Below are 475,000 nucleotides of genomic sequence, written 5' to 3' on the forward strand. Positions count from 1 at the left end.
GGCAGACACACAAACAAATAATCTAATATGAAGAGAGGAGGGGGTGGGGCAAAAGCAGATCAGGACAGTTTGTGCGAGGAAGACGGAGACAGAAGGATAGCTGGAAATCCTGGGTGACTGAAGTGTTAGTGTGCATGATTTGGTTTCTATTTACCCCGCTGTCCGTTCCAGGCGAGAGGGAGATGTTGACAGACGAGGGAAGACAGAAGAGCGATGAGGGTTTAAGGCGAGGGGTAAATGAACTGTTTCCCCAGGCCGTGTTGCTGACCATGCGTGTGAGCATTGAGGCTCTCATGACAGGAGGCTGTTCGATTGCACCCCTCCCTCCTTAACCCTCCTTCCCTTTACTGTATATTGCCGTCTATTGCTTCTATTTCTTTTCCACTTCATGCACGCACACACACACACACACAAACGCTCGCGCGTTCATTTCCTGGCGCGAGCAGCGGCTCGTACACAAAACCAAAACAAAGTTCTCAGAGAGGAAGTTGAAGCAAACAGTCGTCCCTCCTTTTTGTTTCTCCAGCAGGAGGCCGAGAGTGTGAACGGTGATCCTGTCAAAGAGCCGTAAGTGCTGGAAGGATCGTCTCAGGCCTGATCTGTGGTCAGACCGAGTTCTCTGCCGGCTTCCTGCGGCCTCGGTCTTTGCAGCGAGGGGTGGGGGCTTAATTACTGACAGCCCGCTCTCGGGCTGTAAATCAACGCCGACGGATAATAAGCGTCTGCGGCTCGTCTTTTAACCTCGCCGTTTCTCGTTAAACGTATGTCGGTCGGATGTTGCGGAGCCCTACGGCCCTGTGGTCTGCAGCAGCGCCGTGTTTGAGATTGACACGTAACTTGTGACATCAACAAGTCGAGTGAATAAAATTCACGCGTCTCTTTTCCTTGTTTGTTTGTCTCCTCTAGAAAAACGACTTGAACGACGTGCTGAACTCCCTCTATGACCTGCCTGTGCCAAAGCCCTTCACGCCCGTCAACCTGAGTGTGGTAGGTATCTTGTGTTCCCCGTTATCAGAGGCGGAGACAGAAAGAGGGGACAGGTGGTGACTGTGGCAGCGTGCAACTTTAAAAAAGAATTAAAGTCGTCACAAAGAAGAAACGAGCACATGAGGGTGGAGGAAAGCGGAGGTTGAGATAAATGAGAGAGCAGAGCAGTAGATGCTGTAGGTGGGAACAGCGACTGACACCCCGTTTGGAAACCCGTTGTTTCGGCGTGCGATGAGCCTGAGCCGGACATGTTTAAAGTGGAAGCCTCCTTTCACAGCTCGCCGTGTCTCCGCTTATCCAAAAAGTGGAACGGCCTAACGAGCTCGGTCGCTGAAAGCCGGCCTGTGACACAGCTCGGCCTCTGTCACGTCCCTGTTCAAGACGAGCGTGATGGTTTCTCTCCAGTATCTGTTTGAGTTTTAGGGCCTCTGTACTGTAACAGCATCAAAGGGTTTCGTGGGAGCCTCTGCCCTCGGGGACCACCTCTCTTTAGTTTTTTTGTTTTTTCGGACCAATTAGACAAACAGCTGTAGAAGAACACTCGTCTAATTAAACATATGAATTTCCAGCCTAACAAGACTAATACGAGGCGATCAATAAATCTCTGTGAAGGCTAACGAGTCCATTTCTTCCCGTCTGAGTGTTGATTGGAAAAGAAGCCCCAGAGAACAGAGGTGATAGCTTCATCTCTCTTCGCTCTTTTTCTGGAGAAGCCACTAGTTTGATATTTAATTGATGAAGCAGAATTATTCCCTTAAAGTGTGTTTTTGTTTTATCATGGCAGCCAAGAAGAAGAATCATTGTCCCCTTTCATCTGTGAACCCTCTCTCTCTCTCTCTCCCTCTCATTGTGCAAGAATGAGCAGTTGTATATTGCTACTGGGCAAGTACTGAGAGATCGGCGAAGCAAGGAGCCGGTGAGTGGAGGGGAATGAGCGAACGGCAGAGGAGGCGAAATATGAAACTGCTGCTATACTAATCGCATGGGAGCCGCGGATTTCCAATTTGGCCAAATAAGCTGCGCTATCTTTTTAAATATAACAAAAACAAACTATCCTGGGCCTTGGTGTATGTTTCTTCTCCTCTGGAAAACAATCAAACTTTGTAAATGATTAATGCCCTTCCACACTGCTAGATTCTCTCTCTGAATATCAAAAGTCTTTTTTCCCTTCTCTTTATGTTTAAAGCAATTGTACTCAAAAAATCTCCTTGATGCCTTTCCAGTTAACCCACTTTCAATGTTTTTATATAAACAAGTCTTCGAAAGAACAAGGGGGTGGGGGGGGGGGTGATAAGCAAGCAAACAGCCAATGAAAGGCAGGGTTGAGTTGAGGAGCACAGCTTGTGATTATCACAGCATCGCGAATTTGTAACTTTGTTTAGTTACACAGAGCACAAGGAGAGGGAGGCGGAGAGTTACCGTGGTTACGGGTGGCGGTCCTTAGCACCAAGTCCTCGATTTTACACTTTATTTATTTATTATCTTTTATCATAGATGATAGATGGGTAATGGTAGAGGTTTCCAACGACGAGCTGAATTAACTCAACTTTAAAGCTGATGACCAAGTACTAATGCCGTCAACCAATCACGTGTGACTATTTGTGTGCAGTTTTATTTGTTCGCAGCTCTGCATCGGAGCTGCAGCGTAACCACAAACTAACCATCAGAGTTTCTCTACATGAACACGGCGACGCTGCGCCTGACGTTGATTTTAACTGTAACTCTAATCAGCACGTGGAAACCGGAGACGCTCCTTCGCTTTAGTGTTTTCTGTCAGGCATCACCGAGGGCAGGAAAATCACGTGGCTTTGTTTCTTACTTGGCAACAAGCAAAAACCTTGTTTTGGGCTGATCAGCAAAAAGTCACAAAAGGATCTTTAAGAGAACTTACGGATGTTAAGGCTGAGCGAGCGTCTGGTTAGTGTTTGCAGTGCGTGAGCTCTCCTGTCTCGGCGAGCAACCCCGCATCTCGTTAAGCGATCAGAACGAATTTGTTTTTATTTTTCAGCTGCAGAAAGTCGCCGTGCAAAATACGCATACAAATACGGCTTTAGCAATAATACAAAGCTTCGGGGGAGAGACCTTGATGTCTGCTCCAGTTTCTGTTTATTTGCTGCGTCTTTATCTCTTCTGAGCTTTGTTCAACCAGCACGGTGACCGTCCGCCGGGAGCAAACTGATGGTTTACTCGTGAAAATTGGTTTTTCACATTTTTTTGACCTTAAATCACATTTATTTAAGGAGTGAAAGGGCTGTTTGTTTTACACTAAACTGAATAGTTCTTTGTCGCTAGGCAGAGAATTCAAACAACATGAAATTATGATGATGTGCAAATAAAATCTACTGTGTCTCTTTGTAGAAAGACTTTAACGTATCCGTAGAAATGCAGAGTTTAGTCTTCAGCATCAAAGCGATCATAAGATGAGCTGGCGGGTCGTCGTTCTTTGGAAACGCTGAATCGGATTCGTCAATAATGTCGTTCAAAGTGGCAAAGATGAAATCGGATGATCGAGCTCAGAACACAAACTGGATCCTTTTACCATTAAAACAGAGGTGGGGGGAACTCCAGGCCTCGAGGGCCGGTGACCTGCAGGTTTAGATCTCACCCTGGGTCAGCACACCTGAATCACATGATGAGTCCATTCTCAGGCCTCTGGAGACCTTCAGGACATGTTGAGGTCATTTAGTCGTTTAAATCAGCTGTGATGGATCAAGCACATCTAAAACCTGCAGGACAGCGGCCCTCGAGGCCTGGAGTTGGACACCTGTGCATTAAGTTTCCATGCTTTTTTCCTGCCTGACTGTGGTGGACTTTTAATGGGTGGTGCTGGTGGTGGTGCGGGTGGGTGTCCGAGTTGCCGATTTCATTGTTGTGTTACTCCCAATGTAAATGACTGTTTAATGATGTAAAGAGTTGAAAGTTTTGATCCGTTCTAACCTGATTTGTCTCAGTGTGCGTTTCAGAGACTCTAACCTGTGAACGAAGAGCTGCAACAGATGGTTGAGTCGAAGGCCTCAGAGAAGCGCAGCTGTACTTCCAGGAGAGTGTGTGTGTGAGACGCACAACAGTGTGTTTCACCTGGTGGTTTTTCTACCTCCAAACAGCACCTCTCTCAGGCCTCTTTGATCTGAACACTGAACCTGCCCTGCTCTCCCAAAGTGAGACAGGCAGCCCTGTGATCCTCTAAACAACCCGTGCGCGAGAGTGCGCGTCTGCGCCGAGTCGTGCACGCGCGCTCTCCGCGAGCCTTTTTAACGCTTAAATAAAGACTCCGTTTTCCACCGGAGACATCACCCCAGTCGGTGTCTACGGGGAGCTGAGCTGCTATTGAGTTTCTCTGTTCTGTAGGCCTGATAAAAGCATTGCCACAGTTCAGACACCAGCTCAGCAATTCATATAGACAGAGCTGAAGATGAGCCATAAATCATAGAACAAAGTGAACGGCCTTTTTCTCTCCCTCTTCCCCTCGTTCTCTCCTGCGTGAGCGCCGTGCCTCGCTCGTGACCTTCCCTCTTCTTTCTCCTCATGTTTGTGTTTTCGCAGCACTCCTACTTCATCGCCCCGGATATCAATGGACTGCCAACTATCCCTGAGAGTGTAAGTATGCGTGGAAAAGAAAAGGAAGAAGAGATAAAGAGAAATCCCTGTATTCTGGGAACATCTTTGCCTCTAATCGTTTTTAATCAGATACACATGTCACTCTTTGAAATGATTGCATCACGCTCTTGTATCAGCTTTAGCTCCTGCGGTGCTTCTGCTTCTAATGTCAAGGTTCACAGACTGGCATGGCTGTCGGTAGATTCAAACTGAGCTCGCGTCCTTTGTTGATTTCTGCATTCAAATCTCAGCTCGAAGCGTTAAGGCGGGGACTTACAGCTACGTGCCATCACGTTGGCTCTGTGTAAGGGATGCAGTTAGCACAAGTTTGCCAAGTTTCCCAAACAGTGTGTGCAATCGTACAAGTCCAACTGCTGCGTTTCCTCTGGCTTCAGTCTGCAGCGTTGGCGCTTTACTGCAAACGAGTTGTGCCAGGACAGTTTGTTACCAACCTGAATGTCCTCCTGTTCTTGTCCATCTCCAGAGAAACCTGACCGAGTACTTTGTGGCCGTGGACATCAACAACATGCTCCAGCTCTACGCCAGCATGCTGCACGAACGCCGCATCATCATTACCTCAAGCAAGCTTAGCACTGTGAGTCCCACCCGTCAGACGCTCGACAAACACTCGGTCTTTGTGCTTTTCTGTTTTTAATTCGAGCTGAGGTGGAGCTTTCAGCCGGCGTGTGCGCACGTGTGGGGCTGTCGATGCCTTGGTGTGGAGCTCTAACACCCTCGTTATAAAGTATGTGGCTGAAGCATAGATTGAACATGAGTCCCTTCATCAATATTCCAGCAGGACATCAAACCCTAACAAGTATGCTGAGAATATTTATCTGACACTTTGCTGCTTATGTGGGGAGATCTGTCGACCCCTCCGCCCCCGCCCGGTCTGACGGGCAGCCCACGATAAAGCTGGATTATTTGCGTCCTATAATGGGGAACGCATTGATGTCCACAGAGGCGGGCTGGATTCTCTCAAAAAACTTAAACTCGCTGCCTGTTTGCACGAGGGAGGAAATCTCTCATTCCAGCCTCTCTCCGTTATCCTCGCTGCTGATGAGGCCAAACGTTTATGAGGCGGGAGAGGGAAGTGATGTCATCCTAGTCCTATCTGCATCCGCGGCGTTGCTGGTCCTGCCACCTTTGCAGAACACTTAGCAGCCGCAGGGGCCCACGCCTGGCGTTTTGGGCGCTGGAGGGAACAGTTCCCAAGGTCTCCCACAGGAGCTATAATCAGGAAGACCTGTGAAAATGACTCAGCCCCTTAGAGGATTTCACCTGTCTCCCCTCAGCTCCTCAGACCAGCAGCACCTGTGCTGGAGATCCAAGCAGCACACGGTGCAGTGACAGGAGCGGTGCATGATGTAAATGATCAGACTCAAGGGTGAGACTGTTTTTATTTCAGCAGGAATACTTGGGGGAGGGGAGGGGTTTATTTTTTCCCTGTCTGTGATTTACAGTCCTCTGCTGCCCGAAGACAAATCTCAGCTTGTTTTTCTAACAAATATATGCCGACAGGATATTTTAAGAGCCTCCACGTCAGACCTTTACCTCCGTGAGCCTTTTATCCTCTGCAATTCTTCATCCACTCATCTATCCATCCATCTTCCTCGGGGAGAGGTGTTTTGGTTTGGTAGCGTTATATGTCAGGAACTGCAGCACAAAAGTATTTTCACATCTCCGCTGGGATTACGAGCAGGCCCGGTGTTATTACTGCTCCTGTGATGCGTTGTTTTTGTTGTTGGGCAGATTGACCCGCGAGTTCAAGCGGAAATGGTTGCCGCCATTCTCGAAGCCACGTATCTGAGCGTATGTGTACTTAACTTGAAAGCGCTCCGGCTCGTTATCCGGTTCCCCGTCTTGTGATCGAATATGTTACTGGATGAGAGAATTATAATTTATGTCAGAGTTCGTCCAAATGTTGGCTAAAGTGAGCGTCGGCAGCCACTGGATGGACAGCCAGTGTTTCTCCAGTCTGCTTGCTACAGATAGAAGATGTATGAGAGAAAGTATTGTTAGTAACATCGTTAGTACCATCCAGCTGCTTTTCACCACCTCCGCCTGTCCAGCATCTCAACCGAGCAGAGTGAGACGGGGAATAGAAACACACACACACACGCTCAGAGATGTGCTGCATTTATTCTGCCTGCTCGAGGTGCTGCCTGTGTTAAAGCCCCCGGTGAACCCAGCGTGTCAGTCTGTCGGTACATGGCTGCCGCGTCTCGCAAGCAGCCAAAAGCAAAGGAATAAATCATGATCGTACAACAATGCGTCAGTTGACTTATTGCTGCTTCGTGACCAGAGGTGAATGGTGCCGCTGTTTTCTTTTTTGTTTTTTGTTTAAAAAGAAAAAAAAGCCAGTCGGCGGTGGCGCAGGGGCGGGAGCCAGCCGTGCGTGCAGCCTTGTCATAGGCCCGTATAATAGGGCTGCATCGGCCCTTCCTCTAACTAGTCAGCTGGGAGGACCCCCTCTGAGTCTTTCATATGCCGAGGCCCCCCAGCTCTGCAGCCCAGCCTCTGCCCTGCCTATCGCCCAAATTCACACCGCCCCGACCCCGGCACTGGCTGACAGCAGCCCTCTCATCAGGCTGTCAGGCCTATGCTAACAAGGAGCTATCCATCCAGCGTGCCCTGGAGTGCCAGCTGCCTCTCTGTTTCCAGCCTTTTCCTCTGTTCCTTCCCCGTCTCTCTTTCTCCCACTTCTCTCGGCGTCTCTCCCCCCTCGCTCTCTGTCTTAGTAATTCTTTCTCTCTGACATATTATTTTCTGTCCATCTGTCTCTCACTCTCTCCCGCTACACCTCTCTTTCTCTCTGACTTTGCCTGCCTCTTCCTGGGAGTCTTAATGTGTCTGTCTGCTGTTGGGCAACTGCAGAACATCAAGACATCCTCCCCCCTCCTCCCCCACCTTGTCCTCGATAGACTCGTCTCTGCCGTGTGTCTTAAGGCGCGTGTCGTCGCTGCGACGGTGTGCGTGCACATGTGCGTGCAGAGGGTGTTCAGAGCGTCGGCTTCTTTTTTTTAAGCATGCATCTGTTTGTGCGCGTCGTCTGCGCTCACAGGTGTTTGTACCTTATGCCTTATGTCTTCCTGTGAGGGACTGTGTGGGAGGCCTGGCGTTGGCTGCTGCCTGCGTTGTCCTGCGTGCCCTCTCTACCCCCCCCGCCACCTACCTGTTTGTGGCATGCTTGCGTCGTACAGAGCCTGACACCGGCGTTTGTCAACAGAGGGAAAAGCAGAGCGTGGGTAATTGGTGACTACTCCGGAGAGGAGAGGGAAAGGCTAACACAGCAATACAATGACAGGGAGGTGGGGGGGGATGAGGGAGAGGTGGCAGGGGACAGAAGGACAGCAGGAGGAGAGGAGGAAACGGAATAAGTAATGGAGACTTGGGATGAAAACAGGATTGAATTTGGAGAGCGCGCAGGGACAAAGTTGGAAGGAGAGGCTGCGAGTGTTTCAGGCCGGTGTGAGGAGGTCAAGAGCGGCCGTGTCGATTCCTCCTGTCAAACTGAATTAGGTCGCCCGCAGCAGCGGTTATTCTTGCTGCGTTTAAACCAGAGAGCAGCTGGTTAAAGGCTCGGCGACCGTCATAGGACCTCGTTAAGTGCGATCGTAGCAGCATTGTTTGTGCCTCATGTCAATCTGCTCAGGTGAAGAATAATGGGAAGGGTATGGCAGAGCGCTGATGTCTCGAGCGGGTCTGGACTTAATTGAAGGGCGGCGCTGCTGTTCGGTCATGAAAACACAGTTTGGATGCAAAATTGAGGTTTATTTATCTAAACGTTGTTCTCGATTCAGTGAAAAAGTGGCAAATAAAATATGTGTAAATACAAAAACTCCCCTTTTCTATTCTGCTGCTGATGGATCGCCAGGAAACAAAGGATCACATCAAACCTCATTATTGATAAACTGCTTCATTCCTGAGTTTATGGCGTCGACTTTGAGTTGCAAATGTTCTTCCTCTTCCATCTTCTCCAACCTTCACCACCTCCTCTGTATCTCTCGATCCCTCTCTTTTCGGTCTGTCCTTCCTTTAGTCTCACTGAATGGATCTGGGAAGACCCGTGTTAGTATGGACACTTTCTGTCTCGGCTACAGCGCACTAAAAAGCTCTCAGGGCAGAACCAAAGACCTTGACTGCTTTTTGAAGCAGGCTGTCGCTGTATAATCGGTTAGCTTCCCTCAGAGGAAGGGGCAACACACACACATGCACAGTGTGTAGGAGGCAGGCAGCCCCTCATTACCGGGCATAGCCCTGGTCCCCGAGGACTGGACCCAGCACCTAATCCTGTATTTGTTCTTGGGGACTGTATCTGTGATTCTCCATTGAATGGAATATTAAGCACCAGGTCTTTTGTGGAGCGTGTAAGCCATTTGGCTCCACTCATCTATTATTTATCAGCCTGGCAAATATTTTATCAGCCTTAGCCTCTCATGGCCCACTCTCATGTGAAGCCCCCCTATAAATGAAGAAAAAAAAACAGGGGTATCTTTTTTTTTTCTTTTTCAATTTATCCTCCTTTTACTTTTTGCCTCATTTGTTCTAAAACCAGGACAAGGACACGGCCGTGTGTATTAGGCTGAATTAGAGAAGCAAATATGTGAAGTATTCCTCTGGAGTTCCCTTCGAGTTACCTTATCTAAGGCGCGCTGCCGCTTCCACCGCTTTGGAGATAGCACATAAATGAAAAGTGAAATCTAGATTTGCTTTATAAATCATTATCTTAGTTTCAGACTCCCTTCTCGGCCGACTCCCCCAAGCCAGCCACCCAGCCTGGGAAGAAGAGAAGCGCAGAGAGATACTCCTGTTTTCACTTTCAACCTGAGAGTAAATCATGCCAGTTGGGGGGCTCACCTTGAGGCTTGGTGGAGATAATTGGAGTTGGTTAGCGAGGTGTTCTGAGCCATTACCTCCTGGTACCAGCGAATGGCTGGGGCTTGTCTCTCACTCCCAGAGGAGGGATACAGTAGCCTGTTGGCTCTGCGCTTCGCGTGCGTGCGCGCACATGCATGCACACGTGGCACGTGTACACATGCGTGCGTGCACAACCGCAGCCAGATCGGTGACCTTTCCCGATCGCAATTTTAATGGCCCCTCAGCATCGTAGGGCGTGAGAGTTCTGATCGTCACTTTTCCACCAAGTGCTTCACTTTCATACATTAATATTCATAGCATTGATTTATTTTCAGAATTAACTAAAAAAACAGGAAAATAAAAACCCCAAACTGTTTGCCAGGGAATTAATCCTGACAGGAGCGTGGCATTGTTGTTTTATTTGAAGACAGCAGGAAGCAGAAATATGCATATGCAGATACACAGAGCAAGACACCAATTAAATGTTGATTAAGTCTTAACTATTGTGGGACTGCGTGTATGAGAGATTGCAGAGAGACAATTAAAACGAAACGGAAAAAAGAAAAGACGTTGGCTTTTTTTTTTTTTCCTGGCCAAACACACACGCTGGGAGGGAAACACACACACACACACACACACACACACACACACACACACACACACACACACACACACACACACAGGCTTTCTGTTGTGAGCTTTTCAGATGTCCGGGCTTGATCTTTGGGTGGATTCAGAGGGGTGGGGCCCCTCTCTCTCTCTGGCAGCGGTGGTTTTCAGCCGCCGAGCTCGCCCGCTTTTGGCCGGTCAATTGTGACACTGCGTGTGTCAGCGAGCAGGGGGTCTCCTGGCAGTTGCGCGCGTGTGCGTCTGATAGCGTGTGTCCGCTTCACACATTGACTGTGAAGCTGCAGCAGTATAACAGCGGCTGCTGCTCCGGGGTCCCGGCGGTATTGGCCTAGCCCGCAGTCTCTCTTGGCTAACTCATGTTTCATTCTTTGGCAATTTGCCCTAATGAAGTCCCGCAGGAGCCCCTCAGACCTCTGTTCTCTTTCCATATTTAATCATGTTATTTTAATCTGGGGGATGAGCTAACGCCTGTGTGTGTGTGTGTGCGTGCGTGCGTGCGTGCGTGCGTGCGTGTGTGTGTGTGTGTGTGTGTGTGCGCGCGCTGCAGGTCATTACTGTAGCTCGGTTTCATGTGATGAGATGTCAAGAGGGAGATGCTGGCTTTAAGACAATGGAAGACAATGACTTTAGTTCTGGGTGTAATATTGGTTTGACAGTGTAAAAAGCTCCTTTGAAAAGCAGTGTCATCTTCACGTGATTGCTCCTCATCATTTGTTTAAAAAAAGAGGTTAATTATTCCGTCTTTTCCCTTTTAATTTCCCAGTCATCGTGGTCGGGGTAATTCAGATTTTTATGGCTACTGTCAGACTGTTTTGGCTTTCTTTTGTTGCTTTTGTGCAGGTCACAGCACAATCCCGACTTACTGACACTGATTGAAAAAGAGTTTAATAATGAACTCTGACTCTTTAAAAAAAATGGGGTCAGAATCAGTGTTTTAAAGTAATGACTCGTAATGGCCAGGTGCAATAGCAGCAAAACGTGTTTGCTCTAATGACCCTGGACAAGTAAATCGATACGGAGACGGCGCTGGATGCGTGTTGGCTGCTTTCCTTAGATCAATCTTTTTAATAGTTTTCTTTTCACATCAGTCGTCTCTGCTTTCTCTGTCACGAGGTCGGAGGCGGGCCCTGTCAGCGGGCTCGGCCATCAGAAACGGACGAGGATGTGTTCGCATGAAACGACTGCATGTTTGGTTTATATTAAAGGACATAACAGCGTGTGGGCGGGGCCACTGTAGTCATTTTTTTAAAAGTAATTTATTACTTAAAATTACTTTCACCAAGAGCACAAATCAGAGTCTCCAAACTGTTCTGCCTTTTCATGAATTTTATGTTGTTGCTCAAAGTTTTTCCTTTTGAATCCCTCCTCCTCACATCTTCTCTCTCTTCCTGTAGTTAACGGCGTGTGTCCACGGCGCCGCCGCTTTGCTCTTTCCCATGTACTGGCAGCACATCTTCATCCCTGTGCTGCCCCCGCATCTTCTGGACTACTGCTGGTAAGGCTGACCACCTCTGCAGCACACACGCAGCAAACACCACGAGCATCAGCATCACCAGTGTTTTCTCTCCAGCGCACACGTGTGCAGACGTGCACGCACGGCACGTCGCGCTCTGCCACTAAAAGTGCAGACACTCGTGTTCACACCTTCTCCCACCCATTCTTCATGTTCTTGCGATTCCTCTTGTGGCGCGACTTCTCACGTGTGGCTTCCTCGACATAATGAACGGCCCCGATCACCGGGCTCCATATTTCATGCCGGCGCCGCCGCGCTCTCATCATCTGGGCTCTCTCAGGGTTTCATTACCAGCGATCCAACGCAGATCCGACAAATCTGGACGGACTTGACTGAAACTGGATGCGGAGCGGGAGTCGCGGCTCGTCTGAACGTCAGATCTGAACGCGTGAAAGCGTTTGCAGCGCGGTTACGTTTGTCCAGCGCTTCACCATCAGCGACATTTGGCTTGAAGAAGCTATAAATCACTGACAGTGAAATATGATTTTCAACACTCTGCAAAGACTCATCATTATCTTATTCAATCACAGCGGTGTCCTCATGCGCTGATTAGATAATGCAATTACATTAGATGTGTGCGTGTGTGTGCATGAGCGTCTCTGCCCATGCCTGTGCGTCTACTGTTTGTGTAACTGGATCTGCGTAAATGTCGAACATTCATAAAACAGCATCCAGGCCTGCTGCTTGTTTTTCAGTTGCTTTAAGCTGATTACAAGCCTGTGGCTGCTGAATCATTCTGGCCAGGAACACGCTGACCCCAAACTATCCGATTATTACCGCCTCTGTAAACCTCATCGTAAAAATGGTTTCTATTATTTGACTGTTTTTGTTGATTTTATTCCTCGTGCTGATGGGGAGCGGTCCGTGATTCAACTTTTCCTTTCCGCAAACTTTGAAAACGAAGATATATCACACCAAATGAGGACGACATGATAATAACCCCGAAAAACCAAACACTTTATTTTTTTTGTTGTTTTTGAAAATAAAAATAAAACTCTTGACACATCTGCCCTTTAACTTTCTGAGGGAATAATTCTTTCTGCACTTCCTGAAACTATCAGTCGACTCGGAGAGAAACCGAGCCTTAAATGTTGCACTGATGCTTGTTGTTTTATACTTTTGTTATTAACCAGTAAGTTTTGCATTTCTGCCAGTATAAGTCGGTGTGTTATTTTTAAACTGTTCTTGTTTAATCTTTTATTCAGTCTCAATCAGCGATGTAAGGAAGGCGAGAACACATTTTGTGCTTTTACCTGCTTTTAAGAATAAATCCTGTAACATGAGATTAGTTTGTGCTGCTGCAGTTAATCTGATGCTGTTGGGAAATAATCACAAACCTTACAGTGAGTAGAAAATGTGCTGCCTGTGCCTGTCAGCTGGGTTCAATTAAATATAGTTGTCAGTACATGCAGCAGTGTCAACTGTAATTATTTTAAGGATTAGTGACCGTTGTTATTTTTAGCGATACGTGATTACCACTGTTCTTAATCATTTTAAGTCAGGCCTTCACATTTCAGCACATGTAACCCTGAAATGTATTCAGATTACATTTATGGAATACAAAGAAACTAATTTCCACAGCTGTGATTTTTTTATTTCAAAGACTCGTGTCATCGCTGAAGTGTCCTCCGTGAATGTTTCCTCCGTGTAAGCGTCTGATCTCACAGGTCTCACTCTTTCTGTCCACAGCGCCCCTATGCCGTACTTTGTGGGAGTTCATCTCAGTCTGCTCGAGGTATGTTCGAAAGTCTTTAGCATTTTCAGTAGATTTGAATGTTACGTGTTCATTTTGTAGATGGTTTTCATTTGAGTGTTTCAATAAGATTTGACAGCTATATTTTCTTCTCTTTTCACTTCCTCTGCTGCTTTCGTGCTTCCTTAAAGCAAACGTACACAGAAGCCCAAGAAAGCATCTGCAAACAAAGAGCTTTCTTACTTCATTGTGTTGTTTGGGGGGCAAGTCATCAGCAGCACTGCTGCTTTGTGTGAATGCATGTTGCAAAAACACACACGCTTACACTTGTGTGTAAGTGTTAGTATGTAGGTGTGTGTGTTTGTGCAGATGCATATGTTCTAATGCACACGTGTGTGTGTGATATTTGTCTGACAGTTGCGGCAGTGGCAGTATTTATCACACTCTGCATCCGTGACAGACCTTCTTTCCGCCACTACATAATTAGTCCAGATCAGCATGTGAGCCTCCGCTGCACAGGCTGTCACAAAAGTGACAAACTAGAAATTCACACACAACGCTGCCCCCCCCACCCGCCGTCCCCGCACACACACCTGCCTGCATCCTGCACCACACTGAAATAATTGTTGAATTTGTCGCCATCAGGATGCGTGCGGCACGCCGCAGCATCACGGTGTTGTTATTGATGCGTGAGGTTTTTGGTGCTGTGGAAAATGTTCGCGCGGTCCAAATGTTTTCTCTCGGTGCCATTCTTCATTTCGCCAGCTCGCGTCTGTGCGCGCGTTACCGTAAACACGTTCTAATCATTTTTCATCCTTAATCGTAAAGGAGTGTGATAACTGTGCAGCTTTAACCGCGGCTGCTGGATGTTCATGTTCCCGGGGCTTCAGGACAGAAATAACTTTGTCTCCCGGGAAACGCACCTGGGCCACACTGCGGGTTTAAAATCGTGGCGTCGTTTCACAATTTAATAATTCCACAAATACAAATATTTATTATGTTGAAAGATGTCAGATGCACAGGAAGTCTCCAGCACAACCATCATTAAGAAAAACAATAAATGATCGCTCTGAGTGTATGTGTATACACTTGTGAAATAATAATGATGAGAATATCTACGCTGCTGCACTAACGTCGCCCTTTTCCTCCCGTAGAGAGTGCGCAGTCGATCGCTGGAGGACGTGGTCATCCTGAACGTGGATACAAACACCCTGGAGAGCCCTTTCGACGACCTGCACAACCTCCCGAGTGACGTGGTGAGACCAACGCGCAGCTTTTATTGCTACATCGCACACACACACACACACACGCAGTAATCTCACGTGCACACGCGCATGGCAAGAAAACTAAGGCGCACACACATCCAGAAACTTGTCAGAGTACGGCTCTGTCCCCTCCCCGCATCATTAATGACTGCAGCACTGGCTCCTCAGACTGCGGCTGTCTAAAGTAAACTCCCGTCGCGTCGTATGACGCTGGAAGGCAAACAGCATTCCCCGACCATCAGAGGCTTGTGGGAAAATGTGAAACTCCCTTCCCTTCATCTCCATCCATTCTAATCATTATTTCACAAAGTCTTGCGTTTCTGCCTGCCCACTGGCACGTTTCTGAGGAGGAGAGATAGGAGGAGGCAGAGAAAAGAACAGGCAGAGATGGGTGATTTTGTGGGGGGAGAGAGTGGGAAGAAAGGGGCCAATTACCAGAGTGGGCAGTGAAGCCACCTGCCAGCGCGTCGTCTCTTTAATTAACGGAGCGCCGACGCCGGTCAGTGCTACGGGAAGCATCACCGTGGCGTCGGGGTCACTCGCACACACCGGTCTTTGTGGTGTTTGTTTAGCTCTTCTTCACGGTGTGTGTTTAAAGCTCCGCCGTGAGACGGCGAGGCCCCGCCGAGGCTGCGGACGCTCTTTTACCCACGCTGCTAAGAGTATATGCTCGGGCTCCACCGCCTACGGGACTCCTGTCCCAGCAGCAGGACATAATTTCATCCACTGCCCAGCAGACTCCAGACCTGCTCGCACTCCCACACTTCTCTGGTTCTCCTGGTTTAGCGCTGCTCAGCCTACTATGACTGCTAGCGTGTGTGAATGCCTCTTTACTGTGTGCACCGATCTCTTTTACACTTTCTGCCAGCTCTCTCGCCCGTTTGCCTGCCTGACTGCTGGAGTTTCATGGCACCTGTCTGCCTTCTTGTCTCCCTCCCTCGCAGCGCTTCCCGCCTGCCTGGACGTTTCCCGCAGCCGCTGTTTGCTTCTCTGCCTGTCTGGCTACCTTCTTCTCACTTCCTGCCTGCTTGCTTTTCTGCACCCAGGGACTGAATCCCTAAATTAAATTGCAAACTGAGTTTGTCATAAAAAAGAGTCGGGGCTTTTGAAGGCGACAGAAGCGGAGAGAGAAGCCTTTGTCTTTGCCGTGTGATAAATTAAGTGGCAGGCTCGGAGGCTTTTTTGCTTTGATCCCCACTCGCCATTTTTCCTGACTAATGACAGAACATAGCCTGCACATCACGTCGAATTACACCACCTGAAACGGAAATTTTGCTGGCATTAATATATTTATCGTAACAAATTGTTGTTGTTTTTATTCCCGTTCATTTCCCCCTCCTGTCTCCTCTCATCTCTTCGCGGAGGTTAGCAGATTAATAACAAAGCGAGCAGGTACTAATTGAGTGGAATTCCAGGTCTCTTGTTAGTTTGCTTGTTAGTGATGAGGACACGCCACATGGCATTTGATGTTTGTGTTTACACAAAAGGAGGCATTGTGCAGTTTGTCAAAGTGAGGCCTGAAATCTTGATTAATGCTGAGCGATTCTCTGCCTGGGCTGAGCTGCCGAGCTATGAAAGGCGCTCCTGGTTTCTCGGCGGTTCTCGCTGTAACGCTCGGGTTTATTCGGCGTGAAGCCCAACGATTATTTCACTTTGTGTGAATATATAAAAGCATCAAATGGATTCAGAGGCCACGGGCGGTTCTTCTGCGCGTACGACTAAAAACACCCCGATGTTGATTTAAGGAAACCTTTGGAGATCCGTTTAATTGTGGCGGCGCGAGCACATGTGGACTCCATTACGAGGATCTGCTGACCAGTGGCCGAGCTTTTAGCGGGTTCAGAGTTCACAGTTGTCCCGAATTAGTGTCTGTCTTTCAGACGGGACCCCTGCTCCAGCTCCGCCCCCTTAATGGTCTTTTCCCGCAACTTCACACATAATATTTTAGATTTATTGACTATTACGAACGCTACCACGCCAGTAGCGGTTCCGTTTAGCAGCGAGAAGGAAAGATCTGACTGAGAGTAATTGGTAAGGATGCCGCCAACGTTTGAGGGCAACTCTTGATTTTTATTGTTTTTAAATTGGAAACGTCACATTAATCAAAGATTCAGAATTAATTTCTTTTTGTCTTTTTTGTTTTTATTTGGAACATGAAGGATATCTGAAGCGTGGCGGTCCACAGCAAAGCCGTGTGTTTGTTTGTTGACTGTTGTTTTTAAATAAAAGGCCTGATATTATCAGACAAATGGAGCCTACAGTGCTCTGGCAGGATTTTGCATTATTTAGAGTTGCTTTAACCAAAAGTTTCGATACTTTTTTTTATACATTAATGTTGATCTCACAACAGGCTGCGCTCGTGTCAGTAAAAGCAACGTGTTGACAAGCTTACTGAAAAGGAATAGTCGATAAAAACAAATAAAGAAGAAGCTGTAGTTTTCCCTGGAAGATCAAGGTATTTTTGTTTCCTTCTCTGAGAGCTGCGATTCTTCAGCAGAGATTGTGCTGATAAAGTTATAATTGGCTTTTGGTTGGAGGAGCTGTTTACTCCACCAGTCATTAAAAGTATCCAAGAATAGCAAATTAGGAGTCTGTTAATTCCGAAAACAAACACCGCGCGTCTGAATCGGATTGTTTTTTGATCCTGGCAGTTGATCTCAAACCAATGATGGAAGAATTTTTTGTTTTCATGTATTATTCTTTCTGTGCCGCGTATTCAAGGTGAGCTGCTACAATGCAGCTCACATCTTTATTTTCAGATGCTCCCTCTCACATCACAGCCTAATTCCTTCTATTCTCCTCCTCTCTGCCTCTCGCTACTTTGCTGACACCGCGTACCCCTACGTACCTAGCCTTCGCACATTTGATCATTTGTATTCCCAATCAAGGGGGGGATTTACAGCGTACACTCCTACTTCCTGTATTTCAAGCCTACATTTGGAGGTTTACAAATGAACGAGGGGGTTGAGGCTGCGTCTGCGCGCCTCTCCTGAGATCACCTGGCACACTTAATCAAACATCGCGGCTTTAATTTGGCGTTCGGTTTCTGACATTTTCCAGAAAACAACATCTACGTCATCGTGTAGAGCAGAGCGCGGCAGGCAACACTCACACGGAGACACCCGCACGCCGGAGGAACGTTTGTCGTTCACGTGTAGTTTGGGGTAAACTTTCTGCTCAGATTTTGTCCATTTTCACTTCAGAATAAGTCAAGTTTGCTTCACTTAAAGCAAAGCTGCCTACGGTAAAGTCCCTCGCATGCTGTGCTGCAACTACGTGGTAGCTCAGCGCCGGGAATGCAGTCGCTCCACCCCGGCTACACGCTGTACTTTACCAGAAACAGTCCTGGAATCTGCACCACATCATAACAAGCTGCAAGCAAAGTATCTGATTTCCTTGTTGTGAGTCTGCATTGTACCGACTGCAAACGTCAGACGGTGCTCATTTAAAGCCTCGTTTTCCAGGTTGTGATTTGTCTTTCTGAGGCGTGCACACTCCCGCTGCAGCGTTAGCAGCCCTTCATTGACTCGCGTGGAGTTTAAAAAGCTGCACTTCATTTTCACATAGTCGGTCTGCCGGCGCTTCGCTCTGGATTAGAAGTCAAAAAGGGAGAGCAGCATCACCCACTGCGTTAGTTATTGAAGTGAGGGATGACATTTAGCTGTAGTTAATTATGTATGCAAAACTCAGCCGCTCAGCTGCTATAAGAGGTCAGCTTGACAAAGTAACCCCACACCGGGCAGAATCTCATGGCAATGAGATAGCCCTATTAAAACACACACACACACACACACACACACACACACACACACACACGCAGCTTCCCCCCTTTGCTTTCTCACCCTTTCTCATTTCGCCTGACTAATGTATTGCAACGCTCTGAATACTTTATTCTTTAGTTTTTTCTTCCACTGCTTTACTGATTTAAAAAATAATAATTTCTTGCAGTCAAACCTAAAACTAGTATCGATTGTATTTGTGTAGATTTGTCTTTGTTCTGCATTTTTATGGTTAATTTTAATTTTGCGGTTTAAAAGATATCTAATATTTATCTTTAATTGAAAGAATGAATGATTTCTCACAGATTCCAAGTTGCGTTCTGTGTGTGTGTGTGTGTGTGTGTGTGTGTGTGTGTGTGTGTGTTCTCTGTGCGTCTTTGTTCAGATTTGTGTGTGTGTGTGTACAGTTCAGACTGCAGCACATCAAAAGAAAGTGGGAGATTTTCATAACTATTTTTTTCTTTGTAGTTCTTTAATTGCGTCCCCATGGCTTTCTTTCCCTGGACAGATTCTTAAACAAAACATTCCTTTTTTGTGAGAAGAAAATCCAACTTTTTATTCGTTCTTTTAAAACAACAGAGAAGCATCGGGGTCGTTATTTGTGAGACTTTTTTTTTTTTTGTAATGCCCAAGTAAAAATTTAAAGTAAAATTCTACATATCTGTATATAATCGAGCTCGTTTGCAAGGCAAGGCAAGTTTATTTGTACAGCACAATTCAACAACAAGGTGATTCAAAGTGCTTTACAGAGACATTAGAAACAAGAACAAATAAAAAGCATGATTTAAAATTGATTAAAACAAGCAAATAAACTAACTAACTAATTAACAAACAAACAAACAAACAAACAACAGTATATAAAATCAAAACAGATAAAATCAGTAGTTAAATGTAAGTTTTGAAATTTAAGCTTAAAGTGTGGATTTGGTGCTTTATTCAAATGCAGCTGAGAACAGGTGAGTCTTCAACCTGGATTTAAATAAACTGAGTGTTTCAGCTGATCTGAGGCTTTCTGGGAGTTTGTTCCAGATATAAGGAGCATAAAAGCTGAATGCAGCTTCTCCGCAGATGCAGATGTTTTTTCTTCTCCTTTTGTTTATTAAAAGTGAACGTTTGTGTGCGTCATCATTACCTGATTCTGTGTCACTTTACAAAACAGGAAATCACATGGTAAGTTTGCTTTTTTAAAAATTCTCCAAAAGCTCGTGCGTTTCGCGCACACGTGCGCAGCAGTGCGAGGCCCTTGATTGATGCTCACTCGATGCATCAAGGCGGCGGCGTGAGCGCAGACTTTCGCGCGCGTTCACACAGATGCCTGGCGTCACCTACAGAGGTATCATCCCTTACATTCAGGCAGGGATCATCATTGCACCTGCTAATTACCATCTCCAGCTGGAGAGTTAAATGGAGATCTGTTCTATGTCTGACCTTTGACCCCGTGCTCTTTATGTGACGCACTTCAAATCCTGTTTGGGGCTGGCTGGGCCGGGCCTTAATGAGGCCCCGTGTCTGCCCTCTGGGGGCCGAGCGCCTGGATGCCCCGCTTTCATCCCCGACCATCTTCCCTTGATGTAAATTGAAAAGATCACAGCTATGGGGAGAAGACCTGTACTGGAAAGGCCTCTCTGCATAGATTATGAATATCATAACTCAACAGTTTTTCCCCTCTCTCTCTCTCTCTCTGTGTCTCTCTCCGACAACCGCCCACTCCCCTCTCTCCCCCTGCCACCCCTTCCCTGTACAATGCTATAGTTCTAATTGGACCCAATGGGGGACTCTCTGCCTTTGATCTCATCACCGCCACTGTGACTTTACACTAAAAAATGTCACTGCCAAATAGGGTTATCACCTGTAGAGCCTGGCCTTCCTCTGATGCCTGTACGCATCTCGTTAGCTTCACTCAAACTGCAGAAGTTAATTAGTTTGACAGAGCCATTACCGCGGAGGCACACCTGATGATTGTGGCGTAGGCGCCATATTCAAAACCCAATTACGACGTACACGTTGGTTTTATTTATTTCTTTTTTGTTCCCGTGCGAGGCGCGTTTTCATTTCTATTAACCAAACAGCTACGACTATATTTGATTTGTAATATCTGACAATTTAATTAATCGCTACGTGTGACCGAAGGAGGATTTTTGAACTCTTCCCGTGAACGAAGGTGAAACTTCCAACTCTTCGCTTTATCGCCCGTTTTTCAAACGCCGGGAAGTAAAAAAACAAAACGGTGATTGTGTCCCCACCTCATTAAAAAGTGTTCGCGGCGCTCTCACCCGTTCAAAGCTGCAGTGCGCACAGTAAACTCCACGATCCGGCTCCTCTGACAGTCTTCGGGGGTATGCCTCCCCCTCGTAGACTGACATTGTGTTCGCTTTGATTCTCCCCCCTCCAAAAAGGAGAGGGGGAGGCAGTTTAATGATTTGCGAGGAAGGGGGAAAACAGTGAAAATGCACATAAACATTAAATATTAATTCCAAAAAGGGCTTTACATAAACATAAAAGCATTTAGCACAATGAGTGAATATGGAGATGACACTTGTTAATTTAACCGTGATAAACTTTCTGTTTGATGCCTGGGAGCATTTGCGATGGCAGCACGGGGACGCTGTGGAGAGTGAGAAAGCCCAGGGGAGCCAAATCAACACTGTTCATTTTGTCTTTGTCCCAGTTTAAGACCGCCACACTCTCCGGCTGCCTTTCTTTCTGCCTCTCCCCGCGTGTCCTCCGTGTGAGCTGTGCTAACACTTTGCTTCTCCTCCCTGAAGTTTCCCAGATCGGCTAATTGCAGATGCCAGATGACAAAATCCCCCCAACGCCGCGGCGCGATGTGCGCGACCACAGACCAGATCAGCACTTTATCATATTTGCTGCAAACATGCGGTCAGATGTTTTTCTGCTTTCGTCGCTTTGACTTTTTCGCTGCAGATACTCAAATTTTATTCGTCTCACACACATACACAGTAAGACATCTGGTGAAATGCTTATTGCAATGCCCGACCATTAAATTGCAATAAGCAAATTTACAAAATTTACAGATTTTAAATTTCAAAATTTACTACGGTGGCCCTGAGAGGCCAAACGGACTGCAACTTAAACAAACACCAGCTGCAAAAGTACACAAAACACAACGGAAATAGGAAACACAGATTTCCGAAAGCACAAGGGAAGTGTTTCTGGGGAGACAATAACCTGACGGACCAGTTGCAGGAACCAAAACATGCTAGGTAAGTGTGTTTTAATCTCGTGATTTTTAGTTAGGCTAACACACCTCTCCGACAGGTCCTCCACTTGGTTTAAGTGTCTCTCAGCGCAATTCTTAGCATGTCTTGGTTCCTGCAACTGTTTTGTCGGTTATTGTTTCCCCAGAAACACTTGTGCTTTTGGAAATAACTTTTTTCCTATTTCCGTTTCCCCATTTCCGGTGTGTTTTGTGCGCTTTTGCAGCGTTTTTCTTATTGCTGGTGTTTTCTTAAGTTGCAGTCCGTTTGGCCTCTCAGGGCCACCGTCATTTACAGTAAAAATGTGCAAATAACAATTTAAGAGGTGTGCAAATAAACAGAGTGCGTGCGGTGATGTGATAGATGAGGGTAACAGGAACAACACTGGTACGTTTGAGAAACCTCGACGTGATGACTCTACGTTAGATTAATTCAAACGGGAATTTTCCCTTTTCTTGGTGGTCATTGTGCACTCCCAGTTTCTGTCCCAGTTTGGCGGGTGGTATTTGAACCTGTTTTACGCTGGTGTAGAATATAGACTGAAACAATGCAAAGTTTGGAGGTGCACTTGATCCATTTCTCGCTAATTGAGGTTGAAGGTTAAACGTAATGTTTTCCTTTTGCAATTGGGATTCAAAGCCAGCGCTACCAGCCCACTGTTAGAGTAATCTAGACTTCCTGCGCAACCCGATCAAACATTGTGCTTTTGTGCTAGGCTGGCACAGCCCACACAGAGAGGAGCAGTGCCTCGCTAGCTCTGCCTCCTCCTCGCACTGCCACAACACAGACTACTGCTGAGCAGGTGAGGAGAGCCTCTTGACAACTTCCTTCCCAGACTCCCCAGGGCCCGGTGGCCAGGGTGAATCTTTTGTCATCCTAAAACAAGCTCGGGCCTGCTGCTCCTCCACTCTCGCCTGGAGTCCTGGAGACAGAGCCAGGAGAGGGGAAAATAATTAAAGACGCTTTATGTCAAGAATCCTCTTCTAGAGGGAGTCCAGCAGAGCCAAGAGGGGAGGGGAAAGCAGGAGGGAGAGATGGTGAAAAAAGCAAGAAGGTGATGGGCGGCGGAGGGAGGGAGGGGGTGAAGTGCAGTATGGAGAGGGTGAGAGAGGAAAATCAAGAATGCGAGTTTCCATTTCCTCGCCGATGTCCCCTCCTCCTCGCCGCCCCCGTGCTCCGCTCAATTAGCAAAGCAGCAGGTGCTCCCAGCAGCACAACAGATCGGTGGAAAGGCTGAAGCTTCTCCCTTTCTTTCCTTTCCCTTCTTTGAGATGACCTGCAAATGTGATACTTCACACCCAGAATGGGCTAGCTGTTTCTTCCACCAATTTCAGAGGTGATAATTTAACTTTTACCCCTCCGTCTCTCCCCCGCACCCCACCACCTCTCTCTCCCGATTTTCTTTTCCATCAGGTGTCCTCGCTGAAGAGCAAGCTGAAGAAGCAGTCGACAGCGACGGGAAGTGGTGTGGCGAGGGCCTTCCTGAGAGCGCAGGCTGCTCTGTTTGGATCCTACAGAGACGCTCTCAGATATAAACCTGTAAGGACGTCATTAATCACCATGTTAATCACTGAAAGTCACTGAATGTGCGTAAAGAGTGAGTTCGCTCAAACAATGGGCGACACTTTTATTTAACTTTTGTGGTGTAAAAATCACGCATGACAGCTAATGTGAAGAGTACGGTGTCCGAGTGTATATGTGCAAAATCTTTCACATGCTGGGAGAAGCGTTGTGACTCCTTCAGGCTCAGCTGACTGCAGGTTTCCCAACCTTATAAACCAGCGGTCCCCAGCCTTTTTTGCGCCACGGACCGGTTTATGTCCAGCAATATTTTCACGGACCGGCCTTTAAGGTGGCGCGGATAAATACAACAAAATAAAACCAGTACCGCTACCAAAAAAAAGAGTTAACGATAAAAACACCCGAGGCTCAACTCTCACGGTCCGGTCCAAACGACTCACAGAGCGGTACCGTGCGTTTATATACAGTACATTCATATGCAGTGATGCACATAGGCCGGTGTATTTTCTCCTAAGCATGCGCAGCACACAGCAGCATTTTCAGTTTGGCTGAACAGAGTCAAATTTAATCTGTTTCGACTCAAAGTGAAAGGTGTGTTTTCAGTCAGAGCGAGGAGCTAAGGTGGGCTTGTCTGAGACGGTGAAATGTCAGAGGAGCCGAAAAGAGTCGGGACGTTCCCTTTGAAGATCTCTTTTAGCCACCTTTGGTGTTTAACTCGCCTTTGCTAAGCCCCCTAACATTTCTTTTCTAGATCTTTTCTGCTTATCAAGTCTGAATCAGAGCACAGCAAACTACACCATGTCCTGTTTGTCAGATAGCAAAGCCTTTGTTCCTCTGGCTTTGAGATTAATTGGACTTTGTGGACTCCCGGAGTCAAGATGCTACATTATTGATGCTGTCTCTCTTTTCTTTGTATACAGGCTGTATACGAACAAACTGCCTCCCCTCTGACACAGGCGCCGAGACTCTGTGTGTTTGTGCGTGCGAGCGCATCGCGCGGCGATTTCTCAGTTCGCTCACGTTCACACACTGTTTTCTTTTAGACTTTTAGGATCTGTGTAAAAGCTTTGGAGTTAACATACATGCACAAACTACACTTGTGATTTAATAAAGAAGATCTCTACCCCGTGTCCCGAAATTTGGGGAATATCGCTCTGCTCGTCGTTCTGAAGGAAAGATCTTCCCGGAGAGAGCTGAGGCGCTCTGTAGTTCACAGACCCATATGCCTCGACAGAAGGAGGGGTGTGGATGCTCGGTGAGAGTCTCGCTGGGTTGTAAATGAAACAAAACTCGAAAATGATAATGAGTCGAAAAGCAATCGGCTGATTATACGGGCAGATCGTCGGTTTCGGCTCACGTTAAAGCTCCCCAGGTGCTTCTCGCTAGCTCGGAGTAACATAGGTGTCTGACAAAAGAACCCGAAATAGCAAATCGGTTTTTACCACCATCGGTGAGGCCAGGCTGGGTAGGCGGGTGTGCGGTCGGTCCTATTCGCTCAGGTTTGACTAAACGACACGTGTAAGCAGTTCAGATCATCCAGCCAGATGTGAAGCTGTGGATAAGTGTGGTTGAGGTGCAATCGCATGTTTAAAAGTGGTAAAGATTATTTTAGACACAGAAACCTTCTCCGTGCATAATCTCAGAAAGTTACAGTTTGCTCACAAAATTTGCAGCTTTGTATGCAAAGTGCCTGCACAGATATAAGCCAGCATGAGATGGAAGCATCCAGAACATGCAATAAAATGTTTCCATTTTAAATAAAGACTGCGCATTAAAGCATGAAGCCTGACCGACACATCATCGTCTGTCTGAAAGAATCTTCCTCGTTTTTACTGTTGGCTCATCCTCAGCATTTGCAATTTTGGAATTCAATTCAATTCAATTTTATTTACACAGCACCAAATCCCAACAACAGTCACCTCAAGGTGCTTTATAGTGTAAGGTAGACCCTGCAATAATACATACAACAATCATATGACCCCTATGAGCAGCACTTTGGCGACAGTGGGAAGGAAAAACTCCCTTTTAACAGGAAGAAACCTCCGGCAGAATCAGGCTCAGGGAGGGGCGGGGCCATCTGCTGTGATTGGTTGGTTTGAGAGAAGGAAGACAGGATAAAGGCATGCATTGAACCCTGTGATGTGGTAAAATCACGCCAAGTCCTTCAATCGATGTTTGTTATTGTTCTGCTGTACAGGAAAAGTTCACCATGTGAACAAACAACAGGCAATCATCAAACTTTACACTTTTTCCTCTGTAACCTGGAAGCTTTGTGGTTCAGTGTAATGAGTCTCTTAAAATAGCTAAAATGATTGTTGTGCTCCTCCTGTAACGGTGCAGATAAAAACATGTTCGTCCTTCCCCACTATGGCGAAATCTGTTCTCTGTGCGTCCTCCTTACATTAAATATAGGGGGCTAAATGCTTCTCGCTCACTCTCAAGCCAGTTAAAAAAGAACAACTGTCAGCATGAAAAATAAAACCAGTAAAGCAGCCAGGAACGGTTTTCTTTCTACCACCGCAAACCCAAAGCAAAGCCGCGGTGCAACCACAGAGGAGATGCGCATCACCTTCCTGCTGGCAAATGTAGCCAAGTAGAAATTTCTCACCAGCTTTGTTTTCGTGTAACCAGGTGGTGATGAATCGAACAACCTCCGCAAACGCACATCAGTGAACTGTCCCTGTAAAGATGGGAGAGTCCTGCAGCGGCGCTCGTAGTCGTGCACGGCAGCTCCGAGTTTGAACACTGAGCTCTGTGTACTCGGGAATTTTTGTTTTTCCTTAGTAGCCGTTAGCTTCTCAGTATGCTATCCAGCTTTGCACGCTGCAGTGTGGTCTGTAGCTGATTAAACCGCGAGTCACTTTCAACTCTTACAAGATAATATGCCGTAAAACTTTTAGTGATGTAAGTGGAACTGTATTCCCGTGATGTAATTTGGGCCACTGGTATCCTCTGCCAGTCCCTGAAAATGGGGTTATTCTCCAGCGTTGTTAAGTTGTTTTTATGTGGCGCGCTGTGCTCGTAGCCTGGAACAGACAAAGCACATTGTTTTACCTCTGAAGAATTTGGAGCATCGTTGAAATCTGTGTGAATTATGTTAATTATGAGAGAACGTGAACTGGAAAAGGACCGTGGGGCAGCGCGCGATTGGCCTGTAGTGGTTCTGTTGTCATCCTGCGTGTCTGTAGCTCACAGGCCGACAGACATGATGTAAGAAATGGTAATAATGCAATAATGTGTTCGTGTGGAGCACTGTTGGGTTTACTGGGACGTGTATCTGGTCCAGGGGAGATCATGTATGCATTGCCAGGGGAGCAGTTTCTAATTTTCCTTTTTTTGTTTTTTCCCCCAACTTCCACTCTTCCTCCTTCCTTCCTGTTTGGGTTTTAGCTCACTAATGAAGAAATCGTCTGAAATACTCGATGGTTAAAAGATGCAGCGTGTAACGATGCCACACATCATGTGCATGACACGAATCCTTCCATAAACAACAACAACTGGTGCCGTAAAAAAAACAGGATATCGCGTCTGTGCTGCTTCCTGCGGCTTCGTTGGTGCGAAAACAGATTGGTGCAAACAAAAATGAGTTTTGTTGTTTTTAAGCAAAAATGTTTTTCTGAACAGGGAGAGCCAATCACGTTCTGTGAAGAAAGCTTCGTGAGCCATCGTTCGAGCACCATGAAGAACTTCCTGTCCATGGCTGTCAACCTGCAGCTCTTCAAACAGGTACAAACCTGTGTGTGTGTGTGTGTGTGTGTGTGTGTGTGTGTGTGTGTGTGTGTGTGTGTGTGTGTGTGTGTGTGTGTGCGTGTGTGTGCGTGCTCTGTGCTGAAGTGGAAAGAATGTAACATCTTTATCTATATTTGCATTCTGTTCTATAAAAGAGGGCCGTTACTCGTCCTCAGATCAGCACCATCAGCTGTTGTATGCACACACTGAGCGACTGCTTACTTGGTCAGTTAATCTAACCTCTTCTATCAGGTTATTTTTGAGCATATTTCTTGTTTCCATTGGTGAAAGTTTTTATTTTTATAGATAAAAGTTGCCTGGTAGCTCGTCTCGTGCTCAGCAAATTGTCAGCTGGATTTGCAGGAACGTAGAGGCGAGAGGCCTGGGATTATGTGAGGTTACTGACCTCCAGAAACAGTTTACAGTGGATATCTCTTAGTGCACATCTTAATGTTTCTCTGCTCGGTTTTATCTGGTGTAAAAAAAGAAAAAACGATATCATGTCCACGTGTCTATAAAATCAAAATATGGGACCAGAATTTTAATTTGCTCCTCAGAAAATCTAAAATCCGCCTCGTATAGGTTTTGTTAACTCCGCCGGGGTGGTGTGTGTGTTTACTTGCTGTGTGTTTGTGTGCCTGAGCGCGAGCAGGTATCCTTTATTCATGTGTGGTTTCCCTTAAAAACCACTCATGTATACTTAATATGTTTTTCCCCCCAAAATCCCTTCAGTAATACTAAACTTAGCAGAGACGAGTGGAAAGACACCTCTGGCACCGAAGAAAATTTCCTCTCGCCCCTCGGATTTTTCTTTGCGCTCTCTGACCCACGATACTAGTGCGATTTACCCCCGAGAGCGCAGCACAGCAGCCCTCAATCAACCTTTTGTTTCTCTGGACACTCTGTTTATAATTTTCCCAGGCAGAGCAGATAGCGAGCAGCGGTTCAAAGCATCCTCCCGGCTGGCTCACGCCTCAGCGGTAGCATTGGGAAACAGGCCCTTATCTCCTCCTCCTCTCCAGCGCAGGAGATGGGGCGAGCTTATCTCCTCCACTCCTCTCGCTACTAAAGTGAAAGAGGCCAGCGGTTCACCCGAGCGCTGCTCTGGCCGTGACCTACATCCACTCGGAAACACACAAACAAAACTCGACTGGCGTGGCCACACACGTGCACGCATTTGTTTTCTGTGGTCCTGGAGATGGTTGGATTTTTATTTTCCCAGCTCATTCTTACCCGACGACACTCTCATTATTTGTTTTAACGCAATACATCTTTATCGTCACGTCACCAGCTGACGACACAAAAGTGCGCGTTAGAAACTCGGACTGCTGCCTTTTATTAAACAAATGGATCAGCATCCACAGATGTGCAGGGATTAGAGTCTTTCTTTAATTATTCTGCTTCCTGTTTGTTTTCCCTTTTCTCCGGCCGAGGTGAGCACTTTGTGCTTTATTCCCGGCGGGATCGTTGACAGAGGGAACCACGGGCCAATCGTAGCTTCCGTTTTTAGGCTTTGTCGGTGTAAACAAACAGTCTCAACGCTCAAACGGAACGAAGCTACACAACAACCCAAATGGGCGGTTTTAACACCGTCAACATTACGCCGGCAGTAAAATTTAAACCACATTGTTGGACTTGACAGACCATATTACACACGTGCGTAATGTTGAGGTGTTACCTTAGTTTGAGGTGTTACCGTTTCAGCAGGAAATTGCTTTTCTGCAGGTACTTTGTGTTTTTGGAGTGTTTTAATTCACTGCATAGCAGCTCTTTGGTTCTGCAATCAGCCAAGTCAAATAATCAGAGTTATTCATGCAAACTCAGGAGTTTGTCATTATAATTATGGAGCTAAAGACCCTGTAGTGTCACATGACGTTTAAGGCTAATAGTTGCATTTAATGCCCTTATTATAACAACTGGACTACCTCCTATTACTAAAAACCTACTGTTGTTCTGGTTCTTAAGTGAACCGACCCTAAAATAAGTAGACACAAAAGTTAGACCCCCCCCTCTAAAATGTCACATTTTCACCTTCTTGCAAACTCGCAGTTTCCTGCAGTGTTTCCTCTCTGCTCGGTCCACCAGCTCATCTCTGCTCCGAGCAGCAAGTGGGAGAAATCATCCAAAAGAATGCGGGGGGGGGGGGTCTGTCAACGTTAACCTGCTTCCTATCAACCATCCTCAGCTCCTACACGTACAGCAGAGACTGAGTCAATGAACTCTTTCTCCTATTGACAAAACGAAGCCATGTGCTGTTTCACTGGGACTTGGACTCCAGTGATTTATTATGCATCAGTCTTGGCGGATAAGAACAAGATTGTCGAGGAATGGTGTGTAATAAATTAATCCGTTGTGTGCGGTCGCAGTCTCGCAGTGCAGAAAGCACACTTTATTGTGTATCACAGCTGCTGCAGGAAACTGGAAAGTAAATATTATTTTAGCGGCAACAGGAAAAAATGCAAAATGCAGCTTTTTCATATTTCTAGTATTTGCATGCGTCCTTTTTTCATGTCTATAAGCATGCTTGATATGTACTCCAAGAGAGCACGAGGGAAACAAAGAGACATTTAGAGTCGAAGCGCTGCAGCAGCACTATCATCTGTTCTTCATACTTTCACTTGTCTGTCTTCACATATTTAGTTTGGCTTGGATTTGTTTTTAAATCAGCAGCAACATTTGTTTGAGTCTTGAACAAGTAAATGACTCGATTTCCAAATGTTGGCGAAATCAGAATTCTGAGTAACCGTGAAAGCTTCATTAAAGCTGGCCCTCGTTCGGTCCCGTCGTGGTTCTTTCCTCAGAGTTTCCTCTTTTGAAGAATCCGTTACTGTCTCGCTATTTAAAAATATCCTACGTGACCTCGCCATGAGGCCAACAACGGTGCTGGTGCCAAAGATGCTCATGTGAGTAGGGACTCGACTTCTTTTGTCCTAAAGCAGCAAAGCTGTTGCTTACAAAGGTTAGCTTTAGCTTCAGCTTTACCAACAAAACTAAACTAAAAACAAAAATTACCAACAGGCCAAGAGGTACTTTAGCACAGCGGTCGCCAACCTTTTTTGTGCCGTGGACCGGCCTTTAAGGTGTCGTGGATAAATACAACAAAATAAAATCAGTACTGGTACCAAAGAAAAGATTTATTCGTAGCAAATGGGAAAAGACCCAGGAAAACTGAGTTAACGATAAAAACAATAAAAAAAATAACAATAAAAACCCTGAAAACCATCAATTTCACACCCGAGCCTCAACTCTCGCTGCCCGGTACCAAACGACTCATGGATGGGAACCGGGCCGGGGGTTGGGGACCGCTGTTCTAGCAAGTAGTAATACAGTATGATGTCATGGGAAGCAGTACATCAAAAGAACGACCCATTTATGCTGCCTGGGAAAATGTCTTTGTTTCATTCCTTTTCCTCACTTAGCTTACCAGCGAATTGTGTTGTGCAGTTGGGCGAGTGTGTGAGGCCCGCCTGGGTCGGACGAGAGCATGAAATATCCTTGATCTTAACATGCAGGGCAGGTGAACGCGCACAGACAGGCTTACCTACCAGCCAAACGCAGGTTATAAAATGTTAGTTTGACGGCTGCAGAAATTAGAGATGGACCGATCCGATATCACGTATTGGTATCGGTCCGATACTGACGTAAATTACTGGATCGGATATAGGAGAGAAATAAAAATGTAATCCGATCTATTAAATATCAAAAAAGCACCTCACAGAACTTGCGACATGGCGTAACTCGGCTCATAACCGTAGCACATCGGAGCAGTGTGGTCACGTGATAGAGCAGCTGTGTGTGTTTGTAGCTTCGCTACCAAACCGACATCTCATCCCAGAGAGAAGTAAAGCAAGTGTGCAAGTTCATCTCTGAATGTTTGTAAAGCATTCCCACGTTAAGCTTAACAACCGATATATGGAGCGACTGCCTCCCCCTCCCTCTCCTGCTGCTGCTTCAATCATGAAACTGATCAATGATCAGCTGATCGGCTTTTCTGTCGGGAGTCCGTCTCTCTTCTTTGTTTTTGGCCCACTTTGCACCAGAAAGAGGAAACCAGCGGCTGAACAACAGCAGCACGTTTAAGCTTGATCAGCTGTTGTTAGAATGTATTTAATATTACTTTCTACACCAGGATCTTTTTCTACGCAGCTGACCGCTGTAACTGTGCAGGGGCGGATCTAGCAAAGTTTAGCCAGGGGGGCCGATAGGGCATGAACAGGGAAAAGGGGGCACAAAGACATACTTTTCTTTCTTATTCTCATTTAAAATGTCGAGCTTTTAATAAATAATTATCTGAATCTTACACCCAAAGTTTTAATCTGATGTAAAATGTATAGAAGTCCATTACTGTATATAGTAACTGTTAAGTCTGATATACCCTAGTAAGCTATAGTACTTCTTCCATCTGTGCAGTTCTGTAGAAGAAAGATGTTGAATCTATTTAATTATTCTTGAAAAATAATTTATTTCTGAGCACTTTTTTTTCCAACCTGCATCAAATTAAAGTTGATTACGTCGATTAAGCGTCATGAGGTGGAGCGTGGGGGGTGGTTCCCTATTTTTATTTTTTTATTTTTTTTGCTGGGAGTTTTAGAGCCCTATTGATTAGGTTGCTTACTCTTTAAAATACCAGAATAGGGAGGATGGAGCAGGTTTAAGTTTATTAGATTGATCAGTTTTGCTGAACTATGAAATATTTTGTTGTATTTTTTGCATACAGGTGTAACAGAGTAGCTTTAGTGTTTTTTTGTTTTTTTTTTAACTTGAGTATGAACTTATACAAAAAGCAGCAAGATATTAAAAAAACAGTTTTATTGATTAAAAAACACATTATATTGGATTCATATCGGTATCGGCAGATATCCAAATTCATGATATCGGTATCGGGCATAAAAAAGTGGTATCGTGCCATCTCTAGCAGAAGTCGCTCAGTTCAAACAACGTTCAAACGTTTTATTAGACCAGATTATGGAGGCAGATGGTGAAGCCACATCATCGTCTACAGTCCTCCCTTTATTCTTGATCGCTGTATTATAACATGTTTCCTGCGTACAGTAGTGGTCGTACAGGCTACTTGGGCGTAAGTCCTGGATCTTCAGGAGAGAACGCAGCATCCTATTCTATTAGTAAAGGACCTCCTTTACTCTTCGCCCAACACCTCCATGCAAAGAGAGCGGTGAGGAGAAGCACAGTGTTGATGAGGTACTGAAACTCTACTTTCCAAAGAAGCCTCAGCTCTCGCCTGCTTTAGTCCCAGTGATGCACACAGGTGGGGATGTCCTGGGCTCTGCCTCCTCCCCTGTTTGTCCAGAGGTCCCAGAAACCTGTAGTCCAAGGACCCAAAGCCAGACCACAGATGGCAGGATAGTTCTGGATCAGGTGGCCAGTTATTTGTCATGGCTTATAGTAGCAGAAGCTAGCTCCCCCCCACCACCACCATCAGGTTGTATAAGTTGGCACAGCACCCGTCCTGGTGTCGAGCTCCTTTAATGGGCGGTTCCAAGAGTGAGACATGCTAATCAGAGAACCTTGGTTATATCTGTAACCTTAACCATCCCCCACCACCCTTATTTAAGGCGGTATGAAAAGGGTCTGTTGTGTCTTCGTTCTTGTGTTTATGGACATGCTCATGCGCTTGAACACCAGAATGACTGTTTTTTGTTTTTAATTTATTTATTTGAAGTGCTGGTTTGTATGTGTGCGAGAGTGTGTTGATCACAGGCTGCCATTGATGAGTAATGTCTAATTAAGGCCCACAATGAGGCAGGTAATATGGCTGGGGGTGGGGTGGGGAGTGTAAGCGGAGGCTCTGGCTGGGTGATGATTTGGGTTGATTATCTGCGCTAATTGGGCCAGCCATGAAGCAGAGCACCGGTTGGAGGCGGCGCTCTCACCTCTCATTAAAATGATCTAATGATGAGTTTCCAGCTCTTCTGACCGTGGGCGCGGGTCGACGTGTCGGCCGCTAGTTAGCAGGCTGTCCCTGAAGACATGCACCCAAGAACAGCCTCTGCTGCTGTTATACTTTGGCCACACTTTCAGGGGTGGAAACGGGACCGCTTGGAAATCAAATGGCAGCATGTTGCCTCTGTGCTCGTATGTTATTAAAATCCTTAAACATTGTTTGAAAGGTAGTAGGTGTTGATCACTAATTAATGGTAATAATTAGTGAAAATTCCTGCTTTAAATGCAGATGCAGATATATATGTTTGCATATCATTATATGCATTTATTTATTTAAATAAGCACAATGGCACATTGTTACTTTTCCCTCCAACCTCCACACAACAAGTTTAAAATGTAAACATCTAAGTTTGAGATAAGAAAATCAAATCTGTGCAAAGTTGTCTTTTCTGCATTTTCACACAGTTTTAACGACTCTTAGCAGACTTGTTAAAACTGCAGTGTGTGTGTGTGTGTGTGTGTGTGTGTGTGTGTGTGTGTGTGTGTGTGTGTGTGTATTTTGTTCCTTTTTGTTAACATCCACAGACTTGCCAAGTTTAACCCGATGATGTCACAATAGAGGTTCGATCATAAAATAAGCTTTGGGACTAGAAGCTAACGCCAACCTGTGGTCAGTTTGGTTGGATGAAGTTAACAGAACACCGTGTGTGTGTGTGTGTGTGTGTGTGTGTGTGTGTGTGTGTGTGTGTGTGTGTGTGTCATCAATGTTCCTATAATGATTTTCTTCATGTTCAATATTTTAGAAATGTAATTTGTAGTTTCTTTCCCCTAAAAAACCCCAAACACGGAGCCATAAAACATTGAACTAATAAGAATCTGCACTGCTTGGCACACCACAAATCTTATGTTAGGCCAAAATATTAAGGAACAAAGCCTTTGATGTCTTTGTAGCTGTTACACGTATAATTCAGTTTCCCGTCTCATCTCTGCTTTTTTAAGTTGCAGCCTCAGTCTGGGCGACTCCGTTTACTTTCATGCTTTTTAAAGAATGCTGTTTGTTTATTCTGTTCATCTTAAATGTTTACTTTGTGTTTGCAAACGTTTGTGTTGCGCTTGTGGTTGCGTAACATATTTACGCGCGACTGCGCTCGTGAAACGTGTCGCTGTCTAGCTGTTAAGTCCATATTTACGAGTGCGAGTTTTTCTGCTCGCCACGTTACAAAGGGAGGAAATGAAACTTCCTCGTGTCTCAGACAGAGTGTAGCATGTCGTCTGCTGCTCTAATCCCTCACCTGCTCCGCATTACCAAATCCCTATTACCTGCAGCCCAACTAATCTTGGGATGTAGTTTCCGTCAGGTAGGATTAATAACACCCCTCTGTGGCTGCTGGAGTGTTTGTATCTGTGTGAGTGTGTTCACATCCCCCCACCCCCGGCTCCCTTCTTTAATAAGCATGTTTAAATTTATGGTTGCAGTTCATCGACGGACGGCTGGCCAAATTGAACGCAGGCCGTGGCTTCACTGACGTGTTTGAAGAAGAGATCACAGAGGGGGGCTTCTGTGGAAGTGAGTACTGCTGGACTTGTCTGTCAATTAGCTGCGTTATTTTTATTTGCCATATTTTAATGCAACACACAGGAAGTGTCAGCGAACAGAACGAGGTGAGGCCGCTAAACTGAAAATAATTAGAAGCCTTTTTAAAAAAACTGAAATGCTGATAAATTATGTTCACTCAGTGTTTGAGGCCTGCTGTAAGATATCGCAGCTGCAACCATGTCGATGTTAATGCACTGATTATTATATAAGTGACACTGATGTCATGACTTGCAGTTGCTCTTTGCTGTTCTCAGGTTTAAAGTTTCACACGCATCCTGAGTGTTGTTTGTTCTCGGGCCGATAATAAAACGCACGTGTGAACCTAGCAGAGTGCAAACCAAAGAGCTTATTGTTTCCTGTTAAAACAAAGCCTCGCAGGACAAATTTGATCATATAATCGCAGCAACACAGATTTTAGACGGTAAAGAAAAGAAGCGGTGCCATCCAGATGTTGCTGCCGTCGTGCTTTTAAGCTTTTCAGTGTGAACTCTGACCCCGACCACACTGTGGTCTGATAGGAGATTCTGAGAACTATAGAAAATCTCCATAGACTTGACAAAGGCATTTGACTCTATAGATCAGGATATATTAATAAGAAACCTGGAACATTACGGTGTCAGAGGGGTCGCTCTAGATTGAGTCCAGAGTTATTTAACTGACAGGAAGCAGTTTGTGAAATTAAATGCTCCCTATGTGCACATTGCTTGTGATGTACCCCAAGGGTCAGTTTGGGCCCCAAATTCTTCAACTCAACACTAAACAAGGCAAAGCAGGTATTAGACAGAACATGCCTTCATGTTCTACTGTTCACTGGTTTCACCTTACTTAAGCTACTGTGCAGAGGTCTGGGGCCACAACTGTAAAACTACATTACATTCACTTTGTACTCTTCAAAAAACGCAGTTTGAATCATCCACGCTGCAGGTTACAGGTTACTGCAGTCTGAAATATTGAAATGTGCCGATCTAGTGAAATTCCAAACAGCACAAATTCTATTCAAAGCAAAAAATAAGGAACTGCCAGGAAATATTCAGAGTATGTTTGTTCTTAAAGAAGTTATAATTGAAGGGGTTTTTGTAAGTGAAGGTCCGTACTGCAAGAAAAAGCTTCAGTGTTTGTGTGCATGGAGTGAAGCTGAAGCAACGTCCAACAGAAAACGGTTCAAAAAGAGTTAAAAATATGATCTTCTTGAACTATAAAGACATGAAAATGTTGAAATTAAGTGAAAGTCTCTAGAAAATGTCATGATGTGATATTAACTTTATTTTGTGTAGTATTTTTTTCTCTTTGCTAAATGTTGCTGTTTATTGTTTGCATGATCAAAGTAACAAACAAAACAGTCGATTATTTTACATAACGATGTTTCACTGTGGCTGCATTTCCAGGAGCCAGTATGGGGCTTCTTTTGAACCCTGAACGATTAATCACATGTCCTGTTTTATACGTCCTGTCAGGTAATTCTCGGTCTTACCAGCAGTGGATGCACACCGTAAAGGTATTTACCGTACATGCTGTATCTACATCTATACCTTTCCCAGTGCTTTTATTTTTATATATATTATTCCCGAGTTATACTTAATTGAAAGCATGACAGGCGCGACTTGGCGTTTGAAGCCTCGCCGTTGCCTTTGGAATGAAGGCGCCGCCTGAACGCGCAGATCGAGCTCGAGTGCAGTTGGGTGCGTGTGAAGCGGCGCGTGCAGCAGGACAGCGGAGACGGACGGGGAGGGAGACGGAAGCGATTTGACGTGACAAGACGTCCTCCGACATGACGTGTTGATCTGGCAGCAAACACGGGCGTTACTCCGCTGAACCACGCCGAGAACACGCGTCTCTCCCGCCTTCATCTCTCTCTGGCCATTTCCTCCTCTTCTCTTATCCGTCTGTCTCGCTCTCTCATTTCTGTCACAGCCCCCCCCCCCCACCCCACCTCACCACAACCTTGGCCTCTCCCTCTCTCACTCACCCCCCCAAAGCCGTCAGCTAAGGCTGAATTAGTCCTCTAGAGTGCTCTTCAAAGGTTTGTTAAAGTTCATATTTCCTGACTGACAGGGATCTATAAGAGGGGCCTTCACCTCGGCCCCTCTTCTCCTCTCCCTCTGCCAACTTCTGAAACGCTGCCTGCCATTTACTCTGTTTAGCCGTTTAGCCGGCGCTTTGTGCTTACACTAAAGACCCAGCAGAGAGAAAAGAGTTGAGACGCCAAAGGAAAAAAGCAGCAAATCGGAGAGACAAAGAAGAAAGGCGGCGAGAGATGCTGGGTGCCATAATGTCAGTGTGCAGAACTCAAAGTATGAATCAATCACATACCATCCTTTCTATCGCTGTTTTAGGCTGCTTCTAAATAAAACCACGTCGTCTATCGCTGCTCGCTGATACTGTTTGGTGTTTATGCGTCGCTGTTAGCAGCTGTGTTGTTTTGTAGATTGTAGCTAAGGTGTGCGCTGTAAGTCGTGCTGCGGCCAACGTGTGGCGAGTGACATAGGAGCCGATCAATCGGTGCGATCGCCCGGTGTGGTTTAACGTGAGCCGGAACTCATTTGTCGCCAGACTGATTGCAGTGAAAGTCGATAAAGCCGCATCTCTGCGGCTGTAGCAGTAATTGATTCAAATGTTCTTTTGAATGTTTGTGCGTTTGCCCCAAGCGCCCGTCCCTGACTGACTGTTTCCGTGTGTTACAGAGAGGAGGAGCGCTCTTCAACACAGCCGTGTCAAAGGTAAAGTGTTGCTTTGCATTCGTGCACAACAAGGATTCAAACCTGGAAGAAAAAGAGGTTTTAAAGATGTTTTTAAAGGTTTTCAAATGAACTTTTTCAAACTTGGCCGACGAGTCGCCAACAATCAGGAGAATTGTTCACAGCTAGTAGATATTAGATGAGCGTGTTGTTATGTGGCGTACGGTAGGGTGGCCGGGGTGCCCCGCCTGGATGTGCGAGGCTCTCTCATCCCGCCTCTTGTCTGCATGTTTTTTTGCCACGGGGATCAAAGTATTTCTTGATGTTACATGAAACCAGAACAGAATGTTAATGCAACATGTTTTGTGTGTACTCTGTGTCTTACTGTGTGTGTGTTTCCCTCCTAGGCCAAGGTTCATGCTAAGAAGGGTATCCGGGACTTTAGGGGCATACTGAAAGCAAGGGTGAGCTGCACCGGACCTTCGCACGCTGTCGGGGGCGTGCAAACACACCCGCGCACACATCATTTTGTTGGGAGGCCCTCGGATGGATACATGCCTCCCTCATAGAAACAGACAGGAAAGCTGCTTTACATGGAGTGTGTGATTCTGACGTAGGGGCCTTTTAATGACTGTTGAAGCCTGCTTAGCGCTTTGTTCAGGGCTGTACATTTTTAACCAGCGCCCCTCTGGCTATGGCCTGTCATGTCATCCGAGCCGCAGCCCCTTCTTTCTCTCTTTATTGTCTGCATATTTCATCAGCGAGCCTGTGATTTCCTCAAAGCTAATGTAACGAGGTGTATGTTTCCATAAGCCTGATGGATTTGATAAGGCAATAGCAGTTTGATCTGTCAGTGGGAAACCGAGAGGCTCAGGGTGCTGATGATGAGCAGGAGGGGAGGGCGCAGCGGCGGCAAACAGAGGTGCGGAAAGTGTTTGATTCTCCGCTTAAACACGTTTCCTTTTTAGAGAAATTAATTTATGATGCGATTCAAACTGCACCGGATTTCTTTTGCTGCCAGCTGCACGACCCCAAGCGGGGGCCCTAAAAGCACGAGCATGTCGATGCGTCAGAGGTGGTTACCGTGGTTGTTGTTGTCGTAACTCAGAGGGAAATGTTTCAAGCGACAGAGCGAAAGGCATCCATCTGTCTCGTGCTGAAAAATGTCTCGTAGAAGTGAAAAGTTTGTTTTTGGCTCTGAGACTGAAGAACAACCAGACTTTCATCAGTTTTAATAGCAGTTACGTGTATTTGCTCGTGATTCTTTTTTCTCCGACTAATTTGGTGCATTGAGTATTTTCTGCATCACAAAGCGTCCACGTATAGTTGAAACTGTGTCACGCAGAGGAAACCAGGTAAAGCCACGTGGATTTGTCGAAAACCAGCCAGAGACTGATCGCTTAACCTTTAACGTAACGTTACTGTGAGGCGGCATCAGACGGCTTCGTTGCATTCATTGCTCTTTTGTATGGACGTCGATATTTACGCCTGTTTTGTAACCGAAATTCATCTTCTTTGTCAGGACGATGAAGAGGAGGGGATCGTGGTCTATCCAGGATCTCCAACCAGTACCAAGAGCCTGTCTCCAAGGAGACTGCAGAAGATGAGACGGGTATGACACACACACACACATCAGTAAATGAGTTAACTACATTTACACTGACTGATTACAGCAGAGCTCACTTTCACTTGACCAGAATGGATTCAGTGTTTTTCCTCTGAACTCTTTTCAGTCCACTCCCTCCCCCCCACATCTCTCTGACTCCCCTCCCTCCCTCGTTCTCCCCCAGCTCTCTGTCTCTCTTGTAGCATCTCTCAGAAGTACAGTAGTTTGTCAGGGTGCCAAATGTAACGATAAGCATTTTTTCCTCGTTCAATGCGCTCGTGTTGTACATTCAGTGTTTTCCTCTGAACAGCACGGACAGTCGAATCAGCTCATCTGCTGGTCAGCGTTTCCTCTGAAGAATTTGCTTGTGCACCATAAGTGCTAGCACTTTTTTTTTGTTCTTTGTTGTGTGCAGAGCGTGCACACGCACAAAACACACATTCATCAATAAATATGCGAGGAGAAAATACTCTGTAGTTTAACTATTAGACGCTGCAGCGCGGTGTAAATGAAAATGTGTAGATTTAGCATCGCGCCGTTGGAGTCGCACACATCTGTGCTAAACAAATGCACACAGCCTCGAGGATGCTGCTTCTGCTCCTGCCTCGCGTCTGTGCTCGGCTGGTCCAGGCTGGAGCTTTTCCACCTCTTATTGCTAAATGAATATATGGACTCCCAGTTCCCAGCTTTAAAGACGCACACACACACAAACACGCCTGCGTGCACATTCTGACATTTTGGTCACAGTCGTGTAAGAGTGTGATTAGGAGAGGTTGTGCTGTCTCTAATTAGTGTTGTATTTCCTGTGTGTGTGATGAGGCTGGAAAGTCTTAGCGCAGAGGAAGGTGTGACGGCCGGGGAGAAGAGAGGAACGGCAATTAGGGCTTTTCTAAAGGCCTCCTCGGACACCTCCCGCCCCCCAGCCGGCATGCGCGTGCACCCCCACAAACATGCACGCACACACTTTTTTTATTCAGGATATACAGCCCCGCTCGTACCGCCGAGGCCCGCTCATTGCCACAGTAACGGGTCCCTGGAGACCGCTGGAGGAGGGACACGCAGGACACAGGACGGCGTGTCCCACAGCGCCGCTTTGTGTGTTTGTGTTTAGATGTAGTCCATCAGTTTCTCTTCCCGATGATGCTCCCGTTCTTTGCTCTCATAATATTGATTTTCTCTATTTGCATATTAACCAATTCACACAAATCAAAAGCACTTACAAACACTACTTGGTTTAATTGATGAAATGGATATTAATTAATATTCATGCACATAAATCCTCGGCTGCAGGTACAGGCCTCAATATTTTATTGTATTTTGAACAAATAGTCTGCAGTTTTTTCTCTACGTCAGTAATTTCTATACTTTGAACCGCTTAGTGCAGCACATTTACATTTGATCTGAAGACGAGCGTCACCGTTGTTCTCGCGCTCGCCGTGTCTCACTCGTCTCTTTTTAAAATTATTTTCTTCAGCTTTCTATGAAATGTTCGTGCTGTTGTTCTGCCCACAAACGTCTTGACCAGGTGTTCCTCGCACGAGAAATTGATCTCAGTGGGACTAACCCAGTTAAATAAAGGTTAAGTAAAGTGGAAAAGAAGCACCTTGATCCGCCTCCCTCGCTCGCGCCCGCACGTTTGGCCCGCGCTCATCGTTAAAAGTTTTTTAATCTTTAGGGGTTTTTTGTCGTGTCTCTAACCACACAGTGGTTGTCTCAACAGTGCAAAAAAATCCTTGTAAATATTTGTGCACTTTTAAGATCAATGAGGGTAAAACGATGAATAAAAATAGCTTTCAGTGCAAGGCGATAAAAACCTACAGTGAAAATGTAAAAAGTAACACCGTCATGAATGTGTGTGTTCATGCAGACTTATTTTAAGTGTACTTATTAAACTGGCAAAGACTTTTGCTTTAAAAACAATCCAGTAAACACATCATGAAACATGAGCGTCTGTTTTTTATTATTTTGAGAGATTTTCTGCACCTTTTCCTTAATTTCTGCACTTAATTGACCAACAAGTGGAGTCAGTGCGTCGCTGAGCCAGGAGAGAATACACTGCTGTTACACGTCTAATAAAGGTAATATTACCAGCTAATTTGTTATTAAAGCATTTTGTGCTGCGTGCACTAAACCCATCAGCAACGCCTCCACCGTACGTTTAACCGAGTGACCGTCGGAGCGCCGTCCACCTGAAACACGTCAGCTGCAGAGACGCTGCAAACACCAACGTGGAAGAAAAATGTTGCTTTTTTTAAACAAATCTTTTTCTTTGCACACATCTCTGTGTGTCCTTGAAATGAAACGAATGATCCCGCAGAAGCTCCTTTAATTAATCATAGCGAAATAATCATAGTTACCAAATTCCTTTTCTATTTGATCAGCCAACACATGTACCAGAGAGGAAGTGCTGCTGTCATATCCATTCATATTTCAGCTGCTTCCGCCAATGTGGGTGATTTGTAGTGTTTGGTGAGCGTGTTGATTAAGAATGTGGGAGTAATCCTTTCGTTTGACAGAAACGAGGCTGAACGGGGCAACAAACAGCCATTGTTCTGGCTCCTGTATGGTTTCCTGTGAGCACCAGTTTCTGCTCAAGATTTAGCTTAGTTAGTGTGTGTGTGTGTGTGTGTGTGTGTGTGCGCGCGCTTCATGTGGCACTGTGCTCCAAACATCTGTGAATAGAAACTATGTCTGTACCTCATCCCTTTAGTATGTGAGGCTGTATCTGAGTGCTGTGCACAAACATGCATTTATCAGTTCGCCTCAGGTTGGAGGCAACTGAATGACAGCTGTTAGGCGTGCAGAGGAGAGCAGAGGTCGGGACAGCGTTATGGGCAATGACAGCCAGCAGGCTTGTGGCCGGGCTCAGCCCCCGGGCTGTGGACTCTTCACCTGGTGAAGCAGGAGAAGTGCCAGCTCAGAGTTGAAGGGAAACAGGAAGCTAGCACAGATGTAAAACAGGAACAAAGTCTGCAGGATACTTGAGTGTGTGCGTGCGACGATGAAAGGCTGTCATTTGTCTCCGAGATCAAACGTGTTTTTACTGATATGTGTTTTAAAGACATTATTACCTTTATGTTCTGTGTAAATGAAGATGCTTTAACGGGGACAGCACACAGACCCGTCTGGGTAAAGTGGTTGGATCTGAAAGTGTCACAGCTCAATAATCTAAATTTTAAATGTGACTCTGAGTGGAGAATAGGTTTGTTATACTCATCATAAGATTAACGCTGCGCATTAGTAGCAGCAGTTTGGATGTGTTAGCGTACAGTTGCTCTGTGTGCTTCCCTGGTATCTGCATGCATGTGCAGTCTCCTCTCCACTTAGTTTCTAAGGTCTTCAGAGACCCGCCGGCTTCCTGGCTGAAACCAAAGTGCCATCTCCTGGAAGCTTCAAAGTACTGCATCGCACCCACTGAAGGACACCTGGTGATTTTTCTTTTTTTAACCTGAGGTGTTCGGTTTGACAGAATGAGCATAATGCACATTTCGTCTTCTTTTATACGGCTCCTGGTTTGAGTGAAAAGGAAGCTTTCAGCAACAGCCAGTTGGACAGAGGAGCAGTGGATCGCTCCTCAAACGCCGCTTTTTTTCTCCTCTCCCTTTTTCGAGTGAGCGGCTCTTAAACAGGCAGACACTTGGCCGTACTTCTGCAAAGGCTTTGCTTCTCCCCGAGGTTTGTTTGCATTTACTGGAATCTCTTTACATACACTGCCAAGCTGTGAGATTAGTGCCCGCTCTGAAATACCATATGAAATGTATAATGTTCAACCAGCTATTAAAGCCCACTAGCGTTTGGCCCTGTCACAGAGAGTTGTTCTGTATAACTGGTCATGCAGGGAAGGAAAGCGGAGGAGAGACCAACTTTGTCCAAACACAGCTTGTCAGAAGCACGGTGGCGACCTTTTCCCCGACTGAAGAAATGAATCGAATCTGAGTTTTTCTTCTTTACGTGTCTTTGCTCGATGTAATCTTAGCTTGTTTATAGCCGCCATGTTTACAATTACAGTTCAGTTCCAGTAGTAATGCATTAAAAAAGTCCATAAAATCCGCCGATCCTTGTTTTTAATTCGACAAACCCCCGAGTTTTTTAAAATAACCTGTTTTTATTATTTTCGCGACTTCTGCTTGTCGTGGTGAGGAGGAAGGAACGGAGAGCCCGACAGATGGAAACGGTGACATCTGTCACTGACAGCCGAGTGATGGAGGGAAGGAAATGAAAGACGGGAGGCGTGGAGCGAGAATCGCTTTTTCATTTTCGCCTTTCAGCTTCCCATTAGCCGACAGCGAGAAGCTAATGAAGGAGCGGTATGATAATGTGCTGTTCTCCTGCTCGGTGCTCTCCTCTGTCCTGTCAGGCCTGTGGCGATGTGGGACGGTGACAGAGCTGTCGCAGCTGTAACAGCAGACCTGTTTGCACTGGTTAGGAATATCTCATCGTGCATGTCTCTGTATTTATATTTTATTTGCTGTTGTTCACATCGACGTGCAGCCAATCTCATTTCTGAGCTCCGATTTTAACCGCTGCTCTTGGTTGTGACAGCTCCGCAGAGCCGGTAATCAAGTAACTACCAAATGCACACTTTGATTTATGACGGCGGTTAAATGAACTCAGTATGCTGGCCGTTAAAGAAACGAAGAAGAAGTAGTGATAAAGCAACCCCTGCTCTTTTATTGTGAAACGCCTCGTTGTTGTAAATAGTTTGGTCTTTCCTGTTGCTCTGAGGGTCACAGTGAAGAGAGGGAATGACAAATTGATAAAGCCGTGAAGTGACGTCCCATCTATTTACTGCTCCCTGCGGTACTTCCTGTTGTGTAGACAGAGCTGTAACCGAGATCAGAGGGCCGGGCGTCGTGACCTGTGTCCGGTCGCTTTAATAAACACCTACACGAAGAGAGAGGAGCTGCGTTCATAAAGGATATAGAACATGCGTCTGTAGTGTTTAAGAAAGTATTTTTGTGTCCGAAGCCGACGCTCCGCGAGTGTCTCACAGGTGCATCTCTCGCTCTGCTGGCGTGCTTTGCTGGCTGGCGTGCCGGCCTGGCCCCAGATTTACTGCCCTGACACAGGAATCCATTAAAAGCTGTTTAGGGATCCCAGGCCTGAGCCCCTCTGAAATCTCTTTCATTATAGCTCCAAGCTACCATAGAAGGGGAGTGGCTCGGCAATCAGCAGTGCCACCACATGTGTTTGTGTTTAGCCCGATGGCTGAGAGGCTTAAGTGGCTACTGCACACATCTCCTCGGCTGACTTTTATGGAGAAAATGGCACTTTAACTCTTTGTGTTTCTTTTTTTTTTTTTTTTTTTTGTAATAGTGTGCATGCGTGTGTGTGTGTGTGTGCGTGTGTGTGTGCATGCGTGTGTGTGTGTGTGTGTGCATGCGTGTGTGTGTGTGTGCATGCGTGTGTGTGTGTGTGTGCATGCGTGTGTGTGTGTGCGTGCATGCGTGTGTGTGTGTGTGTGTGCATGCGTGTGTGTGTGTGTGTGCACACGTGCGTGCACACAGGCCCTAAATGAGGCCAGCGCAGCCACACGTTACATTCCGCCTGTCTGGCTGGCACCGCGTCAGCTAATCAAGACCGGCTTGCTTCACCGTTCCAATACTGACCCCCTCCAAACTGCCCCCGCCCCTCAAACACACACTCGCACACCATTCCCATCATTCTTTGGGGCTTTGAGGAATCCTGCCTCACCTCTACATTTCCTTCCTTCCCGTTTTCACTCGTTTACCTTCCTCTCTCGCTCTTTGTTCTGGCGTTTGAGTCACGGTGCACGATCACAATCATCCTCAGAGTTCCTTCCCGACACTCTGATCACTTTTGAGGCTGAACAACATCTTTTTTTTCTGGGTGACGGCCTTTGATAACGCAGCTTACGTTAGTTTAAAGAGAAACGTGCAGAGAGGTGGAGCCTAAAAGTGGTATTAAAAAGCAGAGAAAACATCGCTGTAACCCACTGCGGCGGTGCTGTAACTGCACCCACGGGCGCTTAAAGACAACACAGATATTGTTAAAGAAAGCTAAATGAGCAAAATGTAAAGAGTGTGAATTAGAAAGCGTGAGATGAGTTAACATCAGGGAACATGAACGCAGTGAGAGGAACATGTGCATCTTAGTGGAAGGCATGTTAATAAGTGGCCCGGGGCAGATTTGGGCTCCCACGGGGAGAGTCCTGCCCCTGCGCTGTAAAGCTTCTGTCTCTTCCCTAACCCGCCCATTAAACACGGTACACAGGTGGCTTATTAAACCACCGTGTCAGACGACCGCAGTGCGCTCAGATCATTCACCACGCTGCAGTGTCAAATGCACTGGTGCCATAATGCAAGTTATTGGTGTAGCTGGCCGTATCTTGACTCTCCGGCACCTTTTACTTCATGTTTAATGCTGAGTTTGATAAAACACTGCAGGGGATCTTAAAGATTTTTATCCCCAGACCCAAATTTGACAAATTTAGTCTCCACCCTGAGGACGCGGGCTCGTTAAAACAGGCTATTAGTCCCGTCTTATGGGGACCCACCAGACACGCACTCTTTTTTTCTTCTTCTTTCTGTCGAATCCCAAGTCGTACTTTTATGAAAAGCTCAGCAGAACGCCGTACTCTGTCTGGACTCGTGTTTATCAGCAGTCTTGTATTATTTACTGAGAAGCTGAGACACCCCCCCCAAACCCCTCGGGTCCATTTTTATTGTTTTATCTCGTTATTTTTTTCTTTCTAACTACATCCTCCTGCCTTTTTATTCTCATTAACAGCATAACTTCAGCAAGTCTCCCATGAGCATGGGCCCTCGAGAGCTGGGCTATGGGCTTGATGATGAGGAGCTGGACAATGCAAGCAAGTGAGTGAAGCCATTTTCAGTTTTGGATCGATATTTCAAGATATGACAACTTGGGGTGATGGATTCAAAAGTTGGTTATGTGCAGAAGTGCTTTTGTCCTCCTTTTTTCTTTTTCCCTCATGGCGACACTGCCCCCTAGTGGACACACTGGGCAGGAGCACGTTGATGGAATTGTGATGTCATTTGTATGATGTTGAGCAGCATATTGCATTTGACCCTCTCATAAAAACGTGGTTATCTTGTGAAAAATGATCTCTTGGACGCGCGTGCACACAGATGAAGGGGTAATCGGACGTTTCGCTCTTTTTCCTCCAAACGCAGGGTCTCCTCAGAGGACAGCGGCGACGTGCCGTCCTACAACGAGGACAGCGATGACTCGTACTCCCTCGATCTGGACATCGACTCCTCTCAGTCGGGCCAGATGAACCTTCTGGAAGAAATCCTGGATTCTCTGACGACCACGACGATGGACCAAGGAAGACTCAGTGCCGCCAAGAGTCTGGACTTCTTCTTGTCCGTGGATGATTTAGACTACAAAGCCCCGGTACGCAGGAAAATGTAGAGTAGGACGAGTCTCGTTTTACAGGAAATAGAAATGCTTTCTGCGTCTGCTTTCACCTTTTTATTTGCTAAGTTGTGAATAAATCCAACATATCTAAAGACGGCTTCATTCTGACTTGAGGTCAAAGGTCATCATATGCATTAGTCAATAAAGAATAACAGCGAGGGTGAACATGTGGTGACTCTCCTGCCTCTTGTTTGCCAGACCAAGCCCACGCCCTGCAGCGAGTCCAGACCTGCAGATGAGAGCAGCTGTAGTGGAGGCGGCGATCAAGGCGGGTGGAATACGGGTCAGGATGACACTGTGGTCCACGGGAAACACCTTCCACCGTCCCCACGCAGGCAGCCCACCAAGAGCAGCCTGAAGATGTCAAAAAAATCCGCAGCAGTCCCTGCGGCGCCCGCTGCTAGCCCACCAGCCCAGAGTGCCGACGTCTCAGTGCCGAATCCTCATCAGTCCGACCCCGACCCGCTGCCTACAGCGTGGAAACCGGGAGATTGTTTCTCTTACTCGCCAACGCTGTCCCATCGAGTCGCACCTCTGCGGTCGTCCCCCACTCTCGCACAAACCTACAGTTCCTCAGCATCCGCGTCTGACCCAAGCTGCTCTCCTGCACCGGGGGTGCGGGCACGGACCATCTCGGACCCTCAAAGCGGCTCGGAGCCTCAGCAGGCCAAGAACCAGACTGCCTCGACCTACGTGCTCAGGAGGAAGGTCATGTCCAAGGAGACGACGAGGCAGTACCAGCAGAAGGCCCTCCAGAGGCGGGAGAGCAAAGAGGGCATGGGGAGCCCGTCGAGGACCAGCCATTCAGCCGTGCAGGTCCCCTGGGAGAAGGAGATGTCCAAAGAGGGGCTCCTCGGGCTCGGCCTGTGTTTGGGTCAGGGTAAAGGCTCGGGGGCCCCCGCGGCGCAGGATCAAGGTCTCCTGGAGGAGATCGACTCCACGTGTTGCCTCGGCGCGGTCCTCCACACCAGCCTGCAGCTCTCGCAAGTTAACAACAGTCACCACCAGGTGCAGGGCAAAGCTGCAGACGACTCCTGAGTCTGTAAAACGCAGCAGGTTTACTCTTCTTTTACGACTAGCAGCTATCTGCAACAAAACTATTCTTTTTCCCTTTGTTTTTAATCTCGACACTCGGCTCCGAGCATACGTCCAAACCTGCCAACACAAACAAAAAGCCACCGAGTGAGGAGCAGGAAGAGGACGTGGTGCGCCGCAGAGATCTCCCTCTATGAGCCGTCTGCATATTTTAAACTCAAACCTGATTTATAGCGATTGGAAAAAAACAAATCAACTAAACGTCGTCGGCTCTTTCCTCTGGAATCGGATGCAAGTGCAGCGTCTCGTGAACTGTGATCCAAAACCACAGACCACAGCCGAACTGTTACCATCCTCGTTTAACCTGCTTCACCAGTTCATGACTTGTTTAAAAAAGTACAACTGCAAACAAAAGTTACTTCAGCAGACGGAGATTTTCAGTATTTCTTTCTAATGATCTTTAATAACGTTTTGTGTCGTCTAGTATTTTTCACATGTTCACCCCAAACGATGCACTAAACGCATTTTCGATAAAGTCGCGGCTGACGGAGGAGTTTGGAAAAGCCTCCGGAGCGTGTCAGGAGTAAGAAGGGACGCTGCGTCGCTCCAAACATTTCACATGATGAATTTGCACATGTGGATTAACAGCTGATGATTCCTACCAGGTACTAAAGTCTTTAGCAAAAAAGCAGGTGAGGCGGGCCTTTTGACTCGCCGTACGCTACGTGACATGTCTGCCTTACACGGACATGTGATTTCTTTTTTAAACTCTGGTGTCTTAATCTACAGATGCCACAGCAGGTACTTTGTAATCAGAATCACTGTCGATTTAATAGAATAATGAATGATACATGATGTGCTTTAAGCTGCTGTCAGTCGCGTCCACAGTGATGTCCAAATCTCCTCAGGACACTTTGTTTTCTCCACACTGAAGAGACCCCAGTCAAAGGTCAAAGCCAGTATCCCTGCTCCAGGCTTCTCCCCCATCACGACTCTCACTTTGACCTTAAAATTACGGCCAGTTGTTGCCGATTTCATGACGTTTTATGCGGGTGAATAAAGGTGAACTTTCTAGGAGGTGCTCTATATTTTTACGATGAACAAATCCCCTGAAAAGACCAAAACTATCAGGCTTTGTGTGTCTCGCCACTATCACACTCCTGTGTTCAGTCTTTGGCTGGTTTTTGGTCTTTTCACAGTATTTGCTGACGTGTCTTTCTTCGCCTTTCTCACACGAGGGAATAACGGTCTGTGCGTGGGTCGGAGTCACGCTGCACTATAATGCAGCGGTTGATGATTGTACTGTAATGAAGCAATATAGTTCTCAGAGTAGCCACATGGATGTAATGTGCACAGAGTCTGAAGCATTCCTGTAACAGACTCTCCTGTGGAGAGAAACGCCGCGTCCAGCCCTCGCGGCTTCCCGTCATTCACCGCGTCACCGCAAACCCAGAGAGAAGCAGAGCGCTTTTCTTCTTCTTTTCGGGAATATTACATTTATGGTTCGTTGTTCTTATGATTTATGCCAGACGCCAGTCGGTGTGGCAGTTTAATAGCAGCCATTTCTCCACTTTCTGAGTGCTGCTCTGCGTTAACGATTTGCTCATAAAATCACTGGCGTGCTTCTAAAAGCCCAAGAATCGGTTAGCGAATCCAAAACGGAGGAAAAAACCAAAACAGACTCCAGAAGCGTTTGTGTGCTGCCCTCTGTGCTCTGTAAACATTAAGAAAATACTTCTGTACTATGCAAACATGCCAAATACTAAAGTTTCTCTGAGAGTGATTCGATTTCACTTGAGTATAAAGTCACGATTGGACTGCTTTCTGCCCCCGAACGAATAAACAACCACATTTAAAGAGAAAGCTGGTCCGTGTGCTGTGCCTTACGCAGGTACGCTGTAGGAAGCTGGGCTGTGCGTGTTTCTGACCACCGCCCGGACCTGAGAAACGAACCTGACACGAACTCGCGTTGTTTTGGTTGGTCGTTGGGTTTCGGCTGCGCTCAGCTGGTTCCACTCAGTGTTTTTAGGGTTTCTTTGCTGCGGTGGTCGCTGGGAATCTCCCCGCTCGTGTTTAAGAGAAGATCTCGGGGTTACTTTATCCTTTTGTAAATGAGGTACTTTTCCTTTGGTTGTTAGCGGATTCCTTATGTTGTGTGTGCTCTTTTTTTTAAATAAAAAACTTGTGCTGAGCTTATTCTGTATTTAAAAAAAGAACAATTCTCAGAGGAGTTGATTTCATAATGAAAAAATTATTTTCAGCTGAATAGACGTATTTTTGCTGGCTTGAGTATATTTTACATGGATAATATATGATCGGTGTTGTATCTTGTAAAAACAAATTCTATCTAATATTTGAATGTTTTAGATTTTATTTTTGGAGGAAAAAAGAGATATGGACAAATGTCCCATGTAGCCGTTCACATTCAGATGGACGTACTGACGCCTGCTCGTACACAGTAAACACGGCTGTGGACGCGCTGCTTGTGCTTTCTGTTGCTTTCATTTCGGTATTTCGCGCCTCCATCGTCATCAAACAGAATGGTGGACGCGAACATCCGGTCTCTTATGTTACGTCGCGTGTTGGAGTGAAATGTAACATTTCATGTAAAATGTAACAAACAAAACTAGCTACTGTAAATCTAACGGCGGAGGGGTGAGAGGGAATATTCGAGTGTCCAGCTGCTGTTGTGAAGATCATTTGAGAAGCTTTACACTAAAACAAAGAACCCCGAGCGTGTCTGACTCTGTAAACGGGACTCGGGTTGTCCTGAAAGCGTGTATTTGCAGTGAGTGGGAGGTGGTGGATTATGTAGCATCTTTTACTGAGTGTGGGTTCATGCACAGGTTCTTCTTTACAAAGATGACGATGTCACGACTTTTACACTGAATGTTACAGTCGGCAATTAAAAATATATATATATTCCCCCCTCCCCCTGTCTCGGAATCGTGATGACGATCAGCTCTTCGATAATGCATTTATTGATTTTCCCGATACTGTGCACACTTGCATGTTCCCACTGCAGAGGAAACAACTGTCTTAAGTAACTGAGGTCAGTCTAATGTGCTATTGATGAGTAACCTGGTACAACTGCACACCATGTATGCACTGTGAACTGAAATAAATGATACTGTTTGATGCTTCTGCATCTCCCGACTCCTGACGCTTTGTGCTCACGTGGACAGAATCAGTATTTGATGGTGTTTTACAAACCACACGGGGACTTCCTGTGGCGTGGGTCCGTTTTAATCATTTCATTGGGTGATGTTCTCAATAAACAAGGCTATAGCTCTAAATAACAATCTCAGAGTTTAGTTTGTATGATGTCACTCTTCTCAAATGTGTTTGCGAGGGGCAGCCAATCAGAAGAACAAACGCTACTTAAAGGGGGAGGAGCAAGAATAGTTTAAGAAACCCAGGAATCATTCCGATATGGAAGCCCGTTTCCGCCACTAAAAAAAAAAGGATCCATAACTCAAAATTCCGAGTTATTTTCTCGAAATTTCGACATATTAACTCGAAATTTTGAGAAAAGTAACTCGAAATTTCGAGTTAGCGCTGCCAATCAGTAATCTATGTGAATGACGTCATTTCCTCGTTACCCGGAAGCTGAAGCCATCAGCTACAAATGCTACAGCTAAGCTACCGGTATTACATCAAGTCGTGATTGCACAGATTGCTGAGTGTTTTCAGCCTGGCTTCACAAATGATGAAATCCTTGTGTTATTAGCGGAATCACATGGTGTTACTGTCAGCAAACGTACTCGCGAAAGCGCCAATTTGTTGGGATCCGTTTTTGAGTGCGCGTTCCTCTGCGCCATATGCTTCCGGGTAACAAGAAAGCGACCTCATTCACGTATATTTTTGATTGGCAGAGCTAACTCAAGATTTTGAGAAAATAACTCGAAATTTTGAGTTATGGATACTAGCTGTTTTGTTTTTATTTAGTGGCGGAAACGGGCTTCCATATTCCGAGGATGGAAGTACAGACGTGGAAATGAGTGTAAGACGTTCTGCTTTGTAGACGTCGAATGAATGACAACAAACTCAGTTTAATAAACATTTTGATCGAACTCAAAAGTTGAAAATGGAAAAATCACAGTAATAAAAATCATCATTACAGTATGTACAACTTCAATGGCTGCCTAGACAAATATAATGCTACTAATCCTAAAACATGAATCTGGGACTAAAGAGTTGCCACTGAAAAATTAACTTGGCACCAAAGTGGATTCATCAGAAACACACAAACAGTCTATAATCGTCCTGTTGGAAACGAATCCCATGAAGCTTTTATAGCTTCCACCTCTACACCGCAGAGGGGCCCAGTGTGCAGACATCGTGGCCTATTCTAATGTACTTGATCATAACCAACCCTTCCTTATACACACTCACGGTGCTTTCATGATTGATGTGTTACTGAGAGGCAGAGCAGTATGTTTGATTCATTCATTCACAGAACATGCAGAACAGTAGCAGGTTTATCCTGACTTGTTTCCAAATGAGGCTCAAAGACGATGCGTTCATGTGCCCTAAATTCCAGCGCGTTTTTTTCCTTTCAGCGTTCGCTGCTCCATCAATCCTAAATATATGGATCAGGCACAGAGATGTGACACACGCAGATGGGTATGCTTGTGTGGAACCAGGTGCAAAGCATCACAAAGATGGATGAAGGTGCTGGAAATGAAAACGCCGAGATCTTCCTGCGTATATGCAAATAAAGACAGGCGGCAGTGATTTAACGTGGAGCCTCCGCGTCTCCACCGAGCTCCAGACTTCCTGTTCAAACTGCACCACTTATTTTTCATTGCTACCTGGACCACGTTCTGCATCTCAAATCAGTCTCTCCATGGGCGGCGGCTGCGTGATGCTCCACATCTCCACCCGCGACCCTTCCTTCTCCTGCCGGCTGGGACTGTAGGTGCCGTGGGTGGCGCGGCGATTTAGGGCTACTACCGCACCCACAGAGGTCAGGACGATGGCCAGCAACAGGACGACGGACCCCAGACTGATAGACAGCAAGAGGTCAGAGGTCAAACCCTCCGAGGTCAGCTGAGGAGAAGAAAGACAGGGACGAGTCAGGGAGAGAGAGAAAAACGGCTCGTGCCAATGTTTTTGAGAACACATGCTTTATTCCCCCGCCTCCATTTCTCACACACTCCCTTCCTCTCCTGACTCCTTTACGCTACACCAGGCGCTCCAAGTGTGCTGCCAAAGTGTTGATGGATGTGTTTCCCAGCTCAGCAGGTGGGTTGCGACCACCAGGAGCCTCGAGTTGCCGCGGACTCAAACCTCCCTCCGTCTGCCGCCTCTCTCGCAGTTTGGCTGGCGCGAGCGTCAGCCCCAGCATCGCCACCGCGATTGCCAAGCCAACCAGATACGGTGCCAGCACGGCGGTCACCGGCGAGCTGTGTGGAGCACGCTCCGTCTGTGAAGGATCACACACACAGGCGCAATCTTTGCCGAGGATCCCATCAGCACACACACATGCCCAAAATAACTCGAGCAAACATACGCACACAGCTCCTTCAAAGCAGCACTGAAAGCTGCAGAGTCTGAGTTGTATCTGTGGACTTTGATGACTTGCTAATATTCTTATCTCACTCAGACTTGTGGCCGTTTGAGCCTCGCACACATGCAGAATGCAGCATCCTGCACGCAAACGCACAGAAGCCGCTCACCAGTCAGACCCCAACGAATCAGGATGTACTTAAGCTTTCCAGCAGGGGGAAGCTGAGCAGCAGATGCCCTTAAACCTACATCAGCTGTGCTGGTTGGTGTGATAGTTGTGATTCTCTGAGCACCTGCTACAACAGCACAACAGCTGTAAGTCTCACTCGGTAACACTTGCTGACAGCATCTTCATAACCGACACACGGGGCTGCGAAAAATTATCTCAGAAGTCAGCAAACTTTACAGCGAGCAATCAACATGGAAACATAATTCTAATAAAAACACAACCATCCGTATCCCGAGGCAAAAAATAACTTCTGCGCTCACGCTTGATGCTGTAGACATTAGTTTCTTCCCCCCTCGCTACAGGTTCTTTGTTGACTCCTGGAAAGTGCTTACCTGTCACTGCAGCACACTCGCCTGTCAGAGCGAGTGTGACACAAGCGAGCTGGAGCAGCCTGCAGCCAGGACCCGCCATCAGTCACCGACTGCCACACACAGACCCAGAGATGTCTAACTAACCAGTCTCTAAGGTACGTGTCGAGGCCACCCTGAAGCCTCTGCAGAGCGGCTCCGCACACAGAGACGGCGGCAGCAGTGCTTCCCTGCTGTCAGCACTATCAGCCTGCTGTGTGTGTGTGTGTGGCTGCCAGATAAGCTGCCCTCATAGGTTTCTGTGAAGAAGACCCAACTTGTGTGAATGCCACCAGCTCTCTGCTGAAAGTGCACTTCAGCGCCAGATGCTGCTTTTTTGCTGGCAAAGCACATTTCTTCCTCTGTGCTTATCTCGCGCTCCAAGGATGGCCACATCAGTGCCGACGCTGAAAAACTGCCTCCCATTTCCTCCCCCCGAAACTACCTGCGCTTGCAGAGCACACACACACACACGCACGCACACACACACACACGCACGCAGACTTGTAAAAATACAAGATGGAAGAGAGCAGGTGTACACGGAGAGGCCGCTGCATGCACAGAAGTATGTGAGGATTACACTGGTAATCTTCAGGACACTGAGGCCGGAGGAGTCGCAGACGCATGTGTGACCAGATCCCAGCACCGTCTGACATCTTCCAACCCACAGATACAATAAACTATCCGTATGACCTAATTATCATTTAGTCCCATTATATTTATATTTCCAACCCTCTTGTTAAGAAATTATAACAAGTATAAAACGAAAGCGTTGTTCTCATGGTGATGGTCTTTATCTACTATTGTGTTGTGTTACGTCAGCTGCTCTGTCTGGTAATAGTTTTTAGCGTTCAGTGCATCCATAGATTTACCTTTTTATAGCCATATCTGACTATTTTAGCTATTTTTATGCAGTTTCACCTTATTTGCCTCATGTTTGAAATGTAAAAATAATTTTAGCAGAAATAGATGTAAATTTCTCAGGATGTACTGCCGCTTAATTTCCTTTGTGGTAGTTTTCCATTATATTCATCTATATCTGCAAAGACCTGACATTCCCTGGTAAGTACGGCATTAAACATTCATTTAACTATAATTTAAAGCCTTCCCTTCATACACATTGGTCAGTCATTCAGTCAAAACACAGAGCATTGTGTCAGGATGGGGAAATCTGAGGTTCGAGTGCAGCAGCAGTGCCTCTGTTACTGATGACAAATGAGAAAGCAAAACTTCCAAACAGCGGTTTTAAGACTAGATGTGAAAAACTGTGAGCCTGTCCTTCATGCACAGATAAAAACGCTGTAGCTGTGCGCTGTGTTTGTGTGTTTGTGTGCACTTGTGGCTATTCTGGGATAAACTCACTCGGCATCTTGTTAAATGAGATTAAGAGTCTATGTTTGGTGTGGCAGCTACCACCTGACCTCAGTGTGTCCACTCCTTCAAACGCAAACACACACTTAGAAAATCACTGAGAAGAGTTTGACCTTCAGCTGTAATTTCTCCTAATATGGATTTTTGAAGGGAAACGGACAAAATGTGCGATTATGTGAAGAACAAGTTAGTCGAGAGAAACAAAGAGGACAGACGAGTACAAAACAATCAAGGCTGAAAGGTTTTTATTTGACAAGAACAAACAGAGAGACGACAGGCAGACAGGACACAACGATGGATTATGATGGAGGAAACAGACAAACAAGAAGTTACATGGATCATGCAGCATGATGTCAGCACAACAAGACTGAACGACAAACAATAAACACACAAAAGTCTACAGTGAGAGAGAGAGACATACAAAATGCAACGAAACGGTGACCACAGCAGCGGTGAATGTTGATAGGAAGCGTTGGCGCGGGGCCACGAGAGAATTTAGGCTTAAAATATCTGCGGCTCAGACAGCAAAGTGTTTTAGAGACGAAAAACTCCTTCTTTGGTACAAAACAGCACACAGTAGTCAGTCAGTCAGTCGGCGCAGTGCTCTGAACGCACATCAAGAACAAAGCGAGACATCTTGTTGTCTTCTAGCCCCTCTAGGTGCTTTTGTAACTACAACACTGTTTTTCATAGTTCACAAATGGATCCGCACGGAGCTCCCAGAATCCAGTTCAGACGAGACTGACAGGATAGCTTCACGGAGGAACCGTATAAATAACTCCGGTATCCGTAATGTTCCTCACCTCACTAAGTGCTTCCCTACACGAAACAATAACCCTCAGATTCATCTGTTTCTTCTCTGTACTGTCGGTCTGGACTATGTCCTGGACACGGTGAGGGAAACGTGACAGGTGATGCCAAGAGGATTGTGATTGGTTATGACCTTTAGCTGCGACGAAACACCATCACCTCGTCTGTGATACTGTTTCTTATCATCTACTGCAACGTGTACGTTTAATAATATGCATATATGCAGGTACATAACTATATTTAATAAGGTGCCGCTTATTTAATAGTATAATTTTAAGGCACAAGTCGTTCTGTGGTAACAGACCAGAGAAGTTCTGTGGAGTGTTTTGGATTATAGCCCGATCAATCAATCACCCATTTGAAAGCACCCTGACGCACGTGCACGCACAGACTCAGTCGTTTCCTCCCCAGTCCACCTCTGGCTCGTCGTCCAGCCTGAGGATCAGGTAGGAGAGCAGCTGGAAGAGGTTCTGCCACAAGAGCAAAGCCACGTAAAAGTAAATGTCGCTTACGTCCGTCTGGCACACGTCTCCGGCGTAGCTCATGTCGCACACGCAGACAAACTTGTTGATGAGGTTGCGGCAATAGCCTCCGTTCAGACACGGGTTGGACTTGCACTCGTCGACCTCCTGCTCGCACCTGAAACCACAGCATCACGGAAGAACTCAGACCACAGCCTCACTTCAATGAAATGCAGATAGAGTCCACAAATTCTATTGACGTTCTATTGTTCTTAAACCTGGTGTAATATTGGATAGTTCCCAAAAGTTCCCAGCATTACATTAGGGGAAAAGAGGTAAGAGAATCTGCACCATTTATTTATCCTCTTTGGGTGGAGGAGGCACTAATATCAGGCATGACGTGAGACACTACACGGATCAAAGAAACTGCACAGGAGCTGCTCGGCCATGGAAGCCCGAGCCGGAGGAATCTTGCACGCAGATTTTGTGCCGATGTTCATGTCAGAGGAGGTTTGGAAGCGTTGGAGACTTTTACGCACAAAAGCTTCAGCGCTCTGCGACTTGGTGATCTGTGACGTTACGTCGTTTGCCACTTCATAGATGAGTTGCTGTAACTTGCAGTAATTCCACAATCTGACATGGTGACAATATGTATTTGTCTTGTTTCCTACCGGTGCCCGATGAAGCCTGGTGGACAGTCGCAGGAGAGCTCGCGCTCGGTGCAGTTGCCTCCATTGAAGCAGGTGTAATTTCTGGTGTCGTCGCCGCACACAGAAACAGGAAGCTTTGGCCTTCTGTTGGAAAAGTTTAAAGCACAACTTTGTCAGTCTGCAGCTCGCATTGAAATGTTCAGCAGATTTGTTTCGCTGGCTTTATGTTTGCCGGAAGCAGAAGAGATGGCCGAGCGGGAGGTGCATTATTCAGCCTCCTGCTGTTCCCCACAGGGGAGACAAAGAGACTTAAGAAGCGACCAGGATTACAAGATTATAGCCCTCTGGCAACGAGTCACCAGCAGGACGTCAAATCACACGTGCAGGAATGAAAAAGCCAACTTCTTTCTCTTTGGCCTCTGTAACCTTCTGTTTGCCTCAAGCATCAACAGCTCTGCCGGCAACTTGAAGCTCATCCCTCAACGGTTACAAAACACACTCTCATTTGAACAATTTGATCATTTTAAACTACAGCTGTCACTCATTTGAAAAAGTGGTTGGCTCACTTTTAAAAGTGCTAATATTTGCCTTTGCTTTGCATTTTGTTCCACAAAAAACAAAAACGAGGGAAGGCTTCACAGCTGACATTTGAGAGACAAATATCTAACAGGAAACAAACACCTGGGAACACGTGAAAAATAAAATAATAATAGTAAAAAAAGCCACCAAAAAACAACAACTCACACATTTTTGACAACAATGTACCACGGAATTTCTTCAACGCGTTCGCTGCAGAGGAAACAGAGAGAAAGATGGTGAGGGGAGGAAGAAAGAGGCGCAAACAAACGAGACAAACAAAAGGAAGTCGTTTTCACACACAAACTTTAAAGCAGCCTGGATGTTCCCAGTAAAGGGAGATAGCTTGACTGGTGTGGCTTGCTTAGCGAGACACTTGCAAAGGTGTGCAAGAAACAAAAAAACGGAGGCAAAATGCAAGAGGCTGTGTGTTTACAGGATAAATGCTTGGAGGCGTTCCCCCCGCTGGGTCTCAGAGGCGAACGCGAGATGACAGAGGGGGGAAGAAACTGGCGCTGAACCAGAGAGCCTTGTGTAGTGAGCAGACTGGGGCCTTTTTCTGGCTGACACTAGAATAGAAATGCAGCTTCTGAGGCGCTCACCGCAGGCGTGGTTGAAATGCTGAACAGAGGCAGAGATGTGGAGACATTTTGCAGTGAACAATTGTGTTTGTGTTGTGCTGCAGTCCCCTGTTGGTGCAATTTTGTAGCATTTATTTGTGCATTTTGTGTTTCTAACCACAGCTATCACTGCACTTCACAAAGTCATCTTTGAAGAGTGAAATATTAATAAGGGGATTTCTTTCCCTCTTTGCTCATCTGCATTTTGCACACCCGCCCACTAACGTTTTATTTCACTCTGCTCTGCTTCGCTGCTTTACGACTTACCTTAGCAAACAGCTAAACTTACTTGCAGAGAGGTCCGGTGTAGTTCTCCGCACAGAGGCAGGCGTACCTGTCGGGCCCGTGCAGACAGGTGCCGCCGTGGGCGCACAGGTGGTTTTTGCACATGTCAGCCTCTTCCTCGCAGTTCGCGCCCGTGTAGCCGAGCTCACAGGTGCACTCGTAGCTCCACCCGGCGACGCTGCAGTTGCCGTGAACGCAGGGATTCGAAGCGCAGGTGTCCAAGAAGAAGTCGCAGTGTCTCCTGGCCCAGCCCTCGGGGCAGCTGCAGTTGTACGCGTTGAAGAGGTCCTGGCACTCCCCGCCATTCAGACAAGGGTTTGGATAACACACAGAGGCCCCGCCGCAGCCGACGAGCGGCGCTTGCGGCGACGTCTGGACGAACTGCTCCTCCTGCATGCGGGGGAGGTTCACGCCAGAAGAGCCAAAGTAAGAAAGGGCGATCCCACCCAGCTCCACGGTGCCCAGACAACCGGCGAGGGACCAGCCGTTGTCAGGGGCCAGTCCCCCCAAGAAGATGTCCACCCCCTCTCTGAGGAAGTCCAGGTTGCCTCCTCGGCTGGTGGAAGTGCTGGCTTCTTCGACGTCTTCATCGAGCACCAGAGTCCACCGAGAGGTTTGCTCCCACGGTGCTGCCATGAGAAAGCGGACACTGTGCCATTCGCCGTCGCTGACACTGCTCCTGGTGCTCAGGCTGACCGTAGATACGCCCTCCTCTTCGTAGGTGCTCTGATGTTCCACGAAGAGGAAACCATCTTGGATGGAGACCGTGATGAAAGCAGAGCCCTCCTCGGCATGTAGGATCGCCGCTTTACGCCTCCGTGTGCGCAGGTTTAGGGAGAGGCTTGTCAGGTTGCGGGATATGCGACCGTTCCCCCGGTAGGACAGCACGGTGCTGTCGTTCAGGAAAGTTGCATTGGAGTAACCTAGGAGACGAGGACACAATACCTGCCGTGAATATTTGCACAGCGTTCACTTTGTCATAAATGTTTTTGTTGTGTTTTAGTTGGCATGTCATTTACCGAGCACTGATTTCCTGAATCAAAATAGTAAACGTGTCAGTGTGGGGGGACTGATCCAGCGCTACACTGTATCAGCGTGACAACATCATAGAAAAATAACGGTTTTTATTAGATACACTTAAATCTAAAATCCTGAGAAAATCACAAACACTTTTTATTATTGAATTATTATTGAACACGACTCTGCTGGTTGTATTTCCACAGACCAGCAGGTTGCTGAGTGTCTTTAATCACAGCTACTGATGTGTGATTTTCACCAGTTTATCACAGTTAATTGCTGCATTATGAGAAACAGACTGCATGTAATGGCCAACCAGACCCCGTTCAATCACAGACTGATGACAGACTGACTCCGCCTTAGTGTTGGCGTGCTCGACAATCTCAGTGAAGTTTATCTTATTGGATAAAACAAATACTGACAAAGTTTGTGGATATAATTGTTGAAAAAAGGTGATAAATCGCAAAATGTTAAAAACTGTAAGTGAACTGCGAGAGTATCGTATTGTGGGGTGTCTGATGACTCCCACCTTTAGTCGGCAGTATTACAGTATGACAGCTACCTGTCTTGATAACAGTATTTACTGGAAATACAAGCAGTAAATATCTGTATCTCTGTAATAATGGAGACACACAGCAAATCATCACTAATTCCAAAAAGAGGATAAGCTGGCATCAGACAGATCCTACTTTACGGATCACATAGGGAATACTGTGTGGGCAGATTAAGGCCAGTATATAACAGCGTTGAGTCACTTGGTTACATAGTAGCCAATTAAGACCATAGAGGCTAATTAAACAAACAAGGTCAAAGATTCGGTAACGTACATTCACTGGGCTCTTACGTAGCAGAGAAACACTTTTAGCCCAGAATACTGGATCCCGCTTATGCAAAAGGAAATCATTCAGAGCTTATCGTTCAGTGCGGTGTCTGTTTATTACTCTCGACCTTCGCTTTGCCTTTGAAGGCACTTGGACTTGACTTGGCACCACTTCAAGTGACTTTAAAACAGCTCTGCTTTTGTAACTGACGAATCCTCGAAGGTCACTCACATTCATAGCCGTGGTTCAGCATCCTGCACTCTGCATCTGTGGGGCACGGGGACAGCTCGCACCACTTCACCTCTTCACAGCGCCGCCCTGATGTGTTGGGGGGGCAGGTACAGGTGAAGTCGTCCCACTTGGAGTAGCACACCCCCCCGTTGAGACATGGATTCCTCTGACAAAGAGATACGGGGAATTTGTTTTAGGTTTGTGCTACGGATTTGATTTCAGAATTACAATATAGATTTAATATCTGTGTAATGTCCACACGTACTACACCAACACTGTGTGCAGGGTGTTCACTCACACTGCAGATGTTGTCTCCAGAACACCCCACAGTTACGTTCTCCATGATCTCAAGAGGATAAGATCTCACTGTAGTGTCCAACCCAAAGAACTGCAGCCTCCTGTCGCTGATCCTCAGGTCCTGAACGCAGCCTTTGAAATATCCACCGAACGCCGCGGTCTCCTTCGCCTCCAGCATACCTCCCACATACACCGTGTCACCTGCTTGGACACCGACCGGCCTCACCTCCACACGCCCCTGTTCCTGAGCCCCCACATACAGCACGATAAGACCATCCGCCGCCACCTCTACGCTCACAAAGTGGGCTTCCCCATCGTCAATCGCATCCGCTGACTTCAGGCTTTCGTATTTATCGAGCTGAACTGAGACCTCGCCACCTTCCAACCACACGTGCAGGTAAGCGTTGCTGCTGTTGGCAAGCACCAAGAGGAGCCCGCCGCTCCTCCGCGTGCGCAGGAAGAAGGAGATGGAGAAGTTGTCGACCAGGTCATCAGTGACGGTGAACGCTGCAAAACTGTAAGCGTCCTCGTTCCCGAAGCGGGCAGTCACATGTTCTGCAGAAAGCAACAAAGGGGTGAACAACAAGTGAGCTGGATGGATGTCGGTACATAAAAAGACCTTTAGAGCTTTTCAGCTCGTCAGCACTGTGAAAGAAGGAGTCTGTGCTTTTTATCATTGGATCAGGTGAAAAGTTCTGATTTCTCCATCTGTCCTCTGAAATCTGAAGTATTGAACAGCTGAGGGGTTTTTCCACAAAAGGACGTTCTTATTGGTCTACGCTAAGCTCGCTTAACAATGAGTCTATCAGGTGGAAGTTTAGGCCTGTCAGCACTTTCCACCCTAATCTAAAAAACTTGTATATGTTAGCAGGTTTGAGTAGGTGTTTGGTTGATGTGCAAGTAAATGTTGGTCTAAATCCGCCCATCAGTAATCTTCTTTGAAAGACTCAACAGTCTTTGAAGCAGCTATGGAGGGAAAACTGATGAAAACTGTTCAAACCTTCAACATTTATTGTTCAGGTTATGATGTATCGATCGCAGCAGCCATTGGTTTACTGAGCACTCGCTATTTTACAGTCCGGCATTTGCTTGCATGTCAGTCCCAAAATAGATTGCCTTAATCTAGTTCTTCACATAAGAGGATCTTCCCCTTTAGCGTGACTTTTGACAGACTTCATCTCCGACCTCGTGTCTCCTGACTCACCCAAGCAGCTAAAGGTGCTTTTAGTGCGCCGCCACTTTTGGAATTTGATAAGCGAGACCTTGAGTTCTGTCCTGCATGCCCAACAAGTGGGTTAAATCACTCCCCGTGTCTTATGGTTGCAAACTTACCCTCCTCACAGTCGTGCCCCTCATAAGGCCTGGCACACCGGCACTCGTAGCTCTGCCACATGTTTACGCACTCTCCTTTGTTTTGGCACGGCACATCCAGGCAGCGGTCCCTGTAGCTGCAGCCCGGGGACACGTTGACAGCTGAGTCGCTCAGCCACTGCTCGGGGATGACGAGCTGCCAGTCCACAAACACGTCCCGCATGCATCCGATGAATGGAGTAAACGCATCGTACTCGCTGAGGCCGCTCGAGTCTCGAGGCATTCCTCCAATAAAAGTGCTCTGAGGGGATGAAACAAACCCCACCAGCCAGCTTTGGACTGCGGCCGCTTTGTGGCACGACTGGCTCGCACACCCCACAGCATCATCTAGCAGTTTAAGGCTTAGCACCCAGTTTCCAAGCACAGCCTCTACAGAATACCACTTTCCATCTGTGACGTTGTGCGGAAGCTCGAGAACCTGGCTCGGGCTTTCCGCCTCAGCAGAGGCCTCCCTCCTCAGCGTGAGACGCAGCTGCCCCCCCTCCAGCTCCAGGCTCAGCTGCAGACCGCTTGTGATGGTGTGAAACAACAGAGCTCTAGGCAGAAAAGTCTTGAAGCTGAGAGTGATGTTGCAAGTCACTTCAGTATCCACTAGGGGGCTCTCCAGCAGCAAGTAACCTTTGCGCTCGAAGGTAAAAGCTGTAGGGGTCATACAGAGAGGCCCGGCGTACCCAGGTGAGCAGGAACAGGTGTATCCATGAGTCCCATCCAACAGGAAAGGAGAGCAGGAGCCTTGGTTCTGGCATTCATGGCCTTCACAACCCACTAACTTCACATCGCAGTTAACACCTCCGTAGAGGATGCCATCACGACTGGGCTTGAGGCAGTGGCAGGTGTAGCCCCCAATGTGACCCTCGCATCTGCCCCCATTCTGGCATGGACTGGGCTCGCACTGGTTTATCACCTCCTGGCAGAGGGAGCCTGTAAAAGAGGCACACAGCACAAACACGTACACACAATTAAACACTGTTACTACAGCTGTTATATAACAACAGACATGTTTCCAGGTATAAATGAGGTTCTGGATTATTATTCCCACTACACTTGTCTCCCTGTTTACCACTCGTGGTACCAGGTAAACTATCTTCTGCAGTCAAGTGAGCCCACCTGACTCTCAGCTGTTAAACATCAACACACCTGCTTTGTTTTTTGCCCTCTACACCACCACAGCACAGTTTCCTCTCTTTACGTTTGTATGTACAGCTCTACGCACATGCTGTAGGTCAAATTCAATCAGTCACAAGTTACTTGTTTTGATTAGGCAATAAGCAAAGATGACAGACAGGTGTAACTCAATGTGTATTATGTAATACTAAAGCTACTGGTACCGCTGTTACCTGTTCCAAGCAACCAAATCCCCAAAATCCATGGCGCAGGTGTCCACATCATGCCGTCAGGTTTCCCCCCAGAAAAGCCTCAAAGTTGTCTAACAGCACCATGTTATGTGGTGTGTGTGTTTACGGGTCCTCACGGTGGACGCCTGATCCTTGTCTGCTTCTCTAAAGCATGAAGGGCTGAATAGCTGCAGTCAGGAGACCAGAAAAGCCACATCCCCGGGGATTAAGCTAATGCTATTTGGCCACCTTACTGAGTCAGTGCCCTGCAACTTGCAGAGTCCATTTCTAGAACACAGTCTCAGCAGGCATCAGCTCACACTTCGTACCGACGCCCCCGGATCAAGCAGTCTTGCGCAAGCAGAATTTGAAGCTTTTCCAACAGAAAGAAAACTTTAATTTGATGAAACAAGCCCGCTGCTGTGTTTCCCTCAGAAACGCCAACACTTACTGTATATTATGTTACCGCTTAAGTAACATGCGGTCAGCTGTACCTACTCACCAAATATTCTACATTTATTTTAGATTTAGTTAGTGTGACAAAGTGTGTTTGTGTGTGTTTTTAAACTACCACCAGGGGGCACCACGGTGAGCACATTTCAGCACCTGACAGCTGTTCATGCTGTCATTTTAATCTGGGCATAAACGCTGTCCATGGTCCTGTTTCTGGATCCATCTGAAGACACCGCGTATTCCTTCATCTTCATTTCTTCAAGCTGATCTTGCTTTTTCTGATCAATTAACTCTTTAAAAAGTGGAACCGTGCGAAGGCATGTATATCTTTTAGATCACTGCCCTCAATTAACATGGTTTGTTAATGATTACAAGCTCTTTATTCAGATGCCACATTACAGTTATGAACAGAATAATTCGTTTAGTGCTTCAATGTTATGCTCGATCACGTCTGGATTCTCAGAGAAGTTCAACATGTCGACTCAAAATTTGTGAATCAGCACAACTTTGGTGATTTTTGGAGGTCGGTCATTATGAACACAGATCCATTCATACGTGTCAGAGTCCAAGTCTTTCAAACCGTGATTGACTGAGATATGACTGGTTCAGTTTGTCAAACGAAAATGACCTACCTGTTGTTCCTGGGGGACACCTGCAGATGTAACCTGCAGACTGTTTGTGGTCATAGCTTTCAGGCAGAAGAGGCTCACTGCCATACAAGGCATGCCAAGATCTCTCAATGCAGCTGCCGCCATTTCTGCAAGGGCCGCTGCCACACTCACTGATGTCTGTCTCACAATGACGGCCCTCAAACCCTGGAACGAGGAAGGATATTTAATGTGATCAACACTACATATGATGTTCATTAAAGATGACACGGGGACAGGCTGTTCTGGACAGAGCAGGTGTGAATAAGTTCAAATGCCTCAGTGTCCTTGTTTATTATTCTCCACATTATTTGACCAAGAGAAGAGCTTCCTTTACCAGGCCAGCATTCACAGGTGTAGTTCCCTGCATTGTCCTTACAGATGGCGCTATTAAAGCAGGGTTCAGAGTAGCAAGGCGGTAGAGGTGTCTCACAGTGTGGGCCGGTGAAGGCTGTTTGAGAGCAGTCACAGCTGTAACTGAGACAATCACATAACAAGACAGTCGGTGTTTGTAATTTATATTAATAAAGTTATTTAAAACATTTCCTTTGCTTTGTTTATAGATCTCATTAGAAGCTACTCATTTTTGAAAGACCACACTACTTACTCATTCACTCCATCTATACACAGAGCCCCATTTTGGCAAGGGTGCTCTTGGCACTCATCAGTGTTGATTTCACACCGTTGTCCTTGGAAACCGGTGAGACAGGTGCAAGTGAAGCCACCAACGTAGTCATGGCAACTGCCTCCGTTGAGGCATGGCTGTGACTGACATTCGTCAATCTGGACCTCACAAGTAGCACCTGTGAACATCAAAGCGGTACAGATGTCAGAGGGCAGGCGAGCCTGAGGGCAGAGGGTGGAAACGAAGAAAGCTTTCATGTGGACTGCTGTGCTGTGCTGTGCTGTGCTGTGCTGTGCTGTGCTGTGCTGTGCTGTGCTGTGCTGTGCTGTGCTGTGCTGTGCTGTGCTGTGCTGTGCTGTGCTGTGCTGTGCTGTGCTGTGCTGTGAGGATTCCTCTTTTATCTCATAGCAAAGCTTTTTGTTGTTTTCCCAAAAACACTCAAACTATGGAAGGGAAAACAACATATGCAATGTTTCCTTTACTGTATCCCTAAAAAAAAGGTGATTAATGCTCTCATGGTCCATTCAACAGCTACTAACATGGATGGCATTTAATATAGACAGAACACATTTAAACTGAGGTAACACATTTTTGACACTGTTTTCTTGAATAACTAAAACTGTGTAGGATTCTTTAGTTCCCAATAACATATTTTAGGATTGAAATGATGTGGCTTTACATAAAGATGCTGACCTGTGAAACCAGGAGAGCACAGACAGGAGAATCGACCCACTCTGTCCTCACAGGTTCCTCCGTTCCTGCAGGGCTGTGAAGCACACTCGTTCACATCAATCTGACAGTGAGAACCCTGAAAGCCCGGCACACAGAAACAAGAGTAGCTATCGCCACGGGTTCGACAAATCGCCTGGTTCTGGCAAGGGTTTGGGGAGCACTGGTCCACAATTTGAGGCAGCTTGTCCAGAACAGCACCTGAGAACAGATGGTGATTTTATATATGAGAATACAACATTATTATTAACACATGTAAAACCCAATATATGCAGTGCTGTGTAGGACAATTTTCCTCCTTTCTCTGTTTGTTTCACAGCTGAGCAAATACAAAATTCAGTTTTTTAAATAAAGATTTCATTTAAAAGTTATCCACAGCTTCATGGCTCATTGTGTAAGAGTGAAAGTAAATCTAATACCTGTTTGTGCCACCTTGGCAGCAAGAATCGCAATCAAGCCTTTGTGATATGAGCAATGACTCTTTCACATCCCTGTGAAGGAATTTTGCACCGCTCTTCTTTATAGAATTGTTTTAATTCAGACAGATTAGAGGGGTTTTTGAGCATGAACAGTCTGTTTAAGGTTATGCCAGTTTATGATGATCAGATTTTAGTCTGTACTTTGACTAGCCCACTCCAAACTCCTCATTTAGTTCCTATTTTAGCCATTCAGGGGTCACTTTGTTTCAGATCTTTATCCTGCTGCATAACTCGAGTATGTTTGAGCTGCAGGGCACAAGCTGGGTGGACACTCTCCTTCAGGATTTTCAGGAGTTCACAGTTCAGTCAATTATGGCAAGTCATCCAGGTCCATCACACTACCACCACCATGTTTCACTGCAGGTGTCCATCCGTCCATCCTCCATCCATCCGCCCTTCCGTCTATCTATCCATCCATCTATCTGTCATCCATCCGTCCGTCCGTCCGTCCATCCATCCGTCCATCCGTCCGTCCATCCGTCCGTCCGTCCATCCATCCATCCTTCCGTCCATCCATCTATCTGTCCATCCATCCATCCTTCCGCCCATCCATCCGTCCATCCGTCCGTCCATACATTTATCTGTCCATCCATCTGTCCGTCCATCCATCCGTCCATCCGTCCGTCCATCCGTCCATCTGTCCGTCCGTCCATCTGTCCATCCATCCGTCCATCTGTCCGTCCGTCCATCCATCCACCCTTCCGTCCATCCATCTATCTGTCCATCCATCCATCCTTCCGCCCATCCATCCGTCCATCCGTCCGTCCATACATTTATCTGTCCATCCATCTGTCCGCCCATCCATCCATCCTTCCGTCCATCCATCTATCTGTCCATCCATCCATCCTTCCGCCCATCCGTCCGTCCATACATTTATCTGTCCATCCATCTGTCCGCCCATCCATCCATCCATCCTTCCGTCCATCCATCTATCTGTCCATCCATCCATCCTTCCGCCCATCCGTCCGTCCATACATTTATCTGTCCATCCATCTGTCCGTCCGTCCATCCGTCCATCTGTCCGTCCGTCCATCTGTCCATCCATCCGTCCATCTGTCCGTCCGTCCATCCATCCATCCTTCCGTCCATCCATCTATCTGTCCATCCATCCATCCTTCCGCCCATCCATCCGTCCATCCGCCCGTCCATACATTTATCTGTCCATCCATCTGTCCGCCCATCCATCCATCCATCCTTCCGTCCATCCATCTATCCGTCCATCCATCCATCCATCCATCTGTCCATCCATCCATCCATCCGTCCATCCGTCCGTCCATACATTTATCTGTCCATCCATCTGTCCGTCCATCCATCCATCCATCCATCTGTCCATCCATCCATCCATCTGTTCGTCCGTCCGTCCATCCATCCGTCTATCTATTTGTCTGTCTGTCCGTCCATCCATCCATCCATCCTCCTTCCATCTGTCTCTGTCCATCCTCCATCCTCAATCCATCCATCAATCCATCTCTGTCCATCCATCCATCCTTCCGCCCATCCATCCGTCCATCCGTCCGTCCATACATTTATCTGTCCATCCATCTGTCCGCCCATCCATCCATCCTTCCGTCCATCCATCTATCTGTCCATCCATCCATCCTTCCGCCCATCCGTCCGTCCATACATTTATCTGTCCATCCATCTGTCCGCCCATCCATCCATCCATCCTTCCGTCCATCCATCTATCTGTCCATCCATCCATCCTTCCGCCCATCCGTCCGTCCATACATTTATCTGTCCATCCATCTGTCCGTCCGTCCATCCGTCCATCTGTCCGTCCGTCCATCTGTCCATCCATCCGTCCATCTGTCCGTCCGTCCATCCATCCATCCTTCCGTCCATCCATCTATCTGTCCATCCATCCATCCTTCCGCCCATCCATCCGTCCATCCGTCCGTCCATACATTTATCTGTCCATCCATCTGTCCGCCCATCCATCCATCCATCCTTCCGTCCATCCATCTATCCGTCCATCCATCCATCCATCCATCTGTCCATCCATCCATCCATCCGTCCATCCGTCCGTCCATACATTTATCTGTCCATCCATCTGTCCGTCCATCCATCCATCCATCCATCTGTCCATCCATCCATCCATCTGTTCGTCCGTCCGTCCATCCATCCGTCTATCTATTTGTCTGTCTGTCCGTCCATCCATCCATCCATCCTCCTTCCATCTGTCTCTGTCCATCCTCCATCCTCAATCCATCCATCAATCCATCTCTGTCCATCCATCTATTCTTCCGTCCATATGTCTATCTGTCCATCTATCCTCCATCCATCTGTCTGTCTGACTGTCTGTCTATCTATACATCTGTCCATCCATCTATCCATCCGCCTATCTATCTATCATCCATCAATCCGTCTGTCCGTCCATCCATCCATCCATCCATCCATCCATCTATCCATCCATCCTCCATCCATCTGTCTATCTAACCATCCATCAATCTGTCTATCTGTCCATCTATCCTCCATCCGTCTATCTATACATCTGTCCATCCATCCATATGTCCATCCGTCCATCTGTCCATCCAGTCTTCTTACAGCCATGTAATATCTACAACATTACTATAAAAAGATCCAGATTTTAAGTATTGGGTAAACGTTTATCAGTCTCGAGGCACTCCAGAAGGAATATGTGTCCAACAGTACTTCAAAACAACTGTTTGCACGAGTGCCCACTGAATGATCCTGATCTGTTTTATTTCAATCACGTCTAACACAAAGCTCTTTTATCTCTCTTTAGCTTTGATTAAAGAAAAAAATGATTAGCAGTTGTTGTAACAAGGGCTTTAAATTCAAGGGCCTCTCAAGGCGTTGTGGCCGGCTGCCACAGAAACCAGTTTCACTGTTTGGGTTTAGCATTCCTTCTATTTCCATGGTGACAGCATCCAACCGAACATCTGAGCCATTTATTGCTCTACTCGTTATGGTGTGTTTTAATGAGGAGGATTAAACAGCACAATGATACAGCTTTGGGTTTAGCTCTCATGTCAGCATGGACATGATATAACTAGTAATTAGAGGGTAAGCACTTGATTTTCTTGTGTAACTGCAATTATAAGCAGCTGTTATCAAGTTATGCATGCCTCAAACACTTATCATCCATATTAATCTTACTCAAAAATGTTTAGATTTTATTTTACAGACTTTTTTGTTTCTGTCCTCATCAGCAGCAGTCACATACAGTCACAGCTTCCATGACTGGGCAACATGAGGAGACCCTTTTAGTCTGGTAGATAAAGAAATGGGTTCAGCTGAAGAAGAGGAATAAAATCACACGGTATGATTTCAGGCATAAATTCTAAATCTGTGCTGTTAGTCACTCGTGCACCCAGACAAGCTCTAAAAGTTAAAGTTTTGCTGTGACCTGCAAAACTAAACTTTCTTTAGAATCTGTGTTAAAGCGTTGCTATTTTTCTTCCTGACTGAATTCCTCTATCATGTCTGCCTGGAGACTTACTGCCTGCAGCTTTTAGATATACAAAAAAGCATCAAACATAAATAGCTACAGGCAAGGCTGCTCAAAATTGTTGTACTGCAGGCAGAACAAATGGGACAACCTCAGAGATCCATCCATGGAGCAGAAGGGGGCATCATATGTACTGTTTTTCATAGTTTTAAAGAATGTGCCATGACTCTAATCAGTACATTCACACTGATATTAGATAGCATGAAAGTACTTTTTTTTTATTGGTGCAACTGTTTTTGTGGTTTTCAATCTTCTGTCGTTGTTTGGTTCCAGCCTTATTAGTTTGTATTAAGTTACACCTTTAGCACCTGCATATACATCATCCAGTCACTTGTCAGTAGTCACTATATCTGTGACTGTTGCCTGTTCATCACAGTGCTCTTCTTTGTGTTCCAGTGCCTGCTTTACATTTATTGGACTGTCCTGCCTTGGGGTTTGAGACTTTCTGCCTTTTCCTGTAAGTTTCAGTCAGTTTCTTCGTTAGAGCTTGCTTGAGTATCTTTCTTTTTTTCTTCTTATTTTAGAAACCACCTGCCCCCCTTGTGTCTGCACTTCTAACCTCTTGAGTAAAGGAAGCCAGAGAGGTGTTATCCTTTAAGCCCTGACCTAGGAACTCTCGACCTGACCAGATTAAGGACTTGCTTTACACTCCTCATTACCTCCTTTGTTTTGGGAGAAAGTCTACAGAATTGTTTATTGTGTGTGTGCAGAAAGGCCCCACGGCGTGTGCACGACAGCCGTCGTGAGCTTGACGATTTGAACAGCTCATACTGTCTTAGCAGGAAGTCATTTGAAATTCAATAGATAAATTTGTGGGGAGGCTGAAATTCGGTCACTGCTGCTGAATCAACTCAGATTTTACTCATCCTAAAACTGAGTTCGCTGCAGTACCAGGTGGCTTTTGGACCCTGTTCTTGTCTTGTTCTGTCTCTCTCTCTACGTTGTTCCACATTACTGGTTAACTTCTCTCTTTTAATCATTTCGGCTGTGTTTGCTGCCAGTGTTCTTCCCTATGTTTCCTGTGTTTGCCTTCTTTATCTCTTACTAAACTCCCGCTGTTATCAAAGTTATTAAAGCCTAACAATCTTTCTTTCTTTCTTTCTTTTTTTGCAACAAGCTTGTCTGCCTCTTTTGTGTTTATATTACTATTGCACAGGCTGGAGTCTATAAATACAGTCGTGCTGATGTGAGCAGAGATTTTACAATAATATTCACACACCCTTAAAGAGCACAATCAGGCTCAGAGACTATTGAGGCTCAGAAGAGTGCAATTAGGCTCCACTTGGCGCAATCTTTTTAAAATCAGCTATCATTTATCTGTCATTGGCGGAGGTCAATCAGTTTCACAGCCAGCCAGCAGGACTCTCCAGGAGCAGCTTATACATGTCTAGACTTGGACCGGGGGGGTATGATGGAGATCGAGCATATTCTCTGACCACATGTCTGTATCATTACAACAAATATTGATATGTTATAGACTCTGAAACAATCATTCTGACAGTTATTTCAGTTATATTAAAAATGTTATGTTGGTAGTATAATTGGAATGCATTGAAATGGCAACAGGTGGTTCCCATTTCACTCTTTATTCAGCTCACTGTATTCAGTCTATATCCTGAGGCCAAGTTCAGAGTATTCAGAGCCATTTGTGTCTGTTTGAGATACAGCTCCAGCCAACTGCACATCCCCTCCCACAGCATGTAAGGCTTTTTTCATATGCAAATACCTCCCACGGGTCTTTGTGTGGACCTATCTGCAGGCCCTTAAATGGCACATGCGTGGCACCTGACATCTCCTGATGCACGTAGCTGGTGTATGCATCTGTTTGTTTTGGCGGTGATAAGAATGCTGCTATTTGGTGTTTTGGACAGGAGCAGAGACAAATAGCATCCTCTTTTGTCCCCCTCCCCAAACCCACCCCCAGTCTTCCCACCCCGTTCATGGGTCACTATGCTACCCCCCATTGTTAGATGTCTTTTAGTCATCTTTAGCTTTTCAATCCTTAGAAAATGTGCAGAGATTAGTGTAGTCAGTGACGTCACCGCTCAGTCTTGTAATTAAAATTCTTAGCATGGACCGGTTGAAATGCAAGCCCACCAATAAACTCAGATTCAACACAGCTTTCTAAAAGTACTATTATAATCATGCAGGTTTTCTTGCTGGTTTCTGAGAATGCATTCTAAAAGAATAAATACTAGGATGTAATATTTTATCACCAGTGTCTGAAACTCACTCTGGTTTCATACTGGACAAGTGCAGAAATCTGGTGTGGGGCTTGAATATATCATGACAATAAACTAAACCTCGAGGTAACTGAAACTCAACTCTGACACTAATTGTCTGAAAAGGAGTCACTTACCCTCTGTCGCAACCAGTGATGAGATGAGCAGTGTGCATGAAAGGAACGCAAAATGACGAAAGCGAATTAAATCCATAATCATGACAGGAAACCATCCTGTGCTCAAGTCTAGCCATGCGCTGCGCTCTTACTGCAGATTGCTCCGTTTCTGCCTCGCAGTAGCGCCGTTGTCAACTCCAGATCCACTTGATGCACACTTCTCTGGCTGGAGCACCACCAAGAGCTCCCATAGCCCAGGAATAACAAAGACGGCGTGCTGTTCACCGGGGCACAGGCTGGGCTGCACACACCGAGCAGTGACAGATCACCACATGGGAGGGCAGTCTCATTAGAGAAAAAGAACTTTTCATAAATAACACAATGAATAATGAATATCACAACAGAAATATTCTATTCAATTAAGACCAGTTTCGGAGCCATTAATGAATCAAATGACGAGCCAACGACTTCACATTTTACTTATTTATTTAAAGTTTAATATAGAGCGTTGAGCTATATACGTGGTGCGATTATTTCATGACAAATGATCAATAAATCAAACTGTTCTTAAAACACAGAAAATCAAAAATAAACTCGGAAATATTTTTTTAATCTTTACATTTTTGATGCTGAGGCGTCAATAAACGTAGAAACACCCCCAAATAAATAAAAGTATTTCTGTTTATTTCACTTCTAATGTTCAAACTACAAACGCACATCCAGCGCAATGAACGCGTTCCCAAGGCAACGCAAACAGGAAGTTGGGGAAGCTCTGAGGGGAGCGAAGGAGACAGCTGTGTTAAACGGACACAAGTGGCCGCTCGCTTTTCCGTGTCTCGTCTCCGAGATGTTAGAGTAACGTCCCCGCCGTGACTCCACGATGTCCGCATCAACGAGGGCCAGTTCAGCGCCGAGTTTGTCGAGGCCGGAGCGGACACCGGACACCGCAGGTGACGCTAACGGGCACACTCGTGACAGTAGCTACTGCCCACGTCTGTTCGAGTGGGTCGGGGCCAAGAAAGCGAAACCCTCCGAGGCACGCTTCAGTTTAGAGCCTTAAAGAAAGCATCGCATGAACTTAGTGTTTCTACATTCAGAGCTTTGCATTTAACATCAGTAGGATCAGTCACACAGTGTTGGTCAAGTTACTTCAAAATAGTAATTAGTTACTAATTACTGATTACTTCTCCAAGAAAGTAATCCAGTTACTTTACTGATTACTTATTTTCAAGAATAATTAGTTACTTTATCTCTTAGCTACTATTTAAAAACATGAGACAACCCAAATACGTCATAAAGCAGACCTTTCAGGTCCATCTTCTAAAACGGCATCAAATGAAAAAGCTTCTTTTTAAAAGCAAAATGAAATAATACGCGAGTCTTTGACTCGAAGAAATTTCATTAACATTTAAATCTATTTCCTGCATATTCCAACACATAAAATAATGTTTTGTGTTTACACTCTTTCAAATAGATGCAAGTAAAAGACAGCAAAAAGAAATCAAATCACAGATTCAGCAGCACTGAGTCCTGTGGGTGGAGGTTTGTCCACAGCACATGTCAGTGGGAGGATCCGGGGTTTCTCTGTGAATGTCACGTTCCCGTGGCAGCGTGCTCGCTGCTCGCTCAGATTTCAAGTTTCATTTTTCGCTGTAGAAAGAAGTTTTCTTCCCACGCAGAGTGCACAGCAGACGCTAATGTTTTTGCCACTTTTTACAGAATCAAACTTAAAGTAATGTGATTACTTTCATGCTTTAAACGCTGCATGGTCGTACTCTCTCTGCACGCCATATTATCCATTGTTGATCTGCACATGTCTGTCGCTGCCACGAACGTCACACGCTCGTACGTCACTGTCATGAGACGCTCACAAACGACATCATGGTTTAGTAACGCAGCGTGCTTACAGGAAAGTAACAGTAATCTAATTACTTTTTGCAACAGTAATCCCTTACTTTACTAGTTGCTTGAAAAAGTAATCGGATTACGTGTTATTGTCCATCTCTGGTCGCACACAATCCCTTTGTCTTGGAGCTGTCTGCAGGCCTGCACCACCTTTTGCAATAATAAATAAAAGTCAGTACTTTTATTCATGCTTTATTTTTTTAAACTTTAGTGTGACTAACATGTTACACCAACACTAACAAGGGTGCCAAGGTTTGTGATACTTTATATTTTACTTTATTTTATTTTATTACTGGTGTCATTATTGTGCAGTGAAGAGAGACAGGACCCAAAAACGCAGGAATACAAACTAACACAAGCTACACAGGGAGGAAACAAGTACAAAGAAACTAAAGACCTGACACACGGAACATGGGAAATGTCACGGATGACACGCCGACGATGCGGCAACGAACAGAGGAAGACGAAGGGCTTAAATACGCAGAGAGATAATGAGGGAATGAGACACAGCACAGCAGCTAACACAGCACACGAGACTGTCAAAGTAAAACAGGAAGCAGGACGCACTCACAAAGACACGGACTTGACTGACTGGGGAGACACGGGGAACATGGAGCACAAGAAGAGCACAGACGCAGAAACCAAGACACTGAAAATGATCAATAATAATGAAATCAAAGACTATTTATAATTCAACACAAAACACTGGGACACAGACTCAGGACCAGTTATGTTCCCTAAAGGCTCTTCTCTCCCAGTATAACTATAACAGTGCAGATGTGCACAACATTTAATGAGCCCTTCCCTCGTCCATGCATTTATTACCAAGTTTCATAAAATTCAACTTGTTAGTTTTTTTGCAAATTCTGTCTGACGACATTAAATAAATGGCTTTGATCACACACTGTGCAGGATTAAAGTACAGGTAGTTGATGCGTACTGTGCAAAAGGCTTCAGTCACTCCTTGCTTCTTTATATTTTGCTACCAAAGAGCCAGACTTTCTTGTAATTATTTAAGGTGGAATTGAGCGATAGTTCTCCAAGCTTTTTGAAGGTCTGTATTGAACACGAGGAATATGGATGGAAGGGTGGATGTCAACAAATGGCTGAGGCCAAAATAGTGGAGAGAAAATCAGTGGAGAAGATCTAAAGGAGTGTTTTGTGTTTTTGGTCCTTTTATTCTTCTTTATTTCATCGTGTTCTCTGTGTGTCTTTTATTTCCTAGTTTCGTCTGCTTATACTTCTAACTTTATTTAGTGCTTCTAGTTTTGCTTGTCTGAGTATTTGGTCCTGTTCATGTTTGGTCTCGTCTTACCCCTGCGTGTTTCCTCCCCAGCATTTGCTGCATTGTCTTCATGTTTGTCTAGTTGCCTGTTTTCTGCAGTCATGTCTCTGTGTGTGTTTGTGTGTTCCCATTACTTCCTGTTTTACTTTGGTAGTCTCCTGTCTGTGTACACCATGTTCTGTTTTGCTTCTCTTACTTTTTTTTTCTTTCTTTTTTTGCCTGTCCCGTTTGGCTCTTTTGCCATCAGAATTGTTGTCTAAAGGCAAAGAAAGATGCCCAACGGATTTACTTGCTTCTCTTACTTTGAAGGCACCCCATCTTAGTCCCAGCTGTGTTTCCTGTTCCCTTGTCACTCCTCGTGTATTTAAGCCCTTTGCTTTCTTCTGTCCAGCGCTGCGTTTTCCTGCTTTTCCTAGCGTTCTGCAATAAAGCTGTCTTTGAGTCTGCATTTTGGCTCCTTCGTTCCTCCTGCCTGCAGCACACAGGACATGACAGTTTTGTGAATTCAGATTTGAAACTTTTTATTCAAACCTTCATCAGTATGTACAGAGGAGGTCAGGGGAGATGCACAGCAGTGTCTACATCCATCTGTAAAACATGGTGGAGCTCGTGGTGATGGTGTACTGGCTGAAACGCTGGTCTTGTCGACACTGATGGAGTTATCTATGCAACAAAGTGCTGTCAGAGTTTGATCCACCGTGTGACACAGTGTGGATCTGATTGGCAACAGCTTCGTTTTTCAGCATGACAGTGATTCCATGTATTTTTGCACATTTCAGTAAATAACTGAACTTATTCTTCCAGCAAAATATCAGGAAATTAGGGGTCACTAAAGACTTCTGCACAGTACTTGTTGTTTTAAACTTTTTTTCCTAACTTGTGACAAAGCCAAAGAAAGCTGATGTCTCCTTGTTCTTTGTGCGTGATGCAAGAAAATCCAGAAGCTTTATTATGCACGTAGACATCTAACAGTGAAACCTAATGTCCCCTAAAATCAGGTCTGAGTTATTAAGCTGTTCTGATGGGTTTTGATCTTTCTCAGTGGCAGAGCTGAATTTTCAGGTCCCGGTGGAGAGCACCAAGACGCAGCCCGCTGTCAGAGGGCAGATCGTCCCACACGAACTTCTGCTCAGTCTAACCTCCACTGTGTGCAAGAGGAGAACACCGGGGCAATCTGCACACGACCGACACTGCGAGGTAGCATCAAACCCTCTTTTACGTCTACATGACCACACAACAGCTGATATAAAACAACCTGGACTGACTTTGTATCTAGAGCTATGGAATCAGACGCCCTGATGCAGTCTGGCATCATCCACTCGGACGCAAGAAATACAAACACTTTCTGGAGCAGCCAACATCCCTGACAGGAGCTGGCAGGTCAGTCAGGTTCCTACAAACGTGGAGCTGATGATGTTTTATTATGTCAGTATTTAGTGCTCAGTTTCTCATCCACATATATTTACTCCTTTCTTCATGGATGGTGTCCTTATAGGGATATTTCTTTCCTGTGTGACGCCATGGTAACCAGAAAGAAGACAACACTCCTCCCACCAGTTAGTGAAAAGCAGGTCGTTGGTGGCGCGCAGGTGAGCCGCCTGTTTCTCTGTGTGTGCATATACCTGTTTGCTGCTGTCCATGTGAGCGTGTGCACACATGCACGGCGCGAGGTGATGATCGCGGCCGCTTTGTCTTTCAGAACTCGTGCGTCTCCGACAGTTTTATCCCGGAAGAATTTCACATAGTGAAAAATAAAGGACTACGGAGCCTCGAGTTCTACGAGGAGTGAGCTTCACTGTGTTCAGTCTGTCTGTCGATTATCGCCGTGTGTCTGATGCTGTGATCGTGTTTAAAGCACAACTTTAACGCGTCTCTTCCACAGTGCATTCACAGTGCAGCTGAGGGATGAAGAGCAGAGGCTGCGGGTCCTCCCTTCACTGTGAGTTCACAGATATGAATTCCTCTCATTCATAATTAACCTTAAGTGATGTAGTAGAAGAAGTTGTCCTGCTGTGTGCCATGAAGTAGGCGGTGCTTGGCAAGACCAGGGTTAAGGGAGCGTTTAAATGTGTAATATTACACATTTCTGTATGTTTTCGTGTCCAGGAGGCCCAGTGGGAGGCTGGAAGCGGTCCAGCTGATGGGGATGATGGATGACATGCTGGAGAAGGCTGGAGTGGATGAGCAGAGCGAGGAGCTGGCTGAGCTTTCACAAGTAGGCAGGCAGAGAAACATATGTAGTCATGCAGCCTTTACGTGGAAAAATGGACCAAACCTCGGAAAATATCAGGCGATCCTGGAAAATATTGATATTTCAGTTGCTTCAGCCTGCAGCTGCAAATCTGCACATTTACAGCCCACCTTCACCTCGGGTGTCGTGTCTGATGTCTGCTCTGTTCTAAATCTTTCTGTGTCCTCCTGCTGCCGACTGATCTTTTGTTAACATTGCCATCATAAGTGTAATAGATTTAGAGATTTGAGTATAAAACACAGAAAAGTCAGAATTTGTGGTGCTGCTTGGAATATCCGATCGTGTAGAGTGTGAGAAGCCGCACAATGACTTGTCTTCCAGCTGGAGGGTCTGCTTGAGCTCGTGAAGGTTGAGCAAAATATCTACAACATTGTCTTCCATGAACTGATCAGGCAGGTGAGCGTGGGCTGTGCCGAGAGAGGACAGCTGCTTGCCAAACTCAGGTTAGCGGCACACACATCAGAGGAAAGGCCACAAGCATAACGAGCCTTAAAAGCAAAATATGAATGAGACATGAGTCTGCAGTGGCGTTTTGTTAATAATTCAAGTTAAATGTAAAAACTGAAATCTTGGTCCAGTAATGACCTCTGCAGGGTCTGTGTCACAGCAGCCGTGTGTTTGTTCAGACAGCGCTACCAGTCGCTGCTGGATCGAATCCCGCGGCGCCTGAAGGCTTTGCACACCGAGGTGGTGGCCCAGCGGGCTCTGGATCGTCGGCTCACAGAGGAGATCCACCACATCAAGTTATCCATTCATCAGCTTAGCGTGTACGTACGATTAGACTGGGGGGTGATCACGAGTAATATTACCACGTGCTGCTCCAGAACAAATAATATATGTCGGACGTTTGATGTTAATGTGCTGATTACAGATGTGCAGATATGAAAATGTGCGTGTATTCATTGCTACGTGTGTGTCTGCGTTGTCTTCATAGGGAACTTTCTAAAATCCGGGACCACGATGCTTTTGTTTCCCACCAGGCGGAGCACGCTCACTGGCAGCTAGCCGAGGCACTCAAACAGACTCGCACCGACTCAAAGTTAGTCCAGAGATCATTACATCGACTGGATGCATTTAAATCCTGAGTTATGAGCCTTGTTTTACTGATGATGGATGGTCAACGAGTTTTGTGTTGTGAATTATGCTCTTTACAGTGTGGTCCAGGCTTACCATCAGCTGTATGAGCTTCAGAGAGCTCGCCTGGAAGCTCAGCTGATCCACATGACCGAAGACAGAGACTGCTGGAGCCAGTTTACCCTCTGCCTCGCCCTGAAGGTGTGTGAGGTGTCTTTGATTTGACCTGGTCTTACTTTCATTTTAGAGTGAGAAACATGACTGTTATACCAACTCTATGGTCAGCTCTCTGTGGAGCTCCAAGGCTAACAAAAGAGGAAGTGAATTAAAGGACACAACATGCTCAATGTAGCTTTCCCCTTAGCATTTCATCCATAGTAATACTTATACCAGTATATCAACCAATATGTCCCAACCACACAAGCTATCTATATCTATATATATAGATTTACAAAACCTGATTGATTTTTTTAAAAGTAATGAATAGATGCTTCAGCCATCCTGTCACGGCGGGTGAGAAGAGCCGTGTGAAAATAATAAATGAGGATCCAATCGCAGGCAGTAGTGGAGAAGTGAAGGTGGTTTATTGAACACGAAATAAATATGGACAAACAGCAAATGGAGCCCGAACTAAACTAGACTGGAAACAACTAAACTACAGAGCACAAACCTGGACAAGAATGAGAACGAGCAGAGGAGACAGCAGGGAGAACACACGGGTGAGACATGGGGGACACACAGACGGACCAGCAACTACAAACACAGAAGACGCGACTTAAATACACACAGACGAGACAGAGGTAAAACTGAACACACACACACACACACACACGAGTCGCAGACCTTCACAATAAAACAGGAACAAGAAACCATCACACAAAGACGCAGACTCGACATACAGAGACAGACAGAAAATGACACATGGAACTAAACTAAACCTGCAAAAACATGACAACTCAAAATACTGGGTCAAACTGACCCAGAACCGTGACACATCCACCCTTTTGAGCTTCCTCCAAAGGGTGGATGGCCTCGCCCTTAGAGATAGGGTGAGAAGTTCAGCATCTAGGAGGGGCTCAGAGTAGAGCCGCTGTTCCTCAACATCGAAAGGAACCAGCTGAGGTGGTTCGGGCATCTGACAAGGATGCCTCCTGGGTGCCTCCTGGGTGAGGTGTTCCTAGGATGTCCCACTGGGAGGAGGCCCCGGGGCAGACCCAGGCCAGCCGAGAACGCCTGTGTGTTCCCCCAACAAGCTGGAGGAGGTGGCTGGGGAGAGGGAGGTCTGGGCTTCTCTGCTTAGGCTGTTGCCCCCATGACCCGGCCTCGGATAAGCAGAAGAAGATGGATGGATGGGAGAAACTGCTGTACACAGTGTTATTGGTGGTGTTGCACAGTTTATCCATCAGAGGGCATTTTGCAGCTCCCCTGTTCGCAGCACTGGTTTGGAAACAACAACCAGCTGATCACAGAAGTCGAGTAGAACGTAAACGTATATTCCAAGACTCAAGATGATTTTGTAACTTTGCTGTCATATTATCTTAGCAAGGACTCATAAATAACTACACATAACAAATGCAATGAAAATCTGTTTATGTTTCATGTGTCTGAAAGTAAAATCTCCAAATGTCGGTCTAAAAGTAGTTTATCACTCAGACTCTAATATTTAAAGTGTTTAAATTAAATTTCTGCTCAAAGATACAAAGTCAGAAACAGCAGTAATATGAAGCTTTTTATTTTTGTCAGGTGATCAGTGTGAAGCAGCTGCATCTGGTCAGTCAGCTGCATATCAGTGAGCAAAGCTGGTTCAAGACCGCAGAGCACTGCATCCTGTTTCTCACATCTAAGGTACAAATCTTTATTTTTATAAATAGCCCTGCTGGTTCAGTTAGACTCCGGCTGTAACAGCGACCCTCCTGCTGCAGGACACAGAGTGCATTAACATTATCATGGAGAGCACAGACTACTGGAGGAAGCAGCTGGCTGCTTTCATGTCCCAGCTGAAGCAGACTGAACATGCCCACTGTGCACAGATCAGTGCCATCCAGCAAGGCATCAACAAGTGGCTTTCCTTCTGCTCCTCAAATAATAAGTAAGGACAGTTAAAATGCCCCCTGGAACTTTCACTGACACCTTACAGTCACTGTGTGATTCTCCAACGCTACGTTTTCTCCTTTCTCAAGGCTTCCTGAACCCAAATATGATAAAACATCAGTGGAAGAGATTCATGCCGATTTGCAGCAGTGGTCAAATGTAAGGCTTGTGTGTCTCACCTTTGTCATAGTTTTAGAAAATCTTCCTTTTTTAATTGGAGATGAACAAACCGTCTGCACATGATTAAACACCAGGAAACATTTGTTTTGTCTAGATGTTAGCACTGCTGTGTGAACACTACCAAGGCGAGAAACAGCTGAACTGCCAGCAGACACTTAGTGAACTCAGTAATATCCAGGAAACATGGCTGAATATGAGCCTGCAGCTCTTTAGAAGACACCCTTCAGCTGACGGGGGACCTCCTGAAGGCCGGCACGCCCAGAGAGAACTGGACAAAGAGCTGTGTGAGCTCCTCAGAGAGCTGGACGTTCAAGTGGATGGAGAAAATGGTGAGAAAATGGTTTAATCATTCTTGAAATATGGATAGACCACGTCGCTGAACAATGCCGTTGCAGGGCTCCATGGAAATGTGATGTCACTGCACGGTCTGATGGAGTCCCGGGGATCCAAACTTGCCGCGGTGATTGAAGATCCCGAAAAGATGGCCGTCTCTGATTGGTTAGAGCTGGAGAGAGCGCTGCACAACTGGAAGAGTTTGGCTGACGAAGCTTTTCGGCACTTCTCCAACAAAACGGACAACAATAAACCGGATACTTGGTGAGTGCGGGTCCATAACACAAACTAACTTTGAGAAAGACAGTTTTTGTACTTTTGCTGGATTTTAACTCAAGCAATCGAGATGTGATTTTGCATCAACGCTCTAAGAATTACAGTTTTACACACAGTCCCCATTTTCTCAAAGTGAATTAGACAAATTAACAGAATTTTAAAATGAGCATTGTTTTTTATTCATTTATTGCAGATGTTTTGCAGTTTGGCAGATAGAGGGAAACAAATTGAACTTGTAGAAAAATTCAGCCTGATCTGTTTTCATGCTGAAATTCAAACACTTGGAGTCGTTTACGGCGGTTCTGAAATGCTTCTTTGTGCGTGTTTGTTAAAACAGCGCAGAGGCAGAAAAGCTGTTTGACAAAATCCAGGCGTTTGTAACCAACCTGTCTGACTTCACTGAGGGGGAGAACTTTAGGCTCCATGAAGAAGTGAGTACCGGGCATGCTCAGTAACACCATATTTACATATTCTGCTGTCTTTTGAGTGTATTTGTGTTAAATTGGAACTAACACGTGAGCCCCATGAATACGGTGCTCAGGCACAGCGGCTGTTTTTAGGAGACGATCTGAGTTTTGGCTTCTTTGAGTCTGGATGTTTTCTTTGCTACCAGATCAGATCTGCTCACGTGGCTCAGACTCGGTGGATGTTAGAGCTCTTACTCCTTGTGGTTCCCAACCACAGCGAGGAGGAAAACCAAGAAGAAGAACCCCACCGGTACATTCCAGAAATTTCACAGGAAACTCTGGATGAGGATGCCCAGATGCTGGCTGAGAAGCTGGATCGCTTGTCCAGCTACATCACGAGGTACCAGAAGCTGTTGTAAATATTTTACAGTAACTGTGTGATAAAATAAATCTCTTTAACAGTAAAATAACAACACACGAACCGACTCGAGCAGGTTACGTACTTTTAAACGTTGGAGTAACTTTACATTTAAACAGCGAGCGAGGAAGGAAACAGGTTGTCAAACTCATCTGAAAATGTTGTTTAGTTCGTGCAGCCTGGTCCTGGAGGAGCACCTGAACACGCTGTCAGCTCAGGCTCAGAATGAGATGAACGAGTTCAAAAAGCTGCAGGTAAACACACCTCTGGCACACATACACTATCACTTGTAACATTGGGGTGGGGTCAGTAATAGTTTTGCAATGTCAACTGTGATTGGTGTCCTCAGAGGGAGTGTGGTGATTGGGTGGAGACCTGCAGGATACTGCTCACAGGTGTTAAAGGCGCTCCCGTGGAGCTGCCCGTCACGCCGCCTGCACCTGTTTCCAGCAGTGGCGTCTTGGACTGTCCAGCAGACGGTGCGGAGGCTGTGGTGAGGATTCAACTCCAATAGAGCTCGCACACGTTTGCTAGATTTTTTGGGATCTGTGAAGTAGTCTGACTGGAGCATCAAGGAAGGTGGTAAGTGAGCTGACTCCACAGACGTTTTGGAGGAGATGAGCAATTTATTTACTGTGACCTCCATCATATGTGAAACTTAACAAAACTCACCTTAGATTAACTTATTTAACAAAACTCAAAACCCACATGGAGTCAGTGACACAGCTCACCTCTCCTCCCTCACCTGCATCAAGCAGAGACTGACCGAGCTGCCAGTTTACCTTCAGTTAGTTTAGCCAGCACCACCAGCTGGAGCTCAACACAAATGACTGACATTAACACATTTACACAACTAAACGGCTCCATGTAAGAAACAATAAGCAACAAATCCCTTTGCATCCTGACACAAACAAAAGGAAGCATTCCTACATAAAAACCCTCCTCCTGGTTTAACCTGCTGATGTCAGACATGACATCATCAGCACTTTAAAAATCAGGAAATGCTGGGCGGGTCTTTCCCACAGCTGACCTACATGAAGACTGAAAACAAAGAAACAATGTAAGTATGTACACATGAGTTAATCCTGCAACATAATAAAATATAAAGAAACACGTGAGTGTTTGCTTTAATTTGCCAGCAATATAACGCTTACACAAAGCCGGGATAGTAAGTGTAGCAATGTTACTTTAGCAAATAAATATACAGAGAGAATAATGTTCTTCATGTGCAAAAGTCAATGTTGTGGAGCAACTGGTGTCACAGGTGGGTGAAGTACAAAAAGGTATTATTTATTATTATAGAGTGTGTGTGTGTGTGTGTGTGTGTGTGTGTGTGTGTGTGTGTGTGTGTGTGTGTGTGTGTGTGTGTGTGTGTGTGTGTGTGTGTGTGTGTGTGTCTCCCCTTATGGGGACAAAACCGCGGTCCCCACGAGTTTGAAAGCATTTTTCAGACTCAAAATGTGGTTTTGGTGTCAGGGTTCGGGGTTAAGCATTCATTCTTATTTGCTGACAAAAAGACATTTCAGACAAAGAAAATTTCTTGGCTGCTGAAAGACACGAAACATAAGAGTTTTGTCAACTGGAGCGTTAATAGCAAGATTATGGAGCTTTGTGTGACACAAAATGAGTGAATTAAATTGACACTTGTGGAATTTAAGGAGTTTTACGAACCTTTAACCTCCTAAGACCTGAACTCTTCCACGACATGCATTTTTAATTTCTCTTTGATATTTGGGCTGATTGGGGCCCGATGAATGTAAAAACAAAGAATTACCAGATTTTTTTTTTTAACCTTTTTTTTTTTTTTAAAGAAAAATCAGAGCCACATATGAGGATATTCATTTAAAACTTTGATAGAACAGTAGCAGTATAACGTCCTCGTAAGTGGATATCAGGCCCATGTAGAGCAAAATTGAGTATTTTGGTCTAAATAACCCAAAATGTGATGCCCACACATGTGGACGCCAGGTCCTAGGAGGTTATAATAGAATCGTGTTAAACAGGATGACTAAAAATGTTGTTTTCGTCCTGTAGGGGGAGCAAACTGTTTGTGAGAGCGCTGTGCTGAATCTGATCAATTATGATGGAAACGTTGCACAGAGGAAGCTTGGAGCGTGCAGTGTCCAGCTAGACAGGGTCAGACAATTGAAGTATACATTTTTATGTTGTTGTCAGTTTGTATTGAGCTGAACAGCCCGTGTGTCTGTACCTGTAACCACCTCTGTGTCTGTCAGACGGGCGAGCTGGTCGTGTCTCCGGTGACAGACGATAACCAGAACGCTTTCAAGGATCTGACCACAGTAGGATTACTGCAGCAAGAACTGCAGTGAGTTCATTTTCTAAATAATGTTTGGATGAATTGTGTTTCATGGATATTCCTGAAAATAGTCTTTATTTTCAGGAATTAGTCTTCTTCATTGTAACCTCTCTCTGCTGTTTTCATATAAATGCACACGATACTCTGTAAAAGTCCAGGAATCCCACACAACTATTCCTGAACTGCTCAGAAATGAAAAGAAAGCTTCCCCGTGAGAGTTCAGGCCCTGTTGAAGTATAAAGTATCTGGTTAAACACAATTATAATAATAATTATAAAAATCTGGCTCCTTGGAAGAAAAATTTAACGAAATGAGGGGTGCCTCAAGACCTCTGCCCAATACTGTATCTTTTTACACAATTTTTTGAAAGCACTACTTTAAACTATTGCTATAAACTATAAAACATCCATCCATCAGTCTACACATGCATCCATCCACCGGCTTACTTTCCCTTACCGCCCCTCTTTAGTGATTCTGAGGTGCGAGTGCAGATTGCGGAGAAGCGAGCCCTCAAAGCCGAGGAGGCTCTGCAGGAAGCACTGAAGAAGATTAAAGACCTGGAGAGACAACTGCAGGGTCGCCCCAGTGTGGAGCCCCACAGTACTGAAGGTGCAGATTAACCAGCTGATAAAACCAGACAGTGACACAGCACATACGCATTGAGGTGGTTCATGTCTTTACTGGTTTATGTTTCAGAAAAAAACAAAACACCGCCGCCTTCACCGCAGCCAGAAACAACACCAACTCCTCCGAAGAAAACGGCAACCGCAGTCAAACCAACGAGCAGCAGCAGAAGGACCAAGAAATGCTGATCGGACCATCGGACGTCTCTGCTTATTTATTTTAACCAGTGTTAAATACTTTTTTGGTTTACATGTGAACAGGAGGGAAGTTTAACAGACACATAAAAACATCACTGACCATCGATGGTACCCAGTTTTTGAGTGTTTATTCCCAGGCTGATGATCGGGGTGTCCAACTCCAGGCCTCGAGGGCCGGAGTCCTGCAGGTTTTAGATTGGTCCTTGATGCAACACAGCTGATTTAAATGTCTAAATGACCTCCTCAACATGTCTTGAAGTTCTCCAGAGGCCTGCTAATAAACTCATCCTGTGATTCAGGTGTGTCGACCCAGGTTGAGATCTAAAACCTGCAGGACACCGGCCCTCGAGGCCCTGAATTGGACACCCCTGGACTACATGAAGAAGACAAATAGCACTTGAGCATGATATCATTTAGAGGCTTCCTGTGGCTTAGTTTAATCCTATGATATGTGTTTCAAGTGTGGATGAAGGCACATTTATTTCTGCATCCTTCTGAAAATAAAGATTTGTGTGTTTCCTGTTGCATGAAGTAACACTCCTTTGTTGTACTGACTGAACTCGGATTTGATTGCACATTTTACAGTTTGATTATTTGCAGTTAAGACATTAAAGAACACATTTGAGGACTAAAAGCTATGTTCCTTTATGCTGTGTTTGCCTCTTTCTTTTCTACACATGGAAATCACCAGTTTAAATGCAGCAAGAGTTCACCTGAGTTTAACATGAATAAAGCTTCACATCATTGGCGAGTCTGTGTCTGGCTCCTCAGGTGACACCCCGCCGTCCCCCTCCACGCACGGTGGAGGAGGGGGAGGTAGGGGTGACACGTCGGAGTTGAGGCTCGGAGGGAAAGGCAGGACCAAGGCAGGTTGAAGGTGACGGAGGGAAGCCCGAAATCCATCCCAGGCAGCCATCTCACTTTCTGCTGCCTTCACCTGTAGAAGAGAACGGCTCGTGGATGTTTTCATCGCTAATGTTGTGGAGAGTAGAGACAGAAGTTTGGAGCACACAGGTTCAAAGTTGCTGTTTTACAGAAACCGATGTGAGCACTTACTTTGATCTGCTGCTGTCTCTTGGCCTCGGCAGCGGCAGCCAGGCTCTGCTGCAGCTCCGCAGGAAAACTGAGCTCGTCTCTGACAACACAAGCGCAACCCAGCCTGGTCAGCCGTGCTCTTCCAACAAGTGATGCGTTTTCATTGTGCAAGTTAGTATTTCTTTAGATTCTGCCAAAATAAAGCTAAAGCTGCTTTGCTTTGGCTCAGCCTTGACTTCCAGTTAATGAACATCTGCAGTGAAGGAGGCGCATTTAAAAAAAGATGAATTACAGAGGAAGGAGAAATGATGTTGGTCTTACATGTCTGCCCTCTCCACCCTGACGCCCCAGCGACAAGCGAAGGAGTCGACCGTTGCTTGTATCTGCTCCCCGATCTTCCGCCTGTGCAGCAGGACGTGGCTGAATGTTTGCTGGGCCAGAACGTCTCTGACTGCAGCCTGGACCAGACTCTGCAGCACTGCGGTCAGACTGGATACAGCTGAGCTGCACAGTGCCACGTTCTCTATCTGGTAATAACACACCGCGCTCAGCTCCGGCCTCACCAAGTCCTTTGTCACCACCTGCGTACAAACATATGAGAACACACACGTCGCAATTCCAAACGGGAATATTTAAATATGTGATGCAGTGCGTGTCTATTTCTGTACCACGTGAGGAGGAACCTTCAACATCTTCAGTCGGATGTCAACTTTGTGACACACGTCGAGAAGTGGGAGGTGGAAAAAAAGGCCTGAAGAGGAAGAAAGACACAGGGGACAGTGGGTGTCACAGTGAGGCTTCTCATGAGCTGCGATTCATAATACGTTATCGACCCTCACACAGGCTGCTGTCTGGAAGCACACATTTCTAATCTTATCCTTCCTGGTAGCTCCTAATGAAAATCTTAGCATCCTCAGCTCCACCTCTTGTCGTCTTGTCAGCGCCATCGTCTCACTGCGGTCTTCCAACCATTAAACTCATCACCACCTATCCACCGTCCGCTCTCTCGTCTCCATTTCTCTTGTGCACTGCCCGTTGCTTTGAATGGTAAAGCCCAGGTATTTAAATTCACTCCCTTACTACCTCCACTCCTTGCATGTTGATCTTTCCATAAATAGATAAAAATAAAGTATAAATAAAAATAAGAATGAAATCTGGGCCGACCTGGTCCTCTGGGTTTTCCACGCAGTAGGTGACCCAGTCTGAAGATCACAGCTCTTTCGTGTTCCCTCACTACCTGTGAATCAACATGTGGTTGCTCAAGTGTCAGTTTGATATTCAACACAAAGCGGTCAGCCTATCTTCTAAAGACATGTCAGATCTTTGTAGGATCAGAGGTTTAGTCCGTACTTTGACGCAGAACCAGATGGAAAGAGGGAAGAAGAGGAGAACCAGAGCCAAGACAAAGACCATCAGCAGCCACTCACAGACTCCCAGCTTCTTATGCTTCAGACCTGAAAAGATCAGCAGTCTTTCATGAAGACGTCTCATCACACTTGCAGATATGAAAAACATATATTTAAAAAATAAAAACACTTTGACTCACTGTCATCCTGCTCTGCTGCTTCCAGGAGCCCCACATTCTCATCCTTGACTTCATTATCTCTCACACTGTCTATATCCACCACCGTTGATTTCACCTTCACTTCTGTCTCTTGCTCCATCTTCCCCACATGCGTCCCCAGCTTCTCTTTCCTCACCGATGATGCTTCAGAGAGCTGCTCCACCTTCGGCTTCCTCTGAGGATTCCTCCTTGGAGCCTCTGAGGCTCCCCTGTCCCTCTCCTTCCTGGCCGTCATTCTGGATCTTGGTGGGTGATTGGAGGACTTCTCCATGCTGGCTGCATGCTCTGCAGAAAAATTGGAGGGATTTCTTCCTTGTTTTCTCTTTTTCCAGGTTAAAGAAAAATCAATTTTGTGATTACTGGGAGATGCTTCCCCTCTCGCTGGATGACTGATCAGTAGTACTGCTGTCTACTGTGGAGATGGGACAGAGTCTGTCCCTGTAATTAAAGCTGGGAGAGTGGGAGTACAGGACAACAGTGAGGGGTGTCCTTACCACAGTCTTTTTTAAATTGTATGCCAGTAAACCTTTGCTTTGCCAGTAAGACCATCCAACTCTCCCTTTTATCTCCCTTTTTTCCATAGAGGGCCCATTAAAGACAGACAGGATTTATTAATCCCACACTGGGGAATTTCACATGTTACAGCAGCAAGAATGAAATTAATTTGAGATAAACTACAAAAATAACAACTTGAAAAACATAAATAAGAACAAATGCTTTAGCAAAAATTCTATTCAAGTTATAAAATGATAAAACTGATGCAGCATCAAGGGTTTGACTTTTTTAAATCCACACATTTTCCTCTGGAGATAAAAAAGATAAAAGAAATTTTTTCTATACATGTTACATGTTTGTTTATGGACCACTAAGACTCCACTAATTAATGTGTGGCCTGCAGTGTAAAGCTGAATTTAATGCTGTTAATATTTAACCACATGCATGCAAATGGAAACTTGTTTAGGTTATGTCTCTTCTGTGGCAGAGTCAACACCCCACGGAGATATGTGGAATACAGAAGTGAGGTTTTTACTGTTTGGACTAATTATCCCAGTGAAGCTCACACTGAGTGTCTTATACAGGAATGTGCAGACGCAGGTCTGAAAGAGCTTTCTTTGTTTGGAAAGGAAAAGACATGCTGTAACCTCCCTGACTTGTGCTTAATTAAACTCAAACCTAATTGCGTGGCCCTCTTGAGGCGTGGAAAAGTAACTCGTATTTTTTCCACGGCTGTTTTCACAAAGAAGACATAGCTGGCTACAAGAGTGACCAGATAGCTGCAGAGTAAATGTGGGGTGAGAGGCAGTTTGAGGTGAGGGAGTCACACTCCTGACAAAGTAAACACAGTGAGGATAAAACACGGAATCTTCGTATCCTCGTGGTCTCTCATTTTAAACACACAAACCGTAAAAACTGTTGTCATCCACGCTCTGCTTTGTCCAGCATTGCTTTGGGTTTCAGGCTGAATGGTTGGTTTTGACCTGTTCAACCTGCTTCCCTCAGGTAGGCGCTACAGGTGCATCAGACTCAAAGCCAAAACCACCCTGAACTCCCACATGGACTGACAACACATCCACTCACCAATCCAAGGACTTCGCTCTACACAGACTACCACCGCGTAATTTACGTGTGATAACCCACACTGTAAATATATACGACTATTTATTTGTATATTTTTACATTTTATATTTTTGAATAGGGTTCATATGCTGCAGAGCCGTGCACCTCACCGCCCTTTCTCTTCCCACACGTCTGCACTGAGTGGGGATGCTCTGTATCTCACTGTACAGTGAATAGTGACAATAAAAGGCATTTTATTCTACTCTATGAACCCATCCATTCGTCTTGTGAGTCTCAAAATGACAAAACTGGAAAAACGTCTTTTGGCTTTTTGTAAATCAAACTGTGGTGGACAGTTTCGGTACGTGGGTGGGACAAAGTGCTCTGCGCCCCACCTGTACGTGCGGTGCTTCTTCTTCTTTGTTGTTGTGGGACCAGTGTCAAGGTAAGGAGTAACAGTTTATTAGCTAGGCAGCTGACTAAAACGGCTTTCGGCTTCTTCGAATTTAAAGTTGTTGGTTTGTTTTGTTGTTGTTTGTTTTGTTTTTTGCTTTGGCAACTGAATTTGTATCGTTAGCAAGTCCTGCTAAGTAGAGGCGCGCGGAGAGAGAAGGTTCGGCCTCTCGCAGCTACCGACAGGTGAGACTGTCCTGTTAGCATTTTGATGCTTTTTGGTAACTAAACCTTAGGCTAAAGATGCTTTTTGAACGATTTTATAACAAGACAAGACAGTTTTTTAAGACTGTGCATTAATGTTCTCCTGCGACTTCTACGTTTCTGGTTCACAAGGCAGGAGCTAAGTCCAGCTAATTAAAGGCAGGAGCTAAGTCAAGCTAATTAACCCTTGTAATGTCCTCGGGATTTCCATACACCTGTTGCCATACATCCTGGGGTCAATTAGAGGCAGGAGCTAACTAAAGCTAATTAGAGGCAGGAGCTAACTAAAGCTATTAGAGGCAGGAGCTAACTAAAGCTAATTAGAGGCAGGAGCTAACTAAAGCTAATTAGAGGCAGGAGCTAACTAAAGCTATTAGAGGCAGGAGCTAACTAAAGCTAATTAGAGGCAGGAGCTAACTAAAGCTAATTAGAGGCAGGAGCTAACTAAAGCTAATTAGAGGCAGGAGCTAACTAAAGCTAATTAGAGGCAGGAGCTAACTAAAGCTAGCCTGTTTTAGGCTAGCCTGTTTTAGGCAAGCCTGTGGACCTAAACGCAAAAAACATAAAGCCATGCGTTTGCCTTCACACTTAAATTGTAGAATCATATTTAGTAAAGTGGTTTTGTGTGTAGAGAAAGGTAGGGTGTCAGCGGTTCTCCTCTATGCCAGGTTCTTGACTTCCAGCTGCTGTGTTTTCCAGATGTATTCAGGTAAGATGAACCATGAGAACATTTTGGCTCAACTGAAGAAGGAAGTTCGCTCCTTGCTCATTTCATCCAAGAATGGTTTAGCTCCGGAAGAGCTCCTACGAGACTACGCCACCATGTTGGGCCATTCGATGCCCCTGAAAGTCCTGGGCTTCAGGAACATTTTGGATATGAGTCAGCAGATGCCTGATGTGGTGTCCATTAACTTCAGGCCAGATGGGAGCATATTCTTAAAAGGTAGCGTCTCATTAAGGCATCAGCGCTCTTGTCTTTGAACTCTTGAACAGGTTTAAGTATTTGACACTCTCGCTCTGGTTTCCTGTGCAGCTGTTGGTCACGAGACCACTCGACGCATCGAGGAGCTGGTGACCAAGCAGCGCTCTAAGCCAAACAAAAAGGTCAGCAGGGGAGGTGCCCGCTACTTTCCAACTCATTCTGTGTCCCACTATGTGGTCCTCCCAAGAAGAGGCCCCGCTCCTCCAGCCATCCCTGCACAGCTGAGGACGGAGCTGCGAATACTGCTCTCACAAGTATGAATGAAATGTGTTTAATGTTTTGTGTCCATTATAACCTGGGCTTTTAAAGCCTGCTGTAGATTTTGCAGCTGGTTTATTTGCTTGGTATAAGCACAGCATCTTTCAAATGAAGCATGAGCAAAATGAGAGCACAGATTGTTGGCTTTTTTTGCACTTTATAAGGTCTAGCCTGTTAACGTGAATTTTGAAGAGAAGATACCTGACAGGCTTTTCTTTCTTCTGTCACCGTACTCTCAGTGGAGTAATAATGCGGCCGCTCTCTCAGGGTCCCATTAGGTTATCCGACTTGGAGGCTTCTTTCTGGCGCTTCTTTGGACGACCGCTTTGCATTCGCAGCTATGGGTTCTACTCCACTGGAGAGATGTTGGGGGCAGCGGCAGATATGCTTGTCATTAGCCAGAGCAGGTTTGGCTCACTTGTGTTCCTGAGGGAGCATATGATCCCTAGGCCACTGCTCAAATTACCCGCCTCAACAAAGAGGGGTGGACTGATAAAACCAGCATTGCCGAGGACATGCAGGCCAGATTCTGAAAGGCCAGATGTCAAACTTCAGTCGCCAAAAACACCTCCAGGTTCGTCCTTTGGGCTTTTTCTTGTAGTTTTGTTTCGCTCTGTTTGTTTTTTGCACTTCTAACTGTTAGATTTGGTGCCATGTAAATGAAATGAAACTGAGAAATTTGGCTTTGTATTATTGCACTAGTCTGCATTTTGAAACACCTTTGCGTCCTCTTCAGCTGAAGCTCCAGAGAAACCAACATCTCTGAACCAGACATCTACCCAGAATTCCTTGGATTCTGCCCGTAGTGAGCCGGGAACCGTCGATAGCAAGCCGGGGGCGGACGAGAAGAACCAGGAAACCAAAGCTCAGCTTTCCTCAGAGATTCAGCTCTTTGATAACCATGTCCTCCAGGTTGGGTTTCATTTGCAGCTGAAATCCATCTCAGATATGAAATGTCTAATGTTCCATTGCTTCTCACTGGATAAACTGTGGCGCCTAAAAGACTCTGGTTTTGGTCAAACATTTGGGGTGTAATTGTTCAGGCACACTACAGCAGAAAAATCAGAAATAGTGCTGTTACTAAATCCTGTCACGTAATGGTGAGAAATCCTATTTGATATACCTCGTATCTGTTAAGTGCAGTTTCTTTCTTCTTCTTAAATGTGATGTTAGCTGGAGGAGGGGCTTCGTCAGCAGATCCTGGAGAACGGAGTTGCTGGCACCATCAATCAGGAGCTGAAGGACAAACTACGAGCGGTGAGACCTCGCACCGCTTTATCAGCATATGTCTTTGAGCCCAGTTTTAATCATGCAAGCATAACAAGTGTAAAGTCTGCAAGTGCTGTTATAGTTCATGTATGTGGGGGGGAAAGGACGCGCGAGTATACGACTCGCTCTCAGCCCCTGTCGTCGATCTGAAATCGCCGTATTAATCACAGATGACCGTAAGAGGTCAACAGATGTTAAAGAAAGTATGTCGTGAAAATGATTAACATGTCGACAACTCTGCAGGTCATAGGTCAGACGGACGGCGGATTATCAGTTCACAAACTGCCAGCAGAGTACAAGGTAAAAACAAGTTTGCATGTTTGTGTTGTTAACAGAGAGTTTTCTAAACATCAAACTGATCCAGGATGTTAGAAGCAGAGCCATCCTAATCACTAATAGAAACAACCTGTCACACACACACACTGTTGGCTCCCCCCCACCCTGGAGGTCGCCCATGATCACAGCAGACATTAATAAAAGATGCACACTCATCTTCTCGGGAATCTTAAATATTCTCCTTTCTTTCCTCCCAGAGGTGTTTTGGCGAGGACTTGCCTCTGCAGCAGAGCGGCTTTGTTAGCGTCACTGAACTCATCGGTGCCATGAGTGACACTTTCCACCTAAGACCAGCAGAGGGAGGCAGTGGACAAGACTGGATAATCAGGACCATACGTGATACTGAGAATACACGTCCAGGTGTGTCTTTATCATTGCATCGTTTGCTTCAGCCCGCTTACATGAGGAATGACTATTTAGTGTTACTGTAAATATAAATGAGTGTTTAACCCACATCTTTCTTCCTTATGTTTGTTCACAGTAAAGTCACGAATTACAGTCACGTGTGGATTTCACACGTTGGAGCATATTTGTGCAGTTATGACTTTCAACCAAGCAGGAAATGTATTTGTCTCTGTTTCTAGACTCAAAAGAGAGCGAGAGTTTTAATGATGATCAGACGTTTCCAATTGTCCCACCATCAGATGATGAGAACAACGAGCTGGTTACCAGTAACACACACAAGGAAATGGTTTGAAAACACATTTTTTTTGTGGTTTGACCAAAGCAAGTAATCAGTGATGCTTGATGCACGGACATTAAAAGTGATGACTCTGAACTGCACTTTACAGCCTGTAAGAGGAGCTAAATGTTATCGAGTGCCTTTTGTGTGTTTGTCTGTAGATTTCTGCAATTCCGGTGCATCTCAGCCCTGCTGTACCCCTCGACGCCCTCCAAAGTAAGCCTCTCAAACCACCGACGCGCCACTGTGCTCGAGAGCTGGTGGAAGTCTTGGTGGAGCGGGTGGAGTCACCCGGATATTTCTACATTCGCTTCAGCGAGACTGAGGAGGCCCGAGCTATGGAGAACATGATCTTTGCGATGAGGTGGTGCATGTGTTAGCAGCAGCAGCTACTGTACGGACTCTTTAACCGTGCCTACTCTGATCAGTACCATCTTTTTCTTTTTCCTCCTCTCGTCTCCTAGACGATGCTACACCTGTCCTCAGATGTCGGAGTGCTATCGCCTTCCCCAGAGATTTGTTCGACGGGGTCAGGTCTGCTGCGTGTCACCTGACGGACTGTGGTTCTACCGGGTGGTGATCCATAAGGTGATCTCCCCCACTCAAGTGGAGGTGTACTATGTGGACTTTGGTGATTTGACAGTGGTACCAACCGCCAACCTCAAGTTCCTCAAGTAGGGGCCTCTGCAAGCTCTCGTTGAAAGGATGATTTAAAAAAAGAGATGTGTGCATATTTTATAAATTTATCTGGCTGTTTCCCAGGTCGGCTTATTCGGTTCTTCCAGCACAAGCTGTCCCATCTTCACTTGCTGGAATTAAACCCACCTCTGTGAGTCTGTGCCTTAGTTTAATTTTCAGTTTCCTTACAAAGACAAGCCTTTCTATAGACTCCAGCACCAGTGCCTTGGTAATGCCAGCGTCTCAGCCATCTTGTGATGGTTTAATTGAATGTTTTGGCTTTCAGTGCTCTTATGGTTTGGATTCATAAATGAGTGTTGTGGTTGGTCTCCTGCAGGGCAGCTGGACTCCTGGGGCAACAGCCGACTTCCAGAAACTGTGCTGTGATCGCACCCTGGTGGGCGCTCTGGATTGTTACAGTGGAGACGTGCTGCAGCTCTACCTGTGTGACACACATACTGATGATGACATCTACATCCACACTGTCCTGCTGAGCCAAGGCCATGGGACACCCTGCAGCCCTGCAGCAGTGAGCAGCACCCACAAAAACACTGGTTTGGTACCATAATCATGATCAGCAGCAGCAGTTTATCATTCTTTTAACAGGATAGCTGTCAGGTCACACCAGTGAGTCTCTACCTGGGAGAGGGGGTGGCTGACCTGCCAGAGGTGAGGGAGGAAATGATTTCATCCCCAGAGCCAGGAGACACTTCTGAAGAGTCTATAATGGACAAACTGAAGGTAGCACACTGGTCTCATAGAAACATAGTGCAGGGCTATAGTGCTCTTGCCCCGTGGGATGTTGTTAGATTTGGCAAAAGATCATTTTATGTTTCTGGGTAATATTATTGGGTTTTTAAAAAATGTTTTTATTAGTTTAAAACTGTTAGAAAGATTATGGTTGTATATCCGCATGTATCCAGCTGCATTTAGCTGACTTTGGGCGTCAGCTGGGATAGCCTCCAACACCACCTCATCTGCATACGTGGTTAATGCCTCCATTTAGTGTGTTTTCTCTTTGCATAAATATAGATCTTCATTGTAAACTGATAAAGAAAACACACAGCGGTGCATTAGAAGGCCACAGCTATGCAGAGAATAACGTTTCAGACTGTTGGATAAGGTTGAGTTTTGCACCCACGTCTAACATTTGTGTTATTTATAGGTAGAGCTGGGCGATATGACCCAAAATTCATATCTCGATATTTTTTAGCTGGATGGCGATATACGATATATATCTCGGGTTTTTTTTTTTTTTTTTTTTTAAGCCATAAAGTAAGAACAAAAAGAGAGTTCTTAGTCAAAGCTGTGTCTCAATGTCAATCAGGCACTTTTATTAACATACAGCATAGATGTACATGAAGAAATTACTCAAAAATAAATTATCAGCATTTATTAAATAATCATGCTCCATAAATAAAAGAACACAATGTTGTTTTTGTGCTAAACAAAGAGCTCACAATTGTGGAGTCAAAATGTAAACTAAAAGACGCTGAGCATAATAACAAAGACAGATTTCACGGCTGCTCTGTTCCCAAGTTCTACTGTGTGACTGACAGCCTGGAGTTTGAAATCCGCTTCGTAACAGTGTCTCTTACAGGTGCCATTTATGGTCCTTATACACACACAATACGGTAATATTACCTTGAAGCACAGTACGTATCACTCCGCGAGGCTCAGCCGTAATGCTCCGACAGTCCATCAAGCGGTGCGGCTCCGTAGCTGACCAAAGTCATACTAAAACATTTTTTGACAGATTGCACATAAGGTGCACTGTCGAGTTTTGAGAAAATGAAAGGATTTTAGGTCGTTAGCTCGCTAACATGTTGACGCTGTCCAGCCCCATGCACGGGGCGATCCGCGGTAACTCATTAACGGAGATTTGCCGTGTTCATCTTGTCGTTGCCTGCAGGTGAAGCTATTGGGGAGGGGTTGTTGTGCTCAGTGAAGGAGAGGCGAGGCCCAGTAACGCAGCGTAGAGACAAAAATGGACGAAAGAGAGACAAACTTGTGGCTCCACAAGTATAATTATAACGTAACATAGACTATATCGATATAAACGATGTTGTCACATCTTATATCTCGTATGAAAATATATCGATATTTTTTAAAAACTCGATATATCGCCCAGCTCTATTTATAGGTGTTCAATTTTAATCAGTTGGGAACAACATCTTCAGCTTTCTAACTTCATTAGCTTAATTAAGATTAATTTCTTCCTCCTGAGCACTTCCCGTCCAAAGAGCAGATATTTGCCCTGCGTTAAACGCTGATACTCGAGCTCAGCACCAAACGACTGCTGCTCTTTGTACAGCGTCCTTAAAGACTGAAATACTCCCAGGATTGTCATTTAAATGTTGTTGTTTTTTTAAAATAGATTTGCAGCTTTACGCTGTTGTTGTCTGTTATCTGCGAATGCAGTCTTTGCCTCTCATTGCATTCATTTCTCACATTCATGTAAAGCTTTTACTCTCCACTGTCCATAGTTCTTATCTTTGCAGCCATACTGTCACTGCTGCAGGCCCGCTGCAGCGCACACACACACACACACACACACACACACAGTTGGTGTACACACTTGGCTCAAACACACATGTCATCTCGCTGAAGGAGAGTTGCAGTCAACGCTGCTTAATGTATAGCTGGGCTGTTGGAAGGTCACGGCTTGTTGTTGGACTATAAATAAGACTGCAGCCAATCGGTGAGTGTTTAATGGATATTGTATTACAAGATTGTCATTCTCTTATGTTAATGAGCAGCAAGTTGTTAAACTGAACATACTGGGAAGAAGATTTGACAGCGTTACAGCGTGTCCAAATAGCATTTGACTGGTATTTTTGTATATTTTATATATTATACACACATTTTTCATATGCTAGTGACATTAGAGACACTGAAGTTATAGATGTGGCTTTCTTCCCATCATTTATTAACCAGCTAGTTTTACAGGACTGATGAGGTGGCTCATCGAAGCAATCCTCACACTGAGCTGCCTGTTTGGCTTTGACTGAGAGCAGGCGTTCTTGCTCAGATGTTGGCGCTTCGCTCACTGTCACATCGTATTTTACAAAGTGAGGAGATGCTCAGAGGTTCTCTTTTCCTAAAATCTGAGATCAGAAGTGTTACACAGACCAGGTCGCGGCGTTGAAGCTAACCTAAGAAATTGAAACTGTGTTGTTTGGAGTGTTACGTAGGTCCTCTTTTTCCTGCAGGGTGATCGTTCTGTGGCCTTCCTCCATAAAAGTCGTATTCAGTAAGCTGTACGGTTCTTACAGCTCTCGGTCGCAGCAGATGGCCCCGCCCCTCCCTGAGCCTGGTTCTGCTGGAGGTTTCTTCCTGTTGAAAGGGAGTTTTTCCTTCCCACTGTCGCCAAAGTGCTTGCTCATAGGGGGTCATATGGTTGTTGGGTTTTCTCTGTATGTATTATTGTAGGATCTACCTTATAATATAAAGCGCCTTGAGGAGTCTGTTGTTGTGATTGTATGAATAAAACTAAATTGAATTCCAGTTATAGATTTTATTTTCAATTAAAAATGTGTCTGTAAATTAACATTTATGGTCTGCATACTTTGTCTTGATGTACCAGGTTGAAGATGAAATGCCTGCCCTGGAGTATATCTGGGATAGCGAGGTTGTCCCTCACATCCAGGTATGAGCACCTGGCACTGACCCTCATCCACTGCTGTCTGTCCACTGAGGTTAAAAGACTGATGGTGGTTGTTTCCTGTTACAACTTGTTCAGGCTAAGGAGAAAAACCCGTTCAACGCTCTGCTGAAAGACCAAACCGTCACCTGCCCCCTGACACCTCCAGATCTCATTCAGACAAAGATGACCACAGCTGACCTCACGGTGAGATCATCTGAAGAATATTAGATATACCAATTACTTTTTTTTTTGCAGGGGGGAGGAGTTGTTTTTAGTCTGTTAATGAAAATGTAATTTTTTCCCCAGACACAGAGTCCGACTGCCCCACCAGCTCCACCCGTCATTAATCCCACTTCCATGAGACCAGAGGAGGTGCTGCACCAGCCTAAGGATTCTGCCCCCTCCATGACCAGACCTCCTCTAATCCTCAGCACCCTGAGCCTCCACACTGCTGCCCTGGGTCAAATTCAGGATGGTACTCTGGGTACAGATGCACACACTGACTTACTTGTGTGCATATTGTGGACTTTTCTCTAAAGTCCACAATATGCACACAAGTCATGTGAGCAAAAGAATGCAGTCTTGGATCCGAGTAACTGCGTCACATTTATATAAATAACTTGTTCTGTAGAGATGAGATTCAAGCTTTGTTTGTGATTCTGAACTTTAGTTCACTTTGTAGTCAATGCTAGATTACATCATCACCCATTACTCATAATGAATTATAGTTCTGCTGCATTTGTGGCAAGAAGTTGTCTTTGGAAAGAATAAGTTAACATTTTGTTCTCATTACAGAACAAAGGTCCTGATTTGCACAAAAAAAGCCTCATCTCTCCTGCACACATCTTGTAATGAGATTAAACAGTGACCTTCATTAACCTACATATGTACCTCATTCGCTCCATCTCCCTTACACTCTCTCTCTCTCTCTCTCACTCACTCACTCACTCACTCACTCACTCACTCACTCACTCACTCACTCTCTCACACACACACACACACACACTGGCCTTCAATGAAATTAGTGTGTTCATGGATGGAGCGAGGGGGTATTGATTTCCACCCTGCTGCTTGCTATGGTGGATGCACCTGCAGTGAAAACCTGACATAGATTCAATTAGACCTGTTACCAGAGCTATTTGACCCAACAAGCTGCTCTCTGTGCGTTTGGCCTGATATCGATACACCGCCGCTCCACCATGCTGGCGCTTGTGCAGTGAGGGGAGGAATAAATACAGTGCTGGATTTATCTACAAACATGCAGAAGTTTGAGTGCATCCCAAAAACATGTCACACTGAAGTTGGCCGACTTACTGATGGCGTTCCCTGAAGTTTATTGAAATTCTCCCTTTTTAAAGAGTTTTTCTATTTTAAAGTGTAGGACATATGATTCACAGAAATGGTTTTAAATGTGAGTCTCGGACTTTGTTTTCCAGATGGACCCCTTTCTCACCGGTACCCTCGGAAATCTGGCGTCACGTTTCCTCTGTTTGGGTCCAGATAGGCTGAGAGTGTCACAGCCAGTAAACACATGTTGCTGTTTTTTTCCTACATAATTGAAGCTTTTTAAATACTGTGAACAAAGACAAAAACATGTCATGACTGATGGAATTTTATTTGGAAAAATAAATGTTATTGCCTGGACTGCTTTAATATTTTTAGAGAACTCTGTTCATCTGACCCTTGTTGTTCAGGCGACCCAGCGTTTGTGTTTTTGGTTTAATATTCTTTATTTCTCCTTGTCAACTCCCCGTCTCCTGTTTCCTGTTTTACTTTGATAGTCTTGCTTCCTCCACATCTCGTTATGTGTGATTGCTCTCAGCTGTGTCCGATTCCCACATTATCCCTCTGTGTATTTAAGTCCTGCGTTTTCCTCTGTCTATTGTCGCATCCTTCCCTGTTTGCTGTGTGTTTTCTAGTCTCCCAGTGTTTAGTTCTTAGTTTCTATGTTCAAGTTTTATTTTTGTGAGTTTATTTTACGGATTATTTTTCCCAGCGAATAAAGCTGCCGCTTTGAGTTTACTGTTCTATGTATGAGTCCTGCATTTGGCTCCTTCATCCTGCCTGCCACAGCAAAAACTGTGACATTTTCACTTTTTGTTAAGTATGGAATATTTTAAGACGTCTTAGAGCTGGACGAGATGATGATCGTGGAGATTATTACAGCTAGGAAGGAAGCAAAATAAAAGTGGATTCAATTGTTTTCAATACTAGCGGTTTGGTATTTTTAAGCTGCTAAGACGGAGCTTGTTTTCTTGTTGGATTCACTGAAGGATCCACGTCTGCTGAGGCTGAATTGTTCAAACTCTTTTAATCGTTTGCAAACGTTAGCTCACTAAACTAGTTCATAAATGTCTCTTGTCAGTTTTTTCAGTGTTGTTTGACTTGTAGTTCTGCACCTGCTCTGCTTTTCTCTTTACTGGTTTTGTCATCAGCACAGTGTCGCTGCGACCTTCATCACAACACTTAAGCTGCACTCACCTTGCTTACTGACTCAGGTTTCTGTTGTTGTTGTTTTTTTTTTGTTTTTTTGAATACAGTCAAGTTCAGTGCAATGCCCTCACTTATGAGGATCACTTACCCATTGCAAAACACAGGTTTTGGGTGCTGCTGCATTCAAGAGTCATATAGACAGATGCAAACAGGTACAGTCCCAATCAAAAGGTTAAGACCACTTAAAAAATGGCCCCAAAATCCTATTTTGCATGGTTGGATCTTAACAAGGTTCAACGTAGAGCTTCAACATGCAACAAGAAGAAATGGGAGTGAGACAAAACATTTTTTTGAGCAATTTATTGAAAACAAGCTGAAACAGGCTGTTTTACAGCTGATCAAAAGTTTAGGACCACTTGCCTTTGAAAGGCCAAATCTGTGCAAAAATGTGGATTCATTGTCATTTTCTGTCATTTCACTGTCATGATGCTCTGTTGGCAAAGGAAAACAAACCTTCCCTTGTTGAACGTGGTCGGGTTGTTGAACTGCATAAGCAGGGTCTCTCACAGCGCGCCATCGCTGCTGAGGTGGGACACTTAAACTGAAACAGGCTGTTTTACAGCTGATCAAAAGTTTAGGACCACACCAAAAAAAACCCTGTAAACCCCCCAAAACAGAAGTTCTAAACATGAACTCAGTGGTGAGTCGCTCCACCGTTATTGTTGATCACTTCAAACATTGAAAACATTGATGCTTGATGCCAGCGTTTCCATGAGGTGAGAGGGAACATTTCTCCAAGTGGTGAAGACGACCGCATGAAGGACATCTACTTCCTGGAACTGTTGTCCATTTCTGTAAACTTCCCTTGCCATCCATCCCCAAAGGTTCTCACTTGGATTTAGATCAGGGGAACATGCAGGATCATCCAAAATAGTGAGGTTATAAGAAGTCTCTTGTCCTGCGGGCATTGTGTACTGTAGCCTAAGGAGCTTGGAAAGAAAAGCGTCTGGACTTCTTTAAGTTGCTTGAAGACGTTTAGCCTCTCATCTGAGAAGCTTCTTCAGTTTTAAGGTCAAATGGTGGAAAGTCCCAGAGTCGCACCATTTGACCTTAGCCCCTTCCACTGTGGCGCATAGAAAACACCTCAGGTGGGATCTGCTTGTCATGCCAGCAACGTTGGAAACCATCAGGACCATCGAGGTTACTTTTGTTCTCCTCAGAGAATTAAACTTTCTTCCACCTTTCAGTGTCCCATGTTTGGTGCTCTGTAGCAAAGTCCAAACGGTCAGTTCTGTGGCGTTCAAGGAGACGAGACGTTTTTTTGTTCTTGAAGCCTTTCAGCCTCAGATGGCATCTGATGGTTATGGGGCTGCAGTCGGCACCAGTAACGGCCTTAATTTGGGTCAAGCATCGTCCAGTGTCTCGACTGACAGCCAGTTGGATCCTCTGACTCAGTGCTGGTGACATTTTTTTGGGTCTTCCACTTGAGTTTTTGTTCCATAACCCTCAGGATCATTTAGGAAATATCAAATGACCGTCTTACTGCGTCCCACCTCAGCAGCGATGGCGCGCTGTGAGAGATCCTGCTTATGCAGTTCAACAAGGGAAGGTTTGTTTTCCTTTGCCAACAGAGCATCATGACAGTGTGACTGCCTGACAGAAAACAACAACAACAACAACAACAACAATCTTTATTTATAGAGCACATTTAAAAGCCTTGGGCATACCAAAGTGCTTTACATAAAACAATAAAAAATAAAACAGTTCACACATTAACATCAAATACATAAAAGTAACGGATTATGTTCACAGATAAAAGCCACCAATAAGAGTAAACTGCAGCACATAGGTTATAGCAAGGTAAGACTGTACCACCATGATAAAAGACACCAATAATGGAAAGATAGCAGAGAATTTAATACAATACAATACAATACAATAGGTCACTGCAAGCAAGCCAGCATTTAACTGGTAGAAAAGGCAAGTTTAAAAAGATATGTTTTTAGCCGTGATTTAAAAGAATGAATAGAAAATGACAATGAATCCACATTTTTGCACAGATTTGGCCTTTTAAAGGCAAGTGGTCCTAAACATTTTATCTGGACTGTGCCCGTGTGCAGCTTTGTATATGACTCTGAATGCAGAGCACCCAAAACCTGTTTAGCAATGCATAGAAATGACCGAGGACTAAAAGATTAGCACAGGGGCAATGATGATAAATCATCTCTAACATTAATGATCCTTATAAGTGAGGGCATTGCACTGATCAAAGACAATAGTTGTGTCAATAAAATTAACTGCATCTTGGCTAACAGCACAGAACTTGATTTTCAGCAAGAGCAGGAAAGGAGCTAATAATGAACCACATGTATCCTTCTGAAACCGAGGGGAGAAGCTAGAGCTTGCCTGCCAAAATGTGGCCAGACGTATGAAGGTCAAAGCAGAGCGTAGAGTTCTTGATCACTGTCTGCATCCTGCTGGGCTTCCTGACCTTTACTGGCTTACCAAATTATCCTTGTAAAAGGCTCCTAATGAGAGTGGCTCATCTCAGTCAAACAAAATCAGGAGAAATTATTAACCTACATAATTTATAAACACACACACAAGTATTTTCTGCTTTAATAACACAGATGTGGAACTTAGAACCTCCGTTAAACATGATACAGGTTTTGTAGACATTAGCTCCAGTTTAATGTTGCCAACACGACTCAGCTTTCTGCATGAAGCTCAGCATTTGATGACACATTTCAAACAGACAAACATTTGCCTTCACTCTGAAATCTTTCTGTACGCACATAATCGCACGCACAACACTCATTAACAAGAGCACACTGCAAAAAGCAAAGGCACATGCGTGTGTCAGGCTCCATTATGATGTTTGTGAGGGTGGAGGAGGGTGCAGCTTGGGAAGACAGACCCTCAGTAAACCTTATTAGGAAGGAGAGTAATGTGGTTGCAGCTGAATTAGCAGCCGACAGCAGCACAGCATCCCTGTGCTGAATGAACATGAAGATCTGATGGCTTCGCTTTACAGGCAAAACCCCAAACCAGACCGGCTAAAGAAAACTGTTGTTTCACAGGCTTTCGGTTCAGTAATTAGACCAAGCAAAGGCAAAGTTGTTGATAATTTAGTTGTCTGTCTCCACATTTTACATCCAGAGTTTGACCAGTTTCATAGACTGAGCCTCTCCATGGAAAGAAAAACTGATTTTCTCCTTTATTTTTCTATTATGTGAGATTTACAATCATGGTTTTTATAAAAGAAAAGACTGTATTCTGTGTCAGTTTTTATTTAACAGGTCATAATAAAAATGATCTAATCCATACCAGGCATCAGATGAACAACAATACATGTCATTATTTACTGGAAAAAATAAAGCAAAGCAGACTGAAGCAGGGGCGTAATTTGCAGGGAGTTTGTGGGGTTATGACCCCCCCCCCCAATAAAATTATGAATTATCTTGCATAAATAGGCTGTTGATTTTCTTTACTCATTTCAGGTATTACCAGCAAAGTAGGTGCACGTTTCATCATCTGGGAATTTAGCCAGATTTATTTATTTATTTGGACAGAGACAGGTGACCCCACCCAATGTTCAGCACAAAGTTACGCCGATGCTCTGAAGCAAGACCCAAGGCAGACAAAATTCAAAGTTTGACTGATTTACTGAATAACAATGAGCATGTAGGCGAGATGACAGCAGGGGTTACTGAGAGAGGAGAGATAGGTGAGTCAAGGTGACGAGGCTTACTTGTTTGTCTCACTTGTTTTCATCTGTAAATGGAGTCAAAGGAGGTTGGCAATTCAGAGGAGCAGAAGCAGTGACCTCTGGACCTGCTTAAAGGGAACAGGAAGAGTAAGCCACTCTTCAGCCACACAGATATGTTAGGCTAATCTTGCCAAAATGCTGGGGAGTCTTGAAGGAGCCTGATTACCACTCTAATGAAACAAACGGTCTGGCAGAGACTGGTTGTTGGAGCTGGTTGAGGATGAGATTGATGTGCAACAGGTCTGCAACCTAGACTCAGGGAGAGTTGGAAGGCCGAAGCAGAAAACAGACCAGCGGGGGCCCATCCATGACTGTTTCCTGCATGTTATGCTTTCCTTGCTTCAACAAAAAACAAGGTGTGCTCGTTTCCTGTGTGACTCTACCAGTGTTTATCAGCAGAGGTGGGACCAAGTCATTGTTTTGCAAGTCTCAAGTAAGTCTCAAGTCTTTATCCTCAAGTCTCAAGTCAAGTCTCAAGTAATGTCAGGCAAGTCAGAGTCGAGTCTCAAGTCACTGGTGTAAAAGTCCGAGTCAAGTCACAAGTCTGAAACTTTGAATTTCAAGTCCTTTCGAGTCTTTAAAAAAAAAAAAAAACGAAAAAATAATGTTGCAGTTATGCTAAATGTAAATATTAGACCATGTAATTTTTTAATCTGTGTTTTTCTCAACACATGACAAAATAGTGAACTTAGAAAATATACACAAATTGTGAAATTGCACCTCTTTAAAATGCAGCTCAATTAAACTTAGCTCCAAGAATAATTTTCACCGACAGTTCTGAGATAAGCTGCATGTTATTCTTGGATGCGGTTGTAGGACCAGCTTTAAAATCGCATGACAAAAATATCATACACATTAAAAAAAACTGTATCACCAACGTAGCCTGGACAACATTTGCTAGTTAGATGAAGTCAGCTATCTCATCCTAGCATATTTATATGCATATTTATAATTACACGGTTCTTGGAGTGAGTGCATACACTCATGAAGTTTAGTAACTTCAGGTCACTGCAACAAGCCCAGGTACAGTTTACCGACGGATGGGTGCAGGACCTTGAAATGCACCGTGTAGAACGAAAGACCATCGTACGTATCATAAGTTTACCAGTCACAAATTGTCGTCATAAATACACATTCCTTAACCGTTTATTAATAGGACCTTTGAGCTCAACGGTAATTAATTAGTAGTGGAAATAATTTCTGGTACCCATCACAGAAATGTAGCAGTGACAATAATACTGTATGCTGTAATCGTACTGGGCAATTAGTGATACAAAACAACTGTTTTATCCTGTGAATAAAAGTATATGTTTTTGTCAATGTACCATAATAACAGAGGAGAAACGCAATATTGTGTCAGGACAATTCACTATTTATGCACAATAAATAAAGGAGCATAGCGCGACAATTTCTGTTCAGCGCCAGACTTGCTTGTAACCTATATCACCAATTATGTTAAGAAAAATGACGTATTAACTACTAAAAAACACTGACCTTTGTGTAAATGCTTGGAGCAGACTAACCTGTGAGCTGGAGTGTTCTGGGACGTTATATTTGATCTTTGAATGGCTGCAATCCAGGCCATCCGTCGCCTCTTTGTTACTTCGGAAACATGGCTCGAACAATTTCTCTTCAACGACGTAATCCGATAACAACCGATCTCTTTACCCGTCGGCTTCCCGTGGCTATCATGCGACCGGCTATTGCAGTTAATAATACAACGGCTTCTTGACATTTTTGTGTTTCTTTTTATCGCTGTATAACTGATTTTAATTGAAAGCCTGCGTGCGCTAGTACCGCTTGCCACGAGTTCCCAGAATCCTTTGTGGTTCTACCCGTGAATGACGTCACATTTTCAATCTCTATATAATATGCATGTTAAATTTTATATTTGGGGTAAAATATCAAGTCTTTTCAAGTAAACCGGTTCAAGTCCAATTCAAGTCCCAAGTCATTGGTGTAAAAGTCCAAGTCAAGTCACAAGTCTTAGAACATTTTTTCAAGTCAAGTCTAAAGTCATAAAATTAATGACTCGAGTCTGACTCGAGTCCAAGTCATGTGACTCGAGTCCACACCTCTGTTTATCAGTTGTGGAGGAATTTTGCCATATTCTTCTTGACAATGTTGGTTCAGTTTATTCATATTTGTGAGTGTAACAGAGTTCAAAAAGCTTAACAATGAAGTTCCTCAAAATTAATGTGCTTTGTGAATAGTTGGAGTCACCTTGTGGACAAATACTGCAACTGCATTAAGGTTCCAAATAGCTGCGCAGTAGCTGTCTCAGCAAAGGAAAATAATGCATGCTCATTAGTAAAAACACTCTCACAGAGGTAACTGTTAACATGTATTTTTATTGTAAGCAGTACTAGCATGTACACTGAAAGTTACAGGCATTTTGGTGCATTAATACTAACTTTATTCACCAGTAGCATTTTTGGTTAGCATGCTAAGCTAGATAGCTAGAGGGCGCTGTCTGGCTCCACCCAGCTCGAACACTATGAGACTGTAACTGTTGCTTGTTAACAGACCCGAACGTTGCAGTTTTGTAACAGGATGATGACTGCGTGCTGTTATCTTTGTACAGGTAGGTGCTGTTACGCATTTTTACTTGATGTTGTTGTACAAAAACGATAAACAATGGTGTTTGTTTTAGATGAGAAATTTATGTTTTTTATTTTATTGTTGTTGTTTAAGAAAAAAGTAGAAATAACAGCTCTCACCTCGGTTAGCACAAGGATGGAAAAAATAAAAATACTGCTACTATATGATCGCACATTTGGTTTCAGCTAGAACTTTTAAAGAAAGACTTTGACAGCGTTGTATTGTAGGAATGTATATTAGTCTTTTGTTAACTAAGAACACACTGTCGATGATGACTAGGTGCTGTTGTCTTCGTACCAGAATAAAGAGGGAACCCAGAGTAGGAGCAAGTCCGTTGTCACAGTGCCGTCCTTTCTACATGGGCGTTTAACATCACATTCACCATAGACCAGGGGTAGGCAATCCAAGGCCTCGAGGGCCGGTGTCCTGCAGGTTTTAGATGTGTCCTTGATCCAACACAGCTTATTTAAATGGCTAAATGACCTCCTCAACATGTCTTGAAGTTCTCCAGAGGCCTGGTAATGAACTAATCATGTGATTCAGGTGTGTAGACCCAGGGTGAGATGTAAAACCTGCAGGACACCGGCCCTCGAGGCCTGGAGTTCCCACCCCTGCCATAGACTCTCAGACCTGCAACAACTGCATGAGCACAGCTTTTTTTTTTTTTTTTTTTTAAGCGTCCGTCACATCATTTAACTCAGGTTGAGGTCTGCTCTTTGAATGGACTGTTGATTCTTTTCTATCTGTTGCACGACCCAGTTTGGGCCACGCTTAGCTTTCACACATTTGACTCTAGAACATGTTGGTATACAGACGGGTTTGCGGTCAACTCAGTGACTGCAAAAAACCCCAAGTTGACTGTGAGGCCTCGGTGCTGACCTCTGTGCATTATTGCCACCTGCAGTCAGTTGATTTACTGCCAAATCAAAAAGACCACAAGCTTATCTCAGCCGACCACCTGACTAGTATTTCCTATGTTCTCAGGTCTCTTACTCTGTTATATGGTGAGCGGTGCTGCATTTTAATGTATGCAAGCGTGTAGATTAGTGTGTGAGCAGCTCCTGTGTGCATGTACAGTGCATTCAGTGTGTAAATGAGGGTGTACTGAGTCACACTCATACGCTGAAGGATGTTTTCCAGAAGAGGAGCGCCTCTATTTTAATTCCTGTGCCAAAATTCTTATCACTCGTATTAATTTTAGGACCGCTGGAGGAATACAGGGGAGAACCATCAATCTCCTGCTAATCCCTCAGATACATAGCAGCAGCTATAAGCTTTATATAGGTGTTTTTGGAACATGGGTGCTCTTTCATAATTCTGGTGCAGGAATCAGGTAACATTATAAAGCAGTGCTCCATTTTTAGGGACTTTTTTTTTTTTTGAGCTACAACTGCATTTGGAACTTTTTTAACATAAGAGAAGCTGTGAGGCAAGTAGGTGTACTGTGATTGGTCCAGGTTTAAGTATGCCGATTGATTAAACACAGAAAATCATCTTTAAAAACTAATAACATTAGTAAAACCAGGGAAGTTCTAATAGTAGAAACTCCCTTTCTCTGGCTGTGATACCTCCACCTCTTCAGCCTCTCCTCCAACCTGCCACCTACTCTCACTGCAGATTGTGGCAGCAGACCACACACCTGTCTCATTGTCCTCATGCATGCGCTGCACCTCCTCCTCAGACTCTTCTGCAGCTCCACAGTTGCTCTCTTGACACTTGATCATATGTTTTCTTCTACATGCATTAGGACACCGTGCAGCACTTTCTCCTTCGCTGTACTTGTCCACACTCTCAAAGCGAACATCACAGCTGTTTTGCTCTTTCTCAGCACGTCTTTTCTTACTAGCTTCAAAAGCTCCTCTCCATATCTTCATGTTATGGTCAAATCTGCTAATGTGGTGTACGCTGGAATATGGATGTGTTGAATATTTAGTACTCTGTATGGCAGTATAGTTATGGCTTTAAAATCAGTTTCCTCACAGTTTATCTTTTGTTTTATACAATACTTTTATTTACAGAAGCACACAACCATACACCTTTTCTTAAACGATCAGCCCTGACCTCTCCTATGTCAAAGACGTGGAAACCTTAAAGACATCCAGGGGGAAATAGGAAGAGCACTCCTAAACTTTGTGGAAACCCTTCACACAACTGTTGAAGCTGTTACGGCTGTAAAGAGTTAAACCCTATGGATTAACCTCCTGAGACCCGAACTCTTCCACAGCAGCATTTTTAATTTCTCTTTGATATTTGGGCTGATTGGGACCTGATGAATGTAAAAACAAAGAAGTACCAGATTTTTTTTTTTTACATAATTTTTGTTCGTAAGGAAAATGAGAGCCACATATGAGGATATTCTTTTAAAATTTTGATAGAACAGTTGCAATATAATGTCCTGGTAAGTGGATATCAGGCCATTGTAGAGCAAGATTTAGTATTTTGGTCTAAATAACCCAAAATGTGACGTCCACACATGTGGACGGCAGGTCCTAGGAGGTTAAGAATGGGCTGTCACTCAAGTTCATATGCATGTGAAGTTGTTCATAATAAAATTCTGATAATTATTAAGAAAACCAATCTTTTCAGCCCCTCCCCATTATCTATATTCAAGTCAGTACAGCTCCCTTAAATGAGGTGCCGCACTTCCTGCTGTTCTCCACCTGGATGCAGATGTGTCCAGGATTGTTTGCCAGCAGCAACCAGCTGCAGCTGAGCTCCAGGCTCAGTTAATATGCAATGGCACACACTGACAGTTCCATTAAACTGTATTTATGGCAGCCACAAATAATTGATATGCAGATATGGCAGACTGGTCGCACTCGCAGAATTGTATTTGGCCCAGCAGTGCGATGCATCAAGCTGCCACGCTCAGTGACAACAGACACAATATGCACCATCACCGCGTATTGTTTGCCCTCATAGACATCTTTCACTGTCTGCTGCTTGTCTTGTTTTCCAGGTCGTATTTTCCTCATTTCCTCTTCTGTTTTTTATGATTTACCTTTTTTTTTTTTCTTTTCTTTTTTTTAAATCCACCTGAAGCAACGGTTACTCACTAACTTGGAAAAAACAAACAGAAAAACTGACATTTCATAAAAGATGGTGTGGCAATATGCCCACAAGGTAGAAAATGCTATATTCTTCTGTGAGGAGTAAGTTTGTCCTTCAGTAAGAACTGTAAATCTCTATAGCTAAACCCCTCTCTGCTCATTCCACCGAAAGTCCCTTTGGTGCTTTAGACTGGATTTGTACAACAAAAGCCCCTCAGCTGTACAACATATCTGGGATGAACAGGCTCCAGTTCACCCGTATTCTGTCTTAAACAGCTGCAATAGGCGTTTGTTGCATTAAGCTATAGTATTTAGCTTTTTCCAGACGGACATTAAGAATCTCGAATCAGAGAAGGAAAGAATAATATTTGCAGATTTAAGGCTAAGCAATGAAATACTCTGGTGATTACACTCTGATCAAACATTAGAGCAGAGTCCCCACTGATGACAGGAATGAGGACAGGACCCTGGCGTGTAAACGACGGTGGTTTTGGAGCGGAGTTAGCAGCTGTTTGAGACTCGCAGGGAAAGACCTGGCCGCGGACGGTGAGGCGGAGGTGAATGTGTGCTGCAGGCGGCTTTAGGGAAGAAGGTCTGAAAGGCAGAAAGACACAAAGGCAATGAATTTTTAAAGAACGGGGGCTCGTTAAACCACAGCAGACATGATGAAATTGAATGAGGGGAATCTGACAGCGTGGGAAAGTGGAAGTGACAGAGAGAACGGAGCAGCGGGAATAGCTCGAAGGATGAAGCTGGATGTGAGGGGGCGGATCATCCTCATCATCTGAAGCTTTATTCATTTATTATAGCTTCACCTACGGCACGCAGGGTTTGCACATGCGGTAAAATAACAGTGGCTTGGACATCAGAGATGCGCAGTAACGAATTACAAGTAACATCTTACTGTAATCCGATTACTTTTTCAAGCAACTAGTAATGTAAGGGATTACTATTGCAAAAAGTAATTAGATTACGGTTACTTTCCCATAAGCATGCTGCGTTACTAAACCATGATGTTGTTTGTGTGAGCGTCTCATGAAAGTGACGTACGAGCGTGCGACGTTCGTGGCAGCGACAGACGTGTGCAGATCAACAATGGATAATATGGAGTGCAGAGAGAGTACGAGCATGCAGCGTTTAGTGTGGAAGTAATCACATTACTTTGAGCTTGATTCTGTCAAAGTGACAAAAACATTAGCGTCCACTGTGCACTCTGCATGGGAAGAAAACTTCTTTCTACAGCCAAAAATTTAACTTGAAATCTGAGCGAGCAGCGAGCACGCTGCCACGGGAACGTGACATTCACAGAGAAACCCCCAGATCCCCCCACTGACATGTCGCTGTGGACAAACCTCCACCCGCCCCACTCCTGCTAAACAGCTGACAATAGATTTAAGAGCTGCCGAGTCTTTGATTTGAGTTATTTTTGCTGTGTTTTACTTGCATCTATTTGAAAGAGTGTAAACACAAAACATGATTTTATTGTATATGCTGGAATATGCAGGAGATATTGAAAGACTGTTGCATATAATTTCATTTTGCTTGATGCATGAAGTTAAAAATTAAAATGAATAAAATACGTTTTAAAAAGAAACTTTTTCATTTGATGGATTATGCAAAGAAATAGAACTGGGCTGAAAGGTCTGTGCTTCATTATGTATTCAGGTTGTGTGTCATGTTTTTGAAAATTAAGTAAGTAATTGCTTTCGAAAATAAGTAATCAGTAAAGTAATGGGATTACTTTTTGGTGACATAATCAGTAATTAGTAACTAATTACTTTTTTCAAGTAACTTGACCAACACTGTTGGACAACTTGAGCACAACAATTAAATGTGATGGGCTAATGCTGCTTTCTTAGTTTCACAGTGACACAAACACAGCAAAGACAACGTTCTCTGTTCTATGAACATAACATGCTGGGCCATGAAGACTGGGTTTATACAACAGGGAAAATATCCAGTTTGTCCACCTTTGCCCTGGATGTCTGTTTCACCCTAAACTGCACCACATTTGTTATATTGGATAAGACCTCAAACAAGAAGTCAAGACCATAAACCCATCTGTAATGTTTTCACATTGACTCCAAAACAACGGAGTTCCTCCTCACAGTCAGAGATGTTGCCTCCTGGTCATCCAGGTTTTAATGCACCTGTACCTCTGCTTTATACCGTCAGGACACATAACTATATAGACTCATCTGTCACCTTGTTAGATTCACATTTTCGTAATGCAAATATCACATGACAGCAACTCGGTGCATTCAAGAACCTAGACACGATCAAACCTGCTGAAAGCTGAGCGTCATAAGGGGAAGAGAGGTGGTTTAGTTGAACATAGCATGACTGTTGGTGCCAGAGCAGCTGGTCTGAGAATTTCAGAAACTGCTGATCTGCTGGGATTTTCCCACAGGAGCATTTCTTGGTTTTACAGGAAGTGGTCCAAAAAAGAAACTATCCAGTGAGAGGTGTTTCTCTGGGTGAAGATGCCTCACTGAGGTCAGAGGAGACTGCTTTGAGCTCATAAGCAGGTAACAGTAACTCAAATCACCACATGTTACATGCAGTAGAGCATCTCTGAATGCACAACACGTCCAACCTTGAAGCAGATTAGCTACAGCAACAAAGACCACAGTGGGTGCCACTCCTGTCAACTGAGAACCGGAAACTGAGGCTGCAGTTCACACTTTTGATGAGTGAGATTTTAGTGTTGTATCAGTCCATTTCTCAGAACTAATTAGCCAATACCTGTGTCCTTGAGTTGCACCTGTACATTTTATTAATGCAACTGGCTAAGCAAGCTAGGTAAGTGCTAGCCAATACGCCATATAAGTCACATGAGGTGTGAAAAACCAACATGGTGCCACACAAACATGTAACGCAGAATCTACAACCACTGGGTGATGTCCACCTTTACAGTCTATGGTTTTCTTTGAGGCAAACCACACCTGTCACCTGTCAGTCAAAGCACGCAGCAAGAGTGCTTTCACTGTATTTGAGCAGTTCTAATCTTATTATCTTATTATGTCATGGTCTGTTCACTGTAGAGCAGCTAGGATGTTTGGGATAACGAGCAGATTAGGTAAGAATCGAAGTTTCCGCAGTAAAAGTGAAGGATTTCATGGATACAAGTGTAGCAAACAGGTCTGTGAAGTACTTCAGTAAGATTGTACTTCTTGTATTAATGCTAGGTACTGATCTTGTACTGTATACGCTGTTTATTTCCTGTGATTTGTTTCATCTGCACTTTAGTATAAATAGATACTGATGTTAACTTTGGAAAATCGGCACTGAATGAAGAGCAGGCATCGCTGCAGGTCACCTGATGAATGGCTTCACTTACAGCCAACAGTGTAATGCTTAGTCATGATCTATCATCGCCCACAGGGCTCTCCTCTTCTTGTCGCCTCCTCTCTTCTTTCCGTTTCTCCTCCTCTGTCTTCTGCCCATATTGTACTTCTACTTCTAACCTGGTCTCGTCTCTTTTCTCGCACCGTTTCTGTCCTGCATGTTCCTTCTATCTGCCTCTGATCCGTTTTGTTCATGTATGCACGGACAGAGGAAACTGAAATGCAGTAACTGTTGTGAAAGTTATTAATACTGAATATCAACAGCTAGATAAAACCCAGCACCACAGTGAGGAAAATACACACAGCACTGTGGATTTATTAAGTTCATCAAATGACACAAACAGTACAGTCTGGAAACTCTGGTCATTTTGATTTTTGTCTACAAATATAGACAAATTCAAGCCTCCTGTCCAGTTCTTGAACATGTGAATTAAGCATTCGCATCGCGCTGCTTTTGCAGAGCAGCTTCTCTGTGTTTGAAAGGCTTCTTTAGCAGATTTACTTTGATGTCTAGCTGGTGATCAGCCACTCTGACATAAATTAATTTGGGAATTCACTTTTCATGCAAGCTCTCCGGTCCCAGTGGCAGCAAAGCAGCCTCAAAGCATTTACTGTGCTTCAGTCAGATGGATGATATTTTCATCTTGATATGCAGGGCCTGCATTTAATTCAACACATTATTCCAAAGTAATTAAACTTTAATTTGCACTAAATTCATTTACTAACAAATCAATTAGTTAACTGTTCAACAGTTTGGAAACAAAAGCGTCTGGACTTCTTTAAGTTGCTTGAAGACGTTTCACCTCTCATCTGAGAAGCTTCTTCAGTTCTAAGGTCAAATGGTGGAGAGTCCCAGATTTAAGCCCTGTGGGAGTTTCCCCCCCCAAGAGGGTCATGAACCCCCTGTTGATCCTCTACCTAATCACATGAGCCAAGGTGTGAAAATGGGTGTAGGTCACAATCAACCAAGGTTTCAGGTGAACCCGCTGTGAAACCTAGCCCCACCCTATCATCTGATTTTCTGAAGTCACTCCCCCCATGGGGGGGAGGGGGGGTGTCCCCCCATGGGCTTAAATCTGGGACTCTCCACCATTTGACCTTAGAACTGAAGAAGCTTCTCAGATGAGAGGTGAAACGTCTTCAAGCAACTTAAAGAAGTCCAGACGCTTTTCTTTCCAAACTCCTTGGGCTACGATGAGCTGGATGACTGAGAACCTTCACAAAGACTCTGCTAAAATGCACCTTTGTAGAGATTTTAGTGGTGGAAGGGGAACTTTGTGACCTTTTTCTTAAAAAGTCTTTTCATATAGAAAACTTTAGATGATATGGACAAAACTATTAGTCCACACATTTTGTCTTCCACCCCATGCAAGGTGCCTTTACAAACATTTACACTGAATTTAATGTAACAGTCAGTTTTTCCTGGACACTAAACCATCAGCTGTGGTATTATTACACACTGGAAGGGTTTGGAAACCACACTATTTCGCCCTTGACGCAGCAGAGCACATGAAGCTTCACGGCGGAGATGCCAGATGCTGATGTGTTCCAAACCTCCTCTGACATTAACATCAGCACCAAAAGTGTGCAGTGGGAGCTTCCTGGCTCGCTTTTCTATGGTCTCCACTCTCACGGCACACTGTGAGCCAGGTTGCTATAGAGATGCTGCACACACACCCAAACACCTAGCCAGGTGATAGCTACTTTAGCTCTTACTTGGTTTTATTTTGATTTTAAATGCCAGTACCTCGTCAGTGCCCAGCTTTGCTGCCCAGTATCCATTGCATTGTGTTTCTACAGTGCACTCCCCATAACCCATCAGTCCATCAGACGGCGCAGGTCAGACATGAGTTATAAAGCTCTGGCTGTGATGGATATCTTGTCTGACTGACTGCTTGATTAACTGCAACAAGCCATTGTTTAACACATCTGCTGTAACTCATATTTATATCAGTCACCAAAATAGGATATATATGCTTCAGAAACTACTAGCCAGATTTTCAGGTTAGGGTTAATCATGTCAACCAGCACATGTCTATACTTACACAACTTTCCCCCCTTTTTGCCACAGCAGTATATGTGTGTTACATTGTCTGCCCTCTGTGATCTCAGACCCTTCTGCCTATTCTATCATCTAGTCCCCTCCTCTGACTAAAATATAATACTGTAATACGGAGTAACGTCCTGGATGTAATGAGGGAAGGTCACTGCTGACTGATCCAGCAATGTGAAACTCAAATCTTGTGTCTGCACCTCCCCCAGAGTCAATACTGTCAGTTAAATCAAACAGCTCTAGCTTGCTCTGGATGCTCTCTTTCTCTTTTACATTTCAGATACACAGTTTTTGCACAGACTGGTGTGGCGTGCATTTACAGGAGCGGTCTAAACCCATGTCCTTGTTTTTGTAAGGTCCCCCACTCTCCCAAGTCTGAACAGGTATGCATTTCTTTCCAGAGAACATTTAAAGCAGTGACTAAAGGTTTTGAACCGTATCCTTGAGGCGACTCTAGTTTTACTGAATGAGCATCTTTAATCCATACAACCACGGCCACACAGGTGTCTACGCTCCTTTACACACGGAGGAAAGTTCCTGTTAAAGTTTCAACTTTGACTCTCCCAGAGTTTTCCTGTAAAATGTGTCTGGGCTCTTATGGATTAATATCTTGATTAAAGACATTTCAGTTTTTGTCATAGTGGTGGATCAAAGAAACAGATTACTGTTCTGAAAAACAATAACTTGTGTTTACACTTTTGTGTTTGCAAAAAACCCAACCTAGTAAGATAATTAATGAGAATAAGATGTGGTGGGTCATTGTTCTTTTGCCTTTGGCTAAAGTCAGGATAGATGTTTACTTTGGTTGTAGGTGTCAGGGTCCTGGGTCTCCTGACCCAGCGTTTTAGTTCTTTGTGATTTTTGTATTATTGTACTTGGTGTGAGTTTCTAGTTTCGATCCCTTGCCCTTCATGTTTCTCTGTGTCCCCTCTGTTCTGTGTAAGTCTGTGTCTGCATGTTTGAGTTCCCCTCTGTGTCTCTCGGTTCTTAGAGTCCTCTGCCTTATGGTTCATGTCTCTGTGTTTCTTAGTTGCTGTCTCCACTGTGTCAAGTTCGCGTCTCTGTGTGATCCTTCCTGTTTTACTTTGAAGGTCCGTGTCTTATGTGAATGTGTCCTGCTTTGCTTGTCTCGTCAGTTCTAATTTCCCCCAGCTGTGCTCTCCTTCTGTGTCTCATTCTCCTCGTTACTTCCCAGTGTATTTAGTCCCTGTGTTTCTCTGAGTCAGTGTTGCGTCGTACCCTCAACAAGCTGTGTGTGTTTTGCCTCCGTGTTGCCAGTGTTTTGTTTCCAGTTCCAGTTCAGTGTTTTGTGCTTCAGTGTTTTAGTCCACCAGCGTTTTTGTTTGTCTTTTGGTGAGTTTAGTTAGAAAGAGGTTTTCCAGCATTAAAGCTGCGCTTTAAGTTGAACTTCTGTGTCTGAGTCCTGCATTTTGGATCCACCACTCCTGCTTGCCCGCCTGCCACACAGCCAACCATGACAGAACGACGCAACCATCAAATGGATCCTGCGGACTCACGGTCTCAGTATCTCGCGCAGTTGTGGAATTACTGCCGGGAGGTAATCCACGCTGAGGACACCCCCAAGAGACTCCTTCAGGTGGTCTTTTTCGACAACTTTTTGTCTTCCACCCTCTGCACAGCTGGTTTTTTGGACATTAACGGATTAAAACAATTAATAACAGCTCTGAGAGCCAGGATTTGCTTCGAACTGTTTGGCATGGGCGGTCCAGGCAAGGTAGAGTCAGCTACCCTCCTGGAAGCCCTCGCTGCCTGGTATTCTCAGCATCAGCATCTGTTCCCATCAAGCTTTATCACTAAATCATTCCATCCTCCCTTAAGAGAGGGACTGCATCCTCGTTGCTTTCACCCCAGTACACCAGTGTCACCTGTGTCTCCAGCAGCTCAGCTCCCAGTGTCGCCTGCTCAGCAGCCACTCTCAGCCCAGTTAGCTCCCCCGCAGCCACTCTCAGCCCAGTTAGCTCCCCCGCAGCCACCCTCAGCCCAGTTAGCTCCCCCGCAGCCACCCTCAGCCCAGTTAGCTCCCCCGCAGCCACCCTCAGCCCAGTTAGCTCCCCCGCAGCCACCCTCAGCCCAGTTAGCTCCCCCGCAGCCACCCTCAGCTCAGTCTCCAGTGCCGCCTGTAGCGCAGGCCCCAGTAGCTCCAGTGCCGCCTGTAGCGCAGGCCCCAGTAGCTCCAGTGCCGCCTGTAGCGCAGGCCCCAGTAGCTCCAGTGCCGCCTGTAGCGCAGGCCCCAGTAGCTCCAGTGCCGCCTGTAGCGCAGGCCCCAGTAGCTCCAGTGCCGCCTGTAGCGCAGGCCCCAGTAGCTCCAGTGCCGCCTGTAGCGCAGGCCCCAGTAGCTCTGGCTCCAGCATTACCGGTTCCACTCGTTCACTCCATGCAGAGAGAAAGCCTAAGTCCTACTCAAGGTGCTTTTCATGGTTCAGCCGCCATTGGCACTGTTTGCCGCTCCAGGGCTTCCCCAGAGGCTAGGTCCCAGTCCTCAGCTGATGCTGGACCCCTGGAGTTTAAGCAGCCACCTGGGAAGTGCCCCGTGTCAGTGCTGTCTGAGCAGGGCCAGTGCTCAGCACAGCACCCATTTCCTTCATGTCTGCCAGTGGACTCCATGCCTGCTGGCTTTGTGATGGCTTCTGCTGGAGGGTCCAAGGGGCCCGTCCAGCCTTCGTCTCGTGTCTCCGCTGGAGGGTCCGAGGGACCGCTCCGGCCTTCGTCTCGTGTCTCCGCTGGAGGGTCCAAGGGACCGCTCCGGCCTTTGTCTCCTGTTTCAGCTGGGGGGCCCGAGGAGCCCGTCTAGCAGCCCTCCTCGTCAGCTGGCGGTTCCGGAGAACCACACCAGCCTCATGCCTCGTCGGCTGGAGGGTCCGAGGGGCCCGTTCAGCCTCCTGTCTCCGCTGGAGGGTCCGAGGGGCCCGTTCAGCCTCACGCCGCGTCAGCTGGAGGGCCCGAGGAGCCTGTCCAGCCGCCCCCTGCGGCCACCTCGTCGTCGCCTGGTCCAGCTTCATCCGAGTCTTCGTCCTCGCCTGGTCCGGCTTCAGCCTGTGCTTCGCCTGGTCCAGCCTCATCAGAGCCTTCGGCCTCGTCTGGTCCAGCCTCCGTGTCTTCATCCACGCCTGGTCCAGCTTCTGCCTGTGCTTCGCCTGGTCCGGCCCCGCCGTCGTCTGGTCCTGCCCCGCCTGGTCCTGTGCCCACCGGGCCTCAGCCAGTACGCTTGACACTGGGGCGCCGCCGCTGCCTTCCGCGTGGCCGGCCCCCTGAACTGCTCCGTCGTCTCCTTCGTCGCCGCCGTTGGCTTCCGCACGGCCGGCCCCCTGACCTGTTTGGACTCCTGTGCTGTCGGCCCCCTGCATTGTTCTTTTTTCTGGGCTCGTGTTTTGTTTTGGGGCTTTCTTGTGCTTTGGTGTTTTTGTTTCGTGCCCTCCTTCCTGGGCCCCCGCCGCCCGCCCTGGTCGGGTTGTTTTCTGTTTTGGGCGGTTTTTGGGTTTTTTTTTCGTTTTCTTGTGTTGGGCTGTCGGGAGCCAGCCCTTGGGGGGAGGGTACTGTCAGGGTCCTGGGTCTCCTGACCCAGCGTTTTAGTTCTTTGTGATTTTTGTATTATTGTACTTGGTGTGAGTTTCTAGTTTCGATCCCTTGCCCTTCATGTTTCTCTATGTCCCCTCTGTTCTGTGTAAGTCTGTGTCTGCATGTTTGAGTTCCCCTCTGTGTCTCTCGGTTCTTAGAGTCCTCTGCCTTATGGTTTATGTCTCTGTGTTTCTTAGTTGCTGTCTCCACTGTGTCAAGTTCGCGTCTCTGTGTGATCCTTCCTGTTTTACTTTGAAGGTCCGTGTCTTATGTGAATGTGTCCTGCTTTGCTTGTCTCGTCAGTTCTAATTTCCCCCAGCTGTGCCCTCCTTCTGTGTCTCATTCTCCTCGTTACTTCCCAGTGTATTTAGTCCCTGTGTTTCTCTGAGTCAGTGTTGCGTCGTACCCTCAACAAGCTGTGTGTGTTTTGCCTCCGTGTTGCCAGTGTTTTGTTTCCAGTTCAGTGTTTTGTGCTTCAGTGTTTTAGTCCACCAGCGTTTTTGTTTGTCTTTTGGTGAGTTTAGTTAGTAAGAGGTTTTCCAGCATTAAAGCTGCGCTTTAAGTTGAACTTCTGTGTCTGAGTCCTGCATTTTGGATCCACCACTCCTGCTTGCCCGCCTGCCACACAGCCAACCATGACAGTAGGTCTTTATTTGAAGCAAAGCTAGACATGTTCTCTGCAGATTCATGTCTAGCATACAGACATGAGAGTGGTAGCAAGGTGTTACCGGTCTCTCAATCCTCTAAATCTTCTAAGATGTCAGACTCTTTCTTTTATTGTCTTGAATTCCTTTTGTTCCCTGAATGTTTTTAGCACACACTGACTTTGTACCAGTGGTATTTTCACTAAAAGGATCTGCTTGTTTTCATCTCCCAGTCTTTTTCTGTAATTTTGGGTAACTAAAAGAAAAATCACTTTCTGTGGCAGTAAAGGTTACCTGGTCGACTGAACGCAGATCCGGTACTGAGCTGCACGACAAGCTGTCCCTGCAGTTTTATCTCAGATGTGTAGCCATGAGCTACTGTGAGTATCATCACAAGAAACTGATATTTCAGACAAAGTTTTCCTGATTGTGTTTCCAACATTTCAGTTCACAACCCCAAAGTACCTCGTCAGCCACGTCTTACTGTGTAAGTGAGGCGAGTAGCCAAAGATGAGAAGACGGAGGACTATGAGATGTTCAGAAATAAAATATACTCAACACAAGCCTTGCAACAGATGTCAGCTTGTAAAATTGAGTGATTATAGTTGCAATAAAGCATTAAGTGGTCAGACTAATGTATTTGTTTTTGCTACTTTTTAAACTTGACCCTGATAAGGAAGAGCAGAAGAGGATGGATGGATGGGAGGATGGATGGACGGATGGATGGATGGGAGGATGGAGGGAGGATGGATGGATGGATGGGAGGATGAGGGATGGGAGGATGGATGGATGGACGGATGGGAGGATGGAGGGAGGATGGATGGATGGATGGATGGATGGGAGGATGAGGGATGGGAGGATGGATGGATGGGAGGATGGAGGGAGGATGGATGGATGGATGGATGGATGGGAGGATGAGGGATGGATGGATGCTTTCCTATACTGATTCTGTTCCCACAGCACTGACGTAGCTGTCTACACTTAGAAGAAGGACTAGTCCCAGTAGGTTCGATCACTAAGATTTCGTTCACAACAAGGTCCAGATCTCAGTTTCATCCCATGTCAATCAAATCATGGTTGTATATTTCCACTTCATCACAGTGATATTTATTTTTTGTTCTGATTAAGACACACATGGCTAACAGAGTGAACTCCAGGCCTTCATTACAAATAATAAACATATTCTTCTTCATAATAATACAATCAAAAGTGCTTATTCCAAAAACGTGTCTCGTTTCTCTTCGTATTTCTTCTTTCCTTTCCTAATTGTTTCTTCAAACAATTAAAGAGGAATTTGAGGCCAGCTTTTCAAGAAACAAATCACATCTGCAATTGGAAAAACGGGCCTTTTTCTAAAACGAGCGCCCACTATCCCTCAGTGGGATAAATGATCATGTGACTGCGGCGTGAGGAGCTTGAATCTGGGTCTGAACGTGATTGGTGCACATATGAATGTGTGTGTTGGTGGATGCGTCTTTTCAACAAACTTGTGTTTGATTTCATAGAGACGCTTAACAGCTCCACTGTTTCACAGCATGTGAGACATAAAGGTTTGGAGGAATGAGCCCACACTGATTCGTCCACTCGCTCACCGCCGAGCACACCGTGTCTGCTCCTCTCTATGTTGTGTCTGCAGTACGCTATATGTCTGATTGGCTTTTCTGCCTAACTCCATAAACAGTAGGCGATTACCGTAAGGACTGGTTTACCTGCGCCCACTGTTTTACGCCGTACTGATAAAACAGAGCTCTGGGTTTATGCATCATGGGGAATTTTTTTCTGGCACTGATTACCGTTCCAGACAGATCCAGCACTTGGTCCGGATCCGGACCGAGGTCAGCCATTTGGTGACGTATGGACTAGTCCCTTAGCTTAGCTGGAAGTCATACAGTCAAATAATACGTCAATAAATCGTATCGATGAGAAATAAACAGGTCCAAGCTTCTTAGAGGTCAACAAGTAAAACAAAGCTACAAGCTAAAAAGAAGAATCATATTATATTACATAACCTTTTTAATGCAAACTTTATTTATTATTTATTGAGCCTCGGATCAGCTGAAACGCTCAGTTTATTTAAATCCAGGTTGAAGACTCACCTGTTCTCAGCTGCATTTGAATAAAGCACCAAATCTGCACCGTTTTACTTTTAAGCTTAAATTTTAAAACTTACTCCTTTTTTCCCATTTTAAATCCTGCTTTTTATTTGTTTCTGTTTTTTAATGTCTCTGTAAAGCACTTTGGATCAACTTGCTGTTGAATTGTGCTATATAAATAAACTTGCCTTGCCTTTATTTTTTATGCATTTTAATCATTTATTGCTTTGTGATTTTGGCAGTTTTTGTCCTCTGTAGTTTGAGAGCCTGGAGCAAGACTGCCCAGCTTCCGCTGCCCTGCTCTTCTTGGATTCACTTGCATTAATCTGTGTGTCTCAGTTTTGTTGCACATCCCTTTTTAGTCAGCCAGGCCTTCCCTCTCCGTCAATATTGGCGTTGACTTGGCTGCAACAGTAAGTAGATTAAAGGAACAGTGATTGAGGGCAAATCAATTACTGTGGCTCAATGGTCTGTGTATGGGGGCTCTACTGTAGCATTACCCAGCCTTCGTTTTCTAATAGGAACATTCTGAACCAGCGTTCAGGGTAACATCCAGGTTGTATTGTTGAGTCTAAAGGAGTTTATGGGTGATGAGTATGGCTGAAAGCGTCGATATGTCCTGTCTCCTGGTTGTATCCATATAATGATGACTACATGCTATTTTTGGTGTTATTATCTTTATCATTGAACTTTCTTTCTTCTACTATATCAGCATGTTGAATTCTACTGCTATCATACAGTACTGTGATACTCGTACAGTAATATGATACAGTACTAATATTTTGAATATGGTGCACTCTGTAAGTTTATGCAGTGATTAAACAGAGTTCAGAAACATCCCACTTCATTTTTACTGGCATCGAGTTAAGTGGAACCTCGACGGTAATATTCTGGCTCATATATAAATATATTTTTGGCATTCCTCTGAAATGTAGGCCCACTACATCACGCCTTCTTTTTAAGGGAGGTTCTGCGTGATGTGGGGCGACTCCTCTCCTCCCATCGCTCCCCAGTCCGCCCAGCAGCGTCATTTCGCCTTCGCGTCCCGCACTTGTTGGATGTGTCCGGTTTAAATTCCGTGATTTCAAGCTTCCTGCCGCTTGCTTTCTCTCTTGGAGTCCCGAGAATAACGCCGCTGTGAATGGAGGTGAACGCGTTTTCACACACTACATGCGCGTAAAAAGCGCTCATCTCGGAGTTGTCCTCGTCCTTATCGGTTTGTTTCCTCCGGTTGCCGCGCCGTCAGTATGCTCCATTTTTCAGTGTCCTCCGGTTCTGGCTGTGTTCACAGCCGTGCATTTGACCTCTAATCTGGGGTTTCCACACCGCTGGTGTTTAGTTTCCCTGGCGGCTGTACGCGCTCTGGACTCCGGCTCATCCTCGGAGAAGTTCCGCCGCAGTCCCATGTACCGCGTTTCTCTGTCTTCCTCTTGCTGCGATAAGGATGCTGGTGGATTTTTCATGGTCAGTTTCCACAAGATTGGCCCAAGATTGACGAGCGGACCATGTAATTAGATCAGGTATGTGTGGTTGAAATTGAAACTGTGAGCACAAAGCAAGACGTTTTCAACAAAAATATAGATTTATTTAAAATCCATTTATTTATTATTTATTTATTTATAATCAGAGGTCTTAGTTTGTGATTAGAATGATTGGGGTTCAGAAGGGTCACTATTCTGTTAGGTTTATGAAAATGTCACATTACCTGGCAGAGAAGGTCTAATTGAGGCTATTTTTTCTCTTTTATGCTTCGTGAAATGTGGGCAGTGGAGATAAAGTGAGGGCGGAGAAGCTCAGCTGGAGGTGTTTGCCATTTTGATTCTACTCTGATCGCCTTCTGGCAATTCATTAAATGAAATTAATTAAACAGTGATGTGTAGATGAAGGCAGTGACGGCTACTTCGCTGCTTGGGGTTAGTGTTTTTTGAACAGATGGGGGAAACAAGGTAAGGTTCCTGAGAGTCACTGCTGGGGTCTGAAGTTCAGTTTGGCCCCCGGAGAGGGATCTCCCCCCCCCAAAGTCCTTCACTGTACTACATGCTAAACATGACACAGATACAACCATTTAATGGCCACATTGTACAATCAAGTTGCAAAATACGACGCAGAATTTTGGACTGAAAGAAGAAAAATATTTATCCATCACAAATAACTGCTCTTACCTAAATGGCCACTTGAGGCTGTATCCAAAGGAAGTCAATCCTCAGAGTCCTGCTACCAAAGCAAAGTTTCAAAGAAAAAACGTGCTCGCTTTGCTTTGGTTTTTGAGTTTCTGCACTCGAGGTTGTTTTTTTTGTATTCGCCTGATCAGAACCTGGAGAACTGATGGTGCTCGCTGTTGCTCATGGAGGCTGCAGAGTCACAGGATGACGAAGCTGGTTATGGCTCCGTTATGTAGTGTCGTTTGTTAGTTTATTAGCCTTCTTTCGCTTGCATACACACGCATGCAAAAACACAATCCTCCTCTCAACACAGACTGTATGAACGACTGATGCTGCTTCAGAGTCTGAAAAGTGACTGTTACACCCCGGCCTAGGCAACCGGGGTGCAACGCAGGAAAATAAAAATAAGGAAAATAAAACCACGAAGGCTCTCCACCAAAATCCCAAAACGAAAATATCCCATGACGAAAGTATTAACAAACCCATTCACAACTATTTACAACAGACTATTTATTTACAACAAAACACCAAACTATTTACAACACGGGGGAGATCGCGACCATGACACACTGAAACACAGGGTTTAAATACATAGAGGGAGCAATCAGGGAATGGACCACAGGAGGGAAACACAGCTGGGGCAAATTAGAACTGACGAGACAGGGAAAACGTAAACTGAACACACTAAGATAACACAGACTTTCAAAGTAAAGCAGGAAATACATAACAGTCACGCAAAAACAAAACACTGACACACCGAAACGTAACAGTGACACCAAGGACCTGCATTCTTTTCATCGCTCAACAGGGGGCGACTTCTGTGAGACAAACATCCAGTTGTAGACAAATCTATACGATAATGTGCTTGACTCGACTGCTCCTCAGTAAAGATTTTCCTGATGACTTTATGACCTCTAGCTTCAGGTCATGTGGACATTTAAATTATGGTCACTATTAGAGTGAATAATGGGGACTATGCAGGCAACTTTTTACCAGAGAAACTTTATCAATCCCAGAGGGAAATTTAGTTGCCCTAGCAGCAAATATACAACAAACATCAAGCACTCGTATAAAATGAGTGTAGAAACAGATGCATATTAAGATAAACAGATAAATATAAAGATATAGGTATAAATATAAAAGATTAAAAAAGAACATTACGGCGATCGGGAGCTGCTACAGCAGGCTGCCACTAGGGCGGCGCCATCTTAGCCAACTTTTAACCTCAACGTCTTAACACATGGCGTTGACTTCACAATCAAATATGTGCATCGCCTGTCGTATCCGGTTTCAAAACACCAAGGTGGCGATGGCCCAAAGCTCAGTTTTAGGCATCGCAAAAGCTCTTTCCTAAGCACCAGGTGGTGTTTTGGTGGCTACGTCAGTCGTTTATACAATATTTCTGTGGAAACACTGTTCATATACAGTAGCGTATATGTAGTGACACTGTGTGCGACCAACATGTGTAACGTGTTTGTGCTGCTGCCTCATTTGCACATGCAGCAGTTACTTTGCTGTCCGAGAAAGAAGAAATATATTTAACCGTCTTTTCTTTAGATTAAAGTTGACATGTTCAAAACGCCTAAATCAGAGATGTCAAACTCATTTTACACTTTGGGCCCTTTGACGGCTTCGATCTGAAGCGGGCCGGACCAATGAAATCCCTCTTTTCATCTGCGTAAATACGTTTAATATAAAGACCTAAATAAAGCACAATATCAGCAGTTTTCCTACATGAGAAAGAAATGCTGCTTTGGGCTGAAATAGTAAGAAATAAATGTGTAAATTTAGAGAAAAACTTCAGTTAGTGCAATAATATATTAATATAAATATATATTATTCTAAAGTAGATCATTTTTTTCAAGTGAGACATATTTTTTTCCTTTTTGCTTGTTTTTATTTTGAACCCACTGATAAATCATAAAGTAGAATATGAGGAAAAAAAACTATTTCTTCTGTCATTTAATGGTGTATCTATTACTTATTTGCATTGGTGTATGAGCAGCCATGGGAAGGTCTTTATCAGTAGGAAATACAGTTAAAAGCTCTTCTTCACATTTTCCAAAGCCATCCAGTGGGCCAGATTGGTGTCTTTGGCGGTCTGATTCCGGGCCTCGGGCCTCATGTTTTACACGTCTGCTTTCACTGACCAGTGACTTTGTTGGGAAGCTGCTATGTGATGGTGTTCAGCTCTTGTCTTGGAAGCAAAGCCTCAGAGAGCTGCTGCTGCACTGACGTCCAGTGTTGACTGCAGACTTAGCCTTTGCTATAGGTGGTGTTTTATCCATGAGTGGATATGTTCACGTCAAACATCCAAACAAAACCTTCGCTTCTACGTTTATGTTCGTTAATTTCCGCCACATTAAAACCTTGTGTGACCCATTTCTCATGGAGACTGGCTGGAAAACACAGCTTGACGAAATATCTGTAGAGCAGCCTCTCTATATCCTCCCGCTTCCACACACACACACAAACGTCTTAATTCCTTCACCTCCAGTGGCTGTGATACAACAGGAAGTGGGCTGATTTCCCAGAGGAGTCTGCAGTCAGCGCTGTCACAGCTAACGCAGCAGCAACAGACAAAATGTATTTAACACGAAGGCTGTGCGATGGTGCGCTGCGCCTACACTTCAAAACACTGTGGGAAATGACAACTGGCTGCTAGCAACATTTGATTTGTCAGTACCAAGCTGCTCTGTAACTGCCTGCTCTGGCTATGTGACTAAATATTTGATCATCCTCAGTGAAGTTAGGAAACAGTTTGCCTTATAAAACCCAACGAATCCTCCCGATGTACGCGATTTCTCGTGTTTCTGCTGCGGATACGGGAATGCTGGGAATATTTAACCTTGTGCTGGCCAATTTAACCTCTTCAAGCCTGTTGGTAGGACAGAAGCAGCACACTGTATCCTTGTCCTAACACAAACACTTATGTTTTTGTACAAGCATTTTAATAATGGTTCCTGCAATTTGAAATCATGCAGCCAAAGCAGATGCATTAAAAGTCTGCTGAAAAAGAAATCATCCAGTGATCTAGTGGTTGAATTTTGACCCACAATCTTGCATCATGTCCACACAAGATGAACATCTGAAGCCCGGTAGGCGCCGTGTGTGACATAATGTGTATTATATGTGTGTCTCATCCAAATGATGACAGTCTCAAACTGCCCTGTGGTGTTTTGAATTCAAATGAGTATTTTTTGAAATCAAAGCGCAGTCATTGTTGCCTCAGGGAAGGCCTGTGTCAGAGATTCTGACTGTCTTGCGTTCTTGTGGCACAGTGCTGTACTCAGCCTCCCTTTGGTTGTAAAGTCCTTGCATCCTCCTGCTAACACTGCACTGAGTGTATTTTCTGGGACAACATGCATGAAAGAGTGTGTCTGAGCTGCCATAGCTGTGTGTGTGTTTGTTGGGGGTTGGCGGAGAGATTCTCAGACGACACGGGGAAGAGGAAAGTGTTTCAGTGTTTCAGGAGCCTTGCGTGAATTATTCATCGCCCCTTAAGGTCTTTGTGGCTGCTGTATTGATGTTTCTTGCCATAAAAGTTGAGAGTTGCGCGTACTGTAGTCACACATGAAAGGCGAGGCGAGCCGCGTCCGAGCTGCAGTGCAGCACGAGCAGGACAGGACGCTAAGTTCTAGCATCTAACAGCAGTCAGACCAGCTTGTTTTCACCTCTTTATTAGCTGCCAGCTAGGATTTGAACACAGACCTGAATCTACAGTGATGGCTGGTTTCTAGCATGATCTGGGTCTGGAGCTGAAAGCTACTTTCAGCTTATAAATGTGCCAAAAAGATCATAAAGAAACTCCTTCATGTAGTTGTAAGCTGCCCACCTCCACCTGAGTGCTAGATACACGATTAACAGTAATATGTTGCCTTGGAATATTTGGTTCCTGGTACATCGTTAAACTATAGAACTTGATAGGAAAAAATACAAAATAAAAATATCTATCTTACTCCTATTACAGCTCACACACAGTATGCTGACATTAAGGGAAGTGGGCATCCTCATGCTCCTGTCCTCTCAAACACACTGTTTTGAGATCTACTTTCTGTTATTCAGCTTTAGATGGTCATTCGTGACGCTAACTTCCAAACGCTGTAGCACGGGGTTGTGAACGCCCCTTGCCCTGAAGCGCAGGTACCCTGGGTTACGATGAACCGAATGAGAAGAAGGGCTGTTGGCAAAGCCGGTGGTCTCTGGAAGAGAGATGCTGTTATCTGCTAATGTAGCTCTACCGCTGCTGGCTGCTTTATCTGTGGTGACTCATCAAAAACGCACACACACAAAGACGCATGCATACAACTGCTAGATGACACCAGACTGACTCTCCTGCACAGGAAGACAGGGGAAAGGGGAACGAAGCTCTTTGGCATTTAGATTTGTGCACCATTTGTTTTCACACATTCAATGATGGACTTGAACTTTTAAGGATCTTCCAAAGATGCACATGAGAACTGAAATGTCCAACCCTGTGAGTCTGTGAAGGTTCTCAGTCCTCCGGGTGATCGTAGTCGGAGGAGCTTGGAAAGAAAAGCGTCTGGACTTCTTTAAGTTTCATCCAAGAAGCTTCTTCAGTTCTAAGAGCAACTGGTGGAGAGTCCCAGATTTTAAGCCCAATGGGAGTGTCGCCCCAAGAGGGTCATGGACCCCCTATTGATCCGCTACCTAATCACACGAGTCAAGGTGTGAACACGGGTGCAGGTCACAATCAACCAAGGTTTGGGTGAACTCATTGTGAAGCCTTTCCTGAGGTCAGATGGCCCAGGACGTGAGTGGGTGTTCAGGCGTCTGGGAAGGATCTCAAAACTGGATTATAGATGGCAGACAGTTGGTGTCATAAGCCCCGCCCTCTGTTCAAAAGTGGTTGTTCACAGTGGACATAGATGCTTCTTTCACTCCTCTTTCAAACCATCTGTCCTCTCTGTCCAAAATGTGAACATTGGCATCCTCAAAGAGTGACCTTTGACCTTTAGATGCAGATGGACAGCCGAGACTTGTCCTGTGGCTCTTCTATAAATAACCCTGTGAGGTGCACGTCATCCAACCCTGTGCGACCTTCTTCTTCTTTGTGTTGCTCTCTTTGGGGCTCGTCACACAAATAATCAGCTAGGTGTAGCATCCTCTTCTGTCACAACTGCCCCCTGCATGCTCCTCCACTGCATCCACCACACGGTCCAAAGTCTTGGCAATCAGGGAAAAGAATAATAATTCTAATACGGATCAAACAGTATTTAGATTTTTCCCCAAAGTCCTTTGTGCTTCTTTCTAAACCACAGGGTCAACGATGGCCCTTTGTTTGGGGTCATTTTAGGGTTTAACAGTCTTTTAACTTTCTTGTGCAAACTCTGTGTAATGTCCATTTAAGAACAGAGCAATAATCCAGTGAATTCACCGACTCTTGCACCAGACTCTTTCTGGGCAACACCCTCACTTAAACTAAATATATTTCCAGCATAGAGAATGTGTCTGAAGTGGATTATCTCCTGCTGTGTGCTACATGTGAGAAAGGCCAGTTTTTGAGGATGTCTCCACCTTGTTTTTCCCCCCAATGCTGTCTGCAGTTCATCTGTAGTTCATGCTTCAGTTAGAGAAACAAATGCACACAAATACACTCGTCTGAACGCTCACAAACGTTTAGCACACACACTGGATTTGTGGAGCACAAACCCACAAAATGTGACCTTTTGTTAGTTTTAAGTGGACGTTTCCTCTGAAAGCCTGGGACAGATTTTAGGAGTTCTTCATGATCACAGTCCTTAAAAAGTAAAAGGAAAAAAGGTTAACGTGGCAATAAGACCACCTATCCCAGGCACCTCTATCCTCCCGTCTAACAAAACAAGGCTTCCACTCATGAAGTGGCCCATGACTGACTGCTTACTTCAGCTCCGTACCTCCTGCTTTAAGACTTAAGCTGTTCTCCGCAGAGGAAACTCTTTATCTTACAGTCAACTCGAACTGTTATTCTTTAAAACACGTCTTTCCTGAAATTACATCTTTTTGTCATCACTGCCCACCCGCTCCCCAGCATTAGTTTTGATTCTGCAGCCGTTCTCTTACGCAAGCAGCGCTTGAAGCTCACATCCAACATTTATACTTGCAGTAAGCAGTTTTTCCTGCTTCTCTTACTCACACCGAGCTGTGGCACAGCCCAGAGTTCAGCGTGCATATATGCATTGGTTAGTAAAGATGAGAAAGGTCAGCTTACCAGATGCAGATAGTATCAATATGAACTGAGAACACAGAAGATTTGCAGTAAAATATATATTGAATATGAATAAAACGTGTGACATGGCTAAAGCACGGTGAGCTGCACAACATGAATCTTTAAATGAATCCATGTCAAATAAAACACATTATTTCAAAGTCTGTAAACTTTTTAGTCTCAATAAACTGATGCACGTGAAGAGACTGATGTTCTTAAGATGAACTGGGTGGTAAAGTTTCTGTGGGGTCTCTTTTCTCGTTCCTCTCTTTCTTCCTGCCTACAATAAGAGTCAGTAGGAATCGTGTCACTCACAAGCTGCTTCTCTGTTTCTCGAGCCTCACCATGATTGCATGGATGGGATGAAAACAGCTCAAGGCTGCGATGATTGGAGACAAACCTTTTGTTGCAGATTGGAATTTTGTGTCTGCATAAAGATACTTTGATTATTGATGTGTCTTTGCTTCCTGATGCATTTGAGACAAACTCGTGAGCGACCCTCTCAAAAACAATTAGCGGAGAGCCGCTGCCTAACTGACCAGAGGAGAGCTGAGTGGTTGTTTGTCCTGGAAGCATTTCCTCTTCAGTCTGCCTGACTGTTGGCAGGATGGCACAGTGGATTCAGTTACCGTCCTGCAAGCTGAAGGTCATGCATTCAGTTTGTCTCACGGCTACGTGTTGAAATAGCTTTGATCAATGCACTGACAGTCATACTTACCCAGGGATTTTTCTCACTGGGGTTTGTTTTGACAGTAGTGGGAAATGCACTGTAGGGAGTGAAGGTTGGCACAGGCTTTGCACAGTGCTCATAGACTGATGGCCATTTCCATAAAAGTGTTTAGCCTGGTTTGTAGCCTGACACGCTTAGATTTTGAGTCTACAATGATGGGACAGTAAGGAAATGAGAACTCTGAACTTAGCACGAGCCAAATAAAAACTATGAAGGCATCACTGATACTTTATCTCTGTTAAAGTGAATGATTTTGAGGTTGACATACGTAATTGTTCTCACCAAAAGGTAAACACTTTCTTCTAAATTTGGGCAAATTTAGTCAGAAGTGTTATTTTGAAAAGAAGTCTTACCTGGAATCCTAATTAGTCTTATTAGATAAATTCAAGACATACATTATGGAATGATTTTTATGTCATAATGTTTGCGTGAGCTGAAACGTAATACGAGCAAAGAATTTCATTTTGTTGACACCATGCCTGTTTGGAGGCGGAGCCCAAAGGTGGGCGGGGCCCTAATGTGATTGGTCAGGCACCCGCGGTGGGTGGAGCTCTGCAGCCAGAGTGTACAGCTGTTGATTAATGGGACAGCAGAGTTTTTATTAGAATCCTCTGGTTTAAAATGAAAGTATTTGCTCGGATTCTGTTTTTGTTTGCACAAAGGTTATGAAATCAAAATAATATAATATGTTCAGATATACTTTGTGAAGCCTTATTGTGTATTCATCGTCCAGCCTTACAGCACTGTGCAGGTTTAAATGCTCTTGAGCAGTACTTCTCCAGGCCTTTCAAAGTGTTTATTTGTGCTGGAGGGAAGCATTTACATTTCTTTTTATTTCAACCAAAAAATGTCCAGGTATAGACCCCGTTTAGGTAAAGGCATCACAAACTATTTGTTCAGCCTGATCATATGAATCATACTTTCTTTTGTAACGCATGTACAGTGGGCCACATTTAACTGGAGAAGACATGGAGGCAGGTTAAACTATGGGTTGAAAGGAAGCTGTGTAAAAATAGTCGCCTACCTTCTTCGTGGCATTGGTATTCCCTAATTACAGTGGGCTTGTTAAACAGGATAATGCATCCCGGCACACTACAAATAAACTGCTCAGGAATGGTTCGAGAAACATGAAGCTGTTTGTAGTTTTGACCTGACCTCCAAATTCTCCAGATCTCAATCTGTTCGAGCATCTGTTGCAACTTTTCCTTGCGACTGTATGCTAATGCAATATTCGTGGTACATTACTCCCTCTAAGATTAAAGCTGGAACATTTCATTTCCTTTTATGAGGCTGCTGTGCTGACCAGCAGAATAGTGGTACAGTAATTACAGCTTCCCTGGCTGCTCACTGCCCTATACTGGATGTGCATTCAGCGATGCTGCACTGCTGCCAAATGTGCAGGGAGGCTGGCATATCGCAAGACAGCAGAGGAGGAGCTGAGCAGCTATAATGAAATCCCTGTAAACCTCAAACCTCAACTCAAAGCTGCATGCATGTTAATGTCAACTCCTTTTCTTGCTCAAGTTCTTCACTGTGAATCTGTCAGAACAGGATATAAATTAGCAAAAAAATCAATTCAAGTCTTCAGCTTTGAAGTGCGTGTTAGTCAGTAGCTCTGTGGGTAGAGGTCTTCCCCCAAGGTTAGATGCAGCAATTCAGTGCTTCAGCTTGTTAAGAATCTTAATGTGATTGAATTTTGACTTTATATTCAATTGACCCACAAGCTTTCCATTTTGTTTCCAACTCATTGATAAAAACATGCATCAGTCCCTGTTCCATTTCCTATTTGCACTTTTTCTAATCAGGAAAACACACCAAAGGTGAATAGACACTATTATTCAGTAAAGTAAACACAAGAGCTGCTAACAGTATTGAACTGCAGAAGGTTCTGCGTTGTAATCTGGAAGACATCTCATTGCTTCATTTAGTACATGCACAAAAGCATACAACTGAGCTCATTAATGACATCCGTTTTACATTAAAGAATGGGTAGTAATGACATCAATGAAGGCTCTGTTAAGTTATCTTATTGGCAACACCCATATTTACCTACTACTTGATATAATAATGGCAGGTCAATGAAGCTGAGTATTAGATAATATGATCAGGCAGCAGAGACCAGAACCGACCGATTTTCTGTGCTCGATGCGGTCAGGCTCACCTCTGTCCAGCTATGAGAGTCGTGAAAACTAGTGACTGTATAAAAGTCACATGCTAGCTACAGGTTGCTAGCATGTCACTTAGCTGCAGGTTGCTAGCATGTCACTTAGCTGCAGGTTGCTAGCATGTGTCTGTGGCCTATTCTTATCATCAGTGAGGCAGATAGAAAGTTCAGCAAAGTAAAATTTGGAGGAATTGCCACAAAAACATTTATGACAACATGTGTAATCAGACAGTTAAGCCATTATCATCCAGGTGAACATTAATTTGTTTTAAAGATGCTAACAGAAAGAAAGCAGCTAAAGCTAAAGCTGTCCAGAGCTCAGCCACAGGCCGGGAGCCTTGGTATGAGGCGTGTTGAAGCAGTTACAAGAAAACATATGGAGACAAGTTTAAAAGAGAAATAAGCTGATGTCCTGTTATCTGGTGACGTTATACTGGAAAATGATATAAGTTACATAAATCTTTTATTGGAACAATATGTGTGTTAAAGGTGGGTGTACAACAGCTCGTTTTCATTCAGCTCACTGTGGTGTTTAAATGTTGGGAATGTTTATCATGAGGTTAAACTTCCTGCTATATGTTTTAAACCTGGCTGTAAAGGTAACCTGCTACTGCCAGAGTTGGAATATCCAGTGCCTTGCCAACAGGCACTCCAGAAGCTTTTGTATAGTTGAGAGAGATGTTACAAACATTTATTATCAGTATGAGAGTATCTGCCAGTTGTTTTGGACGGCTTCTCGTGAGATGTGATCATCACTGTTTATTAAATGAAGTGTGTTTGAGCAAAACCTTCTACAGTAGTTTATGAGCTCTCTGTGGCAGGCTTTGTGCCCATTGCGGTTTTTAATTGACTCACTAGAAAGCCCTCACAGACACTGTCTGCTTGCCCCTGACTTGATTTGAAAAAATAGATTTTGGGAAAACATTTAACCATCGTGTTCCTCGTGTTTAGTGTGACCGCACAATCAATGATCATATAAGAGACAATGGTAATTCTTGTCTCTCATGGACAGTATTAGCCATCAAGCAGTAATATTAGCAGCCCTATTGGAGCTAACAGTCATAGTAATATTACTATCAGCACAGCAGCTGTGGTTGTAATAGCAGTTAAAGGGCAGCGATCGGACGTCAGCTGGTAGTGCCATAACCAGCACAGCACTGCTGATATTCTCTATGAAGAGGGAGGAAATTGAATTTGATGTATGTATAGAAATTACACATAGTCTGCGTATAATAAATCTTTCACTTGCAATGTGAGTAAAGGTATTCACCACATCTTGAGTCACACCAAGTGTGCAGAAAGGCTGAATCAGGAGCTGGCAGGCTCGAGTACAGTAGCCCGGAGGGCTGCATAACAGCATAATGTACACTAGTTATAAATCTGCCAGAAGCGTATAGGGCATCAGAACGTGGTCCAGATTGGACGGAGGAAAAAAATTCTAACTGTTCCAACTCTCTATTGTCCTATCTCTCTCCATCTTCACAGGAAAGAAGTCGTTTTACTGTCTTTATTGATCATGTGGGTTTATAGGGCCAACGGGATCATTCTGGAGAGTGGTTCTTCACATTCATTGCATTCTTTGCTCCAAATGACCTCGAGCAAAATCAAGTAATTGAACTAAAATGTCCACTGTCATCAATCTCTGCCTATCGGTCCATAACTGCTGCGGCAGCTTAAGAGAGAAGATGGGAACGGTTGGTTGAACTCCGGTAGGTTCCTCACTGTATGAACAGTGCTTTCAAGGTCACCTGGAAATGAAGTCATTATCAGCTGGAAGGCTGTCATCTCTACAACGTGTAGCTGTAAACTGCTAAAATACTTTTTGTTCCGACACACAGAGTTTAGTATTAGTGACATTAAGTTAAAAAAGGGGAAACTTCTTTTGAACATGGGTTTCCCCGAAAACTCAACGTCCAGATCAACAAATCAAATCAAATCACTTTTATTGTCACATCACATGTGCAGGTACACTGGTACAGCACATGTGAGTGAAATTCTTGTGTGCGAGCTTCACAAGCAACAGAGTTGTGCAAAAATACAATAACGTAAAACAAGCAAAATAAAATATAAATTGTGTATCGAGTTTGTATAAATATATACAAACTCGATACACAAAGGGTGTGGAGGAGGTTCGAACCGAGAAACATCTTTTTATATCCAGTGTACCACCGTGCTGCCTGAGTTAGTGTTTTATGACTGATCAAAATGATATGCTGATGTTTTCCTTCTAATTTCGAGGTTAACAAAGTCTGAGTTTTAACTCAACGGGACTCTGAATCCACCGGGCTTCATGGTTTAAAACAACAAATAATCCAGGTTTTGCTTCCAGTAACTTCAGCACCAAGGACAGTGCTCATTCACGCAGGTGCTTTTGGTCACTGAGTTTATATTCTCATTTTCATTTTTATAAAGTGACTGTTTGCCGACATTTTTCAACACTTTTACTTTAGAGCAGGACTGTAAACAGTGAACAGCATCAAACTATGTACAGGCTGCTCTTTTGAACTCACAACAGTAACAAAAATCCAATAATCCAAACGCTGATCTTCAGATTTCATTTGGAGCTTTTGCAGCCTTCACAGATTCACTTTCCCCGTTATTCCGCTTTTACGAGGAATAATCTTGAAGAAAAAGGCGTTCCACGTTTTATAAACCAACCCACACACTTGTGTTTACTTCAGACCCACGCATGCAAACAAACGCACATTTACACACGCATGCAAACACACACAGACACCCACGCCTGGCCGCAACACAGATGATGGGGAGGGTAAGCTGATATGGGAAAGCTTTTGGAATGCCAGATAACAGGATTAGACAAATTACATTTCAACTGTGACCGTGAATCCTGTTTGGATGGGTGACTTGTTTTCTCTCCACCATAAAGCTACGGAATATTCTGAAACTAGAACTTCGTATGCGAAGTCACAAATTTAAAAGAATGTAGGGCGGGGGTGTGAGGTGTATGTTTGGGCGCTCGTTGTCTGCAGAGTTTTGGGGGGATTTGATGTGTTTTATGTATAAAGGGGCGATTTATTGTCTTTCATCTGACAATGGTAATTTGATCATATCTTCAGAAGTCGATTTAAAGAAATATATGTCAACAAAAACACATATTTGTCATTACAAACTTTAAAACTAACTAATGAGCAATCCTTAATCTTGCAGGACTCAAAGCTATGCTGTTTAAGGCCAGTGCGGGTTTGTAGTGTCTTTGAAGGAGCAGAGAGTGACAGTGAGTTACTGGTGGTCTGAACAATTTAAGATCCAAAAAATCAATCTTGCAAAAATCTTCTGGGGGCAGTCAAGGTCCTTCATATGCTCCTGAAGACTGATGGCCAAGAATCCAAAGTGAGCACTCCATCAAAGACAGAGCTGGCCTGGGAGAAGTGTGCATTACTCTGATTTGCCAAAACCACTAACTGGGGAAACCTGTAGTTTTACAATATGAAGGATCTTTGTCCTGTAAAGGAAATGCCTTCCTGAACAGGGACAAAGAAAGGCAATAAAAATAAAATGCCAATGATCGCAGGCGTAAAACCTCTTAAGCATCAGCGAGTACCACGGCGCTCTGCACTGTGTAATCTTTGCATAGTATTATACGTGTCATCTAACACGAGGTGGAACAAAGCGCCTATCATATGCATGTAGCGTATGTCATAATATGAAATCAATTATGTGGAACGTAGCTTAATGCGGCCTGTTACTAACTACCAGGCCAAATCTGAAAGAACCAACATTTCACAACAGAACATCAAAGTGTTCCCTTATTTAATGGATAATATTCATTTTGAACTGAATGGCAGCAATAAAAATCAAAAAAGTTGAGATGGGAGCAACAAAAGGCTGGAGAGTTAAGTATGATTATGAGAAACAGCTGGAAGAACTAATGAAGTTCATTAGCAATAGTTCAGTGGTGTCATTGGGTACATACAGACCATCATACTGTCAAAGCGCTGCGAAGGCAGATCTTATGTGTAAGTAAGAATATTGATAATATAAAAAAACACCCTGGTGATACTTTGCTTCACTTTCCTTTTTCCCTTCTGGGAGTGAAGTGCATGACGGGAGCTCCAGTAACGTGTAGAAACTAAACATTGTGCTTAAATCTGAGACCTCAGCTGCTATAATAATGTATGCACGCACATTACTGCAAACCATCCCAGTTGCTCGGCCTCAGATGTTGTGCGATTAAACTGCAGTGTCGAGCCAAACTGGATACTTGTTACGAGTCCTGAGGCTCAGTGCTGTTCATAAATGAAATGCTGCTCCTTTTTGTACACTGACTGCTGCTAAGTGCTACGAAAACTCTGCTGTCACTTCTAATGAATGTTTTATGAGGATGTTCTGATGAGTTCACTAATGCTCAAGTATGTTTGGCTGTTTGAATATGTGTGTTTGTGTCACTGCGTCCGTGTAGGAGAGCGTTATTGGCGTGCCGGGCTCGCCGGCCATTGTGGGGGTTTTGATGGTCACTCTAATGTGATCCAACTTCCTTTATGCTTGTACACGTGTGCTCATGCAGCGTGTACGGGATCTGTGTGTCTAAGTGGGCGTGTGGTGTGCGCCGCTGATGCAGACAGTTTGTCAAATAAACGAACCACAAATGAAAGTGAAGTTTGTCTTAAAGTGCTTGCAGAGCAACACGTAAACAGAAAAACAAGTCTGTTATTTCGTGCCTGCGTCTGAGTAAAGGATGATGTGGTGACAGCGGCGACTCCATTTCCATTTCCTCCTTGCAGCACAAGTCACCGTGCTGGCATTAATTATGAAAAATAGTTTGGGTTGCCGAGCCTGAGGCTGCTCACGGTGAAGAGAGTTATGATGAATGATGTTGAGAGGAATCTGTCAGCTGCCATCCAGTTTAGTCCGCACGCATAATTGAGGGCTGGGGTACTTTCTGACAGAAACATGGTTTATGAGCTCGGGTCCAGCGTAGCGGTTCAGATCACAGCCTTTTTACGCGGCGCTCGCTCCTTTTCTTCTCCTCGGACGTTATTTCCAAGTCTTTGTGGTTTAATGAAGGAATGGATGAATGTTCTTAACACCGGTGGTAGAGCAGGGCAATACGGCCAAAAATATTTACCACGATGTACATTTGAAAATTTGCGATAACGATATAACTGATGATATAATTGATGTGAGACAAAATACTTTACAACTCCTCAACTTTATTAGTGCAAAAAACAAACAAACATCAATGTATTTTCACTTAAACAAGCAGCTGTTTTTTTTAATCTGCATTAAAGTTCTATAAAAATGTAACAGTGCAAATTCCTCGCTGACAGTTTAACCAAAAGGCGTTTCCAGTGGAAACTGGCCGACATATCCTCAGCATAACCATGTATAACATCCACAGAACTTAAAGAGGTTATACACACACAATATGGTAACATTATGTTGAAGCACAGTACGTATCACTCCGCGAGGCTCCGCCTACGATAGCCGTAATGCTCCGACAATCCATCAAGCGGTGCGGCTTCGTAGCTCAGCAAAGTCGTACTGAAACATTTGACAGATTTTTGAGCGCCGTGCACATAAAATCGTTTCGAGGTCAGTAAACACAACCAGAGTTCATACATAAGGCACACGGGATTATAAGGGGCTCTGTCGACTTTCAGAAACATCAAAGTTTTTCTTTTTTCTGGTATGTGTGGGTTTTTTTTTGTCACAGCACTGTTTGTGTTTTTTGGTTTAAGTTAAACTCTTTGAATGATGGTTTTCTGTTTGTATTTATACTTCCTGCTTCCGTTCTCGCCTTACATTAAAACTTGCCTTTTGTTATCACCGTTCTCGCCTCCGCCCTGCATTTGGGTCCACTATCTCCTCACGCCGCGGGGTCAGGGTTGGACATTTTGCTTTTAACAGCCGTTGTTGTTGTTTTTATTGACTCATTTTATTTATTTATTTATTTTACGGCATCATTGTTGTGCATTCTATTTAGTTTAGTGGCATTTTACGTTGTTAAGCACTTTGTGCAGCATGGCCTTTGTGCTATAGAAATAAACTTGACCTTTTTGTGTCTGTTACTTGTGATAAGTGATAATACTTTTTGAAAACTTTATAAAACAGGGTTTTTATGGTCTTGACAACCTGTGAGAACTGCTCACGGATGAAAACAATAATACAAAAACATCACATTAAAATGCACTCTTGTACTTGGTGTCAGTCAATCAAAAGTCCTTAATCACAGAAAATAAAACATTTAAAGTACATAAACCTCGTGAGCTGACATCCAGAGGGGCTAAATAGTCCGTCATGGCCTTATTATCTTATTCTCCATCTTTTTTCTCACTTATTTCTTCTCTTTATCTAACTTTGAACATTACTTTCTCCATGTGTGGAGCTAAACGCGAGCTGCAGCATGCAGACACCATGTGCGCTTGCAAAAAAGTAGCTGGGTGGAGACCCAAATTGCACCCAGCTGTACCCTACACAGTTCACCACCAGATGGTGCAAAAGAGCAAAATCTGGACAATACAGCTCAACAAAGCATCAAATGCAAAAGACCGTTACATTGCTTTTGTTGTCAGTCAGACAACAGTCCGACAGTACTGCCAGACACGGCACCGAGATCTGAGGCAGTTTATCCAGCGGCCACAAATGTCTCTTTGCCGTAAGCGTTGGCCTGTCACAGACTGGTGACCTGTCTGCCATGTTCCCTGCCTCTTGTCCTATGACAGCTGGGAGAGAAAATGATTTAAAAATTCTGAGGATGTGTGGACGAGTTGTAAAAATGTTCATTTCTTTCTTTGAATTTATTATCATAGGCCATTTACATAAATTGTTTTAAAGATTAAATTGGCCAACTAATCATCAGCTAATTACTGGCTCGTGTGGCTGTGCTTAAAGCATGGCTGTAGACCCAGGGACATCACTCAGTTTGGGGTAGCCTTAATTTTACTCTCGTTTAAGAAAAAATTTAAAAATGTAATGTAAATGTACCAAGAGCGCACATTTACCATCTGGCTCTCTTCCACATCATGTCTTTATCCTGTCTTCCTTCTCTCACCCCAGCCGGTCGCAGCAGATGGCCCCGCCCCTCCCTGAGCCTGGTTCTGCAGGGCTCTCACCTGGAGAGTGTTTACAAAGGCCTGCTCAGAAAGCCGTTTTCCTGTAAAATAACAATTATCGTTTTCCTGTAGCCTGAATTTCCTCTTTAATGTCTTTGAGGACAATAAATGCTGAGATAAAAGAACATCCACCTGTCGTCAAAACCAGCCACAACCACTGCTGTATCATATTCGTTACATGAAGTTTTGTTGTTGTCAATGTTTTTTGAGTTTGTGAGACTTATACATCATCAGTGTGATTTTTTTTTTTTAAATAAACTGCCCAATACATTTTAAAGATATAAATTGGAAAAGAAAAATGTCAGATATAGGAAATTAAAACTTGTAAATGCAAATAAATATTGAATTTAAAACCATTTAAAGACTGGTGGAGGTAAACGCTCCACTTTAAAAAAGTACAGCGGCCCCTCATGTATCGCGGGAGTTATGTTCTAAAAATAACCCATGATAGGTGACAGCTCTGTTTTTTTACAATGATTATAGATGTTTTAAGGCTGTCAAACCCGTCACTACACACTTTATACTCTTTTCTCAGACAGACATGAACATTTTCACACTTTATCTCGTGTTTAAACTCTCAAAGTTCAAACCTTCATAGAAAAATAAGTCCAGGATTATAGAATGAAGCCAAAGATCAAACCCTGTTTTCAGGCCAACAACACGGGAACAGAGCAGCTGCCAGAGAATTCAACATTAATGAATCATTAATGAATCAATGGTACAGAAGTAGAGGAAGCAAGAAGAATGAGTTGAGTAAAGTTTGACTTCTCTGACTGTTTTATTTTGCTTAATGCGCCTTATAATCCAAAAAATACGGTAACTTCTACCTTCCTTAAGCATGTCCAGAAGTCCAACTTTTTGTGCGATGGTTAGCATCTTCCTCTGCCTTCTGGGTGCTACTGCAGGAGCCTTTGACCGTGCAAAACGTTCCATCTGCATTGTTGTGTGTGTTGGGGAGAAAACGTACAAACATACAGTGCAGCACTAAAGAGTCACGCTGCTAGCGATGGAAGATTTATGTAAATTTGACAAGCTGAACGCATTCTGTACTGTACAGGAGACACGGCGCGGAGGAGATTGCTTGACAGTGGTCTACAGCCAATCAGGACGCAAAAAAGCCTTCAAAATTACACATAAAAAAATGAGCGAAACAGCGAGGCCGTGAAAGGTGAACCGCTTCATAGCGAGGGAACGCTGTATTCTGGTTATTATTTCATGATTCAGGCTTTAAAGGGTTAAACATACCTGATTGCACTTTTTTGTGCTTTTTAACCTTAATTACGACAGTAGAGAGAAACAGGTACCCTGAGCAAGGTACCGTCCCCACACGCTGCTCCCCGGGCGCTGCACTGGTGGCTGCCCACTGCTTCACTGGGTGAATGGGTTAAATGCAGAGGAGTAATTTCCCTACAGGGACTAACACATACTCGTTGTTGTTGTTGTTATTATTGTTATTATTATTAGGAACACTGAGACCAGGGTGAAGACACGACCTAAATGATCTTCAGATCTGAGTCTCTGCATTAGTCTTCTGGCATATGCAGCATGTGATGCAAAAACAAGTCTGATGAATGAGACACCAGTGAGCTAACTGTTATCTGCACCTCTGTTAAAGTGCACTGAGAAGAATGATTTGTCATATTACATTTACAGGAAAAACAAACACATAAATCCACTCGCATGTCAAACAGCAGAATTGTCAGGAGTAATTCTGGGTGTCATGCACGAGCGTAGCACGAGTAGCATATCTGTATTCTTTTTAAATTCATTAAAGCATTCCTGTCTCTCCCTTCACCAACATCTCCTGCCTCCACCCGTCTCACAGGATGGACATGTTTTTATCAGCAGGCATAGATTTTACTTCACCTGGACCTGCCTCAGGCTGCAGACCCAAACCCCGACCAGTCGAGGCCATCGCTGCTAAATCACTTTTACTGCTGCTATCCCATAATGCTGTGTGTGTGTGTGTGTGTGTGTGTGTGTGTGTGTGTGTGTGTGTGTGTGTGCTTTCCAGTGTGGATAAGAGAGAAGATGTGTGTGACGATTTAGACTTTGATGTGTTCAAACATCAGTGCTCTTCTCATTTTTTGTCTCTCTGGCTGTTTAGAGTGAAACTGAACTATTGATCGGTAGAAGGTAAAAAGGGGGACACAGTTATGATGCGATCATATGTATTTGAGTTTATTGAACCGTTTTTATCTGGTGAAGTAGTCAACAAATAATCTTTGTTGTTTGCAGGAGTATTTGCCACTTTACATTAATTGCTGTTATTCTTGTTAATATTTGTGTTTTTTCTGATAGAACAATGAAGTTTTCTTATCTTCTTTTCTGCTTTGTTTTCCCTTCTTCTTCTTCTTCTTCTTCTTCTTCTTCTTCTTCACTCGTAGTGACTGTAGTCATTCCTTCAGGCCTGTTAATTGTAACAAGCCACTGTCCCCTGTGAGAGCTTTATTGTACTCTTGGTACCATCTTGTGGAAGAAAACAGTTACTACAATTAACATTTCTGTCTCTGTCCCCTCAGAGATACAGCAGGCCTGTGAGATAAAGTGAGCCCTCACCTTTGACCTGATTTTAACCATTTCAAACACTCTTCTGATGTAAGTTTGATCTGTCTGTCTCACCGTCCGTCCGTCCGTCTGTCTCATATTATTATTATTTGTCTCCTTTCAGGTGTTAAGCAGCTTTGCTGAACGTGAGTATATCAACACTTGTACGTGTGATTGTAATATCACGTTTGCCACAATGCAAATAATTTTATGTTGTTGACATAAAATTCTCCCACTCTGTCTCAGCTAATTGGATCAGTGCATTTGGCGTTGAGTTTCTGCACAAAGTTACACAAAGTTATGTCAAAGTTGCTTCGATTTTAATACTTGCACAAAGTAAAATAATCATTTTAGCTTCAAAACACTGGACTTTGTTGATGAATATGCTAATTTTAGGACTTCATTTCTATACGTCTGTGCACGTTATTGTTTACTTGTAGTTGTAAATATCCTAATTTAAAGTTGTATGTTCATACTTTGAGTAAATAAATTGATTTAAAGGTGAACACTTGAATTACAGACGTAGAGAATCCACAAATGTGTCGTTGCCCAACGAATGATAGACCTCACTGTTTATTATACTGTTGGAAAAGGTTGAGCAGCCTTGCATGACTTCACGCTTCATATCGGGTCAGCAGTGAGAAAGCTCTTTCTAAATGCATTTCCTGTCTCAGAGTTTGATGGAGAGCTGGTCGGATGACAGCTGGAACTGTTGTCATAACCGGAGGAATACTGGCCACAGTGATACTTCTGTGTATCATAGCCGTGCTGTGTTATTGTAGACTCCAGGTATGTTTATACTACTTTACTATACTGTATAGTTCATCCTATCTGCTTCTCAGTGGAGCTGCTTTCTTTTAGAAATATAGAAATTAGCCCCAATATCTTTATAAAAGGACACAAAAAAGGACTCGGAAGATGAGGCATTCATTTGTCTTTGAAAAATAGGATTTTTGGACTCTGTAACAGACGCAGTGTTGTCGAGCCACACTATAGATTGAATCCACACAGGAAACAGTTGAAGTTGTACTGAAAGGAAATTATTACTGGGAGCATCCCGGTGGCTTCTTCAGTGTATGTTTATTTGTCAGAAAACCTGAGTTTAGCCACAGCAACGCCTTCTTCTCTCTCTGCAGTACTACTGCTGCAAGAAGAATGGGTCTGACAGCGCCTCCATCTCTCAGCAACACTTTGCCTGCAACGCCTGCAGTGTCTCAGGCCTGGACGGACCCATCGTCACCCCGCTGTCCCTGTCGCCACCGGTGCCGCCCAAATCCTACAAACCCACCAAAACCACCAGGGGGCGACGCAGCTACTGTCCCACCTGCTCACCCTACGACTCGCCCTTTTACATCCGCACTACAGATGAAATGCGCAACGGTGGCGAGCGCATCACCTACATGCCCACGCACTATGACAACCAGGCGCTGTCGATGCCGTTGCCCGCAGTCCGAGGCTCCCTGCTGAGGGAGACGCAGCGAGGTCGGCCTCCTGAATTCTACACCAACACCCGCGCCATCAGCACCGAAGTGTGACCACCCCCTCCTCTCTAACGAAAAAAGAAGAAAAAAAAAAAGAAAATTCCTCCTTGACCTTTGACCTTTACACACACAGATTCCCCTGTGTTCCCTTACACACACCAGCACCACCACTAACACAACCACTAAACAAAAACAAAGGCTGGCTGTTTGTGGAGATTCCTTTATCCCGTTTGTTCGCTGAGAAGATGAAACTGACTATAAAGAGTTCCTTCCTTTATACTCTTAAATTGTACATTTTCATGCTCACTCAGAAAGTAATAATTCTGCGATTCACAGTAGATTAAAGTCCCTAAACCCTGAATTAAGGGTGTGGCTAAACGCTTACACACTCCTTCACTGTCGACTGTTTCCGTGTCTTTACCGACCGAGGGCTATTATGGATAAGTTGTGGGATAATTTTTTTCATGCTACATATCTTCCCAGTGACTGCCATGAAGTAATATAAAGAGGTAAGTAGCAAGTATGAAGCAATTTTATCACAATTGCAAGAAACGATGCCCCGTGTAGTCCTGGGAGGCGTTCAGGTAACGTTGAGGAGGCTGGACGACTGGAGATTTCTCTATGCAAACTACCGCAGCTCTTCATCTCCTTTCAGCGAGTTTCATGTCATCGGTGATATTGTGAAGGGGGTAATATTGGGATTGCTGTGCCCAGCAGTGAGGTGTGATGCTGAGGCACGTGTAGATAGACACGCTGTGAGCATTTAGAAACGGCGGCAGCATTAAAGCTCGAGCTTCCCCTCTGATGTGGAAACCTGTGAACGAACAAAGGATGCCTGAGCCCCCCGAATGCAGCAGTGGGACACGTGAAATGGACTGAATGAAATTCTCTTTACTGACAGAAATGCAAAAAGTTTGAAATGTAAATAGTAACCAGAAAACGTTGGTGACAGAGGGGGAGCGATGCACGCTGGGTGTTTAAAGAGGGATTTACTGATTCGTGCTGTTTTGTCTACGCACTCTTCCTGCTCTCAGAATGATGCAAATATCCACATTCATTGACATTCATGTTGTTTTTCCCCTGTATGGTGAGAAGCTGTGCGTACGTCCTTTCACAGTGCTCCTTTTCTACATGATGCTGTGTTGCTTGCGATAATATTTGCTGTTGTTGTTTTGATATCTGTGTGTACAGCAGGGGTCGGAGGCCTGAATAAGCAGAGCAAGAAACCTGTGTGGGGTGAGAATGTTGGAGAGATCCAAGTATTTAGGAACAAAATCAGATGCACTTTTCTAACCTCTCCTCCAGCCGTGCATAATCAGACTTTATTACCAGCTTCTTAATTACTTTTTCATAATTAAATCAATTTTAACTGCAGTGCCATTATTATGCTGTGCATATTCAACCTTCTGAAAGAATTGGTTTTCTCCAGATTAACTAACACGAGCAAATAAAGAACTAACAGCATATGTACAGAGGTTTCAGTCGGTGGAATGAGCTGAACGACGTGGACATGTCGCTGCCGCTACGATAGTTTTATTGTCATTATTCAATTATTTAGACATTGTATTACCTGCTATCTATTTTACTCTTTACTTAACCAGTAATCTTTGAAAAATATTAAAGAAAATGATTTTTAGAGATGTGGTTAAAACACAAATGAATACAAAAACGGTGTTATTTAATGGTGTTAACTTTTGACAAATAAAAGATTTGTAACTGCTTAAATGGACTTTTTGTGTGGTTATTCACACACACACACACACACACACACACACACACACACACACACACACACACACACACACACACACACACACACACTATTAGTTAGTTACTGAATACACATCTAAACTGTGCTACATTTGCACATCTTGCTTGTCTTTGTCATGTCTCGTCTATAATATCCTGCCAATAATTTGAACCTGGTTTTCAAAACCACTGCGCACTTTGTCTCTGTCCTGTCTTTGTTTATCGTACAGTTAATATTGTATAGTTATCATTATAGTATTGTACAGTTAGTCATTAGTACCTTTTATCCCTTACTTTACCAACATTCAGCATGTTATTTATTTGTATTTTCTAGTTTTATATCTCTTGGGGATATATTATTATATACTTATAAATGCACCATGGGGGGCTTAGGGTGAAGCAGAATTTCAGCACTCTGTATACTGTCCATACTGCTGTATTGACAATAAAGCTCTTGAATCTTAAATATATATACAAAAGTTTCTTTTCATATAAGGCAGGGGTGTGGCCTGTATATTGACGTGAAGAAATCTAATGCAAGTGCCTTTTTTTTTGTTAGGGAGGATTTGTTGGTTGTTGAGTGCGAAGTGCTGCCACGTGTGAAAGAGAGGACCGATGAATCTATGAACACTACATTTTGGGAAATATTTGTGGCTGTTTTCTTGTTTGTTTTGTATCACTTGGACACTAAAGTGACCCTCCAATGAGACGGATGTGCCAGCAGCTCATTTAAGTCTGAGACTCTGATAAAGGAGACAGACTTTCTTGTAATTTTTAAAAAATATTTTTCTTTGGACACTGGCTGCTTTTTCACGAAGTTATTGTAGCTGACCACAGGACTCAGGGGAAGAACCACGGTTGTATCTACACAGAACAGACGACTTGGCAAAGAGTTTTGTTCACATTTCTTTAGTTGAATCTACAAAAGCTACAGCAGATGAGCAGTATCCAAAAGTCACGTCAAGTCAATAGCAAACAATCCTGAAAAGACCTGACACAGGACCTTAAAGATGCATCTGGCCCTTCAGTCGATCCATCTGTTCACTGAAGCCTCGATGGAAACGGTCTCAGTGGAAGGGCGACAGTCAAGAAGCTGTTTTTAGGAAGGGAAAGAGTGAGGAAAGGTTGAGATATACCAAATTACACAAGAGCTGGACTGTAAATCACTCAGCACAACAGGTCTTATGGAGCGATGGATTCAACTTTGACATTTTTGGTTCTAAATACTTGTCAGTATATCTGGAGATCAGGAGAGGAGAGAGGTACAACAGTGAGTGCCTACAGCCATCTGTAAAACATGCTGGACGCTCTACATCTCAGCCAGTTATGTTCACATCTTTTTTAAAAAATGATGGAATTATGGACTCGGAAAAGTTACCATGCAGCATTTTCTGAGAAGCATCTGATTGGCAGCAGTTTCATTTTGGGTCATGACTATGATCCCAAACACACTGAATGCAGTGAAAACATACCTGGATACAAAAACATAGAGCCTATAGACCTCAACGGGATTGAAACGCTTTTATGTGTAAACTTTGTTTTACCTTAGCTTATTGTATTTCTGTGTATTATTGCATGTTTTTAGTCAATTGCTGCTTAAAAAAAAATCATATATTTATTCATGCATGCTCAGCTCAGAATCAGTCGAAGGTTTAAGGGCAGAAAAGAAAATGAAGCTTTCAGTAACGTTTTTAATCATGAGCCGCTCTGACCACATGAAGTTTGACCCCCGGGTAATCATTGTCATGAGGCACACAACCACTACAAGATAAAGTCATCAGTTTGCAGAACAAAGTCTTTATTTAGTCTCAGTTTCAGTCAATTGTAACCACGTGTTTAACAAAAACAAAAGTTTGCTTTTATTTTTTGTAATATGGCAATTTTACACGAACGAAGGACGTATAAATATATACAGTTTACTACAGCCAGACTATAGGAGCACGGCGCATGCGTGAGATAACGCTAAAATTCCAAACCGGAAAGCGAGTGATTCCCGAGTGATTCATCTCAAACACACACGATCTTCGTTGCAACTCCAGCAGGCAACTCTGAGGCTCAAAACAAGTAAGTTGACAGCTCTCTTATCAACACTTGTGATCATCGCACTGTCACGTTTACCTTCACAAACTACACGAATGGCGCTTTCCTTCTCCCCCCCCTCATTTTCCCTCCGAGTAGTGGTCTGAGTGTGTTGGACTTCGAGCTGGTTAGCGTTAGCCAAACTTAGCTTTAGCTGTTATATGTAACCTGTCACGTACAGGTACTGCAATGTAAACCCTGCCTTCACCTTTTTGACAACTGGCTACTTGTCTCGAGTTGTGCTGGTGACAAGTTTGTGTTCGTGTCAGCGTGGTGTTAGTGGCTCTGTGGATAAGTTAGCCCGCCTGTCGTTTGCGCTCAGTTAGCTAGTGAAGGAAATCTGTTCGCTTTACAAATGTGTGTTTGACAGCAGCTGAGATGCGTTTCTGGCGTAATGCCATGTCGATGTCGTTCAGCTGTCGTTAAACTGCTGTTTGAAGAAGAAAGCTGCCAAGTATGGCGAGCTAGCCTGCGGTGGTGGTGATACGGGCCTGTAGTCATCATCGGTGAGAGGAGCAGTAACAGTTTACTGCAGTAATTAACGAGAGAATTTCCCCTTAACACGGGAGAAAACATTTCTGAGTGTCAAACCACAAACACTGCCAGGTGAAGGCGGTGCAAAGATCTCCGAGCCAACACCTGAACGTGTCTTATTCAGAAAGCTTTAGCTAAGTGTTCAAACTAATGTGTCTGTACTTGGTCCCAGCAGCTGTTCCCCTGTCTGTGTATCAGCTCCAGGATGACATCATCAGTACAGGAGACGTGCAGGACTTTATCCACAAACCGCAGCTGGATGTGTGAGATGGCGCTAGGGGTTTAAAAGATGTAAATGATAAGGGTTTGCTCTGTGAGAGAACACGGGGAGGAGGTGCGATGATACTGCTGTTTTCTAGTTGGCAACATGAGAGGAATATCATGTTTCGTGGCCAGCTGGAGAGGAAAACAAGTGAAGTGGTGTGTCAGTGTTTTCTGATTAAAGGCAGCACGGTAGCATGGGGGTCAGCCTCACAGCAGAGCCAGGTTCTAACCCTGGTGCCTTTCTGTGTACACTTTGCATGATCTCCCTGTGTCTGCACGGGGTCTGTCCCCGGGTACTCTGGCTTCCTCCCACAGTCCAAGGACAGGGACTTGGTGGGGTTCGGTTGATCGGTGATTCTAAATGTGAGTGCAGCTGGTCGTCTGCCTCTCAGTCCTGCGACACACTGGTGACCTGTCCAGTGTGGACCCCGTCTTTATGCTCCATCCTCCCCAACAACCCTGAATTGGATAAGCAGAAGAGAACGGATGATTAAGGAAAGAGCCGGGCTCTTTACTACAAAGGACATCTAATGCCTTTGGGTGCTGCTGTGTGAAGCAGCTGATTATCACGTCCTGATATGCATTTTTATTTTCTGTTGTTTTTAGCTAGATCCACGTGTCTCCTGGGACTGGACTTGGCTTCATCATTGTTATTGTGATACAAACGTCCGTTTTTCACGTGTTCCTGTAAAAAGTGTTGTTTCCTCAAATACAACGTTATTGTCCCGTCGTCCGAGTCAATAAAGCCGCTTTTACTGAGTACTGGGGAACTGCACATAGTTCCTCAGATTCAGAGTAATTCCCAGTTGGAGTTAACAAAATATTTTGGGGTTTTTATTTGCCACGTGGGATGTGTGGAGTCATCAGATGGGAGTCTTTATGGGGAAAAGACTTAACTAGGACAACCTGTAACAGAATCTTTTTGGACGTACAGGCACACACGTATAACGTGATAACTGTCAGATTAATCAGTGATAAAAAGATTGTAAAATTTTATTGACATGGAGAAAAACGGGTAGTATTTAACAACAAACAAGCTTCTGTATGCTTTAACTGGCGTAGGCTGTTAAAGCATACAGTAAACTGGAATAAACAAGTGACAGGCTGGGCTTTGTCCCTGGCTTCAAACCAAGGGTGTTTCTTTGGCTTACTTTAAAAAGTGTTTTAACACAGCGGCCCTGAAAGCTAACCAGTATAACTGGAACCTTTAGATTTACTAAAAAGCTCTTGATGTGCTGCTGTGATGTACAGTGTTCAGCACATGTTGTCTCAAAGGTACACTGAAGTGTGAAACCCTGAACGTCCTGCTGGTTGAGGTAATTTTGAAAGTGCTATAAACAAAAACGTACAAGTTGCATGAAAATAACTGTGGTGTCAGACCTAACGGGAAGTGATTCAGTGTCAGGTGTCAGGTGTCACTTTCACCAGCAAACTCCAGAGCTCTTTAACTTAATTTTGTCTGTGTGGAGATGTCTCAGTCATGTTCAGATGTCAGACCTGGCTCTGGTTACTTGTATCAATGAAATCAATCAGCTTGCCCTGCTGGCCTTACAGGAACATGGATACAGGGAAATGAACTATTTGTCAGTGTGAATGCCACACCCAAATCCTAGAAAGAGACCACCTGGTCAGACACGAGACACCTGTCCAACACGTACCCAGTTAGCAGTTTTTATATGCTTGATTATAACGCAGGTGCACTGGCTGAAATGTAGATGCAGGCAAATGACTGCACGTAAAGGAAACACGGCTTATCTGCTCTTAAAATAGTAACCCTAACCTAACCCTTTCAATGTATTATGTTTTGTACCAGGTTAACAGGTTTGCTGTGGTGCAATGGCAGGTTTATTCAGCGCGCTGATGGCACTTAATCTTTCTGTCAATGACAGGAGGCAAAGGAGCAGACGGCAGGTTGGCCACGTCGTCTAAAACACAATAAGTTATGCAATGGAGACATGTTGCAATGATAGCTGCAGCTAAAGATGCCAAAACACATGGAAGAGCTGGGATTAGATGAAGCCAATCCTCAAATGAAGTGTCACGAGTGTTTGTGTCCACCATCCTCCAGGACGTGGGGTCAGGTCACACGCTGTAGATAAAAATGTTGTATCTGCGATAGAGCAGCAGGGTCCTCACTCACCCTTACAGACATATTGTGGCTGGTGAGCCCAGCTCATGTGGGCGCAGTCTGTCCAACCCACTGGCAACTCACAGTTTCCATGCAGGCAGTTGTTGGTATCATCCGGGACAGTGCTGAACAGGCTGGTAATGACTGGGTGCAGATTTCTGGAAGGGACTTTTCAGCCCGAGCAGAAACGGCACAATGTGTAGGAAGTAAGGGTTGAAATGACCAACTGGCTTACTGATCTAAAGTTAGATCATGATTGATAAATTAGTCAGCAGTCATAAGCTTTTTTTTTTTTAACCTCAGAAGCTTCTTAAATGTTTGGTTTTATTTATGAAAGATTTTGTTGACAAATACAGGAGTCTGTGCTGCTTTGTCTATACCCGACTGTTTGTGTGGAGCATGCAGACTTGTACTTGCACAGTGATGATTAATAGTGTGTGATTCAGCATGAGTAAGTCCGACACAAGCAAAGGAGGCTTTTGCTATAAATGACAAACTTTCTCAGTGCTGTCTGTGTTTCACTGGTTCTTCTCACTGCAGCTACTTCCGTAAGCCAGTCGATGGGAGTGTCGTCTGTGCTTTGTGTAACTGAATAAGTCTGAATGGAGCACATGACCCTGTTGCTTTTCTAGTGCTTGCTTGTGTCTGTGTGCACATGCATGTATGAATATAATTTGCCTGGGTTAGCGTGAATGAGTGCCTTCTGTCTGCATGTAATCGTTTCACTCTGTGTGAATGAATAACCTCTTTCATTACTATGACGATGTGCATTTGCCAATTTGAAGGCTTGGGTCCACCCTGCACCTCGCCCCCGAGCCCCACAGTGTCATCATAAATGCAGCAAAACCCCGCTAGATACAATAGATTTAAACGATGCATTGGTGTTGGGTTTGCCTAAGGTGACGTCTAACTTTATGAAGTTTAAAATGATACAGAAAAACACATGCAGGTTACAATTATACAAAACAGAGAAAAGTTTCAGTTGCATATTTAAACTAATTAATTTTATGCTGTTTAGCTGCAGATAATAGAGCAAATGGTTCACTGATTCCCAAAATAGTTTCCTTTTTGGGAGTCAAGTAGGGCTGAACGATATATCGCATTTGCGATAATATCGCGACATGATCAAGTGCAATTTTCTAACCGCAAAGGCTGCGATTATACTGCGATTATATTATACAATTCATGGGCTGCATCCTCCTGAGGCCGCATTTGTAGACCGATTACGTCACAGCGACGCGCCGAAGGCTGTCCAAATTACTACCATATCCCAGAATTCATAGCGCGGCCCAGCCAAACTCCAGTTTCCAGCAATGGCGGCCGCTACTAAGTTTTAAAATTACTCATACTAATCTTTCTGGGTCACAAAATAAACTTTTAACATATTTTCAGGCGAGAAAGTAGTTGTGTAAACATCAAATATCTGCTCGGTTTATCAAGATATCCCATATTTGCAAAAGTGCTTCGACGTTTTCAGAGGCGTCTGCTACCCACCAGCTCGACAGCTAGCCGGGAGCTCGAGGGTTACTGATGCGGCCGAGAGCGGCACAACTCCCGGCACATCATTTTCAGATCACCGCGGAGTTTCGCTGCTCGGGTTAAACGTAATTCATAAGTCACTTAGACAACCTAAAAATGTTATTGTTGGGCTTTTTTCAGTGTTTGTTCGTGAGTAAATCGGTTTGGCTGAGATTAAAGTTATTAGATTAGATAAAATAAAACTTTATTAATCCCCCGGGTGGGTTCCTCCTTGGTTTTCACACAGCTGACTAAACGTCAAACAGAAAACTTATTAAACAGAAGTATGAGACAGTCGAGAATTTACACCAGTGTCTGGTTATATTTTAGATAGCAAGAAGCAGACGGCCGAGTTTATTAAACTCCACCGAGACAGCGGTGACGCTAATCAGAACTAGACCGTCCAATTTCACGCCTTTAAACTTTAAAGGCGTGTTTGTGTGTGTGTTTATACAATTGCTATTATGTTTGCACTTTATGTGTAATGTTACTGACTGCAGAGATCAGTAAGATGTGTGTATTTTTTATTTATTAGTTTTATTTATTTAATATTATTTTTTAATTGAATGACTGTCTAGTAGTTCACAGATGTCGAAAAACTGAGTGTGGTAAAGCCACTGATTTTGTTTATGTATATTTCTGCAATCTGCACATTGTACTGACTTTCATTTTAATGTTTACACCAGGGTTCCTTGTCAGCACTTTATGCTCAGATGTTTGTAAGCTAAAAATAAACTATTGTGTATGTTCAAATATACTGTTGTGATTGAAGAAGTTAAATAAAAATGTCAGTCATCAATTCATGCATCACCTCATGTCATCATAACAGAGGTCTGTCTTCCAGGAAAGAACAGTTTAAAATTAATGTAATATAGTATTGGCCATACTATAAGATGTATTGCTTGTCTTTGTTTAATAATACAGAAGACAAAGACCTTAAAAAATAATCGCATATCGCATCGCAATCGCAATATTGGGGCAAAAAATCGCAATTAGATTATTTTCCATAATCGTTCAGCCCTAGAGTCAAGTGTGACCGGCTGTTTTTCAGCTCGGCCTGACTGCTAATGAAGGTGTTACCTTTTATGTAAACAGTTGCACAAGCGTAATTGTGCGCTGAAGAATGCGAGTGTGTTATCTGCGCTTGCATATAACCGCATATCAACGAGCTCTGCATGTGGCATGCTCCTTTGTGTTGTTCAACAACTCCCAGGGTGTGACATGCAGGGCTGGCACAGAGGTCCAGACTGTGTTTGTGGGTGCTTGTGGTTAACACACGTGTCCACAAATGCAAAGTAAAAAGGGCATTGGATAGAAACGAATGCTAGCCTAACAAGAAGTAATCACCAGCCAGAGTAATCTGTTGTTTAGCTAGCAGGAAAAACTCAATTGTGCTGAATCACAGCCCATGAAGTTTGCTCCATAAAAGGGTGTGAGGGAAGTAGTTTAGAGATGACTGTCAATATTTCTTTGGTTATGACAGAGTAGTAGTGCAGCAGAAAGAAAGAAAGGGGCTGAATGATAAAGATGCCCGAGTTCAGCATGTTTGTCTTAAACATGTGGACATTAAGGAAAGCCCAACGAGCCCGTTCAGCTGCCAGCCTGGCCCGTCAGCGACGCTCTCAGTGGCACATGAGAGATTTAAGAGATTTTAATCACACCCCAAGGGCATGCAAACAATCTTAGGAATTTAGCAACTGCAGATCTGAGGTTAAGTTTACAGATTTTCCAAACTACTAGGCAAGGATTAAGTCAAAGATGATAAGGTGCCTGGATTAGGGTCTTGAAACTTTGTCTTGGGTTGCAAAACTGTGGTTTCGTGTTGCCTTGTGTGTTTAAATGCATCGCAGGCTTTCAAAATCTAAATGCTGTTTACCAAACTGTAAGAAGAGCAGCTGAATGGTCTTGTGTTGCTCTGTTCGTTGTGTATGCAGGATACCTTCCTTTGGAGCTGGGCACACAGGAGGGAAGGGGAGAGCTTCACCCTGTTCTCCCTGGCCAGCCCTCAGGAAAGCGGCTAGCCATGGATGACAACTCCTCACTGGGCAAAGTCAGCAGCTCCACTGAGTCCGTGGCCACCGTCACTAGTGAGGAGTTTGTTCTGGTGCAGTCCAGCTCTGCAGGCTCACCGCAGGGCTCCGAGGGAAAACCAAGACTCAAGGTCGGAACCGCATATGGATGCAATTTCATATTTAACCGATTTCTTTTTTTGGCTGCCTGGAAGCTGAGCACATTTGAGCATCATTGTCCTTCTGGTTTTACAAATCCGCTTTTTGCTGTGCCTGGGTTATCACCAGTTTGATTAGTTTTATCCCCACTCATCGGGACTGTTTATACCTGCATTTGTATGTAATTCTGTGGATGTCAGCTGATTAAATCCGTTAAAGACAGACCTCTTTGTTTGGTTTGTCACCTTTGCTCCACCCCGTTTTCATCTCTCCTTGTTCCTCTTTAAACTTTCACATTCTGTGTTGCTTCTTTCTCACTAAGATGTCTTGGAATGGGAGTGAACAGCTGGAAAAAGCTATGGAGGAGGTGTTGGATGATGATGATGATGAAGTGAAGGTGGAGAAGAGCAATGTGGAAAAGATGGAGAAGCACAAGGAACCAGAGAGCCGAGTCCTACAGACCCAGCCTGCAGGTACACATTCAGGTCTGTTTTTTCCATTCTCCCAGTCGCAAAGCATTGATATCAAGTTAAGTGTATAATATACTGTAACACTGATACTTGGACATTTCCAGTATTCTCCTGAAAGGTAACTTGTTTAATCAAAACGTACCAATGTCATTGTTACTGGATGGATGGTGTATACGGTCGTCATGTTCTGTAAAGCTTATCTTTATAACGTCGTGGGACAGTGATTATTATTTATTGCAGTGATGTGAACACACTCAGTGTTTGTTCGCTGTAAACGCTGCAGAACAAAAGAAGTAATGTTTCCACATTCTTGCTTTGAAAACATTAATTTGTGTGCTGCACACACACAGGTGTGTGTATTCATAGCTGCCTACCCTAACCATCAAACATGACTGCCTAACCTAACTGTAACCCTGACACAAAAAACACATTTTGAGTCTGAAAAATGTCTTCAAACTTGTGTTAGCAGAATTTTGTCCCCATAAGGGCTGTCGGCCCCACGAGCATGGTAAACCTCCAATTGTTGGTCCCCACAAACACACACATCCAGTTTTAATGATATCAGATTAGCAAGGCTGCTATCTGAACTCTGATGTTGCTTTAACCATGTGTGCATTAGCAAGGACATTTTGCTTTGTACATGGAGGAAAGAAAAACTTTCGTTAGTAAAGAAATGAATATTTATTAACCTTAAATATGCTCTCTTAAGGAGAGGTCAATGAGTACAGAAGTAAATCAAAGCAGAGATATCGACTTAGGTGACGTTTTATATATTTAGAAAGCTAAAATTATTATTATAAATATATATTTTGAACTTTCGGATGTTGCCACTTCTGAGACTTTGACCCTTGATACTGATACTTTGGTTCAACAAACACTCTGAAGCAGTGTTTACACTTCCAGCCATTAGCTGACAAAGGTCCTTGTTGGAACACAACGTCAGGCTGGTTTTTAACCTGCCAGCTCCGTGGTGAAAAGCTCACGGGACGGCAGTGATGTTTAAAGTGTGCAGATTATAGTGCAGAACATTCACGACTGCTGGGTTCCTCGTTCCCTTGGCTAAACCACACGGGATTATTTCCATGCTTTGGCATGTCTTGATGTTTTGGCAGCCAGTGAGTGCAGGGACCAACCGATGGGCCACATTAAACATCTTCACTGACACCCACCTTACACGTACAAAACAATATTCAGTCCCATAAATCCATACTTTGTTCTTATTGTTTCGTTCATTTTCCAAGCTGCCAGTGATTCTGAAGCAGTGTTGCTGCACAGCTGCAGAGGGAGCGAAGAGGAATTGGTTTGCATGATGTAGCATAAGAGCCACTCAGCAGTGGAAGTCCAGCTGCAGCTTGCATTGTTCTGCTTCCTGTTTGCAGAGTTTCAAAGTTCCGGGTTAAGTCCTTTTAGAGAAGAACCCCCCCTACCCCACAACTTCCTGTATCACTCTTCCTCACCTTCTTTTCATCTTTACTTCTTCTCAGTGTTTTTGTGGTTTCCTCTCTGCTATTTTTACATGCTAGTGAAACAGCTGTTATACTGACACGGGTCAACAGAAAAATAAACACCAAAAACCTTCATGTCCGTTCACAGAAGCATGTCCACCACCACAAAGCCCAACGGTCCTGGAGGAGGACAGTGTGCAGTTCAACAAGCTGTCCTACCTGGGTTGCACCTGGGTCAAAGCCCCTCGTAATGAGGCGGAGGCACAGAGGGCCATGGCCACCCTGCGAGCTGAAAGCGCCATCCCCATCCCCATCACGCTGCATGTCCCCTGTGGTCCTGAGGGCTCTGTCAGGTCAGCCAGACTGTACAGATAAGTGAGATGAAGTGAAACGTAGACCTAGTGATGAAACTCGTTAGAGGACGCTCCTGTTTATGTACATCACAGATGAATACATTTATAAGTCTGTGCTTTTACACTGAAAGTCTGAGAATGAATTGTGAATCTCCAGGGTTGTGGACCAGGCTACAGGCATAGAGATTGCCTCCTTCCCGATCTACAAGGTGCTGTTCTGTGCTCGAGGTCAAGAGGGCTCTGTGGAAGGTGACTGTTTTTCCTTCACCGAGAGTTACCGGAGCTCGGAGGACTTCCAGATTCATGTTTTCTCCTGCCACATCAAGGAGGCTGTGAGTTTTCTACTTCTTGTGACAAACTGCAGCATCAAACGTATTTTACTCCACAAAGACCCTCCTGTTGATGCAGCCAATGAAATAATTGATTAACTGACTGCTTTGAGCAGACACCAACATAATATTGTACCTTTACTGACTGACAGACAGACACTGACGCACTCTTCCTACAGCCTGCAAGGTTTTTGACCATTTCATGATATTCCATATTTTTGGGCTGCAAACTATGGCTGTCTTAGAACGGCTGTGAGATGTGTGGGTTGTCGTGTTGCAGTGATTTACCCACATAGTGTAACAAAATGGAAAAGTGAGCGCTGTACTCTTTAAAGAGAAGTGTGAATGTTGGGTTGTTGGACCTTTTGTGTTGTCCAGAAGCTGCAGACGAGGGTTTCGCGAGCAGCTTGGAGGTGGTTTGCATGTTCTACCTACACACAGACTCTAAAACAAGAACTTCACTGGACGACTGAAGGTTCAGCACATTTTTAGGGCTTTGGCAGCCGTGCAAGTTGAGAGGTGCTCTGAACAGGAAATCATGTTATTACAAATATTTTGTTTGTGTTTTGTATATGTGCTGTATTTTGATGTAAACATACCACGGAATTAGAAGTACTGACACTATTCAACCAGCTGAGGGCGCTGTTGTCTTTTTTCTTGCTCGGCTCTTCATTTGTGTATACAGAGTTATTTATTTGATATCTGTAGCTGATCCATACGTGATCACTCATGCTGTCTTTTTAATCATCTTTACCTGCAAAGCTTCCTCCGTCACTGACCATCTTCTCTTGTCCTCGTCCATCCAGGTCAGTCGTATCTTGTACAGCTTCTCTACGGCCTTTCGGCGTTCTTCACGACCAGCAGACATCAGAGACACGACGCTGTCCAGTCCACCTGACGGTGACCTCTATACCTTCACTGTTACATTGGAGATCAAAGAGGATGATGGCAAAGGCAACTACAAGTACATGATCACACGTGCAGAAATACACCTGCATTTCTCCTCTCTTCATCACAGGACTGTCAGGATGACAGATGTTGGGAAAGATTTAATGTATTTTATCTGGTATTTTATCACCTGCAAAGAGCATAAAGCTGATAATCTTAAATCATCTTATTACACGTAGAGATCAATTTTCATTTTCATGCTGTCTTCTGGTTTCTGAGATGGGATGAAGTGAAGAGACTGAACGGAGGACTTGTAATGTTTTGTCAATCACGCTCAGATTATTATAATTTCCCCAGAGAAAAGATCAGGAAAATAAGTTTACAGATGGCACTAACATGAGCATTATTGCACATGCAGTCATCTGGACTTGTGTAGTAATTCATCCTTCTTGCTCCCTACAGCCCCGTGCCCAAGGACAGAGAAAAGTTCTACTTCAAGCTGAGACAGTCCGTCCAAAAGAAGGTCGTGGTTTCAGTCCAACAGATGTGTAACAAGGAGCTGGGCATCGAGAGGTGAGCAGCACCCCGCTGCACTTATTCCCCGATCTCCTTAAATGTAATCTTAGCCTTCAGCTTTTAGTCCACTGTCACTTCAGGATAAGTAACAGCATTACAGACTTTATGGAAGTCTTATTGGTTAAGCTCCAGTGTGAGGAGACGTCCTTAAATGGTCATGTATGCTTGTCTGGGTCCTCCGGGGGACAGCGAGCAGCAGTCGGAGCTGTGCGCTGTTATAGTCAAAGCAGGCAGGAGTTACACAAATATTCAGTGCATGATAGAAAGTAGTTTCCTGTTCTAACTTTTCTTAATTCTGGCTGTTGGAGTTTGTTCTGGTGGTTGTTAATCATTGTTCACCAACACCATCTTACTGAGTTACTAAGCTTTAGCATTTCATACCGTGTAAAAGTGCAGTTTGACTCATTGAGCTGTTTGCGTCGCCCGGTTTCTTGCCCGTCTCGACTCTGCAGACTGAATGCAGGCTGCATCTGTGCAGCTCGCTGATATTGATTTGTGGATTGAACTTCCTGCGTCTTCCCTCCAGGTGTTTTGGGATGCTGCTGAGTCCAGGACAGAAAGTCTGCAACAGTGACATGCATCTACTAGAGATGGTGAGTAGCACAAACTCTAACTCGGCTCGCTGTGAAACCAGAAGATTGTTACAAGAAAATAATCCACCAGTTAATCCGTACGCAGGAATCGATGGGGAAGAGCTCTGACGGGAAGGCCTACATTATCACAGGAACTTGGAACCCCAACATGGCGGCCTTTCAACCACTGAATGAAGACACGCCTAAAGGTTATTACTCCTTTTCTTTCTTTTCTCCTTCTAGCTTGATGTGACCTGTTTTAGTTTGTAGAGGATAAAGTTTCAACACTGATCCGAGATACTTTATATGTTGCAAAGCCAACAACCGGGCTGCGTTTGCATTCTTGCCCTGAAAACGCCGCACAGCATAACAGCCCACGAGTACCTGTTTACTAGCCTTACAAACATGTGTATAAAATAAAAATACAAATGCAACAGGATTTATTTCCATACATTACTGTCGGTGCGACTGCTAAAAGCTCAAGGTCACATTTGGGAAAGCGCTCGCACTGGAGTGGGTGTGATAATTGCCTTAATCCATTCTGTGCTGTGTGGAAGCTGGCCGTGTGACCTACGGCTTGGCATGTTTTACATGTGGACGCATAAACAAATTGTGTCGAGCATCAGAGGTAACTGAGCTTTGGACGCTCACAAGAAATCCAATTAAAAGCAGCTTTCTGACTTGTCCTGCAAGTGAAACCTGCAGGTTTTAATGCAAGTTGATGTTGATGGAGGTAGTGAAGCTGAGCTCTGTACAGCTGAGCATCAATCTAGCTCTGTGCTAATTTTTAGTGACGTGTGGAGCCCTGTGCCGACCCTTTAAAAAGACAGATTAGAGGAAAATCGTATTTGAAACGTCTCATTATCGTGCATTTTGTAACGGTGTGGAAGTCTCGGTGCACGTGAGGCTTATGGACTTCTTTTAATAACAATCTGTGCAGTCAGGAGACTTAATCAACCATAGCTCAACTCCCTGCTGTGACGCTACGTCTCTTGCCTCGTTGTCCTTTTGTCTCCAGAACAGAAACATTAAGTGATTTGTTCATTTGGAGCTTTTTGTTATGAAGATGTTGTTGCATAAATCGAAACATCAGTTTAGAAGTGGTTGGTTAAGCTTTGGGTTTAGTTAGTAGTGTAAACTTTTCACTGAACAGTTGAACTTGCAGACATGTTGGGAACTTGGAGTGCTTATCCACCAGGGGGTGTGGCCTCCCTGCAGGATGTGTGGATTGTCTGCCTCACAGTAGAGCCCAGCACATGTGCATGTCTGGATTCATTGAGTGAGATTTGACTGAAGTTGCTGTTGTCTGTTTTCTGGGAAAGGGGAGCTGATGTGACGTGCCTGGTTTACCATTTAAAAACAATGAGAACACACCGATGCGCTGAATGCTTTGAAAGCTGAGCTATAGCTGACCGGCAATCGTACGCACGCCTTAAATGTCACCTGCAACTCTGCAGCTGTAACAAAGAAAGAGACGGCACCAGTGTCTCATCATGCTTGCTTTTCCTGCAGATAAACAGGTCTTTATGACGGTGGCGGTGGACCTGGTGGTGACCGAAGTGGTGGAGCCAGTTCGCTTCCTGTTGGAAACTGTAGTCAGGGTCTATCCGTCAAACGAGCGCTTCTGGTACTTCAGCCGCAAGACCTTCAGTGAGACTTTCTACCTCAGACTCCGACAGGTATCTTTACTGAAACTTACAAAACCTCCCACATGTGCTTGTTTCCTTATAACAGGAGAGTGTGTAGATGACGTCAAAGCTTATCTGACAGACCGACTGTAAAATGTCAACGGACTGCTTCTTGTATGGCACTTTTCTACACAGGCACTCAAAACACTTCATACAGGCACTTTTTTTTTTTTTTACACTTTAGTGTTTTCTGTTGAGCATTAATAATCTGATTACTTCAGTATCTTGCCCAAGGTTACTCTGGCATGCAGACTGGAGCAGCCAGGGATCAAACCACCAACCTTCCAATCAGTAGATGATCTGCTCTCCCTCCTGAGCTACAGCCGCTCCGTAACATGAGACGTGGGTTTGTTTGATCGGATACTTTAAGGGCAGTATGTAATAGTTGGATTAGGTGGCTGAACGACATTCAAGATGAGATTTTATTATTATCCTTTTGTATTAGACACATTATTTACATTATTTTATGCACTTAGAATTTCAAATAATGTCCCAGTTTGAGTGGATGGCAGCTCGGGGGGTGAGTGGAGGTGGTCAGACTGAGGGGAAAAACGCACCTTCACTGATCAAATAAGCTAAAGGTCTGTGTTATAATGGTACTAATGTTTCATCTGCTAACTCTTTCCACTTGAACAGCTCCCAGTTTTCCTCCACGTGTAGTCTTCCTGTCTTATTAATAACTGCGTGACTATAACGAACATCAGAGTTTAAGTGTCGGATCTCTCCGTGCTGTAAAATTATACAGTAGACTGTGATATGTAGCGCGTGTCTGGATACACTGTCAACCTTCTCAATGCTGAATTAACAGCAACTTTGCCAAGTTTCATCTCATTTGATCTTATTGCAACTAGGGAACAGAACCATGGTTTGTTGGTGCCATCGCTGATTAAAGATGAGCTGCACGCTTCCTGTGTGAGGTGTTGGGGAATGTTTCAGACATTTTTGCCCTCTGGAATTCCCAATGACATTTCTTTGTTTAAAAAAAGTGCATCTTCACGCACCTCCCGCCCACAAAGGCGCTCCCGTCTGAGCGTTTGCTGCAGTTAAGCTGCAAGCTTCTGCTCCCTTGTTAAAAAGCGGATCACTTTTAGTGGGCCGTGGGGAGCTGGCGAAGCAGCGGAGTGTGGGGAAGGCTGGGATTGTGGGAGCTAAGCAGAGACTGTCTCATTATGTGCACGTGGGTAATTAACAGCAGCGGTTTGACTCGTCTGCCTGATTGCCTCTCTAGTTATCTCCTCAGTAAATGGAAGAGTGTTGGACTGGTGCTGTGGTTAAGAACTAATTAAAAGATAATATTGTGTGGAGGCTTTTGCACAAGATGGCAATCAGAGGTGACAGACATGCATATAAAATATGCAGTCCTATTGTCATGTTTTTGCCAAGAAAATTGAGCATCTGAAACACCAAAGAGTCAGTTCCTGTGTGTGCTTTACTAAAACAACAGGCAGCAAACCATCATGCTGTAGGCTGGATGATTGGGCCGAATCCAAGATTAGTTCAAGATTGAGTTCCATGAATGAGTCCATACTAGACTTTAAAATTTATACAATTTCTTTTCCTCCCCGAAAGCAATAATAACAATTTACAGCAGTTAAACGATCAGCAGAGAGCGCATGTAAATGTTACAGTAGAATGCAAACAGGTTTGGGTCAGAATTTGCGTGAAACTTGGACATGGAGGGGTGCTGGTGCATTGATCCACTGCTGTGGAAGTCAAACAGTAAAAAACATTTATTGTGTCTACATCTTTAAAAAAAAATCAGCATCAGAGGTTTGTAATTGTAATTGTGCAGGTCCTGTGGCCAAGTGAAGGTGAACTGGAAGTTTTTGGGGAAACCTTTCACTTCCTAAATTCAGTTAAAGTCCTGGAAGTAAAAATCAGATCCGTTTTAAATGGATGGCTCCTAAACCAAGATAAGGATCCTAACACACATTAAAAATCTACAATGATTGACTTTACTGAAGATTTTGCCACAGGCCTCGATCCACTAACTGGACCTCCGTATAGTCCTTCAGAACCAGAACCCTTTGGCAGGAAGATGGGTAGTTAAAGAATCATTAGTAAAGTACTCGCTGTGCAGTGTATGGAAGTTTCCGCCACAAAAGGATCCATAACTCGAAATTTCAAGTTAATAAATCGAAATTTCGAGTTAGCGCTGCCAATCAGTAATCTACGTGACTGACGTCATTTCCTCGTTACCCGGAAGCTGAAGCCATCAGCTACAAATGCTACAGCTAAGCTACCGGTATTACATCCAGTCATGAATGCACAGATTGCTGAGTGTTTTCAGCCTGGCTTCAAAAATGATCCTTGTGTTATTAGCAGAATCACACGGCGTTACAGCCAACGCACTCTCGAAAGAGCCAGTTTGTTGCGACCCGTTTTTGAGTGCGCGTTCCTCTGCGCCATGTGCTTCCGGGTAACAAGAAAGTGACCTCATTCACGTAGATTAGTGATTGGCAGAGCGAACTCGAAATTTCGAGTTAAGTCGATTTTTTTTTTTTTTTTTTTAAATGAATTTATTTTATTTATTTATTTTAGTGACATAAACGGGCTTCCATAGCAGTGTCCTCAAACGTTGTTCATTTATTTAAAAACTGTAAAACATGAAATTAAAATGATCTTGCTGAAAATATGAATGAAACATGATCTTTAATGTCCTGGACATTTTTTCTCCTTCATTGATGGAACTGTGGAGTGGGAGCACTCACGCTCGCATGGAAAAAATAAAGTGAGCCCGTAAAAGCTTTAGGTAGCCTTCAGAAAGTGTTGGGACTGTGAACAAAGAGATGATCAAAGCTCGTAGATGGTAAATGTAGCAAAGACTCTTTGCTATGTTTGCTACATTTGCACGGGACTGGTGCTTTCCTCACATCCTAACATTCAGCAAACAGTAACATTTGGCATGGAGATGTTCTTCCTTTATATCAACAGTCTGGCTTAATCCCCGCTTTCATTATTTTCCTATAATCTCTTCCTGTTGGTGCTGTTTGTGCAGTGTGGCTTCTTTGGCCCAAATTTCACTTCAGATTTTATCATTGTTAATAATTTATCCTGTGGGGTTAACTATTCGCTGGCAGAGGCCAAAGCAAATTATCTTTCCTCGAGTTTTCTCTAAAAATAGGCCAGGCTTCATATTCTCTGCCAATTTGTGCTGTGAGTTGGTCATTAGACACCGTGCAAGTGGGCCGATCAATACAGCTCATTGATCCGTTCTACCAGGTGGTGGAGCGCGGCAGCGGCGCTCGAGTGAATGAACGGCCCAGAAATCAACATCAGCTGCTTGTGACACCGAAGGTCGAGCTGACGACGTCTTTGTTCTCTCTGCATTTCTTCAGTCTGTTATGATGCTTTTCTTTTTTCCAGGTGTCGTTAATGTTGTACTTTAGTAATAATTACACTCTAGATTTAACATAAATAATTGAACGTGTCATTTCTACAATTCTACAGTGTAGCACACATTTTGATACAGGAATCCCCCCCCCCCCCCCTTTTTTACACAACCTGACATTATTTGTCTGCGTGTTTACCCAGCAGGCACCAGAGAGGGGGGGTCAGAGTGACGCTATGTACGAGGTGGTGAGTCTCCAGAGGGAGATGGAAAGAAGCAATGAAGAAAAAGGACGCCTAGCATCACCCACTGAGGAAGAGGAGGCAGATGAAGGTACTGAGGTGTCTCTCTTTCGCTCTCTTTTTGGCTCTTTTGGCTTTAAATATTCGTTGGGCCATTCAAATGCAGTGTGAGACGTCTTTATTTCTCCTTCTGTCAATGACGGTGTGCTTTAACTCTTATTTAGAAAGCCGCCTCAAAACCACAAAAATGGAAAAAATGTGCCCTTTGTTGTTGAAGTCCTTCGACATGTTGGTGTAGCTGCACGTAACGATGTGTAAGTCCAAACTGACTTTTACCAGCCACACACTCGACGTGTTTCTGTGGCAGAGCCTTGTTCTTCAGTTTAATGTTTTATAATCATTTGCAAAGATGCATGGACATATTGCTGTATAATAATGATTTATATAGCGCTTTTCTAGGCACCCAAAGCGCTTTACAATGCCACTATTCATTCACTCTTACATTCACACACTGGTGGAGGCAGCTACAGGTGTAGCCACAGCTGCCCTGGGGCAGACTGAGAGGCGAGGCTGCCATATCGCGCCATCGGCCCCTCTGGCCAACACCAGTTGACAGGTAGGTGAAGATCTTGCCCAAGGACACAACGACTGAGACGGACAGAGCTGGGGATCGAACTGGCAACCTTCTGGTTACAAGATGAGCTTCCCAACCCCCTGAGCCGCGGTCTTCCAACGGAGCTGTGTGTGTTTGAAAGTGTTGATACGGGTCCTGTGGGGATGTGCGCGGCAAGCCACGTGATTCTTGTGATGCAACACATTTTATATACTCGTTACATTGAGACCAGTGGGAGGCAAAGATGCATTCTTTCTCCCTTCCTCTTCCTTCTGGCCATTGGACTGCAATAGACCAAGATGTCTTTGGGATACCTTGGCATCCACCAACACGTCTGAAGGACCCTGCCTGTGCAGATGATCAGCTCTGTTGGCTCACATCTGGAAGAACATGAAGACCAGGACATCAAGCTTGGGGCAAGAGGCGGCCAAAGTGGGCTTGGAGGTCAGCGGGAACAAGCGGGGTCATGTATTTTAGTATTTATTTATTTATTGTCATTGTCAGAGAACAATGAAATTGCATTTGGGGCTTCCGTACAACCCGTAAATAAAATAATGAAGAAAATAATAAATACCCCTTAAAACCCAAGTGTAAATATTTAACCCAGTGTGACTCCAGTGCAATAAGACAATCCTTAGCAACAACATGAGAACATGACAAGTAAGTTCATTGCTATTAAGAAGTTGGATATGGTTATTGTCCGTGAGAGGGGGGCAGAGAGTTCAGGAGCCTCACAGCCTGTGGATACAGGCTGTTGGCCAGTCTGGATGTTCTGGCCTGTATAGACCTGTACCTTCTCCCTGAGGGCAGCAGATGGAAAAGGTGGCGCGCAGGGTGATGTTGGTCCCGCAGGATACTGTGCACCCTCCTCAGACAGCGAGTGGGGAAGATATTACTGATCTCTGGCAGACTTGTTCCAATAATTCTGCCAGCTTCTTTCACCACCCGCTGGAGTGCTTGCTGATCGGCCTTGGTGCAGCTGGGGAACCACACTAGAAATCCATACGTCAGAACGCTGCTGATGGCACAGTTGTAGAAGTTCAACATCAGAGATCTGGGAATGTGTGCGCTCCGCAGTCTCCTCAGGTAGTAGAGGCGCTGTTGGGCCTTCCGTACAACTGAGGTGATATGGTTGCCCCAGGACAGGTCCTCGGTCACAGTTACCCCCAAGAATTTAAAACTGCTCACCCTCTCCACCGCCTCACTGCCAATGAAGAGAGGCAGATGGTTGTTATGGCCCCTCTTCCGGAAATCTACAATGATCTCCTTGGTCTTTTTGGTGTTTAAGACCAAGTTATTGTCGTGGCACCATGACTCTAGTTGTTGCACCTCTGTTCTATAGTTTGTCTCATCATTGTTGGATATAAGTCCGAGCACTGTAGTGTCATCTGCAAACTTAACAATGAGATTGGACGCGCAGGAGGAAATACAGTCATGGGTGAAGAGAGTGTATAGCAGAGGGCTCAGGACACACCCCTGAGGGGCACCGGTGTTGACCACAAGGGTGGAAGAGGTGTTCTTACCCACTCTGACACTCTGTCTACGGTTAGTGAGGAAGTCCACAATCCAGTTGTACAGAGAGGAGTTAAGTCCCAGTTGGTGGAGTTTGGGACGGAGTTTGTATGGCCGGATGGTATTAAAAGCCGAGCTGTAGTCTACAAAGAGGAGCCGTGCATAGGTGTTCCTGTGTTCCAAGTGCTTCAGTAATGTGTGCAGCACTGTGGCGATCGCATCCTCGGTTGACCGGTTCTCCCTGTATGCAAACTGGTGCGAGTCCAGGGATGGTGGAAAAGCAGCTCTGATGTGTTTAATGACCAGTCTCTCCAGGCATTTGGCGGGAATGGGGGTGAGTGCCACAGGTCTGAAAGCGTTCAGACATGTGACATTTGACTGTTTTGGGATGGGAACGATGGTTGCTGCTTTGAAACAGGATGGTACCAGTGAACAGGACAACGAGGTGTTATATATAGAGGTGAAGACGTCCGCCAGGTCCGCAGCACAGTCTTTTAGCACCCGGCCCAGCACTCCATCTGGCCCGGCCGCCTTCCATGAGGATCAGTGACGCCGTTATTCACCCACCTCGGCCGCAACCTTGCAAGCGCGCAGATGCTGATCATGACATAGTGTGTCAGATCGTGAAAGCAGGTGCGGTCTTCCAGCAGCTTCGGCTCATCTGGTTGACCCCAAACATCGATCTGGGGAAGAAGATTCGTCTGCTCGTTATACCTACCGCGATCTACGCTTGTGAGACGCGGAAACAATCAGCCACGCGTCCTCTCTATGACAGTGTGACTGAGCGGCGTGTGTGCTTTGGAGGTCACATTCTACGCCAACTCCAGAATAATGACAAGATGCTGCAGGTGCAAACTGTCTGAATCCAGTGGCTGCTGTCCTGCGTGTTGATTAAACTGTTGACTCTTTGCTGCATCTAAACACGACGGCTTTAGATGATATGCCAGAGCACACTGACTTTTTCACCATCAGTAACTGCAGCGCTGCCAGAGAAATGGAGGCGAAACATTAATGACACCAACACTGGCTGTTAGACCCAGTGGTCCTCAAACATGACCCAGTTTCAGTTCACTAATATAAACAGGACTCTCATTTCCACCTGAGCGCTGTTGGTGCAAGTGTCGCAATTTAGACCACGCACATCATGTCGGTGCTGATTTGGAAAATGACACAAGCTCGCATGTGCAAATATACCCCGTCCACACATTCTGATGTAGTTTCTGAAGTACTCTTACTTCTTTGCAGCCGCAATTTATTCAAATAAAGATCATGTCAATGAATTACTACATGAAATTTTAGTTGTCATAAAGCTTGATGTGACTGTAACCGTTTGTTAAAAATAACAAGAATATTAAGAAATGGTTAAAAAAAAATGGATACAGAGAGATGTGTGTCTGTGCGTGCGTGTGTCTGTGCGTGCGTGTGTCTGTGTGTGCGTGTCTGTGTGTGTGTGTCTGTGTGTGTGCGCATGCATGCATATAACATTTGGCCTGCTTTAAAAAGTCATAGGTTAACTGTGTTGCTGACCCAACTTCATTCTCAGCCTATATTTACACACATGTTTAAACAACAGCTGCTCCGTTAAATCCGTTTGATTTTTAGCTGCAAACAGGAAACGGGACCATTCGACTTTAAAGTTGTGATTGCAGTGTTGAAGTTTCACTGTAGCTCAGCGTATGTTGAGGATGTTTGCAGACAAGTCGGCCTTTTTCATGCAGGCCGCTTGAAGGTGCGAGCTTTCACTGGAGGTTTTCGGTGCACCCTCTTTGTGACCAATTTCACCAGGTCGCAACCTCCAGCGGTCACTCAGCCGACCTTTGACCCAGCAACGGTGGCACAATGCACCAGGTTACAGAAACCAAGAGATGCATAACTGGCTGAAATTGCACCAAAGCGGCGAATATGATGTCGCTTTGTTGTACGACACTTCACCAGGGTGAGAACGGCCAGCATCTTCATCGTGCTCCTTTTAGTAATGTAGCAGATGCTCGGCAGCAACGGTAACTCATGGCTCTGCATTGCTTTGGAAAGAGCACTCTACTGTAGATGCAGATCATGGATCTGGTCTCACTCCTTACACTCCCACTAATCTCTCGAGTTTACATGTCAGTAGGTTCCATCTGCACGGCAAACCAAAAACGTTTTAATGTAATACAGTTTTATGTGATTTTACTCTCCCACTGAAGTAAAATCTAAGCTTCTAAATTAAATCAACTTCTAAACACTTCAGAGCTGCCATAAAACATGACTTGATCTCATCGTCTCCGTCCTCTCTGCTGCTGATGTAAACGCTTCTCTACTTTTTCTCTCCCCTCCTTGAACAGAAGACAAAAATTGTATTTCCTGTGTCTGTCTGCCGACTCGTTGAAGCCACCCTGGCATCTGGTGCTGTGAGAGCCTTTGAAAGGGCCTTTTTTATATAACGCCCGCTTCTCCCCCAGAGCTGAAAATTGGAGGCGCTCGGGCCGTGGAGGTGGAGGCCAGCCCCATTGTGTGCAGAAATGAATACAGTCGGGTGTAGATGCCACTGCTGTGTGCCAACACGCTCCGTTCACGTGGACGCCCCCACAGCCCTCGCTACAATGTGGACAATGGCCCCAAAGCTGATGTGCTTTTCTTTCACATCATACTTTGTCTGTGCATCCGTGTGTGTTGTTTTTATCATACAATCACTTCCCATTTTTATACATGTTCCTTTGGTTTATCACAGAGGCTTGATTTGTTCACTGCACTGCTGTCATGTTAGATTTGTAGTTCATTAGAGTAAAAGATGGAATTTAAAACGTCTTCATGCCGTTAACTGGAAATTTCTGCTTGCTTTAACATAGACAAACCAATCCATTAGTGCTTTCAACATGACATGAATCCCACAGTCAGTGTGCAGCCCCTTCTGCAGATTTAAAGGTAAAGGTAATGGCCTTCGTCTTCAGTTTCTTTTTATTTTTTATCAGCGAGTGCGCCGGCAGTTGGAATGCATTTGCGCTTCCTGGCCTTGGAAAATCTGAGGACAGAGGTAGCTGCTTTGTGCTGCGTCTGAGCCATTTGAAAGGACTCATCAAGCATTTATAAAGACCTGAAAAGCTTCTGCTAAAGGCTTTGAGGACATATAGGAGCAGCGGTGCAGTCAGTGTAGTGGCTGCACGCTCTGGAAGAAAATGTCAGCCTGACACTTACCCTGTCCGGCGTCAGGCCTGCCAAAGCATCCTGTTATTTTCATCTCTGTGATATCATGAAGGAAACTATGACAGGTCTTAATTTTTGGACACACAGTGGGACTCATCATCATTAAGTTGATAAGTTTTGTTTGGTTCAACGTTAATTTTACCTTTTTTAAAAAATTATTTTCTTGTTAAGGCAACAGCATTTTTCTTTTGCGGTTTTTAGTTTTGTCCTCTCGTTTTGTTTCTAGTTCCCCTTTAAACAATATAAAACTGTAGGAATAATCATGAAGGTCCATAATGAAGTAAGGCGCCCTCTAGTGCGAGCATCTGTCAGCACCTGTTTCTGTGCAGCATAGTCACTGACGCCACGTCCGTATCACAACATGCAGTGTGGATCTGTGCGTTTGCTCTCGTGGGTGCTTTCTGTGTGGGGATCAGTTCCTCTCTCCAGCAGCAGAGCAGGCCAGACAGTCAATTAGTGCTTCTGCATCTAAACACAAGTGGTTCGCAGTGCTGATTGCCTCTTGTCTGCCTCACGAACCATCAGGCAGAAGAACGGCAATAATGGAAGGTGTAGGCGCTGCACAGGCACTCCTTCCTCCATTTAAACTGTGAGATCGATATTAACAGGTTTGAAAATGTGCATTGCGTATCAGAGTAGCTTAATATGGATTTATTAGTTGGGTGCAGATATTGGAAAGAATATCTTATCTGCCTGGCTCTTGCACAGCAGTCACAGAAACGGTCACAGCTCTCCTGGTAGGTGGCAAAATGCTCGAATGCAAACTGTCGTGCTCCCTCTGTGTTTATTAAGTGCTGAGTGACTGAAAGGACGACACATTCAGCTTTACCTGGAGTTAAAGGTCAAGATGTTTGTCTCTCTAACTGCATGCTCAGGTATACAAGGGTATACGTGCTCCTAACACACATTAATATTGCTTTACTAGCTCATCGGTGCGACTGTAGTGAAGTGAGATGAACCTAACTCTGGGTACGACTGTTTGCGATCCTCCTCGACTTCTCAGTTGATTGCAACTCTCATTACTTTCTTTCTGTATGTTACACGTTAACGTGACCCGTGGATTGCGATGGATCGTGAACCTCTACATCACCGGCGTCCTGTTCTGTGTCTTGCAGATAGCGACAGTGAAATTTCCAGTGGAACCGGCGACGTTTCCAAAGACTGTCCTGAGAAAATCCTCGAGTCCTGGGGAGGAATCCTCAATAGATGGTGAGGCAAAATGTGAACACACTGAGACCGAATGACAAAATACGTGCAGTGGCACTAAGCAGTGGAAGAAATGCACCATAGCGATCACAGTATCCACAATTCAACTGACCCAGCATGACAATAGCTGGGTGGCAGTCTGCTTTAGCTGAGGGCTCCTTCCATAGCAATGAACCTTCATCTGTAGCTAAGATTGTGATGCAGGTTAAAGAAAACTCTCGATGATTGAAAAATGGGTAAAACTAAAGGAAATTGGCAGTTTAGGCTCATGTTAAATCCCAGTTTTTATTGATTTTAAAACGTTAAGCTTGATTCGTACAGCCAAGTGTTTCCAGCTGGACTGACTGTAGCTTTTAGTTGTTTGGTCAGATATTAACCAAAGTGCAGAACATTTAGAATCGTTCGCACCTCCTTAAAATCAGAAAAGTCGGCTCCACTTTGCCTCATACACGGTGTGATTTCCACTACAGCACCATGACTGTTTTATGATCCCAGTTCTTATGGATTACCTACTCGAACTGCAGCTGAGACATTTTAATGAATTACCCTCGTCTTTGTCCCCACTCCAGATGGAGCGAGCTAAAGCGCGGCGCCTAATAGAACGGCCAGTTTAAAAAATAAAGTTTTTATTTGTTACTTCTTTAATTAATGTGTTGCAACAAAAAGCGTTTGTTACAGTAACTGCTGCTGATAAATTCAGCTTCAGACGCAGTCGTTAGAAAGAATAAGAGACGCTTGGTGCCGTTTTCCTTTCAGCTGCACCGACATCATGAAGTGAGTTTTGTTGGGGAAGTGCATTCATATGCCTTCAATGAATGTGTCATGAGAATATTTCAAGCATCATTAAAAAGAGATGACAGTGTATTTTTCTAAAGGAGGATTTTTTGGTTTTTTGGGAGCGTGGCACTGATGTGCATCAGCAGTGGTGCACTTTCTGCTGTTAGTGAAATAGTTTCATGACACTCGATCACTGCTGTAATAAAGCAATACATCAGTAAACTGAGTGAAGCTGAGTTAATGTTGTTGTATCTTTATCATTAAGATTTACACTTCAGAAGGTGCGAAATTAAAGCTCCTGTCTTGTCACAGCAAAGAAGTGATTGTCAAAGAGCTGCACGTAAAGTCAAGTGGCTGAATCGACATTGTAAAATAATGTGTGTGTGTGTGTGTGTGTACATCAGGCATGGGAACCTGTCCACTCGCCCGAAAGGTTTGTCCTCATTGGTCCGCAGCGGCATTCCTGAGCCACTCAGAGCTGAAGTCTGGCAGCTGCTGGCTGGTTGCCACGACAACCATGACCTGCTTGAGCACTACCGCATCCTCATCACCAAGGTAAACGCACGCGCACAGCAGGGATGGACAGCTGCTAATAAGAGTGCATTTCTAAAAGAAACACTGACGTAAGACTTTTCTACCACATCCTCACCTGAGGGCCGGCGAGGCGGCAACAAATCCACGGTTTTCATTATATTTGACCCTAAGATCTGTTGTCGGCACATTCCTCCTGTGAATATGAACCGTGAGAGTGTTTTCTTTGTGTCGATGTTGTGCTTCCACGCTTTTAGCTGTAGCCGCCATTTTTGCCGTGCTTAAGTGAAAGCCAGACGGCGGGTGTGAATTGTTACGAGATCTCGTCACTGCGATGAGAGTGAATGAGGAAATGTGTTTCTGTACTGCGTACAAATCTGCGTCTCACCAACGCTTTTGTTACAGCTGTTCCTCTGAACTGTGTGTCAAATCGGAGAAGGCTGTAATTTAGCGGTGACATTTAAAGGCACGCGGCGCCGTCTCGGGACTGTGACGGCTCGTGCTGCCCTTTGGCCTCCCACGGAGCAGGAATTCAAAGTGAATTTTTGGACCTGTAGTATTTAACTATTGCTTGTTGTTCTGGCTGCGTTCAGGTATAGCACACGGGCTTGCACAAAACTTTTAGCCGCAGTGTCACACTGGAGGAACGGCTCTCCAGGCTCTCTGAAGGTCCTGTTTCATAATGTGCCATTTAACTGTGGCTTTATTTATATACTTCTGTTATAGTTTCATCTGATCTTTCTTAACTTCTTATAAACGAGTAAGTCGAGCGCCCAACTGTACCTAAATGCGGCAGCAGAAGGATGGAGATCTTCAGTTTCATTGGTAATAAAATAGTTTTTTCTCTTTGCAGCACAGAGGCCAGTGAAAGCACCTGCCTCAATCAATAAGCACTAACAGAGAGAAAGCAATAGGGGTGTCGACATGAAGCGTGGAAAATTGAGCCAGCAAAGAGTGTGAACCCACAAATATTAGGTTTTAGTGACTGAAGGGAGAAAGGGAACGCGTGCAAATGCCAGGATAGCGACTTTCACTGCTGTGTGGATATCTCTGGTCCTTCTTTTTCTGTTATCGTTATCCCTCGTCTTTCTTTTTCGTCTTCTGTAGGAACAGTCTTCTTGCTCTTCTTAGATTTCCCTGTGCCCCTCTCTGCATCTCCTATGCTCCTGTTACATAAGACTAAGCTTCTGTTGTTCAGCTCATTGCGCTGGCTTGGGCACGCCCACATCTTCTGTCTTGCTGGAGTAGTGATGGTATTGATAGGCGGTTGGTCGGGCTATTAATAGCTGCACCAAATGAATGGAACTGAGGGAAGATGTAGCGGGGAGGGAAGAGGCAAAGACCAGCAACATGAAGGTGATGTGGAGCTCGTTTATACCTCTCTGGGCCTTTAATGCTCAGCACCGTGTATCACCAGGAGCCGTGTTATGGACCTCTGGAAAAATCTATTTCGAAACCACTAATCTACTCAGCATTTAGCAGCATGTGACCCGTGGCGTGCTCGTATAATAGCGCGATACTTGCAATACACTTAAGTGTTGCGCTGCTCTCATTTACAGTCATCACACACAGTCGCAAATGCACACTGTGGCCTCGGGGCATCTGAGACATTCACAAATAACTTTCTGGGCTGGCGCAGCGCTGTGTTTGAGGTCGGGAACGGCGGGTTGCTGGTGACATTTGAACAACCTTTTCATGTCCCCAGAGCCGAACAAGCCCAAGGTGTGCCGCCACGCTTGAACCCACAGCTTAAAAAAGCTCAGCCAGCTATTTCCAGTCCTGCCATCCCAAAAACAGACGCCGGACTCGCGTCTTAGCTTTGAAAGCTGTAATGGAAGCATGGAGGGAAACTGCACAGCAGGCAGGACCTCAGCGTGACCAGCGCAGGACATTTCAAAGCTGCTAAACACTGACCTGTGAATTATTCATTCATAGAAAGGCACCGAACTCAATCAAGCTAGCTTTGCAAAAGCAGTTTGTTCCACTCTAACTTTGTTACTGACTTGTAATTCAATTATAACTATTTCACTTCAGTTTTATTTCTATAGCATCTAATGACGGTCACCTCTAATGTCGAGCCCAACATTTCAACAAATTCTTGCACCTTGCACCCATTTTCCTTAAAAAAACCAAAGAGGGTGGACAGCTGAGGACTTGCAGCGTGTATAACCTCGTCTGTGAAGATGAGCTTTTTCTGTGTGTCTTTCATTTCCCGGATCTCACCTGGTTTCCTCCCAGGACTTCTAAGGTGCTTTCCATTTCAGTGAGCAGCCAGCTTAGTGATGACATATAAAGTCTGTGTGTAATCAAAGGTAGCATCAGCCATGCAGCCAGGCTGGAATAATACTACACCCACGCCTAATAATGCTCATAAAGATACACTGAGCACAATGTACATAAGAGAGGCTGCCATGGTAACTGTGAGGGTCAACAGACTTTTCTTTGCTTGAAGTTATCGCCATGACAATTCTGTCTCCTTTAGCCTTTGTCTCAGTCTTCCTTCGCCTAATGAGTTGGTGTTCTGCCTTTGAAACCTGCAGTAGTTGTTTATGGATTTCACATAGTCACTGTGGCGACCGCTGCACGGTGTTAAGAGAAATCCACGTCTTATTTCACTAACATTCATTTTGTTGCCATGTGATCCTTAGTTTTCCAGTTTGTGCACACATACAAGCTTTTCTCTCATCTTTTATATATGTTGACATTTTCATACTGACGATAAGTTTTCACCCTTGAGGTTTGAGGTTTCCCATCACTGCCTGAAAGACAAATCCCTGTGGTGGTGTCAGCCAATCAAAGCCTCTCGCACACATTCGTACACACTCGCCTCGCTGTCCCGTCCTCCTTTATAGTATCTGCGGGGAACAGCTGCACTGCACGTCTGCAGTACAGCCAAGCAACACCGCTTCCTACAATATAGGTCTATTCACAGCACTCTCCCTCCTCGGGTCTGTGTGCCTGTCCATAATGCAGTTTCCAGTCTCCATTCACCGACAGTTTCCACAGTAGGAAAACCGTGGAGGATGTGCTGCCTCTGATCCACAGCGTCAGAAACATCGGTATCATTTCTGTAGTTACTGAAGGTTGGCTAAAAACTGACTCGACGACAGATTTGATGTTTACTGAGGACCCTCTGCTGTGTGTGTGTGCGTGCAGCTGAAATGGTGTAATCAGTCATGTTAATGTGGTGCCACTTGGACACGTCTGATTAGATGCAGAATTTTTAGTATTGAGTGAAATTAAGTTGCCATGCCAAAGTGAATAAAATGATTCTGGAGTTTTGCTGGTGTGCAGTGATAATTGCATCGGCCGTCTGTGCTGACACTGATATGACGCCCGCATTAAGGAGATTTAGCCAACCTCATCTCTGGTCACTTCTTTGTCCAGTGCTCCGTGTCTTTGCCTCCACTGCAGTCGCAGCAGCTCGTATCACCTCAATAAATCTGAACGACCTGCAATGAACAGCATTTTCATCTGGGTGTTAGATTAATCTTAAATGTGATTTGTCAGGATACAGCAGTAATGTTGTTTATCTGCAGATTAAGTGAGAAAAACTTAAAGCTGCTCTGGGATGGAATCACTTAGTATAATCAACAAAATCTTATTTCATATCCTTGAACTTCGAGACTCTCAACAAGGGGCGTCCTGTTTGAAAATACCGTTTGCAGGGTTCTGTTTGTAAGAGGAAGAACGAAGTAGTTGTTGCTACTTTATTTTTGTTGTAGGAGATGAAGTGATTAGTTGGTGTGTCCAATGTAACGGCGAACAGCCTGCCACTTTCTTTACCGTGCTCTGGATAAACCACCAGGCCAAACACCTTTTAATGTAGATATAAACTCCCTGCTTATGCTGGTACATTGCTGTTTAGACTGAAATCAGCAGGAGCCCAGGCATGGAGGAGGGAGGGATGCTGGGAGGCAGTGAAAGGTGAATCAGCCGCCGCCTTTGTTTCCAAGTGGCCCCGCTGGCTTTGTTTTGGAGCAGAATGAATTATTAACGGTGGCCTTCTGGTCGTGTTTTTCATCAGTGTCCACCTCCAAAGGTAAAGAGCGCTGTGATGAGAGATCTCCATTGACTGGCTCCTTCCACAGTGACAGCACAACTGTCTACCTGAACTTCACCTGATCTATTTTAGTGTTTTTAGTTTGACCTGTTTCAGTAGAATCGAGTCTCATTTTGACTCGAGCACACCGACTTCTATATTTAGTCAAATTGTAACACTTTTCTAAAGTAACGGCTAACAACATAGCGTTACCAAATAAATAGTGTATTCAGTATGATGTTATTTCCCACTGCCTGTCTTTGCAACCTCAAGTCAAAGTTAATTGTGCACTTTTTGATAGATGTGCGTGTTGCTCTCAAAGATTATTGGTTCAGTAATGTACGTAGGAGTTGATGTCACCTTAAACATGAGGGTTTAGACATTACGCTACTATTAAAGTCAAATACTAAAATGGATTTAATAATCATGAATGATGTCGTAGTTTATAGATTCTAATTACTAATATAAACAGAAATATTTACAATGAGAAACTCTTACGTTCTGTTTTGATCCCTGAGCTATAATCTGTTTAAAGTCATCAGGTCTGTGCAAGCCTTTCTTCAGCTTTTATGTCCTGTCATAAGCTGCTGCATTACTGAAGAAATGAAATCGCAGGAGCTCCTATTATTATAAGATCATACACATTTACCATTATATCCCAATAGCAGTGTTTCTTGAAGCTGCATCCCCCGTTTTATTCAGGCGATGCATGTTTGTTCTTTCGCTCTGTGTGGCTTTGGCCTATTGTAGATTTTTATTATTATTTTTTAATATAACAGTCTTCAAAAAATCACATTGAGCTGGCTCATATGCTCCACAGTAACCGTGCTCGCTCGCTGGCTTATTTCAGTCCACGCCATGGTCGCTCCATTCAGACGTTAATGTGTCGGTTTGTTTTCCAGAGTAATTAAAGTTGTTTTCTAGATGTGTGCAGTGTAACGATTTCCTGTCAAAATGACCACTCCTCAATGACTTTAATGGTTTCTCAGTAATATTAACAAAGTTTCAGTTGTGTATGCATCATGCTGGCGGTTTCTTTCCATCCACTCTTTAGATTAGCCAATTTACTGTCACTTGATCCCTTTCAGGATGCTCCCAACTGGCTGAAATACCTGGCAACTGTAACTAAGGGGCAGAGATAAGTGTGCTAAGCTGTTGGTAAATAAAGAAAAGAAACCTGGAGTCTGTTTGGATAATGCAGAAGATGCATTTTCCAATAATTAAAATGTTTCTTATCATACTGGAGGTTAACTGAGTGTTCATGTACATTATGTACACTTTGTTTGTGGCAAGCTGAGACTGAACACTGTACATATTATGACTCAGCGATGTTATGAAATTTGCATTTGAATATTTTTAGATTCAGTAGTTTTTGTTTTTAAATACATAAAGCTGCTCAACTGCAGTTAAATAGTGAATAGTGTATGTTTATGGTATGTGTGCAATGAAGGGCTGTGTGACTAAACAGGAAAGGGGAGAAAAAGTGATAAGGGCTTCACTTAATAGAAATAGTTTGAGAGATAAGTGATATGTAAATAGGAAATGTATCCAAATGTACCTCTGGGAGAAAGCCAGTCTGAGGCAGGATAATGTGGCAGGGAGCCTCAGGTGCAGCTGGGAGGGGAGGAGGCGGGGCTGTGAGCAGCGAGGAGGGTGTGTGTGTGTGTGTGTGTGTGTGTGTGTGTGTGTGGAGAGAGAGAGACTGGAGTGTGCAAGCTAGAGAGAGTGTGTGGTGAGGGAGGGAGGGAAGTGTAAGCCAGTCACAGCATCTCTCCTCACTGCACCAGGGCTGAGGGACTCTCCATCCCCTCGCTTCTCTCGCTGCAGATTTAACTCATTTCCATCAGCGCAGTCATCCCCCCCTTTTTTTGCCTTTCATTTTTACTTGCTGCTTTGGACAGATGCATTGCATTCATATCCTTCAGTGTGCCAGGATCTGAGGAATTATTAATTAAAAACGTGTTGTTGTTTTTTCCTGTTCATCTAAAATAAAAGGGACCATTTTCAAAAAAAGACCGGGACTCCGACTGGGACTTTTCTTCTCTTTATGCTGCGAGAGCGGATTCCCTTTTGTTGTACCGTCAGTGTTTTGTTCAGGTGACAGCTGTACTGAGAGAAGAGTTGGATAGGACCCCCTCCACAACGCTTGAAAGGACTAAGGCAACTTGGAAAATCTGCGGCTGCATTAAGCACTTGAGGACAAGGTCCCGAGCCCTTCTAGGTGCTGCCAGATTTTCAAGAATACCACAATGAAAATGGAAGTGTCGGGTAAATAAGCCGACTGTCGATTCATTCCCAAACCCCTCTCTGCAAGTGTCTGCGACAGGATTGCTGTGGAGTCAAAGTGATTGGAGCGCTGAGTTATTCAGGTGGCCTCTCATTTCTCCTGGAAAGTCCTCGCGTCTGCCTGCATGGGAGTCTGACATCAAACACTCATCAGCCGCTCGACTCTTACGTTGGTTTGTCTTTTTCACAACTTGCAGTCCAGAACACTGAGAGGCAAGTTTGCACATTTGGATTTAAACTTCACATTGTTGGCAGAAGTCATCTGGACGTTGGGATGCTTTACCTCATGCTGCCTAGGGATGCCTTGTAAACACATTTCCCCTCACCACTGTGTGTGCTGAGAGAGCTGTGACATTATCTCCCGCGGAGATCCCCGTGTTGTTCTAGCCCGTGTCTGTGTTTTGATTCAGACAATAGCTGGGCATACACGGGCTCCAGACACTGGCCGGAGGACCACCAAAATAAGGGAAGCCTGCGGTTACATAGTAAACACTCTGGCACACAGTGAAACTTTGGATTGTAATAAAGAAATGAATTTAATTATACATCGCTGATGCTTTAATTAAACATAGCGATCACCTAAAATGTGTTTTGGAGCCACAGCGGCACCCAGAAAATCTCAGCTGTTCTTAAGGAGTGAAATAGAAATGCTCCATTATTGTTGGGGCTCTTTAGTGAATCGAGTGGAGCTTTGGACTTTGCTTTAACCTTGTGTGATTTCCTCCCTCGCATCATCTTTGCTCTCTGCCCTTGCGAGGACATCTCCTGCCCTCAGCCTCCTGGTGGCAACTCTCATTTAAATCAGACGATGAGGCCACCGACTGCAAGGCAGAGCGGCAAGTGAGCTCACCGCTGGGATACGTGCTGGCCGAAGCTTTAGGTTTACTGAAGGAATGCACTTTCTTCGTACTACTGACCGCTGCCCACCCACTACTTTCACTGACCATGCATCATTGGAAAGGAGAGCCGAACGGGTTGTCCTACGCTGCTGGCGGCTGCATTGATTTTCCTCCAGTCTGCGTTCATTTGATCGAGACCGAGCAGCGATATGAGAGTAAGGCGAACGAAAGCGTGGGCACGCTAGGGAGCATGTTCAGCTCTGTGAACTGAGATTGGCTGCAGACGCCTGGCGAAAAACAGGAGGGCGACAGGAGAATCTCCAGTTTCGGCCCAGCTGCCTTTATGGGTGACACGCTGCAGTCCTGACCCACCTGGACGGCACCCAGAACAATGAACCAGTCTGAACTGACAACAGACCCTTCGATCACTGCCAACGTCAGCCATGGAGACTTCGTTCCTGGCAGGGCCTCGAACCACTCCTGTCCCTTGGGCTGGGGGCTGAATGGAGGCCTGGATGCTTGCATTCTGGAGACCGCTGTCATCGTGCTGCTAACTGTACTAATTATTGCTGGGAACTTGACGGTGATCTTTGTGTTCCACTGTGCCCCTCTGCTGCACCACTACACCACCAGCTACTTCATCCAGACCATGGCCTACGCCGATCTGCTGGTGGGGCTCAGCTGCTTGGTGCCCACCCTGTCGTTACTCCACTACCCAACCAGTGTCCAGGAGCCAGTCACATGCCAAGTTTTCAGCTATGTCATCTCTGTTCTGAAGAGTGTTTCAATGGCCTGCTTGGCCTGTATCAGCGTGGACCGGTACCTGGCTATAACAAAGCCGCTGTCCTACAACCAGCTGGTGACTCCGTGCCGTCTGCGAGGCTGCATCACTCTCATCTGGGTCTATTCCAGCCTGATTTTCTCCCCCTCCTTCTTTGGTTGGGGTAAGCCGGGCTATCACGGGGATATTTTCGAGTGGTGCGCACACTCTTGGCCCACCTCCGCCCTCTTCACAGGCTTCGTGGTGTGCTTGCTCTATGCGCCTGCTGCCCTTGTGGTCTGCTTTACCTATTACCACATCTTCCGCATTTGTCAGCAACACAACAGGGAGATCAGCGAACGACGTGCACGTTTCCCCAGCCAGGAGATGGAGGCCGGTGAAGGGAATGGTGGCGGGCATCACGGGGGGCACGGGCCGGATCGGCGCTACGCGATGGTACTCTTTCGCATTACCAGTGTTTTCTATATGCTTTGGCTGCCCTACATAATCTACTTTCTTCTAGAAAGCTCCCACGTGCTGGACAGCCCTGCCCTCTCCTTCATAACAACTTGGCTGGCCATTAGCAACAGCTTTTGCAACTGTGTCATCTACAGCCTGTCTAATAGTGTGTTCCGGCTGGGCATGCGCAGGCTCTCGCAGACCATTTGCTCCTTCAGCCACTGTGCTGCAGATGACCGGGACTTTGGCGAGCCTAAACCAAGAAAGAGGGCAAACTCGTGCTCCATCTGAAGCCACGTCTCCCACAGGATGAGGAAATAAGAATCCCAGCATGCTTAGCAGCTAGTTAACTCGTAGTTAAATTGGCAGGGCTCAGTGGATAACTGTATCAACCTTTTTAGCTGATAACTGTGACATTATCCTGGGCACTGGTAATTGCATTAAAACCCTTTCAAGGAGATGAATGCAGCATCTAAACTGAGATTTCAAGCGAAACGGGCGCTCTGCGGTGGCTTTTACTCTACATTACAGCGAAGGCTCTCTTAGCCTTTACATCTCTGTGCACATCATCGATGAGATCGGATCTACCGGAGAGACAAAACTGTAAATGCCAAAACATTCATAGATATCTCCTCACAAATCAAATGTGACCGTTTCATGTCTGTTAACCTTTGCTAGTGGTTGTGATTCAGAGCAACCGTCTAATGGATGTCTTCATGCTCTTTGTGTGTGGATACAGTGTAATCTACAGTTGTGCTCACAGACCTGTTTAAAGGTTCTAAGTGGATATTAGACGTTTCCATATCAATGTTACACGTACGACAGTGACAGCAGCCAGTGTGCTGCTGTGACAAATACGACGGAAAATGGCTTTGACTGTTTTTAAGAAGTGAGCAGGTGGAGTCATAGTTATGTCAGGTGTTCTGCCCCCCCTTGATTGGGTGATCGGTTACAGCTGAGATTTAAGCTAAAGATTTTACGACATGAATAAGTGCTGCTAATCTTAGAAAGTAAACTTAATGTAATTCTGTTCTGACAGTATGCAGATCATATCTCATATACCAAGGGACTGTGCAGCTTTGGCACTAAAACCTTTAAATGAACAAAATTGCTTAACACAGTTATTTATTGCTGGTCATCAAATGTCCATCAGTTCAGGTGCTGCTGTGATTGGGCCTGTACGAGATTGTTAAACAACTTTAATTTGACCTGAATATCATCAGCTGATTCGTGCTCCCCCCACGACAAAGCACCTTATTTCCAAACTGGAACAAAGCATATGTCAGGCTTAGCATAGATTCATACTGTGACGCTTAACTGAAGTCAGTGAAATAGTGCAAGGTCTCCCTCTGTGCTTTGTATTCCACAAGCATCAGAAATCCCCCCCATTGATTCAGCGTTCCTGACGTTCCCATTATGAGTGTTCAGTCAGTTTGATGCATGACTTCATGATTTTGAACCAGCCAATAAATATCTTTTCTTTATACAAATGACAGCTGGATTGTGAACACAGATGAAGATGCAGTATAAGTGTCACTGTCCAAATCTTTTCTTCTACATGAGCTGCTTTGAGGATGCAGATGTTTTACTGTTGAATGTGGCTTTGAACCCACTAACACATTCACTCTGGTGCGGGGCCTCAGATGTCACAAGTTTCTTGTGCTTTGAGTGGCTCACGTGAAGGATAGTATTGAGATGACAGGGGCTGGGATTAATGTGACCTGATCTGTTTGTTAAAAAATGACAGGGTAGACGTTTAAGGCTATTGGTTGTTTACCTCGTCTTTGTTCGTTGAACTGGTCATCTGGCGGTGCGCTTTATTTTTGCCTCGTCTTTTATTTCTCCCAGTTCTGAAATAGACGTGAAAATCTATATAACTATATAACAGACTGACTCCCACTTTACCACAGCACAGTAGGGTAGTCATTCCACTCTGTATAAAATGCATTTTTATTTTCATTAAAATGCATTTTATACAAACGAGAAAATTAATTTCACATTAATACAGCAGCAGTCTTTAGCCAAATTACCATTTGGCTCCTGTAGTGGTGTCAGCAGTTTGTGGTTTAGGCCCTGTAGTGCATAACGGCCACGCGGGAAACCAGGAGACACAGCAAACCCAGCTCCCAGATACTGTAACTCTCCGATCTACTGCTGCGGGACACTTTGTGTAGGCCAGCGGTGCCCAGCTCCCGGCCTCGAGGTGTCCTGCAGGCTTTAGATGTCCTTGATCCAACACAGCTGATTTAAACGGCTAAATGACCTCATCAACATGTCTTGAAGTTCTCCAGAGGCCTGGTAATGAACTCATCATGTGATTCAGGTGTGTTGACCCAGGGTGAGATCTAAACCCTGCAGGACACCAGCCGGTGTCCAGCAGCCAGGTCATCTCATCATTTTAAGGCTGCTTTGTGGTGTTTTACTGTAGGGCCAGTAAAACTGAGTCTTATTCTCGTTGACATGTTTGACATGGAGTATGTGAGCATTCCAGTTTAGTCTTTCTGGCCACCCTATAAATTGAAGCTAAAATCACTGTAATGAGATCTTAGACTCTTTTGATTAATCCTCAGGCTGTAGTGTCGTCACCGGCCTGTGGTCAGTCTGAGTTTGTACCGGGAGCAACTAATAATGGTTTATTCATATAGTTTACTGTAACTGCTGGCAGTGTTAGTTTTTGTTTGGGGTTATTCAAATAAGTGAACTTGGAGGCAGATGCTCCAAAAAATGAGGCAAAAGTGAAAAGCTGTGGACATGTGTGCAGGTCCTCAGAGGAACCGCCAGCATTCTTCAAAATACTCCACTTTGGTCGATGGTGTTGGATTTCAAATAGTTGCAACTTTAATGCAACGTTAACGCATTATAGATTGTTTTATGTGCCTAAAGGTGTATTTTGTAGGAAAAGTGTATTTTATCTTGAGAATAATTGCCATCACATGGTCATGCTGCACTTTTTAAAAACATTTCACGTACCGTGTGAAACTTTACACATCCGAGGATACGTCGTCACTGCGTTTAGCTTTTTCTTTAAGCTCAAGAGGGTCGAAAATGGGTCGTTTCATAACTTTATCAGCGTTGATGTGATTTCTGACTTCCATGTTCTGCTCTTTGATATCTACATTTATAGAAATGTCCAAGTGAACTCACTCCAACAGCCATACGATCTGGCATATATGAGGTATAACAGTAGGGACTGTGTCAAATACTAGACTTAAAATATTCGATATATATATATATATTTTATTTTGATAGCTTGTGTTTTTGTATTCACTTTGGGAGCGTATTAGTCGGGTAGTAGATGAAATTATTATGACCTGTAAAATCTTCAATGTGGTGACAAACAATAACACGAAAGCAAAACTCTGTAATGACATAAAATAGAGCAGTTGTCAAAAAGTTTAAGAACATTTAAAGTGGAGATCACAGTTGCTGGTATGAAGATGCACACGTGCTCATGCCTTTGTAGGCTTTCATGTAGCAGGTCATGTGAAACGTGGTCCTGGCACGAGGTTTCAGTCAAAGTGCCGAGTGTTTAATAATCAATGATTTGTGTGTCTGTGTTACACTGACCAAACTGAAGTGGTATTAAAAAATCAAGTGTTATGTCACCTTCCTTTTAAGTGCTTTGATAGAAGCTTTTAGTAAAAAGTGTTTAAAGGAAATATTATATATTTATTTAATTTATGTTTGAATCTTTATACAATATACTGCATATGAGTATGTAGTGCGTGTATCTGTTGTTGCTGTACAGCCAAAATAAGTTCTGGCAGGTGTTGTGGACCCGTTTTCGTTAACTCACCTAGGCTGATGTTTGAGTAGGAGGCGAGTGTGTTAAATTGCACAGTATCTATTTTTTTAATTTGAAATTTTGTCAAAAGGTTTTTGCTGTTGCTGCCAACCTAATAAAGGTGAAAATAGTAGACATTGCTTTTGGACAGTGTGTGTGTTTCTGTGTATCGGTAGCTGCATTCACACCCTGCTGGGAGTAGTCGTCATATTTTCTCTGCTCAAAATGTTGCAGAAAGTGGAAACATGGGTTTTTACTTTGGCCGAATCATGTGATTAGCTCACACCTGCCTCAGCAAACATGGGCGACGCTTTGATGTACAAGTCGTTTTTGAAATGTTCTCAATGTGTAATAGAAAGGAAGCCGTGCACATTTATAAATAACATAAATCCAGGACCAGAGGAGGGACGATAAATCTACATCTCGTCTTCTGACTCCTTGCAGAGAAAGAATGGAATGAAAATTGCAACCTAGTGCAACACGAGTGACTCTCATCACTTCTGTAATGATGGTATATCAGCTTAAGCTCTGAGGTTGGATCCCTCTTAGTGATACACATGTGCTGATCCTTTTGACGCAGGCAGTCAGTACTGATACACCTGTGTGTACATATGGATACAGCATATCCAGCCTAAAGTTATATCTTTAGGCTACACAGCAAACGCAGTAAATGACAAACAGATGAGGTAAAGAGTCATCTGTCTGACCTCTTTATTCTCCCGACTGATCTCTGCCACAGACTAGTCGTTCTTTTACTGGATAAAACTCCTTCACGTGCTCTGTTGGTGTGAACAGATTTCATATGATAAAGTTGTCTGTCTTAAATCAGCCTTTCAGATTTATTATGCTTTTAGACTGCGAGTGAGTCTCTCACCAGCCATAAACCCTGTGTCATCACCTAGTGGACGGAGAAGCAGGAGGAGACGGAGAGCTTTCTGGAAAAAGTCTTGCCAAAGCAGCCGACTGAGAGGAATAACCGATTCGGTTGGGTCCAATGAGAAGTGCTCAGATTACATTTGTATTACAATAATGAACCAAATATAGTTACCGCATAGAGGCAAACTGTCGCATCCAAACTGACAGTCAAGCCGTGAGCAGCTTCCCAGTCCAGGCCCACTTGATGTTCACGGCCAATGCTATATCAGGAATTCCCTTTTATTTCCACAAATGGTAGCACTTGCCTCACGTCCTCGTTCCCTTTCCATCCTGCCACTCTGCTTCTTCCGTCCCGATTGAGAAAGGACCACCTGACCCTCTTTTGAGGTGGGGAAGTCATAATTGGAGGGGAAACCAGTTCCTGTCTCTGTGCGCTAATAGCGGAGCCTCGCGGCAGTCACCAAAAGCCTTTGATGGCACAAGGAGGGGCACACTTAGACACCCACACACCAACACTCGCTCATACATCTTGTATTGCCTCCATTTCTCTTTGAAAACATGAGATCCAGCTGATAGATGACAGCTAGTCATAGCCAGCTATAGCAGTCCTCAAACTGTAATTCATCCAGTGGGAGGTTAAACCCACATCATTATTGGATTTGTTGTCATTTGGGGGGGCCAATCAAGATTCAGTCCATCAATAGTTAATCTCAAATATTTGACTAAATTATTTTTTTAAAAGTTATCTGAAGGGAAGCTAATAACAGAGGACATCCATACAATGCTTCATGGCAGTCCGTCTACCTGAATCGTTTCAGCTGCAATGACTGCTTGATTGTGTCACTCCTCCGGTGCTCTCATAGCTTCCTAAAATGGTTTTCTTGATACAGATTTTCTAAAGAGAAAATTTTAATAATAGAATAATAAGGTAAAAATATGCCGTCCTGTACTCTTCCAAACCACAGTAAAGACTACGGTGAACTTCTGTGATGTGCAGAGAGGTGCGGGCTTGGTGACTGCCACGCTTGAGAACATGTCCTTTAACTCTAACACAGATTAACTGTGAACCAAAGGAAATAAAAGAACACCCCGTGATTCAGGTGCTTGTAGAACTACCTTTAGCAGCAATAACGTGAAGTAGGGTTGGGCGATATGTAAAAAATCGCCGACAATCATCAGTCCAGTAATCGACGATGGGCGATGTATTTGTGCATGCGCAGACTTTTTGATGGGCGGAGCAATGTAATCATGCACGTTCTGATTTGCAACAAGCACTTGGGCGCACTCTGAGGAGGGGGCACTTGCTCGCAGATGAAAGAGGGTGCTGTTAAAACAGCGCTAATATTATTTTCTGTTGACTGCTTCTATTAGCTCCGTCATTATTAGCAAACTTACTCGTGGGCAAATAAATAAACCGCCCCCTGTAAACACGATCGCCGGTGGGCTCAGCCTATCATCGATAGTCGATATTCATCCAATCGCCCAACCTTAACGTGAAGTGCTGCGGACTGGACTTTGACACACCTTCAAACATCTTCAAATCATCAGATCTCCACCAACAGCTGGCGTGAGGTGTTTATGCTGTTTGATTTTCACCAAAAGCGGTGCTGTGCATTATGGACAAACATAAAGTTTTGTGGTTTGTTAAGAACTTAGCAAAGCTGAGCCATGCTGCCGTGTTCTTCTAGTGTGGACGCTCTTTGCTGGCAACTCTTCCAAACAAGTCACAGTTGTTCAGGCTTTTTTCTAACTATACTGTTGCAAACTTTAACTTTTAACACGCTAACTGAGGCCTACAGATTGTGAGGCAAGCTTGTTGCAGCTGCTGCCTCTTAATTCCTGTGGAAGCAGTGAGGGTGGCCTGAGTTTCTTCAGTCATATCGAGGACAACGCTGATATATTAGAAAGCATCTGCAGCAGTGACGACATACGAGTGCCTCTCCGGTGAACGCGCGTTTGAGGACGTGACATTTAATCAGAGTATTTATGTAATTGTCATGGTGACAAAATGGTCAGTGGTTCAGTTCTCACAGAGGACCTGATTCTTGTCCAAGTGCTCCAGAGCAATAAACAGAACACTTAGCTACCCACTCGTTGCAGAGTGCGCTGGATGGGAACATTGGAAATGTCTAAAATGTGGACTGACCAGCACTCTTCATCCGATGCTTTTAAGTTCACAATTCGATTCCACCTTTGGACCCGGCGAGTGCCACAGGTACACTTTTGTCCATCAGTTGATTCTTTGCTGAGAGCTTTCTCTTCCATCTCGTTTGAGTGCTTTGAGTTTCCCTGCATTGGTTTCACTGGATGAAAGTAACGATCAGCATTTCTGCAGGTTTTTTTCCACCTTTTGTATCTTAAAATCTCACCTTAGCCTTGAGCACCTGTTTATATTTGTGTGTCTGTAATGGATCTGTGACGTGTATATACTCATGCATGTATAATACCGATTAGTAATCATGTTAAAGCTTGATAAGTTTATACTGGTTAAGAAATTCAAAACAAGTTTTTACATTTTTTCAGAGAAGAAAATGTATCAATTTGTAACCAATAAAAAGCGATTGTTAAATTAAATGGAGGCTTTCTGTAAAACATGCTAACATGTAGATGAATTCTCAACTTTGGAAAAAGGATTAAAGATTTGAACAAAAACTAGGGACACTTTATTAACCACTGAATAAAAATTATAACTGATCTGATAAATACACATTAGAGTTCATTTTTATTAATTTAGTTAAATTGTTACTGTTGCAAAAATGCGAGCTAATTAAAAGTTCAGTTTTCAGATTACTGTTTGTCAACGACAGTTTATGTTGAACTTGAGCGATATTTAAAACGTTGGTACTGTTGTCGCCGACATCGTCAGACAGCTGCCGCTCTCACCGCAGAAACTCTCTTCCTGTTTCAAGTGGATTTTATTGTGACAGGACGGAGCTCGTTAAGTATCGGCGTTGGAAATGCTTTAATCCATTTGTCTTATTACTGCAACGCTAAACTAACATCTGAAGAGTTTTTAAGATTTCTTTTAATACATTCTAATTTAATTTGGCATAATTTCCACTAATATTCCTCTTTTAGCTGTTCAGACACACGAAGACAAACACCTTGACAGACAGCGGAGGACAAACCTGTTTTATTGTTGCCCTCCCTGCAGACCTCAGACACTGAAGCTCTGCCAGAAAACCACTGCCAGCTTCTTTAATTCTCTCTCTAGGCATTTTATCTGAATGAAATACCATAAGCCAGTCAAACTACCCCCTTGGGCCCTCGGCATATTCCTACTCAGAGCCTTATCTGGACAACAGGACTGGTTGTGTTGGGCAGGTTAGTAGCGAGAGGCAGCTCGTCTCAAACCATCATTAACACGACACATAGCTTCTCTCCTTTTGTAACCAAATTATAACTGTATGTTTTTTATGTTACACAATTAATAATGAGTAAATATTAAGCTAAAAGTCAGATGTTGTGACAGATGGCCTGCGCAGACGTTTTGCCAGCTCTGGTTTTCGCTTGTCTCTGGTGTGTGAGGAAGCACAAAAAGCTCAGATATAATCAAACTGGTTTGCCAGTATTTGTGTTTGAAGTATGAGCCTGGAGCACTGAGAATGGCACAGGACATGTTAACCTTCATCTTGGTACTCCCTGGATAAACTGTGGGTCAGATTGTCATGTCTCTGTCTTGGTGTTATACAGCCTCTAACATAACACATGGAAAGGTGCGTACTATAAATGCAGGGGCAAGAAATCACACTACTCGATGTGAAACAAGTGTATCTTCTTTCATGGACCCACTAAGTGTTTGACCCAAGATGCCACCTCTATCATCCCCCAGGGTCTTATGTCCCCACATAAGAGGTTCAGCTGTCCTACAGTGAAAATGACAACACACAGAAAATGTCAGATACCTGGGGGATGCACCGAGCTCTCAGTGATGCAGTGTGAGAGGTAGAGAGAGGTGCGTGCCATCAGAGGGGCATCACCTACCAAATCTGTTGTTTCTAGTATAGAAACATTCCAGGCAAAGTGCCACATGACACAAGGTGCTGATGCAGTTCATCAGCTTGTGGAGGAAGTACAGCCAGCCACCTCTCACACATGGTGATATGTTTACCCAGACTGCAGTTTGGTGGTTTTCACCTCTGCAAATAAAACGTCTAACATCTACATCGATGTTTTTGTCCCCTCCCAGTACTCTGTGCCTTTACTTGTTACAGTGTTGCTCCTGTGACGCGTTTCTAATGAAGCTGAAACATGTTTATCTGCCCTGAAAATTTCTGTTTTTCAGGCTTCAAAAAGGATGAAGAAGCAATATTTAGACATACAGGCCTTTAAAGTGTACAAGGGTAACTCGAAGTATTTTCATTGTATGAATTGTATTCTTTGTCTTCGTGAAACAAATTTCCCTAATGTTTATGTCTAGTTATTTATGGGTACAAAAAAAATTACCAGGTTGGTTTGTTGCAGAGTGCCCCCTGCTGGACACTCGTATGATGGTTGAAGGGTGTTTCTGCCGTCTGTTTTTCATATTTTCCATTATTTTTTTTATTTATTGGATGATGAATGAAAATTATTTAACTGGCGAATATCTCTGCAAGTTTCATTTGCATGGCGTCATAAATCTAATGTGTTTATCCAGGATAACTCAGGTGCTTGTGACAGATCACAGATCGTCTTTGAATGACCTTAGTGATTAAATGTTGTATTTCATAGTTTTGTATTACTACTGCAGTGTCTACAATTCCATAAAAAGAATAATAAACTGCCATTACAATTTGTTATTATACATTTTATTTATATATAGATCTATATAGATACAAACTATTAGACAAATTAAAGTCCTCTCATAGTATTATCATCGTATTATTTATTGTATTGTTTTATTACCTTTTATTCTGAAAGAGGGTGCTGTTAAAACAGCACTATTATTATATTTCGTTATTAGATATAAAAACAAACAACTTATTTATTACTTTAAAAAAAAATTCTGTTTCGTCATTACTTTGTCCTTTCGCTCTGGGACTGTGTGTACATAATTTCGTTCCACCTCATGTTCACATGTGATGCGAATGACAATAAAGCTCCTTGAATCCTGGTTCGGGAGCAGGAACCAGATTTATTTTTTTATTTTTATTTTTTTTAATCGTTCAACCAAAAAGCTGTTACGTGCGTCAAGTTCCAGTTGCTTTTATATTAAGCCAGCTAATGAGAGCACAGACATTGTCAAACAAGCAAAAGCTATTTTATTTGTTTCTTTTTTAAATAAACTACGTTTTTTGAAGTATTTCTTTATTCATAAAGAAAAAACATAAAGACGTTGATGAAAAGTCCTAATGAAGGTAAATGAAACGGAGCTGCAGTTACAGCTGTGCCAGTTTAACTGTGAGGAAAATGAAATTTAGCGTGTGCGCGCACCATGCTCGGCTTATTGAAATGCACAACCAGCCGCACCATTAAAATGCCACGGCAGCGATACAGACACAGATGAATCTGCAATCTGCCAGGCAGGCCAGCTGTTGCCCCTCCACCACCACCCACTGCCCACCCTCCAGGGAAGCCTCGAGAAACTTCCTCACCAGCAAGCAAGCACAAAGGCCTCAAGGGGAGCTGGGTTTTAATTACTGGGCTGTGTCCTCTGAATATCATATCTCACTGCATCACACGGAGGGAAACGAGGGCAAAAAAGTAATGAGGAGTGTTTGTGAAGCCAGGTACGTCCGCAGAGAGGCAGAGTCATTATTGTTTCCCGACGTCTGGCTGTGTTGTGACAAAGGGCCAATAATATGGTCTGTCTTTGCCTCGCTAACATGTACAATTAGCATCGCTCTTTGGAAGCTCTCGGATACAAAATCTCGGATTAATCAGGCATTTTGGGAGTTTCTTAAATTCATTTCATTCCCTTTGTAACATTTTGAGTTTTCCTCAAACCATAAGGAAGCTCAGTGGAAACAAATGGAAACCATTCTACATTCACAGCTAAAGAAAGATGTTTGCTGAGCATCAGGCTTTATTCTGACCAGGCTTCCTGCAACCAAGAAATGGTCCCATCTTCCTTAATTAGAACAATATTTCTCATTTCATTAATACTAAAGAAGCTTTGCATGATTCAGAGTTAAAAATAATCCTGCTTATTTCATACTGGGCCTCAGCGTGTTTGATAGCTTTAGCTTCACCCTCTCTTTGCCTTCTCGCTGTAAACAGAAGGTTTGAACAGCAGGTGGGTGGGGCTGCTGTGAGGTGACATCACAGAGACCTGAGAGCAGAAAAAAGCACAGAGCCCAAGCTGAAGCCCAACCTCGTGGTTCATATGGATTCACGTAGAAGTACAGTTTACTGCACGTGTTTACAGCAACAGCACGTCTTCTGCCCTGTTTTCAGTGCCGCTCCTTCATTGAAGAAGCTCCATCCAAAGATAGAGGCCAGCTAATATTCTGCCTGTCAGTCACTCAGATTGTCTCCCTGCTTAAGTCATTTCCTCTTCCCTTTATATCTGTGCTTTAGATTCTCCACATTCTCCTTCTGTCTGGGTTTATGCTGTTAGTTTTCTCACTGCGTCTTATTCAGCTGCACAGTTTTCATTTAAAGATGTAAGTTAATAACAAATGAAATGGTGCCTCACAGTGAAACAGACATTTCTTTCAAGCAGTCTCGAGGCTCTGACTTCATATGGACCGTAGTCTGATCGGTTCCAGGGTGCAGCTCTGCAACAGACGGGCTCTTTAACACACCATCCTGCTGCTTCATGCAGCAGCTGTTCCCTAATATGGTGCCGAATGCGCCGCTCCGACAGGGCAGCTCTTTCCTTTGTTGTCTCCTCGTCCCCGTTGGAGACGTCGCTGTCAAAGTCCATCAGATTTCTTTCAACGATCCTCCACCGTGGCTGGCAGAGCGTTAGGATGAGGCCTTCTGAGCACAGGATCGATTACTGGACAGCGTGCAGAGATGCTAACTGTTGGGCCCGCTGGTTTAGAGACTTATTCCCGTTAACGAAGGAATGTCTTTGATCATACAGTTTGAACCAAGACAAATTTAAGTACAGTGATGGCAACATTTAACAATTTGACTGTGTTTCTGTCTTTAGTCACGTGTTTGCTGTTAAGAGCCACGGTGAAACCAGCAGGAAGGAATTTAATTACTGTTTACTGTTTAACTTTCACCATGATTGTACTTTGCAAGATTTCTGAGAGACATTGATTAAAAAAAAAAAAGCATTTCATGTTCTGAATGTAGTCTCTAAACCGCGGTTGAGACCTGTTCGCCTCATTTTTCAGCTCTCAGTAACTCAGCTGTTGTCCAGTGTAACTGTCTTAGTTTGGCGTTTATGCCTGCGGACAGAAGTAATAGATATTCAGTGCTGGAGTGCCAGGTTAGTGGTACGATCCTCTGCTTTTACCTACAGTCACCGTGTCTTGCTCACTAGCACACTGGGAACTTTAGTTTCTTATAAAAATGTTCTCTGATCTTCGTCAGTTTGAGTCACAACAAGACCAACACAAGCGCACTAAACTAACCGTTCTAGTTTATTTTGCCTTTATTGAACACACCAAGTAATCTATCACAGTCCAGGATGAGGAGAAAAGAGAAAGAAAACCTCCGAGTTCTCCTAAACCTTCTCAGTTTGCTTTCCCTCGGGCTCTGGATACCCTGCAGGCATTTAAGAAACAGACTCTTACATTTTCTCAAGAAGATTGCACACAACTAATCTAACAAGAAAACGGGATTTTGTTTTCACGTAGCCAAATCGGACTCGTAGCTTTTTAATCAGACATTCCCAGAATTATTGATGAGCAGAAAGGAACGTCGTTCTAGTCCTTGTGTGTGTGACCGAGGTTGTTACTGAAGCCAGCGAGCCTGCACTGAAGTATGAAGGCTTTTGTTTTGTTCTTGAATGAAGGTCAGACTGGATTTTATGAGAAACTTTCATGTTTTATTATTAGTTATGCAAGAAATCGTGTTACAGTAACTGACTCTCACACGTTGTGGTATAAATGCGCACACACACCTCACATCTACCTTTCAGTTTTATTCTGCACGTATGTAAATGATTTATGTCGACCTCGCCGATTGAGCCGATATCCATCTAGTGCACCGCCTTGAAATTATTACATCTCCTTTAATGACTGTGCACCAAATACATCCAATATGTGCATATTTAAGGTAAATAAAATACAGTAAAAGGGTATAAATTACATTTCTGACTTGCAGCCATCTTGTAGTTTTATTGTATAAATATGGAGGGATATTTACATTTGAATCTTTCTGTAATTATTCTCTGCACACATTTTCAGTTCACACGCAGCCTTCATAGCTGCTTCCAGCGCCACCTCTGATTGGCCAGGCTGTCACTTTAGGGCTTAGTGGGCTCTGAGTGTTCAGCTGTCTAAACCCAGCATATTTGGCTTCTGCCTCATCGGTTTAACAAAGCGTGGCTGCCTCTGAGTCGAGGGGTTCACCAGCCAGCACCCGTGGGCTCCTTCCACACCCGGGAGTTGCATAACACTGTCAGAAAAGGAGGGTTACTTGAGAGCTCGCTGCTCTGTAGAACAGTATAATAAGGATGGAGCTGCTTCTGAGATTCTGCATTTACATTTCTACATGTAGAGCATTTAACTGCCACTTTTATCCAAAGAGCCTGACAGTGTGAGAGCAGGTAGGTGGTTCATTATTTCGCTCAAGGACATTTTGACAGGATTTTGTGCTGTTGATGGACAGACTGACTCATGCTTCTGAAGCGAACTGTTGAAGTACTGACCTTGTCATTTTTATAGCCTTACTTCGCTTTGTTCTAACATGCCTCATGTTCAGAAATGATCCGAGGCTCCTCGGTGCCGCAGAAAACCCCACAAAGCCGATTGGTCTGTTCATGGGGCCACGTCGTTCGTTGGTGAGCGACTAATGGAGTCGCTGGCTTCTGCGCCGATGCCTTCCACGATAAGTTTGTTCATACTGTTGGGAAAAAATAATGTAGTTCTAGATCTAACTCAAGTGGCAGAGTAGGGTCCATTTTCTTGCATTGCGATATCAAATAAGCCGTGTTGACGCACTCCGCAGCCCTGAACGTTGCTACACGAGAGCTGTGTTTACTATAGTAGCAGCAGCTGAAGCAGACTCCTGCTGGGTCCTGCGTGAGAAAAGGCAACTCTGGGCAGTGTTTTCACTGATTGCTCTAACATCTGCCCAGACACCTATATACTGTATTTTAGTGCCATTAAGACACTTGTTTGCAGTTATACATGTATAAATTTCAATGCAAGGATACAGACAGCATTCAGTCTTCAATTGAATAGACTCTCACGTTGCTTCCCAACATGTATAACATTATAAGTACGTAGCTCCAGAGCACAGCACACCTTTCTGCCTGATACGGTGGAACCTTCCAGTGGAGCAGCATGACGGCATTTGTCAAGGTCACGACCCAGTATGCCTAAAGGTCCCCCGGCTTCATTCTTCCCCTCTGACGAGACGCGAGGGGAAGCCCAGACCAGGGAAGCTAACCTGTCAACCACATTTAAGACAAAGTGTGGTGTCAACTCGGTCACCCGGCTCCTGAATCATTAGTTTTCAACCATGGCAGGTGTTTGCTTATGTTACCTTCGAGTGTAAAATGAAGGCCCAGCTCCCATGGCTGTAATTAACATTTAAAACATCCCCCATTAAGCAGCTGCCCTTTTACTGCTTTGCTCCCTAAAGCCATAGAAGTAGTTAAGGATCAGTCATTAAAGTCTGCTCTTTTTTTTCTTCTTTCATGTATCTTCATGTATTTGTTCTTTAACTACTACCTACCATCCCTTTTGCTCCAGTGATGTTTTAGCAGATACTATACACGGAGTTAAATGATTATTTCACTTTTTCTCATATTTATAATCAGTTCGTTTAATGCTGATAACCACGTTGTTACCTGGGCAACATTCAAAACGACCACATTGTTTTCTGATTTATAATACATAAGTTCATTAGACTGATGAACCTGGTTCTGCAGGAGGTTTCTTCCTGTTAAAAGGGAGTTTTTCCTTCCTACTGTTGCCAAAGTGCTGCTCATAGAGCGTCATACAATGTGTGTTATTGTAGGGTCTACCTTACAATACAAAGCACCTTGAGGCGACTGTTGTTGTGATTTGATGCTGTATAAATAAAATTGAATTGAACTGAATGTGTTATTCAGCACCTTTAATCAGGTAAATGTCCTTGTGCAGTTCTTACTTTGACTTTCTTTTGTTCTGTCTTTGCTCCGTATCAGAGAAGGTACTTTTTCATTTTTCATTGTTATTGGGCTGTTTCAGTGTCCACCTCTTTAGATGCAGGGCGATGCCTACAGAAGCAGAAAAATCCGTATTTATTAGTTTTTGGTTGCAGTCATAGAACCAAAATTATGAAGGAAAGCTATTGTCAGAAGTGGATACTCGAGGCTTAAAGGCCACGTTTATGTTACAGTTCATCCGAAGCGCTGACAGTTTTTACTGGATGGACTAAAAACCCATTTAAAGTGCTTACAACTAAATTTGTGTATTAAATAATGATTTGAACACACTTGTTTATATGTCACAGTTGAGCATGAAAGTGTGTTTCTCACAGAGGAAAGCCTCCAGAGCTGCTTCCATCAGTCAGCTTTGTGTGGCTAATGAAACGCTGGTGGATGTAGACAGATGTGGAGGTTGAGTGCAGGTTTGGACATATCAGCAGTTTTTATTTTTAGCCGTGCGTGTTAAGTAGGTAACCTGTTGGAGAGGTCTGAGTAATGGACTGTCTGCCCAACGAGCCCCCAGGCTGCGATTACAGAAGCCTGTTGTTCTTCTCCGGGTACTTGTATCGCTCCCCTCGCTTTAAACCTCTTTCTCGACTTCTGTCTCATCTGTCTCTGCTTGTTTATCCATCTTGATCTCTCCCCGTGCCGTTCTGCAGTGCTTTCTGCTTCTCTTGTTCTTCTCTCGTTAGTCTTTTCTCTTTTTGGTCTCGTTTTCTACCTTTAGTCAGCTTTAAACCCACCAAGGGGCACAAAAATGAAGCGTTGCATGGACACGGTAGTGTTGAATCAGGACATCAGGTCATGTGACGTCTGTTTGTTTTTGCGTGGTGTCAGAAGACGAGTCTGTTTGGTGGGTGTTGTTTGCTGCTCTGACGGCTGCCCCCCCCCAATGATTACGCCTATATTACTGCATTTCTGTTTTCAACAGGCTTTACTGATGAACTGACCATTTCAGGCTCACTAACTCTCTCCTGTGGAGCAGCTCACAAACTTGTGCATGTTCTGATTTCCCCAGAAATCCTTTCTTCTACCTGTTGTGTACACGAACATCTGCAGTCGCCTTCCTTTTTGGGTTACTGGAGGATTACCCGTGGCTAAGAATAGCTTTGACTTTTCTTCAGATGGTGCTCCCACCTTGGTCTTATCGCAGCCACAGATCCTTCGTCCTACTGTTGCCCCTGTCTGGTAGCTAACAATCACTAGCAGCCTTCTGGATCCCCCTCATTGTCTTTTCTGTTCCTTCTCCTGTGGCAGCTGTAAAAAGATATTCGAGCTAAAGGCGCTTTGGATTGTGGCGATTGCGGTGGCGATGCTGTGCACGCTGCTTCTGTCCGCGCTACACTCGTTGATAACGTCCAGCTCTCTGGTGACCTCGGATGACCCCGAGGTGCCAAAGTGTGCTGGGCTCTCTCCCATGTGGGGAAACACTTTGGGATTTTCCCCATTAGGCATAAAGCATGCCAGTGAAATACATAACAGGTATATAACCACAGTCACCCTGCTTATTGTTACGATTCTAGTTTCCTGGAAGGTTTGATGACCATTAATGTTTATGCTACTGTGAGGAATGAGTGGCCTTTCCTCATTGGCTGAGCCACAACTTTGCATTTCATAGAAAAGTAAACCGGCACATAAAGATGTGGACGGTCAGTATTGGAGAAAAGGTTTGTCTTGTATTTTTGCATAGTAACACCGTACTGCTGAAATAGCTTTGCACAGTTGCTCTCTGCACTGAAAATGACAGAAGATGACTCAAATATTTAGGTGGCCATGTGGAGGTGGAGAGGGATAGAAAAGCAAGGAAATGAGGTAGAAAAGAAGACAAAAGAGATCATAGAAAGCAGGAGGAAATAGAGAAAGCAATAGAAGCGAGGTTACAGTGTGAGATGAAGTGGAAAGTACAATATGGAAATAGAAAATGGGAGAAGATAAGCTTGAAAAGCGAACAAAGGAGGAAAGAATTCAAGGAGAGGAGGAAACTGGAGAGAAGAGGAAGAAAGGATATAAACAAGAAGGAAGGACATTAAGCTGCTTAGAGGACGTCCTGCCTTTTTTCGGTGTTTTTTGAGTAATGAGGCTGTTAATTAGCAGAGGCATGCATGGTTTATTAAATCAAACTGTTTACAACTTTCACTGTCAAGCAGATTCCTGCTGGTCCATGATGATGCTGCAGTGGTAATTACAGTGTCATAAATGGGTTTATTAATCCTGATGGAGTAACTACGAAATATTCCATTAATAATTACCCTATAATTATTTTAAAGGTTGTTTTTAACAAACGAAGTTGATGTCTAGTCTTTCTGTGACTGTACTTCAAGAAGACAGAGAAGGAATGCAGCATAAAAACACCAACAAGTTTCATCACGCTGTTATTAATTTACCCATGTAATCTTAATGTGTTGACATAATTGGTTTAGGCTACACCAGGTCGAGGTATCAAACCTTCACAACTTTGCAGACGTTCCTAAAGAGCAGCATCGTTTTAAATATTTTTCCAGCTTGGTCCCATATCACACACTCCCTCCTCTACAGAGCTCATTAAAGCGTTACGCTCGGCTGTGCCAGCGGCTTCCATCAAACGCGTGTGTGGTTCATGTATGTTTGGGCATTTTCACTCATTTAACAGAAGACTGTTGTAGGATACGAGCCTCATAATAAGCAGACAGTTACGATTAGCTCATTGATGACTTTAATTTAGTGTTGTAGTTATAAATTCACTGTAATGTGGTGCGTAACTGTGTTTCTAGTGATTTTCCAACATTAGCCAACTCATTCTTTGTAGTGAATGACTTAAAGTCTGGCATGACTTTATTTTCTACATTTTAAATTGCAAAACAGAACGAACATTAAAAACCATCTGCAGCTCAACAGCTGTATGAAGGTTTGACGCCCCGGGCGACTCGAGGCAGGAGCAAAATCTTTATATAAATAACTGTTTTTTTTATTGTAAACTATTATAGATGGATGAAGTCTGATATTCGGCCCCTGGCCAGTGTTAAACCAAAGCCTTTGCATTTACATAGTAATGCATCATAAATGTTATGATGACACTGCAAAACTCTGTTTGCTTTGTTTCGTTTAATGTTGTATCACCAGCTTAATGTGTAAGTTAGTCTGTAGGCACTACAGTATATCTGTTATGCTTGTTGAATCAGCAGCCATCATAAAAACCATTCTAACCAGTATAGAGAGCTGTGTAAATCAGCTCGCATTGTAGAAGACTGCTTTTCCTCTTTGAGGTACTTTCAATTCAATTTTTATTGAATTTATATAGCGCCAAATCACAACAGCAGTCGCCTCAAGGCACTTTATATTGTACAGTAGATCCTACCATAATAGATACAGAGAAAAACCCAACAATCATATGACCCCCTATGAGCAAGCACTTTGGCGACAGTGGGAAGGAAAAACTCCCTTTTAACAGGAAGAACCTTCGGCAGCATAACTAAGGGAGGATTCAGGGTCACCTGGTCCAGCCCTAACTATATGCTTTAGCAAAAAGGAAAGTTTGAAGCCTAATCTTGAAAGTAGAGATAGTGTCTGTCTCCCGAATCCAAACTGGAAGCTGGTTCCACAGAAGAGGGGCCTGAAAACTGAAGGCTCTGCCTCCCATTCTACTTTTAAATACTCTAGGAACAACAAGTAGGCCTGCAGAGCGAGAGCCAAGTGCTCTAATAGGGTGATATGGTACTACAAGGTCATTAAGATAAGATGGGGCCTGATTATTTAAGACCTTGTATGTGAGGAGCAGGATTTAGAATTCTGGATTTAACAGGAAGCCAAAACAGGAGAAATCTGCTCTCTCTTTCTAGTCCCTGTCAGGACTCTTGCTGCAGCATTTTGGATCAGCTGAAGGCTTTTCAGTGAGTTTTTAGGACTTCCTGATAATAATGAATTACAGTCGTCCAGCCTGGAAGTAATAAATGCATGAACTAGTTTTTCAGCGTCACTCTGAGACAGGATATTTCTAACTTTAGAGATGTTGCACAAATGGAAGAAAGCAGTCTTACATATTTGTTTAATATGTGCGTTGAAGGGCATGTCCTGGTCAAAAATGACTCCAAGGTTCCTCACAGTGTTACTGGAGGCCAAGGTAATGCCATCCAGAGTAAGAATCTGGTTAGATACCATATTTCTAAGATTTTCAGGGCTGAGTACAATAACCTCAGTTTGATCTGAATTAAGAAGCAGAAAGTTAGCGGCCATCCAGGTCTTTATGTCTTTAAGACATTCCTGCAGTTTAACTCATTGGTGTGTGTTATCTGGCTTCATGGACAGATAGAGCTGGGTGTCATCTGCATAGCAGTGTAAATGTATGCTATGTCTTCTAATGATACTGCCTAAGGGAAGCATGTATAATGTAAACAGAATTGGTCCTAGCACTGAACCCTGTGGAACTCCATAATTAACCTCAGTGTGTGAAGAGGACTCTCCATTTACATGCACAAACTGGAGTCTATTAGATAGATATGATACAAACCACTGCAGTGCAGTACCTGTAATACCTACAGCATGTTCTAATCGCTCTAATAGGATATTATGGTATCGAACGCTGCACTGAGGTCTAGCAGGACAAGCACAGAGATGAGTCCACTGTCAGAGGCCATAAGAAGATCATTTGTAACCTTCACTAAAGCTGTTTCTGTGCTGTGATGAGCTCTGAAACCTGACTGAAACTCTTCAAATAAACCTCTGCAGATGATCTGTTAGCTGTTTGACAACTACTCTTTCAAGGATGTTTGATATAAAGGAAGGTTGGAGATTGGCCTATAATTAGCTAAGACTGCTGGGTCTAGAGATGCTTTTTGAGTAAAGGTTTAACTACAGCCAGCTTGAAGGCCTGTGGTACATAGCCGATCATTAGAGATAGGTTGATCATATTTAAGATTGAAGAATTAATTAATGGCAGGACTTCTTTGAGCAGTTTTGTAGGAATGGGGTCTAAAAGACACGTTGATGGTTTGGAGGAAGTAATTATTGAAGTTAACTCAGAAAGATCAATTGGAGAAAAAGAGTCTAACTTAACATCAATGGTACTAAGAGTAGCTGTAGATAATATTACATCTGTGGGATGATTACTGGTAATTTTTCCTCTAATGATAAAAATGTTATTAGTGAAGAAGTTCATGAAGTCATTACTAGTTAACGTTAAAGGGATGGTTGGCTCAACAGAGCTCTGACTGTTTGTCAGCCTGGCTACAGAGCTGAAGAGAAACCTGGGGTTGTTCTTATTTTCTTCAATCAGTGATGAATAGTAAGATGTTCTGGCTTTGCGGAGGGCTTTCTTATAAAGCAACAAACTATTTCTCCAGGCTAAATGATGATCCTCTAAATTTGTGACACGCCATTTCCTCTCCAGATTACGAGTCGTCTGCTTTAGGCTACGTGTTTGAGAATTATACCACGGAGTCAGGTACTTCTGATTAGAGACCTTAGTTTTCACAGGAGCTACAGTATCCAGAGTCGTACGTAGTGAGGACTTAACTTAAAATCTTAACTACTGTCACGAAAGGAAAAACTCAAAGTTTTATTCTTTATTTTTCTCTCTGTTTGTGTCTGTGATTCACACAAATGCACATCAAGTCCGACCAGGCTCAGCGCTGGTTTATCTTCAGCTTACAGTGAGTTGTTGGAGAACACTCTGCTTCCAGTCCTCCCTCGGCTGTGTTTGCAGTGTGTGTGTGTGAGTGAGAGGGGGGGAAGTGACATAGCACGTTGTCTGTGTGTGTATGCTTGTTTGTGAGTGAGAAGCACATTGCAAAATAAGCAGCCGTGCTCGGTGTGTGTGTGCACTGCAGTGCTGTGGATTAGACTGTGCAGACGAAGCGACTGGAGCCCGGGGAGGGCTGTTGCAGGAGAAAAGAGGGAAGACTAATACACAAACACAGTGACATGTTGGTTTGTTTCGTACCTGTGAACTGATACTGTCAGTTCTGACTTGAGCACAGTACGTTGCCTCCTTTTCCACTGCGTCCACTTCTTTTCCATTTCCAAAGGGTGAAAAGATGAAAATGTCCTGAACTCCTGCATGCTGACCCAGTAAAATCCCCCTTTCCACTGTACCGTACCACAGATGTGGTATAGGTTTTTCTGGGGGTATAAACACTTGACTTGGCATGTGTGTAAAGAGCATTTATTTCATTTATGTTGCAGGACTCGGCACAGGAAAGTGTCATCACCCGTGACATCCACCGCACTTTTCCTGCACACGACTACTTCAAAGACTCTGATGGAGACGGACAGGACTCGCTGTACAAGATCTGCAAGGTAAGCCTGACACGTGACAGTAATAAGATCCAGATATCATTATTATAAAATAAGCTCTTGGTTACAGTAGTGTGGTACTTTGCCTTCTTTATGGCAGAATTGTTTTAAGCGCTAAGCTAAGAGTTAATTCTTGTATGTGTGGTAAAACTAACCTGTTCCTGGAAGGCCGGCCATCATTTTTAATAATCTTTTTGGTCTGGCATGGCTTAGTAGGAATTAGCTTGGCATTTCAATCTGGCTCCACAGTAAATGATTGACAGTGCACACTGAGGCATCGACACCAACCCTTCCTACACGTGACCTACTGGACATACGCACCACTCTGTGGACGGTCATTGATCTTTTCTTCCAATTTCAAAAGTGGAAAAACACAGTGACTGTTATGTAGGTGGGAGATTTCTTCATATTGCCAACCAAAAAAGATTTTTGAGTATGAAAGTCGAGGCGATAAGTAAGCCGTATAATTGCAAAATACTTGAGACTTGTTAAGACAACGAGACAAAACGTTGCAGCCTTTGTTCGACATAATCGGGGATAAACCGCAGAGTTGAAAGGATGTTGGGGCATGCCCTACATGCATGTGTTTTTCATACAACAATATAATGTAAGTTCCAAAAGTAATACAGTAAAATCTTACCTCCATCCATGCATACACGTAAAATATTTAACAGGGAATAGCCACAAATGGACACCCCTGTAATACGGCTTTGCCTTCTCTCAGTTAAAATGATAGAGTCCCCAGTGGACTTGGGTCCTGAGGTAATTCTCTGTGAAATAACACGGTGCAGACAAAAGCCAAGGTCGTATAAATCCAATCTTAATCTCTGACTGTCCTCCTCTTAGCCTGATTGCAGCTGTGTGCTCATCCAAGATGTTTATGCATAGATGTATTTACCCAACTTTACTCGGGTCCATAGTTTGTTGTACAAAGACGCAGTTTTTGTAGTTTTGCCTCTGTACACCACCACGGGCTTTAGACCTGTTCCCATGATGCATCATCACAAATGAAGCAGATATAATGTCTGAAGTTGATTCAAAGTGTTGAATTAGGTTCTTATAGCTTCTCAGTGGACTTTAAAATGAGACTCAAAGATTGATTTTCATGGTTATCAAGAACAGTTTGGAGGAGGTGGGGCCATCAAGTCTGTAATCAGGAGGAGTGTTCGTTCAGCTAAAGCAGGGGTGTCCAACTCCAGGCCTCGAGGGCCGGGGTCCTGCAGGTTTTAGATCTCACCCTGGGTCAACACACCTGAATCACATGATGAGTTCATCACCAGGCCTCTGGAGAACTTCAGGACATTTAAGGCTACGTCCACACGTACCCGGGTATTTTTGAAAACGCAGATTTTTCTATGCGTTTGCACCTTTCGTCCACACGTAAACGGCGTTTTCAGTCACTGAAAACGGAGATTTTTAAACTCCTGCCAGGGTGTAAATTTTTGAAAACTCAGTTTTTGCGTTTACGTGTGGACGAGAAAAACGGAGAAAACGCAGCATCAAAGGCGTGCGCATTTTTTGACGTCACACTGTGCGCCACGTTATTGTTTCGGTGTAATTAATTTCTACAATGGCGGACTTACACAAAATACCATTACTGTTAATTTTACTGTCTGCAGTGTTTAAATGCTTACATATATACACAGGACTCTGCTTCTATGCGCCATCTTTGTTTACACTTTCCCACCCAGGCTGACTTCTGATTGGCCAACATTTCTACACTGATAGGAATATAGCGCCACCTGCTGCTTTGGCGTGTTGCTAGCAGCGTTTTCCTTCGTTTTTGGCTTTTACGTGTGGACGGGATTTTTTTTTTTTTTTTTTTTTAAAAACGAAAACGGAAAATCTCAGTTTTCAAAAATACCCATGTACGTGTGGACGTAGCCTAAATCAGCTGTGTTGGATCAAGGACACATCTAAAACCTGCAGAACACCGGGACTCGAGGCCTGGGGTTGGACACCGCTCATCTAAACACAGAGGGTAAAGAAGTTTGTGCAAACTGTCAGTTAGAAGTTAGACTTGACTCTAAACCTCTTAAAACAGCCTGCCCGACTGAAAATTGTCTGTAATTTCCAAATGATTAATGGAAAATTTAGATTTAACAACCTGGTGTGGCGTGTCCAAAAAATCGGGCTCTAAGTATATATAACCAACAGATGTATGACAAACACAGAAACAATGACAGATGACGCTAATGTAAGATGTAACCGAATGATATGGAAGAAAATTTTAAGGACAAGTCTCAGAAATGCTCATCATGCAAAATATCTGACGTTCTTCATGAAACAGTGTTACACAGTTACACTTCTCCTGAAGGGCTGTGCTGCAATATAAAGTGGAATCTGAGGTATTTCAGTATTCTGTGTGTTAACATAAAGATTTTGTCGATCTGATTCTTGGTTTTGGGTAAATATGAAATGAGTTTGGTTATTTCTGACCACAGAGGAAAATAAGACGGCTTATCTAAAGCGTATACGCTAAATAACGATGTGGATAAGGCCTCGTGCTGCACCCACACTGGTATGTTTTGCCTTTAAAATCAAAACTAGGTTTAGAGGGAGGAAGAAGAACTCAATGTGTTTTCCTGGCACTGCAGAAGTAGAGTATGGTTGGTCAGCGCTTTGGGAGAACCTGTCAGGAAGGTTTAACATCCAGTCTGGACCCAACTAGGTCAGTGGCGAGCTAGCCTTCATTTGTATGCAAATCCATGTAGATTTGCTGCTGATAAGGTTGGTTGGATCTTCGGGCATGAGCGGGTTACAGGCACAGAGGATCCAGCACAAAGTTTCTCTTCCTCTTTCTATCCTACTCAGTAATAAGCCTAACCTTTATTCTCCAGGGAAGGACGTCGTCTCTCCCTAGTTATCGTCAGTTTCAGTCAGTTTGACTGAAGCTATGATATAAAACGCCCAACATTTACTGTTGCGCTGAGCGTGCCCTCTGGAGAAGATTGAGGTTAACGAGCTAGTGCTGGGATTCAAAGCTTTCAGATGCTGGATACAGGAGTAAGGGAATATTTTCTGTTTCCATGGAAATGGGACTTTAACCAAGAGAGGGGAAAGTTAACATGGTATCATGTAAGCATGGCTCATCAGCCAGATTAATGCGGTGTGTTTGTGTGCACATGTTTTTCAGGATATTAGTTTTTGTTCGGGTGATGGATACTCTGATCAGAGTTTGCTCCTCTTCTAAAGTTGCTTCTTTCCTGAAATGAAAACAACAATTTAAACTAATTGGAGCTTCAGACTGTTTGCCAGCAGTGAGGCAACCACACACACATTATGACTTTTATACTATGATTATCAACACATTTCCACCATTGTATACTTCACACGTTAGAACAGAAAAATCTGCTCGTTCGATATTAGGATTCGAGCATACTTCGTAGACGGCAATAATCCCTCTGATCCTATTATCTGCTCAGGCTAACAAATTTAGATTTCACCCACCAGGACCTCCCCCATCCATCTGTCAGCGTGCACTTCTCCCAGCCGAGTAGGGGACGTGTGAATGCCACACTCCATCAAGCATGTCAGCTTGTAGATTACGCTCCAGACAGCTCCACAAGACTTCCCCATTACCTCCACATCAAACCCCAAATTAGCTGAACCGATCAGCTGTGGAGCTCTGGACGTCCACGCTCATTTTTCAGGTGTGGAAACGGGGCGACAGTCTTTGAACCCAGTGTTTGACTGCTCCTGTAGTCAGTGTCCAGCCAGCGAATGAGCATCCTGCCAAAATATCGGTGGAAGATATTGAACCGTTACCGTCCTTTTGAGTGATTATAAGAAAACAGGTTTAAAGAGTGTTTCATGGACTTGTAGTTCCCCTCGCGCTTCACCAGCCGAGCAGCTGCTTAATAAAGGGGAGCTTACGCAGTTCTGGGGCTGCTGGCCTCTCAAACATTGAGCTTTCATGTCACTTAAGCACACTTGCTTATAAGCAAAGAGTGCAAGGTGATTGATATTAAAATAGACGCGGTGCCCCTCTTACTGCAGGTGTTGGGATCACACCTGTGTTAGTGCCGGTCTTCCCGTACACGTGTAAGCAAACCAGAATGTAAGCTGTCCAATCGCTCTTTTCGCTCGAGTGTAATTGTTTTAAGTCACTTCTTGTTTACATGGTGAAAAGCCTGTCTATTGGCTCATTAGCATGATTGGTGGGGTGTGTCAGCTACCAACAGAGACATTGCCTCTCCCGAATGGTCATCTGAAGGTTATTCTCCTGGATCAGTCACTTTAGTGACTAACTAGCCAGCTCTCATATCTACTGTAAGACATGTTTTGCATTTTGTGGAAGAAACACTGAAGAATTTCTTCAGATTTGGCACAAACACTCACAAAGGTCAAAGGTGCACGCTGACCTCACATAAGATGTTATTAAGCCACCGTGCAAGATTTACAGTAATGGTGACAGAATTTTACATAAATGTAAAATGATAAAGTCATTTATAATTAGGGGAAAGACATCCATACAACAGTGACTGCAGCCGGTGGGTCGTCTCTCTTTCTGTGGGTTTTGTTTCTCAGCCTGTGAAATGAGTTTGAGCACTCTTTTGGACAACACCAGCTGGTTCAGGCTTAATACAATATGACCTTAAATGTGCAGAGCCAGTTTGAAATGAAAGTTTTATGCAATCCAGACTATTATATACTCCGCCCTTGTTTGAGAACAGGCAGGATTCTCATTCGCTCTTAAGTTATTGGTAAATGAAAGAGATTCTAGTATTTTAAAGCTGCTCATGCATTTTGGATGTATAGAGTTAAGTTTGGGGGGTTTAGCTCAGCAAAACTGTAATGCCGTGTATACATGCTGGTGTTCTGAGACTAACTGGAGATGAGCAAGGCACCAAGCTTTGAAGATGAAGTGGTGTATGATTATTTGTTAAGTGTTTTCACTAAAACCAAATGTTACCAGTCCATGTAGTCACAAGAAACACACTTTTCAGGACAACTCAGTTATACTTCAGCGTCGTCCTGTAGCTCTGCTTATGTGTATTTTAACCTACACTTGTGAGTTAGGTACAACTTCCCCCCTTTTGTCTTTTATTATTTGTGGCATAGATTCAAAAAGGTGCTGGAAACATGATATGATAGCCTCGCGTAGTTGCTGCAGATTTCTCAGCTGGAAAACCCATCAGATTGGTTCATTGTGGTCATGTGGGAATGGACGCGGGCAGCAACGATTCTCTGTGGTGTTTAAATGATGTTCAGTTAGTACCAAGAAAATACACCCCACACCATCACCAGCCTGAACCGCTGATACAAATCAGGATCCAGTCTTTCATGTTTTTACTCTAAATTGTGACGCTACCATCTGAATGCTGCGGCAGAGACCAGCCAGCCTTTTTCCAGTTTTCTGTTGTCCAGTTTGTGGGTTCCTTTGCTGTGAGCTTGCAAAGTTTGGTAATAGATAGCAGTTGTCAGCAGATCTTATTAGGTTTCCTGATTTACCTGGATAATAAAAGGGAACACGGATTTTTGTTTTTAAGCCTGAATATAAATAAAGTCTTAACCATCCAGCAATGTCACAGAAACCCTCATAGCGGCGTCCAGTCGATTGCAAAGATGATATACTCTTATCAGTTCCAGTGTGCCTGGTTAACACCTGGGTGGGTCCAAAATAAGTCAGCTTTTATTTAAAACAAACAGCTAGTTGTACTGTTAATGCCTTCTCACCGTGGCTGATCGTCTCGTTACACAGCACTTTGGCCCCAAACCTCATACTCGCATCAAAGCTTAATGGCACTGTGCTACTGTTAAATGTGGCCTCAACGATGCAGATTTTTCGGCTCTAAGGGTTTTGCTCTGCCAGCTAATGAGTTTTCACAGGTAAATATTAGATTTTTCCTTTTAGATGCAAGAAAACATGGTAGATGTTAAAGCTCCAGAAAGAGCTGCACAAAGTCAGAACAGTGAAGTTGCATCCGACTCTGAAAACACTGAATCTGAATGCTGGAAGGTGATGTAGCACCAGACTGACGCTGGTGGCTCAGAACAATGTAAGCTGCTCCATAACACACTGGGCTTGTTCAGCTGTGGCTGATGAAGTTGTTTTATGGTTAATGCGAGCAGCAGGCTGCAGCACAGTACAAGAAATGATCTTAATAAAGGTTTTAACACTACGCTGTTGCATTTTGCATTTTAAGCAAACTGACTCAGATACTCGTGCTGCTGATGGGAGGAACCTAATGGAACTGGTTTCTGTCTTTTGTCATTTGCTGTTTTCCTGCAGGCCTACTCGGTCTACGATGAGGAAATTGGTTACTGCCAGGGTCAGTCGTTCCTCGCTGCTGTTCTCCTCTTACATGTAAGTAAACTTCTCATCCATCCATCAGCGGTTCACTGTACATCAGATGATCCAACGCACCAGTTAGCACTGTTTGCTAAACACATGCTTGTGCTCATGCATATTCATTTATGACTTTTACACAGACTCGTTGTGCATTTGCAAAAGAATTTGCCTGCAGTGTTTCTCCCTGGCTTTCAGAATAAAAGCTTTCTGTCGCTGCTTAAATGTAACCTTGATTCTCCTACATCTGCAGATGGCACTCAAACAAATGATCAAGGTTAACACGAGCAGCGTGCTCCTGCACCGAGACTTTACTGTCTCTACAAACAGTTTCCTGGCTTGTACAAAGTATAATAAAGCAGCAGGGTAATATAACACACTGAATGAGATGATGTGGATGAAGAGAAGGAGTGAGAGAATCGATTCCTTTCACACACACGTTCAAGGTCACAAATCCATGTTTATAGTACCTGCATGCTGTGTGTAAAGTGACTTTGTACAAATATTACCTCAAATTTGATGTGAGCAAGTTTTTAGAGGACACATGAAGGACAGACAGTGGAGTTGACACATGGGGTAAGAGAGCTGTGGAAGTTTGGTCAAAGTCCAAATGGCGAGGGCAGCAGAGGTTAAAGAGGAGTGAGATGTCGTGGGAGAGAGGAGTAGGGATGAGGTCGGAGAGATGTGCACAAGAGCTGCACGTTTGTTGAAGGCATGTGAAGGTGAGGAGCTGGCTGCAGAAGGAGGACACAAGGAAAAAGTTATAGAGGAGGAGAAGGCTGTAAAGATAAAGGGGACAGCAGCAGTGTAAGAAAGAGGGGTTACACAGGAGGAGGAGGAGGAGGCGGCGTGTAATAGAGGGAGGAGGGAGAGGTTATAGAGGAGATGTCAGGAATATTAATAGAGGCTCAGGTTTACCTGCAGGAGCCCATTCAGTCCCAAACACATACTGTCACTCTGATTAAATATCACCTCACAGTCTGTGAGAGCGTGCACGTGAAGGAGAGAAGCCGTGCACACACCGAGAGACGAGCACAGCGTTAAGCGTTCTCTCCTGCTCCTCGTCTTCACACATGCACACACATGAAACTTGTTTTAGTCGCATCTTCCACAGCTGCACTGTTTCCCTCCACTGTTAGGTGACGGCCATGTTTGAGTCTTCTCGAGGGAGCTGCTCTGTCCTTTTGTGTCAGCAGGAACACATTTCGGATATTTAGCTGTTGTCATTTTTCCAAAGTGTTGCTGATTGAGGTTATCCACATGATTTCAGATGCCCGAGGAGCAGGCCTTTTGTGTTTTGGTAAAAATCATGTATGAATATGGCCTGAGAGCTCTCTACAAGAACAACTTTGAAGATCTTCACTGCAAGTTCTACCAGCTGGAGAGGCTGATGCAGGTTAGTCGAGCAACCTTTTACATTTTTAAATCAATCAATGGGACCCCGACAGGAAGGACGGTCTGCATCACACTGCTTTCTGTTTGTAGGTTTAGTTTTGTCTGTCATGTTGCTGTTGTGCACGACCTGCTCCCTCATTCTGGGCTACTTTTAATTTTGGAGCTTAATAAGCTTCACTTTGGACCGTAGTCGGTGAAATGAGTAAATATGAATTGGGTTAAGCTTCAGATTAAAGCATATATCAGTCTTGACTGTGTTTGGGAGTATTTTAAAAGCTGTTTTTGGAAAGTGGAATCACTTTGGGAGTCGTAGTCAGCTTGGACGTGATTGTTTTTACACAGGACTCAGGCCTACCTTCATTTTTTACAAATCAAGGACAGTTTGCTGCTGATTACGAGCTCTGTTAGAGCTGCGAGTCACCTAGCATGCGGGAATAGCTCTTTCCACTTAGTTGCCTTTGTTGTCTTTGGTCATTTGCAACACATTTTTTGATCTCACTACTTAGTTGCAGAAATTTGAATGATTGTGGCTCAGAGGCCGTGCAGTTACAGCTCGACATTAAAATCGATCCCATCTGTCTGCTTCTTGACTTAAATGCCATGAAGTTCACTTGTGATACAGACCAGTCTCAAGGACCATTCATTTACACTAGATTTCATTTTCCAGCATTGGTACTTTCCTCATAATGGAGCTGTTTAATAATTACTGATTAAATGCATGAACCAGTGCACTAAACAGAAAAAGACTTTAACTCGGTAAGTTTGAGTCTACTCGTGCTTTAGAGGACGTAGCCAGTTATTGTGTCATATTTGGACTGTAACATGTTGCCTTGTTGACGCCTGTCTTTCATTAAAACAAAAAAATCTATATTTCAGAGTTGAGTATAGATTTTCAGCCTGTGTAGGCTTTTTCTCCTTTGAGGATAATGAGTGCTGATGTCCCATCCCACTCAGGTATTACAACCTAAATCCACCGAGTTGATCTTGGCGCCTAAATCCGTCCTGCCTCTGCTAGCAGTCGCCCGTCAGCATGAAGACAGTTGGTTTAGTGCAATCACATTAGCTCAGTGCAATGATACCATCTGATAATATAGAGTACCGTATTCTCCGCACTATAAGGTGCACTTAAAATCCTTTAATTTTCTCAAAAATCGACAGTGCGCCTTATAATAATAAGATAATAAGAATTATCCAGATTATTTTAAAAAAAGATATTGTGCTTGATAAAACTAAAGACATTGCAAATGAATTTAATGATTTCTTTGTAAATGTTGGCTTTAATTTAGCAAAAGAAATTCCAGAGTCAAGAAATAATAATGACCTAAATAAACATATTACTCAGAATGTGTCCTCCATGTTTATTGGTGCTGCAACTCATAGAGAAATAATTAACATTGTGAAGACATTTAAAAATAAAAAGTCCACTGACTGTTTTGGTATTGACATAATATTAGTTAAAAGTATTATAGAATATATAGTGCAACCTTTCGCATACATTTGTAATCTGTCCTTCCGAACTGGTGTGTTTCCCTCACAAGTGAAAATAGCAAAAGTTATTCCAATCCATAAAAACAGAGAGATGTCAGTTTACCAATTATAGGCCAATATCACTACTCCCACAGTTCTCAAAAATTTTAGAAAAGTTATTTGTTAATAGACTTGATAAATATATTGAGAAGCATAATCTCCTAAGTGATAACCAATATGGCTTTAGAGTGAAAAGGTCCACTTCGATGGCAGTGATGGAACTTGTTGAAGGGATATCTAATGCTATAGATAATAAGGAATATACTGAATCTGGGTCCTAAACTCTGTCATCTTCAGGTCCCAAAGTCAAACGAACACTGCGGCATCACTGTGAGTTAAAAACTGTCTAAATCCTTTCATCTTTAATAAAATGATCAGCGTTCTTCTTTACCAGGTGTAACAATTAAGTTTAACATCCAGGCATCCATGAAAACAGAATTTATGACATTTAACAGAGTTAGAAGTTAGCAGGAAGTTAGCTCGCTAGCTTCCACTTAAACATGATATAGCATGTTCTGACTGAGAGGTTTCTGAAAACTTCAAACGTACAGCTCTGCTATCACTTCCAACATAAATGAAGACAGGAAACTAAACAGCAGTGACATTTGTAGGGTTACTGAAGTTGGGCTAGCTGCTATATAATGATGTGCTATGTGATCGCTAGCGACACAGCTATGTTAGTACAACATTAGCACAGTGAAGCTGGAGGATGAACGCTAACTTTTTTCCACTCGATAAAAGTTAACGTGAAGGTTCCTGATGGTTAGAGACAAATGCAATCGCATGGCAGGATGCTGTAAACGGACCAAACTTCAGTCAGGAGAACAACTGAGATAATCCATCCACAATACGAGGTTAGTCATTAATATAGTGCAACAACATGGGAATAGAGCAGCTGCAGAGAATTCAACATTAATGAATCAATGTTACGGAAGTGGAGGAAGCAAGAAGAATGAGCTGAGTAAAGTTTGACTTATCTGACTGTTTTGTTTTGATTAATGTGCCTTATGGTCCGAAAAATACATTATGATGTCAGATATAAATGGTAAATGGCCTGTATTTATATAGCGCTTTACTAGTCCCTAAGGACCCCAAAGCGCTTTACATATCCAGTCATCCACCCATTCACACACACATTCACACACTGGTGATGGCAGCTACATTGTAGCCACAGCCACCCTGGGGCGCACTGACAGAGGCGAGGGTGCCGGACACTGGCGCCACCGGGCCCTCTGACCACCACCAGTAGGCAACGGGTGAAGTGTCTTGCCCAAGGACACAACGACCGAGACTGTCCAAGCCGGGGCTCGAACCGGCAACCTTCCGATTACAAGGCGAACTCCCAACTCTTGAGCCACGATCGCCCATATAAGTGTTGTCCAATGAACTCTGTGGTTCACTGTATGTGCTCGAACACTCAAAGCTAAAAGTAACTGGAACAAAGGTTGTAAAAACACTAAGAACACAAATAAAATACATTTATTTTAGTGTCTTTAGATTTTTAACTGTATGATTGTATTTTTTCTGTACAACATTAAAAACATGTCTAATGTCAAACCAATCTCCTGGTCTGTTTGCCAGCTGTGATATAATACTGTATTATGTTATGTGTCTTTTTAAAATGTATTTATTTATTTAGTTTTTTCTTAGTTGTGGGTCTCTTGGGAGAGATTATCATCTCAGTGAGACAGCATGATTTAATAAAACAGGAGCAAAAATGAAATAATGTAAAATTGAAATGACAAGCAGAGCCACATCTTTATCTGTTTGTAAGTGCTGTTTTATCTCACAAGTTCCCCTTTTTGCTTCTCCTACAGGAACAACTTCCAGATCTGTGGTCCCACTTCCAAAACCTGAACCTGGAGGCACACATGTACGCCTCCCAGTGGTTCCTAACGCTCTTCACCGCCAAATTCCCCCTGTGCATGGTTTTTCACATCACCGACCTGCTGCTCTGCGAGGTAACGTCAGTGCACTTGTTATACTGATTATATGGGGAGAGGGCTTTAGTCTACATTGTCCAGAGTCCAGTAAGGCGATGCTCAACTGTCTGGAAACAGGAAATCAGTTGAAAGTGGATAGAAAGGCGGTTACGAGGGGTCAGGAGAAGGGTTATAGAGGAGAGGGTTGGATGTCCACAAAGACTGCTGAAAACAGCTCTTCTAAAAATGCCTGGCTTCATTGCTGTGATGTGGAAAATGCTCAGAAGTAATGTATGCTGCAAGTTCTGCTAGCTCCACAGAAATATATTCCTCCAAGCAGTTTTTATTACCCCTCAGCCCTCAGCCGGCAGGTGTGTTGTCAGATAATACCCGTCGATCATTAATCGTTAATAAGCAGAGTGACGGGGCTCTGGGACCCTTAGCTCCCTATTGTAAGGCAAATGTTAAAAACCTCAATGTGCACCTTGATGGTTCCTTTAAACTGTGTGAACCAAGGTAAAGCCACACCTTCCAGCTGATGTCTTTGGACGTGTTATTCATGTGTTCATTACTTGCCGACTGGACTACTGCAGTTCTCTGTATCTGGTTTGGACCAAGCCTCTCTTTACCGTCTCCAGTTGGTCCAAAATGCTGCTGCTCGACTGCGACTGGCACTAAAGTGAAGGAGCCTGTAACCCCGGTGTTGGCCTCTCCACACTGACTTCCTGTTCTTTACACGATCCAATTTAAAATCGTAATTTTTGTTTAAAATCACTGAACGGCCGAGCCCCTTCTCACCGGTCTGAGCTCCTGTTTGTTTGTCCAAACTAACCTTAACTATTCCACGGCCTGCTCTGTGGCAGGTCCCAGACTCTGGAATAGTCTTCCTCCTGATATTAGATCTGCACAAAAAAAAGCTTTGGCACATGGACAAAGATCCCTGAGATATCTAGTGAAGCCAAATAATTGGCTTTTGTGGTCACTTCAAATGTATAAAGAAATTACGGAAATACAGTTCATCATGATATGTGTAGAGATGATTTTGTACAAACGGGGTAAGAAGACATTTTCATACAATACTAAGAGGATATGACATATGGGGGAAAAAAGCGCAACATCTTAATGAGATAAAAAATAAATCACCTTTCTGTCTCGCAGATCTGCTTTTAACTCGCGCTGACCTAAACAGTTTGGTTTTAGTTGTTATTTTATTCATTTTTCTATATTTTGCTGCTTCATTGTTGTTTGTTTATTGTAGTGGTATTTTACATTGTAAGCACTTTGTGCAGCATGGCCTGTTGGTAGTGTGCTGTATAAATAAACTGGACCTTGACCCTTTAAAAAAACCAAACAAAAACAGCAAGTGCTGTGCTATGAAGGAGAGTCACACGATGTTGCCAAGCTGCTGGTGCTTTTACCGCCGTGCAAATCCAAATCAGTTTCCACGAGCCCTTCTGGAATGTGAAAGGAGACTAGAGTAGTGAGGGAGGAGTCGGCGAGCCCAAACTACACTTCCCGGTTATCAGTGGCCACAAGTAAAGGGCACACAGCATCGATGCTTCTGCTCAGGCCTTTTAGGGTCGATGCTATCAATGATCTAATATCATCAGGGCCACCTGACCTAATACCGATCGATGAGCAAGTCACTTATCATCTTACAAAATCTGCGTGACAGAAGAAGCGTTATTCCCAGAAATAATGGGCGTCACTGAGGAGCTTTATATGATACGTTTCAGATATGTATATATCGAAAAATATATATTTCAGAGTTAAGTTGACGAATAAACCCCACACACTGCCAAACAGTCTTGGATGTGGTTCTATAGTACAATATAATCCCGTGTCGTCTCATGGCACGTTACATGGTAAGTTAACGATGGCGATTTCACCCCTGAGAATGCACTTGGCATCGGCGGGGAGGAGAAGCTCCCTTTTTGCAGAAGGAACCCCTGACACAACCAGGCTAAGGTTGGGCAGCCATCTGCCTCGACTGGTTGAGTGAGAGGAAAGCTGAGAGAGAGAAGCGGAGCACTGAGCATCAACAAACAGTGAACAGACTTGTGGGCCAGTATCCATAGATCAGACACATTCAGCTCTGGAGACTCCTGCAGAAGAGCTGCAGAGAAACTAGGAAACTGAGACGAAGAGAGGGGATAATGTGCTGTTCCGTTCAGTGTTTCAGTCATTTACACAAAATATCTGCTGAGTTCCTGCCCCAAGTGGAGGAGTTCAAGTATCTCGGGGTCTTGTTCGCGAGTGATGGGAGAAAGGAGCCGGAGATCGACAGACGGATTGGTGCGGCGGCTGCAGTGATGCGGACGCTGCACCGGTCCGTCGTGGTGAAGAGGGAGCTGAGTGTAAAAGCGAAGCTCTCAATTTACCGGTCGATCTACGTCCCTACCCTCACCTATGGCCACGAGCTGTGGGTAGTGACCGAAAGAACGAGATCGCGGATACAAGCGGCAGAAATGAGCTTCCTCCGAAGGGTGGCTGGCCTCTCCCTTAGAGATAGGGTGAGAAGTTCGGCCATCCGGGAGGGGCTCAGAGTAGAGCAGCTGCTGCTCCACATCGAAAGGAGCCAGCTGAGGTGGTTCGGGCATCTGACAAGGATGCCCCCTGGGCGCCTCCTGGGTGAGGTGTTCCAGGCATGTCCCACCGGGAGGAGGCCCCGGGGCAGACCCAGGACACGCTGGGGAGATTATATCTCTCGGCTGGCCTGGGAACGCCTTGGTATTCCCCCCGACAAGCTGGAGGAGGTGGCTGGGGAGAGGGAGGTCTGGGCCTCTTTGCTTAGGCTGCTGCCCCCGCGACCCGGCCCCGGACAAAGCGGATGAAGATGGATGGATGGATCTGAATACCAGAAAGACAAATATTGGGCAAAGTACTACACGGTGGCCCCCCAGGGGATCTTGTGGGCGGTGTAGCAGGACTACGGGGTACGTGGCCAACAACGGTGGGTCATTGTTATGAACTGTCGGTCCTTTAACAGAGCGGTGTTCCCGTCCTTGGCAAAAAGTCAAATCGGTTTTCAGCGGGTCGTGGACTCTGGAGTTTCGTCTCATCTCCACTCCTGTTTGTGATGATGTTCTTTAAGCTTCATCAGAACATGGCCCTGCACGTACACTGAGGTGGTTTGCAGCTGAGGGTGAACCAACGATACAGGTTAGGACCCCAACCCCCGGGCCATGGACCGGTACCGGTCCAGTTTTAAAAAAATCGTTTTTATCGTTAACTCTGTTTCCCTGGGTCTTTTCCAGGATGTAGTTGTGCGTCTTATTTTGAAAGAAATATTTACACGTTACCATAGTGACCAGAGAGCGTTAAGGGGCAGAGAGGAGGATGTTACTCTCAGCGTTGTTGGTGCTTTTCAGGAGGACGCTGCTAATAAAGTTACACAATTACACAGTGAATTTGCATTTGTTATTACATTTACAAAATAGCACAGTTTTTGTCGTGGTCGTATCATTTTATTTTGTTGTATTTATCCGCCACACCTTAAAGGCCGGTCCGTGAAGATATTGTCTGACATTAAACCGTCCGTGGCACAAAAAAGGTTGGGGAGCGCTGGATTAGGGGACTGATGTAGCTGCCATAGACTTGGTGGAACCAGAAATACAATGGGGGCCATGTAATGTTTCAGCCTACGCACAAGGCTGCATGGGGCCGATAACAAAGCCCTGAGGAACACCTGATCTAATGCATGCAGATCCTAATGAACTGCTCATGTCATTCAGTAAGTGTGCAGCGAGTATGACCTGCTGTGTCACATTCTGACTTTTAACACAAAGTAACCTTATCAGTTACCAACGCCATCGTCCTTGGTTACAATTTGACTTAATGACTCTATTTTAAAAATAAAAGTACATAAAGACGGTGGGATTTTAGTGTTTTCATTCCTAATGCTTTGACCGACTGTCTCACTGTAATTGCATCAAATGCAAAATCAACTTTCTTCCATCCTCCTCCCTCTCTGCCTTCCTTCCTTCTTCCCTTCCTTTTTTTCCAGTCTCCCCTTTCCTGCCTCCCAGTTAGCCTCAGGCAGAACAATTAAAAGTTTCCCAAGTCTTTCTCACCCATTGAGCCGCATGATGACAATCTGCCTGTTAAAGCAGCATTGTGATATTATGCTCCCCCCTCATCCTTTTCACCATCTCGCACTCCTCTCTTCTTTCCATTATCTTTTTCTTGTATTGTCATTTTGTTTGTTGCACTCACACTTTGTCATTTCCTGAAACTTTTCTGTGGTGTTTTTTTATATCTTTGTTTTCTTGCTCTCTTTTTCTTTCTGTTTGTATGTAAACCTGTAAGTACGTCGCTGTTTTAAAGCAGGACAAACTCTTTGTTCTTTTGTTTCACTCTGACAATCTTCTTCTTTGTGATTGTTCCTCGTCACTGTCAGACCCTCATTGTTAATCACTCTCTTTGTCTCAGCTGCTGTCTTTATTTGATGGTCTCCTTAGAAATGTATGCTGATCATTCCCCTCGCTCTATATCTATAATCTCTCTAGATATAGATAGATAGATCTTCTCTCCCCAGTTTAGTATCTCCCCGTCTATGGATGTTTCTCTCTTGTCCCTGCTTGAACACACAGTTCGAGATAATCTCTCCTCCCAAACACGCCATTGCTCATGCCTCAGCACTCTAGCGCCATCTTGAGGCCTGCACAGATAGGTGTGTGGAGGCAGAGCTCCCCCTCTTTTCTCTTTCTTCAGATATTTTTAGAGCTGCTCAGATATTTTTAGCTCTGTGTTGCCATGTGAACTGGTTGTCACAGAGACCAAGGAGATGGGTGTTCCCATGCAGAGTTTGCATTCGCATTACATTTTCTTTCTTTTGGTCAAAATTACAAGCACTGTATGAAGAAATGGTCGAAATAATACAACAAAATATGCACATGCATAAAAGAAAGGGGCGTTTGTTTTTAAGCAGCACTCTGCGCCTCTGGATTGGCTCTACCCTGTGAAGCTTGTATTTCGGTTTCTTTGTGCTGCAGCTGCAGAATCATTCGTAGAGTACTCATCAGACGATAAAAGGAAATTTGTGTTTCCTACAAATTTTATGCTGAACTGAAAGGTGCTCTGTGGCATCGCTAAATAAATACTGATAAGCTAATTGTAAAAGACCATGTTCAGCTCACACATCTGCTCGTCTGTGAAAATATTTATAAAGTTGTGTTGGCGCTCCTTGATTGATAGTAAAACGGCAGAAGCTTGTCACACAGTAGATATTTGTTTCTGTTTGATCCTGTAATTGCATGTCCAGCATCGCTATGATGAACAGTTAAACTGTACTTGTGCTTGTGAACAGAGCATCCATCACTGTGATCGTGTGTTTATAAAGGTGTGGGTATGAAAAATAGAAAATAAGAAGCTGAGGTTATCCTGACCTGAGCAAAAGCTGAGAAGTGGAGCCGGCGGTTTCTTTTTGTTTACTGTGGCAGTGATTCTTGCAGAACTCGAGATTGAAGTATTGTTTCAGAAAAATGTGACTCTGTTTGCAGATTTTCATTTTTACAGCTCCAAAGTGCAGCATCAAGTTTAAAATTGCTAAAGTGGCTTTTAACAACGACACATGCAAATGAATGTAGCTGTTTCTATTGTTTCTGTTTTCACAAATAGTTCTTCTCTTTCAGGGACTGAACATCATCTTCAACGTAGCCCTCGCCCTGCTCAAGGTTAGTCCTCACTTTCTTTGTACATCTGTGTTTAAATCAGTCTCTGCACATGTAGGAAGCCCAAAGTGCAAATCAAAGCACATGCAGGCCGGATTGCAACAAGAGGCATTTGTTTACATCTGTCCCCTCCTAGTGGTCAAATCACAAACTGCATCTGGAAGAGAGGAAGCTGGTTGCATTAGTTGCATACACTTCATGTGGTTTGTCCATAGAAAGCAAATGGTTAGTCTCGAGACAACAGTCTCTGCCGTCGTGTCCTTGGGTAAGACGCTTCACCTACCGCCTACTGGTGTTGGTCAGAGGGGTCGATGGTGCGATATGGCAGCCTCGCTTCTGTCAGTCTGCCCCAGGACAGCTGTGGCTACAGCTGTAGCTGCCTCCACCAGTGTGTGAATGTGAGAGTGAATGAATAGTGGCATTGTAAAGCGCTTTGAGGGCCCCGAAAAGCGCTATATAAATGCAATCCATTATTATTATTATTATTATTATTATTATTATTATTATTATTATTATTATTATTATTATTGAGTTCTTACAGTAAAGGCTGCAGATTTGACAGAGGAGAAAAACCACACTGAGCTAAACAATTTGTGGTCATTTGAAATGTAGCAGAGTTTTAGATGAGCTGTTGATGCTTTTGTATTTTATCGGATGGGTTGGTTTGATTCATTCATTCATTGGTTTACCAGAGACGGGGTGAGATGCAGTTGGCTTGAGTGTCATGGAGTCCATGGGTGAAAAATGTAAGGATATTCCAGATTTAAAAAAACAAGAGAGAAGAAAAGCTGCAGGTTTTCTTCAACAGCACGATCGACAGTGTTTGTGTAATCACACTTACTGCCAGAAGGGGGAGACAAAAGTTACATATTTAATCATTTTCGTTCTCAATCACAGGAACCAGACGGCTGGGTCACAGACTGTCCACGTACAGACCAGGAAACTGTTTGTCTTTGATTTAAGGGATTAGTATTATTACCTAGTATGCTAGTTAATAACATGTTTGGTTGATTTTAAATTGGTTAAAATTTGGGGCTTCTTTTTTTATTTTTTATTTTTTGCTTTTTTAAATACCAAATGGTTTGCATGTTTTTGTTGTCCCAGCACAGGGGTGAAGAATTACTACTTGTTGTTATTTTCTCTGTTTGTGGTGGGATAGATCAGTGAGTTTTGGTGGGATGACTGTGTCATAGAGCACGCCTGTGTCTGGCTGTTCAGTGTGGGCAGTAATTTGATGGGACCTCCTCTGTTCTCAGTACTGTTCAGGTACAAGTTTTTCATTTTGTGACAACAAATCTCTGTTAGCTGGCTCGTAATTACACTGGCTGACAGTTTCCAGGTAAACAGATGAAGTCTGGCATAAACAGCCTCACCTTCTTTCCTCTTTTTTACACAGCCGGAGTGTGAAAGGGCTGAATTTTACACAAGCGTGTGATAAAATGATGGAACAACCAGGAAAGTTTTCTCTCTTTTCTTTATCTTTCCTGTGATCCCAGAAGAAACTTCATGGCTGCGTTTGAACTTCTTATGCCATGATCAATATTTTACTTTTACCGATTAGTTACCCGTGTTTATTATCGATCAGTCCACACAAACGAATAAGGTCTGCATTTAAAATACTAGAATAAATAAATTAACTTGCACTCATATAGTTGAATAACAATAATAACAATGATTATGATGACAGTAATAAGAAGCTTTCAGATACTAATGAGGCAATGGCTGTGCTTTTATTTTTTCTCTGGTTAAAATTAAGGATGGCTGGTTTCTGAAAAGCCCTCCTCCTCTGTGTGCTGGTCATCAGTTATTCTGTGTCAGAGAGAAAGATGCGGTGGATACGATGGTTGGAAATGGAGAACAAACGAGGATGTGAGGAGGGAGGAGTGTGGTAGGGGCTTCCACTGCCTCTTTCTAATTGGCCGGGCATGACGGCATTCTCCCCAGAGGCTCCCTCCTCCTCCCTCCATCCATCCTGCACTCTTCCTCGCTCTCATCACCCCTCCCTCCATCTGTGTTCGCCTCCCTCCCTCCCTCTCCGGCTTAGTCGCCACATCCACATCACAGCAGGGGCATAAGAGATAACGTTAGCGATCTGGACCTGAAGGAGAAAAGCTGTGTGTCTGTGATTTTATGTTTTGCTCTTTTTGCTCTTTATCCTTTCCTGCCGTGGATGCCTGCTCGGAGCCTTTACTTTCACTCACTTCCTCGTTCCCCATCTTCTTTACCTCCTGCTCCACTACCTCTACCTCCTCCTTTTCTCTGGTTGGATATGTATCTGTCCAACACGCTACCTCCGTCCACCAGCCAGACCTCTGCAACGGAGCCGCCCCTGCTACTGATAGCTATTAGCTCCTAGCATCACAAGTACAGAGAGGTTGAGGGTTGGAAACACTGTGGCGTGGCTTCATTGCGTTGCCTGGTCCCAGCTGCTGGCCAAGGCAGAGACTCCTGCAGATCCAACACCCACTCGTACCCTCGTTCAGTGAGTCGGTGCTGTTCAGAGCAACGAGAAAGGACTTTCTACCTAAAGGAGGCAGCTCCTGAGCTCAAAAATCTACTGACAAATACAGACCGGATGCACGGCTGCTCCTGCTGATAGAAATCTGCTGAGGGCAGAAGCAGGAGTCCAGGCTCGCGCTGTGAACTAGGCTGCTGCTTGCTGTGGTTTGGATTTGTGCAGAATTGAAAGTCTTACACCGGTGAAGAGCTGAAGGAGGCTGTCGTCACACACTTTGTTCTGTTCCATTTTTCCATCTTGGTTTTCATGCATCACTGGTTTGCGTGTGAGTCAGTGAGTTCAGCATCCGCTCAGCCGTACTCTAACTCAAACACGCAGCGCATCGTCTCCTGCGGGCGCAAATGCGCCACGTTCCAAGCGGACCACATCTCGTCCTTTTCTGCTTTTTCGCTAGGACCGCCTGTCCAGGCGTGGAGGGCACACAAAGAGATCAGTGCTGTTTATTTCACGGTCATTTCAGAGAAATCAGACCTCGGCGAAGCTCCATTTGCAAAGTGGGTACAAACGTATCGACTGCTTTGATGTGTCATCGCTCACGCGCTGAGCCTCGAGCATTAAGGCCACGCCGCCGTGCAGCCGGAGCCAGATTTTCTCCGTGTCTTTGAAGTCAGCGAAGGGAAAAATACAAAAAGGTGGCGTTCTTATCCAGTGCCGCCGTTTGCTGGAGAAGCACCCCACGTGTTGAGCAGCTTTGTTGCCAGGCAACAGTACGCTGGATTGGAATTGGTTAGAGGGAGTTTGCCAGGGGAAGAAGATGAGAGTGGGTCGTGTGATTGGGTTTCAAAGCAAGTCTGGCAGGTAGCTGAAAGACTCAGCATTATGTGGAAAGCAGCGCCAACACATCGTTTCCTGACTGTGATTGCGTCGCACCGGAGGGCCGGCGCCGGGCTCTGACAGTGGTACAAGCTGAGCGGCCTCCGCCAACGTCTTGTCCACGTGTTGATAGTCTGCGTTGCCCGGATGAACTGGATCGATCTGAACGTCACGTGTCCTGGACGTCGAAGCGCCGGCTGCCGAGTTGCTGTGTTTCATTGAGCTCGTCTTCCATTCGTTTCCACCTGCCCTCCTGAACGCCGGGCTGCCACGGCGTGCAAATAGCAGCTGCTCTCTCCTCATTCACCAGAACCTCAACACTTTTTGACACTGAGCTGAGAACGGAGGTTCCCACGCTCCTCCTCGTCTACTCCAACAACACAGGAAACTCCTGGGCATCTAGACGACACGCTGGAGTCATCTTCCATCCTGGCCCCGGAGCGGGACCACCCCTCTCCCTCTCCCTCACCCTGTCCCACCCCACCTCCATCTCCTCCACGCTCTCCACCGCCCTCTCCTCCTCCTGTACCAGTCCTGACCCCACATTTGCCCCTTCCAGCAGTTTGCAAAGCAGTGGAAGATGGCGAGGGAAAGACGGAAGAGAGGGCCCACGGCAGTCAGGCCTCACCAGACTCTTTCTGCAGGGTCATGGACCTTCTTGGGATGGGACACCGGCTCTTCGTCCCCAGGCTGCTGGCGGTGAGAGAGCGATGCAGGGATGGAGTGGTGGTTGACTGTTAGACCAGTTAGACCAGAGTGTTTTTAATGGGGGAAGAGTTTGTGGGGAAATGGGAACGTGTGCCTTTTTAAAATGCAGTCTCAGTTTATGAATTCATTTAGTAGTTGTATCTGTCGCTGTGATGCCTTGCTGGTCATGTTGCGTACATGCAGCTGACTGCTTGAAATTTCCTTTACAGCACGAGCTGTTTGTTTGCTGCCTGATGTCACCTCCACGTTTATTCCGTCTGCAGAAATGGAACAAAAAATAATCTGACAAGGAAAATGCTCTCTGATCTCAAAGCACACGCTCGACACAGATTCTGGTGTCTTTGCATCTTCTCACCACAGGGTGGCGGTATTGTTGTGTTATTAAATACTCTGTGATCTCTTTACCCCATAAAGATGATGTTCGACGCCTCGGTATGTGTCAGTAAACGCGTGGTTTGATGACCATTAGAATAGGAACTGGAAAAGAAAGCCGCTGAGTTTCGTGAGGACGTGTCACCTCTCGTCTCCCATCAGAGGCTTGAAAAATGACAGAAAAGAGCTTCAGTGGTCATTCCTATCAGGGATTTCAAGGGGTGAAGGGTTTAAATATGGGAGTTACAAATGGTTCTCATGCTGCTGCATAAACAAGGTGCTGAAGGAGGAGAGCAGCATGGGATTAGCACAGCAGGACTCCGATGGACTGAGAGTTCTCAGCCTTTGCTTAGAGATGATTAAAAGTAACTGGCTGCACAGGAAATATCATTTTATAAAACTACAGTGTAACTATTGTTTTACAATAAGAGCTCTAACACGTAAGGGAATGCTTACAACAAGTTAAGTGTGTAACTACAGTTTTCTCTGTATTATCACTGGTTCTTAGTCTTTGAGTATAAAACTCTCATTAAGACGTTTGTGTCTCATTAATTATCCCTTGTTGTTCTCTCTCCTCCCACTCCTCCTCGTCTCCTTCCAGACGTCTAAAGAGGACCTGTTGCAGGCAGACTTCGAGGGGGCTCTCAAGTTTTTCAGAGTCCAGCTCCCCAAACGATACAGAGCTGCAGAGAACGCCCGAAGGCTCATGGAGCAGGCCTGCAACATCAAGGTAAGAGACAGTTGTGCAAGTGTGTACAAACACACATAATGCAAGGGTATTCATGTAAATCTTGTATCCACTGAGCCAGATGAGTCAGAGGTGCAGTTCTGGCTGCTGTATGTGGTTGTAGCCTGTGGTAGTCTGGACCACAGCAGCACCCGTGGTTTGTACACAGTGCACTCTCTCTCAGGTGGCCTGCAGCGGTATCGCACTCGCTGAGCTGCTTATTCATGTGCCACAGCAGGGTTACTCGTGTTTCACGTGCACCACGCTCTGCAGAGGTGAGCTGTGACTAAATGCTGTACTTTAAGGAACATTAGTGATTACGTTGTCTCATTCTGGGTATTGAAAGCCATCCTGAAATGTAAAAAGCATCACTCACTGTGAAGCAGGAAGGAACTGAGCCCTGTGCTGTCAGTCAGAACGCTCTAATGAAGTGATGTGCAGTAGGTGGAAGTATCTGGAGCACCAGGCCAGAGAGGTTAAACACAGTGCAGTTTCTGTACCATATACTTTTATCTTTGCTTCTTTAGTCTTCTGTAAAAGTCTTTATTGTGCATTTGTTTTCCTCTGCTCTGTGAATCCATCACCTACAACACGGTTTCTATGGATGGCGGTCCAGGCCGTGTTTTCCCTAAAATACTTCCTGATGCCGTTACGATCCTCCTACTGACCTTAAAGCGGCCGCTGGCATTCAGGGAATTTGCCGAGCTCACCAGAGACCAAAGAACACGGTGTGTGCGATGCTGTGTGTACTTGTGTCAGCGGTTTGTGTTACGACAGAGGAAGGAAGGAGAAAAAAGATGGAAGAGATAATCACCCACCCTCCTCTCCCCTGCGTCTCAGTGATACGTACTGTAATATTTTACATTTTCTTATCCCGAGCGAGTCGGCTCGAGGCCACGTTGATAAGATGCTGTTCTCTTATGATTCTCGTGTGCTTCTGTGTTTGTCGTCATACAGGATATCCTGTGTTGCGGCTCAGGAGTCTTCTGCATTGGTGGCTTTAGTAGTATTTTGGTTCTGTGCACCCACACAACCTGTTTACTTCAAAACTGGAGTAAATTTGAACAACTAAACAGCATAGACGTGTTCTGTGGTACGAAGTGACTGTTAAACAGGCGTCGAGGGAAGGCTGTAAAAACTTTGACAGAGTGTGTGGTTCCCATCAGTGTCCCGATTCACATGTGAGGAGGAAGAGGAGTTATCGTCTGTCTGAAAGGATGAGCAGAAACACTTTGCGCCTCGTTCTGCTCGTTCCTTCATCGTACCTCGCCGTTCTCTCGCTCCTGCGTTGTTTCTTGCGTTGACGAGCTGAGCACAGACTTTCTTTTTTTGGCACTTTGCTCAAACAAAAACACAAACTCACCGCCGTGATCGAACGAGCGTTTGTGCTTACTTTGGAATGTTAGGCTCACGGACTCGTTATCGTGCAGAACGTGCTGAAGTTGTTCACGTTGGCCTTACAGTTGAGACTGAAGATGGAAACGGAGAATTCAGCTTTTTGGGAGCAGTGAGGAACCAAAACATGAAAGTAGTGACTTATATCTGTGATATAAACGTCATAGCAGAGAAACTTTTCTCAGCCCTTCTCGAGTTGTTCCACATTTTCTTTTCCTCCCCGTGGACAGAGGTGTGAGCAGATTAACACAAAAAGGGCCTCAAAGAAAACCGTAAGAGGAGAAAGGAGTCTTGCTGCCCACTCCCACCAGCTGACCCACAGGTCACATGTTACACAAGCTTGAATATGTCACGTCACACACGCCACATGAAATCTCGTAACCGGGCATGCCAGGCCACGTTTGGTTATGCCAGTCGTGTCGAAAACCAAACCTTCCACTAATCTATGGACTTGTTACGCTCTCAGCCGTCCCACACGCTCACTGATGACTGTGACCGTCTGTTAGTCATGTTTCTAACAGGCGAGATCAAAGATGAGAGAAGGAAGCAGCCACTCTGAACATATCTGATTTTCCACTCATGAGAAGTTAAACCATTTGATATGTAAACGAAAGGCCGTTGGACCTAGTAGCCATCTTTGTGGGGACGACATGCTAGCACCGCTTTAGCTAATGGGCAGAACGGCCCCCCAGCACTTCTTTCTCTTCACCACCCCCCCCTTCTCAATTTTTTCTGCCGACGTTTAAATCGGATCAACCAAATTCTATAAGCTGCTTAAAACGGGGAAAGAATTCACCGGCACCTCGGCTTGATGAACATAACGGGGTAGTAGGGTGGCTCAGCCTTTCTGGGGATCAGGAATTTACATTTCTAGCCTTCTTAAACGTTCATCGGAGCGCAGCTGGAGTTACTAAGAAAGCAAAACTTTAATGAACTGAGAGGAAGAGAGGAGAAGGCTGTGTTTGTGTAAAAGGGCAGAATCATTTATAGAGACAGCTGTAGCTTGTCAAAGAAAGGATGAGTGAAGAATTATTACGTTATTATTACATTATAACCGTATTAAAGGGGTTTGTCTCGGTAAATAGTAAATGTAGCAGTTCACTGGAGCGTGTGCACCTGAAGGTCCGTGTTTAGTGTTTGAATCCTTTAGCACAGCTGCTGTAGTGTTCAGGAAACGTTCTGCAGGCTCATTGAAGGACCGTCGGAGCTCTTCTTTGGATGCTGGTCGCCTTTTTGTTCGGTTCTCTGTCAGGACGGTCCCACACTGCTTCAGTAATGCTGATGTCTGGGGAGGCCCATCCATGACTGGCAGCTTTCCACTGTGGCTGAAGTGCAGAAAAGCATGACAGAGCCTGTGGTTTTATGCTAAACTCCTGGGTGGATCACAAAGACCAACTTTGCCTACATAACCTGCCTCGTTACTGTGCAGCGTGTGGCTGCAGACTCACTACTGTGCTTTGTGCTGCCCAGCTCATGTCTGAGGGGACCGTCACAGTTATGCTGACGTTTCACGGCCTTTAAGGTGTCGCAGATAAATACAACAAAATAAAACCAGTACCACAAAAAGAAGATTTATTCCCAACACACAGGAAAAGACCCAGCAAAACTGAGTTAACAATAAAAACCCTGAAAAACATAAATGTCACACTCGAGCTTCAACTCTCACGGACCGGTACCAAACGACCCGCAGACCAGTACCGGGGGCTGGGGACCGCTGGTTATGTAATCAGGGAAAATGGAAACATCTGCACCACAGCAGTCCGGTCACTGGACCAGCCAAACCCATTGTTCCCATTGGTCAGCTCTGTTCGGTCTCATCCTCAGTGCCTTGGCGTCGGTTACTTATTCAGTTGGAGTGAAACGCAGACCCGTCTGTAGTCCTGGCTGGTTAGCTAGCAAATATTAACTTTTAACTACTTCATTTCACTTAAACTTTAACTTTGTTGACTTATAAAGGAGTGAAAGAGTAATTTGACACCAGGATTTAAATGAGTGTTTTTCAGTAAAAGTAACCGTTTAGCTCTGGCTATTGCTTCATTGAGTGGATAAGACTGAGAGAATAACTGATAGAAGGCAAACTGTAGACTCTGAAGCTCCAAAGACGCTTAAAGAAAAAGAAAAGCAGGAGCTTGTTCGTGCCTATGTGGGTTTCTCGTGCAGAGTTCAGCTCTGGGTCCTTTCAGAGAACATTAAGCGTGTTCGGGCGTCTTCCAGGACAGCTCTGTATTTGCTGTCACTTCACTTCCTGGGTTGTGCTGTTGGAGCGATGTGCAACACAGACAGTCATGTCACTGTGGTTGATCTGACAACTTCCTTCCTATGTCCCCTAACCTCTCACGTAAGCAGTGCAGATGTGTGAACGAGCCTTTATCTGTATTTTTGTTACCAGCTGCAGGAAACAGAAATGTGCAGCCTGAAAAGAGCTGCAGATAGATGAGGACAGGCAGCGATAGCGAGAGAGGCACAAATGAGAGAAGAGAGGAGGCAGCAACAGGGAAGTACTCACTCAGTGGAGGGGAAGAAAAAGCAAACTCATCGTCCTCTGTCACACACTTCTAGCGTTACAGAGAGAAACAAACAGGTGTGTTGTACTGCTCTCTCGCTGCCCCCACCTCTCCTCCTCTCACTGGGCGGGGCTCGGCTCCTGAGGGACTCGCAGGCAGCCGCTCGCCGCCTCCTCACTGCCAGGAACAAAACCTGTCGGCTGCACTCTCCCGCTTTTCCTCCTCCTTGCTGCCGGGAGCAAGCGGGAGTCAAGATGATGCAGGAGGTGTCTATCATGGTGGCGTACGATGCTCACGTAGTCGACCGACCGGGTGAGGAGGACGCCTTGGCGTGCTTGGTTGCCCATTCCAGACCTCGCCGAGCTCCCAGACCAGTGGTAGGTCTGTTCTGATGTCTTGTAGTTTTTAAAACATCTACAACAGTTTGGCCTCATGTTTCTAATGACTGTTGGTTACTGCAGTTTTTAGAACAGGAACGTTTGAAGTCACCTGCTGCTGTAGCTGTTTTTCTTTTCTGTTGTCGCTTTCTTATCTTTATTTTATTTTTTTTAACCGTCCTGCGTCATGTACAGAGGAGGAAAATGCCGCTATTACTGAAAATGCCTTTTTCTTTCCGTGCGTTAAATGGTGTAAACACGTGTGTGAACATGTGGGTGTTTGTTCCTCTGAAAGTGTGTCAGATATTTGAGGTTTGTCAGTCAGTGCTGCTTCGTGACAGTCACTTTGTTTCAATTACTGATCTTAATTTGGAATCAATGAGACGTGTGTGTGTGTGTTTCCTTCACGTGCTTCATTGAATTACGTGCCCTATTTTTTTTCTCTGTGGCTCAAATGTCCAGCTGCTGTCGTCCTCATTTCCTCGGCTGCTCCTTCTTGTAAGTGGACTTCACCCTTCTTCCGTTCTTGTAGTCCGAGGTTTGGGACCAATTCCATTTTCTGCAGCAGCGATTCAGGTCAGGAATCTAAAAGTGGGCCTGGGACCATTTTGCTGCAGCGCAGGAATCTTAAATTGCTTTTCCCTTGACTGGAGTCGACCCTCTAATATCTACAGTTTGATGATTCACCTTGGAGTCCAGTGGGTACAGTGTGTGTTACTCAGCAAGGTGATGCAGCTCGTGCGAGCTTGCTAAACAGACCCGTCCCTGAAATTCCTTAAATAATAAAAAACAGGAGGCATGTTTCACTGGGAATGCCAGCATGTAAGCCTGCACTCAGTTATGGAACAGTAATAATTACAAATCATTTATTGTTTTGTCTTTATGTTTCAGTCGGCTATATTTCAAAGTGCTGTTACACAAACATGTGAGCAGAATTGAACCAACGTGAGGGTGAGGCCAGGGCCCAGCTGACCATGTAATGGAGTACTTGTGTTACGTGTAATGGAGTATTGTCTGGCATACAGGTCAGTTTACTCCTTGCTGTGTGGTGATAGGACGGGGAGGTTATTTTCATCCCAGTGTCACCATACACACCAGTCTCGTCCTGATTGCCCCGCCCACGTGGTCCTCCTTCGGCCTGCTCGTCTTTCTCAGCGCTCGTGTCCCTGTGTCTCTTTGTCTCTGTGTCCCTGTGTCTCTGTGTCTCTTTGTCTCTGTGTCCCTGTGTCTCTGTGTCCCTTTGTCTCTGTGTCCCTGTGTCTCTGTGTCTCTTTGTGTCTTTGTCCCTGTGTCCCTGTGTCTCTGTCTCTTTGTCCCTGTGTCTCTTTGTCCCTGTGTCTCTTTGTCCCTGTGTCTCTTTGTCCCTGTGTCTCTGTGTCCCTGTGTCCCTGTGTCCCTGTGTCTCTGTGTCCCTGTGTCTCTGTGTCTCTGTGTCCCTGTGTCCCTGTGTCTCTTTGTCTCTGTGTCTCTTTGTCTCTGTGTCTCTTTGTGTCTTTGTCCCTGTGTCCCTGTGTCTCTTTGTCTCTGTGTCTCTGTGTCTCTTTGTCTCTGTGTCTCTTTGTGTCTTTGTCTCTGTGTCTCTGTGTCCCTGTGTCTCTGTGTCTCTGTGTCCCTGTGTCCCTGTGTCTCTTTGTCTCTTTGTCTCTGTGTCCCTGTGTCCCTGTGTCTCTTTGTCTCTGTGTCTCTTTGTCTCTGTGTCTCTTTGTGTCTTTGTCCCTGTGTCTCTGTGTCTCTGTGTCCCTGTGTCTCTTTGTCTCTGTGTCTCTTTGTCTCTGTGTCTCTTTGTGTCTTTGTCCCTGTGTCCCTGTGTCCCTGTGTCCCTGTGTCCCTGTGTCTCTTTGTCCCTGTGTCCCTGTGTCTCTGTGTCCCTGTGTCTCTTTGTCCCTGTGTCCCTGTGTCCCTGTGTCTCTTTGTCCCTGTGTCTCTTTGTCCCTGTGTCTCTGTGTCTCTTTGTCTCTGTGTCTCTGTGTCCCTGTGTCTCTGTGTCTCTTTGTCTCTGTGTCTCTTTGTCTCTTTGTCTCTGTGTCTCTGTGTCTCTTTGTCTCTTTGTCTCTGTGTCTCTTTGTCTCTTTGTCTCTGTGTCCCTGTGTCTCTGTGTCTCTTTGTCTCTGTGTCCCTGTGTCCCTGTGTCTCTGTGTCTCTGTGTCTCTGTGTCTCCCAGGTTAATCTGTGTTTTGTGTCCCTGTGATCTTTGAGAAAGAGCTCGGCTCATCCTGCGCTCACGCTCGTGTGGTCGAGCTCTTTGCATCTGAAAAGGTTTCCAGCCAGTGAAAAATGTCTCTTCTGGCCCGTTTTACACACGACATAATATAGAGCGTGACGCATAACTACACACATGCATATCACCTGAGAAGCCAGAGAATATGCACAGAGCTGCTGATCAGCCGAAGTGCTGCGTCGCGTGTATGACGGAGTGTAAAACTTTAATACTGCGAGCGATGAAAGGTTTACGGGTTCTTTTACACACTTTGCTCACTGTGAAGGACAATATGGTTTCAATTGTTTCTCTGAAAAAAAGGAGCATGTACGTGAATGTCGTCTTTTTATGATAATAAAACCAATTCGAGGAAAGCTGAAAGGTTATGGAGGCGGCGGTGCTGATTGTAGCTGCAGCAGGATTGGATGTTTAAAGAAAGCCTTGCTGCTCCTAACAAAGCCTGCGCTTTCATTACACAGGTGTGTTGTAATGTTTGTGTGTTTTACGGGTGTTTGCGGGTGTGTAACAGCAGCAGTGTAAGACGCATTTCTTCAGTGATAGTTTGGCTGACTCGGTGATCATGTTAAGAAACAGAAGTCGTTATTAACAGTGAAGCTGGCTCGCTGTGAGATGAGGAGAGCAGAGGGAAATGCAGAATAGTTACACGAGCAGAAACTGCAGTAAAGACTGAATAAATGCACCCGTCTAACTTCAGTCATCCTGCAGAAATGTGTGTGGCGCCATCGCACGCAGGAAGCCTGGAGTGTGTGCAGCTTGTTACTGGTTAGATTAGGTTATAGAGAACGGCTGAATGGATGACATGAGACGATAAAGGAAAGTGAATGCGACACAGCAGAGAGGGAGGTTTATTTAAAACAGCAAACCTCAGGAAGCATGAGTCATTCCCTCGCTGAAACCCTCTCTCTCTCTCTCTCTCACAGATTGTGTTTGTACAATAATTTATGGCTGCTGCGTATCAGGAGGTTTACGTATAGATCAGCTGAGATGGAAGCTGGCTCTTTTTAAATATTGTTTTAAACTCCGCGTCCGAGGAGCTAACTGCCGCTGCTGCATTGAAGCGTCAGCTGTTTAAAAATGCACGTGCAGCAGCTCATCGTTGCACACTCGCCTAACGCACACAGACCCGCAGGGTCAAACTCCATAACGAGAAACACTGGACAGCGTGGCGGCGTCCAAAACGCCACGCAGTGACTCTGTAGTTGAACTGGATCTGGCAGCCCTGCAGGAGAACAGCACATCTGCATTGTTTTGTTACAATAAAGCGATTATTAACCCGCCGGCAGAGGCCAGGCTGCTCTTTCTTCCCACACAGATAACAGCTCTCGGACTCGTTTTGTCGTTATCTGCTCGGGAATTGAATGTCCCATAGATAACAGCGTGACGCTCGTTCGCCGATGCCCGAGTCGTAAAGTCGAGGGTCAACTCGCAGGTCACTGGCAAGGACAGGTAATGACTGCCCAGGTGGGCGGTCTTAATAACTCGTCCTCTGGCTTTTAATCCTAATGGAAATGTGCAGCAGGATTCTTATCCCTGTCTTAAGCTAATACACTGCTGCGCTGTGTTGGCTCATTTTCCAGGATGTAACCTGTGACGTGGGCACTTACAGTGTAGTTCAAACACTGAGCTCCTCGTAATGCTTGTACCTCAGCTTCGGTATTACAGGAGAAACATTTTGCAGTGTTGAAGCTGAAGAGAGAATACTGGATGCTGTTCTTTTTATCTGTATTATCATTTCTGATATTCAATCTTAAATGTACAGTGCATTCTCGTCAGTGCTCCAGATAGCTTCTGTACTCCGTGTACTAAACAACGTCCTCCAGTACAAATAAGGAAGTCGTTGATCTTTCTGGTTGTTTCTGGAGTTGACAGTATTCCTACAGAGAGCGCTGCTAGCTTCATTCATTCTGCTTCAGTGTAACACAGTGTGTGAAACAGGCAGCAGTGGAGGATACACAACGACTACAAACACACAGGCGTCTCAGAGGAGGGGGTCATGTGACTGACCCCCCAGCCCTAGTAGTTGGCGCTATGGCAACGCTGTTACCACCCACCTAAACACACACACACCTAATGTAGTGAATTATGTGAGTAAAGCTGTGGTGTTTGCCGTCTCTTGGTGTCGAGGACTTTGGTAATGCTTCGAAGCTTCACTGATCGCAGGTCGCGTCTGTTAAAACCTTCAGTCTGATAATGAATCGAAACCATTTCATGATGGATTTGGTGCTTTTTACAAGTTGCCGTGACTGGTTTTGCACAACAAAACTGCTGAAATGATTTCACATAGTGAGGCCTGAGCACGTGCAGTGACGGCACAGTTCCCCTGTAACGTGCCCAGCGTGCAGCGTGAACTGGACGTTTCTGATCCGCGGTTACCGCTTGCTGATTTATAGCAGGACATTGTAAAGCTTGTGAGCCGAGCGGGTGCTTGTTTGGTTTGTTTTTCCTGTTTCTAATGAGGTCTCATGGGAAAGCCGCAGAACAACACGCAGATGTGCAGCAGATATTAACGCTGATAAAGGCAGACGGAGCAACAGAGAGTAGAAACCGTGCAGCACGAGCCACAACACCGCACCGGCTCGGCAGCGATGTTCAGAGTTCGATCGCTTTGATGTCACGTGACGCATCACGTGGATGTTGTTTCATGAAGCCCCGTTGGTTTGTTTCTCAACGTGACACCTAACTCTGACCTTTGACCTCTGCTGCTTAATCCTGTCGTGGAACGAAGGCATGAGAGCAGCGTTGGTGCAGAGAGAAGTAGCTGATGGTTCCCACCGACACAGGAAGATGATGCAAGAGCTGAGAGCCACTGACTGTTTTATCCAATTCCCTATTCCCACGCTCCCCCCCCCCCCCCCAGCTCACAAACAACTGGGATGGGCTGAGATTTTTATCAGGCCAAGTAAACAAAGTCAACAGTAAAATGATGATTTAATTAACTTTGCTGTTGTTTTCAGGTCCCGACCAAAAAGCTGAAGAAGTTTGAGAAGGAATATCAGACTCTGAGAGAGAGCCAGCTGCAACAAGAAGACCCCATCGAACGCTACCAGGTACGCACCCACGTATAGATAAGATTCACCCACCAGGTGTGGAATTTAAATCTGTTTTTTACACAATCAGGTCACATGAAAGCAGCCCCCCTGAGCTAAAGTGTTGAGCACTCGGCTCTTTACGTTTCTGATGAAGGAGCTGCCTTTATAGATAAAATTAGCCGTGATTCCAAGATTAGAAATGAGCACGTCGCTGTTTGGTCTGTTTTTAAAACTGTTCTGACGTGAAGTGCAACTTTTCTCGCTGCGCTGACTTTCATCGTTGTCGACCCTGCTATTAATAAAACGTATTTTTGGGCTGAGCTGCTGGGTTGTTGTGGTTGCAAAGGTTTGTCTCCACTGGGTTCATCTTTCTCTGTTCGTCCTGAGGTAAAACAAACTGAGGCAGATATTTGATGATTCTGACGAGTTTTATTTTTGGAAGCTCACAAAGAGACTGTCCAGCTGAGGAGGACAGTGTTACTGCGTGACTCAGTAGGATGAACCTGAATCGTTTAAGGAAAGTAAGGCGTCACAGTAAAGAGTGGATGTTACATGTAAGCGTCATGTGATGATGAAGAATTACCTCCACTTGGCTTCATGTTTCTACCCACAGTTAGGCCAAACCGAGATGCACAAGTGCGTCGTAGTAAACCTGCCTTTGCTCAGTTAAGCACATCAGGCTTCTGTAGTCAGTAAATGTGCACAGTATATGATACATGATAGTGCCGTTAACACTGAAATAGTTAAAGACGCTGACAGGAAGGAGACGAGTGCAGAACAAAGTAAATGTGACTTCACTGCAGTGCCTGAACAGAGAGGTGGCGTCTGAAGCAGCTCCTTCATCTTTCCAAGTAATATTATGGACGCAGCATTTGATCTGATCACAAGACACAAACACCCATGACAGGCCCCCCCCCCCCCCCCCCCCCCAAAAAAAAAAAAAATTACATCTGAATCTGCTTGTTAGAGGCAAAAGTGCCACGTTGGTGTGTAAGCTGCTGCTTTTAGAGGAAGGAAGAGTTTATCACAGATAAGCTGCTGAAGCTGCTCTCCTCCACAACAACAACAACACAAACGCACAAGTGTTGCTGCTTGTAAAATGTAATTATTTCTATGTAGTTATTTTGTGGCTAATGTAACGATTCAGTGTTTCTATAAGGCTTCAGACCCCAGTTTAAGTGTGTGCTGGCTTCCTTTGTGTCCGAGCAGATGTACTTTTGTATCTGCAGTACAAACTGAATTATTACTAAAAGCAGATAAATGTGAGGGAGGGCAGGGAGGGCGAGTCGGGCTGGGCAGTGTCAAGCAGAGAAGGGAAGTCGGTGTCAGGATCATGTGTTAAAGCGTGCGCCTGAGGCTCGATTTGAAAACGCTCGGTAAGCTTCTGCCCCAACAGCGATCATTTCATCTATATTTATGTGTCCTGAGTCTGTGACTTCCTTCATGTGTTTATGTACTTTTACACTGATATGATGTGACCGCGCTGACTAAAGTAGTTCAGGGTCTTGTTGTAAACTATCGGCTGTGTCATCGTTCTAAATGATGACACGTGTGTGGGTAACAGCTGATCTCACAACAATCAGACGTGTTTTTTCCTCTTTGGCTTTGAAGTTCCTGCTGCTGTTTGTAAATAACAGATAAGGTTTTCAGAGCTTTCAGATGAACCACTTGTTTGCGTGCGGAGACTCAGGCAGGGTAAGAGTGACGGGATATCAGGTCAGATGACTGCTCACAACCATCACAACAGTTTGGTCCCGTTCATGGTCGTCATGTGAGCCTGTTTGAAGGCGGGCAGCAGTCATGAGACTCAGCTCATGGTCTGCAGTGAGGACTTGAGCCTGACACGGCCACCTATAACTGTTTGAGTTAAACTGTGGTCATGTGATGATTATATTAACACCAAGCCTGGATGAACCTCGCAGCCTGTACGGCAGAGATGTCTGTCAGCCAATCCAGTTTCACTTCATTTATGCAGCATCAAATCACAGCTGAGAGATCGTCATATAAAAAAGACCTGCTTTTTTTTCTGCATGTAAAGAAACGCTTTGATAACTCTGTCACACCTTCCCCTCAGGTAAGAGTCCTGGGGTCATCCCGGCTCTCTTTCCTTCACAGCACATAGAAATATTTTCTTCTTCGTAATATTAACCTCTTGTCACATCTCGTTTAGGTTACTGTGATTCTCCTCTCTGTGACCTGCTCATGAGTCTCTCCATAAACTGCAGTTCGTTCAAAAAGCAGCTGCTCGTATTGCATCAGGACTTAGATCGACTGAACGTATGAAATCTGTGCTTAAACAGCTCCGTTAGTTCACCTCCTGCTTCTTACCTTCAAAGCGCTTCATAACCTCGCTCCTCCATATTGATCTGATCTCCTCCATACGTACACGCCCACTCGCACACGCCCACTCGCACACGCCCACTCGCACACGCCCACTCGCACACGCCCACTCGCACTCACCGCTCGTCTTCTGTCCCACCTGCTCGCCTGACTTCTTCGGGACTCTGAGCCTTCAGTCCTTCTGGCCGAGACTTTGGACGCACCTCCAGCTGATCTCCAGACTACGAACTCTGTCTCCACTTTTAAATCGCGTCTTCAAACCCATCCACTCAGGACTGCATACCCTTCATCATTTTTCATTTAGCTGCTGTTTTTATTTTGTTGTACTGATGTAAAGTCACCTATAAATAAAATGGATGATTATTATTATTACTATAAATCTGTCGTCATGAGTCTTTGGGATTAAGTTGTAAGAAATACAGATTTTTTTTTTTTATAAATTAAAACACAAATGGAAATAAATATAAATCGTTTTTCTAATATTTAATGACTTTGGTATCAATGTAGCGAAAGCTGTAAAAATGTGGAAATGCAGTTTCCTTCTGGGGCCAGACTGGAGCATTCTTCTGGCTCGATTCTGGCCCTCGAGCCTTGTGTTTGACACCCCTGCTTTGCAAGTGTTTGCGATTGTGTGCGTTTGATGTCTGCAGAGAGAGAACCGTCGCCTGCAGGAGGCCAGCATGCGACTTGAACAGGAGAACGATGACCTGGCACACGAACTGGTCACCAGTAAAATCGCCCTTCGGAACGACCTTGACCAGGTAATAAAAAGTCTACGAAACCTCCAAACACTCTGAAACCGGAGCTGTTTACACTCGTGCTTTAGCCGTGAGCATCTTTACACAAATGAGCACACGTGAGAATGCAAACACTGGACTCGGTCAGAATCGGTCTTAACCTGCCGACTCCTGGTTTCTGTATCCATGTAAGTCTGGTGAATTTCCAGTAAAAGGAACGTGGCTCAGGCCCCACGTAGCAGAGAAAGTATTCCAGGTAGAGCTCGGAGGAGCTGCGCGGCGTGAAAACGACCAAGCGACCAGATTGATGAGCGTAGTAAACGATCCTGTAAAGAAGCAGGTGTTTGTGTAGTCTGCCGCTTGTGTGAACGTTGTTTACTACACGATGTGTGTGTACGTGCACTCAGGTAGAAGACAAGGCCGATGTTCTGAACAAAGAGTTGCTGACCACAAAGCAACGTCTGGTGGAGACGGAGGAGGAGAAGAAACGACACGAGGAGGAGACGGCTCAGGTAACATCCACGCTGCTTAACAGGTTACATCAGTGACCAGAAAACACCGGAGTAAGCTGTGCAATTACAGCAGTGATCAAATAACGCAGGCCCTGTATCACTAATCTAAATCGGTCATTCCCAAAGTTGAGTGCTGCGGCCCCCAACAATCAGCCAACCAGTCTTAAATCTTCGCTCTAAGGCAGGAGTGGGGAACTCCAGGCCTCGAGGGCCGATGTGCTGCAGCTTTCAGATCTCACCCTGGGTCAACACCTGAATCAGATGGTGAGTTCATTACCGTCGGATCAAGGATGCATCTAAAGCCTGCAGGACACCGGCCCTCGAGGCCTGGAGTTGCCCCGCTTCTGCTCAGAGCAAAATACAAGAGAAAGCCCTGTATGTCCTAACCCTGCCACTGGGACACAAAGGTCAACACAGAGCATTACATTTCAGTAATATCACAATAATAATATTCACTTTTTATATAAATAAGTTGAACTGAATTTCTGTTGTTACTGTGGCCCACCTGTAGTACCTGTGCAGCCCACCAGGAGGCCCTAGCTCACGCATTGATCTAGGGCTGATTTTCTTTCTGTGTAATTGGTAATAGTGAACCAGTTACACATCAACACACCCAGTAAATAAAAAATCCCAGTTTGGTAGCAGTGAGAGATCACATATGGGTCACCAGTCGGTGGTTGCTAGCAGGCTCTAAAAGAGCGAATCCAGGTCAAGTTGCTGAGTTGAACGCCTCAGTTGTGTCGTTATGCACAGTCAGCACATCTTTCTCATTAGTTTGTCATTTTAAAAGAATAATTTTGACATCTTGTTCTTGCTGTCCCAGCTGAAGGAGGTGTTCAGGAGGGAGCTGGAAAAAGCAGAGCTGGAAATCAAGAAAACCACAGCAATCATAGCTGAATACAAACAGGTCTGCTGGCGTCTCCTCATTGTGAACTGCACACATTGATGTATGCATTGTTATCTTGTTCAAGTCAAACATAACCAGGTTTCCTCTCTGGGTTTCAGATCTGCTCCCAGCTGAGCACCAGGCTAGAAAAACAACAGGCGGCAACAAAAGAGGAGCTGGACATGGTCAGGGTGAGACGGTCCTTTTAATGCAAAGTGTGCTTCAGATGCAAATTAGGACACTTGCCGAGTCCGAAGGAAAACCACGGTTGCGTGAGAGAACAAAAGACCTTTGAGCTTCAGGTTTGCACAATCAAGTCCTTAATGGGCGTGATGCTGGTGTGGCGCTCTGTGGGTCTAGCAGGGTACCGCCTCGGGCCTGGATAAATGATACGGTGCAACATCACATCGTGGTAATCAGGATGCTGTACGGGACATAGAGCAGCAGGCCTTTCTTCACATAGACTCGGCCTCACCTCCTTTTTTTAACCATAATTTTAAAGTTGTTGCGGTAAACCTGTGTGTTTTTATCCCCCTCATGCAGAACAAAGTGATGGGCTGTCAGAACTGCAGGGACCTGTTTAGCTCAGTCGGGTCCCTCCAGACTTCGTCTCCTGGTGGTGACAGAACGTCTTCAGAGCCACACGACGAGGAGAAGGACGGACTGAAGGAGCAGCTGAGACAGCTGGAGCTGGAGCTGGCGCAGACCAAACTGCAGCTGGTGGAGGCAAAGTGCCGCATTCAGGTCAGCAGGTGTTAACGGCATCTAGTGTTTTCAGGGAGGCATGCCAAGCACGTGATCAGAGCTGTAAAGACATTCAGCTAAAACACACGTGTTGCTGATGATCTGATTGGCTGTTGGATCACGTGCACAGAACGCTGAACAGCAGCAGCAGGAAATTTACTGTATGCACTTCAACTTCCTGCATCTGTTTTCTGCCTCTGCTGTGGCAAATAACGACTGTCAGCTTAATAACATAAAACAGCAGCACGTACAGAAGCATGGAGCCCACTGCAGGCCACCATGTGACCCTTTGTAAGGAGTGAAGCGTTGTAGAGTATTAAAGCACAGCGATGTGACACAGTGATAAACCTGCTCGTGCTCTCATTAATGACTGAATCCTTCTGTGGCTCTGCAGGAGCTCGAGCATCAGCGGGGAGTTCTGATGACCGAGATTCAAGCCAATAAGAACTCTTGGTTCAGCAAGACTCTGGGGTCCCTGAAGAGCTCTGCGTCCTCTTCCTCCAGCTCCACATCCCAGACCCCGTCCTCTCCGAAGGAAGGCACTGCCTAGATCAAGCTCCTTCACCCTCCCTCGCCCTGCAGGATGCACACTAGAGCTGAGGAACACAAGCCGAAGAAGCAAGAAGCGCAAAAATGCAGTATTCCTTTTTCAGTAGGCGGAAACGGGGAGCTTCCTGGACCGCAAATAGCCCAAAACTGTGGGAAGAACCAGGCGGGGGTACTGAATGAACCATCTGCCTGAGTTTGAGGGAAATATGAACCTTCTCCACTTCACAGTGGATCAGAGCAGACGGGGCGAAGAAGTTCAGTGCTGGAACCTGGTTGGGTCTCTTCGCTCCACCTTGTGGCCAGATGGCGCTATTGCAGCAATATTGTGTGAAGTTTCCTGGTAGCTTGAAAGTAAAGCGGAGTTCAACACCTGTGTTGTGATCACAGGCGTCTCATACGTTTAATCCTCAGTGCAGATATAGCCCACAGGTGCTCTGAGAAAGGAATACTGCATACAAGTGAGATAATACGAAACTTGTATTTCTTTATATTAATGTAACGTAAACAATGTTGTCTTATAAATATGTATAACTGATTAGTAATTTTTTTTTAATAATCTTGTACAGAAAAAACACACGAGGCAAAGTTCTTAAATTTCTTTTCTACTCTTTGAATGTCATCTCTTCAGATGTTGAGGTAAGCACAGTGTGTGATCGATGTGGTGGAGTCCAAACGCTGACGGGCCAAAGTGACAGCCGCCAGTTTCTGTTCCCCTCTAACTCCGTTTTTATGGTCAAGACTTTGTAATCTTTCTTGGTTTTAATTTCTAAATCGAGTTTTATTTTCTCGTGTTTGCAGATCAAGCTTTTTTTTAGATATCTGTGATGGTGACAGCAGTGGCCTCTGATTCTGTTATTTTATAAATATAAAACTGATAATACGACGCGTTTGAGACATATTAGCTGCATGTTTTTAGCTGGAGATGTCACAGGCTGCGTTCTTATGAAAATCTTTAACCTCAAACATTAATAAGTAGGATTAATGCGTACTTATTGCAGTATTGCTCCACTACGGTTAAATAGACCAGTTGCACAAAGGTGCCAACGCCCTCGTCCTTTGTTGATGGATCATTATTTTTACACATCATCGCCATGTTGATCCCTTGGTCCATAAATGAGTGTTGGCTCTGACGCTCCACGGTAACGCTCCACGGTAACGCTCCACGGTAACGCTCCACTGTGAGCCATTCACGTATGTTTAAATAGTCACGTGCGTCTACTTTATGAGACGAACAGCAGATGGCGCCAAATTCAAACGAGCTGCTTCTTTGATTTCAGAGGACAGAAATAAAAATTGCTGTAAAATTAGCCAAAACAAAATGTTTTGCGTGTTGGTGCTCGTTTAGCAGATATAAGCTGCGGTGCGGTGCCAACTCCCCTGCTTTACTCTTTGGTTGACACTAACATCAGCCTTTGGACTCGGACCAATCCCACGTGTACTTTATGTGTGTGAATGTGTGTGTTCTGCACTGTTATTCAAGTGGTTCAAGTCGATGTTCCTCGTTCACGTGGCTGCCTTTTCTGTTAATGACTGAAGCGATCGACTGTTTGAACTGTCTGACAGCGTCAGCTGTGCCATAAGAGCCTCTCCTCTGCTCCCTTCTTGTAGTCGTCCTAACGATCTCTGCCCATATCGCTGAACAACCTTTTTGCTGGACTTCATTTTCAGCTCCGCATTTCACACATTTCCTCCAGGAGCCTCACGAATCGAGGGCCGTCCTCTCGCTGGAGGGAATGCTTCAAAATCATGAAACGGGAGAAAACAGAAGCCGACTGATCATCACTGAATTCCAGGTGTTGTGCTTTTCCAGGACATTCCTCTTCACTGCGTCATTCTTGTTGTACAAAGCGGTTTAATGTCGGAGAGAGCTCCCCGTCTATTATGTGCACTAACGCAACACTGATATTTGAAACACTATTTCAACGTGTGTTTGTTTGAACGTTTGTAGCTGATGATTATTGATGCTGTTGCACAAGCAGGCGCTGAGTCGTGTGGTTTACAGGTGGCTGTAGCGCCACAGTCCTGTTACACTGGGAGGGAGGGACTCCAGCGCCGTTTGCTGTACAGTAACTGTCTGAGCTGCATTAATAAATTTCAGTTTTTCTCTTTGTTTGTGCACTTTGAGATTTTATAGGAAAGGAGGATACTGACACTGACACCACGTGCACACACACACGTGCAGGTATTAGCAGGTAAATGCAGACATGCAACGTTTTCCCGTTATAAGTAATGTAGACTCACAAAACTTCGTATTGTTCCAAAGTCATGTGAGCAACTACTTGTGTATTCCCAAACATGGTGCATGCTGGCTCACTTATTCAAACTAAACTTTTGGCATTTGCACCAATCAGTGTTCAGACACAGATTTCACCTCCGAGGATTTGAAATCATCAAATCAGACTTTCAGCTGAAATTTAAGGAATTTTACAAAACTGACTGTTTATAAATTGCAGCCATTTTTATCTTTGTGATCTCCTGACAAATTAAACAGACAAAATATCTGTTTGGTGCCTTTTCACTGCTTTTCCTTCTATGACACCCAAAAAAAGACCCTGATGCAAAAAGTGGGTTTGATGACAGAATTATTTCTATGATTTAGAAAAACATCACAAACAATGGATGAAGAGAGTTTACAGGTTACACTCAGCAGAGAGTCTGAAGCCCAAATGCAACATTTGATGGCCGTGGGTTTTAGACTTTAGGCAGGTACCGGTTTATTCAAATGATCCTCATATTTAAAATGATGTAACTTTGTCCTTGTAAGTCATAAGTGGTCAGTTACCAGTCAGAGAACATATAAAACCTAACCGAATATAAACTTAATGAAATTTCTATTTAAAAAAACAAGTGTATCATCACCACAGAGTTCACGGGGAAACTGTGCGACTCACGACAACGAAGCCAAAATGCTCAACAACCTTTATTGTTGCAGATCCGAAAGGCATAGCTGGAGGCATACAGCAGCAACATGACTATAATGAACCAGAACAGTGCAAAACTGAAGCATCTAAACCACACGAACAACCATGAAGTAGAAATAGGAAACAAAACAAAGCATAAACAAAATGACGACGCTGCATTTACATGTGACACCATCATCCTGGCTTTTTGAACATCGAATCGAAAGAGTTCCCACGATCACCACGTAGTGACGCGTTATTGTGGACCTGTCCGGCCGGAGGCTCCATCCGACATCATCCATGTCAGGAGGTTCAGGTCTGTCCCAGCTGTCATGGGGCGAGAGGCGGGGCACGCCCTGGTGGAACCACAGATTAATATCATGACTTGATCTGTTGCCAGTAGGTATGATTTTGCACTCATATACATGACAGCATTGGGGTGCAGTTATAACAGGCTGCCGAATAAAAACTATCTGCCGTCTCGTCCTTCCATGAATCCGTACCTTGGTACCCGATGTCGCGTGGGGGGGGATGATATCTCCCCCTGACCTGGCGTCAGGGGGAGATATCATGACTGTATCATGATATCATGAGTTACAGTCTTCATCTGTGGAAGACTGTAACTCACTCTTCCACAGATGCTCGTAGAGGCAGGCTGCAGATGCTTGATTTTACACACCTGCATTCAAAGATTAAGAGCTTTGGTCCAACACGTGTGTTTGTATAGCGCAGCAGACAAAAACTGAAGGGAGTGCTGGAAAGTTATGTTAACACAAGTCAACAGCAAAGTACAACTGTTCTGATAAGATGTTTTAAAAGTGTAATAATGTTATTTTCTTGTGAAAAATCACAAAATAATATTTTAAATTGTCAGATCTGTCAGCGTTGCATGAGCCCACTAAATAAGCCAAGCAACTTTGTCTTCTTCCAAACAGGAATGCATATTGTAACTACACCCTTGATGTCATTGTTTTCTTCTGATTTTCTGTGTAATTCTGTCACACAAGTACAATGTAAATGTAAAATATTTAGTGGAATCTGGTGAGATGAAATTTACTTGATTGGTTTAGAATCAGCTGATAGAATTGCTCCAAGTATTTAAGTAAATACATGTTTGATGTTTTTATGTTAGTTTAATGAAAAAGATTTCTTCATGAAAAGCAAAAATAGCAAGAAGCTTTCTTCCCGCCTTCCCAGTAACCCTGGTAACACAGTAAACTAGCACTGTGCAGGGTCACCTGGAGGTAAATGAACCATCTTAAATTCTTCTTACTCTTTGGTTTGCATGTTGCTCATTCGGTCACTGAGCTCGTCAAAGTAATTATCAACAAAGCGAAGCATCTGAATGACGGCGCTGAGCAACAAGATGTCACAGTCGGTGTCCACCTCCAACTCCTCGCTGTAATTCTTCACTGGAATGATGCAGGACAACGGCACGCCGAGCCGGGAGCTGACCTCCTGCATCTGTATCACAGTGTACAAGAAAAGGCTCATCCTACCATGTTCAACGTTATTTGTATTTACTAAAAAAGGTTTGTTTTCCCTGTAGAACCATCCTCACCATCTCCTTAATGTAGCCACTCTTGTAAATGTTTCTCACGTCCTCTTTCACCAGTGGGCAGGCTTCATCTACTTTAGTGAGGAGCACCAGCTGAGGAATGCCTGGAAACAAATGAGCAGGAAGCTCATTTCCAAAATGCCACAGATTCTGACACAGTGAGTCATCACAGTATCATTATAATAGAATCTCATCTCTCTGGTGAGGAGGGAGGATGCACCAGTGTGTGCACTGTGGGTATACGTGTTCATGGTTGTGTGCTTAGTGACAGTTCACAGGACCTGGAGTCTTTGGATGGGAACGCTCTCATCTGGGGGGGAAAGTGTGACTGAGAGGAATGACCTTCCAGATCTGAACCCAAAGAGTGCTCTGCTTCTATAGACTTCTATACTAATCATAGTTTGTCCATAACAAATACAGGTAAGTTATTCCTACGGTACTTGGCACCAACGTTCCCTCTAATGTTTCATGTGTCTGAGCGAACGCACAAACTCCCTGAGCGGTACCACTGTGAGCGACAGCAGACGTGTGCACTGTGGTCACGCCAGCATCCAATCCATCCAAGTTACATGTTTATTAAAATAATCAAATTACAGCATTTATGTTAGACTACTTTTAATTAACTGCTTTGGCCCACTTACAACGAAAATTAAAAATAAAGTCTTGTTCATGACCTGTGCAGCATGTTAACACTATTATTAACTAACCCCTAACCCTTTATAACAGAGTGTGACTTAAAAATATGCAGGACTAATTTCTACTGGGTGGGAAGATCTGACAAGCCGGAACATGCCCGTTTAATTTATCAAGGTTTGCTCCACAGTCTCAGCGCAGAGCTGCGTTCATAAACAATCGCACATCCGAATATTGGTCTTTTTAAAATCTTGATGTAACTGTGAGACCATTTATTCTCCTCGTTGAAACAAATGGACGGTTTCAACAGAAACAACAAAAACTGAATATTAATCAGGAAAACCTTACATTTATGGAGTTCACATACTAGTATAGACTGCATTTATCTGGTAGTCTGCTAATGTCGAATTTTGGGAAGGCACCATGAGGTTACTTCTGTTTGCTCAGTCCTGTCCCACATTCCATCGTCCCAGTCTTCATGAAACTCATAATACACTCAAAATATAGAGAAATTATGAGTTGCTCGAGAGCTTTACACAATTTAAGAATTTAAAGAATAAATTAAAGATATTAAGTTGCAGCCTGACAGAAATAATGAAGAACATGCTTATAATCAAACCGAGGTCTGAAGAAGTAGCAAGCCCGCAAACAACAGAATAAATGAGCAAATGAAGCTCTGCCAGTCACAGAAATGACCTCCACATCTGGTCTGGGACCTGTGAGCAAGAATATTATTTTTCTGTATTTCATTTCCTTTAAAATTGTTTCGATTTATTAAATTAGATTAAAATGGATGAATGAAAATCTGTTTACTGGAAACAGTTTTGGTGATTTTCAGTGTAAAATATCTGGTTTAGGTTTACAACGAAAGCTATAAAAAGGGTTGAATTTCAATTCAGTCTTGTTTATGTATTTATTATTTAATCTATATTATAAGGTAAAGACTCATCCTATACCTAACTATCCAAGTCAAAGTTTATTTGAAGAAAGCACCATCTCTGCGTGAAAGGGGCGTGTTTATGGCAGAAAGGAGGCGGGACTCCCAGCAGCTGATTGGTGGCTGACAGTCGGCCTGCTGACCTCTGGCTGAAAGTAGCAGCTTTGAGTGGCTGTATCTGTATGTTGTGTTGAGATTCAGAAGGAAAACAGCTGTAATGACTGCACTCGGCTCTACTGACCCATTAAGTTGACCTTTCTGCGGATGGCGTCCAGTTTCTCCTCCAGCCCCGTGGGCATGATGGAGATCTTACAGCTATCAATGACATAAACCACGCAGTGGATCTTGTCTTTGAGTCTAGGAGACTTGTGATAGCCGTGGGCCTCAGGATGCAGAGGAGCTGAAGGGTTGAACTAGAGGAGGAACGGAGACACGGTTAGAGCCGACAGCTGACAAATCTCTGTTTCATACATTCAGTGTCCTGCTGATGTAATGCAGCACCTGATAACAGTCTGGCAGGTGACCTTTGAGGATGCTGTTCAGGTCATCGATGTCAAGCCCCGCCCCTTTGCTCTCCTCCAGCCCCATGGTATCGCACAAGATTATCGGCAGAGGTTTCCCTTCACGCCCGGCTTTCACAGAGTACGAGCGAAACTGTTGGACACAAAGCGATTAGAGCACAGCGCACAGAAAGGGGGCCGCTGAAACCACTCACAATAATCAATCACCTGTGTGGTGAGGCTGGTGGAGGAGGAGCCAGATATGGCCTGGCTGGTGACGTGGCCTCTGAATACAGAGTTGACAGAGTTAAAGAAGCTGGACTTTCCAGCTCCGACTGGTCCGATGAGCAAAACCCGAGCCTGGGTCACAGAGCTGACTGTGGGTTTGTAGCTCTTAATGCTCTCAATCAGCCCCGCCCTCTTCCTGCACAAACGAGGAGATGGAGAACTTTTGCAGCAACTGTAATATGTGTCAGTAAATATAATATCATATCATTGCAGCCAACTGATTAACATATTCCTCCAGCTGTTTGTAGATCAGTGTGCTGTACAAAAGTCATGACTGTGGCTCCGTCACACTTACTCAGACTCCCACACTATCGTCCTCCATGGCCTCTCAAGTTCAGAGCTTTCTGTTCAAGAGCAAAAACACAGCAGGACATCAGTGCTGCAGTCGCTCACCCGGCTCACGATCCATCACAGAACCGTAAATTTGACCTTGAATGCAGTTTGGGGCAAATGTTTGCAGGTTTCCTTAAAATTCAACTGATACTCTTGAATATTGTGGACAGATCAAAGATGGACCCCACTGCCGTGCAATAAACTCATCAGTATTTTGGTTGGATGAGCTTGTGATGAAATCTATTTTCTTAACCACGTGTTCAATTTGGGGTGGAGGGAATGATTAAAGGCCTGTTAGAGGGCAAGAATATAACGTGTGATACCTGTTATTGTTATTATAACTAAAAGTTATTTTATGTCTGGGATAAATTATGCAGACAGCCGGTAACCTAGTGGACCTACCCTCCACTTGGTAGACTTCACACTCCGTCAGGTTGAGATCATTGCCATGCATCTCTGCAGCAGTGAAGTTGTAATAATTTCCTGGACTGCTGTACGCTTCTGGCTTGCTTCCATGGACAAGAACCAGTGCTTCTCCAAAATAAGGTCCAGAGTTTCCGATCATTTTCACTGCATTTCCAGGACCAGTGACGGGATACTTGAGGAGCTGCTCTCCAGTGAAGGTAAAAAGAAAAGCTTTATCATCATTCACAAACCCTCCAGACTGATTAAAGGGTTGTTTGGTGTAGCCTCCAAACACAAAACCAGAGTTGTTGTAGCCCACGGACACAGTGGGAGAGCGGTGGTCACATTGTTGGTGAAATGCTGCACCGGTGAAGCCGTGGACGCTGGCCTTGTACAGCAGCTGCAGCCTGACTCTCCCCAGCTCAGAGCAGATGGCTCTCTGCCTGCTTTTGGTTAGCTTGGCATTCATGATGGAAAAAGGATCTTCTGAGCTGAGTCAGTTATACTGTTTAATCTGTGGAGTCAATGAAAACACATCCACAGTCACTGCATCGAGTCATATTTCCATAATTAAAAACAAAGTGCAGTTTCTTTGCCTCATTCCTTGTAAATAGCACCACAACAGTTCATTTGCCTCAGAGCTATTTAATAATGTCCTTCTTAGGTCTCAGTGTAGTGCACTGAATCAAATTCACACATAAAGACTTTTAATTATCTGCATTTTGTCTTTATCATCAAAATTGTTTGATAATTTCACACTTCAAGAATCCATTTTCTGTTAGTATGTTTCATTATTTTATTTTAAATATATATTTTTGAGACTGTTATTGGTTTTTAATCTAGTTTAAACCAAACCACTCCACTGGCTTTAGCTACATTCTGGACCGTGCTTCCGGAATGCAGTAGCTAGCGAGCTGATTGGAGACCGTAACAGCCAATCAGAATTATTGCATCCAAGTCTGTGATTGGTGGGTTTTGTGGCACACTTCTAAGGGTGTACAGAGAGCTGAGACACACTGAGAGCAGGTCTGCAGATGTCTGTGAGCACAGAGATCTGAGCGAGAGCGGCTGTTATTGTGCGTGGATGTGGATAATAGCAAACAGTGAAATGCATTTCTCTCACGCAGGAATGAATTTTGTTCGCTCAAATTAAACTAAAATAAATTTCTTCTCAAAATGCAACATTTGCGCTTGCATTTTTTTTAACGTGCGCTCGGAATAGAGGCACAAAAATACCGCCATGGTTACAGCACGTGTGTCCAGCTCTTATCGGTTCTTTCGATCAAAGTCAGACTAAAGTTTATTTTGCCAAAACTGATCGCTTGCATTTAAACTGCTTTAAATAACTTGTTGGTGTATAATATGTGAAACGCGCACAAACAACATTCCTGTAACAAGGTAAAGTTTTTGGCCGTGACTTTAATGTTTCCTTTATTTATCCAGTAAAAGAAAAAACCTCGTTGACATTAAAATGTCTTTTTAAAAAAGGTCACCTGGGCACGAGGACAGCAGAAACACAAATATTACAATGGTCCGGTAAACATACTTTAAGCGGACACAAAGGACCGGATTGGTTATAATGTAGGCACAATAACAGAGTTATAAAGACGCTTGAAAAACAGGTCATTTTTAAAATTTTATGTATAACCTTTTGTAAACTCTGCTCATTGACCAACGTAAAGATGTTACACATGAAAACACACGGAGACCTTGGAAATCCGTTTTTGGCGCAACACCGGAGCTGAAAAAACAAAAACATCGCTCACTCGTTTCTGTGATGTTGATTCCGAAAGTTCAAATATGTGAAAATACATTTTGCTTTAGTTTGTTAAACAAGCAAATCTGAATGGTCACTTTGGAGAAGATGATCGATTTAGAGAAAGAAAAAGAAACCAGGCGAACACCACAGTGGCGTCACAGGCACAACCCTGCGGTCTGATTTCCTGACAAGAGTGAACCACACCCAGCTCACTAACTGCACCAAATGTGATTTAACAGATTTATGTGGCATTTTATTATCGAAACGACGTCTCCGTTAGATTAACTTACACTAACGAAACTTTCTTACAGTTCTCTGGTTTTTGTTGTTGTTTTGCAATAAAGAAAAAACAAACAAACATTCAAAATCTTACATGCAAATTTAAAAAACGGCCGCAGCTCTTTCTTACTTCCAGTCTTACCTCCTGGTCCAGACAGATGAGGGAGCGTGAGCAGTTGTCGCAGATGTCGCTGTGGACAGATGTGAAGTACAGATGTGAGAAGCAGTCTGCCGCCGGAAATGAAACTGGAAGCATTTCGCAGACTGTGGGCTTACCGGTGGTTTAAGTAGAATGGGAGGCAGAGCCTTCAGCTTTCAGGGGCCTCGTCTCGAAACCAGCTCGTAGTTTGGATTCGATAAACACAAAGACTTCTCTAGTTTAAAGATCAGGGTTAAAGCATTAGGCTGGGTCCGCTGACCCTGAACCCTCCCTTAGTTATGCTTCAGTGGGTCGAGGCTGCGGGGGGATTCCCACAAGTGTTTCTTCTTCACTCACTTTGTGTTTGTTAGGTTAGGTTTGACTTTGTTAGTCAAAGTCAAATTTATTTATACAGCACATTTAAAACAACAACGTTTGACCAAAGGTCTGTACATTTAAGATAATCAAAAGAGATAAAAACAAAGGAAGACGTGACGAAATTTAAGAAAAGAAGCATAAAATGAGAAGATTTGAGTAAGAAATAAGGCAAATAAAAGTAGAACAAACTCATTCTGATTGAAAAGCTGAAAAATAAAAGTGGGTTTTCAGACGAGCTGTGAAAGTGTCCAATGTTGGGGAGGTCCTGAGGTCACAGCAAAGGCTCCTCTGTGCTTTAATCTGGACCTCGGGACAGCTAGGAGCATTTGATCTGCAGACCTCAGTGACCTCAGGAGTGTACCAATTCAAAAGATCAGAAAGGTATGAGGTTGCAGCGCCTTAAAAATGAATAACAAAATCGTAAAATCAATTTGAAAACTAACTGGCAGCCAGTGTGAGGATGCTGGTGCAGGAGATGTGGCCAGTCAGTAACTGTGCTGCAGCGTTTTGGACCAGCTGCAGTCGGCTAACTGATGACAGAGTAAAGACAAAGGTCGAGGAGAGATGAAATGAAGGCATCTCTCAAAGTCTCTGAAACAGAGGAACGGCTTCACTTTTGCAGCTGATTCATCATTGAACAACTTGATGTCCGGGACAAGTTTGTTCAGAAGAGCGCCGGGATTAGTCATCGGTGATGCAGCCATGCAGCTTTGGAATTTCACCACCCAATCAGCAGCTTCCCTTAGTTGTCAGCTATCTGTACTTCTCAGGGGCAGGACTTGACTTGGGTTCCTGCTCTGTGGCAATGAGCTCCTCTCAACTGCTGTCACTACTGAAGGTGGTGGTTTGTCTTCAGTCAGTGTTAGCGACAGTTTGGAAACACTGACAAAAGGACAGGAGGCGGTGCTGAAGATGTTATGAGCGAGCAGGATGGGCAGGATTAGAAATGAGTACGTCAAAGGAACCGCTCAGGCTGGGCAGGCAGGAGACAAAGTTAGGCTGAGGTGGTTCTGACATGTGACAGGAGCTAAGGTGGATAAGAAGATATGTATTGTGCAGGTACTGGGAGGAAAAGGGGGAAGATCTCAGAGGTTTATGGAGGGAAGAGTGAAGTGGACGTGCAGGGGGTTGGAGGGAAGAGAATCACTTTTATGGACACAGATACGAGTCGTGGTCAGTGGCCGGCGATGTGCGACACACTGTTGTTCTACGACGTTTACAAGAAAGGCAATCGGAGAATACCCCATCAGCTCGAACCCCTCCCTCCATCTTTTCTAACATTCACACATTAGTATCTTGCCCAAGGATAAGGCATGCAGACTGGAATCAAACCCCCAACCTTCCAATTATTAACGCCCTGTTCTTCCTCCTGAACTGCAGTCACTCCTAACTCTGTTGACACATTTCTTCTTTCGACTGCTGCCACTGAGGCTCACCACAGCACATCATGAGCGCTCACTGTCCCAGTATGAGTCCCAGTATCCTCCACAGTCCCACCAACATGTCACTGGATCCATGAACTTTCCTCCAGAGCTGAACTGACTGAAACGAACCATTTTTATCATTTTGTGCTTTGTCTTTTGTTCTTTTTTTAATACACTCACCAACAGATTTGTTATGTACACCTGTTAATGCAAGTTTCTACAGCAGGCGTGTCCAACTCCTGCAGGTTTTAGATCTCACCCTGAGTCAACACACACACATTCCCAGGCCTCTGGAGAACATCAGGACATGTTGAGGAGGTCATGTAGCCATTTGAATCAGCTGACACATCTAAACCCTGCAGGACGCCGGCCCTCGAGGCCTGGAGTTGATCTAATGAGTCTATCGGCAGCAAAACAATCGAAATCTCAAATGATCTCAAACTTGTTTCATTAACATGACCGTGAGGTCACTGTACTCAGACGGCCCTCACGGTCACCAGCAGTCACTGGGATGTGGTGGAACAACAAGAGGAGGTTAAACCTGGAACCGGCTGCACTCTGCATGAACACCGTCACCTGGTTGCACTCCTCTCTGCCTGAAGAATTGCAACATAATATTAATCCTACATTCATGAAAAGATGTAGCATTACTCACAATGTTGAGTAATGAGACTGAGATTTTTCAGCACCTTTCTTTTGTAAAACACACCACAGCACACAGACGGTGTATTTTCTTTTGTTGCTCAAAGCATCAAAACGTAGAAGTAATTATTCTGCAGAAAAATGTTCATCAGGGTTTTATGGATCCATGTTAGTGATGCAGACGTTTAAGGTCGAGCTCAGGCACGGGGATGCATCGTAGAGTCGTGGCCTTCTGAGAACCGCGCTCACTGCCCATATTTATTGTGTATTAAACATATTAACTGAAACTGAAGGCGGAGCTTTAGGAAAAGGGTTGAATCATTTTGAACAAGTGATTTCTCAGAGATGCAGCTGCTGGCTGAGGCTCCAAGCTTTCATTCATGTGCATTTATGGACTTCACAGGTCAAGTAACGCATTGATGAAAGCTTATTATGATTTGGTATTGATCTCTGTGGGATGTACAGTCATGGTCACGCTGCCACCTTGTGGATGTCACAGCACATCACACACAGAGAACCAGGTAAAGTTTTCATGCATTTCTTTAATATATCAGTTTTTTATATTCACAACAAATACATTAAGCTCTTTCTCTGTATGATACACCCTTAAATATTTTTACACTCAAACATTTGTTTGCCTATGAAAATGTCTTTTAATCTTTGTGACTTTATTTTGAACGTGTTGTACTTTGTTTGTACAGTTGTTGTCTCCATGCCTCCTAGCAAACTGACAGTATTTCCTTTGTACAATATTTACAGGTGAAAAAACCAAACAAATCTAAAGTTTTACATGATAGTACTCGGTTGAAAGGAATTGTTGGGTCTAAGGTGCAGGCAAGGAGTGAGGGAGGGAATGTTTAAGAAGAAAGGAACGTGAAAGTAGAAGAAGGCGGCTAACGGAAAGCGCTGCACGAGACGCAGAGTCCAGTGTTTGCTCCTGCAGGATCTATGAAGCTAGAGCAGATGTACATGGTGTTCCTATAGAAAATAACCATCTCCAAGGAAAACCAACGGCGCACTCTTGAAAAACACGTCAATTTCCTTCCTTGAATTCAATCACGTGAGCCGATCCCAGCTCTGCAGGCGGCAGGAAGGAGGATGTTAACACTGCCTGTGGAAGGCGGCTGTGTGCTCGGTGCGGTGAGGCTAAGCTCAGGTGCTGCATCACTCGGTCTTCATCAGCATCTCCATGGCCCGATGTCTCTGGTGCTTTAAGTCGTGAACTCAGAACTTTTCCATCCAAACTTTGGACAGTTTCACTTCTGTGTGACCGAATAAGACCGTGAGATGCAGCTCCTGTGCATCATGTGAACAAGACGAGTGCAAAGTTGTAAAAAGTCTGATGTTGGGATTTTAGTGCCTCCGTAAGAAATGTAGGACTGTGGAAGCGAAGTAACTCTTTAGCTTATGCAACGCGACGCACGAGACTCAAAGGCAACCACTGGACTCTACCCGTCCACGTCTCTGTGCAGCGTGACGAAGCTTCAAACTGATAACTGGAGCATTCAGACGGACCTCGTCCTGCTCTGTGGGTACCCGAGTTTGGTTTCACTGACAGCAGAGCTTCTTCATCATCTTCACGACTCTGTCAGCAGTGATCGCTCTGGTGACACAATCACCTGCACAGGACACTTTAAAGAGTCCTCTGGAGAAAATGGCAGCTGTGGGCAAAGCTTGAGGGAGCCGTGGGTAGCAGCAAAGCCTCCCAGTGACAGGACGATATGTCATTTATTAAAAAGGCCAACATGACCTCTACATTTCATCTGTAAAAGCGGCAGACGGAGGCGGGTAAATAAACGCTCGTTACTGATCGACGATTGGTTCTGGGCTTCTGGAAGTTTTGAGCGCCGGACACTGAATTCGAACCTTTCAATCGAACAGTTTCTCGCTCCGAGATGTGACGCTGGACGACACCGTGCATGCGCAGAGCTGTCAGAAGAATTCTGTAATCCTTGAATTGATGACGTAACTACAACAGACAAATGCTGTGTGCAGCGATGCATCCTGTTCCTGCAGCTTTGGCTGACGTGTTAGCAAACAGCCACGTCCAGGGTAACCAGGCAAGAAAAGCTTTCACTTTTATCAGATCAAGTCTTTCAATTCGTCTGCCGTCACCGGCTCTTCGCTCACGTTTAGTCCGTGCCCGACTTTACTAAAGGCAGCGTCCAGCTAGTCGAAGTGGTGACAACAACGCGGTCTCTCTGTAATAAACTGGGAAACAAACAAAGCCCACGCCTGCAGCCGTACAAAAACAGACAGCAGATCGCGACGCCGACAGCCGGTGGACATTTGTACTCTCGCAGACTCCACGACCCCCTCGGCTGTGTGCCACTCACGTGGAGTAAGACCCCAGCTGTGGGCTGAAGCCTGGCAGGTTCTCTTTTTCTGCAGATACTTTGAATCTAACGTTTGTTGGCTACGTGACAGCGCCGGTTTAGTTCGATTTTCTAAAGCTGATCATCTCACGATGCGGCGACTGAAACAACGTTAAAAATACAAACTCACTGGAAAGGAAGCCATGGAGGTGACGGGGAACGTCCGTTTCCATCATTCGTAATAGAAAGCCACACGTGGATGCGAAGACCCGCCCTGTCGGCGCTCGGTCTGACACGTCAACTAGCTGCGCGCTCTCAGTCCACGAGGTGAGGCCAGGAGCCTCGTCAGGGCGGTACGCCGGCAGGTCTGCAGGCTCGTCACGCGGTCCTCGAATGAATATTTACAGTCCTGCACCTGCGGAGGGCAGCTTCACTGGAAGTCTGAGCCATCTGCTCGCTTCTTCAATTACAAACAAAGAAACAAAAACAAAAAGGCGAGTCGCTCGGTCGCTTCAATCCATCAAAGTGCAAATATGAGTCACATGACGAAAACAAGGGTTGTAAAAAAAAAAATAAAAGCCTGAAAATAAACCCATAAAAAAGTCACATAAATAAGTCAGTATGTGCAGGCCTGCCTGTACAGGAAGAAGGCAAACAAAGAGCAGAACAGATCTAAACCTGGAATAACATGAAAGTACAGAGAATGTAAAAGGCGGGATTAAAGGACATTTCCAGAACTGTCAAAGCCGCAGAACTCTTGATCAACAGCCGGTAACACGTCTGTGTAAGTGCAACGTTGAAGCTTTGTGGTCCCACAGGAAGAGAAGAAAGCAACGCCACAACGTGCACGCAGTGTGAAAATCAATCTGTGAAAACGATGAGAAGCAAAGAAACCCCACGAGCAGGTCCAGCTGAAACCTTCAGCTGTCTGTGACCTGATGTTACCTTGGAGACAATCATTTCTGCTGCTTGTCACATGACCACAATATCCTTTGAAAGGGGGAAAGCTTTTAAAGTGGAGAACATGGTTGAGGTGCAGATCTTTTGCTGTCCTGCCATTAAACCCAGAGAGAGCCTCGCTGGCAGAGAGCAGCTGCCATGTTGGAGACAAACTCCATAAACACCGAAAACAAAAGACGGCTAAAAGATCCAAGACAGAAAGTATTCCCAGCAGCTGCTAGCTAAAATGGAAAACACAAATGGAAAAAATACAAACAGATTTCTCTTTCAAGTCATCGTCCTTCAGAATCCTTCTCCTCCAGCCCATCCCAGGGAAGCGCCAACGCCTTCCAGCAGCTGACGGCGTGAAGCCTCCTCTCGGTCCGCAGGCCCGTTCTCTGCTCAGCAGCACGGCTAACGCCCAGCTCCTCCTCACCGGCACAACAGCGACCGGACAACTCGCATCCAAAGCTCTCCTTTAAATGGTTTTCCTCTGTGGGTCAACTTGGATCCATCAGGCAAGGCGATTACTTCCACGTCTTCCTCAAAGCGGTTTGGTACGGATATCTTTGTCTTCGCTTTGTTGTTGTTCCGTCGTTCCTGATTAGTTTGTGTGTGTTGCTGCCGTCTGCCCAATGGACGGCTTCTTGTTAGTGAGGCTGCCTTCTTCGAGGTGACGGAGGAAGAAAACGGCGCTTTGGTTTTTTCCTTTTTCTTTTTTTTCCCAGTAATGAATGAATCCACCGCAGGGACACAAGACTGTTGAGGAGTGACGAGGGATGGACTGCTGGTATCTGCCGCCATTTATTTAAATGCTGAAAACTCCCCTGAAAAGATAAAGAAACAAAGACAGACGGTGTGTGGACAGCAGTGTCAAGTTTCAGGTGGAAATATGAAGTTAGCGCGTTTCCAATGAAGTTTACTTTATGAAACAACACTCATCCAGTGACAAAGGCCCGATACAAGTGTGGGAAATATAAGGACTACTGCACCGATGCAAGTACCAAAGTACCACGAGCGAGGGCCTCAAGAAAACCTTCTATTCTTTTTATTTGTTTTTATGCACAAATCTGAGAATATCCAACAACTTTAACACTTAAAGGGAAAATAACTCCTGACACTCTGTCACACAAATAACAACACCTGATCTGGTCTTTAAGTCTGACGTCACTAGCTGTGTTTGGGTCTAAACTCCGCTGCAGGTCCCAAAGTCAAACGATCACTATGGCATTACTGAGAGTTGAAAAACTGTCTAAAGTCTTTCATCTTTAATAAAATGATCAGCGTTCTGCTCTACCAGGTGTAACAACTGAGTTTAACATCCAGGCATCCATGAAAACAGAATTTATGACATTTAACAGAGTTAGAAGTTAGCAGGAAGTTAGCTCGCTAGCTTCTATCTAAATACAATATAGCATGTCCTGACTGCGGGGTTTTGGAAACAAATTAAAACGTACAGCTCTGCTATCACTTCCAGCATAAATGAAGACAGAAAACTAAACAGCAGTGACGTTTGTAGGGTTACTGAAGTTGGGCTAGCTGCTATATAATGATGTGCTACGTGACCGCTAGCGACACAGCTATGTTAGCATAATATAAACAAGCTAACTTTTTTCCACTCGATAAAAGTTAACGTGAGTGTTCTCGGTGGTCAGGAACAAATGTAATCGCATGGCAGGATGCTGTAAAAGGACCAAACTTCAGCCAGGAGAACAACTGAGATAATCCATCCACAATCTGTTAAATGTAATAAATTCTGTTTTCATGGATGCCTGGATGTTAAACTTAATTGTTACACCTGGTAAAGCAGCAACGCTGATCATTTTATTACAGATGGAAGAATTTAGACAGTTTTTAACTCTCAGTGATGCCGCAGTGTTCGTTTAACTTTGGGACCTGAAGATAATGGAGTTTAGGACCCAGATTCCTCTGCGAGGTTCCTGACTACAGTAGCTGTAACGCTCCAACAATCCATCAGGCGCTGCGGCTTCGTAGCTACCAAAGTCGTACTAAAACATTTTGACAGATTTTTGAGCGCCGTGTACCTCATAAAATCGGTTCGAGGTCAGTAAACACAACCAGAATTCATACATAAGGCGCACATTCGATTTTTGAGAAATTAAAGGATTTTAAGTGCACCTCATAGTGCCGAGAATACGGTAAGTGGAAATTCAGTTCCAAGAAATATTCTGCAAGCCAACACACTGAAAGATGAGATGTGATGCACTAAGCATGGTTTGGGGATAAGGCACATTCATTAGAGGTAGTTATGGTGTATGTGATGAAAAAGCTACACTACCACTTCCTGTTACTGTCAGCTCCAGATTTCGCCGCTCCAGATGCTGAGAAGCGATGTTCCCAAGAAAAATAACTCACCGTAACCGCCGGCCTGGATGGGGGTTTTAGGTGAGGCGCAGGCATACAAACTGAAGTCCTCTGTCTGAAAACCAGCTCGGTTTAACGAAGGCTCTGAGGCGCTGCGGTGGATTTTGGGTAACGAGCGAGCCAGCAGCTCAATGGATGCCAAAATCTGAAGAAATACACAACAAAGCCACAGGGGTCGTTAGTTAGGATCGTATGATCACCATTCCCTCACAACACAAGAAACGAGCGACTACATCAGCTCAGCTGCTTTCTGTGGTTGCAGCTGCTTGCTGAGGCCATCGGTGGCAACGCAACAACTGTCAGAAAGAAGGAAGTAAAGAAATCCAAAATGCTGCAAATTAGGGAGTAAGGGCGAACGCTCACTCTGCACCAAACTCAGAGCTTCCACCCTGAAACGATCCATGTCTGTTTGCTGCCACTAGCTGAAGGGCTTTGGAGGTGAACACCAGGACAGCAAGAGTCGGATTTGATGGAGAGAAACGTCACTAAACTGTTGTTAAATAACAAATATTAAGACCATTAGAGTTTAAAGAGAAGCTGGGATGTGATGAGTGTGAGAGTCTCTTGTCTCCGTGTCTCAGCGATTTTTGAAAGGGTTTGGGAAAAAAAAGAAAAAGAGTTTACTGTAAATATTATTTCCTCTCAATGTATAAAAGCGTCAGTGTGGGCTCTCACCTGAGGGAAGAGAGGCCGCTCCTCTCTCTTCTTCTTCAGGCAGTCAGCCATCAGCCTCTTCATGGCCTTTGGACAGTTGCTGCGGACCTTGCTGAGGTCAGGGGACAGGTAACCTCGTCCCACCATGAATATGATCTATGGAACAGAAAGAACGAGTCGTGAAACAAACTTCTGAGCTCTGCTCCCTCATCATTAATGACAAATCAAAGATCTGCAGCTCATTCCAAGTGTTTTTGGCATTTGTTCAAATTTGGTCTCAAACTTTAAATATGAGGTCCAAAGACAAAATGCGTCAGCCAGCTCTGCAACATCGACACAGCTAAAGAGGATCACAGAACTCTTTGGATATGGAAAACCTCCTGGTGCCTGAAAACACGGTGCAGCAGAAAGATGGGAAACAAATATGGAGAAAGAAAGCAACAGCTCACGATTCAACGTGTAACACATCACCTGCTGAGACCATGTGACGGTACGTGCATGCACATGAAGTGTGAAGTGCACAGGACTTTACTCTGCTCAGCTTCAGCCGAATGTGAGACCGGGCAAACAGCGCCTCACAGTGGATGGATAGTGAACCAAAGACAAACCCAGCTAAAGGCCTGGCAGAGCATCTCACCCATTCAACAGCAAACACCATTTATATTCCAAACATTATTAAAATGACGTTCAGTCCAATTTATTTTCAGCCTCTGAAAATGGAAACTTTGAATAAAACTGGCTGAAATTCCCCAAACATGAAACATCTGGGGTTCAATCCCTCCTTCTGCACGCCCAATATCCTCGGGCAAGATAACAACCCCAAGTAGAAAGCACACGCGTAGAGAGAAAAGTACTTTTATCAATGGATGAATGAGGCATGGTGTGTAACGTGCTCAGAGTAGAAAACCCGACAGAAGAGCCATTTAACATGTTAATGCCACACTGGGGGAAATGCACCTGTTAAAGCAGCAAAAACATGGTTCAGTCTGACTGCTGAACCAGAGGTAAAACGGGGCGGAGTCTGGAGTATCTGTTAGAGCGAGTGCAGCAGTGGGGCCGCAATCACATCCACTCACCTGGTCTCTGTTGTTGATGTTGGAGTAGGGCAGCGCTCCTGACATCAGCTCGTAGAGTACGATGCCAAAGGCGTACACGTCCGACTGGAAGCTGTAGGGGTTCTTGTCCTGCAGCCGGATTACCTCTGGAGCCTGACGAAGCACAAGTTACACCGACCGTCAATAATTCACTGCTTGTTCAGTTGAACTGAAAGGAAACGTCTACAAAGACTCAAATCAATATTATGGCAATGAAAGGGGGGCGCTTCTTTTTCATATTCTCTGCAATACTCTGTTCCCCCAAACAGGGTGAGAATGGGCTGATCTGCATTTCTGATCACTTCTGCGTTCTCACTCTTGCTGTATTAGCCTCAGCACGCCTGGTTTAACGCATGAGCACATTTAGAGAGCACACATCAGATGGAAAGAATGACAGGAAAACAAAAAGTGTCTCGTAGGACACGAACACCGACCATCCAAAGAATAGAGCCTGAAAGCTGTTCAAACTGGTGGGAGCCACTCCAGCGGGACTTCACCGTAGCCAGACCAAAGTCCCCGATCTTCACTGTTAGGTCCTCATGGAGGAAAATATCTGGGACAACGGGTCAAGGAAACACTCTGAGCTCCTTCATATTCCAAGTATGGATTTTCCATTTTGATCCTTCATGAAATGACAAAAAACCAAAACACTGACGTGACAATAACGACACACATGCTGGATGCTACAATCCAGCGAATCAATAAGCAGCGTTTCTTCTTCAGTTCCAGATGTTCTGTATCGTGTGTCTTGCAGTGTTGTAGTATTACGCAGTATTGGACAATCACTGCATTCTGATCCCATCACTTTGGTGGATGAACGGTAATAATATCATATTTGATATATTGGTGCCTCTGTCTGGGCCGGGGTCGTGGGAAGGTCCATACCTGCTGTAAGGTGTGCTCTTCTTATTCTCCCCTGAAACGAAGCATTTCTTGGTCCTGCTTACGCTCCTGTAGCACCAAGTCCAGCTTATCACCCGATGACTTTGATTCAAAAGGATACTGTTGCTCTTCAGATCTCTGTGTATGATGGACTTGGCATGCAGGTAACTGAAGGTGAAGAGCAAAGCGTCATTAGAGCGACGGCGCTCGTTGTGGAATTTGACAGCGCTCGATGTTTGAAAGGTTACTCACTCCATGCCCTGAGCGGTCTGTCGGGCTATGTCGATCAGTTTGATCATCTCGAACTTGGTCTCGATGATGTGCAGGTGGTGGTACAGACTGGAGCCTTCACACCACTGGGTCACGATGGCCAGCTGGGGCTTGGTGGTGTAGCCCATGAAGAGCAAGATGTTCACGTGACGCGTTTTCCTGGTGCAAACACACAACGTGTTCAAATTACAGCAGGTTTACACTGATGACGCAGGCTGCATCAGTAAGGTGACGTTCTGCAGCGCGCAGCAGCGCGCTGGTGCACAAAGGAGAAGGCGGGGCTTACCTGAGGACTCCCACTTCATTCTTGAATGCCTGAAGCTGCTGTGGCGTGGGAGCGGTGACATTCAGCATCTTCACTGCCACATCACCTGAGAGCCCGGGGACAAAATGATTAAAGATGACGCTAATTTACTAACTGCTGAGATTTAACAAGGAAAAGCTAACGCACGAAGCTCTAATCTGCTTTATTTATTCCAAATCTTTTTCAATTAAAACTAATTTCATTTTTATCTGTGGCGAGCAGGTTTATCCAGTTTGTTCACCCCGAGCTGATGGAAACTGTTCTATCCCAGAAAGAGCGCCGACTCAAGCTCGTCCCTGACCTTAACCCGCTTGCTGGTCCTGCAGGACTAACTGATGCAGGAAGCGGCGTGTACACGCTGCTCATCAAAGTATGAACACGATCAGCAGGCAGGCTGCGGCATGTAGACGGCGCTCTGTAAGTGTCTTTGCGTGGGGTGTGACGGCGCGGCGCAGTCTTACCGTGCCACTTTCCCTTGAAGACAGTTCCAAAAGATCCAGAGCCTATCCTCTGACCCAGAGTAATCTGACCTTCCGGGATTTCCCAGTCATCACTGGAGTCCCGCCTCCCCAGGGTTTTCTGTCATACAGGACACTCGATCAGCACGAGCACACAATGAGACGCAGCACAACGCTAGCATCTGCGGACGCCACTCACCATCTTATTGCGGTCCTCGGACGAGGAGGACGATTTGCGCTCCCTCTGCGGGCACGGCGACTTCTGTGGGACCTTGACGTTGGTCAGAGAGCCAGGCAGAGAGGCGGGAGGCGTGGCCGACAGACCTGTGGTCGAACCTAGAGAAGAAAATAAAGAGTAGTGAAAGGTAAAGGTCTGGAAGTGAGGGACTTGTCAAAAACAGAGAAGGAAGGAAGGGAAAAAGAGAGAGAGAGACTGAGGCTTCAGCATCAATGTGTGTGTGTGTGTGTGTGTGTGTGTGTGTGTGTGTGTGTGTGTGTCTGTGTGTGTGTGTCTGTGTGTGTGTCTGTGTGTGTGTGTGTCTGTCTGTGTGTGTCTGTGTGTCTGTCTGTCTGTGTGTCTGTCTGTCTGTCTGTGTGTGTGTGTGTCTGTGTGTGTGTGTCTGTGTGTGTGTGTGTGTGTGTGTGTGTGTGTGTCTGTGTGTGTGTGTGTGTCTGTGTGTGTGTGTGTTTGTGTGTGTGTGTCTGTGTGTGTGTGTCTGTGTGTGTGTGTGTGTCTGTGTGTGTGTGTCTGTGTGTGTGTGTGTTTGTGTGTGTGTGTCTGTGTGTGTGTGTCTGTGTGTGTGTGTGTGTGTGTGTGTGTGTGTGTCTGTGTGTGTGTGTCTGTGTGTGTCTGTGTGTGTGTGTCTGTGTGTGTGTGTGTGTGTGTGTCTGTGTGTGTGTGTCTGTGTGTGTCTGTGTGTGTGTGTCTGTGTGTGTCTGTGTGTGTGTGTTCACATGTACAGGACAGGTGAGGGTGTGCTTGGCTGGATGGCAGCTGTTTGTGTCACAGATTTGATATTTTTGGTCACTGATTCTTCCAAAACAAAGGTTCGAATACGTAATCATCTTTTTTTCTCTGAACGGGTCCTGAAGTTAAGATTCAGAGGTCCTGAAAGAACTACAAAAATGTCGTCCCGACATTTTCAGCCGGCTCGTTTGAAAACAGACTTCACAGTAAAAGCAAAAAAAACTGCTACTCCTAATCCGAGCCAATCAGTGTGCAGACCTGTTTGGTCAGTCAAAGGAGTGCACAGACTACGCCGTACTCTGGCACTCTGCAGCATGGAGGCGTTTTATTTTTGTGACACTAGCAAACACCTTTTTGATTTCAAACAGCTGCCAGTTCAGGCAATGGCTTCATATCCAATAGCTACAGATGCTACAGTTAGCTGTGATGTCTGAATAGAAATGGAAAAAAAAAATCCTGCAAACGAATCAATGGATCGTTCATGTCGACCAAAATCATGATTCAGTTATGAAGCTGGGAGGCTTTGGAAATCTTACAAAGACGACATATTAAAAGAAAAACACGACTCTTTGTTATTATGTAACAGCTATAAACTGATTTTAACAGCCTGCTAACAAGATGCTGCAGTGAACATCAAGAGGCGGGCTTTCTGATTAACATGTCATTCTTTTTAACCAATGACTGAACACAAGAGCGCCTCCATCAAAGAAACCGCTATCCATCGAGCAGGCAGCGTGTGGTACTGCGCCGTGAGGTGTATGGCTGAAGGAGCATGTGAGGGCATAAAGGCAAAGAACAGAGAGAGTGTGGAGGGAGACGGGGTTGAGGTGGAGATGTGGGTGGGTGGGTGGGGTGTGTATGTGAATGGAAGAACAACACAGGAACACAGAGGCCTAACTACCTCGGAAAACGGGCTCGGGCTCAAAATCAAACACTATGTCATTGGGATAGGAGTATAGGAGGGGGCTTGAGGTCCGTGTTCGGTGCTTCCTCAAGCAGCAGGCGGGGTGGGTCGGGGGGGCTGCAGGGCAAAGAGAGACAGACAGACCATCACTGCTACTCAACACGCCCCTGTCACTAACTAGGCTCTAACTATGGCTACACAGTCAGAGCTATAAGCTGTCAGTCAGGGTGACTCCAGGGTTTGCTCTGGGCGTCCTCTGCCATGAAGTCCATCTCCATGGTAACTCACACTGTGAGGGTCCAGGTTAGAGATCGACTGTTGTGGAGTTTTTGGATGACGTGTACACCTGCAGTAAACGTCAGCAGATGTTTGCTCTCATGCAGCAAAACCAAAACCTGTCTGCAGTCAGAAGTAATGAACACAATAAAATCACCGCAAGGATTATATGATCATGTACACACACGCACGCACACACACTCACAGGTTTTTAATACTAAACTACTGCACAGCGCTCTGACACACACTGTCTGCAGCCGTGTGTTACTTCCAGCATATATTTCATGTATCGTTTCTTTTATCACAGAATTTTTTTTTCCAGCTTTCGTGTCCATGTGTAGCTGAAACACTGGGTTAGCTTATGATGTTTGTAGCTAGCTTCACGTGACTGCTTACTCTGACAACTTAAGACAACGGCTGTATCCCAACTCAGGGTCTGCAGCCTTAAAGGCCGCATTTTAAGGCCGATTACGTCACCGCGACGCGACGAAGGCTGTCCCAATTCAAAGGTTGCTCGAAATGCGGCCCTCAAATGCGTCCTTCATTTCCCTGAATTTTAAGGACGTGGCGGTGTAGGCTTCGTGGCCCAACATATCCCAGAATGCATAGCGCGGCGGTGGGTGTGGATAATTTTGCCGGAAAAAAAAAAAAACGGCGGATGAGGGGCGGCCGAAGAGTAAACTTTAAGTAAGTCCTGGATATTATGTCACTTATTTATGTGCAAATGTTTAATAACGAAGAACATTAAACATTACTGTTGGCAACATGTCGGCAAAGTCATGTGACATTAGTGACGTTTGTGCTAACTTGGTTTTAAAGCCTTTACTTTAAAATATACGCCGTTCAATAGCTGAGCTTAATCTCACAGAGAATGATCAAAGCTCATGTAGGAACAAACAAACACATGAACAAAAGATTTCATTTCATTTCTGTCAAACACAGCTGTATGACACGTTTCCAGCTGTTAGTATCATGGTTGCTAGGCAACCTGGGCAGCGCAACGGAGGCTAGACCGCCCCATTTCACAAGCCTCGCACTTCCGGCCTTAGCGGTCTTTGAGTACGCGGCCCTCGAGGATCGTTGAGGCTGCGTACTTTAAGGCTGCAGACCCTGAATTGGGATGCAGCCTTTGACTGCACTTTGTAGTCGACTAATAACTGAACACCACTCATTCCCCAGCATGTCTTTATCCGGTCTTCCTTCTCTCACCCAAACCGGTCGCAGCAGATGGCCCCGCCCCTGTTAACAGGGAGTTTTTCCTTCCCGCTGTCGCCAAAGTGCTTGCTCATAGCGACTGTTGTGATTTCGAGCTGTATAAATTAAACTGAATTGCAAGATTAGTTTCGGGATCTAAAACTGCCACACTGAATGTAAAACAGTCCACACACGTGTCACAGGTGTCCCCTCTGTATCTTACTGCACACCCAGACTACACTGGAAACATTGTTCAACACTGTGCATGTATTGCGATGCTTTGCTGCAGAGCTGCTTTGTTGGAACTTTTGGAAAATTTGTCAAATGTTTTAGTTTCACGTGAGGAGGAGCCGAGCCTGGAGGAGCACTCAGACCGCTCATCCTCGAAAACCCCTGACCTTCAGCTCACGGCTCTGTGACTGGCAAGGCACAGGACTGAACGCGCACACACACACACACAGATAAAAAAAATTCAAGAGCACAGAGATGTGAGATGATGGGGAAAAAGTTGAGTGTGAAGTTTCCCTCTTGGATGCTCACCTCCATCTGACCTCGGTAAGCCCTGATCTCGAATCAGGTCCTGAAATAAAGAAAGCAAAACCAACATGAACACGGTGATTTCAGCAGCTGCAGAGGGTGAAAAACACACTTAACATAAATACATGAGGATTTGCTCCGAGTGCAAACTGATGGTATTTACAGAGGGTAAAGTATTGAACACGTCACCCACTTTTGAATTAAATGTGTAAATGACATGAAATCCTCACCAGATGTTGGTAACAATCCATCCAATCCTCACGTGCACAGAAATCAAAGCACAGGTGTCCAACAATTAAGTTATGAGTAATAATGAGAAACGATTGAACACATGAAGAAAAGACCTGGAACAGCAGCTGAGATCTATCAGTAATTAAAAGTCCTGCCAATTAAAGCAAATTAATGTCAGCTGGTTCATTTACAACTGATGGCCCGTAAAATGTGTCTCATTACCAACCAGTCGCCCAAGAAACATCTCATGGTGGGTAAAAACTGCTCAAGTGTTGCCAAACATACTGATGGTTCCAGTTACAAATAGTACATAACCTTCTCTCTGCCCAACCAATCACAGCAGATGGCCCCGCCCCTCCCTGAGCCTGGTGCTGTCGGAGGTTTCTTCCTATTAAAAGGGAGTTTTTCCTTCCCACTGTCGCCAAAGTGCTGCTCATAGGGGGTCATATGATTGTTGGGGTTTCTCTGTATGTATTATTGTAGGATCTACCTTACAATATAAAGCGCCTTGAGGCGACTGTTGTTGGGATTTAGCGCTGTAGAAATAAAATTGAATTGAAAGTTGAATACATCTTGATAAAAATCTGCAGCCATCCACCGGCATGAGGAAGATGAAATAAGGGTGGACGTTTCAGCAAGACGACGATCCCCCGAAAACAGCTGAGGAAACTTAATCGGGTTCAGAGAAATGTTAGAATTGTCCAGCCAATCACGTGACCCGATCCCACTGAAACTCCACGGAAAGAACTAACGACGGGGCCCACGGAGCCCCGAGGATGTGGAGACTGTTGGTGTTAAAGACTGGGTCGAAATCACACCTGAGAAATCGTGCGATTCGTCTCTCTGTACAGAAGCTGTCGTTGTCATCGGCGACAGTTTTTACATTTGTATTAAATAAATTTCAGCGAGCATGTTCAATAATTCTTCCCTGTGTCATTTCTCCTCATTACATATAATATTTAGACATCTATGGTTTGATTTCTTTGCATGTGTGGATTGGATGGGCTGTTGTTCAGGGAAGTAAAATACTGCTAATAAAGAAAGTAAATAATAAAGTGTTATCAAAGTGTTATGGAAGAGTTTGTCCATCAGAGCGGCTCCACCGTCTGTGGACGATCGAGAGCTTCTGTTGTCAACTTAAGGAAGTGTATTAACTGTTATTTTAATGTCAAGAGCACAAAAGAAATAAGAGACTACATCATTCTGGTCATCTGTAACACAACTGTAAAACATCTGTAACGTCTGTAACACAACTGTAACACGTCTGTAACACAACTGTAAAACATCTGTAACACAACTGTAACACGTCTGTAACACAACTGTAACACGTCTGTAACACAACTGTAACACGTCTGTAACACAACTGTAACACGTCTGTAACACAACTGTAACACGTCTGTAACACAACTGTAAAACATCTGTAACGTCTGTAACACAACTGTAACGTCTGTAACACAACTGTAACGTCTGTAACACAACTGTAACGTCTGTAACACATCTGTAACGTCTGTAACACATCTGTAACACGTCTGTAACACAACTGTAACACGTCTGTAACACAACTGTAACACGTCTGTAACACAACTGTAACACGTCTGTAACACAACTGTAACACGTCTGTAACACAACTGTAACACGTCTGTAACACAACTGTAAAACATCTGTAACGTCTGTAACACAACTGTAACACGTCTGTAACACAACTGTAAAACATCTGTAACACATCTGTAACGTCTGTAACACATCTGTAACACGTCTGTAACACAACTGTAACACGTCTGTAACACAACTGTAACACGTCTGTAACACAACTGTAACACGTCTGTAACACAACTGTAACACGTCTGTAACACAACTGTAACACGTCTGTAACACAACTGCAACACGTCTGCAACACGTCTGCAACACAAGTGTAACGTCTGTAACACAAGTGTAACACAAGTGTAACGTCTGTAACACAAGTGTAACGTCTGTAACACAAGTGTAACGTCTGTAACACAAGTGTAACACAAGTGTAACGTCTGTAACACAAGTGTAACGTCTGTAACACAAGTGTAACACAAGTATAACGTCTGTAACACAACTGTAACACAAGTGTAACGTCTGTAACACGTCTGTAACACGTGCTGGACGTTGACGTGAAACCATAGGGCGCTGTGTGAGGTGATGAAAAACATAGAATGAAAGAAAATTCTCATGTGTCAGCGAGTCCAGCGGACTCACATCGATGTTGACCGGTTCGATGGTGTTGATGTGCACATTGGGGGCAGAGGATGAACGGTCCCGCTGGCCAAACTGGTTGCGGTGGTCCTCCTCGTTGGGCCGGAAACTGGGCGGGATGGGTATGGATTTGGACGGCGACACAGTGGCGTGGCATATTGATCTGGACAGAAAGCCGCTGGTTAGTACTTCAAACTTCAGACTCTAAATGTTCTGCTGAGGAAACAGAAGGAAAACGTCTCCTTTTCGGTATGAGGCTGGAGGACTCACCCAGTGGAGTCGGATGGGGGAAGTGATGGACAGGCCTCAGACACAGGCGTGGTTCCCTCTGAGGAGACCTCCTCCTGGGTGAACGGGTGGTGCTCAAAGAACTTGGACACTAGTAGCAAGCTGCAGAGGACACGCCGAAAACATACGATTCAGGCACAGTTGGAACGTAACCTTAAACAGGCCAAACAAGCACTAACACACATCCTTTCACACTGAGCACACTTGTTTCATTTGCCTACCACAGGAACCAACGGTGAATTTTGGAGCTTACAGTAACTCGTTTTTATGTAGTCATGACATTTCTCTCTTTTTTGTTGCACTTTAAAATCTGAGGCATTTTTTGAACCCATTGAAGCTAAAAGCCTGAATATGTCACTGCTCTTTGTTACCATAAAGATGAATCAGGATCTGTGCAGACGACAGCTTCGTTCTGTTCGCATTTTTACTGCCGGTAGCGTCCTGATCCCTGCTTCCCCGTGGCAGTCGCACATGTACAAAGATACAAGCGTAGCTGCCTGTCAGCAGGTTCTCAGTGTCACGAGCACTGAGAACCAGGTCACTGAGCCGAGCCCGTGGAGCCATAACATCCTTATATCGTCCCAAACTGCTCACAGCAGTGTGCGCCTTCCTGCACTGAACTTACTCGAGCTGGTCGTAGTTGACGCACATGAGAGGAACCTCAGTGCTGCACCGCTGGTGGAACTTGTAGCCACAGGTCTGACAGCGGAAACCCTGGAACAACAACTTTCTGCAGAAGTCACAGAAGGCCAGTGTAAAGAAAGTCTTCCTCACCTGTGGATCAAACAGAGACATACAGACCAGAGTCACCCCGGCTGCACTGAGCACTTCTCACTACGGGACACTTGGTTTTCTGAAAGTACTTACAAAGTTGTGTGTGGTGAGCGGCACGTTTTCCAACACTTCTACATGCAGCTCCTCCCCCGTCAGCCACGAGATGTCTGTGTCCCAGCCAATAGGCTTCTTCTCTCTGAAACAGGAAGTGGGGAGTATCGGAAACTGTCTACACCTCAGCCAGCCGTTGGTTTAGCCACCGCACCAAGAGCGGTGCAAAACTAACCAAGATGGTTTCCAGCATAAAACCCAAACATCCTACTGCTCCACTTTCATACAGCAGGACTCATGATACTGTGCGCACTGTATAACCCTCCCCACAGTGTGGGACGTGCACCGCACTGTTGTACATGACATGAGACTGCCTACATCAAAAATACCCGATGGCCATATGGCGGTCCCAACACATAGGCCTATGAAAACCTTCAGAAGCAATAACCTGACGTCAGCATTTTGTGTATGGTGTTATCGGTGTGTCACATCGTGCTGGAGAAAGTTTGGCCCTCCCATCTTTACGCCGTTGTTTTAGTTTGAGTTAAAGTTTACGGACATTAATTTTGCAGCGATGTGCCATTCCATCCATACATCCACCCACCCACGTATATCCGGGGCGGATCGTGGGGCAGCAGCCTAATCAGAGAAGCCCAGACCTCCCTCTCACCAGCCACCTCCTTCAGCTTATCCAGGGGAACTCCAGCCGAGAGATGTAGCCTCTCCAGAGTCTGCCCTGTTGGGACATGCCTGGAACACGTCAGCCAGGAGGCATCCAGTGAGAGGAGGTTCCCTCCTTTCAAAAACAGCGCGTCAAACAGGCAATATGGCAACGGGGGTGGAGAAGTGGCGATTAGCGATTAGCTTATCCTCTGCACTGCTGCCCATTTCTGATTATTGCACATAACTTCTTTGCATGTGTGGACTGGATGGACTGTGCCGTGAGAACTTCAAGTCAGTAGCACCTTTACAAATATATTTACTTAGAAAATAGTATTTTTTTTTTTTTTGACAAGTGGGCCGGAAGAGTCGGCCATGGACCCAGGATGCACTGGACACACTGATGGAGCACATTCAGGTGTGGCCCATGTTGAACACCATCTCCATCTGACAACACTCTGCAGGTACGCTCTGAGGACTGCGCCATCCCTGTGACTGTGAGACACGTGGCCTCACATTATGTGGCTGTAGCTCAGAAGGTGGAGCTTAACCTCTACTATCTTGAAGGTTGGTGGTTTGATGCCTGGCTGCTCCAGTCTGCAGCCAAATATGCTTCCCATCGGAAGTACGACTGTTGGAAGGTGCCCAGGTCTAGCGGCTGTGCCCCTCCACTACTGTGCTTGACAGCTGGTACAAGGTCTTTGTGCCGATATGCTGTATGACGTGGTTTCAGAGGTTTTGTGGTTATCCACATGTAGCTTTAAAAACCTGCGATCGTGTTCTTTTTAGAGAGAAGCTTTCCCTCGCAGCCCCTCCAAACGTGCCACACTTGTTCTAGTTAGACTGTTATGAACGTTAACTTTAAAGTGCTAACTGAGGCCGATAGTCTAAGCCAGCGGTCCCCAACCCGGCGCCGGTCTGTGAGTCGTTTGGTGCCGGGTCGCGAGAGTTGAGGCTTGGGTGTGAAATTTACGGTTTTCAGGGTTTTTATCGTCAACTCCGTTTCCCCGGGTCTTTTCCCGTGTTGTAGTTGTGTCTTATTTTGAAAGAAATAGTTACGCGTTACCATAGCGACCAGAGGGCATTAAGGGGCAGAGAGGAGGACGTTGCTCTCAATGTTGTTGGCGCATTTCAGGAGGACGCTGCGAATAAAGTTACACAACTACACAGTGAATTCGCACTTATTATATTTAAATAAGAGCCCCGTTTTTGTCTCGGTCGTATCATTTTTCTGTCGTATTTATCCACCACACCTTAAAGAAGGTTGGGACCGCTGGTCTAAGCTGTAGTTCTTGGGTTTGTTTTAAAGTGGTGCACATTCAGACCTCGGGGTAAATTCGCTGAGGTGTCCGATCCTGTGGGTCATTGTGCCACACACATCTGAACCAGAGCAGCCAACTACTCAAACTTCTGCTTTCACAGAGGCGCTCACACTCACCACATTTCATGAAGTAGCCGTTAGCTGCTATTTGCTCTCTTAATCATTCAGAAGCAGTAAACAGAGATTCCCAGCTGTTACCAAACTCATTTTCATACTATAGTTCTTATGTCTGCAGATAAAGGCCTGAAGCAAAAAACTGGCTAAACATTAAATTGGAAGTATCCTGACTGCCAGACAGGGAATCTGCATGTGACATCGACATCAGTCCATTCTTATAATATCTGTAACGAGGCAGCAGAGGTAAAATTAACATAATGTCACAGTGAAGTTGACCCTTTAAACACAAACTGTAATAACTTGGTGAATTCAGGTTTTATGCTAAGAATTAAATCACTAGCACAGTCCTCTCATCTGGCAGCTTCTTCACATGTTTCTCAAACATCCTCGCTGGGAGGAGTCAAGACGTGAAGACGCGAGGAGACGCAGTGACACGAAACAGCGACTGATAAGTCTGTGAGACACCTACCCATCCTGTATCCTATAGACTGCACAGCACTCTGGAATGAGTCCTCGCATCATCAAGGCTTTCTTCAGGGAGTCCCTCACAGTCATCCCACAGCGTGCCGGCACCTGAAGGCAGCACAACGACACTCACTGAACTGACACAGAAATGACAGGATGTAACCAGGTTTGGGTTTTACATCTCTCAGCCAGCAGCCACAGGTCATCGTTTCAGGGAAGGCTGGCAGTACAGTAGTATTACATTCAGTCACCTCGCCCGACCTCCGCCGATCGTCAACATTCAGAGAACCAGAACACCGACGATCCAGCTGACGTGCAGGGCTGGGCCTCGCTGGAAGCTTTACTCTGACTTTATGGGTCAGACTAATGCTCCCAGCCTTCGTCTGCATTAAACCACAGCAGACCTGTGAATGCACTTCAACCTGCTAAGACCCGAACTCTTCCACAGCAGCATTTTTAATCTCTCTTTGATATTTGGGCTGATTGGGACCTGATGAACGTAAAAACAAAGAATTACCAGATTTTTTTTCTTTACCCGATTTTTGTTTCTAAGAAAAATCAGAGCCACATATGAAGATATTCGTTTGAAATTTCGACAGAACAGTGGCAGCATAAAGTCCTCGTAAGTGGATATCAGGCCCTTGTAGAACAAAATCGAGTATTTTGGTCTAAATAAACCAAAATGTGATGCCCACACATGTGGACGCAGGTCCTAGGAGGTTAATGACAAACTGAAGTTTTGTGCAGATTTATGCAGATTTACCACACAAGTCCGTCACAGAGGCTCCGAATTACTCCCAAGCTGAGCCAGACGCTGTCACACAGAACTACGTTTAGCCAGAGACAGAAAAGAGAAGCAGCCGTCCTGTACATGTCTGAGTCGATCTGCGGGACTTTTTTTTTTATAATAAGCAAAGAGTTTGTCTTAGTAATAAATACCAAGTCAGTACGTCTTCTTGGCTATAATCTTTAGTCACATTTTACTTTTCAAAGTTAAGAATGCAATGTTTAAATCAAGCCTGATGTTTCCTCAAATGTGCAACAATAATTCAGAGGAAGAGCCAAGCTGATGTCCATGATGGACACCACCGACCACAGCTGTTACAGCCACGGTGCAGGATGAGCTGCAGGAGTCAGACTGAACAACGTGCATCAATCATTTTCTGTCGGACCCTTTTTGCTGCTTCACGAGTGCATTTCTCTGGTGAGGGATTAAGATGTTGAACAGTAAATGGACTGGTTCTGATACAGCGCTTTTCTACTCCAACCACTTTAGACAACTTGCCTCATTCAGCCATTCACACAAGCACTTTTTTTCTACACCCACGTGCTTTTTATCCAACAGTCATACTAACTCTGAGATTCAGGGTTAGTATCTGCCCAATGCTCGACTGTCAACTGAATGGAAATACAAATACATAAAGGGACTTATAATATTTATGCCTTAATGTAAAACCACGTTTTATTTTAAACTAGATTTGTATTGCTGTGAGCATCTGACAGCGAGTGAGACCGAGCACTTTGTGCAACCTAAAGTCAAAAAGGCTGCACGCCGTCTTTCATCTCTGAGGTTTTATGACAAAATAATAATCACGTGTTCCTCAGCAACACGTTACATGTTACACTGTATCATCATTAACTCAGCAAAAACTAAGTCAACATGAAAAAGCAGTTTGTGAAAGACCAGATGCAAAGCTCACCAAGAGGATGTATCAACTCTGAACATCTAATATCTGCTGCTGCAAATGAAGCGCTGGCTCTCAGGAGCCTCGTCAATCAGACTTTCGTGCCTTAAAATCCACATAAGCATCCCGAGAGAGTGGCTCTCACTTACCACTGTTCGCTGTTTGTTGGGCAGGAAGACCCTGACAATGGGTTTCTGGGGGGAGCGAGGGTTGGCTCGGCTTGTGTCAGTGGGGGTCTGCAGGACAGCCAAAGTGTTTGGGGCCGAGTGGAAAGCCTGAGGCCCTGCACCAACCCCACAACCTCCTATCTTGACTTCCAGAAGGGCTGGTATAGCAGACTGAGAGCAGGAGAAGTCTGCGCTGTTCCCGATGGCCTCCAGCAGCTGCTGCTCCCTCTGCTGCAGAGCGTCCAGTTTGCTGGTGTACTCCTCATAGGCCTGCCAAAGAAGAACCGTGAGGAACGAACTCGACAGCTTCAACACCTCCGGTGACATTTACGAGGGTCACAGCAAGTTCTGTTCACATAAGCCGAAACGATCTTACCTCTAGATAAATGGAGGGAGGGTTGTGTTCTCCGCCAAACTTGTCCAGGAGAGCCTCCAGATGTTCTTGTGTTAACTTTATCATCTGTTTGATGTTCCAGATCTGCAAGGAAACAGGGTAAAACGTAAATACCTGCACGACTAAAAAACACATTATCATACCAGCTTTACCAGGATCAGATAACATGGACACCCCTGGAGATGTACAGATGTAATCAGTAAAAAACAATAAAAAATAAAGTATTTAATTAGTTCTTTCTTTCTACTTTTAGGACCTCTGTGAAGTAGCTGGGGACACTGGGGCTGTAGCTGCTTTACTAACAGGTTGGTGTTCGATCGCTGGGTGTTTGGTGGAGACACCTGTGGCACATTTTTGTCACGGGGGTAGGAAAGAACAACACAAAAGCCAACCCTCCATCACCGGGCTTATCACATGCCGAGAGATGAAACGAGCAAAACCAAATAATTTATGCATCATTTATATTGCTACACTCAGGGGTTAAAGGTGGGCCGGAACCAGCATTAGGTTCATTACTCAAAAAAAGTAATGTTTACACATTACTCATTACTTTTCTTTAAACCAAATGTTACTTAGTTTCTACCAGAGTACACCTGTTACATTACTTTTGTCTTTGTCTGTAAAATGATCTGAAATATTGCATAATTACCAGCTCGCAATATAAATCTGAGACTACAGACTCACACCAACAAAAATCCTTATGCTAACACACACACACACACACACACACACACACACACACACACACACACACACACCATTTTTCTTTCAGTTTGTTCATGAACTCAAACCAAACACACGCAGTGAAGATGAACACCAGAGCGACCGTTACAGCGATTCTCCTTCACAAACACGAACAGGTTGACATGGATGCTGCGCCGCTGCCTTTGTTACCTGATGAAGTTCAGCACGATGTAGCCGCTTCTGTCCTGGGTGCAGTTTTACTGTTGCACTCTTATTTTTAATTGCTCTAAAGCACTAACGTAGTGACCATATCTACACTTACTTTGACATCGGGCCTGTAGCGGGACGAAAAGCAGCAAGCTCGATGTTTTTCCCTCTTTCTACCCACCCATGTGCAGATAAGCGAGAATTTTGTTAACACAAGTAGCAGCACAATTGTAACTACAATTACTGAAACAGTACTCTGTTACTGATTACTGTAATATCTACAAGTTGTTGTTTGAGGCACTTCAGCGAGTGTTGGAGCGGAGCGAGGATGGAGACAGTAACGTGTAAAACACAGTAAATACACAAAGTGCTTCAGTGTGTCAGCTAATGCTAATGCTACTGTATTACTCGCATAGAGAGAAGTGAGAGCTAATTCCCCCAAGACAGACAGCACAGGAAAGGAAAAGAGAGCTTAGAGCTAAAGGAAGGACAGCTCAGCCCTACGTTTCTTTCTCACTGTTGTCCCGACTGTATCATTATTCTGTGGACACAAAGTCATCATCTACAATGCAGGCGACAGGAAGCAGAAATTAGCTTTCGCTGAAAGGTAGATGGTCTATGCCAGGGGTGAGCGATCCAGGCCTCGCGGGCCGGTGTCCTGCAGGATCTCACCCTGGGTCAGCACACCAAATGATTAGTTCCTTTCCAGGCCTCTGCAGAACTTACAAGACATGTTAAGGAAGTAATTTAGCCATTTGAATCAGCTGTGTTGGATCAAGGACACATCTAAAACCTGCAGGACACTGGCCCTCGAGGCCTGGAGTTGCCCACCCCTGGTCTACGCCTTAGCGTTGGGTGAGGAGGTCAGTAAGTGAAAGAAAATGTTTAACGATGTGAAGTGCTACACATTTATGCGGCATCATTCATGATTGAAGAACGTGAATAATGGTTTAAAACACCTTATTAGTTTTTGACATTTTCCATTAAACGGTTCTCAAACGTCACTTAATATCCGAGTGTTTCTTGATTTGAGATTAGTCGTTTAGTCTAGAGATGGCACGATACCACTTTTTTATGTCCGATACCGATACCGATATCATAAATTTGGATATCTGCCGATACCGATATGAATCCGATATAGTGTTTTTTAATCAACAAAACTGTTTTTTAAATATCTTGCTGCATTTTGTATAAGTTCATACTCAAGTTTAAAACAACAACTACACTAAAGCTATTCTGTTATACCTGTATACAAAAAAAAATATTTAATAGTTCAGCAATACTGATCAATCTAATAAACTTAGACCTACACCATCCTCCCTATTCTGGTATTTTAAAGAGTACTTAGCATTAGGGCTGCCACAAACGATTATTTTGATAGTCGACTAGTCACCGATTATTTCTGCGATTAGTCGACTAATCAGATCATCATCCATTGGATGTAAAACGTACAGCTTATTGCACCAGCAGCATCTGCTCTTATATAACTATCATTAGCTTACAGCTTGAAGTGTTTAAGGTCTGTGCTAACTAAAAATAAAGACAAGATGATAGTTTATTAAAGTTTAATGAAATTTGCAGATTGTTTCGGTGAAGTTTAATAAACTCCTTGCTATCTAAAATATAACAGGACACCGGAGTAAACTCTCGAGCATCTCACACTTCTGATAATCAGCTGTCTGCTTGATGTTTATTCAGCTGTGTAAAAACTATAACTTTAATCTCAGCCAAACCGATTTACTCAGGAACAAATAAAACACTGAAAAAAGCCAAACAATAACATTTTAAGTTATCTAAGTGACTCATATATCATGTTTAACCTGAGTAGAGAAAGACTGCGGTGGGTTTGAAAACGATTTGCCGGGAGTCCGGTGTTCTCACGGCTCTAGTTAGCCTAGCCCCCGGCTAACTATCGAGCTAGTGGGTAACAGACGTCTCCGAAAACGTCGGAGCGCTTTTGAAAATATGCGGTGTCTTGATAAACTGAGCAGATATTTGAGGTTTACACAGCTACATTCTCGCCTGAAAATATGTTAAACGTTTATTTTGTGACCCAGAAAGAATAATAAGAGTAATATTAAAACTAACTAGCTGCCGCCATTGTTGGAAACTAAGCAGGGCCGCGCTATGAATTCTGGGACACAGCTTCTTCTTCTTCGGGGTTTAACGGTAGCTGACATCCTTGTACATGCAGTGCTGCCATCTTCTGTTTCAGTCCGTTATTACACTCTTAAATCCTGCCACTTATTCCTGCGTCTTTTGTGATCTTACAAAGCTTCAAACGACGCGTCGACTATTAAATCAGTCGTCGACGATTTTGATAGTCGACGTAATCGTGACTAGTCGACTAATCGTGGCAGCCCTACTTAGCATATATATTAAGCAACCTAACTAATAGAGTTCCAACTCCCAGCAACAATAAAAATAAATAAATAAAAAATAGGGAACCACCCCTCACGCTCCACCTCATGATGCTTAATCGACGTAATCAACCTTAATTTGATGCAGTGTGAAAAAAAAATGCACAGAAATCAATTATTTTTCAAGAAATATTAAATAGATTCAACATCTTTCTTCAACAAAATTGCAGACTGCACAGATGGTACCTTCCCAAAGGAAAAAGTACTATAGCTTACTAGGGTATATATATTAGACTTAATAGTTACTATATACAGTAATTGACTTCTATTCATTTTGCATCAAATTAAAACTTTGGGTGTCAGATAATTATTTATTAAAAGCTAGACATTTTAAATGAGAATAAGAAAGAAAAGTATGTCTTTGTGCCCCCTTTTCCCAGTTAATGCCCTATCGGCCCCCCTGGCTAAACTTTGCTAGATCCGCCCCTGCACAGTTACCAGCGTCAGCTACGTAGAAAAAGATCCTGGTGTAGAAAGTAATATTAAATACATTCTAACAATAGCTGATCAAGCTTAAACGTGCTGCTGTTGTTCAGCCGCTGGTTTCCTCTTTCTGGTGCAAAGTGGGCCAAAAGCAAACTAGAGACACGGACTCGCGACAGAAAAGCCGATCAGCTGATCGTTAAGCAGTTTCATGATTGAAGTAGCAGCAAGAAGAGGCAGTCGTTTGTTAAGCTTAACGCAGGAATGCTTTACAAACATTCAGAGATGGACTTACACACTTGCTTTACTTCTCTCGGGGATAACTTTATCGGAGATGAAATGCCAGGTTGCTAGCGAAGCTCCAAATGCTATCCAGACCACCACAGGTCCCGCATGCCACAGCTGCTCTATCACGTGATGCATACTGCTCCGACGTGCTAACGTTCTGAGGTGAGTTACGGCGTGTTGCAAGTTTTGTGAGGTGCTTTCGTGATATTTAATGGATCGGATTACATTTTTTATTTTTCTCCGATATCCGATCCAGTAATTTAGGTCAGTATCGGACCGATACCGATACGTAATATCGGATCGGTCCATCTCTAGTTTAGTCCAGTTTACTTTTCCTCGTTTAGTCGACCAAGTGTCAGGAACAAGGGTGATGTACAGAGCTGCAGAACAAAACAGAGGGACAAAGCTGATGAGGCATACCATGAAGACATGGGAAAGAGTTGAAGCCAGGTTAAGAAGAGAGGTGTCAATCAGTGCGTGGCAGTATGGTTTCATGCACCGAGTGGAAGAGCACTACAGATGTGACGCTTCACCGAGTCTTTATGGATCAGAGAAAGCAGATGATACAGTGCCAAGAGAGGAGCTGTGGTTCTGCATGAAGAAATCAAGAGTGGCAGAGAAGTATGTGAGGGTGGTGCAGGATGGGCGTAAGGATGGTGAGATTACATCAGGGATCTGCTCTGAGCCCACTCTGGTGTGCAGTGCTAATGGGCAGAGTGACAGGTGAGGCCAGAGAAGCACCTGTTTGCAGACGACACTCATCTGTAGTGAGAGTAGAAATCCAATATCCTATGAGGTGGAGGAATGCTCTGGAGAGAAGAGATGAAAATCAATAGAAGCATAAGTATAAATACGAGTCGGGCAGGTGGGACAGTGCAGACGCAAGGAGTAGAGACAGTGATGGTAGAAGAGCTTCAGTAGCTGGGACCATCGAAAGAAGTGAACAGTGCACATGAGGGGTGACGAAAAGAGTGCAGGCAGAGTGGAGGTGAGTGCAGGGGTGAAGCGTCAAAGTAGGATAGCAGCAAGAGGGAAGCAGACGGTTATAAGATGGTAATGAGACTTGCTATATGCATGGCTGGGTGTTGTTTGTGGCTGAGCTGCAGAGCAGGGATGGAGCAGTGGGTTCCGGCTGTGGTGAAGGAGAGGCTGACGCCACAACAGCCAATTATGCCTCCCCTACTGAAGTAGGACAGGGAACCTGGAGGACAGACAGCTGAGCAGAGCACAAAGCAGAGGGCTGACTCAAGTGAGTGCTAGGAAGTGACTTCACAAGTCACTTCCTTCTTCAATGCCCTGTACCAACACAGAGCGGAGCAGCTACCTGAATGCTGCTCCAACAGAGGTCGATCATCTTGTTAATAATTTCACCTCCTCACTACGTACGACTCTGGATACTGTAGCTCCTGTGAAAACTAAGGTCTCTAATCAGAAGTACCTGACTCCGTGGTATAATTCTCAAACACGTAGCCTAAAGCAGATGACTCGTAATCTGGAGAGGAAATGGCGTGTCACAAATTTAGAGGATCATCATTTAGCCTGGAGAAATAGTTTGTTGCTTTATAAGAAAGCCCTCCGCAAAGCCAGAACATCTTACTATTCATCACTGATTGAAGAAAATAAGAACAACCCCAGGTTTCTCTTCAGCTCTGTAGCCAGGCTGACAAACAGTCAGAGCTCTGTTGAGCCAACCATCCCTTTAACGTTAACTAGTAATGACTTCATGAACTTCTTCACTAATAACATTTTATCATTAGAGAAAAAATTACCAGTAAACATCCCACAGATGTAATATTATCTACAGCTACTCTTAGTACCATTGATGTTAAGTTAGACTCTTTTTCTCTAATTGATCTTTCTGAGTTAACTTCAATAATTACTTCCTCCAAACCATCAACGTGTCTTTTAGACCCCATTCCTACAAAACTGCTCAAAGAAGTCCTGCCATTAATTAATGCTTCGATCTTAAATATGATCAACCTATCTCTAATAATCAGCTATGTACCACAGGCCTTCAAGCTGGCTGTAGTTAAACCTTTACTCAAAAAGCATCTCTAGACCCAGCAGTCTTAGCTAATTATAGGCCAATCTCCAACCTTCCTTTCATATCAAACATCCTTGAAAGAGTAGTTGTCAAACAGCTAACAGATCATCTGTAGAGGTTTATTTGAAGAGTTTCAGTCAGGTTTCAGAGCTCATCACAGCACAGAAACAGCTTTAGTGAAGGTTACAAATGATCTTCTTATGGCCTCTGACAGTGGACTCATCTCTGTGCTTGTCCTGCTAGACCTCAGTGCAGCGTTCGATACTGTCGACCATAATATCCTATTAGAGCGATTAGAACATGCTGTAGGTATTACAGGTACTGCACTGCAGTGGTTTGTATCATATCTATCTAATAGACTCCAGTTTGTGCATGTAAATGGAGAGTCCTCTTCACACACTGAGGTTAATTATGGAGTTCCACAGGGTTCAGTGCTAGGACCAATTCTGTTTACATTATACATGCTTCCCTTAGGCAGCATCATTAGAAGACATAGCATACATTTTCACTGCTGTTCTGTCATTGCCTGTTCGTAGCTAGTACTAGCAAAATAAATGCAGTTATTTTGTTTATAGCGGTAATCAGTTCAAGTATTAGTATAACACTAAGTCTATTTTTATGTTTGTGAAGTAGGGGCTGGCGATATATCGAACTTACTCGATGTATCGCTAGTTTTTCCATGGCTGAAATCGCTTTATCATAAGCTGTTTGCAAAATGCGGTAATTTGACAAACATGCTGTAAAACTATTGTCGCTAAAAGGCAGCAGCGCCACAAATGTCTTCCACCAGCTGAAAAGTCATTACCTGCAAAATGAATGTTTACAACTCTGCATGTGACCGTCTCTCTACGCACCAAAGAACAAGTTAAATAAACTACCTGTGACGGTTAGTCGTTTTATAGTCGCTATCCAGACTTGTGTCTGTAATCTGAGGTCATCACATTTTTTTATTTTCTCATTTTTATATGTTATAAATAAAACAGAGCACCTTTTTAGTGTTGACCACAGACTTACTGTCACAGTCATTTGTGGAAAACCTCTGTGTGGGTAAAATCAAACGTTTCAATTCATTCAGACTTTTTGTTTTCATGTCTATTTGAATAAGTAAACCAGCGCAGTGTTCGGCACTACATGGTTAAAAATAACATTTAAGGTTATTTACACATATCGTGATATCAGATAAAAATATCGTGATATCAGGTAAAATATCGTGATATCAGGTAAAATATCGTGATATCAGGTAAAATATCGTGATATCAGATTTTCCTCATATCTCATGGCCCTCTCAGACAAAACTGTTTTTATTATAGTGGAAGTGTAATGTGAGGCATTCAGTTTAGCCGCAGGGTCATGCAGCGGTCATCATGCTACGCTCTATACACTTGACTTCATGCGTGTAAAACAAATATATAAATGTAAAACAATACTAATTAACTTGGGGAAATAAAAGAGGCTCAAATCTCTAATAAACAGATAACAAATAAATACATGGCATCGTCTCATTGTCAAAGAAGACAGGCAGAGGAGACAAGATGATGTTGATGTCTGGGAAGGAAAGCGGACATTTCTATGTCTTCTCTGATCTCACTGACGATTCTCCACCACAGCGATGCACTTTGACTGCTTTACACTCTTTAGCGTTAGGAGGCGGCTAATCGCTTCGAGTCAGGAGATGCTAGAGCGAGATTTCCCTTCCAGGCCTGCAGTTAGCCGTTTGATCTGTCTCTGAAACAAAAGTTTGGCTTTCTTAAAAACGTATCACTGTCCTAACGCTGCCCATGAACAGCTGCTCTGTTGCTGAGGATCAATCATTTGGGAAACTGAAGCGATGCCTCCTCTGGCCTCCTCTCTTCCACTCCTTCAAGCTTTTTATGCCACTACTCCACATCTTTGCTCTCCTGTGCTTCATCGCATTTTGCTGGTCATCTCTGCACTTTGCTCCCCCCCACCTGTCATCTGACCTCCGTGTGTGGCTCACAGCTGATCGCTGGACAGCTGGTTTCCACTGATAATGTTTTATGGTCCAACTCCTCATACCTGGAAACCAGTACTGTTTGGATGTGGTGCTCTGTGCACACACTAAGTGATGTGAATTGCACTTTTAGAAAAAAGGGAGAGTTTTTAAAGCAAAGCTTTTTATACTAATGTTAAAACAACGGTTCCCCAGCATTAATCAATAATCCATCCTCACCATCTTTGACTTTTCCTCTCAGTGTCAAGCTCTGCTGCAAACAGACAGACCCAGCTCTCAAAAGTCTCCATGATTCTGTTCATCTGGACATGAATCAACTTTTGATTGTGTTCATGGTCCAGATGAACAGAATCAGCTTCCTGGGATTTCCACACCTGGACTCTGGTCACACATTAATGACCACATCCTCTAAATATGGACATTTGTGACAGTTGGTTCAGGGGGTTGGAAAGCTCATCTGTAACCGGAAGGTTGCCGGTTGGATCCCCCAGCTCTCTCTGTCCTGGTCGTTGTGTCCTTGGGCAAGACACTTCACCTACCGCCTACTGGTGATGGCCAGAGGGGCCGATGGCGCGATATGTCAGCCTGGCTTCTGTCAGTCTGCCCCAGGGCAGCTGTGGCTACAACTGTGGTTTGCCTGCAGTGTGTGAATGTGAGAGTGAATGAATAGTGGAATTTGGGTGCCTAGAAAAGCGCTTTATAAATGCAATCCATTACTGACATGTCCAATTTTGGATGAACAGAATGCAACTGAAAAGCACCATCAAACACAGTCGCAGCTCAAGCTCAGCTCTCATTACTTCAGTCACTTTGGAGCTTTATCCAAGTTTCCAATGCACAGCAGGTTCAAATAGTTTCTCCGTCCTACAAAGTCCTGAAAATAATCAGAGTGAAGCTAATTCAATAACCAGCCAAACACAAACTTACAGAATTTAGAAATGATTATTTTTAAATAGGGTCAGAAAAGCTACGGTTTACTGATTGTTTATGTTTACACAGCTTGAGACATGCTGGGAAATGCAACATGAAGGTCGTGTTAGGGAATAAAGACTGATTATCTATCCAGCTGCACAGCAGCAGAGCTGGATAACCGATGGATCACAGTTTGCTAACTGTACTGTACAGTTAGCAGCCTTGAATTATCCCAGTGTTCTGGGACGACGTTTAATCCTCTCAGGGTGATGTCCAAACTGAGGCACCAAAATATTCATCCCAGGTTTCCCTTTAAATCTGTAGTTAGAGCCATAAAATAATTGTAACCAAACATGGAATATTCTCAGTGAGACGCAGTGAGAGAGATGATCCAGAAACGACTCAAACCAGCTGCTGGAGAACGGTGCAGCAGGGACAGGTGAGACTTCATCTGCAGTTTTTCATATAAAACAGCGCTGTGTGCGTGGACCAGGGCTCAACACGTCCTGCACCAGATGTTATCTGGAGTTTGAATGGCACATGAAAAAAGCCCGTCTAAAATACACACTAAACCATTTTATGAAGAGGCCTCAGAGTCATACCTGAGCTCAGATTTGTGATTATAGACATTTGAAGAGAAACCAGCAGATGCGCCTGTAGCCGACACACCGCAGATGCTCCAGAGACTAAAATCCAGAGTCAGCGCAGTCTTTAAATGCTTTTATTTTTAGTCTCTGGTGAGCTCGGGCCCCTGGAGCTCTCACTACAGAGCTGCAGTGACAGAGACGTGGACACAGGAACTCTCCAAATGTTCACGCAGGAGTTCTGGACCCTAAGATGGGTGCTGCCAAAGCCTGTGGCGGATTTCTCATGTTCTGTATGACATAGCAGGGAAATGTGTTCACGTCAGACATGAGCTGCAGTGTTGTTTGTTCCAAACTTTGACACAAAGCTATCCTGCTGTGTGCTTCAGGCTGCTGTCGTGGTCCAGCAGGGAGGCCTGTGACCTGCAGAATCAAGGCTAGGCTACGTGGTCGGTGCAGACACCGCTGAGGACACAGCCTGATGCTTTCTGCCTGTGGCGGAGATGCTAGTCATCTTGTGTCACATTAATAAAAGTAGCATGTGTGGCTAAATCACACCTCAAACACCACAAGCACGACTCGGGCTAGCCTCCAGGTCCACCATCAGCAGCCTTCTGAGCGCAGGCCTCGCAGCACCGCTCGCCGTCAAACTTTGTCCGCACCACAATTCCGCACGACACAGCACGAAGCGCTAAACTGCGTCTTTGTGCTTTGAACAGCGGTGTGTGCGCGCGCGCGTGTGTGCGCGTGCTGTTGTCGCAGCAGGCTGCAGATGCTGTGAGGCTGGAGAGAGAGGCGAGCAGGCCCGACACAAACACAGCTCCGCAGCCGGAGCTTCCCCCGCCACGGAGCCCGGCCCGCGAGCCGGGTGAGCCGGGGCCGCTCGCATTTCCAGCCCTGCGCCGCAGCCCACCGCCCGGGCTCCAGCCGCCGTTTCCCGAACCTTTCCATCCAATTACCTCCGCTCGGAGCCCGTGTCCCCTGCCCAGCTTCGACCCGCTGCCGTGGGGCTTACCTCCTCATCCTGCGGACCTCCCGGGATCCCCGACGAGCAGGACGAGTCCAGTCCGGCGCCCAGCTCGTCCAGGCCCCGCTCCCTGCCCGGCTCCAGCTCCGTAGTGTCTCCGTTAAAGACGGGCGGTGGGGACTCGGCGCTGCTCAACGCCGCCATTTTAAACTGCGAGAAAGTGAGTGGAAAATAATCGAGGAAAACGCAACCCGGTGCTGAGGACAGGAGGGGGAGACAGAGGCACGGGCCAGAGCTCCGGACCTCTTTCGATTGAGTAAAACCGGAAAAAGCAGCCGTTTGAAACGACCACGGAGAGCTTCTTACAGCCTTCCTGCGTCCACCTGCCGCTGGGAGCTTCAGGTGCCCGGGACGCTGAACACGCAGGAGTGCTGCAAGGTAGCAACCCTGGATGACCTGAAGCGTGCCGAGTGCCAGGATTCAGCCCCTCAGTACTCAGCGTGGTAGGAAACGCGGGCTTAGCATGAGCGAACCGTGGCTGATTATGAGTGTGCGCTCAGCCAAAGTGAAACAAGTCCGCACAAAGATGGCAATGCAGTGAGACCCGAACATTAACAACATTGAATTAAAACTTTTATTCACATCAAGTCCACTTATTTAGCAGCCTTCTTATAGATCACAAGTGGGGAACTCCAAGTGTCCAGGGCCGGTGTCCTGCAGGTTCTAGATACCTGAATCAAATGATTAGTTCATAACCAGACCTCTGGAGAACTTCAAGACATTTAAATCAGCTGTGTTGGATCAAGGACACATCTAAGACCTGCAGGACACAGGCCCTGGAGGCCTGGAGTTCCCCACCCCTGGTTTAGTAACTACCTGCAATAGCAAACCTTTTTCTTAATGTCACGGAAGTCAGAATGCAGTAAATGGATGGGCTGCTACTTAAAGAACACCTTAATACTCAATGTGAGCACTCGAAGTACTTTCTCCTACAATGAGACGCCTCATTCACCCAGTCGCACACACTCATAGTGCTTTTATCTGTGCCCAAGTACTGTCCGACCGACACACACACACACACACACACACACACTGCATCCATCAGAGTGTCTCAGGGTTCAGTATGTTGCCCAATGATACTTCAACTCTTGGACAGTAGGAGCTGGCAATCATCCCGATTGGTCGATGACTCCACCAGCCACAAATTGTTTAATGCCCACATGTGCTCACGTCCGCAGGTCGACCCAGAAAAACAGACTGTGGATAGCAGCATATGCTGAGCGTTTCCTACATGGAGGGATTTTATCTCCCTCTTCTTGATTTTTCCTCTTTAAAGGCAATAAAACAAAGTTTTGCACCACTCTGCAGATTTATCACATTGACTTTATTGTGAAAAATAAGGGTGTCTACTTCTATACATTTGAGCCGTTCCATCCACAGTCAAGCTGTCAGCAGCTAACGCTTCCTCCTGGGCTGTTCGACAGAACGACATTATTATGTGGTAATAAGATATAAGCACAGCCCTCTTACTGCCACACACACGTTCAATGACATACACAATTTAACAGAAGTGGGATACGCCCGACTCAGAGCGTCCTGTCAGCACAGAAACACAGGACAGTCCCGACCAGTGGAACGCTCTCAGGACCAGCATCCCACCACGGTGCACAGCAGCCAGCGCAGCCTGCAGAGAAACCGAAGAACGAGTCCTGTGCAGCCTCGGGGAGCAGACGTGCCGCAGTTCACTTCTTCTTGCCTGCTCTCTTCCCCTCTCCTTTTTTTGGCGTCCCTTTTCCTCTCAGTTTCCTCAGACGACGCATCTCCTCCTTGAAGTCTTCATGCTCATCTCTAAAACAAATTAAGGATTTGATTAGACACAGTTTTTACTTCTGCCATACTTACATGCACTTCATCTTATGGGTTTCACTGTTTTTCACATGAGATCTCTTCAGAAAGTTATCAAACCATCACTCAGGACTTTCTGGTGAAGCAGATGAAAGCCACTTTGAATAAGTGTACAGGACATCTCTGCAGACTTTACCTGCACGGGTATGTAACATAACAGCTACCCGAGTATATCTGTGACCCATTTGAACTTTTTGTTTCCCACTGGGAGTGATCACTAAAGGCAGTAAGGGTGTGGAGGCAGCAGAGGGCTGTGAGCTAAACCTGGTGGAGGAGTGGTGCAGCTAATTTGCTCCCTCCAGGCTGCTCACTGGTCGTCTGTCACATTCAGTGGACTGGTGGACATTAAATGGACACACAATCATACAGTGAAGCAGGTTTATCTAACATTCACACTCTGATGGACGGATCGGGGGCAACCGGGGTTCAGTGGGACACTTTGACACATGGACATGAGGAGCTGGGGATCGTTTCCTCGACCTCCCAACTGGTAAATGACCCACTCTCCCATCACTGAGCCACAACCAGTCACTTAAACACAATGATGTTCTTCATTCTTCTCCACACATCTTGTGCTGTTAGCTAGTAGTCCTTGTATTTCTTCAGCTTCGCCTTCAGCTCATGCTGGACCCTCCTCAGTGGGAGCCTGACCTGGAAGCTTTAAGCCAGGGATGGGATCTAGATATCACACCTGAATCAAATGATGAGTTCATTACCAGGCCTCTGGAGACCTTCAAGACATGCTGAGGAGGTCATTTAGCCGTTTAAATCAGCTGACACATCTAAAACCTGCAGGACGCCCGGAGTTGGACACCCCTGATCTGAGCAGTTAAACATGTCTTTAAGGGAAGTAATGAGCCAAAGCTTCTTGTTCACAGAGCAACATACAGCCCTGAGATGGTAAGATGGTGTAGTTACACACAAATGTGATATACTCTGTCATACAGCTTATTAATGTCCTCTCAATGTGGTTTACAAAGTTTATTCCAGCACGTGGACCCCTGCAGTGCCTCAGCAGCTTCAAATAGCCAGCCTAATAACTCCAGTGACACTGTACGCTTTAGCAGCATTACCACACAGCATGTCTCGTTCTCTGTTCTAGTGCACACTCAACTTATTGTTGTCTAGTGAGGCGTGGTTAAAATCCCCACTGGTAACCATGAGACATTTTCCATAATAGGATAAATGATGACACCTCCACATCACATGATCTTTGAATGCACACAAAGAAACAAAACCCCTGATGAATAATACAGCAAATCATTTGGATACAATCAGTTCAATATCTGGGCCACAGAAACATTTCATCACAAAACAGAATAAATAACAAAAAAAAATGCATATCTAGTAACAAGGTAATTAGTAATTAAGAATAATTAAGTGATTAAAAACTAGTGGGAAGTGTGGGAGTGGCAGGATGTTGTCAGGCTGCACAGCTCCATGGTAGGAAAGCCTGCTCCAGTGAGCAGTGGGTCAGCACGAGGCCACGCCGACGCTGAGAAACAAGAACTGTCGTCGAGTTACAGTCCAGACGTGAACCACACTTTACATTATTAACATTTATGGATAGAATCGAAGATGCCGTCCAATATGCCAAAATCAAAGAAAGCAAAAACCCCTCTTCTTCAGACTTACCCATGATGACCTTTAAAATATTGCATTCAGCGTCTTATACTTTGTAAATGAGTCATTTCAGTTTTTAACAAAAAGGCAAAGCAGTCAGAGTACTTTCTGAAGCAACTGCAGTTCACATTTCCCCCATTTATAAGTCACTTCAAATTCTTTCTGAAGTAATAAATAGTTGCTGATAAATTTCAGAGGCACCGACAGAGGCAGAGGGCGGAGCTTGGATCTCTCTCGGATTCCGGCCTTCATTTCCTGGTTATCTTTTTTGGTTTTGGAAACAATGTAACTGCTCCTGCACTGACATACTTATTGTATGTTACAGTGTTTCATGCTGAATTTCAATTATTTATAAAATGTATTTCAAACAAAACATTTTAGCGTGCATATTCATATTTGTTTGTTGTTTAATCAGGATGATCCTCAGTAATCAGTTCATTATCACAGCTACACTGTAATGTAATTACATTTTTAAAGGGAGAAAATGACAACAGTGGGATTTGTTTTACATTTTTTTGTAAATCCCACAAAAAATGAAAATAAATGAACTTTCAAACTCTTAAAACTGTGTTTCGGCAGCACAACTGTGTAAAAATAAATGAAGCCATGTTTGCTTTTACAAAGGTAAATACTGTCATCGTATCACAGGTGTATTCTACTGTACCTGAACAGACCCATGAACCTGAGCTTCTGGGTCACAGCGTAGTAAATCTTGTGGTGTGGGTACCAGTCATACACCTCCTTCCTCTTGGCCGTAGGGGGCTCCTGGAATAGCTGGACCACCTTCATAGATTTCGGGTCAGTTGGATGCACAACTTCTCCAAAGATCTGTGAGCTCAGTCTGGCCATCCGCAATGCATAGCTGGACAGGCCTGCCATCACTAATGAGCACAAGAAACACAGAGTTTGACATGTGACGAGTTTGGACACGCCTTCTCATTTAATGTTTTTCTTTATTTTACTACTTTCTACATGGTAGATACAAACTGAAGACATCAAATAAGTCAAACAGGATATATGGAGTTACGTAGCAAAGAAAAATGTGAAAAATAACTCTGAACACGTCATATCACAATGTACAGTTTTTGGGTTTCTTTGTGGTACAACTTATCTGTTTAATCAGCATGAAAGTTACATGAACGTAGCATGTGTAAAAGTATTCTACGTAAGTTTTTCTATGATTTTAAAAGAGCTGGTGATTCATCTTCATGGTAAAAAAGGACTGAAAATTTTGGGCTTTTATTTGGAGGAACAATGAGATGCTCGTGCTTGTCAGGGAACACTGGACCAGCTCTGCATCCACTCAAAACATTCAAGGGCGTCTGGGTGTTTGCCCAACTAGCCTGTGTGTGTTTTGTGGATTTGGAGCAAGCATTTGACCGTGTCCCTCGGCTTCCAGAGTAGATCGAGCCTGTTGTTGCAGGGTCCAGTTCCCGTGAAAGTTTAGTCTGCGCTGCAAGCAAAAAGTCAGACTCATCTTCAGTGGGTTTTGGACTCTGCTGTTCTGCTCATAATATTTATGGACAGAAGTTCTAGTTTGCACTCAAGGGGTAATGTGAGAGGCTAGTTCATTACCAGGCGTCTGGAGAAGTTGAAGGCATGTTGAGGATAGAGCAGGGCGATATGGCCAAAAATATTTATCACGATATATATTTGAAAATTTGCGATAACGATATAACTGATGATATAATTGATGCGAGACAAAATACAACTCCACAACATTACTAGTGCAAAAAGACAACCTTCCATTTATTTTCACTTAAACAAGAAGCTGGTTTTTATGTACATTAAAGCTTTATAAAAATGTAACAGTGCAAATGCAAATTCCTTGCTGAAAGTTTAACCAAAAGGCATTTCCAGCAGAAATGGGCTGACATATCCTGAGCATAACCATGTATAATATCCACTGAAGTTAAAAAGAGGTGCTACCTGAAGGAGATTAGGAATCTGGAGAACTGGTGCCAGAGGAACAACCTCCTTCTAAACGTCAGTAAGACAAAGGAGCTGATAGTGGACTTCAGCACTAAGCAGGAGAGGAACTACCAGACCCCCGTCATCAACGAGTGCCCAGTGGAGAGAGTGGACAGCTTCAAATACCTCGGAGTTCACATCACGCAGGACCTGTCATGGTCCTGTCACATCAACACCGTGGTGAAAAAGGCCCGACAGCGTCTCTACCACCTCAGACGCTTGAGAGACTTCCAACTGCCCTCCAAGGTGCTCAGGAACTTTTACTCGTGCACCATAGAGAGCATCCTGGCGGGAAACATCTTAACCTGGTTCGGGAACAGCACCATGCAGGACAGACGAGCTCTACAGAGGGTTGTGCGGTCAGCTGAGCGCACCATCCGCTCCGAGCTCCCTGACCTGCACTCAATCTACAGCAGGCGGTGCTGGACCAAGGCCAGGAAGATGGTGAAGGACCTCAGCCATCCCAACAACGGACTGTTCTCTCTGTTGAGGTCAGGAAAGCGATTCCGCTCCCTGAAGACCAACACAGAGAGACTGAGGAGGAGCTTCTTCCCGCAGGCGATACGGTCTCTCAATCACACCACCACACAGTACTGACCCACACATATGGTTCTTACACACACACTGGACTTTCTGGACTTTGGTTTTGCACAACACTGGTCACTATATTCTTCATTTCCGGTTAATACTTGTACAGCTGCTGTTATTGTGTATATATTTATTTATATTTAGATTTCTTCATACATTCTTATATAGTTCTATATTGTGTATTTTGTTGTACAGTTATTTTATTTTCAACTTTAATTTATATATTTATCTTTATCTTATTCTCCCAGTTAAATTTACCCTTCATTCTAATTTGTGTTGTACAGTTATTTCATTTTTAACCTTAATTTATATTCTATTCCTTCCTAGTTAAATTTACCCTTTTTAATTTTTCATATTTATTTCCTATCTTATTCATAGCCTTTTCCTTTTTTGTTTTCTTTAGGTCACGAGCAGTTGTCCAAGCATTTCACTACATATCGTACTGTGTATGACTGTGTACGTGACAAATAAAATTTGAATTTGAATTAAACTGCAGTGTGCAGTACGTATTTTTCGGACCATAAGGTGCACAGGATTATAAGGCACATTAAGCGAAACAAAGCAGTCAGATAAATCAAACTTTATTAAACTCATTCTTCTTGCTTCCTCCACTTCTGTACCATTGATTCATTAATGCTGTATTCTATCACAGCTGCTCTATTCCCATGTTGTTGCAGTATATTAATGACTAACCTGGTATTGTGGATGGATTATCTCAGTTGTTCTTCTTACTGAAGTTTGGTCCGTTTACAGCATCCTGCCATGCGATTGCATTTGTCTCTAACCATGAAGAACCTTCACGTTAACTTTTTTAAGTGGAAAAGTGTTAGCGTTCATCCTCCAGCTTCACTGTTTATGTTATGCTAACATAGCTGTGTTGCTAGCGATCACGTAGCACATCATTATATACCAGCTAGCCCAACTTCAGTAACCCTACAAACGTCACTGCTGTTTAGTTTCCTGTCTTCATTTATGTTGGAAGTGATAGCAGAGCTGTACGTTTGATTTTTTCAGAAATCTCTCAGTCAGAACATGCTATATCATGCTTAGGTAACTAGCGAAACTAGCGAGCTAACTTCCGCTAGCTTCCTGCTAACTTCTAACTCCGTTAAATGTAATACATTTTGTTTTCATGGATGCCTGGAAGTTAAACTTCATAGTTTCACCTGGTAAAGCAGCGATGCTGATCGTTTTATTAAAGATGAAAGAATATAGACAGTTTTTAACTCTCAGTGATGCTGCAGTGTTGTTTGACCTGAAGAATATGGAGTTTAGGACCCAGATTACTCCCAGATTTAATAGCATCTTAGTCCGACAATCCGGTTAGGGTTAGGTAACCCTAACCCTAACCCTATGGCGTTACTGAGAGTTGAAAAACTGTCTAAAGTCTTTCATCTTTCATCTTTAATAAAATGATCAGCGTTCTGCTCTACCAGGTGTAACAATTGAGTTTAACATCCAGGCATCCATGAAAACGGAATTTATGACATTTAACGGAGTTAGAAGTTAGCATGGAGTTAGCTCGCTAGCTTCTATCTAAATACAATATAGCATGTCCTGACTGCGGGGTTTTGGAAACAAATTAAAACGTACAGCTCTGCTATCACTTCCAGCATAAATGAAGACAGAAAACTAAACAGCAGTGACGTTTGTAGGGTTACTGAAGTTGGGCTAGCTGCTATATAATGATGTGCTACGTGACCGCTAGCGACACAGCTATGTTAGCATAATATAAACAAGCTAACTTTTTTTCCACTCGATAAAAGTTAACGTGAGTGTTCTCGGTGGTCAGGAACAAATGTAATCGCATGGCAGGATGCTGTAAAAGGACCAAACTTCAGCCAGGAGAACAACTGAGATAATCCATCCACAATACGAGGTTAGTCATTCATATACTGCTGCATGGGCTGGGCTGTAGTTACATCATAAGGTTTTAAAAACTGAGCTTAAATAAATGATTAGCGGTAATAAAAGCCGAGGGAGGTCAACAGTGGTCGCTGACTGTTTTAGGAGCTTTTTGAGATCAAATAGAAGAAAATACAAAACATTAAACATGTTAACAACACAAAAGCCATATTAAACGCAGACTACTTTAGACCCGGAAGTAGGATTCGTCGCGTCATCACTGAACAACCGGATAACGACGGCCGCTTGCATGTTCTGCAAAAAAATGTGCTTTGTCGTGTATCTGACGGACAAACACCAAACCAGTTCCACATCACTGAAGTTGCACCATTTTTACAAACCAATTCTGGTTCATCTGTTTCACTCAACAATCGGCCATGTGCGTATGAAAACAAAGGCACTGCGCATGCGCGTTTTACTCATATTCTATCGCGATATTTCATTTTCCTATCGTTGCCTAACATTATACCGGTATTACCGTGAACGGTATAATATGGCCCAGCCCTAGTTGAGGAGGTCGTTTAGCCATTTAAATCAGCTGTGTTGGATCAAGGACACGTCTAAAACCTGCAGGACACCGGCCTTAGAGGCCTAGAGTTCCCCCACCCCTGCTCTACACGATGGTTTGGCTTCGCCTTAGAGACAGGGTGAAAAGCTTGGTTATTCAGGAGGAGCTTGGAGTAGAGCTGTTACTCCACCACACTGAAAGGAGTCAGTTGAGGTGGTTCGAGTATCTGACTAGGATGCCTCCCTGACACCTCCTAGGTAAGGTGTTCTGGGTAGGTTTCACTGGAAGTAGATCTCAGGGCAGACCCAGGATACACAGAAGAGTAGATTTCTCAGATTTTTTGGAAATACCTTGGTGTCCCCCCAGGATAGCTAGAGAAGGTGGCTGAAGAGATGGAGCTCTGGGCGTCTCTAATATGTACTTATTGAGACATATAGCTGCATATGACTGGAATGCATACAGCAAGAACTGGTTTATTTTCCTCGCAATAATACACAATACGTAAAGGAAACAATAAAAAGCACAGTGAACATTCCTCCAAAAACATTTAACATACCATGTGCCGTAGTATAGCTAGCCTTCTCCCTGATGCTAATGTAATAACTAGCTATGCCAGCCTGACATTCAAGGGTTAATAAAGATCAGCAGGTTTTGGCCTGAACTGGAAAATGCAGCGTTAGCATCTAAATGATCTGAGACAATTGAGTCGGTCGTGTTGATCATTGCTGTAAATTATGAGAAAGTACAATTTTTCCTCTCTCTGCTAAAGGAGCTAATAAAGGAAACATATGTTAGAGCTGTTTCTTATAGTTTATAAACTGTATAATATGCTGTATTATTTAATTTAGTCCAGCCTGTTCTGGTCTTGGAGAAACGGCATCATTTCCATAGAAATGAATAAAGAATTCTGATTGAAGCACCATTGCTTACCATTTCAAATATTTAACTGCAGGTCACGTCACTCACAGAGCACAGTGGAGTACGCATACACTGGTTTGTCGGTAGCAGCTCCTGAAACGTAAGACTGCCACACATCTGTTCGACCAACACCAGTTGATCTAAGCGCCAGTTAATCTGGAACACCGGTAAACCCAGGAGTCCGGCGGCGTAGATTTACATAAACTCGCTAAATCCAGATTATAAACTATGTTAATTTATCAAAGTGCGTTCGTGGGTCCGTATAATTCAGTTAGCAAGGTTCGTTGTATTGCAGATTTAGAACTATTAGTAATTATATATTAGCACGTTTTTAGTTACTTTGGGTCAGCTGGGATAAATTATACCGGGAGGCCGCCGAAGTGAGTTAGACTGGATCACTGAACAGCAGGTAAATATGAGAAGTAGGGTTTCTGATGCTGCAGTCACAGGACGATCTGTTAACACTGTTCTGTGTTTGAACAGGAGGAAGCAGCTCGTGTCTGTGAGCTGCTGTGAGCAGACGAACAGCTTCATGACAGTGAAATTAATTCTTACCGCAGCTGCGCACGGCGTTGTTTCCCGAATCTGTCTGTAGCCTCTGCTTCAGGTAACAGGTAACAGGTAACAGTGCACACGTTCAACTAACCGTAACCTTCACCAGAGACGGTGCATCACGCGTGACACATGCTCCGTGGAGCTGATTGGCTTGTTCCTCTTACTTCCTGTTTGTGCGACTCTGTGTGAATTACACATATCTATCGTTGGAACAATTAGTAGTTTTTATTACACATATGTGTACCCGTTAGCCGTCATTAAATTCTCGAAAACAGTATCCTAGTCGATATATTCTAATTTATCTACGCATACACCAATGCGTTTACGCAATCAAAGCGGAAGTCCGTCCCTGTTAATAGTTCCGTGGATGTGACAGGTATAGGCAAAGTTCCGCTTAAATGCAGCTGTTCGCTTATAAGTGCAGGAGGCGCTGATTTTTAATTTGGCTTGGTAATAATGAGACGGAATTGGTTTGAAATACACTGTTGGGTTTCACTCAGAATTTCCAATGTACCTGCCTTCACATCTAAGGATATTCTTTACTTTATGGACAATCTGGATTCTGAAATCTCAGATGTTGTCAATTTTGTAATAGTGCTATGTAAGTTTTTTATTCATTTATGTAAGTGGAAGAATGCCTCTCCTATGTTTACCGTCTTCTTGAATTACTTTTGTCAATATTTTAAGTCACTTAAGCTTATTTCAAATATGAACAAAAAAACTGCTGTACTATGCTGTAAAATCACAAAATACTTGCTATTCTAATTTTCCTGCCTGTGTCAAAAGGTCTATGTTCCTTATTACTTTATCCTAGAAACTTTTATTTTCTCACTGTAAAGTTATGATGACTTGCTTCACCATCTTTATAATGTAAATTGTTACAATTCTGGTCTGTTTCCTTGACTTGTTTTGTATATGAAAATTTCTTTCAATAAAAAAAAAAAAAATAATAATAATGAGACGGAAGCATTTCAAAACAACATTTAGCCCACGTGTTCTGCAGCACATAATTCAATCAATTACTCTTTACTGACACACTTTACGTCCATCGTTAAAAAAACCAAACAACAAAAAACACAACATATAAACTTAATAAAAAAATAAAGTATTAGTAAAGCTGGTATAGCTGGTAAGGGCGCGCTAGCATCATATTAAATATCCTGTGGATTAAGAATGAGACTCAAGTTTATATTCATGTGCAGACAGATGAATGAATACTTCTGACAACATACTGTAGCAAACCTGTCGAACACTAAAGGTGCTTTCTAAAAGTCTCATTTTGCAGCACTTTTATCTATGCTTAACACTTTTTCTGACACACACACACACACACACACACACACACACACACACACACACACACACACACACACACACACACACACACACACACGCACAAATTGGGTTTAATTTGCGCCTGTATAAATAAAAAACTGTAAATTCATAATGATATTTTAATAACATTGTTTTGTGACATTTCATTAATACCTTTCTATTCAACATATCTTTGCTATTTACTTTCTTTCTGTCATTCCTTTTCACACAATCTCGAGTGTTTGCGTTCCTGACAGTTAAGTTCTTTGTATTTAGTTATTTGTATTTTCTCCAGCAGTAAAGCTGTTGTTAAGTTCGGTCCAGCTTGAGAGGTATTTGGGTCCTAACCTGCCTGGCGTTTAAGACGTTTAAGGTAGGTGCATGGGACCCATGGCTCAGTGCTCTATGGGACCACAGTGCACACGTGTGCTTGAACCTGCCAACAGAGTCGCTTTACTGTAGTCACATTCACTCAGCCAGTCCAGAGTGGAGCACAACCAGCAATAGTGCAGTGTATAGTAGTGTAAGAATGCATGAGACAGTGTCATCAGTAGCACACTTGGAAAAGATGCTTTTGCAAACGTTTGTCTAAGAGCCGTGCGTTACATAGAACCTTTTTTTATTTACTGTGGTTGAATATGAGTTATTGAATAAAAAGCTCATCTACAGTACCAGCATCATGGTTTTGATGTTAGACTGTAAAAGTCTTGGTGACCTGAAGTGTTTTCACGTCTGAAAATAGTCTTATATTAAAATGTACCAAGGTAAAGCAAGGCTTTCATGTCAGACAGCTCTGTCATAAAGCTACTCACCTGTCAAATAATATGTGCATCCAGCCTTTACATTACAGCCTTTACATTACTTGTGGCTGAAGAAAGCTGTGCTTGTTTCATCTCATGGCAAAGTGTATTTATCTCTCTCTGAAGGCATTTTTGTCTCATGTTAACAAAGACTGCAGATGAGCAAGCTGAGGGGCCAGCAGCTTGTTTCTGGTGGTTTGTGCATGCTCGTTGTGGATAAACTGCCACTCTGTGACTGAACTGATGGAAGGTATGGTGCCTACTGTTCTGAGATCAGTTAGACCAGCTACAGTTGATGGCAAAATTATTAGCCCCCGTTATGAAATTAGACAGCACTCTTGATTTCAGTGTGAAAATGACCATTAACAACAAGTCTTTGTTTTGTATAGTGTGTCTGCTTCCAAAATAAATATGTCCACTAAGTTTAATTACAATATTTTATTGATACACCAAACTGAAAAAAGGGCAAAAATGAAACATCCAAAATTATTAGCCCCATGGCCATTAATAGTCAATACTGTACCCTTTCTGAGCCACAACTGACAACAATCTCTTAGAGTAGGTCTTTACAAGGTTGGCACAGGTCTCCTGAGGGATTTTGGCCTATTCCTCCATTGCAAACTGTTCTAGCTGCTCCAAATTGAATGGTCCACTCCAGGATCTTGGTTTTGGTATCCTTGAGGAACTGTTGGACTAATTTTGATGCATGCTTTGGGTCATTGTCTTGCTGGAAGACCCAGCGATGACCTAAGCCTAGACTATGAGCAGATTTCTGCAAATTCTCCTTCAAAATGTCAACATAATTTCTTTTTTCATGATGTCATGCAACCAAACAAGGCTTCCTGTGCCCGAGGCGCCAAAACAGCCTCACAGCATGATGTTCCCAACTGTGCTCCTGGGCCCTATTTCAGGAAGCCGGTTTAGAAAACTCAGAGTGAAAAACGATACTCAGGGTTGAGTAACCCCGAACTGTCCAACTCGGAATATTCGGTTTCAGAAAGGCTGATAACAATTAGTTCAGTCAACGCGGAGTTGCTTTAACCCCAAATTAAACGCGCGCACGAGGATACATAAAGCCCTGATTAGTGGAGCACAGATTAAGCGAGTCACCATGGAGACGGAGGGAAAGAAGGCGCGGTCAATGTATTTCACAGCGCTTGAGGCCGAAATTCTGATGGCAGCATATGCCGATAACATGCAAATTTTGCGGAAAAAAAGTAACACATCCTCAGCTGCAAAAGACAGGGAGCATGCATGGCAAAACATAGCCGACAGAGTCAATGCGTGAGTGTTAATTTAAACATTGATCGAGGGATTTCCACCCATTTAACACGTTATTTTATCATATTTTATTTTATTTTTTATTTTATACATTTTATTTTGTGATGTGATGTGAGCGCAGGTGCAACCCAACAGGCCCCAAACGTTCCTGGCAGCAAGTAAAAATGAAATATAAAAATATAGTCCAAACAGGTAAGGTGTAATTGTATTATGAGCCATAGTGCTTGGTCTGTTTGTCCGATGTAAATCAATTGCAGTTAGAGGCTACATTAATTTCCCCTCTGTAAGCACTTATTGAAATTATCTGAGCACATTACAAGTACATATTTGCTTACTCTGTATGCTCAAATGTGACTCCGTTATGGCCACTAGAGAAAAAGCGGAGGCCCGAAAAACAGGTGGGGGTCCTCCACCACCACTCACAGAGCCTGGCCACTTGGCTTCCACATTTGTGATAATGTTGGCAGCATCACATATGATCTTCACAGTGCAGAGAACACAAATTAGCATCCATTACTATAATGAAATAATTTGTTAGTTTGAAATGCTACAGGGAACTATGTACCTGTACATTAATGCTGTGGAAAGACTTCCTGTTCACATAGTCTCCTTCATTTACTGAAGGAGCAATGATTGGAATGTGAGTGCCATCTATACAGCCAATCACGCCTGGGAACCCTGAAAATAAATGTAAAATTTAAGTAGTAGTTCAAGTATCACCACATCATGAATTAAGTTTTGTTCATCCTGATACCTGCAATTTTGTGGCATCCCTCTTTGATAAATCTTGTGGGTCTATGACCGGGGAACACCACAAACGAGTACAGGAGACGTTTCAGTGCAACTGTAACATTCCTGACTGCCCGACAGACGGTAGCCTTGGAAACGTGCTCAGCGTCACCAATATTATACAGAAAGCTCCCGTTTGCAAAAAACCGAAGTGCAATACAAATAATATGTACAGAACTGAGAGGATGTCCGCGATGTGTCACATGAGCAATATTAGGCCTGAGGAGGTTATCCAAATAAATTATAGATTGTGCTGGAAAACGGTAACGTTCACACAGGAAATCATCAGGAAATGATAAAATGTCCGAATGCGCTCTAATCACTCTCTCCCGGCGGAGAGCTCTGCGGAGAATTTGGGCTTCAACATCTACTGGCTCTTCGAGGAAGGGACACGCCATGTCTGACACTTCCTACAGTCAGGTTTCCGACAAAGGGGCGGAGACAGTCAGGGTTAGTTGAAGTAAACCTGCTAGGGGGCAGGTTAGCTTCACGGAGTGTGTCGTCATAGTAACTCGCTCAGAATTAATCTAAACTCGCTTTGTGAAACTGAAAACCCAGAGTTTCCGTTAACTCAGGGTATACTTACTCAGAGTTTGCACTAAACCGGCTTCCTGAAATAGGGCCCTGGGGTTGAAGGCCTGTGGCTTTCTTCGCCAAACATAAGCAACAACTGTGCTGAAACAGTTCCAGTTTAGTCTCATCAGATCAAAGCACAGACTACCAAAACTCATCTTTACCTTTCAAATGTTCATGGGCAAACCTCAGTCGGGCTACGATGTGCTGCTCTTTGAGTAAAGGGGATGTCAGTGTTTCTTTCTTTTTCGACTTAGCTCATTAGAATTACATTTTCATTTTGTTTTTTACCAACTGAAGATTTTAAATGTAGAGCCGTTCCAGCAGGGTTCTGTTAGGGTCTTGTTTAATATTGTTGGGCTCCCTGTGTGACTATTTTTCCTTGTTCTCTGTATTTCTAGTTTAGGTTGTGTTGTTTGTTATTAGGCCCCTTTTCATGTCCTGGTCTCGTCTCTGTGTCCTTCCCTGTGAAGTCTTCCTCTTCTCCAGGTGTAGTTGCCTGTTTCCCAGTCATGTTTCTATGTGTCTGTCTGCTTTCTCTCACCTCTCTTGGCCCTCTCCCTTTGTTCCCTGTATTTTAGTCAGTCTGCGCCTCAGTTTGTGTGTCCTGTTTTATTCTGCAGCCACTTGTCCCCGTCTCACCTCTTAGACTGTTGCCAGCCGTGTTCTCCAGGTGTTTCCTCTTTGTCCTGATTCCCTCTTGTATTTAGTGTCTGTTTCCCTCTTACTGTGTGTCCTGTCTAAGTGTCAGTTCTCTGTTTGAACCTGTCTGTTGGTATTTGCCAGTTCCAGTTTCCGAGCACAGTCCCGTCTGCTGTCTGAAATTTGGATCTGCAAATGTGCCTGCCACACACAGCGTTTCCTGCCAGCTTCCTGCAAACACTGCTCTGTGTTTTGACTGCACTTTCAGTCTCGATCAATACTTTACCATTTATTATTTTTCATTCTGTTCAGTTTTTTCCCAATTTTCATTTAAGCCGAAGCTACTTTGAGAAGTTGAATGGATCTTTTGAATCGTCACTGAATTGATTGCAGCTCTAGGTGGCACCCGGAGTCTATTGCTCTTTAATAACAGAAGATGGCGCCAGATATGAAGAAACAGAAAGATTGTTCTGGATGTTTTCAGTCCAAATTTTTTAAAATGTGCATTTTTTATGTACCTCAGTGAATTATTTAAGCAGCTTCGATCAGCATAATTATGACCAATCATAAATTCCTTTAGCTTCCTTCTAAATATGTGACTCAATGTCTTTTTGTGCTGCAGTGCTCAAACACCTCCAAAACAAATGTGTCAGGCTAAATAAACAGCATACAACATACTAATATCAATATTGCCTACATTAACGGAAAAGCAGCTCTTCTGGGTCCTAAAATAGCCGGTTTCTGCAGAATATGGCATATTCTTTATGGGTGATGAAAAGTTTAAGAACCAACACTACTTGAATTCAGGGAAACATGGTTTCAGCTGTCCCTTCATTTTAATGTGACCCAAAATGTTTGAGCTACACAGACATGAACATGGACCATAGTTATCAAAACCACCTTTGAGGTGAATGTCTCCACCAATAAACACTCAGAAGAACAGTAATACCAGCTGCTGCTGGTCAGTCCACCAACATATGCTTTATACACTATGACTGACAGCAGCCTGTTCAGGAGCTGAAGCGATGCATGGTCACGTGACTGTGTCAAACATATGTTGTATTCCTGCAGGAAGCACTTATTGAGGCAAAACACTAGAAACAACTGAAAACCTATTTCACATGATCACATTTGGAAACTTCACAGCAGAAATTCCTGTTTTGCCCCCCCCCCCCCCCCCCCCCCCCCCCACCATTAGTTTGAAGGGAACGGCTCAGCTTTCAGTGTTTCAAGCACAATGTTCTAACACTGTGAGGAATCCACTCCGCCTCCATCGCTGCTTCGTTGGATTTTTCCGTTTAAGTGAATGTCAGTGCAGCACTCTGTAGATCTGGTTACCACAGATCGATACATCTGTAGCACATCTGTATATTTGTTCATACAATACCTGTAAATCTGCCCGTTTGTATAGCAATATAAACATCTGTATACTTAACTTATTTGTACATAATCTGTTCATATTCCCACCTTTATTCCTACCCGTATTGGTATATAATCTGCTCCTATTGCTCTTACTGCTCTTGCACGTGTGATTAGATTCAAACTGTAATGACAATAAAGTTGAATCCGAATCAAAAATCAAACCTGACTGGAGATTTCACGCGGGCAGCTGTAGTCATGTAGCCCGTGAGCTGACGGCGCTGCTCCAGACAGACGGGTGCTGATTGGTCAGCGCACAGGCCTGATGTGTAGCAGCTGCCGTCATCCCCTCAGACGTGCTGGGGATGCTGACTGTGGCGCTGATACCCCTGCGCTGTGCTCTGGCTGGTGGGCTGCGGCTGCGTGGGCTCTGTGGACACATCAGGTTGGTTCTCTAAACTATGAGCTGCACGTTATAGGTGGTGCATGTTCGTGCTCCTTCAATCGCACCCTTACATTCGGTAAATACGGCTGTATAAATCACTCGTTGCATGTTTGCACTCTTCCTCGTTCATCGTTACTGTCAGTGGGTGGGTTATGCAGTGGTTCGTGTCACGTATGGCCTACTACATGTTTAACTAAACCCTTAGCGGCGTGCTGATGTGTTTTGTGCTTGATGGTGTCGCCCTATCAGACAGACGGATCCGTGGCTGGGAGCTGAAATGAGATAAGCGTCTTTTTCTCTCCGCCGAGGTGCTGCAGCGCCGCGCACGCAGGACGGACGTGGGCACTTTATCACCGAAAACCTCCGCGTCCGGGGATTAAACGTATTTGTCTGCAGACTGTGCCGCCGGAAAGGTTCGCCTTCCGTTTGTACATAAAGGTCACCCGGAGGATGGTCCCGACGCTGCTCTCCAGAGGTGATGTGAGTTGAAGCGGTGGGGAAGCCGCAGAGGAGCTGTCCGTCTGTCGAGGTGCTGATGCGGCTGTGACAGAACCGAGCATGGCTGCGGGGAAGTTACTGCTCTACGCCGGCCTCTCTCTTTCTCTTTGCGCCCTGGGCATGCTGGCCGTGGCGATGTGCTCCGACCACTGGTACGAGACAGACGCCAGACGGTACAGGGAGCGGTGCCGAAGCTTTTCCAGCCGCCGCAAGGACCCGGGCTTCATCTACATCCCCAACAACAGCCTACCGCTGCGGGCCAGCCGGAGCAGCGTGTCCCGATGGCAAGAGAAGCTGCTTTTGGCCCGGAACAGACGGCAGCTGTTCGCCATGAGCGCCGCAGATGAATGTAGTAGGCAGTATAACTCCACCAACATGGGGCTGTGGAGGAAATGCCATCGGCTGGCCTTCGACCACGAAATCGAAGAGAGCATCCGGAAAGGTAAGACAAGAATGACACAGACGCTACGTTAGAGTGACAGAAACACGATGGATGTGCTGGAACATGAGTCGCAGGAAAGGATTCAGGCTGCTCTGTGGTCAATGATCGCACAATATAAATCATCCTGTTCTGGAAGCTCATGTTGCTCCACGGGCATGGCTCAGGGTTAGGGCCTGTTGTCATGCTATTTGCATGTTGACGATGACGCCGAGCAGCAGTGTGTGTGAACCTGCTCCTGCAAAATATGACATAATCGTTTCAGGATGTGCACGGGCTCGCCAAGCACTCAGCGTGAAACAGGAAGAGCTGCTTGTTAAGGAAGGAGCTAAAGAGCAGTATGTGACACTCTGTGAATGAGTAATGCAGCATTGCAAATCAAAAATGTTAACTGTGCTATAGTACAACAAGTATGTGCAGATGATCAGGACAGTACAGACTGTGGTACTGTCCACATTACTTCATCAACAGGAACTGGAGCCAAGTTACTCCCTCACTGACACAGCGTAGCTTCACATATGAGGGATTTGTTTGTGATCCTGGGATCTTTTGCTCGTTAGAAGAATGTGTAAACTGCTGCACTATGGAGTCACGTCACCTTTGTTTGCTATTATAAAGTGTAGCTTATCTATCAAAATAGAGTCAGGCGAAACCTATGAGGACCATAAAGAGACATGGTCGTTTTAGTACTGCTTATGCAAATGTTAATTCCTGCATTTAAACAAACACCCACCATGATTTGTATATTCAAAGTCCAGGTCCGTCCTTCTGCCTCTGACTGTGCTTCACAGGCGAGCTGCGTGTTAAGGCAAGGAGGATGAGCTTTCTGATGGAAGTTACTGGCTCGAGTCAAAAATGGAACAAGACTGTGTGTGTGTGTGTGTGTGTGTGTGTGTGTGGTGATATGTGCATATGTGTGTGTGAGCTGCAGCTGTGCCTTCCTTTGACGATGCCTGAATGGCCTTGATGGCCTACCATCTGCAGTAATGGGCAGCCCACAGTCAGAGCTCTCAGTGATCAGATGAATGCCTCCATAGAGAGCTCTGATCTGTTCCATCTCCATCAGCTTGGAAAACTATGTGTGGTTTGTCTCCATGATGCCTCTGAGTGTCACCTCACAGTAATGGATCGATAAGGACGTAGCTGTGGGCATAAACACTTAAATCCATGCACGATGCATGTACAGTTGTGTGATCATCTAACAACTCCAGTAGCTACATGCAGCTGCTTTACAACAACACAGTCAGCAGTGACAAGGTTCAAGGTTCAAGGTTCTTTATTATTTGTCACATGCATAGTTATACAAGTATAACACACAGTGAAATGTAGCCTGACACGCTCCTCGACATGTGCAAAAATTGGGGGGGGGGGGGGGGGGGTGTAGAGGAAGAACATTATATATATATATATATATACACATATAGTATATACATTGTGCATGTGCAGTAGTAGCAGCAAGCAGGTGAATTCTGTACATTAATATGAATAGACATCTGACTATTTTACAGGATAGACAATATAAACATATTTAAAATTAAAGGAATTGAAATGTACATTGTGCCTTGGTTTAGTGTCTGGAAGAGTCCTGTCTCAGTCAATTATAGATGATGTGAGAGGGCGGGTGTGTGTGTTTAGGGCACGGATGGCTTGGGGATAGAAGCTCCTCTTGAGTCTCTCTGTCCTTGCCCGGAAGATGCGGAACCTTCTACCAGATTGCAGAAGTTGGAACAGTTTGTTGCCAGGATGGGACGGGTCCTTCAGTATCTGCTCTAGTCCGGCATCTCCTGGTATAGGTGTCCTGAAGCGGGGGGAGAGCAATCCTGCAGCAGCGTTCTGCTGTACGGATCACTCTCTGGAGAGCTTTTTGGTCCTTCACACAGCTGTTCCCAAACCACGATGTCATGTTCTGTGTGAGGATGCTCTCCACAGCGCCTGTATAGAAAATCCTGAGGATCTTTGGAGAGACCCTGAACTTCCTCAGTTGTCGTAGGTGATACAGGCGCTGCCTAGCCTTTTTGGTCTGGACCTGAATGTGGGCAGCCCATGTCAGGTCTGAGGAGATGTGGACACCAAGATACTTGAAGGACTGCACCCTCTCCACTGGAGCTCCATTGATGATAATGGGCTTGTAGTCTCTGTGCTGACCCCTTCTGAAGTCCACCACGAGCTCCTTGGTCTTGCTGACGTTCAGCTGGAGGTGGTTGTCCTGGCACCACGATGCCAGATTCTTCACTTCATCCATGTAGGCCGTCTCATCGTTGTTGGAGATGGCACCCAACACCACTGTGTCGTCAGCAAACTTCACAATGGTGTTGGAGCCATGGGTGGCCACACAGTCTGAAGTGTAGAGGGAGTAGAGCAGTGGCGAGAGGACACATCCCTGAGGTGCTCCTGTGTTGATGGTGATGCTGTTGGAGAAGCACCTGCCCACTAGAGCAGGGCGATATGGCCAAAAATATTTATCACGATATATATTTGAAAATTTGCGATAACGATATAACCGACGATATAATTGATGCGAGACAAAATACAACTCCACAACATTACTATAATATTAATGACTAACCTCGTATTATGGATGGATTATCTCAGTTGTTCTCCTGACTGAAGTTTGGTCCGTTTACAGCATCCTGCCATGCGATTGCATTTGTCTCTAACCATGAAGAACCTTCACGTTAACTTTTATAAGTGGAAAAGTGTTAGTGTTTGTCCTCCAGCTTCACTGTTTATGTTATGCTAACATAGCTGTGTCGCTAGCGATCACGTAGCACATCATTATATACCAGCTAGCCCAACTTCAGTAACCCTACAAACGTCACTGCTGTTTAGTTTCCTGTCTTCATTTATGTTGGAAGTGATAGCAGAGCTGTACGTTTGATTTTTTTTCAGAAATCTCTCCGTCAGAACATGCTATATCATGCTTAGGTAACTAGCGAAACTAGCGAGCTAACTTCCGCTAGCTTCCTGCTAACTTCTAACTCCGTTAAATGTAATAACTTTTGTTTTCATGGATGCCTGGAAGTTAAACTTTATAGTTACACCTGGTAAAGCAGCAATGCTGATCGTTTTATTAAAGATGAAAGAATTTAGACAGTTTTTAACTCTAAGTGATGCTGCAGTGTTCGTTTGACCTGAAGCATACGGAGTTTAGGACCCAGATTACTCCCAGATTTAAGAGCATCTTAGTCCGACAAATACGACAATAACAACGGCCGCTTGCATGTTCTGCAAAAAAATGTGCTTTGTTGTGTATCTGACGGACAAACACCAAACCAGTTCCACATCACGGAAGTTGCATCATTTTTACAAACCAATTCTGGTTCATCTGTTTCACTCAACAATCGGCCATGTGCGTATGAAAACAAAGGCACTGCCCATGCGCGTTTCATTTTCCTATCGTTGCCTAACATTATACCGGTATTACCGTGAACGGTATAATATGGCCCAGCCCTACTGCCCACCCTCACCACCTGAGTTCTGCCAGTGAGGAAGTCCAACACCCATGCACACAGACGGCTGTTAAGTCCCAGATCCCTCAGCTTTGTGAACAGTCTGCAGGGCACTATTGTGTTAAACGCTGAACTGTAATCAACAAACAGCATTCGCACATAGTTACCCTGTTTCTTGTCCACGTGGCTGAGAGTGGTGTGTAGGACGTGGGCGATGGCATCCTCTGTGGATCTGTTGGATCTGTAGGCGAACTGCAGCGGATCTGTGGTGTCTGGGATGGAGGAGGAGATGATGTTCTTCAGCAGCCTCTCAAACACCTTCATTACTACCGAGGTCAGTGCAACTGGCCGGTAATCGTTCAGGGATGAGGGTTTGCTGTTCTTGGGCACAGGGATGATGGTGGATCTTTTGAAGCATGTGGGGACCACAGACTTCGCCAGGGACTCGTTGAAGATGTAAGTGAACACACCTGCTAGCTGGTCAGCACAGCAGCGCAGCAGACGGCCGGTGATGCCGTCTGGCCCCGCCGCTTTCCTTGTGTTCACTCTCCTCAGTGCCGCTCGGACGTCACGCTCCGCGATGCTGGTCACCGGTCTCTCGCTGATGACGTCACTGTCCTCGGTAGTCAGGCGGTAGATAGCATTAGCCGCCTGGCTAACCTCGAAACGGGCGTAGAACCGATTCAGCTCGTTGGTGAATGCAGAGTCGGCGTTGATCGGCGCAGTGTCCCTGGCTTTGTAGTCCGTAATGGTGCGTAGTCCGTGCCACATACTCCGTGTGTCGCCCTGGTGGAAGTGGGACTCCACACGTTCCCGGTACCGGCGTTTGGCATCTCTCACCGCGCGCCGCACGCCGTATGAGGCCGCTTTGTAGGCGCTCATATCGCCAGTGGCGAGACCCGCGTTGTAGGAGGCGGTCCTGGCGTTTACTGCAGTGCGGATCGATCTGTCCATCCACGGTTTCTGGTTTGGGAATGTGGTGACTCTCGCAGTGGGGATAATCTCCTCCGCTAGCATACTGACGAAGCATACTGCTACTTCCGTAAACTCGTTGATGTCGACTGCGCATGCTCTGAACATGTCCCAGTCTACGTCGTTGAGTGCGTCCTGTAGCGTAGCTTCTGATTGGGCAGTCCACCGTTTTACTTCCTTCGTGGTCACGTCTTCCCTCCGTATGCTTTGTTTATACTGGGGGATGAGGAAGATGGCGTTGTGGTCAGACTTCCCAAAAGCCGGGTGTGAGACCGCTTTGTAGCCCTGCCTGTATGGCGTGTAGCAGTGATCCAAAATTCGATCCCCTCTCGTTGGACACGAGACATGCTGGTAAAAGTTTGGCATGACTTGTCTGAGGTTCGCTTTGTTAAAGTCTCCTGCTACAATGAGGGCTGCGCCCGGGTCCTTGTTTTGAAGCGAGCTCAGCACATCATGTAATTCGGACAAAGCCATACCTGTGTCCGCTTGGGGTGGGATGTAGACCGCCGTGGCGATGACTGAGGTGAACTCACGGGGCAGATAGAAAGGGCGGCACTTAATGCTCAGGAACTCCAGATGTGGCGAGCAGCCGCTGGAGAGAGTAGAAATGCTCCTGGCATCACACCACTTTCTGTTTACCATGAAACACACTCCCCCACCTTTGGTTTTGTTCGACTCTGCCGTTCTGTCCGCGCGGAGCACAAAGAATGAATCCGACGGAGTTACGGCCTGGTCCGGCACGGTGGGGGTCAGCCATGTCTCCGTGAAGCACAGAATGTTGCAGTCCCTCATGTCACGTTGGACACCTACAAGCAGCAACCTATTAGAACCATATTTTACCAAATTACTGCTGCAACTACACCACAAATACAATTGCTGCCAATTCTTTTAGTGATACTGGTATTACTAATACTACTGTTCAAAGTATAAAAGTTCAGTGGGAACACCAGACAGGCACCAATACCCCATCAGCCTTTTATGGCTGTGTACAAATGCCTGTTTAAATGTCATTTTTGTGATGTTAAGAAATAAGAAAACATAAATCATATTAACAAATGAGTATTCGAAATGTAAAAACAGTAATTGCCCCTAAACCTAGTAAGTAGTTCCCAAAAGGTGGATTCTGTCCATCTGGACGTTTTCAGTGGGAGAAACGTTTCCTCATCATCAGGTGACGTCTTCAGTCTCAGCTGACTGCAGGTTTCAACCTTATAATCAGGACATTTGCACAATGACTGAAACCAGCAGCACTGAAGGAACAATGGGCTGTGAGGTCAGTTTGTTGATCACTCTTTCAATGATGAGGACGTACACGTCCTGGACACGGAGTCAAGGAGGCCATTTATGTGAAAAGGGAAAGACCATCTCTGAATGGAGGAGGGGGCCTAAGGGTCCATCTGTCACCATCTAATAATGCTGTGATTGCAGCCATTCCCCAACTCTCTCATGGTTATTGATCAATCATCACGACAATTTGGATATTAATGATGAAGGAACTGACCTCCCAGCCCAGTGTTCATTCAGTGCTGCTGGTTTCAGTCATTGTTCAAATGTCCTGATTATAAGGTTGAAACCTGCAGTCAGCTGAGACTGAAGACGTCACCTGATGATGAGGAAACGTTTCTCCCACTGAAAACGTCCAGATGGACAGAATCCACCTTTTGGGATTACTTACCTGGATGACTGAGCGTGCATCAATACAACCTAATAACTGGCTGTGCCACCCTTGGCAGCAACAACTGTAACTCAAGTGTTGCAGTAACTAGCAATGAGTTTCACTTCCTCGTGGGGGACATTTGACCCTCTCTGCTTTGCAAAATTGTCTTAATTCAGCCACACTGATGGTTTTCCATCATGGATGAGCTGTTTAAGGTCATTCCAAAGTATCGCAATCATTTACATTTGAAATTTAAACTCGGCCACTCAAAAATCTCCAGTTGGTTTTTGTTGTCATCCAGAGGTGGACCTGCTGCATAACCCAAGTCCTCTTGAGCTTCAGGGCAGAAACTGATGGCTGGACATTTGCCTTCAGGATGTTCTGTTAGACACCAGAATTCATGGCTCCATTAATTATAGCAAGTCATCCGGCCCTGAAGCAGCAAAGCAGTGCCAGACGATCACACGACCACACATCATGTCCGACTGTTAGTTTGATGTCCTTTTCTGAAATGGTGTTAGTTTGAAGGCAGATGTAACGGGACTCAAACCTTCCACAAAGCTCAACCTTTGCCTCACGAATCTACAGAATATTTTCTCAAAAGTCCTGGGGATCATCAACATGTTTTTTTTTTATCTTTTGCAAATGCGAGACGAGTCTTTGTGTTCTCTTTGGTCAACAGTGGTTTTCTCCTTGGAACTCTCCCACAGATGCCATTTTGCCCAGGCTCTTTGTTATCGTTGAATCACAACCTCTGACTGTAAATGAGGCAAGTGAGACATTTTTAGATGTTGTTCTGGGTTCTCCTGTGACCTCCTGGATGAGTTGTTGATAAACCATTGGAGTACCTTTGGTAGGCTGGTCGCTCCTGGGAAGGTTCATGTGTGGATAATGGCTCTCATCCCGGTTCACTGGAGTCCCAGAGCCTTAGAAATGTTTTTGTAACTCTTTCCAGACTGAAAGCTGTCACTTTGTTTTACAGCTTTTTCTTTAAAGCATGAAATCATGTGTAGCTGTATGAGATCTTTTAGCCTGCTTTACTTTGTCAGAGAGGTTCTATTGACTGAACTGAGCTTTCCAACAAATGTGGTTAACCTCAGTTAATTCATGATCGACTTTTAGGAGAATCTTTCTCCACATTTATGAAGATTAACTAGCATTGTGTTGTTGGTCTAACAGTAAATTAGCTGAATAACCAGATATGAACCTGGATATTTTAATATGCGCTTGCCTCCCCATATTCTCCTGCATATGGAAAAAACAAAGAGCTCAAGTTATTTTATAGTGCTAATATCTAAAGTTTTTTCACAATTACCAGTCGAGAGATTGAAACGCCAGCAGCCCTTTGATGAGGTCTCCTCTGTGTTTGCTTTGGTGCATAAACTTGTGCTAAGGGTCACCCAGCTGCTCCCAGTGAGCGTGTACACACACACACACACACACACACACACACACACACACACACACACACACGCACTTTTTCCATCTTAACCTCAAACCCTGCTTCCTTCGGTCCACATGTCTCTGGACAGGACACTAAATACACAAACTGACCACATACTGCTGCTTCTTCATTGCTCTGCATCCTTGTTATTGGACACACATCGAAACACTGATGAATCGTGTCCTGACCATTTTAAATAGATTATGCTGTTTTTAAAAAATAAATAAATATAGAACTTGTTAAATATAAGACATGAATCATTACCTGCCCATCACTTTGCACGGTCAAATCTGATTCCCTTTCACATTTAATTTCAAACTTAACAGATCTGAGACTAATGTTTTGGTCCTCATTCATCTCTCTGGCATGTGCTCTAATATTGCTCCAGCGTTCAGTGTTTAGCCAGATCAGCAACATCCCTTCATCTCCTCATTTTCCAGTATCTTCCATAATAGCATGCTGCATCATTATGCAGATTTATGGAAAGAGGGCAGAGAAGATGAGGTATGAGGTCAACGGCTACAGCAACAGGATGACTTATCAAGTGATTATAAATTATTTCTTTACAACAAACCTCACAAATCATATTCAGGTGGAGTCTGAATGACACAGTCTGTAAGTCTGTATCACACATAAAAGAGTGTGTGTGTGTACGTGTTTACATATCTTTGTGGGGACCAACAATTGGAAATTTACTATGCTTGTGGGGACCAACAACCCTTATGGGGACAAAATCCGTCCTCACGAGTTTAAAGGTACAAAATGTGGTTTTAGTGTCAGGGTTACAGTTAGGTTATGGTTTAGGTTGTGGGTTAGGGTCAGGCATTTATTTTTGATGGTTAGGGTAAGCGGCTAGGGAAAGTATTATAATAATAATAATAATAATGGAGTGGATTTATATAGCGCTTTTCAAGGCACCCAAAGCGCTTTACAATGCCACTATTCATTCACTCTCACATTCATACACTGGTGGAGGCAGCTACGGTTGTAGCCACAGCTGCCCTGGGGCAGACTGACAGAAGCGAGGCTGCCATATCGCGCCATCGGCCCCTCTGGCCAACACCAGTCAACTACATGTCCCCACAAGGATGTGAAAACATGCTGTGTGTGTGTGTGTGTGTGTGTGTGATGTTGATAATCCAAATATGTGTTGTATGATCTTGGTTACAGTGAATGGGCATGGTGCGCGATCTGCTGGGGATGTACTGCTATGGAAGCAGCTCACTCTGCTGCTGTGTCCGTCCCAAGGAAGGGACAGATAAAACAATAATGGACAAACATAAGCTAAAAACTGGTATGAGACAGAAAATGAGAATAAAGAGAAAACCAATGATGGCTGTGGAGAACAGGATGAACAGGGAGGGGAGGATTACAGAGAGAGTGTGGTGGGGGTGGGGGAGTAAGGTTTCCTGTACCATCTGCCGTCACCCTGTGAGGAAAAGGCCTTTCAGTTCCTCATAAAGACATTCACAGTCCCGTCCAAGCAGAAACAGCAGGGAAAGGCCTCGGATTGGATTACTCGATTCCCCAGGAGACCCGGGGAGGGTTAAATTAGATACTACGGGAGGTTAAAGGTATCTCACAGGTTCCCTGTAAATGAGCCCAACTGGCTGAACTACTCATTTGATAGACACATGGAGGGTTTGGCAGGTGGGTGTGGCACTTTTACGATGGACAGCTGTCTATGAGGTCTAATTTTAATGACAATAAAATAACAAGTTTCCTATTTAAACTTGACATTACAGACCTGCTTGGTGTCAAAAACTGAAACTGTAACGTCAAAATGATTTCTGCAATTAGAGGAAGATAAAAGAGGAGCACACCTGAAAGTCAGTGACGCTGGTAACATTTCAACAAGTACTCCATCCATCCACCCATTCTCATACCTTCAATGTTATGAGAAAGTGAAAGGCCCCCCCCCCCCCCCCCCCCGGTCTGTCATTGGCCAGTACTAGAGTGACACGCCCTCTTTTGATTAAACTCAGGAAGCAAAACGTTGTTTTTACTAATTCAGGAAAGAGGTAGCCATGTGAGTAAAGGTGAGGAGCTTAGTGCTGGTTTGGGTTTCCTCAGGCAGCCTTCTGAAGGTGGACATGACAAATACATATATTTTAGTGGTTTTGATTGTGTTACCTTCCAATGAAGTACTAGATCAGTATCAGTTCTTGATGATACTACTGTAAAAAATATCCAAGCAGATGACAAACGGTGGTCTCAGATTCAGCTTCTGCCTCATTTAAACCGGGTCGTAACCAGGCCATACGCGTGTCTGTGTGTCAGGTTATTATAGCCTCCATCGTTTTAAGAATCCAGGTTTTATTTAGCTTATTTATGTGAAACATGTTTTCTTGTGGCCACGGAAACACAGCCAGGAGTTCTCTCATCCTCCTGGAAACAGTTAAATTATTCACATGTGGCTGCACTCGTGCTCATTAGTGCACCCACAGACTGAAGACAGGCTGAGCAAACTCACTCACTTCATGTTAGGTGCAGCCATCACATCCCAAGAGTAATGAAACATAGACAAAAATATTTCCCTGAGCAGTATAAGGTAACCCTTTATTTTGTGTGTCACTCTGCAGTAATGTCACACAAACATGTCAAATTATCAGAACTGTAGTCAGGCACCAGGAGAGGTTTGACTTTCAGCGCTACAAAGCTAATCTGAGGTTTCTGTGCTATTTAGCAGAGAATGATCCTGATGAACAGATGTAATGAGATTTGACAGAAGCTGCAGTGCCAGTGTACTGAATGCTCCTTTATGCCTTTGCTGTCTCTTTGTAATATTTCAGAGATGGAGTCGGGTTGAGTCTATAGTGGCTGTGAGGTGAGGAGACTCTTGCTAGTTTTGACGCACAAAGGTTAAACATAAGGTTTGACTTCAAGCGAGTGACCTGGTTTCTGCTGCCTCACTCATTTTGACAGATACAAACTAACTCTGTTTCTCTTTTAAAGAGCTTTGTGTGTACATGTTCTCTGTTACTAATACAGGAAGCTCTTTGACTGCGTTACAGAAATCCCAGTAGAGTTTTGTAAAATAGTAAAGATCAGGAGTTAACTCAGCATGTTTCAATTCACAATCAGTTCCAAGGAAAGATCAATATTTATTTAATAAACAGAAAAGGGAATTTATGGGCCAAACCATTACACCCAGTGTTTCTCTGTGAATATGTGTATCCAGGTTTTCATCATATTCAGAATATGAGATTCATGGACAGCAAAATCTGTTCTGCATTTTTCTGAATACTGAGCATTAACACATAGCACCAGACAACTGGTTACAGCAGAGGTTCAGTGTGGGGCCCGCTCCCTGGGGGGGCGCAGAGCCATTGCAGGGGGGGGGGGGGTATGAAAAGAAAAAAAAAGAATGCTTGGACACTGTTAGCATCATGGACAGGTTTTTGACGGGGCTCCCACACAAACGCAAAGCAGGAGATGAAGCATCGCTGAATATGTTTCCAAACCAACTTCATTCTAAGCCAAAGACTAGAAAATATAATGAAGCAAATCTTCCCTTTGGCTTCACCTGCACAAGTGCCGAGGTAGGTCTCCCTGCAGGATTGGTTTTCCCTGTCGGGAGCAGCGCTGGGCTCTCCAAATCAAACAGCATCCCACAGCTGTTTATGTTTTTGAACCCATTTTGCACAGAGAGGCATTTTTTGAAAAGGTAATGATAGCAAGGTTGAACATTATTACACAGGAAAAAAACAACTACACGTAAAATAATCACACCGTGACGCCTCTGCCTTTCTAAATGGAGGGACAGTAACTGCCTGTGTAAATGTAAGCGTGTAAAACCTGAAGATAGTCAGATTAACAGTATTTTGTCTGTATCTGCGAAGATTTTTCTTGTAAAACAAAGGGGGGCCTAGCAAAAAAGGTTTGGGAACCACTGGGTTACAGAATAATGTTTATTAAGGAACCTGTGAAGTTCACACACACAACAGAGCAATGACTCTTTCTTACATTCTGCCAACTGTTAACCTTAAACTTTGAATAATTGTGATAGGTTGGAAGACTACTGCTATGACCCCCCTAGGCAGCACCAAAAGACTCCATGCAGCTGTTATTCACAAGATTTGACAGTAAAAGTTGACATAAGTATGAAAAACAATGTAAATACGGTATGAAAACTGTTAAAAAGTTATTAATTTTCATTATTTTTCAGTGAACTGCGATCTGTACGTTACTAATCGGCTTGTAAGCCTTTTCTGGGATCGATTGGTAGTGGCTCCATCCTCCACTAGGAGGCTTTCGCTCTCTCGCCTCATTATATTAAACTACTGCATAAGAGAAGCAACTGAAAATCACTCCAAATACATCCAGTCAAATGGATCCATTATATTATGATCATTTTGTGTCTTTTCATGGAAAATGAGAATATAAATGCAATACAAATGATGACGGCAGCTCAGCACACAAACCCGATTTCTCTTTTGCCTTTAACAACGTGCGAGTCCAGAAGCAGACAGCAGCTCTGATCGGCTGGGAGACTTACTCATCCAGTGTGACTCCTATAACCACAGGCAGCGTAGATGGACACGGTGAGAAAGCGAGAGTGATGAGGGGGAAGAATCAAGATGTGGTTTGTTTCCCCGTCGTTACAAAGCCAACATTAATGTTTGATGACCTCATGGTTTCTCCCACAGACCATCGCTGTATGGATACATACAGAGCATGGGCAGCTGTACTGTGGGACAGCAACCTTTGTACACTAAGACATAACGTACACAATGGCTGCATAGAAAGATGCACTGTGCAAAATGCACACATCCCAATGAATGCATGTATTAATAATAACCTTACCAAGACAACTTACCAATGTGTACATGATAAGTTATTAAGGGGCTGTTCCGTCCCCTCCAGTCAGACTCTCGTGTGAGCTTTATGGCCAACAACTCCCGATCCTGTTGTGGCGCTGGAAACCACTGAAATGAAACCTTGGGAGAGGTCAAGCATGTCAGAGGCAGAGCAATTCCACTAAAGTCTGGAATAAAACGTCCGTAGAAGTTGGCGAAACCAAGAAACCTTCAGTTGCTTCCGAGTCTGGGGCTCCGGCCGTTCCACCACGGCCTTAATCTTGGCCGGATCAGCCCGAAGCTGACCTTGCTCCACAATAAACCCAAAAAATGGTTCTCTAACAAGATTGGTCTGGCAGGTCTGCAAGAATGATTCTTGTGTTCTTCCAAAGACTTTGAAAAAATCTGAATGTTGTCTAGGTACATGAAAACACTGTGGTTAATGAAATCCTTCAATACATCATTGACCAATGCCTGAAAACTGCTGGGGCGTTGGTGAGACCGAAGGGCATGACCAAGCACTCGAAATGTCCGAGGTGAGTACTGAAAGCTGTCTCCCTCCCTTATCCTGACCAAATGTTAAGCATTCCTTAAATCCACCTTACTGAACATAGTAGCCCCCTGGAGAAGTTCAAAGGCGGAACACAGCTGTGGAAGAGGATACTTAATGGTGATTTTGTTTAATCCTTGAAAGTGTGTGCACAGACAGAGACTTATCATTCGTCTTCACGAAGAAAAAAACGCAGCTCAGGCAGCGATGTGGATGGATAGATTATTCCGGCTCCTAATGAGTCTGTGCTATGCCGCTCCATGGCCTCACTTTTAGGTTTTGGCCAGGCTGTACAGGCGACTAGTGGGAAGTAGAGCACCAAGGAGCAGATCTATCCCACAGTGGTATCCGGTCATTAAGTGATGACGTGACGAATCCTCCTCAACTAGGGCTGGGCCATATTATACCGTTCACGGTAATACCGGTATAATGTTAGGCAACGATAGGAAAATGAAATATCCCGATAGAATATGAGTAAAACGCGCATGCGCAGTGCCTTTGTTTTCATACGCACATGGCCGATTGTTGAGTGAAACAGATGAACCAGAATTGGTTTGTAAAAATGGTGCAACTTCAGTGATGTGGAACTGGTTTGGTGTTTGTCCGTCAGATACACGACAAAGCACATTTTTTTGCAGAACATGCAAGCGGCCGTCGTTATCCGGTTGTTCAGTGACGAATCCTACTTCCGGGTCTAAAGTAGTCTGCGTTTAATATGGCTTTTGTGTTGTTAACATGTTTAATGTTTTGTATTGTCTTCTATTTGATCTCAAAAAGCTCCTAAAACAGTCAGCGACCACTGTTGACCTCCCTCGGCTTTTATTACCGCTAATCATTTATTTAAGCTCAGTTTTTAAAACCTTATGATGTAACTACAGCCCAGCCCATGCAGCAGTATATGAATGACTAACCTCGTATTGTGGATGGATTATCTCAGTTGTTCTCCTGGCTGAAGTTTGGTCCTTTTACAGCATCCTGCCATGCGATTACATTTGTTCCTGACCACCGAGAACACTCACATTAACTTTTATCGAGTGGAAAAAAAGTTAGCTTGTTTATATTATGCTAACATAGCTGTGTCGCTAGCGGTCACGTAGCACATCATTATATACCAGCTAGCCCAACTTCAGTAACCCTAAAAACGTCACTGCTGTTTAGTTTTCTGTCTTCATTTATGCTGGAAGTGATAACAGAGCTGTACGTTTGAATTTGTTTCCAAAACCCCGCAGTCAGGACATGCTATATTGTATTTAGATAGAAGCTAGCGAGCTAACTTCCTGCTAACTTCTAACTCCGTTAAATGTCATAAATTCCGTTTTCATGGATGCCTGGATGTTAAACTCAATTGTTACACCTGGTAGAGCAGAACGCTGATCATTTTATTAAAGATGAAAGACTTTAGACAGTTTTTCAACTCTCAGTAATGCCACAGTGATCGTTTGATATATGGACCTGGAGCGGAGTTTAGGGCCAGACACGACTAGTGACGTCAGACTTTACGACCGGATTGGCGATGTGGAGGGAGGGAGAGAGCTGTCTTTGCTAAAGACCATAGCGAGGTCATGATAGACCACCGGAACTTGAGTAACTTGACAAATTCAGATGGAGCGGAGGATGAGACTCTGGGTGTGGCAGAGCGTAGACAGTTCTCATGGCACGACAGGCTCCATCCAGCAATACAGAGCTTGTTGTGTGTGTTTAACCACAGATGAACAAGAATAATGGGTGCCAGGAAAGAAACTAATTTTCTAAACATATTTACCTGATAAGGTGAAACCATTTCAGGTGACTACATCATGAAGCTCAGTGAGGAAGGCTGAGGGTTTGCAGCGCTGTCAACAAAGCAAAGGGCGGCTACTTTGAGGAATCTAAAATATAAAAAATATTTATCAGTTTTTCCATTGCCACATACTTTCATATATCTTCATTCATATATGTGATCTCTTCAGTTTGTGTCTACAATGTAAAAAGTAGTTACATTTTGTACGTTGTTACTTTTATCTTTAGGCCACCTCGCTCATGCACTTTAGCATGCAGCGTGGTGTAAATGCACCCTAACAAATGAAACAGTGCAGTTCAGCTGAAACATAAAATACAAGATAAAAGAAGCAAAGCAAATCCACACAACTCACAAAACAGAGTGCACTTACAGCGAGCTGGGATGCACTGCTTAGACTTCCTGAAGCATTCAGCATAAAAACCATGTTTGATTTCACATCAGTGGACATTTCCATTCTTTAGAAGGCAGCTCTCTCTCCCGCGGTGTCTCTCCAGCCTCATCTTCCTCTGCCCATTTAATCAATGGCTTATCAAGTCAGCAGAGTGCTGTGGGCCTCTAGGAAGAGCCCACATCAATCAGGCCCTTATTCTGCCTGCCCTGAAGAATTGCTGCCTGTGTGGAGGGAGAGCTGATGAAGGGAGCTCTGTAGCCACAGCTGCCCGCCACACAAGAAAGTCCTTTTCACTGCTCAGGACTGCAGGACAGCACAAGAATTATGTCCTATGAAGGGAGCATTATTGTGCAGGAGCAGGATCCAGGCAGGGTGTTCAGTGAAAGGCAATAGTTATCAGCTTTGTGCTCCCTGTTTGCTCATAACATCGTCTCACACTAACCACAGACTGTTAATTTGCAACTGCTGATTAACACAAGGGGGACTAAACAAGGGCCTCATTATCGTGTGCTTTGTACCAACCAAGAACGCCCCCCCCCCTCTAGTTTGTGTTGTCATGGTAACACGCATTGACTGTTTGACAGATGTTATGCAGGCAGATTGAGCCGGTGGCTGAGCTGAGCTGAGCTGATGAGAGCAGGTCAGGATGAATGTTTCTCTGAACGTCAGGAGGTTAGACAACAAATCTTCCTGCTCCGGGTGACGACAGACGAGGAAAGACAAATGCCGTTCTCACGACGACAGCGTCACTGCTGGCGGGATGGGGGTTTTCTGGGCAGTTTGCTCAGAGCAGAGAAGCCAGGTGACTCCTGCAAAAAAGATGAAAATTATTTCTCTTTCTAAGTAAATCTGCGGTGAGTTCAGCTAAAGCTCCTACACAAGTGTCAGCACCTTCATTAGTGAGCATCAGCAACAATCATTAAACAAATACACAAACGCCTGCTCCTTAGAGAAGATTAAGAGAAGTGAAAGTTTGATCAAGCTTCATTTATAATGAGTTTTTTAAACGCCTCATATTCCTCCACTTTAAGTATCATCAAGGTTAGTTCACATGTGCCCAGAATGTAGATTTCAGCCCCCAAATACCCCACAGCTCATGTTCGGTACCTTGCATGTATAACCTATGGTTTTCTGTATCTGTAGCTTTAAATCAACATTGAATGCGCTTTTCAGAAAGAGGTCCGTGTGAGAATAGCCAGCACTCTCAGGAGCAGGGAGGCTCATTAAGCAGATGTCATGGCTTCCAATACAGACACGAACGACGCTTCCAACTTTCTAAGTGATTATTTTACTTGTAAATACAGCTTAATTTAGCATAGCCATTTGTTGCTTACATGAATCTGGAATTTCTTATACATGTTTACAGTGCAGGGTTGTTGCTTCATATATTTGATGTCTTCAGTTTGTATCTACAATGTAGAAAGTAGCAAAAATAAAGAAAAACTATTAAGTGAGAATGTGTGTCCAAACGTTCGATCGGTGGTGTATAGATATACATGTTTGACCACTTGCACCGTATTAACAGTATATTAACTTTTCATCACTGCTGTCACGGTACAGTGACGATGAAAAACCACGAGTGTGAGTACATACTTACCTAATCGTAGCAACTATCCTTCTACCAATGAAACACAAAAACACAATTTAGCACAAACTGTTAATTTGCAATTAATTAATTGTTAATTAACACTTGTACTAGAGATAAGATTGGTTTGACTGATATGAATTAAATGGCAGAAGATTTGGATTTATTCCAGCTGTCTCAGCTCCTTCCATTAGAAGAGCTTTGTGGATTAAGGATCAGTATGGACACAAGAAACTATTACAGCAAACAAAAGTATTTTGGTGTTCATTATAGCAAGAGAAATGTCAGTAAAAAAACGAGAGACAAGGTTCGGATCACTGAGAATCATAACATATACAGTTGTGTCCATAAATAGAGTTCTGACAACAATCCTGTTATCATGGAGAATCTTGTTGTTGCAGTCAGCTTCGACCTTGGCAGCCTTCAGCTGGCGCCAGTGGGATGGCTGCATGAGTGAAGATGGTTAATGTTTGGGTTTAGTGTGAACAGCTGCATCCAGTTTTTACAGTTGGTCTAATGTCCATCACTGGTCACCAATTCTCTCAATTCCCGTTGTTCAGGCACACCTGCACATTTCAGCAGGTGTTTGCTTTTGTTGTGTTTAACTCAGGTTTGATCCACGCAGCCTGTGAGATGCATTTAATTAACACCCTGACACATAGCTCAGGCAACACGTGCCACTGGAATGACTCTGACATTTGAATGACATCCATTTCTCTGTGAGTAATTGGCTGAGGCCCGTGTGCTGACAGGTGGAGATAACCCTTTTCATTACTGGGATCTTCTAAGCAGATACAGAAAATGCGCATGCACACACATGCATGACGGTCAGTCTTCTTACCGGCTCGCAACGTGCCGCTTTGTTTCCCTTGCATCTTCACTCCATTATTTGATTCTACTGTATACTTGCTTTTGTTCTATGTCTTTGTTTATTCAGGTGGTTATGCATTTATCTAAACCAGCAGAAACTTGTGTGTTCCTAATGGCTAATCAAATGCTTTTAAAACAGTTAATGAAAGCAATGCATTTCAGACTTAAGTCGACTTCAGTAGACTTTAGAGTTCTGCAGCTCAGTTCTGCATCCATATGGACCCGGAGAGCTTGTAGAAATCATCCTAATACCCACCTGCTAGATGACATCTTGATGATTTAATTTTCAACCTTAATATGATGCAGTGAGCTTGAAACATGCTTTCAAATATAATATAGAGCCAGGCAATTTAGAGCAAGGTAATTATCCAGCTGCAGGTAATTTACTGACAGGACAGGTGCAGCTTGTTATAATCAGTAACACATATAAATATAGGTCATGCAAATGTTGGTTCAGTGGTTCCAATGCAGTGGTAATGTAAATGCATTGATCAGATTGATGACCATGCGTGTGTGTGTGTGTGTGTGTGTGTGTGTGTGTGTGTGTGTGTGTGTAATATACATGACTACAACCATAGTGATAGATGTAGGTACATCAACATCAGGAAAAAGGAACAGAACATGAGAATCTGAAGAAATACTGAGGACTAAGACAGAAGCTAGAGAAGTTGTGGAGGGTGAAGGGAGCAGTCATCCCCAAACTGGGCTCCTGTTGGAGGGGCTCCAGCAGATCCCATCTTCCTAATGTACTCATGGATCTTTGTTATTTCATCTTGGATAGTGGTTCTGACACTATCCAGTGACTCGTTCACGGCCTCCTTCCTTCTGCTTAGTGTACAATCTCAGGATGCTCGACTTGGAGGAAACCCGACATGCATGGTTGAGCGCTTTCTTGTTTTGATGTCAGTAACTTCTGTTTCCTTCGTTAGACAGATTATTATGACATCATGGTATCTGATGACCAGCAGGGTTCATGTGTTAATTGTCCAGATATTGTTCTTGTCATTCAGCTGACTCCTCAGGACTTGTCTTACTCTCTTTAGGTATTTGGTGGTTGCGACAGGCAGGTTATTGGCCTGCAGTCGGATGACATTGGTCCCTTCTGGGAATCCTTGGGGGATTGGGACTATCCATCTTTCAGTTAGCCATTCTGGGGGGATCTCATCCATTAGCAGCGGGTTAAGTTGTGATGCTAGATGTTCTGCTGCGAGCAGTTGGTGGTGAGGGGGCAAAGACAAAGACACACTGTGGTAGAGAACCAGGAATTAATAATAAGTAATGATTAAATGCAGAGTCATGTATAAACACATAATGAGTGAAAAACAAACAGTGCATCATGGGAATCCCAGCCTACGGGAGCATTCAGGGTCAACTGTTCCAGGCCTAACTATAAGCTTTAAAAAACAAAACAAAACAAAAAAAACGTTTTAGGATTGATGGGTGTCTGTCTCCTGAATCCAAACTGGAAGCTGGTTCCATAGAAGAGGGGCATGAAGAAGTGTAAACAGAATTGGTCCTAGCACTGAACCCTGTGGAACTCCATAATTAACCTCAGTGTGTGAAGAGGACTCTCCATTTACATGCACAAACTGGAGTCTATTAGATAGATATGATACAAACCACTGCAGCACAGTACCTGTAATACCTACAGCATGTTCTAATCGCTCTAATAGGATATTATGGTCGACAGCCAAGAGCTGAAGTCTATTAAGTAAAATATACTGTGGACAGCAGTATTGCAGGCTGCACTGAGTTTAGGAAAATTACTACAGACTTGGCCAATTGGCCTATTACCAGTAGAACTGATTAGTGACCGGTGTAACACTGGCTGCTGTTCAGGAGGTAGAGCAGGTAATCTGCTAACTGGAAGGTTAGTGGTTCAGCCTGCATGCTGAAGTGTGAGCAACGGCACATTTAAATCTTACAAATATAGTTATTTGGCTTATATCGTGATAGATATCGTTATCGCCTGAAATGAAAAAAACATATCGTGATATGAAAAAATCTCATATCGCCCAGCTCTAATTCAATAGTACATATAGTACTTCATATATTACTAGTACTAGTATTGGTAGTAGTAGCAGTAGTAACTCTTCCATGCTCATTATCATTCCCAACGTGCAACATACCAAAGATTTGCCACGCCCCTAGGCGTAGTCCAGCCGTCCCTAACCTTAACCCTATCAGATGTGTTTTCCAAAGTGATTAACATACACAATGCTTTGTTAGGTTGATTTTCACATGACACGTAAAACACATGTATAGATTCATGCCAACCCGCTCTCATGCCTCCCAGCGTGTAACATACCGAGGATCTGTCACATTCGTCGGTATGTTATGCTTCTGGTCTGGGTTGATCAAAACACATCCTACAGCCAATCTTGTGAAATTTTAGTTTGTGAAGATGTTTTGGATGTTTTTCATATAACCTTCTACCGTTTTTATTGTTTAGTCATCGCAGCCTTGTGTATGCTACGCTGCATTCTCCACGAGTGCACTAACCTTGTTGCTGATCTGAAGTACTACGTACCTTTGAAATGGAATGAACTCTAAAATGTAACAAACCCTTTGTTATCATTGAGTTTATTATGCTAGGCTTTGAAAAATTATTTATCCAATAGATTTTTAAATGGTTCTTTGCTTGATTTTATTCTTTTGTGTTCTGTCTGCTGAATATTTAATTTCTTCTGTAATCAGGAATGTCTGATGTAACCAGTATGTAACAAAATATATAAACAATGGGCAAATCAGAAGATTTCAGGAACGACAGGAGCCCAGAGGATGGGTAACCACAATGAAAACACAACTGCAAATGATGAAGCAATAGTTCAACTGTATTTGAAATTTGTGCACTGTATTGCCTTTACAATAACAACCAAAATTGTGTGTGCGCGCACAGATACCCAAAATAAAAAAGAAAAGAATGTTAGACCCGGGTCTTTTAAAGTGTCAATAGGATCCAGATCAGGCCTGTTTGGTGATCTGGTGAGTTATTGGTGTGAGTTCAGTCCACGATCGATGTATGGTTTGCACTGTTTTGTCCTACCACAGTTCAGGCAACCAGACTTCAAGATTCAATTCCAAATGGGCTGTGGCTCGCCATCCATTGCAATGGAAAATTATTCCTCTTCTGCGGATTTCCACAAAGTCTGTAATCCAATGTTCTCCGAGGAGTCTCGGCTCCTTTCTCCAACTCAAAAAACCTGACCTAAGAGTGAGGTCAGAATTACTTCAAATGAACACGGTTCACACTTAACTAACACTTCTGTTTAAAGTATAAATCATGAACAAAATGTGTTTCAATTTCTAATGTTGTACAACTAATCAAATTCTAAACGTTTTCATTACATGGCAATGTAGCTATCACCAATCATTAAAGCAATTCACACTGCTCATTAAAAGCAGCAAACTCAATATACTCTGCTCACGGTCAAGTAACAACAGTGATGAATAAAAGTAACACAATAAAACATTTCAATACAACAGATAGACATACTGTTTTTTCCTTAACCTAACAACAGCTAATAAGTTCTCAACTAACGCTTAACAACGGGAGTGAGCGTTTAGCACACTCGCTAGCTACTTGCATAGTACCGTCACCATTAGCGTTTGTTTTTTGAAGCGAACAACATTAACATTTCAGGATGCCGATCAGCGGCTATAACAGTTTCGTTACTCACCAGTGCAAAGCACTTCGTATTCATAAAACTAGCTTCGGCTATCCAAATCTGGCGGCTAATCAAGCAGACACCAACAGCTTCGCTGTTTCAACAGCTACCACGTTTTCCCCACAGGTACTGCTATGGCGCGTGTGGTCTAAGCAGCCTTAGCAGCGCAACTAAACATGAAAAACAAGGCGGGACAAACAATCCCATTGGTTGGACTGCATTTGTATCCAGGTCAAAAAATAACCTTTGAGAAACTAAATAAATAAATAAATAACACAAATAATGCAATTCCATACAAAATAATTTGGATTTTTTCTTTAGAGTCTCTCTCCAATCATGAGTGCTTTTAACTGAACAAAATAAAACACCTTTAATAATAATTACAATAAACAGTCTCTAATTCCATCTGTTTGCCACTGGGCTACACTGAGATCAAAGATGTTCTAAAGAAAAAGTAAAGGCCCTACAAACTCCAACAACATGACAGCAAAAAGCAGCATTGGGAATTAAGAGTTCCTTTAAAGTTTGATTGCAGCATGAGGCAGTGCAGAGAGATTTAGAGGGATGCCGTCCATCATGGGTGTCATGCTGTCCTGTTGAGGTGAGTCTGTGGTTTAGCAGACAGCCTTCTGCAGCTTGCTGTGACATTTTAGATGCCCTCCTTTTAAACTGCAGCCGGCATCACAGCGAAAGGCAAGAAATGATGATCTGTGGGCTCCGACCATCACGCTGATGCCAGGCAGCCTCTTGCCTCGTTACCTTTTGAGAAGCTCAGTACTGTTAGATGTGTATTTGTTGCATGTACGTGAACTATATGTTTAACTTTATGAAGACCAGTTAGACATCCAAACCCAGCTGAACTGGACTAAATTCCCCTCGGCCCCCCACCAGTCTCATTTATTAGAGTTTGTCAGTGGTCCTGGCTTCAAAAGCTCTACATACCATAACATCCTAGTCGCAAGATTAGAGCACTCTGTTGGCATTAAGGGCACTGCCTTGGACTGGTTCAAATCTTACCTCTCCAATCGGCTTTCTTCGGTACATCTGGCCTCATCTTCCTCTTCCCCTGTACCTGTTTGCTGTGGTGTCCCCCAGGGTTCTGTGTTAGGCCCGACCCTTTTCTCACTGTATATGCTTCCTTTAAGCGCTATCTTTGAGAAATATCACATTGCTTTTCACTATTATGCGGATGACATCCAGATTTATTTTGAGTTACATGATGATCTCGCTTTATCTTTAAATAACTTTCGTGAGTGCATGAGTGAGGTCAAGAAATGGCTGTTGGCAAATACTCTTATTCTCAATGAAAAAAAGACTGAAATCATGATTTTTGGCAGTAATGCCCTTTGCGCCAAACTTCAAGATGCCTTTGGCTTTCTTACTAGTTCTTTCTCTGATACTGTCAGGAATCTGGGTGTCTTGTTTGACAGCTCCTTTAAACTTGATAAACAGGTGTCTGCTGTTGTCAGATCTAGTTTTTATCAGCTTCGTCTCATCTCCAGGGCCAGACACTATATCCCGTATAATGACTTAGAAAAGCTCATTCATGCTTTTGTAACGTCAAGACTAGATTACTGTAACTCACTCTATTCTGGTCTCCATGTTACCCTTCTACATAGATTACAGACAGTTCAGAATGCTGCGGCACGTATTCTAACTAAAACCAAGAAGTTTGACCATATTACTCCGGTTCTTGCTGAGCTGCATTGGCTGCCTATCAAATACCGTATTCAATTTAAAATTTTGCTGCTTACTTTTAAAATTATCAATAATACTGCACCAACCTATCTTAAGGAACTTTTAAACCCTTATGTCCCTGCCAGGGCTTTAAGGTCATCCTCGCAGTTATTGTTAGTTCAGCCCAGATCTCGGTTGAAATCTAGAGGCGATCGATCGTTTGCCTTTGCTGCACCTGAGTTATGGAACAGCCTCCCGATTGGCATTCGGGAGTCTGATTCTATTTTTTCTTTTAAAGCACGCCTTAAAACTTATCTTTTTGAACTTGCCTTCTCTACCCGTTAAATGCTGACTGTTAACTGCGACCTATTGCATTAACTTTTTACTATTCCTTCATTCCTGGTGTTCTCTATCATGCGGCACTGGGTCTGCTATAATCTATGTGCTGCAGTCCATTTTATTAGTGGCTTTCTACTGTGAACATTGTCTGCTGTTCTTATTATATTTGATATTAATGCTCTTAACTGTATTATTTTATTGTTTTTTGTAAAGCACTTTGGTATGCCTAAGGCTTTTAATGTGCTCTATAAATAAAGGTTGTTGTTGTTGTTGTTACTATTAGTTGTTCTTAGAAATCACATTTTCATGGACACCTCAAATTTGTAAGAAGACACTATTTTAAGATTCATATTGTGTGATAGTCAGTGATGACCCAAGAAGAATGCTAATGTTCCCCCTCACTGAACTCATCTACCTGCTGTAGGGCCTGCCCACAGCTGCTGTCTCACTAGGATAGCCTGCTGTGACTGCACGGGCCCATTATGTTACCAAGAAATAAAGTGATGCAATATAAAAAGAGTAAGCACATATGGTAAACTGCTCCGACACTATAATTCTGTCCAGCAGTGCATTCGTGTTACAAAGAGAAGTGTCTTCGTAACAGAGCATTTGATTTTGAAACAGGTTGGTCTTCCTATAGTCTGATGGAAACCATCACTCAGTGTGGTCTGATAACTAAATGACTTATCATTACATACAAACATAATCTGGTTCTTGTATGTGCCGTCATCCATACAATCAACATGAATTTGGTGGTTCTCCAGTTGGCAACAGCGGTCTGGTGAGGAAGGAGCGGCTAGCAGGTCCAGCAGGCATGTGGTGTGTTAGCCAGAAAACTCGGAGGTCAGTCAGTTAAATAGAAGAACAGACCTTTATTTGGTGTTAACAGAACAAGATCATACAAGGTCACACATACATGTGGCGGGGTCAGGTAGTCGCCGCTGCAGCCCCTTGCAATGGTACAGTTTCTCTAAACAGATGCACGGAGAGCAGCATGCTCTGCTGTAATGGCTGCAGCTGCATTAGGAGACTCTTCAACTGCTACAATAATGGGACACGCCCCCTAGTGGTGCTATGCCATAATAAGGGTTGTTACAATGCCAAACATCCTCGGGCAATACGAAGCCCGAGGATGCATCCATCGGACTATGGATGTGTGTGAATGATAGCTTTGAGTGCTCAGAGTAGAAAAGTACTACCTGAACCAGTCTGTTTACCGTTTACCATCCATGTAAGCAAGAAGCATTCTTGTCCCTCACTTTTGTTTGACCTTGAGCGACACTAACAACATTAAATGACATTTAAGACAGTGTGGTTTGTGTGGCAGTTTTATTTATATCACAGAGCCAAGTTGTTGAAAATAAAAAATATCATTTGTAATAACAAGCTGATGGTTCCAGACCACAGAGGGCACACAGATGCACATGTGCATATGTTGACAGGAGGAACACGAGCACACTCAGATTTTGGTGTCAGGTACGTGATTGTAACTATGTGTCTGTATCTGCTGGTTGCTTCCTGGATTTGGAGTGGTGGACGTTGACACCACAGGTTTAATTATAGCAGCAAGCTTAGACTCGAGGCCTGCCAGACCGCTCTCTCATTGTATGAATAGGCAGGGCACAAAGAGGATCGGAGAGGCGGAGAGCTTAGCGGGCACACAAAAAAAAATCATGGAACAGGAAAGACAGAAGGAGAGAAGAGGCAGACAGGGAGCGCAGTCTGCAGCAGTTCTTGAGGAAGGCTGTCATCATTATGCAAATTTGATGCAAATTTCACACTTTCAACTGATTGGAAATGGGACTTTGCATCAAGGCAGGGACAATATGATGGAGAGCAATAAGCTAAGCACATGAAGAGAGGATGAAACCAATCAAGACTGTCCCAGTGACAGAGCTGGCCTCATGTACTGACAGGGACTGTAGTGGCTTCCTGTTAAATCCAGGATTCAAAATCCTGCTCCTCACATACAAGGTCTTAAATAATCAGGCCCCATCTTATCTTAATGACCTTGTAGTACCATATCACCCTATTAGAGCACTTCGCTCTCGCTCTGCAGGCCTACTTGTTGTTCCTAGAGTATTTAAAAGTAGAATGGGAGGCAGAGCCTTCAGTTTTCAGGCCCCTCTTCTGTGGAACCAGCTTCCAGTTTGGATTCAGGAGACAGACACTATCTCTACTTTCAAGATCAGGCTTCAAACTTTCCTTTTTGCTAAAGCATATAGTTAGGGCTGGACCAGGTGAGCCTGAATCCTCCCTTAGTTATGCTGCAATAGATGTAGGCTGCCGGGGATTCCCATGATGCATTGAGTTTTTCCTTTCCAGTCACCTTTCTCACTCACTATGTGTTAACAGACCTCTCTGCATTGAATCATATCTGTTATTAATCTCTGTCTCTCTTCCACAGCATGTCTTTATCCTGGCTTCCTTCTCTCACCCCAACCAATCACAGCAGATGGCCCCGCCCCTCCCTGAGCCTGGTTCTGCTGGAGGTTTCTTCCTGTTAAAAGGGAGTTTTTCCTTCCCACTGTCGCCAAAGCGCTTGCTCATAGGGGCTCATATGATTGTTATAGTGTACGATCTACTGTACAATATAAAGCGCCTTGAGGCGACTGTTGTTGTGATTTGGCGCTGTAGAAATAAAATTGAATTGAATGTTAAAAACGAGGCCAAACCCATTGTTGACAAATTCACCTTTCCACTCCCCTCTGTCTCTATGTTGTAATGCCAAGTCCCATGCCAGTGTCACTATAACTGGACTTACCCATTCAGGACTGAAACTCTGTTCAATCACTATGAGATGAGGTGGTGATAATGACAATTAGGGTGATTAATACTATATATTTTTAAATACAGCCATTACAGCACTTGAATTATAAAAGGTTGATAGCATGTACTGTCACGGTTGACACAGGCCAACCCCCCTCTAAAGGTCAGCTCCCGACGACCCTAAAACAAAACACCACAGTACAACCAACCCAGTGTGGGCAGCAGGGGGTCCTGGACGGAGGGCCAGGACCAAAAGCAAAAACAACAAACCCTCCTAGGTCACAGTCCCAAAGTCAGGCCGTGCATCCAGCAGCGGTGCAAAAAAAGGAAAAATCCCCATAAAACAGTCTCAGGCGGCCGATAACTATAACAAAGGTCCCGTGATAGCAGCAGGACACTTCAGGCGGCCTGCCAAGGGCGCAATAGCGGCGGTGCTGCAGCTCCAGCGGGCGGCCATGGGTCCGGCAGCAGCGGCGAAACAGTTGTGGCGGCCTGCCATGGAATCCAGTGGTAGCCGGCGCAGCTCCGGTGAGCCACAGTGTCACATGGCGCATGATCCATGACGTGCTGGCCGTGCCGGACGTGGACGCGCTGGCCTTGCTGGTCTCTCCGGCTCGCTGAGCTTCTCCACGGGCAGCGCGGGCTCCTCCTCAGGCTGTGAATCCACCGGCTGTCCGGGCCGGTGAGCAGCCTGAGTAGGAGAGTGGAGGTTAAGGGTTGAAAGCAGGAAGTCCATGACAACTGGGTTGAGAGAGTCCACCAGCCAGGGGAATTTAAAAAGCGTTTCCTGCAGCCGCCTCTCCACGGCGCGATGCAACCCTTCCCCGGGCTTCTCCCACCACAAATCACACAGTCTGTAAACTTTGTCCATCATCTCCCTCCCGAGCCTCTCCTCAGAGTCCGCTAGACCCATGTTTGGCTGGATCATTCTCTCACGGTTGACGCTGGCCAACCATGGGGATGTGAGGAAGGAGGACCCAGATGTTGGATTCTGTGTGCTTACCAGTGCATTTATTTACAGTGAATGGAAAACATAACAATAAATCCGCAGTGCGTTCCCAACTCCCGTGACATGTCCTCTTCCCAGTGTCAGTGTTCCTTGTCCCTGCTCCTCAGTGTCTGAGCACCCTGCGGCAGACTAACCGTACTGACTGGCCGAGAGACTAACGTGAAGTCACGCAATGATCCAGCGTCAGAGAGCGCTCCACCGCACTCTTAAGTAGCTCCTCCGACTAATCAGCTGTCTGATGGTCTTCAGGTGTGGCCAACCACCTGGCAGGGCCACACCCACCAGGCCTGAAGGTGGCTGTAAACAGGTGCTCTCAGAAACACCGGCATCCACACACACACACACACACACACACACACATACCTGCAAGCAGGGAGAACGAGAGACAGCACACCAAAAACACACATGTCCATAATTGCTCAGGGACCCTGGGTCGCTCAGGCCAGGTAAAATAAGTAATAAAGATGACACAATAACATCTTTACAAAATATATTTGTAAATTCTCACCAGATGTTGGTAACAACACATCCGATCACAAATGGGACCATAGATGTCCATAAGTTAAGTTATGTGTAAGAAATGACACAAGGAAAAGTATTACACCAAATATAGTACTTTTACTGAAACCCTCCGCAGTGACCTTGCTCCCCAGTGAACAGCTCAGGGTCTGGGGTTGAAGCATCATGAAACAACAGAGCTTCCTGGGGCTCACTAGAAATGACATCTGGGGTTGTGGAGCTTTTGGGGGCAGAAAACAGAGCAGGCTCGGAAGGAACAGGTACCAAGCCGGTTGCGGTCCTTGAAGAGATGCAAGAATCTTCTCTTGCCTGTCACTAATAGCTTTATACTGAGTTATCAAAAACTGGATGGATTGTTCATGGGACCTAACAGGTATCCCTGTTTTGCCATCACTGCCCGAACCTGATCCGCAGAATCCATTCTGCTTTTGGGCAATTCGTATTGTCAAGTTAGTTTGATTTTAGTGCGCGTGTGGTTTGGACGGGTTGTTATCGACATTTGATGAGAATTTGAAGTCAAAAGCACCTGTAGCTGCAAGCAACCAGTGATGGAAATAATGATATATCTGTAAATGTCTCTTGCAGACTGGCTGTGAGTCCATGTAGCATTCAGATTACAGTCAATCAATCAACCACTGCTCTGCAGATGGTGAAACAGATGATGTCTATCTCTCTTTTAATGATTCTTTAGAGAAAAATGTTGAAATGAAGGAAGATTGAAATCAGTCTGTAATCAGCTGGATTATTGGCTTTTTAAGTAAAGCAATCATTGACCGTGTCCTAGGTTTAAACCATGTTCTGTTCACGCTTGGGCACATTTTCAGAGATCAGATTTCTCTTTCCATTGAAACACATGCTCACTAACCATGTTAGCTACGAGTTCCACTGTCAGGTTAAATAAAGGCTCCAAAAAATCTAAATTTTAATGGTAATATTGCATAAAGTGCTTTGAGTGCTGTATCAGAACTCATCCATTAATCAGCTTCTGTGTGAGGAAAGTTTAGGTAGTTCAAGTTGGCCTTGAAGGAGTCACTTCCTTAAAGGTTGTAATTGTGCCACTGACATGAACAAGCTCCCCCCTCACGTGATGAAGCCTCTAACACCCATCTGTGTCTCTGTGTCTCCCAACTGGGAAAACACAGCATCAGGGATGGCTGTCTGCTTCCCCTTCTGATCCTACTGGCAGGAGGAGGGAGGATGGACAGAGGGAGAGATGAAGTGTGTCATGCAAAAATGAGTCCATGCAGAGCTTGAACTATCCGGTTGTTCAGTCTGACGTCACTAGCCATGTCTGGACCTAAACTCCGCTGCAGGTCCATATATCAAACGATCACTGTGGCATTACTGAGAGTTGAAAAACTGTCTAAAGTCTTTCATCTTTAATAAAATGATCAGCATTCTGCTCTACCAGGTGTAACAATTGAGTTTAACATCCAGGCATCCATGAAAACGGAATTTATGACATTTAACGGAGTTAGAAGTTAGCAGGGAGTTAGCTCGCTAGCTTCTATCTAAATACAATATAGCATGTCCTGACTGCGGGGTTTTGGAAACAAATTAAAACATACAGCTCTGTTATCACTTCCAGCATAAATGAAGACAGAAAACTAAACAGCAGTGACGTTTGTAGGGTTACTGAAGTTGGGCTAGCTGCTATATAATGATGTGCTACGTGACCGCTAGTGACACAGCTATGTTAGCATAATATAAACAAGCTAACTTTTTTTCCACTCGATAAAAGTTACCGTGAGTGTTCTCGGTGGTCAGGAACAAATGTAATCGCATGGCAGGATGCTGTAAAAGGACCAAACTTCAGCCAGGAGAACAACTGAGATAATCCATCCACAATACGAGGTTAGTCATTCATATACTGCTGCATGGGCTGGGCTGTAGTTACATCCTAAGGTTTTAAAAACTGAGCTTAAATAAATGATTAGCGGTAATAAAAGCCGAGGGAGGTCAACAGTGATCACTGACTGTTTTAGGAGCTTTTTGAGATCAAATAGAAGAAAATACAAAACATTAAACATGTTAACAACACAAAAGCCATATTAAACGCAGACTACTTTAGGCCCGGAAGTAGGATTCGTCACGTCATCAATTAACAACCGGATAGCATGACCTTCCATCTGGCAGAGGACTGTCAAACCTTTCTACCATGACCACCAAAGAACAAAGAAAAAGTAAAAGCTCAGGTTTCCACTGGGAATGTTTCGCAGTCTACATAAAACCAGCAACTGGCAAAACCATACTTGTCAGTCGGATTGGCAGACAGAGGAGTGCGACTCCTCAGCCCAGAGAACACATGTCCTCTGCTCTGATGTCCAGCATGGTTTACAGCAGTGTGTCTCTGATGCTTTGCTTTTGGTGATGTAAGGCGTGGATGCAGCTGTGGAGCCGTGGAATCCCGTTCCCCAATGTTCTCTGGGAATGACCTCTGTGCGTCCGCCGAACCCGCTCTGTGATTTCCTGTGGGCCAGCACTTTGTGTCTGAGCTGCTGTCACTTCCACTTTGTTATAATACCACTCACAGTTAACTGTGGAAGTCTCAGTATTGAAGAAATGAGCGACCCATTCTTTCACAGATGTCTGTAGAAGCAGTCTGCAGGCCTGGGTGATTGATTTTATACATCTGTGATCGTGGAAGTGACTGGAACACCTGAATTCAATGATTTGAATGGATGAGTGAATATGTTTGGTCCTTCATAATAATCTGATAGGATAATCCAGGATTTCACTAAATTAATGTTTAAAGGACGATTTTAGTTTTTAACGTTTCGCCTGACTCTGAGGTGTTTAAGTCTGAGAGTCAGGAATAAATATAAGCACAGAACTCGGGTTCAGGCTTAAGCTACATTCAAAAATGACATAAGATCATCAGGCACAGGAAGCTGCTCTGTTCTAGGATCATGTTTAATGCTTATGAAACAATAAAGTTGTTTTAAAATTGTTTGTAGCCAAAACGAGAAAATCCAGGAACAAATTTGTATCTAAGACCTTACAGACCACACACTGATGCTCATCTTGGAAACACACCCACATTTACACTGATGGATGAATCAGAGAGCGCCCTGCACTCAGTATCTCGCCCAAGGATATTTGCATGCAGACTGGAGCAGCCAGTCAAACCACCAACCTTCAGATTGGTACATGACCTGTAATACCTCTGGAGCCACAGCCACCCCAGCCAGATCTTCCAAGAATTTTGATGCAATATTTCAGATTTGTCAGTAGGCAGAGGACCTTTTAGAACAAAGTTGAAGAATAGTCGTGATAAGCAGGAACGCTCAGCTCTGGACTGCAGCCGCAGCACCGACCCGTCTCCAGCTCCTTTCTCCGCTCACTTGTGAACAAGACCCGAGATACTTAAACTCCAGGGCAGGAACTCATCCCTGACCCGGAGTGGGCACGCAAAGCCTTTTCCCAGCTGAGGACCACGGCCTCAGATTTGGAGGCGCTGATTCTCATTCCCACCGCTTCACACTCGGCTTCGAGCCCCTCCAGTACGAAAGAATAATACATATGAATACATTAGATTGACACAGGAGTGTAAAGGATATTTCAGGTAACGAAAGATCCATCCTCTCCTGCAGAAAGTAGCAGCAAGCCGGAGTCCTATTAACTGTATGTTCACATAACAGCTCTTCATTATCATATTCAAGTGAGTAACAATAACCTTCCAATGAACCTTTAATGTGATGCAATGGTGTTTGACCTTTGGCCTTCTTTATTCTAAGGCCTTTGAGCCCAAAAATAAAGCTTTAGACATCCAGAGACTGAGAACAGAAAAGCACTCACATGAGTGGATGTGTTAGAAATGCACTCGTTCAGTATCACTTCCAGTCACTATCAGTAATGGAGAGGAAATGGTGTCTGGCTCAGAGACGTTTGCAGAAGGCTGAAGGGCAATTTAACTAAAATGACTGAGATAGAAATCCATTTGGGTTTGTGAGAGCAGTGTGCCTGAGTCTAACTGCTGGAAGGAGGATACCTCAGTGAAAGGATGTAATGTGTTTGCCAGCTCACAAATATGCCAAAGGGTCGGAGTTTGGCTTGCTCAAGCATTTCTGTCCACAGAGACAAGCACCGGAGAGGTTAGCACTTCTCAGGAAATCAAATGTGGAAACACAGGCAGCTTCAGGCCAAGGGGAGAGCAGAAGGATGACGAATGTTTCATACAAACCTCCCTTCCCCCACTTCAAACATGGACTCGACTAATGGGACTTCTCCCCATTACTCAAAACATAACCTGCCTAACCGGATTTAAGTAATTATGTTGATTCAGCAAAAGCAGATTGTTAGTGAAACACAACAATCCAACAGGTCATGTTGAGAAAGTTATTTAAATAATAAGTCAAACAGAGCTTATAGGTTTTGAATATACTGCCCCCATCAGTAACTATGGTTGAATTTAAGTGACTTTTTAAGGATCAAGAAAATAGTGCAAGTGCTCTTAAAGTTGCAGTGAAATTCAGTTGAAACCAAACACGTTTTGGACAGAGACCAGACTCATTTATATTTACCATATGATGGAGCGCTGCTGCGACTGCAGCGATGCTGTACCGTCCGCCGTGAAGAGAGAGTTGAGTATAAAAGCAAAGCTGTCAATATACCGGTCGATTTACGTCCCTCACCTATGGTCAGAGCTGTGGGTAGTGACTCAAAGAATGAAATCGCGAATACAAGCAGCAAAAATGGGCTTCCTCCGATGGGTGGCTGTCCTCTCCCTTAGAGAGGGTGAGAAGTTCAGCCATCCGGGAGGGGCTCAGAGTAGAGCCGCTGCTCCTTCACATTGAAAGGACAAGGATGCCTCCTGGATGCCTAATGGGTGAGGTATTCCAGGCATGTCTCACCGGGAGGAGGCCCCCGGGCAGACCCAGGACAACCTAGAGGGATTATATCTCTTGGCTGGCCTGGGAACGCCTTGGTGTTGCCCCGAACAAGCTCATCACTAACAGCAGGTATGGATAACGATTCAAGAGTGTTGTTACCGTCAGCCACCTCCTGTACGTGGATGATATCAAGGTACATGTCAGAAGTAAGCGAGACATTGAGTCATTCATCAGGACATGAGTGGGCCCGTTTGGATAAGTGTGACCAAACAGCTGAAAAGAGAGGAAAGGTGACCCTGACTGAAGGGGTGGAGCTGCCAGAAGGCAGATTAGCAGACATACAAGAAGCAACAAGAACCTACACACCAAATGGGAACCAGCTATAGCCAAAAACCTCCTGCAGGTACGACACGAGAAGCCAGCTGAACAGTATGAATAAGAGTCAAGCCCTTGTTATATGTGCCCCACAGCTGCTAGCAGCCGGTCGCAGGAGGACATAGATGCCACTGACATCAACTCCTCACAGTGTCCACAGTGAAAAGTGTCAGAATGTGGCAGCGAGGACGCACAACTCCAAGAAGAGGAGGAGACATTAACACTCGATTTTTATTTGCCTTCTATACTTTTGACGGCTTCTAAAGATCTCAATGAAGAAACTGTTGTTTTTTATTATTCCTTCTATTCCAGTGTCATATTTATTCAGTTTCTCTTTGTTTTGTGTGTTGCTGTGTTTTCAGCTCGGTGTCACATTATAGCCCTTATATGCACTGTGTCTAATAATGCAAGCAGCTCTATGGGAGTTTGTTGGTGGAGCAAACTGACAGTAGTGCAATCTCTGTTATCACATTTATACACTAAGAACACACAGTAGTGTAGCGTGTATGATGTCTGCGTAGCAGGCAGCATTGAATTCAAGTGAACTGAACTGAATTCAGTTTTATTTATATAGCGCCACCTGCAGGTGCTAACCCAACGTGCAGACCTTAAACTCCTGTGACAGAAACCTCAGTGAACTGAAGCAAAGTTGACCATAGCTCCTCCATAATGATCATGTGATACAGAAGATTATTACACCAAGTTACTGATGCTAAAGGTGGTTCAGTGTATAAGCCCATTAATCATGAGGTGCACACGGCAAAGGCCTGCGTGAAATGCTCTCACTGAACAGCCTTTCCACATTAAAACAGTACAGTGAGCTCTCCTTTGTATTTAGCCAAGCAGATCTTTGTAATGTAGTTTGTTATAGTTGATCACAGCTGCTCTCTGCTAAAATTACAAAATGTTGTCACTTTGCAGTGTGTCAACAAAAAACAAACAAACAAACAAGGCAGCACAGTGGTTAGCACTGTTGCCTCACAGCAAACAGGTCCTGGGTTCAATTCCACCACCAGGCCGGCGTCTTCCTGTGTGGAGTTTGCATGTTCTCCCTGTGTTTGCGTGGGATTTCGCCACAAGTGTGAATGTGAGTGCAAATGTCTGTGTCCACGTGTTAGACCCGCGACAGGCGGGCAACCTGTCCAGGGTGTACCCCGCCTTTCGCCTCTGGGATAAGCTCCAGCGCCCCCCACGACCCTGAAAAGGATAAGTGGAAGTGAATGGATGCACAAACAAACAAAAACAGCCGCAGAGAACTGACTGCACTTCAGCAGGGAGGAGCTGTGTGACGGTGCCCCATCAGTTCTCCAGAGTAGCTCTGTAGGGGCACGTATGTGGAAGTACGACCTGTTTATGTGCTTTCCACACAAGACATGGACACATCATTGCAACAGAAGAGTCAAGCTCGATGTTTACAATGTCGGCCAAATACTTGGCTGTGATGCATTTAATGTAGCTTGAATTGTTCATTATAGAGAAAGACCCTTTAACTAACCCTCTTTACTTTCCTTGGGTACAAAGCTCAAGACATTATTTACCTGTTTACCTGTTTTCTGCTTTACAAATGTGAAATGAAAAATTATTTTATTTAAAGTTTATTTTAATAATCTCTGGATAATATTAAATGTTTTCTGTGAGATGTAGTATTTGAGCGTTTTATTTAATCTTAGCTGTGCGCTGTGATTGGAAATACTGGTAAATATCACTGGATTACATTAATGATGAAGAAAAGTTAAAAAAATAAAAATCTAGGAGATTCTTGGCCAACCAGTGCTGGCCCTGTCCAAGCGTATTTCCTCAGCCTCTAAGTGATTAATAGTGATTAATGCTGCCAATAACTTTGCCCATTTGTAAATAGCATTGAAGCAGAAAGTGGGAACTAGAGTTAGGGGTACGACTTGGGTTTGCTTGTCTTGTCTGTTATTTGGGCCTCGGTCCATCCTGGAGTTCATGCTTTCGGTGTTATAGGCAGAGCAATAAACGTCACCTTTGTCTGTGTGTCGGCTTTTACTTGTCTGGTTTTGGGGAGCACCTGTTTGTTAACCCTTATGTTACGCTCACATAAACCACAGTGTAGCAGTGTGTGTGTGTGTGTGTGTGTGTGTGTGTGTGTTTGTTTTCAGGACTGAGGAAATGCATGTGGTGGTATGATTGTCTTGTCTGTGTAATTCAAACCTCCAAAGACTCTAATAATGTCATGTTTGTGAGCCACGTGGCCTTGCCAGAGACAAGCAGCAATGGTGTCAAAAGGAAACGGAGGAAGTTACAGCCTCATTATGAACCTACAGCATCACAGTCACAGGTGTGGGCCGGGCCACAGAGCTACAGGAGGAATGTGTGTACAGGCCACACTAAGCTAGGAAAAAGCAGATGAAACAATCGCCTTTATCAAATAGTTGTAAATGGAGTAAGCAGAAAATGCAAAGATGGAAAGATGTCTTCATCATATTCATGAAGTATTTTAACTTTTGTAACAAAAGAATTTCCAAAACTGTATTTTCCCAATTTATTGAGTAATTGGGCTCTAAATGTAACAACAGCACACACGGGAGTTTGTTATGTGCAATGCTGCAGCAGTGCATTACAGTATTATATTTAGTTATTATACATACTTGCCTTCCTGAACATGAATTTAATTTGCTATTTTCATCATAAGTAATGATATAATTTTTAGTTTTGACCAAGTATTTGACAGATTTCTAAATTATTTGTGCTTTCTTGTTTTATGATAGATGCTCTAGCCAACGCTGTACTGTTAGGAGTGCACACTGAAAGCTCTCCTGATTCATTAGTTAATAGTTTTAGAGGAACATAATTTTTCACGCAGCCATTGTGTTCCTGCTGTGGTTTGTAGAGATGTTAAAAGAGTTTCTTCACCACTGATGCAGGAAGCTGATTGTGCGTCCAGTGCAGACGCAGCCTCTCCAGCTGAATCACGTCTGAACTGAAGCTTCTGTTCAGTCTGTGTATCGTTAGAGTGAATGTTTGTGTAAATATTCTGTTTATAAAAACAAACAAACAAAAACCTTTTGTTCCTTTGCAGGTTCCATTACTCGGTGCTCCTACATCAAGTATCACTATTCCTCAGCTACGATACCCAAAAACCTCTCCTACAACATCACCAAGACAATAAGGCAGGACGAATGGCACGCCCTCCGTAAGTCTGCTGCTGTTTCTCCTTCTGTCATGTAAAATCCTTTCATTTTAAGTAGAGATGATCTGGGTTGAGTACATTTGTTTTCTGTCTCTATGCAGTTACATGTTCATATCATATCTATGAACAGATTCAGAATTCCTCCGTCTCAATAATGACTTTACTGACTTTCCTCCCTTCAAATTACAGTTTCAGCCATTAATAATATTCAAAGGAAAAGGTGGTAAAAAGGCAGGAAACTTACACTACAATTAAACCTTAATTAAATCAATCAGTGCATTATTATTTTTCCTTTAATTCATCAACACAGGCTCCTCTCTGCTGTTCTGCTGTTGACTAAGTTTTTCTGAAATTCACTTCTGTGGGACAAAGATGGCTGTAGTTGAGTCAGAGCAGGAGGTCCACCACAGCGCGCTCACTTCTTCCGTTCATCTGTTCACCACTTTGTTTTGGAACAAGAAATTTCTTCCACTTTTGACAATAATCCAATAATTAAGGATTGAAATCTGCTCAAAGAGCGGTCATCTGATTCTGGGGTATTTTCAGGGGGTTCTGTCTATTATTGTAGGGTCTTTTCTTTAAAATATAAAACATGCTGAGGTGATTGCTGTTGTGATTTGGAACTATATAAATAAAGTTAAAATTAACTGAAATACTAGAAACCATCCTCAGTGTCTCTGACAGCAGTGTGGTGGCTTGTAGAGTCAGAAACTAAGTCGCTGAGTTAAATGGAAAAACTCAAACCATCAGTCTGAATAGTCTTTAACTGTCAGGTGACAGAAAAGCTCTGCTCTAAAACCACACGTGTCATCTTCACAACTTTGACCTTCACATCTTTCTACAATATATTGAAGGTTGAAGCCATGGATGTATTTGTAAATACCAACTAAATTCTCTAATATTTAATACTTGTTCCTCTCCTTTTTATTGTTGTTATTATTATTATTATTATTTTATTACTACCACTGCCATTTTCTCTTATTTTCTTCTCAATATAACTGCACACTCTCTATATGCTCCTGTAAAGCTGAGGAGCCAAAGAATTTCATTATGGATAAATGTTTGTCTGTACACGACAATAAAACTTGAAACTTGAAATTTGCAATTTTCTGTTTATGTTATCTGAATAAATATTTAGTGTGCACCAGGTTCTTAGACTTGCACCATAAATGAAAGAATTTTATAAGAAATTGCAAAGTTTGCATGTAGAAACTGGAACTTCACCCACTGATTCAGTCCAGTGTGAATGTGAAAGAAAGAAGAAGAAACAGCCTCAGACGGCATCCTGATGACGGCCAGGCAGCTAAAAACACTGGACACAGGGCGGCATTAAAGACAAACAGCTTATACACTGTGCTGCAGGGCTTGCTGTATATTTGGCATTTTAAGCTCAATTATGCTTCAGCATAATATTGGTATGAATGACAACATCACACAGAAAGATAAATCAAACAAATATTAGTAACAAAAGAAAAGGAAAGAGCTGCTCTTTCTAAAGCTAGTGCTTAGACGTCACACTGAAAACTTCAGTTGTTCTGGCGAGGCCAACACTGCAGAAGGATTGTTGACAGGAAAGTTCCAGTTTAATGCTTAATCTTCTCTAAATATGTTGACACAGTTTTTGCTTTACAGTCATAACACACTAAGGGATTACGTGTTCCCAGGCTCAGGATCAGGCCTTTTGAAGACTCACACAATCACTGACAGCATTGAAAGCTCTGAGGTTATATTATGTAAAGGTGTCTCGTGCCACCAACACAGCTGTGAACACCAAGGCATGGACACTACGCTCCAGGACAGAGGGCACATGGGACACCAGTCACAGAAAACATCAAACTGTTCTTGGTGTTATTTTAAATGTTTTTCTGTAATATTTAATTTGCTATGTTTAGTATATTCTCTGTTACTTTGCAGTGTATGTTTTATTTTCCTTGCAATGATAAAAATCCTGGTTCTGGAGTTGGTGTGGCCCCATGTGTCTTCCTCTGTGGTTGTTTTCATTGCTGGTTGATGCACTAAAGCTAACGTCAGTGTTACCACAGATGTTAGCTTTACAACAAGAGAGGCTAAAGTTGCAATTAATCAGCTCTGTGTGAACACATTTAGCTACAATGTAACAAACATTCATTTACATTATAGTTCTGTGTTGCACTTGGTCATATTTCCTGCACTCAGCAGCAAATCCTCTGTTTTCCATGTCTTTGGCAGTTCATGGTTTTACATTCTGCAGACTCAACTCTATCAAGTTTTAAAAGGACATTATTGACCCCAAATCATATCAGGCTTTTTAGCTGCAGCCGAGGACAAAAGCCAACACATTGGTCTCAATAAGGGAAATAGTGGATCCAACATCTAATTAATTACTATCAATTTTATGTAGCCTGTAAGGGGTGTAATATATCCTATGAAGTATGTTAAATTGCACTTGCCTGTTTTGTAGAAATTAACACAGTCTGTGCCTGTTCCAATAAGTGGTGTCATTCTACCTCTTCATAGACATGGCCCAGGTCCCATTTTCTTTTTATGGACGCTTTGTTGTGATCGGGTAACTTTCATTGATAATAGCCTCCATGGTTTGGTACAAAGATGGGTTTCAAGAGGAGTTTCTTTTGGTATCTCGGGGAATAACCCTTTGGATTTCTCCTTGACTCTTATCTTATTTCTTGCTCTCTTATTTGTAGAAATTTGAAGAAACTTTGTCCTGGAAGTTAGAATTTTTCCTTTAGCAGTTGAAAGTCAATAAATGTGTCATTATTGTATAAGTCAGCAACAGTTCCAATATTTCTGTCCTTCCGTCTCTGCAGTATTGGGTCAGGAATATGATGAGAGAGGTCAGGGTTGCCCCATAGGGGTGTCCTTCTAAGAAAGGAGATATTTATTTTCAGAAGTGAGAGGGATTCCTGCCAGACGCAGAAGGTGTTTATTATCAAATAGTTTGTGAGCTTGGACATTTTTTTGTACCTAAAAATAGAACATCTTTTAATGGGGTTTCACCTCATGACATGTTGTTCTATTGGGACCCATCGAACCTCACTGCTCTCTGCATGTAGCCAGATCCAAACTGATCGGTACTGGGAGGCAAGATAATAGTTCCTAAAGTTTGGTAAATTAAGTCCTGCCCTTGAATATGGGGCCTGCAGAGAGGTGAGTTTGACTCTTGGATTTTTCTTTTGCCATATAAAAGAAGTTATAAGTTTATGAGGCTCTTTGGAGAAACTTTTAGGAACATTTGTAGGGAGACATTGAAATAAGTAAATGAATTTAGGCAAAGTATAAATTTTAATAGCATTTATTCTGCCTATGAGAGATAATGGAAAATCCATCCATCTCTGAATATTAAGTTTGGTTTGCTCCAACAGTTTGATATAATTTTGTTTGAATATTTGATCCTCGGATTTACCAATTTGTATACCAAAGTACGTGAAGCCATTATCACACCACTGTAATGGGTCAGTCAGAGCTCTAATACGGCTGTCTTGTATATTTAATGGCACAATCTCACTTTTGGTGTAGTTTAACTTGTATCCTGAGGCTGCACTGTATTCTTTGAGACACTTCATTAAGGAGAGAATTGATTTAAGAGGGTCCGTTATGTATATTAATAATAATAATAAGAAATTTTATTTATGAGCACCTTTCAAGTCACCCAAGGACACTTTACAATAGGATAAAACACTTAGTAAAACAATGGCAGAATAAGAACAATAAAACAAAAGCACAAGATAAAATTAACAAACTGTGGATTCACAGTGAATATGCAGATTTGAACAGATGGGATTTAAACTGGGGGAGAACCAATGTTTCTTATTTCTGGGGGCAGAGAGCTCCACAGCCTGGGAGCAGAGCAGCTGAAAGCTCTGCTTCCTATGTTGGTGAGGCGGAAGGAAGGTACAGCAAGCTGGATAGAAGAAGAACGGGCAGACCAGGTGGTCAGAAAGGTAAGGAGGAGCGAGGTTATGAATGGCCTTGAAGGTGAGCAGAAGGAGTTTGAATATTATTAGCCAGTGAAGTTCCTGAAGAACAGGTGATGTGCTGGTAGGAGGGGTTCTGCTGATAATGCGAGCAGCAGAGTTCTGAACCAGTTGAAGCTTATGGAGGGATTTTTGGGGGAGACCATGCAGAAGAGAATAGTAGGAGGTCATCTGCGTATAGAGAAAGTTTATGTTCACTTGTACCAAATTTGATTGCAGATATGGAGGCACTAGTACGAATGGCAGCGGCTAGTGGTTCGATCGCAATCGCGAAGAGCAAGGGGAGCTTGGACAAGCTTGTCTGCAGCCTCTGGTTAAAGAGAAAGTGCCTGAGAGCACATCATTTGTTGTGATATTGGCTCTGGGGGCATTAAAAAGTGTCCTAACATAACAGGTGAACTTCTCTCCGAAGCCCATAGCTTCCATCGCCTGAAATAGAAAGTTTGTCACATGCTTCATTAGCGTCCATGGAGATTGTTAGCAGGGGGTCTTGGTTTTTTTGAGCAGTGTTCAGTATATGGAGCAAACGTCGCACACTATCTGCTCCGTGCCTGTTTTTAATGAAGCCTGTTTGGTCAGCGTGTATTATCTTAGTCATGATGTCTTCCAATCTCAGTGCAATTACTTTAGATAATATTTTACAATCTGCATTTAAGAGGCTGAGGGGTCTGTAAGAGTCACATCTGTTTGTCCTTTCAGGATTAATGTGATTGTTGCGATTTCCAGTGACTCTGGTAATTTATTATTTTCTAAAGCTTCTTTGATCATATTCGTGAGTGGTGTCAGTAATTTATTAGAGAAAGCCTTATAATAATCGACCGAGAAGCCGTCTGGTCCAGGGGTCTTATTAATTTGTAAACACTTGAGGGCTCGAAGTACCTCCATCTCAGACATATCTGCATCAAGCAGTTCTTTGTCCTCATTATGTAATTTAGGAAGAGTTATTCCATCTATAAATCTTTTTGCAGCAGTACTGTCGGCCCCTCGCTCAGATTTATACAAATCTTCATAGAACCGTTTAAACTCTGCATCAGGAAGTTTATCATCTTCTGTTAATATTGTCTGTATAAATTTATCAGATGTTTCTTCCTTACTTTGCCAGGACAGTAGTTACTTGTTTTGTTTCCATATTCGTAGTAGTGATATCTAGTTCCTGCCATGGCTGCTTCCGCTCTGCTGGTGCATAAATGATCATATTGCATCCTTGTTTGTGTTAATGTATTGAGGTATTCTTCCTTTTTGGTGGCGTATTTTCCTGCTTCAGGTTTTTAATGTCAACCTCCAATTTGGTTATCTTCACTCTAATTTTTTATGACATAACCAAACCTCTCATAGAGGCTTTGAGAGCTTCCCAGACATTGGCACGTGAAGAGGAATTTGAATTGTCATCTAGGAATATTTCAATATTAGTGTTCATATATGAAATAAAGTCAGAGTCTCCTAGCATGTAACTTTTAAACCTCCACCTGTGGGTTGCAGGTTGTGACATGTTGGTAGCCCAGGAGAGTTTGATGGGATTATGGTCTGAAAAAGTAGCTGCTAAGCAGGAGCAATCTATCACCGTCACCATCATGTGGTACAAGAAACATCAATTCTAGAGTGTCTTATGTACTGGTGAAAAAGGAGAAGTTCCTCTGGTCTGGATGAAGGTTTCGCCACACATCAGTTAAGCCTATATCCTTCATACCTTGGTTCAGTGCTGTTGCTGCCTTGGAAAGTGAAGCTGTTTTGGGTGAGGACCGATCCAAAGAAGGATTTAGGACCAAATTAAAGTCTCCACCCACAATATACTGGCCCTCAATTGTAGCCAGTTTCATAATTAAGTTGTTAAAGAATAAAGGGTCGTCGTAGTTGGGCCCATATATATTTACCAAAGTTATCTTATTTCTGTTTATTTTAGAATCTACAAGTAAGAATCTGCCATTTTTGTCCTTTTCAACTGAGTTTAGTTGAAAGTTCAGGTGTTTATTAATAAGCAGGGAGACGTCTCTTGCTTTGGAAGTATATGACGAGTAAAAAACATTGCCCACCCAGGTCTACGTAATTTTAAATGTTCAGCGTCTGTGAGGTGACTCTCCTGGATAAACGCGACATCTACACTCTGCCTCTTTAAGGATGTCAGCATTTTCTTCCTCTTAATGGGTGAATTGATCCTCTAATATTCCAAGATATACAAGTTAGATGAACCGTAATTTTTTATATGAATATCCTGGACAGGTAAGTGTCATGGTATTCAACTCTGGGGATTTCTGAACACATTCCTGCTTTCCTGAGTTTCGATGTGGTGAAGCTCTGCACATGGGTATAATAGTAAGATACAGCCTAGACCAGGGAGCTGTGTGAACAGTTGTGTGAGTGTGAGTAAAATGTTTGGTAAGAGACCAAACATAACCCCAAAATGTTAAAGTAAAAACCCCTGTAACAAAACCACATTAGGTAGGTGACAGTAGTGGAGGCCCAGGCAGCTGCTAAGGTTGAAACTTTAGCCACACTCAGTGAAATATTTACAGCTAAGCACTGAATTTTACAGTCAGACATAGAACAAAACTGTATAAGAGATAAACTGGTTGATCAAGATGTGATCACAATCACCCAGTAGGGGGTTAATGTCATGATCATAAATGCTCACAAGATCTGTACTTTTATGAATTCGTACACATTATCTTAACTGACTAATGAACGATTGTCTCTATTAGGAACCAAATACCAGATTATCATAAGTCGTATCTCAGATTAGTCTGTATACTTGAGGGTGGTGAGTTTCTATGTCACTGCTTGATGTTATAGTCTTTTCTTCCTTCATGTCGCTCCCACCCCAAAGTTAACAATGGAGGCCTTCTCATCTGAGAGTATAGGAGCCAATTGCTTGTTTGTTGAAATCGCATTAGATCCCCCCCCGCCCCTCTGTTGGTCTTCCTTGGTCTCTTGTGTTCTGGGGGCCTCTGGATGTCTGGAGTTTTGATCTCCTCCATACCTGCTTCATGCCCTGGAGGACGGGGCTGTGGCCCCCCCACACCCTCTAGCAGATTATTACATGAAGGAACCTTTTAAAAAAACAAAAAACAAGCGCGTCCATGCTCACAGGTGTACACACGGGTGATCACACCCACAAACTACACCCTTTTTGGCTCCTACCTCAAAGCACACTGTGTTCTGTTGATCTTATGTGCTGCACAATAATGTTTAACATTTAGTATTTACTGTCATATTCCCATATATCATTGTGATGTTGTTTATTCTATTACTCTTGTTCTCTTCTGCTTGCTTTCTTTTTTCTTTCTCAGCAGGTGATCCAGGTGATCGATAGATGTTTTCTTTTCTCTGCCCATTCTGTTGGTTTTTGTCTTTTGCCCTTCTCCCCCGTCCCTCTTCTCAGCTGTTTCTCTTTCCCTCTTTCTTTCTCCCCTTCTTTCCCCCAGTCAAGTCTGTCCCGTATTCAGTAAGTGAAAATAAAATAAACAATAAAAGGTGAATCAAATGGACCATTACGGCAAGGCTGGGATGGTCAGTTTGGTAAAGTAAATCCGTTGGGCATCTTTCTTTGCCTTTAGACAATAATTCTGATGCAAAAGAGCCAAACGGGACAGGCAAAAAAAAAAGAAAAAAAAAAAAAAAAAAAAAGAAATCGCATTAGATCACTTTAGTCTACCCACTCGGCAGATCTTTCAGAGAACGTTGTGCTTCGGCAGGAGTGGAGAAAACTTTGATGGATCCCTGGTGCCTGATGTGAAGCTGGGCTGGGTACATCAGCGCATATTCAATCTCCTTTTCTTGCAGCCTCTGTTTCATGGAACTCATCTCGTCTGCGTTGCAGGTCTGCGCTGTAATCCGGAAAGAAAAATATCTTCTTATTCTCGTATGTCGTCTCTCCCCTACTTCTGGCCAGTCGGAGGACTTTCTCTTTGTCTCTGAAGTTCAGGAACTTAGCGATGAGGGCCGCGGTCTGTCCGACTTCTTCCCGACGTGGTGCGCTCTTTCAAGGGTGATGTGTGAGGTGAAGTTATCATTCCCCAGGATTTGTGGTATGACTTTCTCCAAAAATCCAACAGCGTCGCGGCCTTCTGCTTGCTCAGGGATGTTCAGTATCCTAAGGTTGGACCTCCTGCTGCGGTTCGTCAATTTTATCTTTGATTTGCGTTGTCAATTTCTCCATTTTGTCGACACCGTTGCGTGCATCTTTAATGTCGTCTTCGTTTGCGCTCACTCGCGCCTCCATCTCCTCAACCTGCTCCGGATTGAGAGAGGATTCAATTTTCTTCAGGGTTGTTTGTATGTCGGCCGTTTTTTTGTCAGTGTGGTTCGTGAGGTCCTCTTTAGTTTCCTTGATAGCATTGAGAAGTTTGCTAACTGGCTATTCCTCCTCCCCATCCGCCATATTTCTTGTTGCTACTGCGTGCAGGTGCCTGAAGTTTTATCCGTTTTCCTTCGTTTTGTGTGTCGACAATCATAACGTGCCGTCTCTGCAGATGCTTGTACAGATCCAAAGTATAATGTGATTGTTTCCTGTGCGCACTTTCCACTTTACTAACATGCTCTTGTCCTTTTGTGCAATAAAAATAAAAGTCATCTCCATATGTCTGCTACTGAAAGCTGTCTTTAACACGCCTGCACACAAACTGAAACCTGCACAGAAGGAAAAAACATATTTTATTTCTTTCTATCTGCCTGACATGCAGAGAACTGAAGAACGTTTGTAACTCAAGTAATCACATAATTGTAGCTGTAATGTAATTTTAGTACAGCAATACTTTACTGCATTACTGAAAAATGCCCAGCACTACAGAAACCCAGCACTGCCAGCGAGTGGTGCTGAGGTTAGTAGGATAGTCCATGATGGAGTTTGTTTAAGGACTTCTTCTTCACCACAGCTTCAAAGGTGTCCAGTTAGCAGCCAATCACAGACCAGCTTCTCTGATCTGTTTATTCAGTTTGTTGATGTCACCAGCTTTGATTCTGCCTCCCCAGCAGACTGCAGCACACTCCACTTGCCACAGCTAATCTTCAACACTTTGCTTCACATGTTGAAGGATCTGAGGTTACCGAGGAGGAGCCTGCTCATGCCTTATGCAGACTGGGTCTTGCAGTGCAATCAATGTAGATGTAGAAGCACGTTGAGGTAACTGTTGCTGTGATTTGGGGGTTCACCCTGGTACCTGTACTCCTCCATCACGTCAGCATCCGGTCCCAGGATACAGACAGGCCGTGTAATTGTTGTCTTCCTTCTGAAGTTGATCATCATCTTATATACTTTCAGAAGCAGACGATTTCTCGCAGACGACTCCCTAAAATCATCCACTAGCTCCTCCTGCTCCTCCTGCTCCCCACTAATACTTTCAACCACTGCAGAATTAATAGAGCATTTCTTCATGTTGAGCCAGAGCCATGAAAGTTCGAGGTGTACAAAGTGAAGAAGAATGAAAGCAGCACTGCCTCTTGTGCAGCTGCTGTACTCCACATCTTCAACTCAGACATGCCCGGTTTTGTCAGTACTGTCAGGCACAAAGTAATCCATGGGGTGGCTGTAGCTCAGGTGGCAGAGCAGGTCAGCCACTAATCAGAAGGTCGGTGGTTCGATCCCAGGCTGCCTCCTGACTGCATGCCAAATATCCTTGGGCAAGATACTAACCCCGTGTTTGCCTACTGGTGGTGGTCAGAGGGCCCGGTGGCGCCAGTGTCCGGCAGCCTCGCCTCTGTCAGTGCGCCCCAGGGCAGCTGTGGCTACAATGTAGCTGCCATCACCAGTGTGTGTATGTGTGTGTGAATGTAGTGTAAAGCACTTTGGGGTCCTATGGACTAGAAAAGCGCTATACAAATGCAGGCCATTTACCATGTTTACAGACATTTCTTGTAGCTTTTCTCTTTAGCTCTATGTGCAAAACTACTGCAGCTTTGTTGCTGGGTGATTCTTAGTCACCTGGGGTCCTTGGCTTGTGGTGGGAGTGCTGGTCTTGGCTGCCCATTGCCTTTAGTCCTCTGCAGCTCTTGCCATTGGCCATCGGGGCTCCGTGTGGGTCCTCCCTTTTCCTTTGTCACTGGGACGGACGGCCTCAGGTCAGAGGTCTTGGGGAGCTGTGACAGGCGTTACCTGCTGTCCAGCAGCCGAGTTCTCTAATGAGTATTTTTAGCAGCTTTGCTTTCACCATGAGATTCTTAATACTGGCTAGTCTTGGTAGGAGTAAAGCATGTGTGTGAATTAGACAGATGGGCGTGTTTGCACCTTTCTAACATCGTCATGAACAATAAACAGCTTGAAGTTAAACAAATTCTATTTGTTGATGAGCCAATCTTTGTTCGGCCCGAGCTGACACATCTATGTGCAGCCTGTCTCTGGAAGTGAAAGACCAGCTCCTGCTCTTAACAGCTCAGTAACCCCACTTCATCTCAGGCTTTCTAGGCTTTTTGGCCAGCAGGCAAAGTTTAATAGTTTGCTGTTCATCTTCACAGATGTCAACAACCACATCCACCCACACTGCCCGAGGCCTTGTATGGATTAAGTAAGAATGACAACGTAGTCTTGACTTTCATCAAGTGTGTGAAATTGAGCCCAGGCTGGGCTGACAATTTCTCTCACTCCTATTACACAGATTTAAGGAAACAGTGGGGTGACACTGACAGCGCTTCAAAGACTCGAAGATGAACATGTTACTCATTTGTTTCTGTCAGTCAAACAAAGCTGCAGCGACTCGCAGCAGAACTCGTGCAGCTGAGAACCAAAAAGGCTTTTCTGTTGTTGCTGAGCATCAAAGCAGCAGCAGAGAGAACAGAATATCCCACTTCCAGCCTGTCAGTGCTGGGACGTGTTTTCATACTGGAGCTCAGGGATTTTGTTTCTTCAAAAAGAATAACAAGCTGCAGAAAGCTGCCAGTGAGTGACAGTGTATCATCCGAGGCAGCGGCTAAAGGTTGTGGCTGAAGCTAATTGTTCCCCAGGCAGCCGCTCCCACTCAGTCTTATTGCACTGATATCGCAGCTGCAGTTGGTAATTATGTGGTGGAAGCCCTGCGAAAAGATGACAGGGGCTTTACACATTCAGAAGCTTTGGTTTACTGCTATTTAAAACATGCAGGTCACTGCTTTTGGACTTGTAAGCTGAGGAGGAGTAACCTGCACCCCTGCACTTCATCACCACTCCCACATAAACAAACAGAGATTGCCTCCCTCAGCATTTGGCTTATACAGGAAATTAAGTCATCCACAGGACTCTGTGACTCTGTGCTTGGATGTTGAATCTCATATATGCTTCCCAGTATTAGTGGAAACCAGTACACACCATCTGATATCAGGTTATGTTTATCTATGTAGACAGGCTGGTAGAGTTAGGTATCTGTCTCTCTGCCAGCTGTTGACCTCACTGTCCATAATATGTTGGTGTTTCTAAGCATGTAAATGAAATTCCCTTTGTTTCCTGGTCTTTTACTGTTTACGCGGTGATCGGTGAGCCTTCTCGATGAATTAAATTCACCTGCTGAAAAGTTTCCCATCTGGGTCAATGTCAGGCTTGGCTGCACTCGCTGCTTTTCCAAGTAATAATAAAATTATGTTTGAAGGTATAAGTTAGGGATAAAGGGAGGGAGCTAGCTGATATGGAGGAGAGAATGAAGGCAGACCAGGTGGAAGGTAAAAAGGCCAAGATCACATGAGGTGGAGTCAATCATGATGTAGTAATAAAGAGCTAATAGAGGTAATCTTGACCAAAAAAGAAGGTGTTAACAAGTTTGAAGATGGAAACTGAAAGGATAATGTTGATTGTTGTCACTGTGTACGTCTAGAAGGGAACGAGGAATTCTAGGGTAAGTTGGATGAAGTTGTAGAGAGTGTCTCCAGAGAGGACGCAGCAGAGATTGGTGCAGACTTCAGTGGACATAAGGGAATAGAGACAATAAGGAGGTGTAGGGTGGGGACGGTGTTGGATGGATGCAAAATGACAGATGTGAACAGGATGGAAATGACAGTGGTGAATACATATTTGAAGAAGACGAGGAGCACTCCGTCTTCTTAAAATATCCTATACAGAAAGTGGAAAGTGAAAGAGATGGGACACTACAAGGTGACGTCAGGAAAAGTGCAGCTAGGAAGCATTGGATGGTAATCTGTGAGGGCACAGGCCAATGATGCTGCAAAGAGTTCAGAGATTAGATGAGACAGACTCTGGGTGGGAGGGAAGATTACCAGGTGACTGACAGGGAGAACCACAATCTCCTCTTCCTAGAGCAGGAACAGGGGTGGTCTACAACTCAGGAGGCTGCAGGCTAATATTCCCTGTGTGCATGTTTGATCCAGGCCAGCTCCAAGGACCAAGAGGAGGGATTTGAGGAGATGGAACAGCCTCCAACTCCCGGCTTGTCCACCGTGTTTGCCCATTACTCTGGTGGTAGAAATGTGATAACAGGCTAACACTAGCTCCTAAAACTGTTAAACAAATGAAGGATTATGATCAGAGATTAGGTCAGAAGGGATCCCGAGGATATGGAAATGTGATTGAAAGGAAGGTTAACAGTTTTTAAAACTGATGGAAGTTTGAGGAGAGCCATGAAATGAGCTGCTCATGAAAACTGAATGTCAATTCACCATTACCGGAGGAAAGTCATGTGACAAACCTTTGGGTTATGAAAGACCACGACCTGCTATGAGCTGGTAACAACTGCAATAGGGGACTCACTAGATGTGCTTCTGGTAAAACAGGGCAGACCACCACAGAGAGGCAGATGTGCTTCAAGTGACTTCGAACATGGCGTGTTTGTTAGTGCCTTGTTGATGCCACAGGCCAGATGAGAATTATAATCAAGTAAATGGTAAATGGACTGGTTCTTATATAGCACTTTTCTACTCTCAGCACTCAAAGCGCTTTACACAACGTGTACGCACTGGAAAGCAGCTTGGGGTCAGCATCTTGTCTGCGCCAACCAACAATCTTCCCATTAGTAGGTGACGTGCTCGACCACCGGAGATGTAGCCACCCCACAGCTTGCAGAAGAGCATACATGCACACCACATCCATCCTTTTTACTAATGAGCTAGCAGACCACACCTGAAGATTACCTGAGACCACCTGAGTCCAGGAAATGAGGCTGTAATTCATACTAGCAAACTAAAACTGGACAATAGAGAGTTGAAATACACCCGGTCTTCAGAGTCTCAAGTTTTGCTGCAGTGTGGGGTTAGGAATGGGTGTGAATGAGGGAAGTTGTGTAAAGTGCTTTAAATGCTCAGAGCAGAAAAGCATGTTTTCTAAATGTTCATTATACATGATGGGTACATGATGAAACCCCCACACGAGAAGCATTATTACAGCAATTCTGAACTCTGCAGTTTTTCCATCTATTATCACGATTAGCAGACCCAGCCTCTCTGGGCTGCTTTTTTTAAGCATTATATTGCAAAAAGTGTCTCGATGCGTGCTCAACCATCCAGGTGAGTAAATCCCAAAAGGTCGTTTTTGTTCATCTGGACGTCTTCAGTAGGAGAACACTGCGTCTAATGAACAGAATCAACCTTTTGGGATATATTGCCAGAATTACTGACTCACCCTTCCGGTGTATGATTCCTTTGTTCCAGTGAAAGGAGCTCTTAATGCTTCAACACATTTTGGGCAATTTCATGCCCCCAGTAATGGGAACAGTTTAGGGATGGACCCTTCCTCTTCCACCACGACTGTGCACCAGTGCACAAAGCAAAGCTCATGAAGATACGTCCTTGCAAAGACGTGCAAAGAGTCCTGGTCTCAATCCAGTAGAATCCTGCTGGAATGAATTAGCATTGAGTGTCTGACCTCACAATGGTGCTTGTGGAAGAATGGTCAAAAATTCCCATAAACACTCCTAAACCTCGTGGAAAGCCTTCCTGTTATGGCTGCACAGGGTGGGCCGACATCATATTAAACCCAGATTAGGATTGGGACACATTCCTAGTTCACATTCATGTAAATCCAGACTAGTCAAAACTTCAGGAAATACAGAAAACTGTTTAATTTAGTATTCCACATCCAATGCTCTTTTATTGTATTGTACTGACTTTACTTTGAGTCCAATTCAAAAGGAGCATATATATATATTTTTTATTTGTCGTGATCCACACTGTTTACAGAGACAGTGAGCAACAGGACTCAAGTCAGAAGGACCCAAACACAGACTCTCAGACACAAGGTTTAAACTAAAAAAACTCAACTTTGTTTGCTGGCAGGGGAAAAACAAAACTACACTGGGAAATCTAAGGTCATGAGGAAACACAGCAATGAGGGAGGATGCGACACTGACACAGAGAAACACAGGGCTTAAATACACTGTGGGAATAATGAGGGGAATGAGACACAGAAGGAGAGCACAGCTGGGAGAAATCAGACATGACGAGACGGGAAGCAAAAGTCAATACATTCACCAGGACACAGACCTTCAAAGTAAAACAGGAAACATAACACACGGACTTGACTTTGGGATACAGCTGACAGGCAGACAGCGCAACTAAGAAACACAGAGACCACCAGGCGCAGAGAACATTAAAGAGCGGGACCCCCGACCGAGACAGTTTTATGTGATGCTATAAAACTTTGGTGTATTTGTGAAACCTCAGTTTAGAAAAATCACAGATTTGTAACAGAACGGGAAAGTACGAGACTTGTGTGTCACTACTGAGATAAAATGGGTTTGCGCCAGTGAACAGGAATCCCAATTATTGTAATCCCATTACTTTTTTCAAGTAAGGAGTAAAGTAAGGAATTGCTATTGCAAAAAAGTAATTAGATCACTGATATTTTCTCGCTGCATTACTGCGTCACTAAACCATGATTTTGCATATAATTTTTGCTTGATGCAATGTGCATAAAGTTAAAAGATTAAAACTAAGAAAAGACATTTTTAAAAAGAGACTTTTTCATGTGATTCCATTGGATGGATTATGGAGAAAAAATAGAATTGGGTTGAAATATCTGTTGCTTTATTACGTATTCAGGTTTTGTATCGTGTTTTTCAAAAGTAACTAAGTAATAAAGTAACCAATTACTTTTGAAAATAAGTAGTCAGTCTTTGTTGGAGAAGTAATTGGTAACTAAATACTATTTTCAGTAACTTGACCAACGCTGCCAGTGAACACTGGATCTTGCAAGTAGGAAGTGATCTATTATAAACAAATCTGTGCCAGTCGTCTCTAATCTTCATTTGTAATCTTTGCTCTCAGTGTTGCTTCAAACCAAACCGGCTTTCTTAGAGCTAAACGTCTTGTTACTGTATCTGGAACAAACTGTCCAATAACATCAGCCAAACTGAAGCAGCATTCAGGCTCTTTTGAACAGCTGCCAGATGCATTGAGTTGATTTCTTCTTGCAGAAAATGATCATTTTCAAACTTGCCCTTTCAGTCTACCATATGTTCAAAGCTGATGAGAGAAGGGCCGATACATGCAGTATTTATTTACGAGGTCCAAGACTCATCGAGCTGCAGGTACGAGGGCATCCCCTTACATCAGTGCTGTTGGTCTTTTCTGTCCTTTCCCCTTCTGTCAGTCTAGGATCATCATATTCTGTGCCAACAGTCATCTTGTGTTGTGACAGGGATTCAAGCTTTAAAAATATCCTGCATGCACTGTTGCTGAGTTAAATGAATTACACTTTATGATGATAACAACTGGCACAGAAATCACCATATTTAAACCTAATGAAAACGGTTTCTGACTGACAAGACAAACATTACTCACAAACACACAAACACATAAGCATGCAGTGTATCTGCAGGTTTCAGGCTTGAGCATCATCTAATATTGCTATGGACTCATGCTTTCTTGTGACCAATAGGAAAAATAATTAAGCATTATTAACGAGGCTGAAACCTCAGAGAAACGCAGCGCTGTCAGTCCTGGATGACCTCATTAAAATTTTATGTTTCAGGCACTCGCGATTATTGGTTCAGTTGTATTCACCCACGTGACCACAACCCCTGCAGGACAAGTGATTCATCCCTGCTCATAATTACAAACCCTTAGTGTGGGGGGAAGAGCTCTAAACCATCTCAGTCCAGCAGATCAACAACTGTCTAATAAAGACAGCTCACATGGAAAGCCGATTCACTGGTGCGATTCTCACGCTCATGTTTGTCAAAGCACAAGCTCCAGTCCTCCTCCGTGTTCATACAATGTGCAAAAATACCTAGATCGAGTCAAATACTGAACTGACTGTGAATGCTTAGGAGCGTGGGTCGGCCCCAGCATGAATGAAAAACTGTTGGTGTCGTAAAGAAAATTGGCAGCTATAAGACTGGCTGATCAAACAAAAGCATCGTTTTCTGTGAGAGGGAAATGTCTGTGAAGGTTCTCAGTCATCCAGGCCATGGTAGTCTAAGGAGCTTGGAAAGAAAATCGTCTGGACTTCTTAGGTTTCTTGAAGACGTTTACCTCTCATCTGAGAAGCTTCTTCAGTTCTAAACCCAAAGGATGGAGTCCCAGGTGTTTAAACCCTAGTGGGAGTTGTCCCTTATTGATATTTTGCATTTAGTCATGTAACAGAAAAACACATCAGGATGGAAAATGTTTGAAAAATACAGCTCAGTGAAGAAATGTTTAACATCTTCCTTCGATTTTAATGACTGGGGATCTGACCATGCTTCCAAAGAAAAGGTCGAAAGGTTACCAAAACATTAAGAAACCAACAAACAAAAACACATGAATCCATCTTTTCAACAGCAGAATGAAGATGAACCTATGAAAAGGCTAATCCGACAACACGTCACTGATCAGGTATGCAGTGATAGTCTGGGTATGAAGGCAGGTAGATTTCTACTTCTGCACCCGCGTCGCCCAAATAACAGAAGAGACCAGGTCGCAGTCAAAAGGAATCATGCAGCAGAAATAAACACTGATATTCTTCTTTAAATAAGCAGATTCTGTTGTTCTCTGCGATATTTACACGATAGTCGTACCTGGTAGATAACCAATGAGCTTCACTAAAACTGTGATTTAGTGGAAAATTCCAGTTTAAAAGCAGAACAAAGTTTATTTCATCCTTACTTTGATGTGTGTCGTGTCAGTGCATTGCTGTAATTTCCTTACATTTAATGTGTTGCCATAGCAGCAGAAAGATGATGAGTCCGTGCTGCATTTTCTTCCCTTACTGCTTCCTATTCGTTAATCCGGTTAGTCACATCACAGAGCTTCTGTATCCACCAGCCCAGAAATCCTCGAGTCATTTATGGTGACTTAAGTGAGGAAGAAGAGGAGAGAGAGACAGAGCTTAGCTTACTATTACCAGCTGCCACAGAAGATTTCACAGTGTCGCACGATGTTCTTAGTATACTGTAATTACCTCCAAGTTAGCCACCTAAAGCGCAGCATCGTTGCTCTCTATACACAGTAAAGCATGTGGTGAACAGAACGCTGGAGGAAGCTCATCAAATACATTAAACCCTGTTACAGTTTTATTAGTGGTATACATGTGAAATCAGATTAGCACAGCGTTTCATATGAAGAACATTTAGCAACAGCCAAACACGGTGGTGGTGTTAGATCATTGATGGAACCACGTGTGGCGATGAGTTCATCTCCTGAAGCTCAAACACACAGAATCCAAAACGCATCAGCAAGTCCAGCTGTGAATGGCTCAAAACCAAAATGAAGGTTTTGAAGTTGCCCAGTGAAAGTTGTGGACGTCTTTTCAATGCCAGACTTTTTAATATTGCTTCTGTCAGCTCTGCTGTCACAGGTTTACTCATGTTTGCCACTGGGTGGCTGAAGCTCAGGAGGTGGAGCAGTTTGCATGTCTGAGTATGAATGTGTGTGACTGTAGTTAGGAAGCACTCAGTTTAGAGAAAGTGTGCGATTGGGTGAAAGTGGCATGTTGTCTAGAGCACTTTGAGTAATCTGTGAGAGAGAAGCGCTAAATAAGAATCAGTCCATTCACTGTGCGAACAGATGTTGCACTATTGGCTTGATTAAGGAACACATTAGGCTGACATCTGGAGCTGAAACTGTTCTGGGCCAGCAGTGTGTCTGCAACTGACCTTGTGCTGGCCCATGTGTGGGCCACCAAAGAGCCGTCATTCTTTGCAGCATGTGGGCCATGTGTAAGCACATTGTGTGGGCCAGATCCAGGCCATACCAGTTTTGCAATGTGGGCATGTGTGAGGAAATGCAGAAGGATCAGCAGGGAGATACAGAGGTACACAGACAATCCAAAGAGGAACGGGGTGAACACACACGATATATAAACACAGAGGGAAACGAGGAAATTGCACACAGGAGGGAGACACAGCTGACACTAATCAGACGAGACAAGGCCGGGAGGAAGAAAAACCGGTTACACTGAAGCACAGGATGCCAGACTCTCCAGAGTAAAACAGGAAGCATGAACATGAGACACAACACAAGGAACACGAGGGAGGCACAGAGAACATCTAAACACTGGAAATAACCACAAAACTAACTAAATGAATGAATATTAATAATCACAAAACATAAACACGGAGTCTCCAGACTCTGGTCCCTGACATGAGCTAAAACAAACGTGAGCAGCTCGCCGGGGGATGCTTCTCACAGGCCGGTGGCAAAACGTGCGCATTGACAAAGACTGTCGAGCAAACTGCTTCACAACTTCTCTCAGTCCATCGACGATCACAGCCACGTTCATTTCCTCCTACAATCAGGAGCAAAACAGGAAACTTGTAAAAATGAACAATATATAATCCAACTGCTCTTTTAAACTCATTAAACTCACTGCACTCCTTCTAAAAGGGAAAAATACTTTAACCATTTAAACATGGATTTCAAAGGTTTTCATATTTCAACACATTTTAATAACTGGCAGTTTTAACCTGGTTACAAATAAATAACTTGATTAATTGAAATGAATAAACCAAAAAAACAGGAAAATGTAAAATTATTATTTTTTAAACACATGTACTCAATAAATCAGCAGACTAACATATAATATCCATCCATACATTCTCTTATCCTTTTCAGGTTCATGGGGGGGTGGAGCCAAGAGGCGGGGTCCACCCTGGACAGGTCGTCAGTCTGTCGCAGGGCTCACACACAGACAACCATTCACACTCACATTCACACATACGGCCAATTTAGAATCAGCACTTCACCAAACCTCACTAACTGCATGTCTTTGGACGGTGGGGGGAACCCACACAAACATGTCTCCTGCTGATACCAACATTGTTGACATTCATCAACAATGTTGGTATTTGTAAAAAATTATTATATATATTAATCGTGTAAATTTCCTGCACCTGTAATAGACGTCCAGATGAGTCACGACGTCCAAAAAAAATGACCCAAAGTTCAAATGTCGAGCGTCATGTTGACATCCAAGTTGGGTGATGATTGGATGTCCAATTGTGGACCTAGTTTGGTCGTCGTATGGATGTCCAGAATAAGTCACTGGCCGACGGACCCAATATAGACATGATCTGAAACTGGGAAGTGAAACATCTTCAGAAAACATCCATTTGCCTCCTTTCAAGACTAAATCAAGAGTACATATGACTTAAGGTTAAGCAACAAATTGTATTGTGCAAATTGTTTTGGTTCATCAGGGGGAAAAATATCACACTGATTCTGTAAAAGTCTCAAAATTAACAAAAACTGCATGTATCAGATATGATATACTGCTCGTTAATGCAATCACTTTGCATGGCTTTTCTCGGTAAGGTGAATTACATATTACCAAAGCAGTATGAAACTAGTTTACTGGTTTCATACCCATTTTGCACGCTAAACGTCTCTCACGGGATACAAACATACCGGACAGAAAATGTCTGTTGTTTTCCTTTCACAGTGGAGGTGGAAGTGCTTCCTGTTGTGAGCTACATTAAACCTTATGCATGCCCTGAACACTTATTTCCACACCTGCATCTTCCATCAGGGGTTAAACTGAATGAACAGACAATGTAAAATGTGCACACAGATCAAACAGCTCCAGAATTTGTTGTTTTGAGCTCCATTGTTTACTACCATGCAGCTGCATTTAAAGTTGCTTTAAAATGTGACAGATAGGATGCGTTTGTGTGTGGGTTTGCACATCTTGAATACAAGCATCACTGAGCCAGGACCTCAGTGTAATGGAAAAACTGTGTTGAGCTTTAAAGCTGTGTGGCATCAGGTTTGTCAAGTTGGCTTCTCAGCACTGTCGCTTATCTCCCCAGTGCACATGGGCAGCAGGATAGCTCTGCAGTCTGGAAAACCAAGGTCATCTCCCTCTGTGGCGAACAGAAACAGTACTGCTCAGATGCAGCCTGCACTGCCAAAGACTAACTGCTAGATGCTGAAAAAAGCAAATAAACAGGTTTATTACATTTGTCAGAACTTCACATTCAATTTCAATGGTTTCCCTGCACAGGAGGAAAAACAGATGGAATTTCTATCCATTCTGGAAAAGACTAAAAAAACAAAAACATTTTCATACAATAAAATCTCAACTGAAACAAGACAATCCACTGTGGAAACTCAGTGAAACTAAATTAAAAACACAAAGTCAAAATGAAATGAAAATAAAAACTAATTAGAAAATACAAAACTATAATAACTCTGATTAGGATGTCGTTTGGACTGGAGGTCTGCCCAGCGCTACCAGAGCAGAGCAGAATAGCAGACACACAGGACACCTGCAAGGACCTGAACAGCCCACAGACCAACAGGAACCGTGATAAAGGTTGTCCACGGCCAAATACCACCAGAGACAGGTGCTGAAAAACCAGCTAAATGTAAGGAATAATATCCAAGGCATCGATGCGTACGCCCTACTGGTCATCAGATACTCAGCTGGAATAATAAACTGGCCTCCAGACGAGACAGATGCCACTGATGTCGAGACACGTCAAGTCACGACGCAAAAACTCCTCACAGTGCACGGAGGAGGCCTCTGTCTGAAGTCCAGCACCTAAGGCTCTGTGAGCAACAAGGCAAGGCAAGGCAAGGCAAGTTTATTTGTATAGCACAATTCAACAACAAGGTGATTCAAAGTGCTTTACAGAGACATTAGAAACAAGAACAAATAAAAAGCATGATTTAAAATTGATTAAAACAAGCAAATAAACTAACTAACTAATTAACAAACAAACAAACAAACAAACAACAGTATATAAAATCAAAACAGATAAAATCAGAACAGATAAAATCAGTAGTTAAATGTAAGTTTTGAAATTTAAGCTTAAAGTGTGGATTTGGTGCTTTATTCAAATGCAGCTGAGAACAGGTGAGTCTTCAACCTGGATTTAAATAAACTGAGTGTTTCAGCTGATCTGAGGCTTTCTGGGAGTTTGTTCCAGATATAAGGAGCATAAAAGCTGAATGCAGCTTCTCCGTGTCTGGTTCTGACTCTGGGAACTGATAAAAGACCAGATCCAGATGACCTGAGGGATCTGGATGGTTCATACTGGGTCAGGAGGTCATTGATGTATTTTGGTCCTAAACCATTCAGAGCTTTATAGGCCAGCATCAGAACTTTAAAGTCTATCCTCTGACGGACAGGCAGCCAGTGTAAAGACCTCAGAGCTGGACTGATGTGGTCCACTTTTTTGGTCTTAGTGAGGACTCGAGCAGCAGAGTTCTGAATGAGCTGTAGTTGTCTGACTGATTTTTTAGGTAGACCTGTAAAGATGCTGTTACAGTAATCAAGCCTACTAAAGATGAATGCATGGACTAGTTTTTCCAGGTCCTGTTGAGACATCAGATCTTTTATCCTTGATATATTCTTGAGGTGATAGTAAGCTGACTTTGTTATTGTCTTAATGTGTTTTTCTAAGTTTAGGTCTGCATCCATCACTACACCCAAATTTCTCGCCTGGTTTGTGGTTTTTAGATGTATAGATTGAAGTTCTCTGGTGACCTGTAATCGTTTTTCTTTGGCGCCAAAGACTATTACCTCAGTTTGTTTTTGTTTAGCTGGAGAAAATTGTGGCACAACCAGTCATTGATTTCCTCAATGCATTTACCAAGAGCCTGTACAGGGCCTCGGTCTCCTGGTGACATTGTGATATATATTTGTGTGTCATCTGCATAGCTGTGATAGTTTATTTTGTTGTTGTTTATAATCTGTGCCAGTGGGAGCATGGAGATGTTAAACAGAAGGGGTCCCAAGATGGAACCTTGGGGAACTCCACATGTGATACTTGTCTGCTCAGATGTGAAGTTACCTATTGATACAAAGTATTTCCTGTTTTCTAAGTATGTTTTGAACCAGTTTAGTACAGTTCCTGAAAGACCTGCCCAGTTCTCCAGTCGTTTGAGTAATATGTTGTGGTCAACTGTATCAAATGCTGCACAGAGATCCAGTAAAACTAGGACTGACATTTTTCCACTGTCTGTATTCAGACATATGTCATTAAACACTTTGGTCAGAGCGGTTTCAGTGCTGTGGTTCTGTCTAAAACCTGACTGGAAGGCATCGTAGCAATTATTCTGTTTTAAGAAGTAACTGAGCTGTTGAGAAACTGCTTTTTCAATGATCTTAAAAACGGGAGATTTGAGATCGGCCTGTAGTTGTTCATTTGTGTCTTGTCAAGATTGTCCTTTTTCAGTATAGGTTTGATTACAGCAGTTTTTAGTGATTCTGGAAACACACCTGATAATAAAGAAAAGTTGACGATCTGTAACAGGTCTGACTCTAAAGTCAACAGAAAGGGGAGGAGGACCAGCGAGTGCCACGGCCATAAATTAGGATGAAACACGGAACATCAGGAAAATGGGTCCCTGAGCTGCTCCAAGAATGCCTCAGGCACCTGGAGACAGATGGTGATAGACTCGGTAGAATTACAGTTGTTAGAGGTAGAAGTAGAAGCGTAATTAATCCCTTTCGCTGACGATGCAGTTCTGTTGACTTCATCGGGTGGTGGCCTCCAGCTTCCAAATGGCCAAAGCAAAGCCTTATCTTCCTCCTAAAGACCTAGAAAAACGTGTTCATGCCTTCATCCCTTCTAGACTGCAATGCTTTCTGTTTGGGTCTCCAGCACTCGTCTCTCCATCACTTGCACTTAGTCCAAAATGCTGCTGCACATCTTTTAACAGGTGTTAGAAGGTATGAATACATCACTCCAGTTTTATTATTATCATTATCGTATTGAAGTTAAGATTCTTTTACTTACTCTCAAAGTTTTAATTGGTACGGCGCCCAGTTACTCAAGCAAACTCCTCAACATATATAAGAGCGCTGAGATCATCCAGCCAGATGCTCTTAGTACAGATTGAGTGAAGTGATAACTGAGCTGTCGATTGACCTTTTGATCCACATCCCTACTGTGCAATGTTCCCTCTAAGCTGCGCGCGTGTGCAATTTCACACTGCTGGCGTCTCTGCGCACAAAAAATCTACCTGAATTGAAATTAAAATGAAAACTTTAACAATTCTGTTCTGCAGTGTTAGTCAGTGACTGGCTGCTCCCGTAAGGGATTACGTTATCCCATAGTCCAGCCAATGATGCGATTCACATTCGTATGCAGCTAATCAACGTGGTTGACTGACAGCGTCCTTATGTGCCGGTGTTTTAGCAAAGCGGCTGATGTGGAGTGAAGCCACGTTAATGACAACGTGTACAACCATTGGAGATGTGAGCAGGACAGACGGAACAACTGACAGGAAAAGTGTGGACTTTATACCAGTTTGTAAATCGTGTTGATCGGCCACGTAAAACCAGAGTTATGATAAAATATCTGCAATGTTTGTTTTTCTTCCTGAATACTGTCGTTGTTTATATTTACTGCGGGAAGAAACGGTAAAAACAGCGTTTTATAAGGAAAACGCTCGAAAGCCTGTGAGCCAAACCCCCCCCCCCCCCAAAAAAACCCCCAGCCTTTCCTATTGGTGGCAAAATGTACCATGTTTAGGAAGGGGGAAGTTTTAGGAGTGACAGCGTGTTTGAGATGTGAGATGTTTGCGGCGTTTAGCGTAAATCTTGTGTAGTTAGTGTGTAGTTAGTGTGTAGTCAGTGTGTAGTTAGTGTGTAGTTAGTGTGTAGTGAGTGTGTAGTCAGTGTGTAGTCAGTGTGTAGTTATTGTGTAGTTAGTGTGTAGTTAGTGTGTAGTCAGTGTGTAGTTAGTGTGTAGTCAGTGTGTAGTTAGTGTGTAGTGAGTGTGTAGTGAGTGTGTAGTTAGTGTGTAGTGAGTGTGTAGTCAGTGTGTAGTTAGTGTGTAGTTAGTGTGTAGTCAGTGTGTAGTTAGTGTGTAGTCAGTGTGTAGTTAGTGTGTAGTTAGTGTGTAGTTAGTGTGTAGTTAGTGTGTAGTGAGTGTGTAGTCAGTGTGTAGTTAGTGTGTAGTCAGTGTGTAGTTAGTGTGTAGTCAGTGTGTAGTTAGTGTGTAGTTAGTGTGTAGTCAGTGTGTAGTTAGTGTGTAGTCAGTGTGTAGTTATTGTGTAGTTAGTGTGTAGTCAGTGTGTAGTTAGTGTGTAGTCAGTGTGTAGTTAGTGTGTAGTTAGTGTGTAGTCAGTGTGTAGTTAGTGTGTAGTCAGTGTGTAGTTATTGTGTAGTTAGTGTGTAGTTAGTGTGTAGTGAGTGTGTAGTCAGTGTGTAGTTAGTGTGTAGTTAGTGTGTAGTCAGTGTGTAGTTAGTGTGTAGTTAGTGTGTAGTCAGTGTGTAGTTAGTGTGTAGTTAGTGTGTAGTTAGTGTGTAGTGAGTGTGTAGTCAGTGTGTAGTTAGTGTGTAGTTAGTGTGTAGTTAGTGTGTAGTCAGTGTGTAGTTAGTGTGTAGTCAGTGTGTAGTTAGTGTGTAGTTAGTGTGTAGTTAGTGTGTAGTTAGTGTGTAGTGAGTGTGTAGTCAGTGTGTAGTTAGTGTGTAGTCAGTGTGTAGTTAGTGTGTAGTCAGTGTGTAGTTAGTGTGTAGTTAGTGTGTAGTCAGTGTGTAGTTAGTGTGTAGTCAGTGTGTAGTTATTGTGTAGTTAGTGTGTAGTCAGTGTGTAGTTAGTGTGTAGTCAGTGTGTAGTTAGTGTGTAGTTAGTGTGTAGTCAGTGTGTAGTTAGTGTGTAGTCAGTGTGTAGTTATTGTGTAGTTAGTGTGTAGTCAGTGTGTAGTTAGTGTGTAGTGAGTGTGTAGTCAGTGTGTAGTTAGTGTGTAGTTAGTGTGTAGTCAGTGTGTAGTTAGTGTGTAGTGAGTGTGTAGTCAGTGTGTAGTTAGTGTGTAGTTAGTGTGTAGTCAGTGTGTAGTTAGTGTGTAGTTAGTGTGTAGTGAGTGTGTAGTCAGTGTGTAGTTAGTGTGTAGTTAGTGTGTAGTCAGTGTGTAGTTAGTGTGTAGTCAGTGTGTAGTGAGTGTGTAGTTAGTGTGTAGTCAGTGTGTAGTTAGTGTGTAGTTAGTGTGTAGTGAGTGTGTAGTCAGTGTGTAGTTGGTGTGTAGTCAGTGTGTAGTCAGTGTGTAGTTAGTGTGTAGTGAGTGTGTAGTTAGTGTGTAGTTAGTGTGTAGTTAGTGTGTAGTCAGTGTGTAGTTAGTGTGTAGTGAGTGTGTAGTTAGTGTGTAGTTAGTGTGTAGTCAGTGTGTAGTTAGTGTGTAGTTAGTGTGTAGTGAGTGTGTAGTCAGTGTGTAGTCAGTGTGTAGTTATTGTGTAGTTAGTGTGTAGTTAGTGTGTAGTCAGTGTGTAGTTAGTGTGTAGTCAGTGTGTAGTTAGTGTGTAGTGAGTGTGTAGTGAGTGTGTAGTTAGTGTGTAGTGAGTGTGTAGTCAGTGTGTAGTTAGTGTGTAGTTAGTGTGTAGTCAGTGTGTAGTTAGTGTGTAGTCAGTGTGTAGTTAGTGTGTAGTTAGTGTGTAGTTAGTGTGTAGTTAGTGTGTAGTGAGTGTGTAGTCAGTGTGTAGTTAGTGTGTAGTCAGTGTGTAGTTAGTGTGTAGTCAGTGTGTAGTTAGTGTGTAGTTAGTGTGTAGTCAGTGTGTAGTTAGTGTGTAGTCAGTGTGTAGTTATTGTGTAGTTAGTGTGTAGTCAGTGTGTAGTTAGTGTGTAGTCAGTGTGTAGTTAGTGTGTAGTTAGTGTGTAGTCAGTGTGTAGTTAGTGTGTAGTCAGTGTGTAGTTATTGTGTAGTTAGTGTGTAGTTAGTGTGTAGTGAGTGTGTAGTCAGTGTGTAGTTAGTGTGTAGTTAGTGTGTAGTCAGTGTGTAGTTAGTGTGTAGTTAGTGTGTAGTCAGTGTGTAGTTAGTGTGTAGTTAGTGTGTAGTTAGTGTGTAGTTAGTGTGTAGTGAGTGTGTAGTCAGTGTGTAGTTAGTGTGTAGTTAGTGTGTAGTCAGTGTGTAGTTAGTGTGTAGTTAGTGTGTAGTCAGTGTGTAGTTAGTGTGTAGTGAGTGTGTAGTCAGTGTGTAGTTAGTGTGTAGTTAGTGTGTAGTTAGTGTGTAGTGAGTGTGTAGTCAGTGTGTAGTTAGTGTGTAGTTAGTGTGTAGTGAGTGTGTAGTCAGTGTGTAGTTAGTGTGTAGTTAGTGTGTAGTCAGTGTGTAGTTAGTGTGTAGTGAGTGTGTAGTCAGTGTGTAGTTAGTGTGTAGTTAGTGTGTAGTCAGTGTGTAGTTAGTGTGTAGTTAGTGTGTAGTGAGTGTGTAGTCAGTGTGTAGTTAGTGTGTAGTTAGTGTGTAGTCAGTGTGTAGTTAGTGTGTAGTCAGTGTGTAGTGAGTGTGTAGTTAGTGTGTAGTTATTGTGTAGTTAGTGTGTAGTTAGTGTGTAGTGAGTGTGTAGTCAGTGTGTAGTTGGTGTGTAGTCAGTGTGTAGTCAGTGTGTAGTTAGTGTGTAGTGAGTGTGTAGTTAGTGTGTAGTTAGTGTGTAGTTAGTGTGTAGTCAGTGTGTAGTTAGTGTGTAGTGAGTGTGTAGTTAGTGTGTAGTTAGTGTGTAGTCAGTGTGTAGTGAGTGTGTAGTGAGTGTGTAGTCAGTGTGTAGTTAGTGTGTAGTCAGTGTGTAGTTAGTGTGTAGTTAGTGTGTAGTTAGTGTGTAGTCAGTGTGTAGTTAGTGTGTAGTTAGTGTGTAGTCAGTGTGTAGTTAGTGTGTAGTGAGTGTGTAGTTAGTGTGTAGTTAGTGTGTAGTCAGTGTGTAGTGAGTGTGTAGTGAGTGTGTAGTCAGTGTGTAGTTAGTGTGTAGTCAGTGTGTAGTGAGTGTGTAGTCAGTGTGTAGTTAGTGTGTAGTCAGTGTGTAGTTAGTGTGTAGTTAGTGTGTAGTCAGTGTGTAGTTAGTGTGTAGTGAGTGTGTAGTTAGTGTGTAGTTAGTGTGTAGTTAGTGTGTAGTCAGTGTGTAGTTAGTGTGTAGTGAGTGTGTAGTTAGTGTGTAGTTAGTGTGTAGTCAGTGTGTAGTGAGTGTGTAGTGAGTGTGTAGTCAGTGTGTAGTTAGTGTGTAGTCAGTGTGTAGTTAGTGTGTAGTCAGTGTGTAGTTGGTGTGTAGTCAGTGTGTAGTTGGTGTGTAGTCAGTGTGTAGTCAGTGTGTAGTGAGTGTGTAGTCAGTGTGTAGTTAGTGTGTAGTCAGTGTGTAGTTAGTGTGTAGTCAGTGTGTAGTTAGTGTGTAGTCAGTGTGTAGTTGGTGTGTAGTCAGTGTGTAGTCAGTGTGTAGTTAGTGTGTAGTGAGTGTGTAGTCAGTGTGTAGTTAGTGTGTAGTGAGTGTGTAGTTAGTGTGTAGTTAGTGTGTAGTCAGTGTGTAGTGAGTGTGTAGTGAGTGTGTAGTCAGTGTGTAGTTAGTGTGTAGTCAGTGTGTAGTTAGTGTGTAGTCAGTGTGTAGTTGGTGTGTAGTCAGTGTGTAGTCAGTGTGTAGTTAGTGTGTAGTTAGTGTGTAGTTAGTGTGTAGTCAGTGTGTAGTGAGTGTGTAGTGAGTGTGTAGTCAGTGTGTAGTTAGTGTGTAGTCAGTGTGTAGTTAGTGTGTAGTCAGTGTGTAGTTGGTGTGTAGTCAGTGTGTAGTCAGTGTGTAGTTAGTGTGTAGTGAGTGTGTAGTCAGTGTGTAGTTAGTGTGTAGTCAGTGTGTAGTCAGTGTGTAGTGAGTGTGTAGTCAGTGTGTAGTTAGTGTGTAGTCCAGAGGGTACTCTGTGTCATCCTGTCTCTCTGTTTTGGTTTGTAGCTGGTCATTTGCAGCAGAGCTTCTCTCCATGCTTTTAAGAGTGATATATCTGTTTGGCTCCACCCCGTCCGCCCACCCCACTCGCCGTGTGACCACGTGGGTCCTCGTCACTTGGCGAGTAACTTTGAGCTGGATAAAGAAAGCAGTACAAGCCCTTTACCTCCTGATGAAAACTGCCTGAGTCGAGCTCCTCGGCTGTACAGCTGACGTTGCTGTGCCCGAGGCAGATTCTCTGGTGATAACATCCCGAACACGTGTAGCTTTCCTCTCAGGTCCAGAACGTACTGGATTTCACTCTTTACAACAGATCCATGCTTTTGGAATATATGCAGGGTGTGGTCTTTGAAATGTTACTGACATGTTTCAATAATCTTCACAGTATTTTGTTGCCTCTTTTCTAACTTTTCCCGAAGATGTTGCTAGTGTGTAAGTTAAATGAAGCGCATGTCTATTTAAAATAATACTTAAAAAAAACAAAGTGTTTATTTGCAACAACAATAAAACAAGGTCATGAACTATTCACGTGTTGTTTCTGTCATGACTAATATATTCTGATTTCTCGTCACTCAAACAGAATAAATAAGCTGCAGCATTTATTCTGATGATGACCATAACACTCAATTTCTCACTTAATGTCTTTCCTCAGACTTGCGGCGAATGACAGCTGGTTTCATGGGCATGGCTGTGGCCATCATCCTGTTCGGCTGGGTCATTGGTTTGCTGGGCTGCTGCTGGGACCGAGGCCTCATGCAATATGTGGCCGGCCTCCTCTTCCTAATGGGAGGTGAGTCTCACACACACACACACACACACACACACACACACACACACACACACACACACACACACACACACACACACACACACACACACACACACACATGCCTGACGGGGGCAGCAAAGGCACCTGGACCTCTGACTCAAGGACCTATGCAGTTTTCTCTGCCTTTATGTTTGTTGAAATATTTTTATCATCATTCAAATGATTCAAAGTCTATATTTTCTTACACAAAATGAACCATGGCTACAAACCCTGGTGTTTTTCCCTCACTCCCACTTTGCTCTTGTTAAGGTTCAAAATATTGGGGATGGAGACAAGAGAAAAACCACAATAACAACACTGGTCCGGTCGGGTTGAGTCAAACGATGATTTAATGGTCACACACGTGGGAGATGGACACTGATGCAGACAGCCTCAAATCTCAAAGTGGTGGAGCATTGCTCAAACTCTTATAGCCTCTGGTTCTCCCATCTTATCATAAAAGCCTAAACATTCACATGCTTTCTCTCACACGGCGCCTAAGCTACGACCTTGGCTCCCTGTTTATCTGCTCCTGCTGAGATGGGGCAGAAAACTCCAGCATGTTCTGTTCTCTTCTACTCAGACAAATAAGGCGATGACTTTCTGCGAACAGTATTCCTTATAACTCAACAGTATAATGCATCATAAACAATATCATTCATTCACAATAAATCAGCAGTCTAATGCAATGCAAATCAGTTTAAATACTGCAATAATTATCACCTTCTTCTAATTCAGGAGAATAATGCCAACTTAAACTACATAATAATTCACAATCTTTATTTCGGGGTCTAACATGGCATAAAATAATATCATAATTTTACAATTCCCCCTGATGAGCTCATTATTCTAATGAGCTCACAAACACCCTGTAGCCCAGTGTGGCCGGGTTCATCTCTTCTCACTCCTGAGGTCCTTTGTCCCCCTGACGGGCAAACCATATGTAAGATGACCTCTGTGTTTGCGCAAGTCAGGTGCAAGACAAACTATTACTACAAGGATAGCAGGTCCAGATGACACTCCCCTGTTCTCCCACAGCTTTATTTGGTGTTCCCTTATACCATTCAGACGTAGACTAGAACCTCTGTCCGAAGAGCTCTTAACCTTTATTTTATTGCTGCAGCTACCAGTGTCGTCCAGTTGCGTGATCCTCTGTTCTTCTTACTTCAACCTCAGGGGTTAGACAACCCTTCAGTCGTGACACAGATCAGGGGATTATTCTGCCCCTATTTCAAACAACGATCTGTGTATCCTCGGGTCCTGTGTCTCCCGTGTATCCTCCAGAAAAGAACAGGAAGGCGTCCCCCTTTTGCCCAAGAGCCTCTCGAACCTCGTTGGTCTGGTGTTTCCGGATTTCCGTCAACCCCTTCATGGTTATTGCTGTATTTATGGGATTCATCCTTTTGAAGTGACTAGCTGGAGCCCAAACGCCATGACCCTTGGACCCAGTTGGTGTCTCGGCAGTCACTGTATCTGTCTCTGCTGCGAAGGACCCTCGTATCTCTGTGGCCTCGTCTGGTGTCTGTTCCTTTCTCTGTAAGAGACAGAAAACCAAAACACCCCCTTCCTAGCCCTAATAATCTAATGTTATTATCTACTGACCTTCTAGTGGATGGAAATAATGATAAATAAATAATGATTTATGCTTCTCACTGATTCTCTACAAAAGACCGTAAACTTCTCGGGCCACCATTAGCTTAAGCTTTACCATTCCTAAGTTATTAAAGACACAAATCAAGTTATAAAAATGTTCAAACAATCCTTGTTTGATGTTGAAACCCAACTCCCCCCCCCCCCCTTTTTTGACACATTGCAATGTGTCAAATCAACAGAACTAGAACATTAAAAGAAAAGGTGAGGCAGGCACCACGTTACCCAGAATATTAAGTTGATCTGCGTGCAATGTTCTGACTCAAGTATTTTTAATATTTTAATGAATATCGTCTAATTAACTGCCACTACTTATACCTAGCAAAAGACATAATTGAATAAAAATCACAAAGAATAACATGATCTTAGTGTTATGTAAGCGCGTGCAGCCCTCCATGCTCGAAGTCACTCCACACCATAGATCAGTCAGACCTCGCGCTGACTGTAGCTTTTGACCCTTATTAACTTGAGCGCAACTCTATAATGAGCAACAAACTGCCATATGTATATAAATTATCATGATTACCCCTGCAAAGAAAAATTAAATCAATATCCTAACACCTGTAAATAAAAGACTAATCAGAGGTTATAACAATCACAGGGACACAAATGTTAGAATACGGTCAAAAGCTTCTATAAATGCTCGTTGCATAAGTCTCATACAACAATAAAATGCTGATATTAAAACAACAGTAAAACACCCCCTTTTGTCCCATTCAACCTGACACATAAACGTTTATAGATGGCTCTCTTAAATTTGACATTCTCCTGATTTTTCTTCACTGACCACAGCAGGGGAAACTCTGCCATGATACAGCCATAAATGCAGCTCACCTGATTCATCACTGAGCTCCATCGTCACTGGGGTCTGACAGGGTGGCGCTGCATACTCTTCTCATCTAATGTGTCTATTTTCAACCTGTTTAGTCAGAGTGCTCAAACATGAGGCAGACTACGTCCACAACAAGTCAACACAGCCGTAAATGTGGCCAATTATCAATCTATTACCAATCAATAACAACAGATAGCTTTTATTTTATGAATGTTTTCAATCAACCACTCACCCAGAGGATCTTCAATCCCAGGAACTTCCTTCTTCTCATTTAATGAGTCTGTCCTCTTTCCAAGACCTGGTAACTGGTCTATCCAGAGCCACCTGATCTCAAAATATACTTACAACAAGCCAAACCACCCGGTGGTCACACCAACCCTTTTCCGCCCTAAAGATGTTCAACGGCTAAAGATGTTCAATGCCATCGTAGACTGGAGTGCCGAAAGAGACTTTAACGCCAACTGTTCCAACAATCCATTTTATATTGCTTCCTGGTCAGAGTTGCAAAACTCCACACCAGGGTTCAAATCGTTTTACTATTTTCATTAGTTCTTATTTTTTATTTTAGTTTCGACTCCAGATTTACAATAGTCATCAGTCCTGATGTTTGTACCAGGTGTAATCAATGTTTACCAAGTCTTTGCTAGTTTAGTCTAATTTATATTGTCCGAAAATCCTCAGTTTCAGGTTAATGTTGATTAGTGCCAGTTATAATTTTAGTTGTATTTTGCCAAAACTAAGTGTCACAAAATTCCAGTTTCAACACATCAGCCATGCTCCCCTGCTTATCCCTGGGTATTAAGACTATTAACTCCTGCTGCACTGCGTGTTCATAATTTTGGTCAATCGACAAACCTTTTGAAGGTGCTCGCACAATTATTTAGATGTTCCAATCCTGTTGTCTCGGGCTGCACCACGCTGCCTTATCTGGTGTTAGCTGTTTTCCGGTGATGTGGGTTGAATGGGGGAGCTCTTCAAGGTCAGCTAAGCTAACCTTCGTGTGTGAGCTTTTAAAGTGCATTTCAAGATTTGTGGGATTTTTGCTTTATAAATGTCCCTCATAACCCCCTGACGGCCCTCTAATTTATTTTAACACACCATAGTGTACATTTAGTGTTCACTTGTAGCTCTCATACTCTACTTACCACTCTTCTAAGTCCTGATGTTTGTTAAAGAGGACAACCGTACCTTTAAATAATATCACATGTGTGGGGTGGTGGTCTTACCAATTGTTTTTTCCCACCCTTTTTACATTTTATGAAAGCCAGAGAGATAGACCTGATATTTTCATTTGAAACATTTTGTTAAACTCAGAGTTTTATTTTATTATTTTTATTTATTTATTTTAAGCTTATTTAATTTCACGGAGAACATGCCTAACCTATTAATTTATACTGTAGTGCACGTCGGGACTTTATACTTATATTCATTTCACTTTTTCCTAGTAGACAACTCTTTAACAAGGGCATAGAGAATTCTTGACCGAATAGCGAGATTCAAACATAATTTTTCAAAAGGTAAGAGTCATGTGAGCCAGATAGGGGAGAGTGACACCCCAGGAGGAACAACACAAAGATTATCAAGATGCAGTGGCAGGTGTAATGGAGGAAAACACAGGGCCACAATCTGTCGTCCTATCTGGTTCAAAACTGATATGCAGGAGAATGTGGAATTTTGATTTTTGTTAAAAACAAATATGGATAAAATGCAAAAATATTTTCCAATAAAGTAAAACTGAGAGTCGCACTTATAACTGACTCCATGTCACCTGATTGTTTCTACAAGATCACATTTTTGCTAAGAGTTATTAGTGATCTCAATGTGCGAAAAGACTTCACCATATTTGGAGTTCAAACTCCTCTTGACTGAGAGACCTGGAACAAACATGTGAACAAAACCTGACTAGTACTAGTAATGAAGAGCTCTCTCCAAACGTCAAGAATAAAAGCCCCAATCAGATGGGATTATAACAGAATATGGTTCGCTCCGTTTGCCTGAAATAATTAGGAGTCACAGGCATTTCAGTTGTGGAATGGTTGGGTGCAACAGTAAACATATGTGAGATGTGGGAAGTGTTCCTTTGTGTCTCCAAATTAAATCACAGTACTTCCTCAGATATCATAAATGAGTTGACTTTTGTGTAATAGAAAGCCCAGTGCAATCACTTATTCCTAAACCAATGGTTTACAGCTAGTCAAGTGTCAGTGACTTCTAAGTTGGTCCCTGATCTACATTTTTGATATTGTTATATAAATAAGTTTTAATATCCTGCTTATAAAAATTTCAGTGGAACCTGTAAGTTTCTTACATAGCTCCTAAATCTTATTAGTTTCACAGTAGTGATCAATGAACTCCCCTTGTGCACTATGTAAAGTTTAAATGACTTGACTATCGTAGGGCATACACACAACAATGGTGCTACACACATTTTGCTATAAATCCAATTGATTTTAATTAGTTTTGTAAACACTTTTCTTATTTTGATTTTATTTCCGTTAGCACAAATGTTTTTCCACTTCTAGTTTTTGCTATTTCATTTGTATTCTTTAGTAATAATAATCCTGCTCTGCTCACTAGAATAAACATAATCAACGTGATCGACAGCTTACTGCGTATCAATTCACCATCTTATCAATTCATTTGCTTCATCCTTTTGTGGTTTATAACCTTATATTTTATTTCAACCTACTTTGTCTCTAAATATTTGAAGAATTTTTCAAGTTCGGGGTCAAATTTTAAGAATTTGACCATAAGTGAAAGTTATGGTGTTATCACCCCCTTTGGGGCTTACCTTTCCCAGTTTTGGTGATTTTCCTCCCCATTCTCTATTCTCTACAAGTACTCCTTTTCGGTGGCGAAAAACTTTTGGTGTGGTCAAGCGGGTGCTGTAAAAACAAAAGCTCAGGACAGAACAGTCACCAGTCATGTACTTCATTCAAAATTAGCATATATCAAACTTCATATTGATCCTCTGAGTGTAATGGTACATTTTAATTTAAACTTCTCAAAGCTAAACACAATATTTTACTTTATCTTACTCTCGTTCTTGTGCAGCACCACCCCTGTCGGTTCTATCTTACTTTTAAATTGCTGACTATTTCAAGATGTCACCCAAAAGGCGGGGACCAGTATTTATCATTACATTATCTCTATTTTGCGTGTGGCAAGTCTATCATTCCCTGTTATTTATAGGCCTCGGTAGAGGGTTTTTTCTTTTTTTTCTTTCTTTCCTCTATAAAAGTTACTTGACTCTTTACAGTGACCCACTATGATTAATACTAATAACATGTTCAGTCATAAGTGAATTCAAACCTTTTCTTCATTTTAGCATTTAACATTCCCAACCATTTTATAATGGTACCCTAATCGAAACACAGCTACTAAAACACAATTTTTTATGTAAGCATCAGTAACTCCAACTTGGCAACCCAAGGGTTAAATCCGCAGTTCACACTGCTGTGAAGCTACAGCCTCCCCCCTCAGTCTCTGTCAACCTTCTGCTCTTGCAAAAACAAAACAAAGCAAGACAAAACATCCACCCTTCTTTTACAGGCTGGGTGAACTGTCTGTGGACATTTACTAATCCTAAAGTCGGTACCGTCTTTGTCTCAGTACCAAGTCAGTTAAAGCTTTTAGTCGTCAGTCCATAACAGTCCAGTCACATGCATACATCCACACACATTCATACCAGATATTGCTGATAATGGATAACCTATTCGAGGCTCCTTCACCAGCAAGATGACGTCATCATTTTAAAGGAAACAATTCCTTATTTATTGCTTTTTCTTGGACTGGATTGACTCGCTGCAATCCTTTTAGGATCAGGACTTTTCATTCGACCAGTGTCCCATACAAGTGAATTTCTCCTCAGCCCATTATAATCATGGAGAAAAATACTTCGCGACTGTTTTCAGTAAGAATATTTTATAGCACTTTAAAATTCACTCTCTCAGGCCTGGATTAAGGAGCCGATTTGTTAAATCAGGAGCTCACAAAATACCAAAATATCACCACCGGTGGATCACACCTCTCAGATGTTCTTATCTCAGTGCACTGTAACGAAAGCAAACACAGACGTAACCAATTAAACACTCATATAATAACAGATACTGGGGCCCATTACAAACATGCCCAAGCATAAAACCATCCTTTTCTCTCTCAGAGAAAGAAAACAATCCAAACCTCACTGATAGAATCAACCTAGTATCAAACAAAACCCAAAGATCAACCAAAACTCCTTTTTGCACCAACAAAACATGTTGGATTTACTTGACTCAATAGTGGACACTAGTTACACACCAACTCTTTACTTTGGCAAAAACGTAAACAACTAAGTTGAATCAACACAACCTTTTCATAATCTCTTCGAAATAAAACTCACACCATTCATTCATCATTTTCGCTCTGTATCAGTGCTCCTTGTTAGACTGTGTGAAGCACAGTAAACAATTCAGTGGAGGCTTTGAGCCATAAACAGACATCACGCACCGACATTGTTTTCATTATCAAAGTGCTTCAGACCATGTCCTCTAAATCTACACAAATGCCCTCTGCGTGGCATGAAATACATTTAAGCAATAAATAATCAATCAGTTCTTGCTGTTGTAACCAACTCCGTATTTGGATGTTTGTGTGCAGCATTTGTTAGTAAAGCATTCTTCACTGCATCAGCGTGTGTGTGTGTGGATCACTTCTCAGTTCATTGAATCAACATTTTAATTTGTGTGTGTGTGTGTGTCATTTCTCCCTCAATCAACGAGTGCATATGTTCATATGTATGTTTCTTTTCACTCTGAGTCGGTGCATGTAGATGTGTGTGTTTGTGTGGGTGTTTGTGTTCATCACTTTCCTGTTGTAGTGTTCTGGGTAAACCACGGCCTGAAGCGTGCCCTGGGTCCTGCCCTCCTCCTTTTCAGTCTGTTTGCATCCATTGGTGCTGCTGCTCAGAGTTCTGTCCATACTGGTTCTGGCCCCAATTGAGGCAGTCCTTTTCTCCAGTGTCCAGCATCTTCTCCTTATTTCGCTCCTCCTTAACTTGACCCTTTTGCTTCGGTCTTCCTTCAGGGTTTTGATACGCAGCTCAATTGTCTGGATGTCCGTTTGTTGCTTGCAGAAGTGCGACTGCTGTCCGTTTGTTTGCAGGTGGAACGGCTGACATCCAGAAGGTGTATAGGAGAGTCTGCAGCTTCCACCTCCCCAGTGGAAGACCTCAATCTTTGTTCTGTTAGTTTAACACAGGCCTCAAGGCTCTCTGGGATCCCTGCTTGCACTTTCAAGCCCACGGCTCAGGTCGTAGTCGTGGTCCCATTCCAGGGGAATGGAGTCCATGGTTGTTTGGGTGTCTCGGCCCGAGCGTTCAGTCCGGAGCTGGGCAGCCCAGGACGCTGAGCGATCGGAGGACGGCAGAGGCGACAGGAAGCCATCCCCCTAACGTTTGCTCCATAGCAGACCGGACAAATCACACTGCTCATCTAGCTCCAGGATGCTCCGGCCTGATTTCAAGTCCGGTGTCTTGGACTCCAAGCCTGATGGGTTCGATTTTCAGCTAGCTCCTCCTGGGCCATGCTCAGTTTCTGCTCTAATGCCTCGAGGTCTTATTGAGGGCAGAAACCTCAGAGTCTTTTCCGTAGAAATCAGATTAAAGTCCATTGATGTTTCCCTTGGACCTTCTGTGGTTCTGCTGTTCGGCTCTTCCCAGAGGTCAGCTCCTGTCTGAGCCCCGACCCCTGTGCCTTCAGCTTATTTTCTCCTGGTGTTTTTCTCCATTCTGAGGTGCCTCCTGTCCTCAGTTTTCCTTTGTCTGTGGCACGCCCTGTTTTGCTGCCCGATCATCAGTGTTGGTCCGTCACTGTCCTGCACAGTTTTAATGCAGAGTTGTTAAGGTCAGCATTGTTTTGCTCGGCCTCACTTTTCCTCCGGGCTTAATGGGCGTGTCGTCACAGCTCTGTCCGCTGAAGCTGTCTTTTTCCATATGGCAAGAATGTGAAGAGTGTGTGAGAGGGGTGTGTCCGATCAGGCACTGCCTGCTGTGGATTGAGTGCAGGTCAAGGTGTTCGGAGCGGATGGTGCGCTCAGCTGCTCGCATAACCCTCTGTAGAGCTCGTCTGTCCGGCATGTTGCTGTTCCCGAACCAGACAGTGATACAGCTGCTCAGTATGCTCTCGATAGTTCCTCTATAGCAGGTGGTCAAAGTCATTGGTGGGAGCCGGACCTTTCTCAATCTTCTCATTTAAGAAGAGAGACTGACAGAAATCTCCCCGTGTAGTGAAACGGGCCTTGGATTTAACACTCTCCATCTCCGCAGCCTGATATCGTTTTCCTGCAGCACTGTTGACATTTTCAAGCTGTTGTTATAGGTCCAGCTGCTGTAGCATTTGGTCAGGGTCACTTCAAAGATGGTGGAGGAGTGAGCAACGATGGTGGAGGGGAGAGCAGGCGTCCAGGTCAGCCTCGGCTTCCCTACCTGTAATCAAACATAAAGAGAAAAAAAAAAACAAAAAAAACAAAACAAAAACAAAACAAAACAAAACTAATGATGTTGTATTGGCTATATCAGTCAGAGAGGGGAGAAACACCGGGGCCAGGCCCTGTGTCAGCCTTCACTCCCCCTTTTTTTTTTTTTCTCTCCATATAATCCTCTCATAACCCACCAAGCTGACAGGACGACACAGGTACATTTTAAAATTCTTAAGATTGTATTTAAAGTTCAAAATGGAATTTTCTTTCATTCAGTAATCACCTATATTTATCAATCGGCAGAAAACTTGTCACAATTTGACTTTTCTAACCACTAAATTTGTCATATCTTCACTGGTTTGTCAGACCAGTGTTTTTTTTTTTTTTTTTTGAAGTTAAGATGTTGTCCTGCAACCCAGAGAGTTTATTCGTTAGTAGTGGATAAACTTTATTGTGTAACGGCGGGTGTATGTTAAGCTTCACTGCTTTAAACTTGCTGGAAAATCTTCACATGTTCATGGGTGTAAGCTGTCTCTTCATTGCGTGTATGTGCGTTTGTAGGTGGGTTAACTTAACTTTTTGTTTGCTCATGGGGCCGGGTGGTCCAGGCCCGTAGCCACCTGTATCAACACACTAAGAGATTTATTTAATATCATTTTCATCACAATCACACTCTGCCGACTGAAGTGCCGGTCTTACTCAAACACAATTTATCTCTTCTATATTAAAATCCAGCCGAACATCAAACATTCAGCGTAGTCATTCAAATCCTTATTTATAATATTATAATCAACAAAATCAGCGTTTTTATTACAAGCTTGTATCATTATTTGCAAATCCCACAAAACACACTAAACAGGAAGCAAAAGTCCTCTGTGTAGTTCACAGCTCATTTGCATGTTCACACACAGTCTAAAAATAGCCCTCAGCGCCGCAGCTGCACGTCACACACAGTCTCACACCAAGCTCAGGCAAAACTCTATTATTTTATATTACAAAAGACGTCTTGTATTTACAATCACTGACAGGCCTAACAGATTGAGCACCTAAGAAATTTCGACAAATTTAAAATAACGAGTAATCAATTAACCAGTATCTGTTTCCTCCAGAACAGCCTATGGCCTGATTTCTAAAGAACCTAAACAATTTCGACAAATTTAACCATAACGGGTCCAACCGAAGAAAGTTAACTTTTTTGTAATCAATTAAACAGTATCTGTTACTTCTGGAACAGTTTCTGACCTAATTTCTAAAATCCCTAACTCAATTTAACAGTATCCAAACAAGCACATGACACCGTTTAAAACGGTGAGGAGACTCGGTAACTCCTAGCTTATTTCAGGATGCCCTGTACCCCACAGATAAGCCAAACTGAACTAACCCTGTTCGCCGACAGGTCAAAGCCGCGCGTCCACGACTAGGAGGGGGCGTAACCCCCGGGCTATGTGCTTCTTAGCAACTTCTGGTGCCGTCCTATAATAATTTTCACCTAACCGATTTTGAGAAATTTTACCATAACGGGTCCAACCGAAGAAAGATAACTTTTTTACGACCAATTAAACAGTCTCTGTTACTTCTGGAACAGTTTCTGTCCTAATTTCCCTACCAAACTACCTGAGCCTTCAGCTCACTATCCAGGGACTCAAACCCAACATTCTCTGTTACTTCTGGAACAGTTTCATATTTCTTCAACTTCATTAAATACTCTTAAGCAACTTTAACTGCATAACACACGGTGATTCTCATCAAAATCAAAACAGACACTCTACCAGTAATTTCAGTGAGTAGACTTTAATTTAGTCATATCCAATTTGGCACATTTTGGAAATAATTCAACAGGTAGTGCCTTACCTTTAGATAAGCCGGCTTTTGTCCACTCAAATCAGACCACTGGCTCGTGCCTGTCCGTTCGACAACCTCGGACCGTCCAAACTTTTAAATTCCACCCCAATACCACAGGACGAGCCCCCAAAATGTTAAGGTTCAAAATATTGGGGATGGAGACAAGAGAAAAACCACAATAACAACACTGGTCCGGTCGGGTTGAGTCAAACGATGATTTAATGGTCACACACGTGGGAGATGGACACTGATGCAGACAGCCTCAAATCTCAAAGTGGTGGAGCATTGCTCAAACTCTTATAGCCTCTGGTTCTCCCATCTTATCATAAAAGCCTAAACATTCACATTCTTTCTCTCACACGGCGCCTAAGCTACGACCTTGGCTCCCTGTTTATCTGCTCGTGCTGAGATGGGGCAGAAAACTCCAGCATGTTCTATTCTCTTCTAATCAGACAAATAAGGCGATGACTTTCTGCGAACAGTATTCCTTATAACTCAACAGTATAATGCATCATAAACAATATCATTCATTCACAATAAATCAGCAGTCTAATGCAATGCAAATCAGTTTAAATACTGCAATAATTATCACCTTCTTCTAATTCAGGAGAATAATGCCAACTTAAACTACATAATAATTCACAATCTTTATTTCGGGGTCTAACATGGCATAAAATAATATCATAATTTTACACTCTCCAGTGGGTTTGATGCATTTTAGAACTGCAGTCTTCTCCACTGACTTGCTGCTGACACTAACTTGGCCCTGTTGCTCTTAAACACCTCTGGTGGGTTCTTATAATCATGCACAACAGTCTCTCCAAGCATTCAGAGGACGGGACAATCCAGGGAAGGTCTGTACACAAGAGGAAGAACGGTGACATTAGTTGCAAGGAAAACACACCAGACTAAAGAACCGGAGTTTTATTAACAGCGTCGCTCAATGATCCAGCAAAGACTGAACCTCAGCCACCATCTAAGTAGTGCCTCTTGACGAAATCATTGGGAAAAGGTAACTGATTCATCAACATCGACACAGACACACAAGCACAGAGAGAGGACAGGGAGACACAAAGAGAAAGCAAAGCCTTCGACCAGATTCCAAAAGGCTGATTCTGCTCATCTGGACATTTTCAGTGGGAGAAACGTTTCATCATCATCAGCTGACTGCAGGTTTCAACCTTATAAACAGGACATTTGCACAATGACTGAAACCAGCACCACTGAAGGAACAGTGGGCTGGGAGGTCGGCTCATTGATCAACAGCAATGTGCACAGTATATGGTCTTGTACATGTGTCTGACGGAGGATCTGTGAAGATGGGGAAATAACTGTTCGTTCGCCTGCTGAATCTGTCATTTTACTCAGTTTCTGATCTTTTCATTCAACTGTGTGAGAGAGAATTTCAGAAAGAAAACATGACATAGAAGAACTATTTGAAAAACTGAAGCGATGAAAAGTGAAGGATGGAAAATGTTCATAACCAAGTGCTTCAACAGTTTAATGATCCGTGGCCTTATCCCAAATCGTCATTGTTGTGTTTGCATCATCCAGGGCTGCACTAGGCTGTGACTAACATGCAGGCACTCATTTAGGGAGTGTGTGATGTGCTTTAGCTTTGGATTTGAAACTTTGCTCAGTCATGCTCATTTTATTGTGGGAAGTCAAAATCATAATTGTATTTGCTGTTCTACCACAGCCCACTGTGACATTTTCACTGTGAATTCTCACAAATACTTCATGGATACTTCATAATAATAACACTTAATGCATTAGGTGAAGCATTTCCAGTGAACACAACGCAGGGAAAAAGTTACAGTGTGTTTGGGATCTATTCAAAGATAATCGGCATTAAAAGTATTAAAGCAGCTGCAACTGTATTTTAAATTTTGCATGATGTGACCTGTTCAGTTCCTGCTGCCGGTGCTCACCACGGATATCACATCTTTCAACATCTTGTTGTTTTTGCAGGAACCTTCTGTATCATCTCCCTCTGTACCTGCGTCGCTGGCATCAACTTCGAGCTTTCCCGTTACCCGCGGTACCTGTACAGCTTGCCCGATGATATCGGCCACGGCTACGGCTGGTCCATGTTCTGCGCCTGGGGAGGCCTCGGCCTCACACTTATCTCTGGCTTCTTCTGCACTCTCGCGCCCTCTGTTCAACCAATACCGAGGTCTACCTGTCCCAAATCTCGACAGGAGAACGGCACCGTGTGCTAAAGCTGGCTGCGTGCGCCAGGCCAGCTGAACCCACAGACAGACAGACAAAACAAACAAGCTATTCCATGTTTCCATGTGTCAGCTCATATCCACTCTATCCTGGTTACAGATTTTGTGTGTGTGTTTGTTTAAAATGGGTGTCTTGATATCTTGAAAATACAAGAAAAAAACCTGAAGAACTGAAGAAATATCAAAAATTAAAAGTTGTGTTTATTTTTATTTTGTGGAGTAGATGCAGAAATGGATCGTGAAAGAAATGATATGGAGACCACGAAAGACTAAATTGTAACGAGTGAGTGCTTTACTGGTCTACTGTGATTGTGGAGACGCTAATGGATTAACAGATTGTTCAGAAGATCAAGTAAAGATCTGGTGGAACCTTCTTATGATCTTTTAAAGCTTTTTGTGGAATATTTCACAAGCCAGTGGATCAAACATGAAACCATGTGACTAGCGGGAGTGGGATCACATGAATTCTCCAACTTCTGGGGTCCTTCCAGTTACTAGTAACAGGCAAGATCCAGAAGAGAAGATCCAGGACTTCCACTGATGTACATTATTGTACAGAATATTCAAGAGAAATGACAACCAGGCATTGGACTATTTCCATCTTTGTGTCGGTGCAGCACATTCCAGCGAATGATCCTAATCTAACGTTTCATACATGCATTCCTCTTTTACTGAAACTGTTTTGCTTTTTACTGAACCTTCATGTTGTGAATGAACTGTTGACTCGCTCAATGCAAATGTGTTTAATTTTTTCATTCTAGTCATAAGGCTAAATGTGTGTGTGTGTGTGTGTGTGTGTGTGTGTGTGTGTGTGTGTGTGTGTGTGTGTGTGTGTGTGTTTACGTGCAGACATGTTGAGACGAGTTATTTTCAAGTCTTTACAAAAGAGTGATCAACTTGACAAAGCAGCGCCTCAGCCTGAGTATGTAGGGAAACAGAAGCTTTGATCAGCAGTGAGATGAAACAGGAAGCTGCAGTATCCCGTTTAACCAAACTGACATCTGCCCCGTCTTTTCTGGAGAGCCCCAGTTGACCCGGCAGATAAAGAAGTCGCTTTAAAAGGGAACAGCACGTTTAGCTCTGCTGAACATCTAGGGAACGTTTAAGTAATTACATCTAATGAGAACACTTCTTGTCCCCGGGGATCAGCAGGTTATCTGCAGGGCCTTCTCGAAACAGTATCTAAGCATAAGGTTTGAAAGGTCTCATCTTAGAAGAAGGAAGAAAGATCTCAGCCACGAACCATGAATCACAAACACATGGGCTTGAATTTACTCACATCATCAATTCACCAACACTGAATCCAGCAGGCAGTTGTTGCCAACATCCAGTTTGTGAAAGCGGAGACTCTAAATACCACAGTCCCGTACCAGGGACAGACAGTTCAATTCAATATAGTTCAAATCACAACAGTCACATCAAAGTGCTTTACATTGTAAGGTAGACCCTACAATAATACATACAGAGAAAACCCAACAATCATATGAACTCCTATGAGCAGCACTTTGGCGACAGTGGGAAGGAAAAACTCCCTTTTAACAGGAAGAAACCTCCAGCAGAACCAGGCTCAGGGAGGGGCGGGGCCATCTGCTGCGATTGGTTAGTTAAGGGAGGATTCAGTCAGAGGATCCAGCCCTCACTGTAAGTCTAAAGTAGAGCGGGTGTGTTATATTGGGGTGATACAGAACTATGACGTGTTGAAGATGAGACGGGACCACTGAGAGGCAGGCGACGATTTCATTTCCCACTGGATCTATCTACTGACATGTTACAATGTATCCAGCCAAGACTTAAAGAAAACACTGTACTGGGATCTGTTCAGAATAATTTAGGTTAATTACAACTTGGATCATGTTTTTCTAGCTTTGGACATCAATTGGTCATTACTGATACTGTGTTGTTTTTGTTCTTGTTCATAGTTTTGTCTATGTGTTGCTTAAGAAACATGATGGAGTTCTCTGACACCAGGTTACTGTGTGGATTAGCAGCTACTGTCAGAAACTGCTTAGTTTGAATTAACATCATTATCGAACTGCCTTTTTCTTTCAGCACTGATGGTCAGCTGGTCAAACATGTCTTATAACACTTATACTCACATACAAGTAAACTGACATTTCCAAAGAAACATCTTTTTATCTCAAGACAAAATGCTCTTTATGAGAAAAAATGAAAAATGTGAGAAAATATGAAATACATTATTTTATGGACAAACACTGCGCCACAGTAAGTCACAGACTGCCACAATCATGAACTCAGATCTATCAACTCCAAACCTGTTCACCTGGTCTGTGGTCACAGACATTTGTAAAAGAGTGGGTCATCCTAAAGATTTTGAGCACCGTGCTCACAGAATTTGAGCGTGGTGCTTTCATACTAAACCACCCTAAGTCTGTTTTTGTTTCTTCCATCTTAGACATTCGACAGTCAGCTATAAGTGGTATTATTGCAAAGTGGAACCTCTTAGGAACTAAAGTGACTCAACCATGAGAAAGCAGATCATATAAAGTGGCAAAGCAGAGTTACTGAGTGCTGATGCTCGTAGTTAAGTCACCACCAGTCTGCTGATCTAACAACGTCCTGTGGAATCATCAGGACAAAAACTATGCATCAGAGCTTCATGGTATTCGTGGCCCAATACTTTTGTGCACATAGTGTATCTCAGATCCACATCGTATGGGAACCAAGTGGCAAAGGCAATCCATCACAGTCAGTAGAGGAGCAAAAATAGATGAGACTGTCTGTGACAAAATCTAAAATGAAAATATTAGAATTGAGAAAGTCGTTTACTTGTATGGGAATATTCTCTAGAAGGCAGGAGCTCTGTTATTTAAAATGTTCTTTGTCTGTTTTCATAGCAGTGACAGCAGATGTGTATCATCCTCAGAAAGAAGCTTGTTGTTTCTTTTTAGACTTTCTTCATTAATTTTATTTTATTATTGATTTTTTGTCCTGTAACAAATGAATTCAGCATCATGAATGGTTTTCAGGAGTGTAAATAAAACATGAGGATGTAGTGTCTGATATTCCCAAGTCCCAGTTTTATAAGATTATCATGTTTGGCACCCGTGCTGGCAGCGTTCCTTTAATCCTGCTCATGAGCTGGGACACATTTTGAGTTCCAAAGTTACCTGAAAGACGTTTTTTTAGTGTTTCCGGAAATTTGGGACCTTTATGATAAAAATAACAACAATTCCAACAATACGTACAATCCCACATAAGTCATGTACAGTAAGTAAATATATTAGTTAAAAACATACCCAGTAGAAAACATGGGTGCAGCTTATGTGTCAGAAAAATAAAGCTAAGTTCATGAAAACCTGCATTCATCTGCCACCAGATGGCAACAGCTGTGGTTGCAAACAGACTTGCAGTCCTATAGAAGTTTATGGGAAAGGCTTTCTGACGTGACCCCTGTAAATACTGTCCTGCTGAGTTTATTGGCTCAGTCACTCATTTTGGGTCATATTGACTAAAAAGGTCTCTTTTGTAAATCTTGGTTATACCACCCCATATGGAAAAGATATATATAAATCTTATAAAGTTTGTATCTGTCTTGTGTGAAAAGCATATAAGAGTGAAAACAGATATAAGATCCCTTGAAAAATTATATAATGAAACTTGTATGTTTTGGATACTAAAACAATATATGAAAGTAATGAGAAAGTGGCCACTTTCATGAGTAATCACATATAAGTTTTTACTATTTCTTTTCCGTATGGGACGGCTCCAAATGGAGGATTATCTGTGACAGGAACTCACACGTGTGGAGGGATCTCACAACCAGATTATAGGTGGCAGACAGTTGGTGTCATAAGCCACTCCCTCTCGTCACGGATGGCTGTTCACAGTGGACGCATAGATGGCTTCTTTCACTCGTTGCTTTTCTTTCCCCCTCAGATTACAACGACCTGGATGTCCGAGAACCTTCACAGACACAAACAGAATTAACCTTTGATAGCAGAAAACCTTTGGTATGCTTGTTGCTTCATCATATCAAAGCTGCCTCACATAATATCCTTATCAAAGGTGGGTCACAGCTGATTAGGCTAAAAGGGAATCATTTCAGACACAGCATAGCAGATGAAACTGTGTGGCTGTAAATTCAACAATGTTCCAGATACAAATATTTTGTCTCCACATTGAATTCACACGTAAAGTGTCAGGCGCCGTCTGAGCTGTGCGTGTGAGATGAACCTCGCCATCAAGCTGGATCAATGAGGCCTTAAAGTGCAATATCAGTGAAGGCTGCTATAGCCAATGACTCTCCAGTGTCTTTGGCTCCAATGGACCAATGTTTTAACAAATACAAAGGAAAGTAAACTTCTGTCGGGAAATGAAGCCGTTATGAATTAGGATTACTCCGAACCCTAATCCTAACTGTAAGTCTCATCATTGCTGGTTTAAAACAACCTTATGTAACTCAGATTTGAAACATCATAAACAAATATGTGTACAATGGTTCAAATAAGCTTCTTGCTCCAATAAACTGAGATGTTAATGATGAAGGTACAAACTCAAGCTTCTGACTGATCGTATCAAATCAATGGGTGATGTCACGATGGCTATTTTCACTTAATCTGTATGAATTATGACCGTCTGATTTTTTGGTTTTCTCTGTGTGTGTATGGATGGGCGGTTTGAGAATATATACAACATATGATATTATAAATCCACTGCAGTGTGGAGACAGTTTCATGCTCCGTCCATGTCGGTTTCCTCATGATGTCCGACACACGGCAAAAGCAAAAGTAAGACATGTTTAGGCAGACGTCGTCATCACATATAAACTGTTTTATTAAATAATTCAGTGTCAGTCAACATTAAAAAGACAGTCGTCCAAAGCGGATGGGCCAACAAATGAAATTATGATCAAATACTGCAAATAAAGTAGTTTTTCTGTTGATTCTGTTCATCTGGATGTTTTCAGTGGGAGAAACGTTTCGTCGCTCATCCAGGTGACGTCTTCAGTCTCAGCTGACTGCAGGTTTCCCCGATCTTAGATTTTTATAATCCAAATTAATGTTCTATGCATTTTTAATGCAGCTAACACGAGCCACAGTTTTCAGTCACCGTATATTTTTCCAATTTTAAGAGAAAAACTAGGAAACATTTGTGACCTGGCCATAAACAATACTGTGCAAAGGGTTTGAGAATTGTTTTTATTTGCTCTTGCAGTAGCATCAGAGAGGAATCTGAGCACCCGCCGACACACTTTGGCAAAACAACATTTACTTATAAACAACTGCTTTAGCTTCCAGAAAATAGACAGTGAGGTCCTTATAGGTCGCTGATCTCAATATGATAAAACCAATATAAGAGTCTGTGAAAAGAAAGAGACGCTGATAAAAGTTCTTGAAGCACTGAACAGCTTAACGTCCAGGTAACTTGACTGCGAGTGTACTTTTCTCCCACTGTGCTGTGACTAATGTTAACTGAGAAAGAATCGTCACATTACTTTTAGTACATTAAACATTTGCACAGTAATCTATGTAATCCTGTTTCTGACCACTGACGTCTTTATTTCAAACCGGCATTTTTGTTGATTGATTTTGTGAAGCTGATTTTCTACACAGCCTTTGTGTACACGGCTGAACATGTGAGGGGATGTGGGCTCGGTCAGTTCATCAAATAAAGCCCAGTAAAAACTGATGCTTATGAGAAAGGTGGGCAGCACGTGCAGCTTTTGTATTTTTTCATTCATTGGACTCCTTGATTGCATCTTCAGTTTTGCAGTCTGTCAGTCTTGCTCCATGCATTGCAATAGAAAACAAAAATGTGTGGCTTCCCATTGTACGCTGCAGGTAAAGAAGCAGCTTCCTGTTTGGTCAAAGTGATATAAGCAACGTCTGCAGAGACACACGAGGACACGGACCGACAATGTTAACTTTGACTACCTCCACCAATCAAAGGACACACCAGAATCAGCATCAGCATCAACCGACCACCTTACAGTGTCTGAGCTAGTTAATGAAGACAGAAGGGCTGGAGCATTATGAGATAATGTGTCTGCTGAGTAAATCTGAAAAAGGAGAAAAGGGTAAATGTTTAAGTATTGCAATCAATGTCAAATCATAACAAAATAAAATTCATTAGTGTGTTTACTAATGCTCTTGGTTGTCATGAATGTTTGGGATGAGAATAAAATCAGGAGATTAAAGAGATCCACGCTAGTTTTAAAGTTCTGTGAATCCTTCAGCAAGTGAACAGAAAGATCTGTGACTGAACTTTATGCCACAAACAGAGAACTCCTAATGAATTTATTATTTTCACTAAACCTGCAGGGTTTAGACGTGTCCTCAAACCAACACAGCTGATTTAAATGGCTAAATTAGCTCCTGCAGTTCTCCAGAGGCCTGGTAACGAACTAATCATGTGATTCAGGTGTGTTGACCCAAGGTGAGATCTAAAACCTGCAGGGACACCGGCCCTCGTGGACTGAGATTGCCCACTCCTGTTCTAGTTCCTTAGTATGGTTCCCTCTCGTGCCTCTGAGTTTCTTCTTGATTTCTTGTTTTTTATGTTAGTTCCCTTTAGGGTCCAGTCTTTCTCTTTCTCGTCTCGGTGTCCTGTCATCAGTGTCCCCGTGTTTACCTTCTTTCCCCCGGTCATGTTCTGTCTCTGTGAATACGTTAGCAGTCCTGTCCGTCTGTTCTCTCCCGTATTCATCTTCCTGTGTTTTGTCCCTTTCTCCCCCCAGTCTGTCATGTCTCCATGTCTGTTGAGTCCAAGTCCCAGTGTCAAGTTCATGTTCCTTAGTCTGAGTCTCAGTGTTCATCTGAGACTGTAGACATTGAAAAGTCCATAGGAAAGATGGTATCTGATTATACTTTCTCCAGAATTGTCTAAGGAGCTGGAAAAGAAAAGCGTCTGGACTCCTTGAAGACGTTTCATCTGAGAAGATTCTTCAGTTCTAAGAGCGGTGAGTGGTGGCGAGTCCCAGGTTTGGCGTCCTATGGGAGTGTCCCCCCAAGAGGGTCATGGACCCCCTATTGATCCTCTACCTAATCACACAAGCCAAGGTGTGAAAACGGGTGTGGGTCACAATCAGCCACAGTGTCGGTCAACCCACTGTGAGGCCCAGGGACAGCACCTGGCCACGTACAGTGATGACACCTGGGTCAAAAGGAAAACCCAAGAAGGGGAATCCTTCACTGAGCTCTGAGCTGAGCAAACATGATAAATTTGCTTATCTTTTTGCAGAATATAGCAATGGCATTATGTTATATTAAACTGTGACTTTCACGGGTTAACCTGGGTGTGTTTCCTGAATCAGCAGCAGATGCTGAACAGCTGACTATTCTGTGAAAATAATTAATCTGCAGATGAAATATCTGAAGCACAGAAAGTGGAACATGTAAACTGATCAACTCAAAGTAAAACACAGTTAACCTTAAATACCAGTGATACTCTGTTTACTCTGATTCACAACCGGAGGGCCTTTGAACAAATGAACAGTCGTGCACTACTTCCCCAGCTGCAGCCTCAATTCATCCATTATCTACCAGAAGTGCTGTCGAGTCTAAACGAGTGTGTGGTCTCAGCTTGTGAATTGGAGATTATTCATGTAAACTTCAGGAGTTGGATCAGACCTCACAGGTTCTCTGGTTATATAAACCCCCTGCACTAAAATCTGTTTGTTCTCGTTTTCGTGCCCCACTCTGCCTTTTTCAATTCATTAACCTCTCATTAGTACACGAGGATCTGCCTCCCAAACCGTAACTTATTCCTTCGGCAATTATCTACTAGAAATGCTGTAAAATCTAAATAAGGCTACGGTATCGGCTTGCAAACAGAGGACTCTGCTTTCTCATAGATCATACAGAAATGATTCGGACCATGCAGCTCTGCTCTCCCAGTTTGTAGCTGTCCACATTTCTGCAGCGATCTCGTTTGCAGCCCTTGGTCTTATATAATGTTTATATAATTGTTATAGGATGTTAGTTAAAGAAGATGAGTCTCATTCTTCCAATCATCACTCATAAAACACATCACCTAATGCGGTGCTGAATAATTCATTCCTATAAAAGGAGTGGCATTTGACAACTTACGAGTGATTTTGAAATCTCATGAATTAAACATCGTGGCTCTTGCTTGTCTGTGGATGCAAATGGCAACATAGGTGGTGATGTTAATGCCAGTGATGCATCTCTGAATGACAGCCTGAGTAAAACGAAGAAAGGGCCTTGATGAGGGCTAAGTGAGGATAACAGGGGAATACTGATGGAGGATTGCTTTGTATTGCTCATTTTTGGGGTTATTAATTAAAAAGCTGAATGTAAGTAGAAGCTCTCTTAGACAAAATCTACATGGTAAAGACGTCTCTTCACATGTTGTAGTAAATGATTTCCATAGCCTGTTCTGTTCCTCGGTGATGTTGTAGTTATGGAGGTTAAACAGAGACTGCAGCGTGTTGTGCGCTCTGCTGAGAAGGTGATTGGCTGCAGACTCCCATCTCTGCAGGACCTGTACACCTCCAGGACATTGCAGCGTGCAGCTCGGATCTCAGCTGACCCTTCTCACCCTGGACACAGTCTGTTTGACCTGCTCCCCTCAGGCAGGAGGCTCCGGTCCATTCGCACCAGAACCTCTCGCCATAAGAACAGTTTCTTCCCCTCTGCTGTTGGACACATGAACAATAACCGTACGACTGTTCCCACCACTAACACATGACCCTACGCTGTGTTCACTGCATCATTCCATGTTTGGCACTGATCACCACCTGCACTCATGCATATATCTTTCTACGTAGCACTCTTAATTCTTATTCTTACTTTTATTTTTTCATGTCTATTTAAGTGCAATTTATGACACTATGTTTGCACTGAGGCACCGCAGCAATTTCCTAATGTTGTAAACCTGCTCAACATTTGGCAATAAACCCCATTCTGATTCTGATTCTGATTCTGATTCTGATTCTGATTCTGATTCTAATGAATCATACTGTGAGTATTTATTATGCATAGAGCCATGGAAACAGGCTCTCGTGAGGTCTGCTCTCTGCAGTGTCTCAGACCTCAATGACTTCAGCTCTTAACCACGGATCTACTTTTGAGCCACAGCAGAAAATATACCAGCTGTACAATTTGCCCAAAGGTGCATGCACTCCAGGCTCATGCCAGTGTTGTACTTTTTGCAATTATGTGAGGGTGCACTTGCATCCGGGTCATGCAGATTGTGTCATTAGTGGGTAAACAATTTTGTTTGGAAGTCCACGTGCCTGCAGCCTACAAGCAGTCACTACAGTAGAGTCCCAGACTGTGCAGCACATTCTGGGTGTGTCCTCCAAGGAACAGACTATGAAATAATGTAATAAGAACAAGACTGAGTGCATTGCAAATGGTGAGTATAATCCTGGACTCAGGATACAAATCAGATCTCAGGTCTTACTCAGATCACATTATTCTTGGGAAGTGTGATGTAATCGCCATATTGTTGTGTACAGTTTGAGGAATATATTCCAAATATACCCTTATACTCTCACCCCCAACTAGTCACAAGAGATGGCGGCGGCTCCCTAAACTTGGTTCTTTCAGAGGTTTCTACCTGTTAAAAGAGAGTTTTTCCCTCCCACTGTCACCAAGTGCTCACTCGGTTCTCTTTATTTTACAGTCTTTATCTTAAATATAAAGCACCTTTAGGTGATTGCCGCTTAGATCTATATAAATACAAATTAATTCAGTTGAGTATATATTATACTGCAGCAAGCAGGGGTGAGTTTAAAAGGCGGGCGTGGGGTGTTCAAGACCATGTGTAATGCAAGGCTTTCCTAACATTCTTTCTAATTAAAGAGAAATATGAGCACAGATCCATAGAGGCTGGAGTCCATCACAGCAGGCCAGACCCCAGGCTGTGTAAAGATGCCCCAGAGACAATCCAGCACATAACAGCAGGGTGCAAGATGCTAGCAGGCAAGGCATACATGGAACAACATAACCAAGTGGCCGGCATAGTGTACAGGAACATCTGTGCCGAGTATAACCTGGAAGTCCCGAGGTCACAATGGGAGATGCCCCCAAGGGTGGTGGAGAATGACCGAGCTAAGATCCTGTGGGACTTCCAGATACAGACGGACAAAATGGTGGTGGCTAACCAACCGGACATAGTGGTGGTAGACAAACAGAAGAAGACGGCAGTAGTGATCGATGTAGCGGTTCCCAATGACAGCAACATCAGGAAGAAGGAACACGAGAAGCTGGAGAAATACCAAGGGCTCAGAGAAGAGCTCGAGAGGATGTGGAGGGTGAAGGTAACGGTGGTCCCCGTGGTAATCGGAGCACTAGGTGCGGTGACTCCCAAGCTAGGCGAGTGGCTCCAGCAGATCCCGGGAATAACATCGGAGATCTCTGTCCAGAAGAGCGCAGTCCTGGGAACAGCTAAGATACTGCGCAGGACCCTCAAGCTCCCAGGCCTCTGGTAGAGGACCCGAGCTGGAAGATTGAAGACCGCCTGCAGGGGCGTGCTGGGAATGTTTTGAAATAGTTTTTCTTTTTAATCAGGTTTGTACAGTTGTTATTGGGTTAGTTCTTAGTCATTCTTAGTTGCACTGAACTGCAGCATGTGGCAAAAAATACACTTTATCTTTGAGCAGTGGCTCATGGACGTGGTCGTCCCTCCGTCTATTTTTCTTACCTTGTTAATTTCACCTTTCACTTTTGCTCCTCCTGCACTTCTCTATGGAGTCACAGCCTCCTGTGCCCGTGAGGACTCGTTACTAGCTGTTACTACTGTTGACTGTGCAGCAACAGCAGCTGCAACAACTAACTTGTCTGTTAATTTTGACTCATTTTGCTGCTTTTATTTTCAGTGTATTTTTATTTCTCTGCCTCAGCTTTTCACCACTTCATCTGCACTAAACTCTTTTCTACAACCTGTGTGAGTGCACAGAGAAGGTACGGGAAGAGCTGGTGGTTTAATTGGGCAACACGGTATCTGTAATGAACTGAAAAGTTTAAAGCAGCATGAGGGTCTTATCTGATGTGATGTGGACTGGAGTGAGATTATTTATGGAGGTGTTTGGAGTAAAATAATTATTCATCATAGAATTTACAAACAGATTATTTCCACTTCTTCACAGCAGAGTGGACCAAGTGGTAAAAAAGAGACTGGACGTTTATATGATGGTGTTCCTGCATGCAGTGCTGCCACCAAGTGGTCCAAATGAGCATATGTCCACAAAGAAATGTAAAACATCATGTAATGAAGTCAAGAATTATGAATTGAGTTTTATTAGTTTCATGGCAGTGCTCTGTCTGTCATGGTCCTGGGTCGTCGACCCAGTGTTTTGAGTTTATTGTTATTATTATTTGTGTTTTGGGGTTTTGAATGCTGGGTTTCTGGGTTGGTGCTCCCTCTGTTGGTCCCTGGTGTTAGTGTCTCGTCAGGCTAATCAGGTCCAGCTGTGTCTCCCACCTGTGTGTGATTTCCCAGTGTCCCTCTGTGGATTTATAGTGTGTGTCTGCCTGTGTTCTTTGTCGCGTCATCTGTATTCATCCTCTGTGTCACCCTGTGTTATTGCGCACTCTGCATTGCTCCGTGAACCTCTCGGTGACTCCATGTGCTCTCCCTGCAGTCCTCCTCTCGTGTTTCAGGTTTGCCGTTCTATAGTTTAGTTTATCCTTAGCTCTGTTTTGTCATCCCCACTTTGTGTTCTGTCTTCTATAATAATCACCCTGCATTTCAAGTAGTGCTGCATTCGAGTCCTTTTCCACACATCACACGGCTGCTGCCCCAGTCGTGACACTATCTGTCTCACCTGTAAAGCGTAACAACAATTAGAATCCATTAGATTTCATATTTATAGTTCATATTTCTGTATAGTTTTCATAATTATATCCGGTTCATAGCCTGTACATACTCATAGTTATAGCATATTCATAACATACCTCCATGTACATTGTAACATTGAGCTCTCAGAGGAAATGTGAAAACTCATACATTTTTAATAAAATGTTTATTTAACAAACAAACAAAGTAAAAGATAGAAAAGATAAAATAATATTCTACTGATATCAGTTTCTATAAAACACCTAGTTAGTGACTACATAACAGCAGTTGTACCTAGCATTATATAACCAATCAAAAAGTGGAAAGAACATATTTATTCACACGGACAAAATTCAGTCTTCTAAAGTCATTGTGGTTACAGTCGTTTCTACAATGGCAATGATGAGTAACGACTGCCAACGTAAACTGAGAGCAAAGACATGATACAGAAATAGCCCTCGTTTCTTTTTCACTCACTTTATACGCCTCTCTGCATTTAATCATTAGTGATTATTAATCTCTGCCTCTCTTTCACACTGTGTCTTTGTCCTTTTCTTCCTCTCCTAACCCCGATATTTGCCCCTCCCAGAGCCTGTTTTTGCTAAAGGGTTCTTCCTGTTAAAAGGGAGTTTTTCCTTCCCACTGTCACCAATTGTTTTCTTGTGTTTTCTTTGTATTATTGTAGTGTCTCTACTTTAGAATACAAACCATCTTGAGATGACTGTGATTTGGTGCTATATGGACAAATACGTCACCTGTACTGTACAGCATCATCATTCCTTGCTGTGTGTTGCAAAGTGTCATTAAAAACAGTGGATGGAGACACAAAGACAAAGCCACATCAGAACAGACACCACATTTCTCTGCATGCAAAATACAAATGATCATCGAAATACTGAAATATTTCAGATTTAATATTGACCAGTTATTGATTATATTTATATTTATAATGGTTTGTTTTCATTTTTTTCATTGACAAAAATCATTTTTTATCATCAACCCAAACCTGTTTCATTGTGCACATTAGTATGTGCACATTTCATGCTTGAATAAAATAGTTTCGTGACTTACATTTGGTCTGCAAACAGAGGTACTGTATCTGAAATGGCCAGTGCAATGTCTTTCAGAACAACAGATTTGTCTGCAATATGCAGCGTGGATTTCAGGCTTGCCCAGAAAGTCTGCTGCTTCCTGTCATCTTTTGGCCACTCAAGGTATGTCTGCTGCCTCAGCAAACTTCTGAGTCTCAAATACTTCTTAGGAAGAGAGTCTGTCGGAATGGGCTCCAATAATATGAAGACCAGTGAGTCCCGATGGACACTGATGGCTCGGTGCTGAGCGAAGAAGAGCTCGTAGTTGCACCATTCGCTTTGCACAAAGTGTTTGGAGAGGACAAACAGCGTCTTGTAGCTAGACTCAACACAGTTGATGATGTTGTCTATGATCCACTCTCCAGGGACAAAGTCTCTCTCGTGGACACATAGGGAAAATCCAGCACCTTCCAAAGTGGGAACCAGGTGGGTGTCCACCCAGTCAGAATCTTGATTACTGTAGGAAATGAACGCATGATAACTAAAGGATGCATTGTTCAAAATATTGGAACGTTTCTTGCCTCTCCTTTTCATCCTTATCCAGACCCATAACATCTTTGTATACCATGCTCCATCACATTTATGAAAAACCAGACCTACGGCTGCAGATATAACTATTAGCACGGGCAGCGCAACTGCAGCTTGAAGCCACATCTCACACGACAGCTTACTGGGTTTGTACTCTGACAATGGCAGACCTGCAAATGACAGTGGTGTGTTACATGTATAATCTAAGGGCCAGTCCATTAACAAGGACTTGTTGAAAGCAGTGATGAACCAATAGGAGTCACACGAGCAGACAAACGGATTGCCTCCAACTTTGAGTTTCTGAAGCCTGGGAAGCCCTGCCAAGACCTCTCTCGATATAGATGTGATAGCATTCTGGTCTATGTGAAGACTTAGCAGAGCTGGGACACTAAGATCTACCGGGATAACCTGGATGCTGTTGGAGCTAAGTGTAAGATGTGTCAGCTTGGAAAAGCGAGTCAGATCCTTTTGCATTATAGACGTTATTCCTGTCTTTGACAAGTCAATCTTCTCAAAGTCTGATGACAGATATGCAAAGACACTGTTGCCCAGGTTGTTGTTTCCAAGGCTAAGCTCAGTCAGCTGAGCAGGCCAATAGCAGTCCCCATCCAAGTGGATGGAGTTGAAGCTGAGATCCAGAGACTCTAGTGAGTTCATCTGATGTGTCTTCTGAGAGATAAAGGAAAGACTGCTGAAGCGGTTCCTGCTTAAAGACAGCTTCCGCAGTTTGGGAAAAACAGAGCTGTTTGAACACGGAGTCCACCAGAAGCCCGATTCTGTCAGCAGGTTATCTGATAGATCAAGAATCTCCAGTGATGGCAGGGCAGTCATGACTCTGCAGGGTAAAATATTCATTCCAGTCCCAGAGAACTTTAAATAGGTCAGTCTGGAGAAGGCCTCAAAGCTCATGTTTATCGTGGGATATCTGTATTGATAATGATTCACACCATTAAAGATAACTGAGGAAAGATTGATTGTGTGATTAATGGGTGGTAAATTAAAGCCATCTGGTGTATCCTCATTGTAAGTGATGTTGACAAATGAGAGCTCGTGGAGAGGGGAAAGCCACACGTTCTTCATGAACACCACCATAAACGTGCTGTTTATCCAGGTGTTTTCTAAGGTGAGATTCTGTATAAAAGGCATTGTTCTCAGGTTCTTAAAGGGGTTGTCGCTCACATTGCAGCTGTCTGGAAATAGAGAGATGAATCGCAACATTTTTGCTTGTGTCACATTCAAGTCCACAAGGAGGTTCTCAAACATCCCAAAGGTTCCACAAAAAGATGCAAAGAGGGACAGTTTTTTGAGAGACTTGATTTTTGCAAGAGAACCAGATTCATACTTTTGCCAGTGAGTTCCTGCTCCCAAAGCCAGATGCTGAACAGAAGCATTCATCAGGGCATCAAAGTCACCGTAGCTCACTGACAGAGCAGCTGTACTACCCAGAGACAGGAAGTCTAGCTTTGTAAAGTTCTGAAAGGATGCCGGTAATTCATAGCTGGTATACAGGTTGTTGGCCAGATCAAGAATTTTCAGCTGTTTCAAGGAAATGTCAGGGATGAACGCTAAGTCATTGTTAGATATGTTGAGAATTTTGAGTGCTGGTGTGTGGGTGAACACTGTGGCTGAAATCTCCCGAAGTCCACAGTGAGCTGCTTTCAAAAAACAAAGCTGGGATAGTCCAGAAAACTCAGTTCCTTCCAGCGTTTGGATGACGTTGTAGGAGATGTCCAAATACTGTGTTTCGTTGGAAAGACTTGATGGAACACTGGTGATGTTTTGATGTGAGAGGTCTTTGACACCTCGCATTGATGTGACGCATAGTTTGAATCCTTCGTTATTTTCCTTAATAGCTGTGCAGTCCGGTCTCATTAGGGACACGATGACTACGGTCCCAATCAAAACAGCCACAGATGTGCTGAAAACACCAACATAAGAGAAGTCATTCAAAGACACGACCATTTACTGTGCAGGAATATCTTAGCACAACTATGTTTCCAAAAAATAGCACCGCCTGAAATGTAAATAAAAGTAGAATGCACATCATTTAAAGTTCACAGTAAAGTATGCGGCCATAATAAAATATTGTGAATATGATTCCAGCATCAAACAGAGAATTTGAAAATCATCGCATTCAGTTTCAAAGCTGTACAATAAAATAGAAAAATAGATGTACCAGAGATGAACATGTACGTTACCTTTGTGGAGACATAGCTTCAGCTTCGACTATGACAAGTTCAGGTCTGAGCTGTGTGAGTACTTTTATCCTGCTCTTAAAAGAAACTGTTCCTCTTTTTCCTCTTTTAAATTCCTCTTTCTCTCTGGTTCCTTTCCGTGACTTTCCACTGAGAAAGCAAATGTTATGTCTAAAGCTTACGCAACTGACAGGAGAAAAAAGTATTTCCTCAGAGCGTCTTTCCAATACTATGCAAAAGTCTAAAGTATAATTTCATTTCCTCATATTTTGCTAGGAAAATGAAAAATGGGTGCAACAGTTTATTACAACATGTCCAACCATATATGGAAGCACAGTTTAAAAGGCAAAAACTGACTTTTTACAATTCTTATGAACTTGACATTATTTGATATATTTAAAGTCATATTTGATATGACTCCCTTTATTCTTCAATACAGCCTGAAATCTTTTTGTTATTTCTTTGAGAACAGTTCTCCAGCCTTCTGAAAGGACACGTCTAAGCTCTTCTTTAGATGCTGGATGCATTTTGTTCCACGTCCTACACCGCTTAAATACTTTTGAGCTCTGGACTCTGGGAAGAGTCCTTGATTAGTTCCACTGTGTGGTTTCCTATACAGCTTTGATTCCGATCATTGTCAAGTTGAAAGAAGAAGCTGTTGCCAACCAATGGTTTATAGACAGTATTGTGTAGTCAGTCAAAATCTGACTTCTCAGCATCTACAATTCCTCACATTTTGACAAAATACCCAACACTGCTGGCTGAAAAGCACTGTGCTGTACAAACAGCCATAGACAGCTATAGACTACCTCCGTACATACATTACAGTCTAAGGAGCTTGGAGAGAAAGTGACTGGACTTCTTTAAGATGTTTTAACTCTTCACTTCTTCCGTTTTTTTTCTATTTCTTGTGGATACAGTTTTTAAATGCTGCAGATATTTTTTAAAGCCCTCCACTTCTTCTTTAGACGTTTACTTGTCCTGTTTCCCCAGTTTATTAACGGCACACTGCACACCACGCCGAGATCTACCAAGTTTTTGGCCAACAGCACTTTGAGAATCACCTTGTTGGTGCAAAAATGCTATTTTATACTCGTCAGTCTTCAGCAACAGACTGCTTTCCTTTATGATAAAGCAGATAGTTTCAGTGGGTCAGGTGACCCTGGATCCTCCCTCAGCTACGCGACGATAGACCGAGGTACTTGGGGCCGTTTGATGCTCTGAGTGTTTCTTTTTCACTCACCATATGTTTAAACCACTCTGCAATGAATCATTACCTGTAATTTTCTGGCCTTCTTCTACGAGTATGCAGAGTGAAACAGGAGGTTGATCAGCAGTGATACTGGCACTGTACCAGTCAGCTGTGGTGACTTCTTAGCCTATCCTTTGCTCATGAGCTCAGCTGGGCTCCCGCCCTTGGCCCACGCACCTGCCGTGAATCTACCTGTTTACCTGGACTTCTGGGCTATTTAAGCTGAGGGCTCAGCTTAAATAGCAGCTGACGAGTTACTCGAGTTACTCTGTCAGTACAGCTCCAACCCTGTTTCTCGTGTGATTTCTCTGTTTATGCTAAACGCAGTTCTCCTGTGCATAGATTCTCGGACTCGTTCATAATCCTGACCTGTTTCCCTGCGTGGCATGGAGTGGAGTGGAGTGAGAGTGAGTGTGCTGGAAACAAATACAAAAGGAGCGAACGAGCGCAGCATGTTTTGGACTTTCTCCCCTTTTCCCTTGGACCATTGAATATCACTGCCCTGTACACTTTATATACTTTCACGTGGTGTTTTGTAAAAAAACTTGTGATTGCTATTCTAGTTCAGCTGGTCTGCGCCTGAGTCTGTTTTCACCTGCGTGACACAAACAGGTTAGCCACTCGAAGCTTCACCGTATAATCACATATACTTACATTGTCCACTGTGGACATATGATTAAGTGTTTAACATGAGATCTTTGTGAATTAAGATGTGCTGCTCTCATGGAGACACAGGAAGTCTGCTCAGGTGTGTCAAACACAGCAGTATCAACAACATCAGGGACAGTGTTACGGCTCACACTGCAGGGACGCTGTGTTTTCACCTCTGTCTCTGTTCACACACACACACAGATAAAGACTACGTCCACACTAATGCGTTTTCATTTAAAAACACTTCGTTTTCACTCCGTTTTGGCCTCCTGTCCACACTGAGACGTTTTGCAACTTTGTACTTTTGTTTTACTCGCAGCAACGGCTCCACCTCATTGTTAGTCCATTTAAAAAACTCGGTGCTTTTCCTCGACATTTTGCCGGAAAGTAAATAAACAGCAGACAGAAATGAGGCAGGCTGAATCTTCTTGCGTTTCACGCATGCGCAGGACTGGAACGTCAGCGTTTTCGGCTGTTTCATTTTTTTCTTTTTTTTCCGCCTGTCCCGTTTGGATCTTTTGTCATCAGAATTATTGTCTAAAGTCAAAGAAAGATGCCCAACAGATTTACTTTACCAAGTGGACCATCCCGGCCTGGCCGTCCATTTGATTGGCCTTTGTTTTTATTGTTTATTTTATTTTATTTTCAGTTGTTACATACGGGACAGATATGACTGGGAAAAGGGAGAAAGAAAGAGAGGGAGGGAAAGAAAAACAGCGGGGAAGAGGAACGGTGAGAAAGGGCACAAAACAAAAAATGGTAAATGGCCTGTATTTATATAGCGCTTTACTAGTCCCTAAGGACCCCAAAGCGCTTTACATATCCAGTCATCCACACACTGGTGATGGCAGCTACATTGTAGCCACAGCTGCCCTGGGGCGCACTGACAGAGGCGAGGCTGCCGGACACTGGCGCCACCGGGCCCTCTGACCACCACCAGTAGGCAACGGGTGAAGTGTCTTGCTTAAGGACACAACGACTGAGACTGTCGGAGCCGGGGCTCGAACCGGCAACCTTCCGATTACAAGACGAACTCCCAACTCTTGAGCCACGATCGCCCCAAAGACATTCCTTTGTCGCTGACTCCCTCCCCAGCCAGTTTGTTGGTGGGGGAGGTTATAGTGTTTTATCACAGGGACATCTGTGTGAGGGTTCTGTTTTCTTGGTTAGTAACCTTCCTGCTTTTATGACTCTTTTGTGGGCAGGAAGTCAAACACAAACACACACACACACTCTCGCACATACACACACACACATACACACATAGTGCCTTATCTTTTGTGACCATGGGGGGGTTTACAATGGGAGGTGCTTGTGTGTACTGTAACTGTTTTCAATGAAAGGCGGCAAGCGGAGGCCTGAGTCGAGGTCGTCTGTGGTTGGATTCAGAGTGCTTTCCTGAGACACCGAGCGGGCTTCACTTGCTAGCAAGTAAAAACCAGTTAAAGATGTTCGTCTTGTTTCTTTGCTTTTCGTTAACGGGAATAAGTCTCTAAACCAGCGGGGCCTGTGGAAGCGCAGACCCAACACTGGGATTTATAATTAAATGAAAGGTTTTTAAGCATATTTGAGACCAGAAGTTTTGGTCTAAGTTAACTGATAAATCCGCTTCACATTTTGCAATAGGAAGTGATATTGATTCATCTGTTTTAGAAAGCATTCTGTATATTTTGGAAAGTAATCTGGGGGTTTTAAGAGTAATTGAACCACACTTGGTGGTGTTTGTAGTTCAACTTGACCCGGTTTAAATTTCTTTTTTTACTATGGATTTAATTTGTTGATATTCTAAAAATCTTTTCTTGTTGATCCCATATTGTGTAACTAGTCTGTCAAATGAAATCAATTCTGTTCCTTCTAGTATATGTTTTAAATATTTGATTCCTTTACCACCAGTGTTGGGTAAGTTACTTTAAATTAGTAACTTAGTTACATTACTAGTTACTTCTATCAAAAGTAACTCAGTTACTTCAAGTTACTCGTTACTTTCAGAGTAAATAGTTACTAGGGAAAGTAACTTTGGTTTTACTCAGAATTCTCTTGTTAATGTGTTGCTTCCGTAACTGGATACCCAGCCAGATTGCCAGTCTTCTAGCTTGCTTACTTGCCACAGTGCACTGTGCCACCTACCAATAGAAAGGAAAAAATAATGTGCACATTTCCACGAGAGAAATCCCACGCCTGATTCTATCCTAGCCTGCTTTTTACATCCAACACAAAAACTGCAGTCGTGGTGCTTTCGATTGTACTCAGAACTCGGAAATTCTGCCTTCTGAATAGGAAGATGTAGGTAACACCAGACTGCAGATGAGCTGCATACAGGGCTGGACTGGGACAGAAAATCGTCCCGGGCATTTTGACTAGAGACCGGCCGCCATTATAGGAAAAATCATAAAGCCTTTGAATGATAATAAACACTGTTGTGACAGTGATGTTCACTGTTCTGATGGTATATATGCATCAATCTATCAATTGTTTGTTGCAAGACTCAGATAATTATTTTTTTAAAAGTGAAACATTTTAAATGAGAATAAGAAAGTATTTCTTTGTGCCCCCCTCTCCCTGTTAATGCCCTACCTGGCCCCCTGGCAACACTTTGCTAGACCCGCCCCTGCACAGTTACCAGCTGTCAGCTACTTAGAAAAGGATCCTGGTGTTATTTGTCTCTCAGAAACAGTTCATAACTTCAACTCATTCATGTCACCTAAAAGGTAAACCTGTTTCTCCATCACAGCTCTGATGGTTCAGTAAGGACATCTCCTGGTTTCATCTTCATGTTTCCCTCTCACCACATATCCAAACCATATCATGACCAGCAGCTTTACAGCTGTGGCTCCAGCAAACATCAGCTGATACTAGAAATTAATATTAAATAAATTCTAACAACAGCTGATCAAGCTTAAACGTGCTGCTGTTGTTTAGCGCAACATCCGCTGGTTTCCTCTTTCTGGCGCAAAGTGGGCGATAAATAAACAAGAGAGACGATCAGCTGATCATTGATCAGTTTCATGATTGAAGTACAAACGGGAGAGGGAGGGGGGAGAATGAGAGAAGAAGAGGCAGCTGTGCAGCAAAGACACAGAGTAACTCCAGCTTTGTGCCTTTTTCATTGTAGCTGAAGTCCGGGACAAACTGTTCCTTTTCACCTCAATAAGAAACGCGTAATATTTTCTCTGAATACGAGGCGATTCCGTTTTTTATGGGACGGTTGGCAGCTCTAATAATTAACCTTATGAACAAAATAAAGTTCAACATCATTAACATCATAGCACCACCCAGCTGTATAGAAACTCCGTCATGCTAGCTAGCACGCAGTAGGAAAAAGTCAGCACAACGAAAATAAACTCCACCTAAACTTGGTTCATATCTGACCCAGAGAGACTGCAGGTCATAACTTCTTACCTGAAGTTCAGTTCACCTGACACTCTCGGACCAGCGCCGCTTCGGGTCTCTCCTCCTGCCTCCCCTTTCCCTCATCCACCTGCTGGCCTCCACCACTTGCTAATGTTACTGAATCTGTGGAAGCTCCGCGATAGCCAACACACGAAGTAACGAATAACGACCCTATCTAAATCCCAGTAACGAGTAACGCGTTCCTGGTTTTGGCATAATAACTAGTTACCGTGCTCGTTACCACAATAATAACGTAGTTACTGTAACGCGTTACTTAATAACGCGTTAGTCCCAACACTGTTTACCACTCCAATCTGAAAAGTTTATCATATTATTGTTTTGTAATATGTCAGGGTTGTTCCAGATAGGTGTACGTTTGCATGGGATTAATGAAGACGCCGTCAATTTTAGAAACTCCCACCATGCTGTCAGAGACGAGCTGATGTTGATGCTTTTGAAGCATTCATGTCGTTGGATGTTTGAGCTGATAAATGGTAGGTCTGAGATCTCTAGATTATTGCAAAGTGCTTGTTCTACATCTAGCCAAGGTTCATCTAAGAGGGTATGTTTTAGCCATCCTGAGATAAACTGAAGCCTGTTGGCTAAGAAGTAGTGCTGAAAGTTAGGCAGTTCTAGTCCTCCTTTATCCTTGGTCTTTTGTAGTGTTTTTAAGCTTATACGTGGGGGTTTATTTTTCCAAAGGAATTTGGACATACATGAATCTAGAGATCTGAACCAATCTTGTGGCAGTTTAGTTGGGATCATTGAGAATAAATAATTTATTTTTGGTAAGACCATCATTTTTATAGCGGCAACCCTTCCCATGAGTGATATGGGTAGACATTTCCATCTAGTCAGATCACCTTCTACCTTCTTTAAAAGTGGGATATGGTTTAATTTAGTTAGATCTGCAAGCTTGGGAGAAACATTAATACCTAAATATTTAATATCTCCAGATTGCAGTGGTGTAGAAGAAGAAGAATGGAAGGAGCAATTAATCGGTAGGACTGTAGATTTTGACCAGTTAATTGAGTAATCTGATATTCTTGCAAAAGAGTTTATCAATGCAATCACCCCAGAGATATTGGTTTGTGAGTTTTGGAGAAAAAGTAACACATCATCCGCATAAAGGCTGATTTTATGTTCCACGTTCTTGCATTTTATGCCCTTAATTACTGAATTCTGTCTAATTGCTGCTGCTAGTGGTTCAATAAAAATTGCAAACAGTGAAGGGTGAAGTTTCGGCCGTTCCAATACAACTCTGTGAAAACGACTGGAAACGCTAGTGTGGACGCAGAGCGTTTTCAGACACAAACACCGTTTTCAAATCTATCCGGGCCGGTGTGGACATAGTCGAAGAGTGAGACGGAGGAAAGACCAGCTGCTCTGTTTACTCTGTTTTATCTTTAGATCTGCATTGTACGGGCTGAGGTGTGTTTACAGTGCACTGATACCTGGGATCTAAGCAACATGTCATCAAACTCTGTTGCTTAAAAATCCCTCTGAGTACATTTTCACTGGAATATGGTGCAGATTTGACTGACTGTGAAAACCGTTCATAGAAACAGCTGAGAATAGCAGAGCAACAATGCAATAAAGTTACATAAAGTTTTCAGACACGTGTTGCTTCACCTTTGTCATCATATTGCACACCATGTGAGCTCAGCTTCTTATCTGTTATAAAAAATAATAAAAATATCTGTTATAAGTAATTTATAGTGTTTTAAAATTCAACCTGTAATTCTGGGAAATATGATGACCCCCCCTCCCCCAAACACTCAGTGTGTCCTTGGGTAATCATAGCACGGTGTGGGAGTTTCCAATGTCACTTCCTTAAATTAGGATAAATGTGGTGGCGAGCCACACATGTTAAAATCCACAGCTCACCATTAGTTGTTTCACTTTAGTTTACTTTGCAGTCGCAACTTAATACAGTTTAATTATTAAATGTGTTTTTGCACCTTACAGTGTTTACATGGTGCACACACACATTAGCACTTTTGTGTTGTATTGGTTCAGCTTTCTTTGTTTGAGTTACCTCGGGCTTCGGCTTCTCCTTCCTGGTTGGCAAACGTGTGGTTTTGGCCTGAAGTGCTGCTGACAGCCTCTTTGGACTGAACCACGCGCTTCGCTGCCTCAGGGGTGTTTGGTTATATCGCAGCCATTTTTTTCCTCCTTGTGTGTCATTTGGTTTAGCTAAGCCAGTATTTAAGTTCCCTCATGTGTCGCAGATCAGTCATGTTTGTTTGAGGTTTTCTTAGTTGTTATCTTGAGTTTAGTTTATTGAGTCGACCTCTTTTATTGGTCTACCAGTTTAAGTTTTTGGCTTCGTTAATAATCTTTCATATTTTTGTATTAAACGCCTGTGTACTCTGTACTGTTCGGATCCTGACAATTAAGGAGTAATTTTGTCCATAATTATTAGACACAACGACACATTTTGCATTTACGTGAGCAGTATTTTAGTCCTGCGTATCACCTCCACATATCAAATGTCTCGAGGCAATGACTGTTTTGAATTGACTCTATAAAAATAAACTGAGCCAAATCCTTAATTTGTCCTATGAAGTGGTTTGTAGCCAAATGCATGCAGACTCGTGCTGTTCCCATCAACCTCAGCTGTATTTTGTGTTTTCTGCATTATCAAATGTTCTCAAACCACCAAAAAAGTTGATGATTGTATTAGTGGTATGGACATTTCAAAGATTTCTATTTTTATGATTGTTGTCTGTGAAGGTTCTCAGTCATCCAGGTCATCGTAGTCAAAGGAGCTTGCAAAGAAAAGCGTCTTTAAGTTGCGTGAAGACGTTTCCCCTCTCATCCGAGAAGCTTCTTCCGTTCTAGGCTCAAATGGTGGAGAGTCCCAGATTCAAGCCTAGTGGGAGTTTCCCCCCACAGACATTTTTATGATTGTTATGATTTTTTTAGTCCAGATTTGTCTAGTTGGAGAAGAGGAAAATCTCTTCTTCAGTAATGTTGTTTACACTGACGCACCGTGGTTGGGTTTAGTTTTCCTCTTATGGCGGTCTCACCTCACGGTCACATAGAAACTCTGCTGTTTGTAGTTTGTGGCTGAGAGCTTAATTGTTCAGGCCCAGCTTCCCACTGACAGTCTTTACAGTGACAGTGAATACATCCGGTTGGTCTACAGAAAGAACTGTGTGGGCAAATGAAGCTGCTGCGCAGTTTAAAGCTGAAACCTGATGCAAGCTGTTGTGTTTTTGCAGCGACCTGCAGAGGTTTGGTGTTAAACTGTCTCTGTTCATTGGATGGCTGAAACAAATATATTGTATATATAAATATATATATTCTTCTCTACAGTGACAGAAGTGGAATTGTCAGAAACACTGCATAATAACACAGCTAAAAATGATACTTTTCTTAGCCTTGCAACCTTACAAAAAATTACCTAGAAACTTACGAACAGCACATTAATGGTAACTGTACACTTTTAAAACACTTCTTCTCTAATTCCAAGAAAATGAAAGTAGAGAAAAGGGAAATGAAGAATAAAGTTTCACAGGGTAAGAATGTCCTTAAAAGAATGAATGAATCTGATTCTTGTAACTGGGTGATGCTTTACCACTTACTCTGTTCATTGCAGGGCTCTAGACTAACTTTTTGCTACGGTTGCACTGGTGCACCAGCACAAAAGTTAGAGGCACCCAAATGTTAGTTTTGTGAGCTTTAACCTGAGATTCTGCCGTTTCTGGCCAAATACATTTATATTTAAAAGTCAGGATTTAATGAATCGATATGGCTTCATTCAAGCTCCTCACCTCTCTATCTGCCTGCACTTTCAACTGGACCACGGCCAATCAGAGACCATCTTTGATTGGTTTAGACCACAATAGGGGCATAATGTGTGTCTGCTGTTGACCACACGGAGACTTTCAGAGTTTCGTAGTTCTTTTTTTTTTTTACTACACTCGAACATTTGGTCGCACCATTGAAAAATTTGGTGGCATTTGTGACCAAGTTGGTCGCACTCTAGAGTCCTGCTATGTGATGAGTCCACACACTTTCAGTTGTCTGGCAAAATTAACACAAATCAGCAAAATAAATTTCTCTTTATTAAAACACAATGAAGACAGAATCAGAATATGAGGAGAGTGATGTTTATTATCCTTTACTACTGTCACGGTGTGCTGGGCGGTCGTGGCGGCGTGCTGTGCTGTGTTAACATCTAAATGATTTACATCTATGTCCAAGTTTAAAAAAGACCATGACAACATGAAGAAATCTGAGCATTTTGATCATGAAAGCTGTGACAAAGGTGATTTCTGTTGTAGAAAGAGCCACGGGTGTGTTCAGCTGTGAGATCTGCTGTGAACAATGGACCATGACCCTCCCACCAGTCCACACATGTGGAACAGAATGAATCACACCTCAGTGCATCCTGTCACTTTGTACACCACAACATTTATTTGTCCTTTTATATTTACATTCATACCTATATCTCTATATTTATCTATTTATCTATCAATAAATCTGTTTCTACTCTCATTTTATGTGAGCGCTTGATGTTCGTTGTATATTTCCTGCTATGACAACTAAATTTCCCTCTGGGATTAATAAGGTTTCTTCTTCTTTATATTGTTTATTGGCGGTTGGCAAACAGCAAAATGGTGCATTAGCGCCACCAACTGATGTGGAGTGTCGATTCTGGTATCTGCCAAAGGGGGCTACTTTGATGAGTCAAAAGCTTAGAAGATATTTTGGTCCATAAGTTGATTTCATGATTTCTTTTTTTTTTTGCGTGTTTGTACCATGCTTTCATTTCAGAGGGCAATGAGACATTAAACTGCATAATTTTCTGCATAATTTTCAATAAAAAACTTCTAATACTTTTGCAGTTAAATTAAATGCTATGAGACAGATACAAATATTTGATGGAACTTTGCGAGCCTGGTTCATCTTCTTGATTAATAGAAATGACGCCTGCTTCGACTGATCCTGATTATTTATAAGGTCGAACATCTAACCTGCCAACGGTGCCGCGTAGTGGACGGCAGTCTGCACGGAGACGGTTTTTCGGTGAACTTCGGCTTAAATTGTCCACAGTCGAAAGATGCCGAGCTCGAGCGAAACTGTCCGGAACATCCGGCTGTAGCTTCTCAACATAAACAGCAATGGCGGAGGCAGCAGCAGCGTCAACGGCGGCTTCAGCAGTAACAGGCGGTTGGACAAAACACGTAACCTGCAGGTAGGACAAGACAATAGAACTAGCACATTCAGACGGCGATCGCACACCGTGCCGTTTGACGCCAGAATAACGCTGCCAGGGCAGCTTATGAGTGATTGACGGGAATGTCTTTCAAGGGTCCGCTCAGCTGTTCGCGGAGCTAGCTGTAATGTTGTCATGTTCGCTGTGTTGTGGTCACACAGCAGCCTGCTGTGCTAGTTTAGCCGCCGTCCTGCTAGCTACGCTTTCGACAATCGGATCGGCAACGCTGAACTGTAAAGCTAGTGTCACACAGCAGCCCCTCGACGAAAGCTCTGAAGCTAGTCTCAGCTAGCAGTTCTCACTAGTTTCACATTAAAACCAACAAACTAATCTGCGTTTAAACCAGCGGCGTTAACTAGTTGTTGCCTTTCGGTGTCACATCATCTGCTAGGTTCACATCCGGACCAAGCTAGCGCCGCGGTCCCTTAAACATGACCGCGATGGCGTTATGAGTATGAAAGTACAAGATGACATCGACACGCATTTGATTCGCCTACATCCAAGTGACGGGCTGGCTGCTTTTTAACGCTGACATTGGGCTCTAAAAGGAAACACGCTGTTTCATGTGTTAAGTAAACTTTGATTTCCTTTTGTATTTCCAGATATTTCATGCACGGTCTGTGCAAAGAAGGGGAGAACTGTCGTTATTCCCATGACCTGACCAGCAGCAAACCTGCCAGCATGATTTGCAAATTCTTTCAGAAGGGAAACTGCGCGTTTGGGGACCGTTGCAGGTAAAGACTGAACTGACACCAGAGCAGGAATGTGCACCTGAGCGAAACCGAGCTTGCATGTTCGTGCTGCGACGCAGCGGCCCTGCAACGTGTTTTCAGCTGAGAGCTGAGCTGCTTTCTAAAAGTGGCAGCATAGCGGGTTTGCTAGCAGGGCTTCTCAGAAGTGTCCCCCTCAAGTAGATGTGACACCCGAGACTGCGCCTTAATGTCAACATGTTGTTGGTCTGTGTGTGTGGCAGCTTTATGTGGGTCAGAATCACACACGAGGACCTGCTGTTTTACTGCATGAACTCTTGTATTTAAAATGACTGCCTGGGTCGTGCTGTGTATTTTACACGGTGGGACTCTGCCTTCAGAGGCCCAGATTAGTAGGATGACAGTTTCAGAACATGCATGGACAAATCTAATTAAAATCTGACAGAGTATGACTTGTTTGGAGTTTATCTTGTAGAAGGACTTGTGGCGGTTCTGTTTTAATTTAAATGTTAGTGAATATTTTTTTATTTATACATAAGTACGTACAAGCATTCGATTATTTATATTGACCATTGAAGATGGTGAATTTTCCAATTCCCAGCGTTCTGATTGCTTTAGATTGAATAAGTTATTATTTATTGTTACTGCTGCAGAAAGAATGAAAGAGGTGAGCAGCTAAATATAAACAAAATGTACAACAATATGTTTCCAGGCACTTTCCTTCTGTTCTTCTCAGTTTTAATGAAAATACAGTTGTACAGATCAAAACCTTTGTTAACAAGATGAAGATTGTTTCAGCCCTGCTTTGTTTTAGTACACAGCATGTTTGTATTATATTAATAAACAACAACATGTATACATACTAACGAGGCTCAAACATGCAGAGGTGTTTTTGAAAAGTGGATTAGGCTCCCAGCCGCCTCGTAGAGCCAGTGTCTGCTCCAGTTAGATCCTCTGAGCTGGTGAGTCAGTGTGAGGACCCCAGCAGCAGCAGGGGCACAGCGGTTTCACACATACTCGCATCTTTCTTTAATAGCATTTTTGCCTTTATGAAATCCTCAGGTTGCTATGTAGTACTGAGTTACTGTTGTGTGTGTTGTTGTTGTTAAGTCACATTCATCCATACCTGTGATTGAGTTATTTTGGAGGCTCCACAGGCCTTCGCACCCTGCATTGAGAGTCCAGAGAAAGACTCTCGCTGTGGGGGTTTATTAAGGTTGAATTCCCTGGGCTCTATCTATTGTGATGCACTCTGTTTTGTTCTTTCACTGTGTCTGTCTCTCTGCTGCTTTCTCTTCTGCGGCCCCCAGGGCCAGACAGGGTGCACTGCAGCCTGCATGGCAATTGCATAATGCTCCATCTCTGTGTCTCTGTTTCTCTCTGTTGCTGGGTTCCCCAGGTTCACTGTGCTGCAGCTCCCTCCTCTCATTTCTTTATGCATTGCCTCAGCACAGCGCCCTCCCCTCCCCACTTATTCAACACTCCACAGTCTAGGAATAGTCTGGTTGTGCTCTGAGCTAGTCTAACAGAAAGGAGAAAAAACCATCAAGGGGAGAAAAAGATGCATAAAGTAACAAAAGCAGCAAATATGCTGGTAATTAAGATTTACTCAGTAAATGACTAAAGAAAGCACCAGAAAAGCACGATGATGCCATGTTGAGCTCACATTGAGTCACGGTGCACGATTTGTACCTGATGCATGCAGTTGTTCAGAGATGGCACAGGTAGGACTGAGTTTATGCAATTCTGAACACAGGTAAAAGGAGAGCCACAGGGACGTTTTAACGCCAACAAATTATGGAATGGAAAGTGTGTGTGAGGCTTACAAACAGCCTTACCTGAAATTTGGCTGCTTTCGTTCAGTCATGTTTACCATGTGATCTCTGTCCCAGTTATAATGAAGCAATAATGTAATGAAGAGTTTTAGATCTCGCTGTAGAAGTCTCTCTCTGCTGCTCTTGCAAAGGCTAGATGATGTTACAGGGAGGCATTATCTTTGGGCGCACAGTAGAGTATACCTACTGTCTCTGTGCACGGAGCTCCAGCTGCACAGGAGAAAGGGCTCCACGGGCTTACATATGTCGCCCAGTGCATAGCTGGCTGCTGGCTCCCTTTACTTAACCTCCTAAGACCTGAGCTCTTCCATGGCATACATTTTAAATTTCTCTTTGATATTTGGACATATTGGGACCCGATGAATGTAAAAACAAAGAATTAACAGATTTTTTTTTTTTTTTTTTTTTTTTAAACCTGATTTTTTTGTATCTAAGAAAAATGAGAGCCTCATATTCGTTTAAAACTTCGATAGAACAGTGGCAGTATGTAAGTGCATATCAGGCCCTTGCAGAGCAAAATTTAGTGTTTTGGTCTAGACAACACAAAATGTGATGTCCACATATGTGGACGCCAGGAGGTTAAAGAACCACAAAGCTCAGATTATCTCAAGAACATGAATAAAATCCTTCATGAGAGCTCTTATCCCTCAGCCATCACCATCCTGGATGCTGCTAAGTTAAAGACAATCATATCCAATTTAACCTTTTATGTACAGTGTTTACTCCGTTGGTGTTTGCATTAATGGGGACTAGTGCAAAATAGAATTGTGTGTGTTTGCCAGCCAGCTGCTGCCACTGCATCTAAGGAGGTAGAGCAGGTCATCTACTGATGGAAGGTTGGTGGTTCAATCCCTGGCTCCCCCAGTCTATATGCCAAATAGCCTTTGTTAGATATTAACCCCAAGTTGCCTCCATCAGAGTGTGAATGTTAGCTAGAAAGCACTTAAAGCATAGAAGAAAATGCTTGTGTGGGATGTTGTATGAAGCTCCTGGAGAGTAAAGTGCTGTACAAGAATCAGCCCGTTTAACTTTTTTCTTTTTGTTAACTTAATTTGACGCTCGTTTTTTGCACTGAGAGAATTCCCCCTGAGTTTGGTTCTTCAGTCTTTTACTGCTGCAACGACACTAAGAGTCTGATTCTGTGTTGCTGCCATCAAATTTAAACAATTATTACTGTTCATTGCTCAATTTAAAAATGTGATATTTCTTCTATATTCTATTGTGAAGAAAATATGATTTTGGGTGTCTAGGTTGACGGCATCCTAACATTGTTACTCCTGTTGATGGCTGATGGAGTAGCAGGCGGGCAGCAGCGTGAACAAGTTTCAGTGATTCTTCAGATAAGGGGCCAAACATGTCCGGCAGATAAAACCCAATTTTGTGGGTTTTCTGCAGACAGTCCCAGTTTGTCAAGTCTATTCTCCCACCACGTGTGACCAGGATGGGAGAATGAGATAAACTATACTGCCAAAAGGATTCACTTGTCTCCTTCACTGACATCCTGTTCTTAATCTATAGGCTTTAATGTCAGCCCTCCCTTTGCAACCATAACAGCAACAATTTTTGACTGTTCTCCAGAAGCGAGGTCAGACACCGATGTTTGACGAGAAGGCCTGGATCGCAGTCTGCGCTTTATAATTCATTGCAAAAGTGTTTTATCGGGTTGAGGTCAGGTTTCTGTGCAGGCCAGTCAAGTTCTTCTGCACCAAACTCGTTCATCCATGTCTTTATGGAGCGTTCTTCGTGCACAGTCATGTTGGAACATAAAGGGCTCATCTCCAAACTGTTCCTGCAAAGTTAGGAGCATGACATTGTCCAGAGTTCCTGTCACTAAGGGACCTTGAAAAACAACCCCTTACCATTCCTCACTGCGGAGAACACATCTCCACACGTGGAAGCACGTGTTTTACACCACTGCATTGCACTTGATGCTGTTGCTCGCCCTATCATGAAACTCTCTGCGCACGGTTCTTGGGTTAATCTGAAGACCATAAGAAGTTTGGAGGTCTGCAGTGACTGACTCAGCAGGAGGTTTGTGACCTCTGCACCCTATTTGCCCCAGCGTGCCCCGACGCTGCTTATTTATTTATTTATTTATTTATTCCCCTTTTAAATGTGGCCTACCACCAGGGCTAACGCTAGGAGGTTAATCTGTGGGTGGAACCTTATCAATAATTTCAAAAAAGGTTTAAATTAATGAAGTATTTATGTATTTCATTAATTAAATCAGCTGTTTACTTATTAGACAGTTTAATTGAACACTACACCGTCTGAGAAACCATGATGTGATCAGTAACAGTCTTTTCTTATTCTGTTCTGTTAGTATGAAGCACAGGCGTATGGATGAGTTTAGGGCTGGGCCATATCATCCCGTTCACGGTAATACCGGTGTAACGTTGGGCAACGACAAGAAAATGAAATATAACGATAGAATATGGGTAAAACGCGCATGTGCAGTGCCTTTGTTTTCATACGCACATGGCTGCGACGCAGAATGAGAAGAGCGAAAGTGGATCGTTGAATGAAACAGATGAACCTGAACTGGTTTGTAAAAATGCTGCAGCTTCACTGGTGTGGAACTGGTTTAGCTTTCGTCCGTCAGATACACAACAAAGCACTATTTTTGGTAGCGCATGCTAGCGGGCCGTCGTTATTACCGTGTTGTTTGGAAAATACGGCGCACTTAAAATCAATCCTTTGATTTTTCTGAAAGTCGACAGAGCCCCTTATAATCCCGTGTGCCTTATGATGTATGAACTCTGGTTGTGTTTACTGACCTCGGAACGATTTTATGTACACGGCATACATGCATATAATGCATGGCAGCCTCGTCGCGAGCTCCCCCAAGCAACAGCTGTTTTTTTGTGTTTAATTTTACTTTTCCTTTATTTTTTCACGAGCAGCACTTGTCTCCTTGTGTACGACCGACAAACCTTACTGGACATAAAAGACGGACTTTCCAATCACTTTCTGGAGTTCAAGTTTTGCAACACGGACCCTCCGTTTGCAGACCCCCCATTCATCTCACCTGAGACGCCTTTGTTCTCTGGCCCTGGAGGCCGCAAACGCCGACGCAGAGGGAGAAGATCTTGCGTTCTGGTTCGACTGAGACGGCGCACTTACAGACCACCGTTACCCAGTTTATTACTGGCTAATATGCAGTCTCTGGAGAACAAGCTGTGCGAGCTTCGGGCACGGATCTCATTCCAGCGAGAGATGCGGGACTGCTGCGTGATCTGCCTCACAGAAACCTGGCTATCGGACAAGGTACCGGACTCCGCAATACAACTACCGGGGTTCTCTGTGCACCGCGCGGACAGGTCACAGGATCTTACTGGGAAAAGCAGAGGCGGTGGTGTGTGTTTCATGATCAACAACAGCTGGTGTGATTATGCGAACGTGCACCCGGTCAAATCCTTCTGCTCACCGGACCTGGAGTACCTGATGATTAAGTGCCGGCCATTCTGGCTACCGAGGGAATTTACAGCAGTGATTATTACGGCTGTTTACATTCCCCCACAAGCCGACACTGACCGAGCACTCAGGGAACTGTACAGCGCGATCAGCAGCGAGGAAACCGCACACCCAGAGGCAGCGTTTATCACAGCCGGAGACTTTAATAAGGGAAACCTGAAGAAAGTCTCACCCAAACTCCACCAACACATCCATTTTAACACCCGTGGAGATCGGCTACTCGACCACTGTTACACCTCTTTCCGGGATGCATACAAAGCCCTCCCTCGTGCCCCATTCGGCCAATCAGATCACCGCTCCATCCTGATCCTGCCTGCCTACAGGCAGAAGCTGAAACAGGAAGCTCCAACCCGGAGGGCGGTGCACCGTTGGTCGGACCAGCCGGAGTCTGCGCTGCGGGACTGGGAAATGTTTCACGTGGCTGCTAGGGACATTGATGAGTACACAGACTCAGTCTGTGGCTTTATCAGGAAATGCGTGGAAGATGTCGTCCCAGCCAGAACAGTTAAATCCTTCCCAAATCAAAAACCCTGGATTAACGGAGATGTTCGCGCGGCACTGGCGGCACGGAGCACCGCCTTTGCCTCCGCGAACACATCGGACTACAAACACGCACATTACCAACTCCGGAAGACGATCAAAGCAGCCAAACGTGAGTACAGGGACAGGGTGGAGCAACAGTTTGACAACCCTCGGAGTATGTGGCAGGGACTAAACACGATCACAGACTTTAGAGGGAAAACCAGCACACCGCAGACCACGGCCTCTCTGTGTGAGGATCTAAACGTATTCTACGCTAGATTCGACGCAGCGAATACCATGAGACCGGACAGTGTGCGCACCGCGGATGACGTCAGTGCGCACACTGTGTCTGAGGAGGATGTGCGGAGGTGCTTCAGGAAGGTGAACGCGCGCAAAGCTACTGGTCCGGACGGGATTCCCGGCCGCGTCCTCAGGTCATGCGCGGCTCAGCTGGCTGGAGTGTTCACGCACATCTTCAACCTTTCCCTCTCTCTGTCTGTAGTCCCAGCCTGCTTCAAAATGGCCACCATCGTCCCTGTACCCAAATCCTCCACCATCTCCTCATTGAACGACTGTCGACCTGTAGCCCTGACCCCCATCGTAAGCAAATGCTTCGAGAAGCTGGTCAGGGACTTCATCTGCTCTGCACTACCCGACTCACTGGACCCTCTACAGTTTGCATACCGCCACAACAGGTCCACTGATGATGCCATAGCCCTGACACTGTCACACCTGGAGAAGAGAGACACGTATGTGAGGATGCTGTTTGTAGATTACAGCTCAGCATTCAATACCATCGTTCCCTCGAAGCTGGACAGGAAACTGCAGGATCTAGGACTGAGCAGCTCCCTCTGCAGCTGGATCCTTAGCTTCCTGTCTGACAGACGCCAGGTGGTCAGACTGGGCAGCATCACCTCATCCCCCATCACACTGAACACTGGTGCTCCACAGGGGTGTGTACTGAGCCCTCTCCTGTACTCACTCTACACCTACGACTGCACAGCCACTAACAGCTCCAACATCATTGTGAAGTTTGCGGACGACACTACAGTGGTGGGTCTTATCACCAACGGTGATGAGACGGCTTACAGGGAGGAGGTCAGCGCCCTGACCCACTGGTGTCAAGACAACCATCTCACCCTCAACGTCGCAAAGACAAAGGAGTTGATAGTGGACTTCCGGAGGTGCAGAGAAGTACACACCCCCATCACCATCAACGGCGCTGCTGTGGAGAGAGTGAGCAGCTTCCGGTTCCTTGGTGTACATCTGGCTGAGGATCTTACGTGGTCAGTACACACAAACAAAACAGTGAAGAAGGCGCAGCAGCGCCTCTTCTTTCTCAGGAGACTGAAAAGATTCGGCATGAGCCCCCGCATCCTCAGGACCTTCTATCACTGTGCCATTGAGAGCATCCTCACTGGATGCATCACCACCTGGTACGGCAACAGCACCGCCTACAACTGCAAAGCTCTCCAGCGAGTAGTGCGGTGCTCTGAACGGATAATTGGAGGTGAGCTTCCCTCCCTCCAAGACATCTACAGGAAGCGCTGCCTGAGGAAAGTGGGGAGGATCATCAAGGACTCCAGTCACCCCAGCCATAAACTGTTCAGACTGCTTCCATCAGGAAGGAGGTTCTGCAGCATCCGGTCCCGTACCAGCAGACTGAGAGACAGCTTCTTCCATCAGGCCATCAGACTGCTGAACACGTCATAGACACCTCAGCTTCACTACTGGAACTTTAACATTATGCACTACACACTGTACAGTAATGCCACTGTTTTGCACATATTCAACTCTGTATATTTTATATATTTTATTTATTGTTTACTCTATTTAATTTGTAAAATATGTGCACACACACACACACACGTAGAAAAACACATTTAGTATACACATCCAGTAATGCATATACTATTATATATTGTACATATATTTGTTAGTCTCAGATGTAGCCATTCTTATATTTTGCTTGTGCAAAATACAATAACGTAAAACAACTCTGTTGCTTGTGAAGCTCGCACACAAGAATTTCACTCACATGTGCTGTACCAGTGTACCTGCACATGTGATGTGACAATAAAACTGATTTGATTTGCTGAGGATATGTCGGCCAATTTCTGTCAGCAAGGAATTTGCATTTGCACTGTTAATTTTTTACATAACTTTAATGCACTTAAACAGCTGCTTGTTTAAGTGAAAATACATTGATTGTTTGTTTTTGTTTTTTTGCACTAATAAAGTTCAGGAGTTGTAAAGTATTTTGTCTCGTGTCACTTATATCATCAGTTATATCGTTATCGCAAATTTTCAAATGTATATCGAGATAAATATTTTTGGTCGCCCTGCTCTAGATGAGTTTGTCCTGTAAAGAGGCTCATGCAGCTCTCAAATGGCTGAAGTCATGACAGAGAATCTTTATCAGCAGCAGCTGGGAACATCAAAGATAAGAGCGAGCCTCCCTCCAGAGCTTCTCCACTGCAATCGAGATTCCTGAACTTTGGAAACTTGTTGTTTTGGACTGAAAAAACTTTCGGACAGAAGCCGTTTTAGTTCCTGTTGGCACCTTTTTTATTCATATTACTAGCACTTTAATTTGTATAACTTGATATTTTTTTTATTCTGACTATCACATTAAGTAATATTTAAAATACATTCGGTTATTTTCAAATTGATGTTTCCTGGATGATTATCTAATTTGCTTCGGGACGAGAGGCTGATCCTCACAGGTGGGCGGAGCAGGTGAGGTACTGGATCCTAGAACAGCAGGTTTGTCCACAGGAAGCGGAGATGAGAGAGAATAAAATAATCATTGACTAATCAAAGACAAATCGGCAGATTAGTCGGCAACCAAAATCATTTTAGTTGTAGCCCTACTGACCACTTTGTGGCTGAGTTGCTGTCATTCCCAATCGCGTCCACGTGGTAATAATACCACTGTAGTAATGAGGAAACTTGCCGATTAGACTCTTGCACAGGTGACCTCCCATCACGGTACCATGCTAGAATTCACGGAGCTCCTGAAAGCGACCCGTTCTTTCACAGCTGTCTGTGGAAGCAGTTTGCTGGCCTGGCTGCTTGATTTTATACACCTGTGACTCCAGTGATGGAACACCTGAATGTAATTATGTGAATGACTAAACCTGGTGTATTGTTATTAAGCTCCTCCACTTGGGGCAGCGACTTGTCCCAGACTCAGAGTGGGTGCTCTACCCTTAGATGCATCAGAAACAAGTTGGAGTTTAGTCTTGTCCTACTACGAGGAGCCAGGACTGAACCAACCTTCTGATTAATGTAACAAGAAGCGATGTGTTGTTTGTTTACTGCTACACTGTAACAGTCCTGGTGTGACGTTGTCGTTCTTCAGGTTTGAACACTCTAAACCAGTAAAGAACGAGGAACTGCCAGCCTCCCAGACGCTGCCGCTCGCCTCCGTCTCGCTGCCCAGTCCAGCAGATCCTGAGCCCAGTGGGCCGACGCCTGGACCAGTGGTGCCTGACTGGGTCAATGCTGCAGAGTTTGTTCCAGGACAGCCCTACTGTGGACGTGGTGAGCAGTCAGGATTGATAACATCACGATGCCTACTAATGCTGATGCTTTTGCCGTTATGGGGGAAACAACTTAATTATGCACACATGCTGTCACATCGGTGTTTTGTTTTCCTGACATTTAAACCCAAATAATGTGTGCGGCGCCCAGCCTGCCAGCCCGCGAGGGTTGAGCTCCAGGAACAACTATGAACATGCAAAGAATGTGAAGCTCAAAATGCTCCACTTTAAGGATGCTGTGCTCCATCTGAAAACGCAGAGGAACTTCAGTTGTGTGTGTGTGTGTGTGTGTGTGTGTGTGTGTGTCTGTGTGCAGCTGAGCCAGCGACTGTGGAGAGCACAGTCCCTCTCATTGAGGAGCTTGACCGTGATCCTGCGCTGGACAACGAAGATTTGAGGAAGCAGCTCTGTCCGTATGCTGCTGTCGGAGAGTGCCGCTATGGAATCAACTGTGCTTATCTCCATGGCGATGTGTGTGACATGTGTGGCCTCCAGGTGCTCCACCCCTCTGACAACACTCAGCGCTCAGAGCATACCAAGGTAACCGTTACAGCACGGCCTGCTGGTGGTGCACAAATTCAATCACCGTCTTTCTGCAATCGTTTTATTGCACAAACTCGATGATGGAAACCATCATTGAGACGCACCTTACTTAAACCTTTAAGGCCATCGGAGCGTGCACGCCCCATTTTACGCAACGATTTTAAAATCCTGGTGGAATTGCAACCACATAGGCTGCTATTATTATTGTTATTGTTATTATTATTATTATTATTATTATTATTATTATTGTTTTTGCATGTGAAACTGGAGCAGTTGTACTTGTGTAAGATGGATTCAGCTTGTCCCGGGTCGCAGTTTCCTTCCACAAACTGCTTTGCAAAAATCATGTAAAAAGCGCTGACAACAACAAAAACATTATAATCCAGAAACATCTGATCTGATCAGCTGTTCGTAGCACTTCCTACGTTAGAATAAATGTCAGCGCGAACTATCACACGTCTGCCCTTACCTGCAGAAACTGGAAGTGTCATTTTTCGTGGGAAACGTTTTTTTTTTTTAATGCTGGTTTTGTTTTTTGGGTTTTTTTGTTTGTTTGTTTTCCTGCAGTTGATAAAAATTAGTGTATCCCAAAAATGAAACTATGAAGACACTCGCAATAAATTTCCTGCGCTTGGAAACTATTTTGTGCGACTTTTTTGCGTAACAGTCTTGAGGGACGTCCCTCCGACGTTTCTCTAACTAGAAATATGTGCAAAAAAAAGATTTTCCATTTTTTTGTAGTTTATTGCACTTTTTTTTTTTTTGCAATTTATGTCGTTACTATGGGCTTAATGCAAACATATTATTAAAATCTGGGACATAACGGTTGTATTGATGTACGGTAGCTTGAAATGCTCCCAAAAATGGCGGCATGTAAAAACATAGATAAGCTCTGGTTGTGGTGGGCTTCAAAGGGGACATTTCACTAACTGTAGGTGGGCGTATATGTATGTGAGCTTGTGTTTCCAGTTGGTCCCCTCCACATTCGTGCCCATGAGTGTGTGTAAATGCAGCCGTGGATTTCTTTTTAAGATTCTTCAACCCGTCCTCTGTGTTACTCCTGCCTGAATGCAGTCTGACAAAACACCGCCCAACTTACAAGAAGCTGATTAAAGCCAGAAATGTTCTGCATGCAGTGAAGGCCTCTGTGTTGATTCCTCAGCTTACTGAAGGTCATTCCCTGTTGTAGGCGTGCATTGAAGCCCATGAGAAAGACATGGAGATATCATTTGCCATCCAGCGCAGCAAGGACATGATGTGCGGCGTGTGCATGGAGGTGGTGTTTGAGAAGGTCAACCTTAGCGAGCGCCGCTTTGGCATCCTCTCCAACTGCAACCACTGCTACTGTCTGAAGTGCATTCGCAAGTGGAGGAGTGCCAAGCAGTTTGAGAGCAAAATCATCAAGTAAGTGCTTCAGTCTGTTGTGGACAAAGTGGAAGTGACATTGTGGGTGTGGAGTAAGAGTCTGCAGGACATCAGAGCTTGTTGTTTCACGGCTGGTCAGGGTGGACAGTTCCAGCCTTTGTAAAGGGTTCTTTAGGCGCTTTTCTCCTCTACCTGAGCGCTCAAAGCATTTATACAACTTGCCTCGTTCACTCATTCATACTAGCAAGGATGGGAGCGTGAGGATTTTTGACAGCAGCCAGGGATCAAACCGAGATGAGCTGCTCCACCTCCTGAGCTACAGCCAGCTCACACACCCGAGTGTCCACTCTTTAAAGGCTCTTTAAATATGTAGCTGCAGAAAGTGGAATGCAAAAATATCTATAGGCAAAACGATGCTTATAGAAAACATCAGGTTCATCGCAGATCTGTCAAGAAAACATCAGCTCGTTCAATGCGACACTAGCCGAGGTCTGTGGCTGCTAACCCTGCTCTCAGGGTGGAGCAGGTTGTCTGAACCAACAGGATGATGGTTTGATCCCCAGCTGTTCTAGTGTGAGTGCATGCTTGCTGTGCTTTATTCAGGTCCATTTTATTTATATAAATATTAATCACAACAATAGTCACTTAAAGCCATTTTATATTGTCAGACAATGAGACTGGGTCAAAACAAAAATAATCTTTCTTTTTCTTTTTTGGGGCAGGTCTTGTCCAGAGTGTCGAATCACATCCAATTTTGTCATCCCAAGTGAGTACTGGGTGGAAGATAAGGACGACAAGCAGAAACTCATCCAGAAATACAAAGACGGCATGGGGTAGGGTTTGCATGACACGCCCACACTCACTAAAGAGCATCGCTGCTGCAACGAGGCGTCGCACCATCTCATGTATACACAACATATTGTGTAGTGTGGGAAACGGTGACACAGAGTTGTTGTTCATCTTTAGTTTGACTAAACTAAACGAGAATGCAGTAGGAGCAGGACTGAAGCTGAAGCTTTAAGGCAGGTTTTATAACTCTGCAGCTGGCCGACGACAGCAAGTTATAAAACCTGCAGGAAGAAGAAGCAGATTTTTGAATAGGAAGCTGTGATCAGAGACACAGCAGTGGGATGGTGAGCGCACAGTGTGGGGAGTCGTGATCGGAAACTGAAACACACGAGGATTAGCTGTTCTAGTGTGAGCTGTCGAGACGGCATCTTTATTCTCTGGTTTCCTCTTTGCCTTCTCCAGAAGTAAACCATGCCGATACTTTGACGAGGGTCGTGGAACGTGCCCCTTTGGCTCAAACTGCTTCTACAAGCACGCCTTTCCTGACGGGCGGCTGGAGGAAGCTCAGCCTCAGCGAAGACAGACTGGATCCAACAGCAGGAACCGGGTAACTTTTTCTGAACTCTTTCATATCATAGCCGGACAGGAGAGTGTGTTTATCTTCTGCTCTGGACACCCACTGCAAGGGAGTGGGGTGGGGGGGTGGGGGAGGTGGGGCACGAGCAGTAGGTGTGTTGTAGAGGGAACGCTACAACCACTGTGAATGAAGGAAGGAAGGAAGGAAGGTAGGAAGGAAGGAAGGAAGGTGACGATGGTGCAGGAAACATTAGAAGCAGCCGTGAAATAAAAATAGGAAACCGTGGCTACACTGTGTCCACATGGTTAAAAGCACAAATGTGTTTCGTTTTAGTTTTCTTGCGGTTCCTTTCAGAACTCGAGGCGAACGCCGCTGTGGGACATCCTCGACGAGCGGGAAAGCACCGACTCCTTCGACAACGAGGACGAGGAGATGGTAACGTTCGAGCTGAGCGACATGCTCCTCATGCTGCTCGCCGCGGGAACCGACGACGAGGTGACTGATTCAGAGGACGAGTGGGACTTGTTTCATGAGGAGCTGGACGATTTCTATGAGATTTACCTATAGCAGCCCCGACCGCCGGCGCCCTACATCCACCCCTCACCTCCCCGTATATACTAGACACTAGAATGGACTGTCTTGTGCGAGTGATGGACAGTAGCTTTCCCTCCACCCCTGTATTGTGGCAGTGCCTTTAAGCAGGCCATTAATAATGAACTTCTAAAATATTTAAAAAACAAAAAAAAGGAAAAACCAACAAGTCGGTGCACTCGTGCTAAACATTTTCTAGACATTTATTCTTGTGAGTCTTTCTCGTGTGGTTCATGTTAAAAGGAAACGATAAAAGAACTCGGTATAAAATTTAACAAAGCTTATAACTTTCTTCAAATAATAAAAATTGTCAAGTTTATTTGTGGGCGAGGGTTTGACTTCTTATCTAGCCAGGTGTTTGTACATAATCCTGAGACTTTACACTCGAGCTTACTCGGCACCATTTACTGTAATCGTGAGGCCGTGTTGTAAGATTTTATAGATGGTTTTTGAAGATCCCAATCTTTTTCTTTATGAACGCTGATGACAGCAAATATATTGTGCAGATGGTTAATAAATTAGCTGTAATGACGACATCTTCCACCGCCACATATTTCCTACAGTTCACGCCATTAAAGCATTTTATACCTCAACATAAACTGTAGAAAATCCAAACGATGGACTAAAGTGTCCTGATGCAGGACGGGCGTCTTTGTTACCGTCAGGCTTCACTTATTGAACAGCTCCAAAAACTCAGAGCAAACAAAGGAGTTTGTTGTTTGGAACAAATTAGGTCCACATTGTGACTGATGGCAGCTGAACAAAGGTTCTTCAGGAAACCCTCCTGAGGCTCCGTGTCGCCTGTTTCTCACCTGAGACGTTGAGCTCAGATCTCTCTGACACATCAGTGTGATTCTCACTGTTACAGCAGTACTACTGAACAAAACGCAAGTGTGTCGAAGCCACTAGTGGACAGAGTTCGTGAGCTGCTCAATAACCGAAGCGTCTGCTAACCCCGTGCACCCGACGGAGCGGTCTGTGGGTGATCACCTGTATTTGGACATGAGGAGAGTATTTGCCCCGTACGTGCCAGCTGCAGTATCGGTCAGATAAATGATGTAAGCATGGACACTTTTGAAAACTACCAGCCTCTAACCCCAACCCCGGGGCCTCGAGGTAGCGCAGAGCAAGCCCTCCCAGAACCAGCTCCAAAGTCACTGCTTGAGCTCAAACGGACTTCAGTAAGCCTTGAAGCTGAGACGCTGACCCACACTCCTGACAGCTGGTGCTGACTTGTTGAATGCCACTGGAATGCATATGTTTATACTGAAATGAGTGTTTTCAATGTTCCACAGCCATCCATCTTAACTTGACATTAAAGTTTAAAAATCTTCCTGCTGTGTCGACTTCGTTCATGGATCAGCTTTACTCTGATTCTGATTAGTAGCTGTTTTTAAGAACAAATTTCAGCCTTTGTCACTTTTGTGCGATATAAAACAACAACTCTCATTTAGCTTTACTTTAATGTGTTTTGGATAATTGTCCTCCAGCCTGTGCCTGACGTCTCTGCTTGCTGGAGTTCTTGAACAGCCTTCGGTGCAGAATTCCTTCAGTTGCGAGACATTTAAAAATGTTCTTGAAATTCTAATGAATATTTCCGATAAGATAACCTTTATTAGTTATAAAAAATTACGAGAAGAAAAGATAAGAAAGAAAGAAACTCAGAATGAGCAGAGCTGCTGTAACAGGCTGCCGCACACGGGGGGCGCCGGAAGCTGATGGTGCTAAATGTGTAAACCAGCTGCTGGTCAAACTCGTATGGCCCTTTTTGTGTGGAGATTCAAACTGGGGGTGTCCACAGACTTCTTTTCATGTGCTGTTGTAATGAATTTGTCCCAAATAACAGGCGGTTTACGGTTGCGTATCGATCGTTTCGTAACCTCCTTGCCACCCAAAGTCATACAAACCTTTATTTAGGAAAGCTTTTTTTTATTTTTACTTTTTGGCTGGCTGACCAAAATTACAGCGCGCAGCATCGACTCATCCAAGAGGTCAGAAAAGTCCCCAGAACAACATCCACAGAACTGCCGGCCTCAGTTAAAGTCAGTGTTCACGGCTCCATCATAAGAAACTGGACAAAAGTGTCCTGCATGGCAGAGCCCCAAGATAAAAACCACTGCTGAGCAACAGGAACGTAAAGGTCATCCTGATGAGCCCCGAGATGCTCTGTGGGCTGACAGACAACAGTTCAACTTTTTGGAAGGTGTGTCCTGTTACATCTGGCGTAAAAATAACATTTCAGCAAAGGAAGATCATGCCATGGATCAGCCAACATGCTGTTCTGTGGGAAATGGAGCCACGAATTGGTGCTGCAGAGAGTGGCACAACCAGTTAATAGGTTTAGGTTTTCCACACAGGGCCAGGTAGGTCTGGATTTATTTCCCCTTAATAAACACCTGAAAGAGGAATCAGACGAACGAACATTTGGTTGATTGAAGTCCAATCAACTTCATATTTGAACGGAAGAAAAAACTAAGCTGATGAAAATTTAAAGTGAAATCTAATATCAACAGTAAAAAAAAAAAAAATCTGGGTTTTTTGCATCTTTACATGAATGTTTAGATCTGAATTTAACTCCGTTTGTTCACAATTTAATATATTTTGTATACAAGGAAGAGAGAAACCAAAGAACTGATCTGCTGTCAGGGATTCATCCACAGTGTCACAACCCCACCATGAAGTGAAAGTGGAGAAACGCTGCTGGAGAGTCTTTTGAGGGTTTTATGAGATATACTGTTTATTCACAGGAGACCATAAACCAGTAAAGAAGAAAGAGCTGTGACACACGTCCTTCTTCATTAACATTTCGGCTCCTTTGCGCTTCTTTGGTTCGTCCTCTGCAGCTCGGATTAAAAGGTAAAATGTGATCATCTCGGTTAAAAGGAGGGAGGAGCGGACTGGGCCAGTGCCCTGTACTGTCTGTGGTCCTTTATGACAGCTCCCGTACGCCAGATGGCCAGTCCGGCCGTGATGAGCGGCTTGACACAGACCGTTGCTTTAGGAGGAACTCCAGTCCTGTTTGCTCGGAATATGTCTGTTTGTTAATGCTCCAAAATGTAGGTGTGATCTGAAATCCTCCTTTCGGATTAAAGAGGTCTCTGGTCTTTAAAAAGGACTCATTTTCAGTTTTGCTCTTACGCGCGTGCACCTGATGGAGAGGGGACTGGGCGAACATTGAAGCCTGATCTGACCCAACGGCAGCACATGATCTAAGAATCCGAAACTAACAGCAACTACACCGCAATCCAAGCCTTTTCAACAGCAAACCACTATTGTTACATTCTTAGACGTGAACATATGGGGCGCCGTTTGTAAAGTGAAACATGCTGAAATTAACGGCAACATTTTTCCACATTTAGCTCAAAACAAGTCATTTTTTTACAACATTTAGTAAAATATTTGTAACTTTTCATATTTAAAACAGAATTTTAAATGTTAAATATAAATGTTAAATATTCAATCTAAATGTTAAATGTTAAATCTAAATATTATATTTAAATCTAAATGTTAAATGTTAAATCTAAATATTATATTTAAATCTAAATCTAAATGTTAAATCTAAATGTTAAATGTTAAATCTAAATATTATATTTAAATCTAAATGTTAAATCTAAATATTATATTTAAATCTAAATGTTAAATGTTAAATCTAAATATTATATTTAAATCTAAATGTTAAATCTAAATGCTAAATGTTAAATCTAAATGTTAAATCTAAATATTATATTTAAATCTAAATCTAAATGTTAAATCTAAATATTATATTTAAATCTAAATCTAAATGTTAAATCTAAATGTTAAATCTAAATATTTAGATTTAAATCTAAATGTTAAATGTTAAATGTAAATATTATATTTAAATCTAAATCTAAATGTTAAATCTAAATGTTAAATCTAAATATTTAGATTTAAATCTAAATGTTAAATGTTAAATGTAAATATTATATTTAAATCTAAATCTAAATGTTAAATCTAAATGTTAAATCTAAATGTTAAATCTAAATGTTAAATCTAAATATTTAGATTTAAATCTAAATGTTAAATGTTAAATCTAAATATTATATTTAAATCTAAATCTAAATGTTAAATCTAAATGTTTAGGCTAACATGCAAATTTATTGCACGGATCAGCGGAAATACCAAAATAAAAGCTTTCCGAAAACCTCCGGTGCAAAAGTGTGCCGGTAGTGGTCAGACACGTTCTCACTCCCAAAGCGTAATAATTTTCGCTAGGTGACAAATTGTCAACATTTTATGCTTTCGGGTACCCAACACGTTCCTAAATTACGGCATCGGAAAAAGGAGAGCACATGAGAACCGTTTGGACTCAATCTACACGTTCGTTCATTTTCTAAAAATCGCTTTGGAAAACACTATTTTACGTCATTTAACTGCTAGTAAAGGTTAAGAATAAGGTTATAGTTAGATAAGGTTAGGTTTAGGGCTGGAACACATGGCTGGAACGTCTATTATGGCGGGACCGTCATTCCACTGGAATTCAGCCATAACCCGACCATGAGAAAGCACGTCCGGCGATTTAGCTGAAAACATCGGAAGATCCGTTTTGTCGGCCATCCAAAGGTTCAGCAGTAGTGCACTCTTAGTAGCTGCAGTCTTCACTTCACAATCGCTGCAGCACGCTCGTAGGCAAGAAGTGAAGCAGCACATGGCGGGAAGAAGTGAGGAGAACAGACACAATTTTGCACCGGAGGTTTTCGGGAAGCTTTTATTTTGGTATTTCCGTTGATCCGTACAATAAATTTGCATATTAGCCTAAACATTTAGATTTAACATTTAACATTTAGATTTAAATATAATATTTAGATTTAATATTTAACATTTGATGAAAAGTTACAAATATTTTACTAAATGTTGTAAAAAATTACTCGAAAAAATATGTTTTTGTAAGGTTTTGAGCTAAATGTGGAAAAATGTTGCCGTTAATTTCAGCATGTTTCACTTTACAAACGGCGCCCCATATGAACATGTGTGAGAAACGAATGGAAATGAGCGCAAAAGCAGAGGGAGGTGGAATCCGTTCCACTAGTCCGTGCCTTTCTTTGCGCCTGGCTGGTTCTCTCCACCTTTAAAGCAGCTAGAGGGAAGAAAACAGTCGAGAGGGAGGCGACAGCGCAAATACAATGGTCACTGAAACTGCAAAAGACAATCCGAAGGCCGATTATTTCCCACCCGAAGCGAGCGATTGCCCCAACTCTCCCATCTCATTTTCCTCCGAAGACGGCCAGCTAAGCAGGAGGCGCGACACCCAGACCACCAGCGGCAGCATCATCCCGGAGGACAGCGGCAGCATCCAGGCCCTGGTCACCTCATCCGCAGCCGCCGCCAGCATCATGACATCAGGGGAGTTCGTGCAGACCGCTCCCCTGCTGGCGCACAAATCCAAGAGGAGCATGCTGTACAAGGCGCTGTGCTTCCTCCTCCTCATCTTCCAGGGCGGCGTTCTGGATTTCTACCTCATCATCTTCACGGACCTGTACTGGTGCTCGTGGATAGCCACGGACCTCGTGGTGATTTCGGGCTGGGGGATTTTCTTCATGAAGAACGCGCGGAGTAAGAGGGAGCGGGCCTGCGGCTTTCACCAGAAAAGCTCCATTTTCGGCTGCAACCTCGGAGAGTTCACCTACGCCTACCTTGCATGGCTCATCTACGTCATCGCCTGCACCCCTAAGGTGGTGCTCATCCTGGAGACCTCCATCCTGGAGCTGATCACGTTAAAGGTCCCGTTCGGAGCGACCGGCTTCAAAATCGTCATGCTGCTGTCTGCGCCGCTGCTCTTCTGCCTCATCAACTCCATCATCGAGGACCTGAACGGTTCGACGCGGCACCACTCCCAGAGCTGCTTCATGGGCACCTGCCTGGACCTGCTGGACAGCTTCACGCTTGTGGAGATGCTGCTAAGGAACGAGATCCCCACGCTTTATCTTAAATACACCGTGATCTCGGTGTACTTTGTGGCCCTGGCCGTGCCGGTGGTCTGGCTGTACGAGCTCACGGCGTCCGAGCTGCGCTGCAGGTGGCTTTGGGCCCGTTTCTCCACGGGCCTGGTGGTTAATGCGCCCCTGCTGGTGGTCAGGTGTTTCCAGGTCTACATCTACAAGATGCCGGTGTCGGTGTTCATGTTCAAAAACATCTTCTTCTTGGCCTGTAAGCTGCTGGAGCTGCTGGAGCAGTGTGTGGCGTTCCGGGGGGTCCGCAGGCTGGCTGGCGGCAGCAACCCGGCCCAGTTCTCCCACTGCGTGTCCGAGAACGACATGTGTCCGCACGGGTATGTCAATACTCTGGCTGTGGCTCAGTCCTAGAGCCGTGGCGGCCGTCTCTGCCTGTGACGGCAGGACAGACATAGCTGGAACCTGGAAAATCCCAAATACCACCGAGTGTCCGCCTCGGGATGCTGGCTTTTGGATTCACGTCCACGCGATAAGCAAAGCAGGTATCAGGTATCAGACACGCAGGCAACAATAAAATAAGCAGTGCAGATGATGGCATTTAGCTGCTAAATAATAGACAAAAAACAAAACCAATTTTCTAATCAGACTGAAAAAACGAAATCTTATCTCCCATGGTGAGCTCCTGTTGGGCCTCCCAGCTGCATCTCAACATAAAGTATTATTAAAGGGCCTTGAAGAGGCTCCGTCTCTGTGTTACCACTAACAGAGGTGTCATTCGTGGGAAGACAAGAAAATGTTCAGCATAAAATAAAAAAATGGGGTAAAGGCAGAAGTTCCATCAACTGGAGGCTGTGGAGGCCTAATGTGCTAATTCAGGTCTTTCTGTGTTAGTGGGCCCAAAGGCAGCTACGCAATGATCTCATTATTTCAGTGACTGTGATTTGAAATCTTTATTTCCAAAGCAGCTCCAGGGTCACCAAGCGCTGTCAGACTACAAGCCAGGCTCGACTCGCTAATTAAACCGCAGGGACCACATTTGGCCTTTGTTATCAATCGATGATGCTTACTACCAAACGACTTTGTGATTAATCACATGCAGAGCTGTGAAACAGTATCTGACCCTGATTTCTTTTTTGGTCGCTGTTCGCATGTTTGTCACTTCTCTGTTTCAGATCATCAGACTTTCTGATTCTAATATGATTTAAAAATAACCCGTCTGAATACAAAATGTACTTTTATATGAGGAATGATGATTTTATTTATTGTTGGAAAACGTTAAACCTACCTGGACCTGTGTGAAAAGGGGACTGCCCCCCTAAAGCTAATAACTGGTTGTGCCACTCTTGGCAGCAACAACTGAAATCAAGTGTTTGCAATAACTGCCAGTGAGTTTAACTTCTCTGTGGAGCAACTTTTCCATCAGGACTTACATCGGCCAGTCAAAAAATCTTCATGTTTTTTACCATTTAGAGGTGGACTTGCTGGTGTCCTGCTGCATAAAACCACTGTAGAGCTGAGCATTCCCGGGAAGGTTCACCACTGTGCCAGGTTTTCTTGGTGGACGGTGTTATGGTTTCCCAAAGCCTTTGACATTGTAACCCTGTCAAGCGTCCTTCTTTCACCTGTGTCCTGATGCTTTCCTTGTAGCCTGCGTCACTTTTTCAGACGCCTTCTGTGTAATGGAGTTTTTGATTGAACAGGTCTGACCTGAAACAGGTGAACGTGACAAATATGCAAACAAAAAAGAAACAAGGAAACACTTTAACGAATACTTTTTCACACTGCTGTACACGACGGTTTGTCTGCTTTCAATACAAGTGTGAGCAGTTCTGTTGAATCCGCGGCCATATTGCAGGTGGTGGTGATGTCACACATGTTGCTCAGACGGAGGAGAAAAACACGATATAAGAAACGGCCCGTTTTACACAAATGACTTATTACTTGACAGGATGACGTTATTTTCAGAGCAGCGCGTTCCCATTTATGTTGGAAAGTGGAAATGATGTCGCGTACCTGCCTGTGATGGCAGCTAAACTCGATGAGCTTTCTGCGTTTGGGGCAGACGGCGCTCAACGTAAGAGGTAAACGGATTTTCCAGTTTCTGCCTGGTGTCACCTGTACCAGCCTTACAACGAGCCCTCTTCAGACCAGCCAACAGGTGCTACAGTCAGACACCTGCAGGAGACTCACAACACTGCTGTGTGTGTTCAGCCTACGACCTCCGAGGGACAGCAGCTGGACTGTGCTGAGATCAAACTGCAATTTGAAAACTCCAGATTTAAGTCCTAACGCTGGGCTCTGCTCCACCTAATGTACATTAGTGTTTTCTATCAATGACAGTGATGTCTGCTGGTCGTTAATCGTACTGAAAGTAGAGTAGACTTGTGTGTAAGTTGCTTACAAACCAGCAGTGCCACGACCCCCCCGAGGCTTCTGTCAGTATTTTCTTTCACTCTGAGTTCTGACTCTGCAGTTCTCTTGGTCACAAACGGGCAGAGTTCAAGTTCTCCAATAAACAAACAAAACTAAGTAAACAAAAACCCATCAAATCAATGGCGACATTATTTAAAGTTTTAGCCCAGAAAGCTCAGCACTCTGAGCACGTCTGTTTCTAACATACTGAAACTGGTTTCTCCACAAAATCCAATTAAAGGAGAAAAATAATGATTTTTTCAGTATATAGCAGTAATATCGAATTTAGCCACATTATTACAGCTTTGGCGGTGCTCATCAATATTCCTTCAATCTGATTTCAGCTTGTCTCACTATCAGCTGTGCTGCATTTTGGTGTAAGTGCCTCTCAGTGCGTTATGAAACAGCAGGCGACAGCTAAAAACCATAATGCAGTGGTTGGAGTTTAGCCTTCAGCTTTCTATGTGAAGGCTAAACACATGTTTGGTCATTTTTGCATTTCTAGCTCTGTTTGTTAAATTATTCTCTGCCTGGAAGATTCCAGAACCTGAGAAAAGAAAAATGTTCTGGACGTCAGCGTTTCCTTTGCTCTCTGTTCAAAGGCTTCTGTACCTGATACACAGAGTCGGTAAGAAGCTTTAAACAACACGAACATGTGTATGTGTATATAAATGAACTGAATTTGTATGAAAAATTCATGGTTTTCAGAGTGTATATATCATTTTACATAGATGAGACCTGAGGTGGGAGACAGTCTGCATCCAGGTGAAGCTGGGGAGGGCACAGGTATCACGATAAAGTAATTACCCCCTTCCTGATATCTTCATTGGTTTTGGCATATTTATCACACTTAAACATTTCAGACCATTAAGCAGATTGTGATATTAGATAAAGATAATCGGAGTAAATACAACCTAATAACTCGTTGTGCCGCCCTTGGCAGCAAAAACTGCAATCAGGTGTTTGCGACAGCGCCCACGGTTTGAAGAAGTTTGTTTCAGCCACATTGAAAGTCTTTGACGGCATCCACAGGGTGGAGCAGTGTGTCTGTTACACTCTTTGCTGGGTTGAATTATCTGAAGTCATCCAGGTGCTGAAACCCAGAACAGCACACTACCTCCAGCACGTCTGGCTGCTGCATTTCTTTTAAACAAGTGTGTTAATGTTCGGCCAAATTCAACGAGAAGCTTCAAATGTCTCACAGCTTCACAGAATATTATCCCCAAAGTCTTTATTTTATTTATGCTTTAGATAAATGTAACATCAGCCTTTGTTTTATTCCAATTACACGATTGCAGTTCTTGCTGCTGAAGGTGAAACAATCACTTATTTGGGGGGCAGAGGAGGACCTTTGATTCTCTTTTCACTTAATCAGTGAAATTATCTTTAAAAACTGCATTTTGTATTTACTCAGGTGATCTTTATCTAATATTAAGATTTGTTTAATGATCTGAAACATTTAAGTGTGTTAACTCTGCTAATAATAATAATGATGATGATAATAACCCTAATAATAGGACTTCACATTAATAGGACACTTTTACATCAGGTGGCATTACTGACTGACTTTGTCTCTCTCCTCCTTTATGAGCTCGTCGTTCTGTATTTTGCAATCACGTCTGGTAAAGTATTTATTATGTGTGCAATATCCAAGTCTGAGTAATCTGAACATGATTTAGTGCCTATTGCTTTGGAGATGAGTGAACTTTAATGACGACGAGTGTCGGTGTGTCCGTGACCAGTGCGTGCAGCGTAGATGATTGTAGAGGAAAGGCGGCGGCGGCGTAACAGAATTATGACCTGTTTGTTTCATTTGGCAGGCAGCAAACATGCTTTGCTTTTTTTCATAATTTCAGTACAGATTAGAAAGATGTTTTGTCAAGAAATGCTTGTTTCTAATGCACTTTGGTTAAATATATCTGTTTACTATATTTAAGATTTTTAGTTTCATTGAGAACAAAAGATTTTATTCAACCTTCTCACAGCAGCTGAAGGAAATTTGAGTGAAACAATACTGACACGTCTGCATGTCCAGCAGCGTGTTACCTCAGCGCTGTCCAACTCTTTACAGGCTGAAGGACAAAGAACATATTGCAAAGCAGACTGATAATGATACCTGTCATGTACCCGGCACAAACGATGGTGTTAAAGCTAAAGCTGTATGAAGGAGTTTAAAGCCTTTGAACTTTCACTTGCAGCACTGATTGTCTGGAGGAAGTTCAAAATGTGCACTTTGCTAAAAAGACGGTTTTACTGACAAACACTTTAAAATGTGTTAAATATGCAAAAAAGTGCAGAAAATGTCCACATTATTTGGCTCGTTCTTCTCAGTGTCTCAGCTCTGCTGTTAGGAAGTGATTTAAACTGAAACTTGTGTAATTTTGTTGCACGAACCCTTAAAAGCAGTTTTCTGTTGTGTTTGTGTCGAGACTGTCTCTCTGCCTTACATATTCCAGATGCTGATGTTGTTATTATATTATATGTGGTATATGGTATGACATTGTCTAAGGCAGAGCATCCAGAGAGAGTAGGGTACACAGACTTTACCAGTGGCCTCCACTCCGGCTCTGAATTTATCTCCACTCAGGGTCTCTCTTACTCCTCCCCCGTGAAGGAATAAGACAGGCTGGATCTGACACATCTAATTGAGTTCAACTGCATTTATATGGCGCCAAATTAACAACAAGTGTTGCCTTAGCATGTTCTTTATATTGTAAGATAAAGACCAATAATACACAAGTTAAAGGGGACTAACCCTCCAGCAGAACCAGGGTGAGGGAGGTGCACAGGAAAACCGATACACCCACGTGGAAGAGAGGCAGAGATGAAAAATAACTAATGATTAAACGCAGAGTGGTGTATTAAACATGAGCTAAAAAGAAACATTGCATCATGGGAAGCCCCAGCAGCCTTGGCCTATTGCAGCAGGGTTTGGGGTCACCTTAAAGCCTGTCCTTTAAAAGACAGCATTCTCCCCTGGCAAGCAAGGCTGATACGCAATCACCACACTGAATTCTACTCAGTGCTCTCGGAGCTTCCCACCCCAAGAAGGATGGGACGTCATGGCCTGTGACAATCCTTTGTTTCTGCAGGAAATGCTAGTTAGGGTTGTAGGTTCCCTTCAGCTCGGTACTAGTGGCAGCAGTCTGTGTTGCTCCCTACAAAAACTGCCACAGGATTCTTGTCACACTTAAGGGACCTCATAGGGTCATGCTTTACCATGTTCCCTACACCATCTGGTGACCAGCTGGCCCTCTGTGGGATTTGGACAGTGCCGATGGCCTTCCATGAGCCATTTTAGCACCTGTAAATGGTGGAGTCTTTGTGAATAATGAAGCAAAGGCTAGTGGACCACTGTTGTGAGGGTAAACCTTCTTGGTCCCAGGCCCACAACCACGAACCATTCAGGTCCGTGAAGATGAGGTAGAAATCCCTTACTGGGTACCAGGTGGGAATCAAGCTTGCAACTCCCACTGCAAAGGTGTGTAATAATAATGGATTGCATTTATATAGCGAAACCCTCAAAGCACTTTACAATTCCACTATTCATCCACACACTGGAGGAGGCAGCTACAGTTGTAGCCACAGAAGGGAGGCTGCCATCAACACCAGTAGGTGAAGTGTCTGCCCCAAGGACACAACGACCAGGACAGACAGAGCAGGGGATCGAACCGGCAACCTTCCGGTTCCAACTGCAGTCTCACCACTACACTACAGCTGCACTGACTTAAGCTGCATCTTATACATACATGTATGTGGGATAAAGAAGGTGGAGAGATAGTCTCTTTACTAAGGGAACTTGGGTTACAATGTAACCAATCGTTCTGTGGGGAGAGGACATTCATCCCGTTAAACTGATTCCAGTTAAACACACGAGTGTAAATGGAGCAGAAACTGGCTGCACTGTACCAGGATCAGTCTGTGATTGCTGCGTCTGCACAGCTGAAGTCCTGTTGGCTGAGACACACATTCAGCTATCTGCAACTGAGAGAAGTTTCATGTTTAGCAGAGAAAAGAAACTTTTGCTCAAATCGTTGATTTTTTCTTTTCAATATTATTGTTTTTTAATGAGTGTTCATTGGTGTTTATAGATATCCATAAAATGACAGACATGTTGTTGCCTTGGCTTTGTTTCTTTTATTTGTTTGCTGCTTATCATAGTTTACCATAGTACTCTAAATGATATATTTTATACTATTTTTGTATTGTTTCCTTGTGCCAGTAATCTCTGAAACACTTGCATATGTATACAGTGTTGTTGGAAACGCTCCCTCACAGTGTTTGAGGGGATTTGCACATGAAGCTTGAGACTAATACTTAGCAGGACCATATCTAGATTAAACTAAGCTGACGTGCAGTGGGTCTTTACCTGCATGAACAAGCACAGTTTTACTGAAACTACCAAAGGCTTTAACAGACATGGGGATTCAGAGGAGCTGCTCATGCCACACAAATCGAAATGATTTCTTCTTCTTCTTTAGCCCGTGTGAAAAACAGAGTGTGTGATTTTAACACTCCTGTATCAGAATATACAAGCTTTCCTTTTCTTCGTTTACACAGATGTTGATGAGTTTTACAGAGGGGACCTTACCTGTACTATAAAATTGTGTGCTGTATATCTGTACTGATATAATCCAATCTATGTAGCCAACTCGATGTGTAAGAAGAGTCACGCGGTCGAAACCTGAAATAAATCAGAGGACTTTCAATTAAAAACAACAGAGAGTTTTTTTATTGTGGATTATGTTCAGAAGATGGTGATTGAAAATGTAACACAACAAAGCATCAAGCATAAAATAACATCTGTACAGCAAACAGGAGGAAAAACCATCAGATTTAATTTTCAGGTCCTTCAGAACAAAGACTGAAGCTTCATGATGAAACGTGCTCGTCATTCATACCTGTGCTGTACACGTGTGAACACTAGCTGAGCAGCATCACGTCACATTACAGTTAACTACTGTACATCAGGCTGGAAATGGAAAATGACCCTTTCTCAAGGGAACAAATACAAGACTCTGATCATCTGAAAATATTCATTGATAATATCGATTTGCCTCCAACTTAAATCACTTCTTGTTTGCCTGGTTTAGGCGTCAGGTAGGCGTGTGTTCAGTTACGCCTGAGAGGGAGCTTATCCAAGCCCCTCCCTCACCCACTGATTCGCCATTAAACTTTTATTCTTGTATGCATTCATCCCTCCATCCCTGATCCTTTTCAGGGTCGTGGGGGTGCTGGAGCCTATCCCAGCTGTCTTAGGGTGGGAGGCGGGGTCCACCCTGGACAGGTCGCCAGTGTGTCGCAGGGCCAACACACAGACAACCATTCGCACTCACATTCACACATATATAGGCATATATACATGTTTAGTGATTTTCCAGAGGCTCTTAAATGTGCCCCTGCTTCCTCTCTGGCCTTTTCAACATGCAGCGAGGAGACAAGCTGACAAACAAAGAGTCTGTGCAGGCAGGGAAATGAAACAAAGTCTACTTCCTGTAAGCAACAATCACACCTGCAAAAAAAGCTATTACAAATTCATTTAAACCAAATGCAAATATTTTGTTAAACTCATGCTGTAACTGTTTTCTACAATATCACCCGCTCATGTCCCCACGACAGCTGTCTGGCCTGTCAACAATTAACAACACAAGTTTCAGAGTAACACAAATACACCGTGATCGCTAACAGTCACGCTACAGTGCTGTAATGATTAATGGCGCTGCTGTTTTCAGCTGCAGTACAGCTTTAAAAACATCACATTAAATGCATTTTGGATTTTTCTTTGCAGGAACCAAACTCTCAGTAATCCGTGTTCTTTATCTTTGAAAAAGACACAACTCCTACACATATTACACAAGCACATTACTGGTCAAGGGTCTTTTGCTTATTGCCAACTTTTAAATGTGGAACTTTCTGGCGTTCCCTGGGATCAGCTGCTGGGAAGTCACTGGTTTGCAAACTCCCCTGTGAATGATTAACACCAAAGAAGAAGCCGACGTGAACAGTCTGCCACAGCAACATCATGTTGCCAGTAAGAAATATCATCAAATATATGTCACACTGTAATGTCAAATTCTTCAAACAGCTCCTTCTGCAGCTTTGCCAAAGCCACCAGTGACTCGTCTTTAGATGGACATTCGTGCTGGGAGGAGTTTTTTGAGCTGTAGCCTTGATCGGAGCCACTGCTTGGTCCTTTTGGCTCCTGAGCCTCGTTCTCCTCTATCTGCACATGCTCAGAGTTATCCATCCCAGAGGGGGGGAAATGCTGCCCGGGAACACTTGTACACGACGATTCCGGAGAATTAAAGTCCAGGGAGTTCGGCAGAGCTTGGCTTCTTTGGTCCAGATAAGCTTGGTTCAGAGATATCAAGGAATCCTCCTCATTATCTTCAGTGGGAATGTGACTAAACGGTTCATCCACAAGGGAGACCCAGTTCTGTCTGGGTGGCGGTGGATTGTTTAAAGCTGGCTCAGCTACGTAGACAGACTCCGTCAGCACGTTCTCCAGGCCGGATGAATGCTGATGTCTGTCTGATGGATTGACTGCAGGTATAAGTTCTATTACTGAGGACAGCTGACTCTCCGGGTTCAGTTCAGGGGTGAGAATGTGAATGCTGCTGCTGTTTTCATTGATTTCCACGTCACGAACATAGACAGGAAACTCATCTCTGATTAGAGGGACACATTCAAGGACGGGAGGAATATGCAGCTGTTCAATGAGCATGTTGGCGTCGTTTAGGACCTCCTCTTCACTAACCACACACTGCTTCTCGAACCAGTCGGGATTTTCAAACTGGTAGGCCTGGAAGGTTTCAATGGCCGTCCTCAGAGCTCTACCAGAGGGACAGTTGAAATATTCATCTGCACCGATTCCCTCAATGTGCTTCACCTGCCCCGGCTGATACTTTTCGATGTCTAAGATGCGGAAGAACAGCTCTTCAAAGTGCTTCATCAGCCTGTATTTCACCGCAATGTCGAAAACCGACGGCACGTCTTTCTCGCTGCTGATGTCATCAAAATAAGCTACCATGTACTTGCCCAGCGTGCCTGCCTGGTGCATTTCTGGCAGAAAGAGGTTGAGAAAAGGAGTGAGCATGTCGTCTGTGGGCGATAGGAGGTCTTCCTTCAGAGTCACTCGTCCCTGACCGCACATGGCCTTCCACTTTGCCTGGACGCCTCGTGAGCACAGCACGAGAATTTTGTCCGAGGGATCTTTCAGCTGCTGCCGCTGCCACTCGAGCCAGCGCAGACGACCCACCATGCCTACCGAGGTGGAGTCGAGCAGGTCTACTAGCACCTTAGTGCCACACTTTGTCTGGAGGAAGGTGCAGAGTTTCAGCACGATGTCCCTGTACAGATGGTGGTCTTGTGAGTAGATGACCAATACTTTGGGCTTTTGTTTGACTGGCTGCACTTCCTGAACTCCCTTTGGTCCTGCACTGACATTAGTTTTCCCTGAAAGTAGAAGAGACCACGAGAGGATCATCAGCAACCGAAGAGCAAAGTTAAACCATAACATTCGTGCACAAATCGATGGAGAGCCACGTCTCCAATCAAAACCTTTGAAGTTAGAACTTGATATAGAACTTAAAGGAGACTAACCTGGCTTCCTGCAGATGGCAAACATAACAGCTGCCATCAGTATACACATCGACACCACTCCCAGGGAAACGAACCCGTAGTGAGGGGCATTATCTGCTGGGAATGCTGTAAGAAGCAGAAATAATTCAACGTGACACCAACAGAGTGAACAGATACCCGAGCTGCAGTAACTGCTCTGTTAGATCGGACTACACAGGCTAGCCTTCGCTCCCCATGTGCTTCAGTGAGCCTCGGCCACCCTGGAACTCACATCATTATACTTGCCAATGTTTCCTGCTGCTAACAACTATGAGGACAAACTCTTCACTTGTCCCCCAAATAGATCCCACCCACTACCTGGTGTGATGATGACTGCTTCTTACGTAGCACGTTTTTACCCTGCCCTAGCTCTCAATACCTTTACACATCTTGCCTCATTCACCTCTTCATACAAGCACTTTTTTCTACGTTTAAGTGCTTTCCATGTAACATTCGTACTCCGACAGATGCAGAAGATGCAACTGCCTGGAGCAGCCAGGCTGGAACTAAAACCCTTCCAATTAGTCAATGACCTGCTCCACCTAGAAACTTTATTTTGGGTAGCTGAGCAATTTTCGCAGTTACTTTGTTCCCAAACCAAACTATTTGGTTACATTTAAGTCAAAATTAAATGGCTGTTAAACCCACTTTTCCTCGTAGATACACAGCTGGTTTGAGTTATAATAGTAGCAACAGTAGCAAGACCAGAGCAAGCATCAGTGAGAACAGATGCAGCACATCATGAGAGGAGGAGGTGGGCTGTAGAGTGAGCAACTGTGGGCAAGCTAAAGCAGCCTAAATGGCACTCCACATGTGTGCGGGGTGGATACGTGCAGAAGCTGAACCCCCATGTGGGCCGAAACGAAACTATGTTTACGGTGTCGTAATGTTCACTAGTGTACGAGCACAGGAAAATGCTGGGAATCAAACCACCGACTTTATCATTACTTTATAAAGTGTTGATCTGACAGAGCGTTCAGCCACCCTCTGACTCAAACGTGATACTGACCTGCAGGACCTTTCGTCACACTGGGGCAAATATTCTGAGTTTTCCTTCGACGGGTACAGTCTTCACCACATTGTGAGAAATAAGGTTTAATCTGCAATAAAGACAGAATGAACTTGTGCACTCAGGTGAAGTGGGATCCTACAGCATGGTGAAGTATTATCAGAATTAAAATAATAATAAATATGATTAAACTAGCATCACTGTGCAGAACAGGCTTGAAAGGTTTTACCTGAACATCAAACTGGCAGCACGATCTCGGCCAACTATCCAGGCTGAATGTTACACTCAGGGTCTGATTCGCCTGAAAACGAGTTTGACCAACATTTAACAAACAACACAGTAAGAACGATGTTCTAGTCATTTGAAGATTTAGATGTTTGATTCACCAAATAAAATTCTGTTATATGTTCATGTTCAGCTTCGTCTTTTTGGAAGTGCATATGCATGAACCTCGTAACGCCAAGTCTGGAGCGTACATTTGATACAGACATCAACCTAAAACCTACATATGCAAATTCATCTTAAATTTCTTTTGTAATAAATGGTACATGATTCAATAAATACTCCAGTTTACAATAAATTATAATTGTCTGGCAATTATTTCATCAGTCGTGCTTTACAAGGTAACATCTATTTGTGACTGTGGTTTACACACGATAAGCAGCCTTTTCTACAAGTGACGCAAAAAAAAAGAAAAATAAATTGCAGAGAGTTTCCTGTACTGAAAAAAATGTGTAAAAACTAGGTTAAGGTACAAAATATAGGCCACTGTGATGACAGTACTGTTGAAATGAAACTGCTAACTGCACACGAACCCTTTGAATACAAAAAAGATTTGAATATGTAGGATGATTCAATTTTATTTATACCAGGTTTCTGTATCGATTTGTTGATCAATTATTAAGTCATGTACTAACAGAGACTTGGAGGAGAGAGACCTGATATTTCATAATCCACATTATTAATCCTTACCTTATTTAAACTGTGTTTATCCTGTTGAGAAGAGCAGCCATTGACAATAACCATGTACTTCTCACACAGGTTGTCAGGGCTGAAGCTGACAGCCAGAGCAGAGTTTCCATCAGCTACAGTGACCTGACTCAGACTGATGTTAGGCTGCCACAGACTTCCTGTTAGCAGACGACAGGACAGACGTGCTTTATAAGATTTACTTACTCTCACGGGCATTTAGAGGTTCTGTCAGTGACGTACCTCTCTCTATGCAGAACTGTGTGTTCGTCATTTCTGGATCTTCACAATCTGAGTAAACCAAAAAGTTTCATAAAATCAATTACAGAAGATCGTCTAAGAGCTTCACGAGTCTAAACCTGCCCTGGGACATACTTCTGTATGAATTCTGTATTTGAAAAGATCTTTATGATGAAAACGAAAAAGGATCACATCCCTTTGTCTCAAACACCTTGTACATTCAAGTGTCTTCAGGATATCTGCGGCGTGAGTTTCCCAACCAGTCTATATGTGATTTATGGAAAGGAGAGGGTGTGTCTGCACACACAGCTGGGCCTCTGATAAGTATTTAGTCCAGCTAATCATTCGAATGATTGTATAGGTTCACAAAATAACAGCGAGAAAACATCTGAACAAAAATGAATAAACAGATAATCCCAAACAACTCCGAGAAAAACAAACAGGAACAACCAAACACTGGTTCTGAATTCAACTCACGAGGAACTAGGAGGTTTTTCCTGATGTCGTAGCTGCTGTGGTGCAGTTCTGGTTTGGGTATGTTGAAGACAGAGACCTGGTAGCTCTGCCCTGGATCCAGCACCAGCATATCAGCTGAGAATGACCACTGAAAGCCAAGAACAACGCTGAGCGTCAGGAGCACACATGTGAAACCTTTGCACCAGTATGAATGCCACTGCGGGACACGCTGGTGCATGTTTGATCGAACCTCACTCACACAGTGGGACGTTCTGAGCGTGATGGGTATAATCGGTGACATGAAAAAAATGTATATGGACCTATGTAGTAGTTTTCTGCCAATGGCTGCTTGAAACAACGCAGTACTTCACAGTACAGAAATCCTCGCTCATTTTTAATAATATCGATTTATTGGATATTTTTTGTATTATTTGTAATGATGAAAAAAGACATGTTCAGTTTAATGAACTTTAGCTGAGAGCTTTGCTAAACTTTGGTAAATTTTCTCCATCATTGCAACCGAGCAAATGTGTTGTTATGATAGTGGAGGACAGAGGATCCAGACAGCGTCAGCACAGGGATGATGCTGCGGTGCGCAGTGGTTATATCAGCAGTTCCTTTACAGGTTAAAAGTTTGCATTGAAAACAACCATCATGTTCTCCGTGTACGTTTATCCTTTGTAGTTGACTTTTATTCAGAAATCATTTGGTCAGAGCTCAGTAAACAATCATTCATTGAAGCTGAAGCTTTGTCTGCATGAAATGTTGCTAACTGCAGGGATCCAGTTACATCTACAAATAACAACACTGAAAACCACACTCACCTTTTCTCCTGATGGACTCCTCATCGCGAGTTCGTTTTTGAACGAATATCGAACACACAGGTTCTGATTGGTGGATTCCACCAGAACATGAAGCTCGGTGGCCTTTAGGAAATGGATGCTACCTGGAGGTGAATATAGCAGAAAATATTCAGGTAAGGCCGAGAAACAAACAAAAACACGCCCACATTATCTTAACCTGGAGTAAACGCCAAGAGCGTGCAAACGCGCATTTTTATCATTAATCTTCTTTTTCTTTTCCAAATAGTTTTAGTTTAAGTTTGTTTCCTGATATCTTATCAGATTTGTTTTTACTATTTGTGAAACAAAGTGTGATAAAAATCTTTCAAGGGGTTGACTCAATTTGACTTTTTAACACGTTTTATTTTATTTATTTATTTATTTTGTTGTTGTTTATGCTATTTGTATGTGTACAACACTTTGTGAACTCTGGTTTTATGTTAAAGTGCTTTATAAATAAAGATGGAAAACAGCCACGTTATAAGTAACTGTCCTGACTTAAATCACCATCATCAGTTTTAAAATCAGGGATTGTTGAAAAACTGATGGATCTGAGTGTTTTCATGTCTCTGATGTGTTGGTTTTCATGTATGTACTGTTGTACATGATCATCCCCGCTGACTCACTCACCATCATCCTTTAACTTCCAACTAGCCTCTAGCACTGGCTGCAGGAGTCCTGCCTCGTCTGGCCTGACGTCCACTGACACCTGCAGGTCCTCTGGATTGCTGGGAGTGTAATCATGAACTTTCAGCCACCGCTTGTCCAGACAGTTAGCTGCAAACGCACACAGAGAACAGCCAGTGTCATTGTCCCATTAGCAAAGGTTTTTAGTTTAAGCGATTGTGTTCATTGTTCGTCTCTCTTTTTGTTGCTGTGTTTCAGCACTGTGTTTGTTACTTCCTGGTATATTACAGCACGACATCACAAATGACTCTTCCCAAATGTAATATTAGTGCATTTAAAGAATATCTTTTTGTTTGATTGTTTTCCAAATTCTTGTTGTCTTCCTCTGTCAGCAGTGGCTGCGCTGTCTGAACCAGGGTCAAACCAAGAAATCTGAGCAACAGCAGTGAGAGGAAGACTGAAGAATCCACTCACTTTCACGAACTTCACAATTCAAATCCTGGAGAGGAAAAGATGGACAAAAAGAGAACATCAGTAAGGAGACGTGTAGTATTCAGTATTATAAAATGCTTTCCATCAGCTCCTCTGTAGGAGCCTATTTAAGGTCCTATCAGTGCACCTGTAGGGACTTTACTCTCTTTCTTTTTTTTATTTGAAGAGGAGTCACATGAACATAATGTTTACAACAACTGTTACAAAATTATTCAGCAAACAGCAGTTTGAATGCCCGGATGTTCTATTTCAAGTTGATAGATATTAGAGCTGTACAACGCTGTGCCTCATACACGACACAGGAACACTGCTTATCTGATAAACAGCGCTCAACCAGAACGTTGAACAGCTGTCAATCATTAGCATTGTGGGCTGTAACCAGCTAAACTGTAACCAGATAAACTGTTACCAGCTAAACTGTTACCAGATAAACTGTAACCAGCTAAACTGTTACCAGATAAACTGTAACATTGTTCTTCGCTACACAAACACTAAAGAAAAGAAAAAAAGATCCGCAAAAGTTTAAACACGACGTTACTTAAACATTGATCATTACATAGCTCAGTCCTGTGACTGCGCCTTCACTCGTTATAGAATCAAATACAGGTGCGAGGACTACACTCCAAGTAAGACACTCAGTTAAATGAATTACGAACAGTGCTCATAGTTTTATTTTAAAATCCTTGTTTAGAGAAAAATTGGCCTTAAACAAAATGTAGCTCAAAACTATGTAAGGAACAATAATCTTATGTAAAGAAGTCAAAAATATCGAATTCTTTAAAAAGACAAACTTTCTTTCGCTACCAGGAAAACTCAAAGTTTCTTTTCAAGTTTGTCTAAAATTATTTTCATAACGTACAGGAACAGGAAGTATCTGTTGTGTTCGGCAAACTTGGAGCCGCTCTACTGTAAAACCTTTCTCACCTGTCGAGAGCACTTGAGACGTCCGGATAAAATCCTGAGCGTGGTCGACAGCGACACACACGTTAACAGCAGCAGCGCTCGATGGAGGCTCATTTTCACCTTTCAAATGAACAACAGTCCGCTGATTCAGAGACACACTGCTCTGTCGACAGTGAAGGAAAACCCCCGACAGGGTGTAACTGGCGCTGGGCTGGAAAACTTCCTGCTCGATGTGACACAACCTGCTCAATTTACAGTAAGTTACTAAATGCTACCTTCAGGACCCGTGGGAATTTAGACTACTATTCTGTTGACTCTGACGAGATTGAATATGAAATAATGGATGGATGGATAATTCAAGAAGCACTTCAGATGATTCGTCTATTCGTTTTTTCCGAATCACGCACGGTGAACGATGAGCCGAGGCTATGGTCGGGATTTTTAAATGACTGAGCCCATCACGCTCGTTCAATTTAAAGAAACGCCTCAACATTTACATTAAACTTGAACTTGCACATTAACACTGTGCAATACAGAGACAGCAGTAAATGATGGAACAGCCTCAGTGCGCAACGTTCATAGATGTTTCTAGTGTAAAGAATTCAGCCTCCCACAAAGGGTACCTGGTTCTCCCATTTTTCTCACTGACATTGAACGAAACATCAATTTTCCGTCCTCTTCCTCGTTCTGAGGCTTCGTTACTTCGTTACTGTCGTTACTCACAAAGGCTCAAAGCAGCGTCGTGGGAAGGGCCTTGAAGTTCGCGGTGTCGGGGGCGGGACCACGAAGGTGTAACGTGCACCGTCACATGTGAATGTAACTCGGTATTATGTCGGCTGCTCACAGCAGACGAGAACAAACAGCCAGAATTAAATCGTGAACTGATCCGCACAGCCGAGAGAAATAGGCTTACTCAAAGATTTTGACGCAGATGCCACAATAATTAAATCCCGCAGGGCCGTGTTTACACATCCTGCCACGAGAGCAATCTCAGAGGAACAAGTTAGTTAAGCCATCAGCTGAACAGTGAACCGACTCCGCAGGGTGGGCTGACGGTCCCCTCAATGATGTTCGTCATCGGTCAGCTGCGCTGGGGTACATTCACCACCAGAGCTGGATCAAGGTTCCTTTATTTAGCATGTTTTTAAATGAACTTTGTACAAGTTGTACAAAATATACACTATAAACAGCATAATAAAAGCCGAGGTCTCAGCCAGACCTGAGAGCAAGAACAAATAGGGTTTTTTTAGGAGACTGGGCAGATCTTTGGAACAGCTTAAAATTAAATCTGGAGCCTCCACTGAAAAGACTCCATCGCCTCTGCTTTTAAGCCTGGATCTCAGAGTCTGCGGGAGCAGCTGGTTCATAGTCCGCGGTGCTCTGGTAGGATTATAGGGTTTCAAAAGTTCTGGCATCAAATCATTGATACTCTTAAAAACAGATAATACCATTTCAAACTGGATCCTGAAAGAGACCGGAAGCTAGTGTAAGGAGGCCAGTAGGGGAGAGAGGAGTGACATGTGCCAGTTTTACTTTAAAGCCAGAACATGACAGTAATGCTTCCAACTAAAATATGTTCATATATTCAGGAATCTGTGGGAACGATCAGTTTGGATGTGAAACACAGTATTTAACTAATTTAACGCTTTGGAGAGAATATCTTTGGCTAAACTGTACAATTGATTACTAAAGTAAAACAGTATATTTTGATGTCATAAACAGTAATGCTGTATAAAAGCTGGACAAACTGAATCCAAAATTGCTTCTCTAAGGTTTATTTAAAGATCATTTACAACATCAAAGGTAATTTGATACAAGCCTTGTGCGCCACATGAGCACACGTTCAGAACAAATTTAAATTCAAAAGAAAATGAAATTAGCTGTAATTGTCTTCACAGGTGTGACCTAGTTCATAACATCCCACTGAAATATTTATTAATGTTTCCTATTACTTCTTCTTAATAAATGCACACTTACCCCAGCCTGCACGTGCCTCTTTGATCCAGCTTGCAGAGACATCAGTGTCATTCCTTTGTATGTGCTTAAATACCATAAACTGGCTTTTGAGTTTGCTCAAAGTGATGAACACATAAAGGATGCTGGTGCCTTTATATGTGCTGTCAGCTCTTTGATTGGCAGGTCCAGATCTCTGAGATCCTCGTTTCTTTTTTTCCTCCGTCTGTCATTTTCACGTCATCCCGCACATGTTCATCTTCCTCGCACCTGACCAGCGGACTTCCCCTTCTTCACTGCTCTGACCGAGTGAGCGGCAGCCCTGCCTGTCCTCACTGTTATAACTCCATGGCATGATGGTCTATTTCTAATAATATGTTTAAAGTATTCATAAGTTGGGGTGAGTTGTGCCACAACAGACAGGCCAGCTGACAGGTAAGGCTGAGGATGTGTTTGCTGTAATGTCACTGAGGACACTGGTTTCCTGTCAGAAATGAATATTGCTCCAGTATGGAAGAAATGGTGAAACACTGTGTGTGAGACAGGAAAAATATCATCGTCAAACACGTTTCGATGATGTTGTTGATTTCATTGAAAGAAAGTGTACAGTTTCCACTCCTGCCTGAGAAGCCAAGTAAGTGAAATAAACTGGACACATCTCAAACTGCACAGAGAAAAGCCCGACTGAAGGAGAAAGGTGTTTGTCTTGGATATTTATATCTGTAGGTAATAAAACCACAGGAGCAATGGTGAGGGGCCTGATCACTCATGGACCACTAAGAGAAGGCTATGAACTGGGGACCAGTGACCCCACCATTAGAGTTGACCAAATCTCTGTTGCTCACATAGAATTGTGGGTGAAGCATTACATTCATGACTTCAGTGCATCTATTGTGCAATTAGGACGCTGTGGGAGGAACCACTTTGCCAACATTATTGGCTCATTAGTGCAAATTCTGCTGCCAGGAAAATGATTTCTCCCTGCGTTACTTGTAGATGGTCCACATCTGTAAACAGATCTCTCCCTGTCTACAGATGTGGCTGTTGATGTCTTTGGCCCATTTGAGGTAAAGATGAGTTGCAGGTTTGTTAAAGGTCATCGAGTTATTTTCACTTGTATGTCCAGTAAAGCAGAGCATTCGAACACACTTATTCATTGAATACCAGTTCACTGTGCAGACTGATTGCTAGAAGAGACCAAGTATCCCACTTCAGGTTAGACAACAGATACTCCTGCTGCTCTGCGTTATGGTGGGAAAGGCTCAATCGCACAGTCAGGACTGTGCTGAGTGCTTCATCAGCAAAGGATGAATGATGAAGGATTACAAACCCTTTGAGAGGGTTACATTTGACTTCTAGCTCACACAAAGTGATCCGCTGCTCTTCAAGCCAGAGTTTACTGTCTAATACATGCAGTACCAATCCTATCCAGCAGAGGGGAGTGATGTCCTGCACCGTGCAAGACTTTGCTGGCCATTCTCCATAATCGTTACCTTCATTTTTGTGATGTTGACGATGAAGATCACGACAGCAAACACAAAAATGTCTTTCAGTGTTTTATTGTGAAATGATCCACTTCTACAAACATCTTTAAATTTTAAAGCAAACGCATTAAAAGTCTAAAACGTGAGGCAGTGTTAAAAAAGTCCAACTATAAATTCATACTTTTTGATTTGTTGTTATGAGATGATTAAATGGCGTAACAGAGAATACATGTAACACAACGTAATTACAAAATAAAAGACAGTTAACTTGTTGTATAGATGTGTAAGCAGGTTGGAAACAGTTTAGTTTAGAAGTGGGAGGCAGTTACCGTCCTCACATTTCCTGTAGCCAACATCACAGGGACTGTCCCTGGATACGTTTTTGGACACAGTTACATCATTGTTGCAGATCATTAAATGCAAATATTCAGTTTACAATCAAAGCAATTCATCCAATATGCAAATCATTTAAATATCCACTACATATATGTGAATCAGTCGATTGATTGATTGATTGATTCAATCAACAAGTATCATGAGAAGCAAATGAAGTAACCTCAGTGTGTAATGCATCGGTGTGTTGACTGAATCTTATAACTAAGGCTTCACTAAGATTATGGACTCGAGCTCCAGACATGCATATGTGCACATAATTATGAAGCAATGGACACTTTCAAATAAAACAAGAAGTAACATCATTCATTATTATAATTAACAAAAATCCACAAATGACTAATAAACTGTTAAATATTTAAACTGTCATTGTCTCCCTTTGGCGCTGTTATCGGATTGATTGATTTCACATTGGCCATTTCATAGTTTCATACAAATCACAGTTTAGATGCAGTAACAATAATCTGCCTGACGACAGCGCACACTGATGGAGGTTCGTCCCGGTCAAGCTGACGTTCAGGCTGAATCAGACAAATGATCCTGCGTTGCTGTCTCACACTTTCACTACGAACGCTGACCAACCACCACTGTCCTTTTGCCATGTGTGTTGTTGTATTTCTGCACAACACTACGGGGTGATTATAAATGTAAAAGAGTAAAACATACAGGAGAAAAGTTGCTGCAATATCATTCTGCAAAGCGATGAATGTTTGCTGTAGCCCGATAGCAGCAGGTCATTATAGTTTGTATTGCATGAGATGGGGGTAGTAGCAGAAGCTGCTCTTTAGTAATAATATAAAGCTCTTCTGATTTCATGATAAAGGAAAAAACGGTGCTATGGAGCGCAGGCGTGTCAAAACAGCAAAGGTCCTTATTGAAACTCCCAGTCAGGGTTGGGTTCATCTTCCAGCCCATCAGAGGATCACACAGCTGGAAGTCTCTGCACTGCTCAACACACAAACGTTTTCAAGTCACATTCAGTCACACATAATGACATTATTTGACTTCTATATAACAATCTTAAATATGATCCACCTATCTGTGATAATCAGCTGTGTACCACAGGCCTCCAAGCTGGCTGTAGTTAAACCTTTACTAAAAAAACATCAGGAGCTGGAGCTGCTGAAGGTTTCTCGCTGTTAAGACAGAGTATGGAGCGCGGGCTCACATGGTGTCATAGGGTTGTTGGGGTTTCTCTGTTTTCTTTGTATTATTGTGGGGTCTTTACGTTATAATATACAGCACATTGAGGCAATATATATCTATATAAATAAAACTGAACTGAACGAAGTAAAACATTGAAAATAAATGGTTGTAAAACTGGAAGCCGTGTGCATCGGGTCCTTTGTGTGCTTCTGTTCATGAATGTAACAGATTTGTAACATTTTTCCTTTCTCTGGATTGATTTGGAGTTTTCAGCGGTCATGGCCTGCCTCACATCCACGTCACTTCTCATGGAATAACAAGGGAACAGGCCCCGCCTTTCCATCAGTCTGTAAATACTAAATTAGTGTAATTACACTTTTGTTCAAAGCACTGAAATAAAACTGAAAGTCTGCTTTTCAATCATATTGATATTTTGTTGTAAAAGCTACTGAGGCGGTGTGTACAGATAAAAGTGTCGTTGTCGTCGTCCGTGTACTACTGGAAAAAACCATCCCACCTCTGCTCTGAAGCATCAGACGGCTTCATCCTCTTGGGGGCGCTGTACTCCTGCTCAACTGGAGGCTCCTGAGGAAGCTCACTGATCTCAGCAGTGAGCTGAAAAAAGCAGCAGAGGAACAAACAGAAGACAGGAGCTTAAATTTGTAGCTGCAAACTTGTGTGATGTAAAAATGACTAAACAGGCAGCAATCAAGATTTGAGCTTAAGAAGAAACATCACTCATTTATTAATTAATCATCACCATTTGAAAATATCAGGATTAATATTTAAACTTTAAACGTAGTCACATTTTATTCATGTTTTATTTTGAACAACACATTTAACCAAAAACATATTAGTGAAAACATCGTGATACGGGGATGCTGTGGTTTGTTATTATTAAACGTAAAATGAATTCACATAATAATCAATGATGATGATGATGATGATGTGGCAGTCGGCAGAGCTCAGTAGAAGCTGGACGAGGTAGACGAGTTAAGAGACTAAACATCAAAGAAATTCTGCTTCGTATACGTCCACTTAGAGCTGCCGCTCCTGCCAGCTGTGGGTCAGCTGTGGGTCAGCTGTGGGCCAGCTGTGGGCCAGCTGTGGGTCAGCTGTGGGCCAGCTGTGGGTCAGCTGTGGGTCAGCTGTGGGTCAGCTGTGGGCCAGCTGTGGGTCAGCTCCCAGCCGCTGGGCGTTTCCACTGTATACACGCCGCTTACACTCAGTTGCAGCGTGTCACCAAAAGATGGCCCCTCCTTCGCAAAAACGTTGACTTTTATAGTTTCACGTTCCTTCTCTTTCATTCTTTTCCATAGTGGACTCACATCTGTGAGAAGCTGGCAGTGTTACACTTGCTTCAAAACGCCGTGTGGGCGTGGACGTGATGTGTGGTGATTGGTGCACATGTATGTAGGTTTAATGATTCATTTTAAACGTATTCAAATAAATGACAAAGGGAACGTACTAAGATCAGAGGCAGGCATGACTGTGATTGTCACTGCTGTGACTGTTCATTTATTTAAAGGGGCAGCAAGTAAATGCTGAGAATTACCAACAGCTTTAAATGCATCGGCCAAACTTCATGTCCTAAATGCTGTCTACTACTCGTGGTAGCGTTGTCATTAAAGCCGATGTTTTATGACAGATTCATGCAGAACACCAGCTCATTCCCAAACATTTATACCATTTTTCTTGTGCCTGTTCGCGATGTGAGCTTCATCAACATTTCTATCTGGTTGTCATAAATGTGTAAACTGTTGGTAAAATTCAGAAAAGATTTAAGACTCGTTCGTTTAGACTCAGCCCCGTCTGAGGCTGTATCTGACACGGCAGGAAGACTGCGAATCCAAGCTGGACACAAAAACCGTTAAGCACAGAGAGCAACAACAAAGACTTGATGCGAGGCTGTCTTGAGCCTGTGATGATAATGCTGTGGGGACCGGGACCAATCCACCAGTTGTGCTCTCAGTATACAAGCATGTTACCACTAAGTATCCACTGCTGGTCAACCACAGAAATTAAAATAATGGAGTTTAACTTTCTTCAAGTAACATTCATGGAAAGTAAAGACAGAACTACTATCTAAGGCCGAGCAGCAGAACACATGATCAATGCTCTGCCACCACAAAGATCAACAACGGTTAAAGTGACCTAAAAATCTGTTTGGTAGCTTAAAGACACACTCACCCTGTTTCTCTTTCTGCTGGCGGCGTTGGCAGTGTTGTGGCGATCGGCGGCAGAGCGCAGAGGTCTGCGGCACAGCTCGTCTCTTTGATAGATCGCCGTCTGCTTAGAATTCTGCTTCCTGTACAAAACAAAACAGGCAGCAACTTACTAATTTAATTTTTTAATTGCACCATTTAATGGCATCCAGTAAACAGTTTACAACCAGTTTGACACTGTGGTCTTTTTTCCATGCAACACTCTGGTTCTGATGATTTGTCCCCCCTCACTAAGAAGCCCCTGGTTCAGTTCTGACTGTCCGACATGAAAAGGACCAGGTGAGAAAGTCTGTATCCAACACCGACTGACTATGTTTTCATTGTCCACCTGATCCATCCAGATAGAGCAAGTTTAGCCGTTCAAATAGCTGGGCTCACTGATCGCGCAGAAGAAAGTCGCGTTCATGGCGGAGATGCACACTCAAATAGGTCAACTTCCGCTTTTTTAAAGTGGTGCTTGTGGAAGTGAACTAATATTTCCATCTCGACCAAAATCCGCCTTTTCCAGACGTTGATCCTGCTGATTCTACTCTATGGATCAGAAACGTGGACATTGCTTAAAGCAGACCTCAACTAGCTCGAAGTTTTCCAGATGCGTTGCCTTCGGCAGATATTACGAGAATCACTTCGAGACCGCCTTCGATAGGAGGACATCTGACTGGAATTCAAAAACTCCGATTGCGATGGTTTGGCCATGTGTGTCGAATGGACGCGAGCCGACTACGACACCAACTTCTCTGGCATAAACGTCCCACACAGCGGAGAATCCAACGAATGCCGAAAAACATGGCTAAAACAGGTCGAAGGTAACATCAGAAATCGCAGAATAAATCTCGACAAGGCCAGGACAATCGCCAACGATCTCCACGCATGGAAACGAGTTGTGAAGGAAATTCAACAACCATTGGCACCCACTGCGGCGCATGGGCTTAGGAGCCGATCCAGGCCTAACGCCAGCTAGGAATCAAAGAAGAAGACAGAGTCCTGTGTCAGACGAAAGTGAAACGCTCGTTGTTTCAACAAATGTTTTGTTGTTTCTTCTTCTTATTTAACTCAGTAACACTGACGGAGTGCTGCAGGGTTCTCTCCTGGGGCCTACACTATTTATCTTCATGGCTTGGGACAAAATCTAAAAGCATCTCTCCATTATCACACAGATGACACGATTATTTACTGTGGTGCTCGTACAACTGACGTGGTTTTCCAACAGCTAGCTTTTGATTGCATGCAGTCACAGCTGGGTCAGCTCAACGTGATTTTAAATGCAGAAAAAAATAAAGGTCACGTTGGTCTCAAACAGGAAGAGGGTGTCGGCAGTAGGGCTGCCACGATTTGTCGACTAGTCACGATTACGTCGACTATCAAAATCGTCGACGACTGATTTAATAGTCGACGCGTCGTTTGAAGCTTTGTAAGATCACAAAAGACGCAGGAATAAGTGGCAGGATTTAAGAGTGTAATAACGGACTGAAACAGAAGATGGCAGCATTGCATGTACAAGGATGTCAGCTACCGTTAAACCCCGAAGAAGAAGAAGAAGCAGTTGTGTCCCAGCGCAGTTTCCAACAATGGCGGCAGCTAGTTAGTTTTAATATTACTCTTATTATTCTTTCTGGGTCACAAAATAAACGTTTAACATATTTTCAGGCGAGAATGTAGCTGTGTAAACCTCAAATATCTGCTCAGCTTATCAGGACACCGCATATTTTCAAAAGCGCTCCGACGTTTTCGGAGACGTCTGTTACCCACTAGCTCGATAGCTAGCCGGGGGCTAGGTCACTAGCGCCGTGAGAACACCGGACTCCCGGCAAATCGTTTTCAAACCCACCGCCGTCTTTCGCTACTCAGGTTAAACATGATATATGAGTCACTTAGATAACTTAAAATGTTATTGTTTGGCTTTTTTAAGTGTTTTATTTGTTCCTGAGTAAATCGGTTTGGCTGAGATTAAAGTTATAGTTTTTACACAGCTGAATAAACGTCAAGCAGACAGCTGATTATCAGAAGTGTGAGATGCTCCAGAATCTACTCCGGTGTCCTGTTATATTTTAGATAGCAAGGAGTTTATTAAACTTCACCGAAACAATCTGCAAACTTCATTAAAATTTAATAAACTATCATCTTGTCTTTATTTTTAGTTAGCACAGACCTTAAACACTTAAAGCTGTAAGCTAATGATAGTTATATAAGAGCAGATGCTGCTGGTGCAATAAGCTGTACTTTTACGTCCAATGGATGATGATCTGATTAGTCGACTATCAAAATAATCGGTGACTAGTCGACTATCAAAGTAATCGTTTGTGGCAGCCCTAGTCGGCAGCACTTCCTTCTCTTTCTATTGAAACTGTGGCCTCATCCAGATATTCAGGTATTGTGATTGATGGTAAACTTTCCTTTAAGCCACACAGTGACTGAAGTTGGTCTTCTTTTTCTGAAATCAATCGTGTTCGTCTTTGAGGTGAATCCTGGATGTAATTAAATGAACGCTTCTGCTCATTCGCTCCATCGTCTGGATTCTGTTCATCACAGGACACCAAGATTTATTACCAACTGGAAACCATCACCACACCATTGTACCTTATATTCTCTGGCTGACTGGTCCTCATTGGTATCATTTTATCTGTAACTAGTGGTTTGCTGCCCTCTTACTCATCAGATTAACAGGTAACAATGACACATTACTAGCAGGTCTGAGCCAAAGGATTTAGCACTGGTAGTAATGTGCCGTTGTTTCCTGTATATGACAAAGAGCTGAAAACGACATAAATATTTTAGTCGTAGTCTTTGGTCTCAGAACGTTATCAGTTCATACAGAACTCTGAAAGAAGGCCGTCTCCTCTCAGCTGATTTCACTGCAAACTTTAAAATACGTAAAATGACCTTGTGAAATCATCACTGGGAACACGTGTTGTAAATATAAAAAACAGGATCAGTGGTTACTAAATATGCCTCAGACCACAAACATAATCAAGTTTCTTATAAAGCATGATCAGGAACACTGACATCCATCAGCATCGCTGCATGGACAAAGTCTCTGTTACACTGTCCCTCACGTTGCAGCACACACTCCAAACAGACGTTTCAGGGCCAACTTAGGCTCAAGTATCTCGCTTTAAAATGGCCTGTATTTATATAGCGCTTTACTAGTCCCTAAGGACCCCAAAGCGCTTTACATATCCAGTCATCCACACATTCACACCTAAAGTGTTCTAGGACACTTCAACATGTGAAGTGGAGGAGCCAGTGACTGAACCACTGACCTTGCAATTAGTAGTAATGGTAGTAATTGAGTTCACCCTTGGGATGATGCATTATACATCCCTATGGGACAAGCAAATCTTTCCAGTTGTGACATCAGCCTAAGGATTACGCACTTTGTCACAGTGTTTTAGGTTAAGCCTTCTAAGAAGCTACACAAATGTGACTGTGTGCTTGGTCAGGTTTCAGATACGTAGTGAGGACATTAACCTTGACTGCACGGTAGGTCAAAACTCTAAACTACTAACTATTTGTCATGGTTAGCATTAAGGGGCTAGGTGTGTAACAGCCATCAGGACAGCAAAACATGGTTTTGGTGTTTTATTAGCTGTTGATAAAAAGAAAAATTAGATACACACAAAAAAATCTTTTCTACAGCTACTAGTGATTAAAATCATGAAATCACAGCTAAGCAGTATGAGTGGAAATGTGGTGTTTTCCATCAGAAACAGAAAAAATGAAAATGAATTAATTAAAAATAAACACAAAAGTAATGAAACTTAACAGCATTAAACACTTTTTTGGAGCGATATCCAAAAGCCTCGGAGATGTCAGTCACGATACCCTGCAGTCTTTATTAAATCAATAATTCAGTTACGTACGGACAAGCACACACACCCTTCAGCCTTACACTGCTCCCCAGTGGTGTGAGTGCTGTTGACCCCTGGTCCTCTCAGCCGGTCCTCTCCTCCGTCTTCCCCCACAGCTAATTACACTGCCTGGAGTTTAGAGCTGACAGCCTGTCTAGGCCCCCATCTGCTGCCTGGTCTGAGCTCTTTGACAGCCTCCCCTCTCTCCTAACTGACAAAGTGATAAACTAATTAGCCTGGCTGGGCACACCGAGGTCAGGGCCCTCACCATATCCAGTGGCTCCACATAGCAGGGCTGACCCAAGTCCTCCTCCAGGGAGCTGGGGCCAGGTAGGCTGGGAGTAGAATTACTAAGGTCTGACTGATTAATGCCAAGACGCTGTCTGAGAGCCAGGCAGGCCTGAGGTACCAAAACAGCCTGTGTTAAAGACTCGTTCCACACCTGTACAATCAAATGTTATCTGCTCATTATATACCGAAGTGCAACTGTGCTAAGTTCCTCTGATAAACTGTGACTAGGAGCAGTTATGAAAACTACTCATATTTTTAAACAGACATTCAAAGGACAGACTGCAAGACTTTGTGTTAAATGTAAGAGCCGGGTTTCGCTTCACTCTAGAGCAGGGCTGTCATGGTTAACGTTACTTATATCAGGGTAACTTGCAGGTCCATGAGGTTTCTTGCAGGTCAGACGCACAAACAGAGCAGATATCTGTCACAGTTTACCTGATAGCTGAACTCAGGCTTTGGTACCAGTCGTTGAGGTTCTCCTGGTTGCTGGACATCAGTAGCAGATTGGCTCTGGGGAAGGTCAGCTGTGAAGAGATGAAACATGGTAAATGGACGGGTTCTTATATGGTGCTTTTCTCCTCTACACGAGCAATTGTACAACTCGCCTCACATAGGCACTTTCTTTCAGAGAGCAACGTGGGGTTAATGCTATGCAGACTGAACCAGACGGGGATCGAACCGCCAACCTGCCAATCAGCAGGTGACCTCCTCTACCTCGGTGGCTTTACTCTTTACAATACACCAACTACGAGCCTCAAATCCAACTATGATTTCAAAATCTGACTGGGAACCAGTTCAGATAAAACTAAATCAGATCTCGATGAAATGGGAAGAAGGACGAACCGCTGCCCGTCACTGTGCTGTTGAGCAAGGCATGGGTTTACAGTAGCTGTTGGTCCTAATGTGCTGCCAGCTGGTTCTAATACTTGATGAAGACGAGCTGCATGTGATAAGAACTTCTTCTCAGTCAAGATGTAATAAGCTGTGCGGCCAATCAGAACCAGTTTACAGCAAAAAACCCTGAAATGTAAAACAATGGAACAATAACGCACTACAAGAAAAACTGTGCTGGTGTTTTTGGGAAACCTTCTTCGATTTCACCAACTTTATTAAAATCGATCATTAAAATCTTGGAACAAATCAGAGAGTGATGTCACTCCACAGCACTGTGTACAATCACAGCAGTTCTTGCATTACAGACTTGCTGCGGGCAGATGAACCATAAAAGCTGCACACTGGGCTGCAGTTGCACAATAAAAGCTATAGGGGTCAACACAAACCAGCTAAAACTGTCTCCAGATCAGCTCCACACAAAGAAAACTGCTGCTGCTTTTAAATCCTGACTGAGTATAAAATCCAGGCATCAATTAAACTAACAAAATCTAACAACCGATTTAGAGAACACTGCATTGTTCTGGACGGTGTCTTCATATCTCTTTTGGACTTCTCTGTTCTGACAGGACTTTATATGAGTCAGTTATCAGTTCTCTTGTTCACGTTACTCAGTCCAGCTTCAGGATGTACATGCTGAACAAATCTAAGCCCAAACAAAAGGTGCTTTCAGAGCAGTACAGTTACATCAGGAAAACTGCTTAAAGATCACAATTACACCTTAAAGAGCCTTTAACATTTATCTGCAGAGACTAGTAGCTTGTTGAGCTCTGATATATCCAACTTCAGCCAGTACGGAGGCGATTACAGCTCATCAGACAATGACGATAGTCTCTTATTAGACATTAAGACTTCAAACGCACCATCATCAAAAGCACCAAGTTCAGTGAAAGGGGCCGGACTAAGTGCTGCATGATATTAGGCACTCGCTGCTTAGGGAGGGGTGGTTGCTTCTGCACAAATAGATTCCACTTCTGTTGAGATGTCGTAATTAGGAATTTGTCAGGAAATCTGACCCTCTTAGGTAGAAATGACTTTGTATAATACAGCAGCGCCTCATCACTGCACATAATTTAGCTTGATTATTTATACATCAAAGAGAATCTGTCAGGGATGTGGGAAATATTCAAGTAATGAGAGGATATTAGCAGCAGGAAGGGAGCAGAGGCGAGAGGATACAGAAAGCCGACGTATTCAGAAGGAAAAGACACAAAACGAAGAGAAAAATGGACGTCGAGCCACAAATAAGACCCAACGGGGGAGGGGGCACTGGAAATTTTAATAAAACGTTTGAGGTTTTTTTGTTTTTTCCAATACTTAGCATATAGATTGCCATGACATTTACAGCTGTCAAATTTAATTTGACTTTAATACTTCATGGCCCCGTATAAGGAGGGCCGCGGTGTGCTGACAGTCTTTTTCCTCGAGTTCACGCAGGGATCAATAATGTGTCCTTATGAGGAATTACGCGTAACGCTATCGAGTATGCGCTTGGGCCTCCGTGGTATAAGAGGCTAATGAAATGCCATTTCTGCCATTAGATAACATGCAACGGGACGGTCACAGAGCGGCGACAGGCTGGAGGAAGACGTATTTACTGGAGGCCCAGAGGAGATGGATCTGTAGCTTAATCTGATCCAGCAACTGAGGTAACAGCAGGCGCCCATCACTGCACTCCTCAGTCCTTAAAACACACACGCACTCCCTGTAACACAGCTGTGAGTGTAATCTCTCCATCAGTTTCCTTTCATCAGTCTGTTGAAGGATGATTTTCATTCTCAGGGCTTTTAACTGAAGCCTGGCCTGGTCACGACAATCCGTCACACAGCCGTCACGTCACTGCAACTCTGCTCTGTGTGCATATTTGATCATTTCCACTGCACACTTTCACAAAATATAAAAAACGACAAGTAACGAGCATTAAAGTAGTATTTAGAAAAAATGCTGTTTTCTTTCTAGACGTCACTGAATCAGGATTTCTGAGAAGACGAATGAACTGGCTCAACGTCCTCAAACAACACATCCAAATATAAGGCTTCATACTGCCGACTAACTGAGCGCTGCTGTGTACTTGTACACAGTCTGGTTAGTCGGGATGGAACTGAGAACTGGTTCCCAGTAGGCCATCAAGTTGGAATCGTTAGCCTGCTCGCCTTAGCCTATCAGTTTAGCTCATTGATTCCAGCTGCACTTGTGCTGATTTCAGTTTGTTTGCTGGAAGAAAATAGTCACGCAGTCTAAAATATGGCAGCGTGAATATGGACCAAACTTTTATTTTTATTGCACACACAACGAACACACAACGAACACAACTTCAGTGCTTTGCACAAACCGAGAATCCAGAGTGATGTTGAAGCTGAATGCAGACCTCCAACAGTGAAACAGGCGAGCAGTCAGGCTGCAGCCTCCCTGTCCACCTGTTCTTATTGCTCAAGTAGCATCACTGTGGCATCACTTTAAAGCCTCTGTGTGCGGTCGGCTTTGTGTTCACAGCTAAAGACTGAGAAAAAGATCACGCGTGTCCTCATTAGGACACGGATTCTGTAGCCTACAGGTTCAGATTGTTCTAAAGCTGCAGGCTTCACTGAAAAGCTGAACTGTTACATAAAAACTGTAATTATTAGACAACGTATTTTAGGTAAAAGTAGTGTAACTCATTACTTTCTACTGCATTACTTTTAAGAAAAGGTTTCTCTGTAAAAACAGCTCCAACGTGCACAAACGTAACCAGTTACTGTGTGTCCTGCTATGCTGGTGACTCTCAGAGAGGAGCCAATGAGAACGCAGCGAGAATCAATACGTGATATTGATCAGAATCACCCGACTGGTTATTTTCCTCTTTATTTTTCATTGGATCGTGTTTATGATATAAACTCGTTTGCCAGACCTCTTGGATGTAAAATAAGTGTTTATTAATCATTTTAAAACGTAAACGTTTATTAATAAAAGTAAATGCATTTTTTAACCAACCTATGAAAATGTCCATGATGATCCACGTGATAAATGAAGCATGAAAGGTGCGGACATATCTCACAGTTAATCATCTGTACAGACTTTTTGCCCGTCTTGTTGTGTTTGACGGATGTTTTCCCATTTTTAACATTTGATACACTCAGTTTAAAACCTGATGGCCTGTTGGCTGAGCCCCGACAACAGCTCCAATTACTCTATAAACAAATGAAACCTGAGATGCCCGCACCTTTACTGATACGATCAGAATACTTTATTGATCCCCAGGGGAAATGATTTTTCATAAAAGTCACTTATTAATAAGTAGCTGAAAAAGAACATGTGCAAGAAGGGTGTAGCTGTTGCAGTAAACAGTGTGTTAGGTGGATGATCACATGATAACAGATAACAAAGGTAACCAAAGAGGATCCCCCCCCATAAAGAAGTAAACTGGTTATCTTTTTTGTCTGGCTCAGGAGTGTCAAACTCATTTTCCACCGTGGGAAACAAACAGCCCGCTGGACCACTGATGCTTTCTGTGCAGATGAAGTCACACACTGATGATGAAGAAACAGCTGCTGTGACAAAGAGAGAATCTGTCTGCACGACTCTTTGGACGTGAGAAATAAAAGTGTAAAATGACAGAAAGTTACAGGTTTTTTAAACTGTAGTTGAAACTGTATTTAGTTTATTTTATGTAATTTTCAGTACTAAACTGGACACTTGAGTCTCTTTCAAGAAGGTGATTTTTTGTTCATGTTGCTTCTACTGTGGAGAACACATGAGGTCTGTACAGATGTGGAACTTTTTGTCCTCCGCGGTGGAAAATGGCTAAAACTAAAACGTGTATCACGGGTTTATCCAGCTCCTACTTTTATACATTCTGCACTCATCCTTTCAGTCTCCAGTATCATTGAAATGCAGCCAGACGCTGCTCGTTTGAGGTTTGCATTTAAATCCGGCTCGGCGTCTCTCTGCGTACCTGGCCCGTACCACTGCACCTGCTGTCTTTGGAACATCTGACTCCTTTCCTTCTTTGACATAATGGTACGATCCCAGTCTGCGATTGGCCGCATGGCGTGACCATTAAAATAAAGTCCCACAGGGCTGAAGGTTTGACTTCCACGTACCGACGGCCCATTAATAACTGCTGTGTGAAATCATCTCGCGGCCGGATATAACTGTATCCACATCCAGCCCGTGGACTTACGTTTGACGTCCCCGGTCGGGTTTTATTGGTTTCTATGTTGTAGATCTATCAGCCAACTGTATGCTACCAGTTCTGTGACAAATGAGCTTTATTGACAGAAAACATGCAAAAATGCTTCTGACAAGCTGAGCAGACAGCAGTGGACAGCACCATCATCAGACGTGGCTGCTCTGGATCACAGGGAAGCACATTAGCAGCGCTGCATAAAGAGCTCTTTGAGCCAGAGCCTATCAGCTGAAATGAATATTGATACCATGCAGCACTGGCACTAAACACTCGCTGCATAAACGCTTTGGTTCCTTGCTCAATGACGCGCAACTCCTTGCTTTGAATGTTTCATGACAGCAGCTACATCATTTAGACACAATTTGTCAGCAAGCAGCTGTACAGAGACCTGCACGATGGATGGACCGAGCGGAGAAACACATTCAAAGTTCAACTTTTGGGCCACTTCAACAAGGATTAGAGGTGATTAGGGAGGAGAGGAAGAGGAGCACAGGTCTCCTCCAACACGCAGGACTAAATGACATTTAACGGAGCGAGGCTTGAAAACATTCAGCAAACTTCTTATTTTTACACGTTATACCACTCATCATCGAGGAACTTTAAGTACGACAAATCAAAGCTACATACGTCAAAAGTGGAAATTAAATAATGCTCCGCTAAAGAGTCACTCATGTGTACCCTGAAATCAGTGAACAGATGTCTCCCCACCTGCCCAAGAAAACAGACAGTTTTCTTTCCAAGTTCAGCTTTTCCCAACATTTGGAAGATGGAAACAGTGCAGGGCACACACAGAGAAGAAACACAGAGAGCTCAACTCTACAATAAGAACGATGTTTCCATAACGCTCAGCCACCATCATGATGACAGTGAGGATTTACATAGTAATGGGGGAGTGGTTCATATTAATATCATCACTTTATACCTTGTTAAAAACTAGTGATTTGAAAAATGGGGACTGTATCTGTAATATGTGATATATTATAATATATCTGTAACACCTGAACAGGTAAGGTTGTAGTTTTTGTTAAAAGCCTTGAATTAAAGCTGAAAGCCTGAACTTCAATCTCATCTTAATTGTAATAATGTAAACAGGCAACATTAAAAACGTTGTGTCGTTTTCCATAATCCTTACAGCTCTAACTGCAAGAAGATACCGTTCATACAACCGTTGAGGCTGAGCCCTCTCTGCTGGTTTTTCAGGGACTAGTAGCTGGCAGACACTTACAGTGAGCAGGCCTCCCTGGCTCCGTGTGTGGCCAAACACCTTTTCTACGGTGCAGTCCTGCAGTGGATAGGCATGCTCGGCAGTAAACTTCTGTCCACTGGTGGAATGCAGGGAGCTGCAACGCTTGACCTGTAGCAGCATGTCGGAGAACAGGAAGAACATCTTAGGCTTGGCCTCTGCACCCTTTGGTGGGACCACCTTCAGCCAGCCCTCGCAGATGTACCACCTCCCTGTGACAGGAGCAAGAACAAACAGAAAACAATATTATACACATATATACATCCATCATTAGATACTCAATATGCATTTAGTCCAGACGTGGACACTGGACAGCCTGCAGGTCACATTTGGCCCTTTGGTTGTCCATGACCAGTTTGCACGGGGTCAATGCGAACTTTAAACATAAACATGTATTCATTAACGGAGCCATAAGAGGGCCACATGCCAGCATACTCTTAGTGCAGGTCTCAAGGCTGGATAAATTGGGAGGGTTACATCACATTCATCCAGAATGAGTGGATCTGTCAGGCCCTGGGTGCTGTTGGCCAGCAGGGTGCTGAAACTTGTTACCGCTGGCCAAAGACAAAGAAAGAGGCAGGGGGAAAGGTGTGTCAGGAGGCGGCAGGAGAGAAGAAAGGCAGGAGTGTGGAGGTGCGAGTAGGGACTTTAAAGCCTGCCTACAAGACGGAGAGAAAGAAGGCAGATATATGTGCATGCAGGAGACTACATGGAAGCGAGGTGGATTCAAGCTGTTCCAGCATGGTGCAGAGAGCACGTGTAGGGTTAATCTTAAAAGAACAGTATGCAAATAGTCAGGATCACTTTGAAGGTGGAAATCAAAGCTGATTTTGAATGTTGTCAGTGTATGTGGCTCTCAGGCTGGCTGTCAGAGTAGCAGACTTCAGTGGACATGTAGATAAAGGGAACAGAGGTGATAATCAGGTGTTGGGTGGCCACGGTGCTAAGGAGAGAAATGCAGGACAAGGACATGGATTACATGGTAATGGATTTTTGAAAAGGATGGAAATACTTGTGGTCAAGACATTTTAAGAAGCGGGAAGAACATAGGTGACATATAACAGCAAAGGGAGGTGCACAAAGGTGGATTATATCTTATGCAGAAAGGCCAAACTGAGAGAGATATAAGACTAGAAAGTGGTGGCAGGTAGACAGCACCGGACGTTTTTAGGATGACTGCAGAAATCAAGACGAGGAAGTGAAGGCGGAGTCGAGGATTAAATGGCAAAAGCTCAAGGAGCAGTTGAGACAGCCGGGTTCAACGTGGGGCGAGATTACATCAGGGATCTACTCTGGGTCTGTTTGCAGTGGCGATGCACGGATTGGCAGATGAGGTCAGGCAGGAGTCTTAGTGGCCTATGACAACTGCAGATGAGACTGTAGGGAGCAGATTGAAGAGCGCCTGAAGATGTGGAGGTTTGCTCTGAAGAGAAGAGGAATGAAAGTCAGAAGCAGCAAGACAGAATATGTGTGTGAACGGGGAGACGGGTTTAACAACAGGCATGCAAGAACAGAGGCAGAGAAACTAGACCAGTTTAAACACCTGGGTCAACCAGCTAAAGAGATGGACAGCGCACAAGAAATCTGAATCGCCATTATGAACTAAACATGCAGCGAAGTACACAAAGCTGACCAACGCAGACCGAGAACAGACATCTGAACCTTTGCTTACCAATGTACTTACCACCCAGCGATGACGTCAAAACCAACTTTGTGATTTCACATAAAATAACAAAAACCAATAAACTATTCTTAAAAACTCTCCATCAGAGGCTAATTTGGTGGCCTTTGCCATTCTAATATACACTAAGGTGTTACAATCATGGGCGTCCAAATCTGTAATGGAAAAACATGTTGGATGGGAGGGGCGGGGCTATGTGCTCGGCCCCAACCAGTCGCAGTAGATGGCCCCGCCCCTCCCTGAGCCTGGTTCTGCCGGAGGTTTCTTCCTGTTAAAACTGAGTTTTTCCTTCCCACTGTCGCCAAAGTGCTTGCTCACACAATCACAGAGTTTTTGCATTTCAAACTCTATTGCAGTAGTGTAGTGGTAGTGTTACTGAGATGTTGGCACTATTTGGATTCACAAATATTCTCAGGGGTGAACGAGTCCACATACAGATCCTCTCTCGTGTCATCCTCTTTATTTCCACCTCAGACACTGAACCTGTAATAAACTCAAAGGTAAAGCACACTAGATTTCTTCCTAAAAACCAAATAAACTGAAAAGCTGCTGATGAAGAAGTTAAACTACAAGCAAGACAGCAAAAACACTTTCAGACTTCTCACATCCACATTTAGTTTCCAATTGTTTTTCAGAATGTTGATTATATCCTGATAAAACACTGAAAATAGTAAAAATAAATGTTTTTACGGAGTCTTTTTCACAGCTTCATTGGCTCATTGTGTTACCAGGAGGAGTTTATTAGTATTTATTGGTGCAGCTGTTCATAACAGGCCCAGTTTCTCATATGGCCACTTGGAAAAATAATTGCCCACTAGGGCTGGGCCATATTATACCGTTCACGGTAATACCGGTATAATGTTAGGCAACGATAGGAAAATGAAATATCGCCATAGAATATGAGTAAAACGCGCATGCGCAGTGCCTTTGTTTTCATACGCACATGGCCGATTGTTGAGTGAAACAGATGAACCAGAATTGGTTTGTAAAAATGGTGCAACTTCAGTGATGTGGAACTGGTTTGGTGTTTGTCCGTCAGATACACAACAAAGCACATTTCTTTGCAGAACATGCAAGCGGCCGTCGGACTAAGATGCCCTTAAATCTGGGAGTAATCTGGGTCCTAAACTCCGTATGCTTCAGGTCAAACAACACTGCAGCATCACTGAGAGTTAAAAACTGTCTAAATTCTTTCATCTTTAATAAAACGATCAGCATTGCTGCTTATCCAGGTGTAACTATGAAGTTTAACTTCCAGGCATCCATGAAAACAAAAGTTATTACATTTAACGGAGTTAGAAGTTAGCAGGAAGCTAGCGGAAGTTAGCTCGCTAGTTTCGCTAGTTACCTAAGCATGATATAGCATGTTCTGACTGAGAGATTTCTGAAAAAAAATCAAACGTACAGCTCTGCTATCACTTCCAACATAAATGAAGACAGGAAACTAAACAGCAGTGACGTTTGTAGGGTTACTGAAGTTGGGCTAGCTGGTATATAAGGATGTGCTACGTGATCGTTAGCGACACAGCTATGTTAGCATAACATAGTGAAGCTGGAGGACGAACACTAACACTTTTCCACTTATAAAAGTTAACGTGAAGGTTCCTGATGGTTAGAGACAAATGCAATCGCATGGCAGGATGCTGTAAACGGACCAAACTTCAGTCAGGAGAACAACTGAGATAATCCATCCACAATACCAGGTTAGTCATTAATGTACTGCAACAACATGGGAATAGAGCAGCTGCCAGAGAATTCAACATTAATGAATCAATGGTACAGAAGTGGAGGAAGCAAGAAGAATGAGTTTAATAAAGTTTGATTTATCTGACTGCTTTGTTTCGCTTAATGTGCCTTATAATCCCGTGCACCTTATGGTCCGAAAAATACGTACTGCACACTGCAGTTTAATGTTGCAAAGCACCTCTTTTTAACTTCAGTGGATATTATACATGGTTATGCTCAGGATATGTCAGCCCATTTCTACTGGAAATGCCTTTTGGTTAAACTTTCAGCAAGGAATTTGCATTTGCACTGTTACATTTTTATAAAGCTTTAATGTACATAAAAACCAGCTTCTTGTTTAAGTGAAAATAAATGGAAGGTTGTCTTTTTGTTGTAATGTTGTGGAGTTGTATTTTGTCTCGCATCAATTATATCGTCTGTTATATCGTTATCGCAAATTTTCAAATATATATCGTGATAAATATTTTTGGCCATATCGCCCTGCTCTATTGCCCACCACTGGTTTTACTCTGTGACATCCATTAAAACTGCTCTGACTACTTTTAATAATAAAAAATAATAATAAATACTAATTTGTCAAACATTTAGTGATCTTTGAACACTGTGAAGTTATCCCCATTTCGATTCAATTGCATGTATATAGTGCCAATCACAACAACCGTCACCTGAGGCCTCAAACTCTGTGCAGCACATCAATTTCATGCTATTGGAACCATGTTAAACTGCATTGTCCCTCTTAAGTAGATAACTGAAATTGAAATTCAAGGCACTTTATATTGTAGTGTAAAGACCCCATAATCTTAGAAAGAAAACTACAACAATATTTTGCCTTCTACAACGAGAAGAAGTAATTTCTAGTATTTCGGTGTGGTCGCTGAGGAAAACTCATCTCTTTCACTGTGATTGGCAGCAGGATGCTGATAGCTAATAAGCAAGCAGGGCTGACATTTGGATATATAAGATTAAAATTTATCCTGAGTCCAGGGCGTTTTTGTAATTGCCCGAGCAAATAGCCTGTGATTGCAGTGAGCCCGAGTGGCCGAAGCTGTGCCTCTGGGGCTCGGAGAGGACATTTTCAGCTACAGACAAGTCCAGTGAGATTAAGTGGCTGGGCCGAGTGGGGATCAAATTGCTTTTAAAATGCCTCTCAAACAGAAAAACAGTCAAGACACATGCTATGACACTTTGTGGTGTTGTGTGAAGCCCGGAGATTAAATCTAATTTAAATAAAATCTTATACATAACATAACTGAAAACAATAGAATCATTTTAATAAGTTTAACAAAGAAAATCAGCAGAATTATTACAAACGGAAACAGCTGATTACAAAAACAATAACTGACTTTAGCAGCATTCACTCAGAAAACAATGTAAGAAAAAAGAAGAAAGAGCAAAGAAGGACAAGGACAAACGTGCTCTGGAGGGAAAAATAAAAACCCACATATCAAACCAGCCCAGGTCTTTCTCCCAAAATATTTGTTCTAGTGCAAATAATCCCTTTAATGTGTATCAGCAAAATAGACTCATTCTCCGCCTCAGATCTCTAAAATAAATGAACTCACAGATGCTGGACTCTTTCTCCATGTGGTAAAGTGGACGGTACAGGTCTATTTTCCAGCAGCCATAAGCAGAGAATTGGCAGGGTTCGGCATTTTGGGGCTGGGGTTTGTTGTTTTTGGTTTTCCTTCTTTGTCCCTTATGATCATCAATCATAATCATTCGCGGGTCGATCTGCCAGGCTGGCTTGACATTCTCGCCCCACCTTGGGGTGGAGTCTTCCTGGCAGTTGTCCTTCCCGCACCTGTTCTAACGCGTCTTTTCCACAAGCAGCCACTTGGCCCAGCTTGGCTCGGCCTGACTTTTAGTGTTCAAAGTATTATTGTAGGATCTGAAAACATAAAGCACTGAGGTGACAGTTGTTGTGACTTGGCGCTATATTAAAAAATTGAATTGAAGAAGTTGACCTGTTTCACGTACAGGGAGTGCAGAATTATTAGGCAAATGAGTATTTTGTCCACATCATCCTCTTCATGCATGTTGTCTTACTCCAAGCTGTATAGGCTCGAAAGCCTACTACCAATTAAGCATATTAGGTGATGTGCATCTCTGTAATGAGAAGGGGTGTGGTCTAATGACATCAACACCCTATATCAGGTGTGCATAATTATTAGGCAACGTCCTTTCCTTTGGCAAAATGGGTCAAAAGAAGGACTTGACAGGCTCAGAAAAGTCAAAAATAGTGAGATATCTTGCAGAGGGATGCAGCAGTCTCAAAATTGCAAAGCTTCTGAAGCGTGATCATCGAACAATCAAGCGTTTCATTCAAAATAGTCAACAGGGTCGCAAGAAGCGTGTGGAAAAACCAAGGCGCAAAATAACTGCCCACGAACTGAGAAAAGTCAAGCGTGCAGCTGCCAAGATGCCACTTGCCACCAGTTTGGCCATATTTCAGAGCTGCAACATCACTGGAGTGCCCAAAAGCACAAGGTGTGCAATACTCAGAGACATGGCCAAGGTAAGAAAGGCTGAAAGACGACCACCACTGAACAAGACACACAAGCTGAAACGTCAAGACTGGGCCAAGAAATATCTCAAGACTGGTTTTTCTAAGGTTTTATGGACTGATGAAATGAAAGTGAGTCTTGATGGGCCAGATGGATGGGCCCGTGGCTGGATTGGTAAAGGGCAGAGAGCTCCAGTCCCACTCAGACGCCAGCAAGGTGGAGGTGGAGTACTGGTTTGGGCTGGTATCATCAAAGATGAGCTTGTGGGGCCTTTTCGGGTTGAGGATGGAGTCAAGCTCAACTCCCAGTCCTACTGCCAGTTTCTGGAAGACACCTTCTTCAAGCAGTGGTACAGGAAGAAGTCTGCATCCTTCAAGAAAAACATGATTTTCATGCAGGACAATGCTCCATCACACGCGTCCAAGTACTCCACAGCATGGCTGCAAGAAAGGGTATAAAAGAAGAAAAACTAATGACATGGCCTCCTTGTTCACCTGATCTGAACCCCATTGAGAACCTGTGGTCCATCATCAAATGTGAGATTTACAAGGAGGGAAAACAGTACACCTCTCTGAACAGTGTCTGGGAGGCTGTGGTTGCTGCTGCACGCAATGTTGATGGTGAACAGATCAAAACACTGACAGAATCCATGGATGGCAGGCTTTTGAGTGTCCTTGCAAAGAAAGGTGGCTATATTGGTCGCTGATTTGTTTTTGAATGTCAGAAATGTATATTTGTGAATGTGGAGATGTTATATTGGTTTCACTGGTAAAAATAAATAATTGAAATGGGTATATATTTGTTTTTTGTTAAGTTGCCTAATAATGATGCACAGTAATAGTCACCTGCACACACAGATATCCCCCTAAAATAGCTCAAACTAAAAACAAACTAAAAACTACTTCCAAAAACATTCAGCTTTGATATTAATGAGTTTTTTGGGTTCATTGAGAACATGGTTGTTGTTCAATAATAAAATTATTCCTCAAAAATACAACTTGCCTAATAATTCTGCACTCCCTGTAAAATTAGAACTGGTCATGAGATTATTCTTTTTGCCATTTCGTAGTCACACCCTGTTATGAAGCTTTTAGCACAACTTAGTAAATGCATAACATGTCAGTGTTCTTGCTTAGGCAGTCATGTGTAACCAGTGTCCCTCATGCTGAAACTGTATCCTGTAGGGTCGGGCGATGTGTAAAATTTTTCCAACCGACAATCGTCAGTCCAGTAATCGACGATGGGCAGTATACTCGCTCATGCGCAGACTTTTTGATGGGCGGGGCAATGTGATCATGCACGGACTGATTTGCGCAATTACAACACAGAAGGAGTCCGAACATGGACGAACTAATTTCCCCACAAAAAACAAACAAACAAAAACAAAACGCTGTCAGCGTTTATGCAGCTTAAATGCAATTAAAATCTTTAACGCGCCGACTCATCTGGAGTGCAGAGTAACAAACTTTGGACAAACTGACAAAATGCATTGACAGACATTTCAGGGATTTTGACTCAGTCTGCGCACAGATGGGTTCATTGTTAATCGCGTTAGTCTTGATGACGGCGCGTTGATGCTGACAGCACAAAAAAAAAATAAAAAAATTCTGTTGACTGCTTCTATTAGCTCCGTCATTATTAGCAAACTTACTCATGGGCAAATAAATAAATCGTCCCTGTAATAACGATCGATGAAAGCCTCAGCCTATCATCGATAGCTGATAAATTTGTCCAATCGCCCAACCCTAGTATCCTGTTCATCAGACGTGTCCGAGGCCAGGGCCCTATTTCAGGAAGCCGGTTTAGTGCAAACTCTGAGTAAGTACACCCTGAGTTAACGGAAACTCTGGGTTTTCGGTTTCACAAAGCGAGTTTAGATTAATTCTGAGCGAGTTACTATGACGACACACTCCGTGAAGCTAACCTGCCCCCTAGCAGGTTTACTTCAACTAACCCTGACTGACCCCGCCTCTTTGTCGGAAACCTGACTGTAGGAAGTGTCAGACATGGCGTGCCCCTTCCTTGAAGAGCCAGTAGATGTTGAAGCCCAAATTCTCCGCAGAGCTCTCCGCCGGGAGAGAGTGATCAGAGCGCGTTCGGACATTTTATCATTTCCTGATGATTTCCTGTGTGAACGTTACCGTTTTTCAGCACAATCTATAATTTATTTGAATAACATCCTCAGGCCTAATATTGCTCATGTGACACATCGCGGACATGCTCTCAGTTCTGTACATATTATTTGTATCGCACTTCGGTTTTTTGCAAACGGGAGCTTTCTGTATAATATTGGTGACGCTGAGCACGTTTCCAAGGCTACCGTCTGTCGGGCAGTTGCACTGAAACGTCTCCTGTACTCGTTTGTGGTGTTCCCCGGTCATAGACCCACAAGATTTATCAAAGAGGGATTCCACAAAATTGCAGGTATCAGGATGAACGAAACTTAATTCATGATGTGGTGATATTTGAACTACTACTTAAATTTTACATTTATTCTCACGGTTCCCAGGCGTGATTGGCTGTATAGATGGCACTCACATTCCAATCATTGCTCCTTCAGTAAATGAAGGAGACTATGTGAACAGGAAGTCTTTCCACAGCATTAATGTACAGGTACATAGTTCCCTGTAGCATTTCAAACTAACAAATTATTTCATTATAGTAATGGATGCTAATTTGTGTTCTCTGCACTGTGAAGATCATATGTGATGCTGCCAACATTATCACAAATGTGGAAGCCAACTGCTCAGCCTCTGTGAGTGGTGGTGGTGGACGACCTCCACCTGTTTTTCGGGCCTCCGCTTTTTTTCTGTTGGCTATAACGGGTCACATTTGAGCATACAGAGTAAGCAAATATGTACTTGTAATGTGCTCAGATAATTTCAATAAGTGCTTACAGAAAGAAAATTAATGTAGCCTCTAACTGCAATTGATTTACATGGGACAAACAGACCAAGCACTATGGCTCATAATACAATTACACCTTACCTGTTTGGACTATATTTTTATATTTCATTTTTACTTGCTGCCAGGAACGTTTGGGGCCTGTTGGGTTGCACCTGCGCTCACATCACATCACAAAATAAAATGTATAAAATAAAAAATAAAATAATATAATAAAATAACGTGTTAAATGGGTGGAAATCCCTAGATCAATGTTTATATTAACACTCACGCATTGACTCTGTCGGCTATGTTTTGCCATGCATGCTCCCTTTCTTTTGCAGCTGAGGCTGTGTTACTTTTTTTCCGCGGAATTTGCATGTTATCGGCATATGCTGCCATCAGAATTTCGGCCTCAAGCGCTGTGAAATACATTGACCGCGCCTTCTTTCCCTCCGTCTCCATGGTGACTCGCTTAATCTGTGCTCCACTAATCAGGGCTTTATGTATCCTCGTGCGCGCGCTTAACTTGGGGTTAAAGCAACTCCGCGTTGACTGAACTAATTGTTATCAGCCTTTCTGAAACCGAATATTCCGAGTTGGACAGTTCGGGGTTACTCAACCCTGAGTATCGTTTTTCACTCTGAGTTTTCTAAACCGGCTTCCTGAAATAGGGCCCAGGAGAATAACAGATCCAGCAGACTGAGGGTAAGTCAGGGTTAGTGTTGGTGGGTGTGTCGAGTCCGCACGTACTTCATCCTCATTGTTTGGGAGTGGCCAGTGTTGGGGGCGTTGTACTAAGCTCCACTGAAATCTACTGAATTGTTGAATGCAAGAGTAGAAAGATTGAACAATACTACAGCTGTCAAGTCAGTAAAATATCAAAGTAATCAATCAAATCGCAGATATAACTCATAACATGTATTTTTGTATAACAATGGATATTGATAAAGAATGAGCAGAAAAATCATATTTTTAACAACCATCCACTCATTTTCTTTGTGTCCAACACGGAGACAGACAACCACTTGTGCTCACATGCATACATGGACAGTGTTTTCTGTGCTAGAACTATTTCATCACTCTCTTAAGTGACTTCGTCAGTCTCAGCTGGCTGCAGTTTGTCTTAACCTTTTACACGGTATATCTGCCTGCCTAAAACACTGACCAACAATGAGCCATGAGGTCAGTTTCATGATCAATAATATGCAAAATGTCACTGCCATGATCAACAGCCACAAGTCCCGTTCACAGAGAGCGGGGGGTGGCTGCAGCATCGTAAGACGTTAAAATATGTCATCTAGCCTTCTCCTTGGTTCAGAGATGAGCGTTCACTTTTTCACGTAAATGATTTAACTTTGACTCGACTCCCCATTGAGTTCAACTAATCATCAACTGAGAGATTAAAAAATCCTCTTCTTGTTAGAATATCTGTGTATAATATAACGTAATAGTAGGGCTGCTCGATTATGGCAAAAATGATAATCACGATTATTTTCACTGAAATTGAGATCACGATTATTTGACGATATTTATTTAACCCTTTAAGACCTACCATAGAACCAAGTCCACCAGAGCTTATATTATTTTTATTTATTTTTTTTACATGTTGTAGTGCCATTTGTGGGAGCATTTCAAGTTGCTATACATCAATACAACTGTTATAGCCCATATTGTAATAATATGTATGCATTAAGTCCATAGTAATTACATTAATTGCAAAAAAGTGCAATAAACTACAAAAAAAATTGAAAATCGCTTTTGTTTTGTTTACATATATTTCTACTTGGAGAAATTTAAGAGGTTTATCCCTCAAAACTTTAAATACAATAAAGTTGCAAAAAATAGTTTCCCACCACAGGAAATTTATTTTGAGTGTCTTCATAGTTTTATTTTGGAGATACAGCAATTTTTATATACTGCAGGAAAAACAAAAAACAATCCTATGATGCAAATTTGCAAAGAAAACAGCATGTGCATCATTTCACTGTGGGAAGTGTTACGAACAGCTGATCGGATCGGCAAAGCGTGTTTCTGGAATATTATGTTTTTGTTCCTGCAAGCGCTTTTTATGCAATTTTTGCAAAGCTATACGTGGAACGAAACCGTGACCGAGGACAAGCTGATGGCATCAGATGTCATTACAACTACTCCGGTTTCATATGCAAAACAAATTATTGCGCTAGCTTACACGGTTCAGGTTCTACAGGGATTTAAAAATAGTTACACAACACGGAGCATGCTGCTCTGACCGGCTTTAAAGGGTTAACAATGACTTTAAAAAAATAATATAAAATAGTGTGCAACACCACTGAAGTTTTTTTTTTTAAAACTCTTTTCAACCAACGGCAGTCACTCTCCAAATAACTTCTGCTTAGCTTTCCGAGCTTCCCTCGGGTCCTCTTAATCAGCGGTCTCCAACCTTTTTTGCGCCACGGACCGGTTTATGCCCGACAATATTTTCACGGACTGGCCTTTAAGGTGTCGCGGATAAATGAGGGAGGGGCTAATAATCGGCTCAGTCATTTTTAATGATTGTTGAAAGCCCAGATCGTAATCGTGATTAAAATTCGATTAATTGAGCAGCCCTACGTAATAGCTGTTATATTGAACTCAATATAAAAGAAATGTATGATTTTTGCACTTTAAAGACAATTCAGTACAGAATAACTTTTCTACTTTCTATTTATTGAAGCTTGTATTAATCATAATGTAATGTGATTAGAAAAAACAGACAGAGAAATGGTAGATGATGCATAAGGAAACTTGTGTGAAACTATCAATAACATAAAGGACACAAGGGGAGAATCCATGTGAAGCACGATATAAAATGTGAGACATCTTTGTTTTAAAATAAAGGAACAAACAGGCAGACATAAAGCTGTGGCCTCCCAGGGAAAGAGGCTGCTGCCTGCTGCACTGATGTCCCATTGATTCAGGCGCACAAACACCCCCCCCCCCCCCCCCATCTCCTACAGAGCTACTTAATATGTTTGAGGGGCTCCAATGCTTCTCATCTGTCAAAGGCAGCTTTTCTTTTACCCACATTAGAGGTGGCATTGGTGGGGAGGAAGGAGAATGAGTCGGTGTGGGGTTGCGGGGTGAGGTGGTACTCCTGCAGCTCTGAAGTCTGCCTGGTGGGACCAGAGCTTTATTGGCTGGAAAGGAAGCTGACAGCAGAGTTTTGAGGGCCTGAGAACTTGGATGAGAGAAAGCTTTTGAAACTAATGCCCACATCGGCATTAGAAAGAAGAGCTGCTATTCAGCCGCCACTTCCAGCCCGTACAACACAAACAGCCACACATACTCACGGAAAACACGCCTTCATATCCAAGCACACAAACACAGACTCAGGACATCATGCATACATGTATTTCCTCAAATCCAGCACACACTCCCAGACAACACATTTTGGCTTCCTTTTTAACTTCAAGTCCACGAGATGACTGGTCGTGGGGGACAGTGGCAGCAGCGACATCCAGGACAAATACCAGCAGGGCGTGGAGTGGCTGGAAGCACAGGGCTGTGGGGAAATAACAGAACAGAACCTGATGGTTCACTAATTATTATTGATATGATGTGTAGCATACACTATACTGATTATTTGCTTTAATCCAAAGAGTTTAATATGCCGGCCCACAGCTTCAAATCTTCTGTGAAGGTTGACCATTATTCCAGGAGCACTTGTGAGGTCAGAAACTGATGAAGGAGGCTGTGGGAAAGGACTCCGGCTGGTCAAGATCTTCCACACCAAGCTCAGGAAGGGGCCATCCTTAAAATTGTTCCCACAAAGTTGGGAGCATGAAATGGTCCAAAATGTCTTTGCTCCAGCATTAGGAGTTCCTGTCACTGGAACTAAGGGGCCTCAGACTAAAATCCCACCTCCACCATCCTGGGCACAGTGCAGGCAGCACCATTCCCCTGACAACTGCTAAACCAAGACTCATCCATCGGATCGCCGGGCAAAGAAACACCGTCACAGAGACCACATCTCCACTTCCACTTCCAGTGGCAGCGTGCCACCACACACGACACTTTGCATTGTGGTTAGTGAAACTTGGATGCAGCTGCTCAGCCATGGAAACCAAGAGGTCACATGGAGTTTGGAGGTCTGTAGTGACTGACTTTATTGAAACTTAGTGACCTCTACTCAATGTGCCGCAGCCTTCTCTGACGCTGTGATCTTACACGGCCTCCCACTTTGTGGCCGAGTTGCCGTCTTTCCCAGTTTTCCACAAACAGCTGTAGAATATTTAGTAATGAGGAAATCTCACGATTGGACTTGTTGCACACTTCTAAATAAGGCTCTGCTATTTATGAATTTTGAACAGTACGGATGAGTTTCTTCTTAATGACCTCACTTCCCCTTTAGTTTATGTGTGCTGGTCTGGTTTTCCTCTCTCCCCCAGTGTGTCCCAGAAGGCATAGATGCATGCATGCAATAGATGCAGCAACAGAGAAGATGTATAGAGGTAGTTCTTGAAGGAGATCAAAAGAATATTTAATGAGAGGATCTAACCTGGAGCCAACACCTTCATCTTTCTCCCTTTCAGCAGTTTCTGCACACGGCAAAGCTCCAAGTGGTTCTCATGGTGCCGGGTATTGTCGTCAATACGCTGGGACACCTCACACACGACAGTCACTGCTCCTAAAACACAAACAGTTTTTTCAGTGTAACTGCTTTATATGATATGTCTGGCTAAAAGAAGTAAAAACAAAGTCACAGCGTATTATTTTGTAGCGCATGTCTCATGGTCTGAAATATAAATCTAAAGACTGACAAAGAACAGCAAAAACATTCATTGGTATATTTGCAAATATTACAATGATGGTTGTAAAGCACAGTGACGAATAAAAGCTATTAGTGTGAAAATGACTGCAGCACAATGTTTTTTATTACAGTGTTTTAAAAAGATGGAAGTCTTAGTGGCAGGTGCACCAGAGTGACCATTTTGGCTCATAAAGCACAATAATAATTATAATAATAATATGATGATGAAGTATGGTGATTTGTGGGGTTCCTCACAGAAAATAATAAGTAAAAGGGAACTCCTACTGAACATCTCATTTCGTGTGAGCCTGTTCGAATATGAATTTTGTCAGAAATGTGCACATCCAAGATTTTGACTATTAACAGCTATGTTCAGTACTGTAACACTTTAAAACATACTGCTGGCTGTTAATAAATACACATATATAATACACCTATAGAAATGTAAGTATTTCCCAGTCATAACACCTGACCTGCATACTCCAAAAAAAAGAAATCAACTGAAAAAAACAGACATGTTCAAATTTAACACTATGAGTTCATAAAGCAATGCTTACTTTCATTTTGACAGTCCAGACTTGAGAATTTGCACGAGTAGATTTTGTTAGAATTGCCACAGTTGTTGGGAAAATATGAACAGGTAGAGATGGAGGCTCATTGCTGCTGAAGTTCAGGCTGTGGCTGCTGGGCCGGGTTCAGCACTCAGCTTTAACATTCTTGGCTAGCTTAGTGTTAGCAGGCTGTCTGTGCAGATACTTGCAACGAGCCAAAGGTTTGCTTGCAGTATAATGCAGTTGTTTCTATCCTGATGCAGCTTCCAGTGTAACATTGCGCTCTTATCCATTTGTGCAATGAAAATAAAAGCATGTCCACGTCCAGGTTCTAGATTGCACGACTATTTTACTGCTCTGGCACACAAACTGAAATCAGCTGATTGTAGTTCAAGTGGAATCAATAAGATGAATCAATGGGCAAACAGGCTAACAATTCCAAAGAATTGAACCACCCAGTATAACTCCACTCTTGGCGGTCAGCTCTCCAAGTCAAGTTACTTTTTTTTTGTTGTACCGAGTTAAATGGTAAATGGTCTGTATTTGTAAAGCGCTTTACTTGGTCCCTAAGGACCCCAAAGCGCTTTAATAATAATGGATAATAATAATAATGGATACTTTATTGATCCCCATGGGGAAATTACTTGTTTTTCTCTGCATTTGACCCATTCACTCAGTGAAGCAGTGGGCAGCCCACTAAGCAGGCGCCCGGGGAGCAGTGTGTAGGGACGGTACCTTGCTCAGGGGTACCTCAGGGTAGCCGTTAAGTGGATTCGAACCGCCGACCTTCCGATCATGGGGGTCCACCCATTCACACACACATTCACACACTGATGATGGCAGCTACATTGTAGCCACAGCCGCCCTGGGGCGCACTGACAGAGGCAAGGCTGCCGGACACTGGCGCCACCGGGCCCTCTGACCACCACCAGTAGGCAACGGGCGAAGTGTCTCGCCCAAGGACACAACGACCAACACTGTTGGAGCCGGGGCTCGAACCGGCAACCTTCCGATTACAAGGCAAACTGCCAACCCTTGTATAGTGTTAAGACACACTATACAAAAGTTCGCTATGATCGCATGACCTTATTACAACTGAGAGAGCGCAGTGCTTCCTGGAATCCTACCCTGAGCTATCAGGCTGTACTGACTCGACGCTAGGCCGGCCCCTGACTGGGAGCCCTCCTAGGAACAGGCCGAAGCAGAGGCGAGGCAGTCGGGGAGCAGCTGACCAGAAGCTCAGCCCTTTGGTTAGCAACGAAAGGCTAACCCTCCCGGTCATACTGTTCAGTCCCTGGAAAATAAAATGGACGACTCCAGGCCTGGATTTCTACACAGAAGGAGATTCAGGATTGTTCCATATTGTGTTTCTGCGAAACCTGGCTGGGGGAAAGGACACCCGACGAGGCACTAACAACAGGCGGCTACACAGTCTTCAGGAAGGACCGGTGTGCTGCGGATAGCGGTAAGACTCCTGGTGCAGGAACAGCTGCCCTCCTCAGACAATCATGGTGTACTCACTGTAAGATCATTTGACCCTGAAGCTAACGCCATTGTACCTGCCCAGAGAATTGCAATGCATCACTGTGAGTGTTGTGTACATACCCCCCTGCACTGAAGAGGAGGCTGCATTAAAGGAGCAACATGACATGATTAATAATAATAATAATAATGGATTGCATTTATATAGCGCTTTACAATGCCACTATTCATTCACTCTCACATTCACACACCGGTGGAGCAGCTACAGTTGTAGCCACAGCTGCCCTGGGGCAGACTGACAGAAGCCAGGCTGCCATATCGCACTATCGGCCCCTCTGGCCAACACCAGGATTAATGAATATGAAAACACATATCCTGATGCCGCTGTTATCATTCTGGGAGATTTTAACCACTGCAATCATGGGAAAAACATGCTCAAACCACATTAGTTTGTGACCTTCCCCACCAGGAGAAATGAACACTGGACCACTGCTCCAGCAACCAGGGCTGGGCCATATCATACCGTTCACAGTGATACCGGTGTAATGTTGGGCAACGATAAGAAAATGAAATATAACGATAGAATATGGGTAAAACGCGCATGCGCAGTGCCTTTATTTACATACGCACATGGCTGTGACGGAGAATGAGAAGAGCGAAAGCGGATCGTTGAATGAAACAGATGAACCTGAACTGGTTTGTAAAAATGCTGCGGCTTCACTGGTGTGGAACTGGTTTAGCTTTCGTCCGTCAGATACACAACAAAGCACTATTTTTGGTAGCGCATGTTAGCGGGCCGTCGTTATTACCGTGTTGTTTGGAAAATACGGCGCACTTAAAATCAATCCTTTGATTTTTCTGAAAGTCGACAGAGCCCCTTATAATCCCGTGTGCCTTATGTATGAACTCTGGTTGTGTTTACTGACCTCGAAACGATTTTATGTGCACGGCGCTCGAAAATGTTTCAGTACGACTTTGCTGAGCTACGAAGCCGCATTTGATGGATTGTCGGAGCATTACGGCTATCGTAGGCGGAGCCTAGCGGAGTGATACGTACTGTGCTTCAACATGTTACCGTATTGTGTGTGTGTATAACCTCTTTTTAAGTTTTGTGGATGTTATACATGGTTATGCTGAGGATATGTTGGCCAGTTTCCACTGGAAATGCCTTTTGGTTAAACTGTCAGTGAGGAATTTGCATTTGCACTGTTAAATGTTTATATAACTTTAATGCAGATAAAAAAAACAAAACAGCTGCTTGTTTAAGTCAAAATACATTGATGAGGTGTTTTTTTTGTTTGCACTAATAAAGTTGTGGAGTTGTAAAGTATTTTGTCTCACATCAATTATATCGTCAGTTATATCGTTATTGCAAATTTTCAAATGTATATGGTGATGAATACTTTTGGTCGCCCTGCTCTACCAGCAACATCAGAAATACCTTTTCAGCTGAACCAAAGACACTGAAAAGTCTGATCACCAAGTGATCTGCCTCAGTTTATGACAAAAGGCTCCAGACAAAGCCCTTCACAGTCAGGTGTGTTTACACCTGACCTGAAGGTAGGGCTGCTCGATTATGGCAAAAATGATAATCACGATTATTTTCACTGAAATTGAGATCTCGATTATTTGACGATATTTATTTAACCCTTTAAGACCTACTATAGAACCAAGTCCGCCAGAGCTTATATTAGTTTTTTACATGTT

The 475,000-nt window shown here is 43.8% G+C and overlaps 17 protein-coding genes across 44 annotated transcripts in view; 9 read left to right on the forward strand and 8 right to left on the reverse strand.

Moving 5' to 3' along the window:
* dennd1b (DENN/MADD domain containing 1B) overlaps nt 1–50,158 on the forward strand; it is a 93,405-nt gene extending 43,247 nt beyond the window's left edge. Inside the window, exons 7-23 of one of the 3 annotated variants that reach the window (XM_004553763.5) lie at nt 907–987; nt 1,844–1,903; nt 4,531–4,584; nt 5,069–5,179; nt 11,469–11,569; nt 13,277–13,322; nt 14,435–14,536; nt 22,956–23,081; nt 26,688–26,789; nt 34,170–34,260; nt 35,745–35,785; nt 36,972–37,007; nt 37,373–37,429; nt 38,488–38,577; nt 45,322–45,407; nt 45,729–45,951; nt 46,174–50,158. In XM_004553763.5, the coding sequence (XP_004553820.3) occupies nt 907–987; nt 1,844–1,903; nt 4,531–4,584; nt 5,069–5,179; nt 11,469–11,569; nt 13,277–13,322; nt 14,435–14,536; nt 22,956–23,081; nt 26,688–26,789; nt 34,170–34,260; nt 35,745–35,785; nt 36,972–37,007; nt 37,373–37,429; nt 38,488–38,577; nt 45,322–45,407; nt 45,729–45,951; nt 46,174–47,013 (2,247 nt within the window). In that variant the 3' untranslated portion in view covers nt 47,014–50,158. The remainder of the gene's footprint in view (nt 1–906; nt 988–1,843; nt 1,904–4,530; nt 4,585–5,068; nt 5,180–11,468; nt 11,570–13,276; nt 13,323–14,434; nt 14,537–22,955; nt 23,082–26,687; nt 26,790–34,169; nt 34,261–35,744; nt 35,786–36,971; nt 37,008–37,372; nt 37,430–38,487; nt 38,578–45,321; nt 45,408–45,728; nt 45,952–46,173) is intronic. The other 2 variants (XM_004553764.5, XM_012919829.3) reach the window with 2 other exon arrangements.
* Nucleotides 50,159–51,042: 884 nt separating this feature from the next.
* Nucleotides 51,043–71,796, reverse strand: crb1 (crumbs cell polarity complex component 1). Of its 4 annotated transcripts, XM_004553761.4 has the most exons (13): nt 71,706–71,796; nt 65,360–65,596; nt 64,649–64,844; nt 64,379–64,518; nt 64,027–64,209; nt 61,569–62,528; nt 60,238–60,791; nt 59,940–60,105; nt 57,875–58,793; nt 57,134–57,178; nt 56,411–56,533; nt 55,791–55,917; nt 51,043–52,062 (listed from the first exon to the last, which is right to left on the reverse strand). In XM_004553761.4, the coding sequence occupies exons 1-13, from the start codon at nt 71,785–71,787 to the stop codon at nt 51,844–51,846; spliced, it is 3,951 nt and encodes a 1,316-aa protein (XP_004553818.4). In that variant the 5' UTR covers nt 71,788–71,796; the 3' UTR covers nt 51,043–51,843. The 4 variants fall into 4 exon arrangements, with proteins under 4 accessions (XP_004553818.4, XP_012775247.1, XP_004553819.1 ...); XM_012919793.3 differs by lacking the exons at nt 64,027–64,209; nt 64,379–64,518; nt 64,649–64,844; nt 65,360–65,596; nt 71,706–71,796 and adding an exon at nt 62,945–63,125 and having other exon boundaries at nt 51,043–51,713; nt 51,825–52,062; XM_004553762.3 differs by lacking the exons at nt 64,027–64,209; nt 64,379–64,518; nt 64,649–64,844; nt 65,360–65,596; nt 71,706–71,796 and adding an exon at nt 62,945–63,125.
* A 644-nt stretch (nt 71,797–72,440) lies between these two features.
* On the forward strand, nt 72,441–85,146 carry axdnd1 (axonemal dynein light chain domain containing 1). Its single transcript, XM_014411977.3, has 24 exons — nt 72,441–72,634; nt 75,917–76,071; nt 76,151–76,254; nt 76,370–76,463; nt 76,574–76,659; nt 76,757–76,813; nt 76,981–77,089; nt 77,447–77,568; nt 77,752–77,892; nt 78,060–78,164; nt 78,280–78,400; nt 79,943–80,044; nt 80,122–80,288; nt 80,380–80,449; nt 80,565–80,799; nt 80,866–81,067; nt 81,417–81,510; nt 81,693–81,886; nt 82,074–82,158; nt 82,254–82,397; nt 83,939–84,040; nt 84,139–84,230; nt 84,691–84,830; nt 84,918–85,146. Exons 1-24 carry the CDS (start codon nt 72,565–72,567, stop codon nt 85,031–85,033), a joined length of 2,907 nt encoding a protein of 968 aa, XP_014267463.2. The 5' UTR covers nt 72,441–72,564; the 3' UTR covers nt 85,034–85,146.
* Nucleotides 84,881–89,085, reverse strand: nphs2 (NPHS2 stomatin family member, podocin). Its single transcript, XM_076875799.1, has 8 exons — nt 89,044–89,085; nt 87,624–87,926; nt 87,428–87,531; nt 87,242–87,314; nt 86,746–86,828; nt 86,399–86,658; nt 86,099–86,177; nt 84,881–85,979 (listed from the first exon to the last, which is right to left on the reverse strand). The coding sequence occupies exons 2-8, from the start codon at nt 87,910–87,912 to the stop codon at nt 85,779–85,781; spliced, it is 1,089 nt and encodes a 362-aa protein (XP_076731914.1). The 5' UTR covers nt 87,913–87,926; nt 89,044–89,085; the 3' UTR covers nt 84,881–85,778.
* LOC112429685 (tudor domain-containing protein 5-like) lies at nt 88,882–99,737 on the forward strand. 7 transcript variants are annotated; one of them, XM_076875797.1, is made up of 19 exons: nt 89,254–89,643; nt 89,776–89,837; nt 90,555–90,798; nt 90,889–91,091; nt 91,363–91,669; nt 91,832–92,007; nt 92,269–92,352; nt 92,608–92,664; nt 92,898–93,060; nt 93,285–93,391; nt 93,544–93,746; nt 93,847–94,056; nt 94,145–94,211; nt 94,398–94,589; nt 94,667–94,801; nt 97,647–97,709; nt 97,803–97,910; nt 98,013–98,190; nt 99,143–99,737. In XM_076875797.1, the coding sequence occupies exons 3-19, from the start codon at nt 90,555–90,557 to the stop codon at nt 99,208–99,210; spliced, it is 2,565 nt and encodes an 854-aa protein (XP_076731912.1). In that variant the 5' UTR covers nt 89,254–89,643; nt 89,776–89,837; the 3' UTR covers nt 99,211–99,737. The 7 variants fall into 7 exon arrangements, with proteins under 7 accessions (XP_076731910.1, XP_076731912.1, XP_076731913.1 ...); XM_076875795.1 differs by lacking the exons at nt 89,254–89,643; nt 89,776–89,837 and adding an exon at nt 88,882–88,950; XM_076875798.1 differs by lacking the exon at nt 89,776–89,837.
* Nucleotides 99,738–106,210: 6,473 nt separating this feature from the next.
* Nucleotides 106,211–145,362, forward strand: LOC101478501 (protein FAM163A). Of its 10 annotated transcripts, none has more exons than XM_004553754.5 (5): nt 106,211–106,492; nt 142,132–142,207; nt 142,281–142,302; nt 142,831–142,945; nt 143,293–145,362. In XM_004553754.5, exons 4-5 carry the CDS (start codon nt 142,853–142,855, stop codon nt 143,689–143,691), a joined length of 492 nt encoding a protein of 163 aa, XP_004553811.1. In that variant the 5' UTR covers nt 106,211–106,492; nt 142,132–142,207; nt 142,281–142,302; nt 142,831–142,852; the 3' UTR covers nt 143,692–145,362. The 10 variants fall into 10 exon arrangements, with proteins under 10 accessions (XP_004553811.1, XP_012775263.1, XP_004553809.1 ...); XM_012919809.4 differs by having other exon boundaries at nt 142,132–142,156; XM_004553752.3 differs by lacking the exon at nt 106,211–106,492 and adding an exon at nt 122,294–122,792.
* A 1,931-nt stretch (nt 145,363–147,293) lies between these two features.
* On the forward strand, nt 147,294–240,688 carry rabgap1l (RAB GTPase activating protein 1-like). 4 transcript variants are annotated; one of them, XM_004553749.6, is made up of 26 exons: nt 147,294–147,450; nt 153,844–154,070; nt 154,400–154,562; nt 156,141–156,345; nt 156,503–156,677; nt 157,481–157,638; nt 158,025–158,135; nt 158,665–158,731; nt 158,817–158,919; nt 160,223–160,389; nt 163,933–164,062; nt 170,395–170,488; nt 171,667–171,817; nt 201,233–201,346; nt 207,579–207,653; nt 208,906–209,031; nt 212,375–212,518; nt 218,113–218,154; nt 223,164–223,292; nt 232,738–232,830; nt 235,803–235,913; nt 236,297–236,401; nt 237,225–237,308; nt 237,407–237,478; nt 237,831–238,031; nt 238,426–240,688. In XM_004553749.6, exons 2-26 carry the CDS (start codon nt 153,933–153,935, stop codon nt 238,579–238,581), a joined length of 3,114 nt encoding a protein of 1,037 aa, XP_004553806.1. In that variant the 5' UTR covers nt 147,294–147,450; nt 153,844–153,932; the 3' UTR covers nt 238,582–240,688. The 4 variants fall into 4 exon arrangements, with proteins under 4 accessions (XP_004553806.1, XP_004553807.1, XP_076731901.1 ...); XM_004553750.6 differs by having other exon boundaries at nt 154,400–154,550; XM_076875786.1 differs by lacking the exons at nt 147,294–147,450; nt 153,844–154,070; nt 154,400–154,562; ... (13 more) ...; nt 212,375–212,518; nt 218,113–218,154 and adding an exon at nt 222,030–222,181.
* On the forward strand, nt 177,447–182,134 carry gpr52 (G protein-coupled receptor 52). Its single transcript, XM_004553748.5, has one exon. The coding sequence runs from the start codon at nt 179,352–179,354 to the stop codon at nt 180,468–180,470; it is 1,119 nt and encodes a 372-aa protein (XP_004553805.1). The 5' UTR covers nt 177,447–179,351; the 3' UTR covers nt 180,471–182,134.
* Nucleotides 240,689–241,482: 794 nt separating the features above from the next.
* Nucleotides 241,483–248,614, reverse strand: LOC101476902 (interferon-induced protein 44-like). Of its 4 annotated transcripts, none has more exons than XM_004553746.3 (10): nt 248,449–248,614; nt 248,315–248,363; nt 246,132–246,648; nt 245,692–245,740; nt 245,337–245,532; nt 245,110–245,262; nt 244,850–245,021; nt 243,042–243,142; nt 242,754–242,944; nt 241,483–241,836 (listed from the first exon to the last, which is right to left on the reverse strand). In XM_004553746.3, exons 3-10 carry the CDS (start codon nt 246,601–246,603, stop codon nt 241,737–241,739), a joined length of 1,434 nt encoding a protein of 477 aa, XP_004553803.2. In that variant the 5' UTR covers nt 246,604–246,648; nt 248,315–248,363; nt 248,449–248,614; the 3' UTR covers nt 241,483–241,736. The 4 variants fall into 4 exon arrangements, with proteins under 4 accessions (XP_004553803.2, XP_076731902.1, XP_004553804.2 ...); XM_076875787.1 differs by having other exon boundaries at nt 248,303–248,363; XM_004553747.3 differs by having other exon boundaries at nt 248,267–248,363.
* A 2,663-nt stretch (nt 248,615–251,277) lies between these two features.
* braf (B-Raf proto-oncogene, serine/threonine kinase) lies at nt 251,278–283,304 on the reverse strand. Of its 2 annotated transcripts, XM_004553743.6 has the most exons (20): nt 282,857–283,304; nt 272,290–272,391; nt 271,896–272,183; nt 270,066–270,169; nt 267,541–267,643; nt 267,299–267,447; nt 266,656–266,775; nt 266,389–266,548; nt 263,938–263,977; nt 261,925–262,044; nt 260,256–260,392; nt 260,060–260,177; nt 259,581–259,665; nt 259,277–259,453; nt 259,146–259,192; nt 258,577–258,695; nt 258,125–258,256; nt 257,070–257,204; nt 256,386–256,539; nt 251,278–254,836 (listed from the first exon to the last, which is right to left on the reverse strand). In XM_004553743.6, the coding sequence occupies exons 1-20, from the start codon at nt 283,010–283,012 to the stop codon at nt 254,814–254,816; spliced, it is 2,469 nt and encodes an 822-aa protein (XP_004553800.1). In that variant the 5' UTR covers nt 283,013–283,304; the 3' UTR covers nt 251,278–254,813. The 2 variants fall into 2 exon arrangements, with proteins under 2 accessions (XP_004553800.1, XP_004553801.1); XM_004553744.6 differs by lacking the exon at nt 261,925–262,044 and having other exon boundaries at nt 282,857–283,303.
* An 869-nt stretch (nt 283,305–284,173) lies between these two features.
* Nucleotides 284,174–293,140, reverse strand: mrps33 (mitochondrial ribosomal protein S33). Its single transcript, XM_004553742.3, has 3 exons — nt 292,782–293,140; nt 287,001–287,217; nt 284,174–284,656 (listed from the first exon to the last, which is right to left on the reverse strand). Exons 2-3 carry the CDS (start codon nt 287,213–287,215, stop codon nt 284,551–284,553), a joined length of 321 nt encoding a protein of 106 aa, XP_004553799.1. The 5' UTR covers nt 287,216–287,217; nt 292,782–293,140; the 3' UTR covers nt 284,174–284,550.
* Nucleotides 293,141–299,874: 6,734 nt separating this feature from the next.
* tmem178bb (transmembrane protein 178Bb) lies at nt 299,875–384,614 on the forward strand. The gene is made up of 5 exons (XM_076875749.1): nt 299,875–299,984; nt 300,234–300,924; nt 336,650–336,763; nt 365,343–365,480; nt 378,250–384,614. Exons 2-5 carry the CDS (start codon nt 300,543–300,545, stop codon nt 378,498–378,500), a joined length of 885 nt encoding a protein of 294 aa, XP_076731864.1. The 5' UTR covers nt 299,875–299,984; nt 300,234–300,542; the 3' UTR covers nt 378,501–384,614.
* Nucleotides 384,615–389,546: 4,932 nt separating this feature from the next.
* LOC101475856 (toll-like receptor 1) lies at nt 389,547–394,134 on the reverse strand. The gene is made up of 3 exons (XM_004553741.3): nt 394,090–394,134; nt 391,344–393,809; nt 389,547–390,261 (listed from the first exon to the last, which is right to left on the reverse strand). The coding sequence occupies exons 1-3, from the start codon at nt 394,101–394,103 to the stop codon at nt 390,258–390,260; spliced, it is 2,484 nt and encodes an 827-aa protein (XP_004553798.1). The 5' UTR covers nt 394,104–394,134; the 3' UTR covers nt 389,547–390,257.
* Nucleotides 394,135–404,432: 10,298 nt separating this feature from the next.
* Nucleotides 404,433–419,890, forward strand: mkrn1 (makorin, ring finger protein, 1). The gene is made up of 8 exons (XM_004553740.6): nt 404,433–404,585; nt 405,209–405,340; nt 414,512–414,693; nt 415,009–415,232; nt 416,425–416,639; nt 417,323–417,433; nt 417,852–417,996; nt 418,321–419,890. Exons 1-8 carry the CDS (start codon nt 404,512–404,514, stop codon nt 418,531–418,533), a joined length of 1,296 nt encoding a protein of 431 aa, XP_004553797.1. The 5' UTR covers nt 404,433–404,511; the 3' UTR covers nt 418,534–419,890.
* A 3,473-nt stretch (nt 419,891–423,363) lies between these two features.
* tmem121b (transmembrane protein 121B) lies at nt 423,364–427,399 on the forward strand. The gene has a single exon (XM_023154447.3). It carries the CDS (start codon nt 423,699–423,701, stop codon nt 424,875–424,877), a length of 1,179 nt encoding a protein of 392 aa, XP_023010215.1. The 5' UTR covers nt 423,364–423,698; the 3' UTR covers nt 424,878–427,399.
* A 4,193-nt stretch (nt 427,400–431,592) lies between these two features.
* il17ra1a (interleukin 17 receptor A1a) lies at nt 431,593–440,561 on the reverse strand. The gene is made up of 11 exons (XM_004553739.6): nt 440,058–440,561; nt 439,116–439,140; nt 438,645–438,791; nt 437,997–438,118; nt 437,194–437,320; nt 436,720–436,767; nt 436,480–436,637; nt 435,737–435,808; nt 435,508–435,598; nt 434,481–434,585; nt 431,593–434,333 (listed from the first exon to the last, which is right to left on the reverse strand). The coding sequence occupies exons 1-11, from the start codon at nt 440,148–440,150 to the stop codon at nt 432,934–432,936; spliced, it is 2,388 nt and encodes a 795-aa protein (XP_004553796.1). The 5' UTR covers nt 440,151–440,561; the 3' UTR covers nt 431,593–432,933.
* Nucleotides 440,562–443,537: 2,976 nt separating this feature from the next.
* Nucleotides 443,538–475,000, reverse strand: part of arhgef39 (Rho guanine nucleotide exchange factor (GEF) 39) — a 71,068-nt gene continuing 39,605 nt past the window's right edge. Inside the window, exons 7-12 of the mRNA XM_024805572.2 lie at nt 471,009–471,137; nt 457,658–457,887; nt 451,812–451,900; nt 447,203–447,320; nt 445,530–445,627; nt 443,538–444,811 (exon numbers count right to left, since the gene is read on the reverse strand). Coding sequence (XP_024661340.2) covers nt 444,781–444,811; nt 445,530–445,627; nt 447,203–447,320; nt 451,812–451,900; nt 457,658–457,887; nt 471,009–471,137 — 695 coding nt within the window. The 3' untranslated portion in view covers nt 443,538–444,780. The remainder of the gene's footprint in view (nt 444,812–445,529; nt 445,628–447,202; nt 447,321–451,811; nt 451,901–457,657; nt 457,888–471,008; nt 471,138–475,000) is intronic.

Source organism: Maylandia zebra, linkage group LG17, assembly GCF_041146795.1.
Source record: "Maylandia zebra isolate NMK-2024a linkage group LG17, Mzebra_GT3a, whole genome shotgun sequence".
NCBI lineage: Eukaryota > Metazoa > Chordata > Actinopteri > Cichliformes > Cichlidae > Maylandia > Maylandia zebra.

What these genes read in the sequence shown, in the direction of transcription:
- crb1 (XM_004553761.4), bottom strand. Translation starts at nt 71,787, where the DNA reads ATGATTATGGATTTAATTCGCTTTCGTCATTTTGCGTTCCTTTCATGC. An exon ending in TACACCGGACCTCTCTGCAA is followed by an intron (nt 57,179 to 57,874) that starts GTAAGTTTAGCT and finishes TTTCCTCTGCAG; the next exon opens with CGAACGCGTTGAAGAAATTC. An exon ending in GAGACGTGTGCCAGACGGAC is followed by an intron (nt 52,063 to 55,790) that starts GTAAGCGACATT and finishes TCTTCTCCTCAG; the next exon opens with CTGACCTCGGAGGGTTTGAC.
- axdnd1 (XM_014411977.3), top strand. Translation starts at nt 72,565, where the DNA reads ATGTCCGCATCAACGAGGGCCAGTTCAGCGCCGAGTTTGTCGAGGCCG. An exon ending in AGCCTCGAGTTCTACGAGGA is followed by an intron (nt 76,660 to 76,756) that starts GTGAGCTTCACT and finishes TCTCTTCCACAG; the next exon opens with TGCATTCACAGTGCAGCTGA. An exon ending in TTGTCCAGCTACATCACGAG is followed by an intron (nt 81,887 to 82,073) that starts GTACCAGAAGCT and finishes AATGTTGTTTAG; the next exon opens with TTCGTGCAGCCTGGTCCTGG.
- nphs2 (XM_076875799.1), bottom strand. Translation starts at nt 87,912, where the DNA reads ATGGAGAAGTCCTCCAATCACCCACCAAGATCCAGAATGACGGCCAGG. An exon ending in TGGAAAACCCAGAGGACCAG is followed by an intron (nt 86,829 to 87,241) that starts GTCGGCCCAGAT and finishes CTTCCTCTTCAG; the next exon opens with GCCTTTTTTTCCACCTCCCA. An exon ending in TGAAGGTTCCTCCTCACGTG is followed by an intron (nt 86,659 to 86,745) that starts GTACAGAAATAG and finishes GTTTGTACGCAG; the next exon opens with GTGGTGACAAAGGACTTGGT.
- LOC112429685 (XM_076875792.1), top strand. Translation starts at nt 90,426, where the DNA reads ATGCGTTTGCCTTCACACTTAAATTGTAGAATCATATTTAGTAAAGTG. An exon ending in CTGGAATTAAACCCACCTCT is followed by an intron (nt 94,212 to 94,397) that starts GTGAGTCTGTGC and finishes GGTCTCCTGCAG; the next exon opens with GGCAGCTGGACTCCTGGGGC. An exon ending in AGGTTGTCCCTCACATCCAG is followed by an intron (nt 97,710 to 97,802) that starts GTATGAGCACCT and finishes CAACTTGTTCAG; the next exon opens with GCTAAGGAGAAAAACCCGTT.
- LOC101478501 (XM_004553754.5), top strand. Translation starts at nt 142,853, where the DNA reads ATGACAGCTGGAACTGTTGTCATAACCGGAGGAATACTGGCCACAGTG. An exon ending in TGTGTTATTGTAGACTCCAG is followed by an intron (nt 142,946 to 143,292) that starts GTATGTTTATAC and finishes CTCTCTCTGCAG; the next exon opens with TACTACTGCTGCAAGAAGAA.
- rabgap1l (XM_004553749.6), top strand. Translation starts at nt 153,933, where the DNA reads ATGGATGACAACTCCTCACTGGGCAAAGTCAGCAGCTCCACTGAGTCC. An exon ending in CGCTGTACAAGATCTGCAAG is followed by an intron (nt 201,347 to 207,578) that starts GTAAGCCTGACA and finishes GTTTTCCTGCAG; the next exon opens with GCCTACTCGGTCTACGATGA. An exon ending in CTGCTGTTCTCCTCTTACAT is followed by an intron (nt 207,654 to 208,905) that starts GTAAGTAAACTT and finishes ACATGATTTCAG; the next exon opens with ATGCCCGAGGAGCAGGCCTT.
- gpr52 (XM_004553748.5), top strand. Translation starts at nt 179,352, where the DNA reads ATGAACCAGTCTGAACTGACAACAGACCCTTCGATCACTGCCAACGTC.
- LOC101476902 (XM_004553746.3), bottom strand. Translation starts at nt 246,603, where the DNA reads ATGAATGCCAAGCTAACCAAAAGCAGGCAGAGAGCCATCTGCTCTGAG. An exon ending in TGAAGTCTACCAAGTGGAGG is followed by an intron (nt 245,741 to 246,131) that starts GTAGGTCCACTA and finishes GCTCTTGAACAG; the next exon opens with AAAGCTCTGAACTTGAGAGG. An exon ending in GTGGCTACATTAAGGAGATG is followed by an intron (nt 242,945 to 243,041) that starts GTGAGGATGGTT and finishes ACTGTGATACAG; the next exon opens with ATGCAGGAGGTCAGCTCCCG.
- braf (XM_004553743.6), bottom strand. Translation starts at nt 283,012, where the DNA reads ATGGCGGCGTTGAGCAGCGCCGAGTCCCCACCGCCCGTCTTTAACGGA. An exon ending in CGCTCACCACACACAACTTT is followed by an intron (nt 267,448 to 267,540) that starts GTAAGTACTTTC and finishes TTTGATCCACAG; the next exon opens with GTGAGGAAGACTTTCTTTAC. An exon ending in CTTCAAGGGAAAGTGGCACG is followed by an intron (nt 259,666 to 260,059) that starts GTAAGACTGCGC and finishes CCGGGCTCTCAG; the next exon opens with GTGATGTGGCAGTGAAGATG.
- mrps33 (XM_004553742.3), bottom strand. Translation starts at nt 287,215, where the DNA reads ATGGCAGGCCTGTCCAGCTATGCATTGCGGATGGCCAGACTGAGCTCA. An exon ending in AGGTTCATGGGTCTGTTCAG is followed by an intron (nt 284,657 to 287,000) that starts GTACAGTAGAAT and finishes AATTTGTTTTAG; the next exon opens with AGATGAGCATGAAGACTTCA.
- tmem178bb (XM_076875749.1), top strand. Translation starts at nt 300,543, where the DNA reads ATGGCTGCGGGGAAGTTACTGCTCTACGCCGGCCTCTCTCTTTCTCTT. An exon ending in GGACGAATGGCACGCCCTCC is followed by an intron (nt 336,764 to 365,342) that starts GTAAGTCTGCTG and finishes GTCTTTCCTCAG; the next exon opens with ACTTGCGGCGAATGACAGCT. An exon ending in CCTCCTCTTCCTAATGGGAG is followed by an intron (nt 365,481 to 378,249) that starts GTGAGTCTCACA and finishes TTGTTTTTGCAG; the next exon opens with GAACCTTCTGTATCATCTCC.
- mkrn1 (XM_004553740.6), top strand. Translation starts at nt 404,512, where the DNA reads ATGGCGGAGGCAGCAGCAGCGTCAACGGCGGCTTCAGCAGTAACAGGC. An exon ending in ACAGCCCTACTGTGGACGTG is followed by an intron (nt 414,694 to 415,008) that starts GTGAGCAGTCAG and finishes GTCTGTGTGCAG; the next exon opens with CTGAGCCAGCGACTGTGGAG. An exon ending in TTTGAGAGCAAAATCATCAA is followed by an intron (nt 416,640 to 417,322) that starts GTAAGTGCTTCA and finishes TTTTTGGGGCAG; the next exon opens with GTCTTGTCCAGAGTGTCGAA.
- tmem121b (XM_023154447.3), top strand. Translation starts at nt 423,699, where the DNA reads ATGGTCACTGAAACTGCAAAAGACAATCCGAAGGCCGATTATTTCCCA.
- il17ra1a (XM_004553739.6), bottom strand. Translation starts at nt 440,150, where the DNA reads ATGAGCCTCCATCGAGCGCTGCTGCTGTTAACGTGTGTGTCGCTGTCG. An exon ending in GAAAAACCTCCTAGTTCCTC is followed by an intron (nt 436,768 to 437,193) that starts GTGAGTTGAATT and finishes TGGTTTACTCAG; the next exon opens with ATTGTGAAGATCCAGAAATG. An exon ending in GCTGCCAGTTTGATGTTCAG is followed by an intron (nt 435,599 to 435,736) that starts GTAAAACCTTTC and finishes TCTTTATTGCAG; the next exon opens with ATTAAACCTTATTTCTCACA.